Source organism: Zalophus californianus, chromosome 16 (genome assembly GCF_009762305.2).
Source record: "Zalophus californianus isolate mZalCal1 chromosome 16, mZalCal1.pri.v2, whole genome shotgun sequence".
Lineage (NCBI taxonomy): Eukaryota > Metazoa > Chordata > Mammalia > Carnivora > Otariidae > Zalophus > Zalophus californianus.
In genome coordinates, this window is record NC_045610.1 from 45,850,880 (window position 1) to 46,380,923 (window position 530,044).

The window sequence follows — 530,044 nt, forward strand, 5'->3', positions numbered from 1 at the left end:
GGGAGAAGCAGACTCCCTGCTGAGCCGGAAACTCGATGTGGGGCTCGATCCCAGGACTGGGATCATGACCTGAGCTGAAGGCAGCCGCTTAACCATCTGAACCACCCAGGCGCCCCATGACAGCCATTCTGCACAAAGTGCCCAGGACCCCAGACTCCTTTTATCTTGTGGCCTTGCAGCGTGTGACCTCCGCTCATGGTCCAAGATGGCCCCTCTGGCTCAGCTCCCACTTCTACTGAAGGAATAGTTCTGGAAGCATTTCCTACTTGGTGAGCCTCCTCAGGAACCAGCACAACCTCTATGGTGTTGGGCCTGTTCATCTGAAGACAGAAGAAACTCCTTCCCTCCCCTGCCTGCCTGCTGCTGGGCCCATGTCAGTCAGGCTAAGTACTTGCCCCTCCTGGGAAGAAGCATGGGTAAAAGGTGACCTATTTTCAAGTTTTTCTTTGACTGGACCAACTTCCAGTATTTCAAACCAGGACTCGGGCCATGTCTTAGTCTTTTCGGGTTGCTATGACAAAATACCATATACAGTGTGGCTTAAACAATAGATATTTATTTCTCACCGTTCCGGAGGCTGGAAGTCTGGGATCAGGGTACCAGCATGATTGGATTCTGGTGAGAACTGTCTTCCTGTCTTCTTGCTGTGTCCTCACAGGAGAAAGAATGGGGAGAAAAAGAGGTGGAGAGAGAGGCTAATCCCATCATGAGGGATCCACAATCATGACTTTGCCAAAATACAATTATCAAAGGTCCCACCTCCAAATGCCTTCACAATGGAGCTTTAACATATGAATTTGGGGGCGAGGGACACAATTCAGTCCATTAGCAGACTCTATAATCTGTAGGAATAGGACTGAGCCCACTGAGGTCCCTTCCACCACCCTGAGGGGTGGCTGACTGTGGACCTAAGAGGGTGGCACCTCAGGAGGTCGAATGAGGGTTGGGGGGAAGAGAGGAAGGGGTGTCCCAGATCCTGAGCAGATGGAAGGAGGGCTGCAGCCTGAAGCTAACAATGGCACCTTCCTGATGGGGTGATGGCAAGTGCTGGGACATGGGACAGCTGTCTTGTGGAAGAAAGATGACTGAATGTGCCCACAGGCCAGGCTTCCTGTCTCCTGGAGATTGGACCAGTAAGCACAGATCGTGGTGCAGTGTCCTCACCACCCTAAGACCTGTGGACAGGTGCTGCAGAGGAAGCTTCCTGCTCCAGGTCAGAGAGGATGAGTAGCCTCATTGAAAGGGGATGAACCAAGGCAGGGAACAGGGAGGAGATGTAGGGAAAGCTCCTGCTTACCCTCTCCCTGCCCTGCCCCTTCCTTACCTCCCATCTAAAGGTCAGTGTGTGCCTCCTGAATGCCTGAGCATGCGGGGAGCCTGTCCTGCCCCCCTTGGAGAGACAGTGGGTAAGGCGACTAGTCACTAGGGCTAAGGTGATTATGAAACGGGATCTGCTGATGTCAAAGGCAAATTTCAGAGAGATGATACTAACGAGCATTATCAAATTAGCGAACACCTACTATGTGCCGGGCTCTGAGCTAAGCACTTTACATCACATTTTCTCATAGCAGCCTAGGAGATAAGAGTTAATATCCCCATTTAAAAATTTTAAAACATGACATAGAAAGAATAACAACAACAAACTTGACTCTTCTCTAATATCCCCCCTCCGGTTGAAGGCTGTAGCATGGTATAATATTATTCCTAGAACGCCGTTTTTATCAAACTGCTTCCTCAATTAGGACTTAAAAGCCTCCCTAAAAGCTACTGGTCATTCCCAAACCTTTCTGTTAATTTCTAAGGCCTTCCTTTATTTGGCCCTACTCTGCTAGGACTCACTGTAGCCCGCTGACCTCTTTCCCCTCTGTTAGCTCCCTTACTCTGCTTCCTTCTCCTCCCCTTCCCAGCCCCCAGGACCTCTTGAGCCATCTCATTCCTCCCTCCTGATGTGTGCTCTTTTTTCTGTCCAAATGATTCCCACCCTTCAAGACCCAAGTCAGGCTGCCCCCGACTCCCACCCCTGCCCCTAGCTTTCTCCACTGGCAGAGGTCTCTGTGCTAATTATCCATGGCCACAATTTAGTCTCCTTAACACTGTTGCCAAATTGGAACCGAAGATATCAGAGCTAGAGGAGACCGTAGAGACTTCTAGGGGAGTGTAATCACCTGAGAGCAGCCCTGGGCAGAGTGCCATCCCGTGTTTGGTTGGCATCCTCTAAAACCTCTTTGGTGCTAGGGCTTTAAGGTAGAATGTGTGTTGGTGGAGATCGCTGGCGGTGCAATATCCGCCTCACACCGCTAGATGACAGAATTGCAGCGGCATGCCACCGCAGGACGCCCGGCTGTGAGATCGCACAGCGGGACCCCAGGCGGAGAGGGATTCCCAGCCTGGGCTGGAAGGACCCTGCAGAAGTCACTTAGTCCATCTCTGTGCCTTCGGGGAAAGGGAGGTTTTATTCACTTTCAAAGACTCACAACCATCAGGTAGCTTGCTTTAGTAACCCCAGAAAGTTTTGCAATGAGGGGTCAAAGAGAGGACACTGTTCTGGACCCATTCAGTCAGCTCGTAAGTCACATCGTGCTCAGCTTTTTCAGCTCCGCAGATTGCTAAATGAGGAGGATAATTAGCTCATCTTTAATCCCCTCTGGCTCTCTGCTACTGATCATCTAGAACTCAACAAATTTCTTGCTATTTTTCAGCTTTTGTCCATTTGCTCTATTTTCACTGCTATTGTGCATACACTTTTAGAACCCTTGGTGGTAGAAAGTATTCACTCAGAAAAACTATCGAGTGCACAGTAGTAGGTGCTTTGGGAGATTAAAAAAAAAAAAAGGAACAAAGTCACCATGGTCTTCACTCCACAAGTTTACACTCTACTGGAGGACAAACTACACGTGAAAAAGGTACAACATGTCAAAAGACAAACTAGAAGAAAAGACACCAGGCAGTGTAAGTCTGTGGATCACGGGAGAGGCTTGGGACCAGGGCGCTAGGAGCTCAGGAGAGAAACAGTCAGGGAGGGTTTCATAGAAGAGGTGTGGCAAGCTTGGACGGGCTATAAATAGGTTAGAACCCAGAGGATTCCAGACAAGAGGTGCAAGGTGTCAAGGTGTCTTCTTCACCAACTAGAACCACAGTCTCTGTCTTTTAGGATTTGGTAAAAAGAAAGAAGAATAAGAGGAGTGTGAGAAAAAGAACTGGAGAGAATGGGGTGAGAGGCAAGGAGAAGGGAAGAGAGAGAGGATGGAGGGTGAGCAGGGACCACACTCTGGAGCGATGTGCACCAAATTCAGAGGTAGAGAAGAGACGTTAAAACAATGTAAAGGTAAGCTGGGAAAGTACTTTCTTTTCTTCCCTCATCTTGTAGAACCACAGAATTATTGATGTTTAGGGTTGGAAGGTATCTCTGGTTCAAACTCCTCATAAAACCTTTATAAAATGACTGCCCTGGGGCGCCTGGGTGACTCAGTTGGTTAAGCATCCGACTCTTGATTTTGGCTCAGGTCATGATCTCAGGGTTGTGAGATCGATCCCAGAGTCAGGGTCCAACTGGGCCTAGAGCCTACTTAGGATTCTCTCTCTCCCTCTCCCTCTGCCCCACCGGACTCTAAAAAAATAAAAATAAAAATAATTAAAAAAATAAAATGATTGCCCATTGTTCCCTTGCATATCTACCATGACATGGGACTCACTACCTCCCAAAGTAACCCACTCCATTTGAGATAAACTCTAGCTGATATTCTTCATAGTAGGAGTCTGATATTTACATTCCTGAGATTTCCATTGACTGACTGTCCTGCATTTGTCTTCCAAAGTAACCCAGAAAAGATGTAAGAACCTTCCCCATGATAGAAGCTGGCGTTCTTCTTTCCTCAGCTGAGCACCTGCCAGCCCCGGTGCTTGTTCTAGGCCCAGATTCTTAAATCCATTTAACGTGACCAGTGGCTGCCTAACTTGTTCTACCCAGGGCTCAGTTCTCTCTTAGCAATATACTTTCACACTTTAGAGTCTGGAAGTTAATCTTCTTGACAGAAAGATGTCAAGCACAAAATTGGCAGCACAAAAGACTGTGCCCTTCCTGTTCTTCTTGCTCGGAACATAAACAGCATATTTTCATTAATTCTAACATTTAAAAAGTTTCACTTCCTTTCAGACTTCCACCTTCTTGGCCTTGTTCTCACAACCCCATGCCACAATTTGAGGTTCACAATCAGCCTTTGGCTGCCCCCCTTACCACCTTTTTGGATAAGAACCCTACAGAATTCCCTTTCCTCAGCTCTATCAGCCTCTTTGGAGCCCCTTCCCCACTTGTTTCCTTAGTTAGTTGTTTGCAATTTGCTTTTGAACACCATCCCTTCTTCTGGCAATAGGAACAGAGATTATTTTTCTTTTTTTTGATCCAATTTGTCTTTTTTTTAATTTTATTTTATTATGTTATGTTAATCTCCATACATTACATCATTAGTTTTTGATGTAGTGTTCCATGATTCATTGTTTGCGTATAACACCCAGTGCTCCATTCAATACGTGCTCTCCTTAATACCCATCACCGGGCTAACTCATCCCCCCACCCCTCTCCCCTCTAGAACCCTCAGGGAACAGAGATTCTTAACCATAAAGACCCCTGTGGGCACATTCATTTGCTCTTTTTCCAAGAAGAAGATTTGTACTTTACATCATATTGTCAAAGGGGTCAGAGACCCAAAAAAGGTTAAGGACCACTATTTCAGAGGCTCTGTGGGATTCTGTTTATCTTTCTCCTGAATGTTTTGACATTGTATCTGGTGTGGCCACAGTTCCTTCCGGCTACCATGACCTCTAAGATAGCTTGCCCCCTTCTCATAGGACTCTCTTCATATCAGCCTCTCTCCCAGACATCCCTGAGTCATTTTAGGTTTAGAGAGGCAATTCCATCTTTTATTTCCTCTGCAGCCCCACTTTTAGCTGAATAAATGTTCCTACTAAGCTGGATCTGCATGGGCGTGCCCGCCCCCCACCCCCAGCTGGAGCTCATTGAATTTCTGCAGTCACTTCTCTCCCTTCCTTTATCACAGTGTCCCTTGTCAAATGAAGGTGTATCCCAACTCATAAATATTTGGTCGTCCCCAAGACAGTGTGTGCCCTTTCCACAAAAACTTAGTCATTTTGCATTTATATAAATCTTTTTTTTTTTTTAAGATTATTTGACAGAGAGAGACAGTGAGAGAGGGAACACAAGCAGGGGGAGTGGGAGAGAGAGCAGCAGACTCCCCACAGAGCAGGGAGCCCCGAAGAGCCCAAAGTGGGGGCGGGGGGGTGTCTCGATTCCAGGATGCTGGGATCATGACCTGAGCCGAAGGCCGATATTTAACAACTGAGCCACCCAGGCGCCCCGCATTTATATAAATCTTATATGGTGTATCTGGCAACCAAGGGCCACAGTCAGTGTAGGGAGAGGGAGTTGGGGCTGTCCGTGTCTCAGTTTTCTCTGTGGCACTGGAGACTTTGGTCCCAGCACCTGAGGACCCGAAACAGCACCTCTGGCTGTGCAGGTCTCAGGGCTCCCTCAGCCTCCCAGCCCTCAGGCTTCAAAGGAGATTAGAACAATGACCACCTGGGCCCTACCCCTTCTCCCATACCTTCCCCACCCATGCTCAGCTCTCCACTCAGCTCCTCTGTTCCTGACATGTTGTGGAGAAGCCAGGGTCAAACATCAGTGTTAAAAGCATGGTTACCAGTTGGAATGTGAAGAGTTTCACGAACATTTACTTAATGCATTTTATTGCTGGTCCTGCAACTTTCCATTTGACTTAGAATTTCATCTTTGCGATGGTTTGCCAGGATCTCCTTTCTTATAATGGCAGCAGGCACTTTGCCAGGCCTTTGAGGTTTATGAAATGAAATAGAGTAGGGGCACCTGGGTGGCTCAGTCAGTTAAGCATCTGCCTTCAGCTCAGGTCATGATCCCAGGGACATGGGATGGAGCCCCGCCTTAGGCTCCCTGCACAGCGGGAAGCCTGTTTCTCCCTTTCCCACTCCCCCTGCTTGTGTTCTCTCTCTCTCTGTCAAATAAATAAATAAAATCTTAAAAAAAAAAAGGAATGGAATGGAATCTGGTCCTTGCCCCCAAGAAATATCAAGACTCAGGCGCCTGGGTGGCTCAGTCGTTAAGCGTCTGCCTTCGGCTCGGGTCATGATCCCAGAGTCCTGGGATTGAGGCCCGCATCAGGCTCCTTGCTCGGCGGGAGGCCTGCTTCTCCCTCTCCCACTCCCCCTCTCTCGCTCTGTCTCTCTCTGTGAAATAAATAAATAAAATCTTTAAAAAAAAAAAGAATAGAAATATCAAGACTCACAGATAAGCTAAGACATGTGTTGTGCACAAATACAAAAATATCAAGCGGAAGGCAGAGGCTTGTAGGATAGATACTAGCAAAGAAGTGGGTGAATTTGAAAGGGAGACGCAGGCGGATTTCCAGTTAGGAGACCAGAGGAGGCTCTTCAGATGAGGACGAGCTGGTGTGGAAAGAGTAGAGGCTGGGGTGATTTTGATTCACACAGAGGCAATAGAACACTGCGTTAGAATGTTGTCTTAGGGTCTCAGGAGCTGTGTGACCTCCAGCAAGTTTCTCAACCTCTATGAGCCTCAATTTCCCAATCTACAAAATGGAGATAATAGTAGGACTGACCTCATTTGGTTATTAGGAGATGAAATTAATGAGTGAATACACGTAAAGCAGTTAAAACAGTATCTGTCACATACTAAGGACTCAGTAACTATTAGCTCTGCAGGGAAGAAGGATATTCTAGGCAGAGGGAACTGCTCTAGCAAAAGAAGGAAAATGAAAGAACTATTCTTTTTAAAAATTTTAATTCCGGCAGTTAAAATACATTGTTATATTAGTTTCAGACGTCCAATGTAGTGATGTAACACTTCACTTCTGTGCATCACCCAGTGCTCATCACAAGTGCACTCAAAAACTATTATTCTTTTGGGAAACCCCAAAAGAATAGAAATACCTGGCGAACGAATGGAGAGAGAAACACTGCTCATTATAACGGCAACTGCCTGCAGACCTCAGGGGAAATGGGGCATGCCACTGGAGGCTCCAGATGGGAAAGTGGAATGAGGGGACACCTCCCTGGTGACCCTGTCCCTCTGGTCCTTCCTTTGTGGCATCTGGGGCATCTGATTGAGTCCTGAGGGTTGCTGGGGGAGAGGTAGACTACGAGGAGAGTATTCCAGGGGGGATGGGGGAGGCAGGGAGTCACTTATGTGGTATGATTTGCTGCTTCAGTGGATAGGTTACTAAATTTCCTTTTTTCTGCAGATTTGGACTTGTTAGGAGTCGTCTTGATGCATAATCCCTCTAGCATTTTTTACTTGCTTTTTTTTCTGTCTTGATTAAAAAATACAACTAAAAATTGCCACCGATAAATAGGGCTAGGACTTGTGTCTCATGACCTGTGTAGCTTAGTTCATGTACCTTTGGCAATTTCATCATGTGCTCCTCTCCATTTTCTGCCATGCTACAGTTAGTTTCTGAGGGACTTTGAGAGTTCTGTCCCCTTGCCTCAAAGGGCACCCATGGTCCCCTGCCAGAGTGTCCCAAGTGTCCACTATCAATCACCTTTTTGGGGGGGTAAGCATTGAAGGGTCCTGGGGATGGCTTGTTAATGGAACGTTTGGGCACTGAAGTTAGAATGGCAGCTTTTGGAGCTGAGGACTTATCAGTGAGTGACCTTGGCAAGTGACTGTCTCTTTCTGTACCTCAGTGTCCTCATCTGAAAAATGGGGATTAAAAATGATACCCATCTCATTAAGGGGTTCTCTGAGGATTTTACAAGTTCAGATGTATGTAGCATTTAGTGCAGTGGCTGTCACATAAGAAGCCCTCAATAAATGTAAGCTACAAAGTTTCAGCACTCCATCATCTTAGCTACAAAGTTGTCAGCACTCCATCATCTTAGCTACAAAGTTGTCAGCACTCCATCATCTTAGCTACAAAGTTGTCAGCACTCCATCATCTCAGTTTATTCAGTGGATTGCCCACTGAAGAACTTGGAGGCAATAGGAAACACATCTCATTTTGTGATCTGGGCAAAGGAAAGCTCCAGAAACACAGGGCGTTCATTCAGTAGGATGGTCCCAGGTGAAGGTTTTACCACATACAAAATCTTCTGAACATTTAGAGGATCAGGGGGAGGGTGTAGAGTTCCCAGGGAAGCATCAAAGAAAGGAAGAGGGTCAGGAGGACAGGTGAATGGCAGTTGGGAGAAACTAGCTAGGGATTGGGAAATGCAGCCCTGGGGGTGGTCACAGGTGTGAGCCCCTGAGGGGAGGAAAATGGAGCAAGAGGCGTGGGGAGGTGGGTGGGGGGAAGGAGGGCCAGAGAGGTCGCGGAGGTCTCCTGCCAGGGCTCCTCGAGTGAGTGAAGGAGGCATGGGCTCTCCCCTTCTCCACCTTCCTTAGGCCTCCTGGCTTCTAGGCCACGGCTGAGGACTGCAGATCTTACTGAGCTGGAAACAGCTAGAGCCACGGGCAAGTGAGCCAGACTGCTGATCACCCTCCAGCTCACAGTCATCCCACTCTTTGTCATCCTTTCAGGGAAAAACTGAATCCCAGGGGCCCTCTGTTTGGCCCAGACCTTGGTCTAGTGCCCAGGTTGTTCCGGTGTGGCTGCCATATCTCAGAAGTCAGCTGGGCATGGCTAAGAACTTCTTATAATAGTCAAGACAGGAAGTGGTCAGGGCCTGGAAATAAAACAGCTCTAGGGGCTGGGAGGGTAGGGAAAAGGCTTTTTCTTGGGGTGGGGGGAAGGCTTTGTGTGCCTTCTTGGGCCATAATTCTCTTGCATAGACTTCCTGAACTTGATCTGGACTGCAGGGCCCCTACGGATAACTTTTTCTTTGTGGACTTCCCAATTTTATTTCAGAAATGGGCAATATGAGAATGTTTTATTCCCATAGGAATTTCTCCCGTTAATATAGCAATGCCCACTGGAAACATTTGGGGGTGTCTGCCATCCTATACCCACACTTATAGGAAGGGAGACAATGGTTTGTAGAATAAGCTCAACCTGTTTTTCAATCCAGCTTTGCCACTTAACTACCTGGGTGCTTTTGAGCTAATTCCTCCATCTCTCCGAGCCTCCATTTTTTCACTGGTAAAATCAGGTTTTCCATGCCTATCTTGTGCTGACTAAAGTATGAAAAATTCTTAGCATAGTATTTTGCCTATAATAACCACAAAATAAATGGCAGCTAAAATAATAATAATAATAAAAATAAAATAATTGCCTCTTTACCCCTCCAAGCCTTAGTTTCTGTCTCTGTAAAAGGAGTTATTATGAGGATTAAGGAAGATGATCAATACTTGTAAAGAAGGAGGTATATAAAAGAGGAGGGTATATATGTTATATACCATACATTATATATATGCCAAAGGTCTGCCATGGATTAGAATAGGGGCAGGGAACTGAAGATGGTCAGTTTGACCAGCAAGGACCCTGCCCATAGCCTATACTGCCCTCCCACCTCAACTTGGCCAACATTGCTCAGGGGTCTAGTGATAGGCAGCAACAAAGAAGCCGTGGGTGTCTTGACTTGTAGGCAGAATCTGGGGATTGACTGGGAATCCAACAGAAGTGAGTTGATCCTAAGGTGGAAAAACGAGCTCACATTTATTGAATACTTACTTACATGCCAGTGACTGTGCTAAGTACATTAATTTTTTCCCATCCAACCCCCATTTTACAGATGGAGAAACGGAGGCTTAGTAACTTGCCCCCGGTTCCTAATGAATGGTGGAGCCAGGCTTCAAATCCTGGCCACCCGACTATTGTGAGCTCAAGCCTTACATTTCTCTATCTCTCAGGAAGGTGAGTCAGGAGAACATTGCGACGGCTGAGACATGTGTCTGGAGCCCAGCCACAAGCCTGCACTCACTGGAGCAGAGCCCCAACGAGGGTGCCTGGGGATTTAGAAAGATACCAAAACAGGAATTTGGGGCCAGAAGCCAAGCAGCAGCTCTGTTATCAGAACAAGGCGTTACCCTGGCTTCAGGGGTGGATGCCGAAAGGGCCTGGACTGGTTTGAGATGGGGTGTAAGGAGTTAGGTGATGCCCTCTGTGGGCATGGAGCTAGAGTCCAGGCTTGGCCAAGGTGGCACCTTGTACACCGAGCTGGGATGGAAATTCCTGGGGCTCTCACTTTTTTTTTTTTCTCAGTAGAGAGAGTTCTGGCTCACGTGAGGATGCAGTCCAAGACAGAAACGGATTATCTCAGGCCCAGCTGGTCAATGAATATAAAATGCCAAGGCTGAGCTCCTCTCTCCCTGACTACCTTGATAAAATCTAGGATTACTTTCTCAGATAGCTCCCCAGAGCCCAGAAATTCCAAGCTATACCATATTTAGACACTGTGGACTCTGAAAAGCCCATTTTCCTTCAAGTCAAAGGAACAGCTGGGTCATCTCTTTCTCAATGGACAGAAGATCCTCTGTCAAATGTGTAGGAGGAGAAGATCCTGAGTCAATATGCTACTCCACACTTAGTCTCCTGAACTAGAAGAATGTATTTGCATTGAAGGATCTACAGTCTCTCCACAAATAGTAATAATAATAATTATATATTCCTCTGTGCTTTTCAGATTCCAAAGGGCATTCATATCCATGGTTTCATAGAACCTCATAACCATGTGTGTGTTGGGAGGAGGTAGAGTGGGATTGGCGGTGAGACAAAGGACAGGGAACAGATAGTTATTTTTTACAGATATGGGAAATGAGTACAGAGAGGATTTGGACTTCTTCAAGATCATGTAACTAGTAAGAGGTGGGGCAAGGGCCTAAATCCAAAGGCCTTCTGACCCGTAGTACAAAGGGGAATGAAGCATGTCTCTTAAGGCAAGAGGTCCAGGAAATGGTCACAAACCTGGTTCCTCCAACGTACCATGGTGACAATAAGGAATTAAATAGGAGTAGGGCTTCCCCAGTGGGGGCAGATAACGGATGAGAGCATGGGGAAAGGATCCCTATTTTGATGTCAGCCTGGGCATGGTCAGGCAAGGGGCCAGATAACATGATTTGTGCCTCTTAAACGGGTCTTGGGGAAGATCTACATGTCATGCATTGAATACCCCTCCCCTCTATAAGCTGGGGGACATGGAACTTGGGAAAATCACAGAATGGACACTCAGTGTCCATCATCTTTGTTTGATTGATATTTTATAAAAATTAGTTAAGAAATTAGTAGAAATTAATTAATAGTTAGAATTACTTGCTAGGCAAGTAAAAAAAAAGTAGAAGAGATTCTTTTATTTACTGAGGGCCTACAGGGGAATGTAGAGATAACTAGCTACAGTCCCTGCTTTCAAGGAGCTCATCGTTCAGTTGTGGTGGAAGAGATGAGGATAAAGCACTTCATAATCCCAGAACTTCTGCTTCTGACAATGAGAGTGGTACAGGATTTGCTCTCCCACAGTAAACAATAAATGTAGACGAAATATTTGAGGAGCTGCTTTAGACCCTGAACATAGACAACAGAACTAAAATCACTGAGGGAAGGTAAACACATGAGGTGAGCTTTACATCTGCCCAGATTTCTGCTTGGGGGGACTTTCTGGATTGCATTGAAAGGAAGTGGAGTCTAGGAAGTGTTTGGTGATCTCATGGAGCTCAAGAGCACAGCTCCAAGTTGAAGGCTGCCGAAGGCCCTGTAATTTGTGGGGAAGGCTGTTAGAGTGGAAGGAACTGACCAGAGAGGTGCCCCCAGAAGTCTGCATGGGGGCTCCCCAGGGTCTTTGGGTGAGGGACAAGCTGCACAGGCACATGGTGAGACTCCATAACCCTCAGCAGAGAGCAGCTGGGAGCCAAACAGAAAACACTAGAAGTTGCACGTGGCTTAGAGATGTTGGAGTTTCAGCTCAGTCGAAGTGCAGAGACTTCACTGAACAAGTTGTCTACTTAGATGATCCAGGAAGTCCACATACCTTAGGAGTAGGGACCATGTTCTAGGGGTGCCTGGGTGGCTCAGTTGGTGAAGCGTCTGCCTTGGGTTCAGGTCATGATCCCAGGGTCCTGGGATCGAGCCCTGTGTTAGGCTCTCTGCTCAATGGGGAGCCTGTTTCTCCCTCTCCCTCTACCCTTCCCTCTGCACCCCCCAATAAATAAATAAATAAAATCTTTTTTTTTTAAAGGACCATGTTCTACATACTAGTCCTGAAAAGGAATAAAACCAAGATGGGCTAGATCGAGATCATCTGCCAGTAATTTAAGTGCCTAATAGAATAACACTCAACACTCTCCGAGGGAAGTAACATAAACTCTAAAATGAATAATCTACAATGTGTAATATGCAGTCTAATATTACCATACACGTGAAGAAGCAGGAAATTGGGACCCAGGGTTTTAAAAAAAGCAATCAAGATAAACAGTCCCTGAGATAGGTCAGAACGAGCAGAAAGGCATTTTAAAACCATGGTTGTAAATATGCTTGAGGACCTAAAGGAAAATATACACATAGTAATTGAAGATATGGGGAATCTCAGCAGAGAAACTGAAACTATAAAAGAGAAATGAAGGGAAATTCTAGAACTTAAAAAAAAACAACATCTGAAAAATTCCCTGGATAGGCTTAGCAGCATAGTAGGGACTGCAAAATAAAGAATTGTAGATTATTCATTTGAGACTTAGAGAGAGATCAATAGACTAATCTGAAAAACAAAAACAAAAAAAGGATTAAAAAATGGGGCGCCTGGGTGGCTCAGTCGGTTAAGAGTCTGACTTGTGCTCAGGTCATGATCTTGGGCTCCTGGGATTGAGCCCTGAGACAGGCTCTGAGATTGGCAGGGAGTCTGCTTCTCCCTCTCCCTCTGGCCCTCCCCTGACTCGTGCTCTCTCTCTCTCTCAAATAAATAAATAAAATCTTTAAAAAAATAGTGCCTCAGTAGTCTGTGGGATAATATCTAAATACTTATAATAGCTTATATAATACACTATATATATGATATATACTTATATAATACTTATAACTTATATAATTATTATAAGTAGATAATATCTAAAATATGTGTAATTGGAGTTTCAGAAGGTAAGGAGAGAGAGAATGGGCAGAAAAAATATTGGAAGGAATTATGGCTTGAAAGTTCCTATACTTGGTGAAAAATAGGTCACTTCTATATTCAAGACACTCATCAACCCCAAGTAGGGTAAAATACCAAGAGAACAACGCCTCTTCACCTTACAGTCAAGTTGGTAAACAAACAAACAAACAAACAAAGATAAAGAGAAAACTCAAAAGCAGGTAGAGACAAACCTGAGACAGTTTGAGCAATAGAAAAATGGCAGCATTACATTATAACTCATGGAATAAAGTAAGTATCTATGAATTCATACTGATAGAAATAAATTATCGAAATTTTAAAATGAGAGGGAAGGCGCAGCTCTTTCTCATTGTGGAACACCAATTAGTAGTGGCAGAAGAAAAAAAGGAAGGTAGAAATCACTATTAACCATGTAACTGATCACAGTCAAGAACCATTAATAGATATTAACATTAGTGAAAGTATGGAGAAAAACAGGATATTTGTATAGAATTGAAGTGTCTTCCATAAAATATTTATTAATTACAAAGAGAAAAATAGTAACTTGATGGTGAAGAAGTCTGGCAGACACCACCTTAACCACGTGACCAAGGTTAACATTGTAAGTAATAAGACATATTGTCACCATGTACTGCCCAGAAGCGCACCATTATTGTGGTATTCAGTCTAGAATGCCTCAGTACAATCATGCGAAAACCTCAGGCAAACCCAAACTGGGGGACATACTACAAAATAACTGGCCTAAAAATTGACACAAAATGTCAAGGTGAGGAGAGAAATAGACTGAGAAAGTGTCACAGATTGAAGGAGATTAAGGAGACATGATCACAACACAGTATGGGATCCTCTGATGAGCCACTAAATTCTACACCTGAAACCAATTTTACCATATATGCTAACTAGAATTTAAATAAAAAATTGAAATAAAAGTCAAACAAAAATCCTAACTAGAATTTAAATAAAAACTTGAAATAAAAAATAATCACTTGCCAAAAAAAAAAAAAAAAAGGACGATATGGAATCCTTGATTAGATCCTGGACTGGTAAAAGGACACTAACAGGAAGATTGACAAAATCCAAATATTGTATCTGGATTAGTTAATAGTATTGTATCAATGTGAATTTCCTGTGTCTGATAATTATGACTTGGTAATATAAGATCTTAACAATAGGGGAAACTGGGTGAAAGATAAAAGTCTTTAGTATTTTGCAATTTCTCTATAAGTGTAAATGGTTTTGTTTTTATTTATTTATTTATTTATTTTTAAAGATTTTATTTATTTGACAGAGAGAGACACAGCAAGAGAGGGAACACAAGCAGGGGAAGTGGGAGAGGGAGAAGCAGGCTTCCCGCGGAGCAGGGAGCCCGATGCAGGACTCGATCCCAGGATTCTGGGATCATGACCTGAACTGAAGGCAGACGCTTAACGACTGAGCCACCCAGGCGCCCCAGTGTAAATGGTTTTAAAACAAACAAACAACAAAACCAGAGGGAAAAGACAAGGGAACAAGAATGTAAATAATGGCTGACTTCTCATCAGAAACAGCGGAGGCCAGAAAACAGTAGAACAACATCTTTAAAGTCCAAGAAGATCCACCATTCCCCGCACCCCCATGGCTGTCAACATAGAAATCTATATCTTAGAAATATATATATTTTTAAAGATTTTATTTATTTATTTGAGAGAGAGAGAATGAGAGACAGAGAGTGCGAGAGGGAAGAGGGTCCAGAGGGAGAAGCAGACTCCCCGCTGAGCAGGGAGCCTGATGTGGGACTTGATTCCGGGACTCCAGGATCATGACCTGAGCCGAAGGCAGTCGCTTAACCAACTGAGCCACCCAGGTGTCCTATATCTTAGAAATATTATAAATGAGGGGGAAACAAATGAGAGTTGAGCATATTTGTTGCTAGGGGACCTTCACTGCCAGGCTTGCTTATGGAAGTTCTTCAGGCAGAAGGGGCTGGGAACGTGGATAGTGGGTTTGTTGAACCAGCGTTGGTGCCAGCAGAGCTAGGCTGAGGAGACACCTAGGGAACTGGGAGATTGGTTATAATTGTGGGAATTGAGCAAATATGTGAATATATAGGCAGAGTTGTGACCGTGCTGTGTGATCTGGATTTTTTGCCAGGGCAAGTACAAGCCTGTGGACATGGCTTCTGACCCAGGGGCCCTTCACCAGCTAGGGAGTCTTAAAGCCCAGGTCAGGAAGCCTAGCTACCCTTTGTGGGCTGGCTCCTCCTCTGTTCCCTTGCAACCTGCTAGAGACACTTCTGCCAATGGGTGTTGCTCCTTTGGAGCTTCTAGTGTTTAGGAGGTCTGAGGAGGAAGTGCCCACCTCTGCAGAGGGCGGGGCTGGAGGAAGGGGCAGTCAGACAAGCCTCCATGGAAGAGATTACATCTGGGATGTTTGGAAAGTTAGGTGCAATTTTCCAGGTGGAAAATTTAGAAAGATCAGTCAGACAGAAAGCCAGACAGGAGCATTTGGGAATGCGAAGTATTTTCCTGCGCTAGGGTGGGAGACGAGGCTGGAAAGCTGAGTCGGGGCCAGTTTTCAGGCATCTTGGGTGTCTCCAGAGAGGGCTCAGGGAAGCCCAGGAGCTGGAGAGACTTCCATGCTCTTTGATGGGTCAGGTCTTGTTTTTACGGTCAGTCGAGCTACCCGTCGCGTGGGGGGTACCAACCCCAACCACTGGCGGTCTCCTGCTCCCAGCTCTAGCATTTTGCCTCTCTGAGCCGCCTGAGGTTTCTGGTCTGGAGAAGACCCAGAGACCCAGAGGAAGGATTGGCAGAGAGCGGGAAGGAGACCTTTGAGGAAAATACGATAAAGCTGAGAAGCCTGTGACTTTGCGTTTGGAGGCGGTCTATTGACCGTGTCCTGAAACGTTTATCAGTCACTATGTGCAAGCAAGCATCTGCAGAGAGAGGCCCTTTATGGACATCCTTACTTACACACAAGCTTGAGATGTCTCAAGAGGCTTTCCGGAAAACCAAACTAACGCAAAGAAAAACTCGATGAATAATAAAGGACTAAACCGGTGCTCGGCACCAGAGTGAGTATTCAAACGGTTTGTCAAATAAACAAATCAAAGTGTGCCTGATGCAAACTCAAGGTACAGAGGGAAGTGCCCATTCGTTCAGGCGAAAGAGAAAGCCATATGGGCGTCTTCAGGAGGTGGGACGGGGTCAGGAGAGGGGCCCCAGGCTCCCGGTTTTTCTAAGCATACCAAGTGTCCGGGCGCGCCCACGACCCCGCTCCGGTCCCAGTCTCGCCCGGTCTGCGGGTCCAGGCGGATCCCAGCGGGCGGAGGCGAGGCGGGGAAAGAGCGGCCGCGGTTTCCCACCACCCCCTCCCCAGCGCAGGGTCCGGAGAAGCGCGCGAGGGGAGGAAGCGCGAGTCCGCGGCCCGCCCCATTACGTCCCACCCACCGCGTCCCCTCCCCCGCTCCCGCTGCGGGAAAAGTGGCCGCGGGCGCCGCCGCTCACTGTGGGGCGGGCGCTGCGGCGGCAGCGGACGAGATGCGGGCGCTGCCGCTGTGGGCCGCGGCCGCGGTGCTGGTGCTGGGGGCGCTGGCGGGCGGCGGCGGCGGAGGTGAGTGAGGCTCCCGCGCGGCGGGGACGCGGCTCCCCCCGGAGATCCGCGCCGCGCATCCTGCCACAGCCCGAGTTGGCGGACTTGTAGCCGGGCAAGCGGCGGGCCGGCCCCGCGCGTCTGCGCTCCGAGTGCGCGGGGCCAGGCTGGGGCCGCCGGAGCCGGCAGCCGGGAACCTTTCCGGCCCCGGGATGACAGGCGTGAGAGGCCGCCTCGGGGCGGGTGCTCCGGGACGCCGAAGCCCTTGGCCGAGTCAGGCGCCCGCCCGGGGCGGCCTGGGCGCGCGCGGTGTGGCGGGCGCATCTCCCGGGCGGCGCGCCTCGCAGGTGGTCTGGGGCTTGCGGAGGCCGGCTGGCCGCGGTGGGCACGGCGAGCTGCGGCTTCCCGGGGCTGGTCCCCCGCGCTGCCGGAGGGCTGTGGTTGTAGCTGTTCGGACGAGAGTGTGTGCGCGCGCGGGTGTGCCAGCTTCTCGACATTACTCTCTCTTTGTGTTACACTTTCTCCCAAGTTCTTTTCTTTAAGTCTTTTTCCTTGGTGGCTTCCCGCGGGAGCTTTTAGGAGCAGGGCGAGGGCTCTGTCTCCTACAGTGTCCCCGGGTGGCAGCCGTGCCTCTGCTTCCGGGACAGACCCCGCATCCGAGAAACCTCCAGTGTATGCGAGGAGCCACAAGAAGGGTCCCTGGAACTGGCTTGGATCCCTGGCTTTGTCTCTCCTGCTGCTGCACGCCCTATGCCAAGACAGTTGGCATTCAGCCTCCTTGGTGCTGGGGAGCGGGTGGAGGGGCAGAGGAGCCTACAGCTCAGGGATGCTGCCCGTGGTCCTTCCGGAGCCCCGGTGACCTTCCCAGACAGAACTCTGGCTTCCGTTCCTCTGCCGGGGACGCACAAGTGTGCATATATGCACTTTTAATGAAAAGTGTGGTACTCATTGTAAGACAATTTAAATCCCGCAGAAGGCATTAAGAAAGTTAAGATTTACTAAGTCCTTACAAAGATAGCTATTCAGAAATACTTTGATGACTGCCTTCAAGATCTTGTGTGTGTAAGAGATTATACAGGACGAGGCAACAGTATCTTTTAAAAACACTTTAATGAGGTATGATTGACATACAAATAACCATATATATTCAGTGTATATGACTTGATGAGTTTGGAGATACATATACACCCATGAAACCATCACCACAATCTCTGAATGATGTCTTGGTGGAGGAGTTACAGATAATATATAGTGGGCTAAGTTGTTTTTGCTGAAGCTTCCCATGTGATAGATGCTCAAACAGGTCAGCTGATGTCTTCAGCCTACAGTGAGCAGCCGGATGACCATGGTACCGAAATACAGATCTCCAGCCTTGTGCCCTAGGAGGTGTTAGAGACGCAGTTCAAATGCTGCCTGATGTTAATGGGGGCGGTGGAGCTGTCTCCTCCAGATGCCTGCTCCCATGAACTTAAAACATTTGTTGCTTTTCTTTCCACCTCTACAGCTTTCTGAATTTTGAATGATTTCTGAGTCTCACTAGACACTGTATTTTCTTATAGTCTTAGAAGAAAGTAAAATAACATGAGATAGAGCCTAGCATGGCACATGTTTCAATATTAGTGAAGATGAAGAGTGTACGTTATTTTGGTGTCTGTCCCTCCACCCCTCACTCCTAGTATCTTTTGTTGATCTGATACAGAGTTGTAATGATCCATATAGGACTCCACTGCATCGACATACTTTAGTTTGCCATATTCTTTGGGAGATCTGTTCACAGATTCATCGTTATGATTGGGATGATTCCAGCTGTAGTAATGGGTTGTACTGAGCTAGCCCCAGGCTCCTTCTGAGAAGCAGGTTGGAGTAGTGTTTCAGAGCATGGGCTCTAGAGTTAGATCTCCAGAGTAAGAAGCCCCCAGTAAGAACAGTTTATATTTGAATCCCCTCCCCCAGGATTGGTACCTGGATTGCAGGTGTTGTCAGATTCCTGGGGAAGCAGGTGGTAGGATGAGAATAGAAGAGGGGTATTGGTACACACAGTGTTGAAGGGACGCAGAGAGAGCTGGGTGGTGGCACAGAGAGGTTGTCCCAGAATAGGAGAGTCTGGGATGGGGAGAAGAGAGGCTGTTTGAGAGTAGAATTGAGTTTTGGAATTTATGTCCAAAGATGATCTTTTTAGCTTCACTCAGGAGGTATTGGGTTTTGTGGCTTTCACCTATGTAAATCTGTATTCTAACCTGAGACCTAAAGGATAACAAGTTTTGTTTGCTGTCACCATCTAAGTTGATTACTTCTGAGCTGAAGTGCTAATTTCTCCTCCTGAGTTTATATCCTAAAAACTCTCCAAATGAAGCCCTCTGCCTGGAGAGACATGGCAGGAAGGCTTGTTGGCTGGGGAAAGGGACAGTTATGGTTTAAAGCCAGCCAGATGTGGGTTTAATTCTTGATTTTGCCTCTTATTGGCAGTGTGACCTTAAGCAAGTTACTTAATCTCTTGGGACCTCAGTTTCCTCATCCGTAAAGTGGAGAAAACAATACTTTGATGACTGTGCTAATTAGAAAATAAGCATCCAATAAGTGGCATGTATCATTGCCATCATTCTTATCCATGGTATCTACTGTGTATTGGAGACAAGAGCTATTATTGCTTCACACACAAGTGCAACCTGGGCTCGCAGAATGAGACCGATGGGACCCCTTCTCCCACACCTACGTGATAGTCCCCCACTGGTGGTTTGGCATATCTCAGCCCCTCTCACCCAGCAAGAACCCACAGAGAAGAGACCAAGGAGGAAGAGGTGCATACATGTGCTTTATCGACTAGAAAACCTTAAGTTCTGCCTCTGGGGAAAGAGGAAAGTAAAAGACATTCACAAGATTTCAGGTTCTGTGAGGAGAAGGACATGTCTATTTTGTTCAGTGCTCTAGGCCCGGTACCTGAGACTTTTGACAGCCAAAATAAATCCTAGGGAACGCTATGAGAAGGCATCTAGAGGTGATATGCCTCATTGTAAGAAACCCAATATTTGAATATCTGCATTCATTCACAGAGGATCCTCAAGTGCTCCATCTGGGCATTCTGGAGAATTTTAGAATACAGCTGAGATCATGAATTCTTTGTGCATTTGGATCTCTGCACTGTGGTGCCTTAGACCTCTGTTTTCAGGGGACCCTCTGTGAATTCTCTGCCTTTTTCTCCCTCTCCTGGGAGGAGACACAGAAGAGGGAAGCATTCTCCTTTACCCACCTCAAAACTGCAAGTGGGAGGGGGCGCCTGGGTGGCTCAGTCGTTAAGCGTCTGCCTTCGGCTCAGGTCATGCTCCCAGGGTCCTGGGATCGAGCCCCGCATCGGGCTCCCTGCTCCACGGGAAGCCTGCTTCTCCCTCTCCCACTTCCCCTGCTTGTGTTCCCTCTCTCGCTGTGTCTCTCTCTGTCAAATAAATAAATAAAATCTTAAAAAAACATACACACACACACACACACACACACACACACACAAACTGCAAGTGGTAGAGGTCTCCTGGGGACAGCATCAGATGGGGCAAGGAGGCAACAGTGAGGAGGGGGAGACTGGGTATGACTCTGGAATTTCCTAATAGAAATTCCTCCTCACCCCATTCAGGATCTCTGGTTATCATCCCCTCCCAGCCCTACGAATCCTTCTGCCTCTGTTGGCAGAAATAGCCAGGAAGCTTGCCCACAGGAACCACAACTCATGAATCAGCAGACAGATAATTAACTGGGGGAGTGACTGAGCAGCTTCAGGGAGAAACCACTTGGCCTGACCCAGCCCCATCTGATGCCCACAGAGCTGGCCTGCTACTTCACCCCATGGCCTCCCCTCCCTTCCCCCAAATCCTGGCCCTATCCTGAATGGGAAGATCATTGTGCCTGAAGGAACCCAGGTCATGGGTGGCAATGCAGGTGGGAAAAGAAAACTGACACAGCCTATCCTCCCTGTGTAAACTGCTGCCATTTATTTAAATTTGAAACTCTCTAGCCAAAAAAAAAAAAAAGTGTAAAAATCTCCCTTTTTTCCCCCATGCACACAGTATCTCCAGGAATACTCTTTTTAAAGTTAGGTTTATTGAGGTGTTATTTACATGCAATAAAACCCATCCTTTTTAGGTGTACCGTTTTTTGAATTTTGATACACGTTTGGTTCAGTAACCATCAGCATAATCACGATACAGAATATTTCCGTCACCCCAAAAGGTTCCCCATTGAGCTCCTTTGTTATCAGTACCCTATCCCCACCTTTAGTTCCTGGCAACCTCTGATCTGTTTCCTGTCCCTACAGATCCACCTTTTATGGAATGTCATATAAATGATGTCATAGGGCATGTAGTCTTTAAAGTCTGGCTTCATTCACATAGCATGACACATTTGAGATTCACCCTTGTTGTTGTGTGTATCAGAAAGCAAAGGGTTTATCCAAGGCTACTCCATCTTCCACGGGTGCTGAGACTGTTACCCTGAAAGCAGGGGGACTATATCAGTTAAACCCAGATGCAGCTTTCAGTTTCTAAATTTTCTAACTGGATAAATGCATTTGGGCCATGTATAAGCCATTCGATTTCCCAAGTGCTAAGTAGTAATATCTTCAGGATATTGGAGAGGATTTTGCAGCTACCTGCACTTTTATTTTTTTAATTTTTTTATTGTTATGTTAATCACCATATATTACATCATTAGTTTGTGATGAAGTGTTCCATGATTCATTGTTTGTGCGTAACACCCAGTGCTCCATGCAGAACGTGCCCCCTTGAATACCCATCACCAGGCTAACCCATCCCCCCACCCCCCTCCCCTCTAGAACCCTCAGTTTGTTTTTCAGAGTCCATTGTCTCTCATGGTTCATCTCCCCCTCTGACTTACTCCCTCTCATTCTTCCCCTCCTGCTATTTTCTTCTTTTTCTTTTTTCTTAACATATGCTGCATTATTTGTCGCAGAAGTACAGATCTGCGACTCAACAGTCTTGCACAATTCACAGCGCTCACCATAGCACATACCCTCCCCAATGTCTATCACCCAGCCACCCCATCCCTCCCACCCCCCACCACTCCAGCAACACTCAGTTTGTTTCCTGAGATTAAGAATTCCTCATATCAGTGAGGTCATATGATACATGTCTTTCTCTGATTGACTTATTTCACTCAGCATAACACCCTCCAGTTCCATCCACGTCGTTGTAAATGGCAAGATCTCATTCCTTTTGACGGCTGCATAACATTCCATTGTGTATATATACCACATCTTCTTTATCCATTCATCTGTCGATGGACATCTTGGCTCCTTCCACAGTTTGGCTATTGTGGACATTGCTGCTATAAACATTGGGGTGCACGTACCCCTTTGGGTCCCTACATTTGTATCTTTGTGGTAAATACCCAGTAGTGCAATTGCTGGATCTTAGGGTAGCTCTATTTTCAACTGTTTGAGGAACCTCCATACTGTTTTCCAGAGGGCAACCTGCACTTTTATTATTGGTCTGGAAAGCAATGCGTATTTTGTGGCCAAATACGGTATGTCACAATCTTTGGGGCCAGAAGCTGTTAAGTAAACCTGGGGCTATTCTACCTTTAAAAAAATTTTGTAGCATCTCTGAAAATACAAGTCTTCCTTTCTGGTTTTCAGTCACATTGTCACAAAAAGACTAGTCTCCCTCTCCCCATAATTTCTTAGTTCCATTGGTGAAGATATTCCAACACTCAAGGAGAGAATGAGGTGAACTTTTTTTTTTTTTTTAAGGAAGTTGAATGCTGGAGAGTAAAATGGCTGGTTCCCCTTTAATTCTGTTCTCCCATCATGTTCACTATTAATCAGATGATGTGTTCTATTCAGATTTTCCTCCTTGTGTACATAATAATCCTTATGTGTGTCTGTATTCCCTTACCTAAACTTGTATTATTATTATTATTTTTTAAACTTACAAAAGCCACTTCCTTTTATGCAGAAAAAACCCAAACCTCAGGTGTGAAAAGAGCTGTGGGTCAGGAACTGAGAAACCTATATTCTATTCCCACCTGTGCAGGCTTTTTCATCAATTTGCTGGGTGACTTTGCACAAGCCATCTTCCATCTGGGCCTTAGGCACTTGGTGTCTTGGGGACACCTGCTCCTCCCCACCTTCAAGTGGAGAAGTTTTTCTTTTAACTAATTTGTAACATGGAACTCCATGTAAAGATTTCTTTGGAGAAAAAAAAAAAGGGAGGTCTATAGTTAAAAACAGCCTTGAAAAACTTCGCACCGGAAGAGAGCTCCAGAAGTTTGGCAGAGGGCACATCCAGTAACCATTTCAAAAGTCCCTGTAGTCAACCTTAATTTCTTTGCTAACTGGGATTCTTGGATAGAGAAACCTGGGCCTATAATATCCACCCATGGTTCCAAACCCTTGCTTTAGCCACCACATGAGATCAACTCCTCTAGCTTAAGCCTTCTGCTGCCTCGGTCGGTGGTGGCCAGGTTTGACCACCTCTTCAAGATGGAGGGGAACATGGTGTCTTGGTTCTCGGACTTATATAGGTTGAGAATAGACCATCCCATGCTCTCTCCTGGGTGGTTCCTGAAGGGAGTGGGCCCACATTTAATCTGGAGTTCCTACGGAACTTTGGATTCAAGGAGGCTATAGGATTTTGATGTTGAAGGTATGCCATGTTGTAGGAAGCCTGGCATACTCTGGGAAGCCTACATTTAGATGAATGCTAGGGTAGAAAGTGAGACAGGACAGAGGACATTTAAAATTAGCTTTAATTTTCTTTTAGCTTGTAAATGTAATTCAGTTTGTTGCGTAAAAAAAAAAAAAAAGTCAAGCAAAGCAGAAATAGAATAATGCAGGAAGTACCAAGTCCCTCTTAGTCTTGTCCTTAAAGATAAGTGCTGTTGACAGTTACTCTAGTTTTTTTTCCTATATATATCACCATAAACAGTTATTTATCCTTACTGTTATTTCTCAAGTAAGATCATCCACAACAGGATCATTGTCACTCAATAACATATCCTAAACATCTTTTTATGTCAGTTTGTATCTTTCCATTATTTATCCTAAGAGTTACAATTCTAGCCAGCACGCATACTGTTATATGGATGTAGCAAAATTTACTTAACTGATTCCCTGTTGGCAGACAGTGGGATCATTCCCAATTATTTGCTACTACAAATAAAACTGCAGGGGGTGGCCTCGTTCATTGTTTGCACCTTTGTTCAAGTGTTTCTACAGGCTCAATTTCTTGAACTGAAGCTGCTTGGTCAAAGAACATGAATATTTTACGTTTAGATTTTAATAGGTTTTGCCAAATTGTCTTCCAAAATGGTGGGAGCAATTTGCCTTCCTACCAAGATAGGGGGTGGGGGATGGGGTGGGATGGGGAGCAACGAGGACTGGTGGCATCGCCGTTGCCTGGTCTCCATACCCACCAGACATCAACTGCGGGAGGAGAAGTAGCAGCACTGGAGTGTTGGATGCCAAGAAAGTCACCAACAGGGCACTGCTGGGCTGGGCCCCAAACAGAGGTTGGTACAGGTTTGCTTCTTCTCTATACTGAGTGAGTCAGATGGGAGGTGGGGCCCGTGCTGATAAAATTTTCCAGAGCTGGAGAATCAAGTCTCCACTTAAGCTATTAGGAAGAAATGGACATTTGTGCATTGTGTGTGTGTGTGAGGGGTCTTGGGCCCTGGGATGCTGGGTCTCCTAGAGCATTAGTCATCCGTGATGCTTTCTGGCTGGAATATATCCTCCCAGGGCTGGCTGCACCTTGAAGATCTTCTAATCTAATGCTGTTTGCTTTACAGAGAAGCAGAAAGGGGAGACCCTGGGAGTTGAAGTGACTTGCCCAAGATCATCCAGCTAGTTTCGGGGCATTGGTACGGTCTAGTCCTGGGGGCTCTTGTCTCCTGGCCCCGTGATTTCTTCAGCATATCCTGTTAGATGCAGAAGGCCCGGGGAGTCGGACCCTGAGGTGGGGCTGTGGTGGGGTTGGGGATGGGCATTCCTAATGCAGGAAGCAGTTAGAGTGAAGGTAAGGAGGAAGGAAGCCAACATTTACTGAGCCACCACCGCAGGTGGTTCTTCTGCTTGAATTATCTCATTTAATCCTAACAACGAGTGAGGTAAGGATTAGGTGCATATTTGGGAGCATGGGGAAAGGAAGCAGCGGTTTGGGGTCTCCCATGCTTGGCTGATGTGGCTGCATTAGGCCTGTTAAATACTAGGGAGCAATTCTGAGTCCTTGAATAGAAAATGAAAGAGTCACTGGACCTTTGAACCCCAGGGAGATGACAGGACCTGCCCGAGGTTACACAGCCGGTGGAATAGCACAGGTGTCTTTGGACTTGAGATCTGCCTGTGGCTCTGCATGTCTTCCCCACCATGTCCACTGTTACACAAGAATCCTGTTCATGGTTTTACCTCCCCTGCCCCACAGTGTTGCTCAGGGACTGGGTGTTCATTTTATATGACAACCATATGGAAGACAGGACTCTGTCCGAGGTGGGCCTTCTGCAGTGTTCTGCACATGGCTACCGAATTAACCCAGTTGGAGATGATCACCAGGGGTGATCTGGCTTCACTTACAAGGGTAGGGCCCATTGGCTGAAGAGTCAGTGAAAAGGGTATGGCCAGTGATCAAAACATTTGAACTTTGTCCAAGGGAATCCACTTGTTGGGGACAAAATCCATCCTGTCTTTCTGCCATGCCCCACATGCCATCCATCAGTAAGGCCCTGGCACATTAACTAGGGTCTGACCACACTATTAACCCCGCTACACTCCCAATCCAAATCCCTGACATCTGTTGCCCGGATTATTGTATTAGCTTCCTAATTGGTCTCTTTTCGTCTTGTTCCCCTTATGTCTGCCTTCCTCTGAGTGGCCAGGATGATCTTTTCTAAGCTCACTTCTGCTCAGACTCCCCTAGTGGCTTTCCATCGCGTGGAGAATGAAAGCCACGCTCCCTTCCGTGGTTATAGCTTCCGTGCGTCCTGGTCCCTGACCACTACTCAAACCACTTCTCTGCCTTATTCCTCCTCCCTCTCTCTTCCTGCTCTTTCTTTAACGGGCTGAGGTCCATCTAGCCCTTGTCCTGATTCTTTCTGGAATGCTCATCCCTAGATCTTCCCATGACACACTCCTTCATATCATCTTGAAATATCAACTCAGAGAAGTCTTCCCCCTCCTTTTTTTCTTAAAAAAATTTTTTTCTTTGAGTACACGTGACACACGTTACGTTAGTTTCATGTGCACATAGTGATTCGGCATCTCTGTACATTGTGCTGTGTTCACAAGTGTGTCTACCATCTGTCACCATGCGGTGCTATTACAGTACCATCCACGATATTCTTATGCTGTACCTTTTATTCCCAAGACTTACTCATTCCATAACTGGAAGCCTGGATCTCCCACTCCCCTTCACCCATTTTGCCCGACCCCTTACCCCCCTTCCCTTCAGGCAAACAGCACTTTGTTCTCTGCATTTACAGGTCTGATTCTGCTTTTTGTTTGTTCATTAATTTGTTTTGTTTTTTAGATTCCACATATAAGTGCAATCATATGGTATTTGTCTTTCTCAGTCTGACTTATTGCATTAGCATAATACCCTCTAGGTCCATCCATGCTGTCACAAAAATTGGCAAGATCTCATCCTTTTTTATGGCTGTGCAATATTCCTGTGTGTGTGTGTGTGTGTGTGTGTGTGTGTGTGTGTGTGTGTGTGTGTTTTACATCTTTATCCACTTACCTGTTGATGGACACTTAGGTTGCTTTTGTATCTTGACTTTTGTAAGTAACGCTGCAATAAGCATAGGGGTGCATATATCTTTTGGAATTAGGGTTTTTGTTTTCCTTGGGTAAATACCCAGTAGCGGAATTGTTAGATCATATGGTATTTCTATTTTTAATTTTTTGAGGAACCTCCTTACTGTTTTCCACCATGGCTGCACCAACGTACATTCCCACCAATAGTGCACGAGGGTTTGCTTTTCTCCACATCCTCGCCAACACTTGTTATTCCTTCTCTTTGTGATTTTAGCCATTCTGACAGATAGGAGATGATATTTCATTTTCAGTTTTGACTTGCATTTCCCTGATGTTGAGTGATATTGAGCATCTTTTCATGTGTCTGATGGCCATCTGTAGGTCTTCTTTGGAAAAATATCTATTCAGGTCCAGAGAGGCCTTTCTTGACCACCTTCTCTAGAAGGGACTCCTTCCTCTCATTGATGCTATTCTTTTGTTCTGTTTTCTTTTTAAAAAGCATTTGCCACTGTTTGAAATTGTACTTTGTGGTGTATTTTTTTGTCTTCTTTTTTGCACTAAAATTTAAGCTCCACAGAGTAGGAGGCTTGTTTCAACCACATGCCTTCAGTGTCTAGGAGAGTGCCAGGCACAGGTAGGTGCTTGATGAATATTTGTTGAGTAAGTGAATGAATGAATGCCAACATCACTGTTGTTATGATGTATGTTAGTAGAAAAGTATAAAGCCAAAGTACCCACTTTCCCATTATCTATAAATGGATTAACCATAGCAGTTTTCATTCCAGGATGGCTTTTTTTCAATCATGCAAAGTATTTCGGGGCAGTGTTCCTCAAAATCCTGTCATATATGCTATGGAAATGCAAACCCATTTTGTATTAGCTTTTTAGGGCTTCTACAACTGTGTGGCTTAAAGCAATGGAAATTTATTCTCTCTGGAAGCTAGAAATCTGAAGTCAAGGTGTCAGCAAGGCCATGCTTTCTCTGAGACTCTGGATAGAATCCTTCCTTGCCGCTTCCTATCTCTCGGTGGTGGCTGATCTTCTGGCATTCTTTGCCTTCCAGTTGGGTTACTCCCATCTCTGCCTTTGTCATCACGTGGCGTTTTCTTTGTGTGTCTGTCTTCACATGGTATTTTCCCCTTACAAGGACATCCGTCATATTGGGTTAGGGCCTCCCCTACTGACTTTATCTTGATTACATCTGCAAAGTACTTTATTTCCAAATAAGGTCACAGTCGTAACTACTGGGGGTTAGGACTTCAGCATACCTTTTTAGGGGCACAGAATTCAACCCATAACACATTTTAACATTGGTAGAGGCAAATTTTACACCAGTGTTTTCTGATGTTACATACCATATTTAACTGTGATGTTAATTAAAAAATTAAACAATTTTTTTTTAATCTCTGAAATTAGGATGCATCCTACATCCATATGTCTTAGGTATGGTGAAATGTGGTTGTTTGGATTGCCTGCCATTTTGAGTAATGCTTACTGGAGCTTTGTGCTCAGAGGTATATGTTACCTTGAACTCCAGTTCTCCTGTCTCCTTCCCATTCCTTAGATTACTGAGCTGCTGCTACATGTAATGAAGGAACAAAAAATAAAATCAATTTTCTTAGCAGCCTGCTCTGGAAGAAACCACTTGTGAATCCATATGGCAGTGAGCATGAGATGTTTTGTTCTTGGATGACTCACTCAGCCAGGTGACTGCGATGGAAGATCAGGCATGGCCTGAGTCACCCGCTGTCCCCATGGACCTAATTGGGAAGTGACCAGTCAAGGGTCAGCGGCAGGGCTGGGGACCCAGGCCAGAACTCCTCTCTGGCAGAGTGGAAGATAATCTACAGTATACGCAGTGTGCATCATCCTTCCTTCCCACTAAACACCTCTCCGCTTGACTTAGCGCTCTCCTGAAATTCTGTGGCCTCACCAGGGTGGCCCGTTCCCGCTTTCTGACATCCTGTCTCATTGGACAGCACGTCCTCAAAATAGCTCTCATTGACGCATTATGACTTCCGCTTGTTCCAACTCCCTTCCTTGTTCCCCCGCTTTTTTCCCTCCATTTTTCCCAGCCTTTGTCTCTCTTCTGGTTCTGTGAATTGGGCTGATGTGCCAAACCACAGCCTTTCCTTCTGCTGTCCAGGCAAACTTTCTGGCAGTCTCGTCTAGCTTTTCTAATGGGCCTCCTCCTCCCTGCCAGCCCTCCTAGGTTGGATTTTTGAACACTAATCTTCCTGACTCCATTTAGAAGTTAGATCTGACAGTTGATCATTTTACCCTCATCTGGTGCTTTCCGGCTCCATGTTCCCACCGCCGCCCCGTTCAGGGCACGCTTAGCGGTGTGTATCGTGCAAAAGATCCACCTGCCTTAAACAGCTGGGGACTGAGGATAAAAACAGAGAGGAGAAACACAATAGCAATGAGAGCTACTGGGGCATCAGCTGCCTGTAGTGAGCCCTTCCTGTGTGCCCGCCCTTTGGGCCCAGAGTTTGACAGGGATCGGTTCACTGAATCCCTACAGCCACCGTGTGAGGACCAGGGCCAATCCACCTTGTTTCCTGGCTCTGGCTAAACCGTGGGAGGAAATGGGTGGTGGGAGTGGCTAATTCTTTTCAATGACAAAAGTTCTGATGAGGATCACCCCTTTTCCAGCGGGGCTGAGTCTGGGCCCTTGAGGCTAAGCAGGAAAATAGCCTTATGAATGACTGGAAACAGAAGCCCAAACTCCTTCCACATGTTTAGGAGGGAGGGGTGGCCTCAGAGCTGCAGCTCGCTGAATCGGCAAGGTCCAGGCGCAGAGACTTCTGATGAGTCAATCCCTTTTAGCCACTGCAATCCAGGGAACCTGCCCTTGGTGGCAGGTCTTGGTGGGGGTTATCGTGGGAGGGGATGGCTGGTTCTCACGAAATCCACCTGTGATTCACTGAGGGAGGTGGTAAAGGGAACTGGCTGACACGACTCCCTAAAGAACAAATCCCAGCAGCTTGTCTCATCCTCTGGGGTCAGGGGCCGCCCATTCACTGGGAGGGGGTCTGCTGCTATTTATTTCCCATCTGGCAAGGCCTTCTATTGTGGCTACAAGTCAAGGACTCATAGGCAAATAAATGCTAATTTGCGAATGAATGGTTGGAAAAACGGAGAGGCAGGGAAAAAGTTTGCAGAGATAATTTGATATGCTCATACCTCCCATGGTCCTCTCTTCTAACTCTTCCCGACATCTCCTTGTGCGTCTGCTCCTCCCCACCCCCAGAGAAAGTCGATGGCATTTATGTCCAGAATTACCCCCCTGGACGCTGATTCCCATGGAAACTTCAAGGTGGGAGGCAGAGACCTAAAATAGTTCAGGCTCTGCTCCTCTCAGAGCTCTTTCAGTCAGGCAGTAAGGGGGTGCTATGCTCACATCTGGCTGGGAAAAGAGCCACTGGGAGCTGAGAATGGCCAGGCGGCCCTTGCGGGGCGGGCTGGGGGGTGCGGGGGGGGCGCCTACTGGGTGCGTTGTGGGATCTGAACTGTGAGGCCTTCTGAAGCTGGCAGCTCTGGGGAGATGGGATACCTTTCTTCCATTATAGATAGACAGTGCCTGGCTGAGGGCTGCCCCAACTCAGAGGTGGCCTTGGAACCTTAGAGCCAGGCCGCAAACCGCTGCCATAATTCCCCACCTCACAGTCCTTACGCTCGCTCGGTAAGGGTGTAGTCACGTCAGAGGCTGTGGCCCAGGGGTTATTGCTCATGGGCTGGTAGCAGCACCCCACTTGCAGAACTGTGCAGTTGGGAAAGGCCTTTGAAATGAGACAGACTCAAGCTCTGAGGAAGTTTGGGGCTTCCAGGATTCCACATATGATTCTGGTGTTTTTAGGAGAACAATGAAAGTTTAAATTGTCAGAGGAACAGTTTCAACCCATTTGCATGTCTTATATTGGAATTCCATGCATAATTTGGAGACATGAGCTTGGTTGCTTAAAAAACAAAACAAAACTGACCTAATCCAATGCCTCTTCATTTGCTCCGAAATATATTTATGGAGCATCTGCTTTGAGCAAGGACTGGGGCTCTCCTGGGTTGGCCTGGGCTGGGCAGGGCAGGCCTCATGGGGCTTAAAATCTATTGGGTGGCAGTGTTAAGACAGATAGACGAATAATTGTAATATGTTAGGAATTGTCGAGCAAAGAGACTGGCTGAGAGGAGTTAAATGACTTGCCTAAGGCCTCATTAATAGTGGTGACTCAGTTAGGACTGCAGTCTATTGATTGGGCACCTTTGCTTTCTGTTAGATTCCTCTGACCTCTAATGAGGCCCTGAGGTGTATATCACTAAGACGTAATGTTGAAAGAGTTAAAAGTATGATTACCATACAAATGTAACGTGAACTTGTGTCAAAGTATTTATTCAACTTAATTAATGAGGGAAGCAATAAGATGTTAAGATTAGTTTCAAAGAAAATTCAGGGAAGGGAGGGGACCCTGGCTGGCTCAGTCAGTAGAGCATGCCACTCTTGATCTTGAGGTTGTGAGCTTAAGCTCCATGTTGGGTGGCGCGATTACTTTAAAAAAAAAATCTCTAGAAAATTCAGGGAAGGGAAATTTATAGTCGGTCAGTCAGAAGAATGTTGAAATCAGTTATCTAACAGTTCTGAAATTGGTTAATGTTCTACAAGGCAATAAACCCTACCCTTCAGAGGTACCTTTGCTACCAAATTATTTGCATTGTTGTTGGACAAGAATCATATACACTGTTCTCATCAAGAATCATTTCCACTGTTACTGGTTTTCTACAAGTTAACCTCTACCCTTACAGAGTTATAAAATATCCTTATCACTAGAAGTCAAACAATGGTATACACCCCTAGAAAATCAGGTAATCCATAAGTATGATGGGTCTACTTGTCCACACCTTGCATTATTACATTGAAAGGACACATGGTATTTCCTTTGCCTGTTTCCAAATTTTGGATAATTTTTCTTGACAATAGTGTGTGTGTGTGTGTGTGTGTGTGTGTGTGTGTGTGTGTGTACACACATTTTCTGGGTATGTCTTGTCTAGATGTTGGAAGGGAGTTCAGTCACACTATAGTAAAATGGACTGAGACATTCAGCTTGATGAGAAGTTTTGGGGCCACTGGAAAACACCCCATTTATTAGGCTGCTTTCCCTAAAAACAAATTTGTTGGTCTTACCAGCTGGGGGCAAAGGGACCACTTTAAAAAATTGGATGAAGGGCCTGGATCATAAGGGGGAATGTATCTTCCTCAGTCTGTTCCTTATGTTGGAAAAGGCCTTCCTGGGGGCACTGCAGAAAAGGGGAGGTTCACCTGGCTGAGCCCAGGAAGCCAGAGCTGGGGGAAGAAGGGAGGACGAGAGCTTCTGTCTAAGTAAGTGCCTGGGCTTTGCTTCCTGGCTCAGCTTCTCTGGGTTATTTTGGCCCCTCTCTTTGTCTCTGCTCTTCCCCCCAGCTTTTTCTCTTTCCTTTGACAGTGTGAAGACTGTTCACATTTGAATGGCATTTTGTAAGGTACCAAGTGCACAAATCCTGTGAGGTAGCTATTACCGTTACATAAAGGTTAACGGAGTTGCTCCAGGTCACGACGCAGCTAGTAAAAAGAGCCTTCAGAATTCAAGTATGGGCCTTTCAGCTCCAATCCATGTCCTTCCAGCTTATCTTACTCAGGCTTTTCTGACATTTCTGGAGTTCTCCCTGGACCATTCTACACCTTGACCTGAAGATAGATGTATTGGGAAGCTTGAGCGGGTTTCAGAAGATTTACTTTGTCTTGGCTGGCCAGGGGAATATTCCCCGCCCCCCCCCCCCCCACCATATTTAGGCTGTGTGTTCATGTTAGCACATCAGGGCCTTGGATCCCCGTGTAGGGGCTGTGAAGCAATCACTAGAATAATTGGAGAGAGGGCCCATCGCATTGTCCTGGGCCTCAGATTTTCCTATGCACAACGTAGGTGTCAAACGAGTCGTTAATTAAAACCTTTCCGTCAGTTATGACCTGACACTTAGGGTCCAGGGCTCAGTCTTGCTCCAGCACTTGTCATCACTGGGGCCTCATCAGTGAGGGTGGTGATGAGTTTCTTCCGACCTTTCTCATTCTTTCTTCCTAACCATACAGCCTTTGGTTGGTGAAAGTCTGGGGTATGGTCAGACCTGCTGTGTGCATCTGAGAGCTATAAATCTGGGTGTTTGGGGATGTTGGGAAGGATGGGACAGGCCAGTTACCCTGTGCAGGCCAAGTGGGTGCTAATGCTTTTGTCTCTGTTGCAGTGTCCAACATCTGTACCACACGAGGTGTCCGCTCCTGCCAGCAATGTCTGGCTGTGAGTCCCGTGTGTGCCTGGTGCTCAGATGAGGTAAGGAGACACATGACCTTACTGCTTCCCCAGGCTCAGCTGCTTTTGTGCAGGAATGGACCCAGAGGGGCATCTCCTTCCTGTTAAATACACAAGCCCCTTGTTCCTTCTGAGTAGAGCTAGAGTGAAGCCTTCCCATTGATGGATGTCAAAGTGAGCTGTCATGGGGTCATTACTGGGAATGCCTTCCAGATTCTGCTGTGTGGCCCCCTAGCATGAGCCAATTTTGGTTAGGTTCCTGGTCTCACTGTAGCCATTGTCCCCCCTTACCACACTTTGCTTGCTTTTTGTTAGGGTGGAGCGCCCCAGGGAAGCAGGGCTTCGGGTATCAAAACGAGAGGCAGCAGAGGGTTCTTGGTATAGAACGGATGCTGGCTTACAAACATTCCAGAGGGTTTTTTTTTTTTTAACTTCTTAAAAGATTTTATTTATTTGAGAGAGAGGTTGAGAGAATGACTGGGAGGAGGGGCAGAAGGAGACACGGACTCCCTGCAGAGCAGGAAGCCCGACGCAGGACTTGATCCTAGGACCCTGGGGTCATGACCTGAGCGGAAGGCAGATGCTTAACTGACTGAGCCACCCAGGCACCCACATCACAGCGTTTTTAAAAGGCAAATAAAAGAGAAATCTTGAGCTTCCATGGCGGGGTGAGGGGTGTTCAGTCAGAGGCTCTCTTTCCTTTTCCCCTGTGAAGTTTGGGCCCCCACAACTTTACCTTTTCCTCTCTCTTTTATTTTCCTTCTTCCTTCCCTCTCTTAGGTGTCACTGAGAGAAGGTGCTGGGCCAATTTGGTGAGGCTAGGAGGGTGACGAGAAGGGGTTAGCTGTGTCTAGGAAGAGGGTTTGTTGTGTCTGGGGCCCCAGGGAATGAGTGTGTCTGAGGGAATGGCTATGTTTGTGGCTGGGATGGGAATTTGGAGCTGGTGAGGGCCGGGGGGGTGAGTGTGGCTGGAGAGATTCCAATGATTACAGAGTCTGAGGCTGAGTCATTGGCCAGGGCCCCCAGCAGGTGGTTACCTGCACTCCTGGCCCAGGCTGCTTCTGGGCTACCTGAGGCGTCCTCTCAGTCACAACAGCACGTCTCTGCCCTCTGCAGTTTTAGGACTGCTCCAATCCAGCCTCCTCATTCTCTTTGCTTCTCTTCCCAATCTGCTGAGTTTCCTAAAAAGGCAACCTCCCTGGCAGGCTGGTGGGAGTGTGTGGTGGTGGGGGGGGGGAGCGGGGAGTGGGAGCTGGGAGGCTGTGTTTATCCCTGGACAGGAGGATTGCCAGGAGGCCAGCCCAACACACTGCTCTGCCTCTGTACAGTTCAGCACGAGAACTGTTTCCAGAGGCAGCTGCCCAACATCTGGGCCACATTGACTTCATTTAGCAGATGAAACATTCCCTGGGGCTGGGAGTGAGGGGTGGGGAGGGGGTGGGTCAGTCCCTCCCCTCTACTCCCACAGGTTCTCCACCCCTCTGGGCTGAGCTCGCTGCTCAAGTGTGAGGTGGCCTCCTCCCTTCTCAGTTGCCATACCCTCCTTCCCTTGGTTGCCATCATAATATCGTTAAGCTGCTTTTGTAAGGAAGCTGGAATTCTACAACTGCATCCTCGAAGGAGGGAGAGCTTCTTGGATTGGATGGCCTGAAGCTGGCTGGAGCAGATGGGTAGCCAGGGGAGAAGGGTCACTTCTAGGATGCTCCCCATTCCTTTTCTCTCCTTTTCAACCCAGAGTGAGAGGAAAAGCAGTCAAGTGTGGCTGCGAGGAGTCTGGGGAAAAAGAAAACACACTCTTGGAGTGTCTGTCATACCTTTTGATTGGCACAGGGACCAGCCCTGTAGCTGAGGTATGTGGAGGCCCAACCAGACAAAGCCCATAGGTCATGTGACCAGATTTTGGAGAGGCAAGTGTAGAAGATTTATAGATGACCACGGTGTATTTTGTCCTCTGGGGCAGACCAGGGGAGGACATGGGGGAGAAGGTGCAGGGTAGGATCAAAGCATAGGGTGGGACCTGCCTCGGAGTGCTGGGGGAGGGGGTGGGGTGAGTCAAAGAGGAAATGAGTGCATCATGGACCAAAGAAAACTGATGAGTAGAAGTAGAAGGTCCAATAAGATATTCTCTGGGAGCATGGAACATAAACAGGAAAGTGGGGGAAGCCACGAGTTTAGTGAATGACCACAACTATCTCTGGGAAAGGAGGAAGAGGGGAGGAGAGATAGAGGAGGAGCCCAGTGTGGGGCAAAGCATGTCAGCCAGCCTCCTCTGGGGAGGACTGGGAGGTGGGAATCCTGGGCTGTAACCTGAACATGACCGCTGGTTTTTTGGTTTTTGTTTTTTTGTTTTGTTTTTTCTTTTCCTGAGGGCTTCCTCTGCAAAGGCCAAGTTTAATTGCTGAAAGTGTCTTGGCCATTGACTTAAAAAACCAGAAGTGAACTGCCTGGGCCATTTTGAATGTGACTTGTTGACAATTGACCCTAGAGGGCCCTCTGCTTTTGCCTCCCCTACCGTGGCTGTTGCAGGCAGGGTTGGCAGTGCCGGGAAAAACAACTGGTTGGGCTCAGCTTTTCCTTGGTCCTAGAGGACAGCAGCTCTGGGTGTGTATAGCAAGTGCTTGGCCCGGTCATAGGAAAACATAGCCAAAGTGGATGAGTGCAGTTTTGGGCCCATCTGCATAGGGTGTGTTCTTGGGAGTGGGGGTGGGGTTACATACTGATATGGGGGGTGGGTGTTGCCTTTGGGCTGTGAATGTAGCGAAGAGGCCAAGATTACACGGAGATTCAACACATGATCTTGGGCCTCACTGGTGCCATGTTGGAATCTAGAACCTTCCAAACTTGCCTGGTTGTAAGAATCACCTGGGGTGCTGGTTAAATAGAAAGGTTCCCAGGATGGATCCCAGACCTTTTGCATCGGAATGGGTTGTTATGACAGCAAGTTTGGCAAATACTGCTGATCAAAGGGGCTGATCTGGGGTCATGGTGGAAGGCAGTGGAGTTAGGGCAGCCAGATAAAGTATAGGACAACCAGTTAAACTTGAATGAAACAACAAATAATTTTTGATATAAGTATGTCCCAAATATTTACTAAATTTGGCGACTCTAAGATGGAGGGAACTACTAGGAATTCTTACATAGTCCTGAGTACACATCAGAAGGTGGACCAGCTCACACTTGGCCTGACAGCCAAGGATGAACAAAGAAGAATGGGTTTGGGTCTAGCCAAGTAGAAGACTCCAATAGGAGTGACTTATTTCTTCTCTGCATCTGTGGGGGACAGGTGTGGGGCCATTATTTAATTCCTTTTCAGTCACAACATAATTTTGTTCTCACTTCTCTGCTGTTTTATCTTTCTATTTTTTTTTTAAATCCAGAGTTTAAGTGTTTATCTTGAGAGTTTTGCTCAACTTGTTATTGTAAAAATAAAAGTATAACATTGAAAGTGCTCCCTCCCATATACAAGAGGGTATGGATACCAAAAACCATAAATCAAAGTGCTTTTCTTTTCTTCTTCTTTCTGTCCCTTCCACACTTCTCTGTATGCTCTTGTGATTTCTTATCCTCACTGTATATCCATCAAGAAAACAATGTTAATTTATTTCGGTTGGAGGTTCTCTGGGGGAAAAATAAGTAGCAGACCCTATTGCCCTTTGTCCTCCGAGAAAAGAGTATGCAATAATCGTAGTAATTTTAATGGTAATAGTAGAAAAGAGTCACCTTCTATATGCATTTATTTGTTTATATCCTATCAAAAGGATTTGAGTATATTTCACTTATATTGAGATTTTTCATATTTTGAAAGCATTTCATGTTCACAGTCTTATTTGACCCCCTGACTAAGCCTGTGAGATACGTAGGATAATGACAGTTTTTCATGCTTCTACTTTCCCAATGTCCAAAATGGGATGAATGAAGAATGGAACTAATAGCATGCATCACTCTCCCAGGAGAGGGAGGGGATTCAGCTCATACCATGCGTGGGCTGGAACCTCCCACCTCTGCGCTGAGGATCTTCCCCTGGGTCTTGGTTATTTCTGCCCTTTTTTGTGTCACATCCGGTTTCACTGGGAATTAGGACTTTACCATTCCTCCTCCCTCCTTCCAGTTGTTTCTCTGAGTAACCTAGAGACATTCCTCTACCTTCCCAGTCTGGGTTATTAAGAAAGGAAATGTTGCCCAAGTGTGTTGAGGTCACTGCCTTGGTATCCTTCTGGGACAGAAGGCTCTCAGGGAGAGCATGACTGAAGAGCAGGCCTGTTATGTTCCTGACCTCTGATGTCAGTGACCATAGAGGGAGGGAGGGAAACAGTTTTTGTTTCTTAGTGTTTATATTTCTAAGGAAATTCATAGCAAACCATAAGGACTGTCAGCACGGCTTAGCACTTCAAACCTTCTTGTAATAAGCACTGTCACATTAGGAAACAGGGAGTCAGGAAACCCCCTCCAGAACATTCTCTCCCTTCTCCAGTGCAGCTTAAAGATACACAGTGGCCTTGCTGCTGTCATTCAGCCTCTTGGTCTCCCCTTCCCTCTCCCCTTTAGTACTTCAGTATCTGTCTTAGTCCTGGAAAGGATCAGCTCTTCCATGCATCCTGGTCTATCCAGTCATTGCCTTTTTTGGAAGGGTTTCTCCCCAGGGCTTTGTGGGCAGTTGGAATCAGAGATAAGATAGGGAGTGCTGTGAGTAGGAGACTGCTTTCTGAGGGAGAAGGGTTGGGAGAGCCCTTGCAGGGCAGCAAGAGGACTTTGGGCACCAAAACTCCACGAGCCCACAAGTTCTCCCCTCTGCCATTATGTCCTTGGCCAGGGCTGGGAGCAGGGAGGGCATTTTCATCTCTCTTGGAGACTTGGAGGATCCATGATGTCCCCACTGGAATCTTTTGAGCCAAGAAGGTTAAGTCTTAGGCAGTGTTTCCCATCGCTGATGCCATTTATCCATCTCATACTTGTGAAGCTGAGTGGGAAAGAAGGAAGCTGCTGGCTTCCAGAAGCTTTTTTCCCCAGGGCCAGGAGAGTCCTCATGCTGTTTGTCTTAGTCTATTCAGGCTGCTATAACAAAAATACCATAGACCGGGTGGCTTGAGAACAAACGTTTATTTTCCACAGTTCTGGAGGCTGAGAAGTCCAAGATCAAGGTAGCAGCAAATTCTGTGTCATAGTGGTTGTCTTTTTGCTATGACATGGTGGAAGGGGCCGGGGAGCTCTCTGGGACCTCTTTTCTAAGGGCACCAATCCCATCATGAGGGCTCCACCTCAAGACCTAATTACCTCCCAATGCCCTACCTCCTAATACCTTGGAGGTTAGGGTTTAACATCTGAATTCTGGGGGGCACAGACATTCGGTCTATAGCACTGTTGGTCTTCAGGTTCCCACCCACCTGGGGAAGATTTTCAGGCTATCATATAAGGGCTGGGCACGAGAGAGAGAGAGACTTTGAGTATCAGGAGGGGTTTTAGGCTATGGAGTCCTGATTTTCTGAGCATGGATGGATCCTTGTGGCCAAATCCCTCCCCTGGAAATATGGCTATCTGTCACCTGCAGGGGCTAAGGAGGAAGAACGTTATCTGTCCTTCCCATAACTTCCACATCCCCATCTTGCCTTCTGTTCCCTAACTGGGCATTCTCAGGTGTGGTCTTTGTGGGGCCATTGCTTGCATACTTCTGTTTCTCCGCCTTGATTCTCACTCTACATAGCATTTAATACAAACTGTCATTTTAGGAGGATCATTTCAGTCAAACAATCTAGTTAGCACCTCACTTCTGCCATTCTTAGCGCTGGAACTTTAGGCAAGTTACTTAACTTCTCCAAGCCTTAGATTTCTTTCTTGTAAGATGGACTTCCTCATTTGTGAGGCCTCCAAGCCTCAGGTGTTTCACTTGTAAAATAATAATAGTTCCAGCATGAGAGAACCGAAAGCAGGAGGGTCACAGGAACCCACATAAAGCACTTTTCCACAGAGCCTGACATGCAGTGAGTTTTCAATAAATGTTAACACCAGTTTTGGGGCACCGGGGTGGCTCAGCTGGTTAAGTGTCTGCCTTTCGCTCAGGTCATGATCCTGGGGTCCTGGGATCGAGCCCCGCATCGGGCTCCCAGCTCAGTGGGGAGTCCGCGTCTCCCTCTGCCCCTCCCCCTGCTCATGTTCTCTTTCTCTCTCTTGCTCTGCACTCTCTCTCTCAAATAAATAAATAAAATCTTAAAAAAAAAATCCACCAGTTTTCCTGGGATATTGGTATGGGTTATTCAGCTGACTTCTGGAAATGGTTGTGAGAGGGGGTAGATAGGGATGGAGGCGAAGACTGAGAGCCTGAAGGCCTAAATATTGTGAAACAGGGCCAGGGAAGAGTTTCCCAGCTTTCTGGCCAGTCCCCCCAACCTGGAAAGGAAGGAACTCTCATGGACTTGTGCCCACACAGTGCTGACTCAACGTGCTTGATGTCAGAGCGGGGAAGGGCTGAAAATGCCATGTCACCTTAACCCTCTTATCCAACAGGTGAGAGAACTGAGGCTCAGAGGGGTGAAGTGATGAGTCTGAGGGCACAAGGCTAGCTGGTGGTAGACCCAGGATGGAGCCTGTTTCCAGACTTCTTTCCAGTGCAGCATGCCTCCTACTCAGTACTCAGGTGTAGACACACACAGAGCTCCGGCCGGAGAACCGTGAGATATACACCAGGGTGTTTGGAAGGGACTCCATATGACCACGGTGAGAGAGGAAGCTTAAAGTGAATGATAGGATAGGCTCTGGTCAGTACCTGGCATCATGGGAATTGCCCAAGCTTGTGCAGTTTATTCATAACTAACTTATCCAGGAGCTATTTATAGAGCATCTCCTAACAATAGCTTTTATTTATTGAGCACTTATCCTGCAGCAGGCGCTATACTATGGGTTTTATGTGCATTGTCTTGGGGTGCCTGGGTGGCCCCATCACCTGAGTGGCCGGCTTCTGATTTTGGCTCAGGTCATGATCTCAGGGTCCTGGGATGGAGCCCTGAGCTGTGCTTAGCGGGGAGTCTGCTGGAGGTTCTCTCCCTTTGCCCCTCCCCCCCCCACTCTCTCTCTTTCTCTAAAATAATAAATAAATAAATCTTTATATGCATTGTCTTATTTAGTCCTGCATAACGTCCCTGTGAGTGTGGGCTTTTATTATCTTCATGTTATAGCTGGGGAAGCTTCGATGACATGCCCCAGGAACCAGCTAGCAAGAGGCAATGCTGAGATGTAGTCTCTGCCAGTCTGCTCCTATGCTCTGAGCTCCAACTCTGCTGCCTCCCAGTCCTTGTTCCCCCTCCCACCTTTGTGGTGACTCCTGGGGTGGGTGCTGGGAAGAGAGAGGGGACAGCCCCTGCCCTCAGGAATCTCACACCCCAGCCAGTGCTTACCATAGTGGCTTCCAACCTGTTTGACCCTGACCTAGAGAATGAAATACACTGTATGTCTGCGTGTATTATATCCAACTCAGAATATATGAATGTTTCACGAAACAGTATTTACTTTTACTATTTATATGTGTTAATACTTTCTATTCTGTTCAATTGCATTTTATTGAATAAATTGATGGCTGAGACCCTCTACACTGATTTTGGGGACTCACATGTCGGTTGCATTTCAGTTTGAAAACTGCTGGTCTAACGGGCATCTTACAATACTGACCCTCTTCCTAACTACCAATCCATGAACAGGCACTCGCCCAACCTGTCTGGTGCCTCAGTTTCCCCCTTCTGTACAATGGGCTATCTTAGGAGGGACCACCTGAGTTCACTTTTGCTGATTTAGCTCCAGAGGGCGGGCTGGGTGGGCTTGAGGCTGTTGGGAGTCGGCCAAGCCTGCAGGAGGCAGAGAGCTACATAGCTCCAACCACAGGGCTTCACCTGGGGCTCCTGTCTTACAGGCCCTGCCTCTGGGCACTCCCCGCTGTAATCTGAAGGAGAATCTGCTGAAGGATAACTGTGCCTTGGAGTCCATCGAGTTCCCCATCAGTGAGGCCCGCATCCTGGAGGCCAGACCCCTCAGCGACAAGGGCTCTGGAGACAGCTACCAGATTACTCAAGTCAGCCCTCAGAGGATTGCACTCCGGCTACGGCCAGGTAGGGAGGGGCCTCTTTTCAGAGAGAGACCCTGGACAGATGGGCACAGGGCACAAGGTGGAGGCCTGAACCTTGGGGATGTAGCTTGCAATGGAAATGAGGTGGGAAGAGAAGGATGTCAGGGGCAGTGTGGGCCGGAGAATGCAGGAAATTGGAAGGTAGTGGAACCCGAAATCAGAAGATCTGAGTTTGACTTTTAACTGTCCCACAGATTAGCTGTTTGACCTTGGGCAAGTTACTTAGTCCTTCTAACATAGTAAGAACTCAACAAAATGTTTATTACTTCCTTCCCCCAATGCCTGTTTTACCTAAATTCGTAGCTTTGTGTTGAGGCTTGAATGAGATGAAAGATGAGAAAGCAATTTATAATTGTAAGCCCCCTTTCCAGGTGAGTTTGGGGCAGGGGCATAGGGGCAGAGAGAATATAGGGTCAGGAGACCTTCAAGGGAGGAAGGATTAGGCTATGGGACAGGCTTTTTGAAGCTTTGATTTAGACTTTCCAATTATATCAAGAAGATTTAACCAAGTCCCTTCCTTGGGCAAAGCTTCTGTTGGGAGCTATGGGATTCAGAGAAGGATGGGACAGAGTTCTTGCCTTCTACTTCCTGCGTCTGATGTGTAGTGACTACCAAACCTCTCTGACTCTTGGGACCCAGAGAGTTAGACAGATGGGCATTTAGAAAGGGTGGAGAATTTTAGAATAGAAAAAAAAAAAGAGGTTAATAATAGAGGATCAAGCAATTGGAAGAGGAATAGAATGGCAAAGGGAGAGGAGAAGGAACCAGGGCTTTCAAGTTTGATTTGATCAAGAAGTTACTTCATCTCAACTGTGTCCAAATCCACTTATGAAGTCTTAGAGGGAGAAAAGGGAGAAAAACTAACATCCTCTTGGCTTCCAGATGATTCAAAGAATTTCTCCATCCAAGTCCGGCAAGTGGAGGATTACCCTGTGGACATCTACTACTTGATGGACCTGTCTTACTCCATGAAGGATGATCTGTCGAGTATCCAGAACCTAGGCACCAAGCTGGCCTCCCAGATGCACAAGCTCACCAGTAACTTGCGGATTGGCTTTGGGGCTTTTGTGGACAAGCCCGTGTCACCATACATGTACATCTCCCCGCCAGAGGCCCTCAAAAACCCCTGCTATGAGTAAGTCCCCCCTGTAGAAGCCAGGGCAGCATCCCTCCCCTTTGTCTCAGGCAGGTCCAAGTTCTGCTTCCTGTTTCTAGCTCTAGGATAACTTCGTTGTGGCCATCTGGCCAAATCACATCTCCTTTCTACCTTGGGCTTCCTGTCTGGCAAGTGAGCTGGCCTGTGGATCTGGAGTGTTGTGTCAATAGAATCCAAGGCTGTTTGGCATGTTAGTAATTGCCAAAACCTCTATGACCCTTGGGACCCAGAGGATTAGACAGATGGGCATTTAGAAACTCATGGAGAGTTTCCAGAAAGAAAACTAATCACCTTCTTGGTCTTGATCACAAATAAGTAGGAGATAAGAGAGAAGGGGAGGGAAATGAGGTAAAAAGTAGAGAGAAATTTATGGATAAGTAAATAGAGGAATTACGATTTCAGAAGGATTGATTCCATTGTCCTCCTCATCACCCAGAGTATGAGACCTACAGAGCTAAAATGCGAGGGATTATGTCCTAGAGGAATATAAAAAGAGTAGAAATGATATTTATCGAACCTTCTAATAAATTCAAAAATTGTTAAGTATGCCTCTGTTGACACTTTGGCTTACAACTGAATGAATGGCTTATTTATTTAATTGGTGGAGACTATAAAAATCCACAGAGTATAATAATTTAAAATGATGGTTATTGAGCCTGACAATACACAAATTTACTTTTTAGTTTTCAAAATTATATGATATACCCTTTCAACCTGTCTGAGTTGTAAAGTTTCCCCAGTAAAGGTGTCAGCCATTAATTAAACAAGCCACTGGGCTGGGGACAGAAATGCTCCTGTCTAGCACAGATCTATCAATTTGTTGATGGTTCAAGGACATTAAGTTATTGATGAACTTTTGCTTTATCATTGTTTTAATGTTACTTTAGAGAAGTGTTAAGCTTAAGGTGATAGCAACAACTAGAGTCTCACTCTGACGTAAATGCTTTTCATGAATTAACTCATTTAAGCCTCAGACACCTCTTATGAGAGTTGACCAATCATGTCCTCATTTTTATAGAGAAGCTTGCCTATAGTCCCATGATTAGGAGCTGGGACTTGAACCCAGGCAGTCTGGTTCCACAGCTCACTGTCTTATCTTCTAGGCTAGCGGGAGGGAGAGCCAATGTGACAGGACGGGTTTGGAGTCTGAACTGTCTGGGTAATTGTGGTTGTATAGCATATGCCCGGGCAGTGTGCTATCCATGTTTGTCTCTCCCTCTGTCCCTCTCACTCTCCATGTAGCCTTTTCCACCAGGGTATCTGCTTAAATTATCCCCCTCCCTCCCTAGTATGAAGACCACCTGTTTGCCTATGTTTGGCTACAAACATGTGCTGACGCTAACTGACCAGGTGACCCGCTTCAATGAAGAAGTGAAGAAGCAGAGTGTGTCACGGAACCGGGATGCCCCAGAGGGTGGCTTTGATGCCATCATGCAGGCTACAGTCTGTGATGTGAGTTTGGAGGGCACGGAGCACTTGGTGTGGTTGGCATAGATTATAATGGGGGAAAGAAGTGGTTCAACTGTGGGGATTTGTGTGTGAAATAAGAGGAACTAAGCCAAGTTTTGTACAGTATGAGCAATATGTTTCTCCTGATATGCAACCTTTGTTCGTATCACCCCCTGGCCAGAGCTGACACTTTTTGAACCTCAGTGATCCCAGATATTTTCTGGGGAGCATCATCCTGCCTTCTCTGGAAGTGTATCAGAGTCAAGGCTGGGTTGACTTAACCTTAGCAAAGTGGGCAGATGTTCAGATGGGATTTCTTTAGCCCCGTCCAGCTCTGCACGTGCAGGCGGGTTTCTAGACAGGCCATGTGATTATTGTTGGAAAAGTTATATTTGGAGTTGAAGTAGGTGTCTTTCAGAGGCTTGAAATAATCAGCTGAGACTCCTTTCCTAAGAGAATGGAAACCCTTGAATTGGAAAAGCTCCAGCTTGTGTTCTAAGGACTGGGGCTGAAGCCATTCTACACGATGACTTATTCAGCCCTTCAGGCGTGGAAGTCCTTGGGTCTTTGTCTTCTACCAATGACAAGGCTAAAGTTGCTTTCCCTCTTCTGCTTTTTTTTTTTTTTTTTAAACAGGAGAAGATTGGCTGGAGGAATGATGCGTCCCACTTGCTGGTGTTTACCACTGATGCCAAGACCCATATAGCGCTGGATGGAAGGCTGGCAGGCATTGTCCAGCCCAATGATGGGCAGTGTCACGTCGGCAGTGACAACCATTACTCTGCCTCCACTACCATGGTGAGATTCTTGGTACCACCTGTGGTCCCAATTCACGATGGCCAGGGCTGCCCTAACCCAGGCAGAGCCTTTGTGTGACTATGAAAATGGCAGCCCTTCCCCGGGGCAGGGTGCGGGGCTTGTTTCAGCCTGTCCTCCCACTGCCTCCCATACCAGCTGGACACTGTCATCCAGGGGACAGACGGCACAACCATTATAAGTGGTCCTGGCTGTGGTCATTTTGGCCGCCCCCTCCGCTGCCTCCAGCAGCAGCATGGCATCCAGAATGGACCCGAAGGACTTTTGCAGGTCCAGCTGGAAAGCAGGCCTGCCTGTCTCCTCTGTACAGATTAGCCTCTTCTTGGAACACCATGCTCACTGGTGGTTATTGGAAGAAGACAGAGGAAAAAGAGACACAGATCATGAAAAGAGCAGAGATCTGTTCCTGTGGGGAAAGGTTGAAGGGCTCCGAGTCACTTAGCTTCAAAGAAAGAAGTTTAGCTGATACCTGAGAAGACTTCTGATAAGTTGTTTTCTATGGCCTTAGAGGGTCAAATAAGAGGAAGGGAGTTTAATTGCTGTAAGCCATAAAGAAATGTAAGACCCTCAGAATACTGATACCCTGGGTATCCGGAGGTAGGTGCGAACTCTTTATCTCTTAAAGACAATACAGCAACTCCTTGTCTAGGCAGCTTAATGGTACACCTGTGTAAAGGCAGGAGTCTAAACTGGATAATCTCATGAACTCCCTGCAAGGTCTAGGATCCCAGGGACATGTTCACAGTTCACCAGCATCCCCATCGTGGCTTGAGTTCCTTGGTGTCAGCCATGTCCAAGTCGGGCACTGCCAAGCATTGGGTGAGTCAGTGGTAATCATTGATACCTAATCTAGGCAAGACACCTTACCAGGGGCTGAGGGAGATAAGGGGACTATGTAAGGTCCTCCCCTTTTTAGTTTAGTTGAGGAGATGTGCTACCAGCAATACACGATGCGTGATTAATGCTAAAGTGGTAGCATAGTCAATAAGGGCTTTCGGGATTCAAAGGAGGAAAGCTCATCATGAACTAGGGATGGTCAGGGAAGACCTCCCAGAGAAGGTGGGACCTGATCTGGGTCCTAAGGAAGGAGGAGGATTGCCAAAAAGAAGGCCACTCCATGGGGGAGAAAGAGCGGGCTGGCTCAGTGGTAGGTGGAAGAGGAAGAGATGTGAATGCTGGTTGGCAAGGAAGGCTGAGACCACCACATGCTGGTGCACCACGAGGTTGCACATGCCAGGCCGAGGCATTTGTCAGTAGCTACAAAATAAGGAAACTTCACAATGAGGCCTGACACCTATGGGACGGAGAGCGAGGTGTAGGAAGACTCCAAGTTCCGCTTTGCCGCTCCCTCACTTCCTGCTCCTCACCCAGCCCTCTCTCCTCTGAGTCCCACCATCACCTTGTGATGCCACTCTTTGGATCTTCGCTTTGTTTTGTAGTTATATGTACCTGTCTTCAGCTCCAGACCATGAGCTCCTTGGCAGCAGAGACTATAATATATTTGTCATTCAATAAATGTTTGTTAAATGAGTTAATGGAAAACAAAATGAGGCCTGACAGTACCTGGGTCATGGAAGCTGCTCCTTGGTATGAATGCATTGAAGTCTAGTGGGAAGAAAGAGATGCTTGGTTTTGACACACCACCAGCCTTTGCCTCTTCATCTATCCCTGGAGTTCACAACTGGGTTTGTGTCGCTATTTACTCCCTTGCCTCACATTGCTCATGGGGTGGAAAGGTGTAAACACCATCACTGTCTGGGCCATGGCCCAAATCAGCCAAGTTCTAAGGTGTAGAATCCAGGGATGCATGTGAATAGGGGTGAATTCTTAACCAACCTCCATGTCCTCCCTTTTTACAGGATTATCCCTCTCTGGGGTTGATGACCGAGAAGCTATCCGAAAAAAACATCAATTTGATCTTTGCAGTAACTGCAAATGTAGTCAATCTCTACCAGGTGACTATGCTCCCAGGGCTGCCTGGAGTGGGGCCTGTGATGATGGGTGGGCCTATCTTGGGGACCCAGCGTGCACTACTATGGACCAATATTCTCAACCAGAAAAGACCCTCCTCCAACTTGTTCCCAGGAGCTAATGATTCCTTTTTATGGTTTCTCTCCTCCAACCTTGAACCTAGGAGGATGGGTGTGTTGGTGTTTGCAGAGCCATTAGTGGGGGTGAAGGGTGTGAGAGGTTCTTTAGAATTTTATTCAGGGCTGAAAAACTGCTAGGTTTATTACTGGCAGTAACAAGTAAAATATCCCTTTGTTCCCTCAATCTTCATTTCAAGACCCTCAGTCTGATTTGGGGAGGGCCTTTGGAGACCACCATCTTCCTTCAGTCAGCCTTGCACATCTTTGTCTTCTTAGAACTACAGTGAGCTCATCCCAGGGACCACAGTGGGGATTCTGTCTACCGATTCCAGCAATGTCCTTCAGCTCATCGTTGATGCATATGGAGTAAGTGTCTTGTGCTGGAAATGGGCCTGCTAAGAATCCTCCTCACTTGGCATGACCCAGGAGGGCTCAGATTTGGGAGTCCTGGAGGCTAGTCCACCATGCAGCCTTCACTGCCATCCTCTTATTCTTCTAGAGGCTCGCTGATGGCTAGCACTGGGAGGAATGCAGCCTTCTGAGAGAGAAATGGCTCAGAAAGGAATGCCTGGGATTGTTAGGAGCAATTGGTAAAGAGCTTAGAGCAGGTGGAAGGGAAGGAGAGGATGGGGGTGGTGATGAGGAAGGAGCAGAGTCCTGAAATTGGAGGAAGGACAGGGTGAGGGACAGGGCTCCAACAGCAGAGAGAAGAGAGAGCTGAGCCACGGGGAAGGTGAGGTTGGTTAAAAATTAGGTAAAAAAGGCTACTCTCCAAGGGGACCAGTACTGGCACTCCCTTTTTGTACATCCATGAGGCTTGCAGGAGGGTGTAGCTGGTTTAGATTTTACCCAGACTCACCCAGACACTAGTGGGGACAGAGATTGAGAGAGAGAGAGAGAGAGAGAGAGAGAGCGAGGAGCAGGTCTTGCAGGAAACACAGTAAGAAACAGCTTCCTAGGGCTGCTTCCCTCTGGCAACTTCTAGGCGAACCTTGGCATCTGGCACCGCTGGAGTGAGTCCAGGGCCCCCGATAGAATTTGCTTGGGATGGATTTGGTTCCTCTCCACTTCCTCTCAGCTCATCCCCTTACTTTCTTTTGCCCCTTTCTGCTTAGAAAATCCGCTCTAAAGTAGAGCTGGAAGTGCGTGACCTCCCTGAGGAGTTGTCTCTGTCCTTCAACGCCACCTGTCTCAACAACGAGGTCATCCCAGGCCTCAAGTCTTGTGTCGGACTCAAGATTGGAGACACGGTGAGGTGGGCTGAGCTGGGCAGGGTCTGTACCCCCAAATGTCTGTGGACACCCCTCCCCTCCCTTCCTTGTACCTTCTTCCTGAAGGTCATGAGAGGTTAGAGATCATGGAGCTGCCCACCTTTTCCTCTGAGGCTCCTGTTGTCTAAACTTCTCTGTTACCTAAACTTCACCATCAGGATTTTTTTTAAAAAACATGCAGGTAGGTTTCCTCTGTTTGCGTATGCATAGTTTATTGCAAATGAAAATATTTCTTACCTTCAGTCCCTAACCAGTCTCCAACCTCCCCCAAGGTAATGCCTTTCTTTCCTCTACAATGTAAAATGACAGTGTCATCTGTAAGTATTTACTGAGCACTGACTTCGTGGCAGGCATCAGTCTAGCTGCTGAAGATTCAACAGCAAACGGAACAAGCAAAAAGACCAAACACCCACTCTCATAGACTTGCGGAATGCAAACGTTCATTTTGCTCCTCCAGTCCCTCTATGGCCTCTGCAGCTTTCTTTCCTTAGTGGTTGGTTCTCTTCTGCTCCTGCCTAAAGGGGAAGGGCTGGTGAGAGGGAGGGAAGCAGAAAGGGGGAGAGCTGTATCTATATCATCTGTATCTACAGCATCTGTATATCCATCTCTATGCCTCTGTCCGTATGTCTGTCTATCTATATTCTAGAACAGGTGCACGTACCCTATCCAAGAAATATTGGCTGGAAAGGTATGTGATGGCACAAGTGATGAAATATTCATGGAAATGAAACAGTAGATCCTGAGCCTGTGGTTGGGCACCGTGTGGGGTTGTGTGGTACAAAATAGTGCTTTGTGTGTCTTGCTACAAAGACATATGACATTGTGTAATCAGTCCAGCTAGCTTAGTTGGCCAGAGCAGAATGTTTATAAGATCACAGGTTCTGTTCTGCTGGAGCTGGCTTATTTCCTATGGGGAATTAAAAAACCCCAACATATCTCATGACTAAATTACATCTGTGCACCCAGCCAGATATAAGAGGACAACTGTCCCCAGGCTCTTCTTTTTGCTTTGCAGCCCTGGGTCGTGGGGAGGCTGAGGAACTCCAGGTTGCTGGGGCATTAGGCCCCCCAGTTTGGCTACTCCCCGGGCAGGGCAGGGCAGGGCCCAGCTTCTTTCCCTCCAGGGCTGGAATGTTAAAAGGGTCCAGGTTCACCCACGTCTGAATGCGGTCCTACTCTCCTCCCAGGTGAGCTTCAGCATTGAGGCCAAGGTGCGTGGCTGCCCACAGGAGAAGGAGAAGTCCTTCACCATCAAGCCTGTAGGCTTCAAAGACAGCCTCACGGTCCAGGTCACCTTTGACTGTGACTGTGAATGCCAGGCCCAGGCCGAGACTTCCAGCGACCGCTGCAACCATGGCAATGGGACGTTTGAGTGCGGGGTGTGCCTCTGCGGGCCTGGCTGGCTGGGCTCCCAGTGTGAGTGCTCGGAGGAGGACTACCGCCCCTCCCAGCAGGATGAGTGCAGCCCCCAGGAGGGCCAGCCCGCCTGTAGCCAGCGGGGCGAGTGCCTGTGCGGTCAGTGCGTCTGCCACAGCAGCGACTTCGGCAAGATCACGGGCAAGTACTGCGAGTGTGATGACTTCTCCTGTGTCCGCTACAAGGGGGAAATGTGCTCAGGTGAGTAGAGCTGCACACGTTCCCGTCCCTGTCCCCACGCGCGCTCGTGCATCCGTGGCCTCTGGAAACTTCAGGGCTCAGGTGGGCACGGGAAGGCCGGGCAGGCAGAGCCAAGTGGATGGTGTTGATGGTGCTCCACTCCCACGGCGGAAAGCAGAAGGAGGTTCTCTTTAATCCCTCCCAGCTCCCCAAGTCCTTGCTCTTGGGGTACACACAGAAACGTAAGTGAGCTTGGGCTCCGAGGGACTCCCCTCCTAGAATAGCTTGGGGCAGAGTGGGGACACTCGAAGGTGAAGGCAGGTTTCTTCTTTTCTTTCACCTGCCCTTCTGCTAATACTTTCAGTCACTGGTTCCTAATCCTTTCAAGGATAGGGACCAACCCCTTATGTTTAGGTAAAAAAAAAAATCACTGACCGATGGTAATTAGATTTTTGGTAACTACCAAAATCAGGAGAGAGAGATCAGGTACACACCGACAGGTTTGGAAAATATATGATATCAGACTATCTAGCAAAGTTAGCAATATTTGTTTTACATGAATTTGTCTTTTCATCATAAGACTTGGACAATAGTAAAAAAGCAAGACAATGGAGCACATTTAAGAAGCCCAGACACTTGGAATGATGGTGGGAAAATTGTAAGCTCCGATGATGTGTCGGCACTATTTTGTTTTCACTCTTGGCACTACTGTCCCAGATCTGTGCTGTCAAGTATAGTAGCCACATGTGGCTATTTAAATTTAAATTCATCAAATGAAATTATAACTTAAGCAAAATTTAAATAAGTTTAAATGGAATGAAAAATGAAAACGTCAGTTCCTCTTTTGCGCAGGAACCACATGTGGCGAGTGGCCGGCTCGCTGGACAGCACATAAATTAGAAAGCATTGCAGAAGTCCTAGCCACAGCAATCAGACAACAAAAAGAAAGCAAAGGCATCCAAATCGGCAAAGGGGAAGTCAAACTCTCACTTTTTGCAGATGATATATTTTATGTGGGAAACCCAAAAGACTCCACCCCAAAACTGCTAGAACTCATGCAGGAATTCAGTAAAGTGGCAGGATATAAAATCAATGCACAGAAATCAGTGGCATTCCTATACACCAACAACAAGACAGAAGAGAGACAAATTAAAGAGTCGATCCTATTTACAATTGCATCCAAAACCATAAGATACCTAGGAATAAATCTAACCAAAGAGGCAAAGGATCTGTACTCAGAAAACTATAAAATACTCATGAAAGAAATTGAGGAAGACACAAAGAAATGGAAAAACGTTCCATGCTCATGGATTGGAAGAACAAACATTGTGAAGATGTCAATGCTACCTAGAGCAATCTACACATTCAATGCAATCCCCATCAAAATACCAACCACTTTTTTCAAAGAAATGGAACAAATAATCCTAAAATTTGTATGGAACCAGAAGAGACCCCGAATAGCCAGAGGAATATTGAAAAAGAAAAGCAAAGCTGGCGGCATCACAATTCCGGACTTCCAGCTCTGTTACAAAGCTGTCATCGTCAAGACAGTATGGTACTGGCACAAAAACAGACACATAGATCAATGGAACCGAATCGAGAGCCCAGAAATGGACCGTCAACTCTATGGTCAACTTACCTTTGACAAAGCAGGAAAGAATGTCCAATGGAAAAAAGATGGTCTCTTCAACAAATGGTGTTGGGAAAATTGGACAGCCACATGCAGAAGAATGAAACTGGACCATTTCCTTACACCACACACGAAAATAGACTCCAAATGGTTGAAAGACCTAAACGTGAGACAGGAGTCCATCAAAATGCCTAAAGAACACAGGCAGCAACCTCTTCGACCTCAGCCGCAGCAACTTCTTCCTAGAATTATCGCCAAAGGCAAGGGAAGCCAGGGCAAAAATGAACTATTCGGATTTCATCAAGATAAAAAGCTTTTGCACAGCAAAAGAAACAGTCCACAAAACCAAAAGACAACCGACAGAATGGGAGAAAATATTTGCAAATGACATACCAGATAAAGGGCTAGTATCCAAAATCTATAAAGAACTTATCAAACTCAACACCCAAAGAACAAATGATCCATTCAAGAAATGGGCAGAAGACATGAACAGACATTTTTCCAAAGAAGACATCCAAATGGCCAACAGGCACATGAAAAAGTGCTCAACATCGCTCGGCATTAGGGAAATCCAAATCAAAACCTCAAAGAGATACCACCTCACACCCGTCCGAATGGCTAAAATTAACAAGTCAGGAAACGACAGATGTTAGCGGGGATGCGGAGAAAGGGGAACCCTCCTACACTGTCGGTGGGAATGCAAGCCACTCTGGAAAACAGTATGGAGGTTCCTCAAACAGTTGAAAATAGAGCTACCATATGATCCAGCAATTGCACTACTGGGTATTTACCACAAAGATACAAATGTAGGGATCCGAAGGGGTACGTGCACCCCAATGTTTATAGCAGGAGTGTCCACAATAGCCAAACTGTGGAAAGAGCCAAGATGTCCATCGACAGATGAATGGATAAAGAAGATGTGGTATATATACACAATGGAATATTATGCAGCCATCAAAAGGAATGAGATCTTGCCATTTGCAACGACGTGGATGGAACTGGAGGGTGTTATGCTGAGTGAAATAAGTCAATCAGAGAAAGATATGTATCATATGACCTCACTGATATGAGGAATTCTTAATCTCAGGAAACAAACTGAGTGTTGCTGGAGTGGTGGGGGGGTGGCAGAGATGGGGTGGCTGGGTGATAGACATTGGGGAGGGTATGTGCTATGGTGAGCACTGTGAATTGTGCAAGACTGTTGAATCACAGACCTGTGCCTCTGAAACAAATAATGCAATATATATTAGGAAAAAAAAAAGAAGAACTGATAGCAGGAGGGGAAGAATGAAGGGGAGTAAATCGGAGGGGGAGATGAACCATGAGAGACGATGGACTCTGAAAAACAAACTGAGGGTTCTAGAGGGGAGGGGAGGGGGGATGGGTTAGCCTGGTGATTGATATTAAAGAGGGCACGTTCTGTGTGGAGCACTGGGTGTTATTCACAAACAATGAATCATGGAACACTACATCCAAAAAAAAAAAAGAAAGAAAGCATTGCCATTGAGGGGTCCAGCCTACAGATGGAGGGTTATGATGTCAAGTCCTACCTGCAGGATACTGAGGTTTTGTCCTTCTCATGACAAAAGTCAGTAAAATCTTGAGGTCCATTGAAAATCTCAAGCTGGTTTGTCCTTGCCCCAAAGACCACTCCTAGGATGCTTCCCCAGCTAGAAGAAATCAAAGTAATGTGAGTTAGTCTTTATCTGCAGACATGCTGACTCTCAGCATGTCTGAGTAGTTCCTGGGGCACTGGGGAGAGGTTTTTGCTGGGCTATGATCACTGAGGCTTGATCCCTCTTGTGACAGAGAGATCGAAGACATTTGCAAACTGGTTGCAATTGGTTTTTGGGTGTATTGTGTAGCCAATCAACAGAGATTATAATTGGCTTGTATGGTGATCTAATCTATGACTCAGATTGGCTTCCTTTGCACTGGGGCTTAATGAGCTGAGCTAATCTACCTAGATGTTCACTTTAACATCAGTCTAAGAGAGCTTGATTAGAAAGTTAAATCTGTGTCATTCTAAAACATGCCCTAGTAACATAAAAATGGCTTGTTTTTATTATCTGCAACATTGTTTCCTTTACTCAAGCCAACAAAAATTTTTTAAAGATTTTTTATTTATTTATTTGAGAGAGAGAGAGAATGAGAGATAGAGAGCACGAGAGGGAAGAGGGTCAGAGGGAGAAGCAGACTCCCCGCTGAGCAGGGAGCCCGATGTGGGACTCGATCCCGGGACTCCAGGATCATGACCTGAGCTGAAGGCAGTCGCTTAACCAACTGAGCTACCCAGGTGCCCAAGTCAACAAAATTTGAGAGAGAGATCGGAGAGAAATGATAGGGAGAGAGAGATCAGTTACATACCGACATACACACACAAACAGCAGTTTGAATTAGAGGGTGAGGCAGGAATTTCAGCTTATTGTAATATTTAATAGTACTTACATCATATTCAAAGTGCCAAAGGGAATTGGTAAGTTTGATGTGGGAGACCATGGAGAGAGGGTTGTCCTAGGAGAGGCCTACAGACAGCCCCTCTGTCTATAGGCACCAAGGACAGAGGGAGGTCTACTCCTCTGTGCCTCGTGGTTCCTGGTCTGGTGTGACACCGTGTGGGAGGGATCCCGTCCAGAGTGTGTTTCCTTCAGCTGCTGGCTGCCCCGAAGCCATAAAACAAAGCTGCCTGGGTCAGCAGCCTGCTTCCTGCCTCCTACCAGTGCAAGAACAGCTTGTCCCCCATGTGCTCCAGCTTAATTCATGAGGGAACCCCAGGCAGCCGCTGTAGTCTCTGAGAGGCCTCCCTCCCCCGCTTCCAGCCGGAGTGTTGTGTGCCTACTGGTTTCGGGTCTAGATCCTGTGGTGCCACCATCATACTCTCCAGGGACAGATACTCAGGGACACATATTTATTGAACACCTGTTCTGTGCCAGGCACTCAGTCCAAATGGGTGAACAGGGGTCGTGCCTGATTCCTGACTGCTCAGGCTTATACACCGGTTCACCATTGTCTCTCCCCAGAGCTGCTGGCCGGTGGTCTGTTCTTTGCCACAAGCCATGGCTCATGAGGGTGGCATGCTACCACTTGGCTATTTCCCCAGCCTCTGGCCTTCCCCCTCCCCCCTCCCCACCGGGGTATGGCCTTTGTGGTTACATGGTATCAGCACTCCTGCCTCAAACACCAGGGGGTGCATCCTTGTCCTCAGGGGACTCCCCACCTGCCATGTCCATGAGCGTAGATTGATCAGGTGCCCCTTAGCCAGCTCTGTGCTGTAGTGTTGTGGGATCACGAGGCATGCATAAGACAGTTTTGCCCTTAATTAGCTTACCTAAGGATAATTCACAGCATGAGGCAGAACCTGCCCGGTCTCGGAAGTGAGGTATCCTTGGGGAATAATTATAGGAGTCCACTGGAGAGAGACTCACTGTAGGCAGAGGAAGCCTGGGTGGCTTCATGGAGGAAGTAGGATGTCAAACAAAGGGCTGGCTCATAAAGCAGGGGAGAGGAGCTAAGCATTGGCCCAGAGGGTCAAGCTGTTTAGGGAGAGTGGTTGCCTTCCACGGGACCTGAAAGGTCTGCTCCTCTCTTTCCCTTCCCCCTCCCTCGGCTCCACCCCTCCCCTGCTGCCTTCTTTTCCTATTTCCTTCCTCTTTCTTACACTTTCTCTTCATTCCTCACCACCCTCCTCTGACTTCCCTGTGAACCCGGGCTCAGCCACCCTTTGGCTGGCGGGGTGCCCGTCCTGTGACATTACCACATTGTGGCTTCCTTTTATGGGCGGACCCTGCCAGGGCATGCTGGCTGTGGCCTGCCACTGGACTCCCAACTTCACTCCCGGGCTGGCCTGGCATACCGTCTTCTCAAAGATCACTTTGTTGGGCCGCACAAAGGGAACACTATGGGACAGGGGTTTCTGAGGAGGCCGAGGTCTCTGAGTGCTGCCGGTCCTCTGTGGCATCGGCCTTTCCCTGTCCGGGAGCCATCATTAAAAGCTGGGTGTAGTGGACACTGTGGGGCCCCGCTCGCCTGGCTGTCACTGGGACGCTGAAGGTGCCAGCTAGCGGCCGTTTGAGCCTGCCCATGCACCTCCCTCTCCTCCACCATCTTGGGGCCCATTTGCTCACACAAGTGGAATGGTTTTCAGACCAAATGAGGTTACTTCCCCCTTGCTCCCTGCCTTTCCTCTGATTAACAATCAGATTTTTATTATTCATCCACTTCTTCCTGATTCCGAATCCTTGAGAATGAGTCACCTTTTCTTCTGAGTTTGGGAGCCAAGTTTTCAAGTCTTGTTAAGTAATTAGGGGGATGTAGCACCAAGAGTTAACACCTGCATTTAACCAACCTAACCCCCACCCCAGGCCCCTCTCTCCCATTCCTACACTCCCTCAGTAAAGTGACGAGCTCTTTCCTACTAGCGCTGCTGGTTCTTTGCAATACTATGCTAATACAGCACAGGGCACATGCTGGTGAACATGTATGTTTTCCAGGAATTTAGCTAGGACATAAGCTCCAGGGCCATAGGGACCTTGCCTGTCTTGTTCACTGACGAATCTCTGGTGCCCAGTGTGAGCTCAAGCAGTGTTTGTTGAGTAAATGAATCAATAAGCAAAACATTAATTGCCTGCCTCCTGTGTTTCAGATGTTATGCTAATCACTCCTGGTGGACAAACTGATATGTCTTCTCCCATCGTGGAGCTCACAGTCTAGAAGGAGAAATAGATAGGCAAGCAAATGGGCTGATCGTAAGGGTTAAAATGTCCATGTAAACGCTAGGAGAACACAGGACAGGCAGTGGATTTGGCCCGGGGAGGATGGAGAGAAAGCATAAAAGGCGGTGAACCGTTCAGTGCGGTGCTGACGAGGGGCGGCAGGAGGAGGGCGGGGGGAGGTGGGGACCCTCACCTGCTGCCGCCCCCTTGGGCTGTGTGCTTCCAGGCCATGGCCAGTGCAGCTGTGGGGACTGCCTGTGTGACTCGGACTGGGCCGGCTACTACTGCAACTGCACCACGCGCACGGACACCTGCATGTCCAGCAATGGGTTGCTGTGCAGCGGCCGCGGCAAGTGTGAGTGCGGCAGCTGCGTGTGCATCCAGCCCGGCTCCTACGGGGACACCTGCGAGAAGTGCCCCACCTGCCCCGATGCCTGCACCTTTAAGAAGTGAGTGGGCTGAGAAGTGAGTTGGAGAGAGCAGGGTGCTGGCAGGAGGGGGAGGGTCTCCCAGGCTGGTATCCACCCCCCTCCCACTCCTCCAGGGTCTGTCTCTTACTCACCAAAGCTTTAGGTAGAGGAGTCCCCTGTGGCTAAGAGGCTCGCTTTCCTCTTTCCACTGAAAAGTTGGGGAAATGTTGGAGGGAGAGCCAACCAGGCAGGGGCCAAAGTAGTACCCTGGGGACTCCAGGTGGAGAAACCTGCTCTCCTGGGCTGGCATCCTGAATCCCTGAGTTGGGAGGAAGGCTAAACCAGGGAGCTTCCAGGGGAATGTTCCTGTGCTGATGTTCTGATTCTGTGGGAGATGTGGGGCTGCAGTTATGAAGGACACTGTGAGACGGGAGAAGGTCACAAGTATGTACTTCACTCATCTGGGGGTCAGGGGATGCTCCTGCCATTTCTCTTCCCACTTTAAGCAGGGCTGGACTCTTGGGTGCACAACCTGTGCATCCGTACAGTGCCCCGTGCTTAGAAGGGCCCCACACTTGGTTTACAGCTCTGCTGGCCCTGTCTTGTAATTCTTAGTCATTTTAAAACAGGGGACCTGACATTTGCCTTTGCACTGGGCTCCCAGATTACATGACCGGTTCTGCCTTTAAGGCTCCCCAATCTGGCATAGGCTTCACTTCCTGTCATACTCTCGGATGGGCCATGAAGAAGTTTAATGTGGGTGCTGGGGCCCTCTGCCTGCCAGGCCTCCCACCCTGAACTCACAGACTTGACCCTCTGGGCCCCCGGGATTGTGGTACAGGTGTTTGTTTTCTGAGGTGGAGCAGCTTTCTGGTGAATGGAGGTCTGAGCCGGACTGAAACCTTGTAAGTTTGTTCTTCCCTCGTCTTAATCTCTGTGTCCTCTCTCTTTTAGGGAGTGTGTGGAGTGTAAGAAATTTGACCGAGGAGCCCTCCATGAGGACAATACCTGCAACCGTTACTGTCGTGATGAAATTGAGTCTGTGAAGGAACTTAGTAAGTTCAGTGTATCTCAGAGTTGCACACACACACACACACACACACACACACACACACACACAGCTTCTAAAATTGTGCAGTTAACCCCAGAACCTGTCCAACTCTCATCAGTAACATGGAAAAATAATTTCTACCTCAAAGGCATGTTGTGCGGACCTGATGCATGCTAGGCACTCCATAAAAGCTGGCTTCCCTGAGTCCTCCTGCACCTCTACTAATTGGTTCCACAGTCCCTCACCATTCTGCTTCCCAGCACCCACAGACTCAGCAAGATCCTACAAGTAACTTTTAAAGTATGCCTGATTTCAGACCCTAACTTTACCTACTCAAGGAAAAGAAGACAATGCATCCCATTTTACAGATGAAGAAACTGAGGCACAGAGTGACAGGCATCATTTTAGGAAGCTAGTAAGCATTTACTGAGTTTATTTAACAAAGAGTGTTAAACAGTGCCCAGGCATACTGCTTTGCTGGTTTGGAGGGAAACCTTTACCTTTATGGATTTGTAGCTAAACTCATGATGGAGCCCTTCCTGGAATAAGACAGATAAAAATACAGTGGGGAGCAAAACTCTTGCTTGCAGTTATTCTGGTTTGTACTTTACCTTGACTTAGAAGGAGATAATCTTTGCTGCTGTCAGCATATCTGATATGATTATCTGGGTCAGCTAGGCATTGGCTGGTAGCAGGGAGATGGTAATCTTTCCTGAGATAGCCATCTCCCATGAAGGCAGGAAACATGTTTTTTAGTGAGAGCCACAGGAAGACACAGTCAACTTCTGTCAGGGGGTTTTACAGAAAGGGTCAGATCTCTGGGCCCTTTGGCTAATATTAGAGGTGGGGCTGGGAGTGAGGATAGTGATTTGGGGATTGTGTTTGAAGACACAGCTTTTCCTCTGGAAGAGACTGGGTGTATGCTATGATTAGCTCAGGGGGGAGAGACTGCTGAGAGAAATGTGAGATGTTTTTATTACCTAGACCAGATGGATATCACAGGTTTCCTGATAAGTATTTCTCGTACCTCCTCCCCCCATGCCATGATAATCATAAAAATGAATGCTTGTTTGTATGGAATTGTATAACTTATAAAAGTTATAAAAGTGCCCTTTCATACCCACCATCTTATCCTTTTCTCAACAACCTAGTAAAGTAGAACTGTAGTACTGTTATCTTCATTTTACAAATGAGGATATGGAATTTCAGGCAAGTTACATAATCTACTCGAACAAGTTAAGCTTAGAACTAAATCCGGAAATCCTACCCTTTCCATTGTACTCTTATATCACTGGTTTTCTAAAGGCCTGTTGAGTTCAAGTCTGTAGGATGTGCTCTGAGACTCAACTTCTAGTCCTGCTCCATCATGCACCTATGGTGCAACCTTGGGACATTTGCTTAATCTCATCATGTGTCAGTTTTACCCATCCAGCTTCATCACTGGAGGATATAGTGCAGCTAATGGAGGGGTATCTATCGTTTCCCTGTCAGAATAAGAGGTTTCAGAATCAGAAGGGATGAAGCCTACAAAACGTGATGGGAATCTGAGAAGAAGGGATGGCTTGAGAGGAGCACTGGATCAGAAGCAGAAATTGAAGAAATATAGGGACTGAGTCAATGAATTATTAAGAATTGTTGGGTAAGCAGAGAAGGGAAAGAGAGGGAAGGGAACACCCACTGTGTATTAGGTACTGTTTACTTTATGCCATTTAGTTCTTTACCAACCTTGTGAGGTGGGGTATCATTTTCCTTTTATAGATGAAGAAAGAGAGAGCTGATGAGATCAAGTAACTTCCCTAGTATTACACAGCTGGCAGGTGGGAGGGCCAGGCTTTGAATCAGACCGTGGAATGTGTTATGTCATGTCCCTTCCAGGGGAAGGAATAATAACCAAAAAGGGCCTGTGAGGGACAAAATACATCTAGAGGGTCATCTAGAGGTAATTGCCAGGCCATCTCAAATCTAGACATCTTGCCTAACGTCAGGCATAGGGTTTCCTGTTGCATACTTTCTCAGAAGTCTCATAACTGGGGCTTGGAGATGGCCCCATAGTCCAGGAATTGACTCGCTTTTCATTCTTCCATCTTTTTCCCTTCCTCAGAGGATACTGGGAAGGATGCAGTGAATTGTACATACAAGAATGAGGATGACTGTGTCGTCAGATTCCAGTACTATGAAGACTCGAGTGGAAAGTCCATTCTCTATGTGGTAGAAGAGCCAGGTGAGTGAACCCTAAGGGCCATGTTAGGCAGTAATTTCCATCCATCGCTCCTCTTATACAGAACAGCCAGTTTAAGACTGACCTTACAAGTGATAAGTTAGGGCCTGTCATTGGGGTATGGGTGATATTTAAATACATATATTAGTGAGAAAGTGACTTTGCTAATTGAGGAGATAGAAAAATAAGAAGGTGGGTAAGGAAAGGAAAAAGGTAGAGGGGTACCTGGGTAGCTCAGTTGGTTAAATGGCGGACTTGATTGTAGCTCAGGTCATGATTTCAGGGTCATGCGATTGAGCCCACATTGAGCTCTGCACTCAGCGTGGAGTCTGTTTAAGATTCTCTTTCCCTGATGAACCATGAGAGATGATGGACTCTGAAAAACAAACTGAGGGTTCTAGAGGGGAGGAGGGTGGGGGGATGGGTTAGCCTGGTGATGGGTATTAAAGAGGGCACATTCTGCGTGGAGCAATGGGTTTTATGCACAAACAATGAATCATGGAACACTACATCAAAAACAAATGATGTAATGTATGGTGATTAACATAACAATAAAAAATTTAAAAAAAAGATTCTCTCTCTCCCTCTCCCTCTGCCCCTCCATCCACTCATGCTCTCTCTCTCTCTAAAATAAATAAATAAAACCTTAAAATAAAAAGAAGGTAGATATGGATCCCATGAAGGGACAAAATATATCATGGCATTTTTTGAGGTGACAATGTTAAGAGGTAAGGAATTTAAAGTCTAGGACTGTTCAACATCTGCTCTACTAAAAGTTAGGTGGTTGCCAAGAGAAAACTGCTTGCTGCTTCAGAGGAAGGCCTGATGCTTTGAGGTGTTGACCTTACCAGGTTGACCATGAGACATGGTGCCGGGTTTGAGGCACCCACCCAAGGTGCCCTGAACACTGAAAAGCGAGTGCTTGCTGTCAAGACCCTCTGGAAGCAGGAGGAGCCCATCTATCATACACACAGACCAACTGCAGTCTTGTCACCATCTAACCACAGTAGATTTGCTTGGTTCCCCTTACTTCCTCTGTCTCCTTCCTTTCTCTTAAACAACAGACTAAGCTGTGAATCATTAGAAAAATATTTTCGAATACTTATTATATATCAGGCAGTGGACTAGGTGCTGGAAGTATCACAATAGATAAAGCAGATGTGGCACTCACAGGCGGGGGGAGAGGGGCATGTAAATCAATAATGACACTGCTGAGGGACAACGGCTATGTTATGGCAAGGGTTAGACAGGAACTTTTGGGAGTGAAGGAACAATGTCTGAACGCAGAGACTAAGTCAGTTGGTAGCTTGACATTCTTTTTTTTTTCTTTTCTTTTTTTTTTAATTTTATTATGTTATGTTAGTCACCATACAATACATCATTAGTTTTTTTTAATAATTTTTTATTGTTATGTTAATCACCATACATTACATCATTAGTTTTTGATGTAGTGTTCCATGATTCATTGTTTGTGCATAACACCCAGTGCTCCACGCAGAATGTGCCCTCTTTAATACCCATCACCAGGCTAACCCATCCCCCACCACCCTCCCCTCTAGAACCCTCAGTTTGTTTTTCAGAGTCCATCGTCTCTAATGGTTCGTCTCCCCCTCCGACTTACTCCCCTTCATTCTTCCCCTCCTGCTATCTTCTTCTTTTTTTTTCTTAACATATGTTGCATTATTTGTTTCAGAAGTACAGATCTGTGATTCATCAGTCCTGTACTATTCACAGTGCTCCCCATAGCACATACCCTCCCCAATGTCTATCACCCAGCCACCCCCTCCCTCCCACCCCCACCGCTCCAGCAACCCTCAGTTTGTTTCCTGAGATTAAGAATTCCTCATATCAGTGAGGTCATATGATACATGTCTTTCTCTGATTGACTTATTTCACTCAGCATAACACCCTCCAGTTCCATCCACGTCGTTCCAAATGGCAAGATCTCATTCCTTTTGATGGCTGCATAATATACTATTGTGTATATATACCACATCTTCTTTATCCATTCATCTGTCGATGGACATCTTGGCTCTTTCCACAATTTTGGCTATTGTGGACATTGCTGCTATAAACATTGGGGTGCACGTACCCCTTCAGATCCCTACATTTGTATCTTTGGGGTAAATACTCAGTAGTGCAATTGCTGGGTTGTAGGGTAGCTCTATTTTCAACTGTTTGAGGAATCTCCATACTGTTTTCTGGAGTGGTTGCACCAGCTTGCATTCCCACCAACAGTGTAGGAGGGTTCCCCTTTCTCCACATCCCCGCCAACATCTGTCGTTTCCTGACTTGTTAATTTTAGCCATTCGGACGGGTGTGAGGTGGTATCTCTTTGAGGTTTTGATTTGGATTTCCCTGATGCCGAGCGATGTTGAGCAGTTTTTCATGGGTCTGTTGGCCATTTGGATGTCTTCTTTGGAAAAATGTCTGTTCATGTCGTCTGCCCATTTCTTGAGTGGATTATTTGTTCTTTGGGTATTGAGTTTGATAAGTTCTTTATAGATTTTGGATACTAGCCCTTTATCTGATATGTCATTTGCAAATACTTTCTCCCATTCTGTCGGTTGTCTTTTGGTTTTGTGGACTGTTTCTTTTGCTGTGCAAAAGCTTTTTATCTTGATGAAATCCCAATAGTTCATTTTTGCCCTGGCTTCCCTTGCCTTTGGCGATGTTTCTAGGAAGAAGTTGCTGTGGCTGAGGTCGAAGAGGTTGCTGCCTCTGTTCTCCTTTAGGATTTTGATGGACTCCTGTCTCACGTTTAGGTCTTTCAACCATTTGGAGTCTATTTTTGTGTGTGGTGTAAGGAAATGGTCCAGTTTCATTCTTCTGCATGTGGCTGTCCAATTTTCCCAACACCATTTGTTGAAGAGACTGTCTTTTTTCCATTGGACATTCTTTCCTGCTTTGTCAAAGATGAGTTGACCATAGAGTTGAGGGTCCATTTCTGGGCTCTCGATATTGTTCCATTGATCTATGTGTCTGTTTTTGTGCCAGTACCATACTGTCTTGATGATGACAGCTTTGTAATAGAGCTGGAAGTTCGGAATTGTGATGCCGCCAGCTTTGCTTTTCTTTTTCAATATTCCTCTGGGTATTCGGGGTCTCTTCTTGTTCCATACAAATTTTAGGATTATTTGTTCCATTTCTTTGAAAAAAGTGGATGGTATTTTGATGGGGATTGCACTGAATGTGTAGATTGCTCTAGGTAGCACTGACATCTTCACAATGTTTGTTCTTCCAATCTATGAGCATGGAACGTTTTTCCATTTCTCTGTGTCTTCTTCAATTTCTTTCCTGAGTATTTTATAGTTTTCTGAGTACAGATCCTTTGCCTCTTTGGTTAAATTTGTTCCTAGGTATCTTATGGTCTTGGGTGCAATTGTAAATGGGACCGACTCCTTGATTTGTCTCTCTTCTGTCTTGTTGTTGGTGTATAGGAATGCCACTGATTTCTGTGCATTGATTTTATATCCTGCTACTTGACTGAATTCCTGTATAAGTTCTAGCAGTTTTGGGGTGGAGTCTTTTGGGTTTTCCACATACAGTATCATATCATCTGCAAAGAGTGAGAGTTTGACTTCCTCTTTGCCAATTTGGATGCCTTTGATTTCTTTTTGTTGTCTGATTGCTGTGGCTAGGACTTCAAATACTATGTTGAATAGCAGTGGTGAGAGTGGACATCCCTGCTGCATTCCTGACCTTAGGGGGAAAGCTCTCAGCTTTTCCCCATTGAGAATGATATTTGCTGTGGGTTTTTCATAGATGGCTTTTATGATATTGAGGTATGTACCCTCTATCCCTCTACTCTAAAGAGTTTTGATCAAGAAAGGGTGCTGTACTTTGTCAAATGCTTTTTCTGCATCTATTGAGAGGATCATAAGATTCTTGTTCTTTTGTTAATGTATTGTATCATGTTGATTGATTTGCAGATGTTGAACCAGCCTTGCAGCCCAGGGATAAATCCCACTTGGTCATGGTGAATAATCCTTTTAATGTACTGTTGGATCCTATTGGCTAGTATTTTGGTGAGAACTTTTGCATCCATGTTCATCAAGGATATTGGTCTGTAATTCTCCTTTTTGATGGGGTCTTTGTCTGGTTTGGGGATCAAGGTAATGGTGGCCTCATAAAATGAGTTTGGAAGTTTTCCTTCCATTTCTATTTTTTGGAACAGTTTCAGGAGAATAGGTATTAATTGTTCTTTAAATGTCTGATAGAATTCCCCTGGGAAGCCATCTGGCCCTGGGCTTTTGTTTGTTGGGAGATTTTTGATGACTGCTTCAATTTCCTTGGTGGTTATAGGTCTGTTCAGGTTTTCTATTTCTTCCTGGTTCAATTTTGGTAGTTGATACATCTCTAGGAATGCACCCATTTCTTCCAGGTTATATAATTTGCTGGCATAGAGTTGCTCATAAGATGTTCTTATAATTGTTTGTATTTCTTTGGTGTTGGTTGTGATCTCTCCTCTTTCATTCATGATTTTGTTGATTTGCGTCATTTCTCTTTTCTTTTTGATAAGTCTGGCCAGGGGTTTATCAATCTTGTTAATTCTTTCAAAGAACCAGCTCCTACTTTCATTGATCTGTTCTATTGTTCTTTTGGTTTCTATTTCACTGATTTCTGCTCTGATCTTTATTATTTCTCTTCTCCTGCTGGGTTTAGGCTTTATTTGCTGTTCTTTCTCCAGCTTCTTTAGGTGTAGGGTTAGGTTGTGTATTTGAGACGTTTTTTGTTTCTTGAGAAAGGCTTGTATTGCTATATACTTTCCTCTCAGGACTGCCTTTGCTGTATCCCAAAGATTTTGAACAGTTGTGTTTTCATTTTCATTGGTTTCCATGAATTTTTTTAATTCTTCTTTAATTTCCTGGTTGACCCATTCATTCTTTAGTAGGATACTCGTTAGCCTCCATGTATTTGAGTTCTTTCCGACGTTCCTCTTGTGATTGAGTTCTAGTTTCAAAGCATTGTGGTCTGAAAATATGCAGGGAATGATCCCAATCTTTTGGTACCGGTTGAGACCTGATTTGTGACCTAGGATGTGATCAATTCTGGAGAATGTTCCATGGGCACTAGAGAAGAATGTGTATTCTGTTGCTTTGGGATGGAATGTTCTGAATATGTCTATAAAGTCCATTTGGTCCTGTGTGTCATTTAAAGTTTTTATTTCCTTGTTGATCTTTTCCTTAGATGATCTGTCCATTTCAGTCAGGGGGATGTTAAAGTCCCCCACTATTATTGTATTGTTGTCAATGTGTTTCTTTGCTTTTGTTATTAATTGCCTTATATAATTGGCTGTTCCCACGTTAGGGGCATAGATATTTACAATTGTTAGATCTTCTTGTTGGATCGACCTTTTAAGTAGGATATAGTGTCCTTCTTCATCTCTTATTACAGTCTTTGTTTTAAAATCTAATTTGTCTGATATAAGGATTGCCACCCCAGCTTTCCTTTGGTGTCCATTAGAATGGTAAATGGTTTTCCACCCCCTCACTTTCAATCTGGGGATGTCTTTGGGTCTAAATGAGTCTCTTGCAGACAGCATATTGATGGGTCTTGTGTTTTAATCCAATCTGATAGCCTGTGTCTTTTGATTGGGGCATTTAGCCCATTTACATTCACGGTAACTATTGAAAGATATGAATTTAGTGCCATTGTATTGCCTGTAAGGTGACTGTTACTGTATATTGTCTGTGTTCCTTTCTGATCTATGCTGCTTTTAGGCTCTCTTTTTGCTTAGAGGACCTCTTTCAATATTTCTTGTAGGGCTGGTTTCGTGTTTGCAAATTTCTTTAGTTTTTGTTTCTCCTGGAAGCTTTTTATCTCTCCATCTATTTTCAATGATAGCCTAGCTGGATATAGTATTCTTGGCTGTATATTTTTCTCGTTTAGTGCTCTGAAGATATCATGCCAGTCCTTTCTGGCCTGCCAGGTCTCTGTGGATAGGTCTGTTGCCAATCTAATGTTTCTACCATTGTAGGTTACATATCTCTTCTCCCGAGCTGCTTTCAGGATTTTCTCTTTGTCTCTGAGACTCGTAAGTTGTCCTATTAGATGTCCGGGTGTTCTTATTTTTATTGATTTTGAGAGGGGTTCTCTGTGCCTCCTGGATTTTGATGCCTGTTTCCTTCCCCACATTAGGGAAGTTCTCTGCTATAATTTGCTCCAATATGCCTTCTGCCCCTCTCTCTCTTTCTTCTTCTTCTGGGATCCCAATTATTCTAATGTTGTTTCATCTTATTGTATCACTTATCTCTTGAATTTTGCCCTCGTGATCCTGTAGTTGTTTCTCTCTCTTTTTCTCAGCCTCTTTATTTTCCATCATTTGGTCTTCTATATCACTGATTCTCTCTTCTGCCTCATTTATCCTAGCAGTTAGTGCCCCCATTTTTGATTGCACCTCATTAATAACCTTTTTGATTTCGACTTGGTTAGATTTTAGTTCTTTTATTTTTCCAGAAAGGGTTTCTCTAATTACTTCTACACTTTTTTCAAGCCCAGCTAGTATCTTTAAAGTCATGATTCTGAACTCTAGGTCCAACATCGTACTAATGTCTGTATTGAGTAGGTCCCTGGCTGACGGTACTATCTCTTGTTCTTTTTGCTGAGGTGATTTTTTTCGTCTTGTCATTTTGTCCAGAGGAGAACAGATCAATGAGAGAACCGAATGCTAACAGGTTAACAATGTCTCCAGCAAATATACTCTATACAAATCAGAAAAGACCTGAAACCAGGGGACAAGAAAGGGAAAGAAAGAAGAGAGAAAAAAAAAAAAAGAAAAAGAAAAAGATAAAAACAAAAACAGAACAAAACAAAAAAAAAACAGAATATGATCAAATATGATCAGGCTAGTGCATAGATCAGTGCCACACACTAGGTTTTAGGCATATTTTGGTCTGTTAGGAGAAAGTGCCTGCTAAAATTTTAAAGGAAGAAAGACATATATGTACAAAATAAGGGTTGATACAATGAAGGGATGGCAGATGACTGTAAAGATGAAAAGTATAAAAGATTTTATAAAAGGAATTGATAAGAAGTAGGTTTTTAAAAAGAAAGAAGATTTAAAAAGAAAAAAAAGGGAGAGAATGTGATCAGGCAGAAGAATAGAACAAAGCCATACACTAGTGATTTAGGGTATATTTTGATCTGTTAGAAGAAATTGTATTTCAAAATTTTAAAGAGAGAACAACTTATATATATTTGCCAAAAATAAGGGTAACTACTATGAAGGGATAAAAATATGACTCTAAAAATGAAAAATAGAAAATATTTTTTTTAAAAAAGGGATTGATAAGATGTTGTTTGAAAAAGGGAAAAAGAAAAATTCGGCCTCCCAATCTCCGCCTGGAGGAGCCGAGAACTCGGGGCCCCACTCCTCAGTGCGCCCCCAGAGAAAAGCAGTCACTCCCATCTCCCTGGTCTCCGGCCGCACTCCGTGCTCACCCGGCCTGTGACCGAGCGTTTCTATCTCTGGCACCCGACCCCTTGTGGAGTCTCCAAACCCAGCAGATCCCTGCGGTGTGCTCCCGCGCCGCTCCTCCCGGGGGAGGAAGGGGAGTATCCCCGACTCTGCCGCTTGTTGGGTCCCTGCTGGAGGAGCAGTGGCCCGACTGGGCCGTGGATCACAGTTTATGGCCACCCCGAGCTGAGAGCCCGTGCCTCGGCTCCGTCTCTGCAGCCAGCTTCCCCGCTCCGATACCTGGGAGCTCTGCCGCACTCAGGCACCCCCGGTCTTTCTGTGACCCCGAGGGTCCTGAGACCACACTGTCCCGCGAGGGTACCCCTCCCACCCCCGCTTAGCCGCTGGAGCGACGTCCCTCAGCAGAGCCGACTTCTAAAAGTTCTGACTTTGTCCTCCGGGGCTCTAGCACTTGCCAGAAGCGGCCGTCGGAGGCCCCCTCCCCCGCCATCTATCCTCCCGAATATCGCCTTGGATTCACTTCTCCGCACGTCCTACCTTCCAGAAAGTGGTCGCTTTTCTGTTCAGAGTGTTGTTACTATTCTTATCTTCGATCTCCTGTTGAGTTCGTAGGTGTTCAGAATGGTTTGATCCCTATTCAGCTGAATTCCTGAGACCAGACGAAATCCAGGTCTCCTACTCCTCTGCCATCTTGCTCCGCCCCCCGGTTGCTTGACATTCTTAACAGCTGTAGGAATTTCTTCAGATCTTTCTTCAGACCAGGGTCCAGCAAACTCTTTCTGCAAAGGGCCAGATGTTAAATATTTTAGGCTTTGTGGGCCATGTGGTCTCTGCCATGACTCCTCTGCCATTGTAACAGGAAAGCAGCATATATTTAATGCACGAGCCTAAGCATATTTACAAAAACAAATGGCAAGCCACATTTGGCTCCCAGACCATAGTTTGCTGGCCCCTGCTTTAGGAAAGTGGGTCTCAAACTTTTGTATGTTCCCCCTTGTTAAAAAGAACCCAGAGTCCTGAGCCCCGTCCTACTTCCATGAGCCTCTGTGTTCTTGATTAGTGCTCCTGGCAATTGTGAAACACCCCAGTATTTAAGTGCCTCTGTTTTGGACACATCACTTCCCTCAATGAGCCTTCTCAGACCTCCTCCGGCATCCATGCTGCTGATTCGGTTGGGGGCTCCGAGCAGCTGTGCTTCCCTTAGAAGTGCCTTCATCGCACCATTAAATTGCTTCTTTCATCACCCATCCCCCTCAGTAGATCACAAGCTCCATGAACACAGGGACTGTCTTATCTATCATTATATCCATACTTGGCTCAATCATTGACAGAGAAGACACTTGATAAATGGTTTTTGAGTGAATTCATAGGACTGATTATTCCTAGGAGACAGGCAGGCTTGTATACCACTCGGTACCTGCTAGGGGGACTTGGGCTGCTTGGAGAAGGAAGGGGGCGAAAGGGGGAAGAAGCTCTGCTACACCTGTGTCAGCCAGGGTGTTGTTGGCTCCATGGGTAGAGGAAACATGGTGCCCCCATCTGTGATATTGTTCACCAGACTTGCAGGGCTCTCACCTTTAGAAGGAAGAAGGGTGGTAAAGAAAGGGTATGGCCTTCATTTTATTTACTGACTCAAGGGAAAGCTAACATGGGAAGGGGAAAGGGAAGAGTCTGGATATGTATCTGTGGAGGAGCAGATGTGGATTATTTGGCCATGACCCCCCACACTTTCCCATCTACCTGTGTTAACACATTTCATGGATTTTTCTACACCCACCATATCTGTACCTTTGTCCTTTCTCCTTTCAGAAGGGTGGTATGTTCTTGCTTTTGGGTTTAACATTACTTTATGTCTTTGCTGTAATAATCCTTACTGATGCTTCTGCTATATCACTTACCAAAATCTTTTGGCTTGTTGTTCTTAGACTGGATCTCCTTACCTGGAGTTGTGGGGAATAAAGATGGTGATAACCTGAGCTGGTACAAATAACCCTGGGAGGGGGGGTAACTTTTCTGATGTGGACCCCTTCCTCTACATTGGGAAATGGGATCCTAGACCTACATTTAATATCTTGTTGCCCCGGAATTCCAAGTTCTGCCTCTCCTCTCACCCACCACCTCCAACCATTTTCAGGTGCTCTGGCTTCAAGCAGAATGTAGCAGTTGAGGTCCTGGAGTATAGAGGATTATTCTCATTCTCTTCTCTATCTCATGCCCTTGTAGATGCTCTCCCTGAAGGGCTGGACCATTTCAGGGCAGTAGAGAGAGCACTACCAAAGGGCTTGGCATTGGCTGGGTGGTGTTCAGCCCGCACAGAGTGGGATCCCCTGAGCTGGGTCCTCATCACTCTCACATAGGGTTTCCTGGAAAATACAGTATATACCATGCAATATTTAGTACATACTTAGGCTAAAAAGTTATTCATTGTTTATCTGAAATTCACATTTAACTGAACTTCCTATACTTTTGTATAATCTGCTAGTCCCACCCAATCTTTTTTTTTTAAAGATTTTATTTATTTATTAGAGAGAGAGAGAGAGAGAGCACATGAGAGGGGGGAGGGTCAGAGGGAGAAGCAGACTCCCTGCTGAGCAGGGAGCCCGATGCGGGACTTGATCCAGGGACTCCAGGATCATGACCTGAGCCGAAAGCAGTCGCTTAACCAACTGAGCCACCCAGGCGCCCCCACCCAATCTTTCTTGACTTCAGGTCCCCACCACGGGTCCTCATCACTGTGGCTAGGAGAGCTCTCTAGAGACTACCTGATCTTGTCCTCTGCTTCCAGGAAGCCTGCCATCCACCCCCTTAAGGACAAATGCTTAACAGATGCTTTTCCCTGAAGATCTCTTGACATTCCACCTGTCCTGTCCATACTGGCATACAGAATTGAAGAGATTTTACTCTGAGGTTTGAGGGTCAGCCCTATCTTCCAGAGGCTTTGTAATTGTTTTTCCCGGAAGAACTGGGACCCTTCACTCCTGGGAACTCAGACACTGGGACCTCAGAGCCTCTCTGCAGATGCTTCTTTAATTACAGACAGGTTATAATTTGGTGGCTTGGGAAAAAGCCAGCTTGGGTTTGTGTTGGTGGTTGTTTTTGGGTCATGTGTGGTGAGCACAGAGTATATGTTTAGAGAAGAAGGTGGGAGACAGTGTGGAAAGTGGGTGTGACCTCCTCTCCAGACCCATCAATATTCATATATCCAAACACCTAATTACATAACACCTGAGAAGTCACTGGAGTGAGGTCACCCATCAGACATCTGTGGTTTATGGGAAGCAGAGCTCTGTGGAGCACACTCAGCTTGGCCCTCAGAAGGGTGACGCACCTCTGTCTGTGTTGGTTGTTGACTGGGTTTGAACAGGAAGTCAGCTCTCAATAGGGTTGAGATTTTAGATGACGAAATATTTTGGGAAGGAGCCTGAAATATTCTCTTGGTTGGCAGGCCTCCTGGTCTCTAAGTGTGCTAACAAGGTCATTAGGTTTCCAGCCCTCAGGGATATACATATCTAAATCAGGGTAACAAATGCCTACAGGAGCTAGGTACATAACTTAGTGAAAACAGTCATATATAACAGGAAGGCCAGTACGAACAGTAGCTGATATTTATTGAGCACTGAGTTTGTGCCAGGCAGTCTTCTGAGTTCTTTAAATAAATGGAGAAATAGGAAACAGACACCCACAAAAGTGAAATAATTTATCGAAGGTCCCATAGCAAAGTAAGTGGTAAGCCAGGATTTGAACCCAGGCAGGCTAACTCCAGAGCTCAAGGTAGCATGGCCTCAATGATGTTACCTGTTGCCTCTGTTTAGTGGAGAAAAGAGGGTGGTGAGAACTCTGGCAAACTAGAAAATGTGTCCCATCTAATGGGGACAGCTTCTCCTCCCATCTCACCAGGGCTGCCCTGTGGGTTCAGTGTTTCCAGACCTTTTGATTTTTTTTTCTAAAGAGAAAAAGAAGAATCTGAAATTTCAGGGGGGAGACTCTCCTGATTATTCAATGTTGCCAACAAAATCAAAATTTTTTATTAAGTTTTTATTTTAACTCCAGTGCAGTTAACATAAAATCAGATTTTTAATGAACACTTACATAGGTTCAATTCTGCCAGGGGTGACCTGCTTATGACCTCTGACTTAAACCACTCAGGACAGATTACTGCTGTCTTAAAGATCGGCACCCCCTCCTTTAAAAAATTAGTTGGTGTATTTCCTAAGTCCTGTTTCCTTTAGAGAACTTTCTAGTAATTTCTTTCTTGGTCAAGAAGATCTATTCCTAGCCAGTTTAAGTGATTCCTGCTACATTCACAACCTCTCTGCTCTGTGCTCTCTCCTGACAGAGTGTCCCAAGGGTCCTGACATCCTGGTGGTCCTGCTTTCAGTGATGGGGGCCATTTTGCTCATCGGCCTTGCTACTCTGCTCATCTGGAAGCTCCTCATCACCATCCATGACCGGAAGGAGTTTGCTAAATTTGAGGAAGAGAGAGCCAGAGCAAAATGGGACACAGTAAGAGGCTGGGCTGGGCATTTTCTCAAGTCATTGGTTTGAGAGCCTCAAGTGGAAGCTGCAGATGCATAGGGTGGCCAGGTTCAGCTAGCCCATAATTTCCCAGTTAGCCTCTGTTCTGGAAATTAGGAGATGGTCCCATTGTCCTTATTATACCTGGAAACCACCCGATTCTCTCTCTACCACATAGTGACGATGAATCATGTCAGTGAGTACTGACTGAACACAGGTAGGGCCCAGCTCTGCTCTGGACACTGATGCAATGAAAAAGAGACTTCTCCAGTTGAAGAAGATAGGACAAACTTGAGAATCCTACACTGAGAACATATAATACATTATATACGGATGAAGTCCAAAGCATTAAACACAAACAGGAAATTAAAAAAAAAAGAGCTAACTTTTGCTGAGGATTCACCATATACTAGGAACTGTTCTAAATGATTTTTAGGTATTAACTTCTTCCATCCCTGTAACAGCCCTAGATAGGAGGCAGCATTATTTTTCCCATTTTATAGGTAAGGAAACAGCACAGCGAGCTTAAGCAGCTAACCCCGATTATGGGAGGGAATTAAGTTATGATAGGAATTACTTTTTGGGCCAGCCTCTTAAAAAATATCCTTGGGGTGCCTGGGTGGCTCAGTCAGTTAGGCGTCTGCCTTCAGCTCAGGTTATTATCCCAGGGTCCTGGGATCGAGCCCCTTGTTGGGCTCCCTGCTCAGCAGGGAGTCTGCTTCTCCCTCTCCCTCTGCTGTTCCCTCCACTTGTGCTCACTCTCTCTCTCTCTGTCAAATGAATAAATAAATAAAATCTTAAAAAAATATCCTCCCTGCAGTTTATCCTGATAGAATTAAATGAAACAATCATCTACTGAGAACTTTCTGTATACTTAATTTTACTCTGTTCTTCTTTGGTTCATCTTCCACATTTTAACTTTTTTCTGGACCTTCCAAATGGCTATTTAACTCCATGCATGTCCAGGGGGAGGCTTGAGACTCTCTCTCTCTACCCCTGCCCCCTCCAAATAAGTGAATGAATCTTAAAAAAAAAAGAAAAGAAAAGAAAAGAATTTGGGAAACCCAGTGAGGGTTTATTTTTTCTTGCTAACATGATAATTTGTGGGTAGTGCTTGGAGGGATGAGATGAGAACAAATTAAAATTATTTTGAGCAAAAGCTGTCCTCTCGGTTTCAGCTACCACCTGCTACATTTCCCATCTCTGCCCACTTCCCCCAGCATGGTCACAAGGAAGGAAAAATGGGGAGAAGGGCAAAAGAGAGTGTTCAGGAGAGAGGCAAGAAATCGATACTGGCAAAAAGAGATCCTGAAATGTTTGGTGATCCCCCAAAAAATAATGGGCTGGATTCAGCCCCTTAGAAATAGCAGTAGGATGGCTTTCCATCTTCTCTCTGCTCTTATTTCCTATCCATTCCCATCTTAAGGGTGAATATGGGGTACAATGAGCATTAAGTGGTTCGTCAATGGTATATCCCAGAGAAGGGTGTCTTGGGTAGACTTTTCAGACGAAATGTAATCCTTGAGGGTAAGGGAGAGGTGAGGAATTCACTGCTTCTCTGTTCTCTCCACAGGCCAACAACCCACTGTACAAAGAGGCCACATCCACCTTCACCAATATCACCTACCGGGGCACTTAATGACAAGGAGTCATCCTCAGATCACTATCAGGCTGTCCCAGAATTGTGGACATCTCTGCTGTCATGTTTACAGGGAACGATATCTGTGGGGCGGGATTGGGGGCTGGGTGCGGGGTGGTTCGGAAGAACATCAGTCTGTGGAAGTGTGGGTTCCCGTGCGTGTGTCCGTGTGAGTGTGCTGCGTGTGGGGGAATGTGTAATTTAAAACTTGTGGTATGTCCCAGGTAAGCGGAGCTCCTCAGCCGTCCACAGAATGCCTCCTTCAGGGATTCTTCCTGCTTAACCTGAGGGTGACTGACACAGCTGAGCAGGTGTTCTACATTACCTCAGTGAGAAGCCAGCTTTCTTTTTCCAGCCATTTCTTCCTGAAGAGGAGGGCAGGGCTGAGCTTCCCATTCCAGAGGAAGGGACCTTGACTCTACTTTGAGTTCATGGTTCTTGGGCCTGATGCTCAGGAGCCCTGATAGCAACTGCTGGGCTTGGAAGCCTTGTTGTGTCATCTGGGCCTTTATCTCCTTTCCCTTCCCTCAGGCTGAAGGAGAAATTGGAGGCAAGCTGAACTTTCAGAGTTGCCTGTGCCTTTTGCCATCACCTCAATCCAGTATGGTTCTCTCATGAGGGGAGTTCTTGCTAGCAGTTCTGGGGGAGTGAGGATGGTAGGGCCACTCAGGGGTCATGCATGGCCTGGATGAATGTGCCACGGTCTCCCAGTTCATCATCATCACCCTTCATATTTGTCTCATCGGCAGCTCCACCCTAGAAGTTCCTTTAGAAGAAGTGCGTCACCTTTAGACCAGCATTGCTTCTCTACCTTCTACTTCCACACTCCCACTGCTGTAGACATTTGCTCCATCCTGGGGATTTCTTTCATGACCACTTCTCCTCCCAGGGAGAGTGCTGTGATTAGAGCCAGTGGTCTGGCCCCACCCTTCAGGCCCTCCGCCCCTGGTCCAGGGCACCTCCACACACCCAACCTGGTGCTTCTGTGTGCTACATCCATCCATCCATGCGGCTGATTTCATTTATCTACCTCTTGGCTGTCCTTGGGTGAAGGAATCGTTCTCATGCCTCTCCGAGTCTGCTGGGCATAAGTGCCACATTTGGAATGCTGGGTCAGTTGTATCAGCATGTGTGGCCTATTCTCCTGTGGGCTGGGCAACCTCATTTTAACTCAGTCTTTAATCCGAGAGGCCAGAAGTGCAATTTTATTTTATTTTTCTCATTGGGTCACCTGAAACCGTGATGAGGCTTGCTTAATCTAAAGGAGTATGTATATAACCACACTTGCATTATATTTGTAACTTTATTTGGTGGTGAGGAAGAAGAGTGTTAAAAAAAAAAAACCCACACAGACTTGGACTGGATATAGACCCTCCCACTTGGTGTCATTCATAGGAAGTTGCTGCTCTGTTGCTGGGTCTGTAAGGGCTCTCTCATCCTGGAAGCCTGTGGTGATGGACCCATGGGCATGCTGGACCTTTTCTGAGGAGGTGGGATACAGGCAGTTCTTTTTTCCTAGCCATAGCTGTTTGCTCCATTGGTGTTTACCTTAGTCTAACATTAACAACCATCCTTACCCCCATTCCATCAAGAAAAAGGGAAGGACCTGTAGACAGTGGTCTGATGATCAGAAAATCTAAGTCCTGGCCTCAGTGTTGCAGCTAAGGAATCTTTAACCTTAATTAAGGCGAGTCTCTTTCTTCTCCTTGGGGCCCAATTTTCTAGTCTGGAAAATGATAGGTCTGGACCAGTCACTCTAGAAGGTCTCTTTTGGTGTTGATATTCTAAGATGCTGGGACTTCCTGTGGCATCAAGCATGGAGTCAAGATTCTGTGAGATGTTACTGTTTGTTGTTTTAGTTGGGAGATCTGAGAGACCTGGCTTTGGCAAGAGCAGATGTCATTCCACATCACCTTTCTCAACAAAAGAGCCTCATTTTATCCTCTCTCAGAGCCCCTTCCCTGACATTTGTTAGCAGTTACATCTCCTGATGTAGCACTCAAGCTCCACTTAGTTTATTATTTCTTATTTCACTTTGCACACATTTGCATCCACATATAAGGAAAAGGCATCTATAAGAAGTAGCTGAAATATGTATTCTGTATCCGTGGGTTAACATTGAGAATAAGCTTTTGGAATTAGGAATGGGGCAAATGACTGAGCCTTGTCTCATCCATGGATTACTGTTTACTGAAGGGGATGGTAGTACAGTTGAGGGTTGAATCCAAGAAGTTTCAAACCTAACTATACCTTTTGCCTACTGAGACAAGAGTCCATTAGAGTAGTAGTTGGACATTTTCTTTAGATAAGATGGTTTGTATGAAGAAATTGTATCAAAGGAGGAAGAACACATATTTAAAAGATAAAAAAAAACCTGGTAGGACTCTTGTCTGAGCTTCTGGAACAAGGCTTCTAAGCCTTTGTCTGTATGTGGGGGGACCTGTTCACGAGATAACAAAGTGCAGTCAGTTCTGGCCTCATGTAGGGTGAACGTCTAAATAGTATTTTGGCATTGGCACAGCCCCAAAAGGTTATTCATGCTCAGCTCATCTGGAGATAATTTATGTTCAGTCTCAGGATCGGTGGACAGTAACGGGAAGCTTTGAACATTCCTGACAAATTGTCACATAAGGAGTCAGTTCTTTACCTCTCAGATATTCTTAGGCCATCCATGATTTCAAGATTCTTCGCTTTGTTAAGTATTCCTGGTTGAAATGACTTAAGTGCCTTCCTGACTTCCCAACCACCCCCTCTGTTTGAGTTGTGCAACAGTGAATTAAATGTACTTTCCAAAATGAATTGACCTAAGGCTGCCCAGTTCTTCCTGTGTTGTACTTTCTGTTTTCTTTGGGTGAAAAGAGTAAGTGTCATTGCCTCAAAAATGATTATTTTAGAACAAGCATGTTTCCAAATGTAACCGAATGATGACTGCTATGGGAACTGAAGTTCGGTTCAGAAACCAGAGTTTTTCTTTAGACTTTAATAACATTTTCAAAGTCAGTAGGTTATTACGCTCTAAGTTAGAGTTGTTTTGCTTTTTAATTGGGGATTTTTTAGAACTTGTGCAACCTCAATAGAACAGACTGTCAATTTAGCCTTGGTTTTGTTTGCAGGAGGCATAAATCGGTACAATAAAGGCTTAATGGCAAATTATTTACAGGATCATTTAAGTGCCCAACTTTTATTTAAGGAATTAAGTCTCAGAGGGTGGTCCCAGGACGAGTGGCCTCTGTATCATATGGGAATTTTTAGTTTACTAACATTGTTGGTAATGAAAATGCAAAGGCCACACCCCAGAACTACTAACTCAGAAAACCTGAGAGTGGAGCCCAGCATTCTCTTTCAGTAAGCCTTCCTGGTGATTCTGTGGCATACTCCAGTCTAAGAACCACTGACACTGGGGCGCCTGGGTGGCTCAGTCGTTAAGCGTCTGCCTTCGGCTCAGGTCATGATCCCAGGGTCCTGGGATCGAGCCCCACCTCGGGCTCCCCGCTCCGTAGGAAGCCTGCTTCTTCCTCTCCCACTCTCCGTGCTTGTGTTCCCTCTCTAGCTGTGTCTCTCTCTGTCAAATAAATAAATAAAATCTTTAAAAAAAAAAAAGAACCACTGACATAAAGAGTCACATACCTATCCTTCTGGCTTAATAAGTTTGCAGTAAGTGAGCTCAGTTACTAAAAATTATGAACAGAGCTTGGCTGGTAGATTAAGAAAACCAAATATCTACCCACATAAAATGAAAATCTGCTTTTGATCCATTTTCCAAGTTAAGTGATCAAAGGCTTCTTGGGTTCTGTGTCAGCCACCAATTCCCATGAAAAACTAAAAGAAATAATAGATCAAAATCACAGGCAAAAACAACAACTAACAGGATCCCTGGCAGGCATCTAAGAAGAACTTTTATTCACAGGGGATGGGATCAATATCTTCATTATTTGCACTATCATTCTATAGCCTAAGACTTTAGAATTTGTAACTTCACTTTGCTATTTAAAATGTACTGAGCCTCAATAGTGTGGGATTGAAGTTACTTTACAGGACACTCAATCTTTGCCTTTGAGTCTTGCATTCCTTACATAATGTACATTTTTAAAAACACATTATAGTGCATGACATCATAAAAAGATTACGTGAACATAGACTGAGTCCTTTTATGGTGAAATTTTGTAAGAGTCACTATGTTTTATTTATGTCATGGCAACTGATGACTAAATGTCTGGATGAAAATGGAGGACTTTATCTGAAAATGAAATGAAAAGCTATATGTCAAATCACATTAGTAATCGCCCAACTCTTGGCCTCTGTAGTCTGAACTTTATAGTAGGAGCCACAGTGCACTCATTTTTCACAGTGATGTAAGGAAACGATAGCATATGCTTTGCAAGGAAGCCATTTAATACTTGTTGAAAAATAATTTCTATTTGGTTTTGTAATATATTTCTGGAAATACATATTTCTAACTTTTTGTAGTTTGACTAAAGCATACAAGGAGGTAGTTTTAAATGCTTGTGATAGGGGTTAACCATATTGGTTTTTTTTTCTACTTAAAAGTCTTATTTTATCCTGTTTTTTAATATGAATTCAGTTAATTAACATATAATGTATTACTGGTTTCAGAGGTACAGGTCTGTGGTTCATCCACTTATATAATATCCAGTGCTTATTAAATCACTTGCCCTCCTTAATGTCCATCACCCAGTTACCCCATCCCCCAACCCCCTCCCCTCCAGCAACCCTCAGTTTGTTTCCTATGATTAAGAGTGTCTTATGGTTTGTCTCCCTCTCTGGTTTCGCCTTGTTTTATTTTTTCCCCTCTTTCCCTGTGATCCTTTGGGGGTTAACTATATTGTTAAATAAAAATTTAAAAGTCCACTTAATGTGGCTACCCAAGAATGATTAGTATGTGAAAAGAAAATTGTCAGGAACATGATTGTGTTCCCTGCAACTGCTGTCATAGCGAGTTCTCTCCAGTCTCTTACACAGAGGAAACAATTTCCATCAGCTGTGTATTTTCTGACAGTGCATCAAAGCATGCTTATAGAATATAAATCTAGAAATCAACATTTAGGATATTTAAGAGCCTTTAAGCAAAATCTCCCCAGGAAATTATTCTTTATTGTTGTCCCTGAAAAGAACTTTGTAAGAAAAAAAAATTTCGGGCGCCTGGGTGGCTCAGTTGGTTAAGCGACTGCCTTCGGCTCAGTTCATGATTCTGGAGTCCCGGGATCGAGTCCCGTATAGGGCTCCCTGCTCAGCAGGGAGTCTGCTTCTCCCTCTGACCCTCCCCCCTCTCATGCTCTCTCTCTCTATCTCATTCTCTCTCTCAAATAAATAAATAAATCTTTTTTAAAAATTTCACCATTCATTGTGGTTTATGTTATATATTAGTTGGGTTTTCCTATGACTCATACACAATTGGCATGATTCTTTGGAGAGAGCAGAGTGCTGGGTGTGTAAATAGCATTTGGTGGCCAATGAAAATACTTTGTTAAGAAAAAGGAACAATGTTGATGGACGTATGCTAGACTTTGCTTTTCCCGACTCATAATCACCCATTATAAGAGTCGCTAATTGTGACAGAGGTTGCTAATTGTGCCCCCCTGTTTTCCCTTTCTCACATAATATTAGAACTCCTAATTTTCAGTTGGACACATGGCTGTCCAGAATAAATCCTGTTTCCTAGCCTCCCTTGCAGCTAGGTGTGCCATGTCCATCTCAAAGAAGTGAGATGTAAATGAAAGAGGTGCATACAACTTCCAGTAAATGTTACTTAAGGGAGGGAGCATGCCTTTCTTCTCCCCTTCCTTCTTCAGGAAGGCTGGAATGTAGAGATAATAGCTAGAATTTAAGCAGACATCATGGATCAGGATGTGACCTAAGGGATTATAGTAGTTATCTATTGCTACATAACAAATTACCCCACTATTTATTAGCTTAAAACAGCAAACACTATCTTGCAGTTTCTGTGGCATGTCAGCTAGCTTCTCCCTAAGTGAGTAATCCAAGAGAGAGCAAGGAGGAAGCTGCAATGTCTTTTATGACTTAGGTTTTTTTTTTAAGATTTATTTATTTACTTGAGAGAGAGAGAGTGGGGGAGGGGGAGAGGGAAAGAGAGTCTTAAGCAGACTTTGTGTGGAGCACAGAGCCTGACATGGGGCATGATCTCATGACCCTGAGATCATGACCTGAGCCAAAACCAAGAGTCAGTCCTTTAATCTACTGCACCCCTATAACTTAGTTTTTTGTTTTTAAAGATTTATTTGAGAGAGAGAGAGAGAGTGCAAGCAAGCATGAACGGGGGAGGGACAGAGAGGGAGAGAGCATCTCAAGCAGACTCCCCACTGAGCATGGAGCCAGATGCAGGGCTTGATCTCGGGACCCTGAGATCATGGCCTGAGCTGAAATCAAGAGCTGGACACCCAACCGACTGAGCCACCCAGGCGCCCCTATGACTTAGTTTTGCGTCATATTATCACTTCTGCCATACTCTAGTCATTGTAAGTAGTCTTCTACATCCAGCCCACATTCAAGAAGAGTAGACTCGATGCCATCTTTTGAAGATACAAGCATTGAAGTAGATAGAATTGTTACCCCTGCCTACCCCGTCCCAAAGATATCCACGTTCCAATCCCTAGAACCAGTGAATATGTTACCTTGCATGGAATAAAGGATTTTGTTGGTGTGATTAAGGACAGAAATAGGGAAATTTCATGGATTATCTGGGTAGCCTTAATATCATAAAGGTTTTTATAAAAGGAAGGTAGAGTGTCAGAATGAGAGTAGGAAATGTAATGATGGGAACAGGTCAGAATGAGGTGGCCATGAGTCAAGAAATGCATATAGCTTCTAGAAGCTGAAAAAGGTAAGGAATAGATTTTCCTCTAGAGCCTTCAGGAATGCAGCCTTTGATTTTAGCCCTGTAAGACCAATTTTGCACTTCAGATCTCTAGAAATGTAAGATCACAAATTGTTGTTTAAGCCACTAAGCTTGTGGTAATTTGTTACAGTAACAAGAAGAAACTAATACACCAAAGAATTTGTGGACATATTTTAAAACTGCCACAGTCCATCCTCTAGTCACAAATTATTTATAGTCCTCCCATACGCAAAATGCACTCACCCCTCCCAAGACCCCAGAGTCTTAACTCGTTATAGCATTCACTCAAAATTCAGAGTCTTGTCCTCTAAATAGGTCTTGGGGCAGACAAAGCTTTTTGGATATATTTCCTTATATTCAGCCACTTGAGTACAGTACCTCTCAATTTGAAGTCCTACAGAAAAAAGCTATATGCTTCCTTCCTACAACAACCAATGTAAAAGTTAGGGTAACTACTACAGACACTCCTGTTCCAATAGTCAGAAAACAGGAGGTTCACAGAAGTCCCTGGTCCACAGCAGGTCACTGGGTACAGGTTTATAGTTCCACATTCAAGGCCTGGGAATAATTTTTCATGGATTTTGGTTCCACCCTCTAGGCTCCTGGTTTTACCCCGTAAGTCTTTTTTCTATTAAAGGTAGCTTGTGTTTACATCTAAGTAGTTTTCTCAGCCTGCTTCCTGCTTACAGAACTTGGGGTCCCAAAGGCCTCTTTCCTTTTTGTACTTGGACTCTTTCAGCCCAAGCTGGCAGGGTTTCTGACAATACAATAGTCTAAAAAATTACAAATCTCCTGTGAATCTTTCTGGGTTTCGGTCCATTAGATAAGAGCCCTATCCATAAATATCTTTGAGCTAAATCTTTTTGTACCTTGGGCTTCTGCAGAAGGACAAAAGCCTTAAACTTCTTCGAAGCCGTATTATTTGAACGAGAGGATCCAAGAAGCATAACCTTAAAATCTTTACAGAGGCTTTTGTCTGATTGAGGGGTACTCTGTCATACCTCCCTTAAGCTGCCACTGGAATGAAAGCCAATGGAGCAATTAAATAGAAGATGGTGTGCCTGCAACTGTGGTAAACAATTATCTTGCCTCCCAGTGGCTATTTCTGAATCCCCTAAATGTGAGAAGTAAAATTCTATCTTGCTTAGGCCACTATTATTTAGGGATTTTCTGTTACTGGTAAAAGAATCTAATAGTAACCAATATACTCTTGGTGCTACTTGGGGGGGGGGGGTCTGTGAAACCAACTAATACAGAAACTAACTCGTCAATAAATTCAGTACTAAAACCCACAAGTGTTCAATATATGTGAAGCATCCACAATCTGTTGATCAACACACAGACTGAAACCGTTATAATCCTTACACATTAGAAGTTGATGGTTTATGAATAGGTGGTAAACGGGCTGAGTCCCTTAATAGAGATGACTGTAAACAGTGCGGGGGGTGGGGAAGTAGGGAATGGAGGGTGGGGTGTTTACAAAAAAAAGGACATGGTCTCAGCACTCAGATTATGTATAGACTATTATGGGAGATAATCCACATACATGTTAAAAGTACTAAAGAATACCTACAGAGCAGGATTTAAGATAGAAACAGGCACAATAGTATCTCTGAAGGAATTAATTATTTTAGCATTTATTGAGCACTACATATACATTTTTGAATTATCACAATCCTGAAAGAATGAGAAAATTGGGGCTTAGAGAGCCTAAGAAGTTTGCTCCACTGCATACAGTAATTCAGATAATTGGCTGAATAATTGAATTTGAATAGATCTGTCTCTAAAGCCCATGCTGTTCACCACAATGTTAACGGAGATCCACCAACAATGAATCAATTAATGTGAATAAATTTACCTCTGCGTAAAGAACATATACCTCAAATCGTGGGCTTTCTGGGGAAAATATTGCAAAACGCTCTTTGCTTGACAGAACACTTACAGTTTAGTTTAGCAAACCTTAAAAATGATTAATTTCACTGAATTGGATTCCTAAATTTTAGTGACATAATAATCGGGGAAAGCCATGAAAAATCGCTTTGTGTCTTTTACCAATATCATCTGGTCTGCAGGATGCACACACACAAGAAGCTGATTTCCAAAGAAAAACAAAGTATCTCTTCCCAAAGGAAGTGTTAGCCTTCTGAAAGGCTGGAACAAATTTCAGCAAAGTAGTGGAACAAGGGACCTTGCGCAGAAGTCCGTTATATAGTAGAAACCAAGAAGGATGGAATGTTTTATAAGGGAGGGCAGGAAGTATTCAAAGGATGGATAGAAGAGAAGATTGAAAAGCGGTCAGACTAGGGCGGGACAGCGCAACAGAGAATGAGGAGAGCAGCAGGAAGGGTAGGGAGTGCAGGATGGAGGGCGAAACTGAGGTGCCCAGAGGAGAGTCCGCGGGGAGCAGCCCTTCCATTCGGGTCCAGGCCGCCGAGCCCGGCCGGGTGAGGTCACAGGCCCTTGTGAGGTGGGGTAGAGCGGCGGGGCCGTAATGCTGCCCAGTCGGTTCGGAGGCGGCGGCGAGCTCAGCCGCTCCCCGCGGCCCCGGAGCCCCTGCACCGCGGCGGCGGCGGTGGTAGAGGAAACAGCGGCAGTCCGGGTCCCGCACTCGACCAGCGCCCAGGGCTCGGTGGGCGGAGGGTCGGCCTCGGTCAGGTGACCTGGGGGCGGGGCCTCGCCGCGTGGGAATCCCGGAAGGCGGTGGAGAGAGGACGCGCGGCTGCGCGAGGGACTGTGGGGCTTGCGGCAAGGACATACTGATCCCGGAGGACTAGGGCCCTCAGGCCGTGAGGCGGGAGGAGGGAGACACCCCTGGGAGCCCCCGGGGGTCCACGGTGGGACCCTCAGGGGACAGAGGTGGGGAAGCAAGACTTGTTGAGAGAGTAGAGCCTCGGATATTGAGGGAGGAGCGCGAAGCACGGTGCGAGGGACAAAGTAGAACAGTTATGGCGATGGAGGAAGGTTCCAGAAGGGGCAGCGAGGTGACTGGCCCAGACAGTAAAGGAGCAGAAGGGTGACGGGGTTGGGTCTGTCGGTGCCTCGGAAATGGTGGTGGTTCTAGAAGGGCGGAGGTCATTGTGGTTGGGAAGCTGCCCCGCTCCTTCAGCATACACTTAAACGTGTTAGAGCCCTTGTTTTCATCTGGTGGGTAGTTAAACTTGTTTGCATGTCTACTTACTTTCTTCCCTAGAAGTCTAAACAAGCAGGGCCTATTGGAATGTTCCACAGCACAGGTTCTTGCATGAAGTGGAAGTTCACTCAATATTTGTTAAAGATGGTAATTGGGGGTGATGCGTGTCATGTTTGAACTTTAAGGGCTGCAGGTGCGGTGAAGAGATGTATGCAGTTGCTTTAATGGACGTTTGCGGTCAGCATAGCAAGGGAAGAGTGAGTGAGTGAGGGGGCGACTTGTGAGGGAAGCCAAACGGAAGGAAAGAGTAGGAAGATTTCATGTAACAATAAATCCCCCTTAACTTTATTTATTTTAAAATCTGTTTATTTATGTATTTAAATTCCAATATAGATAACATATAGTGTTAGTTTCAGGTGTACGATATAGTGATTTAACAATTCTATACATTACTCGGTGCCCATTAGGATAAGTATACTCTTAATCCCCATCACCTATGTCACCCATTGCCCCAGCCACCTCCCCTCTGGTAACCTTAGTTCTCTGTAGTTAAGAGTCTATTTTTTGGTTTGTCTCTTTTTTCTTTGTTCGTTTTCTTTCTTTCTTTCTTAAATTCCACAGATGGTGAAATCATGTGGTATTTGTCTTTCTCTGACTTATTTCACTTACCATTACACTCTCTAGCTCTATCCATGTTGTTGAAAATGGCAAGATTTCATTCTTTTTTTTTTATGCCTGAGTAATATTCCATTGTGTTTGTGTGTGTGTGTGTGTGTGTGTGTGTGTGTGTATCTTCTTTATCCATTTATCTATTGATGGACACTTCGGCCACTTCTATAATTTGGCTATTGTAAATAATGCTGCAGTAAACATAGGGGTGCATATATCTTTTTGAATTAGTGTTTTTGTATTCTTTGGGTAAATATCCAGTAGTGTGTTACTGGTACTTCTATTTTTAACTTTTTTTTAATAAAGTTTTTATTTATTTGACAGTGAGAGAGGGAACACAAGTAGGCAGAGTGGAGGAGGGAGAAGCAGGTTTCCCGCTGAGCAGGGAGCCCAATGTGGGGCTCCATCCCAGGACCCGGGATCATGATCATGACCTGAGCTGAAGGCAGACGTTTAACCGACTGAGCCACCCAGGCGCCCCTTATTTTTAACTTTTTAAGGAACCTCCATACTGTTTTCCCCAGGGGCTGCACCAGTTTGCATTCCCACCAACAGTGCACAAGGATTCCTTTTTCTCCATGTCCTTGCGAACACTTGTTTCTTGTGTTTTTGAATTTAGCCATTCTGACAGGTGTGAGATGATATCTTATTGTGGTTTTGATTTGCATTTCCCTTATGATTAGTGATGTTGAGCATCTTTTCATGTGTCCTTTGGCCATCTGTATGTCTTCTTCCCCTAACTGTAACATATATCTATTAAATTATAAAATTTTGAAAATTCTATACTTTGCCAAGAATTGGAAAACCCTTTAGTAATAATATGATAGCTTGATCTACATAGGGACTGAATCAATATGATACTTTAAAAAGTACTTGTGGGCGCCTGGGTGGCTCAGTTGGTTAAGCGACTGCCTTCGGCTCAGGTCATGATCCTGGAGTCCCGGGATCGAGTCCCGCATCAGACTCCCTGCTCGGCAGGGAGTCTGCTTCTCCCTCTGACCCTCTTCCCTCTCATGCTCTCTATCTCTCATTCTCTCTCTCTCTCAAATAAATAAATAAAATCTTTAAAAAAAAAAAGTACTTGAGATGTATCAGAGGGTTTTGAATTTCCTCACTTCTTTTTGATAGTTTTGATGAATCAGATAGTGACGGCCAAGATGTAAAGGAAAATGAGGAAGAACGGTGTTTATTTGGGAGTGTGGTGGGCAGAACACAGGTATGGCTGGTGGTGGCTGTTTTCTCTCTCACTCTCCTAGTACCACTGGGACAAGAGGGGGGAGTCGATGACCCCTTCTTGATTCTAATAGGTGCTTCCAGACATTTTTTCATCCCATTCTCAAAATGCTCAGTTTTGCATCTCACGTTATCAGATTATACCACCCACTACCATTTCCTGTTGTTTCAGTCAAATTTCAGCTCCTGACTTTCTGCTGCTCTAACTCTACTCCTGTCATAATTCTTGTGATTTTAGCATTCATAGGGATGATCCTTCTAGTACCCTGATCTCTCAGTTCCTGTCCTCCTATAGTAATTTAATCTTTCCTCTGTCACTTGCTCCCTTTTTCATATTCTCAATCTTGTATTACCAATAACTGCAACTCTTTTATCTTAATACAGTAGTCCCCCCACCTTATTCTCATTAGTACCCCCTTATTCAGATTTCCATGGTTTCAATTACCCATGGTCAACTTGGTTCAGCAGAAGATCTTCCTGACCTATCATCAGAAGGTCAGTGGTAGTGTAATGCTATGTCACAATGCCTATATCATTCACCTCACTTCATCTCATTACATAGGCCTTTTATCTCACATCATCACAAGAGGAAGGGTGAGTACAGACAACAGTCACATAAGTTTTATTACAGTATATTGTTATGATCTATTTTATTATTGTTAATCTCTTACTGTGCCTCATTTATAGATTAAACTTTATCATAGGGATGTGTGTATGGGTAAAACAACATATACTGGGTTTGGTACTCTATAATTTCAGGCTTCCACTGGAGGTCTTGGAATGGATCCTCCATGGATAAGGGTGGGGGGAGTACCGTATGTCCCACTCTCCAACCATCACATTCCTATCTTTCAGGCTCACTCTGACTCTAAATAATCCTTGGATCCCACCTTGATCTTCAATCCACTTTTTTTTTTAAATGTCACTCACCCTCTCTTGTACTTATTTCCCACCCACCTATTCAGTTTGTTTCATGGTCAATAATTAAAACCACACCCTTGCATTTCCCCCCAGTTCCTTTATCACATTTTCAGTTCATTTTACTTTCTTGGCTAAATTGTAATCCTAGATTAAATCTAGATCTCTGCCTCAGTGCGAGCATTTCTGCATTGAACATAGCTAGAGAAAAAAAACATAACTATGCTTACTGATTTCACTTTAAATTCATGATCACTTCCTCAAGGGGCCCTGATGCTGTCCAGCAACCATATCAAGTATCCCTGGGCTATTAATTCTTCCATTCTCCTAGAGGACTGTTTTATAACAATATGTCTGTCCTCAAACATCTAGCATCTCTTCTCACATCCTTATTCTCAGTTGATTATGTTCCTTCACTAAGAAAACTAAAGCAATCAGGGGCCCCTGCTGTCTCAGTTGGTAGAGCATGAGACTGTTGATCACAGGGTCATGAGTTCAAGCCCCATGTTGGGTGTAGAGCCTACTTAAGATTAAAAAATATATATGTTATATATATACATAAAAGAAAACTAAAGCAATCAGATAATTTCCACAAGCCTCCACAACCACATCTACTCTTCATGTAATTAAGCCAATTACTCTGCCACGTCTATTCCTATGAATATATTCTAGGCTAAGAACAAATCCTGCCCTTGTGCCCTAAATCTCATCTCCTTTATCCTACTTGAGAATATTGTTTCAGTAATTCTCCTCTACTAGATTATTCTTATCAGCATATGAACATGCCTTTATTTTCCCCCCATCCTAAACCCTCATAACCCCTTTACCCCTCAGCTACTACCTCGTTTCTCTTCCCCTTTATAGCATAACTCCTTGAAAGAGTCATCTCTTCTGTTTGTCTCCTATTTCTCTCCCCCATTCTCTCTTGAACTCACTCCAAGGACATTATTTCCTTACCATGCTACCCAAATAGCTTCTGTTTTTGGTGTCCTCCATGTTGGAAAACTAATCATTTAGTACTCATCTTACTTGACCTAACGGCAGCATTTGTCCCAGTTCATTACTCATTCTTCTTTTGAAGTATTTTTTTTCACTTGGCTTTTAGGAATCTAGACTCACTTGATTTTTCTCCTTGTAGCAACTAGAGTGATTCTTTCAGAAAGGACTTTAGATCATGTCATCTCTCTGTTCAAAACACTCCAGTGGCTTCCCATCTCAGAGCACAAACCAAAGTTCTTACAATGATCTAGGGGCCTTCTATATCTGCCTCCCTCTCTTGATCCCCCTTGATCCCCTTTACTCCTTTCCATTTGCTTTCTCTGCTTCAGCTTTGTGGGCCTTCCCACTGTTCCTTGAACAATGAACCTCCTTCTTACTTCTGAGTCTTTGTACTTGCTTTTCTCTGGCTGAAATGCTTTCCCCTAAGATATTCATTCAGGGCTGTACTTAAAGTCTCCCGCTCAGTAAAGTCCCCTTGGCTGCCCTATCTGTTCCCTGCATCTTTTCCCCAACACCATACTTCATATTCTTCTCCCCTGCTTTACATTTTTTTTTCTTTAGTGCTTATCACAGAAAACACACCACATGTTTTACTTATCTATTTTATTGTCTCTCTTTGACTAGAAAGTAAGCTCCATGAGGGCAGGATTTATTTTTTCCTGTTTTTACTGGAGGAGAGCCTAGTACATAGTAAGCATACAATATATAAATGTTGAATTCATATGTATTAAATTCATATGAATTTTATGGATGGAGGGGTGAATGGATAGATGATTGGAAAAGAGGGATTCAGCTCTTTGTTTGTCTTGGTTTGTCCTTGCAAGTTCACATATGTGTCATAGGATTGAAAGAGTTGAGAAGCAATTCTCTTGTCAGATTTATGGGGAAGAGACTTCCTGTACTATTTTTTCTGTTAGCTTGGAGAAGGTTATGGTATGTGATATCTGATTCATCCAGCAGATTAAAACCTGTCAACTTTTTGATAGGTCAATAAATTATGAAACAGTTCTTCCTTTCAAGGTTTATTTAAATAAAGCTTACTCTACTAAATTAAGTACTTTGAGGGGCGCCTAGGTGGCTCAGTCGGTTAAGTGTCTGCCTTCGACTCAAGGTCATGATCCCGGAGCCCTGGGATTGAGTCCTGCATCAGGCTTCCTGCTCGGGCGGGGAGTCTGCTTCTCCCTCTGCCCCTCACTCTCACTTGTGGTGCTCTCTCTCTCAAAAATAAATAAATAAAATCTTTAAAAAAATTAAGTACTTTGATACCTTAAGAAATTCTGAGAAAGCTCAATACAGAGGAAATGTCTTCCTTATTTCAGGCCTCCGTCTCTTCCTCCCTCCCTTCTTTCTTTCTTTCATTTACTATATACATATAGCATTGTGTTTGGTATTGTGAGAAATAATTCAAAGAATGATACCAATCCATTTCTTTCAGTCCACCCATGAAATTTAGATTATAGTTGATATAAGAGATATATATGTGATAAAAATACAAGGCAAATGATTAATGCCAGTTGAATAGTAAAGACAGTAACAACGGTGAAGACAGTAAGTGCCATACCAAGTAGTTTAGAAGTAAAGATTGAATTGGTTAGAGGAGAAGAAGTAGAAGAGGAATTGGTAGAAGAGGTTACATAAAGTGGGTTGCTGGGGAAATCTGCATAACCATCTAATGTCTTCTGAGATGGATATTAGTCACATGGTTTCATTTTATTTTAATGTGTTTTGAAATCCAGGAATGTTGGACATATCACATTCAATAATTAGGATAACATTTTAGAAATAAGTGATTTTGAAGTACTGTGTCTATTAGAATATTAATACTTGCAGTTAAATGTCACAGTATGAAAATGAGACATAATTACAACTAACAGTGTAATATAACTAGCAATGTAATGAATAACACATCCAATGTGACTCAGGGGTATAAAAATGTGAATGTGGGGAATTTCTAAAGTTGCTTGGTATGTGATGTGGAAGTCTCTGGTTTAAAACAGGCTAAGTCATCTTTTGTTTGCAATAGCACTTTTTTAAGAGGCAATGTTACAGGGTTCTGAAGACCACGGGTACTTGAGTTAGGCTGTCTAACTTCAAATTCTGACTCCACTATTTGTTGGCTGTAATCTTGGGCAACTTGATCCAAGTCTTTATTTTCCTCATCTGTAAAATAAGAGTAATAATAATTCCTTAAAAGATATTTATGAGGAATAAATGAAATCATTTATGTCAAAGTGTTTATCATAATGTCTAATACACAGTAAGCATTTAATAACATTGGTGATTGCTTCCATGTTAGTAGTTCTGCTTCTCTGGGTTTATTTGAATAAATCAATCTAACTGGATTTTTCTGCTTTTTATGCTATTTGAATTTGGATTTCTCTATTTCTTATACCACAAAAGGTAAAGTTAAGGGACTGGATGATCTTCTGTGAATTACAATATACGAACTGTTTTTTCTAGCTTTTGCACACATACCTATTCTGTATTATGCTGTGAGTGTTACACTACAGGAATAACTTCAGGTAGATAAATATAAGTACTTAAGTCTCTTAAACAGGCACATGATTTTTTCTTTTTTCTTTTGGACAGGAAGTCCTTTTGTGCTATTGCTCATTCGTACTGGTTCATCAAGGCCATTGAGTCCTCAAGGGCAGAATTTACCACTAAACTGAAAAATGGAAACTAAAGTACCTTTATTCTGCCAGGTATTTTTTCAAAACAGTTTCTAAAGACTCTTTCCTCTTCTTTTTAAAAAAAATTAGTTTACTTTAAAAAATTATTTTACATTATCTCACATCCTTAATCAGTAAACAGATTTGTAGAGCAATATAGTTACAAGATCTTGCTTAACAACCAAGGTGACTTTTGAGGTCTTTTTGTGGGCCTATACTGAAACTTCTCATCCCAGCAACCTATGTAGTATCAAGAGATCTGTGGTGTATGGTGAGAGTATTTTGGGGGGTTGGAACTGGGCTAATTTTTCAGGAGAATAAAGGATTTAAACCTACATGAGAGGTTGTAGATGACATAATTAATGATGTGGGAATCTAACTAGATGGTAATATAAAAGATACCAAGTTTCTCTAGCTTTCTTATCTGTGATTCAGGGATGTTCTTATCCATTGGCCAGTATTGTGTCAAACAAAAAACAAACCTGGACTTAGTAAGGAGAGATTTTATTCAAAAGGATTATTGTGGGAGAGAAAAGGGACTATTTATTGAAATAGCAAGAGAGGGCACTATTGCAACAGGGAGAAGGCTGTGACCAGAAGATCTGCAAACATCTCAAGGGCTAGGCAAAAAGGGCTTTTTTTTTTTTTCTTCTTCTTAATAGACAGGAATCAGCAAGGCTAGAAAGAACTGGGTTCGGGGAAGAGGAATGAAAGCGTGGCATGATTGGATAAATAGATCAGAGAGTATTTTAGGGATCTGGAGGAAGGGGAGAAGCTTAACCAAAGTTTGGCTAATAAGCATTTTGTTCTGATTAATCAGTCAGTGGGGTTAAAACAGTTTGGCTAATCATTCATGAAGCAAAGAGGGAATTTTGGCCTTGTCATAGGTAAACAAGGAGGGCATCTGTGAGTTTTATCTAAAGTGTATGGGGAAGGGTGGTTCTTTGCAGTAAGCCATTTTCCAGAACACAAAAGGGTGAGGGGATTCCTTTAATCTTCATGGTTTTCTGGAAGCACAGGGCTCAGGTAGAACTCAACATTGTCAACTGAGAGTCTTAACCTTTTAAATTTACACTTTTAATGGATCTGGTGCCACCAGGTAAGACATGTATCTATACTATAATCCAAAAAAAAAGAAAAAATAAAAAAAAATTCAAGGCTTCTTGCTAATTACCGAGGTGTATGATATATATATTAATCCGTTCCACCTTTTTATACCTAATGCGTTGTTGATTGTGCCCTCATAATCTGATTTTGAAGATGAATTCTTAAAAGAATTAACAATATTAACATATTATACCAGTTTGTCTTCCTTAGGCTATATAGTTTATACTTCCTACATCTTTAACATAGAGTTTCAGAGGTTGTTTCATTTTCTGTATCAAAGTTTCTGTTCACTATTTGACTGCTTCTGTTCATCTGGTCTTTGATAACAGGTTTTTGTGCCTAGTTTTTAGATCTTCCTCTTTTTATTTTCCTGGTTTCCATTTTGAGTCATTTTTCTCGATGTCTCTAGGAAACTTTTCATCATTCCTAATAAACACCTTAAGGCAGCAAATCCAATTGCCTTTTTGAAGCAACTTGTTAAAGGTGTGCCTCTGTTGTAAGACACATGTATGCAGACCCTAAAAGTCACTGAAATAGTTCCCTTAATTTTCATTTTATGTAGAAATAGAGGTTCTATAAACTCCCTTGGTGACCTGCTTTATAAATTGCCTGTGTAATTTGTTCAGGGTTAAAAACTAATATACCTTTGATCAAGCAGATGTATTCCAGTTGTTTTAAGCAAACAGCCAAATTTCAATTCTAAACATGTTCATTGCTTCTAGGCTCTAGTTCCTTTTTTGTTGGGGGGGAGGGCTGTCTATTTAGAAGTAATATAGCTGCTTTTTTTTTTTTCCTCAATAGATTTTATTTTTTAGAGCTGTTTTAGATTCACAACAAAACTGAGTGGAGAGTTCCCATACACCCCCTGCCCCTATGCATGTGTAGCCTCCTCCAGTATCAATATCCTACACCACAGTGGTACATTTGTTACAATGAACCTACACTGGTATATCATTGTCACCCAAAGTCCATAGTTTACATTGGGATTGACTCAGTATTGTACATTTTATGAGTTTGGACAAATGTATAATTACATGTTGCCATTATTATAATATATAGAAGAGTTTCATTGCCCTATGTATCTTCTGTGCTCTGCTTATTCAACTCCCGCCACCCGCCCCCCTCCCCATAGGCAACCACTGGTCCTTTTAGTCTCCATAGTTTTGCCTTTTCAGAATGTCATATAGTTGGAATGATACAGCATACAGCCTTTACTTTCTTGTTGTGAAAGTTAGGCTCCTTTCACTTAGTGATATGCATTTAAGGTTCCTCCACGTCTTTTCATGGCTCTATAGCTCATTTCTTTTTAGTGCCAAATAGTGTTCCATTTCCTAGATGTACCACAGTTCATTTATCCATTCATCCACTGAAGGACATTTTGTTTTTTTCCAAGTTTTGGCAATTATGAATAAAGCTGCTATAAACATCTGTGTGCAGATTTTTGTGTACATATAGGTTTTCAACTCCTTTGGGTAAATACCAATAAGTGCAATTGTTGTAACATATGCTAAGAGTATGTTTAGTTTTTTAGAGACTATCAAACTGTCTTTCTAAGTGGCTGTACCATTTTGCCTTCCCACCAGCAATGGCTGAGAGTTCCTTTTGCTCCACATCCTTGCCAGCATTTGGTTTTGTCAGTATTTTGGATTTGGGCCATTCTAATAGATATATAGTGGTATCTTGATATTTTAATTTGTAATTCCCTAATGACATGATGTTGAGCACCTCTTCATGTGCTTGTTTGCCATCTGTACATCTTTGGTAAGGTGTCTATTAAGATCTTTTGCTTTTTTTTTTTTTTTTTTTTTTTGGAGAGAGACCAATGTGCAAGTGGGGACAGGGGCAGAAGGAGATGGAGAGAGAATCCCAAGCAGGCTCCATGTCCAGGATGGAGTCTGTCATGGGGCTCAATCTCATGACCTCAAGATCATGACCTGAGCTGAAACCAAGAGTCAGATGCATAGCCGACTGAACCATCCAGGCGCCTCAGATCTTTTGCCTATTTTTAAGTTGGGTTGTGCTTTTTGTTATCATTAAGAGTTCTTTGTATATTTTTTGAATATACAAAAAAAATATAGCCCATTATCAGATATGTCTTTTGTAAATATTTACTCTCTGTCTATGGCTTGTCCTCTCATCCTCTTCAGAGTGTCTTTCGCAGAGCAGAAGGCTTTCATTTAATGAAGTAAGCTTAAAGATGCTTTAAGAACTAGATCCAACAATTGTTAGATACATTCATGAATGCTGGGCATTTTATAGCTGTATAATGTACTGAAGATAGTTGGTGACATTTAGAATATGTACCTAATCTGAACTAATGCACTAATAATTAAGTCCTTTACAATAAAATTCTGTTTGGTAGCATCATTTTAGAGAAAATATTAATCTACAATGAATGATTTGACCCAGAATGTCATATTTAATTTATATGTGCAAAGAGAACATAGTTGACTATGGATCTTGGTTGCTCCCCAGGCAGAAGAAAATATCAATTTATCACATAATGGCTGTAATTCATTTGCAGCCAACTTGCCGTCAAGACATACTGACAACAAGAAAAATGTCAAGTTTTCTAAAACAACGCAGAAGAGAATGTCACATGAAATTAGGGGTTTGAGACTAGAACACAAAAAAATGTAAGTTAAACTTTGAACTTATTTAGTTGAATTATACTTCTGTAAGTTTGAGAGAACCAAAAACATAGCTCATAAGTTCTCCGCTAAAATATAGAGGATCGTGAATATTTGTGGCCATTCTTTCAGGAGTGTAGTTTTAATTCCTAGATAGCCATTCTTTTCATTTTTTTCTCACTTCTTTCACAACTTTGTGGAAGCCTATGAGCCATCATAGATTTCCAGTTATAGAAGAGCAATTATCCATATGTCTGTAAGTTTGTCTTTTTTTGACACATAAAGTAATATATTTAATGTACAATATGACGATTTAACATATGTTTGCATTGGGAAATGATTACCACGTTTTACTTATTTCACATATTTACCTTATTTACTTATTTACTTTTGGTGAGAACATTTAAAGTTCTATTCTCTTAGTAAATTTCAATTATACAATACAATATTATCAACTATAGTCATCATGTTATACATTAGACTCACAGACCTTATTTATCTTTTAGCTGAAGGTTTGTACCCTTTTACCAGCCTCTCCCTATTCTTTTTTTTTTAAAGAATTTTTTATTTATTCATTTGAGACAGAGAGATACAGAGAGAGAGCAGGAGGAGTGAGGAGAGGCAGAGAAAGAGGGAGAAGCAGACTCCCTGCTAAGCAGGGAGTCTGACATGTGGCTCCATCCCAGGACCTGGAGATCATGAGCTGAACTGAAGGCAGACGCTTAACCATCTGAGCCACCCAGGCGCCCCCCCCATTCTTACTTACGTACCCCCAGCCCCTGGAAACCACCATTCTACTCTGTTTCTATGAATTTGGGTTTTTTAAAAAAAGATTTTATTTATTCATTTGAGAGAAAGAGCATGAGGGAGAGAACACAAGCCAGGGGGAAGGCCAGCAAGAGAGGGAGAAGCAGGCTCCCTGCTGAGTAGGGAGCCAGATGTGGGACTCTCATACCTGGACTTGATCCCAGGACCCTGGGATCATGACGTGAGCTGAAGGCAGTTGCTTAACTGACTGAGCCACCCAAGTGCTCCTGAATTTGGCTTTTAATAGATTCCACATATAAGTGAGATCATCCAGTATTTGCCTTTCTCTGTCTGACTTATTTTACTTCACATAATACCCTCAAGGTCCATCCATGTTGTCACAAATGGCAGGATTTCCTTCTTTCTCATGGCTGGATAGATTCCAGTGTGTGTGTGTGTGTGTGTGTGTGTGTGTGTGTGTGTGTGTGTGTGTGTGTGTGTGTGTGGGTGTGTGTGTGATATCACATCTTTAACCATTTATCTGTTGATGGAAATTTAGATTGTTTCCGTATTTTGGCTATTATGAATAATGCTGCAATGAACATGGGGGTACAGATATCTCTTTGAGATCCTGTTTTCATTGCCTTTGGATATATATCCAGAAGTGGAATTGCTGGATCATATGGTAGTTATATTTTAAATTTTTTGAGGAAACTCAATTTTCCATAGTTGCTGCACCAATTTACATTCCCACCAGCAGTAAACAAGTACTTTCTTTTCTCCATATTTTTGCCAATACTTGTTTCTTGTCTTCTTGAAAATAGCCAATCTAAAAGGTGTGAAGTGATATCTCATTGTGGTTTTGATTTGCATTTCCTTGATGAGGAGTGATGTTGAATACCTTCTCATGTACCCGTTGGCCATTTGTATATCTTTTTTGGAAAAGTGTCTAGTCAAGTCCTTTTTAAAGTGGATTATTTGTTTATTTGCTATTGAGTTGCATGAATTCCTTGTATATTTTGAACACTAATTAGATATATAGTTTTGCAAATATTTTCTCCCATTCCATAGGTTGCCTTTTCATTTTGCCGATGGTTTCCTTTGCTGGGCAGAAACTTTTTTAGTTTGATGTAGTCCCATTTGTTTATTTTTGCTTTTGTTGCTTTTGCTTTTGGTGTCAAATCCAAAAAATTATTGCCAAGACCAATGTCAAAGAGCTTACTGCCTATGTTCTAGAAGTGTTACTCTTTCTTTCTCAAGATTGCTTTGGCTCTTTGAGGTCTTCTGTTGTTCTATACAAAGTTTAAGATTATTTTTTCTATTTCTGTGAAAAATGCCACTGGAATTTGGATAGGAATTGCATTGATTCTGTAGATCACTTTGGATAGTATGGACATTTAAACAGTATTAATTCTTCCAATCCACAAACACAGAATATCCTGCCACTTATTTATGTCTTATTCAGTTTTTTTTTAATTAATGTTTTATGGTTTTCAGTGTACAGATCTTTCACCTCCTTGGTTAAATCTATTCCTAAATATTTTATTTTTTGATGCTAATGTAAACGGGATTTTTTTCTTAATTTCTCTTTCTGATGGTTTGTTGTTAGTTTATAGAAATTTCTGCAACTGACTTTGTATATTGATTTTGTATCTGCAACTTTACTGTATTTATTTATTAGTTCTAACAGTTTTTGATAGTCTTTAGGGTTTTCTGTATAAAAGATCATACCATTTGGAAACAGTTTTACTTCTTCCTTTCCATTTGAATTCCTTTTATTTCTTTTTCTTGCCTAATTGCTCTGGTTAGAATTTCAATACTATTTTGAACAAAAGTGGTGAGAGTGGGCACTGTTCTCTTGTTCCTGACCTTAGAGGGAAAGCTTTCAGTTTTTGACTGTTTAGTATGATGTTAGCTCTGGCTTGTCATATATATCCTTTAATGTGTTGATGTATATTCCTTCTACACCCACTTTGCTGAGATCTCTTATCATGAAAGAACATGGAATTTTATCTAATATTTTTTCTGCATCTTTTGAGATGATCATATTATTTTTATCCTTCATTTTGTTAATGTGGTTATGTTTAGAAAAACCTCAGTTCTCCTATGTTTCTCCTTTACTATCATACTACAACCATACTCATAATACTTCTGACACCAAATGTGTGGGTTTTTCCCACACCAAGCCATTCTGTGACACCAGTTGGATGTCCTACAATTTAACTCAATTCTAATGCTTTCTACCTAGAGATAGCATCAGATCCCACAGGTTAATGGCTCAGTCCCATGAGACTGTCCCCAACCCCACCTTTATATTACCAATCTCAGGTAGTAATTTCTGAGGTTCTCCACAACTTCTGTTTGATTTAGATACAAATCAGAGGTTCCCATGACCCCTCCTTGGGTTTAATTAATTGCTAGAACATCTCACAGAACTCAGGGAAACACTCATGTTTACCAGTTTATTAAAGGTTAGGACAGAGTATACAGATGAATAACCAGATGAAGATATACACAAGGTGAGATTTGGGAGGGTCCCAAGCATAAGAGCTTCTGTCCTCATGGAGTTGGGGTGTGTCACCCTCCCAGTTTGTGGATGTGTTCACCAATCTAGAATCTCTCCAGAGAGGGGAGAAGGGCTGGAAATGGAATTAATAATTGATCGTGCCTACATGAGGAAGCCTCCATAAAAATCTCAGTAGTATGGGGTTCAGAGATCTTCCTGGTTGGTGTAAACATCCACATACCAGGAGGGTGATACACTCTAACTCCATAAGAACAGAAGCTCTTATGCTGAGATCCTCCCAGACTTTGCCCTATGTATCTCTTCATTTGGGTTTATCTGTATCTTCTATGATATTTTTAAAATAAATTGGTAAACATAAGTAACTATTTTTCTGAGTTCTGTGAGCTCTTCTGGCAAATTAATCAAATCCAAGGAGGAGCTTGTAGGAACCTCTGATTTATAGCTGATCAGTCAGAATCATAGGTACAACCTGGAGTTGTGATTGGCACAAGTGGGTTGGGGGCAGTCTTGTGGGACTGAGCCCTTAACCAGTGGAATCTGACAGTATATTCAGGTAGATAGTGTCAGAATGGAGTTAATTTGTAGGACACCTAGCTAGTGTGGCAGAGAATGGCTTCATGGGGGGGGCGGGAACCTCACATATCTGGTGTCAGAAGTGTTGTGAGAATGGTAGTAGTGTGAGAGTAAAGGAGAAACACAGAGGAATGGGTTTTTCCCTATATTGTGGTGTATCACATTTACTGATTGGCCTATGTTAAACCATATTTGCATCCCAGAAATAAATCCCACTAGGTCATTAATGTACTGGTTTGCCAATATTTTGTTGAGAATTTTTGCATCTAAGTTTATCAGGGATAGTGGGCTGTAGTTTTCTTTTCTTGTAGTGTCCTTGTCTCGCTTTGCTATGCTGAGGCTAATGCTGGCCTCATAAAATAAGTTTGGAAGTGTTCTCTCCTCTTCAGATTTTGGGAAGAGTTTGAGAAGATTTGGCATTAATTCTTTAAATATTTAGTAGAATTCACCAGTGAAGCCATCCTGGACTTCTTTGTTGGGAGGTTTCTGATTACTGATTCAATCTCTTTACTAATAATTAGTCTTTTCAGATTTTCTATTTCTTCATGATTCAGTCTTATATATTTCTAGAAATTTAGAAATTTATATATTTCTTCTTTATCTAATTTGTTGGCATATAATTATTCATAGTTTCTTATGCTCTTTAGTAGTTCTGTTATCAATTGAATGTCTCCTCTTTATTTCTTATTTTATTTATTTGAGTCTTCTCTTTTTTTCTCAGTCTAGTAAGATTTGTTAATTTTGGTTATCTTTTCAAAAAACAAGCTCTTAGCTTCTTTGATCTTTTCTACTGTCTTTTTAGTCTATGTTTCACTTGCTTCTGCTCTAATCTTTGTTATTTCCTTTCTTCTGTTAACTCTGGGCTTAATTCTTTTTCTTTCTTCCAATTCCTTGAGGTATAAAATTAGGCTGTTTATTCGAGATCTTTCTTTTTTCCTTATATAGGCATTTATCTCTATAAATGTTTCTCTTAGAACAGTTTTTGCTGCATCCAATAAGTTTTGGTATGTTGTGTTTTCATTTACTTTGTCTCCAGATGTTTTTTATTTCTCTTTTGATTTTCTCTTTGACCCATTGGTTGTTCAGGAACATGTTGTTTAATCTCTACATATGTGATTTTTCCAGTTTTTTTCTTGTAATTAACTTCTTGTTTTATACCTTTGTGGTCAGAAAAGATGCTTGATATGATTTCAGTCTTCTTAAGGTTTTAAAGACTTGTTTTGTGATGGTCTATCCTAGAGAATGTTGCATATATGCTTGAGAAGAATGTGTATTCTGCTGCTGTTGGATAGAATGTTCTCTATATGTCGGTCTCTATAGGTCCATCTGGTTGATGGTGTAGTTGGAATCCAATGTTTCCCTTTGTCTTTCTGTCTAGTTTATCTATCCATTGTTGAAAGTGGGGTATTGAAATGTCTCTTACTATTGCTGCATTGCTGTCTATTTCTCTCTTCAGATCTATTATTATTTGTTTTATATATTTAGGTGCTCATATGTTGGATGCATAAATATTACAATTGCTATATACTTTTGATTAACTCATCCCTTTATCATTATGTAATGACTCTTGTTTGTCTCTTGTTACAATTTTTGGCTTAAAAACATGTACTGAAGGGGCGCCTGAGTGGCTCAGTCGGTTAAGCATCTGCCTTTGGCTCAGGTCATTATCCCAGGGTCCTGGGATCCAGCCCCATGTCGGGCTCCCTGCTTGGTGGGGAACCTGCTTCTCCCTCTCCTCCCCACTCATGCTGTCTTTCAGTATCTCTCTCTCTCAAATAAATAAAATCTTTTAATAAAAAAAGTATTGAAATTTATTTTGTCTAATATAAATATAGCTACCCCTGCCCTCTTTTGGTTTCCATTTACATGGAATATTTTTTTCTATCCCTTCACTTTCATTCTATATTTGTCCTTAAAGCTGAAGTGATCCTCTTGGAGGCAGCATATATTTGGGTCTTTTTTTTTTTTTTTCCATTTAATATATTCAGTCACTCCATGTCTTTTGATTGGAGAATTTAGTCCATTTATATTTAAGGTAATTATTGATAGGTATGGACTTACTACTGTCATTTTGATTGTTTTCTGGCTGTTTTATAGTTTCTTTGTTCCTTTCTCTTACTCTCTCCATTTGTGATTTGATGATTTTCTCTAGTGATATACTTAAAATGTTTTTATTTTTATTTTTAAGTAATCTCTACACCCAATGTGGGCCTTGAACTTACAACCCTGATATCAAAAATCACATGCTCTACCAACTGAGCCAGCCAGGTGCCCCTCTGGTGAAATGCTTTGATTCCTTTTTTTTTTTTTTTTATCTTTTGAGTATTTACTGTAGGTTTTTGCTTTGTGGTTACCATAAGGCCTATATAAAACATCTTATAAGTCTATTTTAAGTGGATAACAACTTAAATTCAAAGGTTTTTTACACCTCCCTCTCATTTTGTTTTTGATGTCACAATTTACATCTTTTTATATTGTGTATCCATTAACAGATTATTGTGGTTATAGTTATTTTTTTTAGTGCTTTTAAAAAATTTTTAATTTTTTTATTAACATATAAATATATTATTTGTTTCAGGGGTACAGGTCTGTGATTCATCAGTCTTACACAATTCACAGTGCTCACAATAGCACATACCCTCCCCAATGTCCATTACCCAGCCACCCCATCCCTCCCACCCTCCTCCACTCCAGCAACCCTCAGTTTGTTTCCTGAGATTAAGAGCCTCTTATGGTTTGTCTCCTTCTCTGGTTTCATCTTGTTTCATTTTTCCCTCCCTTCCCCTATGATCCTCTGTCTTGTTTCTCAAATTCCTCATATCAGTGAGATCATATGATAATTGTCTTTCTCTGATTGACTTATTTCACTTAGCATAATACCCTCTAGTTCCATCCATGTTGTTGCAAATGGCAAGATTTCTCTTTTTTGATGGCTGCATATACTTCATTGTATATATATATATCACATCTTCTTTATCCATTCATCTGTTGATTGGACAGCTTGGATCTTTCCATAGTTTGGCTGGTTATAGTTATTTTTAATACTTTTGTCTTTTAACCTTTATATGAGGGTTCTATATGATTTACCTACCACCATTACTATACTAGAGTAACCTGAATTTAAGTATATATTTACCTCTGTCAGTGAGATTTATACTTTCATTTGTTTTCATGTTACTAATTAGCATCCTTTCATTTTAGCTTGAACTCCCATTAACATTTCTTGTAAGGCCAATCTTGTAAGTGTGAGGAACTCCTTTCACCTCTTTTTCTTGTCTGTAAAACTCTTTGTCCTTCCTGAAGGACAACTTTGTGGGGTAGAGTATTCTTGGTTGGCGGTTTTTTTCCCCCTAGCACTTTTTTTTTTTTTTAAGATTTTATTTATTTATTTGACAGAGAGAGAGAGACAGTGAGAGAAGGAACACAAGCAGGGGGAGTGGGAGAGGGAGAGGTAGGCTTCCCACTGAGCAGGGTGCCCAATGCAGGGCTTGATCCCAGGACCCCGGGATCATGACGTGAGCCCAAGGCAGACGCCTAACGACTGAGCCACTCAGGTGCCCCTCCCTAGCACTTTGAATATGTCATACCACTCTCTTCTGGCCTTCAGGATTTCTGCTGACAAATCTGCTGATAGTCTCATGGGGATTCTCACTATTTCTTTGTGTTAGACGACAGAGGCAAGGAAGGAATGGGAGGTGGTATAAGTGTTCCTTTACTTTCTTTCGTTAGCATTGTATAAAATAGGTTAACACCTGGGGACACACAATGCCCTCGAGGAAGTGAAGGTCTGGGAAAGGAAATGTATAGATGAGCCTGGAGCATCTGGTGTTACAGAAATAAGGAAACTAACAAAGACTCCTACCAGGGATGCATCAAAAGGACTCAAGAGCCTACTTGAAGAGACTCCCCCTATACATGTGATAATTGGGTTATCAAGGATAATAATTACAAGGAAGTAAGATGAATTTAATGTATATAAATCCAAGTGTACAAAATGATATAAAAATTATTTTGTCACTATTGGAGGTTACAAGTGAGCCAAGTCAGTATTATGAAAAGTGGTAAATAAAGGAAAAGTATAAATTAATTATCCTGCCTTTCTGTATGAACTATACCACTGACTAACCAAATAGTTCCCAAGAGGAACTTTTTCTTTAAAGATATATTCTAGCTAATGAGTGAAGAAGGAATGATAGGTTTACGTATAAATATTTTATAGTCCCTGATAATTTGCTGAGTCTAGTTATTATGTATAAATATAGCAGCTAATACCACAATTAGAGAACTAATTGTACATTATATGCCTCCCTGTGGAAAGCACCGTCATCTATACAGTGGTTTTGCCGAAAAAAAAACAAAAAATGTTAATCCAATTAAGTCTTTAAAACCCTACAACCAGGGATGCCTGAGTGGCTTAGTCAGTTAAGTGTCTGCCTTTGGCTCTGGTCATGATCCCACATGGGTCTCCTTCCTCAAGGGGGAGCCTGCTTCTCCCTCTGCCTGCCGCTCCCCCTGCCTGTGCGCTCTCTCTCTCGCTCTCTCTCTGAAAACTAAATAAATAAAATCTTGGGAAAAAAAATCCTACAACCATGGTAATACAATTAGCAAAATCCAGACTGGAAAATCTATGAGACAAATTGCCTGGGTATGATGATGATGATGATGATGATGATGATGATGATGATGATGATAAAAGGCATGGTAGGCGAACCTATAGATAGATGGAGATTTAAAAGACACATCAACAGGGGCGCCTGGGTGGTTCAGTCAGTTAAGCGTCTGCCTTCAGCTCAGGTCATGATCCCAGGGTCCTGGGATCGTGCCCCACATTGGGCTCCCTGCTCAGTGGGAAGACTGCTTCTCCCTCTCCCACTCCCCCTGCTTGTGTTCCCTCTCTCTCTGTCTCTCTCTGTGTCACATAAATAAAATCTTAAAAAAAAAAAAAGACACATCAACAAACTGTAATGGGGACCTTATTGAAACCTGATGCAAAGTTAAAAAATGTTGACATTTATAAAACAGTTAGAAATTTGAACACTGACTATGTTTGATAATATTAAATTATTGTTAATATTTTGGATCTCATAATTGTGTTTCAGATATATTTTTAAAAGAAAAAACACCTTGTAGAAATTCATACTAAAATCTTTACACATGAAATAATATAACATTGGAATTTCCTTCAAAATAATAAGAAATGGCAGTAAGGATAGGGATACGGATGAAATAGGATTGCCCATTATTGAAGCTGGGAGATGGGTACATGGGAAGATCACCAATTACTCTACTTTTGTATATGTTTGAAAATTCTGCAAATAAAAGATGAAAAAACAAAAAGTAAGAAAAAAAGCAATTCAAGAATTATTCTAATTTTCTGTGCAATTTAGGAATGAAACAACAATATTCCTATGTGGAGAAGAAAAATCCTCTAATTTTTCAGGAGAAAAAAAGCTCAAGAGAAAGAAAAGTTTACAAGGACAATTGCATACTAAAAGAACTGAGGTAAATAATGATCTGGAAATATTTTACTTTTGAGTGTTGTTTTTAGCTTTCAAACATTCCATCACATTTTAGTTCAAGTATTGAAATGTCACAGTCTTAAATATTTCTTCTTCCTCTTCTTCCCTCTCCCCTCCTCCCCCTTTCCTCCTTTTCTTCTTCTTCCTTTCCTTTTTTTTTTTTAATATAACAAGGAACCCTTTCAGAAGAATATGACATTTTCCCCCTTTTCCTCCATTAGATCTTTATTTTTATTACTGTGCTCTCTGTTAATACTTCTGCTCTTATAACAATGACCCTAGGCATTCCTTGGCTGTGGCAGCATAAATTCAGTCTTGACCTCCATCTTGCTCTGTATATATGGTCTTCTTAACTGTGTTTGTATCTCAGGTCTCCTCCTACTTCTATAAGCACATCATTGTAGATCTCATCTTGAGATCCTTGACTTTGTTCCATCTGCAAAGACCTTTTACCAAATAAAGTCACATATGTAGGTTCCAAGAATTAGGATATGGACATATCTTTTTGTGCGGCTGCCATCCAACCTACTACATTCACTATATGATGTACTTAGATGCACTCTCTTTTGTCTGGATAATTTCTCCCATCTGTTTTCTAGTTTTTCTTTCTCTAGCTGAATCTAATCTGCAGTTTAACCTGTCTATTGAGATTTTAATTTCAGTGCTTATATTTTTTACTTCTAGACATTTCATTTGGTTTTTCTTATAATCTGCCTTCTGTCATGTTCTTTGCTCATGTCCCATAGATGTTTCAAGATTGGTATCTGATAAACCTAATATAAAGTCCTTGGGGATCTAAATCTGTTTATTGCTTTGTCTGATTCTCACTCACTAACTTATATCCTTATATCCTATATATCAAACTATATATTTGATCTAAATCTGTGGGAATCTCATGATGACTCTGGATTTAGAGTACCCTCCTCCAGGAGAATTTGAATTCACTTCTGCTCTGCACTTCAGAGCTGTTACAAACATGGGACCACTTTAAATGAATTTTTTGGTTTCTATTTTCCTAGCCCATGTATTAAGTATAGATTTGAGTTCTACACTTATTTGTGGGTGGAGCTATAACTATAATCAAGAGGAGCACTCTCTCTTCTCTCTCTCTCTCTCTCTCTCTTTCTTTTTTCCAGCCAAGAGCTGAGACAAAGACATATTTTACTCTGCATACTTCTTCTATTGGGGGATAAATTGTTTTGGTTTGTTTTTTTGTTTGTTTATTTATTTATTTATTTATTTTTGCTTTTTTTTTTTTTTTTTTTTTTCTTTTCCCCTAGCCTATTCTTGCTGGTAACATTGCCTTTTGAAAATTTTGGCTCTATGTGGGATCTCAGTACCAATTCTTACCAATCTTGTATGGCTTCAGAGTCTTCTTTCTACATCCTGCATGGTCTTTAAAAGACAAGGCTCTAGATTCCATGTAAAATTGAAGACACCTAATATTATAGTCCTCATTTTCTTGTCTTTCTTTTTTTTTTTTTTAAGATTTTGTTTGTTTATTTGACAGAGAGAGAGAGACAGCGAGAGAGGGAACACAAGCAGGGGGAGTGGGAGAGGGAGAAGCAGGCTTCCTGCAGAACAGAGAGCCCGATGCGGGGCTCGATCCCGGGACCCTGGGATCAGGACCCAAGCTGAAGGCAGATGCTTAACGACTGAGCCACCCAGGTGCCCCCTAGTCCTCATTTTCTAAAGTGACGCTTTTCTGTCTACCTAGCTACTTGCCACTTTTGAATCATGTTTATATATACATGTCAAGTGGATCATTTTCTCAATCATAAGGATAATTTAAAACATAACTACCTGTGTTATTTTTCTTTTAAGATTTTTGTTTATTTATTTGTGTGTGAGAGAGAGAGCAGAAGCAGGGGGAGCGTCAGAGAGAGGGAGAAGCAGGCTTCCTGCTGAGCAGGGAGCCCGATGCAGGACTTAATCCCAAGACCCCTGGGATCGTGACCTGAGCCGAAGGCAGCCACTTAACTGACTGAGCCACCCAGGTGTCCCACTACCTGTGTTATTTGAATAACTGTTTGCTTCTTTACATTATTTTGCTCGTATAGTCAAAGCCTATATATGTAGCATAGAATCTGGTGATCTTGTCTTCACTGTACCATAGATTTGCCCTGCTTTGTAGAATCCATTATTATAAATTGACACAATATTAATATTAGGAGATGATTTAGTTGCATATTTAGAAAAATGTGGCTTTGCAAAAAAATATTGTATAGTTTTTTCAAATTTTAGTATATGTAAACTAATTTCCTTACGAAAAGCAATTTTACATCAGTGAGGAGCCTAGATATGATATGAGGAGCCTCTCTTATAACAGGTTTATTGTCCAATAATGCTGGTTTACCAATGTGATCTCAGTCACCAACATTCTTGTATTTGGTTCTAGATTGCCTCTTCCTCAGTGAAGCTGTCGAAGGAAAAGATGACTAGGGAAGAAAACTCTTTATTCAAGTTGCCGAATCAGTACAGTGTTCATAAGACTTTATCACCCTTTTGTACATCTTCCTCAATTATTCGGTATTTAAGTCATCATATTTTTTACCCTAAATGTTGCATTCAGACTTGGGTTTTTCTTTTTGGAATCATCTATCCTTTCCACATAAAGTATGCAAAGTAGTTTGTGCAAAGTAAGACTCTGCTCTTAGGAAGGATAGTGTAGAGCTGAGCCCACTGTATATGGAAATGAAAGACTTAGAATTGAGTACTGATTGACCTCACATGCTAGCTTAGGCTCTTGTACAATTCACTTCATATCTCTGGGCCTCAGTCTCCACATCTGTACAAGAATCTTGTACTAGATGGACTCTTGAGATTTCTTCTAACACTAACATTTTATGATTTCAGTTATTTATGTGTTATGGGTTTAGATAAATAATCTTTCCAAATTGTTTCTACTGACAGGTTGTGGAATCTGGGATTCTTTGCTGTTTAAAGATATTCTTGTTTTTCCTTCCTATAATAACTTTCTGAAAATTTGCTGTGACTTGAATTAAAAGTAGCAATAATTGGACCACAGCCAAAGGATTGTGGGTCATGGGCACTACTTACTTACTGCTTACAGAATTTACTAGGATAAATTCTGCTCCATAGAGCAAACAGAAGCAAGGTGGGAATTCTGGAGTGAAGAATATATAATTCACTATCACTTGGACAGTTCTTTAAGAAAGGTTTTTGTGGAGTAAGACACTGGAGAATCTCAATCCATTGATAGGTTTGTTTTTTGTTTTTGTTTTTGTTTTTTTAATTTAATTTAATTATGTTATGTTAGTCACCATACAATACATCATTAGTTTTTGATGTAGTGGATAGGTTTGTTAATATTTTAATTGAAAAATGGCATATTTTGTGTGTGTGTGTGTGTGTGTGTGTGTGTGTGTGTGTGGTGTTTTGTTTTTGTGCTGCTTTCTAATGTGACTGTTTCTTTGACAGGAAAAGGGAAATGATTTCTAGCCTCTACAAGACATTATATAACGAAGTACCTCAAGGAGACTTACACTCACAAGAATTAAGTGGTAATAATAGGTTCTAGAATTTCTTGAATTAATTTCCTGATTGTGTGCTTTATTAGGAATTGTTTCAGTGGTTAGTATCTATTTACTCCTAATGGCATATGATATCAACTAATATTACATGATATGGCAAATGCTGTGAGCAAGGCATAAGTAAACTAAACTAAGTATTTATGAATATCTTCTGTTGTATTGATGATATAGGCAAAATAATAACATATGTGCTAATTCCAGTTCAAATTTTTTGGGAAAAAATCTGGATATTACATCCAATGAATACATTAGTAAGCACTGGAGTCACTGATTTTACTGGGATTTAGTTCTTGGTATCTTAATATTAAGAATCATAGTACCCTTCACTTCTTGACACTAAGTTCTCCCATATCTTGGGCCTCTCCTCTATATTTATAGAGTCATTTGGCAAATTTTTCCTCTTACCTTAACTCTGGTCATCATATTAGACATTTTTTTTTAAGTAATCTCTATGCCCAATTTGGGGCTCAAACTCACAACCTCAAGATCAAGAGTTGCATGCTTTAGTAACAGCCAGCCAGGCACCCTTATACTAGGCATCTTTTATCCCCCAGTTTTATTGGGATATAATTAAGATGTAGCACTGTATACGTTTAAGATGTGCAGCATAATGACCTGACTTACATACATTGTGAAATGATTACCACAATAAGTTTAGTTAATATTCGTCATCTCATGTAGTTACAGAAAAAAAGGAAAACGTTTTTCATTGTGGGGAGAACTCTTAGGATTGTAAACAACATCCATGGCCTTCCATTTTGTCTCATTGGAGAAAATGCCCTTTCATGAGACTAATCCCTTCACTCTTGATTTTCTTTCATTCAGTTTTCTTCTACTTCCTCAGGGACTATGTAAAATTTTTTAAAGATATATTTATTTATTTGAGAGAGAGAGAGAGCAGGGGGAGGGACAAAGGGAAAGGGAGAGAGAGAATCTCAAGCAGACTCTCTGCTGAGCATGGAGCCAATGCAGGGCTATGTCACACAACCCTGAGATCATGAACTGAGCAGAAACCAAGAGTCAGACACTTAACTGACTGAGCCACCTAGGTGCCCCAGAACTATGTCAATTTTATACTCTGTTTTTCAAAGAAGCTTCTTCAGAGTTGTTTTCCTTAATTATTTATTTACTTCCCATTACACTGAAACCGGTTTCCATCTCCAATACTCTGTTAAAACTCCTATTATTGGGCGCCTGGGTGGCTCAGTTGGTTAAGTGACTGCCTTCGGCTCAGGTCATGATCCTGGAGTCCTGGGATCGAGTCCCACATCAGGCTCCCTGCTCAGCAGGGAGTCTGCTTCTCCCTCTCACCCTCCCCCATCTCATGTGCTCTCTCTCTCTCTCTCATTCTTGCTCTCTCAAATAAATAAATAAATAAAATCTTTAAAAAAAACTCCTATTATTAAAATCATTATTATCAATATTTTAGTCTTTCTCCAGTATTTAGCACTGTCATCCAGCACCTCTTTCTCTGAAAATTACATGTTGTATCCACTGAACTAAATTCAATTCAGCAGACGTTTTTTGAGGATCTATCCTGAATTAGAAGGCACTTGAAGAATGAAAAATCTTGCCCCCTAAAAGCTGACAGTTTAGTGAGGAATATTAACATGCAAACAGTCACAATACCCAGAGCTTTGACTGAGATACATACCAAGTGATATGGGAGCATGGAAGAAGGATTTAACACTCCCAGGTAAAGTTGTGGAAGCCTTTACGATGTGAATTTCGCATGACTTTCTAACAGTTTCTGAGAGTTCTTTAGAACAGATTTAGAGGCCATTCACCCTAGAAGGACCTAAATAAGTCACAAGATCCATTTTAAAGGAAAGGATTAGAACACAAAGATTTGCTCCTCTTTCTTCTTTTAGTGATTATTGTTGTTGTTTTTCCTTGAGAGAGGATGTATCAGGGATAAGGATAATTATTCATTTGAATTAACTGTTTTGGTGTGTATGTTTAGCACTTCAGAAGGCCTGTAAAATTTTCAGCAAAATTCAAAGTGGTAAGATTTATGTGAATGATCTGCCAATGATCCATCATACCTTGAAGATTTTTATAAGTGATTCAGAAATGCAAAAGGCACTAAAGACTATTGATATTGATGGTAAGTTTTATGTCTTCATTATTAGTTTAAGGTCTGCAAACATAGATATAAGTTATATGTTGGTTAGATTAATTGCAAATCATAGGAAAGCTAAGCTTCATAATATGTTATAAAAACTTGCACATTTGTGATAATATTAAAAATTGGGCCTCAAGTACATAATTGGATTGTTAATTACTGGATTGGATTATGACATACTTTCATCAATATTTGGTATTTTTAGACTTTTGATTTTTGCTAATTACATGGGATAGGGAAATTTTCTTAAGGCAAAAATATTTGGGTATAAAAGAACAGGTTAATGGAGGGGGAGACAAACCATGAGAGACTATGGACTCTGAAAAACAAACTGAGCGTTCTAGAGGGGAGGGGGGCGGGAGGATGGGTTAGCCTGGTGATGGGTATTAAAGAGGGCATGTTCTGCTTGGAGCACTGGGTGTTATATGCAAACAATGAATCATGGAACACTACATCAAAAACTAATGATGTAGAGGGCAGAGCAAGATGGCGGAGGAGTAGGAGACCTGGATTTCATCTGGTCTCAGGAATTCAATTGAATAGGGATCAAACCATTCTGAACACCTACGAACTCAACAGGAGATCAAAGAGGAGAGTAGCAACAACTCTCTGAACAGAGAAGCGACCACGTACTGGAAGGTAGGACGTGCGGAGAAGTGAATCCGAGGCGATATTCGGGAGGATAGACGGCGGGGGAGGGGCCTCCATCAGCTGCTTCTGGTGAGTGGTGGAGCCGTGGAGCACAAAATCGGAACTTTAAGAAGCCGGCTCCGCTGAGGGACGTCGCTCCAGTGGCTAAGCGGGGGGTGGGATCCTCGCGGGACAGTGTGGTCTCACGACCCTCGGGGTCACAGAAAGACCGGGGGTGCCTGAGTGTGGCAGAGCTCTCAGGTATCGGAGCGGGGAAGCCAGCTGTAGAGACGGAGCCAAGGCGCAGGCTCTCAGCTCGCGGTTGCCATAAACCGTGATCCACGGCACAGTCGGGCCACTGCTCCTCCAGCAGGGACCCAACAAGTGGCAGAGCCGGGGAGAATCCCCTTCCTCCCCTGGGAGGAGCGGCGCGGGAGCACACCGCAGGGATCTGCTGGGTTTGGAGACTCCACACAGGGTCGGGTGCCAGAGATAGAAATGCTCGGTCACAGGCCAGGTGAGCACGGAGTGCGGCCAGAGACAGGGGAGATGGGAGTGACTGCTTTTCTCTGGGGGCACACTGAGGAGCGGGGCCCCGAGTCCTCAGCTTCTCCGGGTGGAGACTGGGAGGCCACCATTTTCACCCTGGTCCTCCAAAGCTGTGCCAAGAGCTTGCAGGGAACAAAAGCTCCTGAGAGCAAACCCGAGCAGCTTGCTTAGCCCAGACCAGCAAGGGCAGGGCAACTCCGCCTCCGGCAAAGACATTTGGGAACCACGGCAACAGGCCCCTCCCCCAGAAGATCAGCACGAACAGCCAGCAAGCCAAGACCAAGTTTACCGATCAAGGAGAACGGGAGAACTCCAGTGCTAGGGGAATACTGCACATAGAATTCATGGCTTTTTTACCATGATTCATTAATTTTTCAAAGTTAATTTTTTTAACTTTTTTTTTTATTTTTCTTTTTCCCTTTTACAACCAACATCTTATCAATCCCTTTTTAAAAAAAAAACATTTTTTATTTTTCATTTTTGGAGTCATATTTTATCCCTTCATAGTAGTTACCCTTATTTTTGGCATATATATATAAGTTGTTCTCTCTTTAAAATTTGAGATACAGTTTCTTCTAACAGGTCAAAATATACCCTAAATCACTAGTGTATGGCTTTGTTCTAGTCTCCTGCCTGATCACATTCTGTCCCTTTTTTTTTCTTTTTTTTTAATCTTATTTCTTTTTTTCAAAAACTTCTTATCAATTCCTTTTATAAAATCTTTTATAATTTTCATCTTTACAGTCATATTCCATCCCTTCATTGTATCAACCCTTATTTTGTACATATATAAGTCTTTCTTCCTTTAAAATTTTAGGAGGCACTTTTTTCTAACAGACCAAAATACGCCCAAAATCTAGTGTGTGACACTGATGTATGCACTAGCCTGATCATATTTGATCATATTCTGTTTTTTTTGTATTGTTCTGTTTTAGTTTTTATCTTTTCTTTCTTTCTTTTCTCTTTCTTTTTTCTTTCTTTCCCTTTCTTTTCCCCTGGTTGCAGGTCTTTTCTGATTTGTATAGAGTATATTTGCTGGGGACGTTGTTAACCTGTTAGCATTTTGTTCTCACATTCATCTATTCTCCTCTGGACAAAATGACAAGATGAAAAAAATCACCTCAGCAAAAAGAACAAGAGGTAGTACCGTCAGCCAGGGACCTACTCAATACGGACATTAGTACGATGTCAGAGCTGGAGTGCAGAATCATGACTTTAAAGATACTGCCTGGGCTTGAAAAAAGTGTGGAAGTTATTAGAGAAACGCTTTCTGGAGAAATAAAAGAACTAAACTCTAACCAAGTAGAAATCAAAAAGGTTATTAATGACGTGCAATAAAAAATGGGGGCACTAACTGCTAGGATAAATGAGGCAGAAGAGAGAATCAGCGATATAGAAGACCAAATGATGGAAAATAAAGAGGCTGAGAAAAAGAGAGAGAAACAACTACAGGATCACGAGGGCAGAATTGGAGAGATAAGTGATACGATAAGATGAAACTACATTAGGAATATTGGGCTCCCAGAAGAGGAAGAAAGAGAGAGAGGGGCAGAAGGTATATGGAGCAAATAATACCAGAGGACTTCCCTAACGTGGGGAAGGAAACAGGCATCAAAATCTAGGAGGCACAGAGAACCCCTCTCAAAATCAATAAAAATAGGTCAACACTCCGACATCTAATAGGACAACTTACGAGTCTCAGAGACAAAGAGAAAATCCTGAAAGCAGCTCGGGAGAAGAGATATGTAACCTACAATGGTAGAAACATTAGATTGGCAACAGACCTATCCACAGAGACATGGCAGGCCAGAAAGGACTGGCATGATATCTTCAGAGCACTAAACGAGAAAAATATGCAGCCAAGAATACTATATCCAGCTAGGCTATCATTGAAAATAGATGGAGAGATAAAAAGCTTCCTGGAGAAACAAAAACTACAGGAATTTGCAAACACAAAACCAGCCCTCCAAGAAATATTGAAAGGGGTCCTCTAAGCAAAGAGAGAGCCTAAAAGCAGCATAGATGAGAAAGGAACACAGACAATATACAGTAACAGTCACCTTACAGGCAATACAATGGCACTAAATTCATATCTTTCAATAGTTACCCTGAATGTAAATGGACTCAATGCCCCAATCAAAAGACACAGGCTATCAGATTGGATTAAAACACAAGACCCATCAATATGCTGTCTGCAAGAGACTCATTTAGACCCAAAGACATCCCCAGATTGAAAGTGAGGGGGTGAAAAGCCATTTACCATGCTAATGGACACCAAAAGAAAGCTGGGGTGGCAATCCTTGTATCAGATAAATTAGATTTTAAAACAAAGACTGTAATAAGAGATGAGGAAGGACACTATATCCTACTTAAAGGGTCTATCCAACAAGAAGATCTAACAATTGTAAATATCTATGCCCCTAACATGAGAGCAGCCAATTATGTAAGGCAATTAATAACAAAAGCAAAGAAACACATTGACAACAATACAATAATAGTGGGGGACTTTAACATCCCCCTGACTGAAATGGACAGATCATCTAAGCAAAAGATCAACAAGGAAATAAAGACTTTAAATGACACACTGGACCAAATGGACTTCACAGACATATTCAGAACATTCCATCCCAAAGCAACAGAATTCACATTCTTCTCTAGTGCCCATGGAACATTCTCCAGAATTGATCACATCCTAGGTCACAAATCAGGTCTCAACCAGTACCAAAAGATTGGGATCATTCCCTGCATATTTTCAGACCACAATGCTTTGAAACTAGAACTCAATCACAAGAGGAACGTCGGAAAGAACTCAGATACATGGAGGCTAACAAGCATCCTACTAAAGAATGAATGGGTCAACCAGGAAATTAAAGAAGAATTAAAAAAATTCATGGAAACCAATGAAAATGAAAACACAACTGTTCAAAATCTTTGGGATACAGCAAAGGCAGTCCTGAGAGGAAAGTATACAGCAATACAAGCCTTTCTCAAGAAACAAGAAAGGTCTCAAATACACAACCTAACCCTACACCTAAAGAAGCTGGAGAAAAAACAGCAAATAAAGCCTAAACCCAGCAGGAGGAGAGAAATAATAAAGATCAGAGCAGAAATCAGTGAAATAGAAACCAAAAGAACAGTAGAACAGATCAATGAAAGTAGGAGCTGGTTCTTTGAAAGAATTAACAAGATTGATAAACCCCTGGCCAGACTTATCAAAAAGAAAAGAGAAATGACCCAAATCAACAAAATCATGAATGAAAGAGGAGAGACCACAACCAACACCAAAGAAATACAAAGAATTATAAGAACATCTTATGAGCAACTCTATGGCAGCAAATTATATAACCTGGAAGAAATGGGTGCATTCCTAGAGATGTATCAACTACCAAAATTGAACCAGGAAGAAATAGAAAACCTGAACAGACCTATAACCACTAAGGAAATTGAAGCAGTCATCACAAATCTCCCAAGAAACAAAAGCCCAGGGCCAGACGGCTTCCCAGGGGAATTCTATCAGACATTTAAAGAAGAATTAATACCTATTCTCCTGAAACTGTTCCTAAAAAATAGAAATGGAAGGAAAACTTCCAAACTCATTTTATGAGGCCACCATTACCTTGATCCCCAAACCAGACAAAGACCCCATCAAAAAGGAGAATTATAGACCAATATCCTTGATGAGATGTTCTTTATTTCTCTCTTGAAATAAGCTTAAAGGGGTGTACTTTATACTGTTAATTAAAATAATTCTGAATGATTTCATTTGATATGTTGTACTTGATATCTTGAAATTTTTGTTTTCGTGGAAAATGTATGCATATAAAAATAAAGCTCAAAGAACTGTAAAAATAAAAAAAGCTTAAAAAAAAAGATGAATATGGATGCAAAAATTCTCAACAAAATACTAGCCAATAGGATCCAACAGTACATTAAGAGGATTATTCACCATGACCAAGTGGGATTTATCCCTGGGCTGAAAGGTTGGTTCAACATCAGCAAATCAATCAACGTGATACAATACATTAACAAAAGAAAGAACAAGAATCATAGGATCCTCTCAATAGATGCAGAAAAAGCATTTGACAAAGTACAGCATCCTTTCTTGATCAAAACTCTTCATAGTACAGGGATAGAGGGTACATACCTCAATATCATAAAAGCCATCTACGAAAAACCTACAGCGAATATCATTCTCAATGGGGAAAAGCTGAGAGCTTTCCCCCTAAGGTTAGGAACGCGGCAGGGATGTCCACTATCACCACGGCTATTCAACATAGTATTAGAAGTCCTAGCCACAGCAATCAGACAACAAAAAGAAATCAAAGGCATCCAAATCGGCAAAGAGGAAGTCAAACTCTCACTCTTTGCAGATGATATGATACTGTATGTGGAAAACCCAAAAGACTCCACCCCAAAACTGCTAGAACTCATACAGGAATTCAGTCAAGTAGCAGGATATAAAATCAATGCACAGAAATCAGTGGCATTCCTATACACCAACAACAAGACAGAAGAGAGACAAATCAAGGAGTTGATCCCATTTACAATTGTACCAAAACCATAAGATACCTAGGAATAAGTCTAACCAAAGAGGCAAAGGATCTGTACTCAGAAAACTATAAAATACTCATGAAAGAAATTGAGGAAGACACAAAGAAATGGAAAAACGTTCCATGCTCATGGATTGGAAGAACAAACATTGTGAAGATGTCAATGCTTCCTAGAGCAATCTACACATTCAGTGCAATCTCCATCAAAATACCAACCACTTTTTTCAAAGAAATGGAACAAATAATCCTAAAATTTGTATGGAACCAGAAGAGACCCCGAATAGCCAGAGGAATATTGAAAAAGAAAAGCAAAGCTGGCGGCATCACAATTCCGGACTTCCAGCTCTATTACAAAGCTGTCATCATCAAGACAGTATGGTACTCGCACAGAAACAGACACATAGATCAATGGAACAGAATCGAGAGCCCAGAAATGGACCCTCAACTCTATGGTCAACTCATCTTTGACAAAGCAGGAAAGAACGTCCAATGGAAAAAAGACAGTCTCTTCAACAAAAGGTGTTGGGAAAATTGGACAGCCACATGCAGAAGAATGAAACTGGACCATTTCCTTACACCACACACGAAAATAGACTCCAAATGGTTGAAAGACCTAAACGTGAGACAGGAGTCCATCAAAATCCTAAAGGAGAACACAGGCAGCAACCTCTTCGACCTCAGCCGCAGCAACTTCTTCCTAGAAACATCGCCAAAGGCAACGGAAGCAAAGGCAAAAATGAACTATTGGGATTTCATCAAGATAAAAAGCTTTTGCACAGCAAAAGAAACAGTCCACAAAACCAAAAGACAACCGACAGAATGGGAGAAAATATTTGCAAATGACATACCAGATAAAGGGCTAGTATCCAAAATCTATAAAGAACTTATCAAACTCAATACCCAAAGAACAAATAATCCCCTCAAGAAATGGGCAGACGACATGAACAGACATTTTTCCAAAGAAGACATCCAAATGACCAACAGTCACATGAAAAAGTGCTCAACATCGCTCGGCATTAGGGAAATCCAAATCAAAACCTCCATGAGATACCACCTCACGCCAGTCAGAATGGCTAAAATTAACAAGTCAGGAAACGACAGATGTTGGCGGGGATGCAGAGAAAGGGGAACCCTCCTACACTGTTGGTGGGAATGCAAGCTGGTGCAACCCCTCTCAAAAACAGTATGGAGGTTCCTCAAACAGTTGAAAATAGAGCTACCCTACGATCCAGCAATTGCACTACTGGGTATTTACCACAAAGATAACAAATGTAGGGATCCGAAGGGGTACGTGTACCCCGATGTTTATAGCAGCAATGTCCACAATAGCCAAACTGTGGAAAGAGCCATGATGTACATCGAGAGATGAATGGATAAAGAAGATGTGGTATATATACAGAATGGGATATTATGCAGCCATCAAAAGGAATGAGATCTTGCCATTTGCACCGACATGGATGGAACTGGAGGGTGTTATGCTGAGTGAAATAAGTCAATCAGAGAAAGACATGTATCATGACCTCACTGAATGAGGAATTCTTAATCTCAGGAAACAAACTGAGGGTTGCTGGAGTGGTCCGGGGTGGGAGGGATGGGGTGGCTGGGTGATAGACATTGGGGAGGGTATGTTCTATGGTGAGCGCTGTGAATTGTGCAAGACTGTTGAATCACAGTTCTGTACTTCTGAAACAAATAATGCAACATATGTTAAGAAAAAAGAAAAAGAAGAAGATAGCAGGAGGGGAAGAATGAAGGGGAGTAAGTCAGAGGGGAAGACGAACCATGAGAGACGATGGACTCTGAAAAACAAATTGAGGGTTCTAGAGGGGAGGGGGATGGGGGGATGGGTTGGCCTGGTGATGGGTAGTAAAGAGGGCACGTTCTGCGTGGAGCACTGGGTGTTATGCGCAAACAATGAATCATGGAACACTACATCAAAAACTATTGATCTAATGTATGGTGATTAACATAACAATAAAAAATTAAAAAAAAACAACGAATGATGTAATGTATGGTGATTAACACAACATAAAAAAATTAATATATTTAACTGTTTTAAAATTAAGAGCTTTTATTTATCAAGACATCTTAAAGTAAAAAGAAGTTAGAAACTTGGAAATATTTGCAATTCACAGAACTGGCAAAGAATTAATTTACAGAATGTGTAAAGAACTCATAAAAATCAGTAACAATAGAATAGAAAAATGTGTAAGACACATGGACAAGTATTACACATAAGAGAAAATATGTATAGCCAATAATCATATAAAAATATGTTCCACCATCAGTAGCCAAGGAAATGTAAATAAAAATCCTAATAATTTCATTTAAAATCACCTAGAAAATAATTATTCTTTTTAGTCAGGGTCTAATATTTTAATCAAAGAAGTAGATAATAGAGATCTGATTACATTTATAGACCCTTCCCAGCTTGTTAAGGAGAGACAAGTTAAGAATAAAAATGGTATAGATAAGTCGAAGGGGTGGCCAGAAATAAAATAAATTCAGTACACATATAAATGCAAAGTAATACTCGCCCTTTATCTGGTATGTCATTTGCAAATATCTTCTCCCATTCTGTCGGTTGTCTTTTGGTTTTGTGGACTGTTTCTTTTGCTGTGCAAAAGCTTTTTATCTTGATGAAATCCCAATAGTTCATTTTTGCCCTTGCTTCCCTTGCCTTTGGCGATGTTTCTGGGAAGAAGTTGCTGTGGCTGAGGTCGAAGAGGTTGCTGCCTGTGTTCTCCTTTAGGATTTTGATGGACTCCTGTCTCACGTTTAGGTCTTTCAACCATTTGGAGTCTATTTTCGTGTGTGGTGTAAGGAAATGGTCCAGTTTCATTCTTCTGCATGTGGCTGTCCAATTTTCCCAACACCATTTGTTGAAGAGACCATCTTTTTTCCATTGGACATTCTTTCCTGCTTTGTCAAAGGTAAGTTGACCATAGAGTTGACGGTCCATTTCTGGGCTCTTTATTCTGTTCCATTGATCTATGTGTCTGTTTTTGTGCCAGTACCATACTGTCTTGATGATGACAGCTTTGTAATAGAGCTGGAAGTCCAGAATTGTGATGCCACCAGCTTTGCTTTTCTTTTTCAATATTCCTCTGGCTATTCGGGGTCTCTTCTGGTTCCATACAAATTTTAGGATTATTTGTTCCATTTCTTTGAAAAAAGTGGTTGGTATTTTGATGGGGATTGCATTGAATGTGTAGATTGCTCTAGGAAGCATTGACATCTTCACAATGTTTGTTCTTCCAATCCATGAGCATGGAACGTTTTTCCATTTCTTTGTGTCTTCCTCAATTTCTTTCATGAGTATTTTATAGTTTTCTGAGTACAGATCCTTTGCCTCTTTGGTTAGATTTATTCCTAGGTATCTTATGGTTTTGGGTACAGTTGTAAATGGGATCTACTCCTTAATTGTCTCTCTTCTGTCTTGTTGTTGGTGTATAGGAATGCCACTGATTTCTGTGCATTGATTTTATAGCCTGCTACTTGACTGAATTCCTGTATGAATTCTAGCAGTTTTGGGGTGGAGTCTTTTGGGTTTTCCACATAAAGTATCATATCATCTGCAAAGAGTGAGAGTTTGACTTCCTCTTTGCCGATTTGGATGCCTTTGATTTCTTTTTGTTGTCTGATTGCTGTGGCTAGGGCTTCTAATACTATGTTGAATTGCCGTGGTGATAGTGGACATCCCTGCCGCATTCTGGGAAGCTGAGAGCTTTCCCCCATTGAGAATGATATTCGCTGTAGGTTTTTCATAGATGGCTTTTATGATATTGAGGTATGTACCCTCTATCCCTCTACTCTGAAGAGTTTTGATCAAGAAAGGGTGCTGTACTTTGTCAAATGCTTTTTTTGCATCTATTGAGGGGATCATATGATTCTTGTTCTTTCTTTTGTTAATATATTGTATCACGTTGATTGATTTGCGGATGTTGAACCAACTTTTCAGCCCAGGGAGAAATCCCACTTGGTCATGGTGAATAATCCTCTTAATGTACTGTTGGATCCTATTGGCTAGTATTTTGTTGAGAATTTTTGCATCCATGTTCCTCAAGGATATTGGTCTGTAATTGTCCTTTTTGATGGGGTCTTTGTCTGGTTTGGGGATCAAGGTAATGGTGGCCTCATAAAATGAGTTTGGAAGTTTTCCTTCCATTTCTATTCTTTGGAACAGTTTCAGGAGAATAAATATTAATTCTTTAAATGTCTGATAGAATTCCGCTGGGAAGCCATCTGGCCCTGGGCTTTTGTTTCTTGGGAGATTTTTGATGACTGCTTCAATTTCCTTAGTGGTTATAGGTCTGTTCAGGTTTTCTATTTCTTCCTGGTTCAATTTTGGTAGTTGATACATCTCTAGGAATGCATCCATTTCTTCCAGGTTATATAATTTGCTGCCATAGAGTTGCTCATAATATGTTCTTATAATTGTTTGTATGTGTTTGGTGTTGGTTGTGATCTCTCCGCTTTCATTCATGATTTTGTTGATTTGGGTCATTTCTCTTTTCTTTTTGATAAGTCTGGCCAGGGGTTTATCAATCTTGTTAATTCTTTCAAAGAACCAGCTCCTACTTTCATTGATATGTTCTACTGTTCTTTTGGTTTCTATTTCACTGATTTCTGCTCTGATCTTTATTATTTCTCTCCTCTTGCTGGGTTTAGGCTTTATTTGCTGTTTTTTCTCCAGCTTCTTTAGGTGTAGGGTTAGGTTGTGTATTTGAGACCTTTCTTGTTTCTTGAGAAAGGCTTGTATTGCTGTATACTTTCCTCTCAGGACTGCCTTTGCTGCATCCCAAAGATTTTGAACAGTTGTGTTTTCATTTTCATTGGTTTCCATGAATTTTTTTAATTCTTCTTTAATTTCCTGGTTGACCTATTCATTCTTTAGTAGGATGCTTGTTAGCCTCCATGTATTTGAGTTCTTTCCGACGTTCCTCTTGTGATTGAGTTCTAGTTTCAAAGCACTGTGGTCTGAAAATATGCAGGGAATGATCCCAATCTTTTGGTACCGGTTGAGACCTGATTTGTGACCTAGGATGTGATCTATTCTGGAGAATGTTTCATGGGCACTAGAGAAGAATGTGAATTCCGTTGCTTTGGGATGGAATGTTCTGAATATGTCTGTGAAGTCCATTTGGTCCAGTGTGTCATTTAAAGTCTTTATTTCCTTGTTGATCTTTTGCTTAGATGATCTGTCCATTTCAGTCAGGGGGGTGTTAAAGTCCCCCACTATTATTGTATTGTTGTCAATGTGTTTCTTTGCTTTTGGTATTAATTGCCTTATATAATTGGCTGATCTCATGTTAGGGGCATAGATATTAACAATTGTTAGATCTTCTTGTTGGATAGACCCTTTAAGTAGAATATAGTGTCCTTCCTCATCTCTTATTACAGTCTTTGTTTTAAAATCTAATTTGTCTGATACAAGCCACCCCTCACTTTCAATCTGGGGGTGTCTTTGGGTCTAAAATGGGTCTCTTGCAGACAGCATATCGATGGGTCTTGTTTTTTAATCCAATCTGATAGCCTGTGTCTTTTGATTGGGGCATTTAGCCCATTTACATTCAGGGTAACTATTGAAAGATATGAATTTAGTGCCATTGTATTGCCTGTAAAGTGACTGTTACTGTATATTTCTGTGTTACTTTCTGATCTATGCTGCTTTTAGGCTCTCTCTTTGCTTAGAGGACCCCTTCCTTTAGTTTTTGTTTGGCCTGGAAGCTTTTTATCTCTCCATCTATTTTCAATGACCGGCTAGCTGGATATAGTATTCTTGGCTGCATATTTTTCTCATTTAGTGCTCTGAAGATATCATGCCAGTCCTTTCTGGCCTGCCAGGTCTCTGTGGATAGGTCTGTTGCCAATCTAATGTTTCTACCATTGTAGGTTACATATCTCTTCTCCCGAGCTGCTTTCAGGATTTTCTCTTTGTCTCTGAGACTCGTAAGTTGTCCTATTAGATGTCGGGGTGTTCTTATTTTTATTGATTTTGAGAGGGGTTCTCTGTGCCTCCTGGATTTTGATGCCTGTTTCCTTCCCCACATTAGGGAAGTCCTCTGCTATAATTTGCTCCAATATGCCTTCTGCCCCTCTCTCTCTTTCTTCTTCTTCTGGGATCCCAATTATTCTAATGTTTCATCTTATTGTATCACTTATCTCTCGAATTCTGCCCTCGTGATCCTGTAGTTGTTTCTCTCTCTTTTTCTCAGCCTCTTTATTTTCCATCATTTGGTCTTCTATATCGCTGATTCTCTCTTCTGCCTCATTTATCCTAGCAGTTAGTGCCCCCATTTTTGATTGCACCTCATTAATAGCCTTTTTGATTTCGACTTGGTTAGATTTTAGTTTTTATTTCTCCTGGAGGGGTGTCTCTAATAACTTCCATGCTTTTTTCAAGCCCAGCTAGTATCTTTAAAACCATGATTCTGAACTCTAGGTCCAACAGCATACTAATGTCCATACTGAGTAGGTCCCTGGCAGACGGTACTACCTCTTGTTCTTTTTGCCGAGGTGATATCTTTCATCTTGTCATTTTGTCCAGAGGAGAATAGATGAATGAGAGAACAAAATGCTAACAGATTAACAACGTCCCCAGCAAATATACTCTAAACAAATCAGAAAAGACCTGAATCCAGGAGAAAAGAAAGGGAAAGAAAGAAAAAAGAAAGAGAAAAAAAAAAAGAAAAACATAAAAACAAACAAAAACAGAACAAAAAAAAAACCAGAATATGATCAGATATGATCAGGCTAGTGCATAGATCAGTGCCACGCACTAGATTTTGGGTGTATTTTAGTCTGTTAGAAGAAAGTGCCTCCTAAAATTTTAAAGAAAGAAAAACTTATATATGTACAAAATAAGAGTTGATACAATGAAGGGATGGAATATGACTGTAAAGATGAAAATTATAAAAGATTTTATAAAAGGAATTGATAAGCTGTTTGAAAAAAGAAGATTTAAAAAAAAGAAAAAAAAGGGAGAGAATGTGATCAGGCAGGAGACTAGAACAAAGCCATACACTAGTGATTTAGGGTATATTTTTATCTGTTAGAAGAAACTGTATCTCAAAATTTTAAAGAGAGAACAACTTATATATATATGCCAAAAATAAGAGTATCTACTATGAAGGGATAGAATATGACTCTAAAAATGAAAAATAAATTTTTTTCAAAAAGGGATTGATAAGATGTTGGTTGTAAAAGGGAAAAAGAAAAATTAAAAAAAAAAACAGTTAAGCATGGAGTACTGGGTGTTATGAACAAACAATGAATCATGGAACACTACACCAAAACAAATTATGTAATATATGGTGATTAACATAACAATAAAAAATTAAAAAAAACAGTTAAAAAATTAACTTTGAAAAACTAATGAATCATGGTAAAAAAGCCATGAATTCTATGTGCAGTATTCCCCTAGCTCTGGAGTTTCCCCGTTCTTCTTGATTGGTAAACTTGTTCTCGGCTGGATGTTCGTGCTGATCTTCTGGGGGAGGGGCCTGTTGCGGTGGTTCCCAAATGTCTTTGCTGGAGGCGGAATTGCCCCGCCCTTGTCCGTTCAGGGTAAGTAATCTGCTCGGGATTGCTCTCAGGAGCTTTTGTTCCCTGCAAGCTCTTGGTACAGTTTTGGAGGACGAGAGTGAAAATGGTGGCCCCCCAGTCTCCACCCGGAGGAGTCGAGAACTCGGGGTCCCGCTCCTCAGTGTGCCCCCAGAGAAAAGCAGTCAGTCACTCCCGTCTCCCCGGTCTTAGGCCGCACTCCGTGCTCACCTGGCCTCTGACTGAGTGTTTCTATCTCTGGCACCTGACCCCGTGTGGAGTCTCCAAACCCAGCAGATCCCTGCGGTTCGCTCCCGTGCCTCTCCTCCCAAGGGAGGAAGGGGAGTCTCCCCGGATCTGCCACTTGTTTGGTCCCTGCTGGAGGAGCAGTGGCCCGACTGTGTCGCTGATCACAGTTTATGGCAACCCCGAGCTGAGAGCCCGCGCCTCGGCTCTGTCTCTGCAGCCGGCTTCCCCACTCCATACCTGGGACTCTGCCACACTCAGGCACCCCGGGTCTTTCTGTGACCCCGCGGGTCCTGAGACCACACTGTCCCGCAAGGGTTCCTCCCCCCGCTTAGCCACTGGAGCGACGTCCCTCAGTGGAGCTGACTTCTAAAAGTTCTGATTTTGTGCTCCGCGGCTCTATCACTTGCCAGAAGTGGCCAACGGAGGCCCCCTCCCCCGCCATCTATCCTCCCAAATATCGCCTCGGATCCACTTCTCCGCACGTCCTACCTTCCAGTAAGTGGTCGCTTTTCTGTTCAGAGAGTTGTTGCTATTCCTCTCTTCGATCTCCTGTTGAGTTCGTACGTATTCAGAATGGTTTGATCCCTACTCAGCTGAATTCCTGAGACCAGACGAAATCCAGGTCTCCTACTCCTCTGCCATCTTGCTCCACCTCCCTGGTATTTTATTATTTTTGGTGTGATTTAAATGGGATTGTTTTCTGAACTTCTCTTTCTGCTGCTTTGCAATTAGTGGCCATACAACAAATTTTAGATGATATGTTAGTTTAAATTTTTGCTCATTAATTTTTACATTGAAAAAATATAGGCGTACATTGAATATCTTGGTGATAATTACAAATAAATGAAAAATTTTCACGTGTGAATTTAAGGTTTTTTTGTTTTAATTTAATATTTTTAGCTTTTGGAAGTTTAGAAATTACAAAATGAAAATTACCTTTTCACCCTCATCTTTCTATATAATTCCTCATGGTAAACACTGTTAATAATTTGGTAGGTATTCTTCCTGGCTATTTGTTATATACATTTTAATTGGCGCATATTGATTAATGGTGAAATTACCTCTAAAATTTTTGCTATAACAAATAATGGTACAAAGAACATTCTTATTCATTAATTCTTGCACATCTGTGTAAATATTTTTATAGGATAGTTTCCTAGAAATGAAGAAGCTGGGTCATAGGATATGCATATATCCATAGGAAAATGGTTTATGTCAAATTATGTTATTTCATCCAGCTTTATTGAGATATAATTGACAAATAAAATTGTGTATATTGTATATATTTAAGGTGTACAACATGATTTGATATACATATACATTGTGAAAAGATTATCATAATCAAGTAAATAACACATCCATCACCTCATGTAGTACTTTTTTTGTGTGTATGTGATGAGAACACTAAGATCTCTTAAGATCTACTCTCTCAGCACATTTCAAATATACAATGTAGTATTATTAACTGTAGTCACCATGCTGTAAATTAGATTCCCAGAACTTGTTCATCTTATACCTAAAGTTTGTATCCTTTGACAAACATTTGCCCATTTCCTCCACACCCCAAAATATATCATATAGTTATAGATAGAGTTACAAAGATATCACATTTTCTTTATCTATTCATCTGTTGGTGAGCATTTAGGCTGTTTCCATTTCATGGCTATTGTGAATAATGCTGCAGTGAATATGGAGAGCACATATTTCTTTGAGATAGTGTTTTTATTTCCTTTGGATATATATATAGAAGTGAGCTTGCTGGATGATATGGTAGTTCTGTTTTTAATTTTTTGACACCACCTTTGTACTTTTTTTCATAATTGGTTATACCAGTGGATTTTAAAATTATCTGCATATTTTATAGTTTTACTGAGGTATAATTGGAATATTTAAAGTATATAGTTTGAAAATTTTGACATATGTATATACTGTGAAAACTCAATACCTCTTATTCCTACCCCTTTGTAAGTCCTCATTCTCTCTCCACAAGCCCCCTTACCACTCCCCAGGTAAACACTGATCTGCTTCTGTCACTACAGACTGTTTGCATTTTCTAGAATTTTATATAAATGGGATCATGCAGTAAGTACTCATTTTTTAGTCTGATTTCTTTCATTCAGCTTAATTATATTGAGATTAATCTATGCTTTTATACATATAAGTTTATTTCTTTTTGTTGCTAAGTAGTAATCTCTTTTGTGGATATGCCATAATTTGTTTATCCATTCACTAATGATGGACATTTGGGTTGTTTCCAGTTTTTATTTATTACTAATAAAGCTGGTGTAAACATTCATTTGTCTATGTGTGGTGCTATGCTTTCATTTATCTTGGGTAAATACCTGGTGGTAGAATGATGGGTCATATGGTAGATATATATTTAAATTTTTTAGAAACTGCTAAACTGTGCTTGCAAAGCAGCTAAATTATTTTACATTGCCATGAGCAATATATGAGAGTTCCAGTTGCTCCTCATCCTTGCCAATCCTGGGATGGGTGAGCCTTTAAAAATTGTAGTCATTCTAATAGTTGTATGGTATTAACTCATTGTGGTTTTAATTTGCATTTCCTGAATGATCAAATGATACTTATTTGCTATGTATATCTTATGGCCATTAAAAATGTGTTTGTGTTCTTATATTGCATTTTGAAAGTATATATTCTATGAGTCCTTTACTGGATATGTGATTAGTAAATATTTTCTTCTAGTGTATGGCTTGTCTTTTCATTTTTTGAAGAATGTCTTTCAAAAAACATAAGTTCATACTTCTGAAGAAGTCTAGTCTACAATTATTTCTTTTATGGATTGTGCTTTTGATGTTTTATCTAAAAGGTTTTTGTTTAACCCTAGGTCACATAGAAGTCAGAAAACAAGTCAAAGTAGTTGATTGAAATTTGTGCAGATGTTTCATTGTTTTTTGAAGGAGAAACCACTCGCAAGTTATTATACTGAAAAAGAAGTTTTGAGGCAGACAACTTGACAAACTTTCCAATATTAGAGAAAGTGTTTCTGTGGTTTAGAAATGAGAACCACTAAGCCTTGTCAATTTCTCTGAAGGTAGAAGCCTGCAGACCACTGGAAGCACTGAAATGTTCTTTTATAGGTTACTTTGTTCAGATTACATTAAATTGAATTGTGGGTTTATAATAATTTTCTTCTGAAATAGATAAACCCTTACAAAGTTGGCCTCATTTACTAAATGAAGAGGGAAATGACTTCGTAGTTACTTAACTTGAAGAATCTTGAAAAATTCAGATGTTCCTTGACACAGATCTATACTTGTCTAGAAAATGGGATTAAGAACCCTGATTCTGTGTTTTGTCATACTTTGTAAATCTGGATTTTCAGCTCTAGTTGCTATTAGACATGACCTGTGCATTATCATGCAAGAAAAGTCATCATTTAAACTTCTCATTCAAGCCAATCAAAGATTTCTTACTGAAATTTTCATTTGTACAATTTAGATTTCTTTTTTTCTTCTTTTAAGAAAGGCATTACTTTTTGCTTGAGAAATGAGATGATTTTGGGGGGTTAAGGATTGGTTTAATACTGTGCAATATTTTGTGCATTTGTTTTAATGCACTTTGTGTGTATGTGTATGTAATGAGAGCGAGTGAGAGAGAGAGAGGAAAGGAGGACAGGAGAGGCAATGTGAGGCAAAGCTTTCATTAGAATCTCAATTGGATCCACAATCTCCCCCAAAACCACTGGTATAGAGGGCTTTTCTAGAACACAATCAAATCAGTCCTATTCTTTCAAGGTAACACCATTATGTATGTAAAATTGACACGTTGCATGATTTTTGTTTTGTACCCAATTACAAATATAAAAATTAGAGCTTTGAGCAAAGAGCACTGCAGTATCTTTAATTCTAGTCTATATCATTCTTATTATTGCTGAACACTATTTATTATATAATTACAATATGTAAATTTTTTTCTGATAAATTTTCTTTTTACATTCTATATTTTTTTTTTTTGATTTTATCTGTCCTTTAATGATTGTCATCACAAACTTCAATGACAGTATTTACATTTTTAAATTCTCTTTAACACATGAAATGTAAATAGGAGAAATGAATGAGATTGCTAATTATTTTCCACAATTGCAGTCATGAATAGACATTCTTTATTTTGCTGTATACTTTTCCCCATTCTTTGCTTTTTAAAATAACAGTGATTCCATTGGTTTGGTATGACCAATTGGCAATGTTTGATCACATAGCAGAAAAAGAGTGTGCTTTATACATATTAACCTTTAGCAGTTCAGGCTGGTACATATGCATTTCCTGAGGTTTCAGTCCCAGTATTTCATGGAATTTGATCAGAAAATGGTGAAAATAGCAATGTTGACCTCATGCATTAGGTACACATTTAAGATATATGCAACAAAACATTTTTTGACTTGGGACAATTTTTATAAATCTTCTTTCTTATCTAAATAATATAATTAATAATAATGAATGGTCTTTAATTTTCAGAACAAAGTTTACATTCTATATTTAATGTTAATGTTGACTATCCTTGTGTAAAGACTATGGTATTCTAATATCAGTCAATTCTATTCACATTTTTAGTTTGCATTTTTATCTCATGTTCTTAGTGAGTTTGCTAATGCAGTTTTTTTCCTTTTGTTTCTGAACCATTATTATAGTTAATGGAATGCTGGACTTTTCAGATTTCCTTAAGGCTGTGAACGATGTTTGTTATTTGGTCTCTCAGGATCCAGGTAAAAAAAAAAAAAAGATTCTTCAAAATTATAGAACAGAATGATTTTGATTGTAACTGATTTTAAGGTGGGGTGGTTATATGAATTTACATTTTTTTCAGAATCTTTTCAGTACTTTTCCCCCCAGGAGTCTAGGTTGAGAAAAATTAGACATGAGTTATTTCATAAAAGGAACTGAAAAATGTGGATCACTTCCATGGTATCCTAATTTTCTTTCTCTAATCTCCATTGGATGCACACAACTGCTAAGATTAATTTTCTTTTCTTTTTTTAAAGATTTTATTTATTTATTTTGAGAGAGAGAGTGAGACAGAGAGCACAAGCAGGGGGAGCAGCAGGTAGAGGGAGAGGGAGAAGCAGGCTCCCCACTGAGCAGGGAGCCCAATGTGGGGGCTCGATCCCAGGATCCTGGAATCATGACCTGAGCTGAAGGCAGATGCTTAACCGACTGAGCCACCCAGGTACCCTAGATTAATTTTCTTAATGTGATTTTTGTCATGTCATTCACCTGCTCAGAAATTTAGATGTTCTTCCTATGATCAAATGAATGTAGTCCAAACTCTTATGCTTGGCGTCCTCACCTCCTTATAATTTTGCTTGCCATTCCTCCTTTCTCTGTAGAATCTTTTCCAGGCAAGAACCCCATGCTCCAGTTAATCAAAAATCTCTATACATGCCAATTTCATTCTTATTTCCACACCTTTGTGCATGTGTTTTTTCTTTTTTTCCCTTTGAAGTCTCATGGATTTTCTTCTATATGTCAACAGTACTCTGTTCACTGCTTATATTTCTCCCCAAAAATTTCAGATGCTGATGGATCTCCTAACAACTTTTCGTTTACACTACATATAAATTGCAAAGAAAGTGATTGGAAGAACTATTCATGTTAGTGATAGAGACAGTGCTTCCAAAAGTCTGAGATCTCTAGTGTTCATGACCTAATTTTAACAGTTTCTTGGTTTAAAACAAAACAAAACAAAAACCAGTTCCTTGGTTTTTTCATTAGGCAAGATCAAGTTCCTATAGACAGTCCTTGGGATTATATATTTTTGTAGTCAACCTCACTGTATTTTCTTAGAATCAAGGATATATGAATGCGATGGTCTTCATATACCTGGATTAGCAAGCAAAAGCCAAGAAAAACTTAATGTTTATGTATTCATTAATGTAATAAATGTTATTAAATGCCTACCATATACAGCAATTAACAATATAGATAAATGCTTGGCTTGCTTTTCTTTTATTAATCCTTACTTCCTACTTGGCATTTTGATTAACTCCTATAGAATTGGGTTTCTCTTCGTTCTCCCTTTGTCTACTCGGTATTCACCCTGAAAACCAAGCTTTTTGTTGACTATAGATTTATATTATATGTGTGTTTGGGTTCCTAAGTGCTGCCTACTTTTTAAGCCACAGTTTAGCTCCCATGTATTCCTTTGTTTTTAAAATCTCAGATTCCTATTTTAACCTTATTTTTGTTTATGGTCAAATGTTCTGAGACTAACAAAGTCCCAAGTTTATTTTTCACCTCTTTTTTATTTATTTATTTATTTATTTTTTATTATGTTATATTAATCTCAATACATTACATCATTAGTTTTTGATGTAGTGTTCCATGATTCATTGTTTGCATATAACACCCAGTGCTCCATTCAGTATGTGCCCTCTTTAATACCCATCACCAGGCTAACCCATCCCCCCATGCTCCTCCCCTCTAGAACCCTCAGGTTGTTTCTTAGAGTCCATAGTCTCTCATGGTTCATCTCACCCTCCGATTTCCCACCCTTCATTTTTCCTTCCTACTATCTTGTTTTTTATGTTTTTTTTTAACATAAAATGTATTATTTGTTTCAGAGGTACAGGTCTGTGATTCAGCAGTCTTATGCAATTCACAGCGCTCACCATAGCACATACCCTCCCCAATGTCTATCACCCAGCCACCCCATCCTTCCCACCCCCCCACCACTCCAGCAACCCTCAGTTTGTTTCCTGAGATTAAGAATTCCTCATATCAGTGAGGTCATATGATGCATGTCTTTCTCTGATTGACTTATTTCGCTCAGCATAATACCCTCCAGTTCCATCCACATCGTTGCAAATGGCAAGATTTCATTCCTTTTGATGGCTGCATAATATTCCATTGTATATGTATACCACATCTTCTTTATCCATTCATCTGTTGATGGACATCTTGGCTCTTTCCATAGTTTGGCTATTGTGGACATTGCTGCTGTGAACATCGGGGTGCACGTACCCCTTCAGATCCCTACATTTGTATCTTTGTGGTAAATACCCAGTAGTGCAATTGCTGGATTGTAGGGTAGCTCTATTTTCATCTGTTTGAGGAACCTCCATACTATTTTCCAGAGTGGCTGCACCAGCTTGCATTCCCACCAAGAGTGTAGGAGGGTTCCCCTTTCTCCGCATCCCCGCCAACATCTGTCGTTTCCTGACTTGTTAATTTTAGCCATTCTGACTGGTGTGAGGTGGTATCTCATTGAGGTTTTGACTTGGATTTCCCTGATGCCGAGCAATATTGAGCACTTTTTCATGTGTCTGTTGGCCATTTGGATGTCTTCTTTGGAAAAATGTCTGTTCATGTCTTCTGCCCATTTCTTGATTGGATCATTTGTTCTTTGGGTGTTGAGTTTGATAAGTTCTTTATAGATTTTGGATACTGGCCCTTTATCTGATATGTCATTTGTAAATATGTTCTCCCATTCTGTCAGTTGTCTTTTGGTTTTGTTGACTGTTTCTTTTGCTGGCAAAAGCTTTTTATCTTGATAAAGTCCCAATAGTTCAATTTTGTCCTTGCTTCCCTTGCCTCTGGCGATGTTTCTAGGAAGAAGCTGCTGTGTCTGACATCGAAGAAGTTGCTGCCTGTGTTCTCCTCTAGGATTTTGATGGACTCCTGTCTCACATTTAGGTCTTTCAACCATTTGGAGTCTATTTTTGTGTGTGGTGTAAGGAAATGGTCCAGTTTCATTCTTCTGCATGTGGCTGTCCAATTTTCCCAACACCATTTGTTGAAGAGACTGTAATCTTTCCATTGGACATTCTTTCCTGCTTTGTCAAAGATGAGTTGACCATAGAGTTGAGGGTCCATTTCTGGGCTCTCTATTCTGTTCCATTGATCTATGTGTCTGTTTTTGTGCCAGTACCATACTGTCTTGATGATGACAGCTTTGTAATAGAGCTGGAATTCCAGAATTGTGATGCCACCGGCTTTGCTTTTTTTTTTTTCCAACATTCCTGTGGCTATTCGGGGTCTTTTCTGGTTCCATACAAATTTTAGGATTTTTTATTCCATTTCTTTGAAAAAAGTGGATGGTATTTTGATAGGGATTGCATTAAATGTGTAGATTGCTCTAGGTAGCATTGACATCTTCACAATATTTGTTCTTCCAATCCATGAGCATGGAACGTTTTTCCATTTCTTTGTGTCTTCCTCAATTTCTTTCATGAGTATTTTATAGTTTTCTGAGTACAGATTCTTTGCCTCTTTGGTTAGATCTTTTTCATCTCTTAAAACAATATGCCTAATTCTTGAATATGTTATTTTTATAAAATAGCCAAGCAATATATGAATATAAATATGTAAATGAGGCTCTTTAATTCTTCCTAGATTGTTAGTTTAATGTTGACTTCGGAATCTTTTTATATGCAATTTGAATATATATGTATGTGTGCATATTGATATATTTTGTAAGACAAAATGAGTTATCAATTACTAGGTAGAGTAGAACAAGAGGACCTAAATCTTACAGAGGCAAGTGGAAAGATCAAGCATACAGTTAGGAATCAAGAGACCCTAAGAAAATAAAAGGGAAAAATAGAATTATCTTCTACTTTATGAGAAAGGAATCATGCCAAATACGTTATTGTCTATCATGATTTTTTTTTTAACTGAATAATATGTCTTGGAAGGTTTTCCATGCTAGTAGGTGTCGGTCAACCTATTACTTTTTAATAGCTGTATGGTATCTGAAAAATGTAGATATACTATAATTTATTTAACTAATCCTTTATTATTGAATATTTAATTGGTTCTAATTATCTTAGTATTATAAACAATTTCACAATGAATATAACTTTTCTTATATTTTTTAGTTTTATATATATTTATTTTTGTATTATATTTTATATTTATATCTGTGCCTCTATCTTTATGATGCCTTTAAAGCAAAATTAGTTATCAATTATTATTTTTTTAAAGATTTTATTTGAGAGAGAGAGAATGAGAGAGAGAGAGCACATGAGAGGGGGGAGGGTCAGAGGGAGCAGACTCCCTGCCAAGCAGGGAGCCCGATGCAGGACTCGATCCTGGGACTCCAGGATCATGACCTGAGCCGAAGGCAGTCGCTTAACCAACTGAGCCACCCAGGCTCCCTAGTTATCAATTATTAGTTAGAAGAGAACCAGAGGGATCTGTGCATGCGTTGGGGCATGCCTTCAACACTCAGACAGATAGTTTTCAACTCTTCCTCAGCCTTCACTTCCTTCTTAAGTGTATCCTCAATGTAAGCCAGAGGTGAGAGTTCAGGACCTGCTGAGGTTTCCCTGGGTATGGCCCTATCCATGTGTGTGGCCATCTAGATGCTCAGGAATATGTTGGCACTTTTCAAAGGCCTCTATGGATATCTCATTCCCCAGATTTTCCTTTTAAGCTTGTTTGCTAGCCTGTTGTTTGCTCCAACTGTTTTTATTGACTCGGAAATAGGCCCATGACATATTTTTGAGTGAAAAGATAGTAGACTGTATGTACTGTTTTATTTGGGTGAAATGTTCACAATCATTGATGTGCATAAAAAAAAGTAGAAAGTTATCTGTGTAGGATATTAATCAAAATGTATCATTTTTTGCATGCCCTGAATGGGAAATTTGTGTTGCTTTTATCTTTATTTTTTATCTTTGTTCTTTGTACAGTTGTGGGTTTATTTGACTTTTTTAAAATTAGTATGTCATTAGAAGAGCAGCAATAACATTGAAGAGCAGGACTTCAGAATGTGTCTTTTTGTTGTTGTTTGTTTCAAGTTTTATTTAAATTCTAGTTAGTTAAGATATAGTGTAATACTGGTTTCAGGAGTAGACTTTAGTGATTCATTACTTACATATAACACCCAGTGCTTGCTCCACTTCAGGCATTCGTAATGTTAACTAATTGCTTCTGATTGTTTTTGATGAGTACTCCCAGGGAAAAGACTCTGCATTGGGCAAATTTTGAGTCAGGTCAAATAAGGATGGTTGTGCAAGTAAGGTCTTCCATGGGACCACCAAACAGGTCTAATAATGACAGTTCTTAGGGAATGGGGCTTTAAAGAAGTTCTAACCTCATTCTTCTCCATTGGCTGTCAGGCTGCTGTTTTTCATCATGATTGTAGGCTCTTAGTTTTCAAAGTTCCTAGGAAGCTGGGATGGTGAGATGAGAATATGGCAAGTTAAAATGCCACAAAGTTCACTATTATTGAGATTCAGCCATTTTTCTTAAAAAAAAAAAAACATTCTTTGGATTGCTGTAAGCCTTTGATTTATATCCAGAGTTTTGAAAAAAGTTGATCTGATAATTTTCACCAGTGTTCTCATTGCTTTTATGGAGGAGAGGGTTCTCAAAGGTCCTTCCTATGCCACTTTTGCTCACTTGATCAATAACTACTGGTTGAATGAATGACTAATGCCCAGTTCTTCCTCCCTGTCTGTGCAAATCTAAAACCTTGTGGATCATTTTGCTCGTTATATCTTGAATTCCAAGAAAATGTGGTCTGACTATAAAGTGATTTGCTCTCTGGTATTGATTATTGTTTATTGTTTTTATTGATTATTGTTATTGTTGTAATTATTAACTTAATTACAATTAAATTGTAATTTAATTGATTAAATTAAATACAATAAAAATATTGTAATTATTGTTATTATTGATTATTGTTTCCTTATCAAATTAAATTAAGGATTGCAGTGGTCTGAGGAGCACTTAAATTCAGCATTAGGTATCAATCTGTTTAGGTTTTAAGGAAGACATTTGTTTAGGGAAAATTCTTTCATTAATATGAATATTTTCTTCTGTGTTCTTTCCAATTCACTTTTGATACTAAAGATGGTTAGCATAAGAAAATGAAGTTTCTAGGGATGCCTGGGTGGCTCAGTTGCTTAAATGTCTGCCTTCGGCTAAGGTCATGATCCCAGGATCCTGGGATCGAGTCCCACATCGGGCTCCTTGCTCAGCAGGGAAACTGCTTCTCCCTCTGCCTGCTTGTGTTCCTCCTCTCTCTCTCTGGCAAATAAATAAAATCTTAAAAAAAAAAGAAAATGAAGTTTCTATGGAGAAATAGAAGTTTTACATCTACTCCATTCTTCTCTCTTTTATACTATGTTTATAAAATTACATTTTTAAGCAATTAATCATGCTCTCAAATTTTGGTTTAAGCTGCCTTGCTATTATAGATTATACCACTGGTAAGACATTATTTTAGTTAAAAGTTTTAACTGAGAGGTGACTATGGTATAATGAGAGAACCCATACCTTTTAGCACAATACCCATAGCTTTTAGCACAATGCTCAGCATATAAATAGCATTTAATAAATACCAGCTATTGTTGCTAATTTTATATCAGTAGTGATAATAGCAAAAATTATAGTTTATACTAAGAATGTGGTCAGAATTGAGCAAATGCCTACTTGCAGATAAAGTTTTAGGAAACCCTATGTCTAACCTGGTAGGTTATTGACACAAAATCAGCTCCTCCAAGAAAATCTATTGTTTCTTATGGTAAAATAATTTCTTTGTTTATTGTATTTTTGCAGCATTCCAAAATGCCTTGAAGATTTTCTGTAGGATAAAAGGTGGTCGAGTTGCAACTGATGAACTGGCTACTGTTTTGGATAGCATGGATATCCCCGTAATCCCTGAAACTTTTCAGGAAGTGATAAAACATGCTAGTATAGACAGTGAGTTATTTGAATTAATATGTATATATATCTTTCTTGGATATCAGTTTTCTGATTCATCCTTTATTTCTCCTTCTTTTTCTTCTGATTCTTGCCTTTTGCCATCATTACTGCTTACAGGTGTCTATGGTAAGAGATAGTCTAGGAAAATTAAATGAGAAACTTCTAAAATTGTCATATTTTAGTATGTTTGGTAAAAATCTAAGAGAAAAATGGATTTATTTTCTTTTCAAACTTACCTTTCTTTTCCAATAGTCATTTCTTATCTGTGTAGAGATAGTTTCTGTAGTGTCAAGGGCATTGGCTTCTCAAGTTAGGAGACCTAAATTTCTTGAGTTTTTAATTTTTTTGGATAGCTTTGATTATATAATCTTCCTATGCTTTTCAGGTACTCTGCGAAATGTAGATTTCTTTTAAACATTATAAATATATTTAACAGATGTTTTGTATCATATGTTTACATGTCACCAGGGGGTGTCTGATAATAATGGACTGATAAATAATTGATTCATTGAATATCCATTTATTTAATAAGTCAGATAGTCATTTAGTATCTACTGTGCTTGAAACTGTGCTAGGTGATACACAGATGAATAGAACACACTTCTTTTTCCAAAGGAGCTCACATTCTAGTGTGGAAAGAGTCAAGTAAAATGAGAATTATAATGTTGTATAACAAATACTATGATAAATGTAGATAGGCTGCAAATGTATCCTGGAAGCACCAGAGAAAGATTATCAGAGGATGTGATACCTGAGCTAAATCTTGAAGGATCAGTAGGGGTTGGTTGGTTGAAGATGGTAGTAAAGAGTGAGAAAGATATTTCAGACTGGGGGAATAGTTTGTGTAAATATGGCAGGAAAATAATGAGACATGACATCTTTTTCAATGGGCTTCCATTAGTTTTTGTCATTTGTTAATGATGGCTTTTTAGTGGGCTTTTGGCTGCTGAAATGTGTTGTGAAGATAGAACCTGGCTGCATGGATTTGTTTTTGGTTTTTGAGAAGGAGAGGAGTGAGAGGCAGAGAGAATCTTAAGCAGACTCCACACCCAGTGTAGAGCCTGATGCGGGGCTCAATCTCATAACCCTGAAATCATGACTTGGGTTGAAATCAAGAGTTGGTCGCTTAACTAATGAGCCACCCAGGCACCCCAGGCTGCATGGATTTTACTAGGTAGTCATTTATGGTGGGTTCTGGGTTAGTAGACATAATTGTAGGGATGTTCTGAGGCATGAAGATGTCCATAAAATGGGGATTTTAAAGTTTAATCTCAAGCCATATTATTAAATAGCCTTTAGGGCATCCTCTACCAGAAGCAACAGAAATCATACGTGAGATCACTGCAGCACATTTTTTTTTTTTTTTTGACTTAGGGAATTCTGGCCTGGACTTCCAGGCCTTCTACTTTATTTGGGGAGCTAAACTGAAAAATTATGCTAATTTCATAGGATTGTTGTAGGAATTAAATATAAACATTTATTACTGTGTTTGGCACCTAGAACAGTCTCAAGAAATGTGAAGCAGAAACCTGAGAATTATCCTTGACAACTCTGTTTTCTCTGTTCTCCTCATGCAATCATTAGGAATTGCTCTTATTTTAAACTCCTAGATATATCTTTCTAGGTATCTATTTTCCAATATTACTACGTTAGTCCAAGTTACCATAATCTTTCCTTAGGACTATCAATGTTCATCCTAACAAGCCACCCATATCTTGTCTTTCTCCTTTACACTGTAGCCAGAATAATCTTTTTAAAACACACATCTGATCATGTTACCTCCTGCATAAAATCTAAAAATACTTCTTGGGATGAAAAACCCTTTAATGTTGCATACAAGGCCTTGCAATATCTGGCCTTTACTATAGGTCTCCAGCTTTATTGCAGACCACATTCTGCTTTGCTCACTGTGCCTTTGCAGAGTTTCAGTTGTATACCCTGCCTCCTCCTGCCATAGCCTTTGCATATGTTCTTTTCTTTCCCTGGAACATTCTGCTCCTCCTAGTTAATTCCTACTTACACTTTAGATTTAAATTCAGCTCTATAGGGATGTTTCCATGACTTCTCTAACTCGGTCAAATTCTCATACACTTTCACAGCACTAACCACAGTTGCAATTTTTATTTCTTATTGTTTTATTAAGATCTGTATCTCAAATAAGACTAAGCAGCAGGAAAGCAGATATCATGTCTACTTTTGCTCAGTATTGTATCCTCAGTACCTACTAGCACAGTGCTTATGGTACATATTAACTGCTCAACAAATATATGTTGAATGAGTTAATAAGTCTCACCCTTTACTCCATTTCCTCCAATGAGGGAGAACAAGATTTCTTCACTTTGTCATTTTAATAAGCTGGTTGTGACTTAAGGTAAAATTCTTCATAGGGAAGGTCCTTGTCCTTTGACTAGGAAAATCATTTTAATAGGTTTGTTTGATTATGGGAGCTAAAGCCTATTGGGAGACACCTAGTTTGAGTAAAAAGATAACATAAAGTACTCTATTTAAGAAAATAACAGGAATGGGGTGCCTGGGTGGCTCAGGTGTTAAGCATCTGCCTTTGGCTCAGGTCATGATCCCAGGGTCCTGGGATCAAGTCCCACATTGGGCTCCCTGCTCGGTGGGAAGCCTGCTTCTCCCTCTCCCACTCCCCCTGCTTGTGTTCCCTCTCTTGCTGTCTTTCTCTGTCAAATAAATAAAGTCTTAAAAAAAATAACAGGAACTTAGAATACCACAGTGGCTATTTGGCAGCTGGAGGAAGAAGCCTGGGGGAAGCTAAGAGTGGATTGGGTTTCCTGCAATCAATAGAGAGTAGCTATAGAACTCTAGGACAATAGTATGTAGTTGCTTGTTGTACTATAAAGAACTCGCATACTCCCATTAATTGCGAGTTATCTAGTAAAAGTTGGTTATATACAATAGCCTTGTGTTAGTAGTGTTGGTGGGTGGATTTCAAGGAGAAAAGTCTATAGGTTCTGTGTTAGGTAGGCTTGGGGTGGAGAGAATATAGCACCTATAGAATATGATAATGTGAGTGAGATCAAGAGTCCAGGGGAACAGAGAAAACAAAAATCAATCACAAGAGTATAAAACACTCAGAAATCCTCAAATTTTGGAGGGAGTATTGATTTATGTTCATATAGGGTACAGTCTGGGATCTGAACTATTTTCGTTAAATATTAAAGGAAAGGACAACCCCAGAATGCCAAAAGTCTTAGGTTACCCAGGTAGGAGATGTGGATTTTTCTATAACAAAATTTTGAAGTAAGTAGTGAAATAACTAGCAGAAGGCATAACACCCTGTTATAGGTACTGTTTTAACGTCTTGTTTTTGTATTAGGTTTGGTTTTTTTGAGTAATAATGATATGTGAAGAATATGTTCATCTTTATGAGTGTTCACAATGAAGAGGAAAGAATTAGGCCATTGGAATTTGCAAGGAAGTCCGAAAAGCATTTGCTTCATTAAGTTATGGCAAAAGAAATATGGAAGATAACTTGATGTCAGTTCTGGGAGTGTCAGGTAGTTTGGTTTCTGAAATAGGATATTGGTGCCTTAGTTTTTTCTCTCGTGATTAGTAATCTGATAATTGAACTGGGTGAAAAGTAGTGACTAGCATAATTTTTGATAGAGGAGGTTTTTGATATTGCAGAGGTTTTGTGAAGATTATGGAAATGTAGTGTTAATAGTCACTTAACACCTTCAAAGTAATGTTGCCCTGAATATGACCTTGATGATAGGATATTTTTTTTCACACTAGATGTTTATATTTTCCAGGCTGAATTTCCTCCAGAAGTACATATATAAGAGTGGGAGGTTGTTTTGAACTTCCCTTATGAAATAAATGGAGCCTATAACTATACTGATTGCCTCAGTCTCAACCAGGAATTATTCATTAAGGTTTTGATAAGCCAGATAGGGGCCAAAATAGTAATTTCAGATTCTGTAATGCTTATTTGGCCACTAATAATATTTGTTTGGGATATTTGTGTAGGTATCTATTATTGTATAGAAGCAAGGAATAAATTTTGAGCAAGAACTAGTGAATCTATAAATAGTTGGCTACTGCATTCTCATTGGTTGATACTGGACCTTTTTCCAGAGAAGGGAGTTTTTTAAGTGGAGAGCACATAAACAATATGGCCTTCTCCACTGGATTAATTTACATATGGTCGAATACTTTGCACTGATCAAATTCAAGAGTTTGAGGGCTGAAGCCTTGAATTATATTAGGACTTAAGCTATGATCTAAGAACTTAGGACATGGACTCAATCTACAGTAAGTGCCAGGAATTCCCTGGGGAGTGTAAGGGGGGGTGTTAGAACCATAATCAAGAAGAGAATGAGATTAAATACCAAGGAAATAAAAAAACAGAATGTAAGAAGCAGTTCCTAATTAGAAAATAACTTAGCATCATTTGGTCTAACACTTCTTTGATTGGGTCAAATACTTACCTTGCTTTGCAGTAATTTAAAAGCAACTGACATAGCTTACCAATTTTCAAGAATCAGAATGAATCAAACCTACCCAACACCAAAAGTATATTGTGTATAATTCTTCTTTGACTCAGAAGGCACATTAAAAGCTTGCATCTTTTTTTCAGGGTCTTCGCTTATGCATATAATTGAGCAGTTGATCTCTTATGCATAGACTAAAGAATAAACCTAGTATTTTTATAGGTAGATAAGTCAACTCCTGGTCTTTTTCACCTTGGATGTCAAGCAAACTCAAGCATTTGGAGGCAAGAACTGTTGGGAAAAGCATTTTCTACCTCTGTGCACAATTGGAATGACATTATTTAAGGTCACTGCCTCTGAACCCATCCTCTGTCATGCACTGCCCAAGAAGGAAAATGGTCTTAGAAAGAGGCAAGGGCAAGAATGGTAGGAAGTCATAATTATGAGAGTGCTGGGCACCTATAAGGTCCTAAGTAAGTGGTTTTCTGCTATCCACAGTGTAGACATTGCATTATTCTTTACAGCCTTCAGTATATTTTATTCATTCAAAAATAATTTTTAAGTGTTGGGAAGTAGATACTTTGCGAGGCATTGGGGAAACAAATGACATTCTCTGCTCTTGAAGAGCTCATGATCTAGTGAGGAAGGTAAGAGTTAAAACTTGAAATTCTACCTATGGTAAACTCTCAAAAAACTGCTTATTAAAATATTATCTTGATTACCTAGCTTTGGGGCTTAAAATGTGACTAATTTCTTTTGATGGGAAACTCTTTTATTAAGGAGAAAAGAAAATAATGGTCTTAGTCTTATGTTTCAGTGTGTACTGAGTTATTAATTCACAATTCCAGGTATTATTCAAAACCTGTAATAGCTGGCTCTCCCCATCTCCTTCCACACATCTCTGTGTTATTTTCATATTAGAATAGGTTGAAAGTAATATTTGTGTTCAAAAGAGAAATACAGTATTTGAACTTATTCTTTCTATTACAGGTAACCACAGGGTGGATATTAGAGATATTATATTTACTTTGGATGAACTACAGCACCAGTATGAGGATTTTTGTAAGTGAGCTCTTGTTGCTATAACAAGCTTTGTTTATAAATAAATTGTCCTTAAACCCTAATTTATAGGTTTCATCATACGAGTTTTAAAAGCCTTCTCTGAAACCATTGCTCTAACTTTTAAATTAGGGAGATAAAAGTTTAATACTCTAAATATACTAATTAAAATTGGTTATATAACTATCTCATAATTTTCTACTTTTATCTCCCTTAATATTTTACAACACAAAGTAAACTTTAAAACAAATTAGTAACACTGAAGAAAGATATTTAATTTGCAAATTGTGGGTCATTCTGACATCCTGACATTGATAGTTAAATATTTTTAGTATATTCTTCACTATCATTCATGATTTAGTTCAGTTTTCCTTCATTAAATACGTTTTTTTTAACTCTTCCAATCACATCATGTCATTCCTTATTCTTTCTCTAATTTGTTCAAATATCCTTTGATCAAGATTATCTATATATATAATTTTAAGAATTATATAGTTGTAATAAGCTTACTGCAAATAAAGCAGCCAGTCGCCTGATCCTTTCCTCAGCATCTCCAGAGGTAAACATTTTAGATGTTTTAGATGATTACTTGACATTTGTCTTCATGACTATAAATAACATGTTTGTATTGTTACTTGTTGATTTTTAAAATTTGGGGTAGATGTAGTAAACTTCCTAATATGAAAAATAAGGATTTAGCTCTGTTTCATCTTCGTTGTCTCCATCACATCTACTTACTCTTCCCATACCTATTCACACTCCCAATATAGTTACAAGGTAATTTGATTAAGTTTTAATTCAGTATTTATGCTAATATATTTATGTAAACACTATTCACAGCTGAGCTATATAGTAAGTATCTTGTAGCTACTTTCTTTTTCTCTGCAAATTTTTCCCTCTTTGAATTAATAATTGTCTTATTTATTTGCTTGGTTTTAAATATTTTATTTATTTATTTTTTTGAGAGGGGATGAGGGGGAGGGGCAGAGGGAGGGAGAGAAAGAAAGAGAGAATCCTAAGCAGTCTCCGTACCCAGCTTGGAACCCAACATGAGGCTCGATCTCATGACCTGAGCCAAAATCAAGAGTCCAGCAAACGCTTAACTGACTGAGTCACCTGGGTGCCCCTATTTGCTTGATTTTTAAATAAGTATATTTATTGCTGATTGAACCCTAAATTCTGCCAACTATCCAAGTATCCTCTCCATAAGTTTGCATGCACCAGGTATTCTATTAGTTTTGTCTTCTTGAGGAAATCTTCCTTAGAGTATTCTGATGTTCTTCAGTATGGATTTGTTTCCCTCTACATCTTGTGTGCATCTGTCATCCTGGGATCTTTCGTCATTAACATTCTGGAGATTTTTCACTTCTCTCCTCCTGTATCAAATTCTGTCTTCACATTTGATTGATAGTTTGGGTATAGAATTCTAGATTGTAAATTTTCTGGATTTTCTAGTTTTCAATATTGCTGTTGATGTCCAAAATTTTCTGACTCCTGACTCTTTGTATGAAACCGGTTTTTGTTTTTGCAAGCTTATAGGATATTTTCGTTGTATATAGTGCTGTGAAATTTCATGGTGGTGTACCTTGAAATAAGTTTCTTTGCTGTGATTGTGTTGGATACAGTGTCCTCTGATTCTGGAAAATTAAAATAATTTGTTAATTTCCTTTCCTCTATTTTTCTGTGAAACTCTTGTTATTTGGATATTTGATATTCTGGATTGATTCTTTTTTGGAGGATTTATTTATTTATTTGACAGAGAGAGAGACAGGGAGAGAGGGAACACAAACAGAGGGAGTGGGAGAGGGAGAAGCAGGCTTCCCGCTGAGCAGGGAGCCTGATGCGGGGCTTGATCCCAGGACCCTGGGATCATGACCTGAGCCGAAGGCAGATGCTTAACGACTGAGCCACCCAGGCGCCCCTCCTTTTAAAAAAAAAAAAAACAAAAACCCTTTTCTCTTGTCTCTTTGTTATGCTTTCTGAGAGATTTCCTTAAATTTATCTTCCAGTGCTTCTATTTAGTTTTTCACTTGTAGGTTTTAAATTTCCAAAAATTGCTCTGTTCTCAGATTTGAGAATGGTAAGCTAAAAGCTGTTTGGAAACTCTGAGATTGAGGGTGGAACTAGCTGACTCTGAGCTGTGGGATAGTGGTTCTTAACCAGAGGTGATTTGGGGATTTTTTTTCTCTCTTTCCTCCCTCCCCCAGGAACATGTGGCAGCATTTGGAGACGTTTGTGGTCATCACAATCTGTGTTACTGGCATCAGGTGATGAGAGGCCAGGGGTGCTTCTAAATATCCTACAATACACAGGACAGCCCCCCTCAATAAAGAATTATCCATCTCCAAATGCTAGTACTGCTGAGTTTGAGAAACCCTGCTAGAGGGTGATCTGGCTGGGTTCTTTGCATAGAAAACCCTTGATATTACTATCTTTAGGATATTTTTCCTTTTGATGGCCAGAGTGTTCAAAGAAGTTTCTTATATCCTTCCTGGAGGTTTAGCCTTGCTTACTAAACTTCCAGGTGTTAAATGAGACAAAAGACTGGAGTTCCCATTATTCAATGTAACCCCCCTGCTCTTTTTCCATATAATACTCCTACCCTCTATTGTGTTTAGTATTCCATAATTCCAGAGATCCTGTGTTTAACCCTCTCTGATAAATTGTCAGTCTCTTGCTGGAGTGGGAGAAAAATCAACCATCTGGCTGTATGAAGGGAATCTAGGTATCAAACTACTACTTAAATGGACTTTTATCCAATTCTTTATTTTTAGCTTCATTCTTACCCTCACTTTTAAAGGTATCTAAATGCTACTAACTTATGAGCATTTGGAGGTTTTGTGTTATGAATTGGGTTGCTTGTTGGCTTTCCACATTCTGCTTTATGGTTCAGCCTTTTCAGGTCTACTAAGTTCATCAACATTCCAGCTTCCAAAATTTAATTGCAGTTGTTTTTTTACCTGTTCTTTTTATTATTATAGATTTATGATGTTTTAAAATTCTTTTAGTTTTAATGGGGTTTTTGAAGGCTGTTCAATTTGCTGTCATTACCTGAAAGTTTCAAAGTTTATTTTGAATTCTAATTTTGTCTTTGGTTTAGAATTTTTTTCATTAATTTTTTTCTTACATAGATATTACTAATAATCACATACCCACTCACATGCATGATTCTAATAATTTATGTTATTCATTTCTTCTGTATCTTTGCTAATTTTCTACCAGTTCTATTATGGAGAAAGGAATTTGTCTCCAAATATAATTGTGGATTAGTCTATTTCTCCTTTCAGTTTTGTCAGGTTTTGTTTCATGCATTTTGAAGCTCTGTTACTAGGTGAACTCACATTTAGGATAGTTATATCTTCTTTTTTTTTAAGATTTATTAATTTATTTGAGAGAGAGAGAGAGAGAGAGAAAACACATGTGGGGGGAGGGGCAGAGAGGGAGAGAGAAACTCAAGCAGACTCCACGATGAGCATGGAGCCCCCTGCAGAGCTCAATCCCATGACCCCGAAATCACGATCTGAGCCAAAACCAAGAGTTGAATGCTTAACCAGTTGTGTCACCCACGCACCCCAGGAGAGTTTTCTCTTCTTTGTGAATTGACTCTTTTATCATTATATAGTATGTATGTAATCACTGGTAATTTTTTCTCTGAAGCTTACTTGTTCTGATTCTAATATAACTCCAGTTTTCTTTTGATTAGTGCGTACATGGTATATATTTTCTATCCTTTTACTTTTAACATTCCTATATCACATATTTGAAGTTTTTGTAAACCACATAGAGTTGGGTGATATTTTTGTATTTATTTTAATAATCTCTTCTAATTGGAGTGTTTAAATCATTTTTTCAATGTTATTTTTTAATTTAAATTCAGTTAATTGACATATAGCATATTAATAGTTTCAGAGGTACACTTCAATGATTCATCAGTCTTATGTAACACCCAGTGCTCATTACATCATGTGCCCTCCTTAATGTTCATCACCCAGTTACTCCATGCCCCTACTCCCCTCACCTCCAGCAACCTTCAGTTTGTTTCCTATGGTTAAGAGTCTCTTATGGCTTCTTTCCCTCTCTGATTTTGTCTTGTGTTATTTTTTCCTCCCTTCCCCAATGATCCTCTATTTTGTTTCTTAAATTCCACATTAGAGTGAGATCATATGATAATTATCTTTCTCTGATTCACTTACTTCGCTCAGCACAATACCCTATAGTTCCATCCACGTTATTGCAAATGGTAAGATCTCATTCTTTTTGATGGCTGAGTAGTATTCCATTGTATATATATATATCACATCTTCTTTATCCATTCACCTGTCGATGGACATCTGGGCCCTTCCATAGTTTGGCTATTGTGGACATTGCTGCTATAAACATTGGGGTGCATGTGCCCCTTCTGATCACTACATTTGTATCTTTGGGGTAAATACCTAGTACTTCATTTGCTGGATTGTAGGGTAGTTCTATCTTCAACTGATGCAGAGTGGCTGCATCAGCTTGCATTCCCACTGACAGTGTAAGAGGGTTCCCCTTTCTCTGCATCCTTCGCCAACATCTGTCGTTTCCTGACTTGCTAATTTTAGCCATTCTGACTGGTGTGAGGTGGTATCTCATTGTGGTTTTGTTTTGTATTTCCCTGATGCTGAGTGATGTTAAGCACTTTTTCATGTGTCTGTTGGCCATTTGGTCATCTTCTTTGCAGAAATGTCTGTTCATGTCTTCTGCCCATTTCTTGATTGGATTGTTTGTTCTTTGGGTGTTGAGTTTGATAAGTTCCTTATAGATTTTGGATACTAGCCCTTTATCTGATAAGTCATTTGCAAATATTTTCTCCCATTCTGTTGGTTGCCTTTTGGTTTTGTCGACTCTTTGCTTTGCTGTGCAAAAGCTTTTTATCTTGATGAAATCCCAATAGTTCATTTTTGCCCTTGCTTCCCTTGCCTTTTGAGAGGTGTCTAGCAAGAAGTTGCTGTGGCCAAGGTCGAAGAGGTTGCTGCCTGTGTTCTCCTCTCACGTTTAGGCCTTTCATCCATTTTGAGTCTATTTTTGTGTATGATGTAAGAAAATGGTCCAGTTTCATTCTTCTGCATGTGGCTGTCCAAATTCCCCAACACCATTTGTTGAAGAGACTGTCTTTTTTCCACTGGATATTTTTTCCTTCTTTGTCAAAGATTAGTTGACCATTAGAGTTGAGGGTCCATTTCTGGGCTCTCTATTCTGTTCCATTGATCTGTGTATCTGTTTTTGTGCCAATACCATACTGTCTTGATGATCATAGCTTTGTAATAGAGCTTGACTTCCAGAATTGTGATGCCCCCAGCTTTGATTTTCTTTTTCAACATTCCTTTGGCTATTTGGGGTCTTTTCTGGTTCCATACAAATTTTATGATTCTTTGTTCCAGCTCTGTGAAAAAAGTTGTTGGTATTTTGATAGGGATTGCATTGCATGCATAGAATGCTCTAGGTAGCATAGACATTTTAACAATATTTGTTCTTCCAATCCATGAGCATGGAATGTTTTCCATTTCTTTGTGTCTTCCTCAATTTCTTTCATGATTGTTCTATAGTTTTCTGAGTACAGATCCTTTGCCTCTTTGTTTAGGTTTATTCCTAAGTATCTTATGGTTTTGGGTGCAATTGTAAATGGGATCCACTCCTTAATTTCTCTTTCTTCTGTCTCACTATTAGTGTATAGAAATGCCACTGATTTTTGTGCATTGATTTTATATCCTGCCACTTTGCTGAATTCCTGTATGAGTTCTAAGAATTTTGGGGTGGAGTCTTTGGGTTTTCCACATACAGTATCATATCATCTGCAAAGAGTGAGAGTTTGACTTCTTCTTTGCCGATTCAGATGCCTTTTATTTCTTTTTGTTGTCTGATTGCTGAGGCTAGGACTTCTAGTACTATGTTGAACAGCAGTGGTGATAGTGGACATCCCTGCTGTGTTCCTGACTTTAGGGGAAAAGGTCTCAGTTTTTTCCCATTGAGAATGATATTCACTGTGGCCTTTTCATATATGCTTTTATGATGTTGAGGTATGTTCCCTCTATCCCTACACTGTGAAGAGTTTTAATCGGGAAAGGATGCTATACTTTGTCAAACTCCTCTTCTGCATCTATTGGGAAGATCATATGATTCTTGTCCTTTCTTTTATTAATGTATTGTATCACATTGATTTGTGGATTTTGAACCACCCTTGCAGCCCAGGAATAAATCCCGCTTGGTCATGGTGAATAATCCTTTTAATGTACTCTTGGATCCTATTGGTTAGTATTTTGGTGAGAATTTTTGCATCCATGTTCATCAGGGATATTGGTCTGTAATTCTCCTTTTTGGTGGGATCTTTGTCTGGTTTTGGGATCAAGGTAATCCTGGCCTCATAGAAAGAGTTTGGAAGTTTTCCTTCAATTTCTGTTTGTTTTTTTTTTTAAAGATTTATTTATTTATTTGACAGAGAGAGAGAGAGAGACAGTGAGAGAGGGAACACAGCAGTGGGAGTGGGAGAGGGAGAAGCAGGCCTCCCGCGGACAGGGAGCCCAATGTGGGGCTCGATCCCAGAACCCTGGGATCATGACCTGAGCTGAAGGCAGACGCTTAATGACTGAGCCACCCAGGCGCCCCTCAATTTCTGTTTTTTAAAAACGGCTTCACAAGAATAGGTGTTAATTCTTCTTTAAATGTTTGGTAGAATTCTCCTGGGGAGCCATCCGGTCTTGGGCTCTTCTTTGTTGGGAGATTTTTGATTACTGCCTCAATCTCCTTGCTGGTTATGGGTCTGTTCAGGTTTTCTATTTCTGCCTGTTTCAGTTTTGGTAGTTTATATGTCTCTAGGAATGCATCCATTTCTTCCAGATTGCCTAATTTGTTGCATATAGTTGCTCATAATATGTTCTTATATTTGTTTGTATTTCTTCGGTGTTGGTTGTGATTTCTCCTCTTTCATTCATGATTTTATTTATTTGAGTCCTTTCTCTTTGCTTTTTGATAAGTCTGGCCAGGGGTTCATCAATCATACTAATTCTTTCCTACTTTCATTGATCTGTTCCACTGGTTTTTTTTTTTTTTTGTCTGTGTGTGTGTGTTTTTGTTTCTGTTGCACTGATTTCTGTTCTAATCTTTATTACTTCTCTTCTGCTGGGTTTAGGCTTTATCTGCTATTCTTTCTCCAGCTCCTTTAGGTGTATGGTTAAGTTGTGTATTTGAGACCTTTCTTGTTTCTTGAGAAAGGCTTGTATTGCTATATACTTCCCTCTTAGGACTGCCTTTGCTTCATCCCAAAGGTTTTGAACAGTTGTGTTCATTTTCATTTGTTTCCATGAATTTTTCAAATTCTTCTTTAATTTCCTGGTTGACCCATTCATTCTTTAGTAGGATGCTCTTTAGCCTCCATGTATTTGAGTTCTTTCTAAAGTTCCTCTTGGGATTGGGTTCCAGTTTCAAAGCATTGTGGTCTGATAATATGCAGGGAATGATCCAAATCTTTTGGTACTGGTTGAGACCTGATCTGTGACCCAGTATGTGGTCTATTCTGGAGAATGTTCCATATGCACTCAAGAAGAATGTGTATCCTGTTGCTTTGGGATGGAATGCTCTGAATATATCTGTGAAGTCTATCTGGTCCAGTATGTCATTCAAAGCCCTTGTTTCCTTGTTGATCTTCTGCTTAGATGATTTGTCTATTGCAGTGAGTGGGGTGTTGAAGTCCCCTACTATTATTGTATTATTATCAATGTGTTTCTTTAATTTTGTTATTAATTGGTTTATATAATTGGCTGCTCCCATATTAGGGGCATAAATATTTACAATTGTTAGATCTTCTTGGTGGATAGATCCTTTAATTATGATATAGTATCCTTCCTCATCTCTTATTACAGTCTTTGGTTTAAAATCTAATTTGTCTGATATAAGGATTGCCACCCCAGCTTTATTTTGATGTCCGTTAGAATGACAAATGGTTTCCTACCCCCCACTTTCAATCTGGAGGTGTCTTTGGGTCTAAAGTGAGACTTTTGCAGACAGCATATGGATGGGTCTTGCTTTTTTATCGAATCTGATACCCTGCATCTTTTGATTGGGGCATTTAGCCCATTCACATTCAGGGTAACTATTGAAAGATACGAGTTTTGTGCCATTGTATTACCTGTAAAGTCACTGTTTCTGTATATTGTCTCTGTTTCTTTCTGATCTATGTTACTTTTGAGCTCTCTCTTTGCTTAAAGGATCCCCTTTAATATTTCTTGCAAGGCTGGTTTAATGATCACAAGTTCTTTTGGTTTCTGTTTGTCCTGGAAGCTTTTAATCTCTCCTTCTATTTTGAATGACAGCCTTGATAGATTAAGTTATTCTTGGCTGCATATTTTTCTCATTAGGACCCTGAATATATCATGCCAGTCCTTTCTGTTCTGCTAGGTCTCTGTGGATAGGTCTACTGCTAGCCTAATGTTTCTACCCTTGTAGGTTACAGACCTCTTGTCCTGAGTTGCTCTCAGGATTTTCTCTTTGACTCTGAGATTATGCAAGCTTCACTATTATATGTCGAGGTGTTGATCTATTTTTTATTGATTTTGAGGGGGGTTCTCTGTGCCTGTTTCCATCCCCAGATTAGGGAAGTTCTCTGCTATAATTTGCTCCAATATACCTTCTGCCCCTCTCTCTCTTTCCTCCTCTTCTGGGATCCCAATTATTCTAATATTGTTTCACTTTATGATATCACTTATCTCTTGAATTCTCCTCTCATGATGCAGTAGTTGTTTATCTCTTTTTTTCTCAGCTTCTTTATTCTCCATCATTTTGTCTTCTATATCACTAATTCTCTCTTCTGCCTCATTTATCCTAGCAGTTGGAGCCTCCAATTTTTATTGCATCTCGTTAATAGCCTTTTTGATTTTGACTTGGTTAAATTTTCGTTTTTTTATTTCTCCAGAAAGGGATTCTCTAGTGTCTTCTATGCTTTTTTCAAGCCCAGGTAGTATCTTTATAATGGTTATTCTGAACTCTACTTCTGACATCTTACTTATATCCATATGGATTAGGTCCCTGGCAGTTGGTACTTCTTCGTGTTCTCTTTTTTGAGGTGAGTTTTTCTGTCTTGTCATTCTGTCCAGAGAAGAATAAGTGAATGAGAGAACAAAATACTAAAATGACAACAACACCCCAGAGAAATATACACTAAAGAGATCAGAAGATACCCGAAACAAACAAACAAAAAATTTAGAAAAAGAGAGAATATAGTGAGACAGTGGAACAGAACAGAGCAGTACTCTGGATTCTGTGTGTATTCTGGTCTGTTTTTTAGAAGAAACTGTATCCCAAAATTGTAAAGAAAGAATTGTAAAGAAAAATTTATATTGTTTATATATATAAATTTATATTTATGTATATTTAATATAATTTTATTTATAAAAATATATATATGTATGTATATATGACATATATACATATAAATTTATATACATTTATGTATATATATAACATATATATACAAAATATATGCAAAATAAAATTAAATACATTGAAATGATAGACTGTAACTGTAAAGATGAAAATTAAAAAAGACTTTAAAAAAGAGAGAATATAATCAGTCTGGTGAAGAGAGCAAAGCAGTACACTAGCTTCTGTGAGTATTTTGGTCTGTTCGTTAGAAGAAACCACATCCCAAAATTGTAAAGAAAGAAAAAAATGCATATATATAATTAAATACTATATATGTGTGTGTGTATATGTATATATACATATATATATAATTAAATACAATCAAAGGAAAGAATGTAATTGTAAAAATGAAAATTAAAAAAGACTTTAAAAAAGATAAAATCAGAAATTGGTTGAAAAGAGAAAAAAATTAAAGTTGAAAGACTAAAGAATCATGAGAAAAAAACCATTAAGTTTTATATACTATTTTCCCCTAGTGCTGGAGTTTGCAATTCTTTGTGATTGGTAAACTTAGTCTTAGCTGGATGTTTCTGCTGATCTTCTGGGGGAGGGGCCTGTTGTGCTGATTCTCAGGTATCTTTCCCTGGGCAGAACTGCACCACCCTTGCCAGGGGGCCAGGCTAAGTAAGTTGTTCCAGATTGCTGTATGTAGCTTTTGTTCCCTGAAGGCTTTCTGTGTGGCTTTAGAGGTTGAGAATGAAAATGGCGGCTTCCCAACCTCCAGCCCGGGAGCTGAGGGCTCCCACCCCCGCCACTCCTCAGTGCATCCTCAGGAAAAAGCAGTCAATCACTCCTGTCTCCCTGGTCTCTGTCTGCACTCCGTGTTCGCTCAGCATGCAACCCAGCGTTTCTATCTCGGGCACGCAACCCTGCTTTGAGTCTCCAAACCCTGCAGACTGGTATGGCTCCTCCTGTGGGAGGTAGGTGGGTCTCACCATGATTCTACTGCTTGCTGGGCCCCTGCTCAAAGAGTGGTTGTCCGACTGTGCCAGAGTTCGTGGTTTATGGCAATGCCAAGCTGAAAGCCCACTCCTGGGCTCACTGATTGCAGCTGGCTTCTCCACTCCAATGCCTGGGAATTGTGCTGCACTCAGGCACCCCTATTCTTTCTATGACCCCAGGGATCCTGAGACCACACTGTCCCACCTAGGATTCTGCCCTGCTTTGCTGCCTTTAGCACCTTTCAGGCAGGGATGTCCCTCACTGGAGCAGACTTCTAAACGTTCTGATTTTGCGCTCTGCTGCTATATCACTTTCTGATATAGCCTCTGGAGGCTCCCTCCCTCTGTGGTTTATCTTCCAATATATCACCTCGGATTCACTTCTCTGCACCTCCTACTTTGCAGAAAATGGTCCCTTTTCTATTTATAGAATTGCAGCAATTCTTTTCTTAGATCTCAGGTTGAGTTCACAGGTGTTCAGAACGATTTGATAGCTATCTAGCTGAATTCCTGGGACCGGACAAAACTAAGGTCTCCTACTTCTCCGCCATCTTGGACTCTTCTCTCTGAGTGTTTAAATCATATTTAGTGTAATCATTTATACATTCAGATCTAGGTATACCATATTATTATTTGTTTCTATTTTTCCTGCTTTCAACCATTTTCTGCCTTCTTTTTTTGGAACATTTTTAGTATGCTTGTAAATTTATTTTGTATGTATTTTCACTATGTTTCTGCATGTTTCTGGTGGTTGTTCTAAGGATTACCCTATACATACTTAATCTTTTACAGAATACTTATATAAATATTTTACCAATTCAAGTGGAACATAGAAGTTTTACCATTATATAGCTCTTTTTACCCTCCCTCTTTTATGCTGTGGTTTTCTTATGTATTACCATAACACACATTGAAAACATCAGACAATGTTTGTAAGTTTTGCTTTCAATGATCAAACATCTTTTAAACTTCCGAGAGGAGAATAATAGTTTGTTATATTTAACCTGGTCTTAACTATTCTATATTTCTCTTCCTTCATTCTTGACTGCCCAGATGTCTTTTGGGTATCATTTCCATTCTGCATGAATAACTTCTTTTAAATTTTTAAAAGGGCAAATCTACTAAAAATGAATTAGCTTAGTTTTTCTTCATTTGAGAATATCTTTATTCTCTTTAATTCCTGAAGAATATTATCATTGGATATAGGACTCTGGGTTGACAGCTTTTTCTTTTAGCATTTTTTTTTAATTTTATTTTTAAGCAATTTCTACACCCAATGTGAGGCTTGAATGCACAACCCTGAGATCAAGAGTCCCACACTCCACTGAATCAGGCACATGCTCCTCTTTTAGCACTTTAAAAATGTTATTTCTTTTACTTCTGTATTCCATAATTTCTGATGAGAAATCTGATATTATTCAAATCATAAAATGGGTTGTTTTTCTCTAGTTGCTTTCAAGATATTTGTCTTTAGTTTTTGGCAGTTTGATTATGATTTGTTTCGGAGTAGATTTTTTGAATTTATCCTGTTGAGATTCACTGAGCTTCTTGAATCTTTCTTTTGCCAAATTTGAAGGTTTTTTTGCCACTATAACTTCAAATATTTGTTCTCCACCACACTTTTTCTCCTGTCTTACTGAGACTCCACTGACACAAATATCAGACCTCTTTCGTATTGCCCCACAGGTGTTTGAGACTCTGTTCATTCTTGTTTTCCTCTGCTTGTTCAGATAATTTCTATTGATCTATCTTCAAATTCATGAACTCTTCCTCTGACAATTCCATTTTGCTATTGAGCATATCTGATGAGTTTTTTCTTTTTTGCTTTGGTTATTATATTTTTGAGCTTGAAAATTACAATTTGGTTCTTCTTTATGTCTTTAATGTTGTTTTCTGAGACTTTCTATCTTTCTATTAATTTCAAAAATGTTTTTTTCTTTGTGTGTTGGAGCATTTTTATAATAGTTGCTTTGAAGTCTTTATCAGACAGTTCCAACATCTTTGTCATCTTGGTTGTGTTGGCATCTGTTGGTTGTCTTTTCCAAAGCAGATTGAGATTTTCTTGGTTCTTCATATGTGAAGTGATTTTGAATTAATATCATGGACATTTTGAATATTAAGTTATGAGAATGTGGATCTTAAATCCTTTGGAAAATGTTTAAATTTTGTTTTTGCAGGAATTTGACTTGGTTTGATTCAGGCTACAAGTTTCAATCAATTTTCTGTGTTTTGTAGTTTCAATGTCAGTTTGTTTTTCACAGCCTTTACAGTACTATTCAGAGATATGGGACATCCAGTGACCAATCTGGTGGTTTATCTTAGAGTTCTGTTCTCAGAATTTATGGTGTACTTTTTAGGGTCAAATCCATGTAGCTCAGGGTGAACCCAGGAGTTCATAAACAATGTTATGAAGTTATTTTCCTGAGCTCTCCCTCTTCACAATTTACTTGTTGCTTTATAGTCTCCTAGAGCTCCTTTAATTAGTGTTGGATTTGGTTCTGATGCAGTTGAATTACTTGGAATCAGTTGGGTCCTTTTGAAGCTTGCTTTTTAAAGCTTTTTAATGATGATCTCAGAGCAGCTTTTATATAATTTAGCTCTACTACTAAGGCAGCATTCTTCAGATGAATCTACTGAATGCCCCATGTATTATGAGATCTTTTTGCTCTGGCTGATGGAATCACAAATCATTCTCAATTCTAGTGAGCTACAGGAATTGTTCTACCTATAATTTTCTGGTAATTCTTTCCTTGTCGTTGGGTAGTAATCTTCTCATGTATGTGCGGATTAATACTCAGCCAAAGAGTTAATGCTAATCTCCAGAACTCAGTAGTTCTCTCTTCTTTGGCACTCTACTCCCATATTCTAGATTCTTTGGCCTTCCTTTTATCTCTGTTTCCTCTACTCATTCAGACCATCAAGCTCTGTTCAGGTTTTACTTTCCTATGCTGTGGCATGGAAACTACATCCAGAAGGTAAGCTGATGCAGTTGTAAGGTTTCCAGCTGGTCTGTTTACCTTCTTTAGAGGATTACTTAGTCCTGTGCTGCCTATTGTCCAATGCCTGAAAACTGTTTTTTTTTCCCCCACATAAATTGTCCAATTTTTTAGTTATTTAAGGCTTGAGGGTAAAGTTGGTCCCTATTGCAGTGTCCTAGCCCAAAGCAGAAGTGTCAAAGATTTTATTCTTTTACCCATTCACTAGCCTATTTCTTTTTGATAGAACCTAGAGATCCATATCACCATCTTTAAAGATTTCCAAACTTTTTACACCTAAAACTAATACAATGATCTATGGCAACTTAAAAGAAATGAATTAATTTCAAAAAAGATTTCCAGACATTTAAAATCCAAATATTTTCCTTTACTTGCTCATTTTAACACACACTAAACTAAGAAACTTTCTGTTTTTTCTAAGTGAAATGACTTCATAGTCAAGATTGTACTGCTACTCTGTTGAAGTTTCTTGGTTTTCTTTGATTTATTTGATGAGCTCATGGAGTTGTTTTGAGGATCAAGTAGTATAACATTTGAAATACTTTAAAATGTGTTATTCAAATGTAATGTACTATTCTGAGCCATCAGGTGGACTTTACAAATGAAGCCTTAGTGGACATTGTATTAATATTTTTCTAAAGATATTATTTATATAAAAAGTTATTTTCCCCCCACAAGCACTGAGAATCTTTAGGAGAGTAAATATTTGTATTTTGATTTTATAAATAAAAATTTCCCCACTACAACTTCCTTTTAGTTTGGTATGCTCGTAATTAAGGGATTTGTAACTGTATTGACATGTCAGCCTATTATCTTTCAAAATTGGCAAAGAGTGGGGAATGAGAACTATGTGCTTTAGGAGGCTATCACTTTTGATTCAGTGTAACTTTGAATAGCTCTGGATGGAAGAATTTAAATATATTAAACCAGAAGACTATATTTAACCTAGTTAATAGTTCAATCTTTTGGTTACCACCTCTGTAATTTTTTTAACATATTAACTTTATGTATTGAAGCAACTGATAATTTCTTGAATAGCTTTCATGAGGACTTAGTTGTTTTTTTTTTTTAAAGAACGATTTCAAATTGTACAGGTAAATGAAATAATTAAATATGTTTCTCTTGCTTAGCAATTATGGAATGGTCAGCCTTGGATGAATCTCCTTCTCACAGAAAGTTATCAAAAATATCAGAATGCTATCTACAATATAGGAAGAAAAGCACTTTAACTTCCAGGCTGTTTGAACCATCGTTATTCCCAAAGTTAAATAGAAAAAACCTCCAACATCATAAAATTATGGAGGACAATGATCACCTTGAATTTAAAAGATCAAAAAATCCTTTGCAAATAAAAAAATTCCTAAATGGGGTTGATAGCAGTAATACAGGATTCCAGGAACCATATTCAAAGGATGGCATAAACTTTAAGAAATATTCAGAGAAGATTGAAATTCATGACTCAAAGTCTATACCACATAACTTGAAGAGTATTACAAGCCTCAAAAAGTCTCTGGATAAAAGTGATACTTTTAGTATCCCCAAACTTCAGAAGCCAACTCTGAGAAGGCATTCCAGCCCCCTAAAACAGGTTTCATTAAAGGAAAAAGCTACAACAAATGCTCTGGGTCAGTATCATATACGTAAGTCAAAATCTAGGTCCTTGAGTTCTTGAGTTATCACGGAAACGAGCTGAATTAATCAGTTATTAGACAGTTCTATGCATTTCAATTGTCAGTACTTTCGAATAACTGCCACTTCTGGTCTATAGGCCAATGCATATAACACTGTAGTTTTGATCGTTGTGCCTTTCCAGATGCTCCCTTTTTCAGATGCCTAACTTTGACTAAGAAGCTTATTCAGTGATTAACTGGACTCACTCAAGTTCCCTAGAAAATAGAGGGCCTGTTTTCTTTTGGAAATAGTTATTGTATAATTTATTTAACAAAGTATGTAAGAAGTCTATGTGAAATTTTTGCTCAGGTTCCATATTTTAAATATATGATATCCATGTCCAGTATAATATGATAATACTTCAGATATTATCTCTTAGGGATGTGGGAACATCAAGACAAAATTAATATTAAACATCTCAGCCACCCAGGGATTTATGGTCTTCCTCAAAGATGAGCAAGGTTTCCCAACCAATATATGTTTTCTTCCTTCTGTGGTACCTCTATCACAGAAATACTGTGTATGGAACTTAATTAAATACTCCTTCCTGTAATCCTTAGCTGAAGTTACTGAAGTTATGTTTATTTTCTTTAAAGAAATGTAGTGACCTTTTTATTACATTTCATATTACATGTAATTGCTAAAATGAGTGCTTAGTGAAATATTAGTGATTCTTATACAGTAATGCATGTTTTCAATAATTCAGTTGAAAAGGGAGTGTGCTCTATTAAGGAGGCACAATGGTGTTTATTTTGATTCCTTTACCAATGCACTACTATTACTCTGTGCCCCATTCCTATTTCTGAGGAATATATATTTTACATATATATATTCCAGGAAGAATTAAAACCCTGCTAAAAGAATAATGGAGTAGTAGGCATTTAGCCATTGAGTAGAAGAAGACTGTGGAAGAAAGTGGTTACCTATCTTCCTGGTGTCACTAAAATCAAATCACCTACCATTGCCATACTTAATGTTCTGTGTATAGAGAAGTGTGAAATAGTTTATCTGGTATAACTTCTCAAAATAAATTGATGGTAATTGAGCATCTATGAAATGTGACTGTCACTTGATTTACATTTTAAACATTTTTAACTTTTCATTCAAAATCATTAATTTTAAAATCATAATAATTACACAAAAGTAAAGACATTCCTATTTACTCCTCATCTAGTTTTCCCACATGTTAAGATCTTGTATAACCACAGTAAATGCACTAAACAAGGAAATTAACACTGATACAATAATATTTACTATTCTGAAGACCTTATTTGATTTTTTTCATTTGTTCCATAAATGTTCTTTGTCTGGTTCAAGGTCTCATCCAGGATCATACATTACATTTAGTTGTCATGTGTCCTTAGTCTCCTCCGATCTGGGATGGTTTCATGAGTGTGACACTTTTGAAGAGTATTGACTAGTTATTTTGTATAATGTCCCTCATTTGAAGTTTTCCTTGTATTTCTTCATGAATAAGTTCAGGTTATGCATTTTTGGCTGGAATATCACCAAAATGATATTATACCCATCCCAGTGCGTATTAGGAGGCTTATCATGAGGCCATGTATATCTGCTTCTAAAATTTTATCATTTTGACATTTGTGAACTGAAAGCGTGGTAGACTAAAGTGATGGGAAGGGGAAGAACTCTCATTTTTTGCTTGGAATCCTAGAATTTGAACACATTGATATTTTGATCTCTTGAACTCATTCATTATATTTTAATCAGAACCAAGCAGCATTGGCTGAGCCACTTGAACAAGTTGTTCCTCCAAACAAGTAGTTTATAAATGTTTATAGAATTTTCAATATTGTTTTCTGTTTGAACTATAAAGGAAGTATTTAGATATAATGTAAGATACAACAGAAATATGAAGAAAAAAAGCAGTCCTATGAAATAATATTAAGTAGATAAAACTTGCTTTCTGACTACTAGATAAAGATTTTGGGTGCTAATTGTTGCTTAAGACACATAAATTCTGTTGCTGAATAGTACTTTACATTTTGTATATTTAGAAAACATCTGTGAAGCAATCAGTAAGCTCCAAGAAAATTACATCGCTGCAGAAGAACTTAAGTCCATTTTGCCTTCAATAGGAATTACTTTATCAGACAAAGTGTTCAAGAAGATTGTGACAGACACTACTCAAAATGGTGAGACTAATAATGCCAAACTTCTTGAGAAAATAGACACTTCTATGGGATAGTTTTAAATGATGGAATAAGTTCTCTCAACTAGGAGTGGAGCAGAATGGGCTAAAGAAGATTGTAAAAGAACAGATATAAAAATGGAAAGTAGTATATTAAAAAAAAGTTCCCGGAAAGTCTTACCTAATGGATTGGTTTGGAGAAGCTAAGCCTTTTATATCTCAATTGTTTATGTAAGACTCCATGACTATCCCTAGCTATGCCTGCTAGTATGGGACAGGTACTGGGGAAGTCTGATCCAGTTGTAGGTAGGTTCAGGCGGTAAGACCACAATAACCAAGGGGTACAAAAATCTCTAAGCAAATAGCCTAAGGATCCAAGAAGAAATGATTGGAGATTCCAAAATGGAGAAGGAGTGCTATAGCTAGGAATTTGGGGCTAGTGCTACTTAAACAAGAAGGCAGGCAGTTAGCATCTAGATGATGTTAAATGGCATATCCCAGTCACCAGCCTAAATTCAATGCAGAGTTTAAATTTCCAGGAAGGGTTGTTGTATTAGAGAAGTTGTTTTATTATTAAGAACTGTCCATAGCAGAAGTTCAGTTGAAGAGAAGGCAGAGGCAACATTTTGCGGAAAGAATGACTTGGGAATATGTTAGAAATGAATTCTTAGAACCTGAACAAAATTTCCTAGCTAAAGCAAAGAGAAAGAAGATTTGATTAAAAAAAAAATCTAAGGAATAGGTGCTACTAAAATTATTGAGCTCTTTATGTTGCTTATCAGGATTGGTATAAGCACTGTGGAGGGTTTGTATCTAAAAATAGATAATTATTTGGATTAGCTGGATACTAGGGGTAGATATGGGGACACTTGGGTATGTAAGGACTGGTTAGTATTTTCAAGGTATCTTAATGGATAGCATATTGACTGGGTTTTCATGATGGTATGAAATAGACTCAAATTTCTCATGGTCCATCTATATGGGCACTTTTCCTTTTTCCTATATCTATCAAGAACTGAGTGCCTAATCCAGTCCATTGCACTTTATAGTAGATATTTAAAAATTGTTGAGTAATTGTTGAAATGAAATGAACTGACCTAATTTAGAAAGACTCATCTAGGGAAACAAGATATGAAGACTCAATAGGATAATGATGAAGTGAAGGAGAATTCTTTCATAGTTGTATTAAAATATGAATTTACCTTTTATGCAAAAACACAACAGAGTGCATATCCAACTCTTTATTTTACAGAAAGTGGAATGGTGAACTTAGATGACTTTATGAATGCTCTCGCCATAGAGCAAAGTCTTCCTGAATATGATGGTAGGTGGGAAGTTTATTTTAAAATGATTTGGAGGAAAGAAGCAGTTAGGTTGAAAAGAGTTAGGTTCAACTGAACTGAGTTTGCTTTTCAGATAGAGACTTAATAGTCCTGAAATCCTCAGGCAAGCCATTTGCCAGTTTTTTAAAGACTTGTTCTATCAAGGTAATAATAGCTAACTTGCTTACTTCAGAGTTCTTAAGTGGATTTTAAAAACTGTAATACATAAATGTACAGTAATAGTAAGGTAATGAGGAGATGAAATAGGTACTTAGCTTCATTCTTAGCAATTGATGCATGATTTGATTTTTAATTTTTTTAAAGATTTTATTTGTGAGAGAGAGACAGAGAGAGGGACAGCACAAGCAGGGGGAGTGACAGGCAGAGGGAGAAGCAGGCTACCCGCTGAGCTAGTAATCCAATGCAGGGCTCCATCCCAGGACCCTGGGATCATGACCCAAGGCAAAGGCAGATGTTTAACCAACTGAGTCACCCAGGTGTTCCTGATTTTTAATTTTTTATAAGGAATTTGTTTGAATGAAATACTAGTTTGATTTGTCTTTGTTTTAGAGCATTTCTAAAAATAGTTCTATTGATGTACAATTTACATACGTAAAATTCACCCATCCAATTTTTTTTTCTTCCCCTCCTGCTATCTTCTTCTTTTTTTTTTTCTTAACATATATTGCATTATTTGTTTCAGAGGTACAGATCTGTGATTCAACAGTCTTGCACAATTCACAGCGCTCACCATAGCACATACCCTCCCCAATGTCTATCACCCAGCCACCCCATCCCTCCCACCCCCCCACCACTCCAGCAACCCTCAGTTTGTTTCCTGAGATTAAGAATTCCTCATATCACTGAGGTCATATGATGCATGTCTTTCTCTGATTGACTTATTTCACTCAGCATAACACCCTCCAGTTCCATCCACGTTGTTGCCTGTGGCAAGATCTCATTCCTTTGGATCACTGCATAATATTCCATTGTGTATATATACCACATCTTTTAAAAATTTTTTTATTGTTATGTTAATCACCATACATTACATCATTAGTTCTTGATGTAGTGTTCCATGATTCATTGTTTGTGCATAACACCCAGTGCTCCACGCAAAACATGCCCTCCTTAATACCCATCACCAGACTAACCCACCCCCCCACCCTCTTCCCCTCTAGAACCCTCAGTTTGTTTTTCAGAGTCCATCGTCTCTCATGGTTCGTCTCCCCCTCCGACTTACTCCCCTTCATTCTTCCCCTCCTGCTATCTTCTTCTTTTTCTTTTTTCTTAACATATGTTGCATTATTGTTTCAGAAGTACAGAACTGTGATTCAACAGTCTTGCACAATTCACAGCGCTCACCATAGCACATACCCTCCCCAATGTCTGTTACCCAGCCACCCCATCCCTCCCACCCCCCACCACTCCAGCAACCCTCAGTTTGTTTCCTGAGATTAAGAATTCCTCATATCAGTGAGGTCATATGATACATGTCTTTCTCTGATTGACTTATTTCACTCAGCATAACACCCTCCAGTTCCATCCACGTCGTTGCAAATGGCAAGATCTCATTCCTTTGGATGGCTGCATAATATTCCATTGTGTATATATACCACATCTTCTTTATCCATTCATCTGTCGATGGACATCTTGGCTCTTTCCACAGTTTGGCTATTGTGGACATTGCTGCTATAAACATTGCGGTGCACGGACCCCTTCGGATCCCTACATTTGTAGCTTTGTGGTAAATACCCAGTAGTGCAATTGCTGTATCGTAGGGTAGCTCTATTTTCAACTGTTTGAGGAACCTCCATACAGTTTTCCAGAGTGGTTGCACCAGCTTGCATTCCCACCGACAGTGTAGGAGGGTTCCCCTTTCTCCGCATCCCCGCCAACATCTGTCGTTTCCTGACTTGTTAATTTTAGCCATTCTGACTGGTGTGAGGTGATATCTCATTGAGGTTTTGATTTGGATTTCCCTGATGCCGGGCGATGTTGAGCACTTTTTCATGTGTCTGTCAGCCATTTGGATGTCTTCTTTGGAAAAATGTCTGTTCATGTCGTCTGCCCATTTCTTGAGTGGATTATTTGTTCTTTGGGTATTGAGTTTGATAAGTTCTTTATAGATTTTGGATACTAGCTCTTTATCTGATATGTCATTTGCAAATATTTTCTCCCATTCTGTCGGTTGTCTTTTGGTTTTGTGGACTGTTTCTTTTGCTGTGCAAAAGCTTTTTATCTTGATGAAATCCCAATAGTTCATTTTTGCCCTTGCTTCCCTTGCCTTTGGTGATGTTTCTAGGAAGAAGTTGCTGCGGCTGAGGTCGAAGAGGTTGCTGCCTGTGTTCTCCTCTAGGATTTTGATGGACTCCTGTCTCACGTTTAGGTCTTTCAACCATTTGGAGTCTATTTTTGTGTGTGGTGTAAGGAAATGGTCCAGTTTCATTCTTCTGCATATGGCTGTCCAATTTTCCCAACACCTTTTGTTGAAGAGACTGTCTTTTTACCATTGGACATTCTTTCCTGCTTTGTCAAAGATTAGTTGACCTTAGAGTTGAGGGTCCATTTCTGGGCTCTCTATTCTGTTCCATTGATCTATGTGTCTGTTTTTGTGCCAGTACCATTCTGTCTTGATGATGACAGCTTTGTAATAGAGCTTGAAGTCCGGAATTGTGATAACGCCAGCTTTGCTTTTCTTTATCAATATTCCTCTGGCTATTCGGGGTCTCTTCTGGTTCCATACAAATTTTAGGATTATTTGTTGCATTTCTTTGAAAAAAGTGGTTGGTATTTTGATGGGGATTGCATTGAATGTGTAGGTTGTTCTAGGTAGCATTGACATCTTCACAATGTTTGTTCTTCCAATCCATGAGCATGGAACGTTTTTCCATTTCTTTGTGTCTTCCTCAATTTCTTTCCTGAGTATTTTATAGTTTTCTGAGTACAGATCCTTTGCCTCTTTGGTTAAATTTATTCCTAGGTATCTTATGGTTTTGGTGCAATTGTAAATGGGATCGACTCCTTAATTTGTCTCTCTTCTGTCTTGTTTTGGTGTATAGGAATGCCACTGATTTCTGTGCATTGATTTTATATCCTGCCCCTTTACTGAATTCCTGTTTGAGTTCTAGCAGTTTTGGGGTGGAGTCTTTTGGGTTTTCCACATACAGTATCATATCATCTGCAAAGAGTGAGAGTTTGACTTCTTCATTGCCGATTTGGATGCCTTTGCTTTCTTTTTGTTGTCTGATTGCTGTGGCTAGGACTTCTAATACCATGTTGAATAGCAGTGGTGATAGTGGACGTCCCTGATACGTTCCCCACCTTAGGGGGAAAGCTCTCAGCTTTTCCCCATTGAGAATGATATTTGCTGTAGGTTTTTCATAGATGGCTTTTATGATATTGAGGTATGTACCCTCTATCCCTATACTCTGAAGAGTTTTGATCAAGAAAGGATGCTGTACTTTGTCAAATGCTTTTTCTGCATCTATTGAGAGGATCCTATGATTCTTGTTCTTTCTTTTGTTAATGTATTGTATCACGTTGATTGATTTGCGGATGTTGAACGACCTTGCAGCCCGGGGATAAATCCCACTTGGTCATTCACCCACGCAATTTTTATGAAATTTACAGAGTCCTACAACCATTACCACAAACGAGTTTTAAAATTTTTGCTTGCAATGATTTTATTTTTTATACAAATAATTAAATATTTTTCAGCAAGATTAAAAGAAATGAAGATAATAAGCCTTGCTGTTTTTATTTCCTTTTATTTATTCATATGCTAAAGAAGAAAGATAAGCTTTTTGTCTCTTCCCAAAAGATTTCTCAGATAAGGAAAAATTAATCCAAAGGAAAAGATTTTCTCTTATACTTAGATAAAAAGTCTCATGTTAAAAGCTACATTATCATTTGTCCTTTCTGATGAATGTAAGTGCTTAAGTGTCTGGATTTCTTGAAGACACTAATAGCAAATCAATTTTTTGAATGCTTCACCGTGCAATCATTTTTTCACCAACTCAGTCAATGTTTCATTGCTGTTTTTTGAAGTAATGTCTTGGTCACAACTAACTACCCTCCCCCCCGCCCCACCCTTTCCCCATTATACTATTTTTATTTTTATTTATTTATTTTTTTAAAAAGATTTTATTTATCTTTTGACAGAGAAAGAGACAGTGGGAGAGGGAACACAAGCAGGGGGAGTGGGAGAGGGAGAAGCAGGCTTCCTGCAGAGCAGGGAGCCGGATATGGGACTGATCCCAGGATCCTGGGATTGTGACCTGAGCCGAAGGCAGATGTTTAACGACTGAGCCACCCAGTCGCCCCCCATTATACTATTTTTAAATTTTATTTTTAACTGTGGTATTTAACACATAACAAAAATTACATTTTAACCATTTGTAAGTGTATAATTCAATAATGTTAGGGTTAAATGTATTCACACTCTTGTACCACCGATCTCCAGAATTTTTTCATCTTGCAAAACTGAAATTCTGTACCCATTAAACAACAACTACCCATCCCTGCCCCTCCAGCTTCTGGCAGCCATCATTCTACTTTGTGTTTCTGTGAATTTGCCCACACAGATGTTTGAGTGGAATCATACAGTATTTGTCTTTTTGTGAATGGCTTATTTCACTTATCATAATACGCTCAAGATTCATCTGTGTTGTAGTGTATGTCAGAATTTCCTTCCCTTTTTATGCTAACTAATATTCTATTGCATGTGTATACCATATTTAGTTTGTCCTTTCATTCATTAATAGACAGTTGTGTTACTTCTACCTCTTGGCAGTTGTGCCTGGCGCTGCTGTGAATGTGGGTATGCAAATACCTCTTTTGAGTTCCTGCATTCAGTTACTTGGAAATTGGACCAGAAGTGGACACAATCCAGTTTTATAACATTTCCATCATTCCTAAAATTCTCTCCTGCCCATTTGCAGTTAAATCTCTACCTACATCCCCAGACAACCACTTAGCTACTTTTTTTTTTTTAAGATTTTATTTATTTGAGAGACAGAGAACAAGCATCAGCGGGGCGGGAGTGGGGAGGGGCAAAGGGAGAGGGAGAAGCAGACTCCCTGCTGAGTAGGGAGCCCCACGGGGCAGTGGGGGAAGAGGGGTGCGTTGTCTCGATCCCAGGACCCTGAGATCCCGTCGGAAGCCGAAGGCAGGTGCTTAACCGACTGAACCACCTAGGCGCCCCACTTATCTACTTTCTGTCTCTATAAATTTGCTTCTTTTTTTTACATTTAATATAAACAAAATCATATAACGTGGTCTTTTGTGCCTGACTTCCTTCACTTTTTTCACTTTCCTTAGCTATTCATAGGTCTACTGGCAACAAATTCTCTTAGTTTTCCTTCATCTGAGAACATCTTGGTTTCCTCTTCACGCCTGAATATTTTTTTCTGAGTATGTCATCTTAGGTTGACAGTACTTCCTTTCAGTACTTGAAAAATATTGTGCAACTTTATTCCAGCTTCAACTGTTTCTGATATAAATCCTGTCATTCAGACTGGTTTTCTTTCCCTACAGTGTTTTTCCTTGGATGCTTTCAAGGTTTTTTCCCTTGTCTTTAGTTTTTAGACGTTTAATTATGATGTTTCTTGACATGGATTTCTTGGGATTTATCCTGTTTGAGGTTCACTTTTTTCATCTATAGGCTAGTGTTTCTTGCTAAAAATTTGGGAATGTTCCGGCATTATTTCTTTGAGTACCTTTTTAACCATGGTCCCTTTCCCTTCTTTTGGGACACAAATGTTAGATTTTTTTTTTTTTTTTTTTGAGAGACAGCGGGTGAGTGAGTGGGAGCATGAGCAGGGTGTTGGGGCAGAGGTAGAGGGATAAGCAGACTCCTGGCTGAGCAGGGAGCCCAACGACAATGTGGGGCTTGATCCCAGGACCCTGAGATCATGACCTGAGCCAAAGTCACATGCTTAACTGACTGAGCCACCCAGGTGCCCCATTAGATTGTTTTTTTATTCCTACAGGTCCTTGAAATGGTTCATTTTTTTTGGTCAATTTTCTCAGTGTTGTTCATTGGGTGATTTTCATTGCTGTCTTTCAGTTCATTGATTCTTTCCTTTCATTCCTCCGTTCAACTCGAGTTGATCCACTGAGCTTTTTATTTCAGTTATTGTATTTTTTAGTTATGAAATTTCCATTTGGACTTTGTGTGTTGGTGTCTGTGCAATAGACAAAGCATGCTGCTTTCTCAGTCTTCACATACTGGCCTTGTACAGGAGAAGACCCTCGCCAGTGAATCCAGCCAGATATTCTCTGTGCCTCTATGGACTTTTTTCTTCTCCAGGCTCCAGGACTGACAAGACACATGCTTGTTCTTGAAAAGCTGCAGTGCTGGATGCATGGATAATCTCTTTCCCTTTCCAGGGGGAAACTAAGAGCTGGGATTTTTAATCTACTCTGCTCAGCAGAGGGGAGGATCACTGGCATCTACCAGCCCAAGCCACCACCTTTATTCTATCTAAACAACTAGGCTGTGCTAGAATCATCAGAGCTCCAAGACTGGCAAGACAAGAGCAAATCTTCTGGGGAGGCCTTTTGGAAAAGTTGGACTGGTGGATGTGTGAACCAATGGCTCCTTTTCCTTGGGTGAAGCTGGGAGCTCTTCTGGATCATATGGTGCTGCACTGGGGTCAGGGTCTCCAGCTTTTGTGGGAGCTTGTCCCAGATCTTCCTACCAGCTTCACTGCGTCTGGTTTTACCTTCTCTTAGGGTGTAAGAGCCTTTCAGTTAGTTTCTAGTTTCTCACAAAGGGAATTTATTTTGAATTTCTGCTGAATTAGTGTGTTTGTGGGAAGAAGGGTCCAAGACTTCCTACTCAACCATCTTGCTTATGTCACTCATCAGCTGTTTACTTTTAAATGAGAATTTCTTTCACCTAAAAATTCCTTTTACGAGATAGGAACATGTATCTTGTTGTACATATTTATATATAAGAATAATCTTTTTAAGAATCATCTAATTCAGCCAGTCAGAATGGCTAAAATTAACAAGTCAGGAAATGGCAGATGTTGGCGGGGATGCGGAGAAAGGGGAACCCTCCTACACTGTTGGTGGGAATGCAAGCTGGTGCAACCACTCCAGAAAACAGTATGGAGGTTCCTCAAACAGTTGAAAATAGAGCTACCCTACAACCCAGCAATTGCACTACTGGGTATTTACCACAAAGATACAAATGTAGGGATCCGAAGGAGTACGTGCACCCCAATGTTTATAGCAGCAATGTCCACAATAGCCAAACTGTGGAAAGAGCCAAGATGTCCATCAACAAATGAATGGATAAAGAAGATGTGGAAGAAGATAAAGAAGATATATACACAATGGAGTATTATGCAGCCATCCAAAGGAATGAGATCTTGCCATTTGCAATGACATGGATGGAACTGGAGGGTGTTATGCTGAGTGAAATAAGTCAATCAGAGAAAGACATGTATCATATGACCTCACTGATATGAGGAATTCTTAATCTCAGGAAACGAACTGAGTGTTGCTGGAGTGGTGGGGGGGTGGGAGAGATGGGGTGGGTGGGTGATAGACATTGGGGAGGGTATGTGCTATGGTGAGCACTGTGAATTGTGCAAGACTGTTGAATCACAGATCTGTACCTCTGAACCAAATAATGCAGTATATGTTAAGAAAAAAAAAAAGAAGATAGCAGGAGGGGAAGAATGAAGGGGGGTAAATAGGAGGGGGAGATGAACCATGAGAGACGATGGACTCTGAGAAACGGACTGGGGCTTCTAGAGGGGAGGGGGTAGTGGGATGGGTTAGCCTGGTGATGGGTATTAAAGAGGGCACATTCTGCGTGGAGCACTGGGTGTTATGCACAAATAATGAATCATGGAACACTACATCAAAAACTAATGATGTAATGTATGGTGGTTAACATAACAATAAAAAATTAAAAGAAAATTCTCCCAAAAGAAAAAAAAACATAAAAAAAAATCATCTAATTCAGACATCATTTTGATGATCGTTTCTTTTTTTAGCAATCCATAATGATTTCTAGCGACTGCCTAAAGTTGATTAACTCCTGATAATGGCTTTAATGCCCTCCACTGCCCAACTTCCTCACTTTACCTATCCTAATCTTCTATTAGAGGAAGTCTATTTGAGTTTAAGTTGTTCCAAAGTTTACACACACACACACACACACACACACACACACACACATGCATGCATGTCTATCAACCCCTTTAATAATTCTATATATTTGCAAGTTATTTTAAGAAAGTTTTCATTGTAGTAAAAATTTGTCTGTTTAAGTTTAATGAATGGAATACTGCCCAAATTTGTGAAGCATATATTCCAAAGTATTATAAAAAGACATGTAGGATAGTTATTTCTGAGTAATAATATTTATATATACAAAAGATAAACTAAGATAAATTTACCAAAGACTGAGCCATGTATTGCTACGAAACCTTACCCCAATTCATCATTTGGGATTGAGGGTTTTCTACTTCTGTTTCTGCTACTGAGAAACAGACTGCTAGGAAATTTTAAATTGTTAGAGAATTAAATGAGGAAATTGTATAATATTTTTCTTCCTATGCATTTAAACTGCAGTTAAATTGGCACTTCCTTAAATAAAGAGACTATAGCAAAATAAAATATATTTTTGGCTCTGATTTTGTACCTTGTTGGTTTTCAGTATTATTAAGGATTCTGGTAATTTTTTTTATACATAACATTTCTAAAGTTCTTGTTTGTTAACTTAGTGTCAGAACTGAAATTCATCTTACTATTGGTGTTTTCTTTTTGACTTATATTTAATACTTAATAGCATACTGCTTTATTTTCAGTGTTGACTGATATCATTAAAGCCATTGATAAAATTAAAGATGAAAATATGGATTATGAGGATCTGAATACTTGTCTTCAGGATTTTGGAGTTTACCTTTCTAAGCCAGAATTTGAGAAGATCACAGAGTTGACTGAAGCTAATGGTAAGTGATATATTTTCAGGAAAAATGGGTTTACACATATGAAAGAAGGTCATTTGCTATTTTTTCTCTTCAGAATAATGACTTTATTATTTTTATTAGAATAAAGATCATTTAAAATTAAATCAATACAGAAAAATACTCAAAAGTACAACAAAACACACAAAATCCCATTACCCAGAAATAACCAGTAATAATCATCATTCAGACTTTTTTTTTCCTATAGGCAAACATGCACACAAAAAGAAGGATTTCTGATTTTCCTTTCTGACAAGGTAGAGATCAGGACAAAAGGCCTTAAATGGGACAAAGGACACTGTATTATGTCAAAGCCCACAATTCATAATGAAGGTACTATTATTGACCCTTATAACTAGCTAACTTTATTATAGTTATAAATAACTAACTTTGACTAGTTTCACCCTTATAACTTAGCAACAACTTTTTTTAAAATTTTTTATTGTTATGTTAATCACCATATATTACATCATTTGTTTTTGATGTAGTGTTCCATGATTCATTGTTTGTTCATAACAGCCAGTGCTCCATGCAGAATGTGCCCTCTTTAATACCCATCACCAGGCTAACCCATCCCCCTACCCTCCTCCCCTCTAGAACCCTCAGTTTGTTTTTCAGAGTCCATCATCTCTCATGGTTCGTCTCCCCCTCTGACTTACTCCCCTTCATTCTTCCTCTCCTGCTATCTTCTTCTTTTTCTTTTTTCTTAAAATAAGCAACAACTTTTCTAAAGGGGATGGGTGGTAATGAGGTAGACAAATGTGTGGGGTTATAGGTGAAATGCGAATGGCCATGAATTGATAATACTTGCAGCTAGAGGGAGAGTAAATGAGCTTTTATTACAATATACTTTTTATTTTGTGTATATTTTAAAATTTTCCATAATAAAAAGTAAAAAAAAAAGTAAAAAAAGTAGGAACAAATATAAGATATGTAAGACCTATGTAAAGAAAATGATAAGACTTTAAGACATTTTAGAATATCTAAATAAATGGGAATATATCCCATATTCATGGATTCAGAGACCCAAGACAGTCAATTCTAATTAATTTATTTATCCAAAGCAGTTCTGTTAAAACCTTGACTTTTTTTGATGATTTAATTCTCGTATTATTATTATAAAGGCCAAGAATAGCTAAAACACTCTTGAGGAAAAAAAAAAACATGTGTCTAGGGGTGTGTGAGTGGTGTTGGAGGGAACTTGCTCTCCTGGATGTCAAAACTCATTATAAAATTATAGTAAGTGTGAGAATGGCACAGGGATAGAGAAATTGACTGATAGAAACAGGATAAGAAACTTCCAAACATATCCACACACATATATGGAAACATAAGGTGGCTGGGATATATAATGATCACATAGTCATATATAATGATTGCAGGGGGGAAAAACACCATTTAATAAATGGCGCTGGAATAATTAATTATTCAAATGCAAAAAATGAAATCAGATCCCTGTCTATGTATCATATTCAGTAATAATTTCCAGACGTGAACAGTAAAAGTTTTAGAAAAAGAGAAGAAAATTTTTCTGACTTACAGTTAGGAAGGATTATTTTTAAGAGACAAAATCACTAACCAGAAAAAAAAAGATTGATAAATTTGACTACATTAAATTAAAGACTTTTCTTTATTAAAAGATAATACAAACAGAATGAAAATACAAGCCACAAATGGAGTGAAGATTATTTGCAATACTCATAACAGTGAAAGATCATTTTGGAGAATATAGAGGGAACCCCTATAAATTAACAAACCAATAGAAAAATGACTAAATTACAAGAACAGCCATTGCCAGATGAAGGAACACAAGTTGCTAATAATCATATGAAAAGACTCTCAACATCATTAGTAATTAGGGAAATGCAAAATTTAGGTCACAATGAAATATCTTTTTATACCCACTACACTGGCAAAAATTAAGAAGTCTGTTAATTTAATTGTTGGTAAATAAGGCAAAAGTGGTAAAAGAACTTTGAAAAACATTATGTAGTATTTTGAATGGCTTTCATACTTCATGACTTAGAAAATCCACATTTAGCTATAGATCTCAGAAAATCTCTTGCACTGATGTACAAGGAGACATGTTTAAGAATGTTCATGACGGCACTGATCTTAATAGCAAACAAAAAAAAAAGAAAAAATAGAAAAGAAACAACATGATCACTGATAGAATGTATAAATAAGTTGTGGTATTTGCCATTGGTGCATAATGGAATACTAACTGTGTATACATTAGTGAAAACAATATACTATATGGATGATTCTTAGAAATATATTGAATGAGAAAAGCAAGTCTCAGATTGCTATAGCAATCTGATAATTTTTATCGAACTCTAAAACAAAATTAAGGAATAGTTTGTTTATCCTGTTTAAAATTATATGTAAAAAAACAAGAGATTGGTGAATTTGAAAAATTCAGCAATGCTCTCTCTGTAGAGAAACAGTAGAATGGAATGGGAAAAGCCCAGAAGCAGATGTAGTGGTATTAATAATGTTCTTCAAATGGATGGTGGGTTCAGTGGTTCAGCTGAAACATATGTGTATCAAATAGACATTATCAGAAATAAGGGAATCTATTGCTTTAGAAATTTATATGTTCCTCTTAGTGAATATAAATCTTCATTAACTCTATCATTCCCCCAGAATTGTTTAAAGTCTCATTTTTAAAAAAAATTTTTATTGTTAAGCACCATACATTACATCATTAGTTTTTAATATAGTGTTCCATGATTCATTGTTTGTGCATAATACCCAGTGCTCCACGCAGAACGTGCCCTCTTTAATTTTTTATTGTTATGTTAATCACCATATATTACATCATTAGGTTTTGATGTAGTGTTCCATGATTCATTGTTTGTGCATAACACCCAGTGCTCCATGCAGAATGTGCCCTCCTTAATACCCATCACCAGACTAACCCATCCCCCTACCCTTCTCCCTTCTAGAACCCTCAGTTGGTGGGAATGGAAGCTGGTGCAACCCTTCTGGAAAACAGTATGGAGGTTCCTCAAACAGTTGAAAATAGAGCTACCCTAAGATCCAGCAATTGCACTACTGGGTATTTACCACAAAGATACAAATGTAGGGATCCGAAGGGGTATGTGCACCCCAATGTTTATAGCAGCAATGTCCACAATAGCCAAACTGTGGAAAGAGCCAAGATGTCCATCGACAGATGAATGGATAAAGAAGATGTGGTATATATATACAATGGAATGTTATGCAGCCATCCAAAGGAATGAGATCTCATCGTCTCTCATGGTTCGTCTCCCCCTCCGACTTACTCCCCTTCATTCTTCCCCTCCTGCTATCTTCTTCTTTTTCTTTTTTCTTAACATATATTGCATTATTTGTTTCAGAAGTACAGATCTGTGATTCAACAGTCTTGCACAATTCACAGCGCTCACCATAGCACATACCCTCCCCAATGTCTATCACCCAGCCACCCCATCCCTCCCACCCCCCTCACTCCAGCAACACTCAGTTTGTTTCCTGAGATTAAGAATTCCTCATATCAGTGAGGTCATATGATACATGTCTTTCTCTGATTGACTTATTTCACTCAGCATAACACCCTCCAGTTCCATCCACGTCATTGCAAATGGCAAGATCTCATTCCTTTGGATGGCTGCATAACATTCCATTGTGTATATATACTACATCTTCTTTATCCATTCATCTGTCGATGGACATCTTGGCTCTTTCCACAGTTTGGCTATTGTGGACATTGCTGCTATAAACATTGGGGTGCATATACCCCTTCGGATCCCTACATTTGTATCTTTGTGGTAAATATCCAGTAGTGCAATTGCTGGATCTTAGGGTAGCTCTATTTTCAACTGTTTGAGGAACCTCCATACTGTTTTCCAGAAGGGTTGCACCAGCTTGCATTCCCACCAACAGTGTAAGAGGGTTCCCCTTTCTCCACATCCCCGCCAACATCTGTCATTTCCTCACTTGTTAATTTTAGCCATTTGACTGGTGTGAGGTGGTATCTCATTGAAGTTTTGATTTGGATTTCCCTGATGCCGAGTGATGCTGAGCACTTTTTCATGTGTCTTTTTCATGTGTCTGTATGGTACTGGCACAAAAACAGACACATAGATCAATGGAACAGAATAGAGAGCCCAGAAATGGACCCTCAACTCTATGGTCAACTTATCTTTGACAAAGCAGGAAAGAATGTCCAATGGCAAAAAAGACAGTCTCTTCAACAAATGGTGTTGGGCAAATTGGACAGCCACATGCAGAAGAATGAAACTGGACCATTTCCTTTCTGGGGGAATGATAGAGTTAATGAAGATTTATATTCACTAAGAGGAACATATAAGTTTTGGGTGCAAATGTCTTCTTTGGTAAAATGTCTCTTCATGTCGTCTGCCCATTTCTTGATTGGATTATTTGTTCTTTGGGTGTTGAGTTTGATAAGTTCTTTATAGATTTTGGATACTAGCCCTTTATCTGATATGTCATTTGCAAATATTTTCTCCCATTCTGTCGGTTGTCTTTTGGTTTTGTGGACTGTTTCTTTTGCTGTGCAAAAGCTTTTTATCTTGATGAAATCCCAATAGTTCATTTTTGCCCTTGCTTCCCTTGCCTTTGGCGATGTTTCTAGGAAGAAGTTGCTGCAGCTGAGGTCGAAGAGGTTGCTGCCTGTGTTCTCCTCTAGGATTTTGATGGACTCCTGTCTCACGTTTAGGTCTTTCAACCATTTGGAGTCTATTTTTGTGTGTGGTGTAAGGAAATGGTCCAGTTTCATTCTTCTGCATGTGGTTGTCCAATTTTTCCAACACCTTTTGTTGAAGAGACTGTGTTTTTTCCACTGGACATTCTTTCCTGCTTTGTCAAAGATTAGTTGACCATAGAGTTGAGGGTCCATTTCTGGGCTCTCTATTCTGTTCCATTGATCTATGTGTCTGTTTTTGTGCGAGTACCATACTGTCTTGATGATGACAGCTTTGTAATAGAGCTGGAAGTCCGGAATTGTGATGCCGCCAGCTTTGCTTTTCTTTTTCAATATTCCTCTGGCTATTCGGGGTCTCTTCTGGTTCCATACAAATTTTAGGATTATTTGTTGCATTTCTTTGAAAAAAGTGGTTGGTATTTTGATGGGGATTGCATTGAATGTGTAGGTTGCTCTAGGTAGCATTGACATCTTCACAATGTTTGTTCTTCCGATCCATGAGCATGGAACGTTTTTCCATTTCTTTGTGTCTTCTTCAATTTCTTTCATGAGTATTTTATAGTTTTCTGAGTACAGATCCTTTGCCTCTTTGGTTAAATTTATTCCTAGGTATCTTATGGTCTTGGGTGCAATTGTAAATGGGATCGACTCCTTGATTTGTCTCTCTTCTGTCTTGTTGTTGGTGTATAGGAATGCCACTGATTTCTGTGCATTGATTTTATATCCTGCTACTTGACTGAATTCCTGTATAAGTTCTAGCAGTTTTGGGGTGGAGTCTTTTGGGTTTTCCACATAAAGTATCATATCATCTGCAAAGAGTGAGAGTTTGACTTCCTCTTTGTCGATTTGGATGCCTTTGAGAACATGCCCTCTTTAATACCCATCACCAGGCTAACCCATCTGGCCACCCCCCTCCCCTCTAGAACCCTCAGTTTGTTTTTCAGAGTCCATCATCTCTCATGGTTCATCTCCCCCTCCGATTTCCCCCCCTTTCATTCTTCCCCTCCTGCTATCTTCTTCTTCTTCTTTTTTTTTTAACATATTGCATTATTTGTTTCAGAGGTACAGATCTGTGATTCAACAGTCTTGCACAATTCACAGCGCTCACCATAGCATAAAGTCTCATTTTTTTTTAAGTCACTAAATATTTGTTTAAGAATACAAAGTGATTTGGTGCTCCTTAAAGTAAAGTTTTCTAAGATATTTAATCTTGGGAATAGGACAATAGGCTGTGCCTTATCTTTCATAGATTAGAATTAGAATTTTTTAAAAAGTGGGATAAGCAAAGGAGTAATCAAAAGCTCATTATATTAATATAAAACCTTTCATGTGGCCTTCAAAAATTCTTAGAGATTTTTTTTTCATTCTAATATTGGGATATTATATATAATCAAGGAGAGACATTTTCTAAGTATAAAATGACTATTAGAGTGTTTAATAGTTTAAATAGTGTACTGGAATAAAGACAGGATGTGAATGGTAGCCTGACGTGGAAGAAACCAGAAGTCGAGAGAGCTTACTTCTAATCTCTGATCTTGTATTTCCTTTTGTGACCTTGGAAAAAAGTCATGATATCTATCATGTATAAGTATTTTTTTCTAAATATGTAAAATAACATACTAATTCTTCACCTACATATCTTAGTGAATTGTTGCAAGGCCAAGTCACGGTAATGTAAGTTAAAATTAAAAATGTTGTACACTGTAACTAGAAGGATTTTGATTAATTTTCCTGGAAATTTTCAGCATTTACTTTCTCCTTGTAAGTTGCATTGCTTTTTCTCTTATACCCGTATATTTTTAGTGATATTAGCTGATGGCTATAATTATATTAACTCCCTAAATAGAGAATTTATTTTACATAATTCAATATTTGTCTTAATAACTTAGTACTTGAAGATAATGAAAAAAATGTTCTTTTCCCTTTAGAAACAAAAAAGGCGAATTTTAAAGAATTCATTGATATAATGATGAACAATACGGAACGCTTCTCTGAAAAATTATGTATGTAAGAACATCATATTTTATGCTTTTAGTGGACCAAATGGTGTGACAGATTTTAGAAGAATATAATATACCAAAAGACATCCTACAGTTTATCAGGCAAATAAATGCCTGGCTTACTGCTGATATGTTTGGCCTTAATCTTCTCCAGTAATTATCCCTAAATCCAGAACAACCTCCACGTGCAAATGAGTTGAAAGCTATCATAATCTCACTTACTATAGAGAGTTAGAACCACGTATATAAAATTCATTTTGGGAGGAGCCAAAATGTCTTCCCAATTTGGGGAAGTGATGCCATCTAGTGACTATAGTTGAGTACTAGTAAGCAGATTTTCTACTTGAAGCTGTATTTTTTTTCCATCTTCCAGTTTATTTAGTAACATTTATTGAGCCATTGTTATGTACCAGGCTTTATGTTAAGCTGTGAGTGCGGTAAACTGAGAAAGACAGTCTTTGTCACTCAGAAGCTCACTCTAAAGAAATATAAGGTTGGGGCGCCTGGGTGACTCAGTCGTTAAGAGTCCGCCTTCGGCGCAGGTCATGATCCCAGAGTTCTGGGATTGAGCCCTGCATCGGGCTCCCTGCTCTTCGGGAAGCCTGCTTCTCCCTCTCTCACTCCCCCTACTTGTGTTCCCTCTCTCGCTGTCTCTCTCTGTCAAGTAAATAAATAAACTCTTAAAAAAAAAGAACTATAAGGTAATATATGTATATTTTAAATGGAGTGAAGTTAGTACTTTAAAAATTGGGGTTAGGGGTACCTAGATGGCTCAGTCGATTAAGCATCTGACTCTTGATCTCAGCTTAGGTCTTGATCTCAGTGTCATTAGTTCACGTTCCACACTGGGCTCCATAATGGGCGTGGAGCTACTTAAAAAAAATTGGGGTTAAAAGTAGCATTTTGTTATTTTGTTCTTAGTATTGAGTAATAGCACATTTTAAGTAAGTTATTTTACCTTATAAATCCATTTAATTTGTTTTCTATTCAAGGAAACAATAGATTAATTGGATGAAGAGATTATTTGCATTGTTAGTTACTTCATTTTTCCGAGGAATTTCAGTGTCATGGAGATAAAAAATTTTATTAGCACAGAGTTGTATAGTATAGTATCTTATTTGTATCTGTAGTTATATTTCCTTTCTCATTTTTATTTTATTTTTTTTTAAAGATTTTATTTATTTATTTGAGAGAGAGAGAATGAGAGACAGAGATCACAAGAGGGAAGAGGGTCAGAGGGAGAAGCAGACTCCCCGCTGAGCAGGGAGCCCGATGTGGGACTCGATCCCGGGACTCCAGGATCATGACCTGAGCCGAAGGCAGTCGCTTAACCAACTGAGCCACCCAGGCGCCCTCCTTTCTCATTTTTAATATTGCACATTTATGTTTAATGCTTTTCCTTTTTTCTTCATTTGCTCATATCTTCATCAGACTGCTTATTGGTTTTATATACCTCATTGGGACCTTCCATCCATCTACCCCTCTACTTTCTCCTTACCCACCAGTCTCTTCCTGTTTTCACTTTTCCTTCTTAGTCAGTTTAAAATCTCTGGTCTGTGTGTCTCGAATACCCTAAGGTTTCTTGCCCCTTTGTTGCACCTAGCTAACAAAACTCCCAACCCTGCTTTCTCCTTGTGGCTGACAGCATTTCTAGAGAAAATTTTACAGCTGAGCAGATTGAATAGAATGCCACTATAAAGTCTTGATCATCAATGTCTGATGGCCCTTGGACACTGCCTAGGAATTATGGGATTGTTCCTCCCGAGTTAGCTTATTTTTTCACTCTCTGAAATAACTATTTAAAATCTCCATTCTCTCAAACTTCCATTCCTACCCCCAACCTCTACCCTTCTCACATTTAGCAGATAACTTTGCCTTTATAGGGAAAATAGAAACCTGTCTCTATTTTGAGGACATTAAGATATTTCCAAATATTTTCTTCTAAAAATTTTTAAGTTTTTCTTTTTCATATTTAAATCTTTAATTCACCTGAAATTGATTTTTAAGTATGGAGTGAAATTGAGATCCAATTTAATTTTTTTCCATAAGGATAATTAGCTATGACAGTTTTATGTTAATTCTTTGTTTAGAATTTATATATTAACTAAATAATTTGATTTGGAACCCAACACTTACACATGATAGTCTTGGGATTTAGGTTATCGTTGGAGATTTATTCCCCCCATTCATACCTTAGGCAGAGAACAGCTTTCTTCGTGAATTCCTAAAAAGGTGACCAAAGTGTTTTTAGTCATAATTTTTAGATGGGAAGACTTTTCAGCATCCTGGTTTTAATTAGGCATCTCAATTATAATTCTAGACTTGTCTGTACCACATAATAACAATAATTACTACTAGTACTCACATTTATTGAGTGCTTTCTATGTGCCAATACTGTTCTAAATACTTTTTATTTATTAACTCATTTAATTCTCATATCAACTCTAATATTATGTTTATTTTATGGATGAGAAAACCACAACATAGAGGTTAAAGAAGTCATATAGCTAGTCTGTGGTAGAGTTAAGATTAAAACTCAGGTGGAGCTTAGGCTCTTAACTTCTACATTATACCATCTGACTGCTATGGCATCAGCTTAGGCACACACATAAATCATATTTCTTCCTCATTTCTGGTATCTGATGATTTTCCTTTCTATTGAGCTTAGCATTCAGTTCTTTAGCCCCCAAAGTTAGGAGTCATTCTTGATCTTTTTTCCCTTGTGGCCTTAGCTCCACCAACCGCTTCCCTCATTCAGTTCATTACCAAATATTATTTTTAGTGATATTTTAACTTAGTATAGAATATGTTTTGTGTTGGAAATTGAAGGAGAATGTGGCTATCATCAGAATACTATATTGCCAGTTCTCTAAAAACACTCATTCAGGTTTTGACCTTGCCGCCCATACTAGCTTTTTTTTTTTTACAAAAGTTAAATCTCATTTTGTTAAATCTAATCATCAAGTTTTTGTTTTCATCTTGTTTACCTCCAGCAGTTTTTTTACTTCAAGTATCATTTACATACAGTGTTATGTTAGTTTCAGGTGTACAGCATAATGATTCAACCATTCTTATGTTTTAATTTAATATGTTTATTCAAAATTTTCTCTTCTTGTGGGTGCCTGGGTGGCTCAGTTGTTAAGTGTCTGCCTTCCGCTCAGGTCATGATCCCGGGGTCCTGGGATCGAGCCCCACATCAGGCTCCCTGCTTTGTGGGAAGCCTGCTTCTCCCTCTCCCACTCCCCTTGCTTGTGTTCCCTCTCTCGCTATATTTCTCTCCGTCAAATAAATAAATAAAATCTTCTTCCTAACTGCCTGATCTTCCAGAGAGTCCATTCTCTATACAGCAGCAGAGTGATCTTTTACACATTTGTGATGAGATAATTTCACCCCCCCACACACACACATTAAACCTTCCATTAAATTCTATTGGAATTTTTTATAAAACAAAATTTCTTCCCATGGTCTGCAGTGGTAGATTGAAGAGAAAGTAAGATCCAAGGAAGAATTTGGGGGGGGGGAGATGTAGAGCAAAAGCTATTTAATTCACATTTTTATCAATTGGGCTTGTTTATGAATTCAGACTTCTATAAATCTATATAGTTCAATGCAAATTACTCTATAGTGGTTATTCAGGGGTGGGGTCACCATAAGTTCTAGAAATGTTTCAGAATCCTCAAAGACACACTAATTTTGGTGTTAAATATTTTATTGTATTTTAATATTTGAAAATTGGCAGGGGCGCCTGGTTGCTTCAGTTGGTAGAGTGTGGGACTCTTGATTTTGGGGTTGTGAGTTAGAGGCCCACATTGGGTATAGAGATTACATAAAAATAAAATCTTGAAAAAAAGAGAAAGAAAATTGGCAATCATTTATGCTGTATTTGTTATTCTTCTTAACTGTAAAAACCTTAATTCCTGACGAGTCCAGAAAATAGTTTACTGTACTAACTTCTCGGACAAGAATGTTGTAAAACTTGTGTGTTATCTACCCTTCAGCATTGCCTGAGACTATTGAAAACCTCCACAATCTCAGCAAAGAAAAGATGAATGCTTCTCACCTATGGAACACTCTGTCCAGGAAGAATAATAACTTGAAAAAAAAAGAATTCCTAGGTGCACTGAAATTAGCAATAATTGATGGTAAGTACGCTAAATATTAAAATTAAAAGATTTACAAGCATATGGTTCTATCTTCTATCAATCTTTATTTTTCCTTGTATCTTGTATTTGGTTGATATGCCAATATACACATTTAGGAAATATAAAGAAAGCTCAGATTGTTTGTCCTACAGAAAAAAATGTTAATATCTAATTTACTATTACTCTAAATTGATCAAATATGAATTGACTATCTTCAGGTTGTGTAACATGTTACTGGAAAATGGCACATCCCAGTGAACACAGAAAGGATTGTTAGGAAATATTAAGAGATCTATTCCAGTTTTTTTTTTTTTAACACTATTTGGGATATCCATACTGTTTTGTTGAAATAGGCTTTCATTTAATTTGCTAGAAAAACACACTTGATGGTGGCTCCCACTTCTACTTAGTTAGCAAGTAAAAAAAAGATTCAAAACAAAAAATAAGTTCACAAAAGTACTGTAAAACAAAGACTATAGACTAAAATTTTAAAAATAAGACTATCATTTACTGCTGATGTTCTGTAGGCAGGAGAGAGGTAGCACGCAAACACAGGTGAACATTTCTACTCCCTCATGAAGTTACAAATGTATTATCGTACTCTTGTATGTGGAATGTTTATGCCAAACTAGCCTAGTAACACAAGCATGCGTCTGGGGTCTTTGTCAAAGAACTGTCTTTCCCTGTGAGGATTATTTACCCCTTTTTCTCTGTTAAGCTCCTGTTCAAGTGACACTGGTAATTTTGGACTTTAAGTGTGTTGATTGTTTTGTTTAGTGAGATATTTAAGATGAGGAGGGTTGATCAAAATAGAGGGATACTTACCACCCGATAGTAGGGATTTTTTCCCCCTCTCTTTTCTTTTATTGCAAAGCTTCAGTTTCTCTTGATAGAGTGAGTGGAATTTGAAGGCAACACATACCAGAGAAAGTATTATGTAGCATTTATTTTAATCAGACCAGTAAGGTATCATTTTATGAGCTATAAAAATAACTCAGCGATCTATAAAATTACTTATTGTAATAATAAAAACCCCATATACTGTATCCGATTCATTATTATATACTTATAAAGCAAACACACAGTGTGTAAAATCCAAATACATGCATGATATTGAAAACTTTGTGTACCCCATCTGTCATACCATTTTTTCTTGTAACATTGGACCTTCAGTACAAAGATTTAATTCTTATTTTAATGTAGTGGTTTGCAAAGTTTTGAACCTTGTTATTTTTGGTTTTGTATTTATATTTGGTGCTGTTAAAGCAGGAGAATTCTTTTCTTCTAAATGAAATCTTACAGAGTACGTCAATATATAAATCATAAGAGTTGAGTTTCTCTGATTAAAGTGGGGGAAATGATCAAGTGAGCTGCTTAAGTAGCTCAACAGAGACTTAGAAATATGAACAAGAACTTAAAAATTACTGGGTATATACTTACTAGGATATACTTTTTTGACCATGTTATGTTAAAGAGGAAAAAAAAAACGGATTTAGGTTTCCTGTACTTAGTGAGATTGAAGAATTACTTCTTGGTTATTGATGGTATTCTGTATTGACTCATTAATATTTTAAAGTATATTTAAAGTTTTTAAAAAATAATTTTAAAAAGATTTTATTTATTTGTTTGTCAGAGAAAGAGAGAGACAAAAGCAGGGGGAGTGGCAGGCAGAGGGAGAAGCAGGCTCCCCGCTGAGCACGGAGCCCAGTGAGGGGCTTGATCCTAGGACCCTGGGATTGTGGCCTGGGCTGAAGGCAGACAGTTAGCCAACTAAGCTATCCAGGCGTCCCTAAAAAATATTTTTATGATGGCTACAAAAAGGCATTGAAAAATAGAAAGGGTATTTATCATTTGGCAAATTTAGAAATGCTTCCCCAATATCTTATTTTATAGCACCTGTATTCTATCCTATGATCATAAACTACAGTAATTCTAAATCCTTACACTAAGTTTCCCTGTTCCTGACTGGGAAAACAAAGCTGTCTCTGTCCCCTGTGTTTGTCACTTTGGCTTTCTAGTATCTGTGTGTTCTTGTGTATGAAATGGGTATAAACGTGTTAGAAATTACAGAACCATCTGGCATTGGAAAAATCTTTAAAGTTAATCTAGTACAGTATTTTTATCTTCAAACATTTGAGAGGTTAAACTAAAACTGAGGTTTGTCTCTTAGTGTTCTCCCTAGGCATATGGATTACATAATTTCTCTTGATTGATGGAAATTGAAAACTCAGCCCTTTTCCTATAATCTTAAGGTTTATTCATTCCATAAAATTAATCTTTTGGAGAGCCAACAATATGAAAAGGAAATATGATTTTTATGAATACATCAAATAATTTACCTTTTTAGAGATTGCTGCATTGGATCCTGACTTTTGCTTAGTGAGGCTGATCTATTAAAAATGTTTGAACATAATAATAAAAAAATGTTTTTCTTGCAGAAGATGATGAAGTACAAATAGAAGAATTTGGAAAAGTGGTAAAGGATATGCGTAATGCCTCCAGGTTAAAAGGTAAGTACTAGATTATTGTGACTGTTAAATTTACTTTTATTGAATGGATGTCTTTTTGTTTTGTTTTTTAGTGTTTCTAGTTCTGCTCATTTCTGGTTAACATGTTGGTATTGATCTGTTTTAAAGCAGGCAAAACTTGGTTTTGATTAAAAGTTGGCAGCTTCCATGATGAAAGAAAAAAGGCTTTTTCTGGAATGGGGTCTGTGTAAAGCTATTTTAAATCCCCTTTTTGTTTTTGGGCTTTATATAAAGTCAGCTACTGGCTTTAAATTTTTTCAGATATGAGTATCTTCTGTATAATTTTACGCCTCAGACTTAGGACTCTACCCAGTGTATAGGCTTCTATATTATTCTATAGAATTTCTCAGAAATCTTCTACTGCTTCCTTTAGTAGACATTCCTCATGTTATTTCTTTGGTTTTTGTTAAAATACAAGAGTGACCCTAGCACTCTTGTATTTTAACATTTTGATAGCATGGGTATTTTCTACTACTTGACTTCCATTTTTGCTTAAAAGTTAAAAAACAGAACTAAAACCAATGAAGATTATACTTGTGGAGTTTGTGTACTTTTTGTTTGGAAAATAAGTTTTAAACTTAATATCACTGGTAATTTATTTGAATAACCACTCAAATGAGTATTTGGTCAATAAGCACTATCAAGAAAAGAATACAACATAGGTATATATTTAGGGAAACAGATGGGGTCATTTCTGGGTATAAAGAAATAGACAAATACTTCTCAGATTTTCAGTAACCACTCTGCCCTGCATAGGAAATTTCTGACATTATTGTTTCTCTTTTAGATTAAGAAAACTGTTTAATAATTCCCTGCTGACATATAAATATGTTACCTGGTCACATAATATAATTAGAATCAACATAGTATAGTTACTTGTGCTCTAGGAAACAATGCACAGAGGTAGAAAAGTACATGGGCTATGGAGTATGATATATGATGGTTTGTGGTTTTTTTGACTTATCAGCTGGGTAATCTCTCTAGGCCATTCTGGTTTCATCTTTAAAACAAGGAAACTAATAAAATCGTGTTCCTCATAGAGTTTTCAGGATCAAGTGCAAAAACACATGTAAAGCATATCACCTAATTATTAGGCACATATTATGTACTTGGTAAATTGTAGTTAATTTTGAAATGAGAGAGCAGAGCTCAGAAGGAGACTGGTATTCAGAATAGGTAACTTTTTATGAGGAGGGAGGAAAAATTTTTGAAATTAAGCCATTGGAAAAGGAGAACAGATATGGTTTAGGTACCTGAATCTGGGAGATGGTCACATTAGGGAGATGGCACTGGAATTTTTCAGCTAGTGCAGTGTAAGGCCAATAACTACAGGGAAGAGTTAGGAAGCGCCACTCTAGAAGACAAGTGTTAACGTAGCAGGCCTGAAGCTGCTCTCTTTAGAAAAGCCTGCTTGCAAGGTTGACTGGCACATGAGAACTTGGCTTTCAGAATATTCCCTTCATTACTAAAGGATAAGGCTAGTTCACTGTGCCTTGACTATTTGTTGGCAAACTTGGAGGGGCCTAGAAAACAGGCATATTGTGAATAAAGTTCTATGCTTTCCTTCAACATGCACACATAATTATAAGGGATTATGGTCAGGTGTCTGATCTTGTAGTTTAATATTTTAGAGGTGGGGCAGGCAGTTCTAGGTAATGATGAGGATTAAGGATAGCCATTGGTTTGGATGACTTTGGAAAGGATGTGAAGGCTTTTTGGAGTTAAGAGGTCAAGGTCATCCTTATTGTTATCAGATGATAATGGGAAATGGGGTTGAGGGAGGATTATGAGCAAGGTGCCAAAATCTTCAGAGATGGTGAAGGTGTGCTCAAAAAGTAATAGATGATGGTGTCAGGAGGGTGGCTTAGGTGAATGACAGGCCTGAGCCTCAGAGGGGAGGGCTGATGTTTGATTGAAGGTGGAACTAAAGTAGCCTGACAGCAGCAGCAGAAATTTAGGGGTGTTTCTCTGCTTCCTGGTCCTATGTGGAGCATGGGAGGATGAGCAACTTCCACTCAAGATGGCTGTGCAAGGAAACCGTATTTGAAAGGAAACCGAGTTTTAGTTAAAACAAAGAGGCAGAAGTCATACAGGTTTTTAGGTGCCGGCAAAGCTCAGATTGCCATTTTCAGTTGCCTCCCCATGATGTTAGGAGGACAGAAAATGAGGCAGGATCAAAGGTACTAAGGAGCTGTGATTACTATTTATAGCTAGTTCCTGATGGCTTTAGTAATAATCATAGTAGTTGTAGTGACTTTATTGCTATTAATATGACATTTATTAAGTGCTTGCCATATATCTAGTATTGTTTTAAGTGTTTTTCATACCTCATCATATTTAATTTCCACATCAACCTTGTGAGGTAAATAGTATTATTATCTCATTTTAGATATAAGACTACTGAATTTTATAGAGGGGTAAAGTAGTAATAATTTGCTCAAGGTCACACAGTTCCAGGTGACAAATCTTGGAGCCAGGATATGAATGCAAGTCTATCCGACTTAACACCGCCTCCTTTGAAAGGGCTGAAAATGAAGGAAAATTCCAGATACCAGGGTACTACTGGATTGCGGTAGAATTGAAAAAAAAAGCTAATGAGTCTTTGTAATACTTGTGTTTCATATTTTACATTTCTCATGATTCTGAAATTCATTTCACTTCAATCAGGATGAGTTAATTTTGTTGACTACCATTAGAGCTTCATGGTAAAATAACGGCTTTGTGTAATTGCAGTGAAAAATTCAGCTATATGAATCATTTCGGTTGTGCCAATTTTATATTAGCACCAAAGAAACATGACAGACCAAGCATATTGTGTTGCTGGACTTAGAATTCCCTGAGGCCTGGGTTCTTCACTGAGATTTCTTATTCTTCAATTCAGGATGTGATAATAAATCTTGGACTGCCTCTGACAAAAGTCTTTAGTGATGGCTACTGTTGTTTTTTAAATCAGAGGTTAGACGGCACCTGGGTTGCTCAGTCACTTAAGCGTCTGCCTTCGGCTTGGGTCGTGATCTCGAGGTCCTGGGATGGAGCCCCGCACTGGGCTCCCTGCTTGGCAGGGAGTCTGCTTCTCCCTCTCACACTCCCCCTGCTCATGCTTTCTCTCTCTCAAATAAATAAATAAAAATCTTTGAAAAAAGAAATAGTTCCTTCCTTTAACAACAACAAAAAAAATAAAATAAAAAATAAATCAGAGGTTAGTTCAATTACCAAATAACTTTCTTCTATTTCTAGAGTTACAGGACATTGTCTTAGCTCTTGATGTGCTTGAAGGTGATATGATACCTGGGAAGAACTTGGAGAGCTTTCTAAGAAATATTGGGATTAAGTCACCTGAAGAAGAGGTAGAGAAAATTCTTCAATCAGATTTTGTTTCTGGTAAGCATTTAAATATTACTATCAGGTTTTCTTTGTTTTGTTTTGTGTAGGAGACCCTATAAAGAGAGTGTACAAGGTCTTTGTTTAAGTAAATGGGGTTCCTTTGTTGAGCAAATAAATATAGGTATTTGCTTGTATTACTGTAAACATCTTAAAAAGGAGTCTTTCTTCTTTTACGTTCCTCTTTTGCAGTTATGAGAATACTTTTTACCAAGCAGGTCGAAATTTTGTGGGAGTTGGGCTTGTTGGTATCCACTTCTTCAGATATGTCTTGATTTAGTGACTAATGAATAGTTTGGAAATTCCAGTTCTGTGAATAGGAAACCTAGATTTGCCACTTTGCACCAAGGGAAGTTATTAAACTTATAACTTTCTTGGTATTTTAGTTCCCTTAAAGGTAGAATCAGAAATAGTATATCTACAATCTTGTAAGGTTAATTGTGAAGCATAATGGTTGAAAATGAATCCAAAGTATCTTGTATATAAAGTGTTTAAGAAATTGTTTGATGATTTTGATTTTCATACTAGCTTTTTAATCTTACCTTATTCAGGGATTCTTGTCTATCTCCTCTCTCTCTCTTCCAGATGACAACATCGTGAATGTTAAAGACTGTATGAAGGCTTTGAAGGACAACCAGAAATTTTCCAATTTTCTTGGTAAGAGCTTTATGGTAAAACTGTTGAATGGCCACAGCACAGGACTCGTTCAGAGGTCACCTAGTCAAATACTACATTTGGTACTTAAATCTTATTTGTAGTAGTATTTGTGCCAAAAGATTTTTCATTTGTATTTGAACATTTCCACTTGTGGCAAACTTTCCTACAGTTTTTTTCATTTAAGTATTTTTACTTGAGGAGCTCTCAGTCGTTAAGCATGCAACTCTTGATTTCAGCTCAGGTCATGATCTCAGGGTCATTGGATTGAGCCCCACGTGGGATTGAGTACACACATGCACGCACACTCTCTCTTTCTCAATAAATAAATAAATAAAATCTTAAAGGAATTTTTACTTCAGTGGAAACGATTGGGAAAATCATGAGGTTGTAATGTTTTCCAATAGCTAAATAAGAAAACTTTATTATATAATAATAGCAGTTTTTAAACTGTTATAAAAAATATAGTGACCAGAAATGTAAGAAATATAAAGATAGGGCTCTTGTAATGTCACCCTCTGGAAATATCCCTGTTAATGTTTGTTAAGTATCCTTTTTGGCTTTTTTATTGGCATGTATGAATATTTGTGTATTCTTAAATTATTATTTAAAAATTAAATTACTCTGTCCATAATATTCCACAACTTGCTTTTTAAAAGAAATTAACAGTATATCTTAGATATTGTTCCATGTTCCATTATATCATATAAACTACCTCATTCTTTTTAAAGACTGCATAATATTCCATGGTAGGGATGCACTATAATTTTATCCACAACACTTTTGATGATATTTAGGTTATTGCCAATTTTTAGCCATTCAAACATTTTGATGAGCATCCTTATATGTATATATGTGCACAAAGTTTTCCTGGAGGATAAATTCCCCAGAAGTCACAGTGCTAGACCAAAATATATGCAGATATAAGATATTAACAGCTACTGCTTAATTTTCCTCCCGAAGGGTTATAAAAGTTCACTTCTATCAATAATGGATATTAGTTATTGAAAATTCTGGTAAAAAAATTCTATTATTGTTTTAATACATACTTCTTTAATGACTAGTGAGGTAAAACATATTTTTCATGATTGTCAAGTGTGCTTTGATTATATTTCAATTAGATTGTCTTTTTCATATGAATTTGTAAAGAGCTCTTTATATATTAGGCACATCAATGTTCTGTCCTATCGCAGTTTTTTTCTAGTTTATAATTCATCTTTGATTTTGGTGATTTGATTTTTGCCATTTTCTGTCTTATTTTATCAGTGTTGGTAGTTTTTATTCTCTTAGGAAATTTATTTTATTCAGGTGATTTATCAGAATATTAATACAGCCCTGATAATTCTTTTGATTTTTTGTATCTGGTTATTTTCTCATTCTTGAATTTGCACATATGTACACCTTACCTTTTTCTATGTCTACTAACAAAACATTTTATAGTTAAAAAATTAATTTCTGCTTTTGTCTTTATGAAATCCTTTCTATTGTTCTCTTATGCCCATTTTATAGTTTTTCTAAGTTGTTTATTTACTTTTTTTTCTTACTGGACATTAAATGTTTAAGACTATCATTTTCATTTTAGTAAAATTTTGGTTTATCTAATGGTCTTTGTATATCATTGTTGTTGTTTTCTAAGTATTTTCAGTCATATTTTGATTTTCTCCTTGATGTAAGAGTTGTTTAGGAGAAAACTTTAAAATTTAAAGCAATTTAAAAAAAATTTTAAAGCAATTTGAATTTCATTATTGTTCTATCTTTGTTGTTTATTTTTAGCTATATTTTATTGTGGTCAGAGAATGAGGTCTATAGTAGAGGATTTGATAGTTCCATGCTCATTAGATATGGAGTTTCTTCAATTATTATATGTTTATTTAAAAACCACATTAGTGGCTTTCAGGGACAGGCTAATGGTAATACACACTCATCCTACTATTTGTCTTGGAAATCCTTATGACTTTTTGAAGCAGCCCATTCCATAATTTTGGACAGCTGCAGGACTGGTCAATTATTCTACATATTTGGTGGAAATCCTGCCTTATAATTCCATTCCCAAACCATATTTAACATTTGGACTCTTCCTCCTATCAGTAGCCCTCCAGAGATGTGAGAAGAACTCATATTTTTTTCTTTCACATTGAATCATCTTTTCTCTAGACTCACACTTCCCTTCAGCCCTTCCACATGGCCTGTTTTTGAAACTTCTTGCCAATGACTAATGACTAAAAAATGGAGCCACATAATGAGTTAAATTATACTTCTACATAAACTAGCTAATTTTAAAGTAACTTATTATACATTTCTTTTAACAAATCCTGAGAGATGATTTTTTAGATATATACTTTAGAAATGTGAAGGGTTTTTAAAAAAATATTTTATTTATATATTCATTTATTTATTAGAGAGAGAGGGAACCAGTGAGGGGAGGAGGAGAGGGAGAGAGAATCCCAAGCAGACTCCATTCTAGGTGTGGAGCCCAACATGGGGCTCTGTCCCAAGACCCTGAGATCATGACCTGAGCCTAAATCAAAAGTCAGATGCCCAACCGACTGAGCCATTCAGGGAGGTCAGTTGCGGATTTCCTCTTCTAGATGTTTGATGTTATTGTGCTAAACATAATAGGCTTTGCTGATTCTCTAAATTGGGTGAAGTGAGGTGACAGGAGCAAGGGGTATAGGAAAAGAAAGTGGAAAAGGAAGGATTGGGGTTTGAGAGCAGTTGTGAAGAATGAGGGTATTTTTTACTGAAATGGTGAACTCATTAATAGATGACTAGAGAAACTTTGGCATACTTTTTTGTTCATATAGGAATAGCCCACCCAGAACCCAGAATTTTAAGAAAATAATTTTAAGAATAAAGATAAAGGGTTATAGAAAACTATAGTGGAGAATGGATTGCTCTACTTATTTAAATGGCCACATGTGGGTAGTGGCTGCCATTTTGGACAGTGCAAATCTGGAAGAGTCCATCAGTTTTATTGTTATGTTCCAAAGATTTGGATCCATGGACTAAAGTACATGTTGTATATATATTCTCTGTGTTTGTAGCATTGAATGACATCATCAATTCATTGGACTCTATGGAAGAAAGTGATCAATCTGATAAGGACAAATATGCAGGTGTACTTGGAAATGCCAATAGAATTTATTTCACTGATGATAGTCTTCAAGAAATACTGGATGATTCCTTTGGTGAGGGTGAGTTAATTGAGTGACTTGTAATAAAAATTTCTTCTAAAATGTTATCTAAGGATTTTTAAATATTTTACCAAATACTAATTAAATCTTAATACTTAGTTCCTAATAATATTTAGTTAATATTATAATATTTAGTTCCTAAATAATAGCATAAATGTATTGAAATGTGATTTACTACAGACCAAATTTAGGGATATACCTTATATTCTATATCCACAGATATATCCATTTAGTTATTACAGTATCAAATTCCTGGATAATCTCTTGGACTGGTTTGTAAAGTTGGTCTCAAAGTATTTATATATGTTGTTGTATGGCTTTGAAATGTTTCTTTTTAGAGTAATTTCATTTCAAAGTTAATCCCTTTCCTTTTATGAATTTTAGAGAGGTCTTTTTTTTTTTGTAGTTCTTTTTTTTTAAATTTTTTATTGTTATGTTAATCACCATATATTACATAATTTGTTTTGGTGTACTGTTCCATGATTCATTGTTTGTTCATAACACCCAGTGCTCCATGCAGAATGTGCCCTCCTCAATACCCATCACCAGGCTAACCCATCCCCCCACCCTCCTCCCCTCCAGAAACCTCAGTTTGTTTTTCAGAGTCCATCATCTCTCCTGGTTCATCTCCCCCTCTGACTTACTTTCCTTCATTCTTCCTCTCCTGCTATCTTCTTCTTTTTCTTTTTTCTTAAAATATGTTGCGTTATTTGTTTCAGAAGTACAGATCTGTGATTCAACAGTCTTACACAATTCACAATTCACAGTGCTCACTGTAGCACATATCTTCCCCAATGTCCATCACCCAGCCACCCCATCCCTCCCACTCCCGACCACTCCAGCAACCCTCAGTTTGTTCCTGAGATTAAGAATTCCTCATATCAGTGAGGTCATATAATACATGTCTTTCTCTGATTGACTTATTTCACTCAGCATAACACCCTCCAGTTCCATCCACGTCATTGCAAATGGCAAGATCTCATTCCTTTGGATGGCTGCATAACATTCCATTGGGTATATATACCACATCTTCTTTATCCATTCATCTGTCAATGGACATCTTGGCTCTTTCCACAGTTTGGCTATTGTGGACATTGCTGCTATAAACATTGCGGTGCACGGACCCCTCCGGGTCCCTACATTTGTATCTTTGGGGTAAATACCCAGTAGTGCAATTGCTGGATCGAATGGTAGCTCTAATTTCAACTGTTTGAGGAACCTCCATACTGTTTTCCAGAGGGGTTGCACCAGCTTGCATTCCCACCAACAGTGTAGGAGGGTTCCCCTTTCTCCAGATCCCTGCCAACATCTGTCGTTCCCTGACTTGTTAATTTTAGCCATTCTGACGGCTGTGAGGTGGTATCTCTTTGAGGTTTTGATTTGGATTTCCCTGATGCCGAGCGATGTTGAGCACTTTTTCATGTGCCTGTTGGCCATTTGGATGTCTTCTTTGGAAAAATGTCTGTTCATGTCTTCTGCCCATTTCTTGATTGGATCATTTGTTCTTTGGGTGTTGAGTTTGATAAGTTCTTTATAGATTTTGGATACTAGCCCTTTATCTGATATGTCATTTGCAAATATTTTCTCCCATTCTGTCGGTTGTCTTTTGGTTTTGTGGACTGTTTCTTTTGCTGTGCAAAAGCTTTTTATCTTGATGAAGTCCCAAAAGTTCATTTTTGCCCTGGCTTCCTGTACCTTTGGTGATGTTTCTAGGAAGAACTTCCTGCGGCTGAGGTCGAAGAGGTTGCTACCTGTGTTCTCCTTTAGGATTTGGATGGACTCCTGTCTCACGTTTAGGTCTTTCAACCATTTGGAGACTATTTTTGTGTGTGGTGTAAGGAAATGGTCCAGTTTCATTCTTCTGCATGTGGCTGTCCAATTTTTCCAACACCAATTGTTGAAGAGACTGTCATTTTTCCACTGGACATTCTTTCCTGCTTTGTCAAAGATTAGTTGACCATAGAGTTGAGGGTCCATTTCTGGGCTCTCGATTCTGTTCCATTGATCTATGTGTCTGTTTTTGTGCCAGTACCATACTGTCTTGATGATGACAGCTTTGTAATAGAGCTGGAAGTCCGGGATTGTGATGCCACCAGCTTTGCTTTTCTTTTTCAATATTCCTCTGGCTATTCGGGGTCTCTTCTGGTTCCATACAAATTTTAGGATTATTTGTTCCATTTCTTTGAAAAAAGTGGATGGTATTTTGATGGGGATTGCACTGAATGTGCAGATTGCTCTAGGTAGCATTGACATCTTCACAATGTTGGTTCTTCCAATCCATGAGCATGGAACGTTTTTCCATTTCTTTGTGTCTTCTTCAATTTCTTTCATGAGTATTTTATAGTTTTCTGAGTACAGATCCTTTGCCTCTTTGGTTAAATTTATTCCTAGGTATCTTATGGTTTTGGGTGCAATTGTGAATGGGATTGACTCCTTGATTTGTCTCTCTTCTGTCTTGTTGTTGGTGTATAGGAATGCCACTGATTTCTGTGCATTGATTTTATGTCCTGCTACTTGACTGAATTCCTGTATGAGTTCTAGCAGTTTTGGGGTGGAGTCTTTTGGGTTTTCCACATAAAGTATCATATCATCTGCAAAGAGTGAGAGTTTGACTTCCTCTTTGCCGATTTGGATGCCTTTGATTTCTTTTTGTTGTCTGATTGCTGTGGCTAGGACTTCAAATACTATGTTGAATAGCAGTGGTGAGAGTGGACATCCCTGCCGCGTTCCTGACCTTAGGGGAAAAGCTCTCAGCTTTTCCCCATTGAGAATGATATTCGCTGTAGGTTTTTCATAGATGGCTTTTATGATATTGAGGTATGTACCCTCTATCCCTATACTCTGAAGAGTTTTGATCAAGAAAGGATGCTGTACTTTGTCAAATGCTTTTTCTGCATCTATTGAGAGGATCCTATGATTCTTGTTCTTTCTTTTGTTAATGTATTGTATCACGTTGATTGATTTGCGGATGTTGAACCAACCTTGCAGCCCAGGGATAAATCCCACTTGGTCGTGGTGAATAATCCTTTTAATGTAATGTTGGATCCTATTGGCTAGTATTTTGGTGAGAATTTTTGCATCCATGTTCATCAAGGATATTGGTCTGTAATTCTCCTTTTTGATGGGATCTTTGTCTGGTTTGGGGATCAAGGTAATGGTGGCCTCATAAAATGAATTTGGAAGTTTTCCTTCCATTTCTATTTTTTGGAACAGTTTCAGGAGAATAGGTATTAATTCTTCTTTAAATGTCTGATAGAATTCCCCTGGGAAGCCATCTGGCCCTGGGCTTTTGTTTCTTGGGAGATTTTTGATGACTGCTTCAATTTCATTAGTGGTTATAGGTCTGTTCAGGTTTTCTATTTCTTCCTGGTTCAGTTTTGGTAGTTGATACATCTCTAGGAATGCACCCATTTCTTCCAGGTTATCTAATTTGCTGGCATAGAGTTGCTCATAATATGTTCTTATAATTGTTTGTATTTCTTTGGTGTTGGTTGTGATCTCTCCTCTTTCATTCATGATTTTGTTGATTTGGGTCATTTCTCTTTTCTTTTTGATCAGTCTGGCCACGGGTTTATCAATCTTGTTAATTCTTTCAAAGAACCAGCTCCTAGTTTTGTTGATCTGTTCTACTGTTCTTTTGATTTCTATTTCATTGATTTCTGCTCTGATCTTTATTATTTCTCTTCTCCTGCTGGGTTTAGGCTTTATTTGCTGTTCTTTCTCCAGCTCCTTTAGGTGTAGGGTTAGATTGTGTATTTGAGACCTTTCTTGTTTCTTGAGAAAGGCTTGTATTGCTATATACTTTCCTCTCAGGACTGCCTTTGCTGTATCCCAAAGATTTTGGACAGTTGTGTTTTCATCTTCATTGGTTTCCATGAATTTTTTTAATTCTTCTTTAATTTCCTGGTTGACCCATTCATTCTTTAGTAGGATGCTCTTTAGCCTCCATGTATTTGAGTTCTTTCCGACTTTCCTCTTGTGATTGAGCTCTAGTTTCAAAGCATTGTGGTCTGAAAATATGCAGGGAATGATCCCAATCTTTTGGTACCGGTTTAGACCTGATTTGTGACCTAGGATGTGATCTATTCTGGAGAATGTTCCATGGGCACTAGAGAAGAATGTGTATTCCGTTGCTTTGGGATGGAATGTTCTGAATATGTCTGTAAAGTCCATTTGGTCCAGTGTGTCATTTAAAGTCTTTATTTCCTTGTTGATCTTTTGCTTAGTTGATCTGTCCATTTCAGTCAGGGGGGTGTTAAAGTCCCCCACTATTATTGTATTGTTGTCAATGTGTTTCTTTGCTTTTGTTATTAATTGCCTTATATAATTGGCTGCTCCCATGTTCGGGGCATAGATATTTACAATTGTTAGATCTTCTTGTTGGATAGAACCTTTAAGTAGAATATAGTGTCCTTCCTCATCTCTTATTACAGTCTTTGGTTTAAAATCTAGTTTGTCTGATATAAGGATTGCCACCCCAGCTTTCTTTTGGTGTCCATTAGCATGGTAAATGGTTTTCCACCCCCTCACTTTCAATCTGGGGGTGTCTTTGGGTCTAAAATGAGTCTCTTGCAGACAGGATATGGATGGGTCTTGTTTTTTAATCCAATCTGATAGCCTGTGTCTTTTGATTGGGGCATTGAGCCCATTTACATTCAGGGTAACTATTGAAAGGTATGAATTTAGTGCCATTGTATTGCCTGTAAGGTGACTGTTACTGTGTGTTGTCTGTGTTCCTTTCTGATCTTTGCTGCTTTTAGGCTCTCTCTGCTTAGAGGACCCCTTTCAATATTTCTTGGAGGGCTGGTTTCATGTTTGCAAATTCCTTTAGTTTTTGTTTGTTCTGGAAGCTTTTTATCTCTCCTTCTATTTTCAATGACAGCCTAGCTGGATATAGTATTCTTGGCTGCATATTTTTCTCGTTTAGTGCTCTGAAGATATCTTGCCAGTCCTTTCTGGCCTGCCAGGTCTCTGTGGATAGGTCTGTTGCCAATCTAATATTTTTACCATTGTAGGTTACATATCTCTTCTCCCGAGCTGCTTTCAGGATTTTCTCTTTGTCTCTGAGACTCGTAAGTTTTACTATTAGATGTCGGGGTGTTGACCTATTTTTATTGATTTTGAGAGGGGTTCTCTGTGCCTCCTGGATTTTGATGCCTGTTTCCTTCCTCACATTAGGGAAGTTCTCTGCTATAATTTGCTCCAATATACCTTCTGCCCCCCTCTCTCTCTCTTCTTCTTCTGGGATCCCAATTATTCTAATGTTGTTTCGTCTTATCGAATCACTTATCTCTCGAATTCTGCCCTCGTGATCCTGTAGTTGTTTCTCCCTCTTTTTCTCAGCCTCTTTACTTTCCATCATTTGGTCTTCTATATCACTGATTCTCTCTTCTGCCTCATTTATCCTAGCAGTTAGTGCCCCCATTTTTTATTGCACCTCATCAATAGCCTTTTTGATTTCGACTTGGTTAGATTTTAGTTCTTTTATTTCTCCAGATAGGGTTTCGCTAATAACTTCCACGCTTTCTTCAAGCCCAGCTAGTATCTTTAAAGTCATGATTCTGAACTCTAGGTCCGACATTGTACTAATGTCCGTATTGAGTAGGTCCCTGGCTGACGGTACTACCTCTTGTTCTTTTTGCTGAGGTGATTTTTTTCGTCTTGTCATTTTGTCCAGAGGAGAACAGATGAATGAGAGAACAAAATGCTAACAGGTTTACAATGTCCCCAGCAAATATACTGTATACAAATCAGAAAAGACCTGAAACCAGGGGAAAAGAAAGGGAAAGAAATAAAAAAGAAAGAGAAAAAAAAAGATAAAAACAAAACAGAACAATACAAAAAAAGCAGAATGTGATCAAATATGATCAGGCTAGTGCATAGATCAGTGCCACACACTAGATTTTGGGCGTATTTTGGTCTGTTAGAAAAAAGTGCCTCCTAAAATTTTAAAGGAAGAAAGACATATATGTACAAAATAAGGGTTGCTACAATGAAGGGATAGAAGATGACTGTAAAGATGAAAATTATAATAGATTTTATAAAAGGACTTGATAAGATAAGAAGTTGTTTGAAAAAAGAAAGAAGATTTAAAAAAAAAAGAAAGAAAGAAAAAAGGGAGAGAATGTGATCAGGCAGGAGACTAGAACAGAGCCATACACTAGTGATTTAGGGTATATTTTTATCTGTTAGAAGAAACTGTATCTCAAAATTTTAAAGAGAGAACAACTTATATATATATGCCAAAAATAAGGGTAACTACTATGAAGGGATAAAATATGACTCTAAAAATGAAAAATAAAAAATGTTTTTTTTTAAAAGAGATTGATAAGATGTTGGTTGAAAAAGGGAAAAAGAAAAAGAAACAGTTAACAAAAATTAACTTTGATGAACTAATGAATCATGGTAAAAAAAAAGCCATGAATTCTATGTGCAGTATTCCCCTAGCGCTGGAGTTCTCCCATTCTCCTTGATCAGTAAACTTGGTCTTGGCTTGCTGGCTGTTCATGCTGATCTTCTGGGGGAGGGGCCTGTTGCTGTGGTTTCCAAATGTCTTTGCCGGAGGCTGAATTGCCCCGCCCTTGTCGGTCTGGGCTAAGCAAGCTGCCCGGGTTTGATCTCAGGAGCTTTTGTTCCTTGCAAGCTCTCTGTACAGCCTTGGAGGACCAGGGCAAAAATGGTGGCCTCCCAATCTCCACCCGGAGGAGCTGAGAACTCGGGGCCCCGCTCCTCAGTGCGCCCCCAGAGAAAAGTAGTCACTCCCTTGTCCCTGGTCTCCGGCTGCACTCCGTGCTCACCCGGCCTGTGACCCAGCATTTGTATCTGTGGCACCCGACCCCGTGTGGAGTCTCCAAACCCAGCAGATCCCTGCGGTGCGTTCCCGCGCCGCTCCTCCCTGGGAAGGAAGGGGAGTCTCCCCGGATCTGCCGCCTGTTGGGTCCCTGCTGTGGATCACAGTTTATGGCAACCCCAAGCTGAGAGCCCGCGCCTCAGCTCTGTCTCTGCAGCTGGCTTCCCCGCTCCGATACCTGGGAGCTCTGGTGCACTCAGGCTCCCCCGGTCTTTCTGTGACCCCAAGGGTCCTGCGACCCCACTGTCCCGTGAGGGTTCCACCCCCGCTTAGCCACTGGAGCGACATCCCTCAGCGGAGCCGACTTCTAAAAGGTCCGATTTTGTGCTCCGCGGCTCTATCACTTGCCAGAAGCGGCCGGCGGAGGCCCCTCCCCCGCCGTCTATCCTCCCGAATATCGCCTCGGATTCACTTCTCCGCATGTCCTACCTTCCAGAAAGTGGTCGCTTCTCTGTTCAGAGAGTTGTTGCTACTCTCCTCTTTGATCTCCTGTTGAGTTTGTAGGTGTTCAGAATGGTTTGATCCCTATTCAGCTGAATTCCTGAGACCAGACGAAATCTAGGTCTCCTACTCCTCCGCCATCTTGCTCCGCCCCCCTAGAGAGGTCTTAATAGTTTTCTAAGCTTTTTATTTTTTAGGTGAAAGCCCTTTGAAAAGTGCAAGTTATCGTTGGAAGAATTAGAACATTTGTCTATATAACACTCATATATAGCTGCTCTTTGATCTATTTACAAAGAATTTTCCTGACCTCTCTATATTCTCTGCTGGGATATATCCTTATTTGGAAAGCCATTTCTTGCCTTAAATTTAGCTTCAGGTAAAAAATAAGATCAGATCTGCCTCTCAGGGAACAACTGGCAATGTGTGAAGACAGTTTAGATTGTCAAAACTGATGGGGGAGGGTTGCTAGCATCTAGTGAGTAGAGGCAAGGGATGCTGCTAACCATCCTATAATGTATGGGACAGTATCGCCCCCAAACAATTATCTGGACCCAAATGTAATTTTGCTGAGGTTGAGAAATCCTGTTTTAGAATTATAAAATTGCCAAACCTATTTTGAAAGTACTTTTTAATAGGTTAGTTATTGTTGTTGTTGTTTTTAATCCTGCTTAGAACAAGTAAAAAAAAAAAAAAAAGATAAATAGAATGTATTTTTATTCTAACCTCCTTTTGTTTTAAGGTAATACCTGGACTAGTTCTGAGTTGTTCTAAACTGCTCTCTGACTGTAATATGGTCCATCTATGCAAATGGACATATTTTATTTCTATCACTTGTCTCTCAAATAGATCTCTATAGCAATTTGCATTTTTGTAGAAAGTGTATAGGATGAAGGGTGTAACTGCAACTTGTCCTAAGGAAAAGCTCCAGGACTAGATATATAGGTAGGCAAGCAGAACTAGAGAAGGACAATTCAGACTAATAATTAAGTATTTTACTGAATATATGGGCCTGGGCATTAACCTGCCCTCTTAGGGAGAAAGGGAACATTTGTGACATTAGAATCTCAGTCACATTTAAGGAGCTTGGTGGAGGTTGACAAATCCATGGAGTCTAAGAAGTAAGAGGAAGATGAGTAGAGAATAATATTCTGGAAGCCAGTGGAAGATTTTGAGAAAAAGGGAATAGTCAATGAGAAATGTTACTGAGAAATGAAGTAATCTATCCATTGGCTTTCTTTCAAACTGGATAAAATCAGGATGCTGTTCCTTATGGCATAATCTCTCTCCCTCTAAATTTGCAGATTTTAGGAAAGAAGCTTTGTCTTCAAATCTGAGACTACCAAAAGCAGATGGTAAGAACTTTATATATATATAAAATATATATATAAAATATATATACACTTTTTATACACTATTTATATATATTTTATATATTATATATATATATGAAAGCATTCCCTATAAAAGAGTTATTTTTTAGGATCATTGCCAGGTGCCAGTGGATTCCTAGTCAATTTTTCCCACTCCAGCCAGAGTAATATTTTTTTCAAAAAAGTAATCTGATCATGTTATGTCTCCCTATTTATAACTCTTTAAACATTTTCCATTGCTGTTAGATAAAGATCAAAATCCTACATGTCCTAGTCCTCTAGCACAATTTTGTACCATTACCCTTATTTTCTATAATTTCAGATACGTTGGCTTTCTTTCATTTCCTTAGATCTCTCTTTTCCTCCCACCAGAAAGCTTTTGCATATTTTATTTCCTGGAATATTTTTCCCTGACCCTCTTTGCCTAGTTAATGTTTACTCATCTTTCAGATGCGTGTCAGGTTCCTCTAGGGAGCCTATCATTATCTGCTAGTCTAGGTCAGCTTCCTTTGTTATAAGCTTTCATTAAACCGTGTCTCATTCATAGCATTTATTTCATATTATAAGTACCCATTCATATTTTTTAAATGATACTAGAAATGCTCAGTATTTTTACTGTATAAAGTAACAAAAATAAGGGCATCTGGCTAGCTCAGTCAGTAGAGCATGTGACTCTTGATCTCAGAGTCAGGAGTTCAAGTCCCATTTTGGGTATAGAGCTTACTTAGAAAAAAATAAAGTAATAAAAATATTAAATAACTTAAGTCATCTTAATTCATTAATATCAAAATAATATAATTTTTCATTAAAAATTTTTTATTTGAGTATAGTGAACATACAATGTTATATTTGCTTCAGGTGTACAACATAGTGATTCAACTTTATACATTATGCCATGCTCACCACAAATGTAACTACCATCAGTCACCATACAAAGCGATTACAATATCATTGACTATATTCCCTACACTGTGCCATGACATATTCATTACATAACTGGAAGCCTGTCTCTCCTACTCCCCTTCACCCATTTTGCCCATCCTACCCCCCCTTCTCTCTGGACATTATCAGTTTGTTCTCTATATTGATAGGTCTGATTCTGCTTTTTTTTTTTTTTAAGATTTTATTTATTTATTTGACAGAGAGAGAGAGCACAAGCAGGGGGAACAGCAGAGGGAAAGGGAGAAGCATGTTCCCCGCTGAGCAAGGAACTCTACACGGGGCTCGATCCCAGGACCCTGGGATCATGACCCGAGCTTAAGGCAGATGCTTAACCAACTGAGCCACTCAGGCACCCCCTGATTCTGCTTTTTGTTTGTTTTTTTATTTGTTTTGTTTTTGAGATTCAACATATGAGTACAATCATATGGTATTTGTTTTTCTCAGTCTGACGTATTTCACTTAGCATAATACCCTTTAGGTCCATCCATGTTGGCAAAATAGCAAAAAAAAAAAAAAAAAAAAAATCAACAAACAACAAAACTCATTCTTTTTCATGGCTGTGTCATATTCCACAATATACTACATCTTTATTCATTCACCTACTAATGGACACTTGAGATACTTCCATATCTTGGCTTTTTTTTTTTTAAAGATTTTATTTGTTTATTAGACAGAGACACAGCGAGAGAGGGAACACAGCAGGGGGCATGGGAGAGAGAGAAGCAGGTTTCCCAGTGAGGAAGGAGCCCGATGTGGGGCTCGATCCCAGGACCCTGGGATGACCTGAGTCGAAGGCAGATGTTTAATGACTGAGCCACCCAGGCGCCCCGGCTGTTAGTTTTAAATAGAAAATATTTTACTTTTTTTCTACAGAGATTTTAGTTAAATATATATACTTAATTTGATTGTTCACCTATAATGGACTTCGGACAAAATATTTTGCACTTTTTAAAACAATAGTATCTTGTATATATTTATTTATCTTTGTAGAGATTAAAGAAGCTGCTCGTATCTTGTCAAGTGTTGATAATGGCAAGATTGGTATACCTAACTTGGAACGTGCCCTGGAAAGTTTGAATGTTAATTTGACTGAGGAGGACATCAGTGAAGCCCTTAAATGTTGTGACATCAGTGGTGAGCATTTTTTTGGTTTGAAATTCTTTTCATTTTTCCCTGTTTATGAGAAATAGTCTTAAAGCATATATATGTGGGTAAAATGCTAAGGGTAGTCACACTGGAGACTTAGGTTGATACAAATTAGAGCCAAAATAGTCTTCTAATTTAAATATTTATTGACCATATCTATCTGTTCATACTTATCTGGATATGTATGCTTGTTTAGATAATTACCATTCATTTCTTATAAGCATGGGTGGGAAAATACCATTGTGTTAAAACAGACATGATACCAGCTGCTTCATTTTGATATGCAGTCTTTCTTCAGAGGGGATCTACCTTCATCTGTCCTTTTATAGTACTTGTCTCATTCTGTTTTTTAACCAGAGGAAATACCCAAAGTTTCACTACATTTTAGAAGAACAGTTATTTATTTTTGGTCATTGTTTCCAAGTGGGCATATATTTATCTGTGTTTTCCATTTTTAACTTCATGTAATATGTACTTGATCTCCTTTCCTATTATATATTCACTCTTAAGTGTCAAATCATGTGGGAATACTTTTAGAAGCTGATGAGTTTCACTGGTTTTAGGTGGCTTTTTATTTGGGGCTTATCTTAACCAGCTTGTTTTTTCTATGGGAATCCCATGAGTCTGGATTTAAGAATACCTCCCCAGCACAGTTTGGTTATTGCCTTTGCCAGGTACCCTAGATTATTATTGACCTCAGTCAATTTATATGTTTTGACCTGGGGTTTCTCATATCATGAGAGCAGCATAAATTTAGACTCCAAACCCACAAGAGATGCAAGAGATTCTTCACAGGAGATTTTTTCCCCCACTGCCTCTCAGAATTAGGAAGATTTAGGTCTCCTTGTTGTTTACCTGCGGCTGTGAATACAGTGTTTTAATCTCCCTTTCACTGGATTGAACTTCTTTAAGCATCCCAGTTTTTTTTTTTATTAACATATAATGTATTATTTGTTTCAGGGGTACAGGTCTGTGACTCATCAGTCTTATGCAATTCACAGCACTCACCATAGTACCCACCCTCCCCAATGTCCATCATCCAGCCACCCCATCCCTCTCACCCCCCTCCACTCCAGCAACTCTCGGTTTGTTTCCTGAGACTAAGAGTCTCTTATGGTTTGTCTCCCTCTCCGGTTTTGTCTTGTTTCATTTTTCCCTCCCTTCCCTATGATCCTCTGACTTGTTTCTCAAATTCCCCATATCAGTGAGATCATATGATAATTGTCTTTCTCTGATTGACTTATTTCGCTTAGCATAATACCCTCCAGTTCCATCCACGTCATTGCAAATGGCAAGATTTCAATTTTTTTGATGGCTGCATAATATTCCATTGTATATATATACACCACATCTTTATGCATTCATCTGTTGATGGACATCTTGGCTCTTTCCATAGTTTGGCTACTGTGGACATTGCTGCTATAGATTTCAGGGTATATATGCCCCTTTGGATCACTACATTTTATCTTTGGGGTAAATACCCAGTAGTGTAATTGCTGGGTCATAGGTAGCTCTATTTTCAACTTTTTGAGGAACTTCCATACTGTTTTCCAGAGTGGCTGCATCAGCTTGCATTCCCACCAACAGTGTAGGAGGGTTCCCCTTTCTCCACGTCCCTGCCAACATCTGTCGTTTCCTGACTTGTTAATTTTAGCCATTCTGACGGGTGTGAGGTGGTATCTCATTGAGGTTTTGATTTGGATTTCCCTGATGCCGAGCGATGTTGAGCACTTTTTCATGTGTCTGTTGGCCATTTGGAAGTCTTCTTTGGAAAAATGTCTGTTCATGTCTTCTGCCCATTTCTTGATTGGATCATTTGTTCTTTGGGTGTTGAGTTTGGTAAGTTTTTAATAGATTTTGGATACTAGCCCTTTATCTGATATGTCATTTGCAAATATTTTCTCCCATTCTGTCGGTTGTCTTTTGGTTTTGTGGACTGTTTCTTTTGCTGTGCAAAAGCTTTTTATCTTGATGAAGTCCCAAAAGTTCATTTTTGCCCTGGCTTCCTGTACCTTTGGTGATGTTTCTAGGAAGAACTTCCTGCGGCTGAGGTCGAAGAGGTTGCTACCTGTGTTCTCCTTTAGGATTTGGATGGACTCCTGTCTCACGTTTAGGTCTTTCAACCATTTGGAGACTATTTTTGTGTGTGGTGTAAGGAAATGGTCCAGTTTCATTCTTCTGCATGTGGCTGTCCAATTTTTCCAACACCAATTGTTGAAGAGACTGTCATTTTTCCACTGGACATTCTTTCCTGCTTTGTCAAAGATTAGTTGACCATAGAGTTGAGGGTCCATTTCTGGGCTTTCGATTCTGTTCCATTGATCTATGTGTCTGTTTTTGTGCCAGTACCATACTGTCTTGATGATGACAGCTTTGTAATAGAGCTGGAAGTCCAGAATTGTGATGCCGCCAGCTTTGCTTTTCTTTTTCGATATTCCTCTGGCTATTCGGAGTCTTTTCTGGTTCCATACAAATTTTAGGATTATTTGTTCCATTTCTTTGAAAAAGTTGTTGGTATTTTGAGGGGGATTGCATTGAATGTGTAGATTGCTCTAGGTAGCATTGACATCTTCACAATATTTGTTCTTCCAATCCATGAGCATGAAATGTTTTTCCATTTCTTTGTGTCTTCCTCAATTTCTTTCATGAGTATTTTATAGTTTTCTGAGTACAGATCCTTTGCCTCTTTGGTTAGATTTATTCCTAGTTATCTTATGGTTTTGGGTGCAGTTGTAAATGGGATCGACTCCTCAATTTCTCTTTCTTCTGTCTTGTTGTTGGTATATAGAAATGCAACTGATTTCTGTGCATTGATTTTATATCCTGCCCCTTTACTGAATTCCTGTTTGAGTTCTAGCAGTTTTGGGGTGGAGTCTGTTGGGTTTTCCACATAAAGTATATCATCTGCAAAAAGTGAGAGTTTTACTTCTTCTTTGCTGATTCGGATGACTTTTATTTCTTTTTGTTGTTTGAATACTGAGGCTAGGGCTTCTAGTACTATGTTGAACAGCAGTGGTGACAGTGGACATCCCTGCTGTGTTCCTGACTGTAGGGGGAAAGCTCTCAGTTTTTCCCCATTGAGTATGATATTCGCTGTGGGTTTTTCATAGATGGCTCTTATGATATTGAGGTATGTACTCTCTATCCTTACACTGTGAAGAGTTTTAATCAAGAAAGGATGCTGTACTTTGCCAAATGCTTTTTCTGCATCTATTGAGAGGATCATCGGTTCTTTTTTTTTAATAATTTTTTATTGTTATGTTAATCACCATACATTACATCATTAGTTTTTGATGTAGTGTTCCATGATTCATTGTTTGTACATAACACCCAGTGCTCCACGCAGAATGTGCCCTCTTTAATACCCATCACCAGGCTAACCCATCCCCCCACCTCCTCCCCTCTCGAACCCTCAGTTTGTTTTTCAGAGTCCATCGTCTCTAGTGGTTTGTCTCCCCCTCCGACTTACTCCCCTTCATTCTTCCCCTCCTGCTATCTTCTTCTTTTTTTTCTTAACATATATTGCATTATTTGTTTCAGAAGTACAGATCCGTGATTCATCAGTCTTGTACAATTCACAGTGCTCACCATAGCACATACCCTACCCAATGTCTATCACCCAGCCACCCCATCCCTCCCACCCCCAACCACTCCAGTAACACTCAGTTTGTTTCCTAAGATTAAGAATTCCTCATATCAGTGAGGTCATATGATACATGTCTTTCTCTGATTGATTTATTTCACTCAGCATAACACCTTCCAGTTCCATCCATGTCATTGCAAATGGCAAGATCTCATTCCTTTTGATGGCTGAGGATCATAGGTTCTTGTTCTTTCTTTTATTAATGTGTTGTATCACATTGATTGATTTGCAAAGCATCCCAGTTTTATTTGGTATCTAAATTCAAACTCTCCATGTAGCATGGACCCAAGTTTTCTTTTATGAATATGCATGAGCATTTAAATCAAGCACCTTGCCACTTTGGGTTCTGATATGTATCCCCAAATAGCTGTAGGCTCACTCTTTTCTACTCTTGATCTCTGTGCCCACTTAACTTATTATTATTTACTTTTCCTATAACTTAATCATGCATTTATAGAATATTGTAGTTCATACAGCATCTCTAGGGATTTGTAGCGTGATGATTTCTGTGCTATCCAGCTTGCCATTTTGTTGTAAGTTAAAGTCTCCTTAATGTAGTTGATAGCTGTATATTTTCTGCTGTGGTAACATTACTGTGTCTTACTTCAAGTGTGTGTGTGTCCTAATAGTTAACCTCTGGCCTGAGGCTACGTCAGTTCAATACCACATCCTCTAGCACTTTCTGGCTTTTGTGACTTAGACAAGTTATTTAATTTCTCTTTGCTTTCATCTTTTAAAGATATCAAGCATACCCATGTTATAGAATTATTGTAAAGATTTTGGTTAATAAATGTAAAGCATCATAAAAGGATCCTTAGTATGTATAAGGAACTGAAAAGTTATGTAAGTTTTTTTTTTTTTATGTTCAATTAGACAACATATAGTAGAACTAAAAAAAAATTAGCTATTGAGATCATTAACTGTTCAATGGATAGTTTCTAAAAGTATGAAAAATTATATTGAAACAGTTTCAGTCATTTGAGATAGAAAATAAGGTAGAATGGAATTTTAGGTGTTTTAAGTTAGAACATTTATTTTATGTACAAATTCACAGTATCAGGTTTTTAATGTCAGCATGCTTGATTTTGACTTTACAGATAATAAGGAGGTGAATTTAAAAGATTTCTTTGAAAGAATTAAAGAAAGTCCACACTTCAAAGAGTCCATAGGTAAGTGAATACTACTAGTTCAAAGAAAAATGCCTGTAAAATAAAGATATGAAATCATATTAAAAAATCAATATCTGTATTTCAAGTTTTTACTCTGTAGTCTCAATAGTTTTAAAAAGGATTTTAAGCAGCTTATAAAGTAGAAATAATATAGCAATATAAAATGGGGAAATGGGACAAAGTTTTAATGGAGGGAAAAGAAATAAAACAGAGTTGAAGAAGATACATAGTAAACACCTTTGCTGTTATTACAAAGTCCTTCTTCAAGAGGAGGTAAGTTTTTCTTCATTCAAGGGGTTCTGGATCTATGAAGGAAATCCAGTCTGGAAATCGAGTGAGGGATCACTACTCTCTGTTGTGTCATCTCAGGTTAGGCCTCTGGAGTTTTCAGGTCTCCTCAGCTGGACTGCCCATCTATTTCATTTATGGAAATCTTAACTTCAACTAATCGGTTTCTCTAAATCCTCGTGGTATTGATCCCCATATCATTCTTATTGCCATATCATCTCTGTTGCCTAACCACATCATTTTGCCCCTGCTGTATAAAGACTGTTGCTTGGTCTTTGTCCCCGAAGTTCCTCTTGTCCTCCTTAAAATTAGGGAGGTATTGAAATTTCAATACCGACATCTTTTCCTAACCCCTACATCTACAGGGAACACCTACAAAGAACTCTCCACAGATGCAGACACACCTGTCATAATGTATTTCACAATGCTTTGGTGAAACAAATGTCTTTTCTTTTTTATATTTTAATATCTCTAAAATTAGAACACCTTTATTATTGATGGCATTATTTATTAGATGTACATTTTTATTGAGATATTCACATACCATAAAATCCATCCTTTTTAATTGTACAGTTCAGTGGGTTTTGGCATATTCACAAAGTTGTGCAACCAGCACACTCTAATTCTGGGACATTTTCATTGCCTCGAAAAGAACCCTGTAGGCTTTAGTAGTTATTTCCACCTCTCCCTGGCCACTGACAACCACTAATCTACTTTCTGTCTATATTGATTTGCCTATTATGAATGTTTCATATAACTGGAATCCTATTACATGTGACTTTTGTGTCTGAGTTCTTTCATTTAGCATACTGTTTTCAAGATTGATTTGTATTATAGCATAAATGAGTACTTCATTCCTTTTTGTGGTGGAATAATACTCTATTATATGATTATACCACATTTTCTTTAGCCATTTATCAGTTCATAGACATTTGGGTTGTTTCCATTTTTGGACTATTATCAATAATACTGCTATGAATATTTGTATACTTTTTTTGAGTACAGGTTTTTGTGTGGACGTATATTTTCATTTCTCTTGGGTATATACCTGGGAATGGAATTGCTGAGTCATATGATAACTTTATGTTCAACTTAAGGAACTGCTGGAGTGTTTTCCGAAGCAGCTGCCCCATTTTACATTCTCACAAGCAATGTACATTTCTTTATATCCTTGTCAACACTTGTTATTGTCTTTTTTATTATAGACTAGTCTAACAAGGATCTCACCATGATTTTGTTTCGCATTTACTTGGTGGCTAATGATGTTGAACATCTTTTCATGTGTTTGTTGGTGTATCTTCTTTGGAGACATGTATCCTTTGCTTATTTTAAAATTGAGTTATTTGTCAAGTTGTAAGAGTTGATATATTCTGGATACTACACCTTTATCAGAGACATGATTTGCAAATCTTTTCTTCCATTTCAAGGGTCTTTTTTCTTTCTTGATGGTGTCCTTTGAAGCAATCACCATACATTACATCATTAGTTTTTGATGTAGTGTTCCATGATTCATTGTTTGCGTATAACACTCAGTGCTCCATTCAGTATGTGCCCTCTTTAATACCCATCACCAGGCTAACCCATCCCCCCCACCCTTTCAACTTTTTGGGGAACCTCCATACTGTTTTCCAGAGTGGCTGTACCAGCTTGCATTCCCACCAATAGTGTAGGAGGGTTCCCCTTTCTCCCCATCCCCGCCAACATCTGTCGTTTCCTGACTTGTTAATTTTAGCCATTCCGACTAGTGTGAGGTGGTATCTCATTGAGGTTTTGATTTGGATTCCCCTGATGCTGAGCGATGTTGAGCACTTTTTCATGCGTTTGTTGGCCATTTGGATGTCTTCTTTGGAAAAATGTCTGTTCATGTCTTCTGCCCATTTCTTGATTGGATCATTTGTTCTTTGGGCGTTGAGTTTGATAAGTTCTTTATACATTTTGGATACTAGCCCTTTATCTGATATGTCATTTGCAAATATCTTCTCCCATTCTGTCGGTTGTCTTTTGGTTTTGTGGACTGTTTCTTTTGCTGTGCAAAAGCTTTTTATCTTGATGAAGTCCCAAAAGTTCATTTTTGCCCTTGCTTCCCTTGCCTTTGGCGATGTTTCTAGGAAGAAGTTGCTGCAGCTGAGGTCGAAGAGGTTGCTGCCTGTGTTCTCCTCTAGGATTTTGATGGACTCCTGTCTCACATTTAGGTCTTTCAACCATTTGGAGTCTATTTTTGTGTGTGGTGTAAGGAAATGGTCCAGTTTCATTCTTCTGCATGTGGCTGTCCAATTTTCCCAACACCTTTTGTTGAAGAGACTGTCTTTTTCCCATTGGACATTCTTTCCTGCTTTGTCGGTTAGTTGACCATAGAGTTGAGGGTCCATTTCTGGGCTCTCCATTTTGTTCCATTGATCTATGTGTCTGTTTCTGTGCCAGTACCATACTGTCTTGATGACGACAGCTTTGTAATAGAGCTTGAAGTCCAGAATTGTGATGCCACTGGCTTTGCTTTTCTTTTTCAACATTCCTCTGTCTATTTGGGGTCTTTTCTGGTTCTATACAAATTTTAGGATTATTTGTTCCATTTCTTTGAAAAAGTTGTTGGTATTTTGATAGGGATTGCATTAAATGTGTAGATTGCTCTAGGTAGCATTGACATCTTCACAATATTTGTTCTTTCAGTCCATGAGCATGGAATGTTTTTCCATTTCTTTGTGTCTTCCTCAATTTCTTTCATGAGTATTTTATAGTTTTCTGAGTACAGATCCTTTGCCTCTTTGGTTAGATTTATTCCTAGTTATCTTATGGTTTTGGGTGCAGTTGTAAATGGGATCGACTCCTTAATTTCTCTTTCTTCTGTCTTGTTGTTGGTGTATAGAAATGCCACTGATTTCAGCACAGTTTTTAAGTTGGGTGAAATCCAATTCATATTTTCTTTTGTCACTTCTTTTGATGTCACATCTAAAGATAATCCAAGATCATGAAGATTTATACTAATGTTTTCTTCTAAGAGTTTTATAGTTTTAGCCTTTTAATTTCAGTCTTTGAGTTAATGTTTGTATGTAGTGTGAGATGGGAGTCCACTTTAATTCTTCTGCATGCAGATATTCAGTTATCCCAGCATCATTTGTTGACAAGATTATACTTTCCTCATTAAAGGGTTTTGGCATCCTTGTCAAAAATCAATTGATCGTAAGTGTATGAATTTATTTCTAGACTCTCAATTCCATTCCACTGATTTTTATTTATTCTTATTCCAGTACCACATGGTCATGATTACTACAGCTTTGTGGTAAAGAAATAACTTAAGCAATAATCTTTAACCAGAGCAGGGCATCAGAATTACATGTAAGCTTGATCCACCTGGTTCTACTTCTGGGCTATGATGGAGTAGCTTCTATCAAACCAACCCTCCTGCTGAGAATAACTAGTAATATCTGGACTAAATTAAACAGCATCAACAACCACAACTGTTTGAAGGCATTGGAAAGCAACCAAAGCTGTCAGGGTTTATGGGGCTATAAGATAAATAGAAAGAGCATGACTTGTAGCTGCAACAGCAGCTGCTGCTGCTTCTTCTCTGTTTTGTCTCTGTAACATAACTTTAAGTGAAATAATGCAAATTTTGATGTAAACTCATTTGTAATGCTTCACAGTTATTTCAGAGGCCACATAGGAAGTATTATGTAGCCAAAGGCAGAAAGGTTGACCACTTACATATGTCAACTTGAAAGGCACATTAGTTAAGAGCATGGGTTTTGGAACTATGGTGCTTGAACTTGAATCCTGGCCCCGCCACTTACTAGCAACACATTCTTTAGTAAATCACTTAACCTCAGTTTCTTCATCTGAAAAACAGGGATAATAATGCCTATCCTGGAATTGTAATAAGGCTTAAATATGTAAAGTAGAAGTACTTAGAACAGTCTGTAGCACTTAGTAAGTTTTCAGTAATGCTAGCTATTATAATACATAATGGTTTTTAAAACTATACTGGTAGTTTCATGTAAAATTCTTTTATGTTGGCGCACTGGGTGACTCAGTCAGTGGGACATCTGCCTTCAGCTCGGGTGATGATCCCGGGGTCCTGGGATCAAGCCCTGCATTGGGATCCCTGCTCAGTGGGGAGCCTGCTTCTCCCTCTCCCTTTGCCTCATCCCTCCCCGCCCCAGCTCTCTTGCGCATGCACTCTCTCGCACTCTCTCTCAAATAAAATCTTTAGAAAAAAAAAAACAAAATTCTTTTATGCAACCCAAGCTTTTTAAGTGAAAGTGAATAATATACTCTTATTTCTGCTGTTGAAATATTTGTTTTTGCTCTTTTTTTGCAGCTACACAGCTACTCTTAGCTACTACCCAAATTCTCCAGAATGATCTAATTGATGCCTCTGAACTCAAAGCATTATTGATGAACAATGACTTTTATGCAGCTAATGTTTTACTTAATGAAGTATTAAGACATGAACCTGAACCTGGTGAGTAGTTTGAATGCATCTGTGTTATAAAGGCCATCATCTACCAGTGGGGGTGGGAGATGTATGGATGGGATACACAGCAATGGAAGGCATCCTATGGGAGCTGCAGTGGGATGACTGGGGAACATCACTGCTGCCCTGGTGTGCCAAGCCTGGGCCCTGTGAAACCAAATGGACGGGTAAGTCAGGGCCTACTTTATACCTGTAGGTGGCAGTACTTGGGACATGAGGTTACTTTGAACTGACTGGCATGGATGGTACTCAGTCAGAATGCCATGCACAGAATACAAGAGTCCTTGAGGCCCTTTGCCAGGTATCAGCCCTTTGGAAGGTAAACTATGCTGATATCCAGGAATACCTCTGGGGGTATTGCACGTGGTGTTGGCTCAGGGACACAGATATTTATAAATGTACAAAATAATTTCATTATTTTAATGACTGATATTGTTGAATATTATCTTTGCTCTATTTTCAAAAGAGATGGAGAGTAGTCTTTATTTTTCTATTCTCTGTAAGAGATTCCTCAGATGTTAAGTAGAACCCACAGGTGAAGCCTAATGGGCCTAGAGATTTATTTATGGGAAAGTTCTGGATTATTGTTTTAATTTCTTAAATTGTATGGGATTACAAAGAAAATATTATATTTTCTTGTTAATATTGGCAGGCTCTATTTTTATAGGAATTTGTCCATTTCATCTGACTTTTTAAATTTACTGGATAAAGTTGTCCTTGACCTCACTTTTTATCTTTTTTGATGTCTGCCTGATCTGTAATAATATCTTCATTTTCATTCTCGGTATTAGTGATTTGGAGCTTTTTTTTTCACTCAGTCTCCACAGAATTTTTCTTTTCCTTTTTGTAAAATTGAGATACAATGGATATAGAATATTTTGTAAGTTTAGGGTATATATTGTGTTGATTTGATACATGTATATTGTAATATGATTATCACCATAGTGTTAGCTAACACCTCTATCACATCACATAATTATAATTTCTTTTTTGTGGTGAGAACATTTAAGGTCTAGTCTCTTAGCAACTTTCAAGTATATAATACAGTATTAGGTCAGCACAGCATTAAATTTCCAGAACTTACTCATCTTCCAACTGCAAATTTGTACCTTTAACAACATCTCCCCAACTCAACGCACTCCCCAAGTTGCTGGTAATGACCATTCTACTCTGTTTCTATGAGACTGGCTTTTTTAGATTCCACTTGGTGATATATACAGTATTTGTCCTTGTCTGGCTTATCTCCTCTAAGCATAATGCCCTCGAGACCTATCCATGTTGTTGCAAATGGCAGAATTTCCTTCTTTCTCATGGTGGAATAATATTCCGTTGTATATGTGTGTATATATATATATATATATGTATATATATATATATATATATATATGCTACATCTGTTTATTCATCTGTTGATGGACACTTAGGTTGTTTCCATATCTTGGCTTTTGTGAATAATGCTGCAAAATACATGGGAGTGTAGATATCTCTTAAAGATCTTTTTTCATTTCCTTTACACGTATACCCATAAGGGGGATTGATGGATCATATGGTAGTTCTATTTTTAATTTTGGGGCAAGCCTCCATACTGTTATCCATAGTGGCCGCATCAATTTCCATTGCCATCAACAGTGTATGAGGGTTCCCTTTCCCCACATCCATGCAAACCTTCATCTCTTGTCTTCTTGATGATGGCCACTCTAACAGGTGTGAATGATATCTCATTGTTGTTTTGATTTGCATTTCCCTGATGATTAGTGATGTCGAACACCTTTTCATGTACCTGTTCGCCATTTGGATGTCTCCTTTGGAAAAAAATGTCTATTCAGTTACTCTGCCCATTTTTTTCATCATTTTGTTTGCTTGTTTGTTTGTTATTGAACTGTGTGAATTATATATTTTGGATACTAACTATCAGATTTTTGGTTTGCAAATATTTTCTCTCATTCTGTAGGTTGCCTTTCCATTTTGCTGATTTTTTTTTTCTGTACAAAAGCTTTTAAGTTGGATGTAGTCCCACTTGTTGATTTTTGCTTTTGTTGTTTGTGTTTTGGTGTCATGTTCAAAAAATCATTGCCAAGACTGGTGTCTGAAAGCTGCTTCCTTATATTTTCTTCTAGGAATTTTACAATATCAGATCTTACATTTAAGTCTTTAATCCATTTTGAGGTAACTTTTTTGTGAGTGGTATAAGATGGAGCCCTAATTTCATTTTTCTGGATATAGTTATCCAGTTTCCCAACACCATTTATTGAAGAGACAATCCTTTCTCCATTAAATGTTCTTGGCTCCCTTGTCAAATATTAGTTGAGTCTATGTGGGGGTTTATTTCTGGACTCTGGACATTTTTGTTCTTTTTTACCACCCCACAGCCCATGAACATTTAACACCACAGATAAATATTTGCTGATGTACTGTGGCCACAAACCATTGTAATAGCTAAGATTTTTTTCTCCTCCTCTAAGAACTGGTTTTCCTCCTTGAAAGCCTGTTGCTCTCCATGAGAATGTATGTCTTGAAAGTATCTAGAACTTTAATTTCTAGATATACTGCTAAATCCTACTTTCTAGTATTTTACTTAGACTTTAACATTTGTAAGGAATATTGATCTATAGCCTCTTACCCTACCCATGATATGTTTTTGTTTGTTTGTTTGTTTTGGGGTTTTTTTGTAGTTTTGGGGCAAGTAAGAACTACTGAAGGGTTTTATTCAGAGGAGTAACCAGATTTTTTTTTTAAAAGAGAAAGACCTCTCTTGCTGCATTGCAGAAAATAAATGTAGAGAAATGAGACTAATGGCATAGAGTTTTAACAATGCTGTTGTAATACCACAGGCATTAACTAGCATAGGGATATATTCAAGAAGTATCTGGAAATAATTAAATGGAAATTGGTAATCATATGTATGCAGAAGTTAAGGAAGAAGGAATAGTATAGGCTGACTCCTAGGCTTTTCACTTTTATTATAATTTGACTATTAGCTTCTGACATATTAATTCAGAATCAGTAACTCTTTCAGCCAAACTTTACTTTGCATTACAGAAAATGGCAAGATTACCATTCAAGAATTTTTAACTAAGTTCTGCAATACATTGAGAATTCCTAAAGTCACAGGTAAGTTTTACTTAATATGTATCCACTGCCTATATCGGGAAGGACAGGCAGTGGTTTTCATGTTAAGACAACACAGGAATAGATAGTTAAAACACAGGTAAGTAAGAAACAATATGAAGATAAAACAATACAATATTGGGTTATATAATTTTTGTCCAGATTATATGGCAAAGACTGCTAAGCTTACCCCAAACTCAGAATTGTAGGTAGTTTTACTCTAGTAGTGCTAGAAAATTACTAGATTATATGTTATTCTCTGAGATTATTCTCTAGGTATACCTGACCTAAATTTATTGGAAAGTTATAAATGATTAGAAAATAATTTTTAAAACTTTTGAAAAACCTAGCAAAGTGGATCTTATGCCTGTCTTTTTTGTTTTGAATATATCCTCAGCCACTCTCTTGACTACATTGTTTTAGGGCAAATTTATGTTTATTACACTGTAACTTACATATAGTAAAATCACCTGTTTTTAGGCATACAGTTCTTTGAATTCTTGAAAATAATGTCATGTAACCATTACTAAACAGCACATAGAATTTATCACCCCAGACATTCCTTTATGTCTTTGTATAGTCCGTCGCCTCCCTGAAACTTCATTCCTGGTAACCACAGATCTGTTCTTTGATTCTATAAAGTTTTGCCTTTTCTAGAATGTCACATAAATGAAATCATAACATATGAAGCTCATTTGAGTCTGGTTTCTTTCACGTAGCATATTATACTTTATATTCATTAACCTTTTGCATGTAATTTGTTTCATTTTATTGATGAGTATTATTCCATTATATGAATGTACAATTTATCCATTCACCAATTGATAGACTATTGAATTGTTTCTGGGTTTTGGTGATTATGAATGAAGCTTCTAAACATTTACGTACAGGTTTTTGTGTGTATGTATATTTTCATATCTCTTAGTTGAATACAAAGAAGTTGGATTGCTGGGATACACAGTAAGTGTATATTTAAATTGATGGAAACTTCCAAATATGATTTTATGATAGATAACACCCATTTATGATAAAAACTCTCAACAAAGTGGCTATAGAGAGAACATATATCAACATAATGAAGGCCATATATGACAAGGCCACAACTAACATCATACTCAATGGTGAAAAACTGGAAGCTTTTCTTCTAAGATCGGGAACAAGACAAGGATGCCCGTTCTTGTCACTTTTTAGTTTAGTTTTGTTTATTGAAGTACAGTTAACATGCAGTGTTGTATTATTTTAAGGGGTACATCATAGTGATTCAACAATTCTTTGTATTACTTAGTTCTGCTCATGGTAAGTGTAGTTACCATCTGTCACCACAAAATGGTATTACAGTATTATTGACTATTCCCTATGCTGTAATTTTTCTCACCACTTTTATTCAGCTTTTATTCATAGTATTAGAAGTCCTACTGAGAACAATTAGACAAAAAAAAAAAAAAAGAAAAGGCATCCAAATTGGAAAGAAAGAAGTAAAACTGTTACTATTTGCAGATAATATGACATTATATATAGAAAACTCTAAAGGCCCTACCAAAAAAACTTAGAACTAATAAACAAATTCCATAAAGTTGTAGAATATAAAAACAATATAGAAAAACCAGTTGCATTCTATTCACTAATAAACTATCAGAAAAAGAAATTAAGAAAGCTATCCCATTATAATTACACCAAAAAGAATAAATTTAAGCAAGGAGGTGAAAGACCTGTACACTGAAAACTATAAGACACTGACAAAAGAAATTGAAGATGACACAAACAAATGGAAAGATATTCCATTCTCAGGGATTGGAAAGACAAATATCGTTAAAATATCCATACTACCCAAAGCAATCTACACACTCATTGTAATCCCTATCAAAATTCCAATGGCATTTTTCACAAACCTAGAACAAATAATCCTAAAATTTGTATGGAACCACAGAAGACCCTGAATAGCCAAAGCAATCTTGAGAAAGAACAAAGCTAAAGCCATTCTACTTTCTGATTTCAAACTTTATTACAAAGCCATAGTAATAAAACTTATATGGTATTGGCATAAAAACAGACACATAGATCAATGGAACAGAGCAGAGAGTGCAGAAATAAGCCCTTGCATATTTGGTCATTTGTTCATGACAGAGCAGCCAAGAATATACAATTGGACAGGACAGACTCTTTGATAAATGGTTTCGGGAAAACTGGACAGCTCTATGCAAAAGAATGAAACTGGACTGCTATCTTAGACTATGCACAAAAATTAGCTCAAAATGGATTAAAGACTTGCATATAAGCCCTGAAACCACAAAACTTCTAGAAGAAAACATAGGCAGTAAGCTCTTTGACATCGGTCTTTGAAAACATTTTAAAAACCCCAAATTGTGTCTATCAATACAATACCATAGGTAAAGTCAAAGAACAAAGAACAAAATGGGAGAAACTATTTGCAATGTATATCACAGAAGAAATATAGAAAAGCGGGCAAAAGTCATGGATATACAAGTCATAAAAAAGATATAAAATGGCCCATGAACATATTAAAAGATGTTCGATTTTATTCATAATATGAAATATGCAAACTAAAGTAGAGATGCAATTTCTCACCCATTAGACTGACAAAAACTGAAAACCTTAACAACATATTCTGTTTGTCAGGTTGTAGGGAAAAAGGCATTTATCTATAACTCATGAGCATGTAAAATACTACCATTCTGGAGGGAATTTGTCAATGTCTAACAAAACTATATATACATTTACCTTTTGACTCAGCAATTCCACTTCTAGGAATTTTCCCTGAAGATACCCGGCACCAGTGTGTAAATACAGATGCATAAAATTATTCATTACAGAATTATTTGAAATTGCAAAATTATGGAAAATACTTAAAGTGTAAACATTGGAGATTAGTTAAATAAACTATAGCTTCTATATTGTACAACTATAAAAAGGAATTAAAAAAAAGAATTTTATACCAGTACTTTTTATACCACTGATTTTATGCCTTTCCAACATTTAAAGCTACAGATTTCCCTCTGAGCACTTTCATTGCTCTCACAAAATTTTATATGTTATGCTTTGATAATAACTTATTTAAAATATTTTCTAATTTACCTTGTGATAGCTTTTTGAAATATGAGTTGTTTAGAAATGTACTATTTAATTTCCAAATATTTGGACAATTTCTAGGTATCTTGTTACTGGTTTCTTTTTTTTTATTTTTTTATTATTATGTTAATCACCATACATTACATCATTAGTTCTTGATGTAGTGTTCCATGATTCATTGTTTGTGCATAACACCAGTGCTCCACGCAGAACGTGCCCTCCTTAATACCCATCACCAGGCTAACCCATCCCCCCACCCCCCTCCCCTCTAGAACCCTCAGTTTGTTTTTCAGAGTCCATCGTCTTGTTACTGGTTTCTAATTTAATAACCTTTGCCAGAGAATTTATTTTGCACAATTTAAAAGCTTTTAAATTGATTAGATTTGTTTTAAAGACTAGCATGTGGTCTATCTAGGTGAATATTCCATGTGCACTTGAAAGAACGTATATTCTGTAGTTGTCGGGTAGTGTTCTATAAATATCCATTAGGTTAGATTGTTTGCTAGTTTGATTGAATATTCTAATTCTTACTGATGTTTATTCTACTTGTTCTATTAATTACTAAGTGCAAGGTGTTCAAATCTGCAGCTCTGATTGTGGGCTCATCTATTCTTCCCTTTAATTCTTTAAGTTTTTGCTTACAAGAAAGCTCTTGTTAGATGTACACATTTGGTATTGCAAAATTTATATATATGACCTTATGTAATGTACTTTGTCTATTGCTCTCTTTTGTCTTATTTTTGTTGCTCCTTTGTTCCTTTCCCCCAATTTCCTTATTTACATTTATACATTTATGTGTACTTGTTGTCACCTATCTTATTTTATTTAAAATAAAGCTTTTAATTGATATTGCTAAATTATTTTACAGAAAGTTTATCAAATTATCCATAGGCAATATATGAAAATAATTATTCTTGGTGCACTTAAATATTTCACATTATAATTATCCATCTCTCTGTTTAGTTCTTTCAGTTTTTGTAATACATGTTTTTCAGACTCTCTCATTAAGTACATACAAATTTAGAACTGTTATGTTCATCTCATGGATTAAAATGTCATAATGAAATGTTTCTCTTTATCTCCAAAAATTCCTCTTCACATAAGGTCTACTTTGTCATATTTGTATAGCTACACTGCTCTCTTTTGTTTAGTGTCTATCTATTATAGCTCTCTTTTTGGGGGGGTTTCTTTTTTTTTAATTTAAATTCAATTAATTAATATATAATATATTATTAGTTTCAGAGGTAGAGGTCAGTGATTCATGAGTCTTTTTTTTTATCCAACAAGAAGCCATAACTTTATTAATGTTAGAAACAGTACAAATTTCAAAACAAGCTGCAGTTATTCTTTTTGAAACACCAAAAAATTCCTCATTTTCAGATGGTTTACATTGTTAATTCCATAATAGCATTTACAATATCATTACCGTTGTTCTTCAGGGCTCGGACTGCCTTTGCTCTCGACACATTTGCTTGTGACATGACCAGTTCTATGTCCTTAACCTCCACACCGGTTTCATCAACCTCTTCCTCTTCACTCTCTTCTTGCACAGTTGGAGTCTGTGTGTTTTCTTGAATGTTTGAGACATCTTCACCTTGAACTTTGAATTTCTCAGCAGCTGCTAGTTGTGCTTGCTGAGATAAATCCTCGATCTTGGCTTCCCCTAAAACTATGTAGGTATCTGAAGCTGGGTTCTTGTAGACATCTGGTTTTGTGATGACAAAGAGGATATTCTTAGATTTCCAGATAGTGACTCTTATAACCTCTGTAACCTGTCGAAGACCCAGTTTGGACATAGCCTTCTGTGCCTTCTTTTCACTCCGGCTCTGTTTTGCTTTACTGACTGGTTCTTCATCAATTTCAGTGGCTGCTGCCAGCTGGGCTTTTTGTGTGGTTGCCTGTGTGGAATCCTGTTCCTCAGGCTCTGGTACTGAGTTATCACTGTCAGATTCTGTTCCAGACCCTGTCTCAGCCTGGGGCTGTGGCAACTCCCGTTCTGTAGCAGGGACGGTTTCTGTGGCTTTACCAGGCATTTTGTGAGGGGAATGCGGAACCAAGATGGTGGCAGAAAGAGCTGATTCATCAGTCTTATAGAAGAGTATTTACCCCAAAGATGCAAATGTAGGGATCCAAAGGGGCACCTGCACCCCAATGTTTATAGCAGCAATGTCCACAATAGACAAACTATGGAAAGAGCCTAGATGTCCATCAACAAATGAATGGATAAAGAAGATGTGGTGTGTGTGTGTGTATACATATACACACGTGGTGGCTGGGTGATGGACATTGGGGAGGGTATGTGCTTTGGTGAGCGCTGTGAATTGTGTAAGACTCATGAATCACAGACCTGTATCCCTGAAACAAATAATTTATAAGAAAAAAAAGAATACCCAGTGCTCATTACATCACGTGCCCTCCTTAATATCCGTCACCTGGTTACCCCATCTTCCTACCCTCTTCCCCTCCAGCAACCCTCAGTTTGTTTCCTATGATTAAGTCTCTTATGGTTTGTCTCCCTCTCTGATTTTATCTTGTTTTATTTTCCCCCTTCCCCTACGCTCCTCTGTTTTGTTTCTTAAATTCCACATATGAGTATCATCACCTATTTTAAATTATTTTAGGAACAGAGCAGTCCATAGATAAATACAAATACTGTCTTTTAAGTATAATTTTATATATTGGAATAATTTTTCCCACTTATCTTTAAAACATAAAGGGGAAACATGAAAAGTCCTCTCTAATTGGAGATGATTATCTCTTCTCAGGAGATAAAAGTCAATTTTACAACATCAACATTCACAAAAATGAAATTACAGCCATTCCTGACCTTCAGCAAAATTTAAATGTCATCGGAATCTATCTAACAGATGATAAAATAAAGGAGGCTTTGGATAATACTAATCCTATTGGTGAGTAATTATTTTAATTTAAAATAGCAAAGCTTGAGTATTTCAGAAGTTTCACCCTATATGCCTAAGAAGATATATCCCCTTTATATCTTTTTCTTTAAAGTTTATTGTTATGTTAATCACCATACATTACATCATTAGTTTTTGATGTAGTGTTCCAAGATTCATTGTTTGTGTATAACACCCAGTGCTCCATGCAGAATGTGCCCTCTTTAATACCCATCACCAGGCTAACCCATCCTCCCACCCCTCTCCCCTCTAGAACCCTCAGTTTGTTTTTCAGAGTCCATATTAAAAATGTATTTTCTTTTCTTTCGATTGATGGGTTTGTATTAAAGGAATTGATTTTCAGAGTATATCTCCAACAGCTTTATTTCAGGTCTAATCTGCATATCATTTACATCACAGTAGGATTGCCAGTCCTCCCTGTTATTTTTGTGTTTATAGCTCTGGTTTTATAACATCAAATGGTCTTCTTTACAAGAATATCTAAATTCTTTCTCTTTTTCTTTAAAAAAAAAGATGAAGTGGTGAATTTTAAGGATTTTATCACAGCATTGAACAATAGTGATGAATCTATCGAGTGCCAAAGTAAGTATGGAATTTGAAATGAATATGAACAGAAACTTCATTTTTTTTTTGGTTGGTGTATATATAGGTATGTGTGTGTATAAATTATATGTATATATTTTTTAAAATATTTAATTTATTTATTTATTAGAAAGAGACAACACAAGCAGGGGGAGTAGCAGGTAGAGGGAGAAGCAGGCTCCCCGCTGAGCAAGGAGCCCGATGCAAGACTCGATCCCAGAACCCTGGGATCATGACCTGAGCTGAAGGCAGACACTTAACCGACTGAACCACCCAGGAGTTCCTAAATTATATATATTTTATATATACTCTACCAAGCCCCTTTCCCCCCCATTTTCTCATTTAAACATAGTTGATGTGTATATTTTTTAAAGTCTAGGTTTTCAAACATGTGAACACAAAATTTTCATATACTTTTTTAGAAAGATTTATTTATTTGAGAGAGAGTTGGGGGGAGGGGGAGAGGAAGTCAATCTTTGAAGCAGACTCCCCACTGAGCATGGAGCCCCACTCAGGGCTCCATCCCATGACCCTGAGATCATGACCTGAGTCAAAATCAAGAGTTGGACACTTAACTGACGGAGCTACCCATGAGCCCCTTGAATTACTTTAAAAATCTCTGTTATCTGTGTTTCTTCCTTTTCGTGTGTTTTATTGCTCTGTTCTCTCTTTTTTCTTTATCAGTGCTGACAGGTTTATCCATTTTATTATCAAAGTAATCAGATTTTGGTTTTTTAATCACCTCTCTTGACTTTGCTCTCTTCTTTTCTTTCTTATTTCCTCATTTTATTATTATTATTATTTTTACATTTACGCTCTAGTTTTTGTCAAAAACTTTAGCTAAATGGTTAACTTTTTTCAGTCACAGTTCTATCATGGAGATACTAAAACAGCCTTGGACCACAGACATTGAGATTGAGAATTATAGTCCTCACACTGGGGTTTTAAAATGAGTATTAAAATCAGTGGATTCTTTCTAAATTAATCTGCACTTTGAATGCATTTGCACTCACTATCTCAGGATAGGTGGGAACCTTGACAAAATAATTTTATATTTTTTTGGAAGATTATAGGTCTATGAATAGCTAAGACCCTTTTGAAAAAATAATGAAGAGGAACTTACTTTATCAGATATTATTACATATTATAATGCTACTTTAATATAGTGTTACAAATAGACTGGTCCATCATAATATAGACCAACAGAGACTCCTATTAATAAGAACTTGGAATGTGATTGAGATGACATCATTAGTCAGTGGGGGAAAAGATATTTAGTATATGATTTGAGAAAATTGACTTACTCTGTGGGAGAAAACAGAGTAGAATCCCTACTTCATACCATATACAAAAATAACCTTCAAGAATCAAGTGGAGATGAAAATGGATCTCAAAGGTAAAGCTAGACAGCTGATGGAAGAAAATGTAAGAAAAAATATTGTGCCTTATGGTCGTGGATACCTTCTTAAAAATACTACTCCCCCAAAGCACAACCATAGGGTGAAAAAGGATGTAATTACATCAAAATTAAGGATTTCTTGTAAATGAAGGACTCTAAAATATATAACAGACTGGAAGAAGACAATCACAAGATAATTAACAAAAGATTAATATCTCAAAATATAAGGAAATTCCACAAATCAGCAGTAGAAAGAAAAATCAATTGAAAAAATAAGTAAGGATCTAAGAAGTCAGTACAGGAGGTGAAACCCAAATAGCTAAATATGTTTATAAAGAGAGTTGGAAATACTCACAAATTGCTGGTGAGTAGGTAAAATGGTACAGCATTCCAGATTGCAACCTAGCAGTACTTATCAAATAAGTATGCATGTTTCTTATGGCCCAGTAAATCTGTTTTTAGATAAATAGCCCAGAGAAGTTTCTCGTAGAGACATGTACAAGGGTGCTCCCTGCAACACTATGGGAGGATAGAAATGAAAGCAACGTAGGCGTCCATCATTAGGGAAATGGTTGACTAAAACATGGTCCATACATATAACACATCATAACAATAACTAGATTTACATTTGCACCAGAAAGAGACCTCAATAATAATATGATTCCATGAAGAAAGGAAAAAATAGAATAAATGAACACCGCACCCTTTATGTAAATTAGATTTCTACTAATGCCTGTAAGACAACACTGTATTTATATATTTTTTCAGGTGAACACAAAATTCTATTTATTTATTTATTTATTTATTTATTTATTTATTTATTTATATTTTATTTTATTTTTTATTAACATATAATGTATTATTTTTTTCAGGGGTACAGTTCTGTGATTCATCAGTCTTACACAATTCACAGTGCTCACCATAGCACATACCCTCCCCAATGTCCATTACCCAGCCACCCCATCCCTCCCACCCCCCTCCACTCCAGCAACCCTCAGTTTGTTTCCTGAGATTAAGAGTCTCTTATGGTTTGTCTCCCTCTCCGGTTTTTTCTTGTTTCATTTTTCCCTCCCTTCCCCTATGATCCTCTGTCTTGTTTCTCACATAATTCTAAATAGAAAGATGAGAGATTAATTGAAAGAAATTGAGAAAGAGATTGAGATTGAAATGACAATATTAATAAACTTGACTTAAGAAACAGATTATATAGTACTTTGTATCCTAAAAACTTAGAATACACATTCTTTTCAAATGCTTATGGAATAATCACAAAAATAGATGATGTATTTAAGTCACAGAGAAAAATTTCAATGAATTCTAAAAATCAGAAGTCATTCAGAACACATAGTCTGACCATCATGTAGTAACATTAAAATTACTTTTAATTTGGAAGTTAAAAGAATTTGCAATATTACTTTTAATTTGGAAATTAAAAGAATTTGGAATGAGACTATGGAAAAATGTTGCTTTTAAGACTAAAAACAAATGGTCTTCTAAGTAATTCTTTGGTTGAAGAATAAATGAAACCTGAAAGTAAGAATTTTTAGAAATGATGACATTCAAAGCACTACATATCAAAACAATGTAAAGTGTGACCAAAACAATCTTACAGGATATTTTATAGTATCAAATGCTTTTATTAGAAAACAAGAAAGACAAACCATGAGAGACTCTGGATTGCGAGAAAAAAACTGAGGGTTACAGAGGGGAGGGGGTGGGGGGATGGGGCAACCAGGTGATGGGTATTAAGGAGGGCACGTGTTGTGATGAGCACTTGGTGTTATACACAACTATTGAATCCTTGAACACTACATCAGAAACTAATGGTGTACTATATGCTGGCTAAGTGAACATAATAAAAAGAAAAGAAACATTGAAAATAATTTTTCTTAAATGTTCAACTCATGAAGCTTACCAGCAACATAAACAACAAAACAGCAAAAACAATCCCCCCAAAAAGTACTAGTCAGGAGCTAATAAAGTTGAAGGTAGAACTTAGTGAAATAGAACACACACACACACACAAAAGAAATTATCCATATAACCAAAACTTTGTTCTTTCCAAAGATTAATAGAGAATGCTTTAGGAAATATGATGAAGGGGAAAAAATAGGACATAAAAAAGAAAACCATCATAACTTGGATACAAAGGAGATTAAAATATATAAGTGAATAATAAAACTAAGCTAATAAAGCACCGAATCATTGGCATCTTATCAACAACACTGTCATTCTTTCCAAACATTTGGATGAAGACCGAAGGGCTGCTTCCTCCCCCACCCTCCCCCGACAATAATGGCACTGTTTTCTTTGGGATCTTTTTGATATTTTGTTGTTTTTGTTTAGCTTCATGAGTTGAACTAATATAGTAAAATATTTCAGTATTTCTTGTTTTTTTTTAAGATTTTATTTATTTATTTGAGAGAGAGCGTGTAAGAGTGCACAAGCAGAGGGAGAAGCAGGCTCCCCACTGAGCAGGGAGCTAGATGAGGAGCAGTGTTTCTTGTTTTATAATATAAGCATTTAAACCTATAAATTATGTGGAGCTCTCAGTTTGGAGAATATTTCAGAGAGGCAAAACCCTCAAGACTGTGTTTTCAAGAAAATGAATACATTTCACCCAAATCAAGTTGTGAAGTGCTTATCTGGATAGACCGACCAACTAAATATCTTTACGTTTTGTCACTCCTCTATATAGAAATAGAAGATGCATCTAACATTGTTAATAGTGTCTTTGATGGGAAAGTTGAAGTTAAAGACCTTTTATCTGCCTTGGAGAGTCTGGAGAAACTTTTAAGTAAAGAAAAACCTGAGGCGTTACTGAACTGTGCAACAGACGGTAAGTACTTCAGTTACCTCACAGGTTTCCTGTTTAGAGTATACATGTTCACATAAGGTAATTTTTTTTTTAAGAATAATAATACTGTATGCTTAGGAAGGTTGTTATAGAAATAATGTTTATATATTGGTCACTGTGAACTGTTAGAACCCTTTTGGAAAGTGTATGGATATTCTTTATTTGGAGAAGACAAATAGAAGCAAATAGTCTTATTATCCATATTTTAAAACCAGATACTCCTTTATTAGATTATGATGGTCACAATAATAAATATGATGGAGTCCTGCTCTTCCATTTCCCCAACCCTGGATTCCAGAGATAGGGTAATTCTTACAAACAGAGTTCCACCAATAAATGTAATATTTACTGTGGTATTTTCATAAATGCTGTTCACCGGACTGAGGAAATAGCCTTCTATTCCTTTCTTGCTAAAGGATAGAATTTATATTTATTTGGTTTATCATGAATTTCCCAAACAATTTTTATGCATCTGTTTAGATAGCTCATAGGAGTTTTTCTTGTAATCTGTGAGTGTGGTGAATTATATTGAATTTTTAAATATTAAATTAAACCTAAAATTTTGGAAAAACCCATTTTGGTCATGATATATTATCCTTTTTACATATTGCTGGGTTCATTTTTCTAATACTTAGTTTACAATTTCTACATCTCTGTGAGTAAGACTAACCTGGTATTTTCTCATTCTACTATTGTCAGGCTTCAGTGTCAGATTATCCTCATAATTTGAAAAGTATTTTCTCTTTTTTCTAAATTTGGAATAGTTTGGGTAACATTGGAATTGCATATTCTTTTCATGTCTCGTGGTATTTACCAACACAGTTGTTTGAGCCTTGATACTTCTTTTTGGGTAGGTTTTTAATTACTCATTCATCTTCTTTCATGCCATAGGATTACTTAGGTTTTCTTTTTATTCTTGAGTCAAACTTTGCTGTTTGTTTTTTTCAAAGAGGTTGTCCTTTTCATATGAAAAATTATTGCTATAGTGCTATTAAGTTTTTAACAATAAGCGCTTAGTAGTTTTGTAATATTTGCAGCATTTGTGGTAATGTTCCCATCTTATTCCTCATATTGGTTCTTTTTTCTTTTTAGATCATCTATGCTAATGGTTTGTCAATTTTAATAACTCTTAATTAATTCTCAGCTTTCTGATCCTCTCTATTGTGTGTTTGTTGACTATTTCCTCAATTTTTGTTTTTATCTTTATCACTTTCTTCTCCACAATTTGTTTAAGCTTATTTTGTGACATTTTAATATATATTTCATATATATATTATGAAATGACCTCAATAAGTCTAGTTAATATCTATCACCATACATAGTTACAAAAATTTTTTTCTTGTGTTAAGAAATTTTAAGATTTGCTCTCTTAGCAATCTTCAAATATGCAATACAGTATTATTAACTATATTTTTTAGATATATATTTTCCATTCTTTTGATTTCACTCTTCCTGTATTCCTATCCTTCTGAAGAAAAAAAAGATAAATTTGGAACCATGTGAGGGGAAACTAAAATTTGAAAAAAAGAAACAGGACTTCTAGAAATTAAAAAAGTAGCAATTAAAATTAATTAGTGGGGGCGGAGCAAGATGGCGGAGGAGTAGGAGACCTAGATTTTGTCTGGTCTCAGGAATTCAGCTGAATAGGGATCAAACCATTCTGAACACCTACGAACTCAACAGGAGATCGAACAGGAGAGTAGCAACAACTCTCTGAACAGAGAAGCGACCACTTACTGGAAGGTAGGGCGTGCGGAGAAGTGAATCCGAGGCGATATTCGGGAGGATAGACGGCGGGGGAGGGGCCTCCGCCGGCCGCTTCTGGCAAGTGCTAGAGCCGCGGAGCACAAAATCGGACCTTTTAAAAGTTGGCTCGGTGGAGGGACGTCGCTGCAGTGGCTAAGCGGGGGGTGGAATCCTCCCGGGACAGTGTGGTCTCAGGACCCTTGGGGTCACAGAGAGACCGGGGGTGCCTGAGTGTGGCAGAGCTCCCAGGTATCAGAGCAGGGAAGCCGGCTGCAGAGACGGAGCAGAGTCGCGGGCTCTCAGCTCTGGGTTGCCACAAACTGTGATCTGCGGCCCAGTCGGGGCACGGCTCCCCCAGCAGGGACCCAACAAGCAGCAGATCCGGGGAGACTCCCCTTCCTTCCCGGGGAGGAGCGGTGCGGGAACGCACTGCAGGGATCTGCTGGGTTTGGAGACTCTGAGCGGGGTCGGGTGCCAGAGATAGCAACGCTCGGTCACAGGCCGGGTGAGCACGGAGTGCGGCCAGAGACCGGGGACACGGGAGTGACTGCTTTTCTCTGGGGGCGCACTGAGGAGTGGGGCCCCGAGTTCTCGGCTCCTCCGGGCGGAGACTGGGAGGCCGCCATTTTCGCCCTGGTCCTCCAAAGCTGTACCGAGAGCTTGCAGGGAACAAAAGCTCCTGAGAGCAAACTGGAGCAGCTTCCTTAGCCCGGACCGACAAGGGCGGGGCAATTCCGCCTCCGGCAAAGACATTTGGAAACCACAGCAACAGGCCCCTCCCCCAGAAGATCAGCACAAACAGCCAGCAAGCCAAGACCAAGTTGATCGATCAAGGAGAATAGGAGAACTCCAGCGCTAGGGGAATACTGAACATAGATTCATGGCTTCTTTTTTTTTTTTTTTTTTTACCATGATTCATTACTTCATCAAAGTTAATTTTTGTTGACTTTTTTTTATTTTTCCTTTTCCCTTTTTCAACCAACATCTTATAAATCCCTTTTTTTAAAAAAAAAAACATTTTTTATTTTTTTTTCATTTTTAGAGTCATATTTTATCCCTTCATAGTAGTTATCCTTGTTTTTGGCATATATATATAAGTTGTTCTCTCTTTAAAATTTTGAGGTACAGTTTCTTCTAACAGATCAAAATATACCCTAAACCACTAGTGTATGGCTTTGTTCTAGTCTCCTGCCTGATCACATTCTCTCCCTTTTTCCTTTTTTTTTTTCCCTTAAATCTTCTTTCTTTTTTCAAACAACTTATCTTACCAAGTCCTTTTATAAAATCTTTTATAATTTTCATCTTTACAGTCATCTTCCATCCCTTCATTGTATCAACCCTTATTTTGTACATATATGTCTTTCTTCCTTTAAAATTTTAGGAGGCACTTTTTTCTAACAGACCAAAATACGCCCAAAATCTAGTGTGTGGCACTGATCTATGCACTAGCCTGATCATATTTGATCATATTCTGCCTTATTTGAATTGTTTTGTTTTTGTTTTTATCTTTTTTCTTTTTTTTTTCTTTTTCTCTTTCTTTTTTCTTTCTTTCCCTTTCTTTTCCCCTGGTCTCAGGTCTTTTCTGCTTTGTATACAGTATATTTGCTGGGGACGTTGTAAACCTGTTAGCATTTTGTTCTCTCATTCATCTATTCTCCTCTGGACAAAATGACAAGACGAAAGAAATCACCTCAGCAAAAAGAACAAGAGGTAGTACCGTCTGCCAGGGACCTACTCAATACGGACATTAGTACGATGTCAGACCTAGAGTTCAGAATCATGACTTTAAAGATACTAGCTGGGCTTGAAAAAAGCGTGGAAGTTATTAGAGAAACCCTTTCTGGAGAAATAAAAGAACTAAAATCTAACCAAATCGAAATCAAAAAGGCTATTGATGAGGTGCAATCAAAAATGGGGGCACTGAATGCTAGGATAAATGAGGCAGAAGAGAGAATCAGCGATATAGAAGACCAAATGATGGAAAATAAAGAGGCTGAGAAAAAGAGAGAGAAACAACTACAGGATCACGAGGGCAGAATTCGAGAGATAAGTGATACGATAAGACGAAACAACATTAGAATAATTGGGATCCCAGAAGAAGAAGAGAGAGAGAGAGAGGGGCAGAAGGTATATTGGAGCAAATTATAGCAGAGAACTTCCCTAATGTGAGGAAGGAAACAGGCATCAAAATCCAGGAGGCACAGAGAACCCCTCTCAAAATCAATAAAAATAGGTCAACACCCCGACATCTAATAGTAAAACTTACGAGTCTCAGAGACAAAGAGAAAATCCTGAAAGCAGCTCGGGAGAAGAGATATGTAACCTACAATGGTAGAAACATTAGATTGGCAACAGACCTATCCACAGAGACCTGGCAGGCCAGAAAGGACTGGCAAGATATCTTCAGAGCACTAAACGAGAAAAATATGCAGCCAAGAATACTATATCCAGCTAGGCTATCATTGAAAATAGAAGGAGAGATAAAAAGCTTCCAGAACAAACAAAAACTAAAGGAATTTGCAAACACGAAACCAGCCCTCCAAGAAATATTGAGAGGGGTCCTCTAAGCAAAGAGAGAACCTAAAAGCAGCAAAGAGCAGAAACGAACACAGACAACAGACAGTTAACAGTCACCTTACAGGTAATACAATGGCACTAAATTCATACCTTTCAATAGTTACCCTGAATGTAAATGGGCTAAATGCCCCAATCAAAAGACACAGGCTATCAGATTGGATTAAAAAACAAGACCCATCCATATGCTGTCTGCAAGAGACTCATTTTACACCCAAAGACACCCCCAGATTGAAAGTGAGGGGGTGGAAAACCATTTACCATGCTAATGGACACCAAAAGAAAGCTGGGGTGGCAATCCTTATATCAGACAAACTAGATTTTAAAACAAAGACTGTAATAAGAGATGAGGAAGGACACTATATCCTACTTAAAGGGTCTATCCAACAAGAAGATCTAACAATTGTAAATATCTATGCCCCTAACATGGGAGCAGCCAATTATATAAGGCAATTAATAACAAAAGCAAAGAAACACATTGACAACAATACAATAATAGTGGGGGACTTTAACACCCCCCTGACTGAAATGGACAGATCATCTAAGCAAAAGATCAACAAGGAAATAAAGACTTTAAATGACACACTGGACCAAATGGACTTCACAGACATATTCAGAACATTCCATCCCAAAGCAATGGAATACACATTCTTCTCTAGTGCCCATGGAACATTCTCCAGAATTGATCACATCCTAGGTCACAAATCAGGTCTCAACCGGTACCAAAAGATTGGGATCATTCCCTGCATATTTTCAGACCACAATGCTTTGAAACTAGAACTCAACCACAAGAGGAAAGTTGGAAAGAACTCAAATACATGGAGGCTAAAGAGCATCCTACTAAAGAATGAATGGGTCAACCAAGAAATTAAAGAAGAATTAAAAAAATTCATGGAAACCAATGAAAATGAAAACACAACTGTTCAAAATCTTTGGGATACAGCAAAGGCAGTCCTGAGAGGAAAGTATATAGCAATACAAGCCTTTCTCAAAAAACAAGAAAGGTCTCAAATACACAACCTAACCCTACACCTAAAGGAGCTGGAGAAAGAACAACAAAGAAAGCCTAAACCCAGCAAGAGAAGAGAAATCATAAAGATCAGAGCAGAAATCAATGAACTAGAAACCAAAAGAACAGTAGAACAGATCAACGAAACTAGGAGCTGGTTCTTTGAAAGAATTAACAAGATTGATAAACCCCTGGCCAGACTGATCAAAAAGAAAAGAGAAATGACCCAAATCAACAAAATCATGAATGAAAGAGGAGAGATCACAAGCAACACCAAAGAAATACAAACAATTATAAGAACATATTATGAGCAACTCTATGCCAGCAAATTAGATAACCTGGAAGAAATGGGTGCATTCCTAGAGAAGTATCAACTACCAAAATTGAACCAGGAAGAAATAGAAAACCTGAACAGACCTATAAGCACTAAGGAAATTGAAACAGTCATAAAAAATCTCCCAAGAAACAAAAGCCCAGGGCCAGATGGCTTCCCAGGGGAATTCTATCAGACATTTCAAGAAGAATTAATACCTATTCTCCTGAAACTGTTCCAAAAAATAGAAATGGAAGGGAAACTTCCAAACTCATTTTATGAGGCCAGCATTACCTTGATCCCAAAACCAGACAAAGACCCCATCAAAAAAGAGAATTACAGACCAATATCCTTGATGAACATGGATGCAAAAATTCTCACCAAAATACTAGCCAATAGGATCCAACAGTACATTAAAAGGATTATTCACCACGACCAAGTGGGATTTATCCCTGGGCTGCAAGGCTGGTTCAACATCCGCAAATCAATCAACGTGATACAATACATTAACAAAAGAAAGAACAAGAATCATATGATCCTCTCCATAGATGCAGAAAAAGCATTTGACAAAGTACAGCATCCTTTCTTGATCAAAACTCTTCAGAGTATAGGGATAGAGGGTACATACCTCAATATCATAAAAGCCATCTACGAAAAACCTACAGCGAATATCATTCTCAATGGGGAAAGGCTGAGAGCTTTTCCCCTAAGGTCAGGAACGCGGCAGGGATGTCCACTCTCACCACTGCTATTCAACATAGTATTAGAAGTCCTAGCCACAGCAATCAGACAACAAAAAGAAATCAAAGGCATCCAAATCGGCAAAGAGGAAGTCAAACTCTCACTCTTTGCAGATGATATGATACTGTATGTGGAAAACCCAAAAGACTCCACCCCAAAACTGCTAGAACTCATACAGGAATTCAGTAAAGTAGCAGGATATAAAATCAATGCACAGAAATCAGTGGCATTCCTATACACCAACAACAAGACAGAAGAGAGACAAATCAAGGAGTCGATCCCATTTACAATTGCACCCAAAACCATTAGATACCTAGGAATAAATCTAACCAAAGAGGCAAAGGATCTGTACTCAGAAAACTATAAAATACTCAGGAAAGAAATTGAAGAAGACACAAAGAAATGGAAAAACGTTCCATGCTCATGGATTGGGAGAATCAACATTGTGAAGATGTCAATGCTACCTAGAGCAATCTACACATTCAATGCAATCCCCATCAAAATACCATCCACTTTTTTCAAAGAAATGGAACAAATAATCCTAAAATTTGTATGGAACCAGAAGAGACCCAGAATAGCCAGAGGAATACTGAAAAAGAAAAGCAAAGCTGGCGGCATCACAATTCCGGACTTCCAGCTCTATTACAAAGCTGTCATCATCAAGACAGTATGGTACTGGCACAAAAACAGACACATAGATCAATGGAACAGAATTGAGAGCCCAGAAATGGACCCTCAACTCTATGGTCAACTTATTTTTGACAAAGCAGGAAAGAATGTCCAATGGCAAAAAGACAGTCTCTTCAACAAATGGTGTTGGGAAAATTGGACAGCCACATGCAGAAGAATGAAACTGGACCATTTCCTTACACCACACACAAAAATAGACTCCAAATGGTTGAAAGACCTAAACGTGAGACAGGAGTCCATCCAAATCCTAAAGGAGAACACAGGTAGCAACCTTTTCGACCTTAGCCGCAGCAACTTCTTCCTAGAAACATCGCCAAAGGCACGGGAAGCCAGGGCAAAAATGAACTATTGGGATTTCATCAAGATAAAAAGCTTCTGCACAGCAAAAGAAACAGTCCACAAAACCAAAAGACAACCGACAGAATGGGAGAAAATATTTGCAAATGACATATCAGATAAAGGGCTAGTATCCAAAATCTATAAAGAACTTATCAAACTCAACACCCAAAGAACAAATAATCCAATCAAGAAATGGGCAGAAGACATGAACAGACATTTCTCCAAAGAAGACATCCAAATGGCCAACAGGCACATGAAAAAGTGCTCAATATCGCTTGGCATCAGGGAAATCCAAATCAAAACCTCAATGAGATACCACCTCACACCCGTCAGAATGGCTAAAATTAACAAGTCAGGGAACGACAGATGTTGGCGGGGATGTGGAGAAAGGGGAACCCTCCTACACTGTTGGTGGGAATGCAAGCTGGTGCAACCCCTCTGGAAAACAGTATGGAGGTTCCTCAAACAGTTGAAATTAGAGCTACCGTTCGATCCAGCAATTGCACTACTGGGTATTTACCGCAAAGATACAAATGTAGGGACCCGAAGGGGTACGTGTACCCCAATGTTTATAGCAGCAATGTCCACCATAGCCAAACTGTGGAAAGAGCCAAGATGCCCATCGACAGATGAATGGATAAAGAAGATGTGGTATATATACACAATGGAATATTATGCAGCCATCAAAAGGAATGAGATCTTGCCATTTGCAACGACGTGGATGGAACTGGAGGGTGTTATGCTGAGTGAAATAAGTCAATCAGAGAAAGACATGTATCACATGACCTCACTGATATGAGGAATTCTTAATCTCAGGAAACAAACTGAGTGTTACTGGAGTGGTCGGGGGTGGGAGGGATGGGGTGGCTGGGTGATAGATATTGGGGAGGGTATGTGCTACGGTGAGCGCTGTGAATTGTGCAAGACTGTTGAATCACAGATCTGTACTTCTGAAACAAATAACGCAACATATTTTAAGAAAAAAGAAAAAGAAGAAGATAATAGAAGAGGAAGAAAAGGGGAGTATGTCAGAGGGGGAGACGAACCATGAGAGATGATGGACTCTGAAAAACAAACTGAGGGTTCTAGAGGGGAGGGGGGTAGGGGGATGGGTTAGCCTGGTGATGGGTATTGAGGAGGGCACGTTCTGCATGGAGCACTGGGTGTTATGAACAAACAATGAATCATGGAACACTGCACCAAAAACTAATGATGTAATATATGGTGATTAACATAACAATAAAAAATTAAAAAAAATAAATAAATAAAATAAAATTAATTAGTGGACAGTAATGTCAGCAGATTAAACATAGGTGAAGAAATATGAACTGCAAAATAGTTTGAAGAAATGATAGAAAATGTAGCATAGAAAGAGAAATAGAATACAAGAAAGAGGCTTAGAGGAAGGCAGAATGAAAAGGCTACTTATTCCAGTAATTGGTTTAAAATATATATGTATATCAGATTACAATGTTATGTACTTTATACTTACATTATAATTAATATAATGTTATATGTCAATTATATCTCAGTAAAGCTAAAAAAAGAAAAACTGAAAAGACATGATATATATCCATTCAGGGGAGAAGAGACAGAATGGTTGCAGAGAAAATATTTGGAGAACTATATCTGAGAATTTTCTAGAATGAGAAAGACCTAAGCCTACCAATTCAAGAAGTCCAGTGAATCCCACATAGGATGAAAGGAAATCCATACATACATAGGTTTATCATGATGAAACTGCAGCCTACCAGAAGGAAAGAAAATCTTAAAGGTAGCTAGAGAGGGCGCCTGGGTGGCTCAGTTGATTAAACAACTGCCCTTGGCTCAGGCCATGATCCTGGAGTCCTGGGATCAAGTCCCGCATCAGGCTCCCTGCTCAGCAGGGAGTCTGCTTCTCCCTCTGACCTTCTTCCCTCTTGTGCTCTCTATCTCTCTCTCATTCTCTCTCTCTCAAATAAATAAATAAAATCTTTAAAAAAAAGGTAGCTAGAGAGAAAAGTCAAATTATCTATAAAGGAGGAACTTTTTTGTATTCTTGATATTTTCTCTGGGTATTGAAATCTAGAGAAACATTTTTGTAAGTTGAGGATAAACCCCCCAGTTTGGGAGAAACCTAGGCTTTGTCTGACCTTTGAAAATACAAACTAAAATTCGTTCAATGTTGCTTTGTTTTTGTTTTGTCTTTGGCAAATACTCTGGGTGAAAAACTGTTGCCGTGTTTCTGGGGTACAACCTTCCATCAGTTGTTTGGCCTGGAAATTTCTTACTTTCTTGGCAGCAAATTGATGGATTTAAGATCATTTTAAAGCAATAATTTTACTTAGAATTTTTACTTGTTTTTACTAGGAGGGTTGATCCAGATATCTAGGCTGGTTCATTACTGGCACCCTCTCCCATTTCAAGGTCATACTATAATGTAGGAGATAGAGGAAGAGCTTTTAAAACTCCCTTGCGCTGTATTTCTACTGACACCTAGTGGATGGAGCCTGTGGTGATCCTGCATCTGTGGGGAAGGGATATGGGAATAGGGTGCTCCCACAGGGCAATTCTCATTCTTTCCCATCAGACTTCCATTCTCTCTCTCCCTCAGCTCTCCCATTCCCTCCCTCTCTTTCTTTCTCTCTCTTTGCCTCAGGAGAAATTCTTCCTCTCTATTTAGGCATTTGGTATATTTTCTTCAACAACTCTAGGTTTCTGCACAAGCAGTCTCTACAAAAACTTTTAATCTACAAAAATCTCAGGAGTGAGGAAATACTTAAGGCCAAACTCCTTAGAACAGGAAAGATGGGGGACGCCTGGGTGGCTTAGTTGGTGAAGCATCTGCCTTCGGCTCAGGTCGTGGTCTCAGGGTCCTGGGATCGAGTCCCTCATCCGGCTTCCTGCTCAGCGGGGAGCCTGCTTCTCCCTCTGCCTGCTCTGCCTGCCGCTCCCCCTGCTTGTGTTTGTGCTCTCTCTCTCTCTCTCTGACAAATAAATAAATAAAATCTTAAAAAAAAAAGAACAGGAAAGATGGGTCAAATTATCCACCACTTCAAGAGGTACAGTGCAAAAGCTCCAATTTGCTCTTTAAACAAATTACAATAAGCTTCCAGAGAAGCGTAACTTTTGAAGCAGACCAGAGTCAGCTAACTCAAATATCTGCAGTAGCCAGGCACATAATGCAAATTAACAAAATGAATTGGGTATAAGACAAAAGGAAGGGATGTGGACTGTAGGATAACTTGAGAGCACATGTCCTATATTAAGATAGTTAAATTCCAATGAAAAGAAAACCCTAACACTCCCTAAGACAATGAACACGACTGAATTTCAACTATATTCAGTCTGTGAGCCTGTGATCCCTGAAGCAGGCTTCTGTAGGAGTGGGAAAAAAGTCTTTTCCTTCTACCCTTCTAGGTTCTCAGCTAGAGCTCTGTAACAAAAGACAGAGACAAGAGAAAAGCATACAAATTTAATATAAACTTTACATGAAAGGGGAGCATACATAAGGAAACGAAGACCCAAAGAAGTGGTTAAGTAGAAAATGGTGGAAAATGTGATAGGGCAAAATGATATGAGCTAAGGGTGGTAAACTGGGGGAAATTTAACAAGGCCTGTTCATTCAGTTTCCTCTGGGTGTCCTTGCAACCCTCAGTCTTCAGAGATAAGGATACTCCTTTCCTGTGGGTATAGCAGAGCATCTCTCACGTGAGAGTCTTATGATCTGCTTCAGGGAGGTTGGGGAAGTCTGAATCCTAACTGCACCTTCCATTTCTCAAATTTCTTCAGCTTAAAATATTCAATATGCTAGGGTACAATGTTTTGGGGGTAGTATGTCCTGAACCCTGTCCTCCAAAGAATAAGAAATATTTATGTGTGATATTATGGATAATTCAGAAGAAATCAAAATTCAGCTATTAGGTTTTGTAAGGGTTTTTACTTACTTGGAAAGATTAATAATTTTATATATTTTCTTTTATGTATAGTTTTTGCTTGTTCACTTCAGGGTTAAATTAGGGAGTGGTGACAGTAAAAACAAGTTGAATTTCTCTTTTCTCACCAAACAGAACTTTCTTCCAAAGGAATTTTTTTTTAATTCTTTCTCTTCCTTTGCTGTCTTTGTGTATAAATCATCTCTGCAGGGAGTGGCTCTATGCATTCATACTCGTTATAGGTGTGCATATATTTTGTACTATATAACCTGTTTGTAATTTTTTTAAACCATGGGTCACAATACTGGGTTGTGAAATAAATTTGTGAAATAAATTTACTAAGTCCTGAATAGCATTTTAAAATGAAATCGAATAAGGTGGAATTTGTTGGAAGATATCAGCATGCATCACATATGATAAGGGTAAGTATTGTTTTATAAAACATTTATTTCTATGCGTGTGTGTATTTGTGTGTGAGCACGCATGTTCACAATCTAAATGTTCTTCTTACTATGCATTATAGTCATAGAAGTTTGAAAACTGAATGAAATTATATTAAAGCAATACCAGATCCCTGCCTTAATGAGGTTGAAATCTATTTAAACCCTATTTTATTTAACTTTGCAGAAAATAAAAAGACTGTAAAAGATATAATTGATGTTTTCACTAATTCATCAAAACCATCAACACCATTCAACAGTAAGTATAGTAAAAGAATGAAAATTAAAAATAAATTTCTAAGATCATTCTGTGATATTCTTTTTCTAAAGTATAGTTTGTTTTGCCCTGTGCTTTTAATTCCTTAAGTTTTCTTTGCTTTATTGTGGTGTTATAATCTGCTTTCTTATTCCTTATCATATTCAATCTATACTTTGACTATAATGAATTATTTAGAATCACATGCTTGAATATGCTTCCTTAAAGCAGTTTTTCTCAGTATATGCTTCAGTGTAAGGTATCCCATGAATCTAATACAATTTTCTCTCACCTCTAATAAATTCCACGTGCTTCTTTATCTCACCTATAGTGAAACATTGTAAGAGAAAGTACAAAGAAAACAAGATCTAGCGCATCTAAAACTACTAGGTAGACGGTAAGAAAGAGAGGCTCTCTAATCCTAGGATTGGATGTGACTACGTGTTTTTCAGGCTATAGCAGATTTATATTTTCATTTTTCTTTCTCCAACTACCTGCATTCTATTTCTGCTAGCTGACCTCATTCTAAGAGCCATTACCTAGCTGTGCTTGAAATGCTTAGAGTCTATGAAAGACTGGAGCACATAGTAGTTTTTACCTTTGAGGGGAAATAATAAATAAAAGCAAATTTTTACAAAAATTTTGCAGAAGTTCAACTTTTAGCTGGCAAGGGGTATATTAAATTTTGCTTGTTGTTTAAGTGGCATCTGAAAACAAAGCCCATTGATATGTTTGAAAGCCCTTTAATTCAGAATAACTTTTGTAATACACCTACTCTCTGCAGGTCAGGGTGTTAAGTCTAAGAAAGGTCTTTTGCCCCAGCTTCCTCATTTGTTCTCTATTCTTCATATATTTACAGATTTATTTAAAGAGATTACAACTCTTGATAAGATCAGAAATGATAAGATGCCTGCAAATGAACTGAGCTTCCAACTCTTGAGTGCAGGAATTCCACTAAGCAACAAGACATTCCAGGAGATTCTGGGTCAAGCATCTATTGATGGTGAGCCCTTTTTGAAAGAACAATCTATGTTGAGCTTAATGAAGTCCTAGTTCTACTGTGAGCTTAGGAAATTTGTTTTATATATGCATAGTTTAGATAAACTAGGTCTTAGAAACATAATGAGAACATAGGCATACTGAGAACTAATTAAAAATTAGTATTTTTCTCTTGGAAATTTTATTTATTTAGTTATTCATTCATTCATTTTTAAGTAAGCTCCACACCCAGTGTGGAGCCCAATGCAGAGCTTGAACTCACGACCCTGAGATCAAGACATGAGCTGAGATCAAGAGTCAGATGCTTTGGGCGCCTGGGTGGCTCAGATGGTTAAGTGTCTGCCTTCAACTCAGGTCGTGATCCCAGAGTCCTGGGATCGAGCCCGGCATTGGGCTCCCTGCTCCGCGGGAAGACTGCTTTTCCCTCTCCCACTCCCTCCGCTTGTGTTTCCTCTTTCGCTGTGTCTCTTTCTGTCAAATAAATAAATAAAATCTTAAAAAAAAAAAGTCAGATGCTTAACTAACTGAACCATCCAGGCACCCCTTCTCTTGGAAATATTTTGAAGAGGCTCCCTCTGTTTATCTGGCATCATATTTGTAAAATGTATACATCAAAATTTAATTAAGACAAATAGTACAATTAGAAATTTTTTCTCGTTTTAAGGGAACAGATTCTTGGTAAAACTATTTTAAATTGATGAGTTTTTATCTAGCTAATTTTCAAAAATTAACAAAATTTGCCCATCCCCCATTTCCTGTCATGGTTATTTTAACGGTTATAAATATTGACACTTCGCCATTTTATAATCCTTATACTTTACTTTTTAGAAAACAGTGAAGTAAGTCTGAAACAAATTTTGGAGGCTTTGAACACAAATAAGCCAGCTCCTGAATTTGAAGGTGGGTCAATCAATATTTCATTTTAAATATTTGTCATAGTTTCCATTACCTTTTGTCATTATTATTTTTAAACAGTGTTGTGAGGTATAAATGATATACGAAAGCTGTATGTTTTTATAATTAAAGTGCACGGTTTGGTAAGTTTTGATATATGCACACACCTATAAAACTACCATCATAATCAAGGTAATGAACACATCCCTCACCCCCAAAACTTCCTCATGCTCCTTTGTAATCTCTCCTGTCATTTCCTATCCTCTTCCTCGTCCTCAGGCAAATCCTGGTATGCTTTTTGTCAGCATAGATTCATTTGCATGTACCAGAATTTTATAAAATGGATATATTCTTTTTTTGCTGGATGCTTTCATTCAGCATAATTATTTTGAGCTTCATCCATGTAGCATGTATCAGTAAGTCATTCTTATTTATTACTGGATAGCACTCCATTTTATTGATATACCACAGTTTATCTATTACCTGGTGATACACATTAGGCTATTTCTAGTTTGGAGCTCTTACAAATAAGACTGCTATGAACAATTGTGTACGTCATTGTATGAACATACGCTTTCATTTCTCTTGAGTAGTTACCAAAGCTTGGCTAGCTCGTATGGTAGGTGTATGTTTAACTTTTTATTTTTATTTTTTTTTAAGATTTTATTTATTTATTTGACAGAGAGAGACAGTGAGAGAGGGAACACAAGCAGGGGGAGTGGGAGAGGGAGAAGCAGGCTTCCCGCTGAGCAGGGAGCCCGATGTGGGGCTCGATCCCAGGACCCCGGGATCATGACCTGAGCCGAAGGCAGATGCCCAACGACTGAGCCACCCAGGCGCCCCTATATTTAACTTTTTAAGAAACTGCAAACTGGTTCCAAAGTGGCCACACTATTTTACATTTCCACCAGCAGTGAATGAGAGTTCCAATTCCTCCAAATCCTTGCCAATACTTGGTATAGTCAGTCTTTCTAATTTTAATCATTCTAGTAAGTGTGGAGTGGTATCTCATTGTGGTTTTAATTTGCATTTCCTTAATGACTAATGATGTTGAACATCTTCTCATGTGCGTATTTGCCATCTGTATATCTTCTTTGTAAAGTGTCTGTTCAGATCTTTGCTCATTTTTAAAGTTGGGTTGTTTGTTTTTGTATTTCTGTATGTACCTGTCCTTTATCAGAAATACACTTAGCAAAATATTTTCTCTGAGTCTTATACTGAGCAAAATTTTCTGAGTCTCTTCATTTTCTTAAGTGTCTTTAAAAGAGCATTAATTTTAATTTTGATGAAGTTTAATCAGTTTTTTTCTTTTTTGTATTGTGCTTTTGGTGTCACACGTATGAAATCTTTGCCTCCCCCAAAGTTACAAAGGTTTTATTGTATGTTTTCTTCTAAAAGTTTTATGGGTTTTGGTTTTGCATTTTAGGTGTGTGATCTATTTTTATATATAGATCATATATATAATCTATATATAAAGCTTTAATCTTTATATATAGAATAAAGTATGGATCAAAGTTTCTTTTTGTTTCATTTTATTTTGCATATGGACATTCATTTGTTCCAGCATGGTTGGTTGTTGAAAAGATTATACTTTCTCTGTATTTTCTATACTGAATTTCCTTTGTACTTTTGTAGAAAATCGTCTATATTTGTATATATATTTCCTGGATTCTCTATTCTGTTCCATTGATCTTTGTCAGTTTGTCAGTCTTTACACTGATACCACATTGTCTCATTACTGTAGCTTGATAATAAACATTGAAAGCACTCAGGTAGTATCGGTCCTCCAACTTTGTTCTAGTTTAAAAAAAGTTCTTTTGGCTATTCTAGGTCTTTTCCATTGCCATGTGAATTTTAGAATCAGTTTGTAATTTCTACAAAAAAAGTCTGCTGGAATTTATTGGAGAAATTAAAGGCCCTCATGAATTAAGATCTGTTGGAAAATTTCTTGTCTAATAATGTCTTATTAAAAAGTACAACACTTCTCTGCAATTCCTTTGTGTGCCTCTACTTTGCCTCCTTTTAAATATTCCCCCAGATAAACTAGAGATTATAATCCAAACAGTGACCTTGAGTGTATGATGATTTGTGTAACTCATTGATAAATAGAGGCATGGCTCTAATCCTAAGGACCCCATTTAGAGGGGAAAACTCCTAGAGGTTTGGATAAGACCTGGGAAGAATGCAGAGTGCTTCAGCCTGAAAGAACCTCCAACATTTTTATTTTCTTTGTGGAAAGACCCTTACATCTATTACCTGTAATCTTGAAACTCTTCAATTCATATTTCATCTACAGATTTTGTAGCATTTAATTCTCGTACGTTTGGGTTAAAAAGTAAAGGCCACTTCCACTTTCAGGCACAATATATTCCTGAAAACCTTAATCCTCCCATACTTCTGGGGAGACTTCTAATAATAGAGTAAAAGTTATGAGGAATAAGCAAAAAATGAAAGGAGCAGCAAAATATGTAAGTAGAAGGAAATTCAGGACTAATATTTTTATACTCTGAAATTTGGGCTGTTTCATATACACAGAGATAAGCCCCAAATTCCCTCTCACTGATACAAAATTAAACATTTCCCTAGGAGATGTAATAATGGCCTATTTTAACTTTAAAAAAACTGATAGTTTTATTCAGTTAAATAAAAAAACCTCAGTCATCCTAATTTTTTTATATTAAGACAAAAATAACTGAACATCTCAGGGAAATATGCCTGGAATAAAGGAATATTTGGCTTATTAATTTTGGAATCATAGAGTTAATATTAGTTGAGATATATGACTTACAGAATCCTCATGTGTTTTCAGATTTATCTACTGCCCTCCAGACTGTCAACTTGATGGACTGCAACAAAATTCAAATTAACAACTTGCAAGATGCTTTTGATGACCTCAATGTTTCTGTAAAGCCTGAAGAATACCAGATGTTAGAGAAAACGCTTGATGTTGATGGTACATATAATAAGTTGGCTTTCCAAATAAAGGGACAGTAAATTTTCCATTCCCCTTCCCTGTCCTCCATTCATCGCTCCCCAACAATTTTTTTCTTTATTATCCTAATGGAAAAAAACACTCTAACAGAGCAGTTCTATTGAGATCATAAATTTATCTTGATAGAAAAATCTTTGAATAAGATTAATAAGATTTTAAAAACCCCATCAAGTATTCTATGTTGATTCCATCAGAGTGTAATTTGTATGTATGTTTTTAGCATCTACTATGTAAATCAGGGAAGATGAAATAATTCTCTGTGAAGTTTGTGCTAAAGTAAAACTGCTTTTAGCCAGGAATAGACTAAGGGAAGACTTTCTCCCCTTGGCGTGAGATATTTATGGCAGGAGATAGATTGAACGTGAATCCTAAGAGCTTTCAGAGAAAACAATATATAATTTTCAAATTTTGCCAATTATTATGTGGTTTTTAAAAATTTAAAATCAATTCCTAAAAGTATTTTCTTTTTTAGAGTACTAAATGGGGCCACTGCACAGCACAACTTCTGGGGGCATGTTGTCATCTGTGTCAACAGCACCCTTTGACGTTAGGCAATGCATGGCCTGCATCGCTATGCAACAGACCTGATCCCAAGTGCCTGTTATATGAGGTGTCATGTAATATGTAATGTAATCAAATAAATACAAAGTATTCATATTTAGGAAACTTTCGGTCTAGTTGGTGAGGCAAGCTATAAACAACAAAAGGGTATATAACAATATAGGAGATAAAAGCTCAGTGCATTTGCAATGTTACATGGCAGTGCTTTAATAATAGCCAGGGAAACAGTGATGTGATGCTGTGATTTGTAATAAGAAATATATATTTGGTCTTTGACCCCATTCCTGGCATAGAGCTCCTAAAACACTTGTAAATTCTTAAGTGATGAGACCACTAGGGGTATCTTTTGTTCTAATAGGCAATTCTGGGTGGGCATCTTGTTCCTAGGTGGTGACTGGTCACCAAAAAGATAAGCCATGCTTAGAACCTTGGAATTTTTAGCTCTACCCCCAGTCTCCAGAGAGGGGAGAGGGGCTGGAAATGGAGTGAATCATTGATCATGCCTATGTGAGGAAGCCTCCATAAAATCCCAATAGTTCAGAGAGCTTCCAGGTTGGTGAACACATCCACATACTGGGAAAGTAACTCACCTCAACTCCACAGGGACAGAGCTGCTATTCCTGAGACCCTCCCAGATCTCCCAGACCCTATGTATCTCTTCATCTGGCTGTTCATAAGTACTTTATCATATCCTTTAATAAACTGGTAAACATTAAATGTTTCTCTGAGTTCTGTGAACTATTCTAGCAAATAATTGAATCCATAGGGGAGAAAGTCATGGAAACCTCCGATTTGTAGCCAAGTTGGACATAAGTTGTGGGTAATCTGGGGATCTACTACTTGTGATTGGCATCTGAAGTGGGAAGGACAGTCTCATGGGACTGATCCCTTAACTTGTGGGACCTGATGCCATCTCCAGGTAGATAGTGTCAGAATTGAGTTAAATTATAGGATGCTCAGTTGGTGTTGCAGAGAATTGCTTGGTGGGGGAAAACAACCCTCCATATCTGGTGTCAGAGTGTTGTGAGTATGGTAGTAGAATAAGAGTAATGAGAGGAGAACAATTTCATTCATTCAATGAAAGTTTATTAAGCACCTATTTGCTTGTTAGGCACTAAATATATAAAGATAAAAGAGCTTACAGTCTATTGAGATGACAAGCAATGAGAATACCAATTGTTAAATATGGTGACAGAGGTAAACATAGAGTGTTATGGGAATGTATACAATAGGTACCTAACCCACACAGGGTTGGATTGGATAGTCAGAAGAGGCTTTTGGAGGACATACTGTTGGAGTTGAGTTTTTTTTTTTTTAATTTTTTTAAAGATTTTATTTATTTATTTGAGAGAGGGAGAGCAAGCTTGAAAGAGAGAGAGAACCAGCAGAAGGAGAGGGAGAAGTAGGCTCCCCACTGAGCAGGGGGCCTGATGCGGGGCTTGATCCTAGGACCCTGGGGTCATGACCTGAGCTGAGGGCAGACACTTAACTGACTGAGCCACCCAGGCACCCCTGGAGTTGGGATTTAAAATATGAGTAGGAGCTACCCAAGAATTGGGAGTGCAGGGAAAACGACTGGAAGGAGTTAGGAAGGAATGTTCAGTATGTACAAATATAGAAGAACAAAGCTTGAGGAGAAGTCAAGGAACTCTTAAATAGTCCAGTAGGTTGTATACCAGTGGATCTCAGACTGATTCACATCTGAACTACCTGAGGAATTTGTTAAAAACACAGATGCTTACATCTCTTGCTTCAGATTTCTGCATCATGGCCAAAGTGTGTGTGTGTGTGTGTGTGTGTGTGTGTGTGTGTGTGTGTGTGTGTGTGTCTGTGCATGTGTGTGTTTAACAAGCTTTACAGTTCATGTTGATGTGAATCAACATGATGTGAAGTTTGATCATCGACTTGGTAGTGCATAGTGGCAGAAGGAGTGAGGAAGAAAGAATTGAAGTGGCCATATAGTCAAGAGCAGATCCACTAGGGTGTTTTTTTTCCCTCGGGGCAGCAGAGTTTGAATTTTATCCTGAAGGCTCTAGAGGGTCACTGAAGAATTCAAAGTTGAAAGATGACGTGACTAATTTTGCACTTTATAATAAGCATTCTGATAGCATTAAGAAAGGGCAGAGGAGGGCAAGTTTGGAGGCAAAGAGACATTTTAGAAGGCATTCAGTAATTCAGGTTAAAAATAATGTTGAAGTAAGGCATTGGCTCTAGGGATGGGAAGAAGGGAACAGATATGAGTTCTAGGAGGCAGAACTTCATCATTGTTTGGTTAAATTAGGGAGGGGAGAGGAATCGAGGATGACTAACAGATTTTTGGCTTGGGGGACATTTCCTGGTGATGCCTCTTAATAAGCTGGGGAATACAGGAGGAGAATCAGGCTTTAGTGCAAGGGTGAGTTCAGCTTAGGATATAGTGTGTTTGATGAAGGGCATGATGGAGGGAAGAGATTGAAATGAGAATAGATAAATCTAAATTCCTTCTCAAATTACAGGGCTTTTTTTTTTTTAAATCTAGTTCCTGTTACCTGACCTCTTTAGATTAACCTTTTCCCACAAACTTTCTTACACATTTTTTGTAAGGTGTCAAGACACTTAATAAACACAATAGAATAATTTAAATCTAAAATTAAGAAACTACTTATAGTTCCCAGAACACATCATACTCACTTATATTTCTATATATTTTCTTCATCAGTCTTTCTGTTAACCTTCAGATATACTGCCAAGTCAGTAAAAATGTGACTTCCTTGAAGATTTCTTTAACTCATTCAGCCAGATATGGAAGCTTTTTTCTTGCATTTCAATAACATGCCATATTTACCATCATTGAGACAATTTTGCTTTATAATTGCTTGAGAAAAGTGATTATTTTGGAGAAATTTCCATGAGAGTTATGAGGAAAGGATATATTTTGAAAATCTGCAAATATAGGCATTTGGTTACTGATGAAAAATGAATGCTTAAACTGTAAGCAAATTTAAAGTATTCTGTTGGGAGAACAGGGTAAATATATAAAGTCGCAATACAATGTGAGGTAGGTGGAAAGATCAAACAAGAAGCCTATGTGCTTGTTGGGTTTCCACTTCTTACTTTGACCTAAGTCATATTCATCTCACTTATTTTTCAGGTTCTTCCAGCTAATGGGAAAAATATAGGTGTTTGCATATTTCTGAATGCACAATATATGCATCTTTGCTTTAAAAAAACTTATTAGGAACTACATTTACTGGATAGGTGGACATTTATAAAGTTTGCCATCTAGATGCAATTTCAAGTTTCTTTTTTTAGTTGTTTAAAAAGTAAGATGTTGTTAGATAAATATTCATTATCTCACATTAAAACTGATGTTTCAAAAAACACTCAGATATTCTTTTAATCAATTAATGTGTGATAATTAATTCCTTTCAGAAGTATTATATAAAACCCAGAATAACCGTTTAAACTGAGATTTAGGGGGGTTTGATTTATAATAAATCAGATTTTGTTTTAAGAAGAAGATGTAAGTTAATCTAATTATTGCTTGCCTTAATTTTGCCTCATCTTAATTCTTCATTCTTTTATTTGAATTTTATGCTTTATTATTTTGTGTTTGACTCTTCTGTCTTCAATATAAAGCAATAAATCGGTAAAGAAAATTGCGAAAATAAGTAAGAGAATGTCATAATGATTTGTAAAAATATTAGTCAATACTTTTATATATCAAATGCATCCAATTATTCCTAATTCTTGTTTCTATACACCCATTGTGCAAGCTGACACTAGACACTTCAAACTAGGTTCATACTCAGAGTCCGTGAAAACTTGGAACAGTATTCATTAGAGAATGATGTAAACACAACTGTCAAAACCATAGAAAGTTGTCCTCTCTCTTTTCTTACAACTTTTTAAGATATGAAGGTAAAAGAAAATGCAATTAGAATAATCCACTAAGAGTTTTATTTGCCACCTGCCATTCTCTGAATTCTTGCTGATAAAAGTGAGTTTTTAACGTGCAGATCTTCCTTGATAGACTGGAATTAGGGAAGGTTCCCTCTAAAGTGAGTGCTGCTCCAGCTGCCACATGGTGATAATAAAGAATCAATCAAATCAAAGTTTGGCAATATGGAAGTAAAAAATGCATTTGATCTGTCCCAAAGATTTGTTATTTGCATAGAAATAACATCATTAACTCATTTGTGTTTTAAATCCCCCCCAAAAGGATATATTGTGTTTGAGAGGCTTGTGGACATAGAGTTGAAGATATGCAATAGACAATGGTCTAGCCTAGAAATAGAAACTTGAAAGTTATCAACATACACTTTGTATTTACAGGAGAATTCAGGAATGGCTTATATAGTGTGATGAGAAGAGGACCAAGGATAAAGCACTGGGGCATGCTAACATTTAAGTAATGGTAGAGAAAGAATAGTTCATAAGGACATTAAGAATTAGCTAGAATGGTGGGAGGGAAACCAAAAGAAAGCTATAGCAACAAAGCAAAGAGAAAAAAAGAGCTTGAAGGAGGAAAGTATTAAATAAGACCAAAAAATTAAAAAGTGCTCATTAGTTTGGCAATAAATAGTATTTTTTAAGATTTTATTTGTTTATTTGTTTATTTATTTGAAAGAGTGAAAATGAGAGAGAGAGAGAGAGAGCACATGAGAGGGGGTAGGGTCAGAGAGAGAAGCAGACTCCCCGCTGAGCAGGGAGCCCGATGTGGGACTCGATCCCGGGACTCCAGGATCATGACCTGAGCCGAAGACAGTCACTTAACCAACTGAGCCACCCAGGTGCCCCAGCAATAAATAGTTAATGGGTGAACTTGGTAAAAGTGGTTTCCAGGAGATGGAAGCCAGATTAGAGCAGTTTGAAGTGTGAATGAGGATGTGATGAATAAAAACATTTCTTTCCAGAAAATAGATTGTGAAGGAAAGGAAAAAGAAAGAGTAGCATTTAGCGGGGTATCGTAGAGGCGCAAGGGAAGGCTTTTTAGAAAACTAGACTTACAAGCTGGTTTTGACATATAAATAGGATTTATATAGGTAGAGTGTAGATTGCATTCTGGACAAAAGTTTACATCCTAGAAAAATCATAAGATGCTTTAAGGGGACAGTAAGTGAACCAACCTAGCTCACAGTGGAAGTGCTTTGTTTCTTGAATTTATTAATTTTTCTTTGTACTATTTTTGTCTTTACAGAAAGGGGAGATGTTTCCCTAAAGACTGCCCTTTTAGCATTGAAGAGCAATAAGCGTTTGCAAGATTTTAGAGGTGAGAATAATTAGGAAGTTTTATACACATTGAGAATATCAGAAATTTTTAGCTAGTTGTCGAAAAGTGATGGACCACTTACATAAAAGTATAACTCATATGCTACAAGACTAAATGAATGGTGTACATTTAGTATTTTAAGAGTTCAGATGAAGGTGAGTTTCCTATGTTCATGAAAGTCTAGTTTTTAATATTATAAGTTTGTAGTTGAAGCAAATGATATGTCTTCTAACAAGAATGCCAAAAATAAGTGACCCTAAAATGTTTTAATTAATAAATTTAAGTTTTTAAATTAGGTAATACATATTATGACAGGTCATAAATAAAAAAGTATTTAAAGGTACACAGTGAAAATCTCCCTCCTACCTGGTCTCTCTCTATTCAATTCCTATTCCTTATCCCCAGTAACTAACTAATAAGTAACTAGTTTCTTATGTAGGTAGTATTTAGAGCATTCAAGAAAATATGAATATATATATGTATATATATATTCTCCCTCCACACACTTTTTACATAGGTGGAAGCATAATGTGTATGTTGCTCTGTCTCCTTTTTTTAACAATATATTTTGAATATTTATTCATATCAGAATATAAAGAGCTTTCTCATTCCTTTTTGTAGTTGCATAGAGAATATGTGAATTTTCATCCTGATGAAAATATACATGTTTAACTTACTGGGATCAGTGATCCATCCAACTTGAATCTTTGTGCTTTCGATTGTGGCACCAAGAAACATTTTGTGGCATCACGTGATGGATGTCCTCTGTGAAATATCTAACTTTAGACTAGAATTTATTTTATTTATTTATTTATTTTTATTATGTTATGTTAATCACCATACATTACATCATTAGTTTTTGATGTAGTGTTCGGTGATTCATTGTTTGCATATAACACCCAGTGCTCCATGCAGTACATGCCCTCTTTAATACCCATCACCAGGCTAACCCATCCCCCCACGCCCCCTCCCCTTTAGAAACTTCAGTTTGTTTCTCAGAGTCCATAGTCTCTCATGGTTCATTTTGACTGGAATTTTGAAAAGCTCTAACTCTATTTAAAAATGAGTTAATAGCCTAATGTTTTATGAACTTACCAACACTCTTCTCCAACTCTTATTTTCAGTATAAAAAGTATCTTGAGGACAAAAGTGTGCGTAGTTTTATTTCATATTCTCTAAAGACATTTTATTTTGTTTGGTTTCAAATAATGTCGTAATAGTTGGTTGGCAATAATAATACATTTGTATAGTGTTGATGTTTTACCAAGCACTTTCACATAATTTATTTCGTATCAACTATTCTTTATGACTCTACTGTTAAGTAGGAGTCTTATAATAAAGAATGAGAAGAGTGAAGTTTGAAAAAATTGTACCTTACCTAGAACCCCACAACAAGCAAGTGTTGGACTCTATGTGAAGATATATATTTTTTTCTGTATTATAGCTTAATGGTTTAGTTTAAAAATTAACTTTATGCTATAACTTACAGGTTAATAGCATCATGATCAGCACACATATATTGAACACAAAAATATGCATGAGGTAGGCCATGAGAATCTTAAAATCTAGATGAAAAGATAGGCCAATTTACATAAAAACATAACTAATATGCTATAAGATCGAATTAGTGATGCATATTCATTATTTTAAGAGTTCAGATGAAGATTAGATTCCTATGAAAAAAATGGAGGAAGGCTTTGAAGGAAGGGTAACATCTTGGTAGGCAGAGGGAAAGCAAGAAAACACTGAGACCTAGAGATTAGAAGGGAAAGAATGGAGACATAAGTAGGATTTGAAAAATGAGGAATGAGAGATAGTTGATAGGTCTACACTGAAGAGAGTATTAAATGTTAGCTTAAAACAGGTCTCAGTATATTCTCTGGGCAAGAGAGTCAGGTGCCAAGCTGTCTCTAAGGATTGTTTAACAGTGTATTGGATTAAGGAGTCACGAGAAGCAGGAAGATCATTTATTCAGTCCATTCATTCAACAAACAAGTGGCACTGTGCTGGTAAGCAAGATAGGTAAATACTGGTCTCTGACCCCAGAGAACTCATTGAAGAAAGACAGATGAACAAATAAATAACTACAAATTGTGCTAAATATTAGGGAGAAAATGTGCAAGGAGGAGGTAGAGCATTAAGGTACAGTGACTTAATTTAGATACGATGGCCAGGAAAGCATATTCTGAAATGTGACAGGCTGAAACCTACAGGATGAGAAGGAATCAACCACTGAAAGAGTTGGGAGAAGAGTCTTCCAGACCAAAGGAAGAAGGTGTGAATGGTTCTAGGGTAGGAAATAACATATATGTTATTACCTATATTAGGCCACTATTAAAGTGTTTGTTATTAAATAAAGAGGAGACTGACATATGGGGGGGGCAAAAGTCTCTCTTACATTAACATTCGTTTCCAGTTATTTAATAAAAATAATCATTCCAGGGGCGCCTGGGTGGCTCAGTCATTAAGGGTCTGCCTTTGGCTCAGGTCATGATCCCAGAGTCCATCAGGCTCCATGCTCAGCAGGAGGCCTGCTTCTCCTCTCCCACCCGCCCCCCCCGCTTGTGTTCCCTCTCTTGCTGTGTCTCTCTCTCTGTCAAATAAATAAATAAATAAATCTTTTAAAAAATTAATCATTCTGTTAGCAGCTTTATTAGCTGTTAGCATGTATACCAAGGTTCTGAACTGTAAGTAAAAGAGAGTCAGTATAAGACAAGTTTAATAAAGGAATGGGAAAAAGGCAGATTGAGGTGACAGTGACTGGGGAGCATCAGAGAGATCACTGGTCACATACAGAAAGGATGTAGGAAACATGAGAAACAGATAGATGGACAAGAAGGAGACAGATATCAAGGTTTAATTTCTACTATGAGTTTGCTTTATATAACTAATCTATTTTATATATATGAAATGAGAGTTAGATGCATATGTACCTCAAGAGAGTATTTAAGGTGAATACTATATCATCTTTTAAAAAATGCTAGGTATTGGGGCACCTGGGTGGCTCAGTCATTAAGCGTCTACCTTCGGCTCAGGTCATGATCCCAGGGTCCTGGGATCGAGCCCCACATCAGGCTCCTTGCCCAGTGGGAAGCCTGCTTCTCCCTCTCCCACTCCCCTTGCTTGTGTTCCCTCTCTCGCTGTCTCTCTTTCTGTCAAAAAATAAATAAAATCTTCAAAAAAATGCTAGGTATCTATACTAATTTTTTGAATTATGATTAAGCTAATTATTTAGAATTTGTATCTAAACTGAAAATATTTTCTCCTGATAGAGGTTAATGAACTTGCAAATGCCTTAAACAAAGTCACCAGTGAAAAAGTTGATGTTGATGAAGTGAAATCTATACTGAAAGGCCTGGGGATTTATTTCCCAGAGGAAGAATTACAGGAGGTGCTTACATCCATTCCTCTTGATAGTAAGTATTCCTTTTCTGAGTCATTTATTACATATCAAACTTGTGTTTACTTTTACTCATAAATCCACAGAGTTGATCGATTAGGAGTCAATTGTAGTGAGTTCAATAACATTAGATTTTCCCTATTAGGCTTGGATGAGAGTTTGTTTTGGATTATTCTAATATTGAATTTATCCTAGGGAAGTATGATCTTCTTCTCTTCTTTCCCTTTCTTTGCCTCCTGAGGTTTGAATCATACATTCTTATTGGACAGGGGCTATGAAGCTCTCTCAAGCCCATAAAGCACAGGGACAAGCCTTATTGTGGTGATATACACTACCAGTTTGGTTTCCCCACAGTCCTCAAAGGGCTACACTGGTATTTTTGAAATCCTGCCAGTAGGATGTTTAGCTTATGTGCAAAGCCTTATGGTATTCTTTTGTCTTAAGTTCTCAGTATATGACTAATAAAAAGTAAAAGACTGCACATTTCCTTTATTAATATAGCTTTGCTTATAAGTATGTATAGTCTTCGTTAGGTATTATGGTTGAGTTTGGTTTATGATACTTCTAGTGAATATCTTCTTGTCTTCCCTCAAAACATAAATGGTGGGGCACCCAGTGGGTTGGGTATCTGCCTTCAGTTCAGGTCATGATCCCGGGGTCCTGGGATCAAGCCCTGTGTTGGGCTGCAGCAGGGAGCCTGCTTCTCCCTCTCCCCTCTTGTGCTTTCTCCCTTTCTCTCGCTCTGTCTCTCTCTTCAAATAAATAAATAAAATTTAAAAAAACACAAAAAATAAATGGTTATAGTAGGACTTGTAATGCTGAAAAATTAAGAGAATGTCATAGCAGAGAGGAAACATACAAAAAAAATGGTCACAATTGTAAATAAGTGTAAAATCCATAAAATGCTCATTGGCTCTACAACAAAAAAGACCACAGGAGTCATCATAATCATATTCCTTTTCATAGTCTGAGATGTGTTTAGCAGGATCAGAATTAGAAAACAGGACTAACTTGGTTCTGAAGGTTTAGTAAGCATGCTTATCTTGTGACCTCATTCTTTTGTATCTTTGGATCAAAGACCATTCACTTCTTTATGTTTCATTTTCAGACGAGGGGAAAGTGGACTTAAAAGATTGTCTGACTCAGTTAATGAAAATGCCATATTTTACAAAAGTTTCAAGTAAGTGAGAATTTTTTAACAATAAAAATTTTGATTGGAATTCTTTTGATTATATGCATTTGTCCAGTTTTCTAATGCCAAAGCACATCATGGGTATAACAAATGTACTTTGGATGACAAATCAATAAGGGATCCTAGTCCTGACCTTTTCTCGAAATTATAGTATTTTTTCCATCACTCAAAAAGGATAAAAGTACAAAATCCATCTGGGTGATTCATCTTAGTATCCAAGTTTGTGATCCAAGATGGCTGCCATCAGTTGCCAGTGTCTTGGACATTTTGAAATTCTGTGGGAATAAGATCGGTGTTCTCTTCTAATTCAAAAAGATACATGCACTCCTGTGTTTATTGAAGCATAGTTTATAATAGCCAAGACATGGAAGCAAACTAAGTGTTAATAGATGAATGAATAAGGAAGATGTGGTATATTTATACAATGGAATATTATACAACCATAAAAAGGATGAGATCGTGCCATTTGAGACAACATAGATGGTCCTAGAGGGTATTATGCTAAGTGAAATAAGTCAGACAGAGAAAGACCAATACCATATGAGTCCACTCATAAGTAGAGTCTAAAAAAAGCCAAACAGGGGTGCCTGGCTGGCTCAGTCTACAGAGCATGTGACTCTTGATCTTGGGGTTGTAAGTTTGAGCCCCACATTGGGTGTAGAGATTACTTGAAAATAAAAATATAAATAAATAAGTAAAGCCAAACAACAAATAAACAAAAAGCAGAATCAAACCTATAAATACAGAGAACAAATTGATGATTGCCCAAAGGGAGCAGGTTTGAGGGTTGGGCAAAATGCGTGAAGGAGTGAGGGAGATAGAGGCCTCCAGTTATGGAATGAATAAGTCACAGGAATAAAAGGCACAGCATAAGGAATGCAATGATATTGTAATAGTGATGTAATGGGACAGATGGTAGCTACACTTGTGGTAAACATAGCATAATGTATAAACTTATCAAATCATTAAGTTGTACACTGGAACTAATGTAACATTGTATGTCAGCTATACTAAATTTTTTTTTAAAAATCAGTGTTTTCTTTTTTATCCTATTATCATTTTATTAAAATGGGATTTTATCATGAGAAGATTACGGAAACATATAGGAACATGTTGAAACATATAGGCTTCCTCCATATTATGTAATAGGTTATTCTTCCCATTACTCCACTACCTTAGCTGTGAGACATTGAATATAATCTGGTTTTAATGTGTTCAGTTAACCGACTTCTCCAACAGTGAGATATCTGTGATGTCTGTGGAACTTCTGGGTCTCCTTGAAGTTTAGGCTAAATGAGCCTTGGTTAGTAAATTCACCACTGTTTTGGATCCCCTGGGTCTCCTTGGAGCAGCCCATATTCTTGAGATTAATTGAAATGGATTAATTTCCTCTAAATTTTAATTTCCAAAATTAAAACTGAGCTAAATTCAAAAGGCCTAATTTAGGTAGCTATAAGGGATGAAACTATTCACCAGAGCCAAGGTATTTAGGATGTAACCAAAATGGTGTTTTTTCAATTGACAAAATATTTTGTCCTTAATCTTTGGTTTTCTAAATGGGGCCTATAAAACTTTTCCAGATATGTGGCTTATAAGCAAATCTCTCACAGGGTTAATGTTTATGATGGGATAGGGTTTATGATAATATAATATTTAAGATTTCTTTCTTGAACAATTCATACATGGTACTTTCAGAAATGAACATTATCTTTCTTTGGTATTGATATAGCAGTGCCAGTCTCTCCATTATTTGGGGGACATTTTTGTATGTATGTGTTGGAGACATCCAAGTATCCACTGAATGAAAAAAATTAAGAATAGTCACATCAAACTATGGATGGTTATCTAATTTTTGGCAAGAAAATTACTTGTATGATTAGTTATCATAGCTTTAATGGAATTCCCAGCCTCAGATATGCTAGAGATGAGTATAAGCAGATGTCCTGAGATTTCTTTTTATGTAATCATTCTTCAATCTCTAATTAAATATTTGCAATGATTTGTTTGGCCTAGTGGCTAAACATTCTGCCTATGAAATCAGACTTCACACTTGGCTTCACATTTAGTAACTGTGTATGCTTAGGCAGATTAGCTTCTCTAAGGCCAGGCTTCTTTATCTGTTAAATAAGGAATTTTTGTGGCATTAAGTGAAATGGTGTATATAGAGCACTTAGCATAGTGCCCAAGAAGCTCAAGACAGAATACTTAGTAAGTGATAGAAGTAGCAGCAGTACTACTACTAGAAGTAATTATTATTATTATCATCATCATCATCATCCAGAACCCACTACTGATATTTGAGTGTTTTTTTTGAAATTTCGTACATTGTATATTTTTTTGAATATAGAAAAAGAAGGCCCCCTGAAAGCTCTGGCTGCCATTAGGAAAAATGTGGTCAGTCCTGATGACCTAGGCTCCATTATGAAATATATAGACATTCCATTACCTGAAGATGTGCTTCAAAGATCACTGCAGAATGTGACTCTCACAGGTGAGTCATGTTTCTAGATATCCTTTATCTTAGCTGACATGCATCTGTTTGAACTTTTCAAGAATCCTTACGGGGTTTATCTGCTGCATGGATTATCCAAGGCCCTTTCCTATCTACTACCCTGTTGGGTTCTACTTATTTTCAATATCGTCATACAAAGGAGGATCTGTAGGGGATGAGTGTATGTGTCTGAATGATATGCATGTGTCTGTCTTTCTGACTGAATATTTATGTCTATATTTCAAGGCCAAATCTATAAACTGATTTTCAGTATAGCAGTTATGCTATAGTTGCCAGTCTCTGATCACATCCCCTGTTCCCTGACTTGCATTTTTTTCTTTCAGAGGATGGGAAAGTGAATTTAGAAGAGTTTGTGGGCAATTTAATCAATTCAGGATTTTCACCTCTACCTGAAAGTAAGAATTTTCAGTTGAATAGAGATAGATAATATGTGGGTTGTGGATCTCTTGGGAAGACTGCAACTAGGGTTTTGAGATGGTCTTAAAATGATTTAACACTGGCTTAATTTTCTAGTGTCTATTCCATACATGTCAAATGCATAGCATAACGAAAAGAGAACATGCCCTTTAGAGAGTACTAGTTACGTCTTCTGCCTAGTCTGAGACCAGAGTCTTGACTGCCATTATCTTTTCCACTAAGGGCCTTATGAAGAAAAAATAGTATTAGTTAAAATGACTAAAACAGCACTTGTAATTAGGCTGTTTGCAAGTTACTCTACTTTAAAGTGTAATTGTATGAGACGTATTAACATGATAAATAGTGGGTTCCTGATACTGATTTATAATAACTCTTCATCAAGAGACTAGTGAAAACCTCTGTTACTATTAGGAGAATTTCTGTTTAGGTTTATTATTTTTCTTCTTTTGTTATTGAAACATTGTTTTCTTTGGTTATTTCTTTGTATTGGCTACCCCCACCCTTATTTTTACCCAGTTTCTCTTTATACACTAATTCAAAGTTTAATTTTAGCAAAGGTTTGTCAATTATAATGTTAAGGATCATTTTCTTCTTTTGGTTTGCATAATATTTCTGTAATCTTAGGCCTCTTAGTTCCCTGATCGGCTGCCCTTTCCTGCCCCTCTGGTACTGAAAAGGAAGGAACGATTTATATTTTGCACATTTAAGTGAGAAGAATATTTCTGACACCAAGCCAACATTACACACACATTCAAATCACTTCATATTGTCCATTTTTAAGCACCCTCTATGGTTGCAGAAGCTCAAGGTTTACTTCTTTGACTATCTCCACCTACTTTTGGGTAGGCACACACATGTAGTTTGACGAGCCGAAAATATTTATGAAGAGATGTTTCATAGAAATGCCTTTTTTGAGGCAGCTTCCTAATAATATATCTCAACTGGTTTTGAGAACTGGTGTTAAAAACAGCCATACCAAAAGTGTCACTGTGTCTCCTGAAGACATTGTCCATTATGTTATTTAGTAATGAACATGAAAAATGTCTTGAAATTTAATATCAGAAAAAAACTTTCTCTCTCCCAAAGACCAGTGTGCTTACTTTGTGTAGACAATAACCTGAGCTCCCCTTTATGCCTTAGCTTCCAGAAAGTTCAGATCTAAACTTATTATTTAATCATTATAACTTACTTTGAATCTACTTTACTTTATTCCTAGCTTCTTAAGGTGAAACGTATGGTGACTGATTTTAGCTCTCTCATTTTCTAATATAAGCATGAAGACCCATACCCTTCTTACTAAACACCGCTTTGGCTGCATTCAATAAATGTTGAAATGCTTTGTTTTCATTATAATTCAGTTTGAGAAATGTTCTATTTTCTTTGTGATTTCTTCTCTTATCCATGGACTGTTTAGCAGTGTGTCATTTAATTTCTAAATATTTGGGGTTTTCTTAGTTATTTTATTGTTACTTGTAATTTAATTCCATTACTGTCAGAGAACATATCCTTTATGATTTCAGTTCTTTTCAATTTATTGGTACTTGTTTTATGGCCCAGCATATGGTCTATTTTGGTAAATGTACTATGTGCACTTGAAAATGTGTATTCTGCAATTAAAGAGTATAGTATTTTATTAATATAAATTAAGTAAAGGTGGTTGATAGCTTCCTCAGATCATCTGTACTGGCTTTTTTGGTAGCTAGTCCATCACTTGTTTGAAAGAGAGGTGCTAAAATTTCCAGTTATGATTGTTGTATTTTCTATTTCTCCCTTAAATTTTGTTAGTTTTGTTATGTATTCTTAGACTTATTTGGTTCATCTGCATATATGATTGTTACATCTTCCTGATGAATTGACTGGCAGAGAATACCAAATATATCATTTTGTAAGAAAAATCACTTTTTCCTCTGAGTACAAGTTGAAAATTGATTCTCCATTCTATGGATGCCTGACACTTTATTTACCACATGTTAAATATTGACCCCTAAGTGTCTGCTCAATATCAGCAAGTAACACTTCATGTCCAATATCATATGGGCTGTACTAGGTTAAATGTTCCTGTGCTTGGGCGCCTGGGTGGCTCAGTTGGTTAAGCGACTGCCTTCGGCTCAGGTCATGATCCTGGAGTCCCGGGATCGAGTCCCGCATCGGGCTCCCTGCTCAGCAGGGAGTCTGCTTCTCCCTCTGACCCTCTTCCCTCTCGTGCTCTCTCTCTATCTCATTCTCTCTCTCAAATAAATAAATAAAATCTATAAAAAAAATTTAAAAAAAAAATAAATAAATAAAATAAATGTTCCTGTGCTTTATAGCCATATTCTCTGTAAAATGATCAAAAGAACATGCTTCCATTTCTGATAGAATAACTTAAAGTGTGCATCTGAATACATGTCAAAAGCTTCTTCTTTTCATACTGAAATGGAATATGACAATCTGAAGATAATAGGAAGTATTTTTTCTTAAATTGAAAATTATTAGCATTTCCCATTCTCATAGCTTTTATCATTTCTATTTTTCTCCTAGGAAGTAGGGTTGATGATAGCAACCTAGGCACTTTTCCAGGAAACATGAGGATGGATATGTCAGGTAAAGGATTTTATAAGATTCTGAAGGACCTGTCGGTTGAAGGTGACATATACATACACATGGTATACATGGTTCTGTGTTCTGAGAAGTCTTTTTATTAATGTCAACTTCTTATATATAAAATTCATATTTAGAACCATAGAAAATGACAAAAGTAATAAAAAATTACCTTAAATGTTATGCTTTAGGTTTCCCTCCTTGAGAATAAATTTTATGGTTTCTAAACGTTTCATTTGGAGAGTGTGGAAGAAAGAAGGATATGTATTTGCTATGTTAGTACTTTAGATCTAAACTTATATTTATAGAAATACTTTAGCAATCTTTCCTCCGTATCACTGATTCAAAAAACACTAAGATCCCACAATGTTCTATGTATTGTGCTAAACACTGAGAATATAGAATTTAATGAGACATGATTTGGCCCTTCAGAAGATTATAATACAGTAGGAAAGCAGATTGACCCTTCCATGGCCATGCCAAGTATCCAGAAAACAGAACAGAGACATCCCAAGGTTCAGAGCAAGTCCAAAGACCCAGAGAACTGCTCCCTCAGGGTAGGGTCCTAAACTGCCACCATTACCATGTAGACCCAGTCCAATAGGTCGAGAAAGGCCTGGCACACAACATTCTGTAACTTAGATTTTTTTTTTCAATTTTTCCTCCCTTCCCCTTTTAAAGTGCTAGTCTGCACTTTGAAGATAGAATCAAGACATTAACAAAAATCAGCCTCTCTGAAGAAAAGCATTTCTAGAACAAATGTAGCTATATTTCACTGCCTTTATATAGCTCAAAGTAGGACAAAAATTTATGAAATACAAGTTCTCTTTACAATGTTAAAAAGCTGGATTTTCAACCTTATAAATAGAAGAAGCACTTTATGCATAGGGGTATGATGCATTATTGTTATTTAAAGAAACAACGACAAATCCTTTAACTTGCAAATCTAATCAAAATATAATCTAAATGTTGAAAATAGTAGAACAACCCAACCACTAAGCAATTTGCCTACTGTTTTTATATGATTATAAAGTGTGAAAAAAGTCCTTATCTTGTCCCCCCTTTTGGGGATGTGATCATACACGAGACAGGCAGGCACAAGGTTAACAAAGGGGGGTGGTGAGGGAGCGATGGGAACCACAGCTAGGACCAGACAACATTCCACAGGCCAGGGGAGCGTGGGAGAGGAGAGGCCTAACTGACACCAGTAGGGGACCGGATGTGAAGGAAATGGGACTAAATGCCTCTGTGACAACAGAATCATACAGGGGAGATGGGGGCTCATGTCCCTGACCCCCGAGTTTGCACAGGAGTGGGAATAGAGGTGAAGTGGTCCTAACACAGACTTGATAGAACAGGACAGGTAGTAAAAGCATTCCTAATAGAAATGCTAGGGTAGGGGGGTATGCACATGATGTGGTAGGACACAGAAAAGAATATGAAGGAGCAGCTTCAGCCAGGTAGGTTACTGTAGTTAAGGGGTCAAAACAGAGTCAAAGGAGTCAAAACATCATTATGATAATGTCTGCTCTGATCCTCATTTATTTTTAAATCTTCATGCCGGCATTCACTGACTGACCTCCCTTTGCACTTGGCATTTTATCTTGCCATCTGTACTGGCCCTTGCTGTGCACCTCAGCTCAACTATCAGGTGCTTGGGGCTTTTGGCTCTTCTCACTAACCCCTGTTCCTTTCACTGGGTCAAAAGAAATGTTTTGCTATTTGATGCTATTCTGGGACTGTGGAAAATTTGGTGGCTGTCGCAGACTCTCCTGCTGAGATGCCAGTGGTCCCATTTCTTCTCTACTTTCCCCTTGCTGTAGTTTCTCAGCAAGGTCTGTATGTCCTGCTGCCTTCCAGGGCTCCCAGTAGACTCTCAATCACAGACCCTGTTTTTCTTGGTGGTTTTGCACAACTGGAAGAGGCAGCTTACTAAAATGAATGGCTTTAAAAGTTTTGTTGGGCAGGGCGCCTGGGTGGCTCAGTTGGTTAAGCGACTGCCTTCGGCTCAGGTCATGATCTCGGAGTCCTGGGATCGAGTCCCACATCAGGCTCCCGGCTCAGCAGGGAGCCTGCTTCTCCCTCTAACCTTCTCCCCTCTCATACTGCTTCTCTCTCTCTCTCAAATAAATAAATAAAATCTTTTAAAAAAAATAAAAGTTTTGTTGGGTAACAAGGAAAAAAGATGACATACCCCCATCTCCTTACATCAGCAGAATGAATGTCTTTTTTTTTTTTTGAGAGGTAAAGGATTTTTATTTATTTATTTATTTTTATTATAAAATTTTTTTATTATGTTTAGTTAGCTAATGATGTACTATATGCTGGTCTCTCTCTTTTTTTAAGATCTTATTTTTAAGCAATCTCTATACCCAACATGGGCCTCGACCCCTCAACCCCGAGATACAGCCACACACTCCACCAACCCAGCCAGCCAGGTGCCTCAAATGTGTCTTCTTTTTATCACTGCCTAAAAGGGAGTTCCGAGTTCTGAGTTCTGAAAGATACTACAAAACTTGAATTCTGATTTTTTTTGTTTATTATATATTTCAAAGTGCCTTATTTTGTAACTGATTCATTATCTCTCAGAAACAAGAATCTTCACTGATTCTTGATAGCTTTCTTTTTTCCTATTCCTTATGTTTATTTGGAATTAAATTAGATCATATTTAGGACAATAAATGCAACCTCCCTAAATTGCTATGTTTACATTAATAATTTTATAACATTCACTATAATTATAAATATTTACCTTTATGACCTAATTTCGTGTTTTACAGCTGATAAAAAAGTGAACAAGAAGAATGGGATAAGAGATAGGCGGTCATCTACTGGTGAGTGAAAAATTTGTTAATTAACTAATTCATTTATTTAACAGATATTTACTGAATAGGCGATGCTATGTTAAGTGCTAGAGATTTGAATAAGTATAATAAACTTTTTAAACTTACAGTACTATCTGTGGCAAATTCTTTTTGTATATTTTGCCACTTTTTGGAAAACAATGTGTATTAAATTGTTTCCAGTGAATTTAGTCAAGAAAAACTAAACCCAAAATTCAATGAAGAAAGCCAATTTGCATTTATCAGTCAAAGTCAATTATTTATCTGGCCCCAAGGAGAACTTCTTGAAGAAAATATAGGAAAATAATTTTGTGACCTTAGGGTAGAAAAAGATTTCTTAGACAGGTGGCCAAGAGTTTTAAGCATGAAATTTTAAAAATGATTAAATTGGATCTCATCAAGATAAATAACTTCTTTTTCTGAAAGACACAGTTAAGAAAATAAAAGGCAAGACACAGACTGGGAGAATATATTTGCAAAACGTATGTGACTAAGGACTGATACCCAGAATATCAAGAACAACTCAATCATAAGAAGACAAACCAATGAAAGTGGGGAAAAGATTTCAGTGGACATTTCACAAAAGAAGATATATATCTTGGCTAATTGAATTTAAATAAAAAAAATCCTGTGGAATTTTTATGTACACAACCAGATTGTGTAAAATGATGGGAAAAAAAAGAAGATATATAAATGGCCAATGACTACATGAAAGGGGGCTGAACATTATTTGTTATCAGAGAAATGCAATTTAAATCATTAGTACATACTGCTATTCATCCCTTAGAATAACAAAAATTAAAAAGATCGACAAGGGGGCGGAGCAATGGTGGAGGATTAGGAGACCTGGGTTTCGCCTGGTCTCAGGAATTCAGCTGAATAGGGATCAAACCATTCTGAACACCTATGAACTCAATAGGAGATTGAAGAGAAGAATAGCAACAACTCTCTGAACAGAAAATCAACCACTTTCTGGAAGGTAGGATGCGCAGAGAAGTGAATCTGAGGTGATATTTGGGAGGAGAGATGGCGGGGGAGGGGGCCTCCGTTGGCCGCTTCTGGCAAGTGATAGAGCTGCGGAGCACAAAATCGGAACTTTTAGAAGTTGGCTCCGCTGAGGGACGTCACTCCAGTGGCTAAGCAGGAGGTGGAACCCTCGCAGGACAGTGTGGTCTCAGGACCCTCGGGGTCACAGAAAGACCGGGGGGTGCCTGAGTGCAGCAGAGCTCCTACGTATCAGAGCGGGGTAGCCTGCTGCAGAGATGGAGCCGAGGCATAGGCTCTCAGCTCGGGGTTGCCATAAACCGTGATCCGCAGCCCAGTCGGGCCCCTGCTCCTCCAGCAGGGACCCAACAAGCGGCAGAGCCGGGGAGACTCTCCTTCCTCCCCCGGGAGGAGCGGCGCGGGAGCGCACCGCGGGGATCTGCTGGGTTTGGAGACTCCACACGGGGTCCGGTGCCAGAGATAGAAATGCTCGGTCACAGGCCGGGTGAGCACGGAGTGTGGCCGGAGACCGGGAACACGGGAGTGACTGCTTTTCTCTGGGGGTGCACTGAGGAGCGGGGCCCCGAGTTCTGAGCTACTCCTGGTGGAGATTGGGAGGCCCCATTTTGACTCTGGTCCTCCAAAGCTGTACCGAGAGCTTGGAGGGAACAAAAGCACCGGAGAGCAAACCTGAGCAGATTGCTTAGCCCAGAAGGACAAGGGCGGGGCAATTCCGCCTCCGGCAAAGACATTTGGGAACCACAGCAACAGGCCTCTCCCCCAGAAGATCAGCATGAACAGCCAGCAAGCCAAGACCAAGTTTACCGATCAAGGAGAACGGGAGAACTCCAGTGCTAGGGGAATACTGCACATAGAATTCATGGCTTTTTTACCATGATTCATTAGTTTTTCAAAGTTATTTTTTTAACTGTTTTTTTCTTTTTTTGAATTTTTCTTTTTCCCTTTTTCAACCAACATCTTATCAATCCCTTTTTAAAATTTTTTTTTATTTTTCATTTTTTAGAGTCATATTTTATCCCTTCATAGTAGTTACCCTTATTTTTGGCATATATATATATATATATAAGTTGTTCTCTCTTTAAAATTTTGAGATACAGTTTCTGCTAACAGATCAAAATATACCCTAAATCACTAGTATATGGCTTTGTTCTAGTCTCCTGCCTGATCACATTTTCTCCCTTTTCTTTTTTCTTTTTCTTCTTTGTTTTTTAATCTTCTTCTTTCTTCTTTCAAACAACTTCTTATCTTATCAATTCCTTTTATAAAATCTTTTATAATTTTCATCTTTACAGTCATCTTCCATCCCTTCATTGTATCAACCCTTATTTTGTACATATATAAGTCTTTCTTGCTTTAAAATATTAGGAGGCACTTTCTTTTAACAGACCAAAATACACCCAAAATCTAGTGTGTGGCACTGATCTATACACTAGTCTGATCGTATTTGATCGTATTCTGTTTTTTTGTTTTCTTTTGTTCTGTTTTTGTTTGTTTTTATCTTTTTCTTTTTTCTTTTTTTTTTCCTCTTTTTTCTTTCTTTCCCTTTCTTTTCCCCTGGTTTCAGGTCTTTTCTGATTTGTATAGAGTATATTTGCTGGGGACGTTGTTAACCTGTTAGCATTTTGTTCTCTCATTCATCTATTCCCCTCTGGACAAAATGACAAGATGAAAAAAATCACCTCAGCAAAAAGAACAAGAGGTAGTACCGTCTCCCAGGGACCTACTCAATACGGACATTAGTACGATATCAGACCTAGAGTTCAGAATCATAACTTTAAAGATACTACCTGGGCTTGAAAAAAGCATGGAAGTTATTAGAGACACCCTTTCTGGAGAAATAAAAGAACTAAAATCTAACCAAGTCGAAATCAAAAAGGCTATTAATGAGGTGCAATAAAAAATGGGGGCACTAACTGCTAGGATAAATGAGGCAGAAGAGAGAATGAGCGATATAGAAGACCAAATGATGGAAAATAAAGAGGCTGAGAAAAAGAAAGAGAAAAAACTACAGGATCACGAGGGCAGGATTCGAGAGATAAGCGATACGATAAGATGAAACAACATTAGACTAATCGGGATCCCAGAAGAAGAAGAAAGAGAGAGGGGGGCAGAAGGTATATTGGAGCAAATTATAGCAGAGAACTTCCCTAATGTGGGGAAGGAAACAGGCATCAAAATCCAGGAGGAACAGAGAACCCCTCTCAAAATCAATAAAAATAGGTCAACACCCCCACATCTAATAGTAAAACTTACGAGTCTCAGAGACAAAGAGAAAATCCTGAAAGCAGCTCGGGAGAAGAGATATGTAACCTATAATGGTAGAAACATTAGATTGGCAACAGACCTATCCACAGAGACCTGGCAGGCCAGAAAGGGCTGGCATGATATCTTCAGAGCACTAAACGGGAAAAATATGCAGCCAAGAATACTATATCCAGCTAGCCTGTCATTGAAAATAGAAGGAGAGATAAAAAGCTTCCAGGACAAACAAAAACTAAAGGAATTTGCAAACACAAAACCAGCCCTCCAAGAAATATTGAAAGGGGTCCTCTAGCAAAGAGCCTAAAAGCAGCATAGATCACAAAGGAACACGGACAATATACAGTAACAGTCACCTTACAGGCAATACAATGGCACTAAATTCATATCTTTCAATAGTTACCCTGAATCTAAATGGGCTAAATGCCCCAATGAAAAGACACAGGCTCAGGCTATCAGATTGGATTAAAAAACAAGACCCATCCATATGCTGTCTGCAAGAGACTCATTTTAGACCCAAAGACACCCCCAGATTGAAAGTGAGGGGGTGGAAAACCATTTACCATGCTAATGGACACCAAAAGAAAGCTGGGGTGGCAATCCTTATATCAGACAAACTAGATTTTAAACCAAAGACTACAATAAGAGATGAGGAAGGACACTATATCCTACTTAAAGGGTCTATCCAACAAGAAGATCTAACAATTGTAAATATCTATGCCACTAACATGGGAGCAGCCAATTATATAAGGCAATTAATAACAAAAGCAAAGAAACACATTGACAACAATACAATAATAGTGGGGGACTTTAACATCCCCCTGACTGAAATGGACAGATCATCTAAGCAAAATATCAACAAGGAAATAAAGACTTTAAATGACACACTGGACCAAATGGACTTCACAGACATATTCAGAACATTCCATCCCAAAGCAACGGAATACACATTCTTCTCTAGTGCCCATGGAACATTCTCCAGAATAGATCACATCCTGGGTCACAAATCAGGTCTCAACCGGTACCAAAAGATTGGGATCATTCCCTGCATATTTTCAGACCACAATACTTTGAAACTAGAACTTAATCACAAGAGGAAAGTTGGAAAGAACTCAAATACATGGCGGCTAAAGAGCATTCTACTAAAGAATGAATGGATCAACCAGGAAATTAAAGAAGAATTTAAAAAATTCATGGAAACCAATGAAAATGAAAACACAACTGTTCAAAATCTTTGGGATGCAGCAAAGGCAGTCCTGAAAGGAAAGTATATAGCAATACAAGCTTTTCTCAAGAAACAAGAAAGGTCTCAAATATACAACCTAACCCTACACCTAAAGGAGCTAGAGAAAAAACAGCAAATAAAGCCTAAACGTAGCAGGAGAAGAGAAATAGTAAAGATCAGAGCAGAAATCAATGAAATAGAAACCAAAAGAACAGTAGAACAGATCAACAAAACTAGGAGCTGGTTCTTTGAAAGAATTAACAAGATTGATAAACCCCTGGCCAGACTTATCAAAAAGAAAAGAGAAATGACCCAAATCAACAAAATCATGAATGAAAGAGGAGAGATCACAACCAACACCAAAGAAATACAAACAATTATAAGAACATATTATGAGCAACTCTATGCCAGCAAATCAGATAACCTGGAAGAAATGGGTGCATTCCTAGAGATGTATCAACTACCAAAATTGAACCAGGAAGAAATAGAAAACCTGAACAGACCCATAACCACTAAGGAAATTGAAGCAGTCATCAAAAATCTCCCAACAAACAAAAGCCCGGGGCCAGATGGCTTCCCAGGGGAATTCTACCAAGCATTTAAAGAAGAATTAATACCTATTCTCCTGAAACTGTTCCAAAAAATAGCAATGCAAGGAAAACTTCCAAACTCATTTTATGAGGCCACCATTACCTTGATCCCAAAACCAGACAAAGATTCCATCAAAAAGGAGAATTACAGACCAATATCCTTGATGAACATGGATGCAAAAATTCTCATCAAAATACTAGCCAATAGGATCCAACAGTACATTAAAAGGATTATTCACCATGACCAAGTGTTATTTATCCCTGGGCTGCAAGGTTGGTTCAACATCTGCAAATCAATCAACGTGATACAACACATTAACAAAAGAAAGAACAAGGATCATATGATCCTCTCAATAGATGCAGAAAAAGCATTTGACAAAGTACAGCATCCTTTCTTGATCAAAACTCTTCAGAGTATAGGGATAGAGGGTACATACCTCAATATCATAAAAGCCATCTATGAAAAACCTACAGCGAATATCATTCTCAATGGGGAAAAGCTGAGAGCTTTCCCCCTAAGGTCAGGAACGCGACAGGGATGTCCACTATCACCACTGCTATTCAACATAGTATTAGAAGTCCTAGCCACAGCAATCAGACAACAAAAAGAAATCAAAGGCATCCAAATCGGCAAAGAGGAAGTCAAACTCTCACTCTTTGCAGATGATATGATACTGTATGTGGAAAACCCAAAAGACTCCACCCCAAAACTGCTAGAAACTCATACAGGAATTCAGTCAAGTAGCAGGATATAAAATCAATGCACAGAAATCAGTGGCATTCCTATACACCAACAACAAGACAGAAGAGAGACAAATCAAGGAGTGGATCCCATTTACAATTGCACCCAAAACCATAAGATACCTAGGAATAAATTTAACCAAAGAGGCAAAGGATCTGTACTCAGAAAACTATAAAATACTCATGAAAGAAATTGAAGAAGTCACAAAAATGGAAAAACGTTCCATGCTCATGGATTGGAAGAACAAACATTGTGAAGATGTCAATGCTACCTAGAGCAATCGACACATTCAATGCAATCCCCCTCAAAATACCATCCACTTTTTTCAAAGAAATGGAACAAATGATCCTAAAATTTGTATGGAACCAGAAGAGACCCCGAATAGCCAGAGGAATATCGAAAAAGAAAAGCAAAGCTGGCGGCATCACAATTCCAGACTTCCAGCTCTATTACAAAGCTGTCATCATCAAGACAATATGGTACTGGCACAAAAACAGACACATAGATCAATGGAACAGAATCGAAAGCCCAGAAATGGACCCTCAACTCTATGGTCAACTAATCTTTGACAAAGCAGGAAAGAATGTCCAATGGAAAAAAGACGGTCTCGTTAACAAATGGTGTTGGGGAAATCGGACAGCCACATGCAGAAGAATGAAACTGGACCATTTCCTTACACCACACACAAAAATAGACTCCAAATGGTTGAAAGACCTAAACGTGAGACAGGAGTCCATCAAAATCCTAAAGGAGAACACAGGCAGCAACCTCTTCGACCTCAGCCGCAGCAACTTCTTCCTAGAAACATCGCCAAAGGCAAGGGAAGCAAGGGCAAAAATGAACTATTGGGATTTCATCAAGATAAAAAGCTTTTGCACAGCAAAAGAAACAGTCCACAAAACCAAAAGACAACCGACAGAATGGGAGAAAATATTTGCAAATGACATACCAGATAAAGGGCTAGTATCCAAAATCTATAAAGAACTTATCAAACTCAACACCCAAATAATAATCCAATCAAGAAATGGGCAGAAGACATAAACAGACATTCTTCCAAAGAAGACTTCCAAATGGCCAACAGACACATGAAAAGGTGCTCAACATCGCTCGGCATCAGGGAAATCCAAATCAAAACGTCAATGAGATACCACCTCACACCAGTCAGAATGGCTAAAATTAACAAGTCAGGAAACGACAGATGTTGGCGGGGATGTGGAGAAAGGGGAACCCCCCTCCTACACTGTTGGTGGGAATGCAAGCTGGTGCAACCACTCTGGAAAACAGTATGGAGGTTCCTCAAACAGTTGAAAATAGAGCTAGCATACAATCCAGCAATTGCACTACTGGGTATTTACCCCAAAGATACAAATGTAGGGATCCGAAGGGGTACGTGCACCCCGATGTTTATAACAGCAATGTCCACAATAGCCAAACTGTGGAAAGAGCCAAGATGTCCATTGACAGATGAACGGATAAAGAAGATGTGGTATATATACACAATGGAATGTTATGCAGCCATCAAAAGGAATGAGATCCTGCCATTTGCAACGACATGGATGGATCTGGATGGTGTTATGCTGAGTGAAATAAGTCAATCAGAGAAAGACATGTCTCATATGACCTCACTGATATGAGGAATTCTTAATCTCAGGAAACCAACTGAGGGTTGCTGGAGTGGTGGGCGGTGGGAGGGATGGGGTGGGTGGGTAATAGACATTGGGGAGGGTATGTGCTATGATGAGCGCTGTGAATTGTGCAAGACTGTTGAATCACAGATCTGTACTTCTGAAACAAATAATGCAATATATGTTAAAAAAAAAGAAGAAGAAGAAGATAGCAGGAGGGGAAGAATGAAGGGGAGTAAGTCGGAGGGGGAGACGAACTATGAGAAATGATGGACTCTGAAAAACAAACTGAGGGTTCTAGAGGGGAGGGGGGTGGGGGGATGGGTTAGCCTGGTGACGGGTATTAAAGAGGGCACATTCTGTGTGGAGCACTGGGTGTTATGCACAAACAATGAATCATGGAACACTACATCAAAAACTAATGATGTAATGTATGGTGATTAACATAATAATAAAAAATTTTTTAAAAATTTAAAAAAAGCATTAGATAGGAAAAAAAAATCGACAAGACCAAGTATTAGCAATAATATGGAGTAACTGTAACTCATACAATTGCTAGAAGGTATTCTAACTACCATGGAGATCAGTATGGCAATTTCTTAAAAAGCTGAACATAAATTTACCATAAGACCCAGCAATCCCACTAGTAGGTATCTTTCCAAGGTAAATCAATATATGTGTTCACAAAAATATTTGTGCATGAATATTCGTAGCAGCTTTATTCATAATAGCTAAAAATTGGAAACAATCCTAATGTCCATCAACCAATCCATGGAGGGATAAACAAAGTTTGGTGCCTGTTCTTAAAGTTGCATTGATTAAAGGGGGAAAAGAAATATATAGGCAAAAAATATAAGTGAAAATTTGATTTGGAGTTTAGGGGTATTATATTAGAGAAGGTGCTTTCTGAGGACTAAGTGTGCTCTTGGTCAGTTTTCAGAATATTAATGCAAGTGATTGTGCTGCTTTTAAATTCTACCCCAGCAGCCTGGTTGATTTGGTGGAATAGAGCAAGTGTTGATTTAGGAATCTGATAGCTACAGTTTTCTGTCTCATACTAACTTTGTGACTTTAGGCAAATATCCTAACTTTTCTGAGGCTCAGTTTCTTTGTGTGTGTTTTTTTTAAGTCATAATAACTTTACAGAAGATTGAGATATAGTATATGAAAGCACCCATCCCACTACATGGCTTGGTAGACACTTTTTAAATTCAGTTTTCCTTCCTTCCCTGAGTGAAAGAGAGATTAGAGAGGTTAAGAGGTCAGATCAAAATGATGGGTTTGGAGGAGAATACTTTTAAATCTTTAAGTTTCTGTTCTAATGCTGTCAGTAGAGTTTAACATCTGAGTACTCTAAAAGAGCATTGTACCATTTGAAGAATACTCATTTTTTCGCGTTTTTATGATGTGGGGAGGGAGGATAGAAATACAACTGTAATAAAAATCATGGGAAATTGTTGATTTCCTATGCTCTGTTTCACAATTAAGAATTTCATATTCTGTTCTTGAATCTCATTGTGATCTCTGTAATTTGTACCTCGTTTTACAGCTGACGGAAATGTTGAACCCAATAAACTAATGAATAAGTGAAAGCTGTTACATGTGAGAAGTTGATGTAAAACTGAGATACTATGCTTTCAAAACATATTTTTGCAACAGACTAATTTTGTGATGATAAAAACCATGCAAAATCTCAGAAAAAAATCTAGTTCTAGAGTAAGAACGAAAATGTCTTCCATTTTCTGAATCCATATACAGTGCAAAGCACTTGATTAGATTGATTCCAAGACCATCTTTCACATCTGGGAATGTTCAGAAAGCACAACTAAAAGATGGAAAAGGAAATGAATGAAAGTGCACTGTATATCCTTCCCACATTTCCCATTCATTCCTGTATTCTGACACAGCCCCATAATACTACTGAAACTTCTCTCACGGCACCAGTAACTTGCCATTTGCCTGTTGCATTAGACATTATTCACTTTTTATTGGCGCTTTCTACTGTCTTTTATATTCGTGATAATACTAACCTTCTTCAAGTTATGCTCTTTTGGCTTTTCTGTGTTTTTCCCTCTGACCTGGATCTGCTCATTCTCTGATTTTCATTTACATACTCTCTCTGGATAATCTCATCTCTCTCTCTGTGGTTCAATCTGTCATCTATATGCTTGTGACTGTAAGTCTGTATTTCTTGTATAGTCTTCAGACTGGTATATCCAAATGCCTGCTAGACAGTTCCACTTGGATATTCCATGGGAGGCTTCTTTTTTCTCAACACATTTAAAACTGAATTCACTATTTTCCCACCTAGTCTCCTGGTCCTGTATTCTCAATCTCATTTGTGCTGTCATTGTCCATCTAGTTACCTAAACTAGATATATGGGATTCATTTTTGAGTCCCTCATTTCCTGTCACCCACTATCTGGATTATCACCTAATTTTGTAAGTTTTACATTTATAGAAACCTAAATTTAAAAATCACCACACACAGTTGAGTAGATGGATAGATTTGTGACAAACCAAGTAGAGTAAAATGTTAAATAGTAGAATCTAGATGGTGGACATAAGGGTGTTTATTGCACAATTCTTTCAACTTTGCTCTATGTTTACAAATTTTCATAATAAAACATTGAAAAAAATCCCACATATAAATCCATCAATGTCTCTCTGTCCCTGCTACCACTGCCATATTTTAGGTCAATCTCAGAAAACTAAGAATTATGCAATTAAAATGAGCCCAAATAATGATATGGAATGATGGAATTTAGCTCGTTTCTGGTTTATTGTTTTATAATTTTTGAATGAATCTGCTTTGTATCTCAGTTATGCCTTATTTTATAGCTAAAGGGAAGACTGATCTGAAAACACTGATGGATACAGTGCAAGATATTACAGGTCAGTGAGAAGTTACTGTAAATTTGAGATCCCAGTTCTTTAAACTATATTTTTTCTATGATAAATATTTTACTGAAGTATGAAATACATTATTACTATATCATATAATCATGTGAGTCCAGCTTAAGAATTACTGCAAAGCGAACATATCTATTTAACTATCACCTGGTTAAGAAATAAACATTATCAATAATCCAGAAGATCTCCTATACCACTTCACAGTCACTTCCTCCATACTCTCTGGTGGTAACTGCATCCTTTAGTCTGGGACCACAGATTAGTTTCACCTGTTTTTGAAATTTGTGTAAATGGAACCATATGATTTGTGTTCCATGATGTCTGACTTCTTTAACATTATAGTACATGTTATTCTCTGAGATTCATCCATATTGTTGCATGTAGCAGCAGTTTGTTAATTTTCATTGCTTCGTGTTATAAAATCTACTAAATTATCATCAAAGAGATCTTTAGAGAACCTGCCGTAGTGGCTGAAATGATTTCTAACTAACTCATTCTACCTGAATACATTGCTGTGCAATATTCCACTGTATAAGTATACCACAATATACCTCTCCAATCTACCATCACAGCACATTTCCAGGTTGGAGCAGTTATGAAGAACATATTGCTATGAATATTTTGTATATGCCTTTTGGTGAACATATGTGCATAATTCTAGGCCATATACCTAGAAATGAAATTGCTTTGTTATAGAATAGGATTGTGTATACTTTGTTAGATATTGTCAATCCATTTTCTAAAGTAGTTGTACCATTTTATACATCAACCAACAGTATATGAGTTTCAATTGCTTTACATCCTTGCTAATACTTCTCTCTTCTCCATTTTAGCCATTTTGGTGTGCATGCTGTAGAATCCCACTGTTACAGTTTGCATATCCCTAGTGTTTAATGATGTTGAGTACCTTTTTCATGTTTATTGGTTATTTGGATACTTCTTTTGTAAAGTTCCTTTCATGTCTGTTACCTGCTTGTCTGCTTGGATGTCTGTGTTTTACATATTGAATTTTTAAAAATATTTATTTTTTAAATTCAAATATAATTAGCATAAGGTGTTATATTAGTTTCAGGTATACATTATGGTGGTTCAACACCTCTATATATTACTCACTGCTCATCATGCTAAGTGTACTCTTTAATTCCCATCACCTATTTCACCCATCCCCCACCCACCTCCACTCTGGTAACCATCAGTTTGTTCTCTATAGTTAAGAGTCTGTTTCTTGGTTTACCTATCTCTCTTTTTTCTGTTTGTTCATTTGTTTTGTTTCTTAAATTACACATATGAGTGAAAACATATGATATTTGTCTTTCTCTGACTTTCTCTTTTTCACTTAGAATTATAGTCTCTCTCTCCATCCATGTTGCAAATGGCAAGATTTCATTCTTTTTATGGCTGAATAATATTCCATTATGTGTGTGTGTTTGTATGTGTGTGTATCACATCTTCTTTATCCATTCATCACTTGATGGACACATGGGCTCTTTCCATAATTTGGTTATTATAAATAATGCTGCAGTAAACATAGGGGTGCATATATCCTTTTGAATTAGTGCTTTTGTATTCTTTGGGTAAATACCCAGTAGTGTGGTTACCGGATCATAGGGTAGTTCTATTTTTAATTTTTTGAGGAACCTCCATAATGTTTTCCACAGTGGCTTCACCAGCTTGTATTCCCACCGACAGTGCATAAGGTTTCTTTCTCTCCAGATCCTCGCTAACAACTGTTGTTTCTTGTGTTTTTGATTTTAGCCATTCTGATAGGTGTGAGGTGATATTTCATTGTAGTTTTGATTTGCATTTCCCTGATGAGTGATATTGAGCATCTTTCCATGTGTTGGCCATCTGTATGTCTTCTTTGGAGAAATGTCTGTTCATGTCTTCTACCCATTCTTTAATTGGTTTATTTGGGGTTTTTTATTGTTGAGTTGTATAAGTTCTTTATATATTTTGGATACTAACCCTTTATTTGATATGTCATTTGCAAATATCTTCTCCCAGTCCATAGGCTGCCAACTTCAATCCTTTTGAATTTGTTGAGACTTGTTTTGTGGCCTAATGTGATCTATTCTGGAGAATGTTCCATATGCACTTGAAAAGAATGTGTGTTCCACTGTTTTTGGATGGAATGTTCTAAATATATCTTTTAGATCCATCTGGTCTAATGTGTCATTCAAAGCCACTGTTTCCTTGTTGATTTTCTGTCTGGATAATCTATCCATTGATGTAAGTGGGGTGTTAAAGTCCCCTACTGTTATTGTATTACTATTGATTTCTTCCTTCATATCTATTAATAGTTGCTTTATGTATTTAGGTGCTCCCATGTTAATGTCTAAATATTTACAATTGTTTTACCTTCTTTTTGGATTGTTCCTTTTATCATTATGTAATGTCCTTATTGTCCCTTGTTACAGCCTTTGTTTTAAAGTCTGTTTTGTCTGATATAAGTATTTCTACCCCAGCTTTTATTTTTTCACTTCCATTTGCATGATAAATGTTTTTCCATACCTTCACTTTAAATCTGCATGTGTCTTTAGGTCTGGAATGAGTCTCTTGTACACAGCATATAAATAGGTCTTGCTTTTGTATCCATTTCATCACCCCATGTCTTTTGATTGAAGTTTTTTAGTCCATTTACATTCATAGTAATTATGATAGGTATGCACTTATGACCATTTTCTTACTTGTTTTATGATTGATTTTGTAGTTCTTCTTTGTTCCTTTCTTGCTCTGTTCCTTTGTGGTTTGATGGCCTTCTTCAGTGATATGCTTGAATATCTTTCTCTTTATTTTTTGCATTTCTATTACAGGTTTTTGATTTGTAGTTACCATTAGGTTTATATATAATATCTTATGCATATAGCAATCTATATTAGTTTGCTCGTTGCTTAAGTTTGAACCCATTCTAAAAGCACTAAATTTGGGGCACCTGGGTGGCTCAGTCATTAAGCGTCTGCCTTTGGCTCAGGTCATGATCCCAGGGTCCTGGCATCGAGCCCCATGTTGGGCTCCCTGCTCAGCAGGAAGCCTGCTTCTCCCTCTCCCATGCCCCCTGCTTGTGTTCCCTCTCTCACTGTCTCTCTCTCTGTCAAATAAATAAATAAAATCTTTAGAAAAAAAATAAAGCACTAAATTTTTACCCTGCCCTACATTTTATATATATAATATCATACTTTACATCCTTTTATTTTGTGAATCTCTTGACTGATTTTTATAGCTATAATTGATTTTACTGCTTTTGTGATTTAACCTCCATGCTGGGTTTTTTTGTTTGTTTTTTTAAAGATTTTATTTTTTATTTATTTATTTGACAGAGAGAGCCACAGCGAGAGAGGGAACACAAGCAGGGGGAGTGGGAGAGGGAGAAGCAGGCTTCCCGCTGAGCAGGGAGCCTGACGCGGGGCTTGATCTCAGGACCCCGGGATCATGATCTGAGCCAAAGGCAGACGCTTAATGACTGAGCCACCCAGGCGCCCCCATACTGGTTTTATAAGTGATTAATCTACTACTTTTGTTATGTTTGTATACACTTGTGAAATATTTTCCTTTCCTAATTTTCTTGCTCTTGATTATGGTCTTTCCTTTCCAAAGAATTCCTTTTAACATTTCTTGTGAGGCTAGTTTAGTGGTGAGGAACTCCTTTAACTTTTGTTTGTCTGGGAAACTATCTTTCCTTCTATTCTGAATGATAGCCTTGCTGTATAGAGTATTTTTGGTTGCAGGTTTTTTCTTCTCAGCACTTTGAATCACTCCCTTCTGGCCTGCAAAGTTTCTGCTGAAAATTCAGCTGATAACTTTATGGAGTTTCCCTAGTATATAATTGTTTTCTCTTGCTGCTTTTAAAGTTCTCTATTTACCACTATTTTTTGCCATTTTCATTATTATATGTCTTGGTGCGGACTTCCTTGGGTTGATTTTGTTGGGGACTCTCTGTGTCTCTGGATTTGTTTCCTTTCCCAAATTAGGGAATTTTTCAGCTATTATATCTTCTAATAAATTTTCTGCACCCTTTTCTCTCTCTTCTTCTGGGATCCCTGTAATGCTATTGTTATTATACTTGATGGTGTCACTGAGTTCCCTTAACCTATTCTCATTTTTTATTATTCTTTTTTCTTTCTCCTGTTCAGCTTAGTTGCTTTCCATTACTGTCTTTCAGCCTGCTGATCTGTTCTTCTGCTTCCTGTAGTCTATTTATTTCCTCTAGAGTGTTTTTAATTTCAGTTATTGAGTTCTTCATCTCTGGTTCTTTTTTATATTTTCTATCTCTTTGTTGAAGTTCTCACTGAGATCCACTGATGGTAAAAATGTCAAAGTTAAGCCACTCTGGTTTTTAAAGCCAAATGTTATGGAGATTTGTCTTCACAGTGCTGGTTCCTTATGTCTAGGGTGCCTGGTATGAGGTCTAGTCCTCTCCCTTGTCTGTGCTTGTGGTGTCCCTCCCATTTGTCATTAGTCTTGCTGGGAGTTTGGTTCCAACCACATCTCTGCCTTCCTACCATTTTTTTTTCAATGTAACCTCTTCTCTTCAATTAACTGTGGAGGGTCTGTGCTACCAGTCTTCAGGTCATTTTCTGAGTTAGTTACACTGATGTGTGGATGTATATAGGTGTATCTATGGGACAAGGTGAGCTTAGGATCCTCCTACTTCACCATCTTCCCTGGAAGTCCATGTTGAATATTTTATTTATTGTCTTTTATCTATAGTTTTTTATGTATTCTGGATACACATCCATTGCAGGTTTTATAAATTGTAAATATCCTACTGTGTATTTTGCCTTTTCACTAGTATTTTATCTTCTTTTTTTTTTGACAGAGAAAATATTTTTAAAATTATTCAGTCCATTTGGTGTATTTCAAAAGGTATAGCACTTTTCTTCATTTATCAGTGAAAGAAGTTAGAAATGAACTTCAAAAAAATAACAGCAAATGGCAAACAAATTTCCTTGAAAATCACAGTCACATATATAGCACATCCTAGAAAAGAGGAGGGGTAAAACAGGTTCCACCCACTTTCATGAGTTTCATCAAGTACTGGACCTACTCAAGGGCGGAGAGCAAGGCAACTTTCAAAGTATGTTATTGAGGCATTTACTATACTCCTTCCTAAGAGCACCAGTTGGGGAATAAGTGTTCTAAACTAGATCTAGGAAGTGGAATGTGAAATCAATCCATCCTCCTCCCCTTAAGGGCTGTCCAATGGTTCATGAATTTAAAAAACATTACTAAATGAAAACAACCCCCCCCACACACACATTTTCTCTCTCTCCACCAAAAAAGAAAAAAAAACCCCAACCTAGATGTTCCATGTTATTCTCCAGTGTAGATGGAGCCTGGGAGCAGCTTCAACAACACAAATCAGTCTATTACAGAGTCATCACAAGCATGCCTTGCTTTTAAACAAAAAAATACTTTTGAAATGACAAAACAAAAACCAGTACTAATCACTTTTCTGACAATACACAATTATTCAGATTGACTAGTATTGAGGGGGGAGGGGTACCATATCCATAGATCTTGTCTCACATGAGTGTATGTGGGTAGGTGCAGGGCATTGGTCATTACTGCAAATACAAATTTTAATTTTTCATCTTTAGTTTGATTTAACATTACTTTTAGTACGATGCTGACACCAGCTGTGCAAAAGGACTCTGGAGAGATGTTCATAGCAGTGTACACCTGTGGCTCTCTGGTTCTGGAGGCTCCAGGCAGCCAGTATTGCCTGGTCAAATACATTCTTTAAGGCTTTCTGTGCTAGTGCAGAATACTCCACATACTTGACCACCTTCAGGTCATGGGCCAGCTTTTCAGCAGTCTCTGGAGTGACAGGCTTCTGTTTGTTCTTGGCAAGTTTCTCAATCATAGAGGACTCATCTCTAAGATCAATTCGGGTCCTGACCAGCAAGAAAGGAGTCTTTGGACAGTGGTGAGTTATCTCAGGCACCCACTTTTCCTTCACATTTTCAGATGAGGATGGAGAGACCACTGAAAAACAGACTAGAAATACATCTGTTGGTGGATAACTCAGTGGTCGTACTCTGTCATAATCCTCTTGCCCTATAGTGTCAGAAAGTCCAACAGCATATGGCTCTCCACCAATCATAACTGTGACTGCATAGTTGTCAAAAACAGTCAGCACAGGGGCACCTAGGTGGCTGTCAGTTGTTAAGCATATGCCTTCGGTTTGGGTCATGATCTCTGGGTCCTGGGATTGAGCTCCCTTTCAGCTGGAGTCTGTTCTCCCTCTGCCTCTGCTACTCCCCTATGCTCATGCGAGAGCTCGTGCTCTCTCTCTCTCTCTCTCTCTCTCTCGGATACATAAATAAAATCTTAAAAAAAAAAACGGTACATACTCAGATGGAAATTTGTTCATTGTGTAGAATATCAGAAGACACATTTTACCAACAGCACCATCATCCACAACAATGCACTTTGATTGTCTCCACTTTAAATATTTCAAGTTTGATGGTGACCTCAGCTTCCCTGCCAGGATGCTGGCAGCAGTGCACAGGGTCTCCTGTGTATTTTATCTTCTGATGAACAAAAGTTTCCCTTTCACATGTAATTGAATTAGTCAATCTTTTCTTTTATAGTTAGAGTGTTTGGGGGCTTGTTTGAGAAATCCTTGCATACACTAGGGTCATGAAAACTTTTCCTATTTTATCTTCTGGGAGTTTTGTTATTTTCCTTTCACATTTAGATCTATAATCCACTCAGAATTGATTTTTCTATATGATATGGAATAAGGGTCACTATTTTGTTTCTTTTTTTTATATTCAGTTAGCAAACATATAGTACATCATTAGTTTTTGATGTAGTGTTCAATGATTCATTGATTGTGTATAACACCCAGTGCTCATCACAACATGTGCCCTCCTTAATACCCATCACCCGGCTACCCCCTCAGCCCACCCTCCTCCCTTCTGTAACTGTCTGTTTCTAAATGGATATTCAGCACTATTTATTGACAAGATGATCCTTTCCCTACTTTAATGTAAGGCCAACTAAATGTGTTGCATATATCTGGGCTTTTCATTCTTTTTGTTTTTCTTTGGTCTATTTGTTGGTCCATAGCTTTAATATGTCTTGGTATCTGAAGCGTAAATCCTCCAAATTTGTTTTATTTCCTTAGGCTTCTCTTGGCTATTCTTGGTGATGTCCTTTTTGTCATTAAAAATATCTGTTATTTGTGCTTTCTCTCCTTTTTTCCTTTGTCGGTCTTAATGCAGGCATTTACCACTTTTGTTAGTCTTCCAAAACCCAACATTGGCTGTATTCATTTTATTTAAAGTTTGTTTTTCACTTTAGTAATTTCTGCTTTTGTCATTATTTTTCTTCTCCTTTTGGGGGCTTTAATTTGCTGTTCTTTTCGAACTTCTTGAGATAGAACCTTGGGTTATTGATCTTTTCATCTTTTCTACTATATGTGTTTAAGGGTGTAAATTTCCCTCTGAGTACACCTTTGCAAGTTTTAATATGTAATATTATTATTGTTACTCAATTCAAAATATATTCTAATTTCCAGTGTGGTTTTTTTTTGGACACATAATTTATTTAGAGAGGGATTCTTTAATTTCCAAACCTAGAGGATTTTTCTATTATCTCTTCCTATTGATTTCTAGCTTAATCTCATACCCTATTTTAAAGTTATTTGTACCAATCATCTTTATTATTCTAATAATTTTTAAATTATATGAACCTTAATTGTGAAATATTATTTTATAACCATCATTATGGGAACATCTCTTTTACCAGTGTTAAAGAAATACTATTCATTCTCTGTGTCTGCCAATTGACTGCTTGTTGTTTAGCAGATATCATTATGCCTTATTTCTCTTTAATAATTTGAAATTATGATATTTAAAAAATGTTATCTTTTTCTACTTCTTTTGTTTTGAAGGAGGAGAAGTTGACTTCAGTGAGCTGGATAATGTCCTGCAAAAAATGGGGATAGAGCCCTCACATAAAGAACACTTGGAGCTAAATAAGTCACTTCCAGTTAATGGTGGGCATTTCAACTATCAGAATCGTCTTCAAGAGAGTTCATATTGCCTGCAACAGAGTTAATATAGTCATAAAGGGAGTTTTTCAGAATTGCAAGTATCGGGTAGAATCTTCAGGGAATTAGGGTTATATCCTTAAATTATTTTATTATCGAATACTGCTTATTTCAGATCATTTATAAGTTAGAGTTTAAAAATAGCCATAATTTTAAGGGTGATTATTTTTAATATATAGGAATACATAAATTTCCATTTAAAACATGTAAATCAAGAGGCTCATCAATCATAATTCTTGCCATTTAGAATAAGGAATATTAATAGTTATTTTTCATTCCATTGAGATGCCTTTGGTTAAGACCTCTAGGAAACAGGAGGAGGAGGAGGAGGAGAGATGTAGAGCTATAATAGGAGAGGGAAAAAAAGGTGGACTCAGAAAAAATACAACATATGGAAGTGTTTTGCTTTGGCATGGTAGGTATTAATAATTGTCTCAGGTGCTAAAGAATTGATAGATTTACCATATATATTAAGAATTTTGTTAACACTTTTTATTATTTCTAGAAGATATTAGGTAAATTTTAGGAGCAAATTATTTTATGCTCTATATTTCTGAACTTAGATATTTGGTATTATTTTAGCATGTCTAGATATTTTCTCTATGACCTAAATTATGTGTTTCTTCCATCTACAGCTAGTATAAATGTATATAAAAATAGGTTGCTGACTTGTCCAAAAGATATAATAGGTGAGTAAGATGCAAATTGAGAAGTCAGATTGAGACTCTTGTGTTTTGCCTTTTTTCTTATTAAATATTGCTTCCTGCCATTCTCACATATATTTCCATAATTAGTTTTAATATATATGTTTGTATTGATGAAATAATTTTGTTTTATATTTAAAAGATGTTCTAAATATTTAGGTTTACCTCAACTTTGGATGTGGAAATAATAAAATGTAGGCCTAGCTATAAAAGTTTGATAGTATATCTTGAAATACAGTGACCAAACTCAACTTGATTTGTATAGATATTTATATGAAAAACTGTTAGATTTGCTGTTTTGCTGCCAAAATTAACCTGAATGGTTTCTCAGCCCTATTTCAATGTATTGTTATGCAAGCTTATCTTCAATATTAGATGTATCAGATATAAATGAATGGATTAATTTTAGTCCATTAATGACTCTCTTTAAACACTTAAATGTCCTTAACCTCTTTTTACAATGAAATTAATAACTACTATACATAGGAATTAATATTATATTTTGACTTTTATTTTAATTTCCTCAGGTCTTTCTTTTTTTATAGGGTTGCAGGTTGATGACCATGACCTTGACTCTATTCTTGAAAACATGGCAATCAAACTTACAGCTGAGGAACTTAATGATCTTACTCCAACTCTACCAGTTGATGGTGAGTGATTTAGGTATCATTGTACCTTCCTGAAAAGGAAGGTACCTTCCTGAAAATTTGGGTTTTGAGGCTGATATTTTTTATAGGACTTATGTAGCTGAAATAAGAATGATTTTTTCTCTTAATATAATAATCTAAAGTTGGTACTTTTTCACTATTCATTTATTCAGCAAATATTTACTGAGCACTATATGTCAGGTGTTATGCTAAGCGCTAGAGATAGAATGGTGAATAAAAATAAACATAGTCCTTGACCTAAGGAGCTTAATGTCTAGTATATCACAATTCTTAGTATTCTAGTTGAAGCTGAGAATGTTGCTTTCACAGGAACAAGGGCTACAGGGTTTCAGCCAATATGTATGACATTTTTCCTAGTTATATATAGGCCGTATCCTTGGACCAGATTTCATGATTCAAGGTCAGAATTATAGATATTAAAGAAAATATTAATTAGGATTGAAGTGTGATGAATCATAAAGTAATCCCCACTTTAAATAAACTGAAATAGAATATGTTTAGCTGGGTACAATCCAATGAGATCAAGAAATATCACCTAGAAACATTTTACTGAATACTGCCTCTTACACGTAAATATGTTTTTTTCGTATGATTCAAATGCTATTTAGTTGTATCTTTGCCATGGGTTTCCATACCCTTCTAATAGGGTGAGGTTTTTTTCCAAAAGATATTTTTTATTAAATCATTCCTTAATTTTCTAGTACTGTTGTGTACCAATGAAAAACATGTAGTTAGTTTTTTATTTGCTTATTTTCTTTATGCTTTTAAGTTTTATTGGGATATCAGGAAAAGATAATTAGGTGAAGCTATCAATAATTGCCAGATAAGGTAATTTTTAGCTTCTCACCTAGTTTAGTTAGTTTAGAAACTCACCTGGGGATGTCAGATAAAAGGCAGAGTAAGAGCCACCAAAAAACTCTCTCTTCCATAAAAGCAGTGAGAAAACTGGCAAAAATTATCAAAATTAACATTTTTAGGACTGGACATTAACCAAAGGTTTGCTGCAATCTGGGGAGCATTTTTTTAAGAAAAAAAGACTGAATCTCTGTAAGAGTAATAGGCTCTGTGATGTTTTAACTTGCCATATTCCCATCCCCTGTCTTACAGCTCCATAATAGTCTTGAAAAATAACACTCTATATTTGCAGTGAAAACTAGTAGCCTGGAAGCCACTGGAGGGAACAGTGGGGATGCTGGAGCTCTTTCAAAGCCTTATTCCCTAAGAATTGTCATTATCTGGTCTGTTTGGTGGTTCTTTGGAGTGAGGCTTTATATCTGTCGCCCTTCATGTATGAATTAATGAATGGAGAATTAATGAGTGTGGAAAGATGAATCAAGAGATGAACTGAAATAAGCAGAAAAGAATAAGAAAAAAATAATTATTTGGAGTAATAAAGAACTAATAGCTATTGCTGCAATGGTAGAGTAATAATTAGTCACCAGCCATTCTGAAAGGGACACTGATTAAAGAGAAGAACAGAAAGTACATTAGTAAAAGATGTGAGATGAGAATTCTGGTCTTTACTAATTTTTTTTATTATGTTAATCACCATACATTACATCATTTGTTTTTGATGTAGTGTTCCATGATTCATTCTTTGCATATAACACCCAGTGCTCCATGCAGAACGTGCCCTCTTTAATACCCATCACCAGGCTAACACATCCCTTCACCCCCCTCCCCTCTAGAACCCTCAGTTTGGTTTTCAGAGTCCATCGTCTCTCATGGTTCATCTCCCCCTCCGATTTCCCCGCCTTCATTCTCCCTCTCCTGCTATCTTCTTTTTTTTTTTCTTAACATATAATGTATTATTTGTTTCAGAGGTACAGGTCTGTGATTCAACAGTCTTTCACAATTCACATTGCTCACCATAGCACATACCCTCCCCAATGTCTGTCACCCAGCCACCCCATTTCTCCCACCCCCCACCACTCCAACAACCCTCAGTTTGTTTCCTGAGATTAAGAATTCCTCATATCAGTGAGGTCATATGATAGATGTCTTTCTCTGATCGACTTATTTCGCTCAGCGTAATACCCTCCAGTTCCATCCACGTCATTGCAAATGGCAAGATTTCATTCTTTTTGGTCTTTACTTCTTTTACTCTTGGTACCTGCATGAGTTTTGTGTCCCTGCCAGAACTGAAAGTTTCCAGAGAAAACATGGACAGCATGAATTGCCCGAAGTGTCTATTTTGCTAATACAGACTGAATCCTAGAAAGCCTGAAATTAAGAATTGAAAATGCACTCAAATTAAATAGTGGAAATACTGGACTCTGCCTGGAGTTTTTTCACAGCATAGATACTTTATGTTTTTATTCTAAAGCTCTGTCTTTTTCTGGATCCCAACTTAGCCTTTTTTTTTTTTTTAACAGCTAATGGGAAGTTTGGTGTCAGTATCTTAACAGATGGAATGGATGGAGTAAAAGCTATTAGAGGTAACATCTTAGAATAACACCTAAGAGTAAGATGCTACTAGAAATCTGAGAACCAAATTATTTTCACTAAGTAATATAATGCTCTTTCCACACCATGATTATATGGACTTTAAAAATCTCCCCCTACACTTCTTTAAAAAAATGTTTATATATAAATGCGTACAGTTAGATGCTGGATTATCAGAACTTTTAGCAATAAAACTTCAGTGCTCTTTGTTGTTTCCAAAGTCATTATCTAGAGTCTTTGCCAATAATTAGCATATCTTCTTTCATGACAGGAAAGCTAAATTCCAGTTCAACACAGTAAACAGTGAAGGAAAATTTTGGTAAAGTTAGAGGTAATCTCAAAATAAAGCAATAAAAATGCTGATAAAACTATTTAGATCAGCAATCTTTATCATTCTAATTTCCTGCAAAGTTTATACTCGTAATTGCATGTTCTGTTGCCTTGCCTATCATTTGGAGATTATATTAGACTTAACAAGAAAGTTTATCTGAAGGCCCAAAGGCCCATTTGTTTGGTTGGGTCTCTTTTCATCCAGCAGTTGGCTGTAATGCTGCAAAGACAATTTTTTTTATTTTATTTATTTTTTAAGACAATTTTTTTAATTATATGGAATCATGACATCATTCACAATAATGCCAGAAGTCTTCATTTCTTTTGCTTTGAAGGAAAGGTTGATGTCAATGACTTGAAAAAAGTTCCAGGAAACGTGGGGAGAGAACTCAAAGATAAGAAACATGGGGAGTTGGTGAACAATCTGCCAATCAATGGTGAGAATTTCTATAACAATTCTATTTCCTATCTAAGTAAAAATGAAAGAATGTCCAAAAAAAATCTTTAAAAGGCATTACTGTTTTATCTTAAGAAGAAATACCAACTGTGTCATCTCATTTTTAGTTTGTGAATCAGTTGGCTCTTGTCAGAAATCCTGTGACCATGGATGAGAAATGCTGGCTATTATTCTTGAATCCATTGTGAGTCCTAAAGTTTAAAATGAGAATTAAGAGAAAAACGGAGGCATTGAAAAGTATTCAATGGAAATAAATGAGAAATCACAAAGAATAAATGAATGGGGAGTGTTCAGCATGCTAGAGGCCCAGCAATAGAGACCCATAATGAAGAGTGGCTTATTTTTTCCATTTCACATATTTTTTAAAATTATTGAGAGTACAGTTGTACTTTAGGGATATATAAAGTCTGACTCTGAAATGATGGCTTGTCTATTGCCTTAATGAATCTTCATATCATTTTGGCGAGATTTTGATTTGTATCTTTCTTAAAGCTGATAGAAAGATCTATCAGAATAGGCTAATGGATGGCACGAAGGCCTTTTTTTTAGTTTCTTTATTTTTAATTGAAATATAGTTGACATACAATATTAGTTTCAGGTGTACAACATAGTGATTCAACAATTACACACATTACAGAACTACTCACTGTGTTAAGTGTAGATATCATCTGTCATCACACAAAGTTATTACAATATTATTGACTATATTCCCTATGCTATGCTCTTCATCCCTGTGATTTATTTTCTTTATAACTGGAAGCTTGTACCTCTTAATCTTCACCTGTTTCACCTATCCTTCACCCACCTCTACTCTGGCAACCACCAGTTCTCTATATATTTGAGTCTGTTGTTATTTGTTTGTTTTATTTTTTAGATTCCATATGTAAGCAAAATCATATGGTATTTGTAGTTCTCTGTCTCACTTATTTTACTTAGCATAATACCCTCCCGGTCCATCCGTGTTGTCATTAATGACAAGATTTCATTCTTTTTTATGGCTGAATAGTATTCCATCATGTATATATACCCCATCTTCTTTATGCATTCATCTACCAATGGACACCTAGTCTGCTTCCATACTTGGCTATTGTACAAAATCTGCAGTGAGGGGCGCCTGGGTGGCTCAGTCGGTTGAGTGACTGCCTTCGGCTCAGGTCATGATCCTGGAGTCCCGGGATCGAGTCCCACATCGGGCTCCCCGCTCGGCGGAGAGTCTGCTTCTCCCTCTGACCCTCTTCCCTCTCATGCTCTCTGTCTCTCATTCTCTCTCTCTCAAATAAATAAATAAAATCTTTAAAAAAAAAATTAAAAAAAATTTAAAAAAAAAAACAAAATCTGCAGTGAACATAGTACACGTATATCTTTTCAAATTACTGTTTTCATTTTTTTCTCATAAATACCCAGAAGTGGACTTACTAGATCATATGGTACTTCTATTTTTAGTTTTTTTTATTATGTTGTGTTAATCACCATACATTTCATCATTAATTTTTGATGTAGTGTTCCACGATCCATTGTTTGTGCATAACACCCAGTGCTCCATGCAGAACGTGCCCTCTTTAATACCCATCACCAGACTAACCCATCCCCCTACCCCCTCCCCTCTAGAACCTTCAGTTTGTTTCTAAGAGACCATAGTCTATCATGGTTCGTCTTCCCCTCCAATTTCCCCCCCTTCATTCTTCCCTTCCTGCTATCTTCTTTTTTTTTTTTTAAACATATAATGTATTATTTGTTTCAGAAGTACAGGTCTGTGATTAAACAGTCTTACACATTTCACAGTGCTCACCATAACACATACCCTCGCCAATGTCTATCACCCAGCCACCCCATCTGTCCCACCCCCCACCACTCCAGCAACCCTCAGTTTGTTTCCTGAGATTAAGAATTCCTCATATCAGGCGCCTGGGTGGCTCAGTTGGTTAAGCGACTGCCTTTGGCTCAGGTCATGATCCTGGAGTCCTGGGATAGAGTCCCACATCAGGCTCCCTGCTCAGCAGGGAGTCTGCTTCTCCCTCTGACCCTCTTCCCTCTCATGCTCTCTATCTCTCCTTCTCTCTCTCTCAAATAAATAAATCTTAAAAAAAAAAGAATTCCTCATGTCAGTGAGATCATATGATACATGTCTTTCTCTGATTGACTTATTCTGTTCAGCATAATACCCTCCAGTTCCATCCACGTCGTTGCAAATGGCAAGATTTCGTTCCTTTTGATGGCTGCATAATATTCCATTGTGCGTGCGTGCGTGTGTGTGTGTGTGTGTGTGTGTGTGTGTGTGTGTGTACATACCACGTCTTCTTTATCCATTCACCTGTCAATGGACGTCTTGGCTCTTTCCACAGTTTGGCTATCGTGGACGTTGCTGCTATAAACATTGGGGTGCACGTACCCCTTCGGATCCCTACATTTGTATCTTTGGGGTAAATACCCAGAAGTACAATTGCTGGATCATACAGTAGCTCTATTTTCAACTTTTTGAGGAACCCCCATACTGTTTTCCAGAATGGCTGCATCAATTTACATTCCCACCAATAGTACACAATGGTTCCCTTTTCTCCTCATCTTCACCAACACTTATTATTTCTTATTTTTTTGATACTAGCCATTCTGATGGTGTGAAGTAATACCTCATTTTGGTTTTGATTTGCATTTCCCTGACAATGAGTGATGCTGAGCATCTTTTCATTTGTCTGTTGGCCATCTGTATGTCTTTTTTGGAAAAGTGTCTATTCAGGTCCTCTGCCCATTTTTAAATTAGATTATTTGCTTTTTTGGTATTCAGTTGTATGAGTTCTTTATATATTTTGGATTTTAACCCCTTACTAGATACATCATTTACTAATGTCTTCTCCCATTCATTAGGTTGTCTTCACGTTTTGTTGATAGTTTCTTTTGCTGTGCAATAAAGGTCTTTAGGAGAAGGAAGGGAAAAATGAAGGGGGGGGAATCAGAGGAAGAGATGAACCATGAGAGACTATGGACTCCAAGAAACAAACTGAGGGTTTTAGAGGGGAGGGGGGGTGGGGGGATGGGTTAGCCTGGTGATGGGTATTGAGGGCACATACTGCATGGAGCACTGCGTGTTATATGAAAACAATGAATCGTGGATCACTACATCAAAAACTAATGATGTATTGTATGGTGACTAACATTAACATAATAAAATTAAATTAAATTTTAAAAATAAAGATAAAAAAGACATAAGATATTAAATTTTGATACTTGCCACCTTTCAAATACTTTGATAGCACATTTATGCTTCTTTTAATCCATCTGTACTTTTGTGGACAATCTACATTATATCTTGGGGGATGGAGTTCCATAATTTATAGAAGGTTTACAATTTGTGGCAAAAAAGAAAATAAGTCTAGTCTGAAGAGTGATTAATAAACAAAAAATTAGGGTGCCTAGGTGGCTAAGTTGGTTAAGCATCTGCCTTTGGCTCAGGTCATGATCTCAGGGTCCTGGGATCAAGACCCACATTGGGCTTCCTGCTCAGCTGGGAGTCTGCTTCTCCCTCTGCCTCTGCCCCTGCCTGCTCTCGTACTCTCTCTCTCTCACTCTGTCGCTCTCAAATAAATAAATAAATAAAATATTTTTAAAAAATAAAAAATTAGTAATGGTTAGGGAAATTTACTCAGAAAAAGAAAAATTTCCCTGGGTATCATCAACAACAACAACAAAAAATCACACTTATTAGATGGAAGTATGAAATTTATCTCCACAACTGTATTTCACTGAGCAGTTCATCAATTTCCTTTAACACTTTCTGCTATATGGATTGATCAAGGGAAGAGATTTTATTCTAACTCTATTATTGAACATCTTTTAAATATCAAAGAATTTAGTTAGCTATTGTCTTATGCTAAAACTTATAACTATGCAGGAATTAATAGTTTGGGTCCCATTTAAGAGTCACTAAATTTTGGTCTTTTTCTCTCAATTTCCTAAGGAGGTGGGGATGATTAATATCAACAAATTGTACACTTTTCTGGAAAACAGGTTGAACCTCATAGAAAAGGAATTTAAAAATCTGAGACTGAACATGCAAGTTAACACTGAGCATTTAATATAGCATTGAGCCACTCAGGAAGTCTTGGGTTTATGAAGTGATGGAAAGAATCTCTAAAGCTACTAATTTGGCACCAAGAAGACATTTTAAAAAATCACAGAAGAACACATCTCTAAATAGAAATAAATGCTATCCTAAAACCTTATGTTAAAATTTATTATATCAGCAACTTCTTTCACTGTGAATCATAAGCAATGCTGAGGTTTCTAAAGGCTAAAAAAGACCAGAGAAAATTCAGGGAAAAGAAAAAAGCTGGGGACAGGGAGAGTGCAAATAAAATGAAAAAATCTTAAATGGAGAAATCAAATAAATATAGGTCTACACAGCAAACACTGAAGTGAAGGATTAGCAATTGATCAGCTGAAATGATCTGGGAATTCAGGCAAATGAGAATTACTACTTGTTCTTGTTTGGAACAATGTGATCTCTGGTCCAACAGCTCTAGGTGCTTAGGCACATTTTGCTTAGGCATATTTTGCTATCTCCAGTTGTCCTAAGATGAAGTAAAAGGAAATAGGTTCTAGTTTTATCCATCCTGTTAAATTTTTCTGAATAATTAGAAAAGTCAAATGACTCTTGATAGTCCTATTTAAAGTGTTAAATGATAATACAAAGACATGAATTATATTTTCTCTTTTTTTAAATCATTAACACAGGCTAATTAAATTAATAATACAAAGATGTGGTATATATACACAATGGAATATTATGCAGCCATCAAAAGGAATGAGATCTTGCCATTTGCAACAACGTGGATGGAACTGGAGGGTGTTATGCTGAGTGAAATAAGTCAATCAGAGAAAGACATGTATCATATGACCTCACTGATATGAGGAATTCTTAATCTCAGGAAACAAACTGAGGGTTGCTGGAGTGGTGGGGGGTGGGAGGGATGGGGTGGGTGGGTGATAGACATTGGGTAGGGGATGTGCTATGGTGAGCACTGTGAATTGTGCAAGACTGTTGAATCACAGATCTGTACTTCTGGAACAAATAATGCAATATATGTTAAGAAAAAAAAAGAAGAAGAAGATAGCAGGAGGGGAAGAATGAAGGGGAGTAAGTCGGAGGGGGAGACGAACCATGAGAGATGATGGACTCTGAAAAACAAAATGAGGGTTCGCGAGGGGAGGGGGGTGGGGGGATGGGTTAGCCTGGTGATGGGTATTAAAGAGGGCACGTTCTGCTTGGAGCACTGGGTGTTATGCACAAACAATGAATCATGGAACACTACATCAAAAACTAATGATGTAATGTATGGTGATTAACATAACAATTAAAAATTTTTTTAATTAATAATATAAAGGGGAGTGTATTTTTAATATTTTGGAAACATTCCATTTTTCTCATTTTCCATCCCTATTGCTTTCCTAAGGAGGGAAGGTTAATGCGAGTAATTTGGAGAGCATTCTGGGGGAAATGAGGATTAAGCTTCCAGAAAAGGAACAGGAAAAACTGACAGAAAACCTGCTACTTAATGGTAAGTATTTGAGAAAGGACTGTGCCTTTGAGGGGAGGAGTGTGGGGGCATGTGTTAGCCCGGTGATGGGTATTAAGGAGGGCACATACTGCATGGAGCACTGTGTGTTATACGAAAACAATGAATTGTGGATCACTACATCAAAAACTAATGATGTATTGTATGGTGACTAACATAACATAATAAAATAAATAAAAATTAAAAAACAGAAAAAGAAAATGAAGGGAATTTATGCTTGTGAACATGCATATAAGAATTTCTAAAACTAGTGACATTGGCACTCAGAAGATATTTTGTAGATCTTCAGGAAGGATTAATTCCTAATGTAAAAGTAAGTCCTATTTCTTCATTTTTATAAATCCCAGAGAGCAGAATGAAGTTCTGTCTTTGTTCATTGTTTCATTTAACACTTTCTCTAGAAAAATGTCTTTTCCCCCCACCATCCCTATATTCTGGAAATGTTCAGATTTATATCCTCAGATCAGTTTTCTCACTTAAATATTGAATTGTGTATTCAAATTTCTTATATTCTATGACTTTCCCTCAGACATCATAAATTTTGTCAGAAACTGAGTTCATAGTTTTCATTGCAGTATTTGACCAAAGTAGCCACATGGGGCCTTTAGAAATATGTTGGGGGTGTATTTGATTGTCACAAATGGTTGTCACCAAGTGATTGTAAGAGTGGGCACTGTTAGCATTAAATTACTTGAGTATCAGGGGTGCTAAGTGCCATGCAATTCGTAAGACTTTTCAACATGATGAATAATTGTTCCTGAAGAAGATGCCAGTGACATGTCCAGTAGTTGAGAAACTCTGGCTCCTGTTTTCATACTCTTTGACAATTTTGGTACCATCATCATTACCCTAGTAATATAAGCTAAAATCCTGAGAGGCAGCCTTTACTCAACTTGCTCTGACTTAACTGGTTGTATTACAAATGAGTACCACTCTTCCCTTCTATAAAGTGCAAGCTTCTTTTGGCAGAGACTATGCCTGATCCTTCAGTGTGCATCTTTATCCCTCCTCCAACAAAGTATCTTTTACCTATTAGGTACATAGTAAATATTTAATTAATGAATGGAATAAATGAAAGGAGTTTTACCCCAAATGAAAGGTAGACTGGCAATGCTGGGTAGTGATAGTAGACTACGGACAGATAGATGCCTCAAATATTTGCTGACATTTGTACTTAATTAAACCCTTTATAGTATGTAGTAATCTTATACCAGTTGTTAGTACCAGACGCTCTCATAGTTATCCCACACACAATCATCTTCTGACGTTACAGGAACTACTGTTATCTTGTTTGCATTTAGGAACCAATGTTCTGAGCCAAGCCTGTAACCCACTGCAGTCTATTCAATTCTCAATGACATGGTAGGAAGACAGTTTCATATACAGTACAGAGATAGAGACCGAAACTTGTTCTCTTACCTTCTTCCAATTTCTTCTTTGTCCCCATTTCATCCCCATGTCCTTCTAGTCTGAGTCACTGGATGTCCCTTTTGGGGTTATAATTTACTTTATTGGGACTAATTACAATATCACTGTAGTTAGTAGAGTTATCAAAGGACTTTGTGAGTACCCAGATCACCCCAGAAAAAAAAAAACCCATACCCTATATCTCTCACCCTTTTATTCTCCCCCACCACCCCACAAACCCTAGGAAACTACTGATCTATTTTCCATTTCTATAGACTTGCCTATTCTGGACATTTCATATAAACGGGATAGTATGTGGTCTTTGTGACTAGCTTCTTTCATTTAGTATAATGTTTTCAGGTTTATCCATATTGTAGCATGTATCAGGATTCCATTCTTTTTTATTTTCAATTTATTGTAAAATATACAAAACATAAAATTTATTATCTTAACCACTGTCGTGTACAGTTCACTGGTATTAAGTACATTCACATTTTTGTGCAACCGTGCAACCACTACCACGATTCATCTCCAGAATTCTTTTCATTTTGTAAAATTACAACTATATATCCATTAAACAAAAACTCCCCATTCTTCCCTACCTCCAGTCCCTGGCAACCATTCTACTTTCTGTCTGGATGATTTTGACTCCTCGAAGTACCTTATATAAGTGGAATCATATAGTATCTATTTCTATTTTTTTGTGACTAGTTTATTTTACTTAGCATAATGTCCTCAAGTTTCAACGATGTTGTAACATATGTCAAAATTTCCTTCTTTTTTAAGGCCGAATAATATTCTACTGTATATATATATACATTCATTCATCCATCAGTGGATACTTGAGTTGCTTCCACATTTTAGTTATTATAAATAATGCTGCTATGAACATGGGTGTACAACTTCATTCCTTTTTGTTGCCAAATAATATATTCTGTTATATGTGTATATATTTTTTTTATCCACTATCAGCTGATGGGCATTTGGTTCTTTCCACCTTTTGGCTATGATGAGCATTTCCAAACATACACAAAAGTACAAAGAGTAATATAACGAACTCACATATACCTATCACCTAGATTCAACAATTACGAAGATTTGTTACACTTGCTTTTTTTTTTTATTTTTCTGACTGAAATAGTTCAAAGCAAATCCCATTTCATTTTGTCCCTACATATTTCAGTATGCACCTCTTAAAAATATGGACCATTTTTTACATAACTGCAATACCATTGTATAGTTTAATTTTAAATTTCCCTTATTATCTCTCAAATATTTTTTATAGTGAGCTTGTTCAAATAAAAAACCAAACAAGCTCACACACTGCATCTGTTATGACACATGAATCTCACGTAATCTACAACTGTTCCTCTACCCTCTTTTTCTCTAGACACTGATTTTTTTGAAGAAACTCTTGCCAAATGTCTTGGAGAATTTCCCACATACTAAATTTGTCTGTTTTCTCATATATCTTTTTCTTCTATCATCTGTATTCCTTATAAGCTAGGAGTCAGCTCAAATGGCTTAATTATTTTCAGTTTCAACATTTTTTTAATTTAAAAATTTTTTTTTAGTTTCAACATTTTTTGACAATACTTTGTAAGTAATACCGTGTACTTCACATTGCATTCCATCAGGAAATACAGATCTAGTTTACCTTTTTGAAAATGGCTGTACAGTTGTCCAGAATTATTTACTTAAAAGTCTGTCACCACTCCCTTCAATTTGAGACACCATTCTAACTATATACTTGATTTCTATATGCACTGTCTATTTGGGGAATTTACATTCTGTTCTATTGGTCTCCTTATTTGTGTTCTGAATGGCTTAAATATAACAGCTTTATAATCTTTTAATATTGGTAGGTCTAACCTCACTCCCTAGTGGGCACGTGCGCGCGCGCGCACACACACACACACACACACACACACACACACACACACACACACACACACACACACACACACACACACACACACACACACAGCTCCTCAGCCCCACCCTCCTACCCTGGTTCTGACTATTCTTTATGGAAACATCTTTTTTGTGTGATTTTTTAATTGTAGGATATTTGGTTTTTCTTTTTTTTTCCATCTTTCATTTGCTGTGTAACATATTTCCTAGTGAGAAGATTGATTTCTTAGGGTTTAGAAACCACTTATCAGATGACTTAGCACATGTACATGTTTATTATCGTCCCAAGTTAAAAATCTCAATATAATGAAGAAATATGAAGGCATATAGCACACTATTATTTCTTGTTTTCTTTGGTACAGAAATATTGACTATCCTTTCAAATTTAAATTTAACATCAAAATCTTCCACATTCAGTATAGATCCGCATTATTCTGAGTCAAGATTAGACCATGTGGTGATGTGTCCTCTTGGCTCTAGCTCGGGCCTCCATGGGTGCAGATGATGCCATATATGCTCAGTAGGTGTGCACCAGTAGGAGGGCTCCATAGACATCCTGAGCTGCCCACTAAGAAGCTCAGGAAAGTGAGACAGCACTTGTACTTGCCTGCAGCCCTAGATTCACTAGTGGGTGGAAGATGAATTCCACGTGGGTCAGGATCCCCTTCCTGTTCCCATACAGGTGCTTGTTTCCTTCCTCCTCTTTCCCCCTTCTTTTCATTTCTAAATTGTTTTTTTCTTTTTCAGCTATACTGGGTCACTTTTCATTGCTTGCTGTTTCCTGCAGATACTTTCTAGCTTGTTTTCCATTGCTTTAAACATAGTAAGCATAATAGTTTTGTAATTTGTGCCTGATAATTTCTAAATCTGAAGTTTTTGTGAGCATGTTGCTGCTGCTTATTATTTCTGCTTATTCTCTCTCAGGTAATTTCTTTCATTCTGTGTTTGATTGTGAGCTATTTTCCCTGGACAGTTATTGAAAGAACGCTTTGAGGCTAAGGATGGAAGCACATTCCTAAGGAATACTTGCTTCTGCTGGGCATTTGGACAGAATCACCCACACTCCATGAGGCCATCATTACAGTTCAAATCCAGATGGAGCAAATACCATTCAAGCAGAAGCAATAACAGTGTTCTGCTCACCTCCCTAGGTTCCTGCTTTTCATTAGATTTTGCAGTAGTAATTCCTTACTCTCTTATCAGCTTTTCAGTACTTTTGAGGAGATGCTTTTTACATTTTATCCAAGATTTCAGTTTCCAGCAGGCAGGTTGATCTGAATAACATAGACCTCCACATAAATGGAAACAGAACTTGATTACAGATTTTTGTCAGGAAGGAGTTGAAACATCTAATTTGGGAGTTCAGAAAAAAAAAAAAAAACAACCCTCAGTGTCAGCCATATTTTGATTTTAGCCTTTGGTGTAAATGATTCAAAAATTGCCCAATCACCTGGAAGATTTCTATTCTAAGTCTAACATCCTTATTGACCCCTTTGATATATATTAATGGACTTTATTGAGTCTTGGTCTTTCTCATGAGGCTGATAATCATAATGCACCATATATAATATCAGTGGTCGTATTTTGGAGCCAATAAGTTTTTCTCATATTCTTTTCCTTTTCACAGGAGAGATTATTGATGTCAATAAAGCAGATGCTCCTTTGCAAAATATGGGGATGAGCCTTTCAGAAAAGGAAATTAATGATCTGAAACATGATCTACCAGTTGATGGTGAGTGTTTAAGATATATTTGAATTGGTTAGTATGGGCTTCTATAAAAGAATCTCTGAAAACTTAGTTGGCATTAAGAAGATGGAAACATTAAAGATAACTCAGACTGTAAGTACACATGTTTTGCTCCTTGACATCTTCAGCAACTTTATTTCTGCTTGGGGTATGGCCAGGGCCACTATTAGACCTGGACAGAATTAGAGAATTAGTGCTGTGAGGGAATGGGAATGCATAAAATAGAAGAAACTTTAACACAGGAAAATTTTTTAAAAATTATAGAGCATAGCCCAAAGTGGGCAATTATTTTTAAATTTTTTAAAGCAAGCTCTAGGCCCAGTGTGGGCCTTGATCTCGCCCTGAGATTAAGAGTCACGTGCTCTACTACCAGTCAGTTAGGTGCCCCTAAGTGGGAAATTATTAATAGTATTTCTGTCCCCACCCCACCATCTTCAAAGACATTTAAAAATGCAGAATAAAGAAGGAATGTGAAGTGTAGGACCTATTTCCTACACTAAATGAACAGGACCAAATCTTCTAGATACCCTGGAAGGGAAAAGGATCATTAAGCACTCAGGCCTGAATGTGTGGAATGCCTGAATGCCCAGCATTACATCCCCACATTCCTGAGCCAGACTCTGTGGTCCAAAGGCTGTCCAAAAGTTCTAAGATTCTGAAAAACAAAAAAAAAGTTCTAATATTCTGAATGGGGGCTAAAGGAATTCTCAAACTAAATAAGCAAAAGTTAAATATTAGTCTGAGAACATAACAGAAGTATCTGTCTGGAACATTACCTGACTATTTTATAATCTTAGTTGAATCAATACTTGCTCATCCTATTAAGGTGCATTTAATTCCAACATTATGTAAGGTAGACAGTGTTCCCTCAAGTATATTTTTGTTAATTTATTTAATTTATTCTCTAATTTGTACCACTGTTAGTGTACCAGAAAGAATATGTAAGTGGTCTTCATTGTCTTATTTTTTTTGCTTGCCATGTATCCATTAAGAAAAGTGAGACTAGACGTGGAACCCCAGTTTTCATAACAGAAAATTATTTTTTATGTATCTAAGGTTGATGAAAATTTTCAAATATTGCTAAAATTAGCAGAATTATGGGGGAAATATAATTATTTGGGACTATCTTTTAGTATTGCCATTGATTTCTGCTCCTCATTTTAAAATAATAATTTAAAATCAACCAAGACAATGAGAAACATTGTTAGATAAAAAATTATACATGAAATAAAATGGACATGTTGAATGATTCATCCTTTTTTCTTTAAATCAGAGTTAGAATTTTTAAATTACTGCTTATTGGTGATTTGGTCACCTGGGGAGTTATCATCAGGATTGAGCTTAAAATTTTCTGAAAGATTAAGGCTCAGGCGTAGAGCCCTGGTTATATCGTTGGGGACAGATAGACCTTGAACTTCCCATTTAGGGCAAAGCTTTTCTCAAAATGTGTCTGTCAGGATGGAGATGTGAATTTACTGAAGAGGGCAAGATTTAGTGGCAATGTGAGCCAAGGAAGCATATACTCAAATAGTGAGTTTTACACCTAGTAGGTGTTATCATCTTTGTTTCTGAGAATTTCCAACGGCCCCATAAACCTGACACATATTTTCATGCTTTCCTGACCTAGCTAGCTGGTTTTACTATAGAGATAACTTTTGGAATGTCCTGCCTCAACAGATCCAGAAGAAAAAGAAGAAAGATTACAGTTTGTCTAGTTTTAGCAATCATATAAATAACTTATGTATATTTTTCCTGTTCTCTGTTCTAATACTTGTTATATGTATACCTATAAGTGTTACATGGCTTCTACTATAAGTCACTACATACTTCTAATACCAGTAGTATTTGTTATCTAGGACCTTCATTTATAAATTTTTCTTGGTATAGGGGTTTTTACACACTACATACTGTAATTTATCACTTAAAATTTGACAAAAATCAGGAATTTTTCAACTTACCAACAGTGACAATTTTTCACAAAATATGTATCCCAAAAATCATCTATTTGTGAGATAATTCTGTACTTTAATATGTTTCTACATTAAGTCTCTTTATTTTTTTTAAGATTTTATTTATTTATTTGATAGAGAGCGGGAACACAAGCAGGGGGAGTGGGAGAGGGGGAAGCAGGCTTCCCGCTGAGCAGGGACCTAGGACCCTGGGATCATGACCTGAGCCGAAGGCAGATGCTTAACGACTGAGCCACCCAGGCGCCCCTACATTAAGTTTCTTTAAATATTAATTTTTATAAAATTCAATTGAGTATCTACAATACAAATTATGCAAACCATTAGAGTTGGGAAATTAACCTCAAAATGAATATTTTACTCAAGTAAATCATAAATCATGTAGATCAAGAGTAAACTGGTCTAGTCAGTGAACATGAAAGCAAAGTAGTAATTAGGATGTCAGTAAAGAAAAAAGATACTTTCACAAATCCAATTGAAACAGTGGTGAATAATAGGTTCTGATTTAAAATTTTGTTTTCTTTGGCCTGATCAGAATCATATTTGGTTCTCCAATATCTAAAGCTAAAAATAAGGTCCTATTAAAACGGTGACTTTTGAATCTCACACTTTAGAATTTGTTTTGCTGTTTGACAATGGATCAAAGCAGTTGTTAAAACAGGCACTTTTATAAGTAGAGTGATTATTTTCCTTGTCGTTGTGCTCACTGGGGAAGGGGTAGGATAAAATTCAGTAGCCAGTGAATGCTACTATGTTTCCAGTTTGCATTTCCAAGTGAATATCATGTTTGTATTTGATTTACATTTTCTTATAGTTCATGGGAAGGTTGAAATGAAAAAGCATATGGATGGAATAAAACTTTTTACAGGTAAATAAGAGATTACCATTTTTGTGCTTGAAAATGTTTTACTGGGGGTGTCTGTTAAGCGTCTGCCTTCAGCTCAGGTCATGATCCTAGGGTCCTGGGATAGAGCCCCATGTCTGGCTGGGAGCCTGCTTCTCCCTCTCCCTCTGCTTGTGCCCTCTCTTGCTATCTCTCTCTCTCCTTCTCAAATAAATAAATAAAATCATTAAAAAAAAGAAAGAAAATGTTTTACTGAGAGGGATATGTGATCAAAAATAGTTTGTGGAGGAGGGTTAAAATGCCACAAAGCTCTCTTACTGTAAGATGCCTTTTTCTTGATTCAGCTTTCACTTAGTTGATGTAAAGCTTTGACTATTTTTTTTTTAATTTTTTTATTGTTATGTTAATCACCATATATTACATCATTAGTTTTTGGTGCAGTGTTCCATGATTCATTGTTTGTTCATAACACCCAGTGCTCCATGCAGAACGTGCCCTCCTCAATACCCATCACCAGGCTAACCCATCCCCCTACCCCCTCCCCTCTAGAACCCTCAGTTTGTTTTTCAGAGTCCATCATCTCTCATGGTTCGTTGATTCTGACAGTTTTTTGTTTGTTTGTTTAGTGTTTCAGTGGAGGGAGAGTTCCATGGAGCAACCTGCTCAGCTACTTTTGCTGACATCATTCAATCTCTCTATAAGAGAGTACTTTTAAATAGATCTAGAGGGTACAGTGCTAAGTGAAATAAGTCAGTCAGAAAAAGACAAATACCATTTGATTTCACTCATATGTGGAATTTAAGAAACAAAACAAATGAACAAAGAAAAAAAAGACACAAACCAGAAAAACAGACTCTTAACCTGTAGAGAACCAACAGATGGTTGCCAGAAGGGGGGGCAATGGGTGAAAGAGGTGAAGGGGATTGAGAGTACACTTGTCATGATGAGCACTGAGTAATATATAGAGCTGTTGAATCATTATATTGTACATTGTACAATTATTTACAGTTATATCATAAAGCTTTGATATGATCAGATTATTATTATGGAGAGAAAATCATTCAAATCACAAGAAAATAAATACAATAAATGATAGCTGAATATATAAATTTTCCATCTGTTATCTTAATTTGCTCGCCAATTGTAAAATAAATTTGTTCTCTGCAGGGCAGACTTGTTCCCAGAGCAGAATGTTGGATAATGTGAAATCCATTAAAGGTAAGTTAAAAGCCTGACAAGAAAGGCAGAAACAAGTGAAATCTTCAAGATTCACGTTATCATTTAGATTTGGAGTCCTGTCTAGCTTCCTACGTATAGATTATTTAGTTACTCTCATCATCATAATATTTTATACTGTAATGTCTCAATACACCTTTCTAGAGAACTCATACTCATAACCCCAAAAATTAATCATACACAGCAAATTGTAAAGAAAAGGATTACCAAATTTTCAGGGAGTTGTTTAAGGAGAGCTTATTATGTAGGAAGATTGTAATCAAACCCATAGAAACAAGAAGTAGATTAGTGGTTGCTAGGGGCTGGGTAGAGAGGGACTACTTAATATGTTTGGGCTCTCCATTGGGGATGATGAAAATGTTTTGGAACTAGAAGTGATAGTTGTACAACATCATGAATATGTACTAAATGCCACTGAAGTGTTTACTTTAAAATGATTAATTTTATGTGAATTTCACCCCCCAAAAAGTGCTAAGATTCTACTTGTTTTTAAAATTATCTTATGATCTTCACTCTGTTATGATATAATATCAATAAATTAATTAATGAGGTCTCTAGCATCAAAACTCATTCCTATTCTCTCTAATATTGGTTATAATCAAATCTTGTAGCCTATCCCTTCATAACCTACTTATACTACAGACTTCCACTCAAGGTTTAAAGGAAGAATTACTAATTCTGTTTTTCTAATGATTATTTAATGCTCTTAGGATGTTAAATGGGAGTTCATACAGAAAAGTAATAATCACATAAGTACATTTTCTCCTTTGTCTTTATTATAGTAATGGCAAAGTATATATATATATATATGATATATATATATATTCAGGTAATAATTCACATGCAAAAATATATTTTTAATATTTTAAACTCATTTTTTTCATGTTTCATTCCTGTATGTTTCCTAAGGAGGAAAGGTTAAGGTGAATAACCTGGACACTGTCCTGGAAAACCTGGGAATCAAGCTCACACAAAAGGAACTTGAAGGTGTAACAGAAAATCTGCCACTTACTGGTTAGTGTTTCAAGTACTACTATATCTTAGAGGAGAGTTTTTGTACTTGTACAGGAGAATGTCTACCATTAGTTTTACCTGGTATCAAAATAGCATTTTTGCAGAAGCTTAGAGAAAAAACTAGTCTTAATGTGAGTGCAAATTCTTTCCTTCATTTCTATAAGCCCCATATCATTAACCTCTTTTCTTTTGGATTATAAACACCACACACAGAACTATTATAACTACTTTCTGACCCAGTAATGAATTTACGGGGAACAAAATGAACATTATAGGTTAGGGAATAGAAAGAAAAGAGAGAAAAGAAATGACTAATTGCCCCATTATTAGTATCCCTCAAATAGTTGTGTCCTAAGTCCATTAATCATTTTAAATTTTCCAATTCTCAGTGGAAAGTATTATCCACACTCATATTTCCAACTGTCATTACATGCTGAAAACTTCTAGGTGTTTATCTGCAGCCCGAATTCCTCTCCAAACATGGTTGGATGAAACCAGATTCAGATTCCTGTTGGATTCTACCTACCAAATTCATTCTTGCTCAGCAAAGCCTCAGATCTTTATATCTCAATTCACTATATTTAAAAATATCTACCAAAAACTGTCTCCTAATTATACATACCCTCTCTCAGCTGGGGGCACCATGTTTCTTAGTAAAACAAGTTTAAAAATTGGCATCATTTTTCACTCCACTTTTTTTCTTAGTGCCACATCTCATTGGATACCAAGTCCTACCAATTAGGACTACTATTTCTTAGATCTATGATCTGACCCTTGCTTTCCTTTTAGCTTTATCTTGTATTATTTCCTGCCCCCACATTGCCCTCCAACACTGAAGCGTCTGAACCATAGTATTGGATATAGGCATGGTTCAAGGTTTTTATACAGGATGCTCCCCAGCCTGTTGCAAAGCAGTGGCTATAAATGGATGGATTTTAGCAGGAGGGTCTCATGATTTTATTGTCTGCTCTATGTCAACCCAACTCCTCTACTATAGTAAGTTTATTTGTCCTTCTCACCCCAGAGACTGAGTTGTTCTAAAGCAGAAATTATGTAAAATTTATAATTAAACACATTTTAGTTTTTTTAGTGCCTCATCTGGTACCTGAAATTTAGTAGGTAACTTCATAAAATCTTCTTCAACCAATAAATGTAGAGATCTTATTTATTATCTAATGCTTATACCATAGCATCTAATTTGATATCCAACTGTCCTTTTCTACATACTCCACAACTCTTACAACAAAAATGCTTAGGCATATTTCACCAGGCCAATTCTTGTCTATAAAACTAATCTCAAAGTTGATCTTTTCCAGAGCTTCCCTGACCCATGAAAGTCACTTTATTTACCCTTTCTCTTAGTTTAAAATTCATCTTATACACACATATATATTTTACATACTTACCATATTGTGTAAAAAAATGTGTCTTTAAATCACTCCTCTTTGTTTATAAACCATGATATTCTCATAGGCAGGAACCATGCCTACATCAATTTATATTTTTGAGGCAATAAATATTGAAGAATGAATGGAGTAATGGAATAATCAGAGAGACTAAACAAAATAAATGAAAAGCAGTGAAAAATACAAGTAATGCAAAGTGGCAGAAAGTCTGTAAGAGGAATCTCAAATATATGCTAGACCTCTAACATTTCAGTTGAGCAGAACATAACCAGAGGGCTCCAGATCATTAGTATAAATGTTATCAAAGCAGAAAGGCTATTTCCTAGTCATCACTCATACAGTTTTCTGCTTTCCAAAGAAGTCTTGACAGAAAATAAACTCATTTTGAAATGACCAGCAACATCCTGATCAATTTCAATAGTATACAAGAGGATACTGTTCATACTTAATACACAGGTACAGACTTGGCCTTCTCTTAAAATTCCTCCTCAGAACCATCCTAATTCCAGTTTATTCCCAATAAGGCATAATATTATTCTTCAGTTGATTTCCTTTTTATGACTCATTACCTTTTTTAAATATAATTAATAGTGCTACACAAAGACTTCATGAAGTCTTAGGACATAGGAGAATAAGTCTGTATATTTGACTTATCACATAGAATTTTTATTAACCCATTAGCTTTCAGTGAACTGCTGAGTCCCCTTTGTAACTAGTTATCATGTTACCACAAGTCCTTTCATTCTGGGGACTATCCGAAATATCTACCCTTCTTTTAGGGTTAAAGAGAAATACATACCTATTTTTATAAACAAGCATGTATAGTGTTAATAGAAGAAACAGATCACTAATTTATATGATGAGAAATCCCAAGATAGTTGTGATAGACAAAGAAACTAAAGAAAGATAAGTTAGGAAAATGTAGGAAGATAAGAAAGGTGGTCCCCACAAACTTGTCTGACAAATGTGGCTGAACCAAAGCTGAGAAGTTGCTATGCAGCCAGATAAGTCATTGGGACCTTTCACCCTGCCAATAAGATAAAGAGAACAGCCTTCAAATTCAAGAGGCACATTCAAGAGTCCATTTTGTCCAAGCAACAGAGACTCTCCCTTAACTAATGTGGAGTTAAGTCTTCATATCTAGGGCTTATATCCTTATAGTTGAGTCAGATAAAGCAGTGAAGCTAATGAAATCTCTTATTTCCCAATGTACCATATTTTTTGTCTGTTTCATATATAACTCTTTAGCATTATTACTTTACTTTGGCTTTCCTTGCAGCTAATGGGAAGGTTGAGCTCAGCACATTGATGGATGCAGTGACTGATGTTACAGGTTAGTAAATAGTTACTGTGAATCTAAATCCTAATTCTTACATTAAATTCTATTTAACATCACTGCCTTTTTACTCTGCCATTTTACCATTTTACTGGGGAAGTATTTCTATTTAATTGTTTAGAATATGGATTGGCAATCTTTGACCCTTGGGCCAAATCTGCTTCTGGTCTTGTAAACAGTTTCATTGGAACACATCCACCCCCATTCGTTTATCTATTCTTTATGGCTGCTTTTACAGTACAATGATGGAGCTGAGTAGTTGTGACAGAGGTCATATGTCCTACAAGACCTAAAATATTTTTGATTGTTCACTAGCTTGTTTTAAAGAAAAGTTTGCTGACTCATAGCCTAGAGTTTAACTTTAGAGTGATCTTACATCCTAGTTTTCTCTAGACAGTTATGGCTTACCACTGAGGTAGGTTAATTTTAACTAATTACTTTTAACACCTCTTTTACTCTGAGTAGTCCTTGTTTACATGATAAATTATATGCAATTTTAACCTTAGATTATTTACACTATATACCTCAGTGCAGTGCCTTGATAGAAAATTCTTTATTCTCTGGGATTTATTCCAAACAATACTTCAATATGCATAATCTGAGTATCATGAAGGGAGACTGGCTGCAATTATAGCCTCAAAGTATACTACCAGGCAAGTTAGCCCAGAGTTCACAGAACAGAAGGGTTCAAGGACCCAGTTATAATGTTTGAATCACACAGTTTATTAAATCATTTAAAACACACAGCAAGTAGTAAGGGGGAATTCAGAATAAATTAACAAATTTAGGGTATGGTGAATGGAAGGACCATACTACCTAAATCTAAGGTACACAAGGTGCATAGTAAGTTTTGTGTCTCTCTCTGTTCAACAGCATTAGTTTTCTCTGCTGATGATGTCGTGACAAGAACCAGGGTGAGGTTCAAGCAGATAGGCCCACATTTGGAAAGTGCTCTAGCCAGTGATACTGAAAGACACAGGGACAAGTACTTCTGGCTAATAGTTGTAGTGTGCTATTAAGGCCATTGAAGAGCCATAGGTTTTGGGTTCCTTGAGCAGAGGACACATAAGACCTAAATGGGTGTCACCAATAAGTTGCCAAATTAAAGTCATTTGAATAATGAGTCTCATGAATATTTACCATATCTTGAATATTTAGTGCTTCTTTTAGTGTCTCAAGCAATTTTAGAGTATCATAAATATTTAGAGTTTGGGACGCCTGGGTGGCTCAGTCGGTTAAGCATCTGCCTTTGGCTCAGGTCATGATCCCAGAGTCCTGGGATTGAGTCCCACATCAGGCTCCTTGCTCAGAGGGGGCCTCCTTCTCCCTCTGCCTGCCTCTCTCCCTGCTTGTGCTCTGTCTCTCTCTGACAAATAAATAAATAAAATCTTTAAAAATAAATAAATAAATAAATATTTAGAGCTTCTTATATATTTAGTCTAACAGATATATTTAGTGAACAGGTTCTTCATGTATATTTAATGCCTCATGAACATTAGATATTGCTCAGTCCTTCCATTCCTTTGTAACTTCTATATCCTTTACTTAAAAACTACTAATTTGTACTGCAAACATCTTGAAAGATTTAGCCCATGTTTTATACACTACAAACTTGAACTAATGTACTTACTTAACTTCTGTAATAGAATTAAATGTTCTCAAAAGCAAATGCACATTACACTGGATTAACATATTAAGTAGTGAAGTAAAATCAGACACAAGACTCATAATTAAGGGAATAACAGAGACACTGAATTTTAAATAAATATCTGTGATATTTTAAATAACTTGAAATCCCCCAAGCCACTTATATCTTGTTTAAATTTCTTCACTCTGTAATTATAGATATTGAATTTTTTGAGTTAAGGGAACAATTCTGTTTCCATGATAGCTGATGGTGCAAAGGTCTCTTGCTACTTTGTTCATAGCTGTCGAATGATCTACCAAATAGACAAATGATTTTTTTTCATAATTTGGATATTCATATTTCATATTTAGGTCATATTCAAACTTTCCATGTACTTTCATTTCTTTCTTTGAAGGAGGAGAGGTTAATGTCAGCGATATTGAAAGTATTCTGGAAAAAACTGGGATAGAGCTCACAGAGGAGGAGTGCTTGGAACTAAAGAAGTATCTGCCAGTTGATGGTGAGCATTTAAAATAACAATGTAGCCTTTAAGGAACTTAGAGGTGTGTTTATTTTTTAAGAACTTCCAGAATTATCTCCATTTGATAAAGAAAAAGAATTAGAAGGAATTATGCAGTTCTATCTTAAGAAGTAATCCCAGCTGTGCCACTTTATTTATAGTATCATTGGCCCCTTCAGTCACTAACCTGGTATTAAGTTAAGGAAGCGCCTATTCTAACTTCTGATTCCAGTCAGAAGGCATCCTCAAGAGTGAACAGGGACATATGGGAAAGTACAAAGAATGAGAAAATACTAGGAGGGAAAATGGAGAAAGGAAAGGAAGACATAGAGAATTAAGATGTGTGTGTTTCAGCATAGTAGAGCTCCAGCAGTAACTCCCTCAGGAGCCAGAATTTTCTCTACTTGTTACTGTTTTTTGGTTATTTAAAATTAAATTAGGCCTTTTCTGGGGTAAATTATGACATCTGTCTTCTAAAATTAAGACTTTGGTAATGCCTAATTTAATCTCTCATTGGTGTGGTGTGATTGGTGTCTTCCTTACAGCTTTTGGAAAGGTGTACCAAAATAGGTTGAAGGATGGTGTGAAAACCCTTAAAGGTGAGTGATAAGTATAATGAAAAAGGAGATGAATCTGAAGCTGAAAGGTAGATGAAGAGACTTTTGCGCACTTAATTTAGAATCCTGCCACCGTGTATGTGTGTGTGTGTAAAACCATATTAATATTTTTTCCAAAGATCTTTTCTGTATATATTTTACCAAATGGCCTCCTGTACCATTCTTTAACCTTAAGATGGAAGTGAAAACCCACATAAAAGTAGGACTTTGAATAACTTCACCCTTAACGAAATGGCAAACTAGAAAAATGTCTAATCGGCACAAGTAGATAAAAGGAAGTTTATCTGTGTAATCATGGACTCTTAAGATCATGAAGAAATGTCTTCTTTGAAAATTCATGACAATCGGCCTATGCTCACATTGGTTCCAGTTCATATTTGCACTCTCTGCATGACCCAGAAACCCACAAAAAATTAACAAAAAGTACCAGCATTATAGTAACTCTAGTGTTTAAGAAATACACCCTCGGGGCGCCTGGGTGGCTCAGTCGTTGAGCGTCTGCCTTCGGCTCAGGTCATGATCCCAGGGTCCTGGGATCAAGCCCCGCATCGGGCTCCCTGCTCGGTGGGAAGCCTGCTTCTCCCTCTCCCACTCCCCCCGGCTTGTGTTCCCTCTCTTGCTGTGTCTCTCTCTGTCAAATAAATGGAATCTTTAAAAAGAAATAAAAAAATAAAAACCATAAGAGAAATCTCAATGACGAAGAATCATTTAAAAAAAAAAAAGAAAGAAATACACCCTCATATCATGGTCAGTGAGATTTTCCCTATAAAACTCTTAAAATAAACTTGAAACAGAAAATTACAAAAGATATGAAAAAAATCTATCTCCAATTAATACCAATATATACAATAAAAAGACTGAACCTGGAAGACTTCCCATGATACAAACATTTTAGATAGACTATAAAATAAGTATGCTTTAAATGATTAAATTCATAAAAGAAAAATCACAATAATTTTAAAAGAAATAGAAACTACCACAGGAAAAAGTGGATCTGAAAGAAGTCAAAATAAGATTTCAAGAAATGAAAAGTCTAGCCTGGAAAATTAAAAACATAGTGGTTTCATTAGCAGATTAAATGTAACCAAAGAATTAATTAGATAACTAGAATAGAACTCTGAAAAAATTGCCAAGATTCCAGCATAGAGATACAAAGATTACAAATAGGAAGGAGGAGTAGGAGACATGAGGGTCAGAGTGAGAAATATGCCAATTTATCCAGCAATAGTACAAGAGCTAACAGAGAGAAAGAAGGAAAATGCTAATTTGAAAATCTCATAGTTGGTAATTTTTTGTGATTGTTGAAAGACATGGATCCTAAAATACAGGACGCATAATGAATCCTAAAATGATACTTAAGAGATCTCTGCTTAATCATATCATAAAGAAATCACATAATTCCAAAACAAAACAGAACAAATACCCCTAAGAACAACCAGGGTGCATTCTGACTACCTACAAATGAGTAACAATTAGACTTATATTGGACTACAATGAAATGCCTCCTCACACCCCATAACATGGCTGCTTTTAAAAAAAGAACAAAATATGACAAGCGTTGGTGAGAATGTGGAGAAATTGGAAGCCTTGTGCACTGGCAGTGGGCATGTGAAATGGTACAACCACTATGAAAACCAGTATGGCAGCTCCTCAAAAGCTTAAAAATAAAATTTCTATATGATTCAGCAATTCTGCTTCTAGGTATATGTCTTAGTTCATTCAGGCTGCTTTAACAAACTGCCAAAGACTAGATGGCTTACAAACAACAGAAAGTCATTTCTCACAGTTCTGGAGGCTGGAAGACTGATTTGGGAAGACAGAAAATTCTGGGGATAGATAGTGGTGGTAGTTACTAAACAAGGTGAGTATACACAGTTCTGCCTAACTGTACACAGAAAAATGTTAAAATGGTAAATGTATATTATTCATATTTTACTATATATATATATATACATACATATATATATATATATATATATATATATATAAAGTAGCAGGAAAGAATACCTGGCTTTAACAGGGTAATAAGTGTATAATATGAATAAGTACATATCAATAAGTTTGGTAACATAGATGAAATGGTAAGCCACCTGTCCTAACAGTAAGCAAAAAGCCAAACAAATTTAAAAATCAACAACTGTTCTTAGATCCATATGAGAAATGAGGTCACAGGGAAACTGTGAGCATAAACCTCTCTGGGAACCAGTGGTAGGGCAGGAAAACCTAAACTGTAATTGATGAATTGCTAGAGACTCAGTGTGGACAGTCTAAGAGACAAAAACTCCAAGAGAACCAGGTCATAGAGGAAGCATCCACACCTTTGTAGGTTTTACTGCTAGGAGCTCAATCTGGTTCTCACAGTGAATATTGGAGAAGAATCTCCTTAAGAAGCTTCTAGCAGGGGGAGAGGAAAAGTTACCATTTTGGATTGCACCAGAGCATTCTCTTCTTCATAAAAAGGTTGTCCTAAGGAGAAACTATTTAACTATAGCCTAAACTGCTGAGGTTTTATCAGAGCCTAGCTGACCTGGGGGAAGGAAAACACCAAACTTAAGCACATTCTAGCCGCAGCACATGTGATGTTCACAATCCAGATCCAAAGGCTCACAAAAAGACTGAGACTTAATCATAGGATTATACTATGCTTCCCTTCCCTGTACACCTTACCACCAGAACACTAAAGCCTGTTTATAGCAGTTATTTTTACCCATTGCATTATGCCAAGCTATCAAAAAAAATCACAAGCATTGTAAAAGGCAAATAACACAATTGGAAGGGACAGCATGCATTAGAACCAGATTAAGAGGGCGCCTGGGTGGCTAAGTCGTTCAGTGTCTGCCTTTGGCTCAGGTCATGATCCCAGAGTCCTGGGATCGAGGCCCACATCGGGCTCCCTGCTCAGCGGGAAACCTGCTTCTCCCTCTCCCACTCTCCCTGCTTGTGTTCCCTCTCTCACTGTGTCTCTCTCTGTCAAATAAATAAATAAATAAATAAACAGATTCAAATTTGGCAGGGATGTCAGAATTCAAAACAATTATGATTAATATGCTAAGGGCTCTCTGGTGGATAAAGTAGATAGCAGGCAAGAACAGATGCACAATGTAAGTAGAGAGGTGGAAACCCTAAGAAAGAACCAAAAAGAAATGCTAGCAATCAAAAACACTATAACAGAAATGAAGAATGCCTTTGATGGGCTTATTAGTAGACTGGACATGGCTGAATACACTTGATTTAAGAAAAGGCCAAAGATTTTCTCTGACAGATTTCACTTAGCATTATACTCTCTAGCTCCATCCATGTCATTGCAAATGGCAAGATTTCATTTTTTTTATGGCTGAATAACAACCTCACCAAAGAAGATACACAGATGGCAACTAAACATATGAAAAGATGCTCTACATCATATGTCTTTAGAGAAGTACAAATTAAACCACAATGAGATACCACTACACACTCATTAGAAAGGCCAAAATCCATAAGAACAAGCCAAACAACTAGTATTGAAGTGAACAACTATGAGATCAGACATTTGACAAAAGAGGAGATCTCTGTGGGGCCAATCACTTTTAAAAAATACTTCATTACACACATAAATGTGGAAGTCTAAGTTAAAAGAACAGTAAAATACTAGTTCACGGATCTTGAGTTCACCAAAATTATAAAAGTCAAGCCACACTAAGTTCTGGCAATGATATGGAGCAACAGAAATTCTTGTGCACTGCTAATATTAATATTAATATTAGCACTTTGGAAAGCAACTGGATAAAATCTCAAGAAATTAAAAATGTATGTGTTCCACTCTAGCTATTCCACTCCTGTATATATTATTCAGATTCTTACCCTTGTCAACAGACATTCACGAGAGTGTATGTTGCAATATTTTTTGTAATGACAAAAAATTGGGTACAACCTAAATGTTATCTATGGAAGAATGGATAAGTATATGATGGCATAATATTATAGTAGAATAATAATATTTAGAATAAATGAGGGAGAATCCCGGCAAGATGGAAGAGGAGTAGACCTAAATTTCAAATGGAAATTGAATTCGGCTAGATAGGGATCAAACCATTCTGAACACCAACAAACTCAATAGGAGATCAAAGAAAGGAATAGCAGCAACTCTCTGAACAGAAAAGTGACCACCTTCTGGAAGGTGGGATGTGCAGAGACGTGAATTTGAGGCGATATTTGGGAAGATAGACCGCGGGGTGAGGGAGCCTCTGCCAGCCGGCTACCGGCAAGTAATAGAGCAGCAGAGCACAAAATCAGAACTTTTACAAGTCTGCTCCTCTGAGGGACATCACTCCAGTGGCTAAGCAGTGGGTGGAACCCTCGATGGGACAGTGTTTCTCAGGACCCTTGGGGTCACAGGAAGACTGGGGGTCCCTGAGCACAGCAGAGCTCCCAGGTATCGGAGCAGGGAAGCCAGCTGCAAAGACGGAGCCAAGGAGTGGGCTCTCAGCTTGGGGTTGCCATAAACCATGATCCGCAGGACAGTCGGGCCACTACTAAAGAATGATTGGGTCAACCAGGAAATTAAAGAAGAATTTAAAAAATTCATGTAAACAAATGAAAATGAAAACACAACTGTTCAAAATCTTTGGGATGCAGCAAGGGCAGTCCTAAGAGGAAAGTATATAGCAATACAAGCCTTTCTCAAGAAACAAGAAAGGTCTCAAATACACAACCTAACCCTACACCTAAGGAGCTGGAGAAAGAACAGCAAATAAAGCCTAAACCCAGCAGGAGGAGAGAAATAATAAAGATCAGAGCAGAAATCAGTGAAATAGAAACCAAAAGAACAGTAGAACAGATCAACAAAACTAGGAGCTGGTTCTTTGAAAGAATTAACAAGATTGATGAACCCCTGGCCAGACTTATCAAAAAGAAAAGAGAAATGACCCAAATAAATAAAATCATGAATGAAAGAGGAGAGATGACAACCAACACCAAGGAAATACAAACAATTATAAAAACATACTGTGAACAACTATATGCCAGCAAATTAGATAATCTGGAAGAAATGGATGCATTCCTAGAGATGTATCAACTACCAAAACTGAACCAGGAAGAAATAGAAAACCTGAACAGACCTATAACCACTAAGGAAATTGAAGCAGTCATCAAAAATCTCCCAACAAACAAAAGCCCAGGGCGAGATGGCTTCCCAGGGGAATTCTATCAAACATTTAAAGAAGAATTAATACCTAGTCCTCTGAAACTGTTTCAAAAAATAGAAATGGAAGGAACACTTCCAGACTCGTTTTATGAGGCCACCATTACCTTGATCCCCAAACCAGACAAAGACCCCATCAAAAAGAATTACAGACCAATATCCTTGATGAACATGGATGCAAAAATTCTCACCAAAATACTAGCCAATAGGATCCAACAGTACATTAAAAGGATTATTCACCATGACCAAGTGGGATTTATCCCTGGGCTGCAAGGTTAGTTCAACATCTGCAAATCAATCAATGTGATACAATACATTAATGAAAGAAAGAACAAGAACCATATGATGCTCTCAATAGATGCAGAAAAGCATTTGACAAAACAGCATCCTTTCTTGATCAAAACTCTTCAGAGTGTAGGGATAGAGGGCACATACCTCATTATTTTAAAAGCCATCTATGAAAAACCCACAGCAAATATCATTCTCAATGGAGAAAAACCAAGAGCTTTCCACCTAAGGTCAGGAACATGGCAGGGATGTCCACTATCACCACTGCTATTCAACATAGTACTAGATGTCCTAGCCACAACAATCAGACAACAAAAAGAAATAAAAGGCATCCGAATCAGCAAAGAAGTCAAACTCTCATGCTTTGCAAAGGATATGATACTTTATGTGGAAAACCCAAAAGACTCCACCCCAGAACTGCTAGAACTCATACAGGAATTCAGGAAAGTGGCAGGATATAAAATCAATGCACAGAAATCAGTGGCATTCCTATACACCAAGACAGAAGAAAGAGAAATTAAGGAGTCGATCCCATTTACAACTGCCTCCAAAACCATAAGATACCTAGGAATAAATCTAACCAAAGAGGCAAAGGATCTGTACTCAGAAAACTATAAAATACTCATGAAAGAAATTGAGGGAGACACAAAGAAATGGAAAAACGTTCCATGCTCATGGATTGGGAGAACAAATATTGTGAAGATGTCAATGCTACCTAGAGCAATCTACACATTCAATGCAATCCCCATCAAAATACCATCCACTTTTTTCAAAGAAATGGAACAAATAATCCTAAAATTTGTATGGAACCAGAAAAGACCCCAAATAGGCAGAGGAATGTTTAAAAGAAAAGCAAAGCTGGTGGCATCACGGTTCCGGACTTCAAGCTCTATTACACAGCTGTCATCATCAAGACAGTATGGTACTGGCACAAAAACAGACACATAGATCAATGGAACAAAATCGAGAGCCCAGAAATGGACCCTCAACTCTATGGTCAACTTATCTTTGACAAAGCAGGAAAGAATGTCCAATGGCAAAAAGACAGTCTCTTCAACAAATGGTGTTGGCAAATTGGACAGCCACATGCAGAAGAATGAAACTGGACCATTTCCTTACACCACACACAAAAATAGACTCAAAATGGTTGAAAGACCTAAATGTGAGACAGGAGTCCATCAAAATCCTAGAGGAGAACACAGGCAGCAACCTCTTCAATGTCAGCCGCAGCAACTTCTTCCTAGAAACATCGCCAAAGGCAAGGGAAGGAAGGGCAAAAATGAACTATTGGGACTTCATCAAGGTAAGTAGCTTTTGCACAGCAAAAGAAACAGTCCACAAAACCAAAAGACAAGCGACAGAATGGGAGAAGATATTTGCAAATGACCATATCCCATAAAGGGCTAGTATCCAAAATCTATAAAGAACTTATCAAACTCAACACCTAAAGAACAAATGATCCAATCAAGAAATGGGCAGAAGACATAAACAGACATTTTTCCAAAGAAGACATCCAGTTGGCCAACAGACACATAAAAATGTGCGCAACATCGCTTGGCATCAGGGAAAGCCAAATCAAAACCTCAATGAGATACCACCTCACACCAGTCAGAAAGGCCAAAATTAAGTCGGGAAATGCAGATGTTGGCGGGGATGTGTAGAAAGGGGAACCCTCCTACACTGTTGGTGGGAATGCAGGCTGGTGCAGCCACTTTGGAAAACAGTATGGAGGTTCCTCAAAAAGTTGGAAATAGAGCTACCCTATGACCCAGCCATTGCACTGGGTATTTACCCCAAGGATACAAATGTAGTGATCTGAAGGGGTACGTGCACCCCAGTGTTTATAGCAGCAACGTCCACAATAGCCAAACTATGGAAAGAGCCAAGATGTCCATTGACAGATGAATGGATAAAGAAGATGTGGTATATATATATACAATGGAATATTATGTAGCCATTAAAAAAATGAGATCTTGCCATTTGCAACAACATGGATGGAACTGGAGGGTATTATGCTGAGTGAAATAAGTTAATCAGAGAAAGACATGTATCATATGACCTCACTGATATGAGGAATTCTTAATCTCAGGAACAAACTGAGGGTTGCTGGAGTGGTCGGGGGTGGGAGGGATGGGGTGGCTGGGTGATAGACATTGGGGAGGGTATGTGCTATGGTGAGCGCTGTGAATTGTGTAAGACTGTTGAATCACAGACCTGTACCTCTGAAACAAATAATACATTATATGTTAAAAAAAAAAGATAACAGGAAGGGAAAAATGAAGGGGGGGGAAATCAGAGGGGGAGACGAACCATGAGAGACTATGGACTCTGAGAAACAAACTGAGGGTTCTAGAGGGGATGGGTGGTGGGATGGGTTAGCCTGGTGATGGGTATTAAATAGGGCACATCTTGAATGGAACAATGGATGTTATACACAATGAATCATGGAACACTACATCAAAAAACTAATGATGTAATGTATGGTGATTAACATAATAAAATAAAATTTAAAAAAAAGAAAGAAAAAAATAAAATAAATGAAGGGGTGCCTGGGTGGCTCAGTTGGGTAAGCATCCAGCTCTTGGTTTCAGCTCAGGTCATGATCTCAGGGTCATGACATCAAGCCCTGAATCTGGCTCTGTGCTGAGCATGGAGCCTGCTTAAGATTCTCTCTCTCTCCTTCTCCCTCTGCTCCTCCCCCACCCCTGTTCACATACTCTCTCTAAAAATATAACTTAATAAATGAATAAATAAAATGAATGAAAGTGTTCAATGTTTCAATATGAACAAATATAAAAAACAAGAATTCAATGAAATGCATGTGGCAAAAGGAAACTCACACTGTGATATGATTTATATAAACTTTAAAGTTCTGCAAAACCATTTAACATATGCCAGTAAAACATGCATGGGAATTGTAAACACTTTATATAGGTCAGTAAGTCACCCTGGGAAAGGTGAGGAAAGAAGGGGGATGAGAGACGTAGAAGATATTTTTGCTGTATCTATTCTGTTTATTAATGAAGCTGGGTGAGATACACAGGTGTCAGTGATGTCATCATAAAAATCTGTATCCCTGTAATATTTCATAATCTCACAAAAAAATGAGAGGAATTATTAGATATTTTTTGGAAAATGTATTCAGGAAAGAACCATGTGAATTTCTGTTTTTTAAAAAAAAGATTTTATTTATTTATTCATGAGAGACAGAGAGAAAGAGAAAGAATGGCAGAGGCAGAGGGAGAAGCAGGCTCCCTGTGGAGCAGGGAGCCCGATGCGGGACTCGATCCCAGGTCCCTGAGATCATGACCTGAGCCGAAGGCAGACATTTAACCGACTCAAGCCACCCAGATGCCCCCCATGTGAACTTCTGTTCAGGAAATTTCTTACTGGCCGCATGTGAATTTTATTTTCTCTATTTCTGTAAATAATCTTGAAGTTACACCACAACCTTTAAAAGCTAATTGTATAAATTGATTCCCCCAAAAAAACTCAGTGGAGGAAACTCTAATTTCACCTTTATTACTGACAGTTTTTATACAACTGAATAGACATTCAACCTTATTCTTTAAGGTGTAGCCTACTGGAATTACCCAGTTGCCCAGTAACTCTGTGACTGTCCATGTTCTTTTCCTTCAGATATTAACTGTGCCTTTTCTATTTGCTAATAGCTGCTGGAAAGGTGTATCAGAACAGATTGCTGGATGGTGTGAAGTCTATAAAAGGTACTTAACCATGATTAGCAGGAAAGTCTGCTAAATACCAACACAAATACCAACACAGACATCTTTACCAGCAGGTTTTGAATCATGTCTACATTCCTATGTTTAGATCTTTTCTTTCACTACATTCACCACACAGTACTTTTACATAATCACCCATGTTATAGCATTGCAAGGAATCCATTCTCTCTTGAATGGATGTGAAATCTAATTTATACAACAAATAATATAGAGAACATCATAGGCAGTTTTTCTGGGGATTTGCCCAACAGCAATACAAAGGATTTTGGAGTGATCTTTAATATCATTTTATTGCATGAATCAAGTTATTTTCTATAAAACGTTCTTACCCAAAGACCAGTTAGCAACAACAACAGCAACAACAACTGTAGAAGAGAAGCATGGTATTGTGGCCAAAATACTTTTTTTACTTCCTCTTCCTTTCAGTCCTTAGAAGAAGAGATAAGAAGGGGAAGTAGGAAGGGAAAGAGGAAAGGTTACAGGTTTTGCTGCTTACTATTTGATGAGACAGTCTCCTGCAGCTGGCTGGTCTGCCATCCCAAGCCCTTGGAATAATGGCAGTCAGCAACATTCCTTGCAGAAGTTTGTGGTGAATGTGTCGTCCATGACATTCTTCCCTCTAGAGCAAATGAATCCACTTTTATAACCTTTTAATCTTTAATACACTTTTTGTGTATTGCAAGAGCAGAACATTGATGATCTGAAACTTGAACTATCACTCTCAGCTGATGCCTTGACTTTGTTTTGGGGACAACATGCACAGTATTCTCTCTGAATTCCCCTTGGGGACAATCCTACCATTGGTATTCTTTTGGCCTCTCTTTTAACAGATGAATATTACCCAATACTGCAAATAATAAATTTAAACACATAATCACAGCCCCACCACTAAGTAATGGTTCAACCTGAAAATATTTTTTAAATAAGCTCAGTGCCCAATGTGGGGCTTGAACTCATGACCCCGAGATCAAGAGTCACATAATCTACTAACTAAGCCGGTCAAGCTGGCCCCACCTAAGAACACTTTTTTTTTTAACTTTATAATGTTGTGTTAATCACCATATATCATATCATTAGTTTTTTTCTTTTTTCTTTTTTCTTTTTTTTATTATTATGTTATGTTAATCACCATACATTACATCATTACTTTTTGATGTAGTTCCATGATTCATTGTTTGCGTATAACACCCAGTGTTCCATTCAGTACGTGCCCTCTTTAATACCCATCACCAGGCTAACCCATCCCCCCACCCCCGTCCCCTCTAGAACCCTCAGTTTGTTTCTCAGAGTCCATAGTCTCTCATGGTTCATCTCCCCCTCTGATTTCCCCCCTTCATTTTTCCCTTCCTGTGATCTTTTTTTTTTTTAACATATAATGTATCATTTCTTTCAGTGCAACAGGTCTGTGATTAAACAGTCTTACACAATTCACAGCGCTCATCATAGCACATACCCTCCTCAATGTCTATCACCCAGCCACCCCATCCCTCCCAACCCCACCACTCTAGCAACCCTCAGTTTGTTTCCTGAGATTAAGAATTCCTCATATCAGTGAGATCATATGATACATGTCTTTCTCTGACTTATTTCGCAGAGCATAATACCCTCCAGTTCCATCCACGCTGTTGCAAATGGCAAGATTTCATTCCTTTTGATGGCTGCATAATATTCCAGTGTGTGTGTGTATACATACCACATCTTATTTATCCATTCATCTGTTGATGGACATCTTGGCTCTTTCCATAGTTTGGCTATTGTAGACGTTGCTGCTATAAACATTAGGGTGCATGTACCCCTTCAGATCACTACGTTTGAATCTTTGGGGTAAATACCCAGTAGTGCAATTGCTGGATCATAGGGTAGCTCTATTTTCAACTGTTTGAGGCACCTCCATACTATTTCCAGAGTGGCTGCACCAGCCTGCATTCCCACCAACAGTGTAGGAGGGTTCCCCTTTCTACACATCCCCGCCAACATCTGCATTTCCTGACTTGTTAGTTTTAGCCATCTGACTGGTGTGAGGTGGTATCTCACTGAGGTTTTGATTTGGATTTCCCTGATGCTGAGCGATGTTGAGCACTTTTTCAAGTGTCTGTTGGCCACCTGGATGTCTTCTTTGGAAAAATGTCTATTCATGTCTTCTGCCCATTTCTTGATTGGATCATTTGTTCCTTGGGTGTTGAGTTCGATAAGTTCTTTATAGATTTTGGATACTAGGCCTTTATGGGATATGCCATTGGCAAATATCTTCTCCCATTCTGTCGGTTGTCTTTTGGTTTTGTGGACTATTTCTTTTGCTGTACAAAAGCTTCTTATCTTGATGAAGTCTGAATACTTCATTTTTGCCCTTGCTTCCCTTGCCTTTGGTGATGTTTCTAGGAAGAAGTTGCTGCGGCTGACATTGAAGAGGTTGCTGCCTGTGTTCTCCTCTAGGATTTTGATGGATTCCTGTCTCACATTTAGGTCTTTCAACCATTTTGAGTCTATTTTTGTGTGTGGTGTAAGGAAATGGTCCAGTTTCATTCTTCTGCATGTGGCTGTCCAATTTGCCCAACACCATTTGTTGAAGAGACTGTCTTTTTGCCATTGGACATTCTTTCCTGCTTTGTCAAAGATAAGTTGACCATAAAGTTGAGGGTCCATTTCTGGGCTCTCTATTCTGTTCCATTGATTTATGTGTCTGTTTTTGTGCCAGTACCATACTGTCTTGATGATGACAGCTTTGTAATAGAGCTTGAAGTCTGGAATTGTGATGCCACTGGCTTTATTTTTCTTTTAAACATTCCTCTGCCTATTTGGGGTCTTTTCTGGTTCCATACAAATTTTAGGATTATTTGTTCCATTTCTTTGAAAAAAGTGGATGGTATTTTGATGGGGATTGCATTGAATGTGTAGATTGCTCTAGGTAGCATTGACATCTTCACAATATTTGTTCTCCCAATCCATGAGCATGGAACGTTTTTCCATTTCTTTGTGTCTTCCTCAATTTCTTTCATGAGTATTTTATAGTTTTCTGACTAAGATTCTTTGCCTCTTTGGTTAGATTTATTCCTAGGTATCTTATGGTTTTGGAGGCAGTTGTAAATGGGATCGACTCCTTAATTTCTCTCTCTTCTGTCTTGTTGTTGGTGTATAGGAATGCCACTGATTTCTGTGCATTGATTTTATATCCTGCCACTTTACTGAATTCCTGTATGAGTTCTAGCAGTTTTGGGGTGGAGTCTTTTGGGTTTTTCACATAAAGGATCATATCATCTGCAAAGAGTGAGAGTTTGGCTTCTTCATTGCCGATTTGGATTCCGTTGATTTCTTTTTGTTGTCTGATTGCTGTGGCTAGGACATCTAGTACTATGTTGGATAGGAGTGGTGATAGTGGACATCCCTGGCATGTTCCTGACCTTAGGGGTAAAGCTCTCAGTTTTTCTCCATTGAGAATGATATTCGATGTGGGTTTTTCAAAGATGGCTTTTATGATACTGAGGTATGTACCCTCTATCCCTATACTCTGAAGAGTTTTGATCAAGAAAGGATGCTGTACTTCATCAAATGCTTTTTCTGCATCTATGGAGAGGATCATATGGTTCTTGTTCTTTCTTTCATTAATGTATTTTATCACATTGATTGATTTGCAGATGTTGAACCAACCTTGCAGCCCAGGGATAAATCCCACTTGGTCATGGTGAATAATCCTTTTAATGTACTGTTGGATCCTATTGGCTAGTATTTTGATGAGAATTTTTGCATCCATGTTCATCAAGGATATTGGTCTTTAATTCTCCTTTTGATGGGGTCTTTGTCTGGTTTTGCGATCAACGTAATGGTGGCCTCATAAAACGAGTCTGGAAGTATTCCTTCCATTTCTATTTTTTGAAACAGTTTCAGAGGACTAGGTATTAATTCTTCTTTAAATGTTTGATAGAATTCCCCTGGGAAGCCATCTCGCCCTGGGCTTTTGTTTGTTGGGAGATTTTTGATGACTGCTTCAATTTCCTTAGTGGTTATAGGTCTGTTCAGGTTTTCTATTTCTTCCTGGTTCAGTTTTGGTAGTTGATACATCTCTAGGAATGCATCCATTTCTTCCAGATTATCTAATTTGCTGGCATAGAGTTGCTCACGATATGTTCTTATAATTGTTTGCATTTCTTTGGTGTTGGTTGTCATCTCTCCTCTTTCATTCATGATTTTATTTATTTGGGTCATATCTCTTTTCTTTTTGATAAGTCTGGCCAGGGGCTTATCAATCTTGTTAATTCTTTCAAAGAACCAGCTCCTAGTTTTGTTGATCTGTTCTACTCTTCTTTTGGTTTCTTTTTCACTGATTTCTGCTCTGATCTTTATTATTTCTCTCCTCCTGCTGGGTTTAGGCTTTATTTGCTCTTCTTTCTCCAGCTCCTTTAGGTGTAGGGTTAGGTTGTGTATTTGAGACCTTTCTTGTTTCTTGAGAAAGGCTTGTATTGCTAATACTTTCCTCTTAGGACTGCCTATGCTGCATCCCAAAGATTTTGAACAGTTGTGTTTTCATTTTCATTGGTTTCCATGAATTTTTTTAATTCTTCTTTAATTTCCTGGTTGACCCATTCATTCTTTAGTAGGATGCTCTTTAGCCTCCATGTATTTGAGTTCTTTCCAACTTTCCTCTTGTGATTGAGTTCTAGTTTCAAAGCATTGTGGTCTGCAAATATGCAGGGAATGATCCCAATCTTTTGGTACCGGTTGAGACCTGATTTGTGACCTAGGATGTGATCTATTCTGGAGAATGTTCCATGGGCACTAGAGAAGAATGTGTATTCTGTTGCTTTGGGATGGAATGTTCTGAATATGTCTGTGAAGTCCATTTGGTCCAGTGTGTCATTTAAAGTCTTTATTTCCTTGTTGATCTTTTGCTTAGATGATCTGTCCATTTCAGTGAGGGAGGTGTTAAAGTCCCCCACTACTATTGTATTGTTGTCAATGTGTTTCTTTGCTTTTGTTATTGATTGGCTTATATAATTGCTCCCATGTTAGGGGCATAGATATTTACAATTGTTAGAGCTTCTTGGTGGATAGACCCTTTAAGTAGGATATAGTGTCCTTCCTCATCTCTTATTGTAGTCTTTGGTTTAAAATCTAATTTTTCTGATATAAGGATTGCCACCCCAGCTTTCTTTTGGTGTCCATTAGCATGGTAAATGGTTTTCCACGCCCTCACTTTTAATCTGGGGTTGTCTTTGGGTCTAAAATGAGTCTCTTGAAGACAGCATATTGATGGGTCTTGTTTTTTTATCCAATCTGATACCCTCTGTCTTTTGATTGGGCATTTAGCCCATTTACATTCAGGGTAACTATTGAAAGATATGAATTTAGTGCCATTGTATTGCCTGTAAGGTGACTATTACTGTATATTGTCTGTGTTCCTTTCTGGCTTAGGTTACTTTTAGGCTCTCTTTGCTTAGAGGATCCCTTTCAATATTTCTTGGAGGGCTGGTTTCATGTTTGCAAATTCCTGTAGTTTTTGTTTGTCCTGGAAGCTTTTTATCTCTCCTTCTATTTTCAGTGACAGCCCAGCTGGATATAGTATTTTGGGCTGCATATTTTTCTCATTATTGCTCTGAAAAATGTCATGCCAGTCCTTGTTGGCCTGCCAGGTCTCTAGGTCTGTTGCCAGTCTACTGTTTCAACCATTGTAGGTTACAGATCTCTTCTCCCGAGCTGCTTTCAGAATTTTCTCTTTGTCTCTGAGACTCGTAATTTTTACTATTAGATTTTTACTATTTTTATTCATTGTGAGGGGGGTTCTCTGTGCCTCCTGGATTTTGATGCCTGTTTCCTTCCCCATATTAGGGAAGTTCTCTCCTATAATTTGCTCCAATATACCTTCTGCCCCTCTCTCTCTTTCTTTTTCTGGGATCTCAATTATTCTAATATTGTTTCATCTTGTGGTATCACTTATCTCTCGAATTCTGCCCTCGTGATCCAGTAGTTGTTTATCTCTCTTTTTCTCAGCTTCTTTATTTTCCATCATTTGGTCTTCTATATCATTGATTTTCTCTTCTGCCTCATTTATCCTAGCAGTTAGAGCCTCCATTTTTTATTGCACCTCATTAATAGCCTTTTTGATTTTGACTTGGTTAGATTTTAGTTCTTTAATTCTCCAGAAAGGGTTTCTCTAATATCTTCCATGCTTTTCTCAAGTCCAGCTAGTATCTTTAAAATCGTCATTCTGAACTCTCGTTCCGACATCTTACTAATGTCCATATTGATTAGGTCCCTGGCAGTCGGTACTGCCTCTTGTTCCTTTTTTTGAGGTGATTTTTTGTCTTGTCATTTTGTCCAGAGGAGAATAGATGAATGAGAGAAGAAAATGCTAACAGGGTAAAAATGACCCCAGAAAAATATACACTAAACAAATCAGAAGAGACCTGAAACTGGGCAAAAAGAAAGGGAAAGAAAGAAAAAAGAAAAAAGAAAAGAAAAGGATAAAGATAAAAACAAAGAAACAAAAAAACAGTATGATCAAATTGATCAGGCTGGTGCATAGATCAGTGCCACACAGTAGATTTGGGGTATATTTTGGTCTGTTAGAAGAAAGTGCCTCCCAAAATTTTAAAGAAAGAAAACTTATACATGTACAAAAATAAGGGTAAATAAGATGAAGGGATGGAATATGACTGTAAAGATGAACATTATAAAAGATTTTATAAAAGGAATTGATAAGATAAGAAGTTGGTTGAAAAAGAAAGAAGAGGATTTAAAAAAAAAATGGAGAGAATGTGATCAGGCAGGAGACTAGAACAAAGCCAAACAGTAGAGGTTTAGGGTATATTTTTGTCTGTTAGAAGACACTGTATCCCAAAATTCTAAAGAGAAAACAACTTATGTATGTGTGTGTGTGTGTATATATATATACCAAAAATAAGGTTAACTACTATGAAGGGATAGATTATGACTCTAAAAATGAAAAATAAAAAAGATTTTTTAAAAACGGGATTGATAAGATGTTGGTTGAAAAAGGGAAAAAGAAGAATTTGAAAAAATAAAAAAGAAAGTTAAAAAAAATTAACCCTGAAAGGCTAAAGAATCATGGTAAAAAAAGTCATGAATTCTATGTGCAATATTCCCCTAGCGCTGGAGTTCTCCCGTTCTCCTTGATCGGTAAACTTGGTCTTGGTAGGCTGTTCATGCTGATCTTCTGAGGGAGGGGCCTGTTGCTCTGGTTCCCAGATGTCTTTGCCAGAGGCGGAATTGCCCCGCCCTTGCTGGGGCCAGGCTAAGCGATCTGTTCGGGTTTGCTCTCGGCAGCTTTTGTTCCTGCCAAGCTTTCCATACAGCTTTGGAAGACAAGAGGGAAAATGACGACCTCCCAATCTCCACCCAGAGGAGCCGAGAACTCGGGGCCCCGCTCCTCAGTGCACCCCCAGAGAAAAGCAGGCAGTCACTCCCGTCTCCCCGGTCTCTGGCCACACTCCATGCTCACCCAGCCTGTGACCGAGCGTTTCTATCTCTGGCACCTGACCCCGTGTGTAGTCTCCAAACCCAGCAGATCCCTGCAGTGCGCTCCCGCACCACTCCTCCCAGGGGAGGAAGGGGAGTCTCCCCGGATCTGCAGCTATTTGGGTCCCTGCTGGAGGAGCAGTGTCCTGGCTATGCTGTGGATCACGGCTTATGGCAACCCCGAGCTGAGAGCCCACACCTCCGCTCTGTCTCTGCAGCCGGCTTCCCTGCTCCGATACGTGGGAGGTCTGCTGCACTCAGGCACCCCTGGGATTTCTGTGACCCTGAGGGTCCTGAGACCACACTGTCCCAGCGAGGGTTCCACCCCCCACTTAGCCACTGGAGCGACGTCCCTCAGCAGAGCAGACTTCTAAAAGTTCAGATTTTGTGCTCTGCAGCTCTATCACTTGCCAGAAGCAGCCAACGGAGCCCCCCCTCCCCCGCTGTCTATCTTCCTGATTATCGCCTCGGATTCACCTCTCCACATGTCCTACCTTCCAGAAAGTGGTCACTTTTCTGTTCAGAGAGTTGCTGCTATTCTTTTCTTCAATATCCTGTTGAGTTCGTAGGTGTTCAGAATGGTTTGATCCCTATCCAGCTGAATTCCTGGGACCAGACAAAATTTAGGTCTCCTACTCCTCTGCCATCTTGCTCCTCCCCCCCACCTCAGAACATTTTTATCTAAGTTGTTCTTGATCTCATTTTAAGTGATTTGCTGAGCTAACCTTATATGCCTGTTCACTAATATAAATAAGTTGTATGTTTGTCCTTATTTTTTATTAAATTGATGCATGTGAGAAAAAAATATATATATACTAATCTTTTGAAATCATGTAGTATTTTTTTCATGATTCTTTCCTGTTTGTTTCTTAAGGAGGAATGGTTAAAATCAATAACTTAGACAATGTTCTGGAAAACCTGGGAATTGAACTCACAGAAAAGGAACGTGAAGGTCTGACAGAATATTTGCCACCTGATGGTGAGGATTGTAGATGATAATGAACCTTAGAGATGAGTTTACTACATTTATGAGCTGGTGTCAGAGAACCCACATTAATTAGTGATATTGCATATACCAAAAGAAAATAGAAGCATTTTGGAAAGATAGGAATAAACCAGTCCTGATTTAAGAACAGAATATGTATTATTTAGGGTAAACTCAATTTTTATTTAAATACAAACTTGAGGGCACCTGGGTGGCTCATTTGTTAAGCGTCTGCCTTCAGCTTAGGTCATGATCCCAGACTCCTGGGATCAAGCCCGCATGGGGCTCCCTGCTCAGCAGGAAGCCTGCTTCTCCCTCTCCAACTCCCCCTGTTTGTGTTACCTCTCTCGCTATGTATCTGTCAAATAAATAAATAAAATCTTTAAAAACAAACAAACAAACCTGAAAACATGTAATGGTTAAACACAATAGAAGTTTAATTCTCTCCCCCGTAAAAGTCCAAGGTGAGAGTATTCTTGGTTGACGGGCAGTGGCTCATCTCCTTTCAGTGATACAGGGATCTGGGTTCCTTGCCTCTTGGATTCTGTCTTATAGCCTTTTCATTGTTTATATCTAATTAATGGAATGGAAAAGGGAGCATGAAGGAGAGAGATGTAGGACATGTCATTTCCATAACCATTCTTTGTTGGGAACTAGTCACATGGCTACAACTATATGCAAGGGGGAGGTGGGATGGGCGGTGATAGGAACATAGTATCTGGCTGAGCATCCACTTCCGTCTATAATTCTACACTATGAGAGGAAATAAGAGTTTTGGTATATAGTTAGCTGTTTTTTTGTTTTGTTTTCATTAACAATTGCCTAATATACATGTGTACCATATGCTTTGAGGCCAAGTAGCACTTTCCTAAAAAGCCTCATGTGGCTAGAACTAAAGAAGATAAAATCAAATGACATCAAATCAAAATAAATCAATAAAGGAGGACTGTTTGCCAGTCATCTGCATTGAAGTAACAATATATATCTGCAGGTAACATCCAAAAACCAGATTCAGCAGATAGTTTTGCTTCATCCCCAGATGAGAATTGTTCATTCTTAAAGGAGCCTGGTACCAGCCACAATTTAGACAAGCCTTAAATTCCACAGTGGGGAAACTGGCTCATATCCAGATTATTCTGGTGTAATCTTAGGCTTCTTTCCTCCTCTTGCATATATTCAGCTTCTCTGTCACCCTCCCCATTCCAGCATCATGCTCTTTTGAGTCCTAATCACTATTTACTATATTGTGATTCATTATCTTCTCATATTTAAAAACATCATTCAGAAACTTTATGATGACCTGAGGAGCAGGGATCATGGATTCTGCAGTTAGCTCTCCTCTTGAGTCTTTTGATTGTTAAATCTGTGGCACTACAGGCCTTCCTTTTATCTTGCTTTGGGTAATGACAGTGTGTAACCAGTGCAGTTAGCTGCACAGAATCCTGAGCTCAAAAGAGTACCATGCTTGGGGTTTAATGCTCTGCTTTGGCCATCACTGAGAATCTTCATAACCTTATCTTTGAATTTGCATTTCCTAATTGAAATCTGATGGCAGACTGGAGCATGGCTGGGGCTTGGTACCCCAGCTCATGAATGTTACTGCCCTTGCCATTTAGTCCCCAGGATGTATTCTGGATCAACCATTCCACAGCCTCTGGTACAGCAGACCTCCATTTCATCACCTGTGCCTGGCAACATCTGCATCCTCTGACACCATCAGGGACCTGGACATGGTTTCAGGGAGGGCTGGCATTGGGAACCTGCACCTGAAGGCATCTTGTGGGAAGACATGGTGGCAGCACTCCCCACTCTGGGCTGACAAGGTCAAGCCTGTTGCCCATCCCCTTCCAAGTACATAGTGTGTCCCATGTCAAGGTTACTTTACTCTTGGGAGTTGCGTATTCGTAGTGAGTTGAGGCAACCAGTGCATAGGATGTGTGGATCTAGCAGCAGGTGGGAGGAGGGCTAGTGAGCCCTGTGCATGTTGAGTAGTGGGACCCCACCCAGGACACCTGTGAGGTTCTGCACTCAACCCTAGAAGATGCCATGCCTGTGAGAGTGTGACATTAACTAGCAGATTTAAAAACTAAACCAAAAACACCAATAGGACAACTCAGGAATGAGACTATGGGGGAAAAAAGATAAAGCTTTGAACAAGGGGCCCTGCATTTTCATTTTGTACTTGGCCCAGTAAATAAAGTAACTAGTCTTATGTGGTTGATCAGTCCTTCCTGATATTGAAACAATGCCATATTTCTATAACCCTCTAGCTTTAACTAATGATTTCTTTTTCCCAAAGACAGAAAGGTAGAAATGTTAATCCAAACTTTATGGATGTGTTGGTAACAAAAGATTAAGAACACATATCAACCAGTCCAAGTTAGTAGTTGAAATAACTGAAGAAGATGGTTACTAAAAGATAAAACATGAAAAATGGGGATCTCTTTCAACATCAGTCTTGGGAGGAACTTTGTGTATGCACCAGAAGTAAGGGCTACCAGAGACCAAACAGCATCTTCAGCCTACTGTAACACTCCTGCAAGCAAAAGATTTAGAGAAAGTTTCCTTGGGTCAACCCCCTATCTACCATAGAATGAATTCTTGTAATCCAATCCATATAAAGTTTTGATTGGTTGAGATTAAATTGTCAGTGGAATCTTTTTCTTCTTATAGCTCCTTTATCTTACAACATTGCCACATCCTAATTATGATATTTCTTACAGCTAATGGGAAGATTGGTCTCAAAAACTTGATGGAAGCAGTGGAAACTGTTACAGGTTAGTTAGAAGTTTCTATAAATCTAATGTCTTAATTCTTTATATTAATTTATATTTTTATATAGACCCATCATTTCTCCATTTCCTTTTTTACTCTATCCATTTTTCTTTTATATTGATGAATATCTGCATTCAGTTGCCTAGAATTATACTTTAGAATATCTGCATTTTAGAACTAATTTTTCAGTGCAAAGTTCTAGTAGCAAATTTCTTTGTTTCTGGAATATTTGCCAAGAATTGTCACTATGCTTCATTTTGACTGCCAAATTTAAATTAGGACAGCAAATGATAGAGCAAACTTTCACAAAGATAAAATACTCTCATCGTTAAGAAATTAGGAGAGATGTAATATCCTTTACAAAATAAATGGATCTTATGCCTACAGTGTCCTAATTTACATTATGTAAAGTGCATCAGTATGTCTATCACTTTACTAAGAGTAAGGAAGAAATTCTATTTCTACCCCCATTAAAGACAGTGGTGAACAGTTAGCATATTCATGTGTGTTTGCTCATTCAGCTATCGTAGCTGAAGCTGAAAAGGCATCAACATGTTTTTGGAGGTATTAGACCTTTCTCTGTACTGATCTGTGCCCATTTTGTTATGCTGAAGGAGGAGAGGTTGATGTCAGTGATGTGGGAAATGTCCTGGAAAACATAGGAGTAACTGTCACAGATAAGGAATGTGGAGAACTGGTAAAAAATCTGCCAGTTAATGGTAAGGATTTAAAATGTTACTACGGTCTTGGGCGCATGGGTGGCTCAGTTGGTTAAGCGACTGCCTTCGGCTCAGGTCATGATCCTGGAGTCCCGGGATCGAGTCCTGCATCGGGCTCCCTGCTCAGCGGGGAGTCTGCTTCTCCCTCTCACCCTACCCCCCCATGTGCTCTCTTTCCGTCTCTCATTCTTGCTCTCTCAAATAAATAAATAAATAAATTCTTTACAAAAATAAAATGTTACTATGGTGTTGAGGGAAGGATACATTTCTTCCTTTGTAAGAACTTCTATAAACTTTCTCATATGATAGCATAGATACTTTCCACAGTTACTTAGAATAAATGATTTCACTAATGTAATTATATATCTATACATATATTGATAGATAATATGAAGATATGCTCTATATTCTAGATTGTTAATGTGAGTTATCTGGGGTCTTGTGGCTGGATCATAGACTGAGAAGGGAGTAGTAGAGAAAGGCAATTACACACAAAAAAACCCCCAAACTCTAGACTGAAAAAGTACAGCCATTATGATATGGTTCAATTTATTCATTTATGTGAACTTATATGTCCAATAGTCCAAATAATTTTTAAAGACAATGAATGATCCAGTTTCACCTTAAAAGGATTCTATCAAATAGTAGAACATCAGTAACTGTTTGAGCTGAGTATATATGAGGATTCACTGTTTCTTTCTTTCTTTCTTTCTTTTTTTTTTTTGATTCATTTTTTCTATTCTAGTTTTGTATATGGCTGAAATTTTTCATAATAAAAACTTTTTTTAAGATTTTATCCATTTGTTTGACAGACAGAGACACAGCGAGAGAGGGAACACAAGCAGGGGGAGTGGGAGAGGGAGAAGCAGGCTTCCCGCTGAGCAGGGAGCTCAATGCAGGGCTCCATCCCAGGACCCTGGGATCATGACCTGAGCCAAAGTCAGATGCTTAATGACTGAGCCACCCAGGCGCCCATAATAAAAACATTTTAACAGAAGATTTTTAAGAAGGAATTCTATCCATTACAGGTTTTTAGTTGGAAATCAGCTGCTGCTCTATTCACAATCTGCCATCAAGGTTAAGAAATACCTTTTGTAGGCAAATTCCATAGAAAAGGGAATTCTAAAAGGTATACTAACTAGACGAAAGAGCAGAAAGAATTTTTTTTTCAAAAGCTCATGCATTGTAGATTGCCAGCATTAACATGCTGAGGTGCCAACAATTGAATAGAGTGGATGCATTGGTGGCCATTTCATTTTTTTAAAATTTGAAAGCAATTTGGAAATTTTCTAGAGAAAAGTACAAATCCTCCTTACATTAAATTATGACTTGCTGCGTTGGTGACTCTCCACATCACTTACTTGTGTATGATCTGATTTATGTTTCCTGTAGCTAATGGGAAAGTCTACAAGAGTAGGTTGCTGGATGGTTTGAAGTCTCTTAATGGTAAGTGAGAAGCATAGTCAAAAGCCAGATGAATCTAAGAGGCACATACATACTACTTCCTAGATACCCAATTGTGACTTTCACTAACCTACTTAAATACTGATGTCATTCCTACCTTCTGATATAGACCTGTCTGTGAGCAAATTATCACCACATTGAATTTTTAAATAATGTTTTGCAGAAAAGAAACTAATATCTGTGTTGGAACAGAGAAACTAAAGGGAAAATATTTGGGGAATTTGGTTAGGAGTTGAGAAAACTAATAAAGTAAATAAAAATGAGCCCACTTATGAGTGAGAAGATAAAATTACTTTTTTCACTTGTTTCATTCAAGTCCATTTAAGTTATTTGAATCCAAAAACTATACAGCATGCTGACTGACTATAATAAAATGCATTCTGGGCAATGAGATTAAGATTTCAGATTTTTTATCCCCAACAGAGGAAGTTTCTAAGAAGTCGCCCAAACCAAAATTTTAGAAAAAGATCCCTTGCCTGCAAAAGAAAAACACTTCTGACAGAAAACACCCTTTATATTTCCACCTATACTTCAGTCTTGTGGGCCCCTAGGTTGTTTAAATATATAAACCTGTATTTTTCTTTCATTTTGTTGTTTCTTGACCATTTTTCATTTCCAAGGAGGGATTGTTAATGTCAATAAACTTGGTTCAGTTTTGAAAACCATGGGATGGAAACTCACAGAAGACGAAATTAAGGATCTCAAATGCAACCTGCCCACTGATGGTGAGCATGTAAAATATTTTTAAATTCTTTGGGAAAATCCTACCATGGTGATTAGAATCCCAGCCCATTGTTCTTTATGGATCTTGGTTATGCCATTGAGGAAATCCTACCTTTTTTCATTATTCGTCTTCCCACATGGGAAGAAGGCACTGAAGAATATCCCCTTCTTGTGGCTGAAGCAACTTGCTTAGTCTACTTCCTGTTTGTAAAGAGCAGGAGACCCGGTTATGGTCATGAACAGAATATCTTTTAGTTTAGGTTTATACTAAAATAGAGTTGACCTTTTATCTGATTGACTATGACTAGCTTTGTGTGGCAGTACTTACATCTACAATTCTTTTTGAGACATGCTTCTCATTAGATTTAATTATAGATCCCTTGAGTTTTATCAGATGTCCTTGGAGAGAAGCACAACCTAAGATGCTTATTCCTGAATTGTTTTTTCAAACTTAGAGGATTTACTAGCCAGCCCATTAATCAAATCAGACATTTTATTTTTTTTAAAGATTTTATTTATTTATTTGAGAGAGAGAATGAGAGACAGAGAGAGAGAGCGCATGAGAGGGGGGAGGGTCAGAGGGAGAAGCAGACTCCACACCAAGCAGGGAGCCCGATGCAGGACTCGATCCTGGGACTCCAGGATCATGACCTGAGCCGAAGGCAGTCACTTAACCAACTGAGCCACCCAGGCACCCTCAAATCAGACATTTTAACAAAAGGAATAATGACCACACTCTTCATTTTGTCTTTGCCAGAAGCCTTACTTTTATTTATTTATTTATTTTAAATTTTATTATGTTATGTTAGTCACCATACAATACATCATTAGTTTTTGATGTGGTGATCCATGTTCCATTGTTTTTGTATAACACCCAGTGCTCCATGCAGTACCTGCCCTCCTTAATACCCATCACCAGGCTAACCCATCCCCCCTCCCCCTCCCCTCTAAAACCCTGTTTGTTTCTCAGAGTCCATAGTCTCTCATGGTTCATCTCTCCCTCCAATTCCCCCCCCGCTTCATTTTTCCCTTCCTTCTCCTAGTGTCCTCCATGCTGTTCCTTATGTTCCACAAATAAGTGAAACCATATGATAATTGACTTTCTCTGCTTGACTTATTTCACTTAGCATAATCTCCTCCAGTCCTATCCATGTTGTTGTAAAAGTTGGGTATTCATCCTTTCTGTTGGCTGAGTAATATTCCATTGTATATATGGACCACATCTTCTTTATCCATTCATCTGTTGGAGGACATCTCAGCTCTTTCCACAATTTGGCTATTGCGGACATTGCTGCTATGAACATCAGGGTGCATATGGCCCTTCTTTTCACTACATCTGTGTCTTTGGGGTAAATACCCAGGAGTGCAATTGCTGGGTCATAGGGTAGCTCTATTTTTAAATTTTTGAGGCACCTCCACACTGTTTTCCAAAGTGGCTGTACCAACTTGCATTCCCACCAACAGTGTAAGAGGGTTCCCCTTTCTCCACAACCTCTCCAACATTTGTTGTTTCTTTCCCTGTCCATTTTTGCCATTCTAACTGGCGTAAGGTGATATCTCAATGTGGTTTTGATTTGGATTTCCCTGATGGCTAATGAGGATGAACATTTTTTCATGTGTCTGTTAGCCATTTGTATGTCTTCTTCAGAGAAGTGTCTTTTCATATCTTCTGCCCATTTTTTGACTTGATTATTTGTTTTTTGGGTGTTGAGTTTGAGAAGTTCTTTATAGATCTTGGATACTAGCCCTTTATCTGTAGTGTCATCTGCAAATATCTTCTCCCATTCTGTGGGTTGCCTCTTTGTTTTGTTGACTGTTTCCTTTGCTGTATAGAAACCTTTCATCTTGATGAAATCCCAAAAGTTCATTTTTGCTTTTGTTTCACTAGCTTTTGGAGATCTTGAAAGAAGTTGCTGTGGCCGATGTCAAAGAGGTTACTGCCTATGTTCCCCTCTAAGATTTTGATGGATTCCTGTCTCACATTGCGGTCTTTCATCCATTTTGAGTTTATCTTTGTGTATGGTGTTAGAGAATGGTCGAGTTTCATTCGGAAGCCTTACTTTTAAATGCCCTTGGTCACTGAAAGAAATCCTTGGGGTTATCTTCTATTTATAGAAGATGAGAAATAGTTCATTTTTGTTTACCACGCAGGACCCAGAATTTCCAGATCTCTCTGTTGTCTTTAGTCCCTGCTTTCCAGGCAGTCCTTTTGTTTCTGAGTTCATTTCTTCTTCTAGTAACTTCTCCATGGCAGCCAATATCAACCAGATACTCTAGTAACACTGTATTTCCTCACCTCTTCTTTTAAGGCACAAGCATCTTCAGCACATTATCTACCTTCTCAGTTGTTGAAATTGATAGACTTGCCAACACCATTGCAAGGCAGGAGTTCATTCATTCCAGCCTCCAGGAACAACTTCCTCACCCACCACTCCCAGCATCAGAGCCAGTACCACATATTTTCATTGTTTTTGCTATTGCTGTTGTTGTTGCTAAGACAGCACCACACTTGTGTTTCTAGTTTCTGTATCAGTTAGCTATGGTGCAGTAGTAACAGACAACCCCCAAATCTCAGTGGCTTATGGCAAAAGATTTTTTTGCATGTCACTCAAAATTAGATACTGCCCATATGTTGGCTGTCCCTCTGGTCTCTATTATAGGGCACAGGCTGAAGGAGCAGTCCCTGTCTGGATGATGTCACCTTTGTGACAGGGAAAAACAGAGATGATGCCACTATGTGGTAGTTCTTAAAGTTTCTGCTCAGAAGAGACACAAATATTTCATTAGGCAAAGCACCTTACATGATATCATTAGGAACAGAAGTATCATCCTTAAGGACAGGCTTGATAGAAAGGGGCAGAGAATATTTGAACAAACAATATACATTCTCTTAAAACAACATATCTGAAAATACAGGGAGAAGCAATTTATATCAATTTTAGTGCATTTTAAAACTGATTCCATAATTACAGAACATCCATTCAATGAAATATATAGAGTCATCAAAAGAACCAGTCAGCTCTATATTTGTATACAAATATATGCACAGAATATCTCTAAAACAGAATAAAACATCAATGTTTGTTCCTTAGAGGGAAGAGAACTCTGATAGAGGATATGTTTATGAGGAAGGTTTATTTTTCACTATATATACAGTGATAACATTTGAAGTTATGTAATTTATGCTTATGTTACCTATTCAGTAAATGAATTTAAAAACATATTACATGAAAAGTATGACCCATAAGGGGAAAAAGTGGATGTTAAACCTCATCAAAATGAAAAGCTTTTGCTCTGTGAAAGCAGTGTGGAGATGGTGAAAGACAACCTACAGTCTGGGAGAAAATATTTGCAAATGACACATCTGACAAAGGGCTAATAGCTCTGATTCAAAGGATCCTCAAAACTCAGCAACATAAAAGATAAACAGTCCAATTAGAAAATGGGGAAATTATGTGAAAAAATATTTCACCATGGAGGATCTACCGGTATCAAATAAACACATGGAAAGATGCTTGACATCATTAGGCATCAAGGAAATGCAACTTAAAACTACAATGAGATATCACTGCATACCTATCCAAATAGCTAAAATTAAATGGTGACAACACCAAATGTTGATGAGGATGCTAGAGAATCTGGGTCACTCACCCTTCCTGGTGGAAACATAAAGTGATATAATCACTAGAGAAAAAAGTTCCAGTTTTTAAAAAAAAAACTAAGCATAAAACTACCATAGGACCTAGTAGTTACACCTCTGGGCATTGATCCCAGAGAAATAAAAACTTATGTTTGCACAAAAATCTGTACATGAACATAAGAGCAAAATCTGGAATCAACCCAGGTACCCTTGAACAGGTAGATGGCTAAACAAACTGTGGTCCATATGTATCATGGATTACTATTCATCAGTAAAAATAAAGTAACTATTTGACTCATGCAACAACTTGGATGAATTTCCAGATAATTATGCAGAACCAAAGAAAGCCAAGTTCAGAGGTTACACACTGTACAATTCCATTTACATAAGATTTTGAAATAATAAAATTTTAGAAATGTAGGGCAATTAGTGCTTGCCAGGATTTAGGGATAGGGGATTGCTGGAGAAAGAGGAAGGTGGGGTGGTTACCAAAGGGTCCTTTTGGTGCAGTCAGGATCTTGACTATGGCAGTGCATACATGAACCTTCACACAGACACACAAATCAGTACAAGGAAAACTAATGAAATCTAAATAATGGTGAATTGTATCAATGCCAACATCCTATTTTTTATATTATACTATGGTTTTGTAAGTCTTATCATTAGGGGAAGCTGGGCAAAAATGTACAAGGCATTGCTTTATATTTTTTCTAACAACTTCATATGAACCTACAATTATCCAAATAAAAATTTCAAAAAAATATTAAGTTGAAAATAAAAATCTATTAGTTTCTCAGTATAATAACCACCCCCCCAACTGCTGATGTAAAGGAATTATCTTCAAAGTGATTAATAATTGATCTTGTAATCCAAAAAGGAGGAACTAAATCTGTCTGTGCTTACCATCAGGGAATACCAGATGAGAACACATTACAGGAGAAAATCATTTCTAAAACCCCAATTTCAACATTTTTGAATAGCATATACCAACTTGAAATCCTCTTGTAGGGGTCTTATATAAATAAGAAAGTTCTTCAAAATCTTAGAGCTCAAAAGTAGACCCTAGGCAATAGGTGTCTTTTGAATCTTACCCCTTGACTGTTACAGGTTTGATTTAAGAAGAATGAAATCACAGTTATGCTATTGAAGTTATATTTTTCATGTGTCACTTTACACTTCTTCTCAGGAAAAGGGTAAAAGTAGACAACATTCTTGATATGTCAGTGTTGCTGGAATATTTTCATCTCAGATTATTTCTACGCATCACAGTCTGTTTCTTTTTTATTATTTGCATTTCTTCTTACAGTATATGGAAGAGTTGCAATGAAAAAGTTGTTTGATGGATTAAAAGCTTCTGCAGGTCAGTGGGAAGTTATATAAAACCAAGATCAGTAAGCTTTATGTAGTAGTAGTTTTAAATAATATTTTCTATCATTCTTTTACTGATTTGTAAATTTTAGCTTTCAACCTTTTCTAATAAAACATTTGCTCCTGATGTCCCATAGTTTGCCTTTTTATATAGTGATTAAAAGTCTAACAACTTCTGAACTTTCTGGAGTTTTTACACTAACAATATTATTCACTTCAACGTTATTAATAGATTCCCAAATTAGGATATATCAAGCAACAAGATAAAGCTTTTTTATTGTCAGTCTTTTAAGCAAATAACATTTCAGAAAAAATATTTAAAATACATTAATACTCTCTAGTAAGATATATAAATGATATTGATATCGTCATTAACCAGATAATTATTCAGATAAAATTTACCCTATTCTGACTCCTTGTCAGATTAGGAAATCATACTTTAGTATCTTTATGTAAATTAGATATATGATCCTTCTTAATTCTCTATAGATGTCTATATCTTATTATATCTTTGAACTTCCACAAATTAGGAAGAAACATTTTTCACATTATTAATTATTATTTGAAATAATTATTCTATAAAATTCTTGAACGGTCACATTTCATATTTTCAAAGGAAAAAAGATGAATGCGCAACATGTACCAGATTTTGTGAGCAATTTGGGTGTTGAGCTAACAGATAAAGAACAAAAGAGGCTGCTGAAGAAGCTTCCAGTTGGTGGTGAGCCATAAAGATACCTTAGTTGCCTTCTAGAGTACTTAGCTTTATAGTACACTGGGAGAAGTTTTTAAAGGTTCTCTTTTAGCTTGAAATAAGACCTATATATACATAGGTCTTAAGTTCTATGGATACCCTTCTGTTCATTTTAACCCAGGCCATCACGGGCAAAACAAATGTTTTATTCTTTAAATTTTTATTGTTATGTTAATCACCATACGTTACATCTTTAGTTTGTGGTGCAGTGTTCCACGATTCATTGTTTGTGCATAACACCCAGTGCTCCACACAGAACGTGCCCTCCTCAATACCCATCACCAGGCTAACCCATCTCCCCACCCCTCTCCCCTCTAGAACCCTCAGTTTGTTTTTCAGAGCCCATTGTCTCTCATGGTTCATCTCCCCCTCCAATTAACCCCCTTCATTCCTCCCCTCCTGCTATCTTCTTCTTTTTTCTTTCTTAACATATATCACGTTATTTGTTTCAGAGGTACAGATCTGTGATTCAACAGTCTTGCACAATTCACAGCACTCACCACAGCACATACTCTCCCCAATGTCTATCACCCAGCCACCCCATCCCTCCCACCCCACCCCAACTCCAGCAACCCTCAGTTTGTTTCCTGAGATTAAGAATTCCTCATATCAGTGAGGTCATATGATATATGTCTTTCTCTGGTTGACTTATTTCACTCAGCATAACACCCTCCAGTTCCATCCATGTCGTTGCAAATGGCAAGATCTCATTCCTTTTGATGGCTGAATAATATTCCTGTGTGTGTGTGTGTGTGTGTGTGTGTGTGTGTGTGTGTATACACACACATATACACCACATCTTCTTTATCCATTCATCTGTCGATGGACATCTTGGCTCTTTCCACAGTTTGGCTATTGTGGACATTGCTGCTATAAACATTGGGGCGCACGTACCCCTTCAGATCCCTAAACATTTGTATCTTTGTGGTAAATACCCAGTAGTGCAATTGCTGGATCATATGGTAGCTCTATTTTCAACTTTTTGAGGAACCTCCATACTGTTTTCCAGAGTGGTTGCACCAGCTTGCATTCCCACCAGCAGTGTAGGAGGGTTCCCCTTTCTCTGCATCCTTGCCAACATCTGTCAAAACAAATGTTTTATGTCATCACCTCTAGCCAATGACAAAACTACAAGAAAGAAAATGAAGGAATGTGATCTGGGGAGAGACTTTTAGAAGAATTACACACAAGAGATCAAAGAAGAAAGAAAGTGTAGAGTGCCTGTTAACAGTTTTTGTCAGGTCTTTAGAATTGCATAATTCTCATTGAAAGTTCTCTCATAGTCTCCTTTTTTTTTGTTTAAAGATTTTATTTATTTGAGAGAGAGAGCATGAGAGGTGGCAGGGTCACAGGGAGATGCAGACTCCCTGCCAAGCAGGGAGCTCGATGCGGGACTCGATCCTGAGACTCCAGGATCATCTGAGCCGAAGGCAGTTGCTTAACCAACTGAGCCACCCAGGAGCCCCTAGTCTCCATTTTTTTTTTAACTGGAGGTTGAAATAAGAACATATTTATTCAGTAAATGAAAACTCTCCCTGTATTTATGGAATATATGTAGCATCTTTCTGACCATCGACATAGTATTTTATCTGACAAGGACTATGCTTTGCATTGTACCTTCTGGGAAGATCTATCAAAATAGATTGTTGGATAATCTGAAGTCTTTCAAAGGTGAGATAATGAGCAATTTGAGAGTTAACAGTTTAATTTATCTCATTAGAGTTTTAACCAAGCCACCCTTCTATGAATTGATTTTTATTTTATTTTTTTAAAGATTTTATTTATTTATTTGACAGAGAGAGCACAAGCAGAGGGAGTAGCAGGCAGAGAGATAGGGAGAAGCAGGCTTCCCGCCGAGCAGGGAGCCCGATCCGGGGCTCCATCCCAGGACCCTGGGATCATGACCGGAGCCGAAGGCAGACACTTAACAGACTGAGCCACCCAGGCACCCCTAGGAACTGATTTTTAAATGTAGTTTCTTTATTTTAAATGTGGTATTTTATGATAAAATATTTTTAAATCTTTGTAGGTCCCACATTTTCTTATATTTTCCAAAAATTAATCTTGAAAGTATAAGTTGAATTCTAGGTAGATACAGCAAAACATGAAAAGGATGATAGGTAGCTAGTCTGAGGATTAGTTAAGCAAGCAAAGAAAACAAAAATAGTTTCTATTCTCAAAAAGATTGGGCATTGTTTCCTGATAGAATCAAAATCAAAATCATAAATAAATATTCATTATAGTTCCTCTTAAAAGAATATGTTTTTACAAATAATGCAAGATATGTTAAGAAAAAAGAAAAAGAAGAAGATAGCAGGAGGGGAAGAATGAAGGGGAGTAAGTCGGAGGGGGAGAGAAACCATGAGAGACGATGGACTCTGAAAAACAAACTGAGGGTTCTAGAGGGGAGGGGGGTGGGGGTATGGGTTAGCCTGGTGATGGGTATTAAGGAGGGCACGTTCTGCGTGGAGCACTGGGTGTTATGCACAAACAATGAATCATGGAACACTACATCAAGAACTAATGATGTAATGTATGGTGATTAACATAACAAAAAATTTAAAAAAAGAATATGTTTTAGTGAGATTCAGTAAAAAACAAACAAACAAACAAGCAAAAACCTGTAGGCAAAGGCTGTGCCTAGGGTTTGTTTTTGTTTTGCTTTCCCTCTTGCCAGTGCTTAATCCAAAAGAAGAGAAGAGCATAAGGAGAATGAAGGAAAGACTTAGAAGCTCTTCCACTTGATACCTATTGAGGAGTCTTCTGCTACAAGAAGAATGCCTCTTGGCATTCCTAGGCCCTTTAGAAGAGTGGCAGCAGGATTATTTTTTCATTTAATGTGGATTTAACCATGCTGCCCATTTGATAACATCTTGCTGTGTGTCCTTATCAACTAAATCAAGTATCACCTTAGAAATGGGACGATGATAGCCAGAAACTTGTATTGTCAGTCTTTCTGTTCTGTTCCCCAATCTAGCTATTCTTCTCCAGTCTCTAGGCCTCCTGTTTTACAACTTTAATGGTAAATTTTCCTTTTCATGCCCTCCCAGTCTCAGCTCCTGCTTCAATTTCAGAACATTTTTTTAATTTTTTTTCTTTTTCTTTTCTTTTCTTTTATTATGTTAATCACCATAGATTACCTCATTAGTTTTTCATGTGGTGTTACATGAGTCATTGTTTGCCTATAACACCCAGTGCTCCATGCAGAACATTTTTAACTACAGTCCTCTCTGACACCATGCCAGGGAGTTTAAAAGATAATTACATATTCTTTTATACTAATACAAATAGTTTCCTGTCTTAATAAATTCACCAAAAAATCTGTGCTCATAAACTATTTTCACAGCATGGATTCACCAGGCTTAAGGGAATGGTCAAGTTCCAGTGGAAATCAGTACAAGTTTTCTGGCAACTGAGGCTTTTTTCAAAATCCTTCTCTATTATAAATTCCATGAGTTGTCTTCATTTTCAGTTGCAAAACCCCTTCATAAATTATTTCGTGTGCATAGTTTCATCATGGTAAAGCTTAAGGTTCTTTAACACAATGTTAAACTTTGGTACTCATGTTTCAAAACAATATTAATAGTACTGAAAAATGGATTCTATTTTTCCTTACTCCTAATTTTTTTCATTTTAACATTAAAACGTTTTTAATACAATAGTAACAGAGCACTGATATATGTCTAGTATTTTTTCTTTATTTTTCTTTATTTATTTTTAGAGTGAGAGAGCACATGGCAGGTGGGGGAGGCATAGGGAGAATGAGAGAGAGAATCTTAAGCAGGCTCCAAGCCCAGCTCAGAGCCCAACACAGGGCTTGATTTCACAACCCTGAGAACATGACTTGAGCCAAAAAAAGAGTCAGACACTTAACCAACTTAGCCACCCAGGCACCACAATATTTCTAGTCTTTAATGTGCTTTCATATTTTAATGGTTTTTGTCACTGTTTCTGTCTCTTTCCTAAGGAGGGAAGGTTAAAAGAAGTCAAGTCAATACTGTTCTAGAAAACATGGGAATCGAGCTCACAGGAAAGGAGCTTCAGAGTCTAACAGATAACCTATCAGTTGATGGTGAGCACTGTAGTCATTACTCTGCCTTTCTGCAGAGCTTTACCTGTGAACGTATACATCAGAATTTTGGAAATAGGATTATTTGTTGCTAAAAAGAAATGCCAGTATCTTAGAGTTGAACGTATTCATAAAGTAAAAAGAAATACTGCCTCATTTTTTAAAATTTAAAGTTAGCAACATATTTTCTTATAGATAACAGAGGAGCCAGGATGTTTGTCTAAGGAATAGTTAGAATGTAGAATAAAAATTTTATGGATTAAGTTTAAAAGTGATCATATGCCTGCTAACTGGTTACTTCATTTTGTAGCTCCTCCAATATTGAAACATTTGCTTTTTTTATTTTACATGCTCTCCCTGAGTGATTTTATGAATTCCCACTTTTAACCATTTATTTGAACCATCAAATTTTTTTAAGATTTCATTTCTGTATTTGAGAGAAAGCAAGAGACGGAGCATGGGAGAGGAGGGGGAGGGGCAGAGGGAGAAGCAGACTCCCCACTGAGCAAGGAGCCCAATCTGTGACTTGATCCCAGGACCCTGGGATCATGACCTGAGCCAAAGGCAGATGCTTAACCGACTGAGCCACCCAGGTACCCCTGAACCATCAGATTTTATATTCTTTCCAGTCTTTTCCCCAATCTTCAAGCTATTTTATTCCAAATCTTGTAAGACATTTATATTTAGTCACCCAAAACAGCTGTTCAAACATAATTTTCTTAATCTTGTATATTCCACATCTTCTTAAACTGATCCTTTTTTCTACCTCATTGACCCTGCCAAAAACATAGCCACTTAATTACTTTATGCTGCCTATTTAAACCACTAAATATTTCTTTTTTTTATGTTATGTTAATCACCATACATTACATCATTACTTGTTGATGTAGTGTTCCATGATTCATTGTTTGCGTATAACACCCAGTGCTCCATTCAGTACGTGCCCTCTTTAATACCCATCACCAGGCTAACCCATCTCACCATCCCCGTCCCCTCTAGAACCCTCAGTATGTTTCTCAGAGTCCACAGTCTCTCATGGTTTGTCTCCCCCTCCAATTTCGCCCCTTCATTTTTCCCTTCCTGATATATTCTTCTTTTTTTTAACATATAATGTATTATTTGTTTCAGAGGTACAGGTCTGTGATTCAACAGTCTTGCACAATTCACAGCACTCACCGTAGCACATACCCTCCCCAATGTCTATCACCCAGCCACCCCATCCCTCCCACCCCCACCACTCCAGCAACACTCAGTTTGTTTCCTGAGATTAACAATTCCTCCTATCAGTGAGGTCATATGATACATGTCTTTCTCTGATTGACTTATTTCGCTCAGCCTAATACTCTCCAGTTCCATCCACATCATTGCAAATGGCAAGATTTCATCCCTTTTGATGGCTGCATAATATTCTATTGTGTATATATACCACTTCTTCTTTATCCATTCATCTGTCGATGGACATCTTGGCTCTTTCCATAGTTTGGCTATTGTGGACATTGCTGCTATAAACATTGGTGGGCATGTACCCCACCCCTTCAGATCATGACATTTGTATCTTTGGGGTAAATACCCAGTAGTGCAATGGCTGGGTCGTAGGGTAGCTCTATTTCCAACTTTCTGAGGAACCTCCATACTGTTTACAGAGTGGTTGCACCAGCTTGCATTCCCACCAACAGTGTAGGAGGGTTCCCCTTTCTTCGCATCCCCGCCAACATCTGTCGTTTCCTGACTTGTTAATTTTAGCCATTCTGACTGGTGTGAGGTCGTATCTCATTGAGGTTTTGATTTGGATTTCCCTGATGCTGAGCAATGTTGAGCATTTTTTCATGTGTCTGTTGGCCACCTGGATGTCTTCTTTGGAAAAATGTCTGTTCATGTCTTCTGCCCATTTCTTGTTTGGATTATTTGTTTGGGTTTTGAGTTTGATAAGTTCTTTATAGAATTTACTGAATTCCTGTATGAGTTCTAGCAGTTTTGGGGTGGAGTCTTTTGGGTTTTCTACATAAAATATCATATCATCTGCAAAGAGTGAGAGTTTGACTTCTTCTTTGCTGATTTGGATGCCTTTGATTTCTTTTTGTTGTCTGATTGCTGTGGCTAGGACTTCTAATACTATGTTGAATAGCAGTGGTGATAGTGGAATCCCTGCCATGTTCCTGACCTTAGGGGGAAAGCTCTCAGCTTTTCCCCATTGAGAATGATATTCGCTGTAGGTTTTTCATAGATGGCTTTTATGATACTGAGGTATGTGCCCTCTATCCCTGTACTCTGAAGAGTTTTGATCAAGAAAGGATGCTGTACTTTGTCAAATGCTGTTTCTGCATCTATTGAGAGGATCATATGGTTCTTGTTCTTTCTTTTATTAATGTATTGTTATCACATTGATTGATTTGCAGATGTTGAACCAACCTTGCAGCCCAAGAATAAATCCCACTTGGCCGTGGTGAATAATCCTTTTAATGTACTGTTGGATCCTATTGGCTAGTATTTTGGTGAGAATTTTTGCATCCATGTTCATCAAGGATATTGGTCTGTAATTCTCCTTTTTGATGGGGTCTTTGTCTGGTTTTGAGATCAAGGTAATGGTGGCCTCATAAAACGAGTCTGGAAGTTTTCCTTCCATTTCTATTTTTTGAAACAGTTTCAGGAGAATAGGTATTAATTCTTCTTTAAATGTTTGGTAGAATTCCCCTGGGAAGCCATCTCGCCCTGGGCTTTTGTTTGTTGGGAGATTTTTGATGACTGCTTCAATTTCCTTAGTGGTTATAGGTCTGTTCAGGTTTTCTATTTCTTCCTGGTTCAGTTTTGGTAGTTGATACATCTCTAGGAATGCATCCATTTCTTCCAGATTATCTAATTTGCTGGCATAGAGTTGCTCACAATATGTTCTTATAATTGTTTGCATTTCTTTGGTGTTGGTTGTCATCTCTCCTCTTTCATTCATGATTTTATTTATTTGGGTCATATCTCTTTTCTTTTTGATAAGTCTGGCCAGGGGTTTATCAATCTTGTTAATTCTTTCAAAGAACCAGCTCCTAGTTTCGTTGATCTGTTCTACTGTTCCTTTGGTTTCTAGTTCATTGATTTCTGCTCTGATCTTTATGATTTCTCTTCTCCTGCTGGGTTTAGGCTTTATTTGCTGTTCTTTCTCCAGCTCCTTTAGGTGTAGGGTTAGGTTGTGTATTTGAGACCTTTCTTGTTTCTTGAGAAAGGCTTGTATTGCTATATACTTTCCTCTCAGGACTGCCTTTGCTGTATCCCAACGATTTTGAACAGTTGTGTTTTCATTTTCATTGGTTTCCATGAATTTTTTTAATTCTTCTTTAATTTCTTGGTTGACCCATTCATTCTTTAGTAGGATGCTCTTTAGCCTCCATGTATTTGAGTTCTTTCCGACTTTCCTCTTGTGGTTGAGTTCTAGTTTCAAAGCATTGTGGTCTGAAAATATGCAGGGAATGATCCCAATCTTTTGGTACCGATTGAGACCTGATTTGTGACCTAGGATGTGGTCAATTCTGGAGAATGTTCCATGGGCACTAGAGAAGAATGTGTATTCTTTTGCTTTGGGATGGAATGTTCTGAATATGTCTGTGTAACCTCTAGTATGTCTTAAATAATTACCGACTTGCACATATAATTTAAAGGGTTGATGAAGTCTTTTCAGTTTAATAGTAACAATGAATAAGTAATGAGTGTGGGCTGACTTTACATGAATGGAAATTTTCAAAACTTAAAACACTGAAATATTGTAGATATTAATTTTTGATTTTTTTCCCAATAGCGTAGGTAAATAATTTTCTAAGATCTAAATGCTAAAAAGCAGCTAGGATAGAAGGGATTTCCTTTATATATCATTCTTTTATGACTAAAATTTTTAATATCTTAAAGCAAAAAGTTAATGTCACATTAACTGTGTTTGTGAGGTATAAAACCTTTTTCTTCTTCACACTAATGAAGGGGGAAAATAGAATAAGATTCTAGAGCAGGTGATAATTACTAAATTCTTTTGGCTCATTTTCTCTTCTCTAATGTTACATATGAGTGTAATTTGTATGTTGTCTTTCAGTTGATGGAAAAGTTGATATAAAACAGGTAATGGATGCAGTGAAATCTTTCACAGGTTAGTGATACATTAGTAATATCCTGGGGGCCCCCAAGGCTTTACAATAATTTCTGTTTTTCTGTGGTGTTTTCCCAATATCCTGCCACTAGCTCCAATAGAAAGTTTTGTCTTAGATTATATAAATTTAAGTTTGGCAAAAGGAAGTAAAAATTTAAAAAAAATACAAAAAATACCTACAGGACTAAATCTTAGTAAGATCCTGCATTCTGTAGAGCTTTACTACCTAATAAAATGATTCCCTGCATGAAACTCTAGTCAGGCACAATAAATGACACTGTAGATTTTTGAAGGATTGAGTTAACATTGTCAACAATTACATTATTAATAAAATCATGTAACACTTTCTTACATTAGCCACCTATGTGGATTAATTTGAACAGTAATAGAAATGAATTTATTTTTTCCCAACATTAAAAAAAAAATCCCTTACCTATGAGTATTGAAAAATCAACTAAGGTTTCAAGACTATGTAATGAATGAGGACTGCATTGTACTTTTGCTATTCAACTTAAAATTTGGGATCATCAATAATATGTACACCTATTTCTAACTTTTTGAAGGTGAAAAGGTTGATATCGATAACTTGGAAAATGTACTGAAAAATATGGGGATTGAACTCGCTGATCCGGAATATACAAAGCTGGTGAAAGCACTGCCCATTAGGGGTAAGCCTAAAAAATGCAGCTGGACCCTTTTTAGCAACTAGACTTTGTACAAGCCTGAGAGGGAAGGCCTAAAGACTACTGGGAAGTAGAAACTTTGGGTTATTTTAAAAACCTGTCACCCAGATTGGAGGATGTTTTACAAAGTGATGTTTTGTACTCTCCAAAAATGTGAAAATCATAAAATACAAAGACTGAAGAATTGTCCCACATTAAAGGATGAAGAGGGGCACCCGGGTGGCTCAGTCAGTTAAGCATCTGCCTTTGCCTCAGGTCATGATCCCTGGGTCCTGGGATTGAGCCCCGAGTTCGAGTTTGGCTCCCCGCTCAGTGGGGAGCCTGCTTCTCCCTCTCCCTCTCTCACTCCCCCACCCCTGCTTGTGTTCTCTCTCACTCTCTCAAATAAATAAAGTCTTAAAAAAAAAAAGAATAAAGAGCCATGACAACTTAATGCTTGCTATAGATGACATCAATGGAGAAATTGGTGAAATTTGAGTAAATTCTGTACATTAGTTAAGTGTACTGCACCACTTTTAATCTTTTTATTTGGATAATTGTACTGTGGTTGTGTGAGAGAAGTATATATATGTGTGCATATATATGTATGTGTATATTTTTAATTTTTTTATTTAAATTCAATTTAATCAACATATACTATCTTACTAATTTTAGAGGTAGAATTTAGTGAGTCATCAGTTGCATACTTTTTTTTTAAAGAAAATACACACTAAAGTATTCAGGGGTTAAAGGCATTGTGTCTGCAACTTACAAACATTCAGAAAAAAATAATATTCATATACAGAAAGGATGATAAAAGAAATATGGTAAAATGTTAACACTTGAAAAATCTGGGTGAAGAGTATGAGAATTTTTTGTACTATTTTTGCCACTTTCTGTAAGTCTCAAACCATATTAAAATAAAAAGCTTAAACTAAAAACTTATAAAGCTCTGTTAGTATCATATAGATTTTGTTTTGAGACTCTGAACTCTCCAGTGAAAACCTGCCATGATAAGATAAACAATGACCCAAATGTTGCTTAAAAAGAATTTTAATATTTTTAGATGCTTGGGTTTTTTGTTTCCTATTATTTTAACTTTTTATTTTTATTTTGACATAATTTCAAACTTAGAAAAGTCTTAAGAATAGTACAAAGAACTCCCTTTACCAAGATTAACCAATTTGTTCAGTTTACCCATTTGTTTTATCATTTATTCACACCCTCTCTTTCTCTCTCCCCAACACACACACGTGTGCACACTTTTTTTCTGAATCAATTGCAGAAATATTTACCATCAAACACCCAGAAATAATAAATTCACAAGATTTAAAACTGCATGAGGAAAAAAAAAGCAAATCACAGTTTAGAAAAAGCATTTGCATCAGGTATGACAAAAACATAATGAGCTTCTTAAAGACCTCTTTGTTAAGTAAAAAGACAACCCAATGTAAGAATGGACACTGGACAAGGGACATCAACATGTGTATATAAATGGATGTGAAATACTTGAAACACTTGAAACAACCTGATCGTGTGTATTTCAGCATGATGGAATTCTGCTAAAAATAGCCATGTGAGACAAAGTGTACATTTGTACATTTAAAGATTTCAGCATTCCTTAACTTTAGTGCTACTTAAAGGTAAAACAGAACAAAATTCTAGGACAAATTATTCTTTTTGAATATAAGAAATAAATTCTATTCTTATGAATTCCCTTATGAATTTCCTTGTTTCGTAAACCAATGCCTTTTTTTTTAAACAGATGATGGAAAGTTGTATCAAAATAGGATATTAGACGCTATGAAGTCTTTAAAAAGTGAGTAAGAATTCTAATGTATTATTGTTTTTGTCTGAAATCTTCAGGCTTTGAATAAGATTTTGAGTCCAGTCTCACTCTTCATATTTTTAGTCCTTACTTTTGCTTCTTTCAATATATTTTCACTTGACAGAGAAATAGTGTCTGTACTTTTATCTTTATTAGGAAATAACATACTTGAAATTTTCCTGATTTTGTTTCCAAATAAATAACTGATATCTGAATATGTGCAGCAAAACTGAAGTAGAGGATTAGCTTCATTTTACCATATTAGGAAAGTTGTCCAGCAACAGACACAGCCAATCTTAGAGTCTGAGCAACGAAATAAATACTTCTTACTGTGTGTTAGGACTATTAGAAGTAACAGATGAGTAGATGCCAATTGCCTTTAAGCCTGGTAACCTTCTTTCTTTTTTATTTTTTTATTGTTATGTTAATCACCATACATTACATCATTAGTTTGTGATGTAGTGTTCCATGATTCATTGTTTGTGCATAACACCCAGTGCTCCACACAGAATGTGCCCTCTTTAATACCCATCACCAGGCTAACCCATCCTCCCACCCCCCTCCCCTCTAGAACCCTCAGTTTGTTTTTCAGAGTCCATGATCTCTCATGGTTTGTCTCCTGCTCGGATTTACTCCCCTTCATTCTTCCCCTCCTGCTATCTTCTTCTTCTTTTTTTTTTTCTTAACATATATTGCATTATTTGTTTCAAAGGTACAAGTCTGTGATTCAACAGTCTTGTACAATTCACAGTGCTCACCATAGCACATATCCTCCCCAATGTCTATCACCCAGCCACCCCATCCTTCCCACCCCCCCACCACTCCAGCAACCCTCAGTTTGTTTCCTGAGATTAAGAATTCCTCATATCAGTGAGGTCATATGATACATGTCTTTCTCTGATTGACTTATTTCACTCAGCATAACACCCTCCAGTTCCATCCACGTCGTTGCAAATGCCAAGATCTCATTCCTTTTGATGGCTGCATAATATTCCATTGTATATATATACCACATCTTCTTTATCCATTCATCTGTCAATGGACATCTTGGCTCTTTCCACAGTTTGGCTATTGTGGACATTGCTGCTATAAACATTGGGGTGCACGTACCCCTTCGGATCCCTATATTTGTATCTTTGTGGTAAATACCCAGTAGTGCAATTGCTGGATCATATGATAGCTCTATTTTCAACTGTTTGAGGAACCTCCATACTGTTTTCCAGAGGGGTTGCAAAGCCTGGTAACCTTCTTAAGAACTCCGTTTCTATGTAGACTTGTCACTAGTATAGGTTTTAAGGAAATGTACTCCATTTCCATTGTTCCTACTGACTTTCTCTGTCCTCTTGGAAAAGTCAAATGGAAATTAGAGTCTTATCAGGAATGGCAATAAAATACAAAGATACAAATCATATTTTGTTGTCTCTTTTATTATAAATAGCTATACATACTCATTAAAAACATTTAAAGGAACGAATGTATTTTTTATGTTTTAGATCATTTAGTTGCTCTCGTGTTCCTTTTCTGCCTTTCTTAAGGAGGAAGAGTTGGTATAAAAAACCTGATACCTCTTCTGGAAAAAATGGGTATCAAGCTCACTGAAAAAGAACTTGCACAACTGAAAGAAAATCTACCTGTTGATGGTATGGATAATAGATACTATTGTCAGTCCCTAAAGGGAATTTTTTCTATCTTGTAGATGACAATTTCTAACACTAGATTTAGTTAGTGGTATAATAAATGTTCAAAATCCGGGGGAACCCTAAAGTGAGGAACAAGGCAAAGATGCCTACTAATGTTACTGCCACACAACATTGTTTTAAAGGTTCTAGCTACTTCAGTGAGAAAGTAAGATTAAATAATATTGGGAATGGCACAATATTACCCTTAGTTTCAGATGACATGATTGTGTATCTAGGAAACCCAAGAAGCACACAAACTAAAGGAAATTAGAACTATTGGAACTATTGAGTCTTCAATAAGCCATTTTGGTTCAGGTGGCTCAAAATAAGATAAATGTGTAAAACTTAATTGCTTTCTCTAAGCTAGCAATAACCAGGTAGAAATAGATGTAGGAAAAACATCTGATTTATAACATCAACAAAACCCATAAAATATCTAGGAATGAATTTTATAAGAAATAGGATTCATATGAAGAAAACTATAAAATCTTAAATGGAACATAAAATAAAAATTAATGTTCTTGAAAAATTAACTAACATATGGGATCAGATATGTTAAATCAGACTCACATGAATCAGAGATCTTATCAAGTATCAAGCTTTCCTAAATAATGTCAAGGATAAAAGTAATCAAAAAGGCAAATACAGGTCTGAGATGTCAAGGACAGCTTCACAGTTTTCTTCCTTCCCATGTTGGATATGCCATTCTGACCCAGAATAGATGAAATCTCTGTGTGAAGACCACAGGGTCACCTTACACAATAGAAACATTTAAATTATGAAACATCTCCAGAGAGTTGTATAGCTTATGTTACATTTCCAGTGAGCCATGCCTCATAAGTCATGGATTCTATCTACCGTAGGTGATTCTTAGCCGGAGACATACTGTTAAGAGCATTTCAAACATAAAGTCTCTTCCCATAGCAAATATCATTAGTCTGTTTATCTGGAGGACCATTTGACAAGGATATTAAACTGGGTCACTTGCCTTCTTTCTTTTCCTCCAAAGGCATCCCCTCAGTACAGGAAGTTATTGGATTATAGACCATCTGCTTTAACACTTTCCTCTCGGAAATATTTAATAAAAATATTTAATTTAATATAAAATGTTCAGTATCCCAGTGGGGTGTTATTATAAGAGCTTATAAATGATTTAAAAGAACAAATTAGTCTGTTAGCCATTTGTATGTCTTTGGAGAAGTGTCTGCTCATGTCTTCTGCCCATTTTTTGACTTGATTATTTGTTTTTTGGGTGTTGAGTTTGAGAAGCTCTTTATAGATCTTGGATACCAGCCCTTTCTCTGTAGTGTCATTTGCAAATATCTTCTCCAATTCTGTGGGTTGCCTCTTTGTTTTGTTGACTATTTCCTTTGCAGTGCAGAAGGATTTTATCTTGATGAAGTCCCAAAAGTTCATTTTTGCTTTTGTTTCACTAGCCTTTGGAGATGTATCTTGAAAGAAGTTGCTGTGGCCGATGTCAAAGAGGTTACTGTCTATGTTCTCCTCTAGGATTTTGATGGATTCCTGTCTCACATTGAGGTCTTTCATCCATTTTGAGTTTATCTTTGTGTATGATGTTAAAGAATGGTCGAGTTTCATTCTTGTGTATATAGCTGTCCAATTTTCCCCTCACCATTTATTGAAGAGACTGTCTTTTTTCCATTGCATATGTTTTCCTGCTTTGTCGAAGATTATTTGACCATAGAGTTGAAGGTCCATACCGGGATTCATCATCATTAGCCATCAGGGAAATCCAAATCAAAGCCACATTGAGATACCACCTTACACCAGTTAGAATGGCAAAAATTGACAAGGCAAGAAACAACAAATATTGGAGAAGTTGTGGAGAAAGGGGAACCCTCTTACACTGTTGGTGGGAATGCAAGTTGGTACAGCCACTTTGGAAAACTGTGGAGGTACCTCAAAAAATTAAAAATAGAGCTACCCTATGACCCAGCAATTGCACTACTGGGTATTTACATCAAAGACACAGATGTAGTGAAAAGGAGAGCCATATGCACTCCAATGTTCATAGCAGCAATGTCCACAATAGCCAAACTGTGGAAAGAGCCAAGATGCCCTTCAACAGATGAGTGGATAAAGAAGATGTGGTCCATATATACAATGGAATATTACTCAGCCAACAGAAAGGATGAATACCCAACTTTTACATCAACATGGATGGGACTGGAGGAGATTATGCTAAGTGAAATAAGTCAAGCAGAGAAAGTCAATTATCATATGGTTTCACTTATTTGTGGAACATAAGGAATAGTGTGGAAGACATTAGGAGAAGGAAGGGAAAAATGAAGGGGGGGAAATCGGAGGGAGAAATGAACCATGAGAGACTATGGACTCTGAAAAACAAATTGAGGGTTTTAGAGGGGAGGCGGGTGGGGGAATGGGTTAGCCCAGTGTTGGGTATTAAGGAGAGCATGTACTGCCTGGAACACTGAGTGTTATATGAAAACAATGAATCATGGATCACTACATCAAAAACTAATGATGTATGGTGACTAACATAATTCAATAAAATTAAATTTAAAAAAAGAACAAATGAAAGAAGAAATCCCCAACTATAGCCAAGAAAATTATGAAAAAAGAAAACTAGAATGGAGATTTGCCTTACCATATATTAGCACTTACTATAAAATTACTATAATCAAAACAAAATTTCTTTGGCAAGTAATAGATAAATAAGTAGACTCAACAAAATCGTTAAAAAAATAGATCCCAGTATAATGGCTATCGTGATATATATTAAAGAATGATTTTAAAATAGTATTGGCTATCTGTCTAAAAGAAAAAAATTAGAAATCACCTTACCTTACAATAAACAAAAATACTTTCTATGTGAATTGAAGCTCTAAATATGAAATATAAATAAATAAAAATATTAGGAAAAATTGGAATATTTTGTAACATTAGGTTGAGGGAGACTTTCTTAAATAACACAGTTACCCAGAAGCAAGAAAAGAGAAAAAACTCCATGAGTTTGTGTTCTTTTAGATTAAACATATAAAGGAGATCATACAGTATTTGCCTTTCTCTGTCTGATTTATTTCACTTAGCCCCCAAGGTCTATCCATATTATTGCAAATGGTTGATTTTCTTCTTTTTTATAACTGAATAATATTCCATTGTATATATACACAACATTTTCTTTATCCATTCATCCACTGAATAGATGCTTAGGTTGTTTCCATGTCTTTGCTATCGTGAATTATGCTACAATGGAGTGGGGATGCAGATATCTCTTCAAGATAGTGATTTTGTTTACTTTGGATATATACACAGAAGTGTAATTGCTGGATCATATGGTAGTTCTATTTTAATTTTTTGAGGAACCTTCGTACTCTTCACATTGGCTGCACCAATTTTCACTTTCACCAACAGTGCACAACAGTGCACAAGGGTTCCCTTTTCCCCACATCCTTGCCAGTATTTGTTATCTCTTGTCTTTTTGATACTAGCCATTCTAACAGGTGTGAGGTGATACCTCATTGTGGTTTTGATTTGCATCTACCTGATGATTAGTGAGGATGAACCACTTTCTCATGGACTTGTTGGCTATTTGAATATCTTCTTTGGAAAAATGTCTTTTCAGGTCCTTCACCCATTTTTAAATTGTATTATTTTATTTCTTTGCTATTGAGGCATATCAGTTCCCTATATAGTTTGGATATTAACTTCTTACCAGATATATATGGTTTGTAAATATTTTCTTCCATTCTGTAGGTTGCCTTTTTACTTTGTTGATTGTTTCTTTTGCTGTGAAGAGAAGCTTTTCAGGCTGATGTAGTCTCACTTGCTTATTTTTTATGTTGTTGCTTGTGCTTTAGGTGTCACATCCAAAAAATCATTGCCAAGACCAACATCAAAGAGCTTTTTGTCTGTTTCCCTTGGGAGTTTTATGATTTCAGGTCTTACATTTAAGTCTTTAATTCATTTTGAGTTAATTTTTGTAAATGGTCTAAGACAGGAGTCTAATCTCATTCTTTGGCATGTGAATATCCAATTTTCCCAGAACCATTTAATGAAGACACTTTCTTTTCTCCATTGAGTATTCTTGGCTCCCTTGTCTAATATTTGTATCTAGGCCCTTAATTTTCTTTCATTGGTCTAAGTGTGTGTGTTTTATGCCAATACTATACTGTTTTGATTACTATAGATTTGTAATATAGTTTGAAATAAAAAAAAGTGTGATCCTCCAGCCTTGTTCTTCTTCTGAGGATTGGTTTGGCTTTTGTGGTTCCAAATGAATTTTAGGATTATGTTTTATATATCTGTAAAAAATGCCATTGGAATCCCAATGTGAATTGCATTGAATTTATAGAAGACTTTGGCTTAGTAAGGACATTTTAGCAGTATTAATTATTCCAATCTATGAACTCAGGATATATTTCCATTTATTGGGTGTCTCTTCCAAATTTATTCCTAAGCACTTTATTGTTTGTGATGCTATTGTAAATGAGATGGTTTTCTTTACTTCTTTTCCTGATAATTCATTATTAGTGTATAGAAACACCACTGATTTTTTTTTCATTTGACTTGCTTTATTGAGATATTTGCTTTACTGTCATGCCGTGGAACCAAATCCATAATATCTCTGAGGTATGCCTATATATGTGCTTCTTTTTTTTAACTCTTTTTTATTAACATAATGTATTATTTTTTTCAGGGGTACATGTCTGTGATTTATCAGTCTTACACAATTCACAGCACCAACCATAGCATATACCCTCCCCAATGTCCATCACCCAGCCACCCCATCCCTCCCACCCCCCTCCACTCCAGCAACCCTCAGTTTGTTTCCTGAGATTAAGAGTCTCTTATGGTTTGTCTCCCTCTCTGGTTTCATCTTATTTCATTTTTCCCTTTCTTCCCCTATGATCCTCTGACTTGTTTCTCAGATTCCTCATATCAGTGAGATCATACGATACTTGTCTTTCTCTGATTTACTTATTTTGCTTAGAATAATACCCTCTAGTTCCATCCACATCATTGCAAATGGCAAGATTTCATTTTTGATGGCTGCATAGTATTCCATTGTGTGTGTGTGTGTGTGTGTGTGTGTGTGTGCGCGCGCGCGTGTGTGTGTGTGTACACATATACCACCTCTTCTTTATCCATCTAGGACATCTAAGTTCTTTCCATAGTTTGGCTATTGTGGACATTGCTGCTATAAACATTGGGGTGCATGTGCCCCTTCGGATCACGACATTTGTATCTCTGGGGTAAATACACAGTAGTGCAATTGCTGGGTTGTAGGCTAGCTCTATTTTCAACTTTTTGAGGAACCTCCAAACTGTTTCCAGAGTGGCTGTACCAGCTTGCATTCTCACCAATAGTGTAGGAGGGTTCCCCTTTCTCCGCATCCTCGCCAACATCTGTCGTTTCCTGACTTGTTAATTTTAGCCATTCTGACTGGTGTGAGGTGGTATCTCATTGTGGTTTTGACTTATATTTCCCTGATGCCAAGTGATGTTTAGCAGTTTTTCACATGTCTGTTGGCCACTTGGATGTCTTCTTTGCAGAAATGTCTGTTCATGTCTTCTGCCCATTTCTTGATTGTTTTATTTGTTCTTTGGGTGTTGAGTTTGATAAGTTCTTTATAGATTTTGGATACTAGCCCTTTATCTGATATGTCATTTGCAAATATCTTCTCCCATTCTGTCAGTTGTCTTTTGGTTTTGTTGACTGTTTCCTTTGCTGTGTAAAAGCTTTTTATCTTGATGAAGTCCCAATAGTTCATTTTTGCCCTTGCTTCCCTTGCCTTTGGTGATGTTTCTAGGAAGAAGTTGCTGCAGCTGAGGTCAAAGAAGTTGCTGCCTGTGTTCTCTTCAAGGATTTTGATGGATTCCTGTCTCACATTTAGGTCTTTCATCCACTTTGAGTCTATTTTTGTGTGTGGTGTAAGGAAATGGTCCAGTTTCATTCTTCTGCATGTGGCTGTCCAATTTTCCTAACACCTTTTGTTGAAGAGACTGTCTTTTTGCCATTGGACATTCTTTCCTGCTTTGTCAAAGATTAGTTGACCATAGAGTTGAGGGTCCATTTCTGGGCTCTCTATTCTGTTCCATTGAATCTATGTGTCTGTTTTTGGAAACACCACTGATTTTTGTATGTTGATTTTGTATCCTACATCTTTACTGAATTCATTGATTAAATCTAACAGGTTTTGTTTTGGTGGTTTTTTTTTTTTTTTTTGGTTGAGTCTTCAGGATTTTCTGTATATAAAATAATGTCATCTGCAAATAGAGACAATTTTACTCTTTCTTTCTGGTTCTGATGCTTTTTATTTCTTTTTCTTACCTAATTGTTCTGGCTAAGAATTACAGTACTATGTTGAATAGAAGTGGTGAGCATAAGCACCCTTGTCTTATTCCTGATTTTAGAGAAAAGTGTTTCAACCTTTCACTATTGAGTATGATGTTAGATGTGGGTTTGTCTGCAGATGGACAGAGCCAATGCCTGGGCTCTTCACTCAGGCACTGCTGCAAGAGGGACAGTCTCTGGAATGCTCTCAATAGGTTTCCTGGTCAGGCGGGACAGAGGGCTACCCTCAGCAGTAGGCAGGAGCCGTGAACTTGTTTCCTCACCTGGGTGAGGTGGCAGAACAGGCACCAAGGCCAGGATGGCTTATTGGCTGGGGACCCAAATCAGGCACAGTTCCCTGGCAAGAGGGGCCACCAGCTTTGCTGTGCAGATGGGCAAACCTGCTGTCTAGGATATCTACTCAGGCACTGCTGCTAGGAAAAACAGAGTCTGCCTAAGATCCAAGTGCTGGTTGCTATAAGCCATGCTCCTTTTCCCCATCTCAATCTGATCTCCAATGGTCAAGTCCCATGGATTCCTCCCACAATACCTATGGGACAAGACCCAAGTGGGCCTTCCAGGAAGCAACCCACAGCTCTGGAGGAGCTAGATGAATGCCTTGGGCTCTCTTTCTCCCACCAGAGAAACTATAGCTCTGGGAAGCCCTCTCAGTGCAGCATTGTATCAGCCTCAGAGAGGAGGAGTACAGTTAGAGTGTAGCCAATTCTCTTACCCTTCTAAGGCAGTCCTTCTCAGTCCCTGTAGTTCAAGGAGGTGCTTCAGCCTCACCACCATATTCTGGGATTTTCATAATGGTGTCTTGTCTATGGATACTGGTAAGATGATCTTTTTGTGAGGGGGACTGAAGTTGGGAACAACCTATGTCACCATGTTGATGACATCACCCTATCTTTATTTCAATACTAATGTAATTTTGTAATAATAAAAGTAATTATAATTTAAAATTAAAGAATGTTAAAATGCAAATTGGTCCATATCATTCCTGAACTTATAACCTCACTATGATTCTATTAGCCCCCTAGATAAAGGCTAAGCTTCTTAAAATAGCTTACAAATCCCTCAATAATCTGAGTCCAACCTGCCTCTCTTATATGAACTTTCCTCTTCCAAATCCGTACTTCATTCTTCATGCTGAACTGACTATGGTTCTCCATACGTTGCTTATCTATACATTGTATATATTGTGCCTAGGTTTTTGGTGTTTTGTTTTGTTTTGTTTTGTTTACATTTCTCAGACTCCCTTCCATGTAGAAGGCTCTTTCTATGCATTCCCCTTTCCTTTAAGTTAAAGTCTGATGTTTTAACTTGCTCATGCACTACACACTCCAGGATGCAATCATTTAACACCCTAGTTTGCATTAGTGATTCCTATATGAGCTGTGGCACTCATGGTTCATGGCAACACCTGAAGGATTACCAGATAGCTAACCAATACCAATGATCCTTTGGTATTGTACCTTTTTCTTTGTGCAAACTCCGATATCCAAGACATCTTTTTGCAAATATGTCGATCAGCTTAAATCCCTGTAGATGAGCTTAAATCCCTGAAATTCAGGGACTTAATGAAAGTTTGGGTAAAATTATGATATTAATGAAACTTATCTGGAATTTTCCATCAACATAAGTCCTTTATATATGTTTTTGGAGCTCGTTACATTGATTACATGTCTCAATTATCCCTTTTCATAGCTAGTGGAAAAGTTGATCTGAGTAAAGTGATGGATGGAGTGAAAGCTGTTACAGGTGAGTGAAAAGTTAATGTAAACATAGGATCCTAATTTTTATAGTAACTATTTTTCTTCATGCCTTAATTGCTATGCTAATTCTATCATCTTTACCTCCTATTTGTTTAATGTTTTCATACCCAGTAGCCCAGAATATTTTCTGATGTGTTTTCCACTAATACACTTCATTTTCCTTATTTTAAGACAGCCAAAATCTATAATAAAAGGTGAAATGATCTTTGGAAAAGACCCTGGTAATCACTTAAAGAAGAGATGATATGTTCTTCATGTCAGTAGAATGATCAGGATACACTGTTTGCAGTTTACTAATTAACAAAAAAGATATATAATACCCATTTCTTGTCATTGTCATTTTGAGTATGTTAGTCCAAGCCTTCCAAGAAGGAGGATTAAATGTGAAGGACATTATTACAGGAAATGCCTGCCCAATAGAAAATAAGGAGGGAAAGTGAAAACACTGGGAGGCTGTCAGACTGCAATGCAAATATGACACCAAGTGAAGGAAAGAGGAAGAAAAGTTTGGGTGGAAGCATCCTAGATTGCCATGTAGTCTGAGGAAGGTCTGGCAATACTGCTTTCAAGAATCCTCTGGTCAGGGGCGCCTGGGTGGCTCAGTCGGTTAACCGTCTGCCTTCGGCTCAGGTCATGATCCCGGGGTCCCGGGATCGAGCCCCACATCGGGCTCCTGGATCAGCGGGACGCCTGCTTCTCCCTCTCCCTCTGCCTCTCTCCCTGCTCCTGCTCTCTCTCTCTCTCTCTTTCTGTATCTCTGTGTCTTAAATGAATAAATAAAATCTTTAAAAAAAAAAAAAAAAAAGAATCCTCTGGTCAGGGGCACCTGGGTGGCTCAGTCAGTTAAGTATCTGCCTTCGGCTCAGGTCATGATCTCAGGGTCCTGGGATCCAGCCCTGCGTCAGGCTCCCTGCTCAGCGGGGTGTCTGCTTCGCCCCCTCCCTCTGCTCCTCCACCCTGCTCGTGCTCTGTCTCTCTCTCCCTCTCCCTCAAATAAATAAATAAAATCTGTAAAAAAAAAAATCTCTGGTTAAAGTCATCATCCCATATCCCACAGGAAGAGGGCTCCCTTAGGAGCTGCACCCAGCCCTTGATCAGTGCCAATGGTAGGTATGGACTTAGTACAAAAAAACACAGATTAATTTCAAAGCAGAAGATGGGGCCCTTGGTTAATTATGTTCTCCATAGTTGGAAATCCTGTAGGTACATTATCATGGATACCAGTGAGATTACCCTCTCTTATTAGCCTTTAGAAAACCAATTATGTTTCTGTGACTGACATTACCTCTGTGTATTTGGTCAGAGCTCAGCGACCCTCACTTTCCCCAGCTCATACTCATTTTGTATGGGCATCAAAATTTAGTTTTATTATTTGCAATCATTTGATTGTACTTAAATTCCATGGATGTCATCATTTTAATGTTTTTATTAAGGAGAAAAGGCTGATCTCAATGATGTGAAAACTGTTCTGGAAAACATGGGGATAGAGCTCAAAGATAAAGAATGCTTGGACCTGATGAAACATCTTCTTTCTAAGGGTAAACGTTTTAAATACTGTTGTAACCAAAAAGGGACTTTAGATTTCTGTGTCTGTGAGAATCTCTAAAATTATCTCCATTTCCTCAGTTCCAGGATGGAAAGTCCATCTCAAAAAAAAATTTTTTTTAGAATGTCCATTTATACCTGAAATGAATCCCTATCTACAGTTTTACTTTTAGATTGGGAAACAGCATTTCCATAATGATGAGTGTTATTATCAAACATGAAAAAAAAAAAGGCTTAATCTGGGATTTGTGGAAAGAGGAAAAGGATTGTTTAGAAGTGAATAAAGCAGAAATGGGGAGAAGAAAAGAGGTGTGTGTGTTGTAGAATGCTTGATGTGCTAAATTTCACCCAATTTTCTCTCAGATTTTATTATAAGAGAAAATTTCTAGTGAAAACTCTTGAAAAGCCGTTTATCCAGGAGTACCCTAGTGATTTTCCACATTTCTCTGTGACTTAAATTCTCCCTTTTCTTATAGATGATGACAAGATCTTTCAAAACAGGTTGCTAGAAGTTGTGAAGTCTCTAAAAGGTATGTGAGCAGCCTAATGAAAGTGCAGACAAATATGACATCTTTGCTTTTACGCTGTTTCCAAGATATTAGTGTATGCTGCTATCTCTCATATACACTGATTGTAAATTTATGTTCCCACTGAAGATCAAGCTTCACTTTAGCTGCCAACATTTTACTTCACATCTAGGAAGAAAGTCTTGCACTTTCTCAAGATTTTCCCAAACTTTTCAAGAAAACAAATATCAGATTTCAAGTCTGCATAGCAAAATGTAACAGAAAAGATTAGCACTGACTCAGGGAATTTAATCAGCTGCTGATAAATACTAAACTGGGAGTTCGGTCATCAAATTAAATATTGTTTCTACTTTACTTCTGAACAAATAACAAAATATTGTTCAGAAGTAAAACATGTTTCCCTCCAGGACTAGAATTCACTTAGCATTTATTCAGGTGCTGTTTAAAACTTTGTGTTTTATAGTCTGGTCCCCAAGACAAGTCTCAAGAGAAGTGACCTTAATTCTAATGTCATAGTTGAGTTTCTCTATAGACATAAGGTCCTTAGTCTCTTGTTCTAAAATTGATGGGTTTTTTTTCACACTTTACAACAAGCATTATTAACCCTACTACTGGGGGGGGTGTCTGTGAATAGGCTTTGAAGAATACATAACCCCCCTGAAATTATACACAATCTTTGTGAACACAGACATTTGGTTCATGAAATTCATAACAGGATATGTGTCTCTAAAAGGTTTAAGAACCTCTTTTTTAGAGTTATATAATTATCTCCATGGACTGTCTCTTTCCTTAGATGGGAAAGTCAATGTCAACGACTTGGATGCTATACTGGATAATATGGGAATCAAGATCTCAGATAAGGAACTTAAGGTTCTGACTAAAAATCTCCCTGCTGATGGTGAGCAAGTTTTCAGATACCATAGTTACATGCTGGGAGAGCTTAAGTATAAGAACCATAGCCAGTGGTCCAAGGGAAAGGGGCCTTAGGAATGGTAATCTACCCTGATAGTAATCAAGAAGCTATAAATATGGGCAAAGCATGTAACCAGCATAAAAGCACGCAGTTACCAAAACCAACATGAAAACATTGCACTTTGTATGTATGTCTTTTATGTTCTTTACCCATATTATGGTCACTAGAAAACACTCTTCCACATTTTGAACAGAAAAATGCAGGCAACTTAAATGATGGTACTTCTGAATTTCTTCCCATTACTAACACATAGGGGTTTGAAATATTATAGAACTTTAAGTAAAATTTATATTATTGAAATGGTATATTTTTATATTTAAGCTTTTCTTTCTAATATTAAGGAAGATAATAAAAACTGAATAAATCAATAGCCTAGAAAAATATTATTCAGTAAGTATTAATTAAGTAACCATATGTAAGGCATTTAAGATAGTGCCTGGCACAAAGTAAGTGAGGATTTATTATCTTTACTCCCATGTTGTCTTTCACAGTATTTTGTGAGTCTTTTTTAATCTCAGTGTGAGTTTGATTTTCTCCTACAGTTGATAGGAGAATTTCACTAAAAAGACCAATGAATGAAGTGAAAGTTAATTTTACAGGTAAATGAGAAGTTAAGGTAAATCTAGGGTTTCAGTCTTTTATATTCGTTTTTTTTCCCAGTGGCATTTCTAGTATCTTATTAAATTCTGATGTTTCATTATTAAATACATGCTTCTAAGGCCCCTTGGATTGGCATTAGAAAGGCTTCTGCAATAGAATACAAGACTATATGTCAACTTTAAATCCTAAGTTTTCTGTTGCTTGTGTAAGTAATATGCTTCATGTCACAAATGTTTAACTGAACATCACCTAGAAATGTATATGGTAAACCTTAGAAGTGATGGAGATAATGTATTCACTGAAATCATCAATAATTCTCACCAAAACAATCAAATTTTTTTGAAGAATAATTTAGATAAGAATCTGCATGACCTTAATTCACTCATCAGATTTTATTCTGGAAGTTGTCTTTCCCGACTTTAGAAAAACTCTTTTTAATTTATATTAAACATGGTATTTTATAAATACCATAAGTCATGCTCAATGGTTCTACAATTGGGAATATCTTTGCCTAACTCTTCATCTTGAAACTGAGATATCATTAAGCTGCAGAGAGCATATTTTATAACTTGGGATAATATGAGAGTACCTAAAGCTCATACATGTACCATCTCCTCTCTTGAAAGGTGAGAAGATTGATTCTAGTGACTTGAAAAATTTCCTGGGAAGCCTGGGGATTAAGCTCACAGATAAGGAAAAAGAGAAGCTGCTGAAAACACTGCCAGTTGATGGTGAGCTATCATAGAGGTGCCATGGTCTTTTGTGAGTCTGTGTAAATATCTCCAACTTTGTTTCTGTTTATTTTCCTCCAAAAATGCAAAAGAAAAAATATTAAATTAAGTTCTAAGTTATATGTCTTAGAATTTATAATGGAAGTAACCCTTCAGACAAGAGTTGACATTAACAACTAAACATGTTGTTACCTGTCAAGCCACTAATTTGTTTATATCATGAGAAGAGAAAAAAAGAGAGAGAGAGAGATTGGAGATCCATGAAGAAAAAAATAAAGATAGAAAGCAGAAATAAAAAGAAAGGGGAGTTCTATATGATTTCACTCATATGTGGAATTTAAGAAACAAAATAGATGGATGTAGGGGAAGGGAAGGAAAAATAAGATAAGATAAAAACAGGGGAAGGCAAACCATAAGACACTCTTAACTATAAGAAACAAACTGAGGGTTGCTGGAGGGGCAGTGGGTCGGGGGTATCGGGTAACTGGGTGATGGGCATTAAGGAGGGTACATGATGTAATGAGCACTGGGAGTTATATGCAACTGATGAATCACTAAACTCTACCCCTGAAACTAATAACACTGTATGTTAACTACGTTGAATTTAAATTTTAAAAATTGAAAGAAAAAAAAGGAAGCTATACTCATGTTTGAGCAAGTAGACTCCCTCAGGAATAGGAATATTTGTCACCATGAGAGAAGTTTCTATTTCAAACTTTGCTATATAAGATGAAATAAACTAAAAATTAGAGACAAGTCTTCTTAAAATGTTATTTCTGAAATTATTTAATTCATGCCATTTTTGTGATTCCATGTTAGTTTCACCATTAAATGAAATATGGATTTTCTTACAGCTGCTGGAAAGGTATATCAAAATGGGTTGCTGAAGGCTGTGAAATCTCTCAAAGGTAAGTAAGAAACCCAGTTAAAAGTCATATTGTCTGACATTCCCCAACTTCACAACATTGAATTATGAATCCTGGCTCCTCACTTTGATATCATTCCATATTTATGATTCTTTCAGTCTATCCACATTTTAACTGATAACAGCATATATTTTATCTTGTAGGAAATTCCATATACTCTTGCATTTTTTTCAACTTTGTACACCCCTACCCCACAAAAATCAATCAAACCTAGGAAGTCACAGTGTAAGTGAAGTGAAGGGTTAGCTTTATTCAAGGGATCTGGTCAACTCTATGGATAGCTAATATAGAAACTCAGGCAAAAAAATATATTTATAGCCCCTATTTATTGCATACAAGTATTATATTGGTTGTCTGCAGTTCCAATTGCTTAATCCGCTTAATTTGTTTTGTTATATAGGCTTGTTACTAAGACAAGCTCTAATTTTAACTATTTTCTTGACTTTGTATACTTGGACAAATCTATTTGGGATTTTGACTTTGTTGAAAGGTAATATACAAAGACACAAAATACATTTTTCTTTTTTGTTCTGTTTTAGTTTAATAGAATTTATGACTATTATATCCATTAGGGCTTGATTAGGGAAGCAAAATCACTATGAGTGACATGGAATAAGATTTATTGTAAGGATTAGATTTTATGCAATTGTGAGAGCTGGTGAAGAAATCTCTGAAAGCTGTTGCCCCCGCTTTTGGTTGTGGGCCTAACGTCCTGCCATCACTGTAGTCAGTAAGGCCAGCACTCAGGAGGAAAAACTGGTGACAGAGTTGGGGAGAATGAGAAAAAATGAGAACCCATGAGGACAAACCGGAATCTTATTTCCCTCACCCTTAAGAATGTAAGTGACCTGGAAAAGAAACTGGCATCTGTCTCCAAGGAGATATACATGTGCTTAGCCAAGACTAGCTTCCACCCCATGCCAACAAGGCAGTCCAGAAGATTAAGAACAATATCATGGGCTGTAATGGCACCTGGAACCCAACACTGACCTTTTTTTTTTTTTGTAATTTTTTTTTTTTTTTTGAGAGAGAGAGAGAGAGTGCGTGTGTGAGCCAGAGCAGGGTTGGAGGTGGGGGAGCAGAGGGAGAGGCAGGGAAGGTTAGGCTCGATCTCACAACCCTGAGATCATGACCTGAGCCGAAATCAAGAAGTCAGACGCTTAACGGACTAAGCCACCCAGGGACCCCCCTGACACTGACCTTTAGAGTGTAGGAGCAGCTGCTCTACTTGTGCCTTCCAAATCTCATGCAACATTTTCTGGGGCAGGCCAGAACTCTATAGGGAAGGGAAGTCCTAGAAATATAATTCCAGCTTAGCCAGTTTGACACAGTTAACAGTCTACCATCATCTTCCCCTTGGCATCCATATATACATCTTTTAGCCTCTCTTATATTTCTAATAATAATAACAATTTCTCATATAACCAAAACTATGCTCACTCTCTTCTCAGAAGATGTTACAAAATCCCAGCTATCCCTCTATCCACCTCTAGCTTATGTTTATTTTCTAATTGACTCACATTCTTCCTTGACATCCTATAACTTAAACAAGGATATATAAGGCTAACTACTGTTCACAAATTTTATGTAGATGCAGGGAAATGGGGGAGGAGATTAAAAGAAAAGAATTGGTTAAAATATTCACAAATATATCTATATCAAAAAATATAGAGGCGCCTAGGTGGCTCAGTCGTTAAGCATCTGCCTTCGGCTCAGGTCATGGTCCTGGGGTCCTGGGTTTGAGCCCTTCATCGGGCTCCCTGCTCAGCCGGAGGCCTGCTTCTCCCTCTCCCACTCCCCTTCTTGTGTTCCCTCTCTCTCTGTGTCTCTCTCTGTCAAATAAATCAATAAAATCTTTTAAAAATATATATAGAAATACTCATAACTGTTACAATCTTGTGCAGTTCGTTAGCAACTGGTCATGTTGTTGTAGCTAGTATTTATCTTTCTTTTCCCACTGCCATTTCATACTGCTCTTTCTCTAACCAAGCACTTCAGCTGCTCCTACCTCCTTACCTGGTAGGTGATCCTAAATTTTGTTCCTGAAGGATAAGGGCCATTATCAGACCTGTCTGTATTGGATTGGATTGTTTAATTTACAGTTAACTTTAATCACAAGGCAAGGGGATATCAGCAGGTGTCCTAGATTCTAGACATATTTATCTCTATCCCCACTGTCTAGTAGCAGCAGCCTGGTTTCCCCTGATGGTCAGAATAAATCACTCCAACCAGTAAAGTCATCCCTTTCTTTACTTGTAGACTCATAGCAACAGGAAGCCAAAGTGGCTCAGATTCAGTTTTTTTTTTTTCTTCCTCAGTTAGTTGGCCATAGGATACATAATTGACATATAACATGTAGGTTTAAAGTATACAGTGTGATGATTTGGTACTCTTAAATATTGCAAAATGATTACCACATTCTTCACCTCACCTTAAAAAAACATATTAAATAAATAGAATGTTGGGCACCGGGGTGGCTCAGATGGTTAAGCGTCTGCCTTCGGCTCAGGTCATGATCCTAGGGTCCTGGGATCAAGTCCCGCATCGGGCTCCCTGCTCCTTGGGAGCCTGCTTCTCCCTCTGCTTCTCTCTCTCTCTCTCTCTGTCTGTCATGAATAAATAAATAAAATCTTAAAAAAAAGAGTTTAAAAAAAATAAATAGAATGTTGATACGCATGCAAAATTTTGGTATAATATGCTTTTTTTCATATTATATTCATAGTCCTACATTATCTCTTTCCTAAGGGGGGAAGGTTCGTGCAAATGACCTGGAAAACACTCTAAAAAAACTGGGAATTGAGCTCACAGAAGAGGAACTTACAAAGCTGTCAGAAAACCTACAAATTGATGGTGAGCACTACAGCTATCTTCAGGGCATCTTTTATTTTGCTTTATAACTGATATGTTTAAAAATAGATTTATTTGACAGATACATGTTAGAAAGCTTGGAGGAAGCCCAATTTTGTTTTTTTAATTTAAATTTTTTAAGTTTCAATTCCAGTGTAGTTAACATACATGTTATATTATTTCAGGTGTACAATATAGTAATTCAACAATTCTGTACATTACTCAGTGCTCGTCATGATAAGTGTACTCTTCAATCCCCATCACAAATTTCACCCATTCTCCCATCCACCTCCCCTCTGGTAACCACCAGTTTGTTCTCTATAATTAAGAGTCTGTTTCCTGGTTTGTCTCTCTCCCTCCTTTTTTTTTTCTTCTTTGTTTGTTTGTTTTTTTCTTAAATTCCACAGATAAGTGAAATCGTATGGTATTTGTCTTTCTCCGAGTGACTTATTTCACTTAGCATTATACTCTGTAGCTCCATCCATTTGTTGCAAATGGCAAGATTTCATCCTTTTTTATGGCTAAAAAATAGTCTTGTGTGTGTGTGTGTGTGTGTGTGTGTGTGTGTGTGACATCTTCTTTATCCATTCATTTATCAATGGATACTTGGAGGAGAGCCTAATTTTAAAGTCAGAATAAATCTTGGGTCTTCATTATAATTAATCTAAAATAGCATCACCTTTCCCTATGTATACCAAGAATTGCAGAGGGTGCTCACAGGATTCTAATAAGTGTAGATAATAAGAAAGCAAAATAACAGGGATATGAAAAACAGGAAGTCAACAGGCCCATTCTTCTATCCTTCTGTCTACTGAAATCTTCACTCTAAAATGAATTCAAAGATTCTTATCATAGCATATACTATGATAAGAATACTTTCAATCTCCATCTGCCTGTCTGGATATATCTTCTCTCATTTTCCTTCTGTTCAAGCCATGTTGAACTATTTGTGGTTTCATACACACATAGCATGATGCCCCTCTACTTTTCCCTTTTCTTAATTTCTCCATGTGAATTCTTTTCCATTCTTCCATATTTCAGATCAACCACTCTGATACATTAATGTAGTTCATGCATTATCTCCTGTAGGAAGCAATCTTAGGACATACCAGGCTAGATTAATGGTCCCTTCCTCAGCTGTTTGTTGGTACATGAAGTAAAGTTTCCAGAGTACCTGGCCAACTCCAATAGTATCTTCAACTATGGCTTATAATGGCATCCAAAACACTAGGAAGAACACACTTTTCCTGACCAAGTTTCTAAGCTATAAGAAACCTTTGTATTAATGGAGATCATTTTAACTCCCTGAGATCCAGACATTTAATAAATGATCTCAGGTAAAATGAAAATATAGGGAATTTTTCATGTAATTGTTTCCACAAAATATGTGTCTTAGATTTGTGTTCTGCACTTATTTGCATTGTGCCATTTCTTGTAGCTAATGGGATGGCTGGTCTGAAAGAGGTGATGGATGGAGTAAAAGCTACTACAGGTAAGTGAGAAATTATCAATCTAAGACATTTAGTATTTATAGTAACTATATTTTATCATTATCCCTCAATTGCCATTTAGTTAATGACATTTATTTCCTTATTCATTAAATTATTAGCAATTCATTTATTTTCTGGTATATTTTTTATTTATATGTTTTGTTCTTCTTTCTTTTAGAACAGCCAAATTCTATATTAGTAAAATAATATATAAAGTAAAATTTTAGTAAAGACTACAGAAAAGTTACAAAAATGAGACTAAATAAGATCTTACCTTATTTGATACAATTATTTGAATAAGTAATTTATAATATTCTAATTGAATAGATAGATACATGATGTAAATTTCACTGGGTTCAGAGTTGCCTTGCCATTGTCAATATGATTGTGACTTCCTTTATTAGCATTTAGCGATCAAATTCTTTTCCTGTGAATGTCATAGTCGGTATACATGGAGAGGTCTCATTGGCCTTTGTTCTTTATTCTGTACATATTCAAGCTACATAGCCATAGATTGATTTTTCCCTATTTGGAATCATTAGGTGATCCTTTAAATTCATATATGTAATGATGTCTGCCTTTTTTAAGGAGGAGAGGTTGATGCCAAAGACGTGAAAACTATTCTGAAAAACATGGGAATAGAGTTCACAGATAAGGAACGTTTGAAGCTGATGAAAAATCTGCCTTTCAATGGTAAGCATTTCAAATATTGATGTGACCTTAAAGGGTTTTATTAAGCTTTTTAAAAAAATTTTTGTTTAAATTCCAGTTAGTTAACATACAGTTTCAGGTGTAGAATTCAGTGATTCAACACTTCCATACATCATCTTATGCTCATCACAACAAGTGCCCTCCTTCATCCCCATCACCTATTTCACCCATCCTGCCACCTACCTCCCCTCTGGTGACCATCAGTTTGTTCTCTATATTTAAGTCTGTTTCTTGGTTTTGCTCTCTTTTTTTCCCCCTATGTTCATCTGTTTTGTTTCCTTTTGAGATTTTTTCAAAAACTCAAACTATCCCCATCTGTTAAGACGCAAAAATAAATAAACAAACAATGCCCATCTCAAAATAATTTAAAGGTTCACTTATTCCTGAGGGAAATTTCCATCTATGCAGTTTAACTTTCCGTTTTGGAATAAGCATCCCCATCATATTGACTCATACCATTGAGGGGAATACATTTCTGAGGATACCCTTACCTTGTAGATAGCTACAGGGAGTTGTGGGAAGTAAACAAGGGAAGGAGGGGTGTTAAACTGGGAGGGGATAAAAAGTGAGAGGTGCTATTACCAAAAACATTGTGCATATTATAGTGTGCTTTGTGTGCTAAATTTTGGATAGATTTACTGTATTATAGACTTTCCCTAATTTTCTCTCAAAATTTATTTTAATGGGGGAAATTTCTAGAGTAAATCATGAAAATCTCGGTTTTACTGAAATAATTTTAGTGAAAAGCCACATCATTTCTCTATGACCTTAATTGTGCCCCTTTTTATAGATGATAACAAGGTCTTTAAGAACAGATTGCTAGAAGGTGTGAAGTCTCTTAAAGGTGAGTGAGAAACATAATGAGAATGCAAATAAATATGAGATCTTCATTTTATACTGTTTCTGAAATATGAATTTGCTGCCATCTGTCATATATAATGATTGCAAATGTATACTTTTTTAGAACTCAATCTTTATCTTAGAAGATAATCTCATCTTCTATCTTGGAAGTAAAACACCACACTTTCTTGTCATTTTCCAAATTTTCAGGAGGAAAAATATCAAATTTCAAGTTTGCATAGCAAAAAAATATAGAAATGATTACAGTGATTCACGGAATTTAATAAATAGCAGAAAAAACTACACTGGAAGTTCATTCATCAAAAGGCAACCTGTAGTTGTTTAGAACTAAAGAATGTTTACCTCCAGTACCAGAATTCCCTGAGCATTTATTAAACACCATTTATTTTTTTTTCCACCAGAATTTTTTTATTCACAAAGAAAATTGAGGCTAGCAAGAGTGGTAGTCCTCAGCTTTCTATCCCCAATCCCTACCTTTACAGGTATCTTTAAGCACACCCATCCTAGTATCAAAGGATGAGTGAGGAGTACCTCTTCCTCTGCAAGGCTTACAAAGATACCCTTAACTCCACCCTCTCCCACATCCACAAGACCTCACCCCATTCGCCATTTTCAACCTCTTCCTCTACAGACAAGCCTTTCAGCCCATGCACATGCTCAACATATCCCATCCTATAAAATAAGCAAACTAAAACTCTTCACACCCCTCTTTGGCCACAACTCCATCTCTTTCTTCCCTTTCTCATTCACTTCTTCGGAGACTTGTACATACTCTGAGCCTCTATTTCTGTACCTTGCTCTCTTTCTCAAACTAATTTCAGTATTGAATGCCCTTTAAAACTTTGTGTTTGTGTAGGCTGGTCCCTAAGACAAGTCTCAAGGGAAGTAGCCTTAATGCTAACTTTGTAGTTGAGGACTTAAAATATTTGGCCTCTGTGCTAACATTGTTGAACATTAATTAATTTACTTTTTTCACTTTAGAGCAAATATTCTTTAGGTAAATTTTAGACTTTGAGGGAATCCTCGAATAGGCTTTAGTGAGTATATAACCTGTCTGAAACAGTGTGCAAATTTTGTGAGTAATGATCTAATGCTTAACAATTCACAATCAGATATGTGTATCAAAAGAGTATAAGAACTTCTCTTTTGGAGTCATTTAATATTCTTGACGGGCTGTTATTTTTCTTAGGCGGGAAGGTCAATATCGACAACCTGGACACCATTCTGAACAACCTGGGGATCAAGCTTGCAGATACTGAACTTAAAGATCTGGCTGAAAACATGCATGTTGGTGGTAAGCATGTTATCAGATACACTGGTTAACCCTGGAGAAAGTTTAATTAAAAAAACCTTTGAGGGAAGAAATGTCCTTTTCCATAAGGGGAAGGGAAGGCCCAAGAGCCATGTGGTGATACACCATAACCATGACTAAAACACAAAGAATGTCATTTGAGTTGATGAGTATCTAGTTAACAAAGTCAAAAATAAAACAGTTTTTTATATGTGGGATATGTGTGACTTTTATGCTGTCTACAAGTATCATTTATATGTGGGATATGTGTGACTTTTATGCTGTCTACAAGTATCATTTATATGTGGGATATGTGTGACTTTTATGCTGTCTACAAGTATCATTTATATGTGGGATATGTGTGACTTTTATGCTGTCTACAAGTATCATTTATATGTGGGATATGTGTGACTTTTATGCTGTCTACAAGTATCATTTATATGTGGGATATGTGTGACTTTTATGCTGTCTACAAGTATCATTTATATGTGGGATATGTGTGACTTTTATGCTGTCTACAAGTATCATTTATATGTGGGATATGTGTGACTTTTATGCTGTCTACAAGTATCATTTATATGTGGGATATGTGTGACTTTTATGCTGTCTACAAGTATCATTTATATGTGGGATATGTGTGACTTTTATGCTGTCTACAAGTATCATGGTTAGTAGCCTTTCCAGTTTTGAATATAAGAACGCAGGATCTTTCAACACACTCACTTCTGAATAACTTCCTCTTACACAAATAAATTTGAGATGTTATAAGCCAAATTGCATCATTGCAATTGTTTGGTTTTCGTGTTTAGAATTTTCTTCTTATTCATGCTTGTCTTAAAATAAAAACTGGGGAGGGGCACCTGGGTCGCTCAGTCATTAAGCGGCTGCCTTTGGCTCAGGTCATGATCCCAGGGTCCTGGGATCGAGCCCTGCATCGGGCTCCCTGCTTGGCGGGAAGCCTGCTTCTCCCTCTCCCGCTCCCCCTGCTTGTGCTCCCTCTCTCGCTGTGTCGCTCTCTGTCAAATAAATAAAATCTTTAAAAAAATTAAAAAGTAAATAAATAAATAAATAAAAACTGGTGAGAATAATCTAGAAAGTGTGTTCAACAGTATTGGTTAAATAAATATATAAAACAATTAGGATGGGGCCTGACACATAGAAGTGCAACTATTATAATTGTTCCTCTGTTTTTCCACAAACTTTGGTATTGTATCTCATAATATAATATATGCGCTCTATATGATATATGAGATCTATACCATATGATATCTATAATATACTGTGATTTTGATCTTCTCCTATAGTTGATGAGAAAATTCCTCTAGAAACACTGATGGAAAACATCACAGATTTTACAGGTGAGTGAAAAGTTACCATAAAATTAGGATTCCAGTTATCTACATTAAATTTTGTTTTTTCCTGATATTTTCTACTACTCCATCATTGACTTATAAATTCTGGTATTTCTCTATATTTATTAATGAAGTATTTGTCTCTAGAGTTTCATGTATTGTTATAAAATTATTTGTTTTTGCAATGAAATTATCATACTATTTCTTGCTTTCAAATTCTGCAATCTGTTGTTTATGTCAATAATATAATTCACTTCACCAGTGATTAATAACCACAGTATAGAATGACACAGCAAATCAGAGAGTGGAGCCTAAAATTGATTGAGGTAATGTCTTCATTGTATTTATCATATAATTCTTATTTTTTAATTAAAATACTTTTTTCAAAGAAAAATTCATGTAAGCATCTATTTTTTTAATTAATAGATCAAATTTTATTCTGAAAGTAGTCTGCCCCTGATTTTAGAAGAAACTCTCATGTTCATATTAAGGAAATAAATTTGACCTAACACCTATATTGATTTTGTAGTTGAGAATGTTTCATTTTTACTTTATTCTTCAATCTGAAAACAAGGACATGATATTAATTGTCCTAAAATAATTTTTTCATTAGAAATAATTATTGCTATGTGAAATAAAGATGTATACCAAATTTCCTATTTTCAAAGGTGAGAAGATTGAGTCAAGTGATCTAAAAAATGTTCTGAGAAATCTCGGAATTGAGCTTGCAGATAAGGAACTAGAGAAGATGCTGAAAATACTGCCAGTTGATGGTGAGTCATACAAGTGTCTGTGGAAGCTTCCAGGGAACTTGGATTTTTGTGGATCTGCATGAAAATTTTAATTTCTTCTAAAACATGATAGAACTTTTTTTTAAGATTTTATTTATTTATTTGACAGAGAGAGACACAGTGAGAGAGAAAACACAAGCAGGGGGAGTAAGAAAGGGAGAAGCAGTCTTCCCGCTGAGCAGGGAGCCTGATGCGGGGCTCCATCCCAGGACCCTGGGATCATGACCTGACTCTAAGGCAGATGCTTAACGACTGAGCCACCCAGGTGCCCCTAGAACATTTTTTAAAAACTAACATGTAAGCTACATATAAAAACTGTAAGTGTCATTTAGAGTTTATTTTGGAAGCCAAGTAATTCCTCAGATGTGAGTTGCCATCAGAGCTAACAAATGTCTACTTGTTGCCCTTCAGGGCTTATACCATAAGAAGGAAAAAGAAAGAGATAAGAGAGCAGTGGAAGAAATTAAAGATAAAAGTGAGAATTAAAAAGAAAGGGAAGATATATTTATACAGTACAGTAAGCCCACTCAAGGGGACAAGTTTATCATATAGAAAAAGGCTTCTCTTCCTTAATTTCATTGTTATATAAAGATGAAAATTTTGGGTAAAACATTTTTAACAGAATTACTGAGATATCATCCATATGCCATACAATTAACCCAGTAATGTATACAACTCGGTGAATTCTAATGTATTCACAAAATTGTGCATTCATCACCACAATCAATTTTAGAACATTTTTATTATCCCAGAAAGATACCCCATACCCATTGACCATCACCTCCCAATTTCTCCACTCCCCCTCAGCCCTGAGCAACCACTAATCTATTTTCTATCTCCATCAGTTTTCCTATTCTGAATGTTGTACATAAATAGAATCATACAATATGTGGTCCTTTGTGACTAGTTTCACTTAGCACAGTGTTTTCAAGGTCCATCCCTATCCTATTATGTATTAGTACAGTTGACCCTTGAACAACACAGGGGTTAGGAGCACTGACTCCCTGTGCAGATGAAAATCCATGTATAACTTTTGACTTTCCAAAAACTTAACTAATTGCCTACTGTTGACCAGAAGCCTGATAACATAAACAGTCCATTAATATATATTTTGTATGCTATATGTATTATATACTCTTACAATAGGTAAGCTAGAAAAAAGAAAGTGTTGTTAAGAAAATCATAAGGAGGGGCGCCTGGGTGGCTCAGTCGTTAATCATCTACCTTTGGCTGAGGTCATGATCCCAGGGTCCTGGAATCGAGCCCGCATCGGGCTCCCTGCTCAGTGGGGAGCCTGCTTCTCCCTCTCCCACTCCCCCTGCTTGTGTTCCTACTCTCACTGTCTCTCTCTGTGTCAAATAAATAAATAAATAAAATCTTTAAAAAAGAAAAGAAAAAATTGTAAGGAGGACGGGTGCCTGGGTGGCTCAGTTGATTAAGCCTCCAACTCTTGATAACACCTCAAGTCACAATCTCACCGTCCTGGGATGGAGCCTGGTATGCGGCTCCAGGCTCAGCACAGAGTCTGCTTGAGATTTTCTCCCTCTGCCTCTGCCCTTTTCCCCTCCCCCTTCTTGCACTCTCTTTCTTTCTCTCTCTAAATCGTAAGGAAGAGAAAATACATTTATAGCACTGTAAACACTCCATATATAAATGGACCTGCACAGTTCAAACCCCTGTTTTTCAAAGATCAACCGACATTTTAGCTATTATGAATAATACTCCTTTGAACATGCATGTACAAGTTTTTATGTGGATACATATTTTCTTTTGTCTGGAGTATATACCTTAAGAGTGAAATTGTTGGGTCATATAGTAACTCTATGTTTAACCTTTTGAGGAAACCAGGCTGTTTTCCAGAGTGACGGCCTACTTTACATTTCCACCCGCAGTGTACCAGAGTTCCACTTTCTCCACATCCTAATCAACACTTATTATTATCTGTCCTTTGATTATATTGTAGTGAGTGTGAGATGGTATCTTATTCTGGTTTTGATTTCCCTGCTGGCTAATGATGTTAAGCATCTTTTAATGTGTATATTGGCTAAATGTATATCTCCTTTGGAGGAGAATCTTTTCATATCCCTTGTCCATTTTTAAATTTAGTTATCTTTTTATTATTGAATCAAAGTCCTTTATATATTCTAGATACAAGTCCCTTATATTTTCTAAATACAAGTTCCTTTTCAGATATATGATTGCAAGAGTCTTCTCCTGTTCTGTGAATTATCTTTTTACTTTCTTGATAGTGTTCCCTGATGCACAAAAGTTTTTAATTTTGTTGTCCAGATTATAATTTTTTTCTTTTGCTGCTTGTGCTTTGGGTGTCATATATAAAAAACTATTGTCTAATCTAAGGTTAAGAAAATTTACAGCTGTTTTAACATTTTTATTGTTTTAGCCCTTATAGTTAGATCTTTGATCCATCTTGAGTTAATTTTATTTATTTATTTATTTATTTATTTATTTATTTATTTATTTATTTTTACAGAGAGAGAGTGTGAGCAGGGGCAGAGGAGGAAGGAGAGAGAGAATCCCAAGCAAGCTCCACACCCAGCACAGAGCCTTTTGCGAGGCTTGATCTCATGACCCTGAGATCACAATCCAAACCAAAATCAAGAGTCAGATGCTTAACTTACTGAACCATCCACGTGCCCCATATTGAGTTAATTTTTGTATATGGTGTGAGATAGGGATCCAAAAGAATATTCTCTTTGCACATGAATATCCAGTTGTCCCAGCACCATTTGTTGAAGAGACTATTCTTTCTTCATTAAATGGTGCTGGTACCCTTGTCAAAAATCAATTGACCATAAACTGGAAGGCTTATTTCTGGATTCTGAATTCTATTCCATTGATCTATATATCTACTTTTATGCCAGTACCCCACTGTCTTGATTACAGTAGTTTTGTAGTTTTTAAAATGAAAAATGTATGGGTTGCCTAGATGGCTCATTTGGTTAAGTGTCCAAGTATTGGTTTCAGGTCATGATCTCATGGGTTGTGGGATTGAGCCCAATATGGGGCTCTGTGCTCAGCAGGGAGCCTGCCTGAGATTCTCTCCCTCTTCCCCTGCCTGTCCACCCATGCACACTTGCAAGTGAGCGTGCTCTCTCTCTCAAATAAATAAATAAATAAATAAATATTAAAAAAGAAAAGTGTGAGTCCCCCACTTCTGTTTCCTTTTCAAGATTATTTTTGCTATTTGGGGCCCCAGGTTTACCATATGAATATTAGGATCAGCTCATCAATTACTGCAAACAAACCAGCTAGAATTTTTTATAAGATTGCATTGAATCCATGGATCAATTTGGGGAGTATTGCCATATTCACAATATTAAGTCTTCCAATCCATAAACATAGGATGTCTTTTCATTTACTTAGGTCTTCTTTAATTTCTTTCTACAATGTTTGATAGTTTCTAGAGTATAAATTTTGTACTCCTTTTGTTAAATTTATTCTTAAGCATTTTATTCTTTTTGATGCTCTTGTAAATGGAATTGCTTTCTTAATTTCCTTTTGGGTTTGCTCATTGCAACAGTATAGAAATACAGTTGTGGGCACCTGGGTGGCTCAGTTGGTTAAGTGACTGCCTTCAGCTCAGGTCATGGTCCCGGAGTCCTGGAATCGAGAAGCAGGCTCCCTCAGCAGGGAGCCTGCTTCTCCCTCTGACCCTCTCCCCTCTCATGCTGTTTCTCTCTCTCTCCCTGTCAAATAAATAAATAAATAAAATCTTAAAAAAAAAACAGTTGATTTTTATATATTGATAAAAGACTAGATTTTCTGTTTCCAAAATTATTCTATTCATGCTATTTTTGTGAATCACATATTCATTTTGCCATTACATGAATTATGACTTTTCTTTCAGCTAATGGAAAGTTATATCGTAATAGATTACTGAAGGCTATGAAGTCTCTCAATGGTAAGTAAGAAACAAAATTATAAGGCATATTATCTAGGTTCTCCAGATATACCATCCAAGCATGAATCTTGGTCCTATATAAGTTTTTACTTAGGATTCTTTCAGCATAACTACATTCCATCTGCTGTTAATATACACTTTCTCTTGGCAGGAAGTCCAGTATCTTCTTAGATTTTTTTCAACTCTTTCTCAAAAAGGAAAATCAATTCTATCAAATACAAACAAAAAACCCTGGTCATTATTGAAGAGAATGATCAGCTACAATGATAACTAATATTTTGAGTCAGTAAACAAAAATTACCCTACTTTCTGTGCTGAGTAATTAAGTTAGTGGTCTGCAGTTCTATTTGTTCAAGCCCCTTAACCCTGTTTTATTATGTAAGCTTGTCAACAAGAATAGACTAAAGGAAATATAATTCTAATTCTGACTCTCTTGACTTTCTCCTTGGGTCTTCAAGTGGACAAGTCTATTTGGGGTTTTAGTCTTGGTGAAATTTAACGATAACAAAGGCATGAAATATATTTTATGTTTTGTCTCTTTTGTTTTAATAATATGTGGTCATTAAAGTTAAGTTTTACTAAAATTTTTTTTTAATTTTGCTACATATAACTTTTTTTTTCAAATATTGCTTCACTGTCTCTTTCCTAAGATGGGAAGATGAAAAAGAATAAACTGCATACTAATTTGGAAAATATGGGATTGAGACTCACAGAAGAGGAATTTGCTGAATTGTCAGGACAACTACAAGTTGATGGTGAGCACTAGGGCATCTGTTGATCTTCTGTTTAAAGGCGTGTCAATTAAAATTGGGATGTGAGTCAAATTCAGCTGGACTTTATTATACTAAATAAATAATTTATATCTTTTTCTAAGCTCATGTCATTGATTATATGTCTCTTTTGGGCTTATGTAGCGAATGGGAATGTTGATCTGCCTAACTTGATGGAAGCAGTGAAAGCTATTACAGGTGAGTACAAAGTCACTATAAACCTAGAATTCCTATTGGAACAGAACTGTATTTTACTGTTAACCTTAATTGCCATGTTGATTCTGTTACTGTACTCCTTATTGTAAATATTTGTCTAGAGTTGGACTTTGTGGTGTCCATGTTTTGGTAATAAAATTTTAGTCTCATGTCTTGGTAGAAAGACCCTTCTTCCCTAGAAAATTTTAAACTTAAAAATAACATTTTTAGAGTCACTAGATTTTCCTCACAGGCCTTTCTCTTTCTGATTAAGGGAAGGTTGACATCAAGAACCTGGAAACTGTTCTAGGCAACATGGGAATCAAGCTCACTGACAAGGAACTTGAAGATCTGAAACAAAACCTGCCTGTCAGTGGTGAGCATATGAGATATCATTGGATTTTGAGCTTTAGGTTTTATGTACCTTTAGCAATGAGAGGAATGGAACAAGGGAACTTTTCATGCAGAAGATGTCAAGATTGGAGATGAGACAATAACACTGACAAAGAAGTTGGGAATGTAGTATTTGGACACAGGTGGCACGGTCACTAGAAGAGTCTCCCCAATTCTGAGAACAAGAAAGCCACTTTTGAATACCATCTTTTCATCATCAAATTCAAGAGTGGATATTTTATGAAATAGAAAGTCAAATTTACATTTTTGAAATAAGTATATTTTTAATATTTAAAATTTTTTCTTCAGCTCCAGGCTCATAACATATTCTGAGTAAATATTTATTGAATGACTGTTTAAAATGCTTAATAAGATGCCCAGGACACTTAAGTGCTGTTACTGTCTGAAGGGGAGGAGGGTGTTCTTTTGCGATTTTACATCATCTTATGAGCGTCAAGTTATGGTTTTTTATTACAGTTGGTAATAAAGTTGCTCTGAAAACTTTGAAGGATGAAGTGAAAGCTTTTACAGGTAAGATATAAATGATTTGCAATAAATCACAATTTACACTAAAAATTTTAATAGCGTGTTCTCAAACTTGTATTAGTGGCTTATAAATTCACATATTTTCAGTATTCATTTTGATAAACATTTGCATCTACTGATCAACAGCTTAATCTAACATTATCTGGGTTTATAAGTAAAACAAAAAGATAATTTCTTCATAATAAATCTTATAATCTTTGATGCTTTTTTTCAATGAAAGTATCTGGCTGGTACTTATAGACCCAAAAACTAGATGGACACAGTAAAAGCAGGGTGGAGCATTAAAAATAGTTAAGTCCATTGCTAACAGCTAATCACATAGTTTTAAGAAAATAAAGTAAAATATGTCATAGTTTGTTAACTGTGTATTGTATTAACCATATCTTGACTTTATTTCTGGATAATTATATGACCAGATTTGTTTCTGCACAATGTGATATTATTCTCAGTATTAGGAATACATCTTATTTACTATTGTTTTAAAGATTTTATTTATTTGAGAGAGAGCGAAAGCGCACAAACGGGGGGAGGGGCAGAAGGAGAGAGAGAATCAGACTCCCTGCTGAGCACAGAGCCCTGATGTGGGGCTCAATCCCAAGACCCTGGGATCATGACCTGAGCTGAAGACAGATGCTTAACTGACTGAGCCACCCAGGTGTCCCTTCCTGTTTACTACGATTAAGGGACAAATTCTATTTTTTATTTACCATTTGACTCTTTTTATCAGGAAATCTTTCACTCTGCCTTTCCTTTTCATCCTGGTATTAGAGAAAAAACTAGAGCAGCAAAAGTATATATTTAGATGATCTTAAATAATTAGATTAGCCCTTCATATTTTAACCTATTACTATTCCATCTTTTCAAAGGAGAAAAGATTGATTCCAGTGACCTACAAAATATTCTGAAAGACATGGGGATTGAGCTTACAGATATGGAGCACAAGCATCTGCTGAAAACACTGCCCATTGATGGTAAGTAAATGCCACATAAATGCCAACATGCCTTCCAGGGAACTTGATTTTATGGGTCAATGTGAGCCATTCTCAATCTTTTAATAGTACAGTTTTGTCTTTAAAATGCCATAAATTAATAGAAAGGGACTTCTGACTTGAAAAGAAATTCTGTCATTTCCTCTTCGAACACAACTGGAGATTCATCACCACATTGCCATATAGTTGTCCAAGTGACTAATACTACCCCCTCAGAGCAGCAATAGTTTTGCAATAAGAGCAATGAAAAGTAATGAAGGAGAAATAGGACATCAGTGGAATAAAAAAAAGAAATATTTTAACGTATTTTTTAGAAATGCACCATGACAGAGTTTAATAAATGTTTCCTATTCCAAAGAATGGGTAAGTTTGTCACTGTGCAAAACACTTATATTTTTTTAAATTTTTATTGTTATGTTAATCACCATATATTACATCATTAGTTTTTGATGTAGTGATTCATTGTTTGTGCATAACACCCAGTGCTCCATGCAAACGTGCCCTCTTCAATACCCATCACCAGGCTAACCCATCCCCCCACCCCCCTCCCCTCTAGAACCCTCAGTTTGTTTTTCAGAGTCCATCATCTCTCACGGTTCATCTCCCCCTCTGATTCCCCACCTTCATTCTTCCCCTCCTGCTATCTTCTTCTTTTTTTTTTTTCTTAACATATATTGCATTATTTGTTTCAGAGGTATTCAACAGTCTTGCACAATTCACAGTGCTCACCATAGCACATACCCTCCCCAATGTCTATCACCCAGCTACCCCATCCCACCCACCCCCCCCCACTCCAGCAACCCTCAGTTTGTTTCCTGAGACTAAGAATTCCTCATATCAGTGAGGTCACATGATACATGTCTTTCTCTGATTGACTTATTTTGCTCAGCATAATACCCTCCAGCTCCATCCACGTCGTTGCAAATGGCAAGATCTCATTCCTTTTGATGGCTGCATAATATTCCATTGTGTATATATACCACATCTTCTTTATCCATTCATCTGTCGATGGACATCTTGGCTCTTTCCACAGTTTGGCTATTGTGGACATTGCTGCTATAAACATCAGGGTGCACGTACCCCTTCGGATCCCTACATTTTCATCTTTGGGGTAAATACCCAGTAGTGCAATTGCTGGATCATATGGTAGCTCTATTTTCAACTTTTTGAGGAACCTCCATACTGTTTTCCAGGGTGGTTGCACCAATTTGCATTCCCACCAACAGTGTAGGAGGGTTCCCCTTTCTCCACATCCCTGCCAACATCTGTCGTTTCCTGACTTAAAACACTTATGTTTTTAAATGTCCATATTGTATAACTATAAAAATAGATTAATTTTTAAAGCAAATCATTGAAATGTATCTTTCTATAATCATAGAATTTATGTTTTGGTGACTCTTCATATCAATTTTCTAGAGATCTGAACTGTACCTTTTCTTACAGCTCATGAAAAGGTGTTTCAAAACAGGTTGCTGAAGGATGTGAGATATAATAAAAGTGAGTAAGAAGTACAAAGAGGAAGCATATGAAATATCCTTAAGCATTAAATTTTTTTTAATTTTATTTAAATTCAAGTTAGTTAACATATAGTATAGTATTGGTTTCAGGAATAGAATTTAGCGATTCATCACTTACATATAACACTCAGTGCTCATCCCAACAAGTGCCCTCCTTAATACCCATCACCCGTCAAGCCCATTCCCTCACCCACCTCCCTCCAGCAGCTCTCAGTTTGTTCTCTATAGTTAAGAGTCTCTCATGGTTTGTCTCCTCCTCTGTTTTTATCTTTTTTTATTTTTCCTTCACTTCCCCTATGCTCATTTGTTTTGTTTCTTAATTTCATATATGAGTAAAATCATGTGGTATTTGTCTTTCTATGACTGACTTATTTCATTTAACATAATACACTCTAGTTCCATCCACATCTGTGGTATTTGTCTTTCTATGACTGACTTATTTCATTTAACATAATACACTCTAGTTCCATCCACATTGTTGCAAATGGCAAGATTTCATTCTTTTTGATGCTGAGTAATATTCCAGTGTGTGTGTGTGTGTGTGTGTGTGTGTGTGTGTGTGTGTGTGTACCACATCTTTATCCATTCATCAGTTGAAGGACATTTGGGATCTCTCCGTAGTTAACATTAAATTTATATCAATAGATTATAACACATTATTTCGCTGCTTGTATCACATCTGTGTTTTTCCTGGTAATAACTCTTACTTTATCTTAGATGAAATTCTCTACTGGATTGGGTTTTTGAAGCTTTCTCTGAAGAAACATGAACAGAAATAAAGATGGAAGGAAAGAAGAAGGGAAGAAAGGAAGCAAGGAAGGAAGGGGGGAGGAAGGAGGAAGGTGGGAAGGAGAGAGGAAGGTTTAGCATTTATTCCAAAATGTGAGCAGGAGCAGAGAAAACTGAGAGTAAGAGTTTAGGAAACAAATACAATCTCTATTTCTTTGTGGAGATTATTGATTAGTGCTCTTCAGCTACAATTGCATAGCCTTGTCCCACCTAACTTTTTTCTGGGCCTGTATGTTTAACATTTGAGGAAGCATGTTCTAATTCTAACTTTTAACTCTTTAAATTTTAACTCTGTTTGTAAAGAATTGTGCAAATCTATTGTAGTTTTGTTCTTTGCTTGAAAATTTTAGGAGTTATACTAGATTATGAAGTCATTCTCTTTTAGCAGTGTATATTCATGTAACAGTAACAACTGTCTTAAAGAGATACTTGCACCCCCTTGTTCATTGCAGCATTATTTACAGTACCCAAGACACAGAAACAATGTGTCTATGGACAGATGAATGAATAAAAAAAATAGGGGATATATACACACACACATACACACAAACACACACATACATACATATATAATAGTATATTATTCAGCTGTAAAAAGGAAGGAAATCCTGCCATTTACAACAACATGGATGAATCTTGAGGACATTATGCTAAGTGAAATAAGTCAGACAGAAAAAAACAATATGATACGATACTATATGATACCACATATATGTGGAATCTAAAAAAAACCAAACTCATAGAAACAGAACTGATTGGTAGTTGCCAGAGGCAGGAGGATGGGGAAGGGAACGGTGAATGTGATCAAAGGATACAAACTTCCAGCTATAAGAGGAGTAAGTTCTGGGGAGATATAATGTACAACATGGTGACTATAGTTGACAATACCGATGAGGGATGTGTTAACTAACCTTATTGTGGTGATCATTTTGCAGTATACATATATCAAATCATTACATTGTACACCTTAAACTTATACAATGTTATATGTCAATTATATCTCAATAAAGCTGGAGAAAAACAGTAATGCCTGTTAGTTGAAGATAATAATATGTTTTTATGAATTTTTCTAAATATTTTATAATCTTTCCATTTTTTCCTTTTCCTTTCATGTTTTTAAGGAGGGAAGGTTGATGTAAATAACCTGGATCCTGTTTTAGAAGCCATGGAGGTCAAGCTTACAGAACAGGAACTCAGTCTGATAAAGGATCTTCTGAGTGGTGAGCACTGTGGAAAACACTGTGATTTTAAACAGACGTTGAGCTTGCAGGATTAATTGTGACTGTTTCAAGGGTTTAAGTTATTTGTTGCCCGAAGCCATTTGAATAGTTTTCAGAAGAACTCAGGGGATAAAAAGGCTGTTCATTTTTTGTTGCTTTAAAACCTGTAATCTATTTCTTTATACATCTCAGGGTAGGGACAGGTGCTAGTGAGAAGGGGAGGGATTATTGTTGTCTGGTTTTACAAAAATAGGATCTGCGATGTGTTTTTTTCTCACTGATCCATGTATCACTGACATCAACCCAGGGCATAAACCAATCCATTCACCCATTCCTCATTTCTCTGTTCATGGATTTTGAGATGGCTTTCTTTTGTGGTCATTATAACACGTTAACAGAATAATATGTATAGTATTATTAATTTTTAAAAGCATATATAGTATTCCTTTACAAACATAAGAACAGTCTGGAAGGATATACACAAACTGTTAGTAATGGTGAGGAGTAGTCATGAAGCTGAGGAGAGGTAAAAGATGGGACATTTACCTTTTCTTCATATGCTTATATATTTTTAAATTTATTACACAAAGTATGTTTTAAATTCTAACTTTTTAAACTCAATTTATTTTGTTTTTAATTTAAGATGACTGCAAATGGTGTGGTAAAATGATAGGATTTGGGCTGTGTTCTTATCCACCAATTAAGTTTAGGGAATCACTAAAATTGACCACTCAAGTAATTAGCTCCTCTCTAACATCCCTCATGGCTTAACACAGCAGTGCCCATGGCATCAACACGTGGTAACACAAGTTAATGCTCCTTACGAATATTGAGAAACATGCATCATTTCAAGAAGTAATTGAGGTTGAAGGATTCCCAAATCATACAAAGCCACTAACAAATGTGGACCTGGCAGAGTTAGAACATTTCATAATTGAAGAAAAAAATTATACATGAATAATAATGAGATAGGACATTGAACGTATAACAATATGGATTTCAAAAGATGTAAAGGAACCCTTGGGAAAAAGTCAGTCATTTTTGTAAAGGTGATTTTTATACATCTTGTTTCAAAGTTCAGAAGGATGCTGCAGTGTACAATAACCTCACTTTCTCAGAGAAAAACATTTGAACACACGTGAAAAGTCAATGTTGCTTCATTGCTTCTCCTAAGAATTATTCTATATTCTAAAGAATAACTATTGGAATAGTTATAATTACAACCTGAATTTTCTTCAGTATTAGGTAAGATAAACTTATTTTTACAATTTTCATTTTTATTATTTAATACAATCTTTTAAGATCACTTTCATTCATTATTTACTATTGAAGCTTGGTCCTCATTGTAAATGAATTCATTTTCCTTGGTCATCTTCTGGAACAATAAATTTTAGATAAAAAGGACTTCTTGTCCTTTGTATCTTTTTTCTGAGTCCATGTTATTGTTTTTCTCTGATTAAACTTTGTCTTACAGGCTATAAGAAAGTTGATCTGAAAAACCTGATGGATAAGGTAGAAGCTGTTACAGGTGAGGAAGAAGTTACCAAATACAGATGATTCTGATTCTTTATACATATTTTATATTCTTTGCTGTTATTCCCTTTAAATTATGCTATTTTTAATAAACTGATTGTAGTTTGATTTCCTAAAGTTTAACTTCGGTTTGTCAATGTTTCAATAATAAAACATAGTGCCATATTTTGGGTAAGCCCTATGGTCTCATTTTTTCCAGATTAAGATGTTTACTAAAAAGATGTTAGTGTAATAAAAAGAGACTAAAGTTTTATTACCTACTAGTAATCTCCCACAACAAAAAATTATGAAATGCATTATTATGTACTCTGTTATATTGCCTCTATTATTACTAAAGTTGTGGAAATAAACACTTCACTGTTCTGCCATAACCATACTCAAACAGGACTCATTTAACTTTATTATGCATTGGGTAGTTGGGGTTAATACTTAAACAGTAATAGATTTCATCATTATTTAGAATAATTAGATGGTTCTTTAAAATCACACATTACCATTTCTGTCCTTTTGAAGGAGAGGAAGTTGATATCAACGACATAGGAACAGTTCTAAGAAACATGGGAATAGAACTCACAGATAAAGAACTCTCACAACTGGTGAAAAATCTGCCAATTGATAGTGAGTATTTCAAATAAAAATATAGTTGTCCAGAGGAGCATATTGTTAAATTGCAAAAACTTCTAAAATTGTCTCTATCTTACTGCTTGTCAGAAATAATCTTATGGGGGAACCTGGGTGGCTTAGTCATTGAATGTCTGCCTTTGGCTCAGGTCATGATCTCAGGGTCCTGGGATCGAGCCCCACATCGGGCTCCCTGGCTCGGCAGGGAGCCTGCTTCTCTCTCTCCCACTCCCCCTGCTTGTGTTCCCTTTCTCCTGTCTTTCTCTGTCAAAAAAATAAATAAAATCTTTCAAAAAAAGAAAAAAGAAATAATCTTATGATCCATGTTGCATACTTTAAAATGACCCTATTGTATCTTAAAATGTTATATCTGCCATTTAATCTTTAGTTTAAGAATCAACCATTGTGTCATCATGACTCTTATCATCAGGGTTCATTTATATCTTTTATATAATTATATCTTTTATAACTTTTGATTATATCAAGAGATCTGAAATTTAAGCCAGAATAAATGAGAAAAAAGAAAGAGTGATCTAATAGGGGAAAATGAAAATATCACAAAAGAAAAGAAAAAGATATGTTTCAGAATGGTAGAGTGTCAGTATCCCCCTGCCCTGTAATTTCATTATTTGCCACTAAATCAAAAAATTTATAAGGCAGTTCATAAAATATATCTTACTGAAATTGCTGGATTCTTACTGTCTATGAAGCTCCACATTGTAAGTTTCTGTGATCTGAACAGTGTTTTCCTTACAGATGGAAAGGTCTACCAGAGAAGGTTGCTGGATGGTATAAAGTTTCTTAAAGGTGAGGGAGAAGCTTAATAAAACACAATCAATCTGAGATCATCATGTTTGGCATTTCTACTGATTCTTTGTGATTAAATTGTCAACCCTGACACCTAACACATTATTACATACTTTTGTTTCTTTTATAGATCAATGTGTTCTTTAGATCATTTCTTATGATATACCTTGGAAAGAACTCCCATGCTCTCTTGGGATTTCTCAAATTTGACAGAAGAAGAAATTATCAGAGCCCAGGCTGCACAGCAAGAGTAAAGGGAAAAATAACACCTCTTCAGTTAGTTTATTCAGCAGCAAGAGACTACTAATCTGACATTTAGACCAAAAGAGAGAGAGAGAAGAAGAGAGCTCTAGAAAGCCTTCAAGATATTGAAGGAACATAGGACTGAATAGACAGGAAGCAGGCCAGGAGGAAGGTCATGTCTAAGCAAGGTTACCAATACCAGCTTCATGATATCTGCCAAATCCACTCAGTATTTGTACTATTATTAATATTTTCATTTAAATTGATTTACTTTTAACTTGAATTTTTTTTTAAAGTATTCTTTTTTTTTTTTTAAGATTTTAGTTATTTATTCATGAGAGACAGAGGAGCAGAGAGAGAGAGAAGCAGAGGGAGAAGCAGGCTCCCAAGGAGCAGGGAGCCCGATGCGGGACTCGATCCCAGGACCCTGGGATCATGACCTGAGCCGAAGGCAGACGCTTAACCATCTGAGCCACCCAGGCGCCCTTTTAACTTGAATTTAAATGGCAATGGAGAACCAGCATCCCTTAACATAACTAGAAGTTAACTGTAAAAATAAACACAGTGAAAGTGAGACAGTAGTCATTCGAAACACAGGAATTATTATCACCCTACTGGAATTCTCTGAGCAGTCATTACATCACCTTTCAGTTTTTATACTAGGTATGCTTATATGAAGATTAAAATTAAAACAATATGCTCTAATTCTAACTCTTATTATTGACTCTGTCCTCTTGTAAAGATCTCATCAGGCTTTGGTCCTTTGGATGAACATAATAACTATAATCCTCAGGAAGGTGAGGGTTTATCCCACATTTTAGGGACATTAACTTCTGCTTGTATATCTCTCTCTCTTTCCATAGGAGGGAAGATTGACTCCAGTAAAGTGGATGCAGTTTTGGGAAACATGGGCATGGACCTCACTGAAAAGGAGCTTAAAGACATAACACAAAACCTGCCAGTTGATGGTGAGCATTTTAGATACCACTGAACACTACAGAAAAACTACTTTTATGAGCCTATTATAACAGTCATTAAAAATGCTTTTGTCCAAATGGCCAACAGACACATGAAAAAGTGCTCAACATCACTCAGCATCAGGGAAATACAAATCAAAACCTTGATGAAATACCATCTGACACCAGTCAGAATGGCTAAAATTAATGAGTCAGGAAACGACAGATGTTGGCAAGGATACAGAGAAAGGGGAACCCTCCTACACTGTTGGTGGGAATGCAAGCTGGTGCAACCACCCTGGAAAACAGTATGGAGGTTCCTCAAGAAGTTGAAAATAGAGCTACCCTACAACCCAGCAATTGCACTACTGGGTGTTTACCCCAAGGATACAAATGTGATGATCCGAAGGGGTACAGGCACCCCAGTGTTTACAGCAGCAATGTCCACAATAGCCAAACTATGTGCACAATAGCCAAACCATGGAAAGAGCCTAGATGTCCATCAACAGATGAATGGATAAATTCATCCATATTCATTCATTCCATATACAATGGAATATTATGCAGCCATCAAAACGAAATCTTGCCATTTGCAATGACGTGGATAGAACTAGAGGGTATTATGCTAAGGGAAATAAGTCAATCAGAGAAAGCAAGTATCATATGATCTCACTGATATGAGGAAGTCTTAATCTCAGGAAACAAACTGAGGGTTGCTGGAGTGGTAGGGGGTGGGAGAGATGGGGTGGCTGGGTGATAGACATTGGGGAGGGTATGTGCTATGGTGAGTGCTGTGAATTGTGAGACTGATGAATCACAGACCTGTACCTCTGAAACAAATAATACATTATATGAGAGACTATGGACTCTGAGAAACAAACTGAGGGTTTTAAAGGGGAGGGGGTAGGGGGGCTGGGTTAGCCTGGTGATGGGTATTAAGGAGGGCACATTGAATAGAGCACTGGGTGTTACAGGCAAACAATGAATCATGTAACACTACATCAAAAACTAATGATGTAATGAATGATGACTAACATAACATAATAAAATTTAAAAAAAATAAATTTAAATTAAATTTAAATTAAAAAAAATGTTTGTTTGGCATCAAGAAGGCATTCTGAAAAGCTTAGGGAAAAAACTCAGGTCCAAAGAAAGAACACACCCTGTCTCTCGCTGGTTTTATGTTCAAATTAGAGAAGGATTTCAAGATACCTGTTTTTTCACTAGACATACCTTTTTCTCCCTATGGAGTAGGGAGAACTGTTAAGTATTGCACAAATTCCACTTAAACTCTTTGGCCACATTTGCCAATACGTGACATCAGTATTTATAAAAAGGATACTTATTATAGGTATGGTGATCTTTAATGTTCTTTCTATTTTAATGTGGCTAGAGTATACCTGCTCTATGTGGCTGACATTCAATATTTGTCTGTCTGTCTCTCACTTTCACCTGGGTCCTATGGAGAAAAGTCTATTGCAGGGCGCCTGGGTGGCTCTGCCTTCGGCTCAGGTCATGATCCCAGGGTTCTGGGATCGAGTCCCGCATCACTTCTCCCTCTCCCATTCCCTCTGCTTGTGTTCCCTCTCTCGCTATCTCTCTCTGTCAAATAAATAAATAAATAATCTTAAAAAAAAAAGAAAGAAAAGTCTATTACAGACAATTTAGAACAGTTCTTCTCTGAATCTGTAACTAGGATGAAGTCACAGAGCACCATTTCCACCAAATGCTGTTATTGAAGCAATCACAAGACCCTGCCCAGACTCAGTCTAAGCTCTTGGTGGAAGTTCTATCAGTCACATTGTAATAAGGTCATGTGGGATGGGAAATATATAGCTCAGCCATCCTTGAAAAATATGTTTATCACTTCTACTATTATTGGGTCTATGCTTTTTCTAGCTTTTCACTATCATGAGTAAAACTGCTATGAACATTCTTGTACGAGACTTTTTTTGTTTGAGATATTTTTGAACATGTGTTTACTATTCTTTTGGGTAGAAATGCTGCATCCTAGGGTAAATATGTCTTTAGTTTTATAAGAATCTTTTAGATACTTTTTCAAAGTGAATGTACCATCTTATACTCCCACCAACAACATCTGAATGTTCTCTTAGCTCAGCTCCTCACCAACATTTGTTATTATCGTTATTTTTAATTTTAGTCCTTCTGGTTAGTGTGTGGTGCTATCTCAGTATGGCCTTGATTTACATTTCCCTGATGTGTAATGATATTGAGTACTTTTTCAAGCGCTTATTAGCCATTTATACTTCTTTAATAAAGTATCTGTTCAAATTGCCCACTTTTTATCTGATTGTTTGTCCAACCACTTGGAGAATGGTTGTTTCTCTTTCATACCCTCCTGCTAGGAGTACTTAGTTTCTTTTTGTCTTTCTGCCTCATTATTAAATGAAGGAGTTTAAGGCCATACATTTTCTTCTGAGTGTAGCTTCACTATATCCTTTTGGTTTCGATATGAAGAGTTTTCCTGATCATTACTTTCTACCAACTTATAATTGATACAAAGATTATCTAGTATCTATAAATATATCTCTTACTTTCTTTTTAAGTCTTTTAAGTTTTTATTGTATATAAACTTTGGAATTCTATCAGATAATGTGGCCACTGAGATGTTAAAAAGAATCTCTCTTTTGTTAAAATTTTCATTATGGCCATGTACTTTACCAATTTTTGTAAATCTGTAGGCATATAAAAATAATTTATAGTCTCTAGAGAGGGCACATAGACATATATATATATATATTATGAAATCAAGTTTATCAGTAGTATTATTCAATTCCTTTGTGTCTTTACCTCTATTTTGTCTCCAAAATAAATCTTCTATTAAGAGGGTTAAGATCTCCGACTTTAATTGAATTTTTATAAGATTCTTCTTGGGGCACCTGGGTGGTCCAGTCAGTTGGGTGTCTGACTTTTGATTTCAGCTCAGGTTCCTGGGATCAAGCCCCACCTCAGGCTCCATGCTCAGCAGGGAGTCTGCTTGAGATTCTCTCTCCCTCTGCCCCTCCCCCCAACTCTCTCAAATAAATAAATAAATCTTAAAAAAATTTCTTAAATTACTAATAGTTTTGTTTTATAGGTTTATGACTGTTATAATATTCATAAACTATACCTTTTGATGTCCCTCTTTATCTACATCTCTTTGTTGATTTGACTCTTAAGTTTTACTTTGATATTAACAATTGCCAGTACCGGTTTCTTTTTGCTTGTATATGCCTCATATCTTTGCCCACTCCTTTATTTTCAATCTTCTTTATCATTTAGTTGAAACGTATTTTGTGAAATCATCATATGGCTGGGTTTTTAAGGAACCCATCTGATAATCTTCTTTTAGTGAGAAATTTCAGTTTGTTCAGATTTGGTGTAATACTGGATATATGCATTTATTTTATCTCACTTTATATTTATTATTCATTTTCTACTATTGTTTTCTCTTTTTTTCTTGTGCTTATTATTACTGGTTTAAGTTGCCATTCATTATATTTGTTTTCTTCCTAATTAACTTTGAAGTTCCAGAGGAGGGTCACATTTCATTAATTCTTGCATTTCTTTTCTTCTCATTCACTGTCATACTTACCTATAACTTAATTATTACTGGTAACAAAATACTGCTTTATTCTCCATCAAGATACTTCTACCCATCAGATATTTCATTTCAGCTTTAGCCCTTCCTCCCACTCCCCACCCCCACAATCTCAATAAGCAGAAACTTTTAGAACACTCTTATTCCTCCCACCGTTTCCCCTACTCCCCACCATGAGATCTTTGGAATGTCTTTACTTCCTCAACTATACTTTTTCAATTCTCACAAACAACTCCTAAAATTTCTTTTACATAATTTCCCTTCTATTTCAAGATTCTTTATTTAGCACTTAATATTACATATTCCATAACATAACAGATTGTTTTCAAGCTTACAGAAAAGAAGGTAGCATCTGTTCTGGCATCTCTGTATTTTAACCACCTCAGGAAAATAAATGTTTCTGCCCACCTGTTTTTGTTTTGTTTTTTTAAGATTTTATTTATTTATTTGACAGAGAGAGAGACAGCGAGAGCAGGAACACAAGCAGGGGGAGTGGGAGAGGGAGAGGCAGGCCTCCTGCTGAGCAGGGAGCCCGATGCGGGACTCGATCCCAGGACCCTGGGATCATGACCTGAGCCGAAGGCAGATGCTCAATGACTGAGGCACCCAGGCGCCCTCTGCCCACCTGTTTTATTCCTTCTTGGTCTTTTAGGAGTCAGAGGAATTGGAATGCCCTCATACTGGCCTTGATTGAGCTTCATCAGGGTCTTCAGGATTCTAAATGCCAAGCATTTCCCAGGATCTACTGCTTTCCAGTTCTGTTCCTGTGCTCTGACACCTCTCTGGTGCTTCCCTCGTTAAGGGCGGAAAGAACCCCATGCCCATTCTTGGGCTCCAGGACACAACCAGAGCCCGAGTGTTGACATAGCCCCAGCAGCCTAGAAAAACCATCAACATTTGAATTTCAAAAGGGAAACAGCTTTGAGATGGCAGTAAAAGGGACTGGAGCCATACTCCAGTCTCCATGTTAACAAAAGCTCTTCTAAATGTTTATTAAAGTAAATGCAAAAGAGTAAGAATAACATTATAAGTAAAGGAAAATGATCAACTTTGGTTTAAACAAATTTCCCTTGTCACACAGATGTCTTAATTCCTACTAATAGATTCCTCCTCAGCTGAGATGAACTTGGAATATTTTAATGAAAGAGAACTCACCCCAGTTAGATGGCCTATGGCAGAGAGCCCTTTCATCTTGGGTCAGAATGATGTGATTCATATATACAATGGAATATTACTCAGCCATCAGAAAGGATGAATACCCACCATTTGCATCAACATGGAGCTGGAGGGGATTATACTAAGTGAAATAAGTCAAGCAGAGAAAGACAATTACCATACATATGGTTTCACTCATATGTGGAACATAAGGAATAGTGAGGAGGACTACAGGGGAAGGGAGGGAAAACTGAATGGGAAGAAATCAGAGAAGGAGACAAACCATGAGAGACTTTGGAATCTGGGAACCAAACTGAGGGTTACAGAGGGAGGGGGTGGGGGGATGGGGTAACCAGGTGATGGGTATTAAGGAGGGCATGTGTGGTGATGAGCACAGGGTGTTATATGCAACTAATGAATCACTGAACACTACGTCAAAAACTATATGTTGGCCAACTGAACATAATAAAAAAAATGGAAACTACAAAAAAAAAAAAAGAATTTTCCCAGTAATAAACCAGATGGACAAAGAAGAGGATGAACAGACAACCATAGCAACCCATGTACAAAGACAGGCCTAAAAATTCTAATCCCCGGGATGCCTGGGTGGCTCAGTCGGTTAAGCATCTGCCTTCAGCTCAGGTCATGATCCCGGGGTCCTGGGATCGAGTCCCGCTTCAGGCTCCTTGCTCAGCAGGGAGTCTGCTTCTCCCTCTGCTTGTGCTCTCTCTCTCTCTCTCTCTGACAAATGAATAAATAAAAAATCTTTTAAAAAAATAAATAAATAATAAAAAAATAAAAATTAATAAAAAATAAAAATTCTAATCCCCTCCAAGGATCCCATCTCTTTTTCATGATAGGCTTGGTTAACTAAAATAGTCCAGGTAAACCAACACACATTTTCCATTTTGCCCTGACCTGTAGTTGGTATCGAAGTTATTAGTGGCTAGGAATACTTTAATAGACAAAGAATAAGGAAATTCTCACCACAGAATTAGCAACATTATTGGTAATTGATACACTTTTCTGGCCATTCTGCTGGTACTCAAAAACAAGTGTGTTGAATTTATGATTAACTACATTTTATACCATGTTTCCTAGGTTGTAGCTAGATTTTTCTCATCAACATGGAGTATTATTTTGCTGGGGGAGAAAAAGCACTTCTGTTTTCAGAAAGTAAATGATAAGAATTAGCCATTTTTCTTCCCTGAGCACAATACATTGGAAATGCTGGAATATTAATTGTATTCAGGAAATAATTATGCTTATTATCATTCAAGCTGTCATCCTTCTACCTTCTTATGAAGGATGTAACAAAAGGTTGTTTTCGTGTGTGTGTGTGTGTGTGTGTGTGTGTGTGTGTGTGTGTAGTATGAAACCAGCGTCTACTTTTTATATTGAGGTATAATTTTTTATATTGAGGTTATAATTGACATGTAACATTATATTAGTTCAGGTATATAACATAAATGATTCAATATTTATATATACTGCAATATATATATGTATGTGTATATATATATCTCTCAAAATGATCACCACAGTTAACACCGATCACTATACACAGTTACACTGTTGTGATGAGAACTTTTAAGATCTACTCTCTTTAGCAACTTTCAAATATTATTAATATTAACTATAGTCATCATATTGTATATTACATCCCCATGACTTACTTTATAACTGAAAGTATGTACCAGCAAAAGGTTAAATTTTCTAGAGCAAATAAATACTACTAAGTTTTTTTGCTCAACGCAACATACTTTCTTGGTCTCACTGTCATGTTTCTATCCAATTTATTCCTTGTCTTACAGTTAAAGGTAAAGTTGATCTAGAAAAGCTGATGAATGAAGTAAAATCTTTTTCGGGTGAGTAAGACATTACTAAGACATTTTGAATTAAATTCTAACCCTATGTTAAATCTTGCATAGTGTTTTCCTGATATATCATAAATTTATTAATGTTGATATTTTACATATTTTAATGAAATATTTATATTCAACTTTACTTGTACCTTTGATTTTGAATTATCTAGGATTTGGCTATAAAAATCAGTGGTGAAGGGTGCCTGGGTGGCCCGGTCAGTTGAGCATCTGCCTTTAGCTCAGGTCATGATCTGGGGGTCCTGGGATGGAGCACAACATTGGGCTCCCTGCTTGGCAGGGAGTCTGCTTCTCCCTCTCCCTCTGCCCCTCCTCCCCACTTGTGCTCCCTCTCTCTCTCACACACACTCTCTCTCTCAAGTAAATAAATAAAATCTTCAAAAAATTAAGTAAATAAGTGGTGATGCTTAAGTAATAAATTATATTTTCTGTAGTTTCTCCCAGTGTTATACTGATCTTAACCAGTGTTTAAATCAGAGATTTAACAAATTGGCCACCCATGAATTGAGTCCAACCTGCAATCAAGTTTTGTAAAATCTGGCAACACTGGCCATATATTCCCTCACGACAGTAACTGGTGTATTTTCTCTTTGGACAAGGCATGTGCTGTCTAGTTCACCACAGCTGGTTTCACTAATTTCTTTTACCTGCAGGCTCCTACAAGCTTGAATTAATAACTGCTGGCTTAAATAACCAAATGTAGGTAGGCACAGAATATAGGAAAAGGAATATTTTTAGAAAATTAGGTTGATAGGATTGCTTTAAATAATAATCACATGATTCAGTATTAAAAAGTAAAAAAGACTAGATATCCTAAATTGCTGGCCAATTATATATAACCTGATTTTCTTCTATGATATCTTACCATTAGTCTTAGGAGACCACTCGTGTTTTTTTTTTAATTTTTTTATTATTATGTTAATCACCATAGATTACATCATTAGTTCTTGATGTAGTGTTCCATGATTCATTGTTTGTGCATAACACACAGTGCTCCACACAGAATGTACCCTCTTTAATACCCATCACCAGGCTAACCAATCCCCCCACCCTCCTCCCCTCTAGAACCCTCAGTTTGTTTTTCAGAGTCCATCGTCTCTCATAGTTCTTCTCTCCATCCGACTTACTCCCCTTCATTCTACCCCTCCTGCTATGTTCTTCTTTTTCTTTTTTCTTAACATATGTTGCATTATTTGTTTCAGAAGTACAGATCTGTGATTCAACAGTCTTGCACAATTCACAGGGCTCACCATAGCACATACCTTCCCCAATGTCTATCACCCAGCCACCCCATCCCTCCCACCCCCCACCACTCCAGCAACACTGAATTTGTTTCCTGAGATTAAGAATTCCTCATATCAGTGAGGTCATATGATACATGTCTTTCTCTGATTGACTTATTTCACTCAGCATAACACCCTCCAGTTCCATCCATGTGGTTGCAAATGGCAAGATCTCATTCCTTTTGATGGCTGCATAATATTCCATTCTGTATATATACCACTTCTTCTTTATCCATTCATCTGTCGATGGACATCTTGGCTTTTTCCACAATTTGGCTATTGTGGACATTGCTGCTGTAAACATCGGGGTGCACGTACCCCTTCGGATCCCTACATTTGTATCTTTGGGGTAAATACCCAGTAGTGCAATTGCTAGATTGTATGGTAGCTCTATTTTCAACTGTTTGAGGAACCTCCATACTGTTTTCCAGAGTGGTTGCACCAGCTTGCATTCCCAACAACAGTGTAGGAGGGTTCCCCTTTCTCCGCATCCCCTCCAACATCTGTCGTTTCCTGACTTGTTAATTTTAGCCATTCTGACTGGTGTGAGGTGGTATCTCATTGAGGTTTTGATTTGGATTTCCCTGATGCCGAGCAATGTTGAGCACTTTTTCATGTGTCTGTTGGCCATTTGGATGTCTTCTTTGGAAAAACGTCTGTTCATGTCTTCTGCCCATTTCTTGATTGGATTATTTGTTCTTTGGGTGTTGAGTTTGATAAGTTCTTTATAGATTTTGGATACTAGCCCTTTATCTGATATGTCATTTGCAAATATCTTCTCCCATTCTGTCAGTTGTCTTTTGGTTTTGTGGACTGTTTCTTTTGCTGTGCAAAAGCTTTTGATCTTGATGAAATCCCAATAGTTCATTTTTGCCCTTGCTTCCCTTGCCTTTGGCGATGTTTCTAGGAAGAAGTTGCTGCAGCTGAGGTCGAAGAGGTTGCTACCTGTGTTCTCCTTTAGAATTTTGAGGGATTCCTGTCTCACATTTAGGTCTTTCAACAATTTGGAGTCTATTTTTGTGTGTGGTATAAGGAAATGGTCCAGTTTCATTCCTCTGCATGTGGCTGTCCAATTTTCCCAACACCATTTGTTGAAGAGACTGTCTTTTTGCCATTGGACATTCTTTCCTGCTTTCTCAAAGATAAGTTGACCATAGAGTTGAGGGTCCATTTCTGGGCTCTCGATTCTGTTCCATTGATCTATGTGTCTGTTTTTGTGCCAGTACCATACTGTCTCGATGATGACAGCTTTGTAATAGAGCTGGAAGTCCGGAATTGTGATGCCGCCAGCTTTGCTTTTCTTTTTCAAGATTCCTCTGGCTATTCGGGGTCTCTTCTGGTTCCATACAAATTTTAGGATTATTTGTTCCATTTCTTTGAAAACAGTGGATGGTATTTTGATGGGGATTGCATTGAATGTGTAGATTGCTCTAGGTAGCATTGACATCTTCACAATGTTTGTTCTTCCGATCCATGAGCATGGAACGTTTTTCCATTTCTTTGTGTCTTCTTCAATTTCTTTCATGAGTGTCTTATAGTTTTCTGAGTACAGATCCTTTGCCTCTTTGGTTAAATTTATTCCTAGGTATCTTATGGTTTTGGGTGCAATTGTAAATGGGATCGACTCCTTGATATGTCTCTCTTCTGTCTTGTTGTTGGTGTATAGGAATGCCACTGATTTCTATGCATTGATTTTATAGCCTGCTACTTGACTGAATTCCTGTATGAGTTCTAGCAGTTTTGAGGTGGAGTCTTTTGGGTTTTCCACATACAGTATCATATCATCTGCAAAGAGTGAGAGTTTGACTTCCTCTTTGCTGATTTGGATGCCTTTGATTTCTTTTTGTTGTCTGATTGCTGTGGCTAGGACTTCTAATACTATGTTGAATAGCAGTGGTGATAGTGGACATCCCTGCCGCGTTCCTGACCTTAGGGGAAAAGCTCTCAGCTTTTCCCCATTGAGAATGATATTCGCTGTAGGTTTTTCGTAGATGGCTTTTATGATATTGAGGTATGTACCCTCTATCCCTATACTCTGAAGAGTTTTGATCAAGAAAGGAATCTACTTTGTCAAATGCTTTTTCTGCATCTATTGAGAGGATCATAAGATTCTTGTTCTTTCTTTTGTTAATGTATTGTATCACGTTGATTGATTTGTGGATGTTGAACCAGCCTTGCAGCCCAGGGATAAATCCCACTTGGTCATGGTGAATAATCCTTTTAATGTACTGTTGGATCCTATTGGCTAGTATTTTGGTGAGAATTTTTGCATCCATGTTCATCAAGGATATTGCTCTGTAATTCTCTTTTTTGATGGGGTCTTTGTTTGGTTTTGTGATCAAGGTAATGGGGGCCTCATAAAATGAGTTTGGAAGTTTTCTTCCATTTCTATTTTTTGGAACAGTTTCAGGAGAATAGGTATTAATTCTTCTTTAAATGTCTGATAGAATTCCCCTGGGAAGCCATCTGGCCCTGGGCTTTTGTTTGTTGGGAGATTTTTGATGACTGCTTCAATTTCCTTAGTGGTTATAGGTCTGTTCAGGTTTTCTATTTCTTCCTGGTTCAATTTTGGTAGTTGATACATCTCTAGGAATGCATCCATTTCTTCCAGGTTATCTAATTTGCTGGCATAGAGTTGCTCATAATATCTTCTTATAATTGTTTCTATGTGTTTGGTGTTGGTTCTGATCTCTCCTCTTCATGATTTTGTTGATTTGGGTCATTTCTAACTTTTCTTTTTGATCAGTCTGGCCAGGGGTTTATCAATCTTGTTAATTCTTTCAAAGAACCAGCTCCTAGTTTCGTTGTTCTGTTCTACTGTTCTTTTGGTTTCTATTTCATTGATTTCTGCTCTGATCTTTATTATTTCTCTCTCCTGCTGGGTTTAGGCTTTATTTGCTCTTCTTTCTCCAGCTCCTTTAGGTGTAGGGTTAGGTTGTGTATTTGAGACCTTTCTTGTTTCTTGAGAAAGGCTTGTATTGCTATATACTTTCCTTTCAGGACTGCCTTTGCTGCATCCCAAGATTTTGAACAGGTGTGTTTTCATTTTCATTGGTTTCCATGAATTTTTTTAATTATTCTTTAATTTCTTGGTTGACCCATTCATTCTTTAGTAGGATGCTTGTTAGCCTCCATGTATTTGAGTTCTTTCCGACTTTCCTCTTGTGATTGAGTTCTAGTTTCAAAGCATTGCTGTCTGAAAATATGCAGGGAATAATCCCAATCTTTTGGTACCGGTTGAGACCTGATTTGTGACCTAGGATGTGATCTATTCTGGAGAATGTTCCATGGGCACTAGAGAAGAATGTGAATTCCGTTGCTTTGGGATGGAATGTTCTGAATATGTCTGTGAAGTCCATTTGGTCCAGTTCGTCATTTAAAGTCTTTATTTCCTTGTTGATCTTTTGCTTAGATGATCTGTCCATTTCAGTCAGGGGGGTGTTAAAGTCCCCCACTATTATTGTATTGTTGTCAATGTGTTTCTTTGCTTTTGTTATTAATTGCCTTGTATAATTGGCTGCTCCCATGTTAGGGGCATAGATATTTACAATTGTTAGAGCTTCTTGGTGGATAGACCCTTTAAGTAGGATATAGTGTCCTTCCTCATCTCTTATTGTAGTCTTTGTTTTAAAATCTAATTTGTCTGATATAAGGATTGCCAACCCAGTTCTCTTTTGGTGTCCATTAGCATGGTAAATGGTTTTCCACCCCCTCACTTTCAATCTGGGGGTGTCTTTGGGTCTAAAATGAGTCTCTTGCAGACAGCATATTGATGGGTCTTGTTTTTTAATCCAATCTGATAGCCTGTGTCTTTTGATTGGGGCATTTAGCTCATTTACATTCAGGGTAAGTATTGAAAGGTATGAATTTAGTGCCATTGTATTGCCTGTAAGGTGACTGTGACTGTATATTGTCTCTGTTCCTTTCTGATCTATGCTGCTTTTAGGCTCTCTCTTTGCTTAGAGGACCCCTTTCAACATTTCTTGGAGGGCTGGTTTCGTGTTTGCAAATTCCTGTAGTTTTTGTTTGTCCTGGAACCTTTTTATCTCTCCTTCTATTTTCAATGACAGCCTAGCTGGATATAGTATTCTTGGCTGCATATATTTCTCGTTTAGTGCTCTGAAGATATCATGCCAGTCCTTTCTGGCCTGCCAGGTCTCTGTGGATAGGTCTGTTGCCAATCTAATGTTTCTACCATTGTAGGTTACATATCTCTTCTCCCGAGCTGCTTTCAGGATTTTCTCTTTGTCTCTGAGACTCGTAAGTTTTACATTAGATGTCGGGGTGTTGACCTATTTTTATTGATTTTGAGAGGGTTTCTCTGTGCCTCCTGGATTTTGATGCCTGTTTCCTTCCCCACATTAGGGAAGTTCTCTGCTATTATTTGCTCCAATATACCTTCTGCCCCTCTCTCTCTTTCTTCTTCTTCTGGGATCCCAATTATTCTAATGTTGTTTCGTCTTATCGTATTGCTTATCTCTCGAATTCTGCTCTCGTGATCCTGTGGTTGTTTCTCTCTCTTTTTCTCAGCCTCTTTACTTTCCATCATTTGGTCTTCTATATCGCTGATTCTCTCTTCTGCCTCATTTATCCTAGTAGTTAGTGCCCCCATTTTTTATTGCACCTCATTAATAGCCTTTTTGATTTCGACTTGGTTAGATTTTAGTTCTTTTATTTCTCCAGAAAGGTTTCTCTAATAACTTCCACACTTTTTTCAAGCCCAGCTAGTATCTTTAAAGTCATGATTCTGAACTCTAGGTCTGACATAGTACTAATGTCCGTATTGAGTAGGTCCCTGGCTGACGGTACTATCTCTTGTTCTTTTTGCTGAGGTGATTTTTTTCGTCTTGTCATTTTGTCCAGAGGAAAATAGATGAATGAGAGAACAAAATGCTAACAGGTTAACAACGTCCCCAGCAAATATACTCTGTACAAATCAGAAAAGACCTGAAACCAGGGGAAAAGAAAGGGAAAGAAAGAAAAAAGAAAGAGAAAAGAAAGAGAAAAAAAAAACAAAAACAGAACAATACAAAAAAAAAACAGAATATGATCAAATATGATCAGGCTAGTGTATAGATCAGTGCCACACACTAGATTTTGGGCGTATTTTGGTCTGTTAGAAAAAAGTGCCTCCTAAAATTTTAAAGGAAGAAAGACTTATATATGTACAAAATAAGGGTTGATACAATGAAGGGATGGCAGATGACTGTAAAGATGAAAATTATAAAAGATTTTATAAAAGGAATTGATAAGATAAGAAGTTGTTTGAAAAAAGAAAGAAGAAGATTTAAAAAAAAAAAAGGGAGAGAATGTGATCAGGCAGGAGACTAGAACAAAGCCATACACTAGTGATTTAGGGTATATTTTCATCTGTTAGAAGAAACTGTATCTCAAAATTTTAAAGAGAGAACAACTTATATATATATGCCAAAAATAAGGGTAACTACTATGAAGGGATAAAATATGACTCTAAAAATGAAAAATAAAAAATGTTTTTTTAAAAAAGGGATTGATAAGATGTTGGTTGAAAAAGGGAAAAAGAAAAATTCAAAAAAAGAAAAAAAAACAGTTAAAAAAATTAACTTTGAAAAACTAATGAATTATGGTAAAAAAGCCATGAATTCTATGTGCAGTATTCCCCTAGCACTGGAGTTCTCTGGTTCTCCTTGATCGGTAAACTTGGTCTTGGCTTGCTGGCTGTTCGTGCTGATCTTCTTGGGGAGGGGCCTGTTGCCGTGGTTCCCAAAAGTCTTTGCCGGAGGCGGAATTGCCCCACCCTTGTCGGTCCCAGCTAAGTAAGCTGCTCGGGTTGGCTCTCAGGAGCTTTTTTTCCCTGCAAGCTCTGGTACAGCTTTGGAGGACCAGGGTGAAAATGGTGGCCTCCCAATCTCCACTCAGAGGAGCTGAGAACTTGGGGCCCCACTCCTCAGTGTGCCCCCAGAGAAAAGCAGTCACTCCCGTCTCCCCGGTCTCCGGCCGCACTCCGTGCTCACCCGGCCTGTGACCGAGCGTTTCTATCTCTGGCACCCGACCCCGTGTGGAGTCTCCAAACCCAGCAGATCCCTGCGGTGCGCTCCCGCACCACTCCTCCCAGGGGAGGAAGGGGAGTCTCCCCGGATCTGCCGCTTGTTGGGTCCCTGCTGGAGGAGCAGTGGCCCGACTGGGCCGCAGATCAGAGTTTATGGCAACCCCGAGCTGAGAGCCCGCGCCTCGGCTCCGTCTCTGCAGCCGGCTTCCCCGCTCTGATACCTGGGAGCTCTCCACACTCAGGCACCCCCGGTCTTTCTGTGACCCCGAGGGTCCTGAGACCACACTGTCCCGCGAGGGTTCCACCCCCCGCTTAGCCACTGGAGCGACGTCCCTCAGCGGAGCTGACTTCTTAAAAGTTCCGATTTTGTGCTCCGCGGCTCTAGCACTTGCCAGAAGCAGCCGAGGGTGGCCCCCTCCCCCGCAGTCTATCCTCCCAAATACCGCCTCGGATTCACTTCTCTGCACGTCCTACCTTCCAGAAAGTGGTCGCTTCTCTGTTCAGAGAGTTGTTGCTACTCTCTTCTTCGATCTCCTATTGAGTTTGTAGGTGTTCAGAATGGTTTGATCCCTATTCAGCTGAATTCCTGAGACCAGACGAAATCCAGGTCTCCTACTCCTCCGCCATCTTGCCTGTAATCCGTCAGGAGACCACTCTTTATGAAGAATCAAGGAATAGGTTCTGCCTCATTATCCTTAAACACTATTGGAATATGTGAGAATATGAAAGTTAGGATGGCATTCTTTAAACCAGATTTTTCATTATTTTGGATCATTATAATGTCCTAAAATTGCCATGTGTCAATAATTCATTTTTCTTTCAAAGGAGGCAAAGTTGATGCTAATAAACTTGAAAGTATTTTGGAAAACTTGGGGATTGAGCTCACACCTAATGAACGTTTGAATTTAGTGAAGACACTGCCACTTAATGGTAAGTCTCATGGGTGCTATAAGCCTAGTTCTGTGGAACTACTTCCACATGTGAAAAATTACAAAATAGTTGCATTTTAACACCCAGTGCTCATTACAAGTGCCCTCCTTAGTACCCATCTAATGGTGAGCGCTGTGAATTGTGTAAGACTGTTGAATCATAGACCTGTACCTCTGAAATAAATAATAATACATTATATGTTAAAAAAAAAAGAAGAAGAAGAAGATAGCAGGAAGGGAAGAATGAAAGGAGTAAAATCGGAGGGGGAGACGAACCATGAGAGACTATGGACTCTGAAAAACAAACTGAGGGTTCTAGAGGGGAGGGGGGTGGGGGGATGGGTTAGCCTGGTGATGGGTATTAAAGAGGGCACATTCTGCGTGGAGCACTGGGTGTTATGCACAAACAATGAATCATGGAACACTACATCAAAAAAAAACAAACTAATGATGTAATGTATGGTGATTAACATAACATAATAAAAAAAATCTAAGATTCTAAAGGATTAAAAAAATACGCATCTAATGAATCATTGAACACTACATAAATAACTAATGATGTACTATATGCTGGCTAACTGAACATTAAAAAAAGATACAAACATCAAAAATAAATGAAAAATTACAATCTTACATAAAACAACCCTATGTAAAAAAATAATTGCCAAGACTCATGTCAAGAAGCTATGTTTTTGGGGTGCCTGGGTGGCTCAGTCGGATGCTCAACCAACAGTGCTACCCACACACCCTGAGTTCAGCATTTTTAGAATCCATATATAAGTGATATCATACAGTATTAGTCTTCCTCTCTCCAACATATTTCACTTAGCATAATGCCCTGGTTTTAAATAAAACCAAAAAAATTATTAAAAATTCTTTTTAATCCCATAACCCAAAGATAGCCATTATTAGTATTTTGGTACACTTCCTTCTAGTGCTCAGCAGATGATAGATTGGTAGATAATATTTATGTGTATATTAATTTACTTATACTTCTTATCTCTTCACAATGTTAACATGCGTATTTATCATAGAAACCTTGATAATGCAAATAAGTGAAAATAAAACTATCTCTATTCCCAACTTAAAGCAATAACTACTATGAGAATTTTGATGTATATTTTTCTAGTTTTCCATGTATGAATATATATCCTTTTTTATTTGGCAACCTTGTGGATAAATCTTTGCAAATATTCTAAAATTTTTTGAGATTAAATTCCTTTAAGTAGAGTTGTAAAATGGAAGATATTTTGTTTGTTTTCTCACATTTTCTTCCAGAATATTATAATTTGAACTCCCACAAACAGTATTTGAGGATGTTATTTTCTCTACATTCTCAATACAGAAAAAAAAAGAGCATCTCATGATTACGATTTGCAATTCACTCCTTTACCACTGAGAGTGAACAATTTCATATATTTATCTATTTGCATTCAAAATGTTCCTGTTGCGGAGGAGAAGAATGAAGGGGAGTAAGTCGGAGGGGGAGACGAACCGTGAGAGACGATGGACTCTGAAAAACAAACTGAGGGTTCTAGAGGGGAGGAGGGTGGGGGGATGGGTTAGCCTGGTGATGGGTATTAAAGAGGGCACATTCTGCATGGAGCACTGGGTGTTATATGCAAACAATGAATCATGGAACACTACATCAAAAACTAATGATGTAATGTATGGTGATTAACATAATAAAAAAGTAAAGTAATTAATTAAAAAAAGAAATGTTCCTGATGCAAAGATTTCTAAATTCTTTCTTTCTGAAATTAAAAGATGTGTACTACCTTTCTGACTCCATTTTAAATATCTATTTTTTATAGCTGATGGAAAAGTGTATCAAAAAAGGTTGATGAAGGGCATAAAGTCTCTCAAACGTGAGTAAGAAGCACAGTGAAAAGACTGAATCCGAAACCTTTATTTGTGTTGTTAAAATATGAATCATCCTTTCCTATGTAATTGTATTTATTTATGCTTTCTTAAGTAGATCTGCAATTTACCAAGTAAACCAAGTAGTTTCCTGTACTAAAATTTGGCAGAAAGTGTTAAACTTTCTTGGATTTTCCTAACTCAGCCCCAAAGAAACAAAATAAAAACACAAAGCAAAAGGTAAAGAATGAACACTGTCAGATAAAGGTTTCAGTCAAAAACAGAAGCAAATAATTTGAAAGTACAGACAATAAAAACAACTCCTGTTTTATAGAATATTATGTCAGTCATCTCTAGCTCTCGCTTTTCAAAATCCTAACATAAAATTGAGAGGAATTTTTATTCTCTTATTAACTGAACAAAACTGGGTTTTTGGTATTCATCTTGAAAATCTTAATACTAAGAAATATGTGAGTTTTTTTATTGTAATAAAATACATGCTTGATAAAGAGGAATAATAACAGCACAGTGAATTCATGGTCCAGTTTTAGAAACATTCAATTTTACTGTATTCCTTTCCTGTTCCTTACTTAGAAGGCAGTGTTGATGTCAACAAGCTGGACACTCTTTTAGAAAACATGGGAATCAGCATCAAAGAAAAAGAATTCATGGATCTGATAGAAAGACTGCCAGATGCTGGTAAGCACATAATCACCCCTGTACTTTTTAAGGGGTACTTATTGTTTTCATCTTTACTGAGATATGATTGACATATAACATTGTGTAAATTGAAGGCGTTCAGCTGTTGATTTGATAAACTTGTATATTGCAAAATGATTACCACCATAGCTAACACCTCTGTGACATCACATAATTATCTTTTTTTTTATAGTGAAAACATTTAAGATCTACTCTTAGGAACTTTCAAGTATATAATACAGTGTTGTTACTATAATCACCATTCTGTATTATATTCTCAGAATTTATTCACATTAGAAATCAGAGTTTATACCCTTTACCTAAGATCTCTCCATTTCCCCACCTCCTCCCTCAGCCCCTGATAATGACAATTCTAACTCTGTTTCTATGAGCTCAACATTTTTGTTTTTGTTCTTTTTTAAAGTTTTATTTATTTGAGAGCAGGGAAGGGCAGAAAGGGAAGGAGAGAGAGTCTTAAGCAGACTCCACACTGAGCTCGATCCCACGACCCTAAGATCATGACCTGAGCCAAAATCAAAAGTCGGATGCTCAACCAACAGTGCTACCCACACACCCTGAGTTCAGCATTTTTAGATGCCACATATAAGTGATATCATACAGTATTAGTCTTTCTCTGTCCAACTTATTTCACTTAGCATAATGCCTTCAAAGTTTATCCATGTTGTCACAAATGGCAAGATTTCCTTCTTTCTCGGGGCTAATTTTCTATTGTATATAATATACCACGTCTTCTTTACCTATTCATGCACTGACAGACACATATCTTGGCTATTGTGATTAATGTTCCAATGAACATGGGAGTGCAGATATCTTTCTGAAATCCTTTTTCAAAGTGGGATTTTGAATTATATGCTATGCTGTGGGATTAATGGATCATATGGTAGTTCTATTTTTAATTTCTAAAGGAACCTCTATTCTGTTTTCTACAATGACTGTACCAATTTATATTCCCACCAACAGTGAGCAAAGGTTTCCTCTTCTCCACATCCCCACCAGCATTTGTTATTTCTTTTTGATAATAGCTATTCTAACAAGTGTGAAGTGATATCTCATTGTGGTTTCAATTTGCATTTCCCTGATGATGAGTGATATTGAACACATTTTCATGTACCTGCTGGCCAGTTGTATATGTTCTTTGGAAAGATGACTATTCAGTTCCTCTGCCCATGTTTTAGTTGGATTTTGGGGGTTTTGCTATTGAGTGTATGAGGTCCTTATATATTTTAAATATTAATCCCTTATCAGATATATGGTTTGCAAATATTTTCTTCCATTCTGTAAGTTGCCCTTTCATTTTGTTGATTGTTTCTACTGCTTTGCAGAAGCCTTTTAGTTTGGTGTAGTCCCACTTATTAATTTTTTCTTTTGTTGCTTGTGCTTTTGGTGTCATAACTAAAAAAATAATTGCCAAGACTCATGTCAAGAAGCTATGTTTTCAGGACGCCTGGGTGGCTCAGTCATTAAGCGTCTGCCTTTGACTCAGGTCATGATCCCAGGGTACTGGGATCGAGCCCCATATTGGGCTCCCTGTTCTGTGGGAAGCCTGCTTCTCCCTCTCCTGCTCCCCCGGCTTGTGTTCCCTCTTTTGCTGTGTCTCTCTCTGTCAAATAAATAAATAAAATCTTTAAAAAAAAAAAGCTATGTTTTCTTCTGGAAGTTTTATTGTTTTGGGTCCTACATTTAAGTCTTCAATTCATTTCAAGTTCATGTTTTTGAGTGGTATAAGATAGCAGTACAATTTAATTATTTTGCCTATGGTTATCCAGTTTTCCCAACACCATTTATTGAAGAGACTGTCCTTTCCCTATTGAGTATTCTTGGCTGCCTTGTTGATAGTTGACTGTATATGTGAGGTTTTATTTCTGGGCTCTTGATTCTGTTCTGTTGGTCCATGTATCTATTTTTATGCTGTGCCATACTATTAGATTAGCTTTGTAGTATAGTTTGAGGGGGAGGAGTTAAGATGGTAGAGGATTAGGGAGACCCTAAGCATGTCTCATCCCTCAAATACAGCTAGATAGTTATCAGATCATTCCAAACATCCAAGAAATCAATCGGAGGTCTAAGAGAACAAAAACTACAAGTCTACAAGAAGAAAAGTGACCATCTTTGGAAGATTCTTTAACAAGCAGACCAAAACACATGCAGGATCTAGTTTTGTTGCTGTTGTTGTTATTGTTGGACTTTTTATTTTGTCTTTTTCTTTCTTCTTTTCTTTTCTGGACAAAATGATGAGATGGAGAAATTCACCCCACAAGAAAGAACAGGAGGTAGTACAACCAGGGATTTAATCAATATAGATATAAGTAAGATGTCTGAGCCAGAATTTAAAACAACAATTATAAGGATATTAGCTGGGCTTGAAAAAAGCATAGAAGACACTAGATAAACCCTTACTGCAGAGATAAAAGAACTAAAATCTAGTCAGGCTGAAATTAAAAATGCTATAACCAAGATGCAATCCCAAGTGGAGGTCATAAAAATGAGGATGGACAAAGCAGAGGGGCAAATCAGTAATATAGAAGATAAAATTGTGGGGGGAAATGAAGCTGAAAAGAAGAGGGAAAAAAAGGTAATGGACCACAAAGGTAGACTTAAGGAACTCAGTGACTTATTAAATGTAATGACATTCATATCATAAGAGTCCCAGAAGATGAAGAGAGAGAAAAGGGGACAGAAGGTTTATTTGAACAAATTATCGCTGAAAAGTTCCCTAATCTGGGGAAGGACACAGACATCAAAATCCAAGAAGCACAGAGAACTCCCATTAAATTCAACAAAAGCCAGCCATCATCAAGGCATATCATAGTCAAATTCTCAAAATACACAGATAAGGAAAGACTCCTGAAAGCAGCAAGGGAAAAATGTCTTTAACCTACAAAGGAAGACAGAACAGGTTTGCAGCAAATCTGTCCACTGAAACCTGGCAGGCTAGAAAGGAGTGGAAGGAAATGTTCAACGTGCTGAATGGGGAAAATATGCAGCCAAGAATTCTTTATCCAGCAGGACTGTCATTCAGAATAGAAAGAGAGAGAAAGAGAGTTTCCCAGACAAATAAAAACTAAAGGAGTTTGTGACCACTAAACCAGCCCTGCAAGCAATTTTAAGGGAGACTCTTTGGGTGGTGAAAAAAAAAAAAAAAAAAAAAAAGACCAAAAGAAACAAAGACTAGAAAGGACCAGAGAACATCACCAGAAACACCAACTCTGCAGGTAACACGGCACTAAATTCATATCTTTCAATAATCTCTCTGTAGTATCGTTTGAAATCAAGAAGGGTAGGTAATGCCTCCAGCTTTGTTCTTTCTCAGTATTGCTTTGGCTATTCAGGGTCTTTTGTGGTTCCGTATAAATTTAAGGATTTTTTTTCTATGTCTGTGAAAAAATACCTTTGGAATTTTTATAGGAACTGGATTGAATCTATAGATGATTTTTGGTAGTACAGACATTTTAACAATATTAATTTTTCTGACCCATGAATGTGAGCTATGCTTCCATTTGTTTTTGTCTTTTTCAATTGCTTTCATCATGGTTTTGTAGTTTTCATTGTATAGATCTTTCACCTTCTTATTTAAATTTATTTCCAAGTATTTTGTTGTTTTTTATGCTATTGTTAGTGGTATTGTTTTCTTTATTTCTTTTTCAGATATAAAGTATATGGAAATGCAACTGATTTCTGTATGTTGATTTTGTATACTGCAACTTTACTGAATTCATTGATGACAGTTTTTTGGTGGAGTCTTTAGGATTTTCTATATATAAGATCATATCATCTGCAAACAAAGACAATTATGCTTCTTCCTTTCCTATTTGGATGCCCTTTTTTTCTTGCCTGATTGCTCTGGCTTAGACTTCTGGTACTATGTTGAATAGGAGTGGTGAGAATGGGCACTCTTGTTTGTAAGGCTCATTTTCTTATAGGCTTTTCTTTCTCCCTTCAAACTAGTTGGTTAAGTGAGTATTTTTTAATGAAACAGTAAAGCTAGATATTGTGTCATCAGACTTCATGATCAATTGTGTGTGTGTGTGTGTGTGTTTAGAGTTCTTAGTGTGGCTTACAATAAAAAAGTTTTGAAAATCACTGGCTTAAATGATAGTAATATAACAGTTCTATTTTCAGTCTATTGTTCTTTCCACACTCTTCCTGGCTGATTCCACTTAACCATATATATTTAAGATTTCAAATCTTTTATCTCAAACCCATACTTTTTTCATGCATTTCAGTCTAGGACAGTGAGGTCCTTTCTATGTAGCATGATGGGGGCTAGTATTTGATCAGACACTCTAAAAATCCAGTTAGAGTAAGGAATAATAAAAATGATGTATATGTACCATACATATTTTATTTCCATAAAAAAATGGGACTACATTTTAATTTTTTATGTTATGTTAATCCCCCCTTACATCATTAGTTTTTGATGTAGTGTTCCACGATTCATTGTTTGCATATAACACCCAGTGCTCCTTTTAGAACGTGCCCTCTTTAATACCCATCACCAGGCTAACCCATCCTCCCACTCCCCTCCCCTCTAGAACCCTCAGTTTGTTTTTCAGAGTCCATAGTCTCTCATGGTTCATCTCCCCTTCTGATTCCCCCCCTTCATTCTTCCCCTCCTGCTATCTTCTTCTTCTTTTTAACATATAATGTATTTTTTGCTTCAGAGGTACAGATCTGTGGGACTACATTTTAATTTAATGTAGCCATATTCTTTGGAGATTTTCTTGCACAAAAATACCCATTTATCATCTATACTTCCATTTTCAGTTTCTCTTAAGTGGAGCAAAGTGCTTTTTTTAAAAGTTGAGCAGAAATTTCCATCAGAATCCATCTAGATTTTAATTCCTTCCACAATCTTTTTACAGTTATTTATCCATACCAAATTCAGCTTTACATAAACTTTCCAAAACATTCAAATTTGTTTTTATGGTAATAACTCCCTTTTCCATTTATAGTTTAACAGTTTATATAATGATTAAGTTATCAATTTAATAATAAGTACAACTCTTTTATAAACAAACCTGGAAACAAGCTCAACAACTCAACCCATAGGAACACAAATGTGCTGGCTTACTAAAAGTGTAGCTTACTAGATGTAAAGTTTAGCATGCCATCAACATCAGTATGAATGTTTTACAGTAGGAAGGATGAATATAGTTCAGGCCATCAGGGTAGTTAAATGGAGGTCAGTTAAAGGATCTCCTATATCAACAAATCTCTGTTGAGACGTAGATTTCCCAGTGGAAATCCAAATTCAACATATAAAAAGTAAACTATTTTCCCTATTAAATTAAGTCCTAATTTTTTATTTCTCTGCCACTATCGTCCACCCACAACTACCCCTGAAATAATCCACAAATTATCTTTGACTTCTCATGTTCCTTCATTTTTTCCTCTTAAAAATATCCCCACTCTCTATCTTTGCTATACTACTCTTAATTCAAATCCTCATTATCCTTTGCTTACACTACTACAGAAGGCTCCTGACTAGTATAACAGCCACTGGTCCCATTTTTGCCTTCAATTCATTCTATACCCACTCACCAGATGACTTAACTAGAGTGAAAATCTGACCTTGTAATTCTTCCAATTAAAACCTTTCAATGACCTTCATAGCTTATATGCATTGAGTCTTACAATATGCTAGACACAGTGCTAAGCATTTTTATGACAAATTAACTTATTCATTCATGTAACAATACCTATTGAACACCTAACACCTAGCAGTTTCTGTTTTGGCCTTAGGAATACAGCCATAAATAGAACAAATTAATGTAAATTTTGTGGAGCCAGGATTTTTATCTTTTTCTTTCACTGCTCTATTCCCAACTCCAGGCAGTCCAATGTCAAAGTCTAAACTGTTAGCTCCAACCAATCTCTTTCAGCCATTCTTTCCAACTCCCTACATGGCATTTTCCCCTCAAGCAAAAATTTTTTTAATTTTTTATTGTTATGTTAATCACCATATATTACATCATTAGTTTTTGGTGCAGTGTTCCATGATTCATTGTTTGTTCATAACACCCAGTGCTCCATGCAGAACGTGCCCTCCTCAATACCCATCACCAGGCTAACCCATGCCCCTACCCCCCTCCCCTCTAGAACCCTCAGTTTGTTTTTCAGAGTCCATCATCTCTCATGGTTCGTCTCCCCCTCTGACATACTCCCCTTTTCTTCCTCTCCTGTTATCTTCTTCTTTTTCTTTTTTCTTAAAATATGTTGCGTTATTTGTTTCAGAAGTACAGATCTGTGATTCAACAGTCCCCTCAAGCAAAATTTAATAGCTTTAGTTTACCAGACACTGTGCTCTTCATTGCTCCTTTTCCCAGGATTCTTTGTCTTTCTCCAATGATAGAAAACAACATAATACCATAAACAATGGTTTTAAATGTATATCAGTCATGTGTTATCAGCCATTCCTAGAGAAACATGGAGTTAGAAATAGAATGAATCCAAAAGACTTGAGAGAACATTTTTCCGAAGATAGACTTTACGGTTCAAAGAATGATAGTGCCCCTGGCAGATAATGGAGCTATCCATTAAAATCCAAGAATTATAAATTTAAAAAGGACAAGATATAGTGAATAGCTTTCATCTAGGTTCTACTTCATAATTTAAGTATTTTATGCTTTATGCTTTTTTTCTGAGTTTGGATTACCAGTGTCTAAATTTTGTCTTGACTTACAGATAAAGGGAAGATCAAACTAAATACATTGATAGAAGAATTGAGTACTACTTTAGGTAAGTGAAAAATAACTTAATTCTTTATACAGTTTTAATGATAATTCTACCATCCCTTTCGTCCCTTGTTAATTTCACCATTTTAACCCTTCATTAATTAAACATTTTCATTAATTAACATTGATTAAACATTTCTGCCTGCTTTGATAACCTATGATTTTTTTGATAATCTGTGCTTTTGCAACAGAGGTACTAGGTCTTGGCATAAGACAAAAAATTTCAAAATTTAGATTATAACTGAGATACTATATATAGACATAATTACTTGAATAAGTCATCACAAATATAATTTCTTGGGCAATTAGCCTTATATTATTATATGTAGTATTTTCCTCTAACATTATGAAGACATGCCTTTTATTATAAATAAGGGACAATGTTATATTTTTAAGTCTGATATTAACTCTGTATAATATAGCAGGTGACCTTAGGTCTTTGTTCATCTAGCAATAGAAGATGGTACTGTACAAACACATTTTGTTTTGTTTTTCATAATTTATATTCATTTGAAAATGTTCTATTATAGCCATGGCAACAGCCTTTTCTTAATAATGTGGGAACGTTTTTATTCCTAATTCCACCTTTTGATCCTCACTCAACCAAAAGCACAGGAGAGATCATCAAGAACTGTCCAGACCTTCACTATTGTAGATTTTCCTTGAGAGGAGCTGACATCTGAATGTCAAGATAATTTCATCCTGGTTTTGTCTTTGAATCATTTGTTTAATTATTTGTTCATACAGTGCCTACACAGAAGCATTTAAGTCTCTGAAAGGCAGACTTCAAACAGCTGTGAGACAAACAAAAGTAGCTGAAGGTATTATAAGAAGGAAAGGGAAGCACTCTAGAATCATGGTCCAATATTTCTCAGGCCTGAAAGAAAACTAGTCCCAATAATAATTATGCCTTAAGTCTACTTTACATACCCAAGTTGTCTTTTCTTTTCTTAGATAAATTAGATCTGTAGTGTGAATCCAAGTACAATATGCATTATTAACAATGGTACATATCCCCTTATAGTTGGGCAAAAGAAAATTCAAAGCAATTCTATCATTTATCTAGGAAATTTTAACTGGTTTATTATACCGAATGATAGGGCATGAATTGTATTATATGCTAAGTCAGTCACAAATTTTTTTATTTCTATGGTTAGAAAACATTATACTTAGGAATCTCTTCCACCAGATATTATTTATTTCCCCAGAAAAGTTTCTATCCCCTTGGACTAAGAAGATAAGATCCATTGAACCGCTGGAAAGTCATGCACAATTCATACACATAAATTTTCAATTAGCCCTACAGTGATTCTTTAAATTGGTTTGCTAGTAAAAGGCTGAGTTACAGAGTTAGGATTGTCCTAACTCTAGCAAAGTGATTATCTCTAGTAAAACTTAAACCTCAATAAGTTATTGGTAGAAGTAAGGGAGATCATGATAGGCTAAGTCAGAAGTGTATAATACTAAATAATAAAAAGAAAAAAATATGACAAAAATAGTGAATAAAAATATGTGAAAAATACACAAAACACTGACAAATCAGTATTTTCTTATTCTCATGGTCTTGGATGGAAGCTCTCTACTTCATGCAGTTTTCCACTTGTTCTGAGGATCTTGGATCTTAGGTCAGCAGGTGACTTATATGAACCACCTGCTTCTTGGATACTCTGGAGAACCTCAATTTAAGCTTCTAATATAATTTTGCAATTCTGATAATGTCTCTTCCATTTTTCCAGAAGTTTTGGTGTTCAAAACACAGTGAAGTTTCTAAATAATAGGCAAAACCTCTTGTATAATCATGAATAATTACCAAAATAAAGCATATTGCCCTATAATTGAATATATAAGATGGAATGCTCTAAGTAGGTAGCAGGATATCCAAAAGTTTGCTGGCCAGTATGAGTGCTATGGATTTTTGATGAAAGAGTGTTTCAACCCATCCAGAAAATAAACATAATATTATTAGTACATATTCATAATTCAGAAGCAAATATATAAAATCCATTTGGATATGCTCAAAGGGTTCCTTAAGATGTGGTTCTAATCCAGGGCTCAAAGTTACAGACTTTCCATATTTATTTTGATTTCAGATGAGGCATGAATTGGTGATATCCTCTAATATAATACAAAATATCCTAATCAGTGTTTAATAATGTAGAGAATTTGTTCTTATAGTGATGGCTTGTTTTATGTAAGATTTTGGCAAATGTCAATTTGAAATATTATCTGATGCAACTAGGTAGAAATCCTGGCTTTGCCAAATCTTATCCTCATGGATATTATAACCTAACTATTCCAATTATTTCTTTACAAAACTGAGGTCAAATTTTGTGCTTCTATAATGGAATCTTTGAATCTGATCCTATACGTGTTTTTTGTTTGTTTTTTTTGTTTTGGGTTTTTTTTTTTAAGATTTTACTTATTTGTCAGAGAGAGAGAGAGAGGGAGGAAGAAAGCACAAGCAGGCAGAGTGGCAGGCAGAGGGAGAAGCAGGCTCCCCACTGACCAAGGACCCCAATGAGGGACTCCATCCCAGGACCCTGGGATCATGACCTGAGCTGAAGGCAGATGCTTAGCCAACTGAGCCACCCAGGTGTCCCTCTACACTTGTTTTTCTTATCTATAAGAGGTCCTTCAAAAAGAACTCTCATTTAAAAAAAAATGAAAAGATGAACCACAAACTGGCAGGAAATATTTGCAAACACATATCTGATAAGGGACTTATATCCAAAATATTCAAAGAATTCTTAAAACTCAATAGTAAGGAAACAACCTAATTAAAAAGTGAGCAGAAGATCTGAATCTTAATCTCTCCAAAGAAGATTTACAGATGGCAAATAAGGATATGAAAAGATGCTCAACATCATATATCATTAGGGAATTGCAAATTAGAATAATGAGGGAACACTACACACCTATTAGAATGGCAAGAAGAATACAAAATGGTATAGTCACTTTGGAAGACAGTTTGACAGTTTCTTACAAAGCTAAACTTAATCTTATCATAAGATCCAATAATCACAAATTAGGTATTTACCCAAATGAGTTGAAAAAATGTGAACACAAAGACCTGCACACAAACGTTTATAGCAGCTTTATTTATAATTGCCAAAACTTGCAAGCAAATAAGTTGTTCTTGAATAGAAGAATGGATAAACAAACTGTGATACACCCATATAATAAAATATTATTCAATAATAAAAAGAAATGGGCTATCAATCTATGGAAAAAATGGAAAGATCAGTGGTTGCCAGGAGTTTAGGAGGGTGGTATAGGGAGGAGAGATGAATATAAGGGCCACAACAGAATTTTAGGTCAGTGAAACTCTGTATGTTACTGTAATGGTGAATACATGACATATTGCATTTGTCAAAATCCATAGTACTGTATGATACAAAGAGTGAACACCAAGGATATATCTGGATCAGTAAGAAAAAAAGATATAGGAAGCTTCTAGAAGAATCCATGTGCAGGCTTCCTATGCACTCCTTCTTATGAGGGGTCATATATAACATACCTTCCTTCCAGCAGCAAAAATGTAGTTACACATTTGTGCCCAGAGAAACCCATTAGAGACTCAGTGCCCAAGGTTTTTTATTTGGGGCTACTCACATAGGTGCCCTCTGCCTATCAACTGTCAGTATCCCAGACTCCCAGAAGAAAAACAAGTATTCACCATAAATCACATTGTTTGCACAAGTTTAGGCACAGTGAACTAACCTTTTCAGTTCGTATTGGAGGGAACATTCTGAAATCCAAGTTCCCAGATGTCAGCCAAGTACTAATAGCAAGCAGGCTCTTCTAAAGATAGCAGCCTGAGGCCTGCTATGTTAACTTTTTTCTGTACAGTCTATTTAGTAAGATCTACTAACGCACTTTCTCTAGTCTTTATACCATCTGTTTTTACTGTGGGCTTTTCTACCTTTAAGATAGCAATTTCTTTGAGCAGCATCAAAACACCAAGTAATAATTACTATAAAAGTATATCGCCTATCATTTAGTTTTACCAATTTGAAATCTCTAGAAAAGGCCAATGCTCAGTCACTTGAACCAATCTTGTATCTGTTAAGGACTTAGATCTTTCAAGAGAAACTAAACTAATTATTGCATCTTTAACCTACTATGGTCCCTTTTCACTATTAAGACAAGACCCATCAACAAATAAAATTAAGTCAGAGCGTGGTACTGAAATACCCAAAAGATCTGTTTACGACATGGACACTTACTAAACTACAGAAATACAATTATGTAAATTATAATTACAGAAGTAGAAAACTTCTTCATAGGGTAAAGGTAATAGAGTCACTGGATTGAGAGTGTTATACCAATGGATAGTAATATGGGGAGAGAGTAGCAATATTCCATAATTAGTAACCAACTAGTCAAAAAATATTGGATATTTTCAGTTAGCAATAGAGATTATAATTGCATATAGTAACATCAGATTTAAATATGATCTTAATATGAGATCGAAGATGCTTTGACTAGCAATTTAGAAAGTGCAATTGCTCTGAAGCCAGAAGGATATAGTCAAGGCTACTGAATTAAGGGATAAGCTATAATAAGCAATGGGTCTTTTAGTATACACTATTCATGTACTGTGTTAATGCTCCTGAAGAGTGGCCTAACCTCGTGCACTGATAATCTAGAATTAATCAGCCTGACTCTTGTCTTGAAGGATACCCTTCTTCTCAAAACAGAATTCCACATAAAGAGCAGTTCATAGTTTAGAATTATTAAATATACAAGGAAATGAGGCACTATAAGTAAGATACCCATCGTGAACAACATTTAGCAGAATCAGATCAGGGAAGATTTTAGATTTTGGAATTATCAGGCCAAAAATTATTAAATAAGCATGCTTAATATAATTTAATAATGAAAAGAGAGGCTTGAGTACATTTGAGTAAAGAGCAAGCAGATTTGATAAAGAACCAAATAGACTTTTGAGAAATTAAAATAGTAAAAATTTAAAACATTTGAAGATTTTAACAGTAATTTATGAACAGCTGAAGAAACTACTAAGCAGCTTAACAAATTACAAGGTATATAGCACAAAAAGACAAAGAAATGAGAAATATGAAAGAGAGGTTAAGAGACACAGTCAAGTGACTCCTAAGCAGAATAAATAAAAAGAAATATCCATACTAGACATATACATTTGAAATATGCAACATATCTAATTTACTGATTAAAAGTTTAGGGTTCTAGACAGTAAGCTTTCAGAGATTCACTTTCCACTGATTTAAACCAAAAGACTTTTTTTTTTAAAGATTTTATTTATTTATTTGAGAGAAAGAATGAGAGATAGAGAGCACGAGAGGGAAGAGGGTCAGAGGGAGAAGCAGACTCCCTGCTGAGCAGGGAGCCCGATGTGGGACTCGATCCCGGGACTCCAGGATCATGACCTGAGCCGAAGGCACTCGCTTAACCAACTGAGCCACCCAGGTGCCCTAAACCAAAAGACTTAATTAAACCAAAATTGTTTTTCCTTTCTAAAGTTACAAAGTATAAAACTATTTACAATAATCAAAAGATTATTTACCATAAAAATAGTACAAAACAAAAATTATTGGGGAAGCCTGAGGCCCTCTTTTTGAAACATTCTTTCTAATAAGCATCAACTATGTGCATTTTATGTATATTGTATTCATATAAGCTTCTAATCTAGAAATCCTTTCTAGATTTATGTGCCTAACATTATACTGCTCCTAACATAATTATAATTTCAAACTATCAGGAAAACTACTTACATTTCTATTTTGTGTAGCAAAGACCGAAATTATTATTTGTTTTATTTTTTTACATGTTTATATAATTAGTCAAGGTAATAACAAATTTTAATTTTTGTTTGTTCTAGAATACATGATTTTTAACTACCCATGAAATTATCTTAATGACACATGAGTGAAAATCTTGCTAGTTAACAGCATTTGACTGTAATAACTTACTAATTTTGTGTTCTTCCCAAATTCTTCTTTGTCACAATTTCTGTCTTTTCTAGGAGAGCAGATAGACGTCAGTGATGTATATGATGTTCTGAAAGACATGAAAGTTGAGGTCACAGACAAGGAATACTTTAATTTAGTAAAAACTCTACCAGTTGATGGTAAGGATTTAAAATATATATGTATAATTCATGGAGCTTTAGAGTGCTTGTAGGATTTTCTTCTTTTTTTAAATTTTTTTAATTAACATTATGTATTATTTGTTTCAGGGGTACAGGTCTGTGATTCATCAGTCTTACACAATTCACAGTGCTCACCATAGCACATACCCTCCCCAATGTCCATCACCCAGCCACCCCATCCCTCCCACCCACCTCCACTCCAGCAACCCTCAGTTTGTTTCCTGAGATTAAGAGTCTCTTATGGTTTGTCTCCCACTCTGGTTTCGTCTTGTTTCATTTTTTCCCTCCCTTCCCCTATGATCTGTAGGATTTTCTTCTAAAATGATACCAGACTGTTACCAGGTTGGTTTTGTTTAATCATTTTTGAAAACTTTTTTTTAGAATGCAACTTTCTTTTTAATTATTTGATTTTTGCCAAAGAAAATTTGGGTCATTTAGTTTTTATTATGGTAGGCAATAGCTATTTCACTTAATCCTGCCAATAACATGTGTGTTTTGTTGTCCTTGGTTCCATTAATATTCCTGAGAGTAAGAGGAAAGATGTAAAAATGGAAGAATAAAGAGTGTAAGGAAAGAAATCAGAGAAACAAGTAAATCAAATGAGATATATGTTTTATAAGTTTTAAGCCATAATCCTTGCCTTTCATGCAAGAGTGAATAAATTTGCATCATTAAAATCTTTCTCCAAACAAACTTTGTTATTATTTGAGAACAAATTAGGTAAATTTCAGAAAAATCATTAAAAAGTCTATCTTTTTGAAATTATGGAATTAGGGAAAGAATTGTAGAATATTTATTGGTTAGGTGAATCTCCCTTATTATTTTTCTCTCACCCGAATTATGCCTTTTCTTACAGCTGAAGGAAAGGTGTATCAAAAAAGGTTGCTGGATGGTGTGAAGACTCTTAAAAGTGAGTGAGATAGTATAATGAGAAAGCAGATAAATCTGAGATAGTCTCTTATTTTTCATATACACTAGTTTATTCTTATTACATTAAAAATTTCATATATGTATTTTCTAAAATTTATGGATATGTTATATATGCCATAAATCCCTGGAAAATTACCCAGCCCTTTTAGAACTTGCATTATGTTGATAATGAACAAAAGATATAGTCAAACAATGAGACTCTATATCTAGTTTTAAAGTTAACCCTCCTGGGCACCTGGGTGGCTCAGTTGGTTAAGCAACTGCCTTCGGCTCAGGTCATGATCCTGGAGTCCCAGGATTGAGTCCCGCATCGGGCTCCCTGCTCAGCAGGGAGTCTGCTTCTCCCTCTGACCCTCTTCCCTCTCATGCTTTCTATCTCTCAAATAAATAAATAAAATCTTAAAATAAAAAAATTTAAAAAAAATAAAGTTGACCCTCCTAGTACAGTTGACTAGGTCTTACTGGACCTGAATGTCTTCATGAGTAAAGTGAGAACCATAATATACATGAATTAATAAGGAATTTTCCACATCTTGGTTGTTTTTATGATACTTTGTCTCTCCTAAGGAGGAAAGGTTGATATCAATAACCTGGACACATTTCTGGAAAATATGGGGATTAAGCTCTCACATAAAGAACTTGAAGATTTTTCACAAACCCTACCAGTTGATGGTGAGCATTGTACATAAAAATGTATTCCCTTTAGGACAGCTTGGGTTTGAAAGTATCAATAGACGAGTGATAGTCTTTATTTAGTATCAACAGGACATTTTTTTAAAGATTTTATTTATTTATTTGAGAGAGAGAACAAGCTGGGGGGCAGGGGGAGGGGCAGCAGGAAGGGAAGAAGCAGGCTCCCTGCTAAGCAGGGAACCCGAGGCAGAACTGGAAGTAGGGCTGGATCCCAGGACCCTGGGATCATGACCTGAGCTGAAGGCAGCCGCTTAACTGACTGAGCCACCCAGACGCCCCTCAACAGAACATTTTTTTTAATTTTTTTATTGTTATGTTAATCACCATATATTACATCATTAGTTTTTGGTGCAGTGTTCCATGATTCATTGTTTGTTCATAACACCCAGTGCTCCATGCAGAACGTGCCCTCCTCAATACCCATCACCAGGCTAACCCATCCCCCTACCCCCTCCCCTCTAGAACCCTCAGTTTGTTTTTCAGAGTCCATGATCTCTCATGATTCGTCTCCCCCTCTGACATACTACCCTTTTCTTCCTCTCCTGTTATCTTCTTCTTTTTCTTTTTTTTTTCTTAAAATATGTTGCGTTATTTGTTTCAGAAGTACAGATCTGTGATTCAACAGTCTTGCACAATTCACAGCGCTCACCATAGCACATACCCTCCCCAATGTCTATCACCCAGCCACCCCATCCCTCCCACCCCCAACCACTCCAGTAACACTCAGTTTGTTTCCTGAGATTAAGAATTCCTCATATCAGTGAGGTCATGTGATACATGTCTTTCTCTGATTGACTTATTTCACTCAGCATAACACCCTCCAGTTCCCTACGGTGAGCGCTGTGAATTGTGCAAGACTGTTGAGTCACAGATCTGTACTTCTGAAACAAATAATGCAACATATTTTAAGAAAAAAGAAAAAGAAGAAGATAACAGGAGAGGAAGAAAAGGGGAGTATGTCAGAGGGGGAGACGAACCATGAGAGATGATGGACTCTGAAAAACAAACTGAGGGTTCTAGAGGGGAGGGGGGTAGGGGGATGGGTTGGCCTGGTGATGGGTATTGAGGAGGGCACGTTCTGCATGGAGCACTGGGTGTTATGAACAAACAATGAATCATGGAACACTGCACCAAAAACTAATGATGTAATATATGGTGATTAACATAACAATAAAAAACTAAAAAAAAAAAAAGAAAAAAAAAAAAAAAACGCCCTCCAGTTCCATCCACGTCGTTGCAAATGGCAAGATCTCATTCCTTTGGATGGCTGCATAATATTCCATTGTGTATATATACCACATCTTCTTTATCCATTCATCTGTTGATGGGCATCTTGGCTCTTTCCACAGTTTGGCTATTGTGGACATTGCTGCTATAAACATTGGGGTACACGTACCCCTTCGGGTCCCTACATTTGTATCTTTGTGGTAAATACCCAGTAGTGCAATTGCTGGATCGAACGGTAGCTCTAATTTCAACTGTTTGAGGAACCTCCATACTGTTTTCCAGAGTGGTTGCACCAGCTTGCATTCCCACCAACAGTGTAGGAGGGTTCCCCTTTCTCCACATCCCCGCCAACATCTGTCGTTCCCTGACTTCAACAGAACATTTTTAAAAGCACGTACCGAATGGAGCGCTGGGTGTTACATGCAAACAATGAATCATGGAACACTACATCAAAAACTAATGATGTATGGTGATAAACATAACATAATAAAAATTTTAAAAAAGCATGTAGCTGAATGCAGGTCTCAAATGAAAGCACATCCTGACTCTTCCTTAACAGAGTATTCTATGAATAATGAAAATTAGTGAGAGTTCTGACAAACCATTCTTAGGTCAAAGCATGAAGAAGAAAAGGAAAATAGAATGTGAAACATTTAAAAGAAACATTAAAGAGGTAAGTAAGAGAACAGTCTATGATGAGGAATGGTTAAATTTGCCTGTTCAGATACAGTCAGAAAGACTGGAAAGGGATAGAGAGAAACACACTAAGAATTTTAAAAGAGATATAACTGTGAATATCGAGCATAATAATACTATTACAGTAAAGTATTATGATAACATGAGATTAAGATGTTAAATATATTAAAAAATGAACATTTTTCCAAAGTAAAAGAAATAAATTACCAATATTGATCAAAGAAGAAGTGAAAAATATAGATAGACCAATATGATAGTTGAAAAAAACCATCAAATAATTACATCTGTCAACTTTCCACCACCACCCATCACTATAACAAAAGGTGACAGGCCCAGAGAGTTTTAAGAGTAAGTTCTTTCAAATCTTCAAGGAACTGTTTATTTTAATGCTTACTGATCCAGAGGACTCCAGTTTAAGATGATAAACCAAAATCTGTCTAGTTTTTCTTTCCTCCAATACCTAACAAAATGAACAATAAGAACAAAAAAGTAAAAATTCAGCAAAGGAAATTCAGCACCAATCAAATAATAAAAGGAGGCCAACCTAATGCCATAAATGTTTAATGAGGACAACCAAGGAGATAAAAGATTTTTTGAGTAGAAACAGTACAGCACAATTAGACTCCTCTTAGCCTTTCTCCTCCCTCAGAAATTAAACTGGTGAAATCCTCAGATTTCTCACTAAAATGCCCAGATCTGGAGTGAAGCAAATTGGATAGATAACTTTCCCCTCTCCCTCTCTCTCTCTCTCTCTCTCTCCACTTACTAGGAAGGAATAGCTGGGGAAAAATCAATAAAACAGGAGAAATGAACAATAGGAATCACTCATTAATGAAAGTAAAAGCTTCAGAGCCAGAAATGGAGGTCTGATGTGAAGCCAGAGAACACCATCCCATGCACAGATCCATAGTTTGTTAAATGTCTTTACCAGGGTTCATTCTACCTAATTAGAGCAATGAACCCTGTTGGGACATTTGAGCAAACCTCAGATATGAGAGCAGGGCTCAAGTATAACAAAGGCCATGTAACACCTCATCACACCCTCAGATTACAATAGAAGTGGGTAGAAGTTTTCCTCAAATGCACCTCACTGAAGAAAGCAAACTGGTCTCAGATACTATAGAAAGAGCAACTAAAGGTTACACTAAATCTTGAGAATAAAATGAAGATCTGAACAGAGCTGTTGAAGCATATGCAAAATGAAAAGAAAGGACATGGCAACAATTCTACATTAACACAGCAAAGAAAAATAGCAAAAGGAAAATAAGAAAGAAAGAAGATAGAATGGAAGGAAGAGAACATGTGAAAAACAAATAACCCAGTCTAATAGTAGTATAATTCAGTATAACCTAAGGAACAGCCAAAAAGAAGTGCTTGACAATTAATTCTTATTACAGAGCAACTTTAATGGATTCAATAAAACTAGATCTCAAAAATGAGATGGTAACATAACATGATAATATTAAAAGGGAAATTGCCTAACTAAAAAAAAAAAAAAATGAGCACCAATCATTATAGAATTATCAAATAAATTATAAACATCAAAGTAAAAAATAGATATGGCTGAATATCTTATTGACAGAGTAAGAGAACTTAATATACCCACAGTAAACACCGGGGCACCTGGGTGGCTCAGTCAGTTAAGCATCTGCCTTTGGCTGGAGTCATAATCTCAGGGTCCTGGATCGAGCCCTGCACTGGGCTCCCTGCTCAGAGAGGAGTCTGCTTCTCCCTCTCCCTCTTCCTCTGCCTCTCCCCCCCAGGTCATGCTCTCTCTCTCTCAAATAAATACATAAAATCTTTTTTTAAAAAAAGATACAGTAAATGCAGAGAAAAGATTAATGCTATCTGGAATTTAAATTAAAACTTAAAAAAAGATTAATGCTATCAAATATCTAGTAGATATGGATGATTCACAAAGTAACATAAGAATATCAAATATCTTTAGAGAATATAGCAAGTAAAAAATTTTAAATCAAATCTAGTTTAAGGAAAAAAAGAAAAGTTTTCTAAAATGAGGAGTGAATGCAGATCAGAAACACCACACCAGTTCCAGAAAATGTTGATCCAGAATATTCTACAGTGAAGTACTTCCTAGTTTACTTATTGAGGAAAAATGGGAGTTCTTCAGATATAGAAATGTTAGAAAGCACATAATAGATGGGGGAAGCAATAGGTCTCCAAAGCAACATTCAATTCCAGAAAAGAATGGAGGAATGTCTACAAAATTGAAAAAGTGTGGCAAAGAAAATTATACACAGCTAAGATGTCATTCAAATATAAAGACAAAGGGCACCTGGGTGGCTCAGTCAGTTAAGCGTCTGACTCTTGGTTTGGCTCAGGTCATGATCTCAGGGTCGTGGGACCAAGCCCTACAAGGGGCTTTCTGCTCAGTGGGGAACCTGTTTCTCCCTCTCCCTCTGCCTGCCCCTCCCCCTGGTTGTGATCTCTCTCTCCCTCCCTCTCTCTCTCTCTCTCTGTTAAATAGATAAATAAAAAATAAAAATACTTATTCTTAGATATCTAAGTAAATATGATGAAAAATTAATAGTCTAGAACTAAAATTCAAGATGAGGGGCGCCTGGGTGGCTCAGTCGGTTGAGCTGCTACCTTCGGCTCAGGTCATGATCCCAGGGTCCTGGGATCGAGCCCCGCACCGGGCTCCCTGCTCCGCAGGAAGCCTGCTTCTCCTTCTCCCACTCCCCCAGCTTGTATTCCCTCTCTCGCTGTGTCTCTGTCAAATAAATAAATAAAATCTTTAAAAATAAAATAAAATTCAAGATGATATCAACTTTCTAGTTGGGGGACAGGTGTCATAGGTAGAGAAAGCAGAAGGAACAGTCTCATTTTTGGTCTGTGACTGCTCTTTGTCTTACAGTTGATGGGAAGGTTGATCTGGAAAATGTGACACTGAAAATGAAAGATTTTACAGGTGAGTTTCTATAACACTGAAACCCCAGTGCTTTATAGTAAATTATATTTGAATGTTGTTATCCCAGTAGTCTATTGTTCATATTAATTTTGCCATCTTACCCAATTATTGTACAATATTTCTGCCTGATAAAATTCATTTGATCTTGAGAAGAAGATAGCAGGAGGGGAAGAATGAAGGGGAGTAAGTCGGAGGGGGAGACGAACCATGAGAGACTATGGACTCTGAAAAACAAACTGAGGGTTCTAGAGGGGAGAGGGGTGGGGGGATGGGTTAGCCTGGTGATGGGTATTAAGGAGGGCACATTCTGCGTGGAGCACTGGGTGTTATGCACAAACAATGAATCATGGAACACTACATCAAAAACTAATGATGTAATGTATGGTGATTAACATAACAATAAAAAATTTAAAAAAAATCCATTTGATCTTGGATTATCTGTTTTAAAAATAAACTACAGGACTTGTTTTTGATAACAAGTCCTATATACTTTAGAGATGTTTTTCTCATATATGTATATATGCCTTTGCCTACATGCAAATAGCTAAATTTTAGGTAAGTGTATGAATAAATAAGGTAAAGTTTTGTAAAGCTCAAGATAGTGTGGATTTTGTGAACAATCAATTACATAAGTCAGTATAAGATCTCCTGCCATAATTCTTTCTTTTGGCAATTCATTATCCAATTTGGTAAGTAGATTTTATTCTGCACATTATCCCCCAAATTAAGAGAGACTTTCTTATATCAATAATTTAGGAACAAGTTTGCTTTGACTTCTAATGACACACTATTTCTACATCCCATTTTACCTTTGCTCTTTAATCCCAAATTGGGAATGATGCCATATAAGCTATTTTAGGTATATTTTAAAATACATATCATATAAGTCAATAACATATTCTTATGAACCTTTTGAACCTCCATAATATTGAGTTATTAATTTCTAAAATTTTCACCTATAAACACTCTGTATTTTCAAAGGAGAAAAGATTGATGCCACTAATCTGAAAAACATTCTTGGAGACATGGGGATAGAAGTCAATGATAAGGAATGTCTTGATCTACAAAAATCACTACCAGTTGATGGTGAGCTGCATCTGCAACCTCCAAAGAGTTCAGTTTTCTGGTTCTACTTGTGATATTTATATTTTAAAGTGACACATGTTCAGGTGTTACCTGCACCCATCCTTCAGCTCTTGATTTCTTTTTTTTTTTTATTTTTTTACTTTTTTTTTTTTTAATTTTTTATTGTTATGTTAATCACCATATATTACATCATTAGTTTTTGGTCAGCTCTTGATTTCATATGAACAGTCTATTACTCTGTGCCAATTCAAGTACAGAATTCAACTGTCGAAAGAATCCTTTTCCGGGCGCCTGGGTGGCTCAGTTGGTTAAGTGACTGCCTTTGGCTCAGGTCATGATCCTGGAGTCCCGGGATCGAGTCCCACATCGGGCTCCCTGCTCAGCAGGGAGTCTGCTTCTCCCTCTGACCCTCTTCCCTCTCGTGCTCTCTATCTCTCATTCTCTCTCTCAAATAAATAAATAAAATCTTTAAAAAAAAAAGAATCCTTTTGCACAAAATCAGTGTTGAGGAAAGATGTTACTGATGATTTTGAAAGGGAGAGGAAAGAGGGATGTACATATTGTCTCTCTCAGTAACATTGCAGAAGTCCTTGTAAATTCCTGTTCTCTCCCAGAGTCACTTTTCCTTACATTGCCCCTGGAGATTCCCTTTTCCTAATCCTTATCCCTTCCAGAGCTAAACCCTGAAAACTCCTCCCTGTTAAGCTCAATTTCTTTTTTTTATTAAGTTTTTATTTTAATTCCAGTGCAGCTAATATACAGTGTTATATTAGTTTCAGGTGTGCAATATAGTCATTCAGCAATTCCATACATCACCCAGGGTCTTTTTTTTTTTAAGATTTTATTTATTTGAGAGAGAGAGAGAGCATAAGCAGGGAGAGGAGCAGAAGGAGAAGGAGAAGCAGACTCCCTGCTGAGTAGGGAGCCCAACACAGGGCTCAATCCCAGGACTCCAAGATCATGACCTGAGCCTAAGTCAGATGCTTAACTGACTGAACCACCCAGGCACCCACAAGTGTACTTCTTAATCCCCATCACCTATTTCACCCATCACCCCACCTATAGCAGTTTGTTCTCTATAGTTAAGAGTCTGTTTCGGGGCACCTGGGTGGCTCAGTTGGTTAAGCGACTGCGTTCGGCTCAGATCATGATCCTGGAGTCCCAGGATCGAGTCTGGCGTCAGGCTCCCTGCTCAGAGGGAGTCTGCTTCTTCCTCTGACCCTCCCCCCTCTCATGCTCTCTCTCTCTCTCTCATTCACTCTCAAATAAATAAACACATCAATACATAAATACATAAAATCTTTTTTAAAAAAAAGAGTCTGTTTCTTGGTTTGTCTCTCTCTTTTTTTCCCTTTACTTGTTTGTTGTGGTTCTTAAATTCCACATATGAGTGAGATCATATGGTATTTGTCTTTCTCTGACTGACTTATTTCACTTAGTATAATACTCTCTAGCTCCATCCATGTCATTGCAAATGACAACATTTCATTCTTTTTTTATGGCTGAAAAATATTCTGTTATATATATAACATGGTATCTATATGTATAATATGGTATACATATATACCACATCTTTATCCATTTATCTATCAATACATACTTGGGCTGCTTCCATAATTGGCTCTTATAAATAATGCCTGGGCTGCTTCCATAATTTGGCTATTATAAATAATGCTATAAACATAATTTGGCTATTATAAATAATGCTATAAACATAGGGGTGCATGTGTCCCTTTGAATTAGTGTTTTTGTATTTGGTGGGGGGGGGGTAGATACCCAGTAGTGTGATCAGTGGATCGATTATTGGATCTAGAAAAAAATAACAGCTAACATTTGTTGAGCCCTAATGATGTGGCAAGTTCTGTCCTCACCACACACAATGATGACACGTTATGCCCATTTTACAGTGGAGGAAACTGTGGCACAGAAAAGGCCAGAGTTTGTTGCTTAAGGCCGCAAAGCTAGGCAGCAGCAGAACAAGAATTTGAACCCAGGCTCTTTACCTCTAAACCATATATCACTCTATACCATAGTAAGAACTTTTTCATTGCTTAACTTCATCATGATTTGAAGGTGAAAGTGGATAGATTTCTAAAGTTAGTCACACAAAGGAAACTCTGACCCTTATATTCTGTTTGTGACTCATTCTCTGTCCTGAACTGTGCCTTTCCTTCCAGATGATCAGAAAGTTTTTCGGAATAGATTGCTATCAACTTTGAAGTCTTTCAAAGGTGGGTAAGAAGTATAATGAGAAAGTATATAAAATTGAGATTTTTAATCTCTGTATTTGTATTTTTTTCCTAGTTGTTAGGTCATGATTCCTCTGCCATTCCTTCTATATATTAATCTTAAAATCTTTTTTTTTTTTTTTTGGTGCTGTACAGGCTTGATCCCCAGGGTCAGACTCAAAGGAATCAGTCCTAAGAATCTCCACAATTGTTTTTCTATGTACTTTTGGATAGGTCTAATTAGACTATTAGCCTTCACAGTGCTGAAAATAAGCATCATAATGCTCAGCTGTGAATTGTTAGTTTTCTTCTATTTTTCTTTTTTCTTTCTTTCTTTTTTTTTTTAGAGAGAGAGAGAGCCAGGGGGTGGGGCAGAAGGAGAGAGAGAGAGAGACAGAGAGAATCTTAAGCAGGCTCCATGCCCAGGATGGAGCCCAATGAGGGGCTCAATCTCATCACCCTGTGATCATGACCTGAGCGGAAATCAAGAGTCAGACGCTTAACTGACTGAGCCATCCAGGTGCCCCTCTTCTATTTTTTCAATATAAAAGTTGCCATATGCCTACTAAATATAAATTAAAGAAAAAATAATCATCCATAGTCCTACTATCCAGTCATTACCATTCTTAATATTTTGAAGCTTAAACTAGCAATAATCTCATCAAGTTAAACTAGCAATAATCTCATCAAGTCAAAAGTGCTCTGAAATTCCATTGGAAGGCTCTATAAAAGACACCAACATACTAGTCTTGATAAGTCAAACATAGTCACTTTTTCTTGCAGTGGTGGAATACATTGTTATCCCTATAGTTAAGCAATTAGATAAAGTAGTTGGCTTGCCTAAGAGCCATAATATTAAAACTGCCTCCAAAACTAGAATCACATTGACTTAAGACAGTTACAATATGATAGGTTTAGGGGAAATGAATCCATGTGATGGAATAATAAATTGATGTTGTCCATCTGAGATTCACTCTATTTATGCGCTTGCTGACTGCAGAATGTCAGAGAGAATCACACGCATTATTTACATTGTTCATTTTATGTATATTTTTACTGGGCATACAATTTTAAAGTTTATTTAAGATTTTATTTATTTATTTGACAGAGACAGAGAACAAGCAGGGGCAGCAGCCAGCAGCAGAGGGAGAGGGAGAAGCAGGCTCCCCGCTGAGCAGCGAGCCCGATGCAGGGTTCGATCCCAGGACTGTGGGATACAATTTTAATTCATATATGTTAAATGACTGCATGATACAACTTCACCCTATAAAATAACTTTTTTTTCCTGTGGCAATCAACAGCTATGACTATGTAGTTTTCTGCGGAATGAAGATATAATGGTTCACTTACCAATACCCTGTCATTAGAAATTTAAGTTGTGGGTTCTTTTTTCTTTCTTTTTTCTTTACTTTCCTTTTCTTTCTTTCTTTCTTTCTTTCTTTCTTTCTTTCTTTTTCTTTCTTTCTTTCTTTCTTTCTTCTTTTCCTTCCTTCCTTCCTTCTTTATTACAAGTAAGATTATAATGAAAATTTCCCTCTCCCCTTTGGCATAGCTTTTTCTGCATTCCCAAAAGTGGAATTAGTGGGCTAAGAGTTATGAACATTTTAAAGAATCATGATAGTTGTTGCCAAACCACTTTCCAATAAGGTAATTCCAGTTAACACTGTAACCAGCATCCAGACCTATTGAGAATTGAATTAACTCATCAGCACAAGAAATTTTTTTCATATTGTGTCTTTATTGGTTTTTTTCTTACATCTCCATCCCTTTCTAAGGAGGAAAGATTGATGTCAACAACCTGAACACAGTTCTGGGGAACATGGGGATCAAGCTCAAAAATAAGGAACTTAAAAGTGTGTTACAAAATCAACCTATGGATGGTGAGCATTGTAAAAAATTGTTTTGCCTTTTTGGGGGAGAGCTTAGAATCTTGGGATCATATGTAAGAATTTCTTTTTTTTTTTAAGATTTTATTTATTTATTTGACAGAGAGAGATAGCGAGAGAGGGAACACAAGCAGGGGAAGTGGGAGAGGGAGAAGCAGGCTTCCTGCCGAGCAGGAGCCCGATGTGGGACTCGATCCCAGGACCCTGGGATCATGACCTGAGCCGAAGGCAGATGCTTAACGACTGAGCCACCCAGCTGCCCCCATATGTAAGAATTTCTAAAACTAGATGGATTTGAGGAGTTTAAGATATTTTTAAGATTCATGGAGAAGAACTTGGTCTTAAAGTAAAAAGAAATCCTGTCTTTTTTCACCTCAGTGCATCTGAAATTATCACCCTAATCAACAGTGATTACTGCTGAGAGGATATTCACAGCTGATAGCATGCCAGAGAATGGTAGAGAGAAACAAATATGGGGGCAGTGGGGGAAATGAATGAATACCTAACCAAGAGAGCCTGAAATAACTGAGAGAAAAATATCCATAATAGGAACTAGTAGAACATAATTAATATTTCCTCAAATATCCAATAAGCCCATGTCACCACCATTTTGAGATAGATACAGGAGCTGAAACACTTGAGAAGCCTTATTGCGAATAGATGGAAGATGTGAAGCCCCTTGCTTAGTATCTGTGCTAGATGTAAGGTTCACCAAAAACAAACAAAACAAAATGAATTGACCTTTATGGATGATATCTTTTGCCATGCTCATAAGAAAGTACTGAAGACCTAAGAACTGAAGATAATACATTTGTCATAGTCAGACCCTGTGTTCAAGGGACATGGGCCAAATGCCACTGTCCTTCTTACTAATAAGGAATCAAGCACTCAAACCAGGAAATATAGATTTAAGGTGAACACAAATTATTTAATAGAATATATGGACTTTCATTGGGCCCTACATCACAACTTTCCTGTCTTGTGTCATTGTCTGAATTTTTTTTTGTCTTACAGCTGATGGAAATGTTTCTCTGAAAAAAGTGATGAGTAATGTGACAGCAGTTACAGGCAAGTTAAAAGTTATCAATAAGATTAAAATTCTAATTCTTTAATGACATTTTCCCATCTTGTCTTTTCAATGAACACATAAATCCATAAGCATAGTACTAATTTCCATGATTCCCCCTCAACAAAATAACTAGAATATTTCCAATATAATTGCATCAACACATGGTTGCTTCCCTATCCCTTTACCATGCCTCCCCATTTTTTGAGATAACACTCTCCTGAATTTTATATTGCCTATTCTTCTAAAAAATCGTAATTTTATTACCTGTATAACAGCATAATCTTTCATTTTGTTTCATTTGCCTCTATGAAAATGCTTTTGTAAGTGATGTGCAGTGTTCCCTAACCCTAATAATGTGAGAAATATATAAAAAAAAGCAAGAAATCTTTGTCCAAAAAGTCAGGATCGTGATAACCTTCTACAGAAAGATTGTGGATAGGGATTGGAAAAGACTATGAGAGACCCCCAGAGTGTTATCAGTGTTCTATTTCTCACATAGATGTTGGTTACAAGGGTGTTGTTACAAGTGCTTGTGTCTAATTGTCCAGAGTCAGTCTTTGGGTTACCCATATTAAAAATTTTTTCTCATTTCTCCATAACAAGTCCTATTCCTCTAAAATACTTATCAATAATAATGCTTCTGATCTTCACCACTGAAAAAACTGAAAATCTGTATCAAGGATAAACTACTGGCCACACACCAAATCTAGTCCTTTGACCCTTTTAAAAAATAAAATTTTATTGGAACACGGTCATATTCTTCATTTATGTATTATTAATGGTTGCTTTTGTGCTGTAATAGCAGAGTTGAGTAGCTGCAACAGAGGATCTATATCCTGCAAATTCTTTTTTTTTTTTTTTTTAAGATTTTTTTATTTATTGAGAGACAGAGAGAATGAGAGAGAAAGCACATGAGATGGGGGGAGGGTCAGAGGGAGAAGCAGACTCCCTGCTGAGCAGGGAGCCCGATGCGGGACTCAATCCAGGGACTCCAGGATCATGACCTGAGCCGAAGGCAGTCGCTTAACCAACTGAGCCACCCAGGCGCCCCTATATCCTGCAAATTCTAAAATATTTACTATCTGGCTCTTTACAGAAAAAGTTTGCTAATCCTTGATCTAGATTATCACAATAATAGTTGAAGTAAAAATTAGGATATTGGCTAAATAATCTAATAATTTTAGGAAAAGTGGAGAGCGATGTTAGGTTAATCTTTACATTCTAATTTACAAAACAATTGCCTAAATCCACAGTTTACTGAGACTTATGCTGTCTTAGCCCCAATGTTATGAAAGTGCATCTTTCCCTAGGGTCAAGGGAATAAGTTCTAATTCTCCGCCTGCCCTTTACTCCACTGGGCAGGTCTTACTATACCTTTGTTTTGTATCTAGCAGCCAGGGATGGTGATGTATAAATGTGGACAATTTTATTTCATATTTTTGAATACTTAGATAATTAGAATACTTGAATACTTAATAATACTTAGATACTTAAATAATATTATCAACTTTACTTGCCATTTCTCTTTTTTAAAGGAGAAAAAGTTAATGTCAAAGATCTGAAAAATATTTTGGAAGACATTGGGATAGAATTCACACCTAAAGAATACCTGGAACTGGTAAAAAATCTTCAAGTTGATGGTAAGCATTTCAAATACTATTAGAGTTTTCAAGGGAGGTTGGTCCTGTGTGTTTAAGACAACTTAAAAAAAAAAAGCTGTATTTATTACATATGCTAATTTTAAAACAACAACAAAAAGAATGTCTAAGAAATTTTAGCATGGCCTTGTTCTTCCTTTGGAAAGTGTAATTTGGTTCTTTCTTTGGGAATCAGCAACTCTGTTTTCTTGGATCCTGCCTTTGGATGTAAAATTTTCAGCTATATTGTTGTTGCCTTCAAAACTAAAAGTTAAGCTGAGAGATGTAAGGAAAAGTAAGGGCAGGAGGAATACAAAGGAGTAGGAGAAAGAAGGAAAAGTCAAAGAAAGTGAAAGAAAGATGTGTTCATATTCCATTGTGTCATTTGCCACCAATTACTGGCTTTGCACTTGGTCAGACACAGCACTCTGTAAGTTTTCTCCATTCTATGGTTGCAGATTCATTGGAGGGTAAAAATCAAAGTTATCTCTAAGACAAATCATTTAAAAGTGTCTTTATGAAATGATACATTTGTTCTGTCTCTTTAAATAGCTATATCACTTTATCTGTGATGTCAATTTTGCCTTTTCTTACAGATTATGGAAATGTATACAAAAATAGATTGCTAGATGGTGTGAAATCTTTCAATCGTAAGTAACATAATGAAAAAAAAGATAAAGAAGATTCTCCTGCGTCGTATTTGTAGTATCATTTAGCTGTTCTCTTGTGGATCTTACCACCTCTTATCTGAACTGATTTTGCTATTTTGAATAGAGCTGCCTTGTTCAAAATCTTTCATTTTGCTGCTTAGTGAGTTTGGTTTTTGTCAAATTTAGTTTAAGAGCATATTTAAATCTGGATCTACATAGAAAATGTGAGGTAAAGAATTGGCAGTTGTTCAAGGCATTTCAGTGACTTGAAGAACTAAACTGAGCATTTATGCCCCACCTACCAGAAAGAAATTTTCAGTTTGTGTCTCTCCTATTGCAATTCATTGGATAATGAATTTGTACTTTGTAGGATTGTCCTCAAGACCAAGGAAGAGGTTACAATTCTAATTTCATTTTGTCCACCTTTGTGGACACTTGAATGTGTTGTGTCATTGATATTTTTGCTGCTAGCCATGATGTGTGGGGATTCATTGAAATTTTCTCCTTCAGGAAAGTCATTAAATTTCTCTTGTGTGCCTGATTCTTTCTTTAGGTGGGAAGGTTGATGTCAGTAACCTGGAAGACATTTTAGAAAACATGAAAATCAAGCTCCCAGATGAGAAGCTTAAAGATTTGTCACAAAACCTACCAACTGATGGTGAGCATCATAGATATTAGAGACCTTTTAAGGGAGATTTAGATTTATAAGCTTATATCTGAGAATTCCTGGGACTAGATCTGTTTGGATGCTAATATGACTTTTTAAGTCTTTTTAACTCTTTAAACATAAAAGAGTATTTTGATTCAGTGTATTTTCTTTAATCTCAAGGTGCATGGTACATGTGCTAGAGTGAGTTATAGGTGATAAATATTTACTTGAAAGAAGCTGAAAGAGGGCATATTACCCGCAGAGAACAGGTTGCTAATTTCAGATTAACTACATGATTTAAATCTTTTAAAAGTCTTGTCACCCAAATACCATATGATTTTTACATATGTGGAATTTAAGGAACAAAACAGATGAACACAGAGGAAAAAAAGAGAGGCAAACCGTAAAACAGACTCTTAACTATAGAAAACAAACTGAGGGTTGATGGAGGGAAATGAACAGGAGGATGGGTTAAATGGGTGATGGGTATGAAGGAGGGCACTTGTTGTGATGAGCACTGGATGTTGTATTAAGGTGATGAATCACTAAATTCTACACCTGAAACTAGTATTATACAGTATGTTAACTACCTGGAATTTAAATAAAAACTTGAAAAAGATTTAAAAAAAAAAAAGTCTTGTCACCCAACTATACATTCCTGTTGGGAGGAGGTAATCAAAAGAGTGTGACTACTGGTTGACCCTAGAGCCGGACACAGGCAACCTGAGGCTCCTCACTTCCTCCCCTGTCCCTAGAATATATGCTCTGCCCACCATTCTTACAGTGGGAGCCATGTTCAAGGATGCAGTCTTGAGGGAGCAATGCATTTTGAAGGCATCTGGACAGTATACAAGACTGAACCCAGTTAAGGCCTCTATAACTTTTAAGATTCAGGAGGGTAGATGCAGAGATCTACTCTTCATCTGGCCACCCAGGAGAAGCTTTGTATGTAAGTTCCCTTGCTTCTTAAATCTGCCATCTACCAATCTGGAGTGCTCTGCCTCATTCTTTGGTCTCTCTCTGCCCTCTGTTTATGGGGCCAGTTTTAGATTGCACCCAGGAAGCTTTCAAGGTTGTGAACCAACAGTTCCTCTATACATTTGTAATATTCCAACTTCCTGATCCCTTCACCCTGTGTTTTGGCAACAACTTACATTATTCCTTCCTGGCCTACCCTAGGAACTTTTAAACAGCAATGTTTTACCTTCTCTTTAAATAGCCTTCTAGGGCGCCTGGGTGGCTCAGTTGGTTAAGCAACTGCCTTCGGCTCAGGTCATGATCCCGGAGTCCGGGGATCGAGTCCCACATCGGGCTCCCTGCTCGGCGAGGAGCCTGCTTCTCCCTCTGGCCCTCACCCCTCTCATGTACTCTCTCTCTCATTCTCGCTCTCTCAAATAAATAAATAAATCTTTAAAAAAAATTAAAATAAAAAATAAAATAGCCTTCTAGGGCGCCTGGGTGGCTCAGATGGTTAAGCGTCTGCCTTCGGCTCAGGTCATGATCCCAGGGTCCTGGGATTGAGGCCCGCATCGGGCTCCCTGCTCCTTGGGAGCCTGCTTCTCCCTCTGCTTCTCTCTCTCTCTCTCTCTCCATCTCTCATGAATAAATAAATAAAATCTTACAAAAAAATAAAAATAAAATAAAATAGCCTTCTAGGGGTGCCTGGGTGGCTCAGTCGTTAAGCGTCTGCCTTGGGTCATGATCCTGGGGTCCTGGGATCGAGCCCCGCATCGGGCTCCCTGCTCAGTGGGAAGCCTGCTTCTCCCTCTCCCCCTCCCCCTGCTTCTGTTCCGTCTCTCTCTGTGTCTCTCTCTGTCAGGTAAATAATCTTTTAAAAAAATAATAAAATATAATAAAAATAAAAAATAAAATAGCCTTCTAGAAGGGGCACCTGGGTGGCTCAGATGGTTAAGCATCTGCCTTCTGCTCAGGTCATGATCTCCAGGTCCTGAGGTTGAGCCCCACATCTGGCTCCCTGCTCAGCGGGGAGTCTGCCTCTCCCTGTCCCTCTGCCTTTCCCCTTGCTCATGCTCTCTCTCTCTCTCTCTCTGTCTCAAATGAATAAATAAAATCTTAAATAAATAAATAAATAAATAAATAAAATAGCTTTCTAGGAGTAACTGGCTGGCTCAGTCAGATGAGCATGCAATTCTTGATATCAGGGTTGTAAGTTTGAGCCCCACATTGGGTGTAGAGATTACATAACATACATATATTAAAAAATAGCCTTCTAGGGGTGCCTGGGTGGCTCAGCCAGTTAAGCATCCGACTCTTGGTTTTGGCTCAGGTCATGATCTCAGGGTCCTGGGATGGAGCCCCACGTTGGAATCTGTGCTGGACACAGAGTATGCTTGTCCCTCTCCCTCCCCCTGCTTGAACTGTCTTTCTCTCTCTCTCTCTCTCTCTCTCTCTCTCAAGTAAATAAATAAGAACTTTTTAAAAAACAGCAATTCTAATTTTCTTACTCTAATTACCAAGGCATATACTCCTCATATTCATCAAAAATACCAGTGCCTGCATTTCTACATTAATGTTGCTTCATATCTTTTATAGGTTTTTTTTTAAGATTTTATTTATTTATTTGACAGAGAGATATAGAGAGAGCACAGGTAGGCAGAGCAGCAGGCAGAGAGAGAGGGAGAAGCAGGTTCCCCACTGAGCAGGGAGCCCGATGCGGGGCTCGATCCCAGGACCCTGGGATCATGACCTGAGCCGAAGGCAGATGCTTAACTGACTGAGCCACCTAGGCACCCCCTTCATATCTTTTAATACTATCTCATATTCTTTTACCTCAGCAAAATATTATTAGAGCAATGTTTTATAAATCCAATATTCATTCAGATTTACCCACTTTTGCCTTTTCTTTGCTATTCATTCTTTCTTCTACTTCAGACCTTTCATTTGGGATAACTTTTCTTCTGCTTGAAGTAATTTCCTTTATTTAGGATCCCTAGTGACAAATAATGATTTGTGGGGGGGTTTGACATAAAACATCTTTATTTTACCCTTATTTTTGAAAGATATTTTCTCTGGGTTTAAAATTCTAGGTGGATAGTTATTTTTGTTCAGCTCATTAAAGTTATCATTCCACTATCTTCTTCTTTATAATGTTGCTGATGAGAAGTCAGCTGTGAATCTATTGGTCTTTAGAGAATAATCTTTCTTTTCTTTTAAAACATTTCTCTTTAGTTCTGAAGTTTCACTACAATGTGGAAAATAGGAATAGATTTCTTTCCACTTATTCTCCCTGGGGTTCTCTGGGACACTTGAGTCTGAGAATTGGACTCTTTCATCAGATCTGGAAAATTCTCAGCTGCTGTCTCTTCCAATATTGTCTCTATCGCATAGTCCTTTTTTTTCTGTAGACTTCCAATTAAATGTATATTAAACCTTTTTCCTCCATCCTCTGTGACACTTAACCCCTCTTCAATATTTTCTGTATTTTTCTTCCTGTGGGTCATTCTGGATGGTTTTGCATCCAGTACACTCACTCTTCAGCTGTGTCTTGTCTGCCATTGCATCTAGCTATTTACCTCTTGATTTCATTTCCTGTATTCCTGTTGTTTATATCCTTTTTTGTATTTTGTCATGTATTCTTTTGTTTTTTTATTCTCAATTTCCAGAAATTCAGCTTTGTTCTCTTTCAAATCTAGTGGCTCATGTTTTTTAGTTTTCTGCAGATAGTTTCAAATTTACATAGTTATCTTATAATCTTGGTCTCATAATTCCAATTAATAAATTGTGGGTTTTTCTTTCCTCTCTTTTATTTCTTCTGATTCTCATTTACAGTGTCCTTATTTCCCTATGTGTTTGGTTATTTACTATATGCTGTTCAATGTCACTGAAAAATTACCGTGAGAATTCTTTGATACCTAAAATGAAATGCATTCCTCCAGAAAGGATTTCCTTTACTTCCTATTCACTTGAGTTTACTACCTGTCAGAGACATTTCAATTATGACATTTCATTACTAACCACTCATAAGTTTTCATGTTATAATTTCCTTTCCTCAGCTCTGCTAAATTAGTTACCACTACCTTACTTGCTTTCTAATTTCTAAATATTTGTGAAGTTTCTTGTTCACTGGTATCTCCTCTCCTATATTGTTGTTATTTTTTTGTGTGAGTGATTATATTTTTATTACTTTCCTTTCATTTTATTGAAGCTTCCAAGAAGAAGAGGAAATAAATACTTGTGGATAGTAAAATAAAAGGTTTTGAAACATTACCCTAGCCAACAAATTGATCAAACTATTTTTTTTTCTGAGAAAAGAAACTAAATAACTGAAATACAGACTGAGATCTCCAATTAAAAATTGAGAGGTGAGAAGCTATTGGGTTTAATCCTCAGGCTAGAGGGCATTATGTACATATGGAGCAAAGATAAGCATTTATAAACCCAGATCAAATAAATAGTACTCTGCTTCCCTCAATGATTCCCATTATTATTATATACATAATTAGCTATTATCCCCTAGCTGTTGATCCTGTGAAATCAGCACAAATTTTCCTTGTTAGAATAAAAAATAAAAGAGAGATTTCTGAAAATGTGTCCTGATAGAGAGGCTGAAAGAAAGATCAAAAGTGTCTTCTTACTTAGGCTTAGTGAAATAAGTAATAAATAAATGAAGGCTCTGTGAGGACAGGAGCCACATCTGTGTTGCTCACTGCTATATCCCCCAGTGCCTAGCACATGTATGCCTATATTTGATACTCTATAAATATTTGTTGAATGAATGAGAAATTGAATTAATTAATATGTTTATTTAACCACTATTCAAGGCTTTCAACGAGGACTTTCCAGTTATGGTAATTAATAGGTGTTAACTAATAGTTCACTGGAAGTTTATATAAAATGACCTTGTGCTGTCCATGTAGCACAAGCCCCCAAGGGGCAAATCTGTAAACTCAGTGTATGGAGAGGGCATACTGGAAACTACCCCAAAGGAAAAATGGGATTCCATAGTAATAAATAGCATATTTTTTGGTAAGAAAATGCTAATAATATGCATTATTTCTAAGTTGGGGCTGTTGCCCTAAAATATACTGCATCTACAATCCTGGAAAAATATCCTAATATAAGAGCTTAATTCTATTATTCTAACATGTTCCATTTCACTGTTTAATTTTAAAGTGTTTAGTATTACTGTGTGCAAAGCATTATGCTACTTATTGGGCTAGGATGTCTAGGTGGATACAGAATACATACATTCTTTTCATTTATTTTATTTTTTTTTAAGATTTGTTATTTATTTATTTGACAGAGAGAGACACAGCAAGAGAGGGAACACAAGCAGGGGAGTGGGAGGGAGAAGCAGGCATCCCGCCGAGGAGGGAGCCTGATGCAGGGCTCTATCCCAGGACCCTGGGATCACGACCCGAGCCGAAGGCAGATGCTCAACAACTGAGCCACCCAGGCGCCCCCATTCTTTTCATTTAAAGGCACTCACAATCTTTGAGTATGGAATGAACATATCTAGTAGAAAAAAATTCAAAAAACTAAGCTCCAGTGTCAGTACTGGAGAATGTTAAATGGGGAAATAGCTAGACTTAAAATTCCAAGTGGAAGATTTTGCTCTTGTTCTGGGAATCTGGTATAGTAGGTGGTATAAAGTGAAGAGAACAAGCCTGAGGAGGAAGATGTTACATGGTGTGTAGAGGCTGAGATATTAAAAGAAAACAGAATAAATAATGAAATTAATAGTTAACATTTTTAGAGAGTAGTTTTCTGTTTATCTGCATATGTGTTTTCAACAACAAATCATAAAGAAAAAATTAATTATTTTGTTCTATTTAACAATCTTTCTCAATCAGTGCACAATTTTATCTGTCTGAATTGTGGCTTATTTTTTAGCTTCTGGGATGGCTGATCTGCATAAACTGCTAAAGGAAATTAAGAAATTCACAGGTAAGCAAGATGTTTTGTGAAAAGATGTAAAACTAAAATGCAAATACATCACATTCACATACATATTTAAGATTGTGTTTTCTTATTCTGTCATTGACCTTTAACTTCTAGCTCTTTAATGATTAAAGTTTGATCCTAATGACATGAAGATTACATTGGATTATTTATGTTCCAGCAAAAATATTGTGGTGCTCTCTCTATATAACAAGTTCTATATTCTCTGAAACTTCATTTTTATTTTGTGATTCAGTCCAATGGGCAACACACCTGTTCATTCACTTAAAATATTTAACTAACATTTACTGTAACCCAGTAAATTTTAAGGTGAAACTTTGACAGGGATACAGATAACGTGGGCAGTGAAGATAATCTATCTCACAAGTCAGGCAGAGCGAAGAGTAACAGATTTTTGTAATGATAGTACAATTTAGATTAGGTAGCTGCCTATACATAACTTAGATTACTTTGCCTCCTATGTATTCCTTGACTATGATCTGGGTTAACGCCTCTGAGGTCATTAAGAGCATTAGAAATAAGTATTTTATTTAGAACTCAAGAAATAACTTCTGATAACTGTAGATAACCCTGTGCAGGCTTAGACACTTCATCATTTGGGTTCAGGAGGCAGGCAATTCTCATCTGTTACCATTTCTATCTTTTAAAGGAGGAAAAGTTGAAGCCAAGGACATACACAAAACACTGGGAAACATGGGGCTAGAGCTTACAGATAGAGAGCTCTGGGGGCTGTTGAAAACGTTGCCAGTTACTGGTAGGTATTTTATATACCACTGTGTATGTATGTATGGAGTATCTCTGTGCTAGTGTAAACTTCGATGTGAGAGCATCTAAAGAATGGACCCATCTGGTCTAAAAGGCAAAAAGATCAACCTTTAGTTGTAAAGAAATTATGACTTTGACATTTAGGTTTATAGTTTTGAGAGGCCATGATATCTTCAAACCTCTGTCCTGCCATTAGGAGTATCATTACTCTGGGGCACCTGGCTGGCTCAGTTGGTAGAACATATGACTCTTGATCTCAGGGTTGTAATTTTGAGCCCCTCACTGTGTGTAGAGATTACTTAAAAAATAAAGTCTTCAAAAAAAAAAAAAGAGTATCAGTACTCTGAGGTTAATGAAGCTTAATCAGGACAAAGAGAAAAAGAAGGCTAAATTTTAGTAGGTAGTAGAGGACAGAAAAGGAGAAATCAGAGTGGGGAAAAAAGTATCTCTGTTTCAATGTAGAAGAATGGTCAGACTGTGCACATTAAGAATTTTCTCTTCATCTTATTTTTTTTCTTATGGAGAGGTATGTGGGCCTAGGAAATGTGGGCATAGAACTTAAGAAATTTTTAAAGTATGTATTTATGAAATTATGCTCTTCCTATTCTTTTTTTGACTGTCCATATAACCTTTTTTCTTAAATGTGTCTTATTTCACAGCTGATGGAAAGGTAGAGAAAAATACATTGCTCGATTATATAAAAGCTTTTCCTGGTAAGTGAGAATCTCAATAAAAAGGCAAGTAAAACTAAGATCTGCAGACTTTACCTTAACTTTTAAAAGCCCTTATCATTATACAATAATTAATTTATTGATTTTATTATCCCATTAGCCTGTAGATCTACTTTAGATGCAGCTACATCCAATGTGATAATTTATAGTTCTCTGACACTGAAAGGGTTTCAAAATCTATTTGCTATCCAGAGCTCTAGTTATTGTCTAACATAATTAATGAGGTTCACCATATATATATATTATATATATAGTTCATAATATAAAAAGGTAGCATATGGAATTATTATATAAATACAATTACCTATAATTTATATAACATATGATTTTTTTCTAAATACATCTTTCCTGCAAACTGTATAAAGGACCCCTGAGATGAGAATGGCAGAATATATTCTATTCCTGGCTTCCACAATAAATCTCTATTGTGGAATGTGTTGAACATGTCCCACATGTAGCCCTACACAGTTTTTTTTTTTATTTAATGTGCTATGGCTTTGTTCCATTGGTGTGTGAATATAGCCAGTATTTTTCTTGGATATCAGTTCCTATATTTTATCCCTATTCCTTCTTCCCTGAGGTGGAAGGTGTCGTACCTCTAAAATAGAAAGCATCCTGGAAAACTTGGGTTATGAGCTGGAGGATGAGGAACTTGAGGACCTGTGCAACCATCTGCCAACTGATGGTGAGCATGTTGTTGTGCCTTTAGGGAGAGCGAGCTCCTCTAATAAAACTTCCAAAGGTATTCATATGAAAAAAGGTATTAACTCAGATCATTAGTGTTTAAATCAGAAATCAGTAATCTGTTAAAATAGTGACTCCCCCCTGCAGGACTAAATTCCTAGATGCCAATGAGAGATTGACAGACCCAAGAAGCAGGTGGAGAAATGAAACAAAGGAAAGTTAAAGAAGAAATTTTACAATCAGGGGGAAAAAAAAGTCAAAATCCCTTAAATCACCCTAAATTTGAACTAGACTAAAAGAAAGAATATATAATGGCAGAAAAGACAAGTAATCACTTCCCCAAATCTCTACTTGTTTTGAAGAGTCTCTTCAAGAGGGAGATATTTTTCATTGGTCCTGTTTATTTCTGGGACTTTCTCTAACATTGTATGGATACACCTGCTTTACACTTCTTGCTCCGTCTTCTGGCAGAATTCTTAAGCGTGTACGTCTTCTCTGCTTCTTAACAACACATCAGGCTGGCTGTTGAAAGAAAACCTCTCTTTTGTTTTCCAAAAGGTTGAGCTACAGCTCAAGTTTGTGGTTTCTCCCTTGCCCACAGACTCTGGAGTGTTTTCTGAGGGCACTCCCTGTTTACTCTCACCACCACATTCACGAGCGTGCACAGGGCGCTTGCTGCAGAGTTGAGGGCGGGTGGGGGTTTAGCACTATGGGTGTTGGAGGTGCCAATAGGCCAATAGGCCAGGTGTGGAGTTCTTCAAATGAGGTTGTTCCAGCAGTTCATGGACAAACTTCCCTACTGAGTCCTGAAGGCCATCAGCAGAAACCACATTGTTTAATGCTCTTTAGTATTATCTGCCTATTCCTGATCTCATCCTTTTCCCCAGTCACAGAGGCCTCACCTCAACACTTTGGACGCTTCTCAGCAGTATTACACACAACTGGGGTAATTAGGAAGTCACTCACAGCTCTCCCTCCCCACCCCCCATCCTGGGGAGAGATTGTCACCAGCTAGCGCAGCCCTGCACTGTGTTGCCTTGGGGGTGGGGCAGCACTGGCAGGATTCCTTTTACCCTCTCGAGTGCATCCAAACTCATATTGTTTTGCTCCGGTGGAGTGCTGGAATCTCTCCTCAGGAAAGCTGGACCTCCACAAAGCCCTCTCACTGTGAGTGTCACCACTCTCCTGGATTTCCCAACCACAGCTGAGGGGACTGCAGCTGCTTCTGCAACCTGTAGTACAGTCCATCTCATTGTTACCTAAGACCCACGTGGGCAAATTCCTACCAGGTTCCTTGGCATATGGTGCTGGATCCCACAATGCCCACAGAGATACTTTTGTTCATGGATGGTTCCTGAATTTAGTTGTTAAAAAGGGGGACAAAAAGGAGGGATGTCTTATGCTGCCATAATGCTGACATCATTCCTCAATAATTACGAAGTATTAAATGCCTGCTATATACCACAAACAATACTTGGCACTTGAAATATGTTATCAATAGTCCTCACAACAACTCTGAAAAGTAGATTGTTATCTTAGTTTCCCTGATGTGGAAATTGAGGGTCAATCATAGAAGTTAATTGACTTGCTCAAATCCACATAGCTGCTAAGTGGCAGAGTGCAGGTGTCAGCCCTAAAGAAGCCTATATAGGTTTATATAATTTCAAACGTTTGCCCTTTCTACTAAATAATACTGCCTCGTATAAGAGAGGTAAGCAGGGCTTCAAAGACTATGATATGAATGATACCCTCAGGGAGCTGGGTGATACGACCCTAGATATGAGGACTTTCAACCAGTAATTACACAAATTAAATGAGGGATTCAGAAAAGATTAGAAATCTTGGTGGCTGTGGAATTGGAAGCATGAAGAATGTGCTGAGTAAAGGTTGCACATGGAAGTAGCCACCTACAATATTTTAGATAGGTGAACACATTGATATTACAATATACATTGCTTTTAAATCCTGTGATAATAAGGTGGCCAAACATCATAATACTCCTGGATTCTAAAGTAGAACAAGCCAAATGGAAAGCAGGTCCAGCAATGCTTTTAAAACTTCCTAGCACTGCTGATATTTACCCAAAGAATACAAAAACACTCATTTGAAGGGATACATGCACTGCCATATTTATTGCAGCATTATCAACAGCCAAATTATGAAAAGAGCCCAAATGTCCATCGACTGATGAATGGATAAAGATGAGGTATATAAATACAATGGAATATTACTCAGCCATAAAAAAGAATGAAATCTTGCCATTTGCAATGACATGGATGGAGCTAGAGAGAATTTTGCTAAGCGAAATAAATCAGTCAGAGAGAGACCAATACCATATGATTTCACTCATGTGCAATTGAAGAAACAAACAATCGTGGGGGAAGAAAGGAGAGAGGAAAACCAAGAAACTCTTAAGTATAGAGAACAAACTGATGGTCACCAAAGGGGAGGTAGGTGGGGGGATGGGTCATATCGGTGATGGGGATGAAGGAGGGCACTTGTGATGAGCACTGGATGATGTATGAAAGTGTTGAATCAATAAATTTTATACCTGAAACTAAAAAACAAACAAACAATAACTTCCTAGCACTGCTATGTATAGAATTTGGTATTTTATACTACAATTTCTTCTTCTGTGTTATATATTTATCGTATTTAGAATTTGATTCTTCAATTCCATGCTTATCTGGGATACATTTATAGAACAAATTGGGATAAGTTTCTAAATTTCACTGTTTCATTCTACAATATAAAGTTTTTATGATGTTTTCTGGATCTGAGTCATTATGGCTGGGTCTCATTTGTACATTATCTTACAGATGAAAAGGTTAAGCTGAATACGCTCATGAAAAATGTAGAGCCGTTCAGAGGTGAGTGAAAGCTGATAGGAAAAAGTCATTATAAATAGCAATATTCTCATGCTTTTTTGTTATACTTTTAAATACTTTATTCCTATAATACTGACATTATTCTTCTTCTTGGTATATTAATGGTGTCTTTTATACAATAATCCAGATTGGTTTTGGGCTGTACGCTTTTTGAGCAAAACTACTGCATTTTTATGTCTTAGTAAAATATCCTGCGTTCTCTGAAATTTTTTTCACTTTCCATTGTTTGAACAGCCAAAAATCTATGTTACCACAATAATTGGCATGATAAAACATTGGTATAAATCTTTTTTCTGAATAACTTATCACATAGGCAAATAAAAAGTAATATAGATACCATCTTTATAGAATTATTTATATAGTCATTTATATAAGTGGTTCTGGTCTCTTATACAATTCCCATTTCAGAGTGTTGATTTATCCCACATTTATTAGAGCATTCAAAAGGTATTTTTTTCCTCTCTAGAATTATGAGGTTTAGTTCTGTTTTTGACATTTCCTTAGAGTCTTGACTCAGCACTTTTATCAACCCTGGTCTCAATTCTGCAATTAAACCTAGATGAAACTCATAATTTAGAATCATTCATAACTCTTAAGTTTTTCATCAGTCATAATTTCTATCTTTTCAAAGGAATCAAGATTCATTTTGATGAAGTAGGTGATGTTTTGAAAAACATAGGGATAGAACTCACACCTAAGGAACTCTGGAAGCTGCAAAAAACTCTGCCAATTACTTGTGAGCATTTCTGATACTGCTGTGGCCTTTAGGAGAATGTAGTTTGAGTGTCATATATTGTTGGGGCAGGTTGGGAATCATTAAACATTCATTAAGTATATATTTATAGTCAATATATTTATCGAGCTCTTCTTAGGTTATGAGATTAAAGACAAAAATCCTTGCCCTCATGGAGGCTATTATAAGGGATGGAGCTAATTCTATTAGGATTTAGCTTGGGAACTTCATAAAGAAATTAAGATTTTTAAATTGATCAATTTTAGTTTAAGATATTGACTTTGAAATGTCTGACAGTCCTAACGCATAGAGAAAAAGAAGTAGGGGGGAAAGAGGAAGTCATGTAAAAAATGTCAAATCAAAAAGATGTTTCAGAACAGTAAAAGAGATAAATATAAAACCTTACTCTATTCCTTCCCTTTATTCTTAAAACCAAGGAGGAGAAGGATGGGTGGATAAGAAATTAGATAAATTTGTAAGGCCAATCAGGTGACATTATTGTCTTTATGAAATAGTCTCGGAGCATCTGGGTGGTTCAGTTGGTTAAGTGTCCGACTTGGTTTCGGCTAGGGTCATGACCTTGGGGTCCTGGCATAGAGCCCAGTGTGGGGCTCTGTGCTCAGAGGGGAGTCTGCTTCCTCCCCCACCCCGCCCCTACCCCCACTCATGCACTCTCTCTCTCTAAAATAAATAAATAAATCTTAAAAAAAAAGAAATAGTCTGTACTCTTGTTATGAATTTCTGTGTCACTTTCTCCATGACATCAATTATGACTTCTCTTATAGCTGATGGAAAGGTGTATTGCAGTCGGTTGCTAGATGGTTTAAAGACTTTTCAAGGTGAGTGATAAGCATAATAAGAAGCCAAGTAAAAATGAGACCTTTTAAGTTTTATGTTTCCTTTTGGAAATCCCTTTATTTTTTTTACATTTATTTTTTTAATTTAATTTTATTTTATTATGTTAGTCACCATACAGTACATCATTAGTTTTTGATGTAGGAAATCCCTTTAATTGCTTAATGATAATGATAGCTACTTTCTTTTGATCATAATGCCAGGCACTGTTCTAAATACATCTAGCAACCCATTTAATTATCACAAAAGTCCTAAGAGATATGTACTTATATTAGCACCATTTTACAGATGGGAGATACAGATTCACTTGCCTAATAAGGTCACACAGTTTGAACACTGGAAGAGGATTTAAACCCATATTCCTAATCACTCTGTTATATTTAACAGTTAGGTTATTAACCTTTTTCATTCCCCTTTATGACTTACAACTCAAGTTCAATAACCAGTAAATTTGTAGAAGTAATTTACAGTTATAATGATTTCAAACTCAGAAGCCAGAATTATGGCTGTTATTTCTGACATATTCCCCCATTATGAATAATAAGTAAAGAATGAGTAATTGACCTCACTTATTTTCTTTGCTTTAGATGTCTATAACAAATTTTAACAGAGTATCTTATAACGTATGTAAGGGATATGTTCTTTTCTTCACATTCCCCAGCCCTGCCCCCTGCCACCTTAGTTTTGTGTTTTCCTTGAACATTTGCATTTCTCCCTCCCATTAGGGTTTGGTGCATAGACTTAACTAGAATTCTTTTAATTTTAGGCATAATTCCACATTTTTATTTCCTCTTTCTTTCTTAAGGTGGGAAAATTTTAGAGAATAAAATAGAAAACATTCTGGAAAACTTGAACTATGACCTTAAAAGGAAAGAAATCCAAGATCTACGCAATCATCTGAAAACTGACAGTGAGTATTTCATTTACCACTTACACTTCCTGTCAGAAAAATCTTTGAAATCTTCTCATGAAATCTGAGTACTCTTATTCAACTTCACTTAGAAAGTTAGAAGTACTTATAGAGTTTTAATCCTCAAGGATGAGAAATATGACTTCTGGTTATTATTCCCAGTATTGTCAGAGGATCAATAGGGCACTGGTAGATTTAAAAACAAAACAGCACTTCAGACAAAACAACAGGAGTTATTGAAATAGATATCAGAAAAGGTCAGAAATGGACAAAACCAAATGAGGAAGTAGCAAAGGTTTAGAATTTTTTGGTATGTAATGTACAACTAGAGGTGATCATATTCTCATTTAATAAATATGAATGTTATGTTGGGTTGAAATAGAGGGTCAGCGATATCTCACTTTAGACCAATAATATGGCACCAAAGAGATATCTGTTAAGTAAAAAGGATCAAATGGAAAAGAATTAAAGAATTAAAGATCTAATTTAGTGTTTGTTAAAACACCGTCTTTAGAATTCTATAATGTGGTTGGATATAAAAGAAAATGTTTACATCAACAAATTTCCTCATGTAAGGAATGACAACTTAGAAAATTTCATGGAAAAAAAGAGATCCTATTCCCAATAGCAATACATATTTTGTTTATATATGATTTATGGTTTGTATTTCAGATAATGGAAAGATTTCACTGAGCTCCTTTATGGGTACAGCAAATTTATTTTCTGGTGAGTGAGAAGTAATGATGAAAAGATGTAAAATCAAGATCCTATGTTGTATGTACATACCATATTTTAATTGTATATCCCAGTATTCTAAAACTGTACACAAGCCTTATTTTACCAATATGCTGATGACATATTTGTTTTTAAGAATATAGATGGGCTTTTTATTACCTGTGATTTTAGAAGTATCATTTTTTTTAAAGATTTTATTTATTTGACAGAGAGAGCACAAGCAGAGGGAGAGAGAGGGAGAAGCAGGCTCCCTGCTAAGCAAGGAGCCCGATGTGGGACTCGATCCCAGGACCCTGGGATCATGACCTGGGCCGAAGGCAGCCGCTTAACTGACTGAGCCACCCAGGTGCCCCTAGAAGTATCATTTTTTTAAGAAGTGTATTTATAGGCTGGTTGGTTTGTCTCTATATTTTTTAGAGCATTAAAAAAAGCATTCTTTTGACAAGGCTTAAGGGAAACATGTTATCTTTTAACCCCCTCTTGTGATGCAGTTAGATAGGCCTCATTGTGTCCTTGGTCTTCTGCAGTTACATCTCTAGCAAGTTGAGATACTGCTGTTTTATTACAATTATCTTAAAGTAGGATTGTTATATATGAAAATTCACATATCATATTTCCCATCTTTTTAAAGGTGGTAAAATTAATGCCAGTGACACACAACTTTATCTGGAAAATGTAGGAATTGAATTAACAAGGAAAGAAAGCCTGGATCTGCTGAACATATTGCCATTGGATGGTAAGCATTTCAGGCATTGCAGTGGATTTCAGAGAATATTGAGTTGTATAAAATTCTAGAAGTATAACTCTTTAAAGTGTTGTTAAAAATTTTAAAGGGAATGACATCAGCAACATGGCATGTAAGTTGTTCCTTTTTTAATCAATGAATTGGACACCCACACACAAACAAGAGTGCCTGTATGAATGTTTTGGGAACTAGCACCTTACTCTAAGGGACCCAGGAGGAGCCTCGCTCACAAGTGCCACTGGTAAAAGACAGGCAACCTCCATACAGGGCTGCAGAATCAACACAGTCAGCAAAATTGCCTACACCTCTCTCACCGCTGTCAGGCAAAGATCAGGTGAGTGCTGACCCAGGCATGAGAATTTGCAGAAGTCCAGCCTTCCTGGAGGCAGACTCCAGCCCACCATCAGAGAAAAAGAAAGGAAGAAAAATAGGAGTTTGGCCACAGTGGAGGCAGTAAGAGAAACTTTCCCGGCACCGCTCTCCCCCAAGGGAGGGATGCATAGACCACAGTGACCTCTCCCACAGGGGAAAGGAAAGCAGTGAGTGAGTGCTTGGCTACCCCAGCAGAGCAGGACCAGCTGGAAAAACCCATTTCTCTCCACCAGCACCCAGAGCACTAAGGTGGGAGCTCTCTGACAGGGAAAGAGGCAGATATGAATTTTAATTGGCATTAAAGAGATTGCGCTCAGCAGGAAGTCGACCCACGAGCCTCTGGGAGTACCATACCTTGGGATCTCCCTGTACTTGTCAGGCATCCCCAATGTTCAGATGCTAAACCCACACCTCCCCCGACTCTGCTGCTAGCTCCTTGTGCAAGGGTCACAAGTGCATCCTCTAGAGCGAGCTACAGTTAGCATGCTCAGAAAACAAACTACCCAGAGTCTGGAGGGGGAAAGCCATAAACTTAAGCTATAGCGCCACCTAGTGGAAAACAAAAGTCTTCGGTAGCCAACCTGGTGAATTCTAAGAACCAGAAAAAAATATAAAAGCTTAAAATTTTGCCACAAAGGCATTCTGACAAGTGTAAGGTAACATCTCCTTGTCGTTCTGATTTGCATTTCCCTGAGATATCACCTTACACCTGTCACGATGGCTAGACTCAAAAAGACAAGAAATAGCAAGTGTTGACAAGGATGTGGAGAAAAAGAAACCCTCGCGCGCTATTGGGAATGTAGATTGGTGCAGCCATGGTGGAAAACAGTATGGAGGTTTCTCAAAAAATTAAAGGTAGAAATACCATATGATCCAATAATTCCACCACTGGATATTTACCCAAAGAAACAAAAACACGAATTTAAAAAGAAATGTGCACCCTTATGTTTACTGCAGCATTATTTACAATAGTTAAGATATGGAAATAGCCCAAGATGGATAAAGAAGATGTGGTATATATACACAATAGATTATTACTCAGCCATTAAAAAAAATGAGGTCTTTCTATTTGCAACAACATGGATGGACTTAGAGGGTATTATGCTGAGTGAAATAAGTCAGGCAGAGAAAGGCAAATACCATTTGACTTCACTCATACGTGAATCTAAAAAAAAAAAAGATTAAACAAAAAACAGAATCAGACCTATAAATACAGAGAACAAACTAACAAACTGATGGTTGCCAGAGGGGGAAAGGGCAGTAATAGAAGAATGGAGAGATGTTGCTTATAGATACATACTTAACTAGTGGATAAATGAGTACTGGAGATGTGATACACAGTATGGGGATTACAGACAACAGAACTGTATTGTAAACATTAAAGTTGTTAAGTAGCCAGATCTTAATTGTTCCCACCACAAAAAGAAATAATATTTATTTGACATGATCGAAGTATTAGCTAATGATACAGTGGCAATCATATTACAATATAAATGTATCAAATCAGTATACCTTAAACTTCACAATCTTTGTGTCAATCATAACTCAATGTTTAAAAATAAAGAGAAAAGTAGAAAGAGCCACTTCTGACATAAAATATTCTGTCCTTACCATTTAAATCTTAATTTGAGAGTAGTGTTCTCTTTGGGGTATTGCTGTTATAAACATTTTTAAATGTTGGAACCAGCATCTATAATCAGTCTAAAGCCAAAGATAGGAAGAAGGTGATAAAACAGTTGTAGAAGGGAAAGAAGGGACATTTTAGAAAAGAAGAAAAGAAAAAAATCTGTTTCAATGTGTTGGAGTTCCACCAATAGTACATCAGATGCCAGAGAATGAATAGTAACCTTGAGAATCTTAGTCATTTCTTTGCTTCCTTCTTTGGATTATAACTAGTAATAACTTACAAAATCTAAAAATAAGTATTACTGTCTTTCTCAATTTCCACTTCTTGTAAACTAAATTGACCCTTATGTTACAGATAATAGAAAAGTGTATAAGAATAGATTGATGGATGGAGTGAAGACATACAGAGGTGAGTGAGAAGCGTGCTGGGGAAGAGAAAACATCCTCAAGCTTTTGCATTTACTTTTCTAAAATCTCTTACTTCTCAATGATTAGATTGCTAATTATGTTACTCTTTTTTTTAATGAGCTGGCATTCTTAATTGTATACAATCACATTTGGGAAAATTGCCTATGCTATTTTGTCATTGTTGCAAATTTGAAGTCTTTTTTAAAATTTTTTTATTGTTATGTTAATCACCATACGTTGCATCATTAGTTTTTGATGTAGTGTTCCATGATTCATTGTTTGTGCATAACACCCAGTGCTCCACGCAGAACGTGCCCTCTTTAATACCCATCACCAGGTTGAAGTCTTAATAGTAAGAAATTTGTGTATTGATTGTCTGTTTCCTATAACTCACCTGTCTTGCCTGCTCTTCTCTTTCTTCTGGGTAAACTTACCCTAGAAATTGCTGTAGTAGTATTTTCTGGAAAACGGACAGGGAGAATTTTTCTATTTCTAATCCTTAACTAATTCTTTTGATCATTCCTAGACCTTTATGGTGACATTGCTTCTTACTTCCTGTTTGTGTTGGTCAGTTTATGTGACCAAACATTTTTTCCCTCTCTGGCGTAAATACAAATTTATTTTATTCTTATCTCTTCCCTTCTTAAGGAGGAAAAGTCAATATCAGTAAACTAGATGATGTTCTTGAAAACATGGGATTCTCACTTGAGGAGGAAGAAATTGAGGAACTGTACACTCACTTGCCAATTGATGGTGAGCATTTCAAGTACACAGTGCCCTGTAAGGAAATTTTTGTTTTCCTGTGGAAACCTCTCAAACATACTTATTAATTTCATGGAAAAACCAGAAGTTTATAGAGATCCAATCCTAAAGAATGGAGATATATTGTCTCAATATTAATCTTAGATAAAATATCGGTAATTGCTCACATTGCTGCTTGCAGACTTCCTATGCCAGAGAATACCAAAACGAAACGACAGTCAGTGTTGGGATCAAGTAAACATTAAAAAATAAAACAAAACAAAAAATTACATTTGAGGGGTAGGACAGAAAATTATATTTTTTGAGGAGTAGGAGAGAAAATTATAAAGGATTTCAGAGGGCAACAAAAAGAAATGGGAAGAGTGCAGGAAACTGTTAAATGTTGTTTGTACTGTTGCAAAATAAATATATATCTAACAATTACACTAAATTCATAAGTATCAAGCTTTGAATTACACAGAAATTACCCACCCCCTCAAGACTATGATCAAATAGGTCGTAGGCAGAGCCCATGAATCTTAATTTTAACTAAGCAACCCCCACTACAGTTAATTTGTTGAAATAGCTAAACTTTGGGGTGCCTGGGTGGCTCAGGCAGTTAAGCGTCTGCCTCAGGCTCAGGTCATGACTCCAGCGTCCTGGGATTGAGCCCTGCACTGGGCTCCCTGCTCAGTGGAGAGCCTGCTTCTCCCTCTCCCTCTGCCCACCCCGACCCGCTTATGTGCTCTCTCTCTCTCTGTCAAATAAATAAATAAAATCTTTAAAAAAAATAGCTAACCTTTATCATATAAAGAAAAATATGTATTAGTAAATTTATGTGGCATTAGTACTTTTTAAAGATTTTTTCTTTTTTTTAAGATTGATATATTTATTAGAGAGAGCGTGCATAATCGGGCAGAGGGGCAAAGGTAGAGGGAGAGGCAGACTCCCTACTGATCAGGGAGCCCCATAAGGGGCTCAATCCCAGGACCCTGAGATCATGACCTGAGTTGAAGGCAGACACTCAACCGACTGAGCTAACCAGGCACCCTTGAATCTTTTTTTAAGTTTTATTTATTTAAGTAATCTCTACACCCAACATGGGGGCTCAAACTCACAACCCCGAGGTCAAGAATCACATGCTCTTCCAACTGAGCCAGCCAGGTGCCCCATAGACTTGAATCATAACTATTTTTCCCTTAAATACTCAAAGATTTTATTTATTTGAGAGAGAGAGCAGGTGAGCAAGAGAGAGAGAGAGCATGAGAGCAGGGGAGAAGGGTAGACGGAGATGGAGAAGCAGACTCCCTGCTGAGCAGGAAACCTGATGTGGGAATTGATCCCAGGACCCTGGGATCATGACCTGAGCTGAAGGCAGATGCTTAACTGACGGAGCCACCCAGGCACCCCATGGGATTAGTACTTTTTGGCACGATTTTTAGCAACAGCATCTGATCAGAGTACTCTATATAACTCTTAGTATCTTAAGCATCTTAACATCTTTAATATCTTGAAATGATTGTATAGACTGATTAATAGTTTGATAAGCATCCTAGAAGTGTTGGTTTACCTAAGCTTATCTAATATGATCTGATGATGCTTGAAATCAAGACTTTCTGCTTGTCAAAAAAGTGGTCTCCTATTTCTTTTCTAATTCTAACCCTTTTTTCATAACTCTGTAACACATGGTTACATTGGTTACATTGGTTAAGCGACTGCCTTCGGCTCAGGTCATGATCCTGGAGTCCTGGGATCGAGTCCCACATCAGGCTCCCTGCTCGGCGGGGAGTCTGCTTCTCCCTCTGACCCTCTTCCCTCTTGTGCTCTCTATCTCTCATTCTCTCTCTCTAATAAATAAATAAAATCTTTAAAAATATATATATAACCAAAGAAACCAAAGAGATCCAAGGAACAGAGAGAGATAGTAAAAGCACTTTAAATAAATTTCTGTTTTAATGCTATGCTCTATTGTTTGGCCTGAAATTATTTGTAACCCAGTGGTTGCTTTGACATTAGTAATTGCTGCCACAGAAGCAGAGACTTCATGTTGTTTGCTTTGTATTGCCAGCACTGAAAATAGGGCCTGGCATATATGTAGGCATCCAGCAAATATTTGACAAGTTAAAAAATGAAAAAATCAGCCTACATCTAGGTGTTGCCTGAGCTCCTCCATTTTGGAACACTGACAAGTCTTGGCACACCCTCAACTACTGGTAGCCACTGAAAACAAAGAAGGCAGCTTAGCTAATCAAAAAGGTTTGAGACAACCAGGAGCTCAGGCTAAGCTGAACAGTAAGGTTTATCTCCTACATGAGACCAGTCTAGCAAGACATTGATTAATGAATGGATAAAGAAGATGTGGTGTGTGTGTATACACACACACACACACACACACATATATACATATATATATATATATATGGAGCTAGAGAGTATTATGCTAAGTGAAATAATTCAGAGAAAACAAATAGCACATGATGTCACTCATATATGGAATTTAAGAAACATAACAAACAGTAAAGGGAAAAAAATAAGGGAGAGAGAGAGAAAAATTAAGAAACAGACTCTTATTATAGAGAAAAAACTGATGATCCCCAGAGGAGGAGGGGAGTGAGGGGCTGGGTCAAATCGGTGATGGGGATGAGGGAGGGCACTTGTGATGAGCACTGGGTGATGTGTGGAAGTGTTGAGTCACTATATTGTACATCTGAAACTAATACAACCACTGTATGATAACTAACTGGAATTCAAATAAAAACTTAAAATAAAAAGCTTTTTTAAGAATAAAAGAGGTAGCTCTTTTGTGTAAGATACAGAAACCAGTAAAGAGAGGCAAGGAAAATGAAGAAGCAAAGGAATATGTTCCAAACAAAAGGACAAGAATAAATTCCAGAAACAGACCTTAGTGAAGTGGAGATGATTTACCTGATGAAGAGTTCAAAATAATGATCATAAAAATGATGTTCACTGAGGACAAGAGAGCAATGCATGATCAAAGTGAGAATTTCAACAGATAGAAAACATAAGAAAGTACCAAACAGAAATCCCAGAGCTGAAGAATAAAATAACTGGACTAAAAAATTCAGTAGAGAGTTTCAACAGCAGACTAGATCAGTGGAAGAAAGAATTAGCAAACTCAAATACAGGCGGTGGAATTTATCCAAACAGAGGAGCGAAAAGAAAAAGAGTGAAGATAGCTTATGGGATTTATGGGCTACCAGGAAATGAACCAATGTTCACACTACACAATATCTCCCAAAAGGAGAAGAGAGAGAGAAAAGGACAGGAAAACTTACCTAACGTGAGGAAAGAAACAGACAAGATCCAGGAAGTTCCAGATAAGATGAAGCAAAGCTAGCCACACGAAGATACATTGAAATTAAATTGTTAAAAGTTAAAGGCAAGGAGGAACTCTTAAGTGTCGGGGAAAAAAGTGTTATATACAAGGAAACCCCCATAAGACTATCAGCAGATTTTTCAGGAGAAATTTTGCAGGCCAGAGAGGAGTGGCATTCTATATTCAAAGTGTGAGAAGAAAAAAACTGCCAACCAAGGATACTGTACTTGGCAAAGTTGTCCCTCAGAATTGAAAGAGAGATAAAGAGCTTTCCAGAGGTGTCTGGGCGGCTCAATCAGTTAAGCTCCTGACTCGATTTTGGCTCAGGTCATGATCTCAGCGTTGTGAGATCGAGCCCCATGTCAGGCTTCTCAGTGTGGACTCTGTTTGTCCCTCTCCCTCTGCTCCTCCCCAGCTCACTCTCTCTCTTTCTCTCTCTCTCTCTCATAAATGAATAAATAAACAAATAAAATCTTTTTTTTTTTTTAAGAGTTTTCCAGACAAGCAGAAGCTGAAGGAGTCCATCACTCCTTCAGGAGTGAGGCTACTAGAGTAGCCATGCAAGAAATGTTAAAGGAGGGCGCCTGGGTGGCTCAGTCGTTAGGTGTCTGCCTTCAGCTCAGGTCATGGTCCCGGGGTCCTGGGATTGAGCCCCGCATCGGGCTCCCTGCTCAGCGGGAAGCCTGTTTCTCCCTCTCCCAGTCCCCCGCTTGTGTTCCCTCTCTTGCTTTGTCTCTCTCTCTGTCAAATAAATAAATAAAATCTTAAAAAAAAAGAAGTGTTGAACTTCTTCAAATTTGAACAAAAGGATGCTAATTAGTAACGAAAACATGAAAATATAAATTCCACTACTAAAGGTAAATATACAGTTAATTTCAAAATATTCTAATGTAATAGTAGGGGATAAATCACTAATCTAGTATGAATATTAAAAGGCAAAAGTATTAAAAATAACTATAATTACATTAATTTGTTAGTAGATACACAGGTAAAAGATGTTAAGTTGTGAGAACAAAAACTTTATAAAATGGGGAGAGAGTAAAAATGTATACCTTTGGTATGTATTAAGTTCTTATAAGCTTAAAGTAGACTGTTATAAATAGGTTTTATAAATAAAACTCATAGTGACCACAAAGCAAAAACCTATAGTGGATACACAAAAGATAAAGAGAATGGAATCTAAGCACACCACTAAGAAAATAAATTACAAAGGAAGAGACCAAGAGAAGAAAGGATCAAAGGAATTATGAAACAGCCAGAAAATGATTATGAACAAAATGGCAATAGGACACAAACTCTCAGCTATAAGATGAATAAGGTCAGAGGACCTAATGTAAAACATGGTTGATAACATTATATTATATAATTGAAATTTGCTAAGAGAATAGAAACTTTAAATGTTCTCACACACACAAAAAGATAAATATGTGAGGTGATAGATGTGTTAGTTAATTAGATGGGGGATTCCTTTCGGGTATACGTATATCAAATCATCATGATGTACACTTTAAATATATTACAATTTTATTGGCTAATTATACCTCAATAAAGCTGGTATTTTTTTCATTTTATTTTTATTTTTTTTATTTTTTTAATAATTTTTTATTGTTATGTTAATCACCATACATTACATCATTAGTTTTTGATGTAGTGCTCCATGATTCATTGTTTGTGCATAACACCCAGTGCTCCACACAGAACGTGCCCTCTTTAATACCCATCACCAGGCTAACCCATCCCCCCATCCCCCTCCCCTCTAGAACCCTCAGTTTGTTTTTCAGAGTCCATCATCTTTCATGGTTCATCTCCCCCTCTGATTACCCCCCCCTTCATTCTTCCTCCCCTGAAATCTTGCCATTTGCAACAACGTGGATGGAACTGGAGGGTATTATGCTGAGCGAAATAAATCAATCAGAGAAAGACATGTATCAAATGACCTCACTGGTATGAGGAATTCTTAATCTCAGGAAACAAACTGAGGGTTGCTGGAGTGGTGGGGGGTGGGAGGGATGGGGTGGCTGGGGGATAGACATTGGGGAGGGTATGTGCTATGGTGAGCGCTGTGAAGTGTGCAAGACTGTTGAATCACAGACCTGTACCTCTGAAACAAATAATACATTATATGTTTAAAAAAAAGAAGATAAAGCTGATATTAAAAAAAATGAAAATAAATTCTCTTCTTCCATTCTGATGAATGAGGAACACAAAAAGTTGAATGAATAGAGTAGATGTATCTACCATATTTAGATATTTTTTTCAACCTTGTGCTTATATAGTGTGAAAATAAAATATCTAATTGGGGGGGATCTTTGGGCAACTGGTAAATCCTTATACTTTACTCCACAGTTTAAGAATTTTATGTAATGGGGACCTGTATTAGTCCACTCAGGCTACCATAACAAAATACCATAGTCTGTGACTTACACAACAGAAATTTATTTCCTCACAGTTCTGGATACAGGGAAATCCAAGATCAAGGCACCAGCTGATTCAGTTTCTGATGGGGATTCTCTCTTCCATGCTTGCAGAGCCTCTCTTCTCACTGTGTCTTCACATAGCAGGGAAGAAAAAAGATGGGGAGCAGGGAGAGACACAGGGGGAGGAAGAGAGAGACAGAGAGAGAAAGGGGTATCTTCCTCTTCTTTTAAGGTCACAGTCCTATCAGATTAGGGTTTCACCCTTATGACCTCACAACCTTAATTACCTCCTAAAGACCTTATCCCCAAATAGTCATCTCAGAGGTTAGGGCTGGGGCACCTGGTGGCTCAGATGGTTGGGCTTCTGCCTTCAGCTCAGGTCATGATTTCCAGGTCCTGGGATGGAGCCCCACATCAGGCTCCTGGCTGGCTCAGCGGGGAGCCTGCTTCTCCCTCTGCCTCTCCCCCTCCTTGTGTGCTCTCTCTGTCTCTCTCTCAAATGAATAAATAAAATCTTTTTTAATAAAAAGGTTAGGGCTTCAGAATATAAATTTGAGGGGACACAATTCAGTCCCTAGCAGGACTATATCTAAATTTTGTCTTGCCTTGTAGAGGAGAGAAGAGTTAAAATGGTTAAACTTCTGGATGAAGTGCATGAACTTCTAGGTGAGTGAGAAGAAATTGTGATAAGGCATAATAAAAATAATCTCTTAATATTTAACAAAACAAGTTATTTTTGAAGTATTTTCTGTTATCTATTCATGATATATTAATCCTGTCATTATATCTCTTTTAACTGGTAAGGTATACATAACTAAAGAAACAGCCTTATAAATTAAATGTTATTCAATATTATAATCAGTTGTTACCTACTTCTTATTCAAAAGGCCACAGCGTAATGCATAAATAACAACGTCTATGTTCTTTGGAGTTTTTCAGCAATATAATTTTATTTTCTACTGTTCAAATAGCAAAATGCTAAGGCAAATTACACATACAGGTAATATGACCATGTGAACAAACTCATAATTTAGGCAAAAATAAAACAATAGAGCAAATATTACATGCAGGCAGAATTATTTACACCAGTTAATTTAGTGGGCTGTTAAAAAACCAAACCTTCTGCATCCTGTACCTTGTTCCCAACATTGATGAACCCCCTTTTACCAAAAAGAAGTTCTATTTCTGAATCTCCTTTCTAATTTTCTATAATTAGACAACACTTAATGTTTCCATTGCTTTTTATCCTATATTTGAGAATGATGCTACACAAAAATAGTTGATATGATGATGATGATTTAAAGCTTGAAATCTGACCTTTTACCATTATTTTCTTTTCTAAGGGGAAGAAGTTACCTCTGAAGACCTGGAAAATACTCTGAAAAACACAGGGTTAAGACTCAGACTGAAGGAAAACACTATGTTGATGAAAAGTTTGCCGCTTGATGGTGAGTGTTTAATTTGCCAGTGAGGTATTCATCCACCCAGTAAAAGTTAATTGGTTGCCATCAGACTAGACATAATACTAGGCTCTGAGTTACAAAGATGAGTGAGACAAAGTCCAGGTCCTAAAAACACTCAGTGTAGAGATGGACAGCACATATAAAATAAAAATAAATGCTATGCACTATGATATGTGCTGTAATGTTAATGAATATCTATACTGCTATGAAAGTACAAAGGAGATATTGACCAACTATACCTGGATTCTCTAAGGCTTCACAGAGTGGTTATTACTTCAAACAGGCCTGGAAAGTTTGATGGTAGGAGGTGCCAAGAACTAAAAATAAAAGCACTGAAAAAGGCAAAGAGACATACCTGATCATGGCAAGTTTGGGAACCATGTATAATTTCATGTTGATCTAATACAGATTACACATTCACATTATGTGGAGAAATACTTTATTAACTTGACTCAATCTGATCAATAATTCAGATATAATCTATCTGTGAAATAGGATAATAACAATGCCTATCTATGATGATGGTGAGGATAAACAAAGTGAAGGCTATGGAAATATAAGAAATTTTTTTAAATATTTAAAATGTAAAATAAAGATATTAGTTATTAGATTTTCTATTTCAAAAATCCAGTAATGTTTCTTAAATAATTTCTATATTTAAGTCACTTTTCTAGATTCAGGAGCTATGAAGATATATGCCAGAATCTTACTGCTCAAAATAAAAGTCTCTGCACTTAAAAAGTTCATAATCTAGTTGAGTAGATAAGACAGAGATACATATTTTGAGCTTCTGGATAAACACTGCACTTTTTTAATATTTGCATTTATCTTTACCACTTCCTAAAATACTAAAAAGATGTAAAAGAAATTAAAAAGCCATAATCCACAAAGACTAAGAGAAGAGTAGAGAACATTATAGCAGATAAGAGGTGTCAGTTAAATTTCAAAAACCAGAAAGTGGATGAAAGAACATAAGTGGTGAAAACTGAGCCTGAAAGGGGAAGCAAACAAGAAGGCAACTTCAAGGGCACTCGGTGACTCAGTCAGTAGAGCATTTGACTTTTGATCTCGGGTTGTGAGTTTGAACCCCATGTTGGGTGTAGAGATTACTTAAAAATAAAATCTTTTAAAAAAAGAAGAAGAAGGCAGCCATTTCATGTCACAAAACAATAAAAGGCTCAGGAAATGGAGGCACCAGTTACCTCCAAAGTCAGGAATGTGAGTACAGTTGAAAGTAGAAGAATTGGTAGAAAGTCTATTTTTTTTTATTTTATTTTATTATGTGATGTTAATCACCATACATTACATCATTAGTTTTGGATGTAGTGATCCATGATTCGTTGTTTTTGTATAACACCCAGTGCTCCAAGCAGTACATGCCCTCCTTAATACCCATCACCGGGCTAACCCATCCCCCCTCCCCCCTCCCCTCTAAAACCCTGTTTGTTTCTCAGAGTCCATTGTCTCTCATGGTTCATCGCCCCCTCTGATTTCCCTCCCTTCATTTTTCCCTTCCTTCTCCTAATGTCCTCCATGCTGTTCCTTATGTTCCACAAATAAGTGAAACCATCTGATAATTGACTTTCTCTGCGTGACTGATTTCACTTAGCATAATCTCCTCCAGTCCCATCCATGTTGATGTAAAAGTTGGGTATTCATCCTTTCTGATGGCTGAATAAGTAGAAAGTCTTTAAAAAGAGCAATGTGATCTACAGATCCCCTTCCTCACTCCACAGCTAAGCAAGTATTTCTTATCCATGCCACATAGAGATTTACTCTCCAGAGAGGTTAAACTAGAAAGATTCTGGGACATCAGACACAGCCAAGGTTGGGAGTGAATTTTCTACTGAAACAGGGAGATTAAGTGAAAGTCAACATAATGCGTGGTGAAATCCTCCAAGTCATCTTCTCCCACTGGCCTCCCTAGATGCTGGCAGTGAATTCCAATATCCTTTATTCAGATACTGACATCTCCAGCCTGCAATGAAAAGACATTTGTACTACTAAAACAAAAACACCTCGCCCTTAAACATAAACAACCAAGAATCATATGACATATAATAAAAGTCTGTTATGAAACAGACTTGTTATGAAACAGAAACTGTTATGAAAGACAGACAAGACAGCAAAGAAGGAACTTGGAGGAAATACAGTAATCCCCATCTATGCTTGGGGGAAATGTTCCAAACCCCCCAGTGGATGCCTGAAACCATGGATAATACCAAACTCTACATGTTTTTCCTTATATATACATACCTATGATAAAGTTTAATGTATAAATTAGGCACAGTAAGAGATTAACAATAATAACTAATAATAAAATAAAACAATTATAATAATATACTGTAATAAAAGTTACATACATGTGACCTCTTTGTCTCTCTCAGTATCTTATTGTACTTTACTCACCCTTCTTCTTGTGATGATGTGAGATGATAAAATGCCTACATGATGAGATGAAGTGAGATTAATTATGTAGGCATTGTGATGTAGCGTTAGGCTACTATTGACCTTCTGATGATACATCAGAAAGAAGGTCATCAGCTTCCAGAACGCAGTTGACACAGGTAACTGACACCAGGGAAAGCAAAACTGCAGATAAGCAGGGGATACTCTAGTCAAAGGAAAAAGCAGAAAAATAATTCAAAACAATTTTAACTAATATCTTCAGAAAGATGAGAAAATCCCTAGTTATGAAACAAGAAAAGGAGGCTATGCAACAAGATAAGAGGCATTGTGGAAAAGGAGCACTTAAAAATATTTTTTTAAAAGCTCTTTGGGGAAAAAAGCAGTAGAAATTTAGAAATTCAGTGGGTGGAAGGGCTAGAAGATGAATTTGAATATTGGAACAAAAAGACAAAAGAGATGGAAAATAGGAGAAAAAAGATAATAAAATCAATCCTAGAAATCCAACAACTGAATAATAGAAGAATTCCCAAAAAGAGAAAACAAAGAAAATAGAGGAAGAAATTGTAAAATAAATCATATTTTAAGAAGTCTCCAAATCTGAAAGAATGTGACTCCAGATTGAAAGGGCTCACCAAGTACCTACCACAAGGAGTAGAAAAAGATTCACACCAGAGTATGTTGTGAAATATCAGAACACCAGAAATAAAGGGATCATAAAAGTTTCCAAAGAGAAGGAAGCGGGTCACATATAAAGTTTGGGGTATGTGAATGGTACTAGACTTCACAACTCCTGGAGATGAAAGGCAGTTGTGTAATACCTTCAAAATTATTAGAAAATTTTTTCCAACCTGGAATTCTATATCCCACTAACACATCAATCAAGTGTGAGAATAAAATTCATATTTCAAAATAAGACATTTTCTGAGAAAAGGTTCAGAAAAAAACTTTCTATGTAAATATCATTTCTTAAGAAACTACTCTGGGGGGAGAAATGTTACCAAGATGGCAGAGTAGGAGACCCTAGCCTCCTTCTCCCAACAAAGATCAACAATTAGACAGTTATCCACAGGGGCGCCTGGGTGGCTCAGGCTGTTAAGCGTCTGCCTTCAGCTCAGGTCATGATCCCAGAGTCCTGGGATTGAGCCCCACATCAGTCTCCCCATTCATCGGGAAGTCTGCTTCCTCTCCCTCTGCCCCAGTCTCTGCTCTGCTCTCTCTCTCTCACTCTCTCTCAAATAAATAAATAAAATATTTTTTTTTAATGAAAATAGCTCTGGGAGAGCTCAGGAATCCACTTAAAAACCTTAAGTAAAAAAATAAAAAAATTAATGTAGGGGAGAGAGGTGATTAAAACACTATGTGCTAATTAAAAAAAAAAAACCCTAAGCAACATAGTGGAGCAAACAAACAAACAAACAAACAAAAACACCCTGAGAATAACTACAAAAAAAGGGTAAAAAGAACAGTTTTGTTTTACCTACATCATCCCATCCCCTTACACCAGCACTTCTCACTGCCAAGAGGGAACTCCCCAGCCCAAAAGAGTTCCCCTCACAAGAAAAGGAGAGCGGGCTGCATGACCAGCTTCCCCAAACTTTTGGGGCACTACACAAAGGACCTGCTTAGGTTTCACTTCACCCAGTGACCCACAAAAGTGAGACATCTAGAGATGACTAAGAACAAGGCAAAAGGAAAGGGGATACCAGTATCAACCATATAGTGAGAGCAACCATAGTTCCCAGTGGCCTCATCTGCAAATGACCCCATCTGCAAATGACGTACACAGTTTTTGCTGCTGAGAACCTCAACAGCCCTTGCAAACACTAAAAATACCCCCCAGTTTTCATCACTGAGGACCTCATTACAGACCCCAACAGACTGCTCCACAGAGGATCCCAACAGCTCTTACTGCTGAAGAAACCAACTGCCAAAACAGCCGCTGCAGACTTCCTGCAGATTTTGCCACTTAAGTTTTCACTCCACAGGTTTTTGTGTTCACAGAAGCCAGCCACCCTCATCACTAGGAGTGTATCTGCAGCCAGCCCCTGCAGTTATAGATGCACTTGCAGCCAGCCCCCACAGCTGAGCATGCGCAAACACTGGCTCCAGCCACCACTACCACCTTCCCTGTTCCCTAACCACTGGACCTGTGTGTGCTGCCAAGGACCCCAAAAGCCCTTGAAGCCACTGTGGATCTCTCACAGCTCTCACCAAAGAACATGCAGTTTTTGATGTCGTGGACCCCAGAAACATGAGCAGACAAGACACCACATACCCCCAAACCTGGAGCCACCACACATCCCCACTCTTAGCACCACACACCACTAGACCTAGAGTCACAACTCCAGTGTATCCTTATAGACAAGTGAAGGTCTTTTCTTACCAAAAATAGTCCATAAAGTCTAGAAGAGGAGACTGCTTCTTTACATGCACAGACACACACATAAGCCTGCAGGGATCATGAAGAATTAGGGAAACATGACACCACAAAAGGAACACAGTAAACTTCCACTAACTGACCCCAAAGAAATGGAGATACACAAATTGCCTAACAAAGAATTCAAAATAATTGTTCTAAAGGTTCTCAGCTATAAGAGAACTCAGAAAAACAATTTAAATAATGAAAACAATACAAGAACAAAATGAGAAGTTCGACAAAGAGATGGAAAATGTAAAAATGAATTAAACAGAAACTTTGGAGCTGAAAAATACAATTACTGACCTAAAGAATTCAATACAGAGCTTAAAAACCCAGCTGAACCAAGCAGAAGAAAGAATCAATGAACCTGAAGAAAGATCATTTGAAATTATCCAATAGAGGAGCAAAAAGGATGGAGAATGAAAAGGAATAAAGAAAGCCTATGGGACTTATAGGACACCATTAAAAGAAATAATCTACATATAATTAGAGTACCAGAAGGAGAAAAAAGGCAGAAAGGAACAGAAAGCTTATTTTTTTAACTGGCTAATAACTTCCCAAATGTGGGGAGAGATTTGAACACCCAAGCTCATGAGGCTCATAGTTTTCAATAAAACCCAGAGAGACCTTTGCTAAGACATAATATAATAAAACTATCAAAAGTCAAAGATGAAGAGAGAATCTTGAAAGCAACAAGAAAAGAAGCTTGTCACTTACCAAGGAACCTCCATTAGGATATTAGCAAATTTCTGAGCAGAGACCTTGCAGGCCAGGAGAGAGTGAGATAATATATTTAAAGTGCTAAAAGAAAAACCTGTCAACCAAGAATACACTAAAGTCCAGCAAAATTGTCCGTCAGCAATGAAGAAGAGATATTTCCAGACAAGAGCTGAGGAAGTTTATTATCACTTGGCATGCCTCACAAGAAATGCCTCAAGGAGTTCTTCAGGCTGAAATGAAAGAATGCTAATGAGTAACATGAAAACATACGGAAGTATACAGCACGCTGGTACAAGTAAGTACATAGTCAGAAGAGAATCCACTAACGTGTAACATGGTCGTGTGTTAACCACTTAACTCTAGTATAAAGGTTAGAGGACAAAAGTATTTAAAATAGCTATAGCCACACAAAGGGAAACGAGGCCCGAGCTGCGGGCGCTTCTTCTGCCCGCGGTGTCTCAGATTCATTCTTAAGGAACTGAGAACTTAATCTTCCAAAATGTCAAAAAGACCATCTTATGCCCCACCTCCCACCCCAGCTCCTGCAACACAAATGCCCAGCACACCAGGGTTTGTGGGATACAATCCATACAGTCATCTCGCCTACAACAACTACAGGCTGGGAGGGAACCCCGGGCACCAACAGCCGGGTCACGGCATCCTCTGGTATTACGATTCCAAAACCCCCAAAGCCACCAGATAAGCCGCTGATGCCCTACATGAGGTACAGCAGAAAGGTCTGGGACCAAGTAAAAGCTTCCAACCCTGACCTAAAGTTGTGGGAGATTGGCAAGATTATTGGTGGCATGTGGCGAGATCTCACTGATGAAGAAAAACAAGAATATTTAAATGAATACGAAGCAGAAAAGATAGAGTACAATGAATCTATGAAGGCCTATCATAATTCCCCCACATACCTTGCTTACATAAATGCAAAAAGTCGTGCAGAAGCTGCTTTAGAGGAAGAAAGTCGACAGAGACAGTCTCGCATGGAGAAAGGAGAACCGTACATGAGCATTCAGCCTGCTGAAGATCCAGACGATTATGATGATGGCTTCTCAGTGAAGCATACAGCCACTGCCCGTTTCCAGAGAAACCACCGCCTCATCAGTGAAATCCTTAGTGAGAGTGTGGTGCCAGACGTCCGTTCAGTTGTCACAACAGCTAGAATGCAGGTCCTCAAACGACAGGTCCAGTCCTTAATGGTTCATCAGCGAAAACTAGAAGCCGAACTTCTTCAAATAGAGGAGCGACACCAGGAAAAGAAGAGGAAATTCCTGGAAAGCACAGATTCATTTAACAATGAACTTAAAAGGTTGTGCGGTTTGAAAGTAGAAGTGGATATGGAAAAAATTGCCGCTGAAATTGCACAGGCAGAGGAACAGGCTCGAAAAAGGCAGGAGGAAAGAGAGAAAGAAGCCGCGGAGCAAGCTGAACGCAGTCAGAGCAGCATGGTTCCTGAGGAAGAGCAAGCTGCTAGTAAGAGCGAGGAGAAGAAGGACGAGAGCCTCCCGATGGAGACAGAGGAGACACACCTTGAAGAAGCGACGGAAAGCCAACAGAATGGTGAAGAAGGCACGTCTACTCCTGAGGACAAGGAGAGCGGCCAGGAGGGGGTGGACAGTATGGCTGAGGAGGGGACCAGTGACAGTAACACCGGCTCCGAGAGCAACAGTGCCGCAGTGGAGGAGCCGCCCACAGACCCCACACCGGAAGACGAGAAGAAAGAATAAGTGTTGCCTTGTTTTATGTGTTCTAAATACTTTTTTAAATGAAAAAAAATGTTTTTTGAGTTTTAAAAAAAAAATAGCTATAGCCACAATACTTTGCTAATGGATACACAATATAAAAAATGCAAATTGTGCCATCAAAAACATAAAGTGTGAGGAGGGATTAAACAGGTAGAAATTTTGTATGCAATTGAAGTTAAGCTGTTAGCTGCTTAAAATAGACTTAAAAAGAAGGGAGTCAAACTATGTCACTAACAGAAAATCATAAGTTCACAAAGGAAGACAGCAAGAGAAGAAAAAAAGGACGAAAGAACTACAGAATAGCCACAAACTAATTAGCAAAATGACACTAGGTCTAGTGGCTAGGGAACATTATTTGAGAGAGAGAGAGAGAGAGCGGGAACAGGGGGAGGGACAGATGGAGAGGGAGAGAATCTCAAGCAGACTCCCCACTCAGTGGGGAGCCCAGCACACAGTTCAATTCCACAACCCTGAGATCATAAACTAAGCTGACATCGAGAGTCAGAGGCTTAACCAACTGAGCTACCCAGGTGCCCTTGTATATGCTTATTTTAAATTTCTGGCCCTTTTATTCCAATAATTCTTATTCAAAAAGCATATGTTATTCAGTTTGTTTGTTGTTTGTTTTTGAAGTAGTTGTATTCCTCAGGTGACTAGTTACTTTAGTCCTATGAGCCCTTGTTCTCTTGCAGCATCATTACTGGGTTTGGAAATGTGCTTTAGGTAAAGGTGTAAAGTCAGGCTCCACTCCACATCAGCCTGTTGGGCTTAAGAAAAAGGGAGGGGATGAGCCCCAGGTCAGAGAGACCCAAATACTGTTGATCATTTTCCTGATTTGAAATTGTTCCAGGCACCACCTCTGGTCAGAGTTTCACTCTAAACTCAGAGAGAAGTAGGGTTGGAAGAAGGCAACCTATAATATAGATTGTAATCCAACAGCTCTAAAGATTGAGAGATGGAGGATAAAATACCTGAGGCAGTTTGTCAGTCTTCACCTGTTTACATCCAGTCCTCTCTCCAGAAGGGTTTATATGCTGCCCTGATAATTACCTTCCACTTGCACTAGCGGTCTAGGCTTTTGCTGCTACTTCTCAGCAAAAAAAAAGGGGTGGGCAATGGTAATCTCAGAGTCACAGTACAGAGAGGTGAGGGCAGAAGTTTTTTTTTACTATTTCCCCAATTGGTCCTTTCACTGCACTGCTAATAAGCCCTCCACTCTAGGTTGTCAGGACACACACTCACACTGGGACAGCTTTCCATCACCCACTGGTGTCGCTGTGGCTTTTCACTTCATTCCTGGAACCCAGGTTTCTACTCAGACTTCAGTTTCTTCAGGGTTGATTTCTGGGGAAGGAGCCAGGAATTCATGCTAGTGCATCATCTACATAGGAATAGAAATCTATATTTGAATTTTTGTAAAATATGAAGCCTGTGATGGCAACAGATGAGATCTCACTAAGGGATTACCTTGTGGAATTTATTTTCATTGTCAATGAAAATATCTAAAACAATATCCATTTGATGTCAATGAAAATATCTAAAACAATATCCATTTGATAAAAACATGTAGAAATGTTCGGTACTAATATTCAAAGATGTCCTATTATGGTTGTCAGGTTGTTTAGCTCAGAAATCATCCATCTCTTCACTCATGAGTCCCACTATATCTACAGTTATCCTTGGGAGCATTAATATGTGTGATCTTATGCAAAAGAGTAGAAAATGAGAGTTAGATGAAAAGAGATATGAAAAAAGTATGGCAAGACACCACCAATAATTGTTTCAATTGTCAAATAAAAAGGTGAGTAGATTTACTATCTGGAGAGCTTTCTGCCATTGGTCTAACTCTTAAGTTGGGATATAAACAGAAAAAAAAATGAGTAAAATTTTAAGAATTGTCCTTTCTGAAATTGCTAGGTTTTGGATTATTAAAACAGGTCCCTTAACCAGTTACTGTATTGTGCCCTGTCTTACAGCTGCTGGAAAATTGTATGAGCATAGATTGCTGGGTGACATAAGGTCTCTCAAAGGTAAGTGAGCAATCAGGTAAAACTGAGACTCCTTATGCTTTGCATTTACATTTTAAAAGCCACATTTATTTTTGGTGATGACAAATTTGTCAACCTAACCTGTTTATTTATTAAGTATTCTTGTCTCGTCATTTACTACTTTTAACATAACTACCTTCAGAGGAATTATTTTTGTCTCTTTCATTTCATTTCAAGTCCTATTTTCAGAGTAGAATTATAAAGGCAGGGTCTTACCAGAATTCACCAGACTTGCCTAATCCTTTCATTTTCTACTTGTAAATGTCTCATGAGAGCTATAGTCAAATCCCTTTGGACAAAAATGAGGAGCAGGTTCTGTTCTTGATTCCCATGATAACTCTTTTCATTTAAACAAATTTATTGTTTCTTTGGTTGTACTCCCTCTAATTAATGCACAGACATGCCTAACATTTTTTACATTATTATTGTTTGCTTTTCTCACTCCCATCCTTTTTTTCCCTAAGGAGTGGAGCTTAATGTTAATAAGTTAGGACCTTTCATGAAAAATATGGGCTTTAACCTGGAAAAAGAAGAATACCTTGACCTGCTTAGCAACCTGCCTGCTGATGGTAAGCTGCTCCTACAGTGAAACTTTGCATTTGTATATGAGAATTTCTGTACATATATACATATGTACATATATTTAGAGTGTGCAGAAACATCATAAAACAGAAAGATAACAGCCCCCTTCTCAAGAACTCATCAATTCCTGCAGTGGACTTTATTGAGTGCCTAACATACATAGCTATTAGAAATATAAAAATGAAGATCACAGGTTCTCTGTCCTCTAGGAGTTCACAATCTGGTAAGGAGGCTTATATGCTGACAGGTCATCATAACACTTTGTGATTATACTATAAATACTAAAAATGCACTTAGTAAGATCCTAAAGGAGGGAAAAGTTAAGTTGGCCAGGTAGGGAATTGGAGAAACACTTGTCAGAAGATACATAGAGATTCTTCAGTTTAAAAAAAAAAAAGGCATTCCGTGGGGATTAAGGAGTGCACTTGTTGTGATGAGCACTGGCTAATGTATACAATTGTTGAATCACTATATTTTACACCTGAAACTAATATAACACTGTATGTTAACTATACTGGAATTAAAATAAAAAAAAAACATCTGGGACAACCCCCAGAAAACAACCACCCATGGGAAATTCCAGCAGGCTACATGTACAGTGCATATGGAGCCTATACTTGCAAGTGCTTACTTACACCCAGGCACCCCAGGATGTTTATATTTTTTGTTATCACATTTTCCAGGTATCTTGAAAGTTTACTGGAATGCCACAACAATGATTTTGGTTGCGGAAGTATCAGCCATCTCCCAGAGTACTTCTTTTCAGGTCAATGAGCCAACAGGAAATAGCATTAGAGACCTGTTTCAGACTCTCATAAATCTTCTATGGGACCAATTGAAATACATGAGAATGGATGAGACATTTTCCTGTGAGGCACTAACAATCTATCAGGCTGTTCCTACTAAATTCCCCCATTTAAGAGGAAAATACAAAATAAAGATTTAAAAAATACAAAATTCAAAAAAATTTATTGAAGTTCAATTAGATTGATCAAAGCTTTTTAAATGTATAATGAATGTGGGTAGTAGAAGAACACAGCTAAGTGTCACCTGTCATTCCAGTACAGAAATAGGCATTATTAATGCTCTAAGTCAGAGATTTCCTGTTGGAGCATTTGCCTCTTTTAAGATGCTTGTCAGCCTCATAATCAATAAAATGGAGTTCTTCCTTATCTGAAAACTGAGAGGGCTACTTTTTAAATATCAGCCCAGCATTCTACTATGTGGAGCTTATCTTAATAGAATAAAAACTGAGGTTAGAAGTGTGAAATTAAGTATATTTTTTTACAATCAGAGCTTTGTCTTTCCACATTTTCCATTTGATAAGAAAATAGGATAAAATTCTAGAGCAAATCATTAAAATTTGCTGAATTTTGTGTTGTACTTCAGGGTATGACTTTTATGTCTTCTATTTCTATTATTTTTTATGCATAAAATTCTGTCTTCTCTTACAGATGAGGGGAATATTGAAGTGAATGTGGTAATGGATGAAGGAAATCTTTTTACAGGTGGGTTAGATCTTTATTATCTCATTATTCAACATCTATATATCCCAAGTGTGAATCAACAAAAACCAACCTTCCAGGAGCTTATTTAGCTGGGGCAAGAAAAAACATATAAATACATATAAATAAAAGCAATAAAATATTATCAGTGCTATGTCAAAAACCTATACAAAGTAAAGAAGGGGCAGAATGGTCACTTGCACCTGAGGAAGAGAAATTGGGAAATGCTTTAATAGAATGGGCAACACATGAGCTGATCCTTAAACTATAAGTCAGTTTTGCCAGAAAGGTAGGATGGGCATTCCTGATAGAGAAAAAATAATAATAAAAGGCACCAAAATGAGAAACTGTATGATGCTTTACGGAACTAGAAAAAATCTGGAGTAGCTAAAGCATAAATGCTGTCAGGAGTTTGGCAAGGAATAAACTTAGAGAGTAAGAAGTGGGATGTGGTGGGCCAAGTAATGGCTCCCAAAGATATCCAGGTCCTAATCCCCAGAACTTGTGAATGTTACCTGATATAGCCAAAGGGACCATGAAGATGTGATTACGGATCCTGAGATGGGGAGGTTCTCCTTGATTATCCAGTTGAGCGCTAAATATAATCACAAGTGTCCTTAGAAGAGGGAAGCAAGGTGATAGTTGATGACAGAAAGAGTAGAGGGCAATGTGACAACAGAAGCAAGATGCTACACTGCTGGCTTTGAAGACAGAAGAAGGGGAGTAAGTTAAGGAGTGTAAGTAGCCTCTGGAAATAAAATAGGCAAGGGAACAGATTCTTCCTGAGAGTCTCCTAAAGGAACCAGCCCAGCTAACACCTTGACTTTAGTTCAGTGAAACTAATTTGGGGCTTCTGACCTCCAGAACTATAAGAGAAAAAAATCTGTATTGTTTTACACCACCATGTTTTTGGTAATTTGTTACAGCAATAGGAAACTAATATAAAGGACAAATCACGGAGAGCCCTGAATACCTAGTAAAGTAGTGTGAATTTCATCCTGCAGAGAATGGGGAGTCATTCTAGGATTTTAAGCAGGAGTCTATGTGATTAGATTTGCAAATTAGAAAGCTTGCTCTAGCTGAAGTATAAAGGATGGATGGAGGTATATGTACAAGGATAGAGTCAAGGAAACTAGCCAGAAAGCATATTGTAATTGTCCAGGCAAAAGACAATAAAGGGCAGCAGTAAATCATTCTCTGTCAGACTTGAGAGGAAGGGACATATAGAAGAGATGTTACGGATGTAGAATCTATAGAGTTTGGTTACTGATCAGGTATAGAGATAGAGTGAAAGGATGGAATGGAGGATGACACCTCAGTTTCTGAGCTGGGTAGTTGGGTGGGTGACAGTGACATTGACCAAAGTAAGGAATTCAGTAAAATAAATTTAGAAGTAAAGATATAGTTTCCACTTTGGTCATATGGGGTTTGAGGTTCCTGTAAGACATCTAAGGGAGACTGAACCCTAAACAGTTAAATATGTAAGAATCTGAGACCACCTCTTTTTCTGAGACAAGCAGACTTCAAACCAGGAAGGACACAGATATCAAGAATCTATATACATGTGGGAGTAAAATTAAGAGGATTTTACCTAAAAGCTTCAATTTTCTCTGTATAGTAGGAAACAGAATCATCTATGAAAAGAAAGGGCCCAGTAATGGGGTAGAGGACTTTAAGGAAAGTGTTTATAATTTGGGATAACTCTGATAGAGAATAGGAACTAGAGTTGTTGAGGAATATATGAAAGCCTTGCTGAGAAGTGCCAAGAGTCTAACCAAAGTCAGATGTCATAAATAAATAATGGCAATACCTGGGTCATAGTGTAGTTCTATTTTTAACTTTTTGAGGAACCTCCATACTGTTTTCCAGAGTGGCTGTACCAGCTTGCATTCCCACCAGCAGTGTAAGAGGGTTCCCCTTCCTCCGCATCCTCTCAAGGGGATGGGGTAACTGGGTGATGGGCACTGAGAAGGGGACATGATATAATGAGCACTGGGTGTTATAAACAACTGATGAATCACTGAACTCTACCTCTGAAACCAATAATACACTATATGTTAATTAACTGATTTTAATTTAATTTAATTTAAAAAATAAGTAATGTCAACTTTCACATGATTGTGATATTCTTCAGTTGCACCAAAGTCAAAGATTCTTAAGTCTGATGTGCCAAAAGAATGAAAGCATAAAGACATAGAAAGATGTAGTCAAGAGAGTGGTTAAGTGGTCTAGAGTAGATAAGAAAAGTGAAGTTATGATGGAAATTATGAACTTGGAGAAAAGTGAGAGAGGAGGGAATGAAAGTCTCTGTAGAAATGATAATGGGTGTGGTAGGAGTAACGAAATAAAAGAAGTGGAAGAATATGAGGTTCTGGCCAAAAATAGTTTTGTTAGAATTTAAGATTTTAGAGGCAAAACATTTCCAGGTGATGACAAAGTTCAGGATATCCATGATGGTTAACTAGTATAGAATTTAGGAGACAGTCATTGAGGATAAGGAGCTCAAGAAATATGGAGGCCAGGTTGTGGAATGAACTATCCATATAAAGACTGGTAGTCCTATAATGATGCCAGGAATTTGGGTGCAGAGGAAGACTGTGAGTTAATGGGACAAGCTCCTTAAATGACCAAAAAAAAATCAGTGACAATAAAAAGAAATCCAAATATCATAATTCTCACAAGAGGAGAGGTTTGAGTATGGCCAAAAAAAACCAGCTATCAGGATCTAGGAGATTGCATGCCCTAAGGCAAATGGGATATAGATAAAAGAGCAGCAGTCAATCAGAGAAAGACATGTATCATATGACCTCACTGATATGAGGAATTCTTAATCTCAGGAAACAAACTGAGTGTTGCTGGAGTGGTTGGGGGGTGGGAGGGATGGGGTGGCTGGGTGATAGACACTGGGGAGGGTATGTGCTATGGTGAGCGCTGTGAATTGTGCAAGACTGTTGAATCACAGATCTCTACTTCTGAAACAAATAATGCAACATATGTTAAGAAAAAAGAAAAAAAAATATAGCAGGAGGGGAAGAATGAAGGGGAGTAAGTCGGAGGGGGAGACGAACCATGAAAGACGATGGACTCTGAAAAACAAACTGAGGGTTCTAGAGGGGAGGAGGGTAGGGGGATGGGTTAGCCTGGTGATGGGTATTAAAGAGGGCACGTTCTGCGTGGAGCACTGGGTGTTATGCACAAACAATGAATCATGGAACACTACATCAAGAACTAATGATGTAATGTATGGTGATTAACATAACAATAAAAAATTTTTTAAAAAAGAGCAGCTTTCTCTCAAAGGAAAAAAAAGAAAAGAAAAAAGGAAAATATCAGCAACAGGCAAAGTTCAGTTAGGAAAGAAGATAAGAGTCTGTAAAGAGAATGAAGATATAGAGAAATTCATATTTAATAAAATATGACTCTGAGAGGACACTATGGGAAGGTGAAAACAAAGCTAACAATGGAAAGAAAAATCAGAGCGGTAGAACACAGAATACATTAGAGAGGATATAAAATTTTGTGGGCTTCCATTTTGAAGATTGGGAATGATACAGATAAAAGGTGTGGTTAGACTGATAATCTTGAGGTAGAAGGCTCATGTCTGTCAAAATGTGATCAAGGTAGCGGACTAGAAAATTGCTCTGTTGCGTCTGAAAAGTCATTCCCTTGGCTGGTTACCAGGGGCGGGCGGGGTGGCGGTGGGGGTTGGGGGGGGGAGACGGGATATCAGAAGCTCCACTAGTCTAAGGCATCACAGAAGAGGTCTGAAGCAATTGGGAGAGAACAACCGTTGTGCACATTTCCTCCCAGGCACTTGTGCAGAAGACTGGCTAACTCCCCAGATAGTATCCTCCCAATGGAAGCACAGCAGTATGGTTCCAAAGGACTAAAAGCAAAAGTTTTCTTTTTCTGGAATTGGATATGATTAGGAGGTCCAAACTGCCTACCTAGAGAGTATCATCCTCCCCACCCCAGCTTTGTTGGGGTATAATTGATATATAACATTGTGTAAGTTTAAGGTATACAACATGATGATTTGATATACATATGTATTTCAGAATGTTTACCACAATATGGTTAGTTAATACATTCTTCACCTCACATAATTACCATTTTGTTGTTTTTGTTGCTAAACCGCCTCTTCAAGCTAGAGGGAAGAGCCATGGTGAAGGAAAGTTTCACACAGCCATCCCACAAGCAGATTGGGAAATGGCTACAGGGGGCAAGGATAAGTGGTGATTCCCACCCTTCTAACCCGGAACTAAAACCAAATCCATTACCAAACAAAACTTGTTAGCTTTGTGTCTTACCCATTTTGGGATAGTCTGGTGTTCCCTTGTCTGTCTCACTGTAGCACTTTATATTATAGCCCTAAGAATAAAAATATCTGTGCGTTAGTTTTCCTGGGACACTGAAAAGAAGTGAGCTTGGAAGACTGCATCTAATTTCATAGCCACCCTTAGGGAAGCCCAAAAAGTATACTGGGTGGTAGTAGCTGCCAAGAAGAGAAGAAACTAAGCCCACCAAATCCCTGAGGCAGGACAGAGAGCCAGTCTGGGTTAAGAAAGAAGCCCTTGGAGAAAAGCCCTGTATGGTTCCATGATATATAATTAAGAAGACTCTGCAAAACCAAGATTTTAATGTTTGCACAAAATTATATTTCAACAGCATTATTTTCCTTATAGATTGTTCTCTCACTCCACCCATATACTGGTGAATGTTTGCATCTCCTGACTCCCAGCTTAAAATTTGATCATCACTGTTTTAGCCAAAAAGCTCTAAGTTTATGTCTTAGCTGGCATTCTTGTCAGGTTTACTTCATTATTTAATCAACAAATGCCATGTGGGCATTTTTTATAATATAGGATCATCATTCTTCAGATTTTCAACCATTACCATCTTTTACTTTTTAAAGGTGAGAAGATTGATATGAGTAACCTGGAAACTTTTCTGGGAAATATGGGGATTACACTCACAGAAGATAAAGGCATGGAACTACAAAACAAGCTTCCAGTCGATGGTAAGCATTAAAAATATCACAGTGAGGGGGGGGAAATCACAGTGGCCTTTAAGGAATGTTAAGTATGTGGACTTTTGTAACTAATACTCCCTATTTAAGGAATGTTTCATCCCCCCCACCCTGGCCCCCATCAACAAAATGATTTCACCAGATTGAGAGTTGTTTCCACTCTTAAGTTTTATTCTTGGAAGTGAAATAATATAAATTTTAGAATAAAACATTTAAAAGTCTATGTTTCTGAACTTACGCGTGTTTCATTTAAATATCAACACTACTGCCCGAAACTTGCATTTTTCCCTTTCTTACAGACAAAGGAAAGATGTATGTGAACAGATTGATGAAAGAGTTAAGGTCTCTTGAAGGTGAGTAAGAAGTATGATGAAAAGGCAAGTAAAACAGGTCATCAAGCTTTTCTTTTATTTTAAAAAACTCATCCTATTTTATAATTTTCAGGTTATTAATCCAACTGTCCCAACTATCTGTTAAGTCAGTGTTTATTCTTTATATGTTATATATGTGTTCTTATATATTCTTTATATCTATAGATATTCTATATATAGGCATACTGCAGTCACTAAAATGGTTTAAATACAGTAACCCAAAAGCAGTGGTTCCCAAATAAAGCTGTACATCAGAATCACAAGGGGGAAAAGTAAAGCATTCAAATCATTAGGCCCCTTCCCAGTCATATCGATCTTGAATTTCCAGAGATAGTATCTAGAAACATATGTTCTTAAATGTTTCCCAGTGGATTATGATAAAGTAAATTCCATGGATTGGCTGTCTATCTGGCTCAATGGATGGCTGGCTGAATGGATTGGTGGATGGATGGATGGATTTATAATTCTCCATTAATTTAGCAAGTTTTGAATTCTTCTGTGCAAACACATGTATAAAGGCTGATTTTAGTCTTTGCCATGACTTACAAATACCCTTAACTACTCACTTTCTTCTCTTAAATATTTTCCTAAAAGTCCTAAAAGAATCCCACAGATCAGGGTTTAGAAATTCCTGACTTAGATACCAAAACCACATTTACTTGGTTTAATTGTTCTTTGCTCTTCATTGTCTATGTAGTACTGATGCCTAGGCATGATCTATAATAACCCACTCTTACAAATATTTTTCATATCCCATCCCTTTCTTTCCTAAGGGGTGAAGGTATCTCCAAATAAGGTGAACACTTTCTTGAAAAACATGGGAATTGATCTCAAGGAGAAAGAAATCCAGGAACTGAAGGACTGCCTACCAGTTGATGGTGAGAGTTTTGAGTGTCAATAGATCCTTTAGCCAAACTTTGGACTTGAGGCTAGTCTCAGACCTAGAATGACTGAAGATAGGATGTATATGAAAAAAAGAAAAAGAAAGAGTGAGGCCTTTAGCATAGCTACCAAACTGGGCCCAGTGGCTATCACTTGGGAAGGATCACCAAGTGTGCTGCCCCGTATAGATGGCAAGAGTCCCTGTTCACAGGAAATGCCAGGGTCTAACAGAGAATACTCAGATTTTAATCTTTGAATCCCTACTGCTAACCCAGCATTAAATAGCAATGACCAACACTACATGGTCCTGACACGTGCAAGGCACTGTTTTAAGCACTTTACATATATTGTCTTATTTAACCTTGCAAACAACTCTACAAGGCAATTTCTATTTTTACTCCCATTTTACATATAAGGAAACTAAGGCACAGAGAAGTCAAGTAGTGTGCCTGAAGTCAGAGAGCTAGTAAGTGGTGGACAGGCAATCTGACTCCAGAAACTGTCTCTTAGCCACTCTGCTATACTGCCATCAACTACCAGAACTAATAAATTTAAGAAGATATATAGCAGTACTTAATGTAATTAATTAAACTTGGCATATATTAGACTCATGCTAGTAGAACTGAGGAAAATTCATGAGGAAATTTTAAGAGACACCTGTCCCCTTGAGGAAGTAGTAAAGATACAAGATTGATCCGAGTCAATGAATATGGGCTTTTCTAAATCAGTAGTACCTTTCATTCTTTTATTCCATAAACTTTAACTGAATGCTTATGATGTATCAGGCACTGTTCTAGACCTTCGGATCCTTTGCATTAAAAAGAAGTAAGCAGTTTTTCCAGAAATGACTCTTTCTTTGTTTTTTTTAATCCCTTTCATAGCTCTTTTAAGCTACCAACCAGTTCAATAAATGCAGATATTTGTCATTGCCTTGTTTTTCTAAGTATTCTGAAACATGAGAAGAGATACAAGCACGATGATTTAAAGTGTGAGACTAATTCTAATATAATTCTTATGGACTACCTTGTATATCTGTGGAATCATTTGAGATAGAATGCAAAACTGTTACAGGGGCCCAGTGGACCTCCGTGGAGCTGATTAGAGACATACAAAGTAAACGACATGAGGGGATCTGTCCTTTACAGGCACAGAATATTCTCCCCAACAGTTCTTCCTTATCCTGTTTAAAAGTCATAATATAATGGTATTCATATAATAATAATAATAAATGTTATAAAATTATAATAGGATACCAATAAAAGATTATCATAATTGAAAAGATGTAAAAAAGAACAAGCAAGGAAATACTTCTTTATCTGGGAAACTGGAATATGTGTACTGGTTTTAAAGCTAATTCATTCTTTATAATATATTTGCATTTTACTGGAACTTAATTATTAAGTAAACATTTATGGATCATCAATCTTGTGCAGACCCTTAAACCAATTCTGAGGTAATAGTAGGAGTACAAAGTGATGCTTGGTTTCTCACCCTTTGGGGGAATTTACAATCTTAGGATTATTATTACACATAAAATAAGAGTGTGAACATATTTGAATGGTGATGGACTGGCACCCTTGACCAAGTTATAAGTGGAGAATGAGTATGTCCGTAGGCAGCTTAAGGTTCCAAACAGAATCTTGCCTATTAGAGCAATAGCATCTTTTAACTACTATCTTAACATTGCAATCTAGTGTTTCTCAAACTTGCAATTTTACAATCTACTAAAAATGTATCCATTGACCTCTAGTAACTTCAGACTTTGAGAAATAGACTAAAGAAATTAAGTGCATCATCTATGAAAAAAGTCTCTCAATTGAGAATAGGTACTGCAAAACAAAAGTTTTGTCATAATACCTGGGAATTTAACTGAATATATCAACATGATGATTATCATGTTGCCAACCTAAGAACAGCCAGGCATGCATACCAGCACTCTGTCCTTTAAAAGAATCACTTGAGGCGGAGCTGAGAGGACACGCAGGGGAGGTGACCTCGCAGCAGGTAATAAATCATCATTAATCAAGAGGATGTCTTCAGCACCGGAATCTCCTGCCTTTAAAAACGAGCCACCCAAAGAGAAGACTTTCAAAACCCAGGGCTCAGAGGGGTCCGCACAACAACTTTATTTTGAGCTGTGAATCCAGAGCTCTTCATTAAACCTAACAAACCTGTAATGGCTTTCGGATTGATAACCCTTTTCACTTTGTGTGGCGTATATTGGTTATCTACATGCAACACAAGAGAATACAAAGGACCTATACGAGGCTGTTGATAGTGAGGGACACAGTTACATGAGGAGGAGAACATCTAAATGGGGTTAATAGTGCTGGATACCGCAGATGGAGCTTTGTAAAGGGCTCTGAAATCTTTGAAGGAAAGACTTTGTGAGTGCATAATATCAGCTTCTTGTTCTGGAACGTGTTGATGAGGAGAGAAGGTAGCAGTTGCAGCCAGGCCTTGAGGCTGCAGTCCTTACCTCATTCTTCCTCCACAGTGGGAGCTTCTTAATATTGTTCTTTTATTAAGTCCTCGTATCAAAGTGCCAGGAAAATGGAAATCGTTTTGTTAATTATTAAGTTCTATATAATAAAAGTACCCAGTGCTATCAAAAAAAAAAAAAAAGAATCACTTGATGCTAAGGTGATCATAAGCCCAAAGGTAAAGTCAGCACTAACAAAATGGAAACATCATTTTTAAACAAAATTTTTAAACTCTCAAAACATTTCAGACCCGTGCGTGAAAAGAGTAGCCTAATAAATAGTAGATTGTCTTGAAGGAAAGGAGAATGTTTTAAAACTTACTCATGTATTACGCTGTATGGATTTTGATAGCATAAAATGCAAGAGCTATATTAAACTTCTAGGAAAAATGTTTTTAAATGGTTGAATTTGGGGTTTCTATTTCACAATTTTTCTAAAAATCTTTTTGGCGCTTTTTTATCTTAAAGCCAATGGGAAGATTGACTTAAATGTGTTGGTGGATGAAGTTAAAAATATCACAGGTGAGTGAGATGTTAAAATGAGGATTATATTATGTGGTCTTAAAGTTTTATGTGGAACTATATTTTTAACAAATTGTGTTTCCTCCCTCCTTTATTCATTTAACAAATGTTTCCTCAGCCCTTAGCCAGGCATTGTTCTAGACAGTTAGGATACATCAGCAAACAGAATAAAGATCATTGCTCCCCTGGAGCTTACATGCTAGCAAGGGAAATAGCAATAAACATAAATAAGTCATTATAAAGTATGTTAGAAAGTGATAGATGCTATAGAAAACAATGAAAAGTAGACTAAAGGAGATTGGGAGGGGAAAGAGCCACTTGTGGCTTTAAACAGATAATCAGGCCTCCTTGAGAAGGTGACATTTGAGCAAATACTTAAAGGAGGTGAGGGTTTTGTCCATATGGAGACTTCTAGAAAAAGAGTTGTAGGCAGAGGGGACACGGACTAAGACCCCAGGCAGGAGCATGCCTGGACTACTCAAGGAACAGCAAGAAGGCTAATGTAGCTGAGGTTGAATAAGGAAGGAAAAAGGTAATAGGAGATCAGGAGAGAGAGGTGATGGATTCAAGATTAGTCAGGACTGTGAAAGCTCTGCCAGGACTTGGGCTTTTTTCTGACAGAAATGGAAAGCCACTGTAAGTTTTAGACCAGAGGCATGATATGATCTGACCTGTTTTCATTAGATTTTCTCGGATTCTGTGTGAAGAACAGACTCAGGGAGGGGGAGGAGTAGGGAGTAGAGCCCTAAATGGGTTTTTAAAGTAATCCATGTGAGAAATGATGGTGATTCATACCAGGGCAAAGCAATGAAGATGATAAAAAGTAGCTGGACTCTGGGTATATTTTTAAAGGAGTTATTGTGGTGATGAATTTCACTAGACTTATTGTGGTGATCATTTCATAATTTAAACCAATATCAAACCATTATGTTGTACACCTGAAACTAAAATAATGTTACATGTCAATTATATCTCAATTTAAAAAAATAATAAAAATAGTCAACAGAGTTTCCTGATGGAAACTAGATAAAGGGAGAAGTCAGGAATGATCCTTGAGATTTTTGTCTTGAATAACTGAAAGGATGGACCTGCCATTGGAGTCTGGAGAAAGTTGCTAGAAATACAAGTTTAGATGGAAGAAAATTAGGAGTTCAGTTTGAGATATTTTAAGATATCAATAGACCCTGAAATAGAGATATCAGCTAAAAAGTTACCAGTCACAACTTCAAGAAAGATATCTTAGCTAAAAATATAAACTTGAAAGCCATAGGCATATAGATGGTATTTAAAGCCGTGAGATTGAATGAATTCACCCAAGGGGTGAATATATATGGAGAAGGAAAGAGAACTAAGAAGTAATCCTGGAGGACTTAAACATTAAATGTTAAAGGAAAAGAGACCAAGAAGAAGTGCCCAGTAAAGTAAGTAGAAAACCAAAAGAATATGGTGTCCTGAAAACCAAATAAGTATATTAGGTTGGTTTTGCCCAGACAGAAACCCTGAGACAAGGAGCATGTATACAGGTAGTTTACATGGGAGGTGAGCCCAGGAAACACAGATAGGGGAGTAGAGAAGTGAGACATGAATGAAGGCAGCAAATAAAGTATGTGTTTATCAGGCAAGTTACCAAGAAGGTAACTGAAACTTAATCCCATTGGAGAATATCTGGGAAATGGTATAGAACACAACCTCGGGGGAGTGGGAGAGCTAGGTTATTTTTACACCAACCCCTATCAGTCATTGGTGGAGAAGTGCTCAAGGGGAGGGGGGCGATATTACTCCACTGGCATTTCCAGCCATCGAGCATTAGCAGAGTGAACTCTGGCAACCAAAGAAATCCCTCAGACAAAGAGATACCAGCAATTGAAACTTGGGCTAGCATGCATCGAACTGGTAAGGGTTGAAGAGATATGATCAGGGCATCTATGATATCTGCTACAAGTATCAGCCAGGAGGGCAAATCAACAGTCAAATAGATCAATAAGTCAACTAAGATAAGACCTGAGAAGTGACCATTGCATATAGCCACATGAGTGATCTCAAATCACAAAATACCATTAGTGATATCAAAAAGAGAAGTTTCAGGTGATTGAAGGTGGAAAGAAGCCTGACTGTAGTGAGTTTAAGAGAAAATGGGAAAGGAAATCCAAACCAAAAGCACAATGAGATACCACCTCACACCATTCAGAATGGCTAAAATGAACAACTAAGGAAACAATAGATGTTGACAAGGATGTGGAGGAAGGGGAACCCTCTTATACTCTTGGTGGTAATGTAAACTGGTGCAGCCACGCTGGAAAACAGTATTCAGATTCCTCAAAAAGGTAAAAATAGAGCCACCCTACGACCCAGCAATTGCGCTCCTAGGTATTTATCCAAAGGATACAAACATAGTGATTCGGAGAGGTACCTGCACTCCAATGTTTATAGCAGCAATGTCCACAATAGCCAAAATATAGAAAATATGGAAAGAGCCCAGATGTCCATTGTATGTATAAAGAAGATCTGGTGTGTATATATAATATATACATATTATATATATGTATACACACACACACACACACACACACACACACACACACACACACACACAATGGAATATTACTCAGCCATCAAAAAGAATGAAATCTTGCCATTTGCAACAATGTGGATGGAACCAGAGGGTATTATGCTAAGCAAAATAAGTCAGGCAGAGAAAGATAAATATTGTATTATTTCACTCATATATGGAATTTAAGAAACAAAACAGATGAACATAGGGGAAAGAAAGGAAAAACCAAATAGGATAAAAACAGAGAGGGAGGCAAACCGTAAGGGACTCTTAACTCTAAGGAACAAACTGAGGGTTGCTGGAGGGGAGGTGGGAGATGGGGTACTGGTTGATGGGCATTAGGAGGGAACTGGTGTAATGAGCACTGGGTGTTATATGCAACTGATGAATCACTAAACTCTACCCCTAAAACTAATAATACGGTATATGCTAACTAAATGGAATTTAAATGAAAATTTTTTAAAAAAAGAGAAAATGTGAAGACAGGATTTAGAAACAGTGAATATCCGAGAAATTTTGCTGCAAAGGGGATCAAAGAAGTGGAACAAAGAGGCATGTAAACAGATGAAAGTTGTCAAGAGAAGGCTTTGGGTTTTTTAATTAAAGAGCTAAAAAGAATTTTTGATCAAATGGAAGAGGAGGAAGTGGTGATTTGAAAAAAAAAAGAATAAGTGAAGTAGTCAGCAAGAAGAACAGGAAAGTTAATACATCAGCAAAGTGTAGTGTGGTTGCCCAGCAGAATCAAGGACTCACCTGAGGTTCATGATCATCCATTTAAAATGAGAACAGTCAGCACAATACACTTCAACTCTAGTTCAGCTGCCTTGCTGCAGGCACAGAGTAAGCACAAACTTGTATTTAAACAGGAATGAGCTTTTGCCAAGTGAGTATATTGAAAGCAAGGGCAGAGCAATTTCAATCCAATCTTTCGCAAAACTTAAATACACTTACCACTCTCTTTGTTCACCATTGCTTTTTACTTTTACTCTTTTTTGGGTTCAGTTTCATTCTTCTTGAAGTACATCCCTCTTGGTCATTTCAACAAGGGTTAGTCTTTGAAAATATCTTTATTTTACACTCAGCCTTGAGTCATTCTTTGACTATGTCTACACTTGTAGATTATCATTCTACCTTAGAACTCTGAAGGGTGCTGCTAGTATCTCTGAGGAGTGTAATGACACTGGTTCCACAAGGTTGAAAAACTGAAACTGGATTCATCTATTGCTACGGTAAGGAACTTCATCTGACATTTCAGTCTCTCTCTCTCCCCCCTCCCACCTCCCACCCACTGGCAGAGTTTGATATGGAACCAGCTATCCAGAGAGAAATGTGGTCTAGAGTCCTGGCCTCAGCATCACAAAGCAGAGTTTAGAAGGGTGGAATTGGAGCTGAGAGGTAATCATTAAATCACTGAAATAGTCTACCTTCTTGGCTGCTCTGCTGTGGACCCTTCCACACGTATTTGAACTTAACTTCCATATAACAACAAAACAACTCTGTGTTCCCTTCATACAAATGAAGATGTCCCCTTTCTCTCCCCAGAATGAGGAGAAGCAAAGTTCCAACAGTCTATCTGTGGGAGACAGTCATACTATCTCTGGGCTATGTTAGTTCTCAAATTTAGTTACAGTCCCATCTGAATATTCTGTAACCTGAAGACCAACTTGTAAGGTTAACCTATAATAAACTTGTAATTGAATTTAAAAGGGGAAAAAAGGAGAAAGAAGAAAATACACACGAATATAGACAGAAAGATGATAGATTCATATACACACAGTTTTCTGGCCTCTCTTTATGCTGTTAAAAGTCAGCTATAAGGGGCGCCTGGGTGGTTCAGTTGGTTAAGCGACTGCCTTCGGCTCAGGTCATGATCCTGGAGTCCCAGGATTGAGTCCCACATCGGGGTCCCTGCTTGGCAGGGAGTCTGCTTCTCCCTCTGACCCTCCCCCCTCTCGTGCTCTCTATCTCTCATTCTCTCTCTCTCAAATAAATAAATAAAATCTTTTAAAACAAAAAGTCAGCTATAAGTCTTCATTGTTTAGAATTACTCTCTTTTTCTCTTGTTACTCTTAAGATTATCTCTATCTTTGAAATTCTCATTCTCATGTGGCCAAGTGTAGACTTGTTTTCATTTTTCCTGCTTGGAACTTGTGATTCCTGAAATTGAACATTTATGCCTCTCACCAAGTTTTGGAAACTCTCAGAGCTCATGTTTCAACTATTGCCTTTTCTCTTTTTTTCTCTTTTCTCACTTTTGGAAACTCCTAGTTCATGTATGTTGAACCTTCTCATTCTGCTCTTCATATCTTTCTTTTCATATTTTCCCTATGTTTATGTTTTTGTCTTTTCTTAAACCTCTCTTCCAGTTCACTGTCTCTACAACTGTGTCTTGTGCTATTTGTCTGTTGGGATTTTAATTGCAATAACTATATTTTTATTTCTAGATATTGTTTTTAATTCTTTTCCAGATTAGCCCATTCTTTTCCCTGATTTCTTGTTCTTACGGTTTCTATACTTTCTTTTCAGCAGATTTTTAAAAATGTGATTTCAAATCTATCCCCTATCTGATATGCCCAGCTTACAGTGTAAATCCTGTAAATGTTAATTTACTCAAGGCGAAAGTTTTTACAGAGAGCCAGCTTTTATTATCATTTTTAAAACTAGTCCCATAATTCAGGTAAAAGAAGAAGAGGACGGGGAAGGGGGCAGGGAGGCCCAGAGGAAGGGAATGAGAAGAGGGAAGAAGAAGAAGAGGAAAAAAAGAGAGAAAAGAACACAGATGTTATATTTGTGGTTGAATTGTTAGCCATCAAACACAGCTAAATCACTAAGAAATTATATAATCCCTGCTTTACTTATTATATATGGTATCATCTTATCATTGAAGATATCCTCTTAGGTTAAAAGAAGAATTTCTGACTCCCCCCTCCTCCCACTACCTTGATTCTGAATAGCTAAACAAGGCTTCATTATGCCTAGTTCATCCTCACAACCCTACCTGGGAAGGATGTTTCCTTACGTATATGTATTTCTTTCTAAAGGAGAGAAGATTCCTATTGAGGACCTGAAAAATGTTCTGAAAGACATGGGAGTAAAGATCACAAACAAGGAACATAAGAAGCTTCTGAAAACTCTGCCAGTTTCCGGTAAGCATTGAAGTTCTACTTCACCGATATCTAAAAGCTTACTCATTCAACATTTATTAAAGATCTGTTGTGTGCATGGCACTATCCTAAACTCTGGGAGAACAGGGACCATGTCTGCAGTGACCATGTCTCCTCAAGTCCTCAAAACTACACAGAAGGTTTCTTTTCAGGTTTTGTATTAGAAATTCTAGGGGTGCCTGTGTGGCTCAGTTGTTAAGTGTCTGCCTTCAGCTCAGGTCATGATTCCAGGGTCCTGGGATCGAGGCCCGCATCAGACTCCCTGCTCCGCAGGAAGCCTGCTTCTCCCTCTCCCACTCCCCCTGCTTGTGTTCCCTCTCTCGCCGTGTCTCTCTCTGTCAAATAAATAAATAAAATCTAAAAAAAAAAAGAAAGAAAGAAAGAAAAAGAAATTCTGCTGTTTGGGGCATCTGAGTAGCTCAGTCAGTTAAGCGGCCGACTCTTGGTTTTAGCTCAGGTCATGATCTCGGGGTCCTGGGATCGAGCCCCAAGTCAGGCTCCACACTCAGAGGGGAGTCTGCTTGAGGATTCTCTTTCTCCCTCTCCCTCTGCCCCTCCCCCTACTCATGTGCTCTCTCTCTCTAAAATAAATAAATCTTACTTTAAAAAAAAAGAAATTCTACTGTTTGAAACATTTTATGTCAATTTAAAATATTTTTTTAAAAGACTCAATCCTAGCATTTTAAAAAATCCTGTTCTTATCATTTAAATTTTGGTCCGGGAGCTGGGACCTCTTCAGTCAGAGGTCACATGATAGGACAATTTCTTTTGTCCCTTTCAGGGAAATCTAAAGTCTAAGCTAGAAGAAGATGAAAGGGCAGAAGGGCAGGAAAGCTGAGCAAAGAAAAGATGAAGTAAAACTGGGAAGGAGAAAATGAGAAGAAAAAAAAAAAGAAGATAGCAGAAGGGGAAGAATGAAGGGAGGGAAATCGGAGGGGGAGACGAACCATGAGAGACGATGGACTCTGAAAAACAAGCTGAGGGTTCTAGAGGGGAGGGGGTGGGGGATGGGTTGGCCTGGTGATGGGTATTCAAGGGGGCACGTGCTGCGTGGAGCACTGGGTGTTACATGAAAACAATGAATCGTGGAACACTACATCCAGAACTAATGATGTAATGTGTGGTGATTAACATCACATAATAATAAAAAAAAGAAAGAAAGAAAAAGAAAAAGCTGTGTGTATTTCAGCAAACCAGCCACACAATAGCCTTGTGTTCTGTCCAGGGATAGTCACGACACTGAGTTTTCTGAATACGTCTCATTTCATTGAGAATGAATTGTGATAAACTTCTGAATTTCCCCTTTCTGAAAGTAAACACTTTAGTTTCTATGAATCGTCAAAAACTCAACAATGTTTTATCTTACAGCTGATAGAAAGGTGTTTGAGAAAGCATTACTGGAGGGTGTGAAATCTTTCAAAGGTGAGTAAGAAAAAGGATAAGGACAAGAAAATCTGAGATTCTTATAACTGTTTTTTCTGATTATGTAAATAATAAGGAAATTACGTATGCATTTATTCAACAAATACCCAAGTCTCTACTGTCTGTTGGGTATTTGAGAAAAATCTGGAATATATAAAGTAGCATACAGAAAAAAAAAATGCAATTACCCATAATCCCAGGTAATATTACCTTTTTTTATTATAGTTCTCTGTATTCTTTTTTTCTGTGTATATGTGTATTAGATAATTAAATTCTTACTGTATATTTTATGTATCCTATACTTAATCCTAAAATTTTATTTTTTTATTTTTTTAAAGATTTTATTTATTTATTTATTTATTTGAGAGAGAGAATGAGAGAGAGAGAGAGAGAGAGAGCACGAGAGGGGGGAGGGGCAGAGGGAGAAGCAGACTCCCTGCCGAGCAGGGAGCCCGATGGGGGACTCGATCCCAGGACCCCAGGATCATGACCCGAGCCGAACGCAGTCGCCCAACCAACTGAGCCACCCAGGCGCCCCAATCCTAAAATTTTCCTGTAAGAATTCCACCATGTCATTCTTTGTAAACACCATTTTTAATGACTCTATCATCAGGTTGTATTTATAGTTTACTTAGTCGTTCCTTTCTTATTGAACACTTAGCTTGTCTCCAATGTTTTGCTCTTATATATCTATGATCTTTGTCCGACTTTAAGCCATTTTCTTCGGATAGATTCTTCTGGTAAATCCAGTAAATCTTAACATGTTTAAGGCTGTGAGATAGATAGATAGATAGATAGATAGATAGATAGATAGATATTTGGATAAAAGTACTGGTTCCCATTATGCCCTGGCCACAATAAATTATTTTCACATTTTTTTATCCTTGCCAATTTGATAAATGAAAAATGGAATCTAATTAGTGTTGAATTTTTCGTTATCAGTGAAGTTAAAACTATTTTTGTATCATTGTCTTTCAGTCTTTTAATTATTTGTTCCTGCCTTTTGCCCATTATCCTATCAGAATCTAAGCTTTTTCCTATTAATCTGAATTACCTCTTTATAAATTAAAGATATTAACACAATTGTCATAGCAACGGAAAATATTTTCCCAGTTGGTTATTTACATTTTTACTTTATTATGTTGTATTTTTACAACAGTTTATTGAAATGTAATTTATATAACATGCAATTCACCCATTTAAAGTGTACTGGTTTTTAGTGTATTAACACAGTTGCATAACCATCATTACAATAAATTTAGAACATTTTCATCACCCCAGAAAGATACTGTACCCATTAGGCATCACTCCCCATTCCCATACACCTTGCTGTAAAGAGCTTCTTTGTACTTTCATTTCTAGGTAGGGTTGATGGCCTGCATTTTTCATCTGTGACATCCTTATTTACTTTTTCCTGTTCTTATTAAGGAGGAAGGGTTAGTGTCAGTGACCTAAAAAATGTTCTATGGAATACTGGGTTCAGACTTGAAGAAAAGGAAATCCAGGACCTGCAGAGCCACCTACCAGTTATTGGTGAGCATTTTAAGATTCCTTTATCCTGGGACACCTGGGTGCCTTAGTCAATAGAACATGCAACTCTTGATCTCAGGGTCATGAGTTCAAGCCCCATGTTGGGTGTGGAGCCTACTAGATAGATAGATAGATACATACATACATACATACATACAGATAGGTACCTTTATCCTGTAGACAATGACTAGTCTACTCTGAAAACACTGAGGAAACACATGCTGGGGAGAGAAAAACCAGGGGCAGAAACACAATTTAGAGGCTGCTGCCAAGGTCCAGATGATAAGGGTCTTTATGAAGGAACTGTACTGGTGATAAAGGGGTAGGGCTGATGGGATGTGGTTGGTGAAAGGGAGAGAGATGTTAGAAGTGTGAAGCAGAGGTTCATAGTTTGTATGATTGACACACACACACAGGGGTGAGGGTAGGGGAGAAACAAAAAGGAGCAGAATGAAGACAAAAATGTTTAGAACAGGGGCGCCTGGGTCGCTCAGTCAGTTAAGCGTCTGACTCTTGGTTTTGGCTCAGGTCATGATCTCACGGTCCTGGGATCAAGCCCCAGAGCAGGCTCCCTATTCAGCAGGAAGTCTGCTTCTCCCTCTCCCTCTGACCCTTCCCCCTCCTGCTCTCTCTCTCTCTCAGATGAATAACTTTTATTTTTTAATTTTTTTCCTTTTTTTAACTTATTTTTTAATATTTTTTATTTAAACTCAAATAATTAACATATAATGTATTATTGGTTTCAGAAGTAGAGATCAGTGATTCATCACTCTTATATAATACCCAATGCTCATTATATCACGTGCCCGCCTTAATATCTATTACCTAATTACCCTATCCCTCCATATCCCTCCCCTCCAGCAACCCTCAGTATGTTTTCTGTGATTAAGAGTCTCTTAATTGGGGGGAGCGGAGCAAGATGGCGGAGGAGTAGGAGACCTGGATTTCGTCTGGTCCCTGGAATTCAGCTGAATAGGGATCAAACCATTCTGAACACCTACAAACTCAATAGGAGATCAAAGAAAAGAATACCAACAACTCTCTGAACAGAAAAGCGATCACTTTCTGGAAGGTAGGACGTGCGGAGAAGTGAATCCGAGGCGATATTCGGGAGGATAGACGGTGGGGGAGGGGGCCTCCGTCGGCCGCTTCTGGCAAGTGATAGAGCCGCGGAGCACAAAGTCGGAACTTTAGAAGTCAGCTCTGGTGGCTAAGCGGGGGATGGAACCCTCGTGGGACAGTGTGGTCTCAGGACCCTCGGGGTCACAGAAAGACCGGGGGTGCCTGAGTGCGGCGGAGCTCCCAGGTATCGGAGCACAGAAGCCGGCTGCAGAGACGGAGCCGAGGTGCGGGCTCTCAGCTCGGGGTTGCCATAAACTGTGATCCGCAGCACAGTCAGTCCCCTGCTCCTTCAGCAGGGACCCAACAAGCGGCAGATCAGGGAGACTCCCCTTCCTCCCCAAGGAGGAGTGGCGCGGGAGTGCATGGCAGGGATCTGCTGGCTTTGGAGACTCCACACAGGATCGGGTGCCAGAGATAGAAACGCTCGGTCACAGGCCGGGTGAGCATGGAGTGCGGCCAGAGACCAGGGAGACGGGAGTGACTGACTGCTTTTCTTTGTGGGCGCACTGAGGAGCGGGGCCCCAAGTTCTCGGCTCCTCTGGGGGGAAGATTGGGAGGCCACCATTTCAGTCTTGTCCTCCAAAGCCGTACGGAAAGCTTGCAGGGAACAAAAGCTCCCAAGAGCAAACCCAAGCAGATTGCTTAGCCAGGACCGGCAAGGGCGGGGCAATTCCACCTCTGGCAAAGACATTTGGGAACCATGGCAACAGGCCCCTCCCCCAGAAGATCAACACGAACAGCCAGCCAAGACCAAGTTTACCAATCGATGAGAACAGGAGAACTCCCAGTGCTAGGGGGAATACTGCACATAGAATTCATGGCTTTTCCCCCATGATTCTTTAGTCTTTCAAAGTTAATTTTTTTAAATGTCTTTTTTTTTAATTTTTCTTTTTCCCTTTTTCAACCAACATCTTATCAATCCCTTTTTTAAAAAATATTTTTTATTTTGCATTTTTAGAGTCATATTCTATCCCTTCATAGTAGTTACCCTTATTTTTGGTATATATATATATATATATATATATATATATATATATATGTTGTTCTCTCTAAAATTTTGAGATACAGTTTCTTCTAACAGATCAAAATATACCCTACATCTCTACTGTATGGCTTTGTTCTAGTCTCCTGCCTGATCACATTCTCTCCCTTTTTTTTTTCTTAAATCCTCTTTTCTTTTTTCAAGCAACTTCTTATCAATTCCTTATATAAAATCTTTTATAATTTTCATCTTTACAGTCATATTTCATCCCTTCATCATATTAACCCTTATTTTGTACATATATAAGTTTCTCTTTCTTTAAAATGTAGGGAGGCACTTCTCACACACCAAAATATGCCGAAAATCTACTTTGTGGCACTGATCTATGCACCAGTCTGTTCATATTTGATCATATTCTGTTTTGTTTTGTTTTGTTTTTGTTTTTATCTTTTTCTTTCTCTTTTTTTTTTTCTTTCCCTTTCTTTTCCCCCGGTTTCAGGTCCTTTCTGATTTGTTTAGTGTATATTTTCTGGGGACGTTGTTACCCTGTTAGCATTTTGTTCTCTCATTCATCAATTCTCCTCTGGACAAAATGACAAGATGGAAAAACTCACCTCAACAAAAAGAACAAGAGACAGTACCGACTGCCAGGGACCTAATCAATATGGACATTAGTATGATGTCGGAACTAGAGTTCAGAATGGTGATTTTAAAGATACTAGCTGGGCTTGAAAAAAGTATGGAAGTTATTAAAGAAACCTTTCTGTAGAAATAAAAGAACTAAAATCTAACCAAGTCGAAATCAAAAAGGCTATTAATGAGGTGCAATCCAAAATGGAGGCTCTAACTGCTAGGATAAATGAGGCAGAAGAGAAAATTAGTGATATAGAAGACCAAATGATGGAAAATAAAGAAGCTGAGAAAAAGAGAGATAAACAATTACTGGATCACGAGAGCAGAATTCGAGAGATAAGCGATACCATAAGACGAAACAACATTAGAATAATTGGGATCCCAGAAGAAGAAGAAAGAGAGAGGGGGGAAGAAGGTATATTGGAGTAAATTATAGCAGAGAACTTCCCTAATTTGGGGAGGAAACAGGCATCAAAATCCAGGAGGCACAGAGAACCCCTCTCAAAATAAATAAAAATAGGTAAACACCCTGACATCTAACAGTAAAACTTACAAGTCTCAGAGACAAAGAGAAAATCCTGAAAGCAGCTCGGGAGAAGAGATATGTAACCTACAATGGTAGAAACATTATATTGGCAACAGACCTATCCACAGAGACCTGGCAGGCCAGAAAGGACTGGCATGATATATTCAGTGCACTAAATGAGAAAAATATGCAGCCAAGAATACTATATCCAGCTAGGCTGTCATTGAAAATAGAAGGAGAGATAAAAAGCTTCCAGGACAAATAAAAACTAAAGGAATTTGCAAACACAAAACCTGCCCTATAAGAAATGTTGAAAGGGGTACTCTAAGCAAAGAGAGAGCCTAAAAGCAACATAGATCAGAAAGGAGCACAGACAATATACAGTCACAGTCACCTTACAGGCAATACAATGGCACTAAATTCATATCTTTCAATAGTTACCCTGAATGTAAATGGGCTAAATGCCCCAATCAAAAGACACAGGCTATCAGATTGGATAAAAAAACAAGACCCATCGATATGCTGTCTGCAAGAGACTCATTTTAGACCCAAAGACACCCCCAGATTGAAAGTGAGGGGGTGGAAAACCATTTACCATGCTAATGGACACCAAAAGAAAGCTGGGATGGCAATCCTTATATCAGACAAGTTAGATTTTAAACCCAAGACTGTAATAAGAGATGAGGAAGGACACTATATAATACTTAAAGGGTCTTTCCAACGAGAAGATCTAACAATTGTAAATATCTATGCCCCTAACATGGGAGCAGCCAATTATATAAAGCAATTAATAACAAAAGCAAAGAAACACATTGACAACAATACAATAAAAGTGGGGGACTTTAACATCCCCCTCACTGAAATGGACAGATCATCTAAGCAAAAGATCAACAAGGAAATAAAGACTTTAAATGACACACTGGACCAAATGGACTTCACAGACATATTCAGAACATTCCATCCCAAAGCAACAGAATACACATTCTTCTCTAGTGTCCATGGAATATTCTCCAGAATAGATCACATCCTAGGTCACAAATCAGGTCTCAACTGGTACCAAAAAATTGGGATCATTCCCTGCATATTTTCAGACCACAATGCTTTGAAACTAGAACTCAATCACAAGAGGAAAGTCAGAAAGAAATCAAATACATGGAGGCTAAAGAGCATCCTACTAAAGAATGAATGGGTCAACCAGGAAATTAAAGAAGAATTTAAAAAATTCATTGAAACCAATGAAAATGAAAACACAACTGTTCAAAATCTTTGGGATACAACAAAGGCAGTCCTAAGAGGAAAGTATATAGCAATACAAGCCTTTCTCAAGAAACAAGAAAGGTCTCAAATACACAACCTAACCCTACACCTAAAGGAGCTGGAGAAAGAACAGCAAATAAAGCCTAAACCCAGCAGGAGGAGAGAAATAATAAAAGTCAGAGCAGAAATCAATGAACTAGAAACCAAAAGAACAGTAGAACAGATCAAGGAAACTAGGAGCTGGTTCTTTGAAAGAATTAACAAGATTGATAAACCCCTGGTCAGACTTACAAAAATAAAAGAGAAAGGACGCAAATAAACAAAATCATGAATGAAAGAGGAGAGATGACAACCAACACCAAAGAAATATAATTATAAGAACATCTTATGAGCAACTCTATGCCAGCAAATTAGATAATCTGGAAGAAACGGATGCATTCCTAGAGATGTATCAACTACCAAAACTGAACCAGGAAGAACCAGGAAGAAATAGAAAACCTGAACAGACCTATAACCACTAAGGAAATTGAAGCAGTCATCAAAAATCTCCCAAGAAACAAAAGCCCAGGGCCAGATGGCTCCCCAGGGGAATTCTACCAAACATTTAAAGAAGAATTAATACTTCTTTAATAATAATAATAATATTATAATAATAATATATAATATTATATAATAATAAAATTAAGAATTAATATTCAGAAGAATAATATTCTTCTGAAACTGTTCTAAAAAATAGAAATGGAAGGAAAACTTCCAGACTCGTTTTATGAGGCCGCCATTACCTTGATCTCAAAACCAGACAAAGACCCCATCAAAAAGGAGAATTACAGACCCATATCCTTGATGAACATGGATGCAAAAATTCTCACCAAAATACTAGCCAATAGGATCCAACAGTACATTAAAAGGATTATTCACCACGACCAAGTGGGATTTATCCCTGGGCTGCAAGTTTGGTTCAACATCTGCAAATCAATCCATGTGATACAATACATTAATAAAAGAAAGAACAAGAAGCATATGATCCTCTCAATAGATGCAGAAAAAGCTTTTGACAAAGTACAGCATCCTTTCTTGATCAAAACTCTTCAGAGTATAGGGATAGAGGGTACATACCTCAATATCATAAAAGCCATCTATGAAAAACCCACAGCGAATATCATTCTCAATGGAGAAAACCTGAGAGCTTTCCCCTAAGGTCAGGAACACAGCAGGGATGTCCACTATCACCACTGCTATTCACTGAAGTCCTAGCCACAGCAATCAGACAACAAAAAGAAATAAAATCATCCAAATTGGCAAAGAAGTCAAACTCTCACTCTTTGCAGATGATATGATACTTTATTTGAAAACCCAAAAGACTCCACCCCAAAACTGCTAGAACTCATACAGGAATTCAGTAAAGTGGCAGAATATAAAATCAATGCACAGAAATCAGTGGCATTCCTATACACCAACAAGACAGAAGAAAGAGAAATTAAGGAGTCGATCCCATTTACAATTGCACCCAAAACCATAAGATACCTAGGTATAAATTTAACCAAAGAGGCAAAGGATCTGTACTCAGAAAACTATAAAATACTCATGAAAGAAATTGAGGAAGACACAAAGAAATGGAAAAACGTTCCATGCTTTTGGATTGGAAAAACAAATATTGTGAAGATGTCAATGCTACCTAGAGCAATCTACACATTCAATGCAATCCCCATGAAAATACCATCCACTTTTTTCAAAGAAATGGAACAAATAATCCTAAAATTTGTATGGAACCAGAAAAGACCCCGAATAGCCAGAGGAATGTTGAAAAAGAAAAGCAAAGCGGGTGGCATCACAATTCCGGACTTCCAGCTCTATTACAAAGCTGTCATCATCAAGACAGCATAGTACTGGCACAAAAACAGACACATAGATCAATGGAACAGAATAGAGACCCCAGAAATGGACCCTCAACTTTATGGTCAACTAATCTTCGACAAAGCAGGAAAGAATGTCCAATGGGAAACAGACAGTCTCTTCAACAAATGCTGTTGGGAAAATTGGACAGCCACGTGCGGACCATTTCCTTACACCACACACAAAAATAGACTCCAAATGGTTGAAAGACCTAAATGTGAGACAGGAGTCCATCAAAATCCTAAAGGAGAACACAGGAAGCAACTTCTTTGACCTCAGCTGCAGCGACTTCTTCCTAGAAACATTGCCAAAGGCAAGGGAAGCAAGGGCAAAAATGAACTATTGGGACCTCATCAAGATAAAAGCTTTTGCACAGCAAAAAAAAAAAAAAAAAAAAGTCAACAAAACCAAAAGACAACTGACAGAATGGGAGAAGATATTTGCAAATGACATATCAGATAAAGGGCTAGTATCCAAAATCTATAAAGAACTTATCAAACTCAACACCCAAAGAACAAATAATCCAATCAAGAAATGGGCAGAAGACATGAACAGACATTTTTCCAAGGAAGACATCCAAATGGCCAATAGACACATGAAAAAGTGCTCAACATCGCTCGGCATCAGGGAAATTCAAATCGAAACCTCAATGAGATATCACCTCACACCAGTGAGAATGGCTAAAATTAACAAGTCAGGAAACGACAGATGTTGGTGGGGATGCAGAGAAAGGGGAACCCTCCTACACTGTTGGTGGGAATGCATGCTGGTGCAGCCTCTCTCACTCTGGAAAACAGTATGGAGGTTCTTCAAAAAGTTAAAGTACAGCTACCATACAATCCAGCAATTGCACTGCTGGGTATTTACCCCAAAGATGCAAATGTAGGGATCCGAAGGGGTATGTGCACCCCGATGTTTATAGCAGCAATGTCCACAATAGCCAAACTGTGGAAAGAGCCAAGATGTCCATCGACAGATGAATGGATAAAGAAGATGTGGTATATATATACAATGGAATATTATGCAGCCATCAAAAGGAATGAGATCTTGCCATTTGCAACGACATGGATGGAACTGGAGGGTATTATGCTGAGCGAAATAAGTCAATCAGAGAAAGACATGTATCAAATGACCTCACTGATATGAGGAATTCTTAATCTCAGGAAACAAACTAAGGGTTGCTGGAGTGGTGGGTGGGAGGGATGGGGTGGCGGGTGATAGACTTTGGGGAGGGTATGTGCTATGGCGAGCGCTGTGAATTGTGCAAGACTGTTGAATCACAGATCTGTACCTCTGAAATAAATAATACATTATATGTAAAAAAAAAAAAAGAAGAAGAAGAAGAAGCTAGCAGGAGGGGAAGAATGAAGGGAGGGAAATCGGAGGGGGAGATGAACCATGAGAGACGATGGACTCTGAAAAACAAACTGAGGGTTCTAGAGGGGAGGGGGGTGGGAGGATGGGTTAGCCTGGTGATGGGTATTAAGGAGGGCACGTTCTGCATGGAGCACTGGGTGTTACATGCAAATAATGAACCATGGAACACTACATCAAAAACTAATGATGTAATATATGGTGATAACATAACATAATAATAAAAAATTTTTAAAGATATTAATAAAATAAAGTTAAAATATAGAGAAAAAAAGAGTCTCTTATGGTTTGTCTCCCTCTCTGGTTTCATCTTTTATTTTTTCTTCTCTTCCCCTATGATCCTCTGTTTTGTTTCTTAAATTCCATATATCAATGAGATCATATGATAATTGTTTTTATCTGATTGACTTATTTCTCTTAGCATAATACCCTCTAGTTCATCCACCTCATTACAAATGGTAAGATTTCATTCTTTTGATGGCTGCATAATATTCCATTGTGTGTATATATATATATGTATATATATATATATACACACACACACACCAGATCTTCTTTATCCATTCATCTGTCAAAGGACATCTGGGCTCTTTCTTTAGTTTGGGTATTGTGGACATTGCTGCTATAAACATTGGGGTAAACATGCCCCTTTGGATCACAACATTTGTAACTTTGGGGTAAATACTCAGTAGTGCAATTGCTGGGTTGTAGGGTAGCTCTGTTTTCAAACTTTTGAGGAACCTCCATACTGTTGTCCAGAGTGAGAGTGGCTGCACCAGCATGCATTCCCACCAACAGTGTGGGAGGGTTCCCCTTTCTCCACATCCCCGCCAATATCTGTCGTTTCCTGACTTGTTAATTTTAGCCATTCTGACTGGTATGAGATGGTATCTCTTTAAGGTTTTGATTTGGATTTCCCAGATGCCGAGTGATGTTGAGCACTTTTTCATGTGTGTGTTGGTCATTTGGATGTCTTCTTTGCAGAAATGTCTGTTCATGTCTTCTGCCCATTTCTTGATTGGATTATTTGTTCTTAGGGTGTTGAGTTTGATAAGTTCTTTATAGATTTTGGATACTAGCCCTTTATCTGATGTGTCATTTGCAAATATCTTCTCCCATTCTGTTGGTTGTCTTTTGGTTTTGTTGACTGTTTCCTTTGCTGTGCAAAAGCTTTTTATCTTGATGAACTCCCAATAATTCATTTTTGCCTTTGTTTCCCTTGCCTTTGCAGACGTGTCTAGCAAGAAGTCGCTGCAGCCAAGGTCAAAGAGGTTGCTGCCTGTGTTCTCCCCTAGAACTTTGATGGATTCCTGTCTCACATCTAGGTCTTTCATCCATTTTGAGTCTATTTTTGTATATGGTGTAAGGAAATGGTCCAGTTTCATTCTTCTGCATGTGGCTGTCCAATTTTCCCAACAGCATTTGTTAAAGAGTCTGTCTTTTTTCCATTGGATACTCTTTACTACGTTGTCAAAGATTAGTTGACCATAGAGTTGGGGGTCCATTTCTGGGTTCTCTATTCTAGTCCTTTGTTCTATGTGTCTGTTTTTGTGCCATTACCTACTGTCTTGATGATTACAGCTTTGTGATAGAGCTTAAAGTCTGGAACTGTGACGTCACCAGTTTTGGTTTTCTTTTTCAACATTCCTTTGGCCATTCAGGGTCTTTTCTGGTTCCATACAAATTTTAGGATTATTTGTTCCATTTCTTTGAAAAAAGTTGATGATATTTTGATAGGGATTGCATTGAATGTGTAGATTGCTCAAGGTAGTGTAGACATTTTAACAATATTTGTTCTTCCAATCCATGAGCATGGAACATTTTTCCATTTCTTTGTGCCTTCCTCAGTTTCTTTCATGAATATTCCATTGTTTTCTGACTATGGATCCTTTGCCTCTTTCATTAGATTTATTCCTAGGTATCTTATGGTTTGGGGTGCAGTTGTAAATGGGATCGACTCTATTTCTCTTTCTTCTGTCTCATTTTTAGTGTATAGGAATGCAACTGATTTCTGTGCCTTGATTTTATATCCTGCCACTTTGCTGAATTCCTATATGAGTTCTAGCAATTTTGGGGTGGAGTCTTTTGAGTTTTCCACATAGAGTATCGTGTCATCTACAAAGAGTGAGAGTTTGATTTCTTTGCTGATTCGGATGCCTTTTATTTCTTTTTGTTGTCTGATTGCTGAGGCTAGGACATCTAGTACTACGTTGAATAGCAGTGGTGATAGTGGACATCCCTGCTGTGTTCCTGACCTTAGGGGGAAAGCTCTCAGCTTTTCCCCATTGAGAATGATATTCGCTGTGGGCTTATCATATATGCTTTTATGGTATTTTGAGGTATGTTCCCTCTATCCCTACACTGTGAAGAGTTTTAATCAAGAAAAGAGGCTTTACTTTCTCAAATGCTTTTTCTGCATCTACTGAGAAGATCAATCATATGGTTCTTGTCCCTTCTTTTATTTATGTAGTATATCACATTGATTGATTTGTGGATGTTGAGCCAATCTTGCAGCCCAGGAATAAATCCCATTTGGTTGTGGTGAATAATCCTTTTAATGTATTGTTGGATCCTACTGGCTAGTATTTTGGTAAGAATTTTGGCATCTATGTTTATCAGGGATATTGGTCTGTAATTCTCCTTTTTGGTGGGGTCTTTGTCTGAATCTGGGATCAAGGTAATGCTGGCCTCATAGAAAGAGTTTGGAAGTTTTCCTTCCATTTCTATTTTTTGAAACTGCTTCAGAAGAATAGGTATTATTTCTTCTTTAAATGTTTTGTAGAATTCCCCTGGGAAACCATCCAGTCCTGGACTCTTGTTAGGAGATTTTTGATTACTCCTTCAATTTCCTTGCTGGTTATGGGTCTGGGCAGGTTTTCTATTTCTTCCTGGTTCAGTTTTGATAGTTTATGTATCTCTAAGAATGCATCCATTTCTTCCAGATTGCCTAATATGCTGGCATATAGTTGCTCATAATATGTTTTTATAATTGTATTTCTTCAGTGTTGGTTGTGATCTCTCCTCTTTCATTCATGGTTTTATTTATTTGGGTCATTTCTCTTTTCTTTTTGATAAGTCTGGCCAGGAGTTTATCAATCTTATTAATTCTTTCAATGAACCAGTCCTAGTTTCATTGATATGTTCTACTGTTCTTTTGGTTTCTATTTCACTGATTTCTGCTCTGATCTTTATTATTTCTCTTCTCCTGCTGGGTTTCGGCTTCATATGCTGTTCTTCCTCCAGCTCCTTTAGGCGTAAAGGTTAGGTTGTGTATATAAGACCTTTCTTGTTTCTTGAGAAAGGCTTGAATTGCTATATTCTTCCCACTTAGGCCACCTTTGCTGCATCCCAAAGGTTTTGAACAGTTATGTTTTCAATTTTCATTTCTTTCCATGAATTTTTTAAAATTCTTCTTTAATTTCCTGGTTGACCCATTCATTCTTTAGTAGGATGCTCTTTAGCCTCCATGTATTTGAGTTCTTTCCAATTTTCCTCTTGTGACTGAGTTCCAGTTTCAAAGCATTGTGGCCCAAAAATATGCAAGGAATGATCCTAATCTTTTAGTACCCATTGAGACATGATATGTGGCCCCATTTGTGATCCATTCTGGAGAATGTTCCATGTGCACTAGAGAAGAACATGTGTTCTGTTGCTTTAGGATGGAATGTTCTGAATATATCTGTGAAGTCCATCTGGCCCAGTGTGTCATTCAAAACCCTTATTTCCTTGTTGATCTTCTGCTTAGATGATCTGTCCATTGCAGTGAGGGGGGTGTTAAAGTGCCCTACTATTATTGTATTATTATCAATGTGTTTCTTTGATTTTGTTATTAACTGGCTTATATATTTGGCTGCTTCCCTATTAGGGGCATAAATATTTACAACTGTTAGATCTTCTTGTTGGACAAACCCTTTAATTATGATATAGTGTCCTTCCTTATCTCTTATTATAGTCTTTGGTTTAAAATCTAATTTGTTTCTGGGCACCTGGGTGGCTCAGTTGGTTAAGTGACTGCCTTCGGCTCAGGTCATGATCCTGGAGTCCCCGGATCGAGTCCCGCATCAGGCTTCCTGCTCGGCAGGGAGTCTGCTTCTCCCTCTGACCCTCCCCCCTCTCCTGTGCTCTCTCTCTCATTCTCTCTCTCTCAAGTCAATAAATAAAATCTTTTAAAAAATAAAATCTAATTTGTCTTATATAAGGTTTGCTACCCCAGCTTTCTTTTGATGTCCTCTAGCCTGATAAATAGTTTTCCACCCCCTCACTTTCAATCTGGAAGTATCTTTGGATCTAAAATGAGTCTCTTACAGACAGCATATGGATGGGTCTTGCTTTTTTATCCAATCTGATACCCTGTGTCTTTTGATTGGGGCATTTAACCCATTTACATTCAGAGTAACTATTGAAAGATATGAATTTAGTGCCATTATATTATCTGTAAAGTCACTGTTTCTGTATACTGTCTCTGTTCCTTTCTGGACTATGCTACTTTTGGGCTCTCTCTTTGCTTAAAAGATCCCTTTTAATATTTCTTGTAGGACTGGTTTGGTGGTCACAAATTCTTTTAGTTTCTGTTTCTCCTGGAAGAATTTATCACTCCTTCCATTTTGAATGACATCCTAGCTGGATAAAGTATTCTTGGCTGCATATTTTTCTCATTTAGCACCCTGAATTTATCATGCCAGTCCTTCTGGCCTGCCAGGTCTCTGTTGATAGGTCTGCTGCCAGTCTAATGTTTCTAGCCTTGTAGGTTATGTACCTCTTGTCCCAAACTACTTTCAGGATTTTCTCTTTGTCTCTGTGATTTGTAACTTTCACTATTATATGTCGAGGTGTTGACCTATTTTTATTGATTTTGAGGGGGGTTTCTCTGTGCCTCCTGGATTTTGATGCCTCTTTACTTCCCCAGATTAGGGAAGTTCTCTGTTATAATTTGCTCCAATATACCTTCTGCCCCTCTCTCTCTTTCCTCTTCTTCTGGAATCCCAATTATTCTAACATTGTTTCAGTTTATGATATCACGTATCTCTCAAATTTTCCCCTCATGATCCAGTAGTTGTCTCTCTTTTGCTCAGCTTCTTTATTCTCCATCATTTTGTGTTCTATATCACTAATTTTCTCTTCTGCCTCATTTATCCTAGCAGTTAGAGCCTCCATTTTTTATTGCATCTCATTAATAGCCTTTTTGATTTTGACTTGGTTAGATTTTAGTTCTTTTATTTTTCCAGAAAGGGATTCTCTAGTGTCTTCTATACTTTTTTCAAGTCCAGCTAGTATCTTTATAACCATTAATCTGGGGGTGCCTGGGTTGCTCAGTCAGTTACACGTCTGCCTTTGGCTCAGGTCATGATCCCAGGGTCCTGGGATCAAGTCCCACATCAGGCTCCCTGCTCAGTGGGTAGCCTACTTCTCCCTCTGCCTGCCACTCCCCCTCCTTGTGTGCTCTCTTGCTTGCTCGCTCTCTCTGACAAATATGTAAATAAAATATTTAAAAATAATAATGATAATCATTCTGAACTCTAGTCTGACATCTTACTTATGTCCATACTGATTAGGTCCCTGGCAGTCAGTACTGCCTCTTGGTCTCTTTTTTGAGGTGAGTTTTTCCATCTTGTTATTCTGTCCAGAGAAGAATAGATGAATGAGAGAATAAAATACTAAAACGGCAACAATGACCCCAGAGAAATGTACATTAAACAAATCAGAAGAGAGTCAAAACCAAAAAAAAAAAAAAAAAATTAAAAAAAAAAGAATGTAATCAGAATAAAGCAATATACTGGATCCTGTGTGTATTTTGGTCTGTTTGTTAGAAAACTAGATCCCAAGATTGTAAAGAAAGAAAAACTTATATATGTACAAAAATAAAATTAAATACATTGAAAGGACAAAATATATCTGTCAAAATGAAAATTAAAAGACAAAAAACAAAGAGAAAAAAAAAAAGGAAGGGATATAAACAGACAGGTGAACAGAACAGAGCGATACCCTATATCCTGAGTGTATTTTGGCCGGTTTGTTAGAAGAAACTATATCTCAAAACTGTAAAGAAAGAAAAACTTATGGGGAGCCTGGGTGGCTCAGTCATTAGGCGTCTGCCTTCGGCTCTCATGATCCCAGGGTCCTGGGATTGAGCCCTGCGTTGGGCTCCCTGCTTGATGGGAAGCCTACTTCTCCCTCTCCCACTCGCCCTGCTTGTGTTCTCTCTCTTACTGTGTCTCTCTCTGTCAAAATAAATAAATAAAATATTTTTTTAAAAAAAAAGAAAAACTTACATATATACAAAAATGAAGTTAAATATATTGAAAAGATAGAATGTAACTGTAAAGATGAAAATTTAAAAAGACTTTAACAAAACAAAAAAAAAGGAAGAAGGTAAAAAGAGAGAGAATATGATCAGATAGGTGAATAGGACAAAGCCATACACTAGAGGTTGGGTGTACTTTGGTCTGTTAGAAGAAACTGCATCCTGGGCGCCTGGGTGGCTCAGTTGGTTAAGCGACTGCCTTCGGCTCAGGTCATGATCCTGGAGTCCCTGGATCGAGTCCCGCATCGGGCTCCCTGCTCAGCAGGGAGTCTGCTTCTCCCTCTGACCCTCCCCCCATCTCATGTGCTTTCTCTCTCATTCTCTCTGTCTCTCAAATAAATAAATAAAATCGTTAAAAAAAAAAGAAGAAACTGCATCCCAAAATTGTAAAGAAAGAAAAACTTATATATAGAAAAATAAAATTAAATATAATGAAGGGATAGAATGTAACTCTAAAACGGAAAATTTAAAAAGATTTAAAAAAAGAATTGCTAAAATAAGAAATTGGCTGAAAAAGAAAGGGGAAAAAATTTTTTTTTAAATTTAAACTGAAAGACTAAACAATCATGGGGGGAAAGCCATAGATTCTATGTGCTGTATTCCCCTAGCGCTGGAGTTTTGCAGTTCTCATTGACCAGTAAACTTGGTCTTGGCTGGATGTTTTTGCTGATCTTCTGGAGGAGGGCCGGTTGCCTCGATTCTCAAGTGTCTTTGCCCCAGGCAGAATTGTACTGCCCTTGCCAGGAGCCAGGCTAAGTAACCTGCTCGGGTTTGCTCTCTGTGGCTTTTGTTTCCTGAAGGCTTTCCACGCAGCTTTAGAGGATGGGAATGAAAATGGTGGCCTCCCAATCTCCAGCCTGGCCTGGAGCTGAAAGCTTGGGGCCCCACTCCTCAGTGAGCCCTCAGAGAAAAGCAGTCAATCACTCCTGTCTCCCTGATCTCCAGCCACACTCCATGCTCACCCAGCCTGTGACCAAGTGGTCCTATCTCAGGCACATGACCCCATTTGGAGTCTCCAAACCCTGCAGACTCCTGCGTCTTGCTCCCACACTTCTCCTCCCTGCGGAGGAAGGGGCTTCTCACTGGTTCTGCTGCTTGGTGGGCCCCTGCTCGGAGAGCAGTCACCCAACTATGCCGCAGTTTAAGGTTTATGGCAACCCGGAGCTGAGAGCCCACTCCTGGGCTTGCTGATTTCAGCTGGCTTCCCCACTCTGATGCCTGAGAATTCTGCCGCACTGAGGCATCGCTGGTCTTTCTGTGACCCCAGGGATCCTGAGACCACAGTCCCTGCTTAGCCACCCGCTCACCTTTCAGGCCAGGAAGTCCCTCACTGGAGCAGACTTCTAAAAGTTCCGATTTTGTGCTTGGCTGCTATATCACTTGCCTGTAGCTAGCTTTCAGAGGCTCTCTCCCCCCATGGTTTATCTTCCCATATATTGCCCTGTATTCACTTCTCTGCACCTCTTACCTCACAGAAAGTGGTCGCTTTTCTATTTGTGGAGTTGCAGCTGTTCTTTTCTTAGATCTCCGTTTGAGTTCGCAGGTGTTCAGAATGATTTGATTGCTATCTAGCTGAATTCCTGGGACCAGACAAAACTAAGGTCTCCTAATCCTCTGCCATCTTGGACATTCTTTCTCAAATAAATAAATTTTTAAAAATCACATTTGTTAATATCACCACCAATCTTATTAAAAATTTTTTTAGGTATTGAGAACCTATCAAGTCATGATGTGGATAGAAGTTTTTCTAAATTTAAATTTTTGTTTGAAAACTTGAACTCTACCATTAAAACATCTATTGTCAATTGTTTTCTTAAGATAACAGTCTCACGGTGGCGCCTGAGTGGCTCAGTCGTTAAGAGTCTGCCTTTGGCTCAGGTCATGATCCCAGAGTCCTGGGATTGAGCCCCGCATCAGGCTCCCTGCTCCACTGGAAGCCTGCTTCTCCCTCTCCCACTCCCTCTGCTTGTGTTCCCCTCTTGCTGTGTCTCTCTCTGTCAAATAAATAAACAAAATCTTTAAAAAAAAAAAAGATAACAGTCTCACTTTGTTCATTTTCAAGAAGATGCTTCCCAAATACCAAACTCTGAATAACTAGATTTTGTCCATTTTTGCAAGTGAAAATGGTATTCATGAAAAAGCAGCTAGTTTGCTTAACTCAAACAATCATACAAGTTCTTTTCCTCAAGAAATCATAGTATTTTCATATGCAACTGACATGCTTTATACAAACTTCTCAATTCATTATACAGAATATTAAAAAGGTGTGTTCTCAAGGGTTAAGATTTAATAAAATCAGTACCTTTTGCTGCATTATCAAGAACACTCTTTTTTTTTAAGATTTTATTTATTTATTTGACAGCGAGAGAGGGAACACAAGCAGGGGGAGTGGGAGAGGGAGAAGCAGGCTTCCCGCGGAGCAGGGAGCCCAACGCAGGGCTCGATCCCAGGACCCTGGGATCATGACTTGAGCCGAAGTCAGACGATTAACGACTGAGCCACCCAGGTGCCCCTATCAAGAACATTCTTAAGTGAAACTGACATTCTTTTACTACAAGTATGTACAATGAAGAACACAATGACTGCTAGTACATTTGTTGCCATGGCCTTGATTCATGCAAAGATGCCTGCAGTTTCACCTACTCCTGCTTTTGCACCACCAGTGCAGACATCAAAAGTGTAAAAGGCAAAGGGTATTGGGTGACTCCAGAGGTCCCTGGACCACACATTGAGAACTGTGGCTCTAATCCATCTCAACCTTCTACTCAGTGCAAGAGAACTAGGTCTGAAAGAAGGAAAACTGACCTCTAGGATGGAGCTGACTTCAAACAAAACATTCCATTCACCATAACACTCTAAAGATTTTTAATAGCTCGGGGCGCCTGGGTGGCTCAGTCGGTTAAGTGTCTGCCTTCAGCTCAGGTCATGATCTCAGGGTCCTGGGATCAAGCCCCACATTGGGTTCCCCTCTTGGTGGGGAGTCTGCTTCTCCCTCTCCGTTTGCCCCACCCCCCCGTTCATGCTCACTCTCTCCCTCTCTCTCCTCAAAATAAATAAATAAAATCTTAAAAAAATATGTTTTTAATAGCTTATGAAATAAAAAAGTTATATTAATTGAACAGATATATACTTAAAGCTTGAAATTTTTTGTTATATGTTCCTGTAGATTGAAAATATAATAAAAATTTTAGAATAGAATATGAAAAATTATTGGGATTCCATACACCAAATCTTTGTTTAGGAATTTTATACAGGGGCACCTGGCTGGCTCACTCAGTAGAGCATGCAACTCTTGATCTCAGGGTTATGAGTTCAAGCTCCACATTGGTTGTAGAGATTACTTAAAAATTTTTTTTAAATCTTCAAAACAATAGAATTTTATTTAACTTTTCAAGTCTCATTATCTTCATCTGAATCTAAATTCTGAATTTTCCTACAGAAGATGAAAAGATTGATTTGGATACGTTGATGGAAGCAGCTAGTGCTTTTACAGGTGAGTGAGAACTTATATAAGACATCATAAAATTGAGATTTTTTTTTTTTAAGATTTCATTTATTTGACAGAGAGAGACACAGCAAGAGAGGGAACACAAGCAGGGGGAGTGGGAGAGGGAGAAGCAGGCCTCCCACAGAGCAGGGAACCCAATGTGGGCTCAATCCCAGGACCCTGGGATCATGACCTGAGCTGAAGGCAGAAGCTTAACGACTGAGCCACCCAGGTGCCCCATAAAATTGAGATCTTGATGCCTTATAGAGAAATACCTTTTTAAAGCAGTTGTTTACCCCCTCCATCCATCATTAATAAGTTTGCTTTGCTATTTTACCTATTTATTGATGATTTTGTCTTACTGACAATAATTTAGATCATTAGAGATTTACAAGTGTGGGCACTTTCAAATATTTTGGCCAGTAATGTGTTCGTTTCTCTAGTGTTCAAAGAATCAAAATATAGGTGAACACAGTGGATTTCAATGTGAAGTTTTTGCATCAGGAAATATGGTCACTATGAATGGTCAGTCCCATAATTCAGGTCATGAAGCAGTAACAGAGATACTACTTACCAGTACAATTATGTATATTCTATATGGCAGCATAAGTCATTGGGCAGTTATACTCTATGCTATATTGACCCATATACAGAATAGGAGTATTAACTTCTTATTTTGATTAGAGAAACTTTTCAGGTACTGAATTTTACAATAACTTGTGTAAGTATGTCAGCTCATGTATTTCAACTTCATCCTGCAGTTAGAAATAATGCTGTGCGGGATTATGTTTTCATAGTTTAGAATAATTATATTTTTTAATATTGTCACCTGAAATGAATCCCATCTATTCAAAGGAGAAAAGGTTGAAGCCAATGACTTAAAAAATGTGCTGAGAAACATGGGAATTGAGACCACTGAAAAAGAACAGTTGATGCTGTTGAAAACTCTGCCAATCTCTAGTGAGTGTTTAACATGCCATCATGGTGTTCGAGGAAGTGTGGTACTGTGGGCTTCTGGGTGAGAACGGTCTAATGCTCTAAGAAACCCCCTAAGGAAAATGCAGTCCAGACAGAAGAAACCCCATTCTTGTCACTTGTGTTTTAGTTTGGAAGTGAGAAACTTGTAAGTGAGAAATTCCTCTCTTTTCCATTCAGTCAATGGGCCCCTTGCTAAATATTTCAAATGCTACACAGCTAAATTCTTCTGTAGCCCCCTGAACGTGCCCCACATCCTCAGGCTTGGCCCTGATAGCCCTCCCATCTCCCCATAATCCAGCAACTAAAAGATAAACACCTGAGAGCAGGGGACCACCAGGACCATGTGCTTAAACTGTCAGAATTTGATTCTGATTGGTCAGTGATCCAACCAGTCCGTCCCTCAAAAATTCCACCTCCTGGGCACCTGCATATGCTCGCCCCCAGAGAAGCTAGAGGCCAGCCTATACTTCACCTGTGCCTCCTGCCCAGTCTCAGGGACCTCCATGGAGACATCCTTCCCCACACCCTATAGAACCTGTCCCCACTTGTCCCCCGAACAAGAGCAAGCCTAACACATCATGGTGGGTGCTTGTACCCCAGATGGCAGAAGCAGCAGCCCAGGGAGCAAATGCTCAATACCCATCGAAATTCCCCTCACATCTACCTAAGGCTGTGTCCACTCACTATGTCTAGGGTTCCCCCAGATTGCTCTCAAGGGGCCAGTTATGAGAATTGCAGCATGCTTAGGATATTGGCTCTGAGGGAACAGGGTAGACATGCACAAAGAAGCAGATGGACTATAATGGAGACAGCCACATCCACATGCCAGGCACTGAGGGTTCTGTCAACGCTGTAGACACTCATTCCTTCCACGGGAAGGGGCCCTCTGGAACAGACAGCTCCTGTAGCGATGGATTGGGCTGGTAGATGTCCCTTGTTCTCTGCCCCTGTTGAATTTCCCCTCCATTTATGAAAACAGTTTGTTTGGAGAACAAAATTTATTTAAATATTGTTTTATACTACTTTGGGGTTGATAACTATTTTTAATAAAATCCCTTTATAGACTCTATGTTCGGGCTAAACCTATAGGAATACTTTATGGGCCTAGAGCATAAGCAAGAAAAAGAGAAAGACAGAGGGGACGAAGTGCTGTTAAATAAGGGAAGAATAAGAAAGAAGCATGTATGTGGGTGTATTTGTAGCCTGCGTCAGCTACTGCCGTGTGGTCCAGCTAGGAAATAGATTGACCACATTGTGGGCATTCCTTTTATTATTATTTGAGGGTGAGGCCGAATAAATTTCCAGAGGAATTACATAAAATGCCTTGTAAAATTATAGAGTTCCTTATCCTTTTTCTTTTGACTTGAATTTTACCCTATCTCACAGGAGATGGAATGGTGTATAAGAAGAGATTATTGAATAGTGTGAAGCCTCTCAAAGGTAAGAATCATGAGAACAACTAAAATTTATTATGCTTTGCACTTGCTATTTTAGGTTTCTGATTAGAATCATGCTATGCCATTATTCTACTGGTACAGTGACACTGAACTTATGCCTCATAACCTACCAGTCTCCTTTCAGTATAACTACATTTGAGGAAGTTATTCTTAGTAATATGCAGCAAGTTTGAGATTTTGATTTCATTTACATTGGTTATCTTTATCAATTCATCAGACTTATCTAATTCTTTTTCAACCATGATTATACCAATTAAAAGTTATAGCACAATGTTGAGGAAGAATTTTCTCCTCTCAACTCCAACACTGACTATCCAGGTTCATTTAAATGGCCAGTGTTTCACTGCACTTACAGTGGATGTGTACTCAAGGCTAGCATCTTCTGCTTCCTGGACTTACTTGAATTATTTACATCCTCTTCTTTCCTAAGGGAAAAAAGTCAGTGTCAAGAACCTGAACACCCTTGTAAAGAACATGGGGATTCAGCTTGAGAAAGAGGACTTTCAGGACTTACTGAACCACCTGCCCATTGATGGTAAGTATTTCAGATACCACTGTACCTCAGGGCAAATCTTAGAGCTTCTATCTGAGGGCTTCTGAAAGTAAAGCTATTTTTTAATATCTTTGAAAAACTTATGAAAAATTTCAAACATCTATCAAAACAGAAAACAAACACTGTAACAAACACTTGAGTACCCACTGGCTAGAGTCAGTAAATGTTACCATTTTGCCATATTTCTTTCATATATCTTCCTTCCTTCCTTCCCTTCCTTGTACACTTTTTTTTAGTAAGATAAGGTTTCATTAATGACTGAATAAGACCAATTTACCTGGATAAAAATGTCACAGAGGCAAAGATAGTAGAATTCATTAGAAAGGATTTGCTAAGGGGTGAGGCCCAGGCTAAAAGTTCCTGAATTAGAGGGTTCATAGATTCAAATGCAGAGCTAGTGGCTTCCCATTAAAAACTTGATGCAAGGGGTGCCTGGTGGCTCAGCCAGTTAAGCGTCTGCTCAGGTCATGATTTCGAGGTCCTGGGTTGGAGTCCCGCTCAGGCTCCCTGCTCAATGGGGAGTCTGCTTCTCCTTCTGCCTCTCCCCCTGCTCATGCTCTCTCTCACTCTCTCTCTCAAATAAATAAGTAAAATCTTTAAAAAAAAAAAAAAAAAAACTGATGAAAAACAACTTGTAAGAGAGCCAGACAGCACATCCACACAGCCTGCACATGCCAAACCAAAATAAACAAATTGTCCTTCTTCCCTAACTCGGGGTCCTATTCTCAACTAACAGGAAGTAGGCAGGTGTGGCTAAGGCAGGCCACTGTCACCAGCACACGTCTGCTGCCCCTACCTGCCACTGCTGAATTGCAACCCTTTGTATTACAACTTAAATTTTTCATATCATTTTTCTAAGTCTAAGATTTGATCTCGTGCCTGAATTGTCTTTTCTTACAGAGAATAAAATGGTTGATTTAAATGTGGTGATGGATGACGCAAAAGCTTTTACAGGTAAGAAATTGTGGTAAAAACGGAATTCATTATTAACTAAGACCTTAATGCTTTATAGAAAAAAAAAGATGTTAGATAGTAGTTTTCTCTTCAGGCTGTTACTGACACGCTAAGTTGTACCCCTACACATTTAATGGTTAAATGTTTGTTTTATAATCTTACTATTTGATTTGGTATTTTTCCTGTGTCATGTGGAGTTTGGGCCAATAATGTTTTCTACTTCACCACTGTTTCAACAACCAAACTATAGGTGAACTCTGTTCAATCTCAAGGTGAAGCTTTTGTAGGACAGCCAGGAAATATGGTCACTGTGTCAAAAGACCCCATAATTCAGGAAATATATTGGCATTTGACTTATATCTGGGATTATATATACTTTTCTTTTGCTTGAATTAAAAGTGTAAATTCTCTTTCTGACATGATCTATACACCCACATGTACTCAAAATCTATATAGGTTAACAAGTTTCATTGTCAATTTGCACTTCTAATTAAGCCTATGCCACTTAGGTCATCTTTTTCATCATTTGAAATCCTTCATCCATTTCTAAAATTCTTATATGTTAACAATTTCCATCTTTCCAAAGGAGAGAAAGTTAATGTCAATAATCTGAGCAATGTGATGAGGAAAATGGGGCTAGTACTCACTGATGAGGAGAAGCAGCAGCTGCTAAAAACTCTACCCATTCATGGTGAGTATTTAGCACATCTTTGAAACCCAGATTTATGGGCTTGTGTGTGAAAACTGCTGAAATTATATATGTGTATGTCCAGTAAAACCCATTTAGAAAGCACAGTTTCACAAAAGAAGAAATTCTGTTCTTGTCACTTACATTTTAATATTGAAAATTGGCAACATCTTTCACTGGTCCCCATCATCAAGGCTAAATTATCCTGTCGCCCTGGAGCATCGCCTCACCTAAGTCATGACCAAGGGAAAAAGAAATTTTATACTTCATGTATAAAGGAACTTGTTCATAAGGGAACATTTAAGAGAAAAATTAACAAAGTCAGAAATCAAATGATGAATTAGGAGAGTAAGAGTAGGAAGGAAAAGGGGAGAAATGGGGAGATAAAGAATTTTTAATTCAATAATAGGTAGGTTTATATCAGTGAAAGCTTTCTCTTTGGTTTCATTCTCACTTGAGGGTAAAATAAAATAAAATCCTAAACAAATCCTAAGGGAATTTTTCCCCCTGAAATTGGATGTTGTGTTGTCTTTGTGCTGTCTTTGTTAATCTTCCCTTCATTAACCTCTATTCTTAATTGTGCTTGTCTTACAGCTGATGGAAAAGTATATAACAATAGATTGCTAAAAGGTGTGAAGGCCCTCAATGGTGAGTGAGAAACACAGTGAAAGACCCAATAAAAATAAAATCCTCATGTTTACCATTTGCTTTGAAATGTTACAACTTTGCTTCTTGCCAATTTTTTTTTAAGATTTTATTTATTTAGAAGGAGAGTGCGTGTGTCTGCGTGAGTGGGAGGAGGGGCAGAGGGAGAGGAAAAGAGAATCTCAAGCTGACTCTGCTGAGCACAGAGCCTGATGCAGGGCTCAATCTCACGACTTGGAGATCATAACCTGAGCCGAAATCAAGAGTCAGATGCTTAACCGACTGAGCCACCCAGGTGCCCCTGCTTCTTGCCAATTTTTTGATCCATTGTTATGGACTCAACTTACCATTTTTCTTTGGGTACGTTGACATTTGGGGATATAAGGAAAGTATCATCTTACTGTAGGAAGTTCTAACACTGTTTTCTAGTAAACACCCGGAACTGTACAGACAGTTGTTGTTTCAACCACAGGTAGATGTGCCAATTCTCCCTGTTCACTTCTCATGGAAAACTGAAGAGTACCTGGGTGGCTCAACTGGTTGAGCGTTTGCCTTCAGCTCAGGTCATGATCCCAGGGTCCTCGGATCAAGCCCTGCATCAGGCTCCCTGCTCAGCGGGGAGCCTGTTCTCCCTCTCCCTCTGCCTGCAGCTCCCCTTGCTTGTGCTCTCTCTTCTTCTTCTCTCTCTCTCTGTCAAATAAATAAAATCTTAAAAAAAAACCAAGAAACTGAGGCAAAGTCCCCTGGATGGGTATTAAGGAAAATATCTTATCTCTACTCCTTATACTAATACTGTTGTAAACAATTATATTTTTTATTTTTAATTAGAAAAATATTTTTAAAACAGCAAATACTACAAGAAAACTATCCAATTCTACCACTTGGAAAACTGATAAAAGAAGTGTAAGTCAAGTCATGGGGATCTAATGTAAAGCATGGTGACTATAGTTAATAATACTGTGTTGTATATTTGAAAGTATAAGAAAGTAGATTTTAAAAGTTCTCACCACAAGAAGAAAAAACTTGTAACTTTGTGTGGTGATGGATGTTAACAAGAATTATTGTGGTGATCACATTATAATATATACAAATACTAAGTCATTATGTTGTACATATAAAACTGATACGATGTTTATTTGTCAATTGTATCTCAATTTTTTAAAAAGTGAGAGTCCCCCTACCTCCCACCAATCTCATGCCTCCCCATGAAGGTACTGTTTACTGTTTACCTTTTTCTCAATGTTATCTTTCTCAATTTTTTCCTACTTTCAGCAGACATATCTAAATCTGGGAGATAAATATATTAATAGTTTCTTTGTGCCCTTGTGGTTTACCCTCCAGTTGGGATTTATGATGCATGACCATGATTAGCATTTTTCACCCTTAAGCACCAATATTCGTGTTCTTATTCCATGCCCTTCTTTCCTAAGGACCAAGGGTCAAACTCAGAAAAGTGAAATCTGTGATGGAAAACATGGGAATTAAACTCAAGGATGAGGAACTTGAGGAACTAATGACCCAACTGTCAACTGATGGTGAGTGTTACAGGCATCATTTTGCTCTTCAGAGAAATAGTGAACCCTTCTATCAGAACTGCTGAAAGTAGCCTGCCTTTGTAGTATTTAATGAAGTAAATATAAATAGAAAAACTTAATTCTGACTTATTAGGAAATACTATCTCCAAAAATGCTTTTTAAAAGATCTGTTGGGGATACTACTTGCAAAACTCAACCATGCCTGGGAATGCCACACATATAAGTCGCTGAAAGAAAAGTGACATTTTTTTTTACTTCATGTATAAAGGAACTTGTTCATAAGGGAACATTTAAGAGAAAAATTAACAAAGTCAGAAATCAAATGATGAATTAGGAGAAAATGTTTGTAAGGCAAAGAGCTAGTACCCCAAAGGTAGAAAAAGCCTTCACACATTGATAAAAAAAACATACTGGAGTAGAAAAATAGGCAAATATGCAAATAGATAATTCATAAAAGAGGAACATAAATGCCCAGTAACACGTGAAAAGATGACTAACCTCATCAATAATCATGAAAATATAAATAAAACAAAATACAGTATTATTTTCACTCATTGGACAGGCAAAACTTAGCAAGATTGATAACATCTACTTCTGGTGAGGGTATGAGGAAAGGGACTTCCTGACATATTTCAGGTGAGAGTTACCATTGCTATATATCTTCTTGGAAAAGTCATTTGGCAGTATCTGTGGGGGAAAAAAATTCCCTTTTCCCTGGTGAATCCAAGCTACCTGCCTCATCTATAGTATATAGCATTTCTTTGTGCTGAGGACTGGTCTTTGTTCTGCCACTAAATTGCTGGCAAATAATTTAACCCTACCAAATGTTAGTTAGTGTCTTCATATGTTAAATGGGAAGCTGAACTAAATGATTCTGTATGGTCCCTTCTTGCTCTGAAATCAATATAGATAATACATGTTAAGTACTTAAGGCAGTGTCTAGAATACTCAGTAAATGTTTGTCATGATGATGGTGGTAGTGGTGAAGATAATGGAGAAGATGTTGAAGAAGAACAAAAGGAAGAAGTAAAGGAAATTCTGTGACCTATAAATTAATTTTGCCAGTTATAAAAATATAAGTCCTAATAGAATAAATATTTGTTTACTAATTATGATCTTTATATAAATAAACAGGTAAGATGCAACTAGAGCATTTTACAAGAAATCACTGGGCTCACTGGCTCCTCCTCCACTACTCCTGTTCTTATTCTTGGCAACCTCAATATCTTCCATATAGATTAGGGCTTTTGACTTTACTGTGCAATAGACCCCTTTGACGGTATGATGAATGGATCTCTTCTGAGTATATTTTTTAAATGCATAAAACAAAATACATAAGATTACAAAGGAACTAATTATATTAAAATACAATTTATCAAAACATTAAAGATATCAATTATTAACACTTATTAACACATTTAACAAGTTCTAGTAGTAGATCTAATAATTATTAGAATTTTAAAGTAGTGATGAGCCTAAACAACTTTTCAACACATTCGCAACAACTACCATATAATATGAAAATGTCAGTGATTTGTATTAGTAACAAAGTCATAGGTTTTGCTACTACTACCACTAATAATTGAAGAAAATGCTAAATTTAAGTTAGTGGTCAGTGAAAATAAAGATATACAGTTGCCCCTTGGACAATGTGGGAGTTAGGGGCACCAGCCCACTGTGCAGTTGGAAATCTGCATGTAATTTTTTTTTAAGATTTTACTTATTTATTTGAGAGAGAGAGAGAGAGATCACGAGCAGGGGGGAAGGGTAGAGGGAGAAGCAGACTCCATGCTGAGCAGGGAGCCTGATGCAGGACTCGATCCCAGGACCCTGGGGCCATGACCTGAGCTAAAGGCAGATGCTTGACCAACTGAGCCACCCAGACACCCTGCATATAACTTTTGACTCCTCAAAAACTTAATTACTAATAGCCTACTGTTGACTGAATGCCTTACCAGTAGCATAAGTTAATCAACACATATTTTATATGTTATATGTATTATATACTATGTTCTTTTTTTTAATTTAATTTAATTTTATTATGTTATGTTAGTCACCATACAGTACGAGGGGGAAACAAACCATGAGAGACTATAGACTCTGAGAAACAAACTGGGGGTTTTTTTGGGGGGATGGGTTAGCCCGGTGATGTGGTATTAAGGAGGGCACATATTGCATGGAGCACTGGCTGTATACGAAAACAATGAATCATGGAACACTACTATAGTCTTACAATAAAGTAAGCTAGAGAAAATAAGATGTTATTAAGAAAATCATAAGGAAGAAAAATACATTTATAGAACTGTACTGTATTTATCAAAAAAGTCCACATAAAAGTGGCCCCCTATAGTTCAAACCCATGTCATTCAAGGGTCAACTGTATTTTTTCCACATTCAAGCTCAAGGATTCCCTGAATTCTATCATTAGAGGGTCCATAGACCCTAGGTTAAGAAATCCTGATTAAATCCTAATTAATGCCTGATATAAGTCACTCATCCAACACCCTGGCTTCCTGTCCCTTGACCTCTCTAATTTCAATCATCTTTTACTCCCATACCCTTAATTGCTCCTCACATGGTGATGACCTAGACCTTGTCCTCACCTAATACTTTATCACTCCCAAAATCTCTACTTCACCTACCCACTCTCTGACCTTTATCCTTCCAGTTTATTTACTATGCAAACATCTCTGCCACAGCACAATGTAGAAATGCCTGAAAAACCTCCCTTTCTGTAAAATTAAAATTGCCCACTAAAGTGAGCTTATGGGGAAAATTGGAGAAGCCCGTTCAAAATGTATACCACTTTGTAACCAGAACACTAACAAAAGCAGCATTTGATACTGTGTGAGGAAGCTTAGACAGCCCAGGTAAATAGCTCAGAGTAGCTGGAGACTATTAAAAAAATATACACACACACCCACAAGGAAAGAGTTGAAGAGCTAGCTTGCAGCTCTGAAATAATGTAGATGGAAGCAGAACCCCTGAGCCAGTGAACCTGGTTCCCCTTCCTATATTACAGGCACTTAGTTTTAAACATTTTATTAAAATAGAACTGAAAAGTCCCCTGCCATAGCCAACCCAGAATTTTTTCTTTTCCTCTGACATTCTTAATTCTAATTCTTTCACTTAGGAAAAAATGTGTGTGAATGAACACACTGTCCACATTGCTCTGACATTATTCCATTCAGCAACTGAATGTGATGAATTGGTGCTATTGAGCAGGCGCTGTAGCAGAACAGAGTACAGAATTCCAACTCTAGCTCCTCACCGGCCACATGGCAATCTCAGCTCCAATGGTGGGCTGGCCCTTCCACTTGTGCCCTGGATCTCATTCCCACCTGCCTTCTCAAAGACTGAACTCCTGCAGTTTCCCGCCTTTCTCTCCTGCGCCATCACTTTCTCCCTCTCCACTGTATCTCTCTATAGATGCCACTGACACGCAGATAATGCTTTCGTCTTCCCCTCATCCCCTGCGGCTACCACTCCACCTCTTAGTCCCTCTTCCCAGCAGAACCTCTCAAAACATTGTCATTACTTAGCCACACTTGTGGTGAACACAGCATAATGTATAAAGTTGTCAAATCACTATGTTGCACACCTGAAACTAATGTAACATTGTGTGTCAAGTATACTTCAAAAAAAGAAACCCCAAACTTGTGGTTACTTTTTGTCTCTACTTCTTCACTCCCATTCACTCTATAGCACTCATTCCCTGACATGGAACTGAACAAGATTTCAGTCATCAGTGACCTCTATCTCTTCCCAAGGTTCATGGTCAAGTCTCTGTTCTTATTTTACTTGATATTTCAGCAGCGTTTGACATAGTGATTAACCCCTCTTTATTGAAACATTTTTTTTTCCTCCAGACATTTAAAGCCCCATACTCACCTGGTTTTCTTCTTTCCTCACTGAGAGCTTCTTCTCTGTTTCCTTTTCAGTTTCTGACTTTTTCCTTTGCAAGATTTCTAAATAATGGAGTGTCCAGGACAGACTCTTGGCTTTTTTATCTACATCTTCTTCCTAGGAGATTACATCCAGTCTCATTGGGTCAGACACCTTCTTTAAGCTGATAAAAGCAAATTTATATCTCCAGCTCAACGTCCCTAAGTCAGGAATGGTATCTCAAACTACCTATTTGATATCTCCACTTGGATGTCCAAAAGCATCACGAATTTAATGGAATAGTAATTAATTCCCTTAAAAGCCTTAAGCCCTCCCCATCTCAGTAATGGCATCCCATCTACCCTGCTGAGTGGGAAAGTGGGGGGTGAGAGAAGATGAATAGTTTTCTTCCTTGATTTCTCCTTTCCCTTATATCCCACATTTAAATCTAGGCTCTACCTGAAAAATATGTCCTAAATCCATTTATCACTACCTCTACTGCTGCAGCCATAGCCCACCAGCATCTCTTTCCTGGGCCACTGAAACCATCTCCTATCTAGTCCCCATTCCTCCGGCTTCCCCATCCTGCACACATCAGCCAGAGTGATCTTTTGAAAGCTGAGATCAGGTTAAATTACTCCCCTTCTTCATGGCCTCCAGTGACATTCCGCAGCAACCAGACCAAAATCCCAACTTTATTATCAGGAGCCAACGGTGCCCTTCATGATTTGGCCCATGTCACACCAGCCTTTTCTCTGCCCCTCAGTCATAACAAAAAGCAGCAATTGATACTGTGTGAGGAAGCTTAGACAGCCCAGGTAAATGGCTCAAATTCATCCCCATCTTAAGGCTGCCACACGTACTGTTTATCTAGTTGGAATGTTCCTCCCCTAATTCTTTACACGACTATCTTCTTCTCATCATTCGGACCTCAACCCAAATAGACCCTCCTCAGAGAGGCCTTCCCTGATTTCCCTGTCTAAAGCAACCTACCATTACTCTTTATTATATAACCCTATTTTATTTTGATAACATCTTAACAGTACCTCAAATGATCCTTTTTGTTTTGTTTACATGTTAATTGTCTGTTTCCCTCTGCTAGATGTACACTCCTTGACAGCAAGAACTCTGCAAGCTGGTTTACTTTTGTATCCCCAAAGCCTAGCAAAGCGCCTGGCACATAGAAGCTACCCCCTAAATATTTGTTGATTAACTGACCACATAAAAAAAAATACTCAGGGTCAGGTTCATTTGTCCTCTCTCCCTATACTTACCTGTAATGAATCACTTCTTAATTTAATGTTACTCTGGTGGTCTCTAAAGCAAAGGGAAAAGGGAGATACAAGAATGATTCATTATAGATCGAAAACTTTCTTCATTTCTAAGATAGCACTATTATCTCTGAGGATAAGTCTGTAAAATTCTAAGGAAAATTTGGGGAAAAATTGCTGAATCCTTCTGGTCTTCATAGTTTCAGGGTCTCAGTAACATCAGCTTATCTGATTCTGAAGTTTATTTCCCTTGCCTTACAGATGATAGAACAGTTGGTCTGAATGATTTGATGGATACTGTCAGTTGCATCAAGGGTAAGTTGCAAGCTATGATGAAATGATATTATACATAACATCTGAATATTTTGCAATTGGTGGAGAAAAATATTTCCCCTTCATATATGTTTAAATTCTTTCATATGTGTTCCGTTTTTATGGATGCTTCTGAACTTGGGTAAACAATAATTAATGTGTGTTTATATATCAATGCCCATGACATTCTCTGAAATTTTCCCCAAAAGAGTTTTTCAACATAGTACTAGGTATCAAGAGCCAAAGAACTATTCCATTTCCCCCATGAACTCTACTCCCAGGAATTTATCCTCTGGAAATAATGAAGCTGAATAAAAGAAAAAAAATCTCTGCCTAAAGCCTTTCAGAGAAATTTGAAACAGCCTAAACATCTAACAGTATGGGAATTCCTACATACACCATGGCCTGCCAGGCTAGTGGGATATCATGTGTTGAAATGTTAACTGTAAAGATTTTGTGGCAATTTGGAAATATGTTAATGATGTAATATTGGGTCGGAAAAGCAAAATACAGAATTGTGTGTATATTAGATTTCCACACAATGAAAGTATAGCCTTATTGTCAAACGCCAGAAATGGAATATGAAAAACTACAACGGTTTTTGTGGTAGGATAGTAGAATTATATTTTTCCCCTTTATTAATCTTTAATGTTGTTGCATTGTTTTTATGATGAATGAGAAAAAATTACTTCTGTGTTGAGATGAATAAAAATCTTGGAATCCATGATGATCAGAGAAGCAAAGTCCAAGCAAATATTTTTAAATAAAAATAAAATTTTAAAAGCTAGTCTATAGAAAAACACTGAATTTTCAAGTAGAGTAGGAGGAAGAGTAAAAATAAAACCAAATCCCTGTATGCAGCTTAATTTGCTATGGATTTTGCAATAAGTCACCAGTCAATTCCTAACCCATGGTGTATTTTCTTTTTTGTAGCCACCAGAATTAAAGACATAGAACTTTTTTCTTTTTTTTTTAAAGATTTATTCATTCATTTTATTTATTTATTTTTTTAAATTTTATTTTATTATGTTATGTTAGTCACCATACAATACCTCATTAGTTTTTGATGTGGTGATCCACGATTCATTGTTTTCATGTAACACCCAGTGCTCCATGCAGTACGTGCCCTCCTTAATACCCATCACTGGGGTAACCCATCCCCTCACCCCCCTCCCCTCTAAATCCCTCAGTTTGTTTCTCGGAGTCTATAGTCTCTCATGGTTCGTCTCCCCCTCCGATTCCCCCCCCCTCATTTTTCCCTTCCTTCTCCTAATGTCCTCCATGCTGTTCCTTATGTTCCACAAATAAGTGAAACCATATGATAATTGACTTTCTCTGCTTGACTTATTCATTCATTTTAGAGAGAGAGCTCAAGCAGGAGGGGCAGGGAGAGAAGAGAGAATCTCAAGCAGGCTCCGGGTGCAGACCCTGCACTGAGCGCGGAGCCTGCCTGACACAGGGCTCTATCTCAGGACCCTGAGATCAGGACCTGAGCCAAAACCAAGAGTTGAATGCTTAACCAACTGTGCCACCAGGCACCCCAACACAAGACTGTTTTCTGAGCTTTCTGTGAATCCTGGGCATACGTGGGCAATTATATATATAAGTACAGATAGCATTTTTCATCCTTTGTAGATAGTTCTATAATATTTCTACAATTTATTTCTTAATTTTTCTAAGGAGAGGTGATTGATATCCAGGACTTAGACAAATTTCTAGCAAATGAGGGGATCGAGCTCACAGAAGAAGACATGAAGGAGCTGATGTCTCATTTGACTATTTTTTTTAAAGATTTTATTTATTTATTTGAGAGAGAGAATGAGACAGAGAGAGAGCATGAGAGGGGAGAGGGTCAGAGGGAGAAGCAGACTCCCCGCTGAACAGGGAGCCCGATGCGGGACTCAATCCCGGGACTCCAGGATCATGACCTGAGCCGAAGGCAGTCGCTTAACCAACTGAGCCACCCAGGCGCCCTCATTTGACTATTAATGGTGAGGTTTTAAAAATTCTCTTGTCTTCCCAGAAGTGTGTCTTTGTTATCCTGTGTATAAGATCCTCAGAAATGATCCTTGTCTTTTTTTTTAAGATTTTATTTATTTATTTGAGAGAGAGAAAGCGTGAGAGGGGGGAGGGTCAGAGGGAGAAGCAGACTCCCCACTGAGCAGGGAGCCCAATGCAGGGCTCGATCTTGGACTCCAGGGTCATGACCTGAGCCAAAGTCAGATGCTTAACTGACTGAGCCACCCAGGTGCCCGATCCTTGTCTTTTTATCACCTACAACAATGCTTCTCAAACTTGAACATGCACATGAATCACCTGGACATTTATTAAAATAGAAATTGTTATTTGGGTCTGGGTTGGAGCCTGAAAAATTCTACATTTCTAACACGTTCCCAATGATGCCAATGCTACTGGGCTATGGACCACACTTTGCCTATAAAGGTCCTAAAAGATGAAGAAATGATACATTAAGATTGTGCCCAGCCTTTCATTTCTTTTTTTTTTTTTAAAGATTTTATTTATTTATTTGACAGAGAGAGACACAGTGAGAGAGGGAACACAAGCAGGGGGAGTGGGAGAGGGAGAAGCAGGCTTCCTGCAGAGCAGGGAGCCCAATGTGGGGCCTGAACCCAAGACCCTGGGATCATGACCTGTGCTGAAGGCAGACGCTTAATGAGCGAGCCACCCAGGTGCCCCCTGGCCTTTCATTTCTTAAGTCACAAGTACAAGCAATATGTTAATTTGTGCCTGAGAGCAGGATTCCAGCCCAAAAATAAGAAGGAAAAATATTAGGGTAATTAAAATTAAAAAATAAAAATGAGGGAGAAATACATAAGAGGAAGCAAGGGCATTAAGGGTTGACTTATTTCATTTATGCTTGCTCTTTTGTTTGCTTGTTGAGATTTTTATTATTGTTTATTGAATCTGGCTACATATCTGCTGACTCTTCTGTTCTATAGTTACTTTAGTCTTTTTTTATTTCTACTATTTTCTTTGTTGTTCTGATTAAAAAAAAAAAAAAAAGTGATCTGGGAGCATTTGCGGAGTAGCATTTCTTACCATAATGCTTCAGTGATGTTGTTGTGTGTCTCTGACCTTGAATGTTTCAGATTGTATATTGATTTATTCAACCAACAAATATTTATTGATCACTGAATATGTGCAGGTGCTATACTAGGTACAAGGAATATAAGAATGAAGCAGAGAGTACAGACTTGGTTTTCTCTGCTAAGCCTAACTGGAAGTAGAAGGTAAAGCCCTGAACCAATATGTTTCTCAAATCCCAGTTTTAAAGCAATAAATTTGAACCTATTCATTGCAAACATCACTTTCTGTTCTCTCCAGTTTACTGTTTCTTCTTATTCACCTAGACTTTCTTCCTCTCCTCTCTCCAATGGAGAAAAGTCTCCTTTCAACACCTCCAATCCATTGCTCTTGACCTGATCATCTCCCACTTTGTCAAAAATTATTTTTTAAATTGAGATATAATTGACATATAACATTATATTATATTTCAGGTGTACAATATATGATTCAATATTTTTATAAAAAGTCATTTCTTTCATAATTCCTTCCCAACACTTTCAGTTTCATCTCTTTCTCTCTACTCTGCCTATGAAGAGGCACATAGTCCCCCACTCCTTTTAAAAACTAATCTTCAGCTGGTTCTTCTACCTCATAATTATGATCATTCATCCCTCATTCCTTTCTCAGTCTGCTTTTTTATTGTCTGTCGGAGCCGTTTCTGCTTCCTCGCTTCACATTCTCTTTGAATCCTTGCAATTGGCTTCCCCAGTCACATAGCCTGCAACTCTACTGAAATAACCCTCAGAATCTGAAATCACGAATAATTTACTTTGCCGGCCTCACTTATTCTAGCTTCCAAACATGGGAACAAACGAGGGTTTATTTCTCAGTCTTCTCAGTTTTAATTCCTTCCCTCCCTTGATTATATCACTCCTTGATTGTCGCTTCATTATCAACTCTCTATGGTAGCAGTTCTCAAATCAGCATCTAGGGGCACCCCACTCTTTTGGAAGGTCCATGAGATTGAAACTATTTTTGGGTGCCTGGGTGGCTCAGTCATTAAGCATCTGCCTTCGGCTCAGGTCATGGTCCCAGGGTCCTGGGGTCGAGTCCCGCATTGGGCTCCCTGCCCCACGGAGAGCCTGCTTCTCCCTCTCCCACTCCCCCTGCTGTGTTCCCTCTCTCACTGTGTCTCTCTGTCAAATAAATAAATAAAATCTTAAAAAAAAAGAAACTATTTTTAAAATAACACTAAAACAGTATTTACCTTTATCATTCTCATTCACTCACAAGTGTACAATAGCTTTTCTAATAAGCTACGTGACATATCCACACATGATATATCTGAAAAACCTATTAAAATATTTCTTTTCTGGGTGACTGGGCAACTCAGTCAGTTAAGCATCAGACTCTTGATTTCAGCTCAGGTCATGATCTCAGGATCCACTAGGTGTGGAGCCTGCTTGAGATTCTCTCTCTCTCCCTCTGCCCCTCCACCCACCTCGTATACTCTCTCTCAAAAAAAAATAATAAATAAAATAATAAAATATTTCTTTTCTGACTACATAACTTTATAAGGCCAGATTTTCTTCAACCGAGAAAACATATCACAGCAAACTAAATGCAGAAACAGACTGAGAATCCCAGCTGTCTTCTATTAGGCCAGACATTAAAGAGATTTGCCAAAATGTAAAACAATGCTATTTTAGCTTAGGCTGCTATAACAAGAATACCATACACTGTGTGGCTTATAAACAACAGAAATTTATTTCTCACAGTTCTGGGGCCAGAAGTCCTGAGATCAGGGTGCCAGCAAGGTTGAGTTCTGGTGAGAACCCTCTTCTGGGCTACAGATTGTCACCTTCCCGTGGTATCCCCACATGGCGGAGAGCACAAAGCAGCAGGCTCTCTCCTGACCCACAGGGGCACTAATCCCATTCATGAGGGTCTGCCTTCAGGATCTCATCCTATCCTAATCACCTCCCCAAAACCCTGCCTCCTCATACCACCATATTGGACATAGAATTTTAATATTTGAATCTGGGGGGACACAAATGTTCAATCAGTAACATTACCTTTCCCACTAAATTTTAATGCCTTAATTTTTTCATTTTTCGGTTGATATATATTTTTCACTAAAAAGTATGTTAATAGGTACTGTATTTATTATTGCTATCTTAAAATATTTTTTAAATTTCTCAGTTTTAATATCTAATATGGTAATTAAACCCACATAATAGCTGTAACTCACATAAACCTCTTAGAGGTCCTCAAAAATTGTTAAGAATGTAAAGAAGTCCTGAGACCAAAATGCTTGAAAACCTTTGTTCTCTGGATTATTCTTTGTCACCACTGTGTTTACAGCTGCCTGCTGAATACTTCTTCCTTTCTGTCCCACCGGCACCTTAAGCTTTTTTTGTGGGGGAAGAGTGGACTTTTCCTTAAACACCAGATGCATACATTTGAGCTAAATCAAATTCCTCAGTTATGGCACACCATCATCATTGATCCATGCAAGGACCCCTTGTGTTTCATTTTATTATTTTCTCCTTTACCTCCTACTTCCGTTCCTATTTCCTTCCCCCCATCATGGGTACATTCTCTATTATATTTAATGTATGCTCTTCCAATCCACCTTCCTCATGTTTATTTTAGATATGTGTGTATCCCTTTAAAAATTCAATGTCTGTGGTATTTAATTTCCTTAAATGGTATTGTGCTATAAAACTCATTCTATTTCTTTTTTTCAATCAACATTTTTAAAAGCCTTATTGAGATAGAGCTCACATACCAAACAATTTATCCATTAAAGTATATAATTGGATGGTTTTTAGTACTCACAGATATTGGCAACTATCACCACAGTCATTCTAGAACATTTTCATCACCTAAAAAAGGTGCTATGTATATGCAGAAGGTTCTAAGGGAGCATCTAGCCAAGACCGGGGTTTTCTGGAAAAGGCCCTAAGCTGAACAAGTATGGAAAGATCATTCCAGCCAGAGAAACATACTCTGTAATCTCAAGAGTGATAAATACACCCTCTCAAATGTGTTGGTTCTCAAGAAATCCTTGTTAGAAGAAAACACAGAGCAGCTCCTTCTCTACCTATTCCAACTCTAAGCAATTGGCCAACATAGTCTCTTCATATCTTTTGTTTGTTTTAATGTCATCTGAGTTTGGAAAAGGTGCTGCCAGATTTGAGCCCTGGTTCTTCTTGTAATATCTCTTCTCCACATGTAACCTTTGGATTGTCATACCTTGAAACACAGAAAAGAGGAACTGTATTGAAGAAGTAGAGAGATTTGTCTCGCTAAAGATTTATCCTTTCTTCCATCATACTCACCTGAGGGGAAAAATGAATCCAATTCCCAAGCAAACCAGCTTCTCTAATTCTTCTCTCTCATAGGAGAAGTTCCAGCCTGCCATGGCATTTTAATAATTTCACAACTTTTTTCAGTTTTTATGAGTTTTTTATTTAAATTCAATTAATTAACATATAGTATATTACTAGTTTCAGAGGGAGAGTTCAGTGATTCATCAGCTCATATAACACCCAGTGCTCATTATATCACATGTCCTCCTTAATGCCCATCACCCAGGTACCCCATCCCCCCCACTTGCCTCCCCTCCAGCAACCCTCAGTTTGTTTCCTAGAGTTAAGAATCTCTTATGGCTTGTCTTCCTCTCTGATTTCATCTTATTTCATTTTTCCCTCCCTTCCCCTATGATCCTCTGTCTTGTTTCTTAAATTCCACACATGATAATTGTCTTTGACTGACTTATTTTGATTAGCATAATACCCTCTATCTAGTTCCATCCATGTTGGATGCAGAGAAGGGAACTCTCTTACACTGCTGATGGGAAAGCAAGCTGGTACAGCCACTCTGGAAAACAGTATGGAGGTTCCTGGAAAAATTAAAAATAGAACTACTGTACAACACAGCAATTACACTACTAGGTATTTACCCAAAGGATACAAACATAGCAATCCAAAGGGGGCACCACCTGCACCCTAGTGTTTATAGCAGCAATGTCCACAATAGCCAAAATACGGAAAGAGCCCAGATGTCCATTGACAGATGAATGGATAAAGAAGATATAGTATATATATATATACAATGGAATATTACTCAGTTTTTATGAGTTTTTCTGTGATTTCCTCTGTGTCTGATTCAAATGTTTTACAGGAAATGGGAAGGTTAGAGTGGATTCAATAATGGAGGACCTAAAGAAGTTTAAATGTGAGTGGAAATTTATGATTCACTTTATAAAAATGGATAATCTGGTGCTATAACTTTATTTTTACATGTGTTTTCTTGGTTATAAAAGTAATACATATTCATTATAGAAAATTTCTATATTCAAAAAATGAAAGAATGCAAAAGGAAAATTTTAATAACTCTTAATTCTATCACCCAGTGATAATCTATAATTTTTTTCACCCCTAATTTTTTCCTTATACAAACACAATTTTTGTGCATTTAGCTTCAAAGTCCCACTTTCAAACTACTTTTCCATTTTCTTATTAATACTAAAATTTTACCTATTGATAGTTATGTCTGATGACCTGAAATTCCTTTTTGGATGCCTGTGAAATTTAACACATAACCTCAGTACTTTCTTTTTGCAGGCCTCTTAGCATATTTATTTCTAAAATAAGTTTCCCAGTGCAAAATGCCACCGTCTGTACTTACTTAAAAAGAATGAATGGGAAGTTTAAAATGATGCTGTGATTATGGTGAATGCTGTGAATTGTGTAAGACTGATGAATCCCAGACCTGTACCCCTGAAACAAATAATACATTATATGTTAAAAAAAAAAAAAAAAGATAGTAGGAAGGGAAAAATGGAGGGGGGGAAATGGGAGGTGGAGATGAACCATGAGAGACTGTGGACTCTGAGAAACAAACTGAGGGTTCTAGAGGGGAGGGGGGTGGGGGGATGGGTTAGCCTGGTGATGGGTATTAAAGAGGGCATGTTCTGCATGGAGCACTGGGTGTTATATGCAAACAATGAATCATGGAACGCTACATCAAAAACTAATGATATAATGTATGGTGATTAACATAATAAAATAAAATTTAAAAAAAAAGAAAATGATGCCGTGAAACTTGTCAGGAGAGGCAAGTTAAAACTTATCTTCTAGCTACCATACGATCCAGCAATTGCACTACTGGGTGTTTACCCCAAAGATGCAAGTGTAGGGATCCGAAGGGGTACGTGCACCCCAATGTTTATAGCAGCAATGTCCACAATAACCAAACTGTGGAAAGAGCCAAGATGTCCATCGACAGATGAATGGATAAAGAAGATGTGGTATATATACACAATGGAACGTTATGCAGCCATCAAAAGGAATGAGATCTTGCCATTTGCAACAATGTGGATGGAACTGGAGGGTGTTATGCTGAGTGAAATAAGTCAATCAGAGAAAGACATGTATCATATGACCTCGCTGATATGAGGAATTCTTAATCTCAGGAAACAAACTGAGGGTTGCTGGAGTGGTGGGGGGTGGGAGGGATTGGGTGGCTGGGTGATAGACATTGGGGAGGGTATGTGCTATGGTGAGCGCTGTGAATTGTGCAAGACTGTTGAATCACAGATCTGTACTTCTGAAACAAATAATACAACATATGTTAAGAAAAAAGAAAAAGAAGAAGATAGCAGGAGGGGAAGAATGAAGGGGAGTAAGTCGGAGGGGGAGACGAACCATGAGAGACGATGGACTCTGAAAAACAAACTGAGGGTTCTGGAGGGGAGGGGGTAGGGGGATGGGTTAGCCTGGTGATGAGTATTAAAGAGGGCACATTCTGCATGGAGCACTGGGTGTTATGCACAAACAATGAATCATGGAACACTATATCAAAAACTAATGATGTAATGTATGGTGATTAATATAACAATAAAAAAATTAAGAAAAAAAACTTGTCTTCTGCCCTCTTGCCCCCCTCCCAAAACCTTAATCTGTACTTCATTCTCCAATAATTTTGATTTGCTTTCTGCACCAGCATTTTTCAACAAGAATGATTTTTTTTTAATTGATGCGTCTCTGAAAGCCTGATTATGTTTCAAAAAGAAGAATTTAAGAATAATTTAAGGTGCTTTATGTAAGTATCTACAAAATGAATCTTAAAAAGAGAAGATAAATTTAAATTCTGGGCACCCACACTTAACATTTCCAGATGAGTCTTGTTGTATTTTATTATTTGCAAAAGAAAAAAGATTTCTTTGAATAGGTCCCATTCTATCCCATATATTGCTGCTTCTGTCACTGGTGCCAGAAAACTTTCAAAAAATGTCTGCTTGGTAGCTTTTAACCCAGCATTTAAAATCATGATGCTGAATTTAGGGATATTGAAGCAATCTTCTGTGATCATGTATAAGATCAGTGTTCATCAATAAGCACTTATTGAGTACCCACGCCCTGTGAAAAAGAAAGTTCAGCAATGAAAAAGGGACAAGCTAAGTTCCTGCTCTCAGCAAGGCTGTTTTTGAGTAAATAGTATGTGCCCAATAAATGTTTGTCGATTGACTAATAGAGGTTCTAGTCTCCTGCTTTCAGATGATGGAAGGTTCACTAACCCAAGCAGCTATATCGAGGTTGTTCTCATAACAACCCTCCCAATCTGGGCCACTCAGAAGAAAGAGTTATGTAACACTGTGTAAAACCCCAGGGCATGTAAGTGAGTCACCCAAATCAGAATTGATGGTTCAAACCCTTCTACAAAGCCAGGAGAGCACGGCCTCCCAGTCCCATCTGCTTACTTTTCCGTCCTTTTTCCAGGTTTTTCTTCTTCTTCCTGTCTCTACTAATAGATTATTTTTCTCTCACTCCTGCTGCCATTTGTTTTCCTAGTAGTCCCTTTTTCTCTTTTCTTTCCAGTCTCTGTCCAACATACACTGGTCACATGCCTACCCTGCTCCCCCACTTGCTTTCTGCACTGCGTAAGCCCATTCCACTTGCTGCCACCAAAATATATGTTATTCTGTGAGGTCCACAGTACACTAAAGAAAGTGTAGACATTGAAAAGTATGTTTCATAACTTTAGAAACTTCTAACAGCAGTGTCTACTCCTCAAATTCACCAAATACTACTCAGTGTCCACTTACTAAGTTTTCTTTACAGATACAGGTATTAAGGGAACAGATTTTATTTCTGAATACTGTATACTGTATTGACTTTTTTGGTACATTCAAACACATCCTACTTATGATTTAAGTTTTCACTCTCAACTTTTGATGACTAGACATACTCATTTTTTAGACAATGGCATTTTTTACACTTATCTTTTTTCTCCAATCCCCATTTCACCATTTCTATTTTTCTAAGGAATAAAAGTAAATTTCAGTTACCTAAGCATAATAACATGAAAATGACACTTCTATATGAACAGCTTCAAGACCTGCTAATATTTCATGTCATTTGATGGTGAACATTCAAAATCCCACTCTGGCCTGCAATGTTGTAGGTTGTAGGGTTCTGTATGAGAATTTCTAAAACCATACGTATTAGGGCTATAGAGAAACTCTAAATACATCTAGAAAAAAGCCTATTGTGTAAAAATAAAGTCTGCCTCTTGTCAAAAACAGAAATCTTCCAAGTCCCATTCCCAACCAGAGTGATGCCACATGCAGCATCCTAGAATGGCATAGGATGCCTCTAGCAAACTAATGTCTAGGCAGGGAGAAGAACCAAGCAATAGAGAAGAAGAGAAGAATGAGAGGGAAGGGAGGGAATAAAGGTGTTTGATAGGTTCTTCTTAATCATACAAATTATGTGTTTTATGTTAGTATTAATCTCTCCCTTTGCATAAGGAAAATATACCTACTTTATGTGTACTGCCTTCTGCATGATGTATTACCCTGTATAGCCTTCACAGCCTAAAGGTACTACCAAAACTTTTCCGTATTTCTGTAACCTGCAACTGACCTTTCTTGATATCAAAATAGCATTATTGGCTTTATCTGGTCAAACTAAACCAAACTTAGGGAACTGAACTATTATACCCAGCATTTTTCTCCTAAGTTAATCTCCTTGTGCATAGAAAACCAAACTACCCAACATGTTGATAGGAAGAAAAGAACTGAATGAGTACTATTAAAGTACTTGTTTCATTGTTGTTGTTCTGGCCATAGGGTACAGTAGGGCAAGGCGGAGAGATTCTTAGTCAATATTATAACGAATATTGTATGTACACACTTCACAGAACTCACTAGAAAGAAATCTGTACCACTAAAAGGCATATAACTAGTCAACAGTTCATAACCAAAGCACTAATGAAAATGAAATGGGTAGCAGGTTGTCCTCCTTGTTGACAGTCAACGAGTTTTCAAAGTCACTTCACTTCTTTTCATCCTAAAAGATGATAAGTGAATAGTCTTGCCTTCAATGTTGACTCTATTTTTCGTTTCAAAAACTATTTTTTGGAGTTTGACACATTAAGGCACCAAAAGAGGCAACATGAATTAAGAGATATATCACTAACTGGGGATGAAAGAATGCACTTGTGATGAGCGCCAGTGTTGTATGGAAGTGTTGAATCACTATATTGTACACCTGAAACTAATATTACAGTAAATGTTACCTAACTGGAATTTAAATAAAAACTAAAAAACAAAACAAAACAAAACAAAAAACAAGAGGTATGTCACATACAACTGACATTTTCTCTTCACTTTCCCACTCATTGGAGGAAAAATTAAAAGAAAATTATAATTTGCCCCTGTTCTACTTTTCAAAACTTCATAAATGTATATAATTTTGACTCTTAATCTTGTCTTTAAGCAAAAGGGATGGTGCCGCTACATAAGTTGATGAAAACTGGACATGATACTAAAGGTGAGTGTGAGACCTGATGTGAAGGCATCATAATGATGGGGTTTAATACTTTGACTTATGTATTTCAGTCCCATAGTTATTTTCCCTCACAGTTTTGTCAGTCACTACCCTCTATCTATGTGTTGATAGGCGACTGTACACCCTTCTCTCTCCAGTTGTTTTTCTGAGTTCCTTTTGCTTTTATAGTCCAAACTACACTGCATCACATGTGACTATCAGATATTTTACATTGTTTTCTAATGGATTTATTTGTGATGGATTTGTTTTTTTTCTCTAGTTACTGTGTAACTTATTTGGTGCAGTTTATAGTCCAATTACACAAAGCGGATGTTCCTAACTCTGCCCCTAAAGAGATTAATTCAACTCATTGTGCTTTAGTGTCCTTATCAATAAAATGAAAAAGGTGAATTAGATTAATGATCTGTTAGTTCTTTTTCATCTGCAAAATTCTAACTTTGTGGTTGAAAAGACACTATCAAGAAAATGAAAAGACATCCCACAGAACAGGAGAAATATTTGTAAATTTTGTATCTGATAAGGATCTAGTATCCAAAACATATAAAGAACCTGTGTAACTCAACAATAAAAAGACAAATAACCCAACCTTTAAAATGGTCAAAAGACCTAAATAGACATTTCTCAAAAGTAGATATAAAAATGACTAATAAGCACATGAAAAGATGTTCAACATCATTAGTCATTAAAGAAATGCAAATCAAAATGCAAGCTACCACTTCACACCCACTTGGATGACTATAATAAAAAAAGACAATAACAAATGTTGATGAGGGCATGGAAAAATTGGGAGTCTTCATATATTGCTGGTGGGAATGTAAAATGATGCAACTGCTGTGGAAAACAGTTTGGCAGTCCCCAAAATGTGAAACATGGTTACCATGTGACCCAGCAATCCCACTCCATGGGATATAGCCAAGAGAAGTGAAAACATATATCCACACAAGAACTTGTACAAGAATGTTCATAGAAAGATGACCCATAATAGTAAAAAAATGAAGACAATCCAAATGTCCATCAACTGATAGATAGATACACAAAATGTGGCCTATTCGTACAATGGAATATTGTTTAGCCATAAAAAGGAATGAAGTATGGATACATGCCAAAACACTGATGAACCTTGAAAACATCATGCTAAGTGAAAAAAGCCAGACAAAAGGCCACATATAATATTATTCTGTTTATATTAAATGTCAAGAATAGGCAACTCAATAGAGATAAAAGATAGATTAGTGGTTGCCTGTAGGCAGCTACTATGGGGAGTAGTTGCTAGTGGCACAGGGCTTCTTTTCTACATGATGAAACTATTCTGGAAGTAGATGGTGGTGATGGTTGTACAAGTAAAACCACTGCACTCACACTTTTAAAAGAGTAAGTTTTATGGTATGTGAATTATATTTTAATTTTTTAAAAAAGTACAGGACTGACCAAAAAAAAAAAAATATATATATATATATATATCTGCTGAAGAAATACAAGGATGCCAAATCTGCACCTGTTTACTTGTCAAGCTCTGTAGGTGGAAAAAATAAACAATAGGCTGGGCCCAGTATAAGTCCTAGCCCCAAAGCACCTTCCATATATCCAGTGTACCTATCTGTGGAACCCAGCTTATGCGCTAGTACTATCAGCCCCACAGATAAATATCACACCAGTCCACCAGTTTTAAACTACCTAGGATACACCCATAAGTAAATTAAGTGAAATCAGCCCTTTATCCCATTTGGTTCTGGTTAGATGACTATTGATGTAGCTAAATTATAATACATGCCTACTCCCTGGAATATTTAAGTTTCTTACATATACCACCCTATTAATTTTGATGCCTTCTGTCACCACTATTCACTCACAGATCATGGGAACCTGAATTTGGATGAACTTGTCCTATTTCCCTGTCAGCTACTTTTGAGTAGGCATGCCATCTTTTAAGTCTTTATTCTCTGTTCTGAGCAGATAGTAGGGTATCTGCTGAAGGGATGAATGGATGCATATATGCATTCATTTAAACAATCAGTTAGTGTTTACCATGTGCCAAGCCTTATTCTACATGTTTAGGGCAAAAATCCTTACCCTCTGGAACTTACACTCAAGAGATATATGCAACAAAAAGAATAAGATAATAGTATGACAGAGATTACAGAGATCAAAATAAAGCAAAGATACTTTTCCAAAGAAGACATCCAGATGGCTAACAGACACACAAAAAGATGCTCAACATCACTCATCATCAGGGAAATACAAATCAAAACCACAATGAGATACCACCTCACACCTGTCAGAATGGTGTTGGCAAGGATGTGGAAAAAGGGGAACCCTCTTGCATTGCTGCTGGGAATGCAAACTGGTGCAGCCACTCTGGAGAACAGTATGGAGCTTCCTCAAAAGTTAAAATTAGAACTACCCTATGATCCAGCAATTGCCCTACGAGGTATTTATCCAAAGGATACAAACATAGTGATTTGAAGGGGTACATGCACCCTGATGTTTATAGCGCATTATCACCAACAACCAAATTCTGGAGAGAGCCCAAATGTCTATCAACTGATGAATGGATAAAGAAGATGTGGTATATATATACAATGAAATAGTACTCAGCCAACAAAAAAAATGAAATCTTGCCATTTGTAACAACATGGATGGAGCTAGAGTCTATTATGATAAGTGAAATAAGTCAATCAGAGAAAGACAAATACCATATGATTTCACCCATGTGTGAAATTTAAGAAAGAAAACAGAAAACAGATGAACATATGGGAAGGGGGGGGGAAAGAGAGAGGGAAACAAGCCATAAAAGACTTTTTTTAAAGATTTTATTTATTTTGAGAGAGAGTGCAAGCAGGGGGAGGAACAAAGGGGCTGGGAGAGGAGGGGAAAGAATCTCAAACAGACTCTGTGCTGAGCGCAGAGCCCGACGGGCTCGATTTAACACCCCCAAGACCATGACCCGAGCTGAAACCAAGAGAGTGTTGCTCAGTAGACTGAGCCACCCAAGCGCCCTGAGACTCTTGACAGTAGAGAACAACCTGAGGGTTGACGGAGGGAAGAGGTTGGGGAATGGGCTAGATGGGTGATGGGTATGAAGGAGGGCACTTATTATAAGGAGCACTGGGTATTGTACGTAAGTGATGAATCACTAAATTCTATCCCGAAACCAATATTGCACAGTGTGTTAACTACCTAAAATGTAAATATAAAAAGTGAATAAATAAATAAAGCAAGGAAAAGGGGTGTAGGGAATTCTGCAAGTGAGGGAAGGCAATCAAGAAAGGCCTTGCTGATAAAGGACATTTAAGCAAAAAGATAAAGAGGTAAGGGAGTGAGCCATAAATAATCTGAGGCAAGAGCACTCCATGCAGAGGGCAGAGCAAGTGTAAATGCCTTTATAAAAGAGCATGCTTGCAGTATTTGAGAAAAAGCTAATTGGCCATTCTGGCTAGAACAGAGTTTTCACTCTGGGCAATGTAGGAAGAGATAAGGTCATAGAACTAGGTGACAGGACCATCACATTTAGTCACATAGTCTATGAAATGCACAATTCCAGGGCTGTACAATAAGATGTCCAAATGAGGTGATGCAGGTGTAGCCAGGAACAGATCATATAAGCCTTGAAGGCTATTATAAAGGTTGGATTTTACTATCACTTGATAAACTTTGCTGCTCACAAAAACAAACAAATCAATCAATTAATCAATCAATCAAGGTTGGATTTTTACTCTGAGTGACAGGAAAATACTGGAGAATTTGAGCAGAGACATGACATGATCTGACTTAAGTTTTGAAAGGATTATCCTGGCTTCTATGTGTAGGATAGACCTGGCAGGTAGTGGATAAGGCAAGAGCAGAAGCAGGGAGACCAGTTCGACCAGAACAACAGGTAGAGGTGGGGATGGTGGAAAGTAATTTGATTACATATATATTTTGAAGATGGAATCAACAGTGTTTCTGGCTAGATGTATTCCCTGATGTATCCCAGGGCCTAGAACAAAATAGACACTAAAAAAATATTTACGGAATGAATGGATTGGATTAGATGGGTGGCTCAGTCCGTTAAGCATCTGCATTCTGCTCAGGTCATGATCCCAGGGTCCTAGGATCAGCCCCACATCAGTCTCCCTGCTCAGCAGGGAGCCTGCTTCTCCCTCTGCTTGCTTGTGATCGCTCTCTCTCTCTCTGACAAATAAATAACAATAAAAAAAAAAAACTTAAAAAAAATACTAAACCAGGGGCGCCTGGGTAGCTCAGTCCTTAAGCGTCTGCCTTGGGCTTGGGTCATGATCCCAGGGTCCTGGGATCGAGCCCCACATCGGGCTCCCTGCTCCGCGGGAAGCCTGCTTCTCCCTCTCCCACTCCCCCTGCTTGTGTTCCTTCTCTCGCTGTGTCTCTCTCTGTCAAATAAAATCTTTTAAAAAAAATACTAAACTGTATGCTTAAAATGGTTAAGATCGTAAATTTTCTGTTTTTTACCACAATTTGAAATAATAATAATTAAAATAATAATATTAATATATTTCTCAACAATCCCATCCAATAGGAACTGCCATTATTCCCATTTTAATCTTGGTAGGCCCTAACATAGTAGGCCCTTAATAAATACTTGTTTAATTAATTTGTAAATTAAACCATCCCTTTCTTTTCCTTTGTATCCCAAAGCAGAATAGGAGGCAATGTACCAAGTTCACAAAGACTAGGGAAATGTCACATTATGCCCACAATAAACAAACTCTGAGAGCAGGAATAGAAATCCTCTAGAACTGCAGCTACTAAGTGAGGCCTGAAATAATTTGGGGGTCTCAAGCTAAACATTGGGTGCCAAAGGTATCTATGCTTGGCCATGATGAAGACTAAAGACATGACTAACTCCTGTCCTAGATGATTTACAATGCCATGAGACATGTGAGATCTTGAATATTAAGGTTTCTAATTAAAACAATCATAATCTTTTTGTAATTGCTCTTTTTAAATCACTCTTTCCAATAATACTTTAGTCTACAAACCTATGAGAGTTTGGGATATTTTTGTCCTTCCTGGGCTTAAGCAATTAATGAAATGGTTCTTAATCACCATTCAATCAAGGCATTTAGGTAAAATTAACAACTTCCAACTCACTAATGTTTAACATGGAATTATAGTAATACAGAATTAAAACAAAAAACCCCAAAAAACCAAAAAACTTCCCTTCCCTGAAATCCCCACAGTGTCAAAATATTCTCATTCTGTAATTGACACCCACACATCTCCAAGGGTGCTAAACAGACCACATTGAAAACATGGTTGCTCTAAACCTGGAAGGAGCTTGTAGGTCATTCTCACCTGGGCCTGAGCCTGAGAAGTGAATGAGGTCATAGTTGTATGATGGAACAAACCCTTTTTTGGATTCTTGATCTGATTGAAGCCCAGAAGTGGTAGGTAGCACGGCTTAAAAGTAGGCAAATATCTGGATTTTGTAGGAATCTATGCTGAGTCCTTTTTTTTTTTTAATCTCTCATCTCTAGGAGAGATTGAAGGTAGTTTTTTTAAAGTAATGATTATTTTGCGCCATGAGGATGATTTCACAGCCCCTTTCAAGTGCCTACATTATTGAGCCTCTCCGGAGTTCCCAGCTCTGTGGTAGGTTTCCAGATTTTGAACACGTGTAATTGAGTTGTTTAGAAACAACTGGCTTTCCAGGCTCCGAGGTGAAGACCTAGGAAAATGAACCAAACTGTAATTACACATTCAAAGACTCTTTGTGGTTTCATAGTATTTGTCTATCATTCCTAAATCAGCAACCCAGTATTCTTTAATACAGTCTACACTTTGAAAATTGTAATTGGAGAGGTAAAACCCCCAATAGAAGGGGGAAGCCTTACCAACCCAGCTCCTGGTCCATAGGTCCTGACACCCAAACTGCTGAAGTGGAAAGGCAGGACCAGGGAGACTCTAGTGGTTAAAAGTCCATTCAGGAGGGTCAAGGGTGGTGAAAGAGCATTGTATCCCACCTCTGCTCCTACATTTGGGTTCCCATACAGTGGGTTCATAAGAACTGACAGGGCAGGGATGGACCTCCCAGAAGGAAATCCTAGAAAATACTTATTACCAGGCAGGTATCCAAGATATAAACAATTAGGTAAATATTCTAGAAATGCTGTAACATTTTATTCTCTGTCAATTATAATATGAAATGTTCTGATTTCAAAAATAAATTTTGTCTTTATTTAAAGTTATTTAAATAACTTTTTGCACATATTTCCAGGATGCTTTATCTAAGTCATATGGTATCACTTATTTTTATATGTGATTAGAATGACACTATTGGGGAGGGAGACAAGGATAAGACATTTTGCTTAGAGATCTTGGGACAGTGAAGCGGTCCTTCCACGTGGCCTTCCAACTTTGCACATACCTCTAACTTGAATTTGCACATATTACCATTCCTCAAGGCCCTGGACTTCAAAAGCTAGGTGTTGACAATGGAATATTATGCAGCCATCAAAAGGAACAAGATCTTGCCATTTGCAACGACGTGGATGGAACTGGAGGGTGTTATGCTGAGTGAAATAAGTCAATCAGAGAAAGACATGTATCATATGACCTCACTGATATGAGGAATTCTTAATCTCAGGAACAAACTGAGTGTTGCTGGAGTGGTCGGGGGGTGGGAGGTATGGGGTGGCTGGGTGATGGACATTGGGGAGGGTATGTGCTATGGTGAGCGCTGTGAATTGTGCAAGACTGATGAATCACGGATCTGTACTTGTGAAACAAATAATGCAATATATGTAAAGAAAAAAAAAGAAGAAGAAGATAGCAGGAGAGGAAGAATGAAGGGGAGTAAGTCAGAGGGGGAGACGAACCAGGAGAGATGATGGACTCTGAAAAACAAACTGAGGGTTCTAGAGGGGAGGAGGGTGGGGGGATGGGTTAGCCTGGTGATGGGTATTGAGGAGGGCACATTCTGCATGGAGCACTGGGTGTTATGAACAAACAATGAATCATGGAACACTACATCAAAACAAATTATGTAATATATGGTGATTTACATAATAAAAAATTTTTTAAAAAAAGATCCATTGAAGTTGTAACATGAAAAAAAAAATCTAGGTGTTGAGCTAGGAAAGTTGCAAAAGAAAATAGAGGAATTAATCTGTGATTTGATCCTATTTGTATCTTCTGAATTCCAGACAGAGTTATTGGCCCCATGGCAGTTTCTGACATTAAATCAAAATTTAAGCTAAATCCTCTAACAAAAGTACCCAGCTCCCATGGCAAGAGGTAAGTAATGAATATATTCAGGTGATAGATTAAGGGAAAGAATTATTTTTTTTAAGATTTTACTTATTTAAGTCAATCAGAGAAAGACATGTATCACATGACCTCACTGATATGAGGAATTCTTAATCTCAGGAAACAAACTGAGTGTTGCTGGAGTGGTTGGGGGGTGGGAGGGATGGGGTGGCTGGGTGATAGACACTGGGGAGGGTATGTGCTATGGTGGGTGCTGTGAATTGTGCAAGACTGTTGAGTCGCAGATCTGTACTTCTGAAACAAATAATGCAACATATGTTAAGAAAAAAGAAAAAGAAGAAGATAGCAGGAGGGGAAGAATGAAGGGGAGTAAGTTGGAGGGGGAGACGAACCAGGAGAGACGATGGACTCTGAAAAACAAACTGAGGGTTCTAGAGGGGAGGGGGATGGGGGGATGGGTTAGCCTGGTGATGGGTATTAAAGAGGGCACATTCTGCGTGGAGCACTGGGTGTTATGCACAAACAATGAATCATGGAACACTACATCAAAAACTAATGATGTAATGTATGGTGATTAACATAACAATAATG

General features: G+C 38.4%; 4 protein-coding genes and 3 pseudogenes across 11 annotated transcripts in view; 5 read left to right on the plus strand and 2 right to left on the minus strand.

The window, feature by feature from the left end:
* The first annotated feature begins 16,518 nt into the window (after nt 1–16,518).
* Nucleotides 16,519–75,613, plus strand: ITGB3 (integrin subunit beta 3). Its single transcript, XM_027626193.2, has 15 exons — nt 16,519–16,668; nt 32,666–32,751; nt 40,625–40,820; nt 41,720–41,972; nt 43,283–43,445; nt 44,079–44,240; nt 46,118–46,213; nt 46,625–46,714; nt 47,464–47,598; nt 48,807–49,236; nt 55,784–56,006; nt 56,922–57,022; nt 59,120–59,239; nt 70,993–71,159; nt 72,745–75,613. Exons 1-15 carry the CDS (start codon nt 16,596–16,598, stop codon nt 72,808–72,810), a joined length of 2,361 nt encoding a protein of 786 aa, XP_027481994.1. The 5' UTR covers nt 16,519–16,595; the 3' UTR covers nt 72,811–75,613.
* A 6,605-nt stretch (nt 75,614–82,218) lies between these two features.
* EFCAB13 (EF-hand calcium binding domain 13) lies at nt 82,219–396,734 on the plus strand. 2 transcript variants are annotated; one of them, XM_027568521.2, is made up of 93 exons: nt 82,219–82,339; nt 89,223–89,338; nt 92,888–93,048; nt 102,277–102,391; nt 104,807–104,937; nt 105,850–105,932; nt 107,926–108,069; nt 126,265–126,339; nt 133,139–133,282; nt 138,733–138,804; nt 153,307–153,801; nt 155,863–156,000; nt 157,249–157,320; nt 166,150–166,293; nt 172,924–172,998; nt 176,994–177,137; nt 179,576–179,647; nt 182,903–183,046; nt 183,632–183,703; nt 186,745–186,894; nt 195,487–195,537; nt 197,488–197,631; nt 202,384–202,455; nt 207,059–207,202; nt 210,254–210,325; nt 216,175–216,318; nt 216,841–216,909; nt 221,007–221,147; nt 233,119–233,190; nt 234,047–234,190; nt 235,015–235,086; nt 237,890–238,033; nt 243,813–243,884; nt 247,157–247,300; nt 248,393–248,464; nt 250,824–250,967; nt 251,312–251,383; nt 253,926–253,988; nt 256,766–256,819; nt 267,116–267,169; nt 275,088–275,192; nt 275,882–275,935; nt 276,496–276,600; nt 278,994–279,056; nt 279,729–279,830; nt 285,298–285,402; nt 290,369–290,473; nt 293,270–293,323; nt 294,467–294,517; nt 295,445–295,549; nt 298,235–298,288; nt 300,334–300,438; nt 300,984–301,037; nt 310,194–310,247; nt 318,610–318,714; nt 321,444–321,497; nt 322,110–322,214; nt 323,607–323,660; nt 324,299–324,403; nt 329,348–329,401; nt 330,026–330,130; nt 334,131–334,235; nt 340,780–340,833; nt 342,378–342,482; nt 350,550–350,603; nt 352,051–352,155; nt 352,639–352,692; nt 353,483–353,587; nt 354,889–354,993; nt 355,848–355,901; nt 358,665–358,769; nt 360,205–360,258; nt 360,845–360,949; nt 361,758–361,811; nt 363,018–363,122; nt 364,424–364,477; nt 365,140–365,244; nt 369,131–369,184; nt 369,835–369,939; nt 370,099–370,152; nt 370,424–370,525; nt 371,020–371,073; nt 371,955–372,059; nt 373,521–373,574; nt 375,505–375,603; nt 377,078–377,131; nt 377,650–377,754; nt 378,514–378,564; nt 379,671–379,775; nt 386,334–386,387; nt 394,539–394,643; nt 396,457–396,510; nt 396,621–396,734. In XM_027568521.2, the coding sequence occupies exons 2-93, from the start codon at nt 89,309–89,311 to the stop codon at nt 396,638–396,640; spliced, it is 8,601 nt and encodes a 2,866-aa protein (XP_027424322.2). In that variant the 5' UTR covers nt 82,219–82,339; nt 89,223–89,308; the 3' UTR covers nt 396,641–396,734. The 2 variants fall into 2 exon arrangements, 1 of the variants encoding a protein (XP_027424322.2); XR_003515406.2 differs by lacking the exons at nt 371,955–372,059; nt 373,521–373,574; nt 375,505–375,603; ... (6 more) ...; nt 396,457–396,510; nt 396,621–396,734 and having other exon boundaries at nt 370,429–370,525; nt 371,020–371,052.
* Nucleotides 214,795–215,442, minus strand: NACA2 (nascent polypeptide associated complex subunit alpha 2). The gene has a single exon (XM_035724828.1). It carries the CDS (start codon nt 215,440–215,442, stop codon nt 214,795–214,797), a length of 648 nt encoding a protein of 215 aa, XP_035580721.1.
* LOC113939802 lies at nt 272,851–275,008 on the minus strand (annotated as a pseudogene).
* A 27,635-nt stretch (nt 396,735–424,369) lies between the features above and the next one.
* Nucleotides 424,370–530,044, plus strand: part of EFCAB3 (EF-hand calcium binding domain 3) — a 133,156-nt gene continuing 27,481 nt past the window's right edge. For 3 of the 6 annotated variants that reach the window (XM_027624497.2, XM_027624500.2, XM_027624502.2), the window contains exons 1-39: nt 424,370–424,473; nt 425,067–425,120; nt 425,674–425,778; nt 431,623–431,676; nt 432,341–432,445; nt 433,116–433,169; nt 433,768–433,872; nt 436,691–436,741; nt 437,391–437,495; nt 438,278–438,331; nt 439,153–439,257; nt 439,930–439,983; nt 440,624–440,728; nt 443,091–443,144; nt 443,792–443,896; nt 450,251–450,304; nt 450,982–451,086; nt 460,377–460,430; nt 460,913–461,017; nt 462,485–462,538; nt 467,451–467,555; nt 467,864–467,917; nt 468,709–468,813; nt 471,768–471,821; nt 477,414–477,518; nt 478,905–478,958; nt 480,387–480,491; nt 498,016–498,069; nt 498,919–499,023; nt 500,428–500,481; nt 500,929–501,033; nt 501,952–502,005; nt 502,592–502,696; nt 503,288–503,341; nt 504,769–504,873; nt 510,291–510,344; nt 517,557–517,610; nt 522,158–522,211; nt 529,390–529,480. In XM_027624497.2, coding sequence (XP_027480298.2) covers nt 425,718–425,778; nt 431,623–431,676; nt 432,341–432,445; nt 433,116–433,169; nt 433,768–433,872; nt 436,691–436,741; nt 437,391–437,495; nt 438,278–438,331; nt 439,153–439,257; nt 439,930–439,983; nt 440,624–440,728; nt 443,091–443,144; nt 443,792–443,896; nt 450,251–450,304; nt 450,982–451,086; nt 460,377–460,430; nt 460,913–461,017; nt 462,485–462,538; nt 467,451–467,555; nt 467,864–467,917; nt 468,709–468,813; nt 471,768–471,821; nt 477,414–477,518; nt 478,905–478,958; nt 480,387–480,491; nt 498,016–498,069; nt 498,919–499,023; nt 500,428–500,481; nt 500,929–501,033; nt 501,952–502,005; nt 502,592–502,696; nt 503,288–503,341; nt 504,769–504,873; nt 510,291–510,344; nt 517,557–517,610; nt 522,158–522,211; nt 529,390–529,480 — 2,855 coding nt within the window. In that variant the 5' untranslated portion in view covers nt 424,370–424,473; nt 425,067–425,120; nt 425,674–425,717. Of the gene's footprint in view, nt 424,474–425,066; nt 425,121–425,673; nt 425,779–431,622; nt 431,677–432,340; nt 432,446–433,115; nt 433,170–433,767; nt 433,873–436,690; nt 436,742–437,390; nt 437,496–438,277; nt 438,332–439,152; nt 439,258–439,929; nt 439,984–440,623; nt 440,729–443,090; nt 443,145–443,791; nt 443,897–450,250; nt 450,305–450,981; nt 451,087–460,376; nt 460,431–460,912; nt 461,018–462,484; nt 462,539–467,450; nt 467,556–467,863; nt 467,918–468,708; nt 468,814–471,767; nt 471,822–477,413; nt 477,519–478,904; nt 478,959–480,386; nt 480,492–498,015; nt 498,070–498,918; nt 499,024–500,427; nt 500,482–500,928; nt 501,034–501,951; nt 502,006–502,591; nt 502,697–503,287; nt 503,342–504,768; nt 504,874–510,290; nt 510,345–517,556; nt 517,611–522,157; nt 522,212–527,628; nt 527,837–529,389; nt 529,481–530,044 lie in introns of those variants that run through there. The other 3 variants (XM_027624498.2, XM_027624501.2, XM_027624503.2) reach the window with 3 other exon arrangements.
* On the plus strand, nt 457,065–458,442 carry LOC118356406 (annotated as a pseudogene). The gene has a single exon (XR_004819714.1). The product of XR_004819714.1 is annotated as an SWI/SNF-related matrix-associated actin-dependent regulator of chromatin subfamily E member 1-like (transcript).
* LOC113939801 lies at nt 470,848–471,141 on the plus strand (annotated as a pseudogene).

Bases quoted from the DNA above. Each gene is read 5' to 3' on its own strand.
- ITGB3 (XM_027626193.2), top strand. From the start codon at position 16,596: ATGCGGGCGCTGCCGCTGTGGGCCGCGGCCGCGGTGCTGGTGCTGGGG. The intron at 46,715-47,463 runs GTAAGTGTCTTG...CTTTCTGCTTAG, and splicing joins TCATCGTTGATGCATATGGA to AAAATCCGCTCTAAAGTAGA. The intron at 47,599-48,806 runs GTGAGGTGGGCT...CTCTCCTCCCAG, and splicing joins GACTCAAGATTGGAGACACG to GTGAGCTTCAGCATTGAGGC.
- EFCAB13 (XM_027568521.2), top strand. From the start codon at position 89,309: ATGGAAACTAAAGTACCTTTATTCTGCCAG. The intron at 138,805-153,306 runs GTAAGTGAGCTC...TCTCTTGCTTAG, and splicing joins GCACCAGTATGAGGATTTTT to CAATTATGGAATGGTCAGCC. The intron at 197,632-202,383 runs GTGAGCATTTTT...TTGACTTTACAG, and splicing joins TAAATGTTGTGACATCAGTG to ATAATAAGGAGGTGAATTTA.
- NACA2 (XM_035724828.1), bottom strand. From the start codon at position 215,442: ATGCCTGGTAAAGCCACAGAAACCGTCCCTGCTACAGAACGGGAGTTG.